General features: G+C 36.4%; 2 protein-coding genes and 1 non-coding gene across 6 annotated transcripts; 1 reads left to right on the top strand and 2 right to left on the bottom strand.

Moving 5' to 3' along the window:
* The first annotated feature begins 21,735 nt into the window (after positions 1 to 21,735).
* LOC150101268 (SMAD family member 3-like) lies at positions 21,736 to 351,767 on the top strand. The gene is made up of 8 exons (XM_090400197.1): positions 21,736 to 22,361; positions 92,026 to 92,219; positions 174,927 to 175,067; positions 193,044 to 193,112; positions 247,506 to 247,541; positions 298,020 to 298,232; positions 335,358 to 335,495; positions 339,924 to 351,767. The coding sequence occupies exons 1-8, from the start codon at positions 22,165 to 22,167 to the stop codon at positions 340,190 to 340,192; spliced, it is 1,257 nt and encodes a 418-aa protein (XP_090256323.1). The 5' UTR covers positions 21,736 to 22,164; the 3' UTR covers positions 340,193 to 351,767.
* On the bottom strand, positions 29,879 to 29,981 carry LOC150101269 (U6 spliceosomal RNA). The gene has a single exon (XR_016549094.1). It is a non-coding gene; the product is annotated as a U6 spliceosomal RNA (small nuclear RNA).
* LOC150101270 (uncharacterized) lies at positions 335,989 to 477,249 on the bottom strand. 4 transcript variants are annotated; one of them, XM_090400195.1, is made up of 7 exons: positions 477,144 to 477,249; positions 424,396 to 425,273; positions 403,548 to 403,657; positions 370,807 to 371,002; positions 361,785 to 361,978; positions 351,249 to 351,285; positions 335,989 to 336,020 (listed from the first exon to the last, which is right to left on the bottom strand). In XM_090400195.1, the coding sequence occupies exons 2-5, from the start codon at positions 425,197 to 425,199 to the stop codon at positions 361,787 to 361,789; spliced, it is 1,302 nt and encodes a 433-aa protein (XP_090256321.1). In that variant the 5' UTR covers positions 425,200 to 425,273; positions 477,144 to 477,249; the 3' UTR covers positions 335,989 to 336,020; positions 351,249 to 351,285; positions 361,785 to 361,786. The 4 variants fall into 4 exon arrangements, with proteins under 4 accessions (XP_090256321.1, XP_090256319.1, XP_090256320.1 ...); XM_090400193.1 differs by lacking the exon at positions 335,989 to 336,020 and having other exon boundaries at positions 351,200 to 351,285; XM_090400194.1 differs by lacking the exons at positions 335,989 to 336,020; positions 477,144 to 477,249 and adding an exon at positions 459,322 to 459,447 and having other exon boundaries at positions 351,200 to 351,285.
* Between the last annotated feature and the right edge of the window lie 46,778 nt (positions 477,250 to 524,027).

Genomic DNA, 524,027 nt, shown 5'->3' on the forward strand with positions numbered 1-524,027 from the left:
ATTCGGACTCTAGGTATACAGTCAGCCATTGCTTCATGCAAGCACTTCTTAACTACCTCCCATGCACTTATAGTTAGTAAGATCAGTATACGTATAGCCAGTCAGGTCTGGCTGTCCATGGCTTGGATATCTTGTACAGAATCAAACTGTACCAGACGTTTTTTAGAATAAAGACGTTATTTTAGAATCAGCAGCAGATAAAAAATGCAATCTTAATAAAGTTTTATTAAAACCACCCTACCGGCCAAGACGCCTATAGGCGTCAAGGTTATGATGGATGCGAAGTGCATATTAAAATGGTAATACTATTGATATTACATTGAAATATATCATGGATACGAAGAGTATGAGGATGCGTATTTGATCCACAATGGCGGGTAAGGTGGTTAAGCTTACCAAGATTTGGGACACTTTATTATTTTGGCCTTCCACAAAACAGCTAATGCTAGCCAACACCAATCAGAGAGGGTGCCCCTCATAGAGCTTTAGGCTTTCTGTCTAGTTTTCCGACGTATTGCTTTGTTCAATTTCGTATGTGTTTTTGCAATGTTAATATTGTTCCCTGATGATGTCTTATTACTGAGACGAAATATGAGATTCATTAAAAGTCTGTTTACTTATGTACACATGCTAAATTTATTCCATTAAACTTTCCAATTAGTTCAAATCAGCACTTAAGTGTAAATACTCGATCTCTGTACTGTTCTTGAATAGAAGCGGGATAACCTAATCATCTGCAATGCTAAGGAACTGTGCTACCAAAACACCGTTCCTCCTTCTTTCATGCAAAAATATCTCATTTTATCTTCCCTTACCTTTGATAATAAACAAGTCACCATGCAGGAGCAGATATGCATTTACCTCTCGTCTGGCATAAGCATGGTTTTCTTAGCCTATAAGTCAGTCTTACACGACGTCCCTCTTAATGTAGCTCCTATTCCCAGATCCATCCAACCTTCGAATACTGTTTATAGGCCTGTGGTGGTAACCAAAAAGTTCCTTAACACTTTGGTAAAGGAACTTTTTGTTTTGTTTCAATGATGGTCTACTTCAGTTCTATAGCTTTTCTACAGGTACCACCAAAACGTTGTTCTACCAAACTGCTATCCCGTTACACAGGCATTTTCCCTGATCTATTCAAACTTCCAATAGCTGCATTTCCTTTTACAGTTCATTTGGAAACTCATCGAAACTGCTTCTCCCGTTGGGGTTTAATTGCATCTCTCTTTTTCCTACAGAGCACACCTACGTCCCCTGGGTGGCAGATAGGGTACCCCCACCAAATATGGTGGGTGGTCCGATTATACTGAATAAGGACTCGTGGACTTACAGGGCCATAAGGGTCATCATTTTGATTGCAAGAGAAGTGGCACTACAATGGTCCCCCTAGTCTGGATCGATCCTCTTCTTCCTCTGCTTTGAGGAAGATCAACTCACTTTAATCTTTCCTATATCAGCCAACTCTTTTTATTTTATGACTCTTATGATATTAGAGTGGTTAATGTATGGCCTAATCTTCCAAGATGAATTAAATAGGAATAAAATGATCGTCGTTCCCCAGAGGACAGATTGTTACTGCCTACAGCACCAGACAGATCAATATGAAGGAAGATCATCCTGCCATTGGACAGTAGACCTTGGAACTGTAGGACTCTGAGCAGTGAAGCACGGCTAACTGAACTAATGAAGAGCTAAAGCGATCAGAATGGGGAATTCTCGGACTGTGTGGAGTTAGACATAATGGTGAAGAAATTCTCTAATTAAAAAACGGATATACTATATTATAGAGGCCAAAATAAGGAAAGAATCAGTAGAGTTGGATTCATGATCAATAAAAAATTGAATAATAGCATTTGATAGTATATCTGATCGAAATAGCAAGCATTGTTGTTCATCCAAGTTTATGCACCAATAATAAGTCATACTGAGGAAGAAATTGAAGCCCTCTATCATGATGTATCCCAACTTTACGATTAAGGAAAACATCCTTTCAGAATTTATTGGGAGCCTTTAATGCTAGAATTAGTATACAACAATCAGATGAAAGCGCAATGGGAAATTTTGGATATGGCATGAGAGACGATAGAGGAGCACGAAAAAGGAGCATTGCAGAAAAAGAAAACCCGTACATCATATGAATTATTTTTTTCAAGAAAAAACACATAGGAAGTGGACATGGAAAAGTCCAAATGGCAAAACTAGTGAAATTGACTTTATCCTCAGCAATAAGAAAAACATCTTTCAAGACCTGCTTTGTTAAAGCACCTTCAACATTGGAATTGACCATCGTAAGCGGTAAAATTCAAATAAACTGCTAAAAAGAAAGCAGAAAAATGTTTCGAAGATCAAAGCAAAACATGCATGTATCAAACTCAACACTAAAAAGATATATTCCAACATGAACTAAAGAACAGATTTAAAAATGCTTTGATAGATGACAATGCTGATCCATCAGAAAGTAATGACGTTATTACCCAAAATCTTTTAAAGTGCTCACTTGAAATAGCTGGTACCACAGAACAGAAAGAAGACAAAATTTTTGAAGAACAAACTGCTGATGAAAAAACGAAGAGAAATGAAACAATCGAATAACCTACAGAAATAAAATTGAATACAATGAATTGTACAAAACGATCAGAAAACGTATCATAGAAGAATTAAGAAACTTGAATTGAAAACAACCGTAGTCTCAAAAAAGCCAAATTATTGCTCTTCATTAATCAAACTAAAGATTGGACCATAACCAGAGATACATATGCTATTGCAAAAAAAAAAAAAAAAAAAAAAAAAATTTGAAGAATTTTACTCAGTACTATAACAGAATGATGAATTAAATGAAGAAGAAGAAGACAACTAAGAAATAACTGAAGATTCTACACAGATTCTACCAGAAGAAGCTATTTGGAGCATCCAAAACTTGCAAAATGGAAAAGATGCAGGTAAGAATGGAGTTATAGCTGAACTTCTAAAAGCAGATGGGGAAATGATCTACAAACTCTTAGCAAAACTATTTACTTTATTCCTGAAGAAAAATGATATACCAAGAAATTGGAAGAACGCTACACTAATTATGCTACATAAAAAAAGGTGAGGTAGAAGACTTGGCGAACTACCGAACCATCAGTCTACTATCAGTGGTTTACAAAGTATTTACAAAAGTCTTAGCTAATGGGCTTTTGTACGATTCTGGCCTTAGCACAACCAAAAGAACAGGCAGGCTTTCGAAGTGGCTTTAGTACAACAGATCATATATAAGTTGTACAATAGATTATTGAATGGTGTAATGAATATCAGTCACCATTATGTCTTAGTTTTGTTTTATGAGAAAGTTGGTTTCATTGATTATGATTCAGTAAAAACTTGTGTAATACTTAAAGCATTATGAAACCAACACGTGGAGGAGCCATACATCAGTACTACCAAATCAGCATACACCAATGCCACAGCAGCAATTCATTTCAATGGAAAAATCTTTACTATGGAAATACAGAGAGGTATAAGACAGGGCGACACAATATCTCCAAAATTATTCACAGCATGCCTAGAAGAAATATTCAAACTTCTTAACTGGGCAAGGAAAGGTCTGAAGATAAATGGAAAATATTTAAGCCATTTAAGCTTTGCAGATGATATAGTTATCTTTACTTCAACTGTTCATGAATTCAGCTAATCAGCTAACGCTTTTTTATTCTCGTATAGGGAGTAGGAGAGGCTGTTTCAGCCTTATCTAACTTTCGGAGACTGAGCGGGCAGTTCAATCTCCAATGGTACCCAATCAAAGATAGTTGGCCCAAGGCTATCACTAATTAAGCGGCACACAGTGAAGAGAGAAGGCTTAACAAATGCCGCCATCTCGTGGTCAATATCCCTAACACGATATATTCAATTTCTGAAATAATGTAGGTTCTACGGTCGATTTTCTTCAGTTTACGGGACGAAAAACCTGAGTTTCCAGGGAAAAATACTCGCTTCCCCGTGCCAGAGATCGACTAACTCGGGAACCGGTCATAAAAAGGTTTAGAAAAATTTCTTCTAGTCGCTGACTAGATTCGAAACAAAGTCTTCCTTCGTGCGGTCAAGCGCTCTGGTATGCAAACGCCACATCCAATGAGCTACACAGGTTCTCTGCTCATGAATTACAGACTCGTATCCAAGAACTCCAAATTGCTAGCAAAACAGCTGGACTAAAGATAAACCTAAAGAAAAGACCCAAGTTATGTTCAATAGCTATGGCCAAACAGAAATAATAAGAATCAATAATGATGAAATTATCAAGTAGATCATTACATATACTTAGGACAACAGATATCAATGCAACAAAATATCATGGACGAATTAAAAGACGCACGATGCTTGGATGGAAAGCATTTGGAAGATTACATTCAATATTCAAAAAGCCAACTACCATTATGCCTGAAAAGAAAAGTTTTTAAACAATGCATTCATCCTGTATTGACATATGACTATGAACCATGGACACTAAATATAAGGGAAATTCAAAAATTAAGAACAACAGAATTTAGCATGGAAAGAGGTATGATTGTTAGCAAAAGACTGGATCACAAAAAGAATACGTGGACAAGAAAACAAACTGAAGTGTCTGATATCATAAGAAGAGTGAAATATCTGAAGTGGGAATGGGCTGGGCATATTGCTCGAAGAGAAGATCAACGATGGACCAAAGAAGTGCTGGATTGCATTCCACGAGAGGAAAAACGACGGAGACGCCGACCTAAATCATGGTGGATTGATGATATCATCAGATTTTCAGGAGTGACACAGGAAAGGAGAGACATGGACAGATAGTCTTGGAAATTAATCTTGAAAAGGCTTTCTTCCAGCAGTGAATCGACAATGGCTGTTGCTGATGATGATGATGCTATTAGAGTACTTGAGGGCTATGGAGTCATTCCAATTCTGGCTTATATCTATGTCCCCTCTATGATCAACTCTTTTCCCCTTCAGTATACCCTATTCCTCCTATAGGTTTAAAGTTTAAGGTAGCAGCCCTACCACTGGACTATCCATCGCCAGGCTAGTCACCTGACATCGAGAACATTAATCTATTTTTAAGCCAACAGAGAAAGGTAATCAGAATGAATCTATGAAAAACGATCCTGAAATGGAAAAGCTAAAACGAAAATGGTAACGATAAAATATAATACATATAGCAAACTGAAACGTAAGAGGAATAGCATATAAAGAAATAAAATTAGATCAAATATTAAATAAAAAAATTTTCAAATAGCAGTAATCAGTGAAACAAAAAAAAAGGAATTAAAAGGAACCATGAGAACTGAAATTTTAATCTAATATATAGTGGAGTTGACAGAGACCAAAGAGCCAAAGCGGGTGTTATGATTTCGATTCATAATTCCCTTTCAAAGCAGTTAAAATATCATAAATTATGGAATGAACGAATAATAGAAGCTAGAATAAAATAGATAGAGGTTACTTAACAATTATTGGTTTTATAAGTCCCAGAAGAAGGAGAAGATGATAATATTGAATTTTATAATCAGTAACAAAATATACGAGTATATAATAAAATAATAAAAATGATTATGTAATATTAGCAGGAGACTTAAATGCGAGAATTGGAAACACGAAAATTAATAATAATATAGGAATATGTGGAGAACGTACTCTGAACAGGAATAGTTTTTGGTTAATAATAACCTTAAAATAATGAATTCTTTCTATAAACATAAAGACATTAAAAAAGTTCTTGTCCTAGACCGAGATCTTCCTTACAATATATATACTACAGCATGGCTTAAAAACAATACGAATAATTACAATGATACGTGTTATAGAGTAAACGGGTTCATTAACAAAGTAATATATATATATATATATTTATCCATAATCACGCCATGTGGAATCTTGGTTGAATAAAGCAGTAAGGACGGTTGGTTATGTGCTCGAAATGGGCACCTTGTCTTTCAAGACAGGTTTCGTAACCACGAAGGTTCTCTGTCATCTTGGAGAACAAGACTTTTGATATCTGCTGGACATATCGCATAATTGTAGATTAGGTTAAGTTCATCAAGATTTAAAGGCAGGTCATGGAATAATACCCATTTTGGGGTATGTTGGAGGAATGGGTATTTCTCCAACATACCCCAAATGTAGGCATCAAGAGATGTGAGATCAGGAGAACATGAAGGACACAGGAATTCTGTGAACCTCGAAATGAGCCTCCAGTGGAAGATTTACCGAACCATGGTCTTGGTACCGAAGTCTAACAATTTTTTCAGACAAATACAGGGGATGTGTCTGAAATAAAGTGATTTCTGCCGTTGATTTTCTTGAGTTAGTGCCTATAAAGCTCAGTGGAAGTGACGCTTGCATCCGCTGTGCTAGGCCACTGGAAGATAGACTTAAGGTCGAGTGCATCATCCAGAACTAGTGAAATGAAAACTTAAAAAAGTTCCTCCAGATGATGAATCCCTGGCATGGTCAAGTGGGTTTTTCCTCCAGTAAACTCTAGAAAATCGGCTGTAGAACCCACTTTAATTTAGACAAGAACATGTCTTGTTAGGGTTAGGTACCAAGAGATGGCGGCACTTGTTTGCCAGAATCTTCATCGGTTGCTGCTTATAATTAGTGATATGATGGAACCAGCTATCTCTGATTGGCTACCGGTGGAGATTGAACTACTCACTGAGTCTTCAAAAGCAAGATAGGGTTAAAAGGCTTTGCCATCTGCCTTTAAGGGAATAAAAGGTGACTATGTAGCTTACTGGAAGTAAAGTTTGCATCCTCTTGAACTCTATCTAGGACCTGAAGATAGAGTTCAAGTCTATTTGCCAACAGGAGAAACTTTTTCTAATCCTTTCTTTGAGGCGTTCCCGATCTCTGGCACGGACTAGTGAGTTTTTATTTCTCTCAGAAACTAGGATTTTTCATCCCGTAATCTCAAGAAAATCGACAGTAGAACCCATATTATTTCAGGCAGTAACACATCCTGTAGGCCTGTGTAGCTCAGTAGAAGTAGCGCTTGCGTCCTCTGCGCTTGGTCGCTCGAACTCAGACTTAAGTTGAAGTCTAGTCGCCGACTTGAGGAACTTTTTCTAAGCCTTCCTTCGGACGATTCCCGAGTTAGTCGATCTCAGGCACAGGCAAGCAGGTTTTTCCACCCGGAAACTCGGGTTTTTCGTCCCGTAAACTCAAGAAAATCGACCGTAGTACCCATATTATTTCAGACAGTAACATATCTTGTTAGGGTTAGGTACCAAGAGATGGCAGCACTTGTCTGCCAGCCTCTTCATTGGTGGCTGCTATGATTAGTGATAGGCATGGGCCAGCTATCTCTGATCGGCTACCAGTGGAGATTGAACTGCCCACTTAGTCTCCAAAAGCTAAATAGGGTATAAAGGTCTCGCGTACTCCCTATAAAGGAATAAAAGGTGTTAGCTGATTTTTTTTTCCATTAAAGGGCAATCTATCCCTGGTTGGCTATTGGTTGAGATTGAACTGCCCACTCAGTCTCAAAAAGCTAGATAGGGTTAAAAGGCCTAGCCTAGTCCCTATAATGGAATAAATGGCGTTAGCTTATTATTTATATTATTATTATATTATACAGGTATCTGCATGAAGTCAAGAGGCTCATTGCTGAAGATCCATTATTCACACACTAGCATTATTTCCAAAATATATGTAACCCACACCTTAAACTAATTCACTGACAAAGCACTCAAAACTACCTCTGGTAATCAATTCGATCCATTCACTATTTGTCAAGAAAAAAAATCTAATCCAAGCACCTTTGCAAATTCACTCTTAAACACTTGGGTGACTCTTTGTTCTTTCATTTCCTGCCATGTAGTGAAAAGTGTCTTCAGTGTTACTTCCTTAAAATCCCTTCAGTAACTTATATGCTTCTATCATTTTCCCTCTTTTATGCCTGTCAGCTAGTTTTTGAAGCTCACAGACCATCACTCGATTCTCATAGAAAGCATTCCATATGACTGCCGCAAACTTTATCACTTGCCTAGTATCTTCTCTCTACCACCTCTTCATGATACAGAATCCGCGTGTCCAGATCTGTATGCCAAACGTCAGAAGTGTTCTTATTAAAAATATAATTGTTCACCTTGTATAGAGGAACAATAACTTCTCTATCCCTTCTTGTCAGAGTGTTCCAATAAGCATATAGTGCGATATGCTGTTCTGCTACTTTCGCAATATGTCCTCTAAATTTCATCTCCCTCTCCACAATTAACCCCAAGTTTTGGCCTCATCAGTTTCCTAATGTTCTGTTCCATCAATATAATACACAGCTTGTGATCTCTTCTTTTCAAAGTGCTTGTGACCTCGTCTTTCCAAAGTACATCATCATCTTTCCCATGGCCATATCAAATTGTATGGCATTTACTTTCTCCATGCTTAATACCGTATTCTCCCTTTTCCTCGGGCTCGCTATCCACGAGGTCCGAAAATATTAAATAGAAAATTCCAGAAATAAGCAATTTATAATTACATCGGCAAAGCAGATATCAGATCAACTGATTTCAAAACCGAATATTTGTAGAAACCATGAAAGTTGACCTGAGAGCTTACTAGCATACAATCCTCGCATCCCCGAGTTGCCTTAGCTACTTAAGTCAAGTAGTGTAAGCTAAGGCAACTCGGGGATTCCGAGCATTGTATTCTAGTTAGCTCTCAGGTCAACTTACGAAACTTTCACAGTTTCTACAAACATTCGATTTTGAAATAATGTTGGATCTAATATCCACTTTGCCGAAGTAATTTTACATTGCTGAAATGAAGCCGTATGGCCAGGGACTTCTTATCCATTGGGCTAAATGGACTATAGCCCTGGGGCGCCATTGATCCAAGGGCGCTTGAAAATCGAGTAGTATGTTGAATTTTAATTCAACAATATTATAAATATTGTTGAATTAAATAAAAATGTGCAATGTGGATATACTTTAAAATAATTTTTTCGCAATGAAAGTTATTTAATTAATTATATGTATTATTTAATTATTGCTCAACCCAATGTGATTAAGGCGCCAAATTTTTTTATCCCAGGGTACTCAAACGTGTTAAGACGACCCTGCTTTTGGTTTTTTTTTTTTTTTTTTTTTTAAATTTTATTTTTTATTTTAGTAATAGACAATTCTTAAGTTTCGAATTGCGCGCCGTTCTGAGTAGTTCTCGGTTATCAGATCGACTGTCGCGGTATCGCAGTGCTTGTGTTCAAGTAACTCTTATTTTATTTAATAAAGGCGCTAAAGAGATAAGCGATAGATTAGTGATATTAGCAATTCGGATATTCCAAAGAAAACTGTAAAGTGCTTCCTTTTAAGTGAAAAAGTGAACGTTCCCGACTTCACAAAATAATAAATAAATTGCAAAACTCGGTCGTATCCTTGCGTAGTCATTTACCTTATACAACTCCATTGTCAGTTTGTTATAAAAAGTAAGCAAATTAGTAAGGAAAAATCTACCCTACACAAAGCTCTGTTGCATCTTATTATACAGTATCATTTTCTATCTACACAGTCCTGGATTCTGTCTTTTGCCAATATCTTAAAAATCACTCATGGGATGCTGATTGGCCTACATTTTTTTAACCTGTCTTGGAACTTCCTTTACGCAGTGGAACTATTTTATCCTCTGCATCCCAACACTGAGCCTTAAATTAAACAGTATGGTCAGAGGAGCTGATAATTCCCTTACACATTCCAGTAATACAAGGGACAATATGCGATGGCCCTGTTCGCAGTGAGGTTCTTCAATATTATAATCACTTCCATTTCTTCAACCGCTATTATCCCATCAATCTCTGTAACATCTAGCATTGTAACATCACGATCTAGATTGTAGCCCACCTGCAAAATGCTCAATCAGTAATTGAACCATTTAGTATGTTTCTGTTTCCTCACCATCAGCACTTTTTAAAGTAATTCTTCCAAAGTCATTCTTACTTTTACCTTTCTCTCATAATTAGCTTTAGCTTTCCTTACCAGAGATATAACCTTGCCTTGCTTGCATAATTGTTCATAAGCATGCTAATCACCGTTTTCTTTATTATTTTCTTTATTATTAACGTTTTCCAAAACGTTTTCCTTTGTCTGCAACTTAATCAAGTTCTTCATCTACTAACCCCTACGTGATTTACACTTCTAATCAAGATATAGACTATCTATCAATTATTGTCCGGACACTCCTGTTATTTGAAGTTATGGAACATTCCAGCTTTGTTAATAACATAAAAACCTGTGTACAGATAGTAGGAAGCAGTATTTCACCGCAGCAGTTGAAAACAAGTGGTATGGCAACACGACGTGAACTAAGTTACTTCGAGAGAGGTGTTATCGTGGGCTGTTACATTAGTGGCATGTCCATACGTGCCATTTCCGTTCAACTGGAGCATCCAAATTCAATGGCTAGCGATGTGATCAACAAATGGAGACGTTCTGGTATCACGAAGTGCAGGAAAACACCCAGGGCAGCCGCCGAAAATGATTGACAAGGACAGGAGGGTGTTAAAACGTGTGGCATGCAAACACCGGCTACAATCGTCACAGACCACCAGTGATGAGTTCCAGAGCATCAGTAAAACCATTGTGAGCACTAATACTGTACGAAAGGACTCAATTTACTGGGTTTCCACGGAAGAGCAGCGCACACAAGCCGAACATCACAACTAACAAGGCGGCTCATCTGCCCTTGTACAAAGAGCTTGTGAACTGAACAAATGACCAGTGGAAAACGGTACTCAGGAGTGAATGAACCAAGGATCACCTGTTTCTAGTCTGATGGCAGGGTGTGAGTGCAGAGGTAGTCTGGTGAACGCTTGTTACTACAGCGTGTTGTACCCACAGTGAAGTTTGATGGCGGAGAAGTAATGGTGTGGAGTGCATTCAGCTGATTTGGAGTGGAACCACTTGTCCGTGGTTCTGCGAAGGCGGCTCAGTACTTTGCTATATTGAATAATCAGGTGCTGTCTACACTGTGGAGTTTTTATGAAATGACCCATGTTACTATCAAGACAGACATTGCCACATGCCACAAAGGTTCAGATGTTATGGAATGGTATGGAGATAGATGTTAAACGACTGCCTGGCCCATGCAGAGTCAACCCCATCGAACACACTGTGAGATAAATTGGAGAGGCAATTCAGGTCCAGACAGTACGTCCTCGATCTGTCGTTGAACTCTATGCTGCTTTGATGGAGGAATAGAGACAAATTCCACCTAATAGCTGAAGCTTGTTGGTAGAAAGCCTCTCTCAAAGGACTGCAGGAGGAGATCAAAGTCAAAGGTGACATACCTGATATTATGGTTCTCCTGTTGATATCAATTGTGAATTGCTGAAATGTCAGGACAATTATTAGTATATAGCGGGGGTGGCCACAACGTGGATCGCGTGCCGCATGTGGCTCGTCTCCACGCGTCACGCGGCTCTTCATGCTCCCAGGAAAAAATAAACAAAAAGAGAAGAGGAAGAAACAACAAATTGGAACAAAAGAAAAAAAAGGGAGAAGGAGAGAAAAAGAGGATTAATAAAAATTACTGCGGTAAAACGTTTAATTCGAAACACATTAAATGAAGTTAATTTGAACAATTGGAATAATGTTAAAGTCAAAACACAATAATTTTAGTTACTTATTTACTAGTAGAGGCCTTCCTGGCATCTATTTTCTTAGAAAGCTCCTTAAAATTAGACATGTAATTATCCAAAGCAGTTCTTACAAGCTCGTTCAAATGTTCATCATTTAAAACAGATCTATATTTAGATTTAATAAATTTAAGAGTCGAATATGGAGCTTCACAGAAGTACATGGTTCCAAAATGGATATCAGTTTTCTGGCACATTGCTTAAGTGTGTTGGATAACTTTGGTCCGGAACTTGCTTCCAGAACTTAATTACAGAACATCAACTTTGCTTCACTAGCTTCAGACCTTCGTCCTTTTTAAGTTCAAAATCTCCAGTTCTGCAGCTGCGGAATCGATCACAATCGATTTTGAAATAGAACAACTGCGCTCAAGCACGTTCGTGAGGAAAGAATTTTCCAAAAAAAACCGAATGTTGGCGTAAGTTCTCGAAGGTCTCAAAATCTATTGTTGAGTTCTTCGGCCAGAGCATTTAATTTGCCAACATAAGATCCCGTTTCTAATTCCACTCCTGGCGAATTTGTTGTCAGCATTTTCTTCAGACAAACGAAGTGACCGAAAGTTTTATTTTCCATATCCCTCTGGAAAAGTTGCAGTTCGCTTTGGAAGCTTAGCACAGTCTGCACAAGATCGGTTATTAGTTTTTTCTTTCTCTTGAAGTGATACGTTTCATACCTGTAGATGCTGAAAAACATCGGTAAAAAATGCCATGTCTAACAACCACTGAGTTTCTTCGAGATGAAGGAAAATTTTCTCCTTCTCTCAAAGAAACTGTTTGATTGGGTCTAACAACAACAACAATAAAACCCGTTTAGTACATTGCTAACTGAGAGCCACGTTACTAAGCAAAGCCATGATAGTTCATTAGGTTTCTCATCACAATTCAACTCATCGAGAAAGCTTTCGAATTGTCGGTGTGTTTTAGCACTTGAACGAATAAAATTGGCAATTCTTAGAACCACTTCCATTATATGTTCAAATGTAAAACATTGGCAACTAGATGCTCCCTGTGAATAATGCAATGTACAAATAGGAAAGCAGGATATTCATCATTCTCAATGAGCCCAATGAGCACTTTAGTTTTACCCGTCATAGCTGGAGCACCGTCGGTTGCAATGCTGACGATTTTTTTTTGGGCGATACCCAAGCGTTTTTAAGTACAACTTCAAGAGCTTATCAGATGTCAGAGCCACATGTTGTATCTTTAAACACTGAGTCCACTAGCTCTTCCTTGACGCCCAGGTCGTGAAATACAAAGCCGACAAATGTAGGTAGTTGTGGTTTGTCCTGAATATCTATAGATCCATCCAAAGCCAGACTAAATGCAGCACAGTTTTTCAAGTTATGATGTAATTTATTTACAATATAGCACTGATAACAGAAATTCTCCTTTCAATTTATGTTTGGATACTGGCATCTGTTCAATCAGTTTTAGTAGTTTCTATTATCTGGGTCTAAAACTGAAATTATTTGTCAAGAAGAAATATTCTTCTTACAAATTCTCCTTCCGTGTACGGACGTTTTGTCTGTGCAATATTAAACAGGCTAAATAAAACCAGCCTCAGTAATAACATCAGCCTCTTTAGTAAACATCGACATCAATTTCTCTGACCATGGAGTTGTTCTTTCAAAGTTGAAAGTTTAGTTCGCCATCAGAGCCAAGAGGAAATTCTTTACTAAAATTACTGTGATGCATGTCATAATGAAGCTTGAGATTGCTGGCTTTGAATTTGGCATATGGCACATATTGGTTTACTTTGTCGTTTCACAAACAGAAACCCCTCTTCCCATTCTGGCATAAAACTTCCGTGTTCCTCTTCATGCTAGCATGAAGGGGAACACGGAAGGGTTGGTCGATTGGTAAAACCTCTCACACAAATGATTCACGCAAAAAGTTAAGCAAGTTTGAGCGAGGTTATTAGTTGGAAGGGTTCAATCGTTCGATGCAGTTGGAACACTCTCCCTCGATGAGTCTTTGGACTCCCTTGAGGTGTCACATAATAATAATAATAATAATATTTACGTTTTTATGCGCCATTTCTAAGCACTTGAAAAAGAGTTCACCGATAACAAGTACTGTCAATGGACTCACGCAACAATATGTTGAACGATACCGACAGATGAGCGCGAGAAGTGTAACTAACGAGTTGAGGCGGGCAGGCATAGCATCTGCATCACCACCACCCACCTCGTCACGCTAACACTCACTTTTTCTTTTTATTATTGTTATTATATTATGCTGGGCCCATATACGAGAGGTTGGCTGATCAACCTAGAGTACGTTAATACCGTATATGGGTAGTGGGTTAGGAAAGGAGAAATTTGTTTACGTTTGATTTAAAAGCCTGTATGTTGTATTCCTTGGGAAATACATCAGGGGAAGACTTTACCACAGTGCCGCAAAAGCAGGGATGAAGGAAGAGGAAACGAAACTTGTTCTGTGGGTTTCAAGGTGTACTGTGAAAGGATGTTGAGCAGCAGCTGAACGTGTTCCAACAGGCTTAGTGCTGAGTGGGGGAATTATTGATGTTATTTCAGATGAACATTTTCCATGGAAATATTTATAGAATATAAAAATTGCAGAGACCAAAGCGTCTACGTGAAAGTGAGGGGAGTGAGTTGGTGAGAGGTGGGTCATTTATCAGTCTAATTGCTCTCCTCTGTATTGAGTCAAGCATTTTGAGAGAGATTTTAGGAGTCTCACTCCAAATGTGGGAGAAGTATTCGATAGCTGGGCGGATTGTGATTTGTATAATGCTAACAGCTGTTTAGAGGTGAAATAGCGTCAGCGAGAGAGAAAACCTAGCTTTTTAAAAGCTGAGGATGCAACGGTTGTGATGTGTTTATGCCAGGAGAGGCTTGATGCCAGGGTAATTCCGAGAATAGAGATCTCATCTTCTCTGGGAATTTGAGTGTTATAAAGCAATGTTGGAGTAAAATGTTTCATTTTTATGAGAAATAAGACAGAATTGGGTTTTACTAGCGTTGAAGGTGACGAGGTTATCTGAGCCTTATTGGAGGATGGCTTGGAGGTCAGAATTACGGGCAGTGGTGATTGATGTTCTGTGGGTTGAAGTGAGTTGTGTAGAGCAGGATTTGTCAAATGAGAGGGAGGAGTGTAATGTGCTGTCGCCTGCAAAACTGTGTATTGGTTAGAGGTCAACTGAAGTAGGTCATTGATATATAGAAGGAAGAGGGTCGGTGAGAGAACTGAACCTTGTGGGACCCCAGCATTAGTTGGATGGTGAGAGGATAGGGAGCCATCTGCCATCACACATAGTGTTCGTCTAGACAGGAAGCTTGCAGTCCATCTGCAGATGTCCTGAGACAGTCCAAATGATGGGAGTTTGCTTAGTAAGCTTTCGTGCCAGACCCGGTCAAAGGCTTTAGAGATATCAAGTGCAACTACTTGGGATTTCGCCGAATTTCTCCATGGCATTTGTTCAGCGATGGGTGATGTATGAGAGTAGATCTCCTATTGATTGGATTCGACGGAATCCGAACTGGTGGTCGCTTAATAGTTGGGCACCTTCAATGTAGAGTAGGAGTTGAGAGTTGATAGTTTTCTCCATCTCTTTAGATAGGATTGAAGTGAGATAGGGCAGTAGTTAGATTGCAGTGATTTGACACCGTTTTTAGGAATGGGTTGAATGTAGGCCAGTTTCCAGGCTTTGGGATATATACACACCAGTGGAGTAAGAGAGTGTGTACAGTCAGCATAGGATAGGAGCAGTTATGTTGCACAGACTTTCAGGACAGTTGGTGGAATGCCATCAGGGCCAGGAGACTTTTTTGTCTGATTTAGACAGCAGGTTTATGATATCTTTTTGGCAAAATGATACAGGGGCATTGCATGGTGGGCAGTTGGAATGACTGGAGGGCATTTGGCATTGTCAGTTATTTGTGCATTGGAGGCAAAGTATGAAGCCAGAAGGTTAGCTTTTTCTGTGGGTGATGTTGCAATTGAGTCATCTGGGTATGATAGAAGTGGTAGTAGTGTTGGACAAAAATTACGACGAATTGGCTTGGCAAGAGACCAAAATGCATCGCTGCCATTTGGACAGGATGCAAGCTTCCTGCTTTTTGCCCGTTCAAATTGTTTTAGAAGCATTGATAATTTTGTTGCATCTGTTTTGCGCTTCAGTATAGGCATTGAAGGGGCATGGGGTTCTTCATTTGAGCCAGTTATGCTATGCCTGATTTTTCATTTGTACTGCCTTGGCACATCTTTTTGGAGAACCAGGGTTTAACATGCCAGTTTAATCTTCACTGGCATGTTTTCATGGCAGTTTAATCTTCACTGGCATGTTTTCATGCCAGTGAAGATTACTTTGGTGATATGTTTGGTGCATATGTTTGGACTGGAAGACCAGAAACAATAATCCAACCATGAGAATGTAGCATAATAGTCTCGGAGCGGTCCCATTTGGCACTGTCATAATGCCAAACTACTCTTGTGTGGGAGTGACTGTGTAAACGTTGTTGCATGGGGAGGAGACGAGCACTAGGTTGTGGTCAGAATTACCCAGGGGGCTCACTACATATTTGGAGCGATCATTAGTAAGGAAGAGTTCTAGTATATTTGAGTGGTTCGGGTAATCTGGTATTCTGGTTGGCTTTTGAACAATTTGTGTAAGGTCATTAGTAATAGCAAATGTTTCAGCATCTCTGCCTGCAGGATCTATATAACTGGAAGCGGATAGCCAATTGGTGTTATGGACATTACAATCACCCACCAGGATGATTTTTCTGTTGGGAGAGTGGGACTGGAGAAAATCAACTTTTAGGAAGAGGAAATGAAAGAGCTCAGAATGATTGGTGGTATTAGGAGAGCGATAGAGACAGCAGATGAATTTGACCTTGAGTGTGAGAGGGATAGCTTTAGCCAAAGAACGTCGAAGTTGAGCGATTCTAGGTTAGGTGCTCTCTGGCAGAGTATGTCAGAGGGGATATATGTGCAGACACCGACCTTGGGTCGAAAGGAGTTAAATACACTTACTTCCGTACCATTACATCGGTCAAATGTTGCGGTTTATCTAAATCTAAATCTTACTGGAATTATTTTTGCTCCAAAAGGATTCGTAGTTGGCCACCCATGGTATATAGTGAACATTTTGATACTGCTTTCTTCAAATACCCCTTGACCACCTCCCATGCCCCCACTGCCACAGAAAATTCTCTGTCTCTGGGAGTTTCCCAGATCAAACCTACATGATCACATTTCAAAAGTGAAGGCAGAATAGCTAGATTGGAGTTACTGTTTAAATTCTCTGATGCTAGAAAATCCAGAATTTGATCCTTTAGCATATTGACCTGTTTCTTCAGGTAATTATCTCTGAGCAGATGTACAAATTCCATTTTCTTCTCTCATTTCCTGAGATCATTTCTTCTATTCAATCTATAACATAGTTGAAATCCTTCATAATAATTACTTGATCTGCACTCATTGTGCTACTTTGCCAGTGAGTGTCCACTAAATTCTTCCTTTTACTCCCTGGCTTATATTATTATTATCTGAGACCTCCAGGGAGTCACGGACTCGATGAGTCCTTGACTCCCTGGAGGTCTCAGATATAAATCACCCAAACCCCCTATAATACCTTCCCTTAAATTCATCACACTAGATGCACTCACTACCATTAATGGCAAACTATTCCACTTACTCACTGCTCTCTGGGAGAAAAACCTAGCTCTTACCCCTCTCTTGACTGCAAATAAATTTATAAATAAATAACTAAATTTAACTTCCATGGATGTCCCACGTGTTCTCTCTCCACCTTCCATATAACGAAAAATTTCATCAGACGATATCCTCTAACATCCATTCAAAATTTATAGACCTCTATCATATCACCCCTCTTTCTCCTGTTAATCAGAGTCTGCAATCCACATACTCTCAATCTGTCCTCATGATCTAAATCCCGTAATCCAGATATAATCTTTGTAATTCACACCCACTGTATACCACTTTGCACCCTTTCCATAGCTCCTTTATCCCCTTGGAACCCGGGAGATCAAATCCGTGCAAAATAATCCAGGTGTGGTCTTATCGAAGCATTATAAAGAGGAATAATGACTTCCCTATCCTTACATGCCAAGGTTCGCTTCAACATCGCAATTATCCTCTGAGTTGTATTTGGAACTTTTGATATTTGACCTTTGAACGTTAAATTCCTATCCACAAATACACCAAGATTCCTTGCCTCTTCAGTTTATTGTAGCATAACCCCACTAATATAATATGCCGCTGGAACTCTAATCACGCCAAAGTGCATATATTTACATTTACTAACAGTACATTGACAACCATTTTCGTTTGCATAAATTTCCAGGCTATTCAAATTATTTTGTAATTGCTGAATATCAGTAGCATCCATGTTTGCCCTGCCTATCTTCGCAATGGAATCAGGAAGGATCTAATGTTAGATCCTTCCTGATTCCATTAACGTATAGATTAAATAATAATGGCCCAAGGACAAAACCCTGAGGTACACCACTTGTCACCTTAAAACGGGCAGATTCACACCCACTGTATACCACTTTTCAGATATCTGTTTGTCAACCAACTTCTCTCCCTAATCCAAGTCAAGAGTTTATATTTCAATCCCATATTCTCCATTAGCAAGACCTTCCCCATCCTGGTTCTTCTGTCCTATGTGAGATACTATATTCTATGCATTCTATTGCTATGACTATGTCATCCTTGATCAACCAAGTCTCAATAATGCCTAACTTTTTCGCCAAGTTGAGCTACTAATACCTCAAACTCCTCACCATTATTTCGAATACTTCTCGCATTAGTATACCTAAAGTGCACGACCTCCATTATACCTTGTGTTGCATAGCCCTCTAAAGTTAAGAAGCTCGGGTGCTACATTTACCCAGAAGGGTAACGAGTGTGGTAAGAAAAGCAAAAGCGGATTATGAAAGGAAATTAGCCACGCAAGCTAAAGAGAATCCCAAACAGTTTTTTCGATATGCTGCAAGTAAAAGAAAAATGTATATGGCAGAATGATTTTAAGGAATGCCGATGGTAGGGAGGTAACTGAATCAGTTGATATAGTGGAATTACTGAGTGAGCACTTTGCAAGAGTATATCATCCAGGTGATGATATTGCAGGAATGAACCAATAGCTTATACGGGAATTGAAGTGAATGAAATGGAGGTAAATAGTATATTACAAAAGTTTAATGTGAATACATCTGTGGGATTGGATGGTATACCAGCTCGGGTCTTACGTGAAGTGGCTAAAGAACTGTCAGTGCCGTTGACGATTTTGTTTAATTTGAGTCTCGAGTCAGGGTTAGCCCCGAGGGGGTGGAAAGAGGGGAAATGGTTCCATTGCATAAAGGAGGTTCCAAGATTGCTGTTGCAAATTACCGACCGATCAGCATATCAGGAATTATTGTCAAGGTTTTGGAGAAAGTAGTCAAGGGAAAAATACAGGAATGGATAGATGAAAATGGGGAACAGCATGCTTTTGTGAAAGGTAGATCATGACTCACTAACTTGCTCACGTTTTATAACACAGTGACGGCTACTGGATAAGGGTAATGGGTATACAGTGATACTGCTGGCCCTTGCTAAGGCCTTTGACAGGATACCACATGGAATTCTAATCAGTAAACTGCAGCACATGGGGATGGATATAGGGTTGGTGAGATGGATGGGATGGTGGTTGATGGAGAGATATCAGAGAGTAGTTTATTCAGTGGTAGGGCCCAAAAGACGACCTGTGACTAGTGGTGTGCCACAGGGTTCTGTTCTTGGACCACTACTATTTAATTTGTTCATTAAACATAGAAAAGGATATGAGAGGAACTGTTCATTTGTTTGCTGATGATGCAAGGTTGGGTAGAGCAATAGTGAATGTCCATGATGTCAAAATTTTGCAGGATGATTTGGATAGATTGGAGGACTGGGCTAAGGAGAATGGATGCCAATTTAATGTGGAAAAGTATAAGGTTATGCATTTTGGGGTGAAAATATTAGCACCACATTGGTGGAATTGTACTCCAGGAGATTGATGAAGCCAGGGATTTTGGAGTGTTGGTGGATAGAGAGTTGAAGTTTAGGGGGAACATTGGAAAAGTGGCTAAATCAGCTCATCAAACCACTTGGTTACTGAAGAATACTTTTACGAGCAGAGACAAGCAAGTCATTGTTCCTCTATATCAAGCCTTGATAAGACCCCATCTTGACTACTGTGCCCAGATCTGGGTGCCAGGGTTTCTTCTTGATGGGGAGGAGGTGGAGGGGATCCAGAGGCGAGTGAACAAGATGATAGCAAGTCTATGGAATGAAGCTTATGAGAACAGGTTGAAGATTTGTGGGTTGCAGAAATTGGTTGATAGGCAGAAAAGGAGTGATATGATTGAGACATTCAAATTACCGAAGGGTTTCTATAAGATTAATTCAGAGGATATCTTTCAGAACAGGACTGGTAGTAGGAGGACTAGGGACCATTCATGGAAACTAGGCAAGAATGTGGTTAGCAAGGGTGTTAGAACTAGGTTTTTTACTTGGAGAGTGGTGAATGAGTGGAATAAGCTGCCAGAGTCTGTTGTGTGTGCCATTACTGTGAATGAGTTGAAGGCAAAGTATAATAGATACTGTGTGGACGTGAATAGTTGTTCTTGACATGATGTTTAGGGCCTCCCTCGATGAGTCTAAGGACTCCTTGGAGTTGCACGTAATAATAATAATAATAATAATTTAGCTTTATGTGATCACTCTCGCACTTTATATGGAAATAGACAATGGAATAATCAAAGGTTTGCTTACGCTTGGATCCGCCGAAATTTTTATGGTTTCTATAATCGGCACGAAACTCTAGTTTCTGTATTCGGCTTTGAAATAATGTTGGATTAAACATCCACTTTATTTGAATAATTGTGCATCGCCAAAGTGAAGCCTTTTGGCTCTCTTATTGCAATAATTCTTGGTGCTTTTTGTGATGTGACACCGTTTTTGGCAACTCGTATGGTAAAGTATAAGTTCTGCATCACTACAACTTAATATTTTTACATCTGGGTCTGGCTCCCAGACTGATGAGACCTCAAAAAAGGTCGAAACTGGTCTGGGTTGTGACCCCCTTCATAATGTATAATATCATGCATGTCAGCTAGGCAGGACCAGCCTTCTCTATAAAGGGGCCCGAGTGCAAGAAACCTTTTGGGGCCCTAAAATATTTTTAAAATGTAAAAATTAAAGGTTTCGAAATAAACATATTGTAAACCCTCGTACTTGCAAATGATTTTGGCACAGGAAAACAAACAAACAAAAAAAAAAACACATTCGAAATATAACAAGTTAACATAACGTTTACTGAACACAAAACACTAATATAATATAGAAACACAGAGATATTATTATTACCGGGGCCTCTAAAATCCTGTCAATGAAACCCCTTTAGTTATAAGCAAAATTAGAAGAAGAAAAAATAAAAATACGTTTCCGCAAATGTGTATCGACTGTGCCCACTCGATCGTGGGGCCCGCGTGCATTGCACCCACTGCACCCCCGAGATGGCCGGCCCTGCAGCTAGGAGATGTGTTTTACACTATGGAAAATACTAAGGACAGTGATTGGACCTTACTCCACCTTTACTACGAGTTGCCCCTGCCATGAAAGGTTTGCGTACGCTTGGATCCTCCGTAACTTTTATAGTTTCTCTATTCGGCTTTGAAATAATGTTGGATTCAATATCCACTTAATTTGAATAATCAAAGATGGCGTCGCCTACTTCCCGTATACGGGAATAAAAAGGCCTTATCTGATTTTTTTTTTTTTAAGATGGTATAGCGAGAAGCTAGCTGGATAAATTTCTATGCAATAAGAGAGCAGTAGCCAAAACACTAAACAAGCAGTATTCAAAACAGTTTTAAATTATGTATCGGAAATCGAATTACAAATAAAGCAGTTGATTACTGACACCAGATATGAAATTTTTCAGAAAAATTGAGATTGAACATATGACAGAATATTGTATATTGAATACGATTTGTCAGCTCATGTTGTGTTGTAAATTCGTAGTTCGTTAATGATGACGAGAGTATAGTCATCTGATTTTGGGAAATGATATAGATAGGTGTTTAATTCAGTGTTAGCAAGTAATGGGATGCTGGGCTATTTGGTTGAGTACTTTTTTTTCCTGTTTTCTCTTTCGCAGGGAAGTTCTTAACGTTTTGTACTTTACTTATGTAATTTTTTTGTTATATACGTAATTGCCAAATCAGTTTTTAATTTTAAAGTGATAGTTTATACGTTTGTACATGGTTAAGCTAAGGTTATTCACTTAACGCAACCTTATGATTATTGGCATATCTGCTGACCCAGAGAGTTCTGTGATAATCGAGATGGAGAATTGGTAGCAATGATGCATTTGTGGAAGTAAACAGCCAACGTGCTTTTCGAAAATGTATTCGTTTCTGAAAGGCAGCACGATAACTTTACACGTTTGTGTTGGCTGAACTTTTTTTGAAACGATTTTTGAAAATGGTTAAGTAGCGAAACAGACTGTTTGAAAAACTATGACTTCGTTTTTACCATTCACACCACCCGTTGTAAAGAGACTTCTTGGATGGAAAAAGGGGGAAGGAGAAGATAAGTGGAGTGAGAAAGCTGTGAAAAGTTTAGTTAAAAAGTTAAAGAAATCTGGTGGATTAGATGAACTGGAAAAGGCAATTACAACTCAAGATCCAAAAACGAAATGTATAACTATTCCTAGGTAAGAATAAGTACATTGTATTTTTATGATTTGTTGACCCTAATTGTGCCCTATGTTCAGGTTGGATCTTCATGATAGATCAGCAGTCTAAGCATTAATCTTTAAATTTTAACTTTTTTTTTTTTCCCTCAAATTGGTTTTCTATCAATCTCTTGCTATTATACAGGCTCCTCCATCAAGTCCATAGACTCATTGCAGGAGGCCCACTTAGAAAGAAATTGTCCAAAACATTAAAGAAGTAGTATTCAAGACAGTTTTTAATTAGAGATTGTTTGCACAGTACCTATTATATCATTGAACTCGTTCACTGACAGAGTACTCGTAGCGCCGGCCTGGCTGGCAGAATGGTTAGCGTATCCGCTCTCCACCCAAAAGGCTGCGGGTTCGAATCCCGCCATGGGCATAAATGTTTGTGATTGTCTGTGGAAATACTAGTATTGGTGGTGGTGGTGGTCGGAGTTAGATGGCGTTGGTGTAGTTGCGGTCAGTTGGTGGAGTCGGAGCTGTAACGCACATGCTCTCCCTCGATGAGTCCTTGGACTCCATAGAGGTATCAATAATAATAATAATAATTCTGGCACTCCATCTCATCACTCTTCAAACAAAAATTGTTTCTTCTGACCTCTAACTACGCATTTACTCAATTTTCAGGGATGATCTCTAGTTCTCCCCCATGCTAGTCAAATATTCACACATTTCCTTTGTATCAGTCATATAAACTCTTTAAGTAATATAATTTAAATGGCTTTATCTCCCTTTCCTCCATTTCTGCCTGTTGGTTATTGTGATCCACAAATCTTAAATCTGTTCCCATAAAAGACATCTCATAGTCCTGCCACTATACTATCTTACTCACTGGTCTCTGGATCACTCGACATCTACAAGAAACCCAAGTGACCAGATCAGTGTACAATAATCCAGATGAGGGCTGTATCGAAGCTTTATAAAGAGGGATAACTTCCTTATCTTCCTGTCACTTAGTTCTTTGATAACCAACTAATCCTATGAGCTGTTTTTGGCATTCTTATATGCAGATGACTGGGCAATAGCTTACCAAGCAAAATCCTTAGATAACATTGAGAAGCAGCTCACACAAGAACTAGAAACCCTTATGGTTTACTATAAGGAAAACCAACTGAAACCAAATACCAGTAAAACTCAAATGTGTCTTTTCCATCTCAATAATAGTGAGGCAAGGAGAGAGTTGAATATAGAATGGAATGGTGTGAAATTGGTCAATTATCGAAATCCAACTTACCTCGGTGTCACACTAGATAGGACCTTAAATTATAAGTGACACATAGAGAAGACAGCAGCTAAAATTCAAACGTAATAATATCCTGTGCCAATTAACATCATCTCGGTGGGGTGAGAGTCCACAAATACTGCACTGGCACTTTGCTTTTTGACAGCTGAGTATGCTAGCCCTGTTTGGGAAAGATCATCACATGTCAAAATTATTGACAAGGTTCTTAATGAAACGTGTTGGAACATTACCAGCTGCCTTAAGCCTACAAAGATTGACCATCTATACTCACTGTGTGGTATTGCACCTCTTCATATCAGAAGAACAACACAGAGTAGAAATGAGCAGAAACAACAACTAAATGATGAACGGCAATCTTTTGTATGGACATGTTGCAGTAAATAGGAGGCTAAACTTAAGGAAAAGTTTTATTCACTCAGTGGAACCGTTAGTTGATTCCATAAAAGCCACAAGGTCAACAATGTGGCAAGAACAATCTCCAGAGGCTCTGAACTTAAACGAATCTCTTGCATCTGGCTTACATGTAGATGGGCAAAGATGGAAGGCATTGAATAGACTTCATTCCTGAATGGGCAGATCAAAGCAGAATATGGCCAGATGGGGCTACACAGACAGTGACAGTTGCTCATGTTGGTGAAACACAAACCATGGATCATCTTCTGCAATGCTGCCTAATAGACATTAATAATATATGTACCCGAGAAGATTTAATGCAGTGTAATGAAACAGCTCTAAAGTTATTAATCACTGGATGAGTGAAATTTGACATTTTATGTTTTTGTGTAATATTTTATGCAAGTGGCATTTTTGTCTCTTAATGTATGCTTTTAATCCATATTCTTTTAATGTCTGTTTCTTTAAATAGACATTAAATGTATGTATGTATGCTCTTATATTTTCTGTAGTTCGCACACAAAATAAATAAAAAAATTTTTGGCTACCCTTGTAATAAAATTCACACTCCACCAGGATCACTAGCAATCACTTCTATCATTGTACAGCTTGTAATTTCTTACCAGAATCTTATTCTTTGCTACTGACAGCCATTCTTCCTTGTCTACCATCATAGTCTATTTAAATCAATCTGTGAGATTGTTACATCTTTGTCAGCTATTATGATATATCTAGTTTTGCATAATCAGCAGATAACTTTATTCCCCTCAGACCATTCTCTATATTATTAATGTTGAAGTTAAATAGCAGTGGTCCAATTATTGCCCTATGGCACATTGTATCACAGGCCTTCTTTTGTACTCGGCTCCTACATAAACTACTCTCTGTTTACTATCATTTACCCACCTTATTAAATTATTTAATCTTGGGGTTTATAGTTATTTGTCAGCAAAACTATTATTATTATTATGTGACACCTCCAAGGACTCATGAGAGGGCCTTCCACTACTTAAACTTCCATTTACATACAACACTAACCATCATCAACACACACAGTACCATAAATTGCCTGACTTGGTAACTTCTGTTTATATTTACATTTTCTTTCAAGTAAATTATTTTCATACAGTTCTGTTCAATTTATGCCATTCAACTAATTACATAATAGATACTTGTATGACATTTAATTTTGAAACTTTGAGTGTGGATATTATGTGCCACTCTATATCCCCTCTCCCATATTTACATATTATAAGGATGGCTGCTGCAGTTGAAAGTGCTTTAACTTAGACCATATATTCTTTGTCATGCTAGTATAAAACAAGTTTCGTACCTGGGACAGAGTTTATATTTCACTGTGGGTATGGTAGGAAGTAATGATGTTAGGCTATTACTTGGATTTTGAGTGTTTGTAGTGGCTTAAAAAGACTGTTTGGGTTTTAAAAGTGAGTACTAAGATTAGATGAACCTTAGTCTACTTATGAATGAAACTAATGTGACATCAGGGGGATCTGTAAAGTTCTGTTAAACACCTAAAACCAAAAATGAATTAATTTTGTCGTCTTATATATCCTAAAAGAAAAAAGAACACATCATTACAATTTGATGAAACATGGGGGTTAAAAGGTTTTAAGAGTTCTTTCTTGTGGTTATATCAGTTGCTTTAATATCAGAATACTTTACACACCAACCGAGAGTTCGCTTATGAAAAATACACCTCTCCGACACTTAGAGTTCCTTAGTACTGAATGAATAGTTTCTGTATTCGGCTTTGAAATAATTCTGGATTTAATATACACTTGATTTATATAATTTTGCATCACTGAAATGAAGCCTTTTGGCTCTTTATTTTAGTAAAAGCTTTAATATCATTTTTGTTCTAGGTGTTTATCAGAACTTTCCAGATCCCCCTCCCCCTTTATAGGTTTCCATCTTTGTTGACTGGAATTCATGTCTCTCTATGAAGACTAAAGAGCCATTTTGGATTATCTTAAAAAAAAAAAAAAAAAAAAAAAAAAACACTGGAACCAAAATATTAATAATATCATAGTTCAATACTCATAACTATGATCAGTAGTGCCATTAATATTTCAGTTGAACCTGTAACTGACTACTTTCTTAAATACTTTTCTAAATCACTTAGGGAATTGAACAACGTAGATCCGAATATAAATTAAATTATACATTTAATATAAATTAGCTACAGTAATACACCGTAGCAAATACAAATTCGAAAGACTATTTATGGAATCAGCCTCAGCCCTAAGAAACTCCCCAAACCTCAACAAATTTGGTTGTATGCGACTGCCCCAAATTTGGGAGGCATACATCAGCAGACCTTCAGCCCAACGGCCAAGAACACCTACTTAGTCCGCTAGAGGGCACCATCAGGACTTCTAGGAGAATGATAGCTTCATATCTTCATTCTCAGTTACTGTGTTGTAGTGCCTGCGTGCACGTGCCTTTTTTGTAAGTTCCTTTTGAAAATGGCAACGCGACGTTGCCGAAATATCGGAGATATTTATTAAAGTATAATTTAATTTATATTCGGATCTACGTTGTTCAATTCCCTAAGTGATTTAGAAATGCATAACCAACGTATAAGCCTGTCTACGAGAATTTCTTAAATACTCTGAACTGATTAAATTAAGAATTCACTGATTGGTGAATCCAGATCGAATCTCCATTTTTTTTTATATTTTTTTATTTTTTATTTATTTATTTTTTTTTAACTTATGTTCATGGAATTACTAAGATAACCTCAATTATTATTATTATTTTTTTTTTTTTCATCATCTTCCTTTTACTCTCTTTTACCTTGCGGTGTCAAGGGTTTATTAATCAACGGACCTCAAACCGTTCACAGGATAAGGTGGTCAAGCCCTACGCCCCAGTGTATCCTATGTCCGTAGTGTTGAGTTCTCAAGGCTGTTTTGCAGGATGAAAAACCCCAGGATAACCTGGGGAAAAACCCTACTGTCCACACCCAAGACCGACTAACTTGGCTATGGCTGAGGAAGATACTTCAGCTCCTCACATCTCCGACGGAATCGAACTAGGACGCTCCTTTCCCAGGCATATGGTTGCAAAGCGCAGAGCAACTAGGTTAACCACACGGACTTTTTTTTTGTCTAGAAATTCATACACACTTGCACTCTTCTGGATGTTTTATCTTGCTGATGTTGGCATCCATTCTTTTTGGTATAATCTTCTATGTTTTGCATCCCTAAATTTGATCCTAATTTCATTTCTCCATTATCTTATGTTTCCTAGCCAAGACTTCCTTTCCTTTCCTCTATTTCTTTTGTTTTTAGTTTTTCTTCATTATTACATGTAACATATTCTGTGCTTAATGATATACTGATTTCTTAATTGTATTTATTAATTTTTTTTCCTTCATTCATTGCATTATTTCTGTTTGTCTCGTTGTCCATGATATCCTGAATAGATGTATATGCATTCACATTTCATTTGCTGTCGATTCCATGCTTTGGTTTATTATCCATGATTTACTTCATAGTTGTGACCAAATATAACTGTTTACTATTCTCCATCTTAGGCTTAAGACATTACTATTATGTGACATCTCCAAGGACTCGCCGAAGAATTTCGTATTTCTCCATTATCTTGTATTTCCTAGCCAAGACTTCCTTCCTCTATTTCTTTTGTTTTCAGTTTTTCCTTTCATTATTACTTGTAACATATTCTGCACTCAATGATATATTCAAGATAAACTGACTTGAGATCTTGATTGTATTTTTTTTTCATTCATTGCATTATTTCTGTTTGTCTGTGTCCATGATATCCTAAATAGATGTATATACATTTACATTCCACATGATGCCGATTCCATGCTATTGTTTATTATCCATGATTTACTTTATAGTTATGACCAAATATAACTGTTTACTATTCTCCATCTTAAGCTTAAGACATCATCATTATTATTATTATTATGTGACATTTCCAAGGACTCACCGAGGAAGCACACTCCACAACTCCGTCTCCACCATATGTTAGATTATATAATTATATATATGTATATAATCTATTTTTTATTTATTTTTTATATTGAAATATATACAAGAGGAAAAAGAACAGAGGCGTAGTGAGGCTATGGCCAATGTGGCCCCGGGCATAGTCGCAAAAATTTAGTTTTTAAAGTTTTTTTTTTTTTAGAATAGCGCAATTTTCTTTCTTGGCCATAGGCACCAAAATTCCTCACGACTTCTCTGAAAAAGAGCCTTGAGCACATCAGTGCTATTATTTATTAGAACAAATTTATTTATTTATTATTATAAATATTTATAAAATAAATAATTATAAATAATATTATAAAAGTTTATTAGATGCTAATTAGAACAAATGGGAATGGATATGGATATGATAGGTTAAGTGGATAAGAAGGTGGTGGCTGCTGGACAGATATCAAAAAGTGGTATTTAGAGGGGCAGAATCGAGGCGAAAGCAGGTGACTAGTGGTGTGCCACATGGTTTAGTGCTGGAACCATTGCTGTTTAATTTATACATAAATGATATAGGAAATAACCTGAAAGGAAATATTCAGTTGTTTGCTGATGATGCAAAATGAGGTAGAGTAATAGTTAATCAAGACAATGTGGAGAGCTTGCAGAACGATCTAAATAGGCTGTTAGCATGGGCAAAAGTTAATGAGTGTCAGTTTAATGTCGAGAAATGTAAAGTTATGCACTTTGGGATAAATAGATTACAAGCCGTTTACAAGATCCAGGAAATAGATGAAGCTAGAGATTTAGGGGCAGTGGTAGACAGAGTTAAAGTTTAGAGGACATGTTTCTAAAGTAGCACATTAGATTACTTGGCTAGTGAATAACTTATTAATAAGTAGAGATAAGGAAGTTGTAATTCCTCTTTGTAAGGCCTTGACATGCCCACATCTGGATTACTGTGCTCAAGTCTGGTCCCCTGGGTTTCTTGGGGATGTGGAAGTGGTGGAGATGATTTAGAGGCGAGTGATCAAGATGTTGAATGTGCCCTATGAGGATAGATTGAATGTGTGTGGATTGCAGAAGTTGGTTCACAGGAGAAAAAGAGGGGATATGATAGAAACATTTAAGTTGCTTAAAGGATTTTATAGGATAAATGCAGGGTGAAATGTTTCAGCAATTGACTAGAGGGACCAGAACAAGAGGTCATCCCTGCAAGTTGAATAAAGGTGTGGTCAGTAGGGTTGCGAGGACTAGATTTTTTGCTTGGAGAGTGGTGAATGAGTGGAATGGGTTGCAAAAGTCAGTTGTGAGTGCTTTTTCTGTTAATGGGTTCAAGGAGAGGTATGATAGATTGGGTCTCCCGTGATGAGTCCTCGAACTCCATGGAGGTGGCCGTATAATAATAATTGTTATTATATAAATCAAGTGGATATTAAATCCAGCATTATTTTAGTAAATGATAATAATTATTAACAGACCTCTGTGGAGTCAAGAGATGCATCATCGGAGGTCCCACTCTCACATCATAGCTCAACTTAAATGCATTCGCTGTCCCTGCACTCACCACACTCTCAGACAAAAAATGTACTCCTCACCCACTTGCTCACACCTACCTTATACAGCTTCCAAGAATGGCCTCTCATTCTCTCCCTTCTCCAGATATTCTATAAAAATTCTCATCTTTGTTAATCTGGTAATTACTCTTTACCAATTTATACATCTCAATCCTAGCTCCCCTCTTACGTCTATCCATTAGGCTCTGTAATTTGCATTCTCTCAATCTGTCCTCATATTCTACATTCCAGACAGACATCAGAAACCAACTTAATCCATCTCTGAACCCTCTCCAACATCTCACCATTCTTTTGAAAACCAAATCTGTGCTCAACAAAAATGTGGAACACTTCACAATTTTGTGTGTCATCCTTGCACAGGTGTCATTCTAATATTCTCTGTATCATTTCACTTTTAGTACATGTACTGCTGAAGTAAGTAGTGATCAGAGCTTATTCTACTTTTACCATGAGTTGCCTTGGTCTTGCACTACGTGCAGGGTCAGCTAGACTTGCAACACTTGCAGGCGCAAACTTGACTTGTTTGTCTGTTTGCTTACTGGGGAAATGGAGTAAAACCAGGTTTAAAATAGTTTGGTATCTTTAACATTTATTATACCCAAGGTAAAATACTTTCTACATTTTTATTTAATAAGGTTAAAACACCTTATGGTAACTTGATCAGGTAAAATACTTATAAGCTCTGTATTACTAAAATTTTGGTATTTCTAGCCTGGCTTCCACTGATGGGGGCTGGTTTTGAGAGGCTCTACTTGGGGATAGGTTTTTGCCCATCTCTGAGCAGGGCCACCACTGAGATTATGGCTCTGGCTGGTGGTGGGGTGAGCCTGCCACTGGGTGGAGTCAATACTGAGAAGTTCTTCTCGGTGACAGGGTGAGCCTGTCATTGAGTGGAACAACGCTGAGTTGGACGGTCTTTCGGCCACTATGGAGTGGTCTAGGGATCGTCCTAATTTTTAGAGAGGTCGTTACTTAAATACACCTCAGTAAAGGTCGCAACCGGTCTGGGTAGTGGCCCCTTGCCTTTAATATAAAGCATCATACATCTCCCTCCAAGAGATGTGCTTTGCATTAAGGGTAAATATTAAGATTAGTGATCAGAGCTTATTCTACTTTTACCATTAGTTGCCTTGGTCTTGCACTACATGCAGGGTCAGCTAGACTTGCAACACTTGCAGTCACAAACTTTACTTATTTGTATGTTTGCTTACTGGGGAAATGGAGTAAAACCAGGTTTAAAATAGCTTGGTATCTTTAACATATGTATGTGTATTGTTATATAAATGAATATAAAAATAATATAGAAAATATTTTGTATAATATTAATATAATATATATTATTATATTATATATTACTATATATTATAAAATAATAAAAATATAAAAAATGTACGTATATAAAAAGTATATAAAATATATAAATAAATAAATGTTATATAAAAATTATATAACATAATATAATATATGTATATATATTTCATAAAATGATATATATATATATATATATATATATATATAAGTATGTTTTTAGTATATGCACTGCTGAAGCAAGTTCTATTTGTCAGATGCAGGTGACATTTGGGAAAGAAGTTTGACATTTTTCTTGAAGAGTTGGCAGTTGTAGTTGTTGGGAACATTTCATGGGGATAGTAAACTTCACTTTCAGAAGTCTTCTGATGTCTTTTTCTTGCAATTTCAATTCTTCATCTTACGTTTTATTCTGATCTCAACTGCTCAGTAATCCAATAGCCTAACGATCATCACCACATTGCAAGTGTACCCTCCCCCACAATGCTAACAAACTCCTCCTCCTAATCATGTCAATAGTACTGAGACCAAAAATGAGAAATTCAATGCCATCATTCTGAACTTTCCAAGGGAAACTGGCAAATTGCTAAAAGATGACATCAGTAAGTTAGCAGGAGAATGCATCTTTGATTCCAGAAATATTGTCAAGTGCCATTGCAAACTTGACATATCTCATGAAAGTAACTTGCAACCTACTGACAGCCATGTCTAAACTAATAACAGCGATTTAAGTTCAAAAGGTGCATGCAAGGTTGGCCTGACCTAACTTTTGCCTAGAGAGAACAAGGACATCAGCTTCGAAAACAACTTGGTCATAGACTACAAACAAGAAAAGTTGGTGCAAAAATCAAACTGCTCCACTATTAGTCATCTTGGAGAACAGTATGCAGTCATTGTATAGGAAACATGCATGACCCTTGCAGTCAGATATGTCCCACCACTTCACTACCATGTGGCCTCAACTCCAACCTTAATATGGTCCCCTACCATCTTCAGTCTACCAAATCTCCCACACCTACTCTTCCTGGCAGAGATCCAAATCTCATCAGCCCTATGCACCATTCATTTCAACTTTCCAACTGCACACTTTTTGAATCTTTCGACCTAGGGGTGGTATCTGCTCTGACATACCATTCCAGACAGTATCCAACTTAGTATCACTTGACTTTGACATTTAGTTAAAAGTCATCCTTTCCCACTCAGTCACATTTGTTTGCTGTTTCTGTTGCTCCCCTAATGCCACCAACCACTCTGAGTTATTTAACTTTCTATCCTTAAACATTGATCTTCTCTAGTCCCTCTTTCCTAACAGCAAAATGATTCTTCTAGGGATTGTAATTTCTGCAATAATAACTGGTTTTCCTCCTTCAGTTGCACAGATCAAGCAGGTAGAGATGCTAAAACATTTGCCATCACTCATTCCTTTGCACAAATTGTTCACATTCCTTTACACAAATTGTTCACATTCCAACCAGAATACTAAATAACTCTAACCACTCTCCAAACACTATAGATCTCTACCTGGTGAGGAAGAGTCGAGGATGTTACAGGAGTGGTTAGTTATCTCTTCTTGACCCTTCCTCTAAATACAAAGTGGGCCCCTGTACATAATTCTGACCAAAATTAGTGCTTTTCTCCTTCCCCATGGACCAATGCTTACACAACCATTCCCATACAAGAATAGTTTGGCATCATAACAGAGTGCCAATTGGGACAGCCCCTGTGACTTCTATACCCTATTCCCATGGTTGGACTATTTTTTTTGGCCTTCCAACCGAAACATATCCACTGAATGTATCACCAAAGTAATTGTTACTGCCATGGAAACATACATTCCCCACACCACTCTGACCTGTCTCCTAACTAACTCTTGGTTCTCCCAAAAGATGTGCGAAGGCTGTACAAACAAAAAAATCAAGCAATACTGGAATAGCTGTAGCAAACTTGCAGTGCCTCCAGAGCAGAGTTTGAAAGTGAAAAAAAAAAGCAGGAAACTTGCAGCTTATCCAAATGGCAGCCATGCCTTTTGATTTATCATCAAAGCAACTGGTCTTGACCTTTGCTCAACACTACTCCCACCCTTATCATAACCAGATGACTCGATTACATCATTGCCCACAAAAAATCTCCTGGCTTCATACCTTTCCTTTAATGCACACATACAAGGGGCTGGACAGTTCTGATAAATACCTAGAACAAATATTAATTGTATGTCTTCTTATATATCCCAAAAGAAAAAATAACAAATTATTACAATTTAAGAAACATGAGGTTACAGAGTTTTAAGATGTTATTAATTTTATCAGAAGTACAGTAACAAGGATATGAAGCACCTGTGGCAAGAAGTCTAACTTGTGCCCCCCCCCAAACCCAAAAATGACAAAAATTTTGAAAAATTTAAATATAACAAGTTCAATTTTACTAAATGCAATATGTTAAATACTTACTGTTAACCCCATCAAAATGAGTTGCAGTGTGTTTGTGTGTCTAAAGTGGCGTATTGCTGAAATTTAAACATACAATATAAAATGGCAGACTTTTATATCTATTTTGAAAGTTAGTTTATTTTTCACTTTTATTTATTTATATATTTATTTTTATTTTTTACATTTTGGACCCCAAACCTAGGTAGGCCCGTGACGGGCGCCTCTTTCGCCACGCCCTCATTACGGCACTGTTTATCAGAACTTTCCAGACCTCCCCTCATCTCACTCACCTCAATCCTATCCAAAATAATATAGAGAACCATCAACTCCCAACTCCTATACTACTTTGAAAGCACTCAGTTGATAAATGTCCACTAGTGGATTCCGTCGCTGCCAATCAACAGGAGATCTACTTACATTTGTCACCCATCTTTGGGCATATGCCATGGAAAAGTTTGAACTCCAAGTGGTTTACCACTTGGTATTTCCAAAGCTTTTGACAGGGTCTGGTACAAAGGCCTACTAAGCAAACTCCCATCACTTGGTCTATCCCATGACTTCAACAGTTGGATTGCAAGCTTTCTGACCAGAGGCACGTTAAGTGTGATGGTGGGGTGGTTCCTTATTCTCTCACTACTCAACTAATGTTGGGGTTCCATAAGGTTCTGTTCTCTCACCAACCCACTTTAGTTGACCTCCAATCTAATACACAGTTTTGCAGATAATAGCACTTTGCACTCCTCCCTCTCATTTGACAAGCTTTGCTTAACACAAATCAACCTCAAACTACAGAGTATCAACCACTACTGTCCTCATTTCTGATCTCCATGCCATCCTCCCATGGATTCAGATAACCTTGTCAATTTCAATGTTAGCAAATTCCATTTCTGCCTTATTTTCCACAAAAAAGAACCATTTTATTCCAGTTTTATAGTTGACCACACTCAACTTTCTAGACAAGATGGCATAAATACATCACAATCATTGCCTCCTCATCTTTCAAAAAAGTAGGTTTTTCTTTCACTCAAGAGTTCCTTCACCTCTGAACAGCTGTTTGGAGATGTTTTAATAACCCATCTCTAACCAATTTACATCATCCACTTTCACACTGGTGTTTGGTTTCTGCAATATGTCATCATCATCAGATCCTGACATGTACCCTCAAGGGATGTTATCTGTTACCTGTCAAGACTCCAACATTATCAGATCTTATATTTCTGTCTTCTAAGGCATTTTTACTGTCTAAGTCCACCTATATCTTGGTCTTCCTCTGGGTCTTTTTCCTGCCAATCTGGGAGAGAACACTTGGTTTGCTAATCTTTCCTCTCCCATTCTGTTTTTTAAGTGACCATACCACCTGAGATTAGCTCCACTAACACATTCTGGGATGCTAACAATGTCAAGTTTTTTCTTAATATCCCTGTTATTAATAATATTATATTGCCATTGATGCCATTTGTTCATGCCCCTAATCTATCTCAGGCCTCTCATATCTGCAGTCTCTAGTCTTTGGTCAAGTATTTTATTTCTAACCCAGCTCTCAGATCCATAAGTTAAAATTGGTTTGAACATTGTCTTGTATATGTTATGCGCAAATTATGAAATCGCACAATCCATGAACTGTATATAACATGCTTGTACAGTTCATGGAATGTGTAGAATTTTGCACAATTCATGAAATGAGTATTACGTTTTCTGCTCATTTCATGAATTGGGTGATACAATAAATTTGTACAACATTACATCAGAATTCCTTTTGTCGTTTTTAGTAAGGTTAGTTTCTCATTGGCATGAGTTGCAGGACCCGCGGCTTATATAATATGTGACGATTAGGTTTTAAAGAGCATTTGTTATTGGTTGTTGCTGTGTTTTTACAAGTTTTTTTGTAATAGTATTAGTCAAGTGTTACAGTAAATTTGTACAACATTACATCAGAATTCCTTTTGTCATTTTTAGTAAGGTTAGTTTCTCATTGGCATGAGTTGCAGGACCCATGGCTTATATAATATGTGACGATTAGGTTTTAAAGAGCATTTGTTATTGGTTGTTGCTGTGTTTTTAGAAGTTTTTTTGTAATAGTATTAGTCAAGTGTTACAGTAAATTTGTACAACATTACATCAGAATTCCTTTTGTCGTTTTTAGTAAGGTTAGTTTCTCATTGGCATGAGTTGCAGGACCCGCGGCTTATATAATATGTGACGATTAGGTTTTAAAGAGCATTTGTTATTGGTTGTTGCTGTGTTTTTAGAAGTTTTTTTGTAATAGTATTAGTCAAGTGTTGCAGTAAATTTGTACAACATTACATCAGAATTCCTTTCGTCATATTTAGTAAGGTTAGTTTCTCATTGGTGTGAGTTGCAGGACCCGTGGCTTACATAATATGTGACGATTCATCACTATTAATTTAATAAACTTTTTTTTAAACATCCATATATGTTAAATTTTAGATCCCTACATCCAAAATGGAAGATTTAGAAAACGCTGTTAGAGAATGTGATATCTTATGGAATAATGAATTCGAACAATGTCATAAACCTTCTAAATGATAATAGATCTGGAATTAAAAGGAGTAGACAAATTTTCTATCATTCGTGATATTCATCTCTCTACTGGTCACAAAGGCGAGACAAAAACCCACAAAAAAATAATGGAAAAGTACGCTAACATTCCACGACAAATTGTTTCTGAATTCATAAAACAATGTGAAAGATGCACAGAGAAATTGAAAAGGAAGGAGACCGTTAAAGGGATTGTCATTAGACCTATTACCATAAATGACATGAATCAAAGGGGGCAGGTAGATCTTGTTGACTTTCAAAGCTTACCAGATGGGAATTTCAGGTTCATCATGCACTATCAAGAGCATCTGGCGAAATTTAATTTGCTTCAAGTGCTGGCTTCAAAAACAGCAAAGGAAGTAGCTCAACATTTATTAGACATTTTTCTCGAGTATGGTGCTCCACATGTTTTACAATCTGATAATGGAAGGGAACTCGCAGCTGAAATTATCAAAGAACTTTCTACTCTTTGACCAAACTTAGTTTTTAGTAAATGGAAGGCCCAGACATCTGCAAAGTCAAGGATCAGTGGAAAGGAGCAATGCAACACTTAAAGATTCTTTAGTTACATGGATGTGAGATAATAATTCTTTCAATTGGAGTATGGAAATAAAATTTGTTCAGTGGAGTATGAATACTACATACCATGAAACTATAAAAATGGAGCCTTATAATGCATGTTTGGAATAAAACCTAAAGTGAGTGTTGGTACAAACCTTCCAACAGAATTTCTGAACAGAATTCAGTTGGGAATTGATGAAGAGAATTTCATGGATATGTTAAACTACACTGACACCGAGAATATATCTGAGCAAGTACTAATTCCAGAACAAAATGAAAATTCATTTATTGTGGCAAATGTAACTAAATAATCATAACAATGAAGAATACATTGAATTATATGAAGAATCTATTACAAATAACAATGAAACAGCACAATAAAGTCATGAATACGATTTGATAGACGATACCAAAAAATTGAATGGAGGAATTCTTGATGATTCATTAGGCAATCTGAGTCTAATTTTTTCAGATGACATTGATGACCTCCATCTAGTGGTCAAGCTGAGGAACATTGCAAGTCAGAACATGAAGCATATCGCTACTAAAATGGTGCAAAGAACAAATAAAAAACTAAAAGAAGTGAATATTGGAGATTGTGTAAATGTGTTTGTACCATCTTTAATCGTGGTCGAGGAGATCTGGCAAACTTGATTGGAGTAGTTCTTGACAGGAAAGAAGGGAAATACAGAATTGGTACCAAAGGTGGAGTGATTGAAAACTGGCTTGAGAGAAATTGTTTTGAAAAGGTTGATTTTCAGGGATTATCTATAAATGAAGTACCAATTATAGACCTCAACATCGGAGCTCTAGTTCGTCAACTTTCTGTTGTTGATGGACAAGGATTCAAAAGATGCTCTTGTAAAACATGTTGTACAAATAAGAAATGTAGCTGTTTTAAAACTCAAATTCTTCATGCCGTCCAAACAAGTCTTATGAAAACCTTAATTATTGTTTACTTGTTACTTGTAATGAAAGAAGCTTGGTAATAATATTTATAGAAGTTTGGTTGTAATAATAACAGAGCCTCCATAGCGCAATTGGAAGAACAACAGTACATTGCGCCCTTCAATTGGAAAAGGCCTAAGTTCGATTCTCGTCATGATGGGAGGAATCTTTATATGGACTTTCTCAATCAAATGTGAGTTAGCCGATCTCATACGGAGGTAGCAGGGTTTTTTCTCCCGGAAACTCTGGGAGAAAAAACCACATACAGACAAATCGGACCTTCAGAACACACGCAATTTACAGACAAAAAATACTAGCTGTGGTGGTAGTGGTTGTAGGCAGTAGATGCTGTTGATTGGTAGTAAGGTTCTGTGTAGTGGTGGAGACAGAGTGTACAGTAGGTGTCCTCCCGCAATGAGTCTTTGGACTCCTTGGAGGTGTCACGAATAATAATAATATTTTTCTTGTGTTTTGTCAAAGTACATAACTATTTTTATGTAATAAAAGATTTTGAATTAAAACTATTTTATTACTCTTCACCTGTTTATCACCTATTTATATGCTGTAACTATGCACCCAATTCATGAAATGAGCAGAAAATGTACTTATTTCATGAATTGTGCAAAATTCTACACATTCCACAAACTGTACAAGTGCATTATGCAGTTCATGGAATAAGCATTCCGTAAATTGTGCTATTTCATAATTTGCACGTAACATATACAGCTAATTTAGTGTTTCCACTAATTTCTCTCTTATTCCATATAAATTTATTCAGTTGACTTTCTACCATACCAGTTTTGTCGATTCTGTTGTCTATTTCCATATTTAATTTATCATCTTCACTAAAAATCATGCATAAGTAGTTGAAATGTTTTAATTGTTCAATAGGTTCTCCATTCACAATGCAGTTCATATATTTTCAGTGCTTCTGCCTATTTTCATTGTCTTTGTCTTGTTATTGCTGACCTTCATACAGTATCTATTACAAGAGTTATTCAATTTAGTCAGGGAATCTAGCAGATTTATTTAAAACTATAACATCATATGCATAAAGTAAACAGCTGAGATTAACATCTCCAATTTTGATATCAGATTTAATACCACTTTACTTCATAATGTGATCCATATAGATCAGTGCTTCCCAAACTTCTGGATGTCAGGGCCCCCTTTGCAAAAATTAAAATATTTCACGCCCCCCCCTCGAAAAAAATCGTAATAGAGAGATATATTATTATAATATTTATTGTATTTATATTCAATACAAAACACACACAGCGAATATTGCAAAAATCAAATGCATATATTACATTTTTTGCCTCTTACCGTTTGGTCTGAAGACGATGCGGGCTGTTCTGGTAAAATATGAAATACTGTCCTTTTTTTTTTTTTTTAGTCTGTTTCTGCTTCTTCTGATTTTTTGCGGAATTTTTTTTATATTTTTTATCAGCCACTTATCCATCTCAGGGTTAAATTTTTTAACGTAGAATAGATCAAATAATATCATCACTTACTGATACTGGCACACCACAGACTGCTAACATGAAATTAGTGAATATTACCTGAATAAGGGAATGCCCGGACCAGGAACATTTTTCTCTTTTGCGACTTTTCTCCCTTTACGGTGATTGAGCCTAACGCGAAACAAACAGCAAAGGCAGGTTATCAAAACGTGCATATGATTGGTGTGGTGCGGTATTAACAAAAGATCGCGCAACCGAAAGATAAAAGCATAGCTGACAATTAAGTGAAATGCTAACTCTCTTCAACCGAATTCCATATGTCAAACTGCCATAACATTCGTTATATATATATATATATATATATATATATATATATATTACTTAGTTTTAACACTTTTACAAATTTTAACACGTTCGGTTGAATTTTATTGCTGCCTTGGGAAATTGAACTCGCACACATCTAATTAATAACAATAGTTTTTAGTTAGATACTGTGTTTGCCCATGCAACATGTGGTTTTGTTTCAGTCTATACAGCATAGTTTCTGTATGAGGGGACGTGATTCATTAATTAGTGTGTTTTTATCCCAGTTGTCTCTAATTGCACTATTTGTTGAGAAATATATTACACAGACTCCTCATACCTTATTCATTGGCATAATAAAAATACTTGTTTTTATTGCCTCTTCAGTATAGTGGCTGTTAGGGATGGCATGTTGTTTACCACTGCAAGAGAGATTTACATCTCCCACATGAACTTGTTTAAGCCTTTTTTCATGTGTGAAGTATATGTGAAACTTATTGGTAACAGAAAACTAGCTCGGATGACAGTGAAAATATAAAACGAGTTTTGGTATGTATATAAAGTCAATATCAACAGTCCCTGATTACGAACGCGTGATGAAAGGGACAGGAAGATTTGGAGCTTCCCTTGGAGAGCATTCGAAGTAAATACAATTAACCACTGCTTTGAAATGAAACATATGAATAAGCAATATTTACTAATATTCATTAAGTGCCGAAATACGCAGGAAGCAAAGTTTGTGAACCAACACCAACGTGTGAAATTTTCCATTAAAATATAAAAAATAACAAAAAAAGAAATAATAAATAATAAAAGTTAAATACGTTTCTTTTAAAATAAAATTATCTACTTAGTCTTAAAACATTTTAAATTTGTTTTCATTATTTCACGGCGTCCCTCAACAAAACCTACGGACCCCAAGGGGGCCACGGCCCACAGTTTGGGAAGCGCTGATATAGATAATGAATAACAGAAGGGATAATGTACATCCTTGTCTGACACCTGATTTAACATTAAACCATCTTTCGGTACTTCCTTCAATTCTAACTGCTGACTTACAACTCAAATGAAGACTAAGTATTGCTTGATATAATACACTACTGACACCATATAACTGTGGTGTTTTGAACTTCTCTCTTGGCACCTTGTCATATGCCTTTTCCAGAACAACACTTAAATACAGATCTTTGTTATATTCCCATTTCTCAACTATCTCAACTTTAGCAGATTAAGGGTTTCAATTAGTGGTACATTTGTGAATATATATCAGGTGATATCAAAGCTCACCATTAAATCTGAGCTATTTTAAGGTATGGTGTTCTAAAATACTTTTTAGGTGTGCAGAATTCTTGACAAAGGAAGGAGAGTGGCTAGTAGCTTGGCTAAATGTCTAGCCAGTTTCTATGTGGGACTATTTATACTATCTATAATAAGGCATAAGGGTGTTCCTTGTTTAAATTTAAATTAAATTCTTAAATTAAAAAAAATTAAATTCACTACTTAAATTTACAGTATATGCAGGATATTTCACATGGAAAGGGAAAATATACAATTAGATGGGACAGCTATGCCACCCCCCCCACCCCAGCCAACTTCTACACGGAACACCTGGAAAAACTAGCTATCAATACAGCCACTCTCAAACCAACACTTTGGCTACGCTATGTTGACGATGTGCTTGCTATTTGGCCACATGGTTCAGTCACATTGGATACATTCTTAGCACATTTAAATAGCCAACATCCAAAAATCCACTCTACAATGGAACTGGAAGCAAATAACTGTCTGCCCTTCTTGGATACATTAATCGCACGTCTTCCAGATGGTTCCTTATCATTCTCAGTTTTTAGAAAACCCACACATACAAGAAGATATTTACACAAACAACCATACCATCACCCTTCTCAACAGTATGTTATCTTAAAAACACTAACCCACAGAGTGAGAGCAATCTGTTCCAATGATAATGCTCTTGCTGCTGAACTGGCTCATTTATGCCACACCTTCTTGGCCAATGGCTATAATCCCCATAAGATAAACAAAATACTAAATGCTCCTAAGAAACCCCTCCTCTCACTATCCACCACAGAGAACTACAACAAAACAGTCACCATCCCATATATTAAAAGCACATCGAAAAGATATCTAGAATACTCAATAAACATAAACTACGCACTATATTCAGACCATGTGTCAAATCAGCAACTATCATCCGTTCACCCAAGGACAGCATCCCTCTTTTATCACATCCAGGAGTCTACGAAGTACCCTGCTCGTGTGATCAAGCCCACTATGGTCAAACAGGAAGAATGGACATCTGCATCTATGAACATAAAAGATGCATCTGGCATTATCACTATGGCAAGTCGGGCCTAGCAGACCATGCTTTGGATACCCCTGCACACAGGATCAAGTGGGAGAAAACAACAATACTGCACAGAAGCTTTTACAAGTCAGAGAGATTGTTCTTAGAAGCAACAGAAGCCTTAAAACATACTCTGAATCTCAACAAATATGGCTGTATAAATTTGCCTAAGATTTGGGAGACAGTCATCTTAAGACATAACTAGTAATTGCTTTCTCTCTCTGTTTTTTTAGGACTTTAGTCTTTGTGTTGTTGCTACAATTTTGTTAAAGTAGTCCCTTTTTTACACCATGTTGTTGTAGTCTCGCATACTGTGACAAACTGTGTTTTTGTGCTCTGAAGATGCTGGTTATAACACCAGCAAAATATCAGCAATAAGTTAATAAATAATTATTCACTCTACTCCAATCATCTGGAATTCGTCTGTTCGGGCCTTCTGAACTATGACACTGTACGACTTTTATTATTATTACTTGACACCTCTAGGGAGTCCATAGACTCATTGAGGGAGGGCACCTGCTCTATAACTCTGTCTCCACCAACTAACCACAACTACACCAATGCCATCTATCACCAACCACTGGCATTTCCACAGACAATCGCAAACATCCATGCCCATGGTGGGATTCAAACCCGCAGCCTTTTGGCTGGAGAGGATATGCTAACCACTTGGCCAGCCAGACTATACCTCCATACTTGAGCATTTCTGGTTGAATATCATCTACTTCAGCTGCATTTCCATATTTCAGCTTTTGATAGCTTTTTCTACTTTAAGTATGGATATGTATTCCTGATTGCATGCCTGCGGAGTGTTTTTTACTACTGTTCTATCACTGATTGTTTCATTTAGCAATTTTTCAAAGTAATTACTCTATACATCAAGGATATCTTTGTCTCCAGTTTTCATGTCACATTATCATCTCTAATTCCTTTTACAGCACTCTTTCCTCCATTTCTGAGCTTTTTCAACAATCTCCAGAATATCTTGCCACATTCTTGATATTTATTTTCTATGTTCTTACCAAAGTCCTCCCATGACTTTTGTTTAGCCAGTTTTACACAGTGTTTAGCTGTCTTACATTTGTCTGTATTCTCTAAGAGCACAAGCTGGCTTATTTTCCAGGAATTTTTGATATGATTTCTTCTTTAACTTCCTGTGTCTGCCATGGATTTCTCATTTTTCTATCCTTGCAGACAACCTCATCACATGCCTCTCTGGCTGAATAAATCAATGTTTTCTTCAGGATTTGCCATGGAACCTCCAAGGTTTGGTTCCTGTTCTCAGACTGTCATTTTTTCTTGAATAAAGTTTATGTATTTTAGTCTACAGTTCACCTCTGAGAGCTGCTCAACTTTTATTCACTTTGAAAATTTCTTACACATTCTTATTTCAATATGAAATTCAATTTTATCCTGCTCAAGAATAAATGGTGATCACTTCCAATTTTAAATCCTCTGTACACCCTAGCATCTTGCACCAGTGAGAAAACACAACTATCAATAATAACATAGTGAACGAGACTTTTCTTATTCCTTGCCTCTTTCCTGTGAATTTGTGCACATTTTTATGTTGGAACATTGTGTTAGTAATAACCAGTCCATGTCCTGAGCAGAAATCCAATAGGTATTTGCCATTATTATTAACTTTGCTCTTGTCTCCAAATTTTCCCAAAATATTTTGTATGTATGACAATCATTTCCCACTATGGTATTCAGATCCCCAACAAACACCAAGTTTTTCTTTTTCATTGTGTCATTTGCTTTCTCTAAAGCCTCAAAAAATTCCTCCACTTGTACCTTGGTAGAACCTTTAGTGGGACTGTAGGCACAAATAAGTCTCATTGTCCAGTTCACCATTCTGATATTTACCCACGTTACTCTACTTGATATTGCCTGCCATTCAAGATGATTAGTCTCGTATTTAGTGTTGAATACCATAGCTACTCCTTTTCCTTGTCATTTCCTGAATATAACATTTTGTATTTATTGCTCAGAAAGATCTGACCAGTTTGTCTTTTTTTGTTTCAGTCATCCCTATTATGTCGATCTGGTACTTGTCCAATTCCCCAGCTAACTCTATTTCTTTGCCATTCAGGCTTCTCATGTTGATAGTACCGATCTTGAACTTGGTGATGTTGAGTTAGGGGGTGTTTCAGGATTTTTTCCAGTAGCTGACTTTTTGCTGTTTGCAATATGTGTTCTATATATATATTCCCACAGCAAATGTTTACATGAAATACCATCAATAATTCCTAAGTCCATTGGAACAGGAGTGGCTGCTGGCCAGCATCCCTTCATTGTAGAACTTAAAACCTGCAGAACAGGTTTCTTTTCCTCCTTCATTCTTGCTACTGCTGTATTCTGGAACAATCTCCCCTCCCCCTTTATGTGTTTCCCAAGGAATACAATATACAGGCTTTTAAATCAAACCTTAACAAGTTTCTCAGGGGGGGAGTCCGACCCCCCTTAAACTTTGATCAAATTTCTTATGGTCCAATCTCAAGGTGACTAACATGGCAATGGCATACAATTTTCCAATGAAGATTCACAGGAAGAAACCAACCAATGCTACCATGCCTGAGGCAGCCAACTCGTCTGTGGCTGCAGTCCAGGCTCCTGATGGAAAATATGCTACAAGGAACTCGCTAACATTTTGCAACTCAATGTCAATGGTACTCAGAGAAAAATTGATTAATTTAAATACAAACTTTACGAAAACAATATCCATATTGCTTGCCTACAAGAAACAAAACTAAACAAAAATCTGAAATTCAGCATCAAAGGATACACAATTCTTAGGAAAGATATAGAGGGAAGAACTGGTGAAGGACTTGCTATCCTTTTGAAGACCCCAGAAATGAAATTCAAAGAAATTACTCTAAATCAATATTTAAATAATAGCAGTTCAATGGAAGCTCAAGCTGTTGAAATACACCTACCACACCATTCTATTTCAATTACAAACATCTACCACCCTGATAATACAAATATTGACACAGACATCATTGAAAAGCTAAGTGAAGTTACAACCATCATACTTGGTGACCTAAATGCAAAAAGCCCAACATGGGGCTCCTCCGATTTAGACCATAAAGGTCCACAATTGGAAGACCTCTTTATAGATTTGGAACTCACAACAATTAACAACAAATAGAGTACTTAATTCTCTAAAACTATGGGAACTGAATCTGCTATTGACATCACAGCTATTAAAGCATTGCATCAAGGGCAATAGAAAATTTTGGGAAATGTCATCAGTGACCACAGACCCATACCAGTGCTAACTTCAAGACTGATCAAAAACAGCAAATCAGGAGGACATGGAACTTTAGAAAAGTCGACTGGATAAGGTTTACCCAAATCTTGGAGGACCTGTCTCTGGAAACCTTGATAAAAAAAAATTACAAATCGTTACTTCACACATCAGTAAAGCTGCCAAAGCAACAATCCCAAGAGGCAAACGGAAAAATTCCTGGATTTCATACTGGAAAGATCACAATATCGATTCAATGATAATGGAAAGAGATAATATCAATGAACAATTTAGAATTAATAAAACTGATGAACTTAGAAAGAAATTAATAGATATAACACACAGAATAGAGCAGGAAATTTGGAAGTGCAAGCAAGAGAAATGAGCAGAGTTTTCCAGTAACCTGGATCCAAGAAAAGACAGCCAACACTGGAACATTATTAGAATCCTAGACAAACAACATCAAAGAAGAGAACCAACAGTTAACAAACTTTATCATAAATGTTGGGGAAAAAAGCTATAACAGATCAAGAAATGGCAAAAAAACTGTTCAAACAACTTCAAACTTCAGTATAACAGAGAGGACAAGACCCTCAATAAACTCGCAAATAAGATACTAAAACAAGCCAGAACATACCAATATAATATATTCTCTGAAGAACTTATTCTAAGTGAACTAAATACATCAATCGAGAAAACTACACCTAATAAATCTCCTGGTAACAATCCTTTCTTTGGTCATATGGTCAAACGCCAGAGAACAACTTTTAGACATTCTTAATACTTCTTGGCAAACAGGCAAGAAGTATTAAGAATGTATTCTCAAAAGAATGGAAAAGTCAATTATTGTACCAATCCTAAAGAATCATACTCATAAAAAAAAAAAAAAAATTAATCCTTTCTTTTAGTGTTGCACAATGATCAGCATTCATTTTAGAAATTATGGACTTTACAACTGTGTTATAAATAACTTTTAATTTCCCAACGTTTCGACTTTCATATTAAAGGTGATCTGGAGTATATACAAATATACTCCAGATATTTGTATATTTTGTAAAAGGACAAGCTGATTTACATTTCACACAGTATACTAAAGAGACAATGATTTGAACAATAGTTATTCTACTGATCATGTTGGAGGCTTAATGGATTTTTTAACAACACTCAAAAAGAATTAAAATAGACTTTAATACTTCCTATATTTCGTCCTAGTCACTAGGACATCTACGGGGATTACAAAAAAATTAATGTAACATATGCACAAATAACAAACAATACTAAGCCCAACCACGTGGGCGACACTAAAGTCCTATCTAGGTAGAGCACCCTCTAAGGGCAGTAGTAGGTGGCCTGGAATGTAAGGTGGGAACTCTGGTGATGAGTGTTTTCCAAATCTTAGGAAGCTTAATGCAACCATATTTATTGAGATTTGGTTGGTTTTTGAGAGCTGCTGCTGCTTCTAAGAAAAGTCTCTCTTTCTTGAATTTGCTGTGGTGGAGCATGGTGGTTTTCTTCCATGATACTCTGTGGGTGGTGTCCAAAACATGGTCAGCCAAGCCTGAATGGCCATAGTTGTGTTTGAAGATGTAAGACTTGTGTTCCTCTAGACGGATGGATGCTGATCCGCCTGTCTGTCCAAAGTATGCCAGCTTACAGGAACAGGGTACTTTGTAAACTCCAGGCAGAGAGAGAGGAGGGAGCTGATCTTTCATAGACCGGATAAGGGTAGCCAGTTTGCGGTGGGGCTTATATGGAACAAGGATTTTCCACTCTAATGAACATGAAAACAAAGCAGAGAAATCGATTGGACCCCAGAGACAGTATCCAAATTGCTCTGACATCAAAATGCCCCAATTTTGATGTTATTGTATCAAAAATGAAACAACATCATTTCTCCTAAACCTGAAGTGAAAAATATTTCAAAGAAATCCGTATGTTCCACCACAGACTCTGGGAGCGCATTCCACTCATTCACACCTCTAGAAGTAAAGAACCCAGCTCTAACACCTTTACTAACCACACTTTTGCCCAGTTTCCATGGATGTCCCCTAGCCCTCCCACAACCAGCCCTGTTCTCAAAAATATCTTCTGAATTAATTTTATAGAAACCCTTCAGTAATTTGAATGTCTCAATCATATCTCCCTCCTCCGCCTATCAACCAATTTTTGCAACCCACAAATCCTCAACCTGTTCTCATAAGGTTCATTCCACAGACCTGCTATCATCTTGGTCACTTGCCTCTGGATCCTCTCCACCTCCTCCCCATCAAGAAGGAACCTAGGTGACCAAATCTCGGCACAGTAGTCGAGATGAGGTCTTATCAAGGCTCGATACAGAGGAACAATAACCTGCTTGTCAACGTATTCTTCAGCAACCAAGTGATTTGATGAGCTGATTTGGCCACTTTTGCAATGTGCCCCCCCTAAACTTCAACTCCTTATCCACCAACACTCCTAAATCTCGTGCCTCATCAATTTCCTGGAGTACAGTTCCACCAATGTAGTAATCTGCTGCTAATCTTTTCACTCCAAAATGTATAACCTTACATTTTGCCACATTAAATTGACATCCATTCACCTTAGCCCAGACCTCCAATCTATCCAAATCATCTTGCAAAATTTTGACGTCATCTGCATTCACTATTGCCCTACCTAACTTTGCATCATCTGCAAACAAATGAACTGTTCCTCTCAGATCCTTTCCTATATCATTAATGAACAAATTAAACAGCAGTGGTCCAAGAACAAATCCGTGTGGCACACCACTAGTCACAGGCCGTCTTGTGGATTCTACTCCTGAATAAACCACTCTCTGTCAACTACCCTCCTATCCATCTCACCAACCCTATATCCATCCCCATATGCTGCAATTTACTGATTACAATTCCATGTGGTATCCTGTCAAAGGCCTTAGCAAGGTCCAGTAGAATCACTGTAAACCCATTATCCTTATCCAGTTCAGCCGTCACTGTGTTATAGTACATGAGCAAGTTACTGAGGCATGACCTACCCTTCACAAAACCATGCTGTCCCCGATACAGTATCCCATTTTCTTCTATCCAATCTTGTATTTTCCTCTTGACTATTTTCTCCAAGACCTTGATAATGATTCCTGTTATGCTGATTGGTCGGTAATTTTCAACAGCAGCCTTGGAACCACCTTTATGCAGCGGAACTATTTTCCCCTCTTTCCACCCCCCCTTGGGACTGACCCGAGGCTCAAATTAAACAAAATGGTCAAGGGCACTGACAATTCTTTTGCCGCTTCACGTACGACACGAGCTGGTATACCATCCAATCCCACAGATGTATTGACATTGAGGTTCTGGAATAGACTAGTTACCTCTACTTCATTCATCACAATTCCAGTATAAGCTGTTGGTTCTTCCATTCCTGCAATGTCACCACCTGGATGATATACTGTTGCAAAGTGCTCGCTCAGTAATTCCACTATATCGACTGATTTGGTTACCTCCCTACCCTCAGCATTTTTTAAGATCATTCTACCATGAACATTTTTCCTTTTACTTGCAACATATTGAAAAAAACTTTGGGATTCTCTTTAGCCTGCATGGCCAATTTTCTTTCGTAATCTGCTTTTGCTTTTCTTACCACCCTTGTTACCATCCTGGCCTGAGCTTTATACTGTTCCTGCACCTGCTGGTCACCTTTCTCCTTAAATTCCCTCCACAATTGTTTCTTTTTTTGCAGCTCAAGCTTAATAGTGTTATTCATCCATTTAACCCATACTTGATTTATTATTCGGACTCTTGGTATACAGTCAACCATTGCCTCCTGCAAACACTTCTTAACCACCTCCCATGCACTATCAACATCCAGCCCTTGCAGTTTTACATGCCATGGCACTGAACCAAGCACACACCTAAGCTTGTCATACTTACCAGCCTTGTAATTCCACATGTACCCTGTCTTAATTGTAAATTCCACTCCTTTAGCCACCTCCCAAGTCATGACCTTATGGTCACTCTCACCAATTGGTGGCAACATGGTCATGTTCGTTACAGCCACATTCTCAGTTGCAATTACTAGGTCAAGCACTCTCTGCCCCCTGGTATTTTCCACTACATGCTGCTGCAGATAGTTGTCCCTTAACTGCATAAAATCCAATTCCTTCCTCCCATGTGCCCTCTCCTCTTTCCAGTCAATGTTACCATAATTGAAATCACCCATAATAATTACCCTTCTTCCACTCATTTCTTCTATTTGCCTATGCATACTATCCCCACCATCGATTCCATCACCTGGTCTATAGCAGCACCCAATTGTATATTTTGTTCTGCTAGATTCTATCTCACACCAAACAGCCTCAAATGTGCTCTTTTCTCTATCCTGCAGTTCAACTTCTATACTCCTTGGCTGCAACTCATCAGCTATCATCAATAACACTCCTCCCCCCTTTTTATTCACCCTGTCACTCCTGAACACGCTATACCCGTCGCATTCAATCCCACTAGCTTTATCATCTTCTGTCAGCCATGTTTCACTAATACCAACAACCTGTGGTCTGGCAGTGCCAACCAAGGCCAAAAACTCTTCCTTCTTGTTCCTAATACTCCTGGCATTAGTGTACATGAATTGCAGAAGCCCATTTGTCCCATCCTTACTTTGATGCCTTATACTAACTATCCCATTCTGATTTGTTGTCCGTCGTACTCGCTCGGGCATAATATACTCATTCATACACTCAACTGCCTCCCCTAAAGTCTGCATATCCACCCCCCCTCTTAATAAATCTAGTTTCCCCGAGTCTGTACATCCACATCATTCATCAACACTTTTTCAAGCCTGCGTACACCAACTCCATTCAAATGTAACCCATCCATCTTATATAAGTCCTTTCGCCCATCGAACTCATTCCACACCACTCTCCATGCATAATCCACGCATAAAGTCATTGGCAATTATGGCCCTCCTTCTAAACACTTCACTGTCATACCGCAGTAAAATACTCGCTCTTCTCTTTTGCTACCTCAAGTAATTCCCTCACATCCTCTATCATTTCCATTTTGTCCTCTTTCAGATCATTTGTTCCTGCCACAATTATCATCTCTTTCACCCTCTGTTTTTGCACTCGAATAGATTCGCTGATGTCCTTTATGTTCGCACCCGACTGGTACGACTTCGTCAAACTCTCAACTATCACACCTCTTAATAGCAAATCCCCATACAGCACTCGCTCCTTCATTTTATTGACGTTTACGAATATTCTATTATTTGTCATCACAGACTTACGCCGGTTATTAGTCGGTACGTTCAGCACACATTTTTCCATACGCTCCAGTTGCCTTTTCGCTCTGTGTATCGCACCGTTCAAACACGCAATTTCACTACTCGCATTTATCTCACCATTTTCATTATCAATCAAATCATCCATTCGTTCTGTATTTCTACCTTCATTTACACTTTCAACGACGCTGGTTCGTTTGGAAAGGTTTCCTTTGATGAGTCTATAATAATAGACTCATCAAAGGAAAAACCAACAAAAAAGACAATTGTCATGTTCCTTGATATGACTGCTGCTTTTGATTGTGTTTGGATTAAAAAATTAATACAAATAGTACATGATATCGGAATTAGAGGAAATGCCCTAATCTAGATTGCTGAATTCATGAGAGGAAGAAAGATCAAAGTTAGAATCAATGCAGCAATATCCAGAGACCAGAGAACCTGGGCTGGTGTTCCCCAGGGCTCAGTACTCAGTCCCTTATTATTCCTTTTATACGTCAATAACATTCATCCTTACCTTACAGAAGACCCAAGTAGCTTGCTATGCAGACGTTAAAACCATCTGGCACACTAGTGACAAAATTAAAGAATCTGAACAGATTCCAAAGAAATCCATGAGAGGATTAGAAAAATGGTGAGATGAACTTAAATTCAAAATCAACCCAGGTAAAACAAAACTAAGCACCCTTAGTACAGACATGAAAAATAGACATTCCTAGCCAGCAAAGGTTGGTTGATTGGTAGAGCCTCTGCTACTAATGGCTCAGTTAAGTAAGTTTGAGCGCGGTTAGTAGTTGGAAGGGGATCCAATCGTTCGATGCTGTTGGCACACTCTCCCTCAATGAGTCTTTTGACTCCCTGGAGGTGTCAAATAATAATAATAATCTCAAAGTCATGATCAACAACAGGCTAATTGAAAAAGTTCCAAATCCAAAATATCTTGGTATTATGCTTGATGAGGAATTACGTCTTGATCAACACATTTTTAACACTTCCAACAGGGCCCTCAAAAAATAAAATCTATTGAAAAGGCTTTGTGGAGCAAAATGGGACACAAAGCCAAAAATAATCAAAACTATTTGCACTACACTAATAAGGCCAATAACAGAATATGCAGCACCTACCTGGTCATCTTCTACTTCATCAGTAAAGGAAAAATTAGATAAAGTACAAACAAAAGCATTCAAGATTATCATTGGTGCAGTCTCATCCACTAACAACATCAGAGCCCAACAGGAATGTGCGCTTGACCTGCTGGAGGACAGACAGAAATTTGCCACCATAAAATTCATAATATCAGAAGCTACGAAAGTGAACATATTTCCCTAAAAACTTATGAACATTGGAATCAAAAATGCAGACTTCACAGATCATCAACTTTACAATATGATGATGCTATCAGGAAGGAAATAGGTCTTGATTATCTAAATGCCCACATGAGCAAAGAACCTCTATTTTCCAACCTTCATCATCAAATTCCTGCCATGTACCCTCAAGGAGTGTACAGGATATGATAGTACTACATGAAAAAAATTACATCATTACTAACTTCCTATCTACAATTTTCCTCCAAATCAGTCTGTTACTTGTCAAGGCTTCAACATTATCAGATCTTATATTTCTATCATCTAAGGCACTTTGTACCGTATCAATCCACCTATATCTTGGTCTTCCTCTGGGTCGTTTTCCTGCCAACCTTGCAGAGAACACTTGTTTTGCTAATCTTTCTTCGCCCATTCTGTTTAACTGACCATACCACCTGAGATTAGCTCTGATAACGCATTCTTGGATGTTGACAATGTCAAGTTCTTTCCTAATATCCTCGTTTTTAATATGATATTGCCACTGATGCCATCTGTTCACGCCTATAATCTTTCTCAGGACTCTCATATCTGCGGTCTCTAGTCTTTGGTCAAGTGTTTTACTTCTGACCCAGCTCTCAGATCCATAAGTTAAAACCGGTTTGAACACTGTTTTGTATACAGCTAATTTAGTGTTCCGTATGAATTTATTCAATTGACTTCCTATCATACCAGCTTTGCTGATTCTGTTGTCTATTTCTATATTTAATTTACCATCTTCAGTAAAAATCGTGCCTAAGTAGCTGAAATGTTGCACTTGTTCCACAGGTTCTCCATTCACAACACAGTTGACATTTTCAATGATTCTGCCTATTTTCATTGTCTTTGTCTTTTTATTGCTGACCTTCATGCCATATTTATTACAACAGCTATTCAATTTAGTCAGAGAATCTTGCAGATTTGTAGCGGATTTATTTAGAAGTATAACATCATCCGCATAAAGCAAAGAGCTGACATTAACATCTCCAATTTTGATATCATGTTTAATACCACTTTCCTTCACAATGTGATCCATATAGATAATGAATAACAGAGGGAATAAAGTACATCCTTGTCTCACACCAGATTTAACATTAAACCATCTTCCTGTACTTCCTTCAATTCTAACTGCTGACTTACAACTCAAATAAAGATTATGTATTGCTTGATATAATGTCCCATTGACACCATATAACTGTAGCGTATTGAATAGCTTCTCTCTTGGCACCTTGTCATATGCCTTTTCCAAATCGACAAAACTTAAATACAGATCTCTGTTATATTCCCATGCTTTCTCGACTGTTTGTCATAAAGTGAAAATCTGATCCTGACAGCCTCTATTTGGCCTGAATCCAGCTTGTTCTTCACTAAGCTTTTCTTTCACAATTCTTCTCAACCGTTTCTCAAGTATGCTTGCATAGATCTTGCCAGGAACACTCAGTAGGGAAATACCTCTGTAATTCTCACATTCAGTTTTATTTCCCTTTTTATATATGGGTACTATGAGAGCTCTACTCCAATCATCGGGAATTCGTCCCTCTGTCCAGGCTTTCTGAACTATGCATGCAGCCACTGTAAGACTCTTATACCACCATACTTCAGCATTTCTGGTCGAATATCATCTTCTCCTGCTGCCTTTTCACATTTCAAGCCTTTGATGGCTTTTTCTACTTCAAGTATGGATATGTATTCCTGACTGCATGCCTGGTCAGTGTTTTTTACCACTGCACTGTCATCACTGCTTGTTTCATTTAGCAGTTTTTCAAAGTAATTACTCCATACTTCAAGGATATCTTTTTCTCCGGATTTCATGTCACCTTTATCATCTCTAACTCCTTTTACAGCACTTTTTTCTCCATTCCTAAGCTTCTTCAACAACCTCCAGAATATTTTGCCGCCTTCTTGATATTTATTTTCTATATTCTTGCCAGAGTCCTCCCATGACTTTTGTTTAGCTAGTTTTACACAGTGTTTAGCATTTTTGCATTTGTCTCTGTATTCTCTAAGAGAACAAGCTGACTTATTTGACAGGAACTTTTGATATGCTTTCTTCTTTTCCTTCACTGCCTCTTTAACTTCCTGTGTCCACCAGGTAGTTTTGATTTTCTTATCCTTGCAGACAACCTCACCACATGCCTCTCTAGCAGAATCAATGTTTTCTTCAAATCTTGCCACTGAATCTCCAAGGTTTGATTCCTGTTCTCAAACTCTTTCATTTTTTCTTCAATAATCTTTGTGTATTTTAGTCTACAGTTCACATCTGAGAGCTGCTCAACTTTTATTCGCTTTAAAACTTTCTTACGTGTTATTCTTTTCAATATGAAATTCAATTTTATCCTGCTCAAGACTAAATAGTGATCACTTCCAATTTCAAATCCTCTGTACACTCTAGTGTCCTGCATCAAGGAGAAAACATCACTATCAACAATAAACAACCTTTTTTCCAATCTTTGCCTCCATAAATCTAAACTTTACAGAACCCTGTACAAAAAAAAAAAAAAAAAAAAAAAAAAAAAAAAAATCAAAAGAAACTCTCAGAGAAAAAGGCTTAAATACTATCAATCTTCTTTCGTCCTCCAAACAAGTTACTTGTTAAACTGATGGATTGTCAGACACCAGTATGATTAATGGGGGCACTTGTGCTATTCTTCTACTCCCGAAAGGCACAAAGCTTTCAGTAAAAGTTAGATCTGGGAGAATTGCTTCCAATTTTATCAGCAAACTCTATGCAATAAATAAAGCACTCAAAGCCTACGTAAAATTATCATCTTCTCAACAATCAGAGTGAATTATAATTTACAGTAATCCATTTTACAATGGATTACTGCTCGTGTGGACATGATTATAATTAAGCAGTTGATATATTAGCAAAAGAGGCCAGAGAACTTAACCAAGAAACTGATATAATAACACTTGCTGATGCTAATGCACTAGCAAAATCTAAACTAATTCCACTAAAATCAGAGATACAACACCAAATTCCTGAAATTAATGTTGACAGAAAGATCACCACCACAATAGCAAGACTGAACAGGACATCTTAGAGGAATGAAGATCAGTCAGCCTGATTGGCTGAGTGGTCAGCTTATTCGCTCTCCAGCTAAAAGGCTGCAGGTTCGAATCCTGCCGTGAGCATGGATGTCCGTGAAAATACTGAAAAAATGCAAGGTAATCTACACCTTGCAAGCAACAAATCCTAATCCCTGAACAACTCTATGAACAAAATCATCAACATAGCCAAAGCAGTTCAAAGAGCACATGGTAATGTGCTCTTTGAACTGCTTTGGCTATGTTGAGTATGTTTGGCTATGTTTATCTAAGACTCCTCAAAGGACAAGACAAGTTTCTCCTTTCCCAACTTGCTACCTGTACATGGTACTAATATGCTATAGGGTGATTAACCAACCTCTCATGTATGGTTCAACATAAAAAAAAAACAACAGATTGGCCTATAATTTATAGCCTCAGTCTTATCACCCACCCCACTTGTGAAGTGGACAATTTTTTCCACCTTACATTCCTTTGGGACTCATCCTGTTGCAAGACTCATGTTAAACAGGTGTGCCAAAGGTGTCATTAATTCCATGCAGCATTCCTTCATGACATATGGCGATATATTGTTTAGTCATACTGCTTTATTATCATCAAATTTACTTAATTTCTCATTCCTCCTGCTCATCTACCATCAGTTGCTCCTCTAGACTCCAGTTTCTCATGATTTTTTGTACTACTTTCCACATATTGAAAGAACTCGCTAGGTTTTACTTGGTTTGATTGACTAATTTCTTCTCATACTGCACTTCTGCTGTCTTGACCAACTGAGTCGCATGCCTAGCCTGCTCTTTGTAATCTTCATACATCTAATTATTATCAGCATTCATTTTGTGTTGTTTTCACAGTGCCTTCTTCTTCCAGATTTCATGCTTAATGTTTCATTCTTCCATTTTACTCCTACGTTATTTGGCTTTTTCACCTTTGGAATACACTCAGACATTGCTGCTGTTAAATAGCTCTTGATCAATGCCCATGCAACATCTGGCTGCTTCCCACTCAAATCTTCTTCCCATGCTGTAGTTCCACCTGGGAGCTACACTTTTCATAATCACCAGCCTTGTAATTCCACATGTATCCCTTCTTTATAGAAGTTCTCACATGATTGGCTACAACTGATGTGATCATTTCATGGTCATTCTCATCAACCAGGGAAAGAATAATCACTCCATTTACAATCGCATTCTTTGATGATATAACGAGATCTAAGACTCTTAGCACTCGTGTGCCCTTCGTTACATATTGCCTAAGATTATTGTTCCTTAAAAACCCCTAAAATTCATTTTCCTTATTCTCTGATGCTATCTCTTCATTTCAGTCAGTATTGCTATAATTGAAATCACCTATAATGATTATCTTTCACTTGCTCACCAAGCCAAGTTGCATATACCTTTCTTTGTATTAAGATTTCCTGGCTACAAGCCAGGAAATCTTAATACAAATATCTCATTCCAACGACCTTCGTTTCACAAGTTACTGCTTCAAAACCACTGCCACTTTTTTCCTCCTTGTATCTCAACCTTATGTGGAGATTATTCCCCTGCTATCATTAAAAGCACTCCCTCCTTTCTTGCCTTTCCTGTCTTCATGAAAAACATCCATTTCTATTCCCATCAGGATATCATTCTCATCCAACCACATTTCACTTATTCCAACTATTTTTGAGCAAATAAACTATTTATGGAATAATCATTTCTTGGTCCATAATCAGTCCTACTCATGATGCAACATGAGTAGGACTGAATTATCTTCAGCGATACATCTCTAAAGTTTTACAGCTACTTCAGATATGTAGGCCTCTTTAAAAGTAACTAGCATTTCATTTGTTATGATTCAGTGATGAATCACTTCTATACAAGAATCTTCTTTTTCTTCTTTAGCATCTTTCCATCCACTGCAGAATATAGGCTTTTCGCTTAACTTTCAAGTTCTATCTATATCCAATGTCCACCATCTCATGTCAAACCTTTGTAGATCCCCCAGTTTTGTTCTTTGGTGACCTTTCCTTCTCTCTCTCTCTTCTCTTGGTATTCACTCCGTGCTTAATTTTCCCCACTGATCTACTAATATGGCCAGCCCATCTCCATTTTATGTCTTACGGTACTTCACAATATCTGCCGCCTCTTTTTTTTAATTTTTTTTATTAGGTTGTTTTCACTCACAAAAGATTATTTGCAAATCTACGTTACATTTGGTACCATGGGCAGGCTAAGGATTTTTTTTCTTTCTATTTTTATCACTTTATATATATATTGTATATTTAACTTATTTTTTTTACATAGTCTAGAAACCTTGTTCTTGAGATCAAACATGAAACTTTTTCAAGTCACTTCAGGTCTCCAATAAATGGGATGAGGGTCTTGCACCAGGTGATGAAATTCATCCCACTCTACTCCAGTCATCTCTTTAATGCTCTAATTTTATCCCTCTTTGTTACATGGAGTAGTCTTCTCTCCAAGGCTCTTTGAACTACAACCAACCTATCTTCATGTTTTTTAGGCATTATCCATATCTCACTTCCATAGGTAAACACTGGAATAATGCACATTTTTGTTTCCTTTTTAAGATACAGGCAAATCTCATAACAGTTAATTTTATACAATGAAAGTACTTTTTTTTCTTTATGTGTGATTCTTCTATTTATTTCTTTATCTTTTTTTTTTTTTTTTGGTTAAAACTAATATAACCCTCAAATATTTCAATAGGACTGTCTGTTAATTTTAGTTGAATTCAACCTGAATTTGTCATCAGTTTTGTTTTAGCTATGTTAATCTTTAAACTTTTTTTTCCCCTGCTTTCTCTGTCAAGGTCACGTAACATTTCCTGAGCCTCTTTATTTTTTGCTAAGGGAACAACATCATCTGCAAAATGTAAGTGATTGAGTTTTTTTTTTTTTTTCTATTGATGTTGTTTCTGTAGTTTTCCCCTGAGACGTTTTCAAAGACTCCTAATGTAGCAGTTTAGGTCTCATATACAGCTTTTTTTAGTAATCTGATATACTTTGCTAGGATGGCTTGTTGTTTTAAGCTGGTTTAATATATTTCTGACTGATATAAAGAATCAAAGTATTTTTCAAACTCTACAAACACTTAATATGCAGGAAGATTATATACAACAAATACAAAAGTCCTGGTCATGATAACATCACTGGAGAAATGATTAAATATGATGGCAAAAGTATGGTTATAGAAATGCACCAACTATGTAATATGGTATGGAAGGAAGGGAAAATTCCAGAGGAGTTCGTAAAATTGATATTAGTGACATTATACAAGAAAGGAAATAAGGTAGAATGTAAAAATTATAAAACGGTTGCTTTGACAAGTCACGGTAAGGTGATGATATTGACAGAATGATTGAGAACACAGTTGGAAGCATACCTTGCAGATGAGCAAGCAGGATGAAAGATAAAAGTACAATTAAACAGATTTTGACAATGTGGTTAATAGCAAGGAAAGCTAGGAGAAAAAACAAAAACATATGTACTTGCTTTGTTGATTTTCAGAAAGCATTTAATAGCATCAACCAGAAAGTGACATTAGCAGTGTTAGAATCCTATGGAATTGACAGAAAACTAATAGATGTATTAAAAGATGTTTATAAGAATGCAGTGGCAGCAGTTAGAATAGGTGAGGATTTGGGCAAATGGTTTAGAACAAGCAGAAGTACTAGACAGGGGGGGACCCAATATCACTAGGCATTTTCATTGCACATTTAAAAAGAGCAATGGACGATGACATTGTGATTATTTGAAGAAGATGAAAGAGAACTACAAAAAAAAAAACATTGAAACTGTTAAATGAGGAAGGGAAGAGATTTGGACTTGTTATGAACTTGGAAAAAACAAAGACATTGGTATTTGGTGAGAAGAACATGAAACAAAAGATACAAGTGGATGCAATTGATATAGAAAATGTAGAACAATTCAAGTATTTGGGAAGTTAAATGACATATGACTTGGACTATAAAAAAAAAAAAAAAAGAAATAAAGATCAGGCATGTAAAGGGAACAACAAATCTGAAGGCCATGGATAACATCTGGAAAAGTGAAGCGATCGGCCCAAATAAAATGAAGAGTACTAGAAACACATCTTTAGCAGTGTACTGTATGGATCTGAAATGTGGTGTTGGGCGGTAGATGGCATTGGTGTAGATGATGATGGTAGTTGCAGTTCGTTATAGTTGATGGATTGAGTGGTGGAGACATAGCTGTGGAGTAGGCGCCCTCCCTTGATGAGTCTTTGAACTCCCTGGAGGGAATATGTAATAATAATATAATGTGTGTAATAAACAAGTAATCAAGAAAAAGAATTTTGGTATTTGAAAGAACTTGTTACAGGAAGATTCTAAGAATAGGATGGGTAGAGAAAATAACAAATGAAGAGCTCTATCAGAAGATACAACCAAAGGAGAATTTAATGCAGAAGATTATGCAATGGAAGCTGCAATTATTTGGACATCTACAGAATGAATGAGGATCGGAAAATAAAGACATTTATGTTTGGTATAATGGATGGTGTAAACAGAAACAATAGACAATACAGAGAATGGATAGACAACATAAAGGATTGGTGTGGAATGGAGTTACAGAAACTGCAACATTGTGCACTGGACAAAGAAAGGTGGAAGAAGATAGTGAAGGAGTATCGGACATCAACTAGCAGTGTGCCCATGGTTCGTGATGATGAAGATTATATACATTTGCATTTTTCTGTTACTTGGTTAATAGTGTGGATATGATCTATTGTAGAGATTGAGAATCTTGCTGTGTGGTCTACTGGTTCATATGGATGTGCATCACCCCAAAATCTTGTGATTCCATTTAATATAATGGGTAAAACATTTTGTACAGTTGTGATAGTAAAGGGATTGGCCTATAGCTATTGATATCATATCTGATGCCTTTTCTATAGAAGATAATCAAGGATATATATACTTCATTGCAGTGAATTTTTTCTATAGTTAAAATATCATTGAACATATCCAGAATGCCCTTACAAAACTGAACCTTCTACTAATATGCCATCTTCTCCAGGGCTCTTATTATTTGCTGACTTGAGGGCTTTCCATAATTCTATTATGATTTGTGGTTCTGTATCAGTCGGAACTACATTTAATAGAGGATTTGTATCTGTTTTCCTACCTCTGTACAGGTCCCTATAAAAACCACTACATATTATGATTATTTTTGTCTATTCTATTGTATTGTACTGTTTCTGTTGCTTATATTTAAGTTTTGGAATATGTTTTCATGTAACACCTTTGTTTGATCAGAGATTTTTTTGTTTTCTATACTGTATGTTCTGAATTGTTCTTAAATTTTTTTTTTCTTTTCATTTCTAGCTAACAAATTTTATATTGTTTTTGTGACTTCCGTCTCTTTTTACTTAATTCTTCCCTTTTCTGATTACATCAAGTGTCTTTAAGGTAAGTTTTTCTCTAGGTATTCTATTTGGTGGTAATGATTCTCTTAAATTTTTAGTAACTAACTTTTATTAATGTGATGCTATTTCCTCCTTTCCATCAGATAAGCCTTATACTTTTTTTTCTTCAGTGTTCCTTCTGTTATTTTCTCAAGTTTTGCTTTATGATTTATTATAACCTTTTATATGATTATTATATCCATATATATCCCTATTATATTATTTATATCCCTATTATATTATTTATTATATCCCTTTCTAGTTTTTTTCATTACCAATTTCAATTTTTTGATGTTTAACTTGTTAAACTGTTGACAGATACATCCGAATATTTCTGTTTTTCACCATAATATAATCAGTTTCATTAAAAACTTCTCAATTTGGTGATCTCTGGGTCCATTTTTCCTCAGTTCACCTTTTAAAGAAAGTATTTCTATATATGGTTCCTCTCTGCAAATTTAATAGGTTTTTATCCTCTCTCATTTCTTTGGCCCATGCCTTGTACATTGGCCAAAGGGGAAAAAAAAGTGCTTACCTACTTTAACTGTAAAGTAGGTGAGCACTTTCTCCCTGTTTCTTGCATTCTTTATATTTAAAGTCTCCCATTATAATTTTCCAATAACATGTATCATCTCTGAGAGTATTGGAGAGTTCCTCATGGAGAATTGTCAATTTCTTTATCTGAATGACTGAAGGTGGGTGCATATATTTGTATTATACTTAAATCAAACCATTTATTGATTATCAGTCTACGAGGTTGTAATTAAACAGAATGGGAGTGGAAAGATTAGCTAAACAATTATCCCTCTCGTGAGGGATAATTAACAAAAAAAAATCATAAATAAATGCAACTTGTTTAAGTATAAGATATGTAAGTAATATATTATACTAATAAGTATAATAATGCAACCATTGCGCAATTGGAAGAACAACAGGATATTGTGCCCTTTGATTGGAAAAGACATAAGTTCGATTCTTGTCATGACTAGAAGAATCTTTATATGGGCTTTTTCATTTAAAGGTGAGCTAGTTGATGTCATATGGGGTAGCAAGATTATTTTCTCCTGGAAACTCGAGTATAGACAAATCAGCCATGAGAACAGATGCTCCATTTGCAGACAAAAAATACTGTTGGTGGTGGTGGTAGCAGGCAGTAGACAGCATTGATGGTAGTAGTGTTGTATGAAGTTGGCGAGTTAAATAGTAAGGGAGATGGCAAGATGTATATATATCAGAGTAAAGTAGAGTGCCCTCCTGCAATGAGTCCATGGACTGCTTGGAAGTGTCGTGTTGTAATGATAAATAAATATATAATGCTGACCTGGTTGACTTGAACCAATAGGCTTTATGCTCAAATCCCACTATGGGCACAGATGTTCGTGATTGTCTTTAGCAGGAAGATGAATTTCATTATTCAGTGATACCACTGCTCCACTTATCGGAATTCTGAAAAGTAGAAAATAGAATATTACGAATATGTAAGCAAACGATCACTGGGGATAATTTTCAAATGTTAGAAGAACAAATATTCTCTACAATTTGCCATCAGAATTGTAAGTGAATTGGATTTTTATAGATAGTGCATGGAATGCATTGCTTGAGAGAGTGGTTAGTGAATGAGTTTAAGGGATGGTACAACAATGGTGTTCAAAACAGACTTCTACTCACCCCATGGTAATCTTGACGAAAATAAAAGGGGAGGGAGACGAGACCTCTCTGTTAGTTTACTTTGAAATGGAAGATGGAAAACGTTTTTTAAAATGCGTCCTTTAAGGATGACACACAGCAATAAATTTACTCGAAAAACGAAATATCATATGGTTATTTTTTTTCCCGAAAAAAGTGATGCTTTTCGAGTGGTATAGGTGAATTATCAAGGTGAAAAAAATGACGTGGAAGCAAACAGCATTAACTTAGTGGAAAGATAGGTTTCAACTCTCCGATTTAGCTGCTTTAAACATCTTTTATGTTTAATACATGGCAGGAACATACTGTATGTGTTTAAATATTGAAAGTTATATAATTACGGACTATTAAGCAAGTTGCGTCATAATTCTCAATTGTGTAAATCATGTTTTTTCATCTTGAGCACCTTGCTGACTCACGTGTTAACTGTGGAAATTGATTACCCCTGTCACTTTTATTTCCTTACCCTTTCATCATAGTGAGGCTGTTCCAACAGAACACGCAGTTGACGTTCGTTCCGCGCTTCCACGTGCCTTCTAACATTTCTCCTTAGCTTTTGATGGTTGATTTTCTTGCTCCTTTGTTGCACAGTGCGCGAACTTAGTGTCGGTAGTAGCCTCGGCTCAGACGGGTTAATGGGGCGCTTGTTTACGTTGTTTTTTCCATTCTTTAAAATTAACCTGATACAGGTGACAGTACTGCATTATCTTAGTTTTATTTCTGTAAATAAGCGTTTGAAGTATTGCTATGTTGCATTGTAAGCAACTTCATTATATTCTCATTCAATGGCGTGTGATTTAGAAGGTGAGAAATTCCCGCTGCACATGAAAGTGGTGTGGGGATTTGCTGTATAGCAGAACCTTTCTCCACTTTTGAATATATGTTATTCATAGTAGAAACTTTTGAAGAAGAAAAAATTCGCTGTGATACATAATTTCACTGTTATAAGTTTCCGAGTATTTTTCTTTCAGTAATTAGTGTCTAGGTTCATTGGCATTGAGATGATTCTTAAACTGAGCGTTGCAGTCCTTCACTTACGATTCCTGTGAGATGTCTCCTTAACTTTTCACCAGAAAATTTCCAATATACATTTCATTGCAACATTTTACCAAATAAAGCGGAACGAATATGCGAGCTAAACCTCTTGTGTGTGTTTGTGTCTGTGTGTTGGGGGGGGGGGGGGGAGTTGAAGTATAAGTCATATTGCAGTTTTGAGATTGTTTCCCTTCTATTTTTTAAATAGTGTAGACATTAACATGCCACCTACAAATTTTTAACAAAGACAAAAATTTCATTGCTTATATAGGTGAGGAAGACGCAAGTGTCGTTTCAATATTTTTTTCATTTATTTTTTATGTTGTTGGGTTTGATATAATTTTATGTTGGTTCTTTCGCAGTTGTCTTTCAGTAGCCATTTATGGCCCACCCGTTCTCAGCATTATTGCAGTTTTACTAATTTACATTGTTTCCCATAAAAGTAATTCTAATTCTGATTTTCACTCCTTCCCTCCCTCACCTTCTCTCTCTCTCTTTTGTTATAAGCATATTGTATTTGTATATATCTCATCATGCCAAAAGCTAAACTTTTATAACTTTTCATGTGAACAGTTATTTACTACATTAAAAAAAAGCAATATCGTTCCAGTTGTTTCTTTGAATGAATATTCCTAAAACTTAAGTCATAACCTTAATTCAAAATAATAAGTCTTTCTTAATCACACATTGAAAATCGATTAACTTGATCAAGTAATCTTCCCATTTATTTTGAGCAGCGTTTATAGCCCACAGTAGTTGAAATCTAATCCTTTTTTTTTTTTTTTTTTTTTTTTTGTCTCATCAAAACTGCTGAACTCAGTTGCTAGTATTGTGTGAGGGACGTTTATTATCTTGAAAAGTTTATTTATTTATTTTATTTGGAGTGTTCCAGATTAAATAGTGTTTGCTAAACATTTGTATAATGTAATATATATATTGTTGGTAAGGTATATATACTAACCTTTACTTATATAAGGTTAGTATATATTATATACTAATTTGCACCAAAATAGCTTGCATTTGAGAGGTCTGACAGGCATTTTGAATCCTTTAGATTTTGATGGCCCCAGTTTTCATAGACCCAAAGCATATTTTAAAGTGGCTTTCTTTATTTTGTTGGAACTTTTGTCTCTTTTTGGGGACATTTTTTAGATTTATTTTGTGTTTTTTAGCATAAAAATGAGCCTCGACTCATAATTAGAATATATCATATTCGGAAAATTTTTTTTCTATAGAAAAGAAAAAGCTAAGTTATTTTTGGCAATGGAACAGACCTGTTGTAACAGCTAGGCTTATAAGTTAAATTTAATCGAGTTAAAAATGAAGGATATTAATTAACATGCCTGTATTAAAAGTCTTTGGAGTAAAAATTGTCAGACTTGGATTGAGATGATATGCAATTTAAATGGTGGGCAAGAGATGAAGATAAATAAGAATTAAAAACTGACAATGAAAATGTTAAAACCAAAAATAAATTATGCAAATTTCGAAGAAACTGAGAATTTTTTTATTCTGAGTTTTCTTCAAAATTTGCATAATTAATTTTTTGGTTTTAATATTTTCATTGTCAGTTTTTAATTCTTATTTATCTTCATGTATTTTCTACACTCAGTTGTTGCTATTTTTTCTCACCACTTTAAATCGCACCCTGTCTCAGCTCCAAGTCTCTTGTCAAGTTTTCACCAATTTTGCTTCAGACACTTTTATAAAGCATGTTAATTAATATCCTTCATTTTAAACACTATTAAATTTAATTTATAAGCCTAGCTGTTACAAGGGGGTCTCCTCCATTGCCAAAAATAGCTCCACTTTTTCTTTTCTAGTGTAAACATTTAGGAGCATCATGATTTTTAAGTAATTAAAAAGTATTAATTTCTGTATTTTCTAGAGATGAGTCACAATCATAAAGAAATTTTTAATAATTTCTGTTTTTTGCCTCATAACCAGCTATTCCAGGATTTCAGTTCTTAGTTTTTAAGACTGGGAATTCTAACATTTTCAGTTTAACCTTTTAAACTATCCAAAGTAACTATGGTGTTGGTCATATCATGAAGCCTATTTCAGTAGATTTTTGGCAAATTAATCAGATTCTTCTGAGCACAATTTACAACTGTGGTAAAACTGCATTTTATTAAGACTGCTGTGGAAGTAATTCAAATTGTAACTGAAAAGGAACTAGTGTCTAAGGCATCCCTCTAGGGTCCAAATAAACAGTTATCAGAGAATTCGAGCTAAATATGAACTTGAAATGGCTGTCTACCACACTTTTGGCTTATTAATGCAGCTGTACTTGTTGGGGTTAGGGAAGTTTCATAACTTATGTTGATTCTAAAATTAGTCTTTCTGACCTATACACTTCTGTGAAAGGTCAGTTGTCTTCCATTTAATCCTATGTGAAGGAATATTGAGTATGGTCTACAAGTCCTGACTTGCTATTGCAGATGTAGTTTTAATTCTTTTTGAGGCAGAGATAAGCAGATTTACCAGTCTGCTCAAAATAGGCTGGTTTCCTGGAGTGTAAAGTTTTCTTGCAGGCACAAGGAAACTTTATACATACTCCAGGATTGGTAAACAATTTGTTTATCAATGTGCCACTAACAGTCTCAACCTTACTAAGCCATGCACTTGAATTATTCAGATTCACTGTATATTCCAGTTATTTACCATGGAAACATATACAGACTGGTAGATGAGACTGTCTTCTCTTTCCCTTATATGGATATTAATTATATGTATACTATACGGAGTCAAAAAGGAGATCCATGCTATCCATTAACTCAATGCTTATCATACATCTTAAACTTATTCCCTGTTTGGACTCTTGCAAGCAACAACACAATCCATTCCACTCATTTACCAATCTCCAAGTAAAGAACCTAGTCTGCACACCCCAACTAACCACATTATTAAACAACTTTCAAGTGTAAACCCCTTGTTTTCTCTCTATTTCCTGTGTATTGAAAAATATCTTTTATCAATCTTATAAAATTCCTTTATTAACTTATAAGGTTCTGTCATGTCCCCTCTCCTCTGCCTGTCAGCCAAACTACAATCCACACACCTTCAATCTGTCCTCATAGAAACATTCCACAGATGTCATCAGCTTGGTCACTCGTCTCTGAATCCTCTCCACTACCTCCTAGTCCTCTAGAAATGCAGGTGACCAAATCCGTGCACAGTAGTCAACATGTGGCTGAATCATAGCCTTATAAAGAGGGATAATAACCTACCTATCTTTACTTGTCAGTGTGTTCTTCAAAATCGAAGTAATCCTCTGAGCTATTTTGCCAACTCTTACAATATGTCATCTGAATTTCAAATCCCTAGCCTCATAAATTTTCTGTAATCTAGTACCATGAATATGATATGAAGTACATAATCCTTTCATTCTAAAGTGTATTACTATATATTTTACCACATTAAATTGACAACCATTGTTTTTTTTTTTGCCTCCACTGCCAATTTATTTAAATCTTCCTAAAGATTAAATATCTTTAGGAAGATTTAAATAAATCTTCCAAGTAAAGATAGGGAGGTTATTATCTCTCTTTATAAGGCTATGATATTTAAATCTTCCTAAAGATATTTGTCGGCCGAGTGGTCAGCATATCCGCTCTCCAGTCAAAAGACTGTGGGTTTGAATCCCACCATGGGCATGATGTTTGTGATTGTCTGTGAAAATACTATGGGTGGTGGTAGGCAGGAGATGGTGCTGGTGTAGATGATGACGGAGAGATGTAGAGCAGGTGCCCTCCCTCGATGAGTCTTAGGACTCCCTGGAGGTGTCGTGTAATAATAATAATATCGCCTTTATCAACTGTTGCCTTTCTTCCCAGTCTTGCATCATCAGCAAACAGCTGACTCCATCCCTCTGTAATCTTCTAATATATCATTAAACACAGCCAGCTTTGTAGTTCCACATAATCCCTTTCTTGACTGAAATTTTCACATGTTCAGCAATCTCCTGGGGAAAAAACTGCATGATCACTTTCCCCTATTGGTGAGTTGCTATTGTGGTTATATAGATCTTCTGATGCTATTACCAGATCCAGCACTCTTGCAGCACTGGTCTCCAACATCATTTGCTGTTTCAGGTAATTATCCTATAGTAACTATAAATTCCATTTCCATTTTGCCATGCTTCCTTTCCTCCTTTCAATCTATATCCCCAGTTGAAGTCACCTGTGATAATTGTTTGTCCTGCACTCATTGTATTAAACTGCTGATGCATGTCATCCACACCTTCTGGACCCCAAAATCTATAGCAGCAACCAGTTTTCTGGTTTCAGCTTTGAAATGATGTTGGATTTAATATCCACGTAATTTGTATAATTTTGCATTGTCGAAATGTAGCCTTTTGGCTCTTTATTTTAGTAAATACTTTATGCACTGACTGAGAGTTCATTTACGGGAAAATACACCTCTCTGACACTTCGAGTTCCTTAGTACTGAGCTTTTTGCTCTTTCAGGTTTCTGCCTGGTCTCGGATGAAAACCAATGAGTTTGAAACAGCTGTCAGACCAGTGAAACCTTATCAAAGTGGACCAATAGGAAGCGAATATACGGGCTCTTTGAGCATGCGTCTCTCCTATAAGGTTCGGCTAGGGCAACTCATATTATGGCCGTAAGTGCATTCCCACAGGCTCTCTGGTCAATTTTCACATGAAACTTTTATAGTTTCTGCTTCGGCTTTGAAATGATGTTGGATTTAATATCTACTTAATTTGTATAACCAGCAATATATTTTATTCTATATCGCACCAGACAGCCTCATATGAACCATTTCCCTCAGATTTTTGTTGATTGAAGTTCTTCAGCTGTCATTAGTAATACCCCTCCTCCTGCTCTATTTCTTGTATATGAAAATACAATATCCATTACATTCTATCCCTGTAACTACATCATTCTCCAACAACCAGGTCTCGCTGATGCCAATAGTGTTTGGCCTAGTCAGGCTGACCAATGCCAAAAACTCCTGTATTTCTGATCTTTCGGGCATTTGTGCACATGCATTTCAACATCCTCATGGGCCCACAGTAACTACCCTTACATAATGTCATTACCTGCCCATTCAGATTTGAAACCTGGGAAACTGTACCCAGCTCCTCACAATCATTCCTGCACTCATACTTATCTATCCCAGCAGTGGCTGTTTCCTCACATTCATTCTTGTACTTGCACTCATTTGCATCATTCTTGATACAGCTCCATCAACCTGCAGTCTGGCTATGCTGCATAGATGTGTTTGCTTTTTGGCCACTTTTTCTCTGAACAAACTAGTTACATGACTACTAAGTGGTTTTTATTCTTTCCTTTGTATAGGAAACCTGATCACTCAATCCAATAGTAGGATATTTTCAGAACACTTGAACACAGCCATTGCTATTTGTTTGAATGACATAAACCTTATCACTAAACTTTGAGTACCTTTTGCAACACTTATTTTAAACTGGCTACATTCTCTCCATTCAACCCATATAAAAGAGAAAATACTGAATGATCCCTTCCCCAAAATCCCTCTTGCAACAAGCACAAAAGATCACAACAAAACTATTTACCTTCCTCCCTATGAAGATATATTTGAAAGATAACTAAGGTTCTTTGCAGTTTTTTAATTGATCCATACATGTGAGAGGTTCAAGAACCTATATAAGCACATCAGTACATGTAGGTGAGGATTGCAAAATTTATTCACATTCTTGAAGAGTTGCAGATTATAATTGTTTGGGAGTACTGCATGAGGTAGGCTGTTCTAAAGAACATATAGATGGAATGAAGGAGAAGCAACAAGTTTGGTGTGTTTGCAGTTGCACTGAACAGGGATGTTGGGCAGCTGCTGCTCTTGTTTTAACAGGCTCAGCAGAAAGTGGAGGTATGATAGTTGCCATTTCAGTAAAGCAGTAGCCATGGAAGTACATTCAGATGCAATGGTTCAGTTCTCTGAGATAGAGATTGAAATCTCTAAGGAAGGGATCATCTATTCCTCTGGACAGCATCAAAAATTTTTAGGGAAGTTTAGGTGATTAGGTGCTCCACCTCAAATGTGAGCAGTATTCTAAGGGATTGGTGAGATGGATAGGAGGGTGGTTAATAGAAAGATATCGGAGAGTAGTTTATTCAAGAGTAGTCCAAAAGAAGGCCTCTGACTAGTGGCATTCTGCAGGGTTTTGTTCTAGGACCTCTAGTGTTTAATTCGTACATTAACAATTTAGGAAAGGATCTGAGAGGAACTGTTCAGTTATTTGCCGATGATGCAAAGTTAGGTAGAGCAATAATTAATACAGATGATGTCAAAATTCTGCTGGATGATTTGGATAGATTGGCAGACTGGACAAAGGAGAATGGATGTCCGTGTAATATGGCAAAATGTAAGGTTATGCATTTTAGGGTGAAAAGATTACCAGCTGTATGCAGCATTGGTGGAACTCTACTCCAGGAAATTGACGAAGCCAGAGACTTGGGAGTGTTAGTGGATAGGGAGTTAAAGTTTAGGGGGCACATAGCAGAAGTGGCTAAAACAGCTCATCAGATTACTTGGTTACTGAAGAATACTTTGATGAGCAGAGACAAGCAGGTTATTTCCTTTTTTATCAAGCCTTGATAAGACTATCTTGACTACTGCATGCAGATCTGGGTTTCTTGGTGATGAGGAGGTAGAGAGACGATCCAGAGGTGAGTGAGCAAGATGGTAGCAGGTCTATGGAATGAATCTTACGAGAACAAACATGCACCTCTTTTTAAAAAAAGTTCAAATCCATTCTTTCCTAAATAATTGTATCAAATACTTTATAATTTTTTTATAATAAAAGTAAAATTGATTATTATAAATTAAATTATTTTGGCATAAATACCATATCAGCCTCTAAAAGAAAGATCAGCTTCTGTTTAGGATATAACTGAAAACACAAGATTGCTGATGAATTCTGCATTATAGCTTTGAGGCTCTTTAGTGTGACTTCTGGGGAAGTGTTCTTTCTTTCTCCAAAGCAGTGATAGTAATCTAAGCATTTAGCTTTTCCTCCAGCTGAGTGGATTGTCTACTTCTAAGAGAGAGCTTATTTCAGAAATAACAATTAGCAGTAAAAGTAGAAATACTTGGAATTTTTTTTAAAGAAAACAAACTAAGGCTACTCAACTTTCTTTTTTGTGGCATATATTAAACCGTTTTTATATGGTGAAAATATAGCATATTATTTCTGAAACTTAAAATAATTTTAGCAGACAGCTGAACAGCTTATTGTAGATTGCAAAGAAATCATTATGAGATATTAATAACTGAATCACTTATGTTAATTTAGATGTCTTTGTTAAATTTTTGGCTAAGTTCCATAGCCATTGTCAATATAATTACAGGAAAACACAGAGAACAGTGCAGTCAAAAGTGTATGATATCATGTGCACTATGGGCTGCAGGAGCATAGCTCCATCAGCATTAATAGATATACAAAATAAATTACCATAAAATAATTTACTTCATGTCAGTAAATTATGGACACTTCAACTGTGTTAGGGATGATTATTTTAATTATAATAAATTACTTAAATAATTTAGTTCTCTAACCATCATTAGCTAATGCCTTTTATTCCTCCATAAGGGTTGTGAATGTGTGCTTCACAGCTTTTTTTGTACAGTATTTCCAGAAGGAAATAACTCTTTTATAACTCTTCAGTTTTGTTCCACTGAATCCCATGTTTTGTAGGTATGTGTGGGTTGCTATACTGGGTTTGCTGGGTTCTTAAGTGAAACGTATTCCTGATGTTCTTAAAAAGAACGGAAGCTGAACTGCATGAAATAATTTTCTGCATTTCTGTTTATATGGATTTTTTTCCCCCTTTGAATATGCCATAATGACATTTTTTTTTTTTTTACTTTCCTATTTTGTAATTAAAATTATTATTAGTGCTATTTTGAAAATCTTATTTGTGGCACGCACACACACTGCTATAAAAATTTAAAAACAAAGTATTACTATCAGTATTTTATTTACTAAAAACTGTCTTAAAATAGGCAAATTTCAAAAAACAGCTGCATTAGGCAGAATTGTTACACAGAATGTTAAAAAAAAAAATTGGACTTTAACCCACTATTCAGAAGTGTTTGAATATAATTGACAACTTATACATAAATAGTTCTCCCATACAAGAAACATCGAACCCATAGCACATCAGTACCGTGTGGGGACAAGTGAAAAACTTAACATTAGTTTTTTTTTTTTTTTTTTTTTTTAGTGAAACAATTTACTTTGAATTGTAGCATATTTTCATCCAATAAAAACTGGGATTTCTGGTACAGTTATGCTGGAAAAATGAATTTAAAAAATAGTGCAGATATGTTACATAGCATTGTTTTTGTGTGTGTATGTGAGAGAGAGAGAGACTGTTGCAGGAGGGTAGAGTTCTATTATTGGTGGAATTAAAATTTCAATTTTGATGCATGCACCTATATGTACGAGGGTGGTCTGAAAAGTTCTCAGGCCTAACCATGAAAAAACGAATTTATAATTTTGAAATTATTTTTATTTTCAACATAATCTCCTTTAAGACTAATGCATTTATTCCAGCAATGCTCCAGTGCCATTATCCTGTCCCTGTAGTGGTTCTCAGTAAGATCTGCAATATATCCCTCTACAGCTCCAATCACCTCTTGATTCAAAGAAAAATGCTGATAATGAAGAGTTTTAGTTTCGGGAAGAAATAGAAGTCAGAGGGAGCCAAATCTGAGGAATAGGGTGGGTGTTGCAACAATTCATAGTACAGATCCCTTAATTTTCCCATTGCCAAAACACCTTTGTGGGTAGGTGCATTGTCCTGATGAAAGATGATTTTTTTTTTCTTCTGCAAACAAGTCTTTCCTCACGAATTTTTTCACCTTGTCTGGTTAAAAGATCAGAATAATATTCCCCAGTTATTGTTTTAGCCTTTTCAAGATAATTAATAAACAAAATGCTTTTAGCATCCCAATACACTGATGCCATGACCTTTCCTGTTGATGGAATCGACTTTGTCTTCTTTGGCACTGAACAACTGGCTTCTGTCCACTGTTTGGATTCTGGTATGTAATGGTGAATCCAGGTCTCATCCATAGTAATAAATCAATGCACAGAAAAATCAGTTTTATTCTTGTTAAAATGCTCCAAGCACTGTTCAGAGAATTTCATGTAAGTTCATTTTTGATCTTCTATGAGCAACCATGGCACCCATCTTGTGCAAAGCTTTTTCATTTGCAATTCTTCATGCAAAATACGTTCTGTTGAAATGCCTGTGGTCTCAGCAATTTCACACACTTTGATTCGCTGGTCATCCAATACCGTGCATTTGATCAGTGATTTCTGGTGTTACATTTTTTGGACTTCCTTCACGTGGATCATCTTCAAGGCTGGTATGGCAATATTTAAACTCTGCAGTCCATTTCTTAATTGTCCAAAATGAAGGAGAAGCGTGCCCATTAACTTTTATGAACTTCGGATGAATTTCTTTTGGTGTTAGACTTTCTTTTACAACCGCACGATATATACTCAATTTTATCCATTTCAAGGGATATAGACAACACTTTTCCTTCAGACAGCTGTATAAAACAAACTATTGTACTTGATAGAATGACTTGCAATTTCACATGGATGCTTATGACAGATGTACCAACTTAGAAAAAAAAATGCATCAATAGGGTTGCCATTTGTGGTCGAGGCAGAGAACTTTTCAGACCACCCTCGTATTTCGAATGATAGACTATAGCAAAGGCATCGCTACGTCAAAATTGAAGCATGTTTAAGCTACCAGAAAATACATAATTATTCAAAACTGTTTACTTCAATTTATAATGAGCAATTCTGGGAAACCAAGAAAGTTGAAGCAAAAATTGTTATAAAGATTATAAATTTCATGATAGGTTTAAAGATTTTTTTATTCTTCTCTATAAAGCAAAATTGAAATGCAGATCTTCATGCACTCTGTGAAGTATTCTTCAAATTATGATTATGAATGAAAAAAAAAAAAAAAAAAAAAACTTAATTTGGAACATATGAGGCCAGCTTTTTTAAGATTCAGGTTTTTCATTAATTTATAAAATGTTTGACCAAGATAATTATTTTGAATCAAGTTCTTCAAGAACAAATAAAAAGTATTGTTAATTAATCAATTTGACACTGAGCTTAGTTAACTAAGCTGATTTACACCATGAAAGGATTTATGTATTTTCACTATCACTTTCTGTAATATGATTACTCAGAGGTGTGTGAATAGTCTTACACTATCCCTGTACAGCAATAATGTCCTTCAAAATCTCTTTGCTATTCAAGAAGAGTGGTCATTTCCAAAATACAGTTACCTATATTTGAAACTATCTGACTTCAGAATTAGTTCAGTAAAAAAAAAAAAAAAAAAAAAAAAAACCATCTGAATACATTCCTCAAGTGTGTAGAAAAGTAGTAAAAGGTTACAAAAATAAACATTGTTAAATTTGGTGCTCTTATTCCCTAATCACCCTATCACACTTTTGTAAAATATCAATATTTTATTACAAAGTCTGTAATATCTAAGAAGAAACAGAAATTAGGGAATTCACTGATTACTAAAATACAAAATATTAAGTTCACTTTATACAGAATAAAAATGTTATAAAAAAGTGAATCGAATTAAATAATACAGGAAAACTATTTTATAAAATGTTTTGTTTTTCATATACATATATGTATCATTACAACATTATTTCAATTTTCTCGCGATGAATTTTCCTGTGATTGTCTAGATGTGGGTGAAATCGGAGCCCTGAGGTACACCGGCATTGATTGAAAAATCTGATGCAAGGACATCATCATCATGACTAGCAATGCATAAACCTGGAGTGAGCTGGCAATGTTCACAAAGGAAAGGAGGAATACCATAAAATGGGAACTTGATAAGAAGGCTACCGTATCAGATCCAATTTAATGCCTCTGAAATATCGAGTGACCACTTGAGTTTCTCCTAACTTTTCCAAGGCCTGCATCCAATGGTGGGTGTACAATGAGAATGGAGAAATCCATATTTGGGATCACCAAGTAATTGATGAGTCTCCAAGTAGTGGACCAGTATGCTGTTTATGACCTTTTCCATTATTTTTGAGAGGATGGAGAATAAAGCAATGGGTTGATAGTTTGATGTTTTCCTGTTTTGGGTACAGGCCCGATAAAGGTTTGCTTTCAATCTGTTGGTTAGGTGCCAGATGAGTATGACAACTTAGATCATAGATGGGTGTGAGCTTCTGAAGCTTTCAGTATAACTGGAGGAACCATGAGGTCTGGGAGACTTATTGGTATATAATGGCTGCCAAGTATTTTTCTGATATCCTGACAATTTCAGAGTATGCATACTTGAGATAGTTTGTGGAATAGTGGGAGGCGCCTTAGTCCATTTATACATGAGATGGAGGGGAAAATGATTCCATGAGGTCTGCCCTTATCTTTAAGAGATGTGACTGTTGTATCATCAGGATGTGAGAGTGGTGGTAACATGGGAAGACAGAAGTTGCATCACACTGTAGCAAGTGACTAGAAGGTTTGACTGCCATTTTGACATTGGAAATGTTTAGTGTATTTGGCTTTTACAAGTCTGCTTTGGATTTGTTGATGGTTTTTTCAGTTATGAGCTGTAATGTAAGTTGATTTAGATGCTGGAGTTTTTGACTGGAGTCATTAGACATATGCTGAATTTTTGGCTTGTACTGCTTTGCCATAGTTGTTAGAGAACCAGGATTTTGATTAGGGTTGAGGATTTTGAATGGCGCGTGTGTGTGTTGGGGGGAATAAAAGCACTCATCTCACTGAGAATAATTTGTGTTATTAGATCAGAGCAGGTGCTAGTGTGAGAAGTGCAGAAACAGTAATCACACAATGGATGACTGGAAGTAGGATGAGGATGATCTGTAGACAAGGTTGTGGTGAGACCAAGAGAAGAGCTTGGTGCCAACAGTTTATTTGGAGAAAGTCCTGGTTAAGAAAAGGGCTCTGGGGTGTTGGAAGAATGATGAGAATTATCTGCAAATCTCATGGGTTGGTAAACAATTTGCATTAAGTTATTACTGATAGCAAACAGTTCAGCTTCCATTCCAGCTTGATGTGTAAAATTGGGCAAGGGAAGTCAGTCTGTATTGTGGGTGTTGACATAACCAGGAAAGATTTCACTATTATGGTAATTTGACTATATTGATCTCTGAAATCAGGTAGATTGGTGAAGTCATTCTGAGTTAGGAGAATTGTTGCATTCAAACCAAATGAATGCAACAAAGTGAAGTAAGGAAATATTGAGCCAAAGCTAGGCCCAGTAACCTTTTTCATAGGATATAAGACCTGGTAGATGTACAAATCCCATCATTCTCATTAAAAGTATAATGGAAGATGTAATTAAAGTTTAGGTGAGATGTTGTTGTAGAGGATGCAAGTTGTGGTTCACAAAACAAATAACATATCAAGTTTTGAATGTTTGTAGATTGTGTGTTTCATTGATATTGGATGTTGGTATAATCTATTGGAAAAATTTTTTTGATACATGAAATTCTGATGTTAGTCCCTTTTTTTTTGTGATGGGTATATTTTTAACTGCATTGGCTCTAGAATTTTTTTTTGTTGTAAGCAAAATTGAAACAGTAGGAGCATGCAGCAGGAATGAGGGACTTGGAGTCATTGGTACACCCAGGGAGGGGGGCCAAGGGGCCCTGGCTCCCCCCAGTCATAGGTTGTATGCAATGCGTAGTGTGTATTCTCAAATCGTATACTCAGCTCTCTCCCCCCCCCCTCCCAAGATTAAATCCTGGGTGTGCCACTGCTTGGAGTCATCACTCTCACACAGGCACTGCCCAGACCCCAATCCAGATGTGTGTCCCAGATCTTTGGCAAAGTAATACAGCCATACTTATTGAGGTTAGAGTGCTGCATTGCTGATGCCAGTTCTAAAATAGTCTCCGACCTGTAGCAACTTCTGTGTAGTACAGTTTTCTTCTGTTTAATCCTGTATGAACATCCACAGCAGTGTTTGTAGTTCTGATTTGCCATATGGATAATTGCAGGTGTAGTTTTGTTTTTCAAGCCAGATGTACCAGTGTCCAAAGTGAGACAAGCTGTAGGCACAGGTTCCCTGTACTGGATATTTTTGGAAGTTGGTCATTTAAATGAACTAAAAAAAAATGTATGTAATGTATCTAGGCCAAATGCCAAAAACATTACATAGTTATGCCAAACAATTGATCTAATTATGGCAGTGCTGAGTGCTTTGTTTTCCTGAAATTCCATGTACAGCTTCTTCAAGTCTTCAAACTTGTCTAGGAAATTGTCAAGCAGTCTGTATAATTTATCTTTGTATTCTTCCAGTTTGTGACCTTTTATTTCAATATCAGGTAATGTATTTAGTCTCCTTTTGAGATTGGGAAAGTAACTGAAGTTTCTTGACAATATGTCTTTGAGAAATTGGATCTTGCATCCATTTATTTTCTGGTTGAGGATAGAATCTTTTCTTCAAGAAAAGTAATAATAGGCTCTAACAGATCCACAAATCTACTTAAGACATTGGTGGTTGACAGTGCCCATTTAAGTGTATGAAATTGACAATTTCAAGAACAGATTTCATGACATCTTCATACTTGATTTATCTGCCTGCCTGGTGTTAGTGATGAATAATGCAATTAATAGGGAGAAACTCTGGAATGTGGGTCACTTTCATAGGTGCAATTAATCTTGCATTTTTCTGCACAATTCCAGGTTCTCTGTCTGTTGCAAAATTGAGTTTATCCAGTGAAATATCAGCATTTGTTAAGGTTCTGTCAAATGCATTTTTAATATCAACACCATGAGTTATTTCTTTTAGTGCCAGTAAGTCCAACATCTCCTCTTTCACAGTTATATCAGAGGAAACATGAATTGTCTTTTATGTCTGTAGATTCGTCAAGAGCTTGACTGCAAGGGAATTAATTCTTTAAATCATTTTGACTGCAACATCAGCACTGATCGTGGAGAGATGTCTCTCTAGTGTGGAGTGAAGCTGGTGTTTGTGCTATTAGTTGCTGAACTTTTGTGTTATTTGAATCTAGCACTGCAACAATTTCAGCTATATTTGTAACTTCATCAGAATATGGGTAGTTAGCAATATTCCATGATATAAGAAAACTAACTTCATATCGGCTTCCTTACTGAATGTTGTCAACAGTGTCTGCTGACTATTTATTGATGATTTTAACACAATAAACTTGTTTTTCCAAAATCAAAAAAATTTTGTTTCATAGTGGCATTTCAAGTTACTAGCTTTGTAATGAAGTGAGTGATGCACTGCAGATAAGACACAAATGTTTACCTTTTTTAATGGTGAATGCAAAATCTTCTTCTCACTCTTGGTTACAATTTGTTTTCATCTTCATACTTTCACTTCTTACAATTTGACACCATCTTCCTTCACACACTTCTAAAAAAAATTAAAGTGAAAAAAAAAAAAAAAGCTCCAACACACACACAACCAAACTACAGCAAGTATCACACTAACACTACTAATTTCACTGCCTGTAACATAACCACACATGTATAAATCACAAGCCAAGCTTGTGATTTATACATGTGTGGTATACATATAAATCTAGTATTAAAATTACCATTTAAACTCTTAAATATATTTACTCACCACAAACATTAAACTTAGATTATGATCCAGTAGACTCTCAGTTTATACTTGGTAAATAATTATAAAGTTTAAAATATTTTTGTTTACCTGTTATATTAATTGTGATGCAAAAAGACCTCAGCCAACATATTTCCACAAGCTGTGGTTTGGCTACCTCTGACTTATAATATTGTCCTGTGAGTTGGTTAAGGTTCATTATTTATCTCTATATAATTTTATGTAATCTGGAAGACTGCTCTACAAATTAAAGATGAAATTTTTTCAGGCCTCAGTAAGGAGGGCAGTGGGCAATGAAATTCATCTCCATCCATTGATATTTACAACATCCATGTTCTTCAGTTTTGGTTAGAGAGTAAGCATGCTATCTATTTTAGATACCACATAATGAAAGCTGTTCAGAGTTTACTTTTAGCTACAGAGAACATAATTGTGAGTTATCATCCACTCATTAGTTGGTGACAGTGATCATGGAAGATGACTAAATAGGTGAAGATTTCATTCAATAAAGGGATGTGCTTGTGTAAAGTTAGTAATTATGGAAAGCTCTATAGTCACTCTTCATCAGTATTGTGGGATGATGAACTGGTGGGAAACAATAAGTTGACATTTGACCCATGCTCTGTCCATCTATGTTCTCAGAATCAAACAGAGAAATAAGATAGGAATGAATCAGAAGAATGAAATTAATCCAAGGAAATTCTGAATGTGAGAATTACAGAGTAATTTCCCTACTGAGTGTTCAAGTAAGATTTATTCATACATACATGAGAAGTAGCTAAGAAAAATTGTAGAAGAAAAGCTGAGTTTCAGGCTAAACAGGAACCAGATTTTCTCTTTAAAACAGATTGGGAAATTTAAAGCAGTTAAGAAATCATTGAAATATGACAAGGTGCCAAAAGAAAAGCTGTTCAAAATTCTATAATTATGTGGTGTAAATGGGATATATTGAGCAATACATATTCTATATTTAAGTGAATTCAGTAGTTAGAATTGGAGTTAGATGAAGGTCTTAGATATCTTGATGTAAAAACAGTTGGAAGATAATGGTGCACCTTATCTCCATTGTTTGTTTCAATAATGAAATACCATGGCATGTTGAAAAAAATTATAAAACCAGAGGAAAACTCATGTAAAAAACTTTATTAGTGTAGAAGTTTTGCCTAAGTCTCATAGCCATTGTAGTACAAGATCATAGAATGACAATTAAACGTTAACAGACAATATAAAATTTGAGTGAAAAGCCAATGACATTATAAAAGGGATACTCCTAAACAAAAATAGGCTAAATAGCCATCATCATTCATCATCATCATACGTATCAAGGATTTAGGCTTAGTATGGCCTGTTCCGGCCTTAGAAGTCATCGTTGAATCGTTTAAGAGGACGTTCTTTTTCCTAATGGCTTGTACTTCAAGGCTTGTTTTGGTAATCTTTCTGTTTTCATTCTTTGAACGTGTTCCATCTATGTTTATATTTTAATTTTTTCAATTACTGGTTCTTGGTTTAATTCTTTCATAATATCTTTGTTTCTTTTGTGATCAAATAGGGTATACTTTGCAGTTTTTCTCATAAACTTCATTTCTGCTGTTGTTAATCTTTGTTTGTCTTTTTGTTTTATTGTCCAGATTTCACTTCCATACATTAAGACCAGTAGGGCTAATGTATTGTATACTTTTAGCCTGGTTTGTTTTTGAACTAGGTTTGGTTTAAATATAGAGTTAATTACTCCTGTTATTTTTAAATATTTTGCAATTTTTATGTTTATATCTTTTTCATTTTCATAAGTGATCATACATCCTAGGTAGTTAAATGAATTCACCTGTTCTAAGATCTTGTTATCTAATACTATTTTAGTTCTTGCTGGATCTTGTCCTTTAAAGGCCATAGTTTTTGATTTTTCCGTTGATATTATCATACCATAATCTTTGGATATCTCATTTAGATTTAAAATAGCTTTCTGTAAGTTATCTTCAGAATTTGTAATTATTATTTGGTCGTCTGCAAAGAGGAGAGTGTTTAAGTTAACTGTAGGTGAAAGTTTAATTCCTTGATCTAAATTTTTACTCCATTTTATTATTATTTCATTTAAGTAGATATTAAAAAGAGTTGCTGAGAGGGGACATCCCTGTCGGACCCCTTGGTTTATCTCTCTTGTATATGATAGCTCGTGATTTAATCTTATTTGTATTTGATTATTTTCATATATATTTGTGACAGCTTTTAGGATATTATTTGGTATTTGTCTTTCTTTTAATATGTTAAATATGTTTCTTTTAACTTTGTCAAATGCTTTTTCAAAGTCAATAAATGCAATATGTGTTTCTAAATTATATTCTCTTCTTTTCTCTATTATTAATTTTAGGTAGAAGGCAGAAGGCTGGGTCTATACATGATCGTCCTTTTCTAAATCCATTTTGTACCTCTAGAATAAAGTTTTCGGAATATTTCATTAGTTTGTTATTTAAGATTCTGCTGTATATTTTGTAACATGAATTTAGTATACTGATACCTCTATAGTTTTTAGGGTCGTCTCTATTACCTTTCTTAAAGATAGGAATCACAATTGCTTTTTTCCATTCTATTGGGGGGATACCAGTTGAGTAAATTTTATTTAAAAATAATAAGAGTCTTCCTTTGAATCTTGTTCCTGCATATTTATATAGTTCTGAACCTAGCTTATCTTCTCCAGGTGATTTTCCGTTTCTTGTTTCTTTCAGGCTGATTTCTAATTCTTCTTCAGTTATTTCCTTTTCAATTTCGTTAATTGTTTGCCAGTTGTCTTTTTTAAAATATTTGTCTGTCCACAGTTCTGTGTAGTAATTTAGAAATTCTTCTAATTTCAATTCAGTGTTTAATTTTATGTTTTCTTTGGTATCTGCATTTAGGTGTTTCAAAATCTTATATACATTGGGTCTTATTTTATATAAATCATGTTCTAAATTAGAAACAAATTTATTCCATGATTCTCTGTCTTTTTCTGACTTCTCTTTTAGCTATGGCTCTTATTCTTTTATATTCTATTTCATCTTCTAATCTTTTACTGCTTAACCATTTGTGATAGGCTTCTTTTTTCTTTTTGATTATTTCTTTGATTGTATCATCCCAGATCTTCTGTTTTTTTCTTTTATTGAATTTTTTGGTCTTTCCTAAGCTTTCATTTGCTGCTGCATTTAGTATCGTTTTTATATTAAGCCATTCTATTTCTTCATTTTGTTTTATTTTATCTAGATACTGGTTAATTCTTTGTTCATATAGCCATTGTACATTTGTGTCATTCAATAGTCTAGTTTTATAAACAAATGTTTCAATTTTTCTTTCTGTTCTTGTTACTTGTAGCCATTTAGGTGGTAATCCTAATTTTATTTTAACAAGGAAGTGGTCACTGCTTATTTCATATCCTCTGTGAACTCTAACATCTAGTGAAAATTTTGATGTCTTTTCACTTAATATGAAGTAATCTAATATTGATTTCCATCCTCTTGCTGCCCAAATATATTTATGTATGTCTTTATGTTTATAGAAGGAATTCATTATTTTTAGGTTATTATAAACTACAAAGTCAATCAATTTTTTACCATTTCTGTTTAGAGTGTGTTCTCCATGTATTCCTATATTATTATTAATTTAAGTCTCCTGCTAAAATTATGTAATCATTTTTATTTATTTTATTATATATGTTTTGTAGCTGATTATAAAAATCAATATTATCCTGTTCTCTTCCTTCTTCTGGGGCATATAAACCAATTATTGTTAAATTGCTTCTATCTATTTTTATTCTAGCTTCTATTATTCTTTCATTCCATAATTTATAATGTTTTAACTGTTTTGAAAGAGAGTTATGAATCCAAATCATGACTCCTGCTTGTGCTCTTTGGTCTCTGTCGACTCCACTGTATATCACATTAAAATTTTCAGTTCTCATAGTTCCTTTTAATTTCTTTTTTGTTTCAGTGATTACTGCTATTTTAAAATGTCTTTCATTTAATAACTGGTCTAATTCTATTTCTTTATATACTATTCCTCTTACATTCCAGTTTGCTATGTGTATTATATTTTGTCGTTTCCATTTTCATTTTCCCTTTTCCATTCCAGGGTCGTTTCCCATAGATTCAATCCGATTATCTTTTTCTGTCAGCTTACAAGTATGGTTATGTTCTCCATGTCAGGGGACTAGCCTGACGATGGAATAGTTAAGTGGTAGGGCTGCTACCTTAAGGCTTTTGAACTCGCCTTCTTCCGAATTTAAACCCATAGGAGGAATAGGGTATATTGAAGGGGAAAGGGAAGATTATAGAAGAAATATAGTAAGGTTTATAGAGAGGACATAGTTGTAAGGCCAGAAATGAGAAGACCCCATGGCCCTCGAGTACTCTAATAGCACAAGGGTCGTAAAGTAAGAAGAGTTGGCTGATAAGGCCTTATAGGAAAGATTAAAGTAAGTGGGTCTTCCTCAAAGTAGAAGGAGAGGATAGATCCAGCTAGGGGTCCATGGGAGTGCCGCTTCCCTTACAATCAAGATGATTGGCCCTGTTGGTCCACGAGTCCTTATTCAGTATATTTGGACCACCCCACCATATATATATATATATATATTTCAAAAAATAGATTTAATGACTCCAAGACCGAGATAACATATAAAGATTTTAATGATAAATACTACTAGTTTCGGCATATAGCAGCCTTCTTCAGGTATTTATAAAGGAAAGGAATACTAATAAACATTGAATTATTTAAATAAACAAACTGGAAATTACAGGTACAAATTGCCTCACATAATCGATACATAAAAACGTTGTATTTTTCAAGTTGTTCCAACTGGCGTGCCATTGTTTGTTGCAATTGTGCGTGCAAGTTCACGTGAACGCCAATATTGAATAACTGCAGCATGGCTATCTGGGATGTTATAACTTAAATTATTATTTAAGTGGACCGGGTTCAGTAGGATTTCCCTTGATTCTACGATTTTTCTTTCAAACTCATCTTCACAGCGAAAAATATTTTCTGATCTATTCCAGCATACAGAGTGGCTTTGTTGGTCATCATTAGGATTATTTGAAAAAAGAACATGACTGGATAACGCAGTTGCATGAGATCTTTTGTATGAGATGTCTCTCTTATGCTCTTCTATGCGTTGTTCAATAGATTTGTTAGTTTGACCAAAGTATGGGATATTGCAATCACACCACAATTTATATACTCCAGGGTACTTAAGGTTGTGATGAGTAGGTTTTGGATGGCTGATTAGAGAGCTGATTTTTGGAAGTGTGGTGAAGAAGGTCCTGATATTATATTTTTTAAGGACTTTAGCTATTTTCTTAGAGACTGTGCTAATGTATGGAATAGAGATGCTACCTTTAAAATTAATAGTCTCTGTTGTGCACTGCTTAGGAGGGTTCAGAAGAAGTTTCTTAATTGTTTTTTCAGAGTATCCATTTTGTTTAAAAATAAGAGTGAGGTGATTCATTTCTTTTTGTAGTTCATCTTGTTCATTTAAGAGAGAACGTGCTCTGTGTCCTAAGGTAGATATAATTCCAAGTTTTTGTGGTGGAAAATGATGAGAAAGATTATGCAGATATCTATTGGTATGCGTAGGTTTTCTGTACATAGAGATTTTTAATCTTTCAGAGTATCGTGTAAGCATAACATCCAAACCCTCCTAAGCAGTGCACAACAGAGACTATTAATTTTAAAGGTAGCATCTCTATTCCATACATTAGCACAGTCTCTAAGAAAATAGCTAAAGTCCTTAAAAAATATAATATCAGGACCTTCTTCACCACACTTCCAAAAATCAGCTCTCTAATCAGCCATCCAAAACCTACTCATCACAACCTTAAGTACCCTGGAGTATATAAATTGTGGTGTGATTGCAATATCCCATACTTTGGTCAAACTAACAAATCTATTGAACAACGCATAGAAGAGCATAAGAGAGACATCTCATACAAAAGATCTCATGCAACTGCGTTATCCAGTCATGTTCTTTTTTCAAATAATCCTAATGATGACCAACAAAGCCACTCTGTATGCTGGAATAGATCAGAAAATATTTTTCGCTGTGAAGATGAGTTTGAAAGAAAAATCGTAGAATCAAGGGAAATCCTACTGAACCCGGTCCACTTAAATAATAATTTAAGTTATAACATCCCAGATAGCCATGCTGCAGTTATTCAATATTGGCGTTCACGTGAACTTGCATGCACAATTGCAACAAACAATGGCACGCCAGTTGGAACAACTTGAAAAATACAACGTTTTTATGTATCGATTATGTGAGGCAATTTGTACCTGTAATTTCCAGTTTGTTTATTTAAATAATTCAATGTTTATTAGTATTCCTTTCCTTTATAAATACCTGAAGAAGGCTGCTATATGCCGAAACTAGTAGTATTTATCATTAAAATCTTTATATGTTATCTCGGTCTTGGAGTCATTAAATCTATTTTTTGAAATGTATAACAACAGAGTAAAAACTAATCGCCACATATATATATATACATACACACACGTGCATGTACACATACACACATGGTGGGCTCCCCTATCCGCCACCCAGGGGACGCGCTCTCTAGGGGTTACAGGGTCCCCTGAGAGGCTAAATAGCCATAAAAATAATAATTCTAAAAGTGCTTTTTTGAACTAGTTTTATAATTCTTTTCAACATGCCAACTCATGGTATTTTATTATCGAAACAGTGGAGATATGGTGCATGATTCTCTATTGATCTATATAGATCATGAAAAAAAGTAGCATTAAACTTTTTAAAATTCAAAATACTCTTAAATAGATCCAGTACAGGTTTTCAGGATTCCTTAGCTTAATCTAATAACTGCTGCAAAAAATTTGGCATGAAAATTTGCAATAAAAAGACAGACATAGAGAACAAGTAAAAACATTGGAACTATTTAGGCCATTTTTAGTGAAAATGGCAAATTAAATATGGAAATACATATTTCCATAAGCAGAAGTGGTATGGTGAGGAGACAAATGAATAAATTTTATACAGAATAAGAGAAGTAAGTCAATCACTGAACTAGCTGTTTACAAGATGGTGTTCAAACCAATACAGATTTGAGAGTTGGGTTAGGAGTAAAACAGTTGATCAAAGACTAAGAGATCTGAGATTAATTAAAGGAGAACAGATGTAAGTTAATTAAAGGAGAACAGATGTAAGGATCATAACAAAAATGAAAATATTGGGAAGGAACTTGACATAGTAAGCGCTCAGGAATCTGTAAGCAGCTGATCTCTGATGGTGTGATAAGTGACTTAAACAGAATGAGAGATGGAAAAAAAAATACAGTAGGTATTTTATGCAGGGATGGCAAATAAAAGAAACAGAGGATGACCAAGTTTTTGTGTATTAATTCAGTTAATGTTGGCTGTTAAGATGCACCAAAAATGTTTGTCTGAAATAGGCCAAACAGCTTTGATGCATCTTAACAGCCAGCATCCTAAAATAAACTTCACCATAGAAAAATAAAATAACAATAGTCACCCCTTTTTTAGATACACTGGTGATGCAACTTGCTAATGGCTCATTATCTTTCTCCATCTACAGAAAACCATTACCCTTCTCAAGAGTATGGCATCCTCAAAACTCTTACTTCAAGCCAGGGCTGTGTATTTAAATGACACGGCTCTTGAAACTGGGCTTAAAAGGACCTTCGCAACACCTTTTTAGCCAATGCTATAGCCCATATAAAATAGATATATTGCATGTAACCCTCCACCCCCCATCAAGATCACAGAAAAAATAGCCACAGTTCTTTGCATATATCATCTCCATACCACTTTCAAACGTTTCAACTAGCTATATGTTCTCCTAAAGATTGACTACATCCTCTTGAACATCCAGGCATGTATAAAGTTCTTTGTGCTTGCAAGTTAGTCTACTTTGGACAGACTTGTAGATTGCATTGAAACAATGGAGAACTTGCCTTGAAGAACATAAAAATTATATCTGAGATCTGTATGGCAAGTTGGATTGGCAGAACATGCTTTGGATATTCCTTCACATAGAAGATGGGAAAAAACATCTTTATTATATAGAAGTCGTTACAGGTCTGAGAGGCTATTCTTAGAATCCACTATCAAGCATTCTCCCAACCTCAACAAATATGGTTGCATTTAATTACAAAAGATCTGGGGGGGAGGGACTATCATTTTAAGACCAAATAGCCAGACTTGAATTAACTTTGTAGTTATCAGACCCATAGAGGGTGCCATATGTGAGGATATTAGGTGTCAGTTGTAACTGATACTATAATTACTTGTACAAAAACAAGCAACATATTAGTGAGTTTAATAATATTTTTTTTTCCTCTTGGTGTTATACCACTAAGCTTTATTTTGGATGTCTACAAAGAAAAGCCTCTCAGTTTCATGAAAAAATTGAAATTATCTGTGGGTTAGGTGGTGTGAAATATGTTGAAGTGTGTAAAATGTTCTTTGTCCTCTTCAATAGTATCAACATTGCGAAAGAATAGTTTTCATGTTGGCACAGGAAAACAATGCAACTGGAAAAAAAATTAGTAAGTGAGACCATTGAAGCATTGCTTTAATGGTTCACTATACAAAAGTGCTGTATTCTCATAAGATGGTCTGATCTTTCAGACTTAAGCAGAAAAATTTGTTAAACAATTTGGACATGATGATTTTATATGTAACAATAGTTGGCTGGATTGATTTTAAAACTGGCATAAGGATGTTATGTTAGGTTTTAAAAAGACTGAAATGTTTTCTCTTGAGAATGCAACACTTCTACAGACGTAGGATACACCAGGAAGCATAAGGCTAACTACCTTATCCTTGCGTACAGTTGCAGTTAACTGAATAGAAAACCCTTGACACCTCAAGATAAAATGAGAGAAAAAGAAAGAAGAAATCATATTTGTCATTAATTAATATTGTTTTTAATTATGTAGAAATAAACTGTTTAGTGTTAAGTGTGTAGTTTTTAAATTGTGAAAATAAACTTAATAGTAAGCTTATTGTAGTTTATACAAGCTGATCTTGTTTTGTTAATCAGTTTTCATTCTTTCAATGTGTTCTCCATTTATGTTTATATTTTTTTTTATTACTGATTCATGGTTTAATACATTTTCTTCATTTCTTTTGTGATTGAATAGAGTATATTTTGCAGTTTTTCTCAATTTTATTTCAGCTGTTATTAATCTTCATTTATCATTTTATTTTATTGTTCAGATTTCATTTCCATACAATAGGACAGGTAGAGCTAATGTATTGTATACTTGTAGTATGGTTTGTTTTTGAACTAGGTTAAGTTTAAATAGAGTTAATTACACCTGTTAAAAAATATTTTACAATTTTAGGATTAAATTTTTCATTTTCTTTAATGAATTCACCTGTTCTAAAATTATGTAATCTAATACTATTTTAGTTCTTATTGGATCTTATCCTTTACAGGCCATTGTTTTTGATTTTTCTGTTGATATTATCATTCCATAATCTTTGGCTGTTTCATTTAAATTTAAAATATCTTTCTCTGAGTAATATTTGGTCATCAGCAAAAAGGAGTGTCATCAGCAGTGGAAATTTTTATTCCATTTTATTATGACTAGGGTGACTGTGGTGAGATGAGGCGGAGAGCAAGGATTATGGATGATATGCTGGCTGAAATGTATGAGGAGATGGGAGTACAGTTTGTTAATGTGTGGAATGAGTTTGAAGGAAGAAGTGAACTGTAGGGGAGTGATGGACTGCATCTTGAGTGGTTATGGTGTGAGTTGCTTGGAGAGACTGCTGCTGGAAGGTAGAGAAGTGAGAGAAAATGAATCAGATCAAGTGGGAAATGATGTGGAAGAGCAGGAGAGATTGAAGAAGTGGTTATGAATGAGGAAGTGAGTGGTATGATTATAGACAATGAGAGAATAGGTGTGCAAGAGGAGCAGGGAAACAGGAAGGGCTCAGGGTGGACAGGAGTACGCAGCGTGAGAAAGGGGAATGCTCCGAGAGGAGGTGAGAGCATGCGTAGACAGGAAAGAAATGGGATGACCTGGGATCAAGAGGAAACAGTTGGAATTGAAAAGGGTTTTAAAATGATTAAGCAGAAAGGGAAATGGCCCCAGTCGAGCATGGAGAGATCACATCGAGTGAGTGGTATCAGTGGAACTGGCTGTAGATCCAGAAATAAGCTGTTGTGTTTGTATACAAATGCTAGAAGTATAAGAAACAAGGCAGATGAAATGGTTGCATTAATTGCGTCTGTTCACCCAAAGATGGTCGGAATAAGTGAGACATAGTTGGAAGAGGACGACATCCTGACAGGAATAGAGATGGAAGGTATGATATGTTTCGTGAGGATAGAAGGGGTGAGAAGGGAGGGGGAGTGCTATTGATGATAGAGAAAGAGTTATGTCCATACAAAGTAGAGATGCAAGAGGGAAATAGTGCCAGTGGTTTTGAGGCGGTATGGTGTGAGATAGAGGTGAATGGAATCAAATACTTGGTTGGATGTTGTTATAGACCACGTAATGTGGATGGTGGCGATAATGAAATGTATAATCAAATTAGTCAAGCAAATAAGAAAAGGGTGATCGTTATGGACAATTTTAATTATGGCAATATGGACTGGAATGATGAGATAGCAACTGGAAGTAATGAAAATGAGTTTTTTGAGGGATAACTACATCAGACAATATGTAACAGAGGTCACGCCAGGATTGAGGGTCTTGGATTTGGTCATCTCATCAGAGGATGTAATTATAAATGAGGTGTCAAATCATCCACCAGTTGGTGAGAGTAACCATGAGGTGATTACCTGGATGGTTGCCAGCAGTGTGAGGACCTCTGTGAGAAAAGGGTATATGTGGAACTACAAAGGGGGGGGGGGTGATTATGAAGAGCTCAGGAGACAACATGCAGGGACTGTAGCATGGAATGAGGAGTTATCTGGAAAAGAGATCAATGCAGCTTGAGGGATTTTCAAAAACTGTCTAGTAGATGCAATGTCTAAGTGTATTCCAAGGGTGAGAAGGTTAAATAAGGTAGGTGTGAGAAGGATGAATAAAGAGATTAAGCATGCGATACAGAGAAAGAGGGCATTGTGGAGGCAGCATAAGAGAAGTGGAAATAACCAATTCCATGAGGTCTATAAAGACCAGGCAAGGAGGGTGACTTGGTTGGTGAGGGTAGCTAAAGAGAGGTATGAACAGCAGTTAGCTAATGAAGCCAAAAAGAATCCTAAGGAAGTCTTTCGATATATATAGCCAGCAAAAGAAAGAATGATTATGGAAGGATGATATTGATAGGAGAAAATGGTATAAAGACAGCTGTTGAAGAATGTGTGGTGGAGACAATGAGCATTTCATAAAGATCTTTCAATCTTGTGAATGTGACTTCATGGAGAGATTGAGAGCAGTAGATGATGGGGAGGAGAGACTGACTGTAAGTGAGCAAGAGGTGTATGGGGGAGTTGAGTAAACTAGATGTTAATAAGGCTGTGGGACTTGATAATATATCGCCAAGTATTCTGAAGGAATGTTCAGGGAGTTGACACCTGTCTTGACATATTTTTTTAATACGAGTCTTGCACTCAGTCAAGTCCCTAAGGAGGGCAAGGTTGTGCCACTTCATAAAGGAGGTGATCGAACTCAAGCATCAAACTATAGGCCTATCTGTGTGTCAGGTGTTGTGGTTAAGTTGTTGGAGAAACTTGTGAGAACTAGGATCCAGAGTTGGAATGCTTCCTAGGACATATACAGTAATGATATACAGTAATGTACTTAGATTTCGCAAAGGCTTTTGATAGAGTACCTCATGATAAATTGATAGTCAAACTAGAGCAGATGGGGTTGGATATTAGATTAGTGCACTGGATTGAAGACTGGCTATTTGATAGGTATCAACAAGTTGTGTATGTGGGAGCAATATCCAGAAAAAGGAAAGTCACTAGTGGAGTGCCTCAGGGGTCTGTTTTGGGGCCATTACTGTTTAACTTGTATATTAACGATATAGGTGAATATTTGGATGGAGATATTCAGTTGTTTGCAGATGATGCAAAGTTGGGACGAACCATGAAGAGTAGTGAAGATGTTGTGACCTTACAAGAAGACTTGAATAAATTGAGTGATTTGGCACGGAAATGGAGATGTGAGTTCAATGTTGCAAAATGTAAGGTTTTAAAATTTGGAAAACAAAGATGGGATGCAGAATTTATGCTTGGTGAGGATATATTGTTGGAGGTAGAGGAAATGAGAGATCTGGGGGTGATAGTGGATAAGGATCTGAAATTTAGGGGACACATCACCAAAATTGTGAAGACAACACAAAGGCTTCTGGGAATGATGCGGAGGACACTGATGTGTAGCAGTAGGGAGATTCTTGTTCCATTGTATAAGGCTTTGATTAGGCCACACATGGACTATTGTGCCCAGATTTAGTCACCTGGTTTTCAGAAGGATGAAGAGATGTTGGAAAGGGTCCAAAGGCGATTGACTGAGGTAGTTTCTGACCTCTGAAATGTTGAGTATGAGGAAAGATTGATAAGATGTAATTTGCAGAGTCTGGTGGACAGGAGGAAGAGGGGAGATATGATAGAGACCTATAAGTTGGTAAGAGGTTGTTATAGGATCAATGCTGGAGAAGTTCTACAGAAAAAGTGGGAGAACCAGAGGTCATCCCTGGAAACTGTATAAAGAGGGAGTAAGGGGCAGGTTTTTTTCGTGTAGAGTTGTGAATGATTGGAATGCCTTGCTTGAAAGTGTGTCTACAAGGAGTTTGAATGTGTTCAAGGCACGGTATGATGAGCTGTGTGTGTGATAAAAGGACCTCCCAGATGAGTCTTTGATTCCATGAGGTCTTGGGGTAATAATAATTATTTACTTTAGATAAACATTAAAAAGAGTTGCTGGAAGCAGACATCCCTGTCGGACTTCTTGATTTATCTTTCTTGGATATGATAGTTCTTAATTTAACTGCACAACTGGCCATATGGATAAAATACACACTCCTCATACACTTCGTATCCATCGTAACCTTTATGTCTATAGACATCATGGCTGGTTGGGTGGTTAATCTTATTTATATTTGATTATTTTCATATATACTCATGATTGCTTTTAAAATATTATTTAGTATTTGTCTTTCTTTTAATATGTTAAATAAAATACTACTTTTAACTTTATCAAATGCTTTTTCAAAGTCAATAAATGTAATATGTGTTTCAAAATTGTATTCTCTTCTTTTCTCTATTATTAATTTTAAGCTAAAGGCCAGGTCTACACATTATTGTCCTTTTCTAGATCCATTTAGTACTTCTAAACTAAAGCTTTCAGAATTTATTTAAAATTCTGCTATATATTTTGTAACAGGAATTTAGAATACTTATACCTGTATAATTTTTAGGGTCATCTCTACTACCTGTTTTAAAGATAGGGATCACTATAGCTTTTTCCATTCTATTGGTGGGTTACTTGAATAGATTTTATTTAAAAATGTTTCTTTGAACCTTATTCCTGCATATATATATAATTCTGAACCTAACTTATTTTCTCCAGGTGATTTTCCATTTCTTGTTTCTTTCAGGCTGATTTCTAATTCTTTAGTTATTTCCTTTTCTTTAAAAGTTTGCCAGTTATCTTTTTTTAAAATATTTATTTTTCCACAATTCTGTATAGAAATTTAGAAATTCTTCTCATTTCAATTTGGCGTTTAATTTTACATTTAGTACCTGTGCTTAAATGTTTTGAAATCTTATATGCATTGGGTCATATTTTATATAAATCGTGTTCTAAATTAGAAACAAATTTGTTCCATGATTCCTGTCTTTTTCTGACTTCTTTTTTTAGCTATGACTCTTATTCTTTTATATTCTGTTTCATCTTCTAATCTTTTACTGCTTAATCATTTATGATATGCTTCTTTTTTCATTTTGATTATTTCTTTGATTGTATCATCCGATATGTTCAGTTTTTTCTTTTTATCGAATTTTTTGGTCTTTACTAAGCTTTCATTTGCTGCTGTATTTAGTGTCATTTTTATATTAAGCCATTCTATTTTTATTCATTTTGTTTTTTATCTAAATATTGTTCTTTGTTCATGTAGCTATTGTATATTTGTGTCATTTAATAATCTACTTTTCATATAAACAAATGTTTTAAATTTTCTTTTTGTTCTTGTTATTTTAGCCATTTAGGGGGCTAAAAATAATTACATTTTTATAATTATTTTTTCTCTGTAATACGTTTCTTTTGGAATCTGTTTTTATAGTTATTGAGAAATTCAAAGTGGATTCAATTCAATGATATAGTGAGTAATGGTTATTACAAGGAAATTTTGTATTAAATTTCCTTGTTTGTATTAAATTAAATTTTAATTATAATGAATGTTTTGTTGCAGACTTTTTATCCTTTTTTTAGAGCTTTGCACTTGGTAATGGTTATCCTTAATTAACGAACTGGCTGGAATAGGTTACCAAACACTTCTAATGAAAGTTCAAAGCAAATGATATTGCATAAGTTGAATTTCTTTAAAAAAAAAAAAAAAAAAAAATTATTGTGGCAAATCTGCCATTACAACAAATTATTCCTTTTGGTTCTTATGAGTTTGCTATAGTAAACATTATAGTTTTATGTGGTCTGTAGATATATTTGAACATTCCACGATTTTCAAAATTACTTACTGTTAAACTATTAGTACTTTGTATAATAATGCAATCTTTAATATTTTGCTTGTAATAAATTTCAGTCTTATTAAAATCTAAAACAGTATTTTTTTTTTTTTTTTTTTAATAACGATATACGTGGTTTTCAGCAAAAGGATTAAAATGCATCTGATGGCTAAGTTTATATCTAATATTGGCTTGAAATTTTATAAGTAGCACAAAATTTTGCAGATCGCTGGATGGAAGACTCCAGGTATCTCATCGCAAAGGCCTTCCTCATGTAATATACTGTCGACTCTGGCGATGGCCTGATCTTCAGAGCCATCACGAGCTGCGAGCGGTTGAAAATTGTGATTTTGCTTTCAATTTGAAGAGGGACGAAGTCTGTGTTAATCCATTTCATTACCAAAGGATTGAATCGCCAGGTAGTATGACTGTTCTTTTCGTTACATTTTAGTCTTCTTAAATTGATGTTTAGGAAGACTTTTTTAATTCTTATACAAATGCTTGTTTTACAAGTTTTATAACTTTTTAATGCATTACAGTTAGGTGTTGTTGGTGATTAAACTTAATACATGTTCACTGTATTAAGAAAAACTGAAGATGTCTCACTGACTGAGAAAGAATATTGGAAGCATTAAAATTAGTTTTTAATCCTTTCCTAGTGTTGTCAATACTCCATTAAACCTTCAACATGATGTCCTCCCAGCACTTGAGCCTTAACACATGGGTAGTAAGAAAAAATCAAGGTAAGCAGGAATGAAATTAAAATAAAATTCTCATTATTTAGTGCTGACATACAAATAAGATCTGATAAACTTTTGTCATTAAAAGGGAGGGAAAATGCCTTAGCACGTTGATACGTACACTTATCGGGATATGCTCTTGAATTCTTCAAGCTGAGTTTCCATTATGTTTTCCTCATATTTGATTGAGTTCATTTACATCAAAAATCCAAGACGTACTTGCGTGAAACCAAATATGTAATAAACCAAACAATTATAAATAATTAGAATTCAAGATTTCAAATGAAGTTAGATTGTGATGAGAAGAGTTTTTTTTCCTCTCTTAATACTGGTACAGTCCCATTCACAAAAGATTGTACACTTATATCATGTTTGATCAGAATAATAGCTACTTTATAAATCCTGTTATACAGTCATGACCATTGTTCAGCTGAATTTATATGTGTACTTTTGAAGTGTAACAACATAATGATATTCATGTGGTAAACATACTGAATAAAAATAAGCTTTCGATCAGTATAGATGTTCTAGATTTCTGACATGGATTCCGTTCTTACGATCCTGTTGTAAGTTGAAAATCAGTGTATGAAATGAATCAAGGATATGTTTAACAGTTAACATGACTGAATGCTAAATTATGTTTGTTATATTTTCAACTCTTTGTTCCCAGTGAAGCGCGGTTAGCCTAGTGGCTATGCGCTCCTCAACCATATGCCTGAGGAAGGAGTGTCCTAGGTTCGATTCCCGTCGGTGACGTGAGGAGCCGAAGGATCTTCCTCAGCCATAGCCAAGTTAGCCAGTCTTGGGCGTGGACAGCAGGATTTTTTCCCCAGTTTATTCTGTGGTTTTTCATCTCACAAAGCAGGCAAACTGGCCTTGAGAACTCAACACTACAGGCCATAGGGTACACCGGGGCATAAGGCTGACCACCTTATCCTATAAACGGAGTAAGGTCCGATGATCAATGGACCCTCGACACCGCAAGGTAAAAGAGGGTATAAGGAAGATGATGATGATGATGACAAATTATAATATAAATTTACTGTATACAGTACTGTAATAGTGAAACATGCTTCTCTGCACTTACCAGTTAAATAATCAGATGGAAACACATGGAACAACACCAGTTCTTCAAAACTTCTACTTTATTAATTGGGCAATTCATGGAGGTCAGAAAAGGCTAGGTCATCAACAGATTTTTCAAATTCAGGCATTGCATCAAATCATTCTGATGATTTGCCATATGTACAAGTGGGAGATTTTAACTCTTCTTCAGGAGGTGGGTTTCTCATACTTTAAAAATATGTGCATTAAATCCAACTGAGTGTGCATACATGTGTAGAGGCTTAAGTGCTGTGAGGACATCATGTTGGAGGCTTAATGGATTGTATACAGCACACAGAAAGGATTAAAACAGAATTTAATACTTCCTATATTTGTCTCAGTCACTGAGACATCTTCAGGGATTACAAAAAAACTGATGTAGCATATACACTAATACCACACAATACTAAGCTCAACCACTTGGGTGACTCTAAAGTCCTATCTAGGTGGAGCACCATCTAAGGGCAGTTTTAGGTTCCTGGAATATAAGGTGAGCTCTCTGAGGTGATCTCTGATTAGTGTGCATAAATTTTTTTTCTCCATAAATTCTTTGTAGCCATTAATTGCAGCTTGCATCATACTTGACTAATTGCAAAATCTTTCTATGATGGGGTCAGTTTTCTCCAACAACTGAATTGCCTAAAGAGAGGTGCTTCTGCCAGTTTTATTACTACAAACATTTATTTTGGGTCTCTTCTACATTTTTTTCCCTTCTGCAACTTTTTGCACTTTTATCTCTGGAAGAACTTGAGCTCTTGTTTCACAGCTTTCACTTGCTGCTCTGCTAGCAGCACTATTGTGTCACCAATCTCTTGTAAGGATTTGTCTTTGTCAAATCTTATGTATGAACCTATGAATATTCTAGTCTCCATAGCTTACTTAGTATATAGAAGAAGCCCTTTGGTCAGGAAGACCCTGGTTCGATTCCCGTCAGTGATGTGAGGAACCTTTATCTCGTCTCTTTTGACAAAAGGTGAGTTAGCTGGTCTCTTATGGCTGAAGGGGTTTTTCGTCCCCCAGAACAGCAAACTGTCCCCGTGAACACACACATGGATTATAGCCATGAATACGTCCCAGCCATATACCTGTCCTGAGCTCAGGTAAAATGGGGGGGGGGGGAAGCAATGATAAATTACCCTGTAAAAATCTCACCAGGAGTACTTTGTGGACAATGCCGACAAAGTCGCCTGTGGTTGGAAACGACTGAAAGTGAAAACCAGAACAGATTAATATTGTACATATAATCCTATGAATACTTTCAACAGTTTTTTTTTTTTCTCTGAACAACTTTCATGCACTCTGTCACTTTACTCCATGCTGCATCTTGAAGAGAGATTTCTTCCAACTTTGTCTAAGGGCTTTCTCACCCTCAGCCAGCAACAATAGGCTGAGCAAAAGTGTTTATTAAATGAATACTCTTGAAGGCAGCAACAACACCCTGATCTATGTGTTGCAGGAATGAGGTAGTACTGGGTGAACTTGTTGATGGGATGGCTGTTTGTAAGTACAAGTGGTCATAAGTCGAGGACAGAATTATGACATACTGGAAGTATGTATGCTTCTAGTATGTAGTGCTAATAGTTAGGAGAAACATGATTGAAAGATGGAGTCAGTGCATTGATGATGAATGAGACAGTTATAGCAAACGTGTATATTCAACAGAAGTAAGACAAAATACCTTAGGAATCTTTACACTTATCACAAGATTGGTACTATTTTTTAAAAAAAATTTCAGAATCCTTTTTTGTTCAGCATCCCTTTAAGCTTTGAATATCCGGTGTCTTTATATTTAAACTTCACTAATCCCATCCAGGTTCTGATCCCTCACCAGTGCTGTTGGTTGCAACAAATGTTCCCTCTTAGCTGCTCACACCTGTCAAAAAGGGAGTTCACCCTCCTAGTAACTGCAGTGCACAAAATTTCTGCATTCAGAATTTCTAATTTACAGTCAATAATTTTGAACTTCTCTAAAATCAAATTATATGATAAATCATACTTCTCACATATTTTTAGTAATTTGCCCAATTCCTCCATTCCAATATTCCTATCACCCATTCCAACTTAATATACTCTTTCAGCCTGCACTGTGTGGGTTAATTGACATTGATGTCAGCGAGTTATAGAGGTACACACCTTTTGTTTAGAATGTCTACTTTCTAGACAGTATAGTCAGTGCAAACAGTGATGGATTTTTGTATCAACACTGATTTAAGCAAATTAATTTAGTTTCCAGTCTTATAGGCTAGACAAAAAAAAAGGACAACATTAATATGAATAATGTTACATTAGCAGTTTCAGTATATTAAACTTAAGGTGATATGCCTTTTCACTACTTGTACATGGGAAATATAACTTCTGCATTACTTCATCTTTGGTATCTCTTCTAGGTCAGGCTTCCACTGAGACCTCAATAAAGTAAAGGTTGAAACTGGTCTGGGTAATGGTTTTTCCTATAATGCATTATACACATTTGAAAGGATGTTTACATCCTTTCAAATGTGTTTATACCACAATATTAAGTATATCCGAAACTATTGCCATAAAATGCGATGGTAATTCTATCAACGCCCACCACCCCTACCTAATTTCCGAATGTTGGACGTTCCAAAACTTACAAATTAAGCCACGCCTCCGGCCATTTAGCGACAACAAATGCCCAAATTTGGCATATACATCTTACAGCCTTGACATAGCCCTACAGTCATTCCCACAAAGTTCCAACGATGGTCAGACGATGACCGAAACGGTCCACACCCCGTAAACCCTTGCCCCAGTTTCCACATAAGGATACCCTTCCCCTTCTTTCCTCCCCCCCCCTCTGCCCACAACAAAATAATATATATATATATTATTAATAGTAACCCGGGTTCCCAAACTTATTTCCCGTGTCTCAAGTACAACCCCATGTTCTTTCCCTCTCTTCCCCCCCCCTTTCAACAAGAGCTTGGATTTAGAAGGCATCTTTAAACCAAAATCAAGGTATGTACATAATTTTTCCACATTTTTTATTCTGCCATAATTGCCTTCCACACTCGCCCGTAATGCCCTAAAATATATACATACCCCTTTTGAGTTATGTTAGCCAATGTATTAAATATAAGGGACACTCCTATACAAAAACAGGCTAAAATAGCCGTTAATTATATTAATTAAGTATACTTTTGTATACTTAATATTGTGGGATACAAAGCATGCGTTAAGGCTGAAGTAGTAAGAGAAACACATGTTAGAGGCTTAATGGAGTGGAGCAGCACTGAGAAAGGATTAAAAATGTTTCTTCCAATATTTCACCTTAGTCATTGAGATATCAGGAGGTACAATATCTACTTGTGAACTATAATCCGATGAACAGGATTAAGATAAAAACTTCAAAAATGAAGTCTGTCACTTCTTGGTCATCGGACACTGTTAAAAAAAAAAAAAAAAAAAAAACTATTACCTCATTACACCCGTTCTCCCAGAATATACGGTGTTCCCAAGGTACACAAACATAACGTTCCACTTTGGCCAAGAAATTACCTAGCCAAGAAATGAGTGTAAACACTCGAGGAGTAGGTAGGTTATTCCCCCCCCCCCCCATATGAAGAACACACAACACTTTATATAACCAAAATTAAAAACATAGCACTCGGCAAAGACGATTTATTAGTAATTTTTGACGTTTCTGCCCTTTTCACAAATGTCCCAAAAAGTGACATAGTTCTTCTCTTACAGAACAAATTCTTGCCTAACATTACCGCTCTCTATGCCCACTTGCTACGTTCCATTTACTTGATATGGCAATAGGCTCACCACTATTCCCCATCCTCCAATTGCTAACTTTATATGGAAGCTTTTGTACAACGTGCTGTAGATTCTTTTACTTTAAAGCCCACAGTTTGGCTTAGATACACTGATCAAGTTTACGTTATCTGGCCACATGGCAGCCAAACATTAAAGACCTTCCTCACCTGAACAAACAATATGAGCGGATACAATTTACTATTGAAATTGAAAATCAGAACTCGCTTCCTTTCCTGGATACACTAGTCGCACATCTTCCTTCAGGCTATCTATCCTTCACTGTCTACTGCAAGCCTACACATACTGGCCAATATATACATGCTAACGCATATCACCACCCTTCGCACAAACTTGGAGTCATTAACATCCTCAGCAGAGCTATAACAGTTTGCTCTAATGAAGAAGCTCTTAAACAAGAATTACAAATTATTAACAAATTAATAAATAATAGCTATAGCAAAAATACTATCATTAAAGTTCATAAAACTTCATCAAAAAATACATATAATATAGATTACAGTAAAACCATAGCTATCCCATACGTTAAAGGGCTATCAGAAAAAAATACATAGAATTCTACACCATTTATAATCTTAATGCCACTTTTCAACCACCTTTAAAATTCAAAAACATATTCAACTCCTCTAAGGATCATCTCCCCCCCCCCATTCGCTCACCCTGAAGTTTGTCGTAACTTATCTTAAACTGGTGAAACTGGACGTACAATCCTTATCCATAAAAAAAAACACAAACAACACATTAAATTTAACAATTTTGGTAAAGTAGGCCTCACAGATCATGCTCTTAACACCCTACACCAAATCGATTGGAAAAGTATATGTTCTTTACATCATACAAAAACTTGGTATGAAGGGAAATTTAAAAAAGCCTGTGAAATTTTGATTAACCATCCTAGTCTTAACAACAGTGGTGACATAAAAATCCCAAGAATTTGAATGGCACACACACTCAGCCCACTTAGTTCAAAGTTTTCCAGCAAACCTCTACTTTTAGGACTCAGAAATCATTTTGGCTTTTATTGGCAACCATCCATACTGTTTTGTTTTAATTTATATGTATACTTATGTGAGTAACTTTGTGTAAGCATGTGGCTCTCTAGCTTAATTTATTTTTGTTACCAAATAGATAATAATAACAGGACTTTAGTGTTGTTGTAAGTTTTTTTTTTTTTTCCCTCCCACCAAAGGTCAGGCCAATAGTTTTAATGGTTGACCAAATCAGTGTAACGTTAGCATACCATATAGACTGTAATGCAGCTTGTTTCTTTGTATATATACGTGCAAATGGGGACCTTAATGTGAAAGTCGAAACATCGAATAATTATTTTGGTTTTTATTAAACTGAAGTTCTACTAACACAGTAGTTTCCATAATTTTTATGTTGGATTGAATAATTAGTGTTTCCCCTATTTTGGGAAGATAATGTAACCATATTTATTCAAAATTAAATTGATTTCTGAGAGCAGCTATAGATTCCAAAAACAGTCTTTCTCTTCTAAATTTATTGCATTGGGTCATGGTGGTCTTTCTTCCATCTGATGCTATGAATTGTATCAAAATCATGGTCTGTAAGGTCTGATTCACCATAGTTTTGACTACAGATGTTGGCTGATCTTCCTGTCTGTTCATAGTAGGCCAACTTGCAGGAACAGGGCACTCCTGAACAAGGCACCTGGAGTATATAAATATTCCAGGCAGAGAGAGAGGAGGGAGATGATCTTTAGATGGATAAGGGTAGCAAGTTTTCAATGGGACTTGAAACCTGTGCAGAGATTGTATTTCTTTACAATTCTGGCTATTTTTTCTGAAAAGGCTTGGACATAGGGGGATGATTGCATTACTAAAATCTCTCTGAAGTGAAGATCAAGGACTGGGGGAAGGATTTATTATTATGATTTTGTTAAGTTAATTCAATTGGTTAATTTTTTAAAGATACTGTATTGTTGAGAAGGGTGGTGTGATGGGAAGGTTTGAATGTATCTTCCTCTGCGAGTGAGCTTCCTATATACTGAAAAGGACAGGTTACCATTATGTAGGCACGTTAACAAGGTGTCTTGAAAGGCTAAACTATTATTAGTTTACTTTACTATAGTAAACTGGATTCTAGGGCAAAGACGATTAAATGGAGTAATGTGTGTTTTGGCCATGAGGCCGAGTGGAGAACACATCCACATATCTTAACCAGATAGAAAGTTTGAGAGGGATTGAGTCGAGGTTTTTTTTTTTTTTCCAAAATATTCTGTAAAAAAATTTACAAGGTGAGGTGTTAGAGAAGGAGAACCCATAGAAGTACCCTCTGTTTATAAATTTTGTACTTCAAGAGAAATATCTGTAATGGATATCAAAGGAAAAGAGGTCAGTGATATCAAGAGGAAAAATTTTTACATAATTGAAAATAATAGTTTAGCCTTTCTTAGACATCTTGGCAACATTCCAAGACAGGTTATTACCCAATGGTAATAACCTTTCCCTTTCAGTATACAGGAAACTCACTCACACAGAATGATACATTCACATACTTTCTCATTCCTGTTCCCCCAACAATATGGTATCATTAAAAACACTAACCAATAGAGCCTATAACCTTTGTGCCGAGTACTCTCTTACAGCAGAACTTAATCATATACACCATCATCATCATCATATTCCTGCCATGTACCCTCAAGGGGTGTACAGGATATGATAGTACTACATGAAAAAAATTACATCATTATTAATTTCCTATCTACAATTTTCCTCCAAATCAGTCTGTTACTTGTCAACACTCCAACATTATCAGATTTTATATTTCTTTCGTCTAAAGCACTTTGTACCGCATCAATCCACCTATATCTTGGTCTTCCTCTGGGTCGTTTTGCTGCCAACCTGGCAGAGAACACTTGTTTTGCTAATCTTTCCTCGCCCATTCTGATTAAGTGACCATACCACCTGAGATTAGCTCTGCTAACGAATTCCTGGATGCTGACAATGTCAAGTTCTTTCCTAATATCCTCGTTTTTAATATGATACTGCCATTGATGCCATCTGTTCACGCCTATAATCTTTCTCAGGACTCTCATATCTGTGGTCTCCAGTCTTTGGTCAAGTGTTTTACTTCTGACCCAGCTCTCAGATCCATAAGTTAAAACTGGTTTGAACACTGTCTTGTATATAGCTAATTTAGTGTTCCGACTAATTTCTCTCTTATTCCATATGATTTTATTCAATAGACTTCCGACCATACCAGCTTTGCTGATTCTGTTGTCTATTTCTATATTTAATTTACCATCTTCAGTAAAAATCGTGCCTAAGTAGCTGAAATGTTTTACTTGTTCCACAGGTTCTCCATTCACAACACAGTTGACATTTTCAATGATTCTGCCTATTTTCACTTTCTTTGTCTTTTTATTGCTGACCTTCATACCATATCTATTACAACAGCTATTCAATTTAGTCAGAGAATCTTGCAGACTTGTAGCGGATTTATTTAGAAGTATAACATCATCTGCATAAAGCAAAGAGCTGACATTAACATCTCCAATTTTGATATCATGTTTAATACCACTTTCCTTCACAATGTGATCCATATAGATAATGAATAACAGAGGGAATAAAGTACATCCTTGTCTCACACCAGATTTAACATTAAACCATCTTCCTGTACTTCCTTCAATTCTAACTGCTGACTTACAACTCAAATAAAGATTATGTATTGCTTGATATAATGCCCCATTGACACCATATAACTGCAGCTTATTGAATAGCTTCTCTCCTGGCACCTTGTCATATGCCTTTTCCAGATCGACAAAACTTAAATACAGATCTTTGTTATATTCCCATGCTTTCTCGACTATTTGTCGTAAAGTGAAGATCTGATCCTGACGGCCTCTATTTGGCCTGAATCCAGCTTGTTCTTCACCAAGCTTTTCTTCCACAATTTTTCTCAACCGTTTCTCAAGTATGCTTGCATAGATCTTGCCAGGAACACTCAGTAGGGAAATACCTCTGTAATTCTCACATTCAGTTTTATTTCCCTTTTTATATATGGGTACTATGAGAGCTCTACTCCAATCATCGGGAATTCGTCCCTCTGTCCAGGCTTTCTGAACTATGCAGTGCAGCTACTGTAAGACTCTTATACCACCATACTTCAGCATTTCTGGTTGAATATCATCTACTCCTGCTGCCTTTCCACATTTCAAGCCTTTGATGGCTTTTTCTACTTCAAGTATGGATATGTATTCCTGACTGCATGCCTGGTCAGTGTTTTTTACCACTGTGCTGTCATCACTGCTTGTTTCATTTAGCAGTTTTTCAAAATAATTACTCCATACTTCAAGGATATCTTTTTCTCCTGTTTTCATGTCACCTTTATCATCTCTAATTCCTTTTATAGCACTCTTTCCTCCATTCTTAAGCTTCTTCAACAACCTCCAGAATATTTTGCCACCTTCTTGATATTTATTTTCTATATTCTTGCCAAAGTCCTCCGATGACTTTTGTTTAGCTAGTTTTACAGTGTTTACCATTCTTGCATTTGTCTCTATATTCTCTAAGAGCACAAGCTGACTTATTTGACAGGAACTTTTGGTATGCTTTCTTCTTTTCCTTCACTGCCTCTTTAACTTCCTGTGTCCACCAGGCAGTTCTGATTTTTTTATCCTTAGACAACCTCACCACATGCCTCTCTGGAAGAATCAATGTTTTCTTCAGAGTTTGCCACTGAATCTCCAAGGTTTGATTCATGTTCTCAAACTCTTTCATTTTTCCTTCAATAATCTTTGTGTATTTTAGTCTACAGCTCACATCTGAGAGCTGCTCAACTTTTATTCGCTTTAAAATTCGCTTTTTTCTTACATCTTATTCTTTTCAATATGAAATTCAATTTTATCCTGCTCAAGACTAAATAATGATCACTTCCAATTTCAAATCCTCTGTACACTCTGGTGTCCTGCACCAGTGAGAAAACATCACTATCAACAATAACATAGTCAATGAGACTTTTCTTATTCCTAGCCTCTTCTCTCCATGTGAATTTGTGCACATTTTTATGTTGGAACATGGTGTTAGTAATAACCAGTCCATGTCTTGAGCAGAAATCCAACAGGTATTTGCCATTATTATTAGCTTTGCTCTTTTCTCCAAATTTTCCCAAAATATTTTTGTATGTCTCACAATCATTTCCTACTCTGCTATTTAGATCCCCAACAAGGACCAACTTTTCATTTTTCAGTGTCAGTTGCTTTTTCTAAAGCCTCAAAAAATTCCTCCACTTCTACCTTAGTAGAACCTTCTGTGGGACCATAGGCACAAATAAGTTTCATTGTCCAGTTCCCCATTCTCATATTTGCCCACATTACTCTACTTGAGACTGACTGCCATTCAAGAAGATTAGCCTCGTATTTTGTGTTGAATACTATTGATACTCCTTCTTTTCCTTGATTGTCATTGCCTGAATATAACATTTTGTATTTATTGCTCAGAAAGATCTCACCAGTTTTTGTCTTTTTTGTTTGTCACCCCTATTATGTCGATCTGGTACTTATCTAATTCCTCAGCTAGCTCCATTTCTTTGCTATTCAGGCTTCTTACGTTGATAGTACCGATCTTTAACTCTGGTGATGTTGAGTTGGGGTTTATTTTCAGATTTGTTCCAGTAGCTGACTTTTCGCTGTTCGCCCTGGTTCCCTGGCGAAAACAAGGGGGTCTTGTTTAACCGGGCGACGCCCCAGCCGTCATGAAATTTTGTCATGTTGTACCATCATTCTATATTTTGGTTTAACCAATAAGAATACAATTTGGTCGGCTAAATCCCAAATTGCCGGCCCATCCTCGTCTATTCAGTATCCAAGTAGATACCCAACAGTGTGTACCACGAGAAGGTGAGGATTGGACATTAGGTCAGAAGCCCTGGTCGGTTTTCCGCATTCCTTTAAAGGCTATGTGGAGGTCTCCTCTCAGTTATACAGCTTTGACCCTTAAGCACCCCATCATATACACCACACCTTATATAATACAGTTCTAAAGGCTACGTTCCCATAGTATCAAAAGAAAGAAAAAATCAACCCTCTCATCGTTCCTTGACGTGATACTATCATCATCCCCCCCCCTTGTGTCTGAGGCACTTCAGAAAAAATTGCCAAAATCTTATAGAAATAATCTCTGCACAGCTTTCAAGCTCCACCAAAAACTAGTTAAACTTATCTGTTCTATTAAAGATCTGCTCCCTCCTCTCTCTCTCTTTCTCTGTGTGCCTGGAGTATATAAAGTGCCTGTTCCTGCAAGTTGGCTTGCTATGGACAGACACAAAGATCAGCCAACATCAGTTTGGAAGAACTCAAAAAATGCATCTGCACTCACAACTAGTCAATCGGAGATTGCAAACCATGCTCCATCATAGTAAATTTAGAAGTGAGAGACGTTTTCTGAAATCAACCTAATTTGAATAAATATGGTTGCATTAAACTTCAAAAAGTGTGAAGAAACACTAATACCTCTAGATCCTAGTTTACATCCTAGGCCACCAACTGCTGCCCGACTTAATTAGGACTAGTCTTTTGTCCACATGTGATAAATGACTCAATGACAGAGACATATTTTAAGAAGTAAATGTTATCTTTAATACTTTCTCAGTGCTGTTTCACTCCACTGAGCCACCCTTAGTGCAGCGAAAAAGGGATACTAAGGCAATTAATTGTGTGTGTGTGTGTGTAAAGTAGCTTAGTTGTGAAGATGTTTCATGAGTAAACTTTGTTTGCAATTAAATAAAGGATTAAACAAGAATATAATTTCTTGGCAACTTTAATTTAACCTACATTGTTGGAATTAAAATACCTGTACATGTTTTTCTGCAGATTATATTAAATAGGCATCAAGTGAAAAAATAAGCTTCCTCTGGATTCCATCATTGATAAGTATGCCTGTCAACATTACTAAATTCTATGCTGTTTGTGATACCAGACTGCTGCTGTTGTCATTCATGTAGTTGCAAATCATTGATAATATAGAGTGCTGTTTTCTGGTATGAGAAGAACAGCTAATGTACATATAAAGAAGAATATATATTAAGAAAAGTGAAAGAGGAAAGGTTTTAGGTATTATTTCTGGGAAAATTCTCATGTTACTCCTCTAAAAGTAAACTATTATTTTAATTGCTAATATAGCCTACTTTCGTTCAGGAGTGCCCCCCTTTTTTTTTTTACAATATCATTGGCTCTTTACCCAAATTCTAGGGGATTATTGGAGTGTTACAAACTAGCATATAAAGAATAAAAATAGGAGAAAATTTGGACATACCTTTTTGGATGTTGTTTTCTGTCTCCTTATTCCAGTGATGTGCTTTCATATGCTGTTAAAGTTTTTTTTTTTTTGGGGGGGGGGGGAGGGAAAGTGGGGTAATTATTTGAAAAAACCCAGGTTTTTATATATGTATAATATTAAGAGTGGGTAGAGAGCATTTGGGGGGGGGGTGAGAGAAGGATCTAAAGATAGAAATTATTTTTTGGGAAAGAGGAAGAATTTAAGGGGAAAAGATCAATTTCCTAAACCTGACATTAGTCGGAACAAACAAAATAGTCATGAAAATATTCCAAAAACCCACACATATCAGAAACTACCTCCATTTTAACTCATACCATCCTTATTCGATTAAAAAATCAGTCCTCTTAACACAATTCATACATGCTTACAAGTTTAACAAACCGTAATTATCTCAACACAGAAATGAAGTTAACACTTTTCAAAATCGAAATTACCAAACACAACTTATAAATTACGCCAACAAAACCAAGCAAAACAACCCGACAACCAAAACAAACTTCCCAACACGAAAAATTATCAAACTTCCATACATCCAGAACATATACAAAGCCTACAAATACATTTTCAAACACACTGACTATAAGCTGGTGTTCACCAAAAACCAAAAATTGGCAACACTTCTAAAACCTACAAAACTTCACACACAAAGAAATATTAGAACACCACAACATTATTTACAAATTTCCCTGCCAAAAAGACTGCGATGTCACCTACACAGGTTCTACCTTCAGGTCTTTATGGACAAGACTAGAACACTTTCATAACTGTATCATCCCTATTCCAGAACAATTAAACAATAAAAAACAACAACCAAAAGAAAAACAGGATACGAAGTTGTGTGTAGAGGCTTAAGTGCTGTGAGGACATCATGTTGGAGGCTTAATGAATTTTTTTACAACACTCAAAAAGAATTAAAATAGAATTTAATACTTCCTATATTTCGTCCTAGTCACTAGGACATCTACGGGGATTACAAAAACAATTAATGTAACATATGCACAAATAACAAACAATACTAAGCCCAAAACCACGTGGGTGACACTAAAGTCCTATCTAGGTAGAGCGCCCTCTAAGGGCAGTAGTAGGTGGCCTGGAATGTAAGGTGGGAACTCTGGTGATGAGTGTTTCCCAAATCTTAGGAAGCTTAATGCAACCATATTTATTGAGATTTGGTTGGTTTTTGAGAGCTGCTGCTGCTTCTAAGAAAAGTCTCTCTTTCTTGAATTTGCTGTGGTGGAGCATGGTGGTTTTCTTCCATGATACTCTGTGGGTGGTGTCCAAAACATGGTCAGCCAAGCCTGAATGGCCATAGTTGTGTTTGAAGATGTAAGACTTGTGTTCCTCTAGACGGATGGATGCTGATCCGCCTGTCTGTCCAAAGTATGCCAGCTTACAGGAACAGGGTACTTTGTAAACTCCAGGCAGAGAGAGAGAGGAGGGAGCTGATCTTTCGTCGAATGGATAAGGGTAGCCAGTTGTGTTTTGGGGGGGATGGGAGCGGAAAGGTTTAAGTTTTTTCGTGACATCAGGGGGCCAGGAAGATACTTTTTTGAGTAATTTTTTTTTATTTTTATTATTTTTTTTTAAAACACAAGTTTTAAAAAAACCCACAAAAACACAAGTTAAGAAACTTAAAATTTTACTCAAAAAAGTATCTTCCTGGTCCCCTGATGTCACGAAAAAACTTAAACCTTTCCGCTCCCGTCTCCCCCGAATATACGGTTTACCAAAAATCCACAAACCCAATTCCCCACTCAGGCCTATAGTAGATGCTACCAATGCACCTTGCTATAGACTATCTAAACAGCTGGCCAACTCTCTGATCCCCCTCACCGGAAGGTCCCCTTCCTATATAAAAAACTCGACCCCACTTTAAAGCCCTCCCAGAAAATTTAACCTTGAAGAAGACAGACATATTGGTAAGCTTTGATATCTCCTCTTTGTTTACCAATATTCCTTTAATTGACACCTTATCTCTCTTAGAAAACGTTTTTCCCTCTGACATCTTAGATCTCTTTTCCTTTGCCATTAACTCTGGGTATTTCTCTTGGAACAACAAAATCTAGAAGCAGATAGAGGGAACTGCCATGGGTTTCCCCCCTCTCACCCCCCCCTTGCCAATTTCTATATGGAAGATTTCGAAAAACAAGCCATAGACTCAGCCCCACTCAAACCTATCTGGCTAAGATATGTAGATGATGTGTTCTCTATTTGGCCTCATGGCCCAGACACGTTAGACTCGTTCCTCAGTCATCTCAATAGTCTACATCCAAGAATCCAGTTCACTATGGAAAAGGAAAAGAACAATTGTTTACCCCTTCCTAGACACCTTAGTCACACGCCTGCCTAATGATACACTTACCTTCACCGTATACAGAAAACCCACACACACAGGCAGATACATTCACAAACTCTCCCACCACCACCCCTCTCAACAATATGGCATTATTAAAACTCTTACCAAGAGAGCCCACAATCTTTGTTCCAGTGGAACCGCCCTCACTAATGAGCTTAACCACATACACAGCACTTTCCTCTCCAATGGCTACAGCGATCACAGTATCAAAAAAATAATCAACTCCTCCCCCATTCCCCTTCCTTCTCGTCAACAAGATTTTAAAAATGCCATCACCATACCCTACATCCGTGGCACATCTGAAAAAATAGCCAAGATACTAAAACAGTACAATCTACACACAGCATATAAGCCCCACCGCAAACTGGCTACCCTTATCCGTTCGACGAAAGATCAGCTCCCTCCTCTCTCTCTGCCTGGAGTTTACAAAGTACCCTGTTCCTGTAAGCTGGCGTACTTTGGACAGACAGGCAGATCAGCATCCATCCGTCTAGAGGAACACAAGTCTTACATCTTCAAACACAACTATGGCCATTCAGGCTTGGCTGACCATGTTTTGGACACCACCCACAGAGTATCATGGAAGAAAACCACCATGCTCCACCACAGCAAATTGAAGAAAGAGAGACTTTTCTTAGAAGCAGCAGCAGCTCTCAAAAACCAACCAAATCTCAATAAATATGGTTGCATTAAGCTTCCTAAGATTTGGGAAACACTCATCACCAGAGTTCCCACCTTACATTCCAGGCCACCTACTACTGCCCTTAGAGGGCGCTCTACCTAGATAGGACTTTAGTGTCACCCACGTGGTTTTGGGCTTAGTATTGTTTGTTATTTGTGCATATGTTACATTAATTGTTTTTGTAATCCCCGTAGATGTCCTAGTGACTAGGACGAAATATAGTAAGTATTAAATTCTATTTTAATTCTTTTTGAGTGTTGTAAAAAAATCCATTAAGCCTCCAACATGAGGATACGAAGTACAGGAAAAACTGAGATAGCAGTCCATGCCCTTGAACAAAAACGTACCCTGCAAATCGACAAGGCCATAATATTAGACATACAATACAACGAAACAATGCTTAGAATATCGGAAATGATAGCCATAAAATGTGACAGATTCAATAAACATCAACTGGCTTTACATAATCTCAGAAAGTTGGAAGCTCCATAACATAAAAATTAGGTCACAACTCCGACCAATAGGAGACAACACAAGTATACCAAAGACAGAAACACCTAACTGATGTGACATAGCATCTACTTCCCCCATGAGTTCCGAAGACAATGGTTGTCGAAACAGCTCATACCCCATTATTTCCACCCTGACTTTTTCCCTTAAATCCCTCCTCTTACCCCAAAAAATAATTTCTATCTTCAGATCCTTCTCTCACTCCCTCTTCCTCTCAAACGCTCTCTACCCACCCTTAATAATAATATTATACATATATAAAAACCTGGTTTTTTTTTCATAATAATTCTCCCACATTACTTCCCCCCCCCCCCAGAAAAAAAAAAACCTTGCTTTAACAGCACACGAAGGCACATCGCTGGAATAAGGAGACAGAAAACAACGTCCAAATTTTATCCTATTTTTATTCTAAATTTTTATTATAAACTGTTTAAACTATTTTATTTTATTGGTAATAGTGGCAAATAAAATTCAAAGTAAGGGTGCTGTTGCTGCCAGTGAAATGAAAACATGTAAACCTGTTACATTATGTACTAAGATTAAAATTGTAAATTTTAATATGATGGTATATCAAACATGAAGATAGGCCATACGCTAAACTCACCTCACACAACTGTTGCATTTGTTAATATTAGTTATCTATAAACATGATAATCTCATTACCAGAATTTAATGGTGTAGATTGATCAAAGTGATTGGTGTTCCCTTCAACTAAAAATAACTTTTTCCTTTGCGAAAATTAGTCCGACTTTTTCGTTTGCATAACTGAAGTAAATTAATACTTTACTTCATTTATACACATATGACTGATTAAAAATTATATTAAACCATTACTTGCATCTACAAGTTAAAAAAAAAAAAAAGCAGCAATGATTTGCTATGATAAAATTCACTATTCAACAGTCTGGAACATAACATATATGTCCAGAGTAAGCTTGTATATAAACAGATGTCACAGCTTAATAGAAATATTAGCATTAATTCAGGTTGTTTCATCACTTGTCCTCTCCCTCTTAGTAATTGTAGGTAGCCAGTTATAAAGTTAAATGCTGAACTTTCACATTTTTGATCTTAATAGTACAGACTGCACATTTTAAGTTTATTATAAAGATGTGCTAATGTAACATTTTGAAATTTAAACATTAATTCTGCATTTTCATTTTTGTAATTTCATACTCCTAGTTTCCCATTATTGTTTGCCTTTGTACTTTCATGTTATGTTCTTTGTTTGCTCCTGCCACTCCTATGTGTTCTGTTGTCAGTATGTGATTTCTTGCAGTGTCCTGAAATTTTTGTTTTATTTACCATTATTTCCTTTGTTTTATGGGACTTAAGTGGGGATGGATCAGTCTTTTTTTCTCTAAATTCGCTTTAGCAAACTGTTCCTCTGGTTTTTATGGGTTTGCTGCAGCAACCATATATCTGGTAAATATTTTTGGAGGAAAAAAATATATAAAAAAAAAAGCATAAATTACTTATAACCACCTATATGTTCAGCTGTTTTCTAACCAATTTTAGAGAAGTGTGGAGGGGATATCTATGATAGGCAATACATTTGATTATGTATTTAGGCTTATGTGCTTTTTGAAGCGTTGAGGAAGATTGCGAGACTAACAGGGTAAATTATGTAATCAGTTGCTTTTGTAAACTGAGGGTGTTGTAAGAATGATGTAGAAGATAGTGAAAAACTAGTTCAGTGAGTGCACGAAAGTTAATTATTATGAGGAATTTCAACTATGGGGGGGGGGGTACCGTATTTACTTGAATATAACTCGGATTTTTTTCTCCGAAATTAAAGTTAAAAAATCATGGTGTGAGATATATGCAGAGATTTTTGGAAACTAAAGTCTTTCAGGAAAAACCTTAATTGCTTATAATTAAATCCTCAGTATTCATCATAATTTATAATTGCTCACATTATTTATAAAATGAATGCATTTAAATTTTAATTCTCAACGTTATTTATGCAATCGACCTCTCACCTTCATCATGTGATATATTTGAATCTTTTAGCAACAACGCTTCTGTAATTAAATTATTTCTGGCAAAATCATGTCCATAGCTCTCCAGTTGTTACAACACTTCTAATGATGGTCTCTTAATCTTAATCCATCCCCATGCAATCCAAGATCGAGAAGAAGTCAATGCTGTCACTCCCAAATTTCCTCTACTGTTTGCATTCATCTCTATGCATGTGATTGGTGCAGTGTTAACAAATGATCGTGTGACTAAACGACAAAGGCAAGCTGGCGATTGTTGAGTTGAAATGCTGATTCTGTTCAAACAAATTCCAAAATATCTGAAACTGTCATAACAACATTCATTGTCTATTTCTTAAAGTTTTAAACTTTATTCATGTGCAAACTATATGCGAAACGTTTTAATTTCTATTTTTGTAAAGTAAAAACAGGAGTGAGAGTATACACGAGGGCGAGTAAATACGGTAGATTAAAGGAGCTATTTTATGTAGCTATTAAGATACTTAGATACTATTAAGATAGCATGTGATAAGGAGAATCAGGAATATGGGATGCTGCCTTTGATGATAGCATTAGGGCATTTGTCATACTTAATTTTGTTGTGGACTACAAGGTAATTCATCACCTGTGAAGGTATTTGAAATGGGGGAAAAGGAGTACTGGTGTATGTAGTAATTATGGTGAAAATGAACTGAATACTTTTTTACAAGCAAATGAGAGAAGTGGCACAAAAGATTTGTAAAATAAATACAAAAAATGCAACATCTGAGTTGTACTTGCATGTTTTCAGAGCATGAATGTTTTTATTTTGATTCAAAGTTTACAGATACACCAGGGAAGGAACCATCCAGCTCAATTACCATAAGTTGCTTATTTTTCATTGATGTAAACTAGCTTTTTCATAAGAAAGATTCCGGTAATTGGACCACATGTTTATTAAACATGTCTTACATTGAAAAAAATTGTTACATAAGGAAATTTAAAGAAGCTGCAAACATGCTTAGAATTCCAACGCAATGCAACAAAAACCAGGGCCTAATTCTACACCAAGTTTGGGCAACATTGATAAAAAATATACCCAAGTCAGACTTCGGACAATGTGAACGTGAACAACAGAACGTGACAGCATCCAGCATTGTTCAAACTTAGCATTGCACTGAATCTGCATTTGGATGTTTATTTTAATGAACAGTTAGATGGCCACAACTGCATAGAATGAACTATTTTGAGTAATTTCTCATTTCTTGTGTTTAAACTTTTAGTTACCTTTGACCCCTGAAGATGTAAGTCAAACGACTTACGAAACTTGTCGGGTTTGTTTTTTATTGTTATTTATCTTAATAAACATGTGGTCCAATTACCGGAATCTTTCTTATGAACTGCTAAACCACAGAAACCTACGCCTACAAGTAAACTAGCTTTTGTTCAGCAACTGATATACATTATAACTTAAGGCAGGATACCTTGTAGATTTTTGTGTGTAAAAGTATCTATTCATATATTAACTACAAGATAATTTGATTCTTATTTTACTAAAAAAGTTTGTAGCTGTAGTAACATTGTGTAAAAATTAACAAGAATTATAATTTGAAGAGAAAATACTGATTTTAGTAAAAATTTAGTAAAATAGTGATATTGCTGCAATGATGCCTCTTGCTTCTAATGAGCTGGCCACTCCACTCTTATTTGGGACCAGAAATTCTTAACCAGTAGTGTAACCACAAGTTCTGAAACATTTTTTTACTAAAGAAAGATTTGTAGTTACAAAGTTTTTCCATTACATTTTCCATTAGAACAGAATTTTTATATTACATTTTCAAGAAAAAATATTAACTTCTTGGCACCAACGACAAGCTTGCATATTAGGCTAGTGGCAGTCATTGTGTTGGCTGAGTGCTTTGCTTCCAGGTGGGGGGAGTCATCATGCAGTCTTTACCTGGAATTTCCAGTTAAGGAATATGTAGAACTAAGAGTAGGTGATTGTGACAAACTTAGGAGGCACTTTCAATGCTATTGCATAAACATTTGCAACAGAAGAATGTTAGCATTGCATGGGAAATGTATCCAAGTATTTGATGAAAGCAATTTCAAATGGCTTAGTGAAAAGTATAAATGAAATAAGAGTTAAATGGATGAATACTATTAAGCAGGAACTACAAAGAAAGAAAATGTTGTGAAGGACAAAAAGTATCTATGTTAAGGCTTAAGTGCTAGGAGGAAGAAAGGAGAAAGTTAATCTAGATTCATAAATATTACAAAGCACATAGGCAGGAAGGATGTCTGCCATAATAAGCCAGGCAAAATGCAGTTACAAGAGGAAATTAGCAGAGTAGGCAAAACAGAAATCCCAGAGTTCCTTTCCTATATGATGAATAAAAGGAGGAATGACAGTGGGTGAATAAATTTAAATACTGATGTGGTGATCTAAAAAAAAAAAAAACTGAGTGACCCCTTGTAAAGATGTATCATCCAGGTAGAGCTATTGTAGTGATAAATGGGACTGGTGTACAAATACATGTCAATATTGCAGAATCTTAATGCAAAAATGCCTCTGACTGAGCTGTTTGTTTCAGCTCTGGTAACATTCCAAGAGAACAGAAATAAGACAAAACAGTTTGTTTGCACAAAGAAAATTCCAAGATAAACTGTTCTACTGAGCTACTGTTCAGTAGTTCAGGACTGGTAGAGGTATTGAAAACGTTTGTCAGAGTAGAATTCAGGAATACTTGGATAGGTGTACAATAGTCATAACTTTAGACATAGCTCATGCTGCCCTTTTGGAGTACCATACTCGTCTATTATTAGTAATTTTCACTTTCTGTGATGAAACAGCATTTGAGTTGGATGAAAGAAATTGTTGCATAACGATACTGCTAGGAAAGGCATTTAATAGAATCCTGTGTAGGTAAATTGGAGAAAATCAGGATGGATATGAAGCTGGTGATCTGGAAGACAAGGTCATACATCAGAGTAGTAAATGGTAGAGTAGAATCCAGAAGATAGGTGACAAGTCGAATGCTGTAAGACAGTCTACTTGGAGCTACTTATGCTTTTTTGTAAATGAATGATGTAGAAGGTGATTTGGTGGGAAACATCCACTTATTTACTGTTGATATAAAACTGGATAGGATAATAGTTAATAAAAATGTTAGTTCCTGCAGGTGATTTAAAGAGACATTTACAAAATTGTCAAAGGAAAACAGTTAGTTGAATGTGGTCAAGTATATGGTTATGCATGTTAGGCTGAAAAAATTACATGCATTGTACTGTGTTAATGGAATTAGACTTCAGGAAACTGAGGCTAGGGATTTATGAGTGATGGACAGAGGTGAAGTTCAAAGGGCATATTGAAATATGGGGCAGAATGGCTCATAGGATCATATTGATGCTGAAGAACACATTGAAATATCTGTATAATCGCTGGTACGTTGCCCATTGTTACGTATAGCTTACCATCACATTATTTATATATATATATATATATATATATATATATATATATATATATATATAGGCAAGTGAAGAGATCTGATATACTGTTTGAACAGATGAGACCTCCTAATATTTTGCAAGGTGGCTTGACATTTCATGTAGATTGCCTTGCGAGTGTATAACCTCACTAGACTTTTTGAAAAGCCCAAAAAGAAAGTTAAGATCATGATTGTTCTATGAAGACTTGGTGTAAGACCCGATTTATCCTTACATTTGTAGGTGATATTGCCGAAATCTTCATGCTTCCAGATTTCAGAACTGTTTCTGATCTGACTTGTGTAATCTTAATGTAGAAACAGATCTTCCAGATAGACCTAAGAGTAGTTTTTTTTTTTTAACATAGTTGCATGTCAGCAAGTCTCAATGTATTGACAGTTTTAAGATCTTGCATTTGTGATGATATAATACAAGTTTTTCTCTATACAATTCTTGAACTGTTTTTGAGTAACTGTTTAAAGAATAGGTTGGAGAGAAAATAAGTTATTTTTATTAATGTTTTCCTTTAGGATGTATTTAGCTTTAATTTGCTACAGATGGAATGAGATGACACACATATGAGTTTACTTTCTCTAGATATACAGTGATATACTGCTGCATACCTATATTAATTAAAACATCTAGAAAGGAGAGTTTGTTTTATATATTTTTTGAGGATAACTTTATTTTTGGATGGAGACCATTTAGTGAAAAATTCTTTAAATCATGGGTTTAGATCAGAGATGCTTAAGCATCAAAGCTGGATAACTGTGAGGAGACCTCCACATAACCTTTTAAGAAATGTGAAGGTCTCCACATTCCTTTTAAGGGAACCAGGCAGGGTTCTGACCTAATGTCCAATCCTCACCTTCTCTTAGTGCACCCTGTTAGTTTACCTGTCTGGATCAACTCTGTTATCTAGATACTGGACAAATGAGTGTGGGCTAGCAATTTGGGAGTTAGCTAACCAAATTTATTATTGACATTAAACCATAATGCAAAATGATGGTATAATATGACAGAATTTCATGCCAGTCGAGGTCTCACCCAGTTCAACCAGGTTCCATTGTTTTTCATCTGGGAATTGGGGCAAAAAATCAAGTACTGAAACAAATCCCAGCTCAACATCAGCAGAGTTCAAGATTGCTATCGTCAACATATGAAACAAGTGGAAAAGAAGTGGAACTAGCGGAAGAATTTGATAAGTACTAGATCAACATAATAGGTGTTACTGAAACAAAGACAGAAACAGATGAAATATGTTTGTCTTCGAATGAGCAAAAAAATGGAAGTATGAAAAAGATTCGAAAAGTAATCTCATTGGAAGAAAAACTTGATATAATAAAGAAAAATGAACAAGCCTAGTCCAGAGCAAAGATAGGACAAGAACACAAAAATGGGTGAATCAACTATAAAAGCAATTTTAAGCAAAGCTGCTGAATACGAAGAGAAAGGTAAGGCTGCTTAAAGTTCATGCATGCACTTGAAATCAAAAGTATTATAATGATGGAATTAGAGAGACTTCTTTCTACATGGATCGAAGATTGTAACCAAAAACGGATCCCGCTGAGTACTGACTTTATTAAATCAAAAGCGTTAAGTCTCTTTGCAACCTTGAAAGAAAAGGCTATCAATGATGGAAAAGAAGAATAATTCCATGCTAATGCTGGGTGGTTTGAGCATTTCAAAATGAGAAATAGCTTACATAATGTTCTAATCACAGGCAAAAGCTGCAAGTGCAGATAAGGAGGTGGCTGCAAATTATCCAGAGATTTTGAAAATTGTGGAAGAAGGGGACTATTATGACCAACAAATATTTAATGTTGATGAAACTGGCCTTTTTTTGAAGCAAATAACTCCCACGATTTTTCTGGCCAAATCAGAAATCTCAGCTTGGTTATAAAGTCACAAAATCGAATGAAATTACTACTAGCAATATGCAAGCCTTTTGGAAGCACATTCTTTCACATTGTGCAAATGATTTTAGAGGCTTTTCAAATGAATAAGTTAAATCTCATTCTGAGAAATTGAGTGATTCTGACCTGCTAAATTTAGATGCACAGCAGGAAGATCCTGAAGAATCTGAAGAAAATCTAATCACTGACAAGCTGAAAGATTTCACAGACAATTTCAAAATGTTTTTCGTAAAATCAAAGTTTTAGTTATTATTTCTGGGAAAACTCACATGTTACTTCTCTTAAAAACTATTAATTTTACAGCTATTTTGCCTGCTTTTGTTTAGGAGTGCCCCTGTTTTAATGTCATTGGCTTTTTACTCAAGAATTCTTAGGGCATTGCAGATGTATTTTAGAGACAAACTAGGGGGCTCTTCCCCCTGGATGTTGAACATTGATGCCATGCAGCCAAATGGAGAACACATCATTAACAAAGCACAGCCTAACAGTGGGTCTATGTGGGGCAGAGTTCAGAGCTTTCTTCTCTTCAAACATTTCCATGAAGAAATTAGCTGGGGGTGGGAGGAATTCCAGCAGAGAACCTATGGCTGTTCCCTCTGTTTGTTTGTAGAATTTTCCTTGCCAAACTAAATAGCTAGAGTTCATGGTGAACTTAAACTAGGTTGAAATATTCGGATGAAAACTTAAAGAAGCTTTAGCCCTTATTCAGTTTGAATAAGGGCTAAAGCTTTAAGTGGGACACTTTTGAATAGAGAGTAGACATCAAAACCGATCATAACATCAATGCATGAGGTTTTCTATACTAGCTTTAAAGTAGGCTTTTTTTGTGTGTGAAGCAATGTTCCCAGTATGTTGTGAGCTACACGACTTTGTGTACATATCTTATTATTTAATATTTTATGAAATATTAAAATATTGATTAAATTTTAGTTAATATTAGTCAACATAATTTCCTTAAAAAAATGTTATGAATAGCCAACATCTAAGCCTTAACTACCAAATCATTTTATTTTGAGCAGAATAAAATTGAATTTCACATTGAAGAGTATGTGAGAATGTTTTAAAACAAATCAAAGTTGAGCAGCTTTTGGAGGTATTACAAACATTATTCAAGAAAACAGATACCAAACCTCATACAGTGGCAAACCCTGAAGAAAACATAGATTGATTTAGCCAGACAGGCACATGGCTAATGTTGTCTGCAAGGATAGAAAAATCAGAACTCTATAGTGGAACTAGAAATTCTTAACCAGTAGTGTAATCACACAAGTTGTGAAGACTTTTTTTTTACTAAAGAAACACTTTTACTGAACCACTTTTATTTACTGAACTCAGTAAATAAAAGTGGCGGTAAAGGAAAAAAAATTTCATGGAAAGTAAGTCGGCTTGTGCTCTTAATTAACCCTCTCATGCATGAATTTTTATATTAATTTATAAAAAATTATAATGATGATACAATACCATTTAATATTACAATATTACCATGAATTCATCATAGAATATGCTGTGGCCTTCGATCTGATTAACTGAATAGCTAACACATGGTTCAAGAAGAGAGTTGGGCATCTGATAACTCTTATAGGTTAGATAGAATGAGTCAGATTGACTATGTTATGTGCCGTAGGAAACATCTGAAGGAGGTGAAAAACTGTAAAGTGATTAATGGAGAAAGTGTAGTGGCACAGCACAGGTTGGTTGTGGTAGACTGTGATATAAAAGGGGAAAAGAAGAATAGACGGAAGTGGCGGATACAGAGGAGAATGAAGTGGTGGAAATGGAAGAGGAAGGCCCAATGAATAAGTTTAAAGAAAAGGTATTGAAAGAAATGAAGTTACCAGAGGATGTGGAAGAATGGTGAGACATTAATAGTCGGAATATTAGAAAAATTGGAGAAGAGGTGCTTGGTATAACATCAGGAAACGGACCGCCTGAGGATAAGGAGGCATGGTGGTGGAATGAGGAGGTGCAGTTGGAGATCAAGGAAAAGAAAGAGGCAAAGAAAAAATGGGACATGACTAGAACTAGAGCTGACAAGGAGGCATATAGATTAGCGAAGAAAAATGTAAAGAGAGCTGTGGCAACGGCGAAAGCGAGGGCAGTTGATGAGGTTTATGAAGAACTGGAGAGAAACGGTGGTGAAGTTCAGTTGTTGAGAATAGCGAAAGCCAGAGATAAGGCCTCGAAAGACATAACATCAGTCAAGCAGATAAAGGATGCCTCAGGAGTAGTATTACAAGAGGAGGACAAAATCAGAGGAAGATGGAAAGAATATTTTCATAAATTACTAAATGAGAATCCGAGAGAGAGGTGTGAGGATGGAGAGGCAAACGAGATCGGTGCAAGACATAAGTAGAGAAGAAGTGGATTGGGTACTGAGAAAAATGAAGAATGGAAAGGCTGTGGGGGCAGACCCAGATACCTGCAGAAGTGTGGAAAAGTTTGGGCAGTGAGGGCGTGGACATGTTATGGGATCTGATGAGGAAAATAGCCCAACAGGAAAAGATACCAGAGGAATGGAGGAAAAGTATTCTCGTCCCAATCTACAAAGGAAGAGGAGATGTTCAAGACTGTGGCAACTATAGAGGGATCAAGCTGATGTCACACACATTGAAGATATGGGAAAGAGTAATTGAAGGAAGGATACGGCAGGAAATGAAAATTGGTGAGGAGCAGTTTGGATTTATGCCAGGAAGAGAGACAATGGATGTGATATTTGCGCTAAGGTGATTGATGGAGAAATAAAGAGATGTAAGTGTAGCTGCACATGGTGTTTATAGACCTGGAAAAGGCATACGACAAAGTGTCCAGGCAGGAGGTATGGAAGTGTATGAGGAAGAAGGGGGGTGTCGGAGAAGTACGTGAGGTTGGTGAAGGAGATGTATGAGGGAACAGAAACTCAGGTCATATCTAGTGTCGGCATGACAGAAGGGCTACACCAAGGGTCAGTTCTGAGCCCCTACCTCTTTGACCTGGTCATGGATGTACTAGTGGAGAATGTCAAGAAGGAGGCACCATGGAGCATGCTGTTTGCTGACGACATTGTTCTATGTGAATCATCCCGAGAGAAGCTTGAAAATACCCTGGAAGAGTGGAGAGAGGCATGAGAATTAACCGGGAGAAGACCGAATATATGTCAACGGGGAGTGACGAGGATATGGTCATATGACTTCAGGGTGAAAGGCTAATTTCAGGGAAGAAATTCAAGTACCTTGGGTCGGTTGTCGAGAGGAATTGTGACTTGGATGAGGAAATACAGCACCGAATAACATGCGGTTGGATGAATTGGAGGAAGATGAGCGTGGCCCTGTGTGACAAGAGAGTGAGTTGTAAGAGGAAAGGAAAGCTGTATAAGATGGTGGTGAGGCTGGCAATGCTCCATGGCGTAGAGACGTGGCCTATAACAAAGGCACAGGAGAGGAAGATGGAGATGCGGATGTTGAGATGGATGAGTAGTGTGACAAAGAAGGACAGGATAAGGAATGACTACATCAGAGGGGCAGTTAAGGTGGGGACCAATTGGCAAGAAGATACAAGAAAGTAGGCTGAGCTCAGGTGGAGGGATACGGTTAGGTTAGGGAGAAAGGATGGAGTCCGAAGAACGCCCTAGACCAGAGAACTTGGAAGAGGAAGGTTAAAGATTGGTGCGCCGACCCCGTTTAGCATGGGATAAGGCATAGTGAAAGAAGACCATGAATTCATTAATTTTGCTAAATTTGTGCCCTGTGTATGTAAAAAAAAACAATGTCCTCATCTGAGAACATCATTTTTGTGTCCTCAGATGAGGCCCTTATGCATGAGAGGGTTAAGGAGCAGAGAAAAATATAAGTTTAAGCACTGTGTAAAACTAGCTAAACAAAATTCATGGGAAGAATACAGAAAATAAATTTTAGGAAGGTGGCAAATATTCTGGAGGCAGTTGAAAAAGCTTAGAACTGGAGGAAAGAGTATTGTAAAAGGAATCAGATGACAAAAGTGCCATGAAAACTGAATATAAAGATAATCTAGATGTCTTGAGTTATTTTGAAAGATTGCTAAATGATATAAGAAGTCACAGCATTGGTAGAAAACACTCAACAAGAGTGCAATCAGGAATACATATTACTTGAAGTAGAACAAGTCATGTAGAAAGACAGATGGACTAGATGATCTATCAGAAATGCTCAAATATTGGGGGAATGAAAGTTTTATAGTGCACAAAACCTTCTGCATAATTCATAGCTCTAGTACCCATCTATAAAAAGGGAAACAATTGAAATGATTACTAGAGGTAAATTCCTGTGTTGGAATTAGAGGAATTTCCCTACTGAATGTTCTTAGTAAGATTTGTGCAAATATTCTTGAGAGACAGCTAGGAGAAATTGTGAAATGAGGAAAGCTTGGAGAAGAACAAGCTGGATGCAGACCAAACAGGTTGTCAGAATCAGATTTTCCTTTTAAGACAAATTAAGTCAGATCCCATTAATATAACAAGAATTTTTTTTTTTTTATAGATCTGGAAAAGGCATATGACAAGGTGTAAAGAGCTTCAAAACTACAGTTATATGGACATTAAATGTAAATTGGACATTACTTCAAGCAATGCTTAATCTGTATTTGAGTTCGTAAGTTGCCATAGTCTCACACCTGATTTAAAATCTGTCAGGAAGATAGATTTTAAATCGAATGTGAGACAATGGCACACATTATCTTCACTCTTATTCATCATCTGTATGGATCACCTTATGAAGGAAAGTGGTATTAAACCTGATACCAATTGGGTGTGTTAATCTCATCTCATCTCTTTACTTTATGTAGGTGATGTTAAATAAACACTGCTAAATAAATCCAGGACAAGCCTGCAGAATTGAATAACTGCTGTGTGATAAGTCTGGTGTTGAAAATCACCAATAAAAAAAAACAGTGAAAATAGGCAGAGGCATTGAAAACATCAGCTTCTTCTTAAATGTAGAACCTGTGAACAAGTAAAACATTTTAGCCATTTGGCACAATTTTTATTGAAGATAGTAAATTAAATATGGAACTATTATTATAGAAATGGACAACAGAATTAGCAAAGCTTGTATGGTAGGACGTCGACTGAACAAATTTATATGGAATAAGAAAGAAATTAGTCAAAACACTCAACTAGCTGTATGCAAGAGTGTGTTCAAACCAATTTTCACTTATGGGTCTGAGAACTTGATTACGTCCTCTGTAGTGCAATTGGAAGAATGACGGTACATTGCACCCTCTGATTGGAAAAGGCCCTTAAGTTCGATTCTCGTCATGACGAGGAATCTTTATGTGGATTTTTTCCAGTTGAAGGTGAATTAGTCAATTAAACTTTGCTTAAACTTGGATAAAGGATTAAACCAAGAATATAATTTCTTGGCATCTTTAATTTCTCCACTTCGTAATTATTTTTGTATGAAGTTGACCTTCGGCTAAATTTGAACTGGACACTAAGTTAATTCCTTTATTTCTAGGGCTACTACATCTTCTGCTAGGCAAACTATATCAGCAAAACAGAGATGAGATATACTTTCATTAATTCCTCCATTCTTCTAGTTCAGTTCATGAAAAACATTCCTCTAAGTAGAATGTAAAGAGTTTTGGAAATATTGTATCATTTCTCTATATTCAAAATTCTGCACTTTTCTTATGCAGTTTAATAACAAGAGATGGCATTAGTATATATTATTATTGCATGGGCACCTCCATGGAGTCCTAAGACTCATGGGAGGTGCCCATGCTATACTATCTATCATAACTTTCCTTGAAACCACTGACAGACAAAGCACTCACAACTCAGGCAACCTGTTCCATTCATTCACCACTCTCCAAGCAAACTTGTTCTGTCTCCCTCTAGCCAAGTGCTGAAACATTTCCTCTGCATCAATCCTATAAATGCCTTTAAGTAACTTAAATGTTTTAATCATATCCCCTTTGCCTATCAACCAACTTTTACAATCCACAAACCTTCAATTTATCCTCATATGGAGCATTCCGCAGATCACTCATCATCATGATCACTTGCCTCTGGATCTTCTCCACCACTTTATCAAGAAACCCACCTGACCACAGTAATCCTGATGTGGTTGTATCAAGTCGTTATAAAGAGGAATGATAACTCCCTTATCTCTGCTTGCTAATGTGTTCTTCAATAACCAATTATTCCTATGAGCACCCTGGCTACGTTAGCAATATGCCCTTTAAACTTCAGCCTTCTATCTACTACCACCCCCCTCACCCCCATATCCCTGGCTTTATCAGTTTCCTGGAGTACAGTTCCCTCAGTGTGGTACACAGCTTGTAATCTTTGTATCTCAAAATGCACAGTTTACATTTTACCACATTTAATTGACATCCATTATGTTTTGTCCATACTGTCATCATCAGCAGCAAGCAACTGAATATCTCCCTTCAAATTATTTCCTATCTCATTTATGTACAAATTAAAACAACAGTGGTCCAAGCACAGAACTGCAGAGCACCACTTCTGGATCCTGTTTTCACCAGCATCTCCAACACTTGACAATTATAGGCAATTATAATTATAGGCCTATACTTTGATGTTTGAGTTTTGTCACCTCCCTTATGAAGTGGCCCAATCTTGCCTTCCTTCCTACTCTTTTGGAACTTGACCCAATGCTAAACTCATATTAAACAAATATGTCAAGCAGATGACAACTTCCTGGCACATTCCTTCAAAATATGTGGTGATATATTATCAAGTTCCATAGTCTTATTAACATTGAGTTCGCTCAGTTCCCAATACACTTAGTCTCTCCTCATCAACTGCTTTCAAACAATCCATGATGTCACATTCATAAGAATGAAAGATGTTTATGAACTGCTCATTAAATATCCTCTGCAGCAGTTGTTCTTTTATCATTTTCATCCTTCCATAATGATTCTTTTATTTATTTATTTTTTTGCTGGCTGCATGTCGGAAGAACTCCCTAGGATTCGTTTTGGCTTCATTAACTAACTACTGCTCATACTTCACTTTTTGCTGCCCTTACCAAGTCACTTTCCATGCCTGGAGTACTACTTTCATATGCCTTTTTCCTCTGTATTGCATACTTATCTTCATTCATATATTTCACACCTACCTTATTTCACCTTCTGACCCTTGGAATACATTTAAACATTGCTTCTACTAGGCAGTTCTTGAATATCACCCAAGCTGCATTGATCTCCTTTCCAGCCAACTCCTCATTCCATGTTACAGATGAAAGTTGTCTCCTGAGCTTATCATAATCATCAGCCTTGTAGTTCAACATATACCCTTTCCTCACAGAGGTCCTCGCACTGCTGGTGACCACCCAGGTAATCACTTCATGGTCACTCTCACCTCTAGAGGGTGATTTGATACTTTATATTTATAATAATATCCTCTGATGAGATGATCAAATCCAAGACTCTCAATCCTTCCTTCATTTTAGAAATTATGGACTTTACAACCGTGTTATAAATAACTACTTTAATGTCTTGACGTTATTAGCCTGTGTAGCTCAGCGGATGTGGCGTTTGCACACTGCCGCATTTGGCCGCACGAAGGAAGACTTGGTTTCGAGTCTAGTCGGCAACTAGAGGAAATTTTTCTAAGCCTTTTTTCGACCGGTTCCCGAGTTAGTCGATCTCTGGCACGGGCAAGCGGGTTTTTCCTCCCGGAAACTCGGGTTTTTCGTCCTGTAAACTCAAGAAAATCGACCGTAGAACCCACATTATTTCAGACATTAAATATGTTGTGTTAGGGTTAGGGACCACGAGATGGCAGCACATTTGAGCCGTCTCTCTTCACTGCGTACCGCTTAATTAGTGATAGCCTTGGGCCATCTGTCTCTGATTGAGTACCAGTGGAGATTGAACTGCCCACTCAGTCTCCAAAAGTTAGATAGGGCTAAATGGCCTCGCCTACTCCCGTATACAGGAATAAAAAGGCGTTAGCTGATTTAGCTGATTTTTTTTTTTTTTTTTTTTTTATGTCTTGACGTTTCGACCTTCATATTAAGGTCGTCATCATCTGGAGTACATACCAATATACAAGGACAACCTGAGTTACATTTCACACAGTATGCTAGAGAGACAATGATTTCAACAACAGTTATTCTACTGGCATGACCTCTAGTGAAAATATAATAATAATAAAATTATGTGTGTGCATATATATATATATATATATATATATATATATATCTATATATAAAATATTAAAAATAAAGAAAAAAACAGATAAAATTAATTATTTAGAAACTATATCAGAGCATCTATTTAAGATAACATAAGAGAAACATTCTTTCATATAGTTTTCTTACAGTAACAATGCTAATTTCACATGATAATTGTTATATCAGATTTAAGATTCTGGATTATCTACAGTCCTGTTTGCAGATAATTCTTACAGAAAAAGGTTCCTTCCATATGCTTATAATTTTTGGACCATCATTATTGTTCAGATTAGGGTGGTTGATAAGAATCTCGGGCTTCCTTAAATTTACGTTCATATCATGTTTTCGTGTGATGTAAACAACTGATGATTTTTCCATTCAATTCTATGTAAAGTGTTCAGGGCATGACCAGAAAGGCCAGTTTCAAAATAGTTATTATATTTAATGTGTCGTTTATGTTCTTCTTGTCTGATAGGAATTGCGCATCCTATTTCCCCTATATATGGTAGATTACACATGAAATAAATATGGTAGGAGTGCTTAAGGGTCAAAGCTGTATAACTGAGAGGAGACCTCCACATAGCCTTTAAAGGAATGTGGAGAACCGACCAGGGCTTCTGACCTAATGTCCAATCCTCGCCTTCTCATGGTGCACCCTGTTAGATATCTACCTGGATACTGAACAAACGAGGTTGGGTGGCAATTTGAGATTTAGCCGAACAAATTGTATTCTTATTGGTTAAACCAATATAAAAAATGATGGTACAACATGACAAAATTTCATGCAGGCTGGGGTGTTGCCCGGTTAAACAAGCCCCCCCCCCCCCTGTTGTTTTCGCCAGGGAACCAGGGCGAACAGCGAAAAGTCAACTACTGGAACAAATCTGAAAGCACACCCCAACTCAACATCACCAGAGTTAAAGATTGGTACTATCAACATAAGAAGCCTGAATGGCAAAGAAATGGAGCTAGCTGAGGAATTAGATAAGTACCAGATCGACATAATAGGGGTGACTGAAACAGAAAAGACAAACTGGTGAGATCTTTCTGAACAATAAATACAAAATGTTATATTCAGGCAATGACAATCAAGGAAAAGGAGTAGCCATAGTATTCAACACACAATACGAGGCTAATCTTTTGAATGGCAGGCGGTCTCAAGTAGAGTGATGTGGGCAAATATCAGAATGGGGAATTGGACAATGAGACTTATTTGTGCCTATGGTCCCACAGAAGGTTCTACTAAGGTAGAAGTGGAGGAATTTTTTAATGCTTTAGAAAAAGCAACTGACACAATGATAAAGGAAAAGTTGGTCCTTGTTGGGGATCTAAATAGCAGAGTAGGAAATGATTGTCAGACATACAAAAATATTTTGGGAAAATTTGGAGAAAAGAGCAAAGCCAATAATAATGGCAAATACCTGTTGGGTTTCTGTTCAGGACATGGACTGGTTATTACTAACACCATGTTCCAACATAAAAATGTGCACACATTCACAATGAAAGAAGAGGCTAGGAATAAGAACAGTCTCATTGACTATGTTATTGTTGATAGTGATATTTTCTCCCTGGTGCAGGACATTAGAGTGTACAGAGGATTTGAAATTGGAAGTGATCATTATTTAGTCTTGAGCAGGATAAAATTGAATTTCATATTGAAAAGAATAAGATGTAAGAAAGTTTTAAAGCGAATAAAAGTTGAGCAGCTCTCAGATGTGAACTGTAGAATAAAATACACAAAGATTATTGAAGAAAAAATGAAAGAGTTTGAGAACAGGAACCAAACCTTGGAGATTCATTGGCAAGCCTTGAAGAAAACTGATTTAGCCAGAGAGACATGTGGTGAGGTTGTCTGCAAGGATAGAAAAATCAGAACTCCATGGTGGACACAGGAAGGTAAAGAGGCAGTGAAGGAAAAGAAGAAAGCATATCAAATGTTCCTGGCAAATAAGTCAGCTTGTGCTCTTAGAGAATATGGAGACAAATGTAAGAAAGCTAAACACTGTAAAACTAGCTAAACAAAAGTCATGGGAGGACTTTGGCAAGAACATAGAAAATAAATATCAAGACGGTGGTAAGATATTCTGGAGGTTGTTGAAGAAGCTTAGAAATGGAGGAAAGAGTGCTGTAAAAGGAGTTGGAGATGATAAAGGTTACATGAAAACAGGAGAAAAATATATCCTTGAAGTATGGAGTAATTACTTCGAAAAATTGCTAAATGAAACAAGCAGTGATAACACAGTGGTAAAAAACACACAACAGGCGTACAGTCAGGAATACATATTGTTGTGTCCCAATTTATGATTATTATTCTATCTAGTGAAATTCTGCTTATCTATATTCAACTTTCATCTATGTACGAGATATCACCCCAAAATACAAATATTTAAGCTATTTCTCACCTTAGTGTCCCTAATATTTATATTATACTGCGCCTTTTGGGACATTTAGTTTGAGATATTAAATACAAAAATAAGGAGCAATTACTAAAATATGTCTGAATGTGAAACAATATTGCAGTCGTGACACTTTATCTCATTTTTTAACACATTAATTTCCCGTGTGATTAGGTTCGTACGTTTTTCAAGTGGTGCATTGGGCAGCAATTTCAGACAACTGTTTTATCAATGAACAAATGTTTATTAAATTCATTAGCATGGTACAATTCAATTTCTAATATAATTCAATTCAATACTAAGAAAACATTTACAAAATAACATTAGCTTATCACAAGTAATTTGGCTATGATCCTATATGGGTACTGCGATCATGCCGCCATAACAAATTCAACTCATACAATCATATGTATAATCCCAGATCTAATTAACGCTTTAGTTAATCCTATATCAGTCTGAATACGCTATATGCTGTAGCACATGGACATATGTGATCAGTTCACTCTATTTAACTATCTAAAACTATGTAGATTAAATTATCCTTTCACTGTGTTAACACAACTTTGACATTTAAAACTTTCCTATAAGTTACAATACACATGCATAAATCTCAGGACACATAATTACTTATATAATATTAATATTAACAAGCATACTTTCATTATAATCAGTCATGTACTAAAGTCATAGTATAAATTTCCTTAGTCTCTTCAACAGTTCAATAACAGAATAATGATTACAATTACAGACGATTTTCAGTTAACACGAGATTTTTACAGTACCTTTTTCTCTTGAGTTTTCTATATTGGCCTCTACCTTTTTTCGATTGAACTATCCTGGTATGATCTCTCCTATAATCGGTCACTCCTAAGTTCTCTTGGCATTAAACTGTGCTTATGCGATCTTTACTTTTCGTACTTGAATTAAGAACACACTTTAGAATTATCTATACCATTGCTGTGAAACTCACCATGTGGACATCGACTTCTTTACAGATTTCCTTTTTTCATAGTTGTCACTGGATGATGAAACACAGACAATACCTTTTTTCCTTTGGCTTTATGGCATTCCTCATTTCTTACTATAGGAAATACAGAATCGAAATCCCATTCACTACTTGTTCCCTTGTTGGGTCGGACGGAGATATAACTCCAACCCCGCCACTCAGGAAAACCGCGTGAAACCTATACGAAAAAACTCGTGAAACTATCCTGGAAAAAAGCCTAGTTGGGGGGGGATCTTCAGGACTGGGGTAAGGTGGTACCTTACCCCAGTCCTGAAGATACTTTCAGGCGCAAACTTTGTTTGCTCACACTTGGATAAAGGATTAAACTAAATTTATTATACTCTAACCAAGTGAAAAATAAACTTTCAACATCTTTCCCTAAATCCAGAGTAATTTATTAAAAAAGGGTGGCACACCATTTGGCAACTCCTATAGGTAGAGATGACCTGCTCATGCTTTTGCCTAGTGTCTCCACTCGGGCCTGGCTCCCACTGAAGAGACCTCAATAAAGGTTGAAACTAGTCTGGGTAGTGGCCCATCCCTTAATACATAACATTAGACATATCCGCAAGGAGATGTGTTTTGCATTATAGGAGATACTGAGATAGGAGTGTTGGTAGCTTGCTCCACCTTTGCAACGAGTTGCCCTGGTGTTGTACCACCTTACCCCATTCCTGAAGATACTTTCAGGCGCAAACTTTATTTGCTCACACTTGGATAAAGGATTAAACTAAATTTATTATACTCTAACCAAGTGAAAAATAAACTTTCAATAACCAGAACATAATACATGTGCATAGAGCACCGTGATATCTGGAGGAAATTTGTCCTGTAAAAAAAGGATTATCATTGATTGGAACATTTGTAAAGAGGGCAGAGACGTCAAAAGTGACTAATAAATCATCTATTTCTAATGTAATGTCTTTGATTATGTTTATGAAGTGTTGTGTGTTTCTGATATAGGAGGGGGAATGACCTACCAACTGCTTGAGTGTTGACGCTAATTTCTTGGCTAGGTGATAATTCAGGCTGTCTAAATCTTCAACTATCAACCGGAGGGGTGTGTTTTGTTTGTGCATCTTTGGTAGACCGTAAATTCTCGGAGAACGAGCATAGTGCAGAAGTAATTTTTTTGACTGTATCTTCGGGCCATGTAGTAACTGATTTAAGTAGCTTCTCTGTTTTCTTTTTTATTCTGTTGGTAGGGTCGTAGTTAACAAGTTGATACGTATTGTTGTCCGAGACTAGCAGATTAATTTTTTCTGAATTTGTGGTTGTTTAGAATAACGGTGGCATTGCCTTTATCGGCTCTAGTTATCATGATGTCCGGATTTGATTTTAGTGATTTCACCACTGTGAATTCATGTTTCGTTAAGTTGCTTGTTATTGTTTTCTTGTAATTTACATTTAAAATGTTAGCGGTTTCTAAACGTATTTTATCTGATATGGAAGTTGGGATGAATCTTAAGCCTCTTTCAATATTATAAATAAAATCCAGTTTGTTCATCGATCTGGGTGCTATGGCAATGTTTAAACCTTTGCTGAGTAGCGAGAGTTCATCTTTGTTTAAGGCATGATTGGATAGGTTGAATACGTTACTTTTACCTGACTGCGATTGATGGCTCCTATTATTTCTTGCTTCTGGCTGGTTGTTAATGTTCACTGAGAAATTCAAAAATGTCCATTGGTTTTTCCCTGAATTATCAGAATCCTTTCTTTTAGTATTGCACGGTGATCAGCATTCATTTTTGAAATTATGGACTTTACAACTGTGTTATAAAGAACTATTTTAATTTCCCAATGTTTCGACCTTCATATAAGGTCATCATCTGGAGTATATACAAATATACAAGGACAAATATCAGAAACACACAACACTTCATAAACATAATCAAAGACGTTACATTAGTAAAAGATGATTTATTAGTCCGTGTTGACTTCTCTGCCCTCTTTACAAATGTCCCAATCAATGACAATCCTTCTTTTACAGGACAAATTCCATCCATATATCACTGCACTCTTTGCGCATGTATTACGTTCTGGTTATTTTGTAAGGCAAAATGCTGTCTACCTACAAAAAGAAAGCACAGCTGTTATTCCCCCCAATTGCTAACTTTTATGTGGAGCATTTTGAGCAACTTGCTCTAGATTCCTCTCCTTTAAAACCCAAAGTCTGACTTAGGTACTTTGACGATGTTTTTGTGATCTGGCCCCATGGCTGCCAGACACTAGACACTTTCCTTAGCCACCTAAACAAACAACAGAAAAGCATACAGTTCACAATTGAGATTGAAAAGCAGAACACTTCTATTTCTAGATACACTTGTCACACGTCTTCCTTCTGGCAGTCTTTCCTTCACTGTTTACCGGAAACCAACACATACTGGGCAATATCTACACAAAAACTAGGTGTCATTAATACTCTAAAAAAAATTACTTTGAAGATCTGCTCCAATGAACAAGCGCTTTAAACATGTTCATTGCCAATCATGCGACATCGCGTGATGCGAGTTCTCACCAAACGGCCAATCACGTGTTATCGCGTGGCCGTCGCTAACTATATTTAGTTAGCGACGTCCAAAAAAATTAAAAAAATTTGGCCACCACACGAAATTCCAATTTTCACCCAGACAAAGAACGACATCGCATGATCACGCGATATCGCGTGATGCAACTTCTCACCGGGCGGTCGATCATGCGTTATCGCATGGACGCCGCTAACTAAATAAAAAAATAAAACAATTTCGCCACCACACGAAATTCCAATTTTCAGCTTGGCAATGAAAGTGTTAAAGACGAATTTAAAGTTATCAGCAATACTTTCCTAAAAAATGGTTACAGCCAAAACACTATTAGCAAAATTCTCTACAAGACTTCAATAAAAAACAGATACACGACTACAATAAAACTATAACCATTCCTTACATTAAAGGAACATCAGATAAAATAAACAGAATACTACAGAAATACAACCTGAAAGCCACCTTTAAACCTCCTGCAAAATTAAAAAGCTTACTCAACTCATCCAAAAACCCACTTCCTCCACTGGCCCACCCTGTAGTAGGCCTTATTTATTGCACCTTTATATAGGATATGTATATTTAATCACCCATATATAGGGTAAACGGGATGCACTTTTGTCCTATCAGACAAAAAGAACATAAATGACATTAAATATAATAACTATGGTGAAGCTGGCCTTTCTGATCACACCAAAACATGGTATGAAAGTAAATTTAAGGAAGCCTTAAATTTACTTTCATATTCTTATCAACCATGCTAATCTGAACAATAATGATGGTCTAAAAATTCCAAGCATATGGAAGGCACATAATCTACCCACTGAACCTTTCTCCCTATGAGTTAACTATAAACAGGACTAGATAATCCATTATCTTAAATCTAATATAACAATTGTCATGTTAAATTAGGATATTATTGTTACTGTAAGAAAACTATCTATGTGAAAGTATGTTTCTCTTATGTTATCTTAAATAGATGCTTTGATATAGTTTCTAAATAATTAATTTTATCTTTTTTTATTTATTTTTAATATTATATATATACATATAATTTTATTATTCTTATTATTATATTTTCACTAGAGGTCATGCCAGTAGAATAACTGTTGTTGAAATCATTGTCTCTTTAGTATACTGTGAAATGTAAATCAGCTTGTCCTTGTATATTTGTATATACTCCAGATGACTTTTAATATGAAGGTCAAAATGTCGGGAAATTAAAATAGTTATTTATAACACAGTTGTAAAGTCCATAATTTCTAAAATGAATGCTGATCACTGTGCAACTAAAAGAAAGGACCCTCAATACCTGTGTGCCCTCTGTTACATATTGTCTGAAGTAGTTGTCCCTCAAACACTCAAACTTGTTTTCTTTCCTTCCAGTTGCTGTCTCGTCATCACAATCTAATAATTAAAATCACTCATAATGGTCACCCTTTTCCCATTTACTTGCTTAATTTGCTTAAGACCTATAGCAACATCCAATAAAGTATTTCATTCTATTCACCTCTGTCTCATACCATTCTGCCTCAAAACCATTACCAATATTCCATCTTGCATGTCTACATTGTATGAACAACTCTTTGAATAGGACTCCCCATCCCTTTTTACCCTTTCTATTTCACAAAATGCATCACACTGTTTAGATTTTGTTTATTTTATTTCATCTCTATAAGAGAGATTTTTACTCCGAGTGTTTAGTATTTACACAAGGGTTCAATTCCGACTGGTGCAATGACTTAACTATTTACTTTAGAATCCAGAAAATTATTGACTTGAGACAAAATATATACATTTAATGAAACTAAAACAATATATATAGTGGAGATTTATTGTAGAATTTTTGGATCCAGCTGATTTTATTATTATGTAATTTTATTTAAAGTGTATAATATCATTTCATTCTATTATTGGATTGTTTGACATATATTTAATCATGTCTACCAGACCAAACACCTTGTTTTCACAACAAAAATGTTCAGAGTCGGTATCTTTGTTAGACCCTTTCTGAAAATATAACATTTTCTTCTTTTCCATGGGATCCTTTTTATCTCACTTATGTAGCATACAATATTATTCCTTCTGTCACTGAAGTATAAATATTTCTTACCTCTTGCAGTTATTTTCATGGACAATTTACTAATTTTTGTAGCAGAGAAATAAAAGTTTCTCCTACTACGTCATAAACAACATATCTAAGTTGAGCTCTTTATGTTAAGCCACTTTTACAGTTTCAAATTTCACCAGTTGCTTTTTCCATAAATAATCTGGTGTCCTTAAGACAGAAGCTGAAACTTTCCATTTATCATTTCCTCAAACATTCAATTAGAATGTCGACTGCAATATCTTTTATTTTCTAATTACTTTTTGACAGTCTCGACTCTTCAGTTTAAAGACTCGTAGTTCTATGATTCCTTTTCGGAATCTTCTATGAATATTCTCCCGACTGTCACGTAAAACTTAAAAACTTCCTAAGAAAAAAATTTCTGCGGTCTGCGTTCTTAAACTTCCACTAGCTCTCTTCATTTTCCTTGTTACCCTAATACCAAATGCTCTCTGTCAGCTGTCAATCACCAATCAAACTCCTCGGTGGGTATGCACACTCCATGTAAATTGCGAGTTATGTATAATGGCTGACATGTCTCATTTGTGACAAGAGAATGTCTTCACAAAATGCAACAAATACTTCAACACTTGACAATTTTAAATTATAATAAAAAAAACCCTCAAATTATCAGATTCTAGTCAGTACATCAATTTCAAATGGTTTACATTTCATTTTGACAAGAATAATGTCAATAGCGGGCACATCGCAAGTGCCCGCTGTCAGCTGTCAATCACCCATCAAACTCCTCGGTGGGCATGCACACTCCATGTAAATTGCAAGCGAGTTATGTATAATGACTGACATGTCTTGTTTGTGACAAGAGAATGTCTTCACAAAATGCAACAAATACTTCAACACTTGACAATTTTAAATTATAATTAAAAAAAAACCTGAAATTATCAGATTCTAGTCAGTACATCAATTTCAAATGGTTTACATTTCATTTTGACAAGAATAATGTCAATAGTGGGCACATCACAAGTGCTGAGATGTTACAAAACCAAAACTAATAATATATTAATGTTGAGAAATAATTGTAAAAATATTCATAATTGTAAATTATCATTACTTTTACCATACCCTTTTATCTCTATTCCTCTCAAGATATCATCCTCATCTAACCATATCTCACTTATTTCAACAATTCTTGGGTGAAGAGACTCAATTAATGCAATCCTTTCATTTGCTTTGTTTCTTACACTTCTAGTATTTGCATACAAACATAACAGCTCATTCCTGGATCTATAGCAAATTTCACTGATACCATCAATGTGACTTCACCCTACTTAACTGGAGCCATTTCTTTTTTTCTCCTTATTCATCTTAAAACCTTCAAATTCAACTATTTTCTCTTGATCCCTGGTCATCCCCCTTCTTTCTTCCTTTTTTTTTTTTGTCTATACATGCATTCACATCCTCTTACAGTATCGATCTTTCTCACGCACTGTTTCTGACCCTCCCAATTTTCTCCTGTTTGTCTGGCACTTGTTCTTTCATTCATAACTACCACTTCAGTCTCTGCTTCTTTACTATCCTGCTCTTTCACGTTACTTCTTACTTGATTAGATTCATTCTCTGCACTCATTTCTCTACCTTCCAGTAGCACTCTCCAAATGATTCACACCAAAACCATTCAAATGTAGTCCATCACTCTTATACAGCTCAGTTGTCCTTCGCACTCATTCCAGACATTAACAAACTGCACTCCTTTCTCCTCACACATTTCCATTAAAATATCATTCACAATGTTTGCTCTCTGCAAATTCTCAAGAAGGACAACACATAGCCGCCATCTAACTACTGTCCTATCTAAAATGGAGAAACCATCAATTCCCAACTCCTATGCTTTCTTGAATGCACCCAGCTATTAAGCGACCACTAGTATCGATTCTATCACTGCCGATCAACGGGAGATCTACTCACATATATCACCCATCTCTGAACAAATTTGGTGAATCAAATGGTTGCACTTGATATCTCCAATGCTTTTAACTGGGTCTGGCACAAAGGCTTGCTAAACAGACTCCCATCATTTGGGACTTCTGCAGTTGGATTGCCAGCTTTCTGTCCGGATGCACACTATATGTGATGGCAGACGGTCCCTTATTCACTCACCATCCAACTAATGCTGGGGTGCCACAAGGATCTGTTCTCTCACCAACCCTCTCTGCCTTCTGTATATCAATGACCTACTTCAGTTGACCTCCAACCCAATACACAATTTTGCAGATGACAGCAGATTGCACTCTTCCCTTTCATTTGATAAACCATACTATATACAACTTGCCTCAACCTACAGAATATCAACCACCACTGCCCTGAATTCTGATCTCTAAGCCATCCTCCATTAAGGCTCAAATAACCTGATCAGTTTCAATGCTAGTAAAACCCAGTTCTGTCTTATTTCTCAAAAAAAAAAAAAAGAACCATTTTCCCCCAGTATTATTTTTGATAACACTTAAATTTCTAGATAAGATCAGATTTCTCTTCTTGGAATTACCCTGACATCAAGCCTCTCCTGGCATAAACACAACCATTGCATCCTGAGCTTCTAAAAAAACTAGTCTCTTTTGCTCAGGATGTTACTTCACCTCTGAACAGTGTTAACCTTGTACAAATTACAAATCTGCCCAGCTATTGAATACTGCTCTCACATTTGGAGTGGTGCTCCTGAAAGCTTCCTCAAAATACTTGACTCAATACAGAGGAGAGCAGTTAGATTGATAAGTGACCTATCTCTAACTCACTCTCACCACTTTCACACAGATGTTTGGTCTCTGCAACTTGTGTATTCTATAAATATTTCCATAACAAATGTTCATCTGAAATAGCATCAGTTCCTCTACTCAGTATTAAGTCTGTTGGAACATGTAGAGCTGCTGCCCACCATCCTTTCACAAGTACACCTTGAAACTCACAGAACAAGTTTCTTTTCCTCCTCCTCCATCCCTGCTACTGCTGCTGTAGTGTGGAACAGTCTTCCCCTCCTAATGTATTTCCTAAGGTATAAATCAAACTTAAAACAAGTTTTTCGTTTCCCAACCCACTACCCATATACGGTACTAATGTACCGTAATGAAAGGATGGTGGGCATCAGCTATACGTGTTCCAACAGACGTAGTACTGAGTGAAGGAATTGATGCTATTTCAAATTTGTTATGGAAATATTTATAGAATACACAAGTTGCAGAGACCAAACATCTGTGTGAAAGTGGTGAGAGTGAGTTGGTATTATAGGTTGATCAACCAGCCTCTCATGTATGGGCTCAGCATAAAAAAAAATAATAATAACGGGGAACTTTAGAAAAGTTTGAAGTTAAAAACAGGAGTTAGATAAGATTGTGTAAACTCTCTCCCAAAATATTTATTGTTAGAGAATGGGTTGAGGAAATGCAATGGAAAATATCAAAGGAATACCATGGAATTTAACATAAGTTATGATTTAGATTTTGCAGATGACATCTACTAATACCTACATAACATACGAAAGAAAAGAAAAAACTGAATGAAGAGGCATTGACATTTGGCTTAACAATAAATAGGAGACGAAGATAATGAAAATAAATATCAAAAAAAGCAAAAGGAAACATGGTGCTGGATGACAGCTTTAGAAACAGAATTGTTAATTTCTACAGGAAATAAATACCTATAGAAAATAATGCAGAAATAGTGTATGAGGCAGCAATTGGAGATGATGACTGTGTGTGTGGGTGGGTCATCTATTAAGTGAACAGCATTCTTCTGGATACAAGCATTCAAGAGGCTTTTGGTTTAACATCCCAAGTTGAGAGCAATATTCTAAGGTAGGTTGGATTTTGGTTTTATAAATTGCTAGTTGAGAAGAAAAAAAGCATTGTTTAGAACAGAAAATAGCACCGAGCTTTTTTGGAGGCTAAAGTGATTATTGAGGTGATGTGTTTATGCACTAATAGGCTAAGTGTGAAAGTCAACCAAGAAAAGAGAGACCTAATCTTGGTTGTTGAGCGAAATATTATCTAAAAATGGGGAAAAGTATAGCATGATCTTTTTTCCATTAATTAAACCAGCATTGTGGAAAATATTCCCACTTATAACGATGAAGTAACTTATTATAGAAATAAATACCTATAGAAAATAATGCAGAAATAGTGTATGAGGCAGCAATTGGAGATGATGACTGTGTGTGTGTGTGGGTCATCTATTAAGTGAACAGCATTCTTCTGGATACAAGCATTCAAGAGGCTTTTGGTTTAACATCCCAAGTTGAGAGCAATATTCTAAGGTAGGTTGGATTTTGGTTTTATAAATTGCTAGTTGAGAAGAAAAAAAGCATTGTTTAGAACAGAAAATAGCACCGAGCTTTTTTGGAGGCTAAAGTGATTATTGAGGTGATGTGTTTATGCACTAATAGGCTAAGTGTGAAAGTCAACCAAGAAAAGAGAGACCTAATCTTGGTTGTTGAGTGAAATATTATCTAAAAATGGGGAAAAGTATAGCATGATCTTTTTTCCATTAATTAAACCAGCATTGTGGAAAATATTCCCGCTTATAACGATGAAGTAACTTATCCCACTTGGATAAGTTACTTCACCCTTATGCTTGTGTTAATTCTTATTTTAATCCTCTATCCAAGCATAAGGGTGCAGTAACTTTATAACTAGTCTACTTCTTTAAAAATTGAGACAAGCAGAATTCATAAAATATTATCAGAATCACTCAAGTTTATTTTGTGTGTGTATTTCTAAAATTTTTGCCTAAGTTTCATAGCCATCATTAATACAATTGACAATGGCTTTCAGAAAAAAAAAATTACTATCAGCTGCAGGAGTACCATCTGCAGTAATAGATATTCAAAGTTTTGTTCCACTTAATCTGTTCAGTTCAAAAACTCAATACCTACCTTATCTCATGTGAAGACAAATAACTTCCTCTTTCTTATCCTGGAGTTCACAGAATCTCTTCCTCTTGCAGTTTGTTATTATGCACATACTGGTTGTTCTGCACAAATTTGCCTTGAAGAACATCAGGAATATATTTCACTTAAAAAAAAAAACCCAACAAGGAGTGCTTAAGGGTCAAAGCTATATAACTGAGAGGAGACCTCCACATAGCCTTTAAAGGAATGCAGAGAACTGACCAGGGCTTCTGACCTAATGTCCAACCCTCACCTTCTCATGGTGCACCCTGTTGGGTATCTACCTGGATACTGAACGAATGAGGATGGGCTGGCAATTTGGGATTTAGCCGACCAAATCTTATTCTTATCGGCTTAAACCAATATAGAAAATGATGGTACAAAATTTCATGCCTGCTTGGGCTTCGCACGGTTAAACAAGGCTCCCGTTGTTTTTCCAGGGAACCAGGGCAAACAGCAAAAAGTCAGCTACTGGAAGAAATCTGAAAACACACCCCAACTCAACATCACCAAAGTTAAAGATCAGTAGTATAAACATAAGAAGCCTGAATGGCAAAGAAATGGAGTTAGTTGAAGAATTAGATAAGTACCAGATCGACATAATAGGGGTGACTGAAACAAAAAAGACAAACTGGTGAGATCTTTCTGAGCAATAAATACAAAATGTTATATTCTGGAAATGACAATCAAGGAAAAGGAGTAACCATAGTATTCAACACAAAATACGAAGCTAATCTTCTTGAATGGCACGCAGTCTCAAGTAGAGTGATATGGGCTAATATCAGAATAGGGAATTAGACAATGAGACTTATTGTGCATATGGTCCCACAGAAGGTTCTACTAAGGTAGAAGTAGAGGAATTTTTTGATGCTTTAGAAAAAGCAACTGACACAATGAAAAAGGAAAAGTTGGTCCTTGTTGGGGATCTAAATAACAGAGTAGGAAATGATTGTCAGACATACAAAAATATTTTCGGAAAATTTGGAGAAAAGAGCAAAGCTAATAATAATGGCAAATACGTGTTGGATTTCTGCTCAGGACATGGACTGGTTATTACTAACACCATGTTCCAACATAAAAATGTTCATAAATTCACATGGAGAGAAGAGGCAAGGAATAAGAAAAGTCTCATTGACTGTGCTATTGTTGATAGATGTTTTCTCCCTGGTGCAGGACACCAGAGTGTACAGAGGATTTGAAATTGGAAGTGATCATTATTTAGTCTTGAGCAGGATAAAATTGAATTTCATATTGGAAAGAATAAGATGTAAGAAAGTTTTAAAGCGAATAAAAGTTGAGCAGCTCTCAGATGTGAACTGTAGACTACACAAAGATTATTGAAGAAAAAATGAAAGAGTTTGAGAACAGGAACCAAACCTTGGAGATTCAGTGGCAAGCCTTGAAGAAAACCCTGATTGATTCAGCCAGAGGCATGTGGTAAGGCTGTCTGCAAGGATAGAAAAATCAAAACTCCATGGTGGACACAGGTCAAAGTTAAAGAGGCAGTGAAGAAAAAGAAGGAAGCATATATAAAAGTTCCTGGCAAATAAGTCAGCTTTTGCTCTTAGAGAATACAGAGACAAATGTAAGAAAGCGAAACGCTGTGTAAAACTAGCTAAACAAAAGTCATGGGATCACTTTGGCAAGAATATAGAAAATAAATATCAAGAAGGTGGTAAGATATCCTGGAGGTTGTTGAAGAAGCTTAGAAATGGAGGAAAGAGTGCTGTAAAAGGAGTTGGAGATGATAAAGGTGACATGAAAACAGGAGAAAAATATATCCTTGAAGTATGGAGTAATTACTTCGAGAAATTGCTAAATGAAACAAGCAGTGATAGCACAGTGGTAAAAAAAACACTCAAAAGGCATACAGTCAGGAATACATATCCATACTTGAAGTAGAAAAAGCCATGAAAGGCTTGAAATGTGGAACGGCAGCAGGAGTAGATGATATTCGACAAGAAATGCTGAAGTATGGTGGTATAAGAGTCTTATAGTGGCTGCACTGCATAGTTCAGAAAGCCTGGACAGAGGGATGAATTCCCGATGATTGGAGTAGAGTTCTAATAGTACCCATATATAAAAAGGGATAATAAAATTGAATGTGAGAATTACAGAGGTATTTCCCTACTGAGTGTTCCTGGCAAGATCTATGCAAGTATACTTGAGAAATGGTTGAGAAGAATTGTGGAAGAAAAGCCTGAAGAATAAGCTGCATTCAGGCCAAATAGAGGCTGTCAGGATCAGATCTTCACTTTACGACAAATAGTTGAGAAAGCATGGGAATATAACAAAGATCTGTATTTAAGTTTTGTCGATCTCGAAAAGGCATATGACAAGGTGCCAAGATAGAAGCTATTCAATACTGTACAGTTATATGGTATCAATGGGGCATTATTTCAAGCAATACTTAGTCTTTATTTGAGTTGTAATTCTTCTTCTTCGTCTATGATCTCTTATGCTTTTAAGCGTCGAGATTTTTGCCAAAGAGATTTCCATGCCGTCCTGTCCAAGGTTTGTTGTTTTGCTTCTTTCCAGTTAATTCCCTTCTTTTCCAATTTTTCTTTAATTTCCTTTTGCAAACCTTTCCTGGGTCTGCCTATGTATCTTTTTCCTATTTTCTCGCTTTCATATACAGTTTTTGCTATTCTTCCTTCTTCCATTCGATTGAGATGTCCAAACCATCTCATTTGGGCTTGTGTTATGAATTGATTCAGAGGTGCAACTTGAAGGCTGTCTCTTATGGTTTAATTTCTTAATCGGTCTAGTCTTGTTTTTTGTGCCACTTTCCTGAGATATTTCATTTCAATTGTTTGTAGTTTATTTGTGTTTCCTGTTGTTAAACACCAAGACTCGCAACTGTATGTTAATGTTTTAGAAACACTGAACGGTACACTGCCATTTTGGTATTTTGGGTGACTTCTTTCTTATCAAGGAGTGGGCCTTTCATTGCATAGAATAGCTTTGTTCCTCCTCTTATCCTGTTGTTAATTTCTGTGTCTAGTCTACCATCTTCTTGTATATATGATCCCAAGTATTTAAAGGATTGGACTTGTTCCAGTTGGTGATTCTCTATTTTTATTATGTGTTTTTGTTGGTTTCTAGATATGATCATTGTTTTAGTTTTATTTATATTTATGGTCATATTCCTTTTCTTTGTTTCTTCATACCAAATGTTGATATTGTACTGCAGATCTTCAGCTGTATTTGCTAGAATCACTACATCTGCAAAAGCCATATGTGAAATCCTGGTTTCTTTCAGTTTCCTGTATCCTAAGTGGAACTTTTTGTTTTTGTTTGGCATGCCTTTAAAATTTCATCCATTACTACGATGAAGAGAAGAGGGCTGAGGATACAGCCTTGCCTCACTCCTACATTTGTTTCAAATTCTTTTGATCTATTATTACAGGTTCTTACATAATTTCTATTACTTTTGTAGAGGCTTTGTATGGCTGCTATTAAAGTTATCTTGTATCTTGTTTTTCTTTAATGTTTGCCATATTAAGTGTCTGGGAACTCGGTCAAAGGCCTTTTCAAAATCTATAAAACATGAATGTGGTTCTTTTCCATATTCCAATGTTTTCTCTGATATTTGTCTAAGACTGAAGATAAGATCCTGTGTGCTTCTATTTTTTCGAAAGCCATATTGCATTTCATCCAGTGTGTCCTCTATTTGATTCCTAAGCCTCGCTTCTAAAATGCGGGTATATAGTTTTCCTGGAACGCTTAAAAGCGGAATTCCTCTATGGTTTTCACATTTGCGGTTGTCTCCTTTCTTAAATATAGGGATTATTATAGCTACTTCCCAGTCTTTGGGAATAATTTTCTTTTTCCATACAACATTGAATAGGTGTAAAAGAAATTTTATGGCTTTCGTACCTAAATTCTTTACCATCTCTGGTGTTATTTGGTTATAGCCTGCTGATTTGCCCAGTTTTATTTTATTTATTGCTGCTAACAGTTCATTTGCATGAATTTCTTCACTCTGATCTTCTATTTTGCTTGTGTGTCTTGCTCTTAGGGTTCTATTTTTTCCGTGTCCTGCATCTTTCAATAATTCTTGAAAGTACTGTTTCCATCTTTCCATGATGTCTTCGGAATTTGTGAGTAACTTGCCATCCTTATTTTAGATAAACTTTATGGGGCATTCTTTCTCTGACCTCATTCTTCTTAAAACATTATAGAAGAGTTTTTGGTTTCTTTTAAAATTTTGTTCTAAAGTATGTCTGAAGTCTTCCCAGCATTTTCTTTTCTCTGCTTTCACTAAGGTTTTAACTTTATTTCTTTGGTTGTTGTATAGTTCTCTATCAACCTGCAGCTTTGATGTTATATATCTCTTCCATAATTGCTTTTTCTTTTTAATTTCTTCTTTTAGTTCTTCAGTCCACCAGGGTGTTTTATGTTTCTTCTGTTTATTATTTAATGATACACCACAAATTTCTTTGCTTGTTTCTAGAAGAAGTGTTTTGAACCTGTACTATAGGTTTTCTACATCTTGGTCTTCATATATCTCTTTTTCTACTTCTTTCATCTTCTCTTCTATTTTACTTTTATACTCAATGGCTATTTCTTCTTTCTTTAGTTTGTAGTTCTTTATCTTAACATTTATTTCCTTGCTACTTTTTCTACATTTTTCAACTTTTATTTTATGGATTGTTTCCAATACCAATAAGTAGTGGTCACTGCCTATTTCAGGACCTCTGTAGACTTGCATTTTTTGTATACTTCCAGTACGATCTGCTTATGATGGCGTAGTCGATTATAGATTTTTCGTTTCTATTGGGCTCTTCCCTGGTAAACTTATGGATTTCTTTATGCTTGAACATAGTATTCGCTATTACTAAATTATTTGTAAGGCAAAGATTTATTATTCTTTCTCCATTATTATTCCGGGTTATTTCTCCTTGTGATCCCAACACTTGTTTCGTTTCTTCATCTACTTGATTCCCTACCTGGCCATTAAGGTCTCCTAGTAGTATGATATGCCCTTGAACTTCTTCAATTGTTTTTTGTAAGAGTTTGAAGAATTCATCTTTAATTTCTTTATTGGCATTATCGTTTGGGCCATATGCAACTATTACAGTGAATACTTGGTTGTCTGATTTAAAATCTATAGTAATTGTCAACAACCTTTCGTTTATTAGTTGCCATTTAGTAATATATTCTTTGAGATCTGGTTTAATTATGCAAGCTACCCCTTGTTTTCCCCATTCTCTTGGGTTTACCCCTGAATAGAAAAGTATATACCCATCTTTCATTTTCTGGCAACCTTGACCTTTCTTTTTTGTTTCTGTGACTGCTAGCAAATCCAATATTGATTTTTTAAATTCATCTATTAATTCGTTTTCTTTTCAATGTAGACTTTTAACGTTCCATGTTCCGTATCTCATGTACCTTTTTCCTCGCTTTGTCGTTAACCATTTAGGCAGTTCGGCTATCTCTTTATTTCTTTTAATGAGTGAAATTTTAAGGTGTGTAGGGTATTAGCCTTCAGCACCCAAGTCTGGTGGTGGGGCTGCCACCTTCGAGGCCCCCAGACCGGCCTATGAGGGAAGTGCTATCCTGTTGATCCGCGGGAGGTATTTTATTTCCCTCCTACCCTTCATAGTAAACTATGACAAGCATTCCCCGATCCGCCACCAGGGGACACGCCCGCTGGGGGTTACAGGTGTCCCGACACGGGGATTTGTAATTCAGCAGTTAGAATTGAAGGAATTACAGGAAGATGGTTTAATGTTAAATCTGGTGAGAGACAAGAATGTACATTATCCCCTCTGTTATTCATTATCTATATGGATCACATTATGAAGGAAAGTGGTATTAAATATGATATCAGAATTGGATTTGTTAATATCAGCTCTTTGCTTTATGCAGACGATGTTATACTTCTAAATAAATCCGCTACAAGTTTGCAAGATATCCTGACTAAATTGAATAACGGTTGTAATAGATATGGTATGAAGATCAGCATGACAAAGACAATGAAAATAGGTAGAATTGTTGAAAATGTCAACTGTGTTATGATTGGGAAACCTGTGGAACAAGTAAAACATTTCAGCTACTTAAGCATGATTTTTACTGAAGATGGTAAATTAAATATGGAAATAGACAACAGAATCAACAAAGCTAGTATGGTAGGAAGTCAATTGAATAAATTTATATGGAATAAGAGAGAAATTAGTCAGAACACTAAATTAGCTGTATACAAGACAGTGTTCAAACCAGTTTTAACTTGTGGATCTGAGAGCTGGGTCAGAAGTAAAACACTTGACCAAAGACTACAGACTGCAGATATGAGAGTCCTGAGAAAGATTAGAGGCATGAACAAATGACATCAATGGCAATATCATATTAAAAATGAGGATATTAGGAAAGAACTTGACCCTGTCACCATCCAGGAATGCGTTAGCAGAGCTAATCTCAGGTGGTATGGTCACTTAAACAGAATGGGCGAGGAAAGATTAACAAAACAAGTGTTCTCTGCTAGGTTAGCAGGAAAACGACCCAGAGGAAGACCAAGATATAGGTGGATTGATACGGTACAAAGTGCCTTAGACGATAGAAATATAAGATCTGATAATGTTGGAGTCTTGACAAGTAACAGACTGATTTGGAGGAGAATTGTAGATAGGAAGTTAGTAATGATGTAAATTTTTCATGTATTACTGTCATATCCTGTACAACCCTTGAGGGTACATGTCAGGAATTTAATGATAATGACGAAAACCCAACTAATCTGGTTTAGCAAGATATGCAGTGCTATACAAGAGGGTTCCCCCTCGGGAAAGACTAACTTTTTCAATTTTGGTAAGTTATACTAATCACGATTCATGTGTTCCTTAGTTTGTAATTAATTTATTTTGTATATATTTAAAAATAATTGGAATTAATTATTTTATAATTTATTTGAATATTAATGCCGATGGAGTTATTCTCCTGCAGCCAATAGTGCACATAATCACATACTTCCAATTAAATTAAAACACACACACAAAAAAGTGAATGTTTTCCTATAATTGTATTGACAATGGCTATTGAAATTAACTGAAAATTTTACAAATGAAGAAATTTAAATTAAACAAGTGATTCTGTTAATAATATTTTGTTGTTTCCTGTATATACGTATAATATACTTTGTAGCCAATTAATAAAACTTTCCACAATTCTCCGTGTCTCATCCTGAGTAATAATGCGATGCATCTTTTTTCTACATGTATATGGAAAATTACTTCTTCATTGATTTAATCATAGTATCTTCTTGAGTTTGGCTCCTATTAATGAAACTTCAATATCAGTCTGGATAGCGATCCTTCTCATAATGATGGATACTAAGCAACTGATGTGAAGTCAAGAGCCTCTGTATACAGGTGGACTAGCCATGAATTTACTGCACCTTGGCATAGAATTGAAATGAGTAATTTCGTGATTCATAGTATTCATTTAATAAGATGATATTGTGTTTTTGTAGAATTAAAATTCACTCGATTATGCTTGGGTCAGTTCAGACTCGCAAGATTGTTGTTTAAAATGGCCATAGATCTTCAAGTTTGTATTGATTTAAGCACTAAGATTCTGTATACAAGAAAGTGTAAGAGAAAGTGCAGTGCCTTGAGAGTACTGTGATACTAATTGAAAAATCCGATTGGAAAAGTATATACCATGACATGCATTACACAACTAGGCAGAAAGTTGGCAGCCCACACATTGGATAGGAGGGAGACCATACGCTGGCATTGTGGAAAAAAGGCCATAGTGCTAGACTAATCAAATGCTTGAAAATGTCAGGAATCACCATGTGAGATACTACTGATCTTGCAGATGGTCTGTGTCTAAAGTTAAGGTTAGCAAGGAGTTCTGCTGTATGAGAATCTATAATCACTAATTAACTCATTTTCCTGTAGGTAGTGAAGAAGCTAATTATTGGGCGACCCTCTGCATCTCTTTCATTGGTATCAAGATGAGGGCAATGGGACACTACTTGGATGGCTAACTTTTATCTCCTTTTTTTTTTTTTAGGAACAGGCTGGATAAAACCTTGTTTCCATGTTATAGAATAAATGCCAGGGGAGTGAGACATCTTATAAAGATGTTATAGGATGGGTGTTTGATTGCTAAATGAAAGACTGTTAGAACAGTGGCAGAAAATTTTCAAGAGAAATGCACTTAGCATGTATCAATGCTTGAGGTTTAAAAAAAAAAAAAAAACTATCAATCACCTGCAATGTGTAAAGGAGCTAGAAGTAGATGTTACTAGCCCAAATATAAGGTATAAAAAGTTTTACAGTAGTTGCAATGCATAATTCAGAAGGAATGGTCAGAAAGGTGAATTCCAAATGATTGGCGTAGAGCTCTCATAGTAGTTTCCATCTATAAACAGGAAAATAAAACCATGTGAGAACTAGAGGAATTTTTCTACTAAATTTTCTGTGTATGATGCATACAACAATACTACAATTATGTAAATTACTCAATGGTCAACATCTCCCAATGAAACCATCACCTTACTGTGTTTACTGTGCTGGCTGTAGCTATGTTTGTTTCACAGTGCACGGTTTCCAGTTTCTGACCTCATTTTCAATTTGTCATGTTAGTGATGATGCCGTTCAAGGGCTTGCCATACGTACTGTGGAGATCAAAAACTTTCTCTGTCTTTGAGGGCACAGCAGTAAAGTAGTTGTGCAGGCTGATCACTAGATAGTGCATGAGGCTGAACCAAATGGTAACACATTTAGGATGCTTCTGATCAGCTGGCACACAATGAAATCCGTGACTCTTTATCCCTGTGTACCCTCTGTTACGTGCTGAAGTGGACAGGAACTTGCAAATAAGTCACTGTTTTGATAAATTTGTTATTTTTGAAATTTCTGGTTGTAGTATCCTTGTGTATTATGGTGTTGTTGAGCACATTTTATTTTTTTGATATATTTATGTGTACAGTATTATTATTCATGACACCGATGTGAACAAGAACACTGGTGCTCAAGACATCATCGTGCAGTGAGTTTGAAATGGCATATTTTGTGAAATGTAGTATGTATGCTATGTATTTGTTGCCAGGAAAGAATGGATTGTGGTTTGAGAGAGGAGTGTCGTAAATGTTTCACAAGCCAGAAATGTGAGATTTGTCAGAAGCAAAAATGAACTAGTGAAAGTTAATGCTGAAAACCAAAAGGATTGTATTGAATGGAGTTCTGGGCTTAAACAATAGAGTATAAATGATGTGAATGAAAATAGCAATAAGATAATGGGCATGATGGTAACGACAATGAAAGTGCGGCCGACCTTGTAGAGATATCAAAGAGCAGTTGAGAAAGTAATTCAGGATATGAAAGTGGAGTTGGTGAAGATGAGGCACTTGCAGAGTGAATTGAAGAGTATGACAGATATGTCTGGAAAGGAGAGGAAAGCTCATAAAAGATGGCGTTGTCCAATGATTCAAGAGTGACCATGTATCGGGATTTGATTATTAGAGGTGTGTTAAATGAGGAGGTGCATATAGTTTGCTTTCCAGGGGGGATAAATTGAGCAGTGATTGAAGCACTACATATTAAGAATTATTCTTGTTGAGAGGCTTATACGCTGGTTAAACATGATAACTAATATTTAAGGAATTGACAGCGTATACTAGAAATATAGATTAAATAAACTTTAATATATACTTTCCGATATTTCGGCGAACGTCACGTTGCCATCTTCTTGGGAACTTACTACTAAGACGTGCACACAAGTACTAATAACAGCAAATGAGACTGAAGCTAGCGTTTTCCTAAAGTCCTGATGGTGCCCCCTGGCAGGCTATATTGGTAGTTCTTGGCCTTTGGGCTGAAGTTCTTCTGATAAACGTTTCCCAAATTTGGGGCAGTCTCACGCATCCAAATTTGTTGAGGTTTGGCATGTTCCTAAGGGCTGAGGCTGATTCCATGAATAGTCTTTCATACTTGAACTTGCTGCGGTGTATTACTGTGGCTTTCTTCCATCTTATTCTGTGGCGAGTAACCAGAGCGTGGTCTGCAAGCCCAGAGTGGCTGTACTGGTGAAATCGAATGTAATCCTTGTGTTCTGAGATTCTGATATTTGCTGTCCTGCCTGTTTGGCCAAAGTAGGACAGTTTACAGCTGCAAGGGACCTGGTATACACCAGGTAGGTCTAGGGGAAGTGGTTGGTCTTTGGTGGAGCGGATAAGGGATGCCAGTTTTCTATGTGGTCTGTAACAAGTGGTCAAATCATGTTTTTTTAAGATTTTATAGATTTTTTTCCGAGGTGCCTCGGATGTAGGGCATGGTGATGGATTTAGAGTAATCTTTATTGCGAAGGGGAGGGGGTGGTGGGTTGTGGATAACTGGGTTAAGTATTTTTTGGAGGGGGTAACCGTTGGCTGAGAAAGTGTCACGGATGTGATTTAGTTAAGTGGTTAGGGCTTGATCATTAGAACAGATTATTTTTGCCCTGTTGAATAATGTTTTAATAACTCCATATTGTTGTGAGGGGGGGTGGTGGGATTGTTGGTGAATGTATCTGCCTGTATGGGTGGGTTTTCTATAAATTGAGAAAACCAAGGTTCCATCAGGTTGGCGGGTGACTAGTGTGTCTAGGAAGGGGAGGTTATTGTTTTCCTCTTTTTCCAGGGTGAATTTTATTCTAGGGTGTTGGTTGTTTAAGTGTGTTAGGAAGGAGAGGAGTGAATCCGGGCCATGTGGCCAAATAGCGAAGACATCATCAACGTAGCGAAGCCATATGGTAGGTTTTTGTGGGGCTGAGTTTAAGGCTTTCTCTTCAAACGTCTCCATGAAGAAGTTGGCCAAGGGTGGGGAAAGTGGTGAACCCATGGCTGTCCCCTCTATCTGTTTGTAGAATTTTTCCTGCCAAACGAAATAGCCTGAGTTCATTGTAAACTGAAATAGGGCTGAGATATCGGGAGAAAATTTAGCTTGGATTAGCTCTAAGGTTTCTTTGAGGGGGACATTCGTGAATAGGGAGGAGACATCATAACTGACCATTATGTCATTATGTTGGAGTGTAAGGTTTTCTATACTGGTTTTGAAGTGGGCTGAGGAGTGTAGTTGTGGAGGCTTGTTGCAGAACCAGAAATAAATTTGTATGTATTACAAAGGCTTAGAAGTATTCAAAATAGAAGAAATGAAATTGTAGCATTAATTGTAGCTAACCTAGAAGCAAGCAAAAGAGTTGGTAGTAGACACAAATGAACTGGATGTCAAAGGAGAATGTAAGGATGGATATCAAGGTGTTGCTAAATTAGAGTAAAAGAAGATAACAGCTTGATAGATAGGGTAGCCTGTGTTGCCTAGGTATGATAATGATGAGATGGCAAGCAAGGCTTATGAATGGGATGCCAACTGAGTGAATGTGTGGGATGAATTTGAGGGATGGATGCTGTAGGAAAAAAAAGAGATGGACTACATTTAAGTTGATCTGGTGTGAGTCAGCTGGAAGTCATCTTCAAATACAAGGGAGTGACGGAAATGAATGGAAGACCTGATGCAAGAGGTGGTAGAGATGACATGGAACAGAAGGTAAGTAGAGTAGGAGAGGTGAATGGCATGAAGGAACACAAGACAAATGGGGAAGTCAGATTTGACAGTGAGACACTGTGTGAGTAGAGTGGATGATTGATACAGAATTGGATGTATGTATGTATGTACAAAGAAGGATTATAGTGACCAGGGATATGGGGAAAACAAACAGGTCTGAGATGTGTATGATCATGGAAGATAAGTGGCCAAGGGGGGGGGGGGGAGTTATGGAGGAGTCTCATCTGAGGAGTGTAGTTGCGGAGGCTTGTTGCAGAACCAGAAATAAGTTTGTATGTATTACAAAGGCTTAGAAGTATTCAAAATAGAAGAAATGAAATTGTAGCATTAATTGTAGCTAACCTAGTTGGCTGAGTGGTTAGCATACCAGCTTTCCAACCAACAGATCGTGACTTCAGATCTCACTGTGGCCATGGGTGTTTGTGATTGTCTTTAGGTGGAAGATGAATTTCATTGTCTAGTATGAGACCACTGCCCTGCTTATTGGAGGCCTGAAGTGACTGAAAAAGTTCCATATTTGGTCTGTAGAACAAGGTTTCTGGATCATGCAAAAATAAATAAAAACAAAATTACAAAAAACTGACAAAAATGGGGCAAAAAAAGCCTTGCCCCCCACCCATGGTATACAAATGTACTGTAGGTTTAGTAATAACCTTTCATGGGTAATAAATGCATAAAAATGTATACAGGATGGTTCAAAATTCCATGTACAAACTTTGAGGGGAGGTAGAGAACATCAAAATCAACCATATTCACATAGGACAGCATGACCGGAAATGCCACCATACAGTAAGTTTGAAATGGCATATTTTGTGAAATTTATGTATGCTATGTATTTGTTGCCAGGAAACACTGGATTGTGGTATGAGAGAGGAGTGTCATAAATGTCCTTAACAGGGACACAAAGATACAGAAATAACACAAGGCAGTAAGTAGTGTAAAAAACTTTATTAGGTGTAACTGAACAGTTCAATAGTAGTTGGATATATAATATGGTATCACATCAGGTGCTCAAAATTACGACCATTAGCAGTGATGCATGCCTGATGCAGACGATGCATTAATTGCCGTACATTTTTGAAAATACCTGGAGTTTCCCGGATATTAGCAGCGCCGATGGCAATTCTTGCCACGAGTTTCATGTCAGAGGCAACAGGCATTTCGTACACCATGGCTTTAAGGGTCCTCCACAGAAAGAAATCAGTACTCGATAAATCAGGTGAGCGTGGGGACCATGCAATGGGTCCACCACACCCAATCCATCAAGCCCCAAAGGACCTGTCCAAATATTGACGCACAGAAATGCCAAAATGGGCTGGAGTCCCGTCATGTTGGAACCACATCTGCCGAATCACAGTCATTGGAACATTGTTCAGTAAATCTGGCAGAACTTCTTCCAGAAAGTTCTGATACTTCTGGGAGTCCAGTTTGGGTGGTAATAGATATGGGCCGACTAAACAGTCAGCGACGATACCTGCCCATACATTGCAGAGCGTTGTTGTGCAGCATGTGATTGCACAGCATGTAGGTTCTCATTGGCCCACACATGAGCATTGTGGTGAGTGAATGAAGCTTCATCCATGAACAAAACACAAGTTGGAAAATTTGGGTCTACGGCACTTTTTTGCAGAAACCACTGCATGAATTCCACACGTCGAGGATAATCTTCAGCCATCAGTAACTGGACCCGTTGCAGATGAAATGGATGTAAGGACTCAGAATGCAAAACGCACAATACACTGGATATCAAGATACTCCTATAGCAGAGGCAGTGGCATGTGTGCTTGTCTCTTGATTGTTGTCCATCACATGCAACACCTCCTCTTCCATGGTGGGATTTCGTGTTGATCTTTGATCATGCCTGTGATCCCTGAATGATCCATAGACACACAAATTCTGCAATGTGCAAACATTTGGTGATGTGGTACACGTCTGTTTGGGTACCTTTCGCGATACATTTGTACAGTGGCTCGTCCATTACCGTCAGCTAACCCATGAACAAGATGCATGTCTGCCATCTCAGCGTTCGTAAAACTATGCATGTTCTTCATACGACTTCGAAAGCTTGAATGAGAAAGCTCCAATCTCTCACCTGGAGCTCTGGCAAACAGCGCCAGCTATCACTTTCAGGTGGCGTTTCTGGTCATGCTTTTTTATGTGAATATGGTTGATTTTGTTGTTCTCTACCTCCCCTCAAAGTTTGTATGTGAAATTTTGAACCACCCTGTGCGTGCGTGCGTGCGTGCCCAAAAATTGTTGGAATAAGAGACATGATTAGATGAGGATGATATTGATAGGAATAAGATGGATATGTTTTTCATGAGTATAGACAAGATAGAAGAGGGTGTAGTGTTGTTGGTGTAGTGTGGTAGTAGAGGAGTTCAGCTAAGATGGAGATTAAAGGAGCAAACAGTGGCAATGGTTTTGAAGCAGTATGGTGTGAAGTGGAGATGAACAGAATGAAATACTTTGTTGGTTGTTGCTGTAGACCTGGTAATGCAGAGAGCATTAAGAAAAACATGTATAGGCAAATCATTCTAGCTACTAAGAAAAGGGTGATCAATATGGGTGATATGAATTATGGTAATATAGACTGGAATGAAGAGAGCCTCTCTGGGCAAAGAGAATGAATTTCTTGAGTTTTTGAGGGACCTTAGGCATTACTTAACAGAAGGTACATAGGGATCAAGGGTCTTGAGATTTCATTATCTCATCAGAGGATATTATTGTGGATGAGGTGTTGAACCTCCCTGCAATTGGTGAGTGACCATGATATGATTACGTGGGGTGGTGGCCAGCCATATTCCTTTCTCACAGAGGGAGGTCGAATAAGGTGGGTGTGAAATGGATGAATGAAGAGATAAAGCATGCAGTTTGGAAGAAGATGGCATTGGGGAGGCCACATAAGATGAGTAGTAGTAATAGTAGGTTGTACGAAGAGTATAAAGAGCAAGGAAGGTAATGCACTTAGTAAGGGTAGCAAAAGTGCAATATGAACAGCAGTTAGCCAATGAGATGACCAAAATGAATCCTAGGGAGTTATTTTGATACATGGCCAGAATGATTATGGAAGGATGATACTGGTTGAAGAGAATGGTATAATGATTACCACTGAGTAGGATATAGTAGAGATGTTAAATGAACAGTTCATAAAGGTATTTCATCCTCATGAAAATAACCTCATGCAGAACTTGTATGAGGTTATTTGAGCATTGGGAGGAGGAGCTACTGATAGTGACTGAGCAGGAGGTATATGAGAATTGAGTAAACTTTGATGTCAGTATATTTGAATTCATTTGGCATCAGGAGCCTAGAAAAATTACTTCTTGGTATTGAGACTTAATGCAGGGAGTCAGGGATGAATTGGGAAAATTGTGTGTGAAAGTTCAGCTATGGTATGCAAACGTGATAGATATGTATGTGGCAAAGGGGTGGAAAAATATGCTTTGGGTTCAGACGACTTTTGAGTATGTCTGGGGAGGGAAAAGAGACTGTTCTAGAAAAAGATCAAATAGATTGCATATCTAATTATAAGAATATGCTAGGTGGTAATTTATTATGTCTATATACAAATGCCAGGAGCATCAGAAACAAAGGGATTGAGTTTGTTGCTTTATTGAATATGATGTGGCCTGAGATTGATGGTTGTAGTGAAACCTGGCTAGCAGAATCAGATATGGTAACTGGGATCCAGTGTAATGGGTATACTATTTTTAGGAATGACAGAAGAGATGGGAGAGGAGTATTCTAATGATATCAGATGACTTAAGTCCAGTTGTGGTAGAAACGCAAGCAAACGATGCAACAATGTCCCATATCACAGTGGATGTTAACAGAATGAAATATGGTTAGGTGTTGCTACAGACCTGGTGGCCCAGTTGCAGGGGACAAAGAAATGCATTGCCAATTTAGCCGTTTTTTTCCAAACATTGATTGGGTAGAAGAAAAATCTCATGATAAGAAAGAAGAGGAATTTATTGAATTGTTGCAAGATAACTTTCTCAAGCAGCATGTGAAAGAATGAACTTGAGATGAGCATTGGATTTGCTCATAGCATCAGAAGAGGTCTCTGTCAAGAATATTACGATTTTACCACCAGTTGGTGAAAGTGATCATGCTGTGCTTTCTTGGGAAGTATCTAATTGTATTGATGCTCTGATTAGAACAGGTTACATGCTGAACTACAAAGCTGAAAATGATGATCTACTTAGAATGCTATCTTTGCTCCCATGCAGTTACTGAATGGGAAAAATGTCAGCACTGCATGGGAATCTTTTTTTTATAAAAAAAAAAAAAAAAGTGCTTAAATGAGATGGTATCTGAATGTATCCGTAGTGTTCGAAGAATAAATAGGTTGGGAGTGAAATGGATGTGCACCTTTATTAACCAAGATATCCACAAGAAGATGATGTGAAAAGATTACTGTGAGAATAAGAGTGAGAGGAGTATAAAATATATAAGGCTCGGGTTATAAAGTAACGAGTATTGTGCAGAAAACTAAATCAGAGTATGAAAAGAAATTGGCCATGCAAGCTAAAGGCAGTTCAAAAGAATTTTATCATTATGCTGCAAGCAAAAGAAAGAATAAATTGCGAAAGAACATACACCTGGTTGATATATCTTAGCAAAGTGAGCACTCATTAAGGTGACCAGTGGTGTACTTCAGGGTTCATTCATTGGACCATTATTTTTCAATCTATACATTAATGACATCAGGCAGGGTTTGACATCAGATGAGCAATTGTTTGCTGATGATGAAAGATAGGCAGGGAAATCAGGGATACTACTGATATTCAGCACTTACAAAATTATTTGAATAGGCTGGAAATTTGGGCAAATGAAAATGGCTATCAGTGTAATGTTTTTTTTTTTTTATTAAATGTTGAGCCTATACATGAGAGGCTGGTAGATCAATCTATAGTACATTAGTACCATGTATGGGTTGGGAAAGAAAGTACTTGTTCGCATTGGATTTGAATGACTGTATATTGTATTCCTTAGGGAACACATCAAGGGGAAGACTTTTCAATAGTATAGCAGATGGAGGAGAAGAAACATGTTCTGTGGGTTTCAAGGTGCACTGTGTAGGGTTGTTGAGCAGCAGCTGCACATGTTCCAATGAGCTTAGTACTAAGTGGGGGAATTTTTGGTGTGCTATTTCGGATGAACATTTTTCTTGGAAATATTTGTAGAAAACAGTGCAGAGACCAATCGTCTGTGTGAAAGTGGAGATAGTGAGTTGGTAAGAGGTGGGTCATTAATAAGTGATTGCTCTTCTCTGTATTGAGTCGAGCATTTTGAGGGTGCTTTTGGGATCCCACCCCATATGTGGAAGCAGTATTCAATGGTTGGGTGGATTTGTGATTTGTATAAGGTTAACAGCTGTTCAGGGGTGAAGTGACATCTTGAGCAAAAGAGAAATCCTAGTTTTTTAGAAGCTGAGGATGCAATGGTTATGTGTTTATGCCAGGAGAGGCTTGATGTCAGGGTAATTCCAAGAAGAGAAATCTGAGATTGTCTGGAAATTTGGGTATTGTCAAAAATAATACTGGGAGAAAATGGTTCTTTTTTTATGAGAAATACTGGGACAGTACTGGGTTTTATTTGCATTGAAATTGACTAGGTTATCTGAACCCCATTGGAGGATGGCTTGGAGTTGTGAATTGAACGCAGTGTTGGTTGCTGTTGTGTGGAGTATGGTTTATCAAAAGAAAGGGAGGAGTGCAATGTGCTGTCATCTGCAAAACTATTGGATTGGAGGTAAGCGGAAGTAAGTCATTGATATATAGTAGGAAGAGGGTTGGTGAGAGGACAGAACCTTGAGGAACCCGGCATTAATTAAATGATGAGAGGACAAGGAGCTATCCACCACGCACACATAGTGTGCATCCATACAGAAAGCTGGCAATCCAACTACAGATGTCTTGAGATAAACAATGGCAGCTTGCTTAGTAAGTCCTTGCGCCAGAGATGGGTGACACATGCAAGCAAATGTCCTATTGATTGGCAGCGATGGAATCAGTACTGGTGGTCATTTATTATAAGGGTAGCTTCAAGGCAGTGTAGGAGTTGGGAATTGATTTTTTTCATGACTTTAGACAGGACTGAGGTGAGCAAGATGGGGGGTGGTAGTTGAATGGCAGTGACTTGTCTCCCTACTTGGGAATGGGTTGAATATAGGCCAATTTCCAGGCTGTGGGAGAGATACCAGTGGAGTAAGACAGTATATATAAGCGACATAGGACAGGAGACAGTTCTGATGTGCAAGCCTTCAGGACAATTGGAGGAATTGCCATCAGGTCCAGGGAGACTTTTGTGTCTAATTTGGACAGTAGTTTACTTATTTCTTTCTGGCAAAAGGATATACTAGGCATTGTATGTTTGGAATCTGGAATAGTTTGGGGACATTTGCCATTGTCAATTATGTGTGCATTGGAAGCAATGTGTGAGGCCAGGAGATTGGCCTTTTCTCTAGGTGATGATGCAGTGGAGCCATCTGGGTATGATAGAGGTGGGAATAGTGTTGGCAGAAGTTACGACTGATTGCTTTGGCGAGGGACCAAAAGGCTCAGTTGCCATTTGGACAGGCTGCTAATTTCCTGTTTTTTGCTCTTTCGAACTCTGTTTTGTAAGCACTGATTTTTGAATTATTTCGGGCTTGGGTATAAGCTCTAAAGTAGGGCAGGGTTCTTAACCCTTTCTGACCTGAATTTTTTTTTCCAAGTGAAAAAAATTTTTCTTTCTATTTATTTTGCGTTTAGGTCTAAAAAAAGCAAGAGTATCAAGTATTTTGATGAAAAATGCATTTCAGGATAGGAATTCTGCCCGACTGATTCCATATGGAATCATTATATTCTGGTAGCAAATATTCAACTTCTGAGCTTATACTCTATAATCCAATATATGCATATTATTCTATAAGTGATAAAAACCGATATTGGTAAGATTTATATGTATAATACATGCCTGTTATTATATTAAAGAAATGGAACTACGACGTACGATACCAATTTGAATCATTTGCCATGTAATATGGGCTAAGAAAGCCAAGACAGTTAGATTCCAATTGGAATCACTAGGGCAGAAAGGGTTAATTTGAGCCAGTAATGGTATATTTGGTTTTTCATTTGTACAGCCTTGGGTGGATTGGTGCATCTTTTGGAAAATTAGGGTTTGGAAGGTCGGAAGCAATAGTGTAACTATGGGAATGAGGCATAGAAGTTGCGGAGGCTGTCCTACTTGGCACTGTTATAATGCTAATCTACTCTGGTATGGGAGTGGCTGTGTGAGCGTTGTTGCATGGGGAGGAGATGAGCATTAGGTTGTGGTCAGAATTGCCTAGTGGTCCCTCTACATTCGCTGTGTATTTGGAAGGGTCATTTGTCAGGAAGAGATCTAGGGTATTTGGAAAGTGGTTCAGGTTGTCAGGTATTCTGGTTGACATCTGAACTAGTTGTGTAAGGTCATTAGTGATGGTGAATGTTTCAGCATCTCTACTTGCAAGATCTGTACAACTGGAGGAGGAAAGCCAGTTGGTGTTGTGGACATTAAAATCTCCTAGGACATAAATGACGAACCTATGGCACGTGTGCCAGAGGTGGCACGTCCGAGAATTTTGCTAGCACGTCAACGATTTACAGGTGATATCCTTTTATACACTTATAAATTCAACTTTTTTTAAAATTATTACAATACGTAGAAGTTAAATTTTGTTTTACACGAGAGAGCAGCTATGAAGACGTGTATATGATATTTGCGGTATTAACAAAAGATCACGCGACCCAAAGGCAACTGACAAGTGTTGAGTTGAAATGTTAATTCTCTTGAACCGAATTCCATAACATCTGAAACTGTCATAACAACATTCACTATATATTTCTTAGTTTTAACACATTCGTTTATCGTTCTGACAGAACTTCCCATTACCAGAGGGCTCAACTCACAAAGTTTCAATCCTTGATTGAATTGTATTCCTGCTTGTTTGCTTTTGAGCTGGCAGGCGAACGTATGCACACATATGTATAGTGACCATATTTTTTTTGGAGAAAATAAAGGACAAATCAAAAATTGTTTCATAATAAATTAAAAAAAAAAAAACAGGTTGCGTTTATTTGTTTCACTAAAATTAAAAAGCTTTATAACGTTTATTGTAAAATATAAGCATATACATAACATTTTAAACAATCATATTATTACTTAAAAAAATTAATTTTGATACTTTTCACAAGAATGAACTTTTTTTTTAAATAAATCAGGTTCGTGTTTTAAAAATTTAAAACTGTATATTCATGTCAAAGTTCCATTTGGTATAAATACACGCTTTCAATGTTTCGATTTTTAATTGTTTTTTTTTTCACTGGTCCACATATTGTTCACTAATGAAAATACTCGTTCAGTGGGGACATTAGATTCAGGGAGATATAAGCAAAATTCAACGATTTTTAAAATGTGTTTAAAAGATACATGTTTATCTGCGAAATATTTAAAAATTTCAACCCATCTACGTCGGCAGGACTCGTCATTTTGTCGCCATTCTTCGATCTTTCCACGGGTGACATAACTTTTAATACATGAAACTTCATCAAATAGTTTGTCGTCATTTATGTTTAAGTTCCAGTAGCTGGAAGTGAACAAAACACTTTTCCTCGATCTTCGCCCGCAGAGGGATTTCTCGTAGTAGGACCCATTCAAATACTTCAATTTCCATGAAAAAGCTGTCCCAGTTATTTAAATAATCAATGCAGGTTTTGTAAAATTTATGAATTGCATCTTTAAATATGTTGGCATCAATATTCAATTTACTATTTCAATTCATAAAATAAATGACAAAATGGCCATTTTAGAAAAAATAAATACATCTGATGGACAGAGCAGTGAAATAAAGGACTGTCCTCTTAAATGAAGAATGTATGGTCACCACAGTTATATGGCATATTTCAATTCGTGGTAGAATTTTATTTGAAGTTAGCCTTTGTGATCTGTCATAATGACAGAGAGAATTTCAAATGCAATAAAACAAACACTTATTTCATGCAATTGGAAAATAGATTTTAGTTAGATACTGTGTTTTAAGTGCACCATATGGTTTTGCTTGAGTCTATACAGCATAGTTTCTGTGGTAGGGGGACAATAATAGTGCAATTAGAGACAGCTGGAATAAAAATTGCTCTAACTAATGAATCACTATTTGTTGAGAAATATATTACACAGAGTGCAAAAGCCTCTGTACGCCTTATTCAAGGATACAATAAAACTACACTTGTTTTCTTGCATCTGCAGTATAATGGCTGTTGCGGGGGGGAATGTTGTTACCACAGGGAACGAGTTACTATCGCCTCAACGTGAACATGTTTAAACATTTTTCGTATGCGAGGTAATAGGCAGAACTTTTTGATGTCTTTTTTTGTAAAGTAAAATCGGGGTGGGAGTTATACGCGAGGGCATGTTATATTCGAGTAAATACGGTAAGCATTTTACCGACAAGTTGACATCCTTTTGCTGCTTCCCCTGCTCAGCTGACTTCTATGGTGAGTTACAATGCATAAATATTTTTCGCACTACCGTTTTCTTTTTTTCAAACCAACATCATTAAAATCAATTAATAATACAATAATAATATATTTTACACTGAATAATATAAATTTATATATAAATATTATAAATAAAATATCATTTATAAAATTATAATTATTTATAAAATATTATATAATATAAATAAATTCATTAATTTTGTATTAATTTTTCCCCCACTAAAAACTTTCCGGCACGTCAGCAACTTGATTTGTAAATTTTTGACACGCGCTGGCACGACAGCAACTCAATTTGCAAACTTTTGGCACGTGCACATAAAAAGGTTCACCACCACTGTCCTAGGAGGATGATTCCGCTGTTGGGAAAGTAGGACTGGAGAAAGTCAATTTTTAAGGAGAGGAAATTATAGAACTCAGAGTGATTGGTTGCATTAGGAGAGTGATAGAGACAGCATTTGAATTTCACTGAGTTGGGTAGGGATATTTTCATCCAAAGAAGGTCAAAGTTGCTGATTGTAGGTTGGGTGTTCTCTGGCAAGGTATGTCGGAGTGGATTCGAAAGGAATTAGGGTATGTAGTTTGGAATGTTGAGATTTGAATTTCTGCCATAAAGAATAGGTGGGGTTTGGTAGACTACAGGGTAGTGGACACTATGAAGGTTGGAGTTTAGGCCACGGATGTTGAAGTGGATTTGTAGGGTTTAGCGAGTCATATGTTTGATCGCAGGGTTCTTTCACATTTCCTTTGCAGTGCCTGCATATTTGTCACCATGGTGGCTGCTAGTGGCATCAGTTGGTTTTTGCCCCAATTTAACTCTTTAACTGCTACAGTCGAGTTAACTCGAGCGTGGGAAAAAATGGCGACCTTGCTACGATCCAGTTAACTTGATTGAAGCTTATTTGACTTGGATTTCTGTCTTTATATGACATCTAAAGAGAAAAATTTGAACTGGTGCAACTAATCATATTAAGCACCTCCATAGCGCAATTGGGAGAACGACAGTACATTGCGCCCTTCGATTGGAAAAGACCTAAGTTCGATTCTCGTTGTGACAGGAGGAATCCTTATATATGGACATTTTCAATCGAAGGTGAGTTAGCAGATCTCATATGGAGGTAGGGTTTTTTCATCCTGCATACAGACAAATCGGCCTTTCAGAACACACAATTTACAGATAAAAAATACTAGTTGTGATGGAGGGCTGTAGATGGCATGAATTGTGTACTTCAGATGAAGATCCTGGTGATTCTATATAAATTAATGTGAGTAATTTGCTCAATCAAGTGGACACCCCTTGATTATGCAAATTTTATAAAACTATTATTGCCATTTTTGTGAGTGAACAAGTGTATATCAAAAATGCATGATGCTTTTTTGATATACACTTCAGTAATATACTTCTTCTTCAGTAAGAATTTAGTTGATTTTATTTATAAATTTTTTTCCATAATTAATTTAGCACATGGGACAATGTCAGTAGAATATAAAATCAGCAATTAAATGGTTAACTTGTCTGCAGTCAATGGTCCAACTGTGGTCTCCATTTTGACTTTTTCTGCAAGTTGTCTTCGAAGCTGGCGTCCTTGTTCCCTTTGTGCAAATGATAAATCTGGTTGAGCACGTATGTGTGATTGAGGACAACTGTCTTTGAACTTGTTGATCGCTGTTATTAGTTTTCATGTTTGTCGGTGTGTTGCGAGTCACTTTTACGAGGCGTGGAAAGTTCGTTCCGTCCTTTCTTTTCTTTATGGGTCTGAAACGATGACACCTGACGATATTTTAGGATCGATGTTGCATTCTGCTAATTTTATGTCTTTTAGTTCTTTCTGTTTTCTTTTGGAAAGTTCAAAATGACTTGAATTTTTTGTTTTTGGCCTCCATTGAGTTGTTCACTGTTAATGTAATTATTTCACAGAGTTCGTTCATGGGGAAGGGTGAACTTGTGTTGCAGCACTGATTGTTAGTTGATTTGAGCTTGGTTTCTAGTGCTCGTATTTTGGAGGAAAGAGTTTCATTCATAGCACTGATGTGTTGTTCGAGGTTTTCAATTCGTTTGCCTAAGTTCAGGAGCTGTTTTACAGACAGGAGGCACAGCAAACAGAAATAGGGCTGGTTAAGGTCGATATATATCTTGTGCGCTGATTCGTCCATTTTTGCACAGAAGGGTGTCTCCAGTGGCTACAGAACTTGCACATTATACTTTTTGTTTATCGCTGATATCAATTTGCAGCTGTGGAATTTTGTGGGTTTGTCATCAATTGATGCTCAATTTGTCATCAAGTGCTATGCTGGCAACACACGGTGTGATTGTTCATCGTTGGCTTTTGTTACCGCTATGTTTGCTTTGCAGTAGGCATAGCGGGTGCTTGCACGTTGGCAATTTTTAGATCGAAATATAACTGGTTTAATGTACTAAAAGTACTTACAGGTTGTACTGAATTTATCTGCTCCTTAGTACCTGCTGTTAAGATTTCCATTTGATGTTTAATTTGAATGGGGAAACTCTTGCAGTAGCTGTAAAATGCTGCAGCACTAGTTTATAGTAGCTCACTCACAGACATCACGTGGCGGGAAAAAAGTGTAAAGTTATGCACTTTGGTATGATTAGATTTCCAGCAACATATTATATTAGCGGGGTTATGCTATGAGAAACTGAGGAAGCAAGGGATCTTGGCGTATTGTGGATAGGAATTTGAAGTTCAAAGGTCACATAGCAAAAGTTCGAAATACAGTCATACCCTGACTTATGCGGTTTCTTATATGTACATATTACCATCCCGCTTCACGCCTCACCACTAGTCGTATCTTTCTGGCGCCGGCCACATTCGCCAGTGTCGCACATGCTGTGAACAAGCACCGACATGTTTCGTGTGGTCTCCATTCATACACGATTTTTATAGTCTACAAATCTTGCAATTGTTTAATGTTATGTTCTTGATGAAAATTTTATCACATAAAAAATGTCATTCAAAGGAAGCAAATTCAATTCTTCTACAGCCAGCAAAAAAAGAAAAACATTGACTTTGGAAACAAAACTCAACATTATTAAGGATTTTGAAGGCGGAATGAAAATTTATGAGTAGTAAAGAAGTTCGATCTACATGAATCCACAGTAAGAAAAATCATAAAAGAAAGGTTTACAGATTTTGGAGGACATAGATTCTAACGAGGAACGAATTGTAGCCACAAGGTAAGGAATAAAAAAATCATTAGCTTGCAATGAAGAAATTTTGCGTGACAAGAAAAAGACATTATGCCGTCAGAAGAATCTATTAAATTTTATGAAACCATTGACATCGAAATAATTTTCTTTTTTTTTAATGTACAAAAAACTACAATTATGATTATATTTCTTAAAAAATATAGGTGTTTTTGTAAATCTTTGGTCCCAATTAACTAATATTTTGTATGTTTGTATATATAAATTACATGCAAAATTATACCCTGAGTTATGCGAATTTGACTTGCGCGCTTTTTGTTGGTCCCACCTGCCGTGTAACTTCGTGGTATGACTGTACAACTCAGGATAACTGCAGTGTTGAAGCAAACCTTGACATGTAAGGATAAGGAAGTCATTTTGCCTCTTTATAAAGTTTTGTAAGACCACACCTGGATTATTGTGTGCAGATTTGGTGTCCTGGATTCCATGGGGGATAAAGATCCTTTAGAAAGGATGCAAAGAAGAGTTAGAAAGATATATCTGGATTATGGGATTTAGATTATGAGGACAGGTTGTGAGTATGTGGATTACAGACTCTTGTTAACAGGAGAAAGAGGGGTGATATGATAGGTCTAAATTTTGAATGGGTTTTAGAGGATATCAACTGATGAAATTTTTCATTATATGGAATGGGGGGTGGGCATCCATGGAATTTAAGTTTGTTCACATCGAGAAAGAGAGCTAGATTTTTCTCTCTCACAGCAGTGGATGGAATAGTTTGCCTTTAGGGGGTAGTGAGTGCATCTAGTGTGAATGAATATAAGGTAAGGTACGACAGCTTGTTTGGATGATTTATAGCCTCTCTAAGTCCTTGACTACCTTGTAGGTTTTAAATAATAATATTATATATATATATATATATATATATATATATATATATATATACACACATACATACACACACATATCTACCCTATATATATATAAAATAAGCCTTTTTTTGTCACGGTTTTTGAAACGTTTTGAAACTCGGGCTACCCTCAGTGTCGAGTTTTCAAAATTTGAGTCATCAGAATTCAAGGAGAACCGGCCTACCAGTCCGGAATACGGGAGGTTGGGCGGCGTAGCCCTCCTAGTATATATATATATGTGTGTGTGTGTGTGTGTGTTCCTCTGCTCCTTTTCTCTGTATATTCGAAATATTAAAGTCAAACTAAATCATTGCTGTGATTTTTGTTTTAAATTTTATATACCTAGTCTAGCATAAATACTGTTACAACTTGAACAATGCATAAATCTTTAATCTATCAGTATATAAAATAAAAACACAGCACATAAAATAAAAACACAGCACATAAAATCCACATGTGTAATGTGCATATAGCAGCACTCAATGTATGAAATGTCCCTGTTTGCCTTCACACACACATGCTGGAAGTCTGTAAGGCCACATGTCGATGGCGGCGTGCACAACATCCAGTGGAAACACTGCCAATGCTTGCTTCAAATCCACCTTCAGGTTTGCGATGCTGGGGTTTAGTTTCTGGCAGGCTACTCTCTCTCTCAAGCTTAAACTACAATTTTATCCCAACGGATTCGTATTAGGACTTCCTGATGGCTATTCAGATGGTGATATGCGTTTGGGCATATTCACCTCCAACCACTGTTGTGTACAGGGACCACGTCCTGTTGGAAGGTCTACTGCCTACTATAAAGGGTGTTGTTCAGCTGCTGTGCCACAGGTTCCAACAATTCCAACAAAGTCTTGATACACTTTGGTGGATGTTTTGACCGCTTTCTCGTAGAAACGAAACTTCGATATTCCTGATATTTTGTCCCCCACCAAATAGCTCACACAAGGTGGTGCTATTACATGTGCTGTGTGATGGGGCATGTTACCTGATTGTTTTGGTGGTTCAAGACTTTAGCAGAAAATCTCATCTGTAAAGAGGATATCTCTGTATCTTTACCAGAGTTCTTTTGATTTTATCACCCTCTGCCACATAAATTTTGGTGTTAGGAAGTGTCCAGTAGAACGACAATAAGCTCTCATCCCCATATCATCAATTAGTACACTTGACATCATTCTCTGCAAAACATTCATTTCTCTTGTGACATCAGGATTATGGCAAACGATGCCTTCATACCCTTCACAAACTGTTGCATCCCAATGCAACATGGTCAGCCTGTTCTTTACTAGTCAGATGTGTCTTCTACATCATTATAGTGGTTAATAGTGTGTTGCACAAACATCCTACTGATCCCGAGTGTTTTTAATGTGTTGAAAATAGCAGGCGACTGCATTCCATCCATCCTTGTGAAGCTCTTTTACAGCTACATTGTGTTCATAATCTCCCCACTTCATGTTAACCCATACAGCTAGACAACTCTCTACTGATAAACATGAAATGTTGGCTGTGCATAGCATCACTAATGGAATTGGGCTGGTGCAATTCTGTGGGCAGTGCAGGTGTGTGTTGTTTAATTTTAAAAATAAAAAATTGAAAAAATTCCTCTTCCTCACAAAATAAAACTAAAATAAAATCTTATGAAAAAAAAAAAATCACATTATCGACATATAAACACCAACCTGAATGAAGTCACTAAAAAGAAATGAAACATTCTTGTTTTTGACCGACCTCAAACCTCACAACAACCACAGCCCCTCTTTATTGTTGAAACTGTGTCGTGTATTATTCCTTGCACCATGAGTGCAATACTTGTGCTTTTGTCCAATCCAGTATTTCTTGCCAGGAAATTATTAATCTACATTATCTACTTTTTGACCTTCACTGGCTTAATATTTCCATCTCATTATTTAGTTGGAAGTTTTTGTTTGCTTACACTTGGATAAAGGATTAAACTAAATTTATTATAGTCTAACCAAGTGGGAAAAAACTTTCAACATCTTAGTTGAAAGTTTTTTTCCACCTTAGTATAACACCTCTGGGTCTGGCTCCAACTGACGAGACCTTAATAAAGGTCGAAATTGGTCTGGGTAGTGGCCCTTATACATTATAGCATTATACATGTCTGCAAGGAGATGTGCTTTGCATTATGGGAGATACTAAGACAAGTAGTGATGAGAGCTTGGTCCACCTTTACCACGAGTTTCCTCAGTCCTGAAGATACTTCAGGAGCAAACTTTGTTTGCTTACACTGATAAAGGATTAAACTAAATTTATTATACTCGTTATTTAGTGTCTGCTGCCTCTACTATTTCCTTCAATTCTGAAAATCATTCTGAGTTCTTTGACTTAACTTTGAAACTTGATTTTCTACAAGACAAATTTCCTAACAATGAAGTGATCTTCCTTTGGTGACTTATGTCCCCAACTCTAGCTCACTTTCTTCAAATACACTGGCCAAGCTGCAAAAGAAGCAGAGCTATTTGCTGTAATCATTGATCTGAAGCAAATTATTCATCTCCCAACCAGAATTTCTGTCCACTTGTCCAAACACTTGGAATCTTTACTTAATCGGCTCTCTTTCCAGATATCCTGTGACTTGCTCCTCTTTGTAATTCAGATCAGAATCTCATCCAAGTTTTATCTCTAGTATTGCATCATCCCAGCCATTCACAACCATCTATACTTTGGCACCATGGCAATAATAAGTTGAGAAGGGCTTAAGATTTTTACTCATCTACATGAGCGAGAGTTTCCATTCTCTCAGATACTTACAGAAGTTATCCATGTTGGAATGAAGGCTCTCAGCCCCCCATTCTCTTCAAAATTTCTATCTTATATCCAAGCCATGGTTTTTCAAAAACTGGCCCTATATGGTCCAAGAAAATGATTCTTAAGAGGTCCTCATTAACAAATACACGGGTCTAACCTGCAAATCTGTCATTAGCAGGGCTAAGTGACTAAAAGGGCTAAATGCAGCAAACGACATATATACCAGTGGTAGTCATGCCTACCCCTTTATCACCCAAATGGGAGCATACTGCAACATCACCTCTAAGTACATCTGGTATTATTCTTCTCATCCAGAATAGGTGACCAAAGTGAATACTTCCTTTACTTGTCATATTGCATTCCATGTGTCATGTGATCTTCCCTTTACTCTCTCCCCTTCTGCCAGAAAGACATAAGCATCTTGAAACCTTGGATCCCAAAAATGTTTCTGATCATATCTAGTCGTCTGCCTTCATCTCTTAATCAATTCCAGGTTTTTTGCTTAGTTCATTGACTGTGTGTAATATTGGAAGGGATTCTTTATTCAGATTTTCCCATTAATGCATATGTTCCTCAGGTCCTGCTCTCACTGATCATGACTGCTGTTCAGTTTAGCTTATGAAAGCTCTCCACTCATCCCTTTCATTACATTAAACTTGTGCTCATACATCTCTAGCTTCAAATTATCCTTCAAGATCATAAGTGCTTTGAACACCATCTTCACATCCTCCTGCAATGCTTTCAAAAACACGGTCTTATCTTTTTTCTTGCTAAAAATATCTTAATTCTGTGGCCTGACCATGGACATTGCTCAACTCAAAGGTAAGGGAAGAACTAAAAATACCAACAGGAAAAGACGACGCCAGGAAAACTTGGCATCCTCTTTTACTCAAGTTGTTACTTTTCTTCTCTTCAGTCACTTAAGTCAAAAATCCATCCATGCTTGAAATACATTTAGGTATTGTGCCTAAAATCTAAAGATTCTTGATACTTTTTTCAGAAGAGAGCAGTTTGGTTGAGATTAACCACTCTTCTCTCGAAGAATTTCTTTAGCTATGTCTCATGAAGAGGCTGTCTGCATACAGCATCCAACATCATTTTACAGTTTAACTGCTGACGAACCGAATAGCTGCTCCCAGTTGTGTAATTCTATCTGCCTCAGTTCTGTGGAAGAGCCTTTCTTAGGAAGTATCCTGCCAGGATTGCAATCTTCAACTGTTTAAAAGGAATATCGACTTGATTACTTGGCTCTTCCCCCCCCCCCCCACCTATTTGGTATAGGTCTTGAAGTTTAACACATCATTTGGAAGTGGTAATAAAAAGAACATATATTGAGCAATACATTTATCTCTCTCTATATATAGAGATTTTTTTTAAAATTTAACTTGATAAAATATACATTGGAAGATAGGCAACAAAAAGACTATTTACATATAAGTATATATATTCCAGAGGGGGGGAAAAATAATTTAGATTTTTCCTTTCGGATATACAATAGAAAATTCAATAAAAGAGTCAACATTACAGTTCAGTATCACTCTTACTTATCTTTCAGTTGAGTATTGTCATCGGCAATCCGGAACACAGTGCTAGTTGGATTCCACTCTTCTATGAATTTTGCAACAGTTCTTGTTACTTTGTAATAATCAAGTTCCAGTGAAAGCCTGCTCTGTGGTTTCTGATGTAGGCTGTACATGAGGGTTTGTGCCAATTCGGTGATGGATGGGTGGTGGTTATTTCTTGTGTGCTTTAGGTAGAAGCTGTAGATGACGACCTTAGTGTAGATGAAGAGGAAATTGCATATTCTGTGTCTGTTCTCTTCTGTATGGACTAAATTCCAGTAGTCTTCTTGGCTGTGTGTGTGTGTGTAGTTACAGGTGCTAGAGGCAGTATTCAGGGCATAGGTGATCATTGCTTTGTTTGTGGGACAGGTTAGATATGTGTGTTCCAAGGTACCTGAAACTTCGCAGAATAGACACAGATCCGTCTCTCTAAGTTGAAATTTGTAGAGCTTAGAAGGAGTTGGCAAGATGTTATGCCATAGTCTCAACTGTATGTCGGAATCTGGTTTGGCACACTTAGATTTATGCGGAAGATCCCACTGAAAACTGGGTGGCATGTGCAGCCTTGTAATGAGAGGGTTAAGGATGAATATATACGAAGGGGCAAAGTTGGAGGCACTGACAAGAGGAAGTGGTATATTTTCTTGTAGTTGGAGGGAAGAATTAGAAGTGAGGCTTCAGATGACATAAGATGAAAGATCGGTTCCACACAGTTTCCAGAGGGAATGTTGATTCTCTGAGATGTAGCGATATCTGGATAGGCTTTTATAATAGCAGCTTGCATCTGTCGATATTGCTTTTTAGTTTTTGGGTTTTTCAGTGGTAGGCATGTGAATGATTTCCACTTTGGGTCTGGGTCAGGAAGTCCCTTATGATTCTTATTCCTGCCCAGTTCCATGTAGGGAAAAGAAAGGGCTGGCCAGTTGCGAGATTTGTTATTCTTCTGCTCGAAAATAGTGGTTCTGTAAGTATAGCTGACTCTGTTGATCCTGTCAGTGTGTGATGAAGTTCTGTCTTTTTCTCTGTAAAAATAAGGTAGTTTAGGAGGTGATTGTGCAGAACTGACCATTCGGAGGAACATGGAACGTGAAAAGTCCTATGGTGGATGATTTCATGATGTAATCGAAGGTGGTTACATATGTATGATTGAACTGAATTGTCTTTAGGAGGAAGATTATCCTGAAGGATCTAATCTTGTTTTCGAAAGAAATCGGGCTTTGACCTCCCTTACTTGAGTGGCTTGCAGAGTTCACAGTATGTTGTCCAGTTAGTATTGTTCCAGAGGAAACGTTTGATTGCCTTTTGAATGTGAAGGAGAAAGTCTTCGGGGGGGAGTGAGTACTTTGAGGGTATGCCATAACATACTCGCAGCCATCTGGTTGACTATTAGTACTCTTCCTCTAAGTGAAGACATAGAACGAATGCTGTTCCATTTTCCTTGCACCTGTTTAAATCGGTTGTGCAGCTGTGTCCAGTTCAGTGTGTTATATATTTTGGTGTTGCCAAGGTGTGCACCCAAGTATTTTTGTCCTTCACTTGACCACGTACATTCGATCGGAGAATCATTTCTAGCCTTCCATCTGCCTGACCACAAGCCAGTGGTTTTTGCAGAGTTTAATTTGGTCCCTGAGACTTGTGCAATAGTCTGTGTGCTTCCTTGGTTACTGTCATTTCTCCTTCATTTCGGACTATTACAGCGCATTGGCATATGCTGATAGAGTTACTTTTTGATGTGGCTCTTATTATGCTGGTTCGTTTGGAGATGGTGTCATGTACTCTTTTTAAGAAGGGTTCTATGGCCATTGTGTATAATTGTCCAGAGAGAGACAGGACATCCTTGCTTGAACCCTCAACAGTATGACAAAGTGCGAGTGAGCCTGTTGTTGATTTTTAAACAGAAGAGTGCATCTCTGTAGAACAATTGGACGGTTTCAATAATAAAAGGACCATAGCCGAATGCCTTTAAAACTTCATAAAGGTACTCATGCTCTGCTCTGTCAAGCCTTGACGAGTGCTAGGTTTTCATTTTGGCTGTTTGCGATATGGATGAGATCTCTTATTAAATGGAGGTTATCATGTATTAATCTTCCTGGAACAGAATAAGTTTGATGTTGGCCAATAACTTCAGGCAGTGTTGGCTTTATTAGGTTTGCTATAACTTTGGAAATGATTCTGCAATCGGTATTAATTAGTGAGATTGGAATTGGACGCCAGTTTCAGATATCCATGTGGTCTCCCTTCTGTATCAATCGTGCTACTGAGGTCGTGATGGATTGTTGGAGCCCATTGAGGTAGGCTTTTTGCAGTGTTTTGAGAAGTGGTACAAGTTGATTCCAGAAGACTTGGAAAAACTCTGACGTGAGACATCAAGGGAGGTTTGTTCTTTGGCATGGATGTGTATGCAATTTTCACTCTAGATGAACAGCTGCGTGATTTTGTTTTCTAAGTGGTTCCGAGCTGTTGCGGAGATTTTTTTTGTTTCTTTCAGTATTTCGTGACTGGCGCAAAGGGATGTTCCTGTAGAGCTGTATGCATTCTTGTAGGATTTCAGAAGTGATTTTACTTGGATCTTCTGTGATGCTGCCATCTTGAAGTCTGATAGCAGAGATGGAGTTTGCTGCCTGGTATTTTTTTTTTTTTTTTTCAAAGAGAAGAAATATTTTGTAGGGGTATCTGAAAGATTTGTGTATGCTGCAATCCAAGTAGGGCACCTTTTGCAGATAATTCTGAGTGTCTTTGCATGGCTTGGAGGGCTGAATGATATTCAGGGCTTTCTTCTGGGAGATATTGAGCTGTTCTTCAAGTTGTCAGATTCTAATGCTCCTCTGTTGATTTTTCTATTGACTGTAGATTTTATTTGTGATATTGTGATTTTAGGTGGGCCACCATGTTTTCATTGGTTCTGTATCCCCTTTCAAGTGAGTGAGGTTAGTTATTAACAGGCTTTAAGCCTGAGTGTTTGTTATGTAATCTGAATCTTTCGGGAGGGTATTGTTGAAGAACCAATAGGCACTTCCTGATTTGGATTCTTCCAAAGATAATGAAAGTTGCAGCTTGATGAAGCAGTGATCTGTGATGTAGGAAGGAATGTGTGAGATGTTTCTAACTAGTGGAACAGTGTGTTTGGAAATGTAGTATCTGTCCAGTCGTGCTTGATAGAGTGACCTATTAGTTGCTGTGATTGCTGACCTCCATGTGTAGGGCTTCTTATCTGGATGTTGATGCTGAAAGACGTCAATGAGTTCATTATCATTTACCTGTGTTTGAAGTTTGTTTATTAATTGGTTACGATGTTCAGCATATTGAAGTCTGTCTTTTTCTTGGTCAAGAGTGTAATTAGTCTCCAGCTATTATATGTTCTTGGTTAATACTGGAAAGGTTTTGAATGAAATCCAAGATTTGTGATGCCAGAGCATCATGCTGTGGTATGTAACACATGCAGAGTATTATGGTTTGGGTGCTTTTATGTGAGCATACAAGGCGTATCCTGGTATATCAGCAATCACTTTGTTTGTAGGGAGATTGATGATGTACACCTAAGCTAACTCCTGCTCCATGATGTTGGGTTGCAGAGTGATGTAAATCATAAGGCCACTCTGCCCATCTTCTAGATCAATTGGATGAGCAGTTGATATTTGTTTCTTGCAGAAGTATTAGGTCTATATGATATTTTTGTACCTGGTCAAGGACTATTCTGTTGCGTAAAGCAGAGGCACATCCTCTTGTTGAGAGGAAAAAAAAGGCTCAATAACATTATTAAAGTTTGATTGTAAGTTTAATCTAATATTGGTTCTGTGTATGTAGCACATTAATTAGGTAATAGATTCACTTACTCCTGTTAACCTCTGCTCTGCTCTTTTTATTTCAGTTTCAAGTGTAGATCCTAAAGTTGAGATATTAGTTCTGGGATTCTTGTGTATTTAAGAGACGACCGATGCTACCGGTCGTCAGCATCCAGTAGCATCCTCTAGCAAGAGGATTGCAGCAGATGAGCAGCTCTTCTCCATTTCTCTCTGTCTGTCACTTCCATCATTCTTAAACCAGTCCATTCCACGATGTCATTGAACCACTCTCTAGGTGGGCTTCTACATCTTCTCTTTCCCTCAACTTTCCCTTGTAATATAGTTCTTGTCAGTATCCCAAAGAACCTCTCAGAAGGTGTCCTGCAAATCTGGTCTGTCTTTGCATAATATTCTTTCCATCCCAACTCTTCTTAAAACTTCTTGATTTGATATTCTCTCTGTATAGCTAATCTTTTCCATCTTTCTATAACACCACATTTCCAATGCATTAATTCTTTCTATATCTCTCTTTCCGAGTGTCCATGACTCACTTCCATAACTTGCAATACTCCAAACTGTTGCTTTAACTATTCCAATTCTAACATCTATTTTAATATTCTTGTTTATTAAAATTCTCTTCATTTTCATAAATGCTGATCTAGCTTTGCTTATTCTATTTTTGATGTCCAACTCTGAAGTTCCTTTCTATGAGATTCAGCTACCTAAATATTGAAATCTTTCCACTTCTAAAATCTTTACATTATCTCCTATTTTTTTGCCCATTAACATTATCTTGGTCTTCTTTGTGTGTTAATCCTTAGTCCATACTCTTTACAAGAGTTTTCAGTTCCTTGAACAATTTGTTGTAATCCATTTTCACTTTCTGCCATGACCACTACATGACCACTACACAATTCCTGGCTGTGTCCAGGAATTGCTTTTAATTAGTTCATCTCTGTTGGGAGGATCCGTATTTTCATGCTGCTTGTTAAGTGTTGCGTGCTGTGAGACTTTGTTATCAGAGCTTTGAATCTCATTACTCGGCAGGTGTTCAAGAGCAACGTGAACCTTGTCTTTTCCAGTTCGGGATTTTCTTGACTCTGAAATTCGTGATTGGAAGAGAATTTTTGGTTTACTTTTCCCTATGCTTTGATTTTCTTCATGTACGATGTTCTATTCAACCGGTTTGCTATTCTGAGCTGGGATATTTGTTGATGAATCGTTGGTAATATTGGGACATTGTTTCCTAATGTGACCCTCTTTGGGACAGAAGAAGCACTGTGATGAGAAAGATAAGTTGAAAGTGTAGCTGATTCCATTTATGTCCGTATTGATTAATTTTGGCAAGTCGTGTAGTGCATCGTTGTTTGGAAAGTGCATTAATGACTGTGTTTCGAAGCTTTTGACATCGGTAAATTCAGGCTTCTTCGTGGCTGCTGACAATGTGCATATTTTTCCTGTGACAGAACCGTATCTTGATAAACATGGATCTGATAAGTTGATGAGGAATTTCAGGGGGAACATTTGATCTGTTACTTTTGTCGGTGGCACTGCTATTGGGGCTGCTATGAAGTGATAATCGCCAATATCGACACCTTTTTGCAGTACTGTTTGTGCCCTTGAGATGTGGCTGAAATACACCTGCACAGTATACCAGCTACGTGGGAAGCGTCAGTGATATTTTTTGCGGGTACCATTTTGGTGATCGCCGTCAGAGATATTTTTTGCGGGTACCATTTTGGTGATCGCCGTCAGATACTTTTCTAGTGGGATGTTTTCTTTGGCGGTGAAAATAACAATTCCATTTTCTCGGAAAATGACATTAGTAACAGTGGTAGTTATTTTTGCATTAATCAGTTTACTGCTGGCTGATGTGGCATTCATATGTGAAATCAGTGTTTTGAGGAATGATAGGATATTTCCTTTTGATACAACATTAGCATAAGATTTGGAATTTACTGACCTGTTTTCCTTGTCCATAGCTCCCATGAACTTTCTTCCTGCTGGGTCCGAAATTATAGTTTGGTGGCTCTTGTGTGATATGGTAGGTCCCAGTGAAATAGTGCTTGGTCGGATGATGCAGGATTTGCCAATAAAGTGATTTGGTTCGACTGTTGTGTTAGAGTGCTGTAGATTTTATGTTGCAAGGTGTAAGTTTCTCCAATGCACTGTTTGTTTTTATCAGAAAGATAGGCACCAGATCTTATGAGTTAGGAGGGCTAAGCCCCTCTTCCGTTATGCTGCCAGCAGGCATAGCAGCTTGAAAAGCGGCTTTTACAATGTGTATCTGCTCAGCCTGATTCCCATATTCTAGGTTTTCGAGTGATTTTGGAAAGTGCCAGGTGAGGTCAGAGAAAGAATATCACCCAAGATCCTCATGCCTCTCCAGCTCCATGGAGGAAAGAAAATCTCTTTCTGAGTAATCGGGTTTCTTACCATCATGTTGTGGAAGATGGATTTCAGGAGGGGATGCTGTCTTCATTGTGTGCTAGAGGTTAAGCTTCTTCCATCTTCGAAGGGCATCTTTGTAGAAGTTTGTTAGATTCACTGGCACGTGAGCTGTTATTCTTAAGGTTGTGGAGAGAGAGAGAGACCTCTAGTGGCAGAAGTGAAAATATATTCGGTGGTGCATTTGTGTGCTATTTCCTGTTGTAGGGTATTAAGGAGAAAGCGAGTGTGGAACGTTGTTATCCTGTTGTCAATGGAGGTCAAGTTTTGTCCTCCACATCTTGGAGAGAAGTACATAACTTAGAGTAGGAAAGCCAGTTTGTTTTGTTCCATATGAATCGATATATGGTTGACTGTATTTGTTTGATAAATTGCACTGGTGGCATGAGAATCTTCAGTGTATGCTAAAGGAGGCTATTTGGCATACACTGAAGGACACTGGTGGCTATTTGGTTAACAATTATTGTTCTCCCTTTTGTGGAGGCAGAGGCTCGTATTGCTTCCCACTTTCCTAGTACTTGCTTGAAATGCTTAGTGTTTCCCAGTTCGTATCATCATAGGAGGGTGTGTTTCTATACCACCATAATTAAAAATTGCCCATAATAATCACTCTTTCCTCGTTCACTGAAGTTGCTTATACATTTCTTCATCATCACCTCTACATTCCCTGACTTATATCAACATCCAACTAAATATGTCTTCTTGTCAACCTCCACCTCACACCACACTGCCTCAAAACCATTGCCACTATTTCCCTCTTTCATGGTTAGCTTATGTGGACAATTCTCCCCTGTCATCAGCAGCAATACTCCTACCTTCTTGTCCTTTGTCCTTGTGGAAAAAAAACTGCCGTTCCTTTTCTATGCCTGTTAGGATATCATCTTCATTCAACTATGTTTCACTTATTCCAACAGTTTTGGAGCAAATAAACTCAGTGAAACAATTTCATCTCCCTTATTTCTGATACTCCTGGCATTTGTAAATAAACATGGTAGTTCACTTTTAGATCTATAGCCAGCCCTACCCGAACCACTTGTTGGTTGTGATTTTTCCCACCACATCTACCCTTCCCTTAGTCACCTTTATTATAGCTTACCACATAAATGTTAAAGATACCAAGCTATTTTAAACCTGGTTTTACTCAATTTTCCAAGTAAGCAAACAAACAAGTCAAGTTTGCGCTTGTAAGTGTTGCAAGTCTAGCTGACCCTGCATGTAGTGCAAGACCAAGGCATCTCATGGTAAAAGTCGAATAAGCTCTGATCACTAATTTTAATATTTACCCTTGATGCAATGCACATCTCCTGGAGGAGATGTATGATGCTTTGTATTAAAGGCAAGGGGCCACTACCCAGACCGATTTAGACCTTTATTGAGGTCTCATCAGTGGGAGCCAGGCTAGAAATTCCAAGATTTTAGTAATACAGAGCTTATAAGTATTTTACCAGAACAAGTTACCATAAGGTGTTTTAACCTTATTAAATAAAAATCTCAGGAGGAGATATAAATGTAGAAAGTATTTTACTTTGGGTATAATAAATGTTAAAGATGCCTTGGTCTTGCATTACGTGCAGGGTCAGCTAGACTTGCAAGTGCAAACTTGACTTGTTTGTCTGTTTGCTTACTTGGGAAATGGAGTAAAACTAGGTTTAAAATAGCTTGGTATCTTTAACATTTATTATACCCAAGTAAAATACTTTCTACAGCTTACCACATATTTGCACAGTCTCGGTATCCCAATCTGATTTCTTCTTTTCTCTTAACATTCTGTTCATCCATTGTCTAATGTATTATAGTTGAACATCTTGTTGGATTTCCATAAAAATAAGCTAATTCATTGCACTTATTAAAGCAATATGAAAATCTACTTATACATTCCAGCTCTACATGTAACAGCCTGCAGTTTGACCTTGAGTGGCATTGTTTGTGATTTTCTTTATTTGGGAGATAGATTTCATCACTCAATGACACCATTGCCCTTTTTGTGTTAGAGGCATGAAGTGCCTTGAAAAGTTCTATGATTGGTCTCTACATTTGATTGCTGAATTATGTAATAAAAAAAAATTAAACTATAATAAACAAACAACAACAACAACAAAAAACCTTTAGTCAGCCCATAGTACTATATATAGGTTTACAATCTTTTGTGGATGGGAGTTACATAAAATTACTGTTATTTTTATGATGGTTTCATTTAACACGTTCGCTGCCACGCTACTTCGGCATAGTCTGTTCCCGTACGCCAAGCGATTTCACTTCTTCAAGGTCAGTACGGTAATCTCGTTGCTGGCGGTAAGCTTCATACGAGTATACTCGTAGCTGGCTTGTGTAGCTGGTTTACCAACTAAGAGTATACTCGTAGTTGGCAGCGAACGTGTTAACAGTATTTAAGACTTGAGTATTCTAAAATGAAAATGGACTTTTATTCCCAATTCATAATCAAGCTCCATAAGTAATTGATAAAAAAAATTTTCTTCTAGCCCTTCCTGCAATTTTGGTCCCTCGTCAGACTAGCGACATACCTTTAGAACTGCCATCTTTGGATGATTATACAAACTCTGTTCCTGATAATACTGATTTTCCAACAGACGTAGAAACCCATACATTTCCACCACTAACAGGTGAGTTAATGGTAATTATTGTTATTATAATTCCTGACATTCCTTATTTGTCATTCTATGAAATGATATTCTTTATTAAGGAATAATAATGAATAATGATGTGACTTAAGCTTGTTTTTTTTTTTTTAAATTTCACTTATGAACAAATGTTAATTATATCATGGGAATTCAGAAAAATAATTATGGGAGATAATTCACTTTTCTAATATTTGAATTGGGATTTTTTAATTCTCAAATACCACCAAATATAGAATTGTAATTATTTCATTATAGGACAACTTAAATGGCTTGTAAGGTAACCACAAAGTTACATTACTGATCTTTCAATTACAACATGAGCAGGTTTAAAATTATTGCATGCTACAACAAAGGAAAAAAATGAATATCAAGATCACAACTTGTTTTACTTATTGGAGTTAGCAGTTCTTGCAGAACTAGTGAATATTATAAGCCCAATTTTGTCTCTGAAAGCTTTCCGTATCTATCAATGTATGAGTTTTTCTCTTTTATGGGAAGACACGGGTGCTACATGTACTATGTTGACTGACATAAACAGCACTAATCAAGTGCTGTGGAATGAGCTGTTTGACACACTGAACATCAAGCTTTGGGAAATTATTTCAAACATCTTCAATGCAGAAAGAGTTTAAAAAATTAAAGGCCGGCCATATCCAAAAATTCAATAATCCAGTCAAGAAAATACTCTATTGCCTCCAGAACCTGCCATTGATGTAGCTCAAGAAGCTAGCAGTGGCCTTAGCCTTGGTCATAATTTTGCATTAGCTCCAAAGCAATGTTCTAAAATTGGCAATGCCTCTGAAAAGAATCTCTCCCAGATAGAACTACTGCACTTATAAAACTGTGCATAAACCAGAATATTGTCATCACTGAAGTGTCCTTTGAGACTGTAGTGGACAATAATGATTTCCCCCTACCAATGAAGTTGCCAACACTTAGTCCATGGGCTGTCTTTCTCTCATTACAGATCACATTTCTTCCCAAGTCAAACTCTGCACTTCAAATCTTGCTTGTCAGACTTGATCCTTAAAGATACTGCCTTATTCATTTTACCATTTCAGCGTTATTCATTTTTATCATGAATTCTATTTTATGTGGCAAGGAAAAACCTACAAGAAGATTTGAAAGTATATCTGTTGGCTCCTTCCTACCCCCTGCCAATATTTTTGTGAAACATTTTGGAAAATACAACTTTGTCCCTCTCAAATACAGAATGGCTATGCTACAGTGATCGTTATTTGGCTAGGATATGTTGGAAACATTATTTAGCAGACACCTAAACAGTGGACATGCCAAGGATCTGTTTCACTATTGAAAAGGAAAATAGTGACTTATGTCCTTCCACAAGACTCTGGTCATAACCCGATTACCCAACAGATCCTTAGCCTTTTCTGTCTATAAAACACAATGCTCTTGAAGTTACAGTAAACCCTTGATTTAACGAACTTTGGATTTAACAGACAAAATTTCTGATCCGTATGTCACGTAAAAATTAACGCCCTGTTAATTTTAAAATGCTTTTAACCAGGATTTGCTTATAATTAAATTAAGAGGTTATTTTCTGTTATTAATTTCCTGTTATTTTTAACAAATTTTGGCGAATAGGCCATCATATGTTGGAAAAACACTAGTAATTTAGCCGACATAAATGAGTCGCCGTTCATAAAACATGTTCGGCAAATAATTAGGACGTGATCACACCTATCACACTGTAATCGGTTCTTTTGTCGATGGCATAACTTTTTGCAGCAGTTTTATTACACACATTTTTGTAATTTTAGGGAGTTAATTATAAAAAAAACAGCAGAATTCAAAAGTTCAAAAAAAAAAAAAATTTGATAGCTTTTTTCAAAGCAGGATTACCTAAACCAAATGTCTCAACATTGAACATTAACTTCACGTTAACTTATCTGAAAATTGTGTGTAAAACAATTTTTTTATTATTACAGTGCTAATATTGATAAAATTGCAGTATAATGTTAGGTATTTTTATTTTAAAAAATTCGCCATTTGATAGACTTTCGATTTAACGGACACCCTTAGCCCCTATTAGTCCATTAAATCGAGGGTTGACTGTAGTAGGTCTCTGTCATTACCCCCTCCCTCACCTGTTTGCTGTCTGAAGAACACAAATTCTCAATCTCTCATCTACATTCCACAATCACAATATATCTTATAACACTCCTTTGCACCCTCTCCATTGTATCTGTATTATCTCAGAAACCAGGAAACCAAATTGTGTACAATAGTCCAGATGAGGTTGTGTCCAAGTCTTGTAAAGAAGCAAAATGACATCCTTATTCTTATGTGTCAATGTTCAATTCAGCATTGCAGTTATCCTCAGAGTTATATTAACAATCCTTGCTATATGGCACCTGTAAAGGCACTTTTAAATGTAAAATTAAATAAGATTGAATAACAATGAACCAAGGACTGAACTTGGCTAATCCACTGGTCACCTTAAATCTTGTAGACTAACATCCTCCTTACACCACTCTTTTAAATCTGTCAGCCTTACCCAAACCAGTAGTTTTTTTCAGTCCATTCCCATATCTTCTAACTTATGCAATGACCTTCCCTGGTGAATCCTATCAATGGCTTTAGCGAAGTCCAAAAAGTACCATGCATCTTAGTTAATTCTGTCTGCAGATGGTAAGAATAAGATGTGGAGGAGCACCAAGATTGAGGTGGATTGATGCATCTGGTATTGTGTTCGAAAACTGAAATACAAGATCTGATAATATTGGTCACATGACATATACCAGATTACTTTGGAAGAAAATTGATATCAAGTTAGTAATTATTATTATTATTATTAACATTTGTTCACACTGCTTGCACTCATGACATCCAATGACAATCCATTCCAATCATGCACCACCCTATGAGAGAAAAATCTAGACCTCACTCCCTTCTTAGCTGGCATTCATTCTCTATAGATTGAAAAATTCCATCAATTGAATCCTGTATGACCCTTTCAGAAGTTTTCTAAGTCTTAATTATATCACCCCTCTTTCTCCTATTTGCTAGTGTCTGCAGTCTACAAATTCTCAATCTGTCTTCATAATCAGTATTCCATAATCGTGATATAATTTTTAACATACTCCTTTGCACTCTTTCCAGTATATCAGAATCATAACAGAAACCAGGAGACCTCATCTGCACGACATCCTTATCTTTACACGTGAACGTTCATTTCAGCATTGCAATTATCTTCTTTGAGGTTGTATTTGCAATCTTTGCTACAGGGCCCTGAACTTCAACTTCCTATCTACTAACACTCCAATACCCTGTAGCCTCATCAGTTTCTTCTAGCATAATCCCATCAGTATAATATGACATTGGATATCTAATCACACAGAAGTGAATGACTTTACATAACATTGAACTGATATCCATTTTCCCATGCCCACAATTCTAGCCTATTCAAATAATTTTGCAAGTACTGCATATCAGCAGCATTCGTGATTATTCAACCTATCTTTGCATTATAAACAAATAGTTGTATGTCGCTTGCCAAATCCTTCCCAATTTTATTAATGTACGGATTGAATAACAGTGAACCAAGCACTGATCCTTGTGGTACACCACTGGTTACCTTAAATCTTGCAGACTCGCATTCCCCCCCATATGCTACTTTTTGATATCTGTCAGTCAGCCATCCTTTTATCCACATTAATATGCTATAATCCAAACCCATATTCTCCAATTTATGCAACAGCTACCATGCTGTATTCTGTCAAAAGCCTTTGCAAAATCCAAAAGCATCATGTATTCATTCTCCTTGTCTAGTTCAATGGTAACATTGTTATGGAATGTGAGCAAGTTGCTAAAACATGACCTTCCCTTGTTGCCCATTGCAAAGTAGAGATTCACTGACAACTCATTTCTGAATGTGAACCCTAACCAATTTTTCCAAAATCTTCACCACCACTCCTGAGATATTAATTGGTTGATAGTTGGATTCATCAATCTTTCCACCACCCTTGGGCAATGGAATTACCATACATTCTTTCCATTCCTGTGGAATCTTTCCTGTTCTGAGACTCGTATTAAACAGCCTGGTCAAAGGAATAGCCAGTTCAGCTGAGCACTCTTTTAGCACACATGCCTGATATCCCATCCCCTATCACTGAATTCTTTTGTGCAGCAGCTCTAATACCTCATCCTCATACACCTGAGTTTCTTCATCCAGTGAAGAGGTAGCAGTGGGCCCAATGTTGCATACACCAGGTTAATAGCTTTTAACGAAATGGGCACTCGTTAGTTGAACAACCTCATCTGCATTTAGAAGAGTTATTCTTTCATATTCATTCTTTCTTTTACTTGCAGCATATCGATAGAATTGCTGTAGGTTGTCTTTAGCACATGAAGAGCCAGTTTCTTTTCATACTCAGACTTCGCTTTCTGTACAACAGTTGTGACTCTTCTGGCCTGATTGTTTATAATTTTCATAACAGACATCATCTTTATGCACATGGTATTCCTTCCACATCGTCCTTTTCTTGCGAATCTCTTGTTTAATAAGATTACACATCCATTTGACTCCTATTCTGTTTATTCTTCGAACTCTCAGACACACTCTGATATCACATCATTTAAGTATTGTTTAAATGCTTCCCATGCACTGTCTATATTCTTTCCATCCATCAACTGATCCCATTCCACTGAACTCAGTACACCTCATTTTGTCATAATTTCCTGCTTTGTAAGAAACTTGCCACTTCCCAAGTGAGTAATGCATGATCACTGTCACCAACTGGAGGCAGAATAGTTCCATCTTTAACTGAAATACCTTCTGTCACTGTAATCAAATCTAACACTCTTTGACCTAGAGTTCCTTCTGCAGGACAACTTCCACAAGAAGCATGTGGAAGTTGTCCCGCAGCAGCTTAATAAATTCATTTTCATTCTTCTCATGAGATTCTACTGCTAACAATCTATATTTGGATAATTAAAATCTCCCATTATGATTTCTCTTTTTGCGCTCATCGTGTCCATTTGGGTTCACGGACAATTAATCGTGGGGACAATTCATCGCAAGGAAAATTCATTGCGGGAACTATTGATCGCTGAAAATGTTATTCGCTAGAAAATTGAGATGAATTGCATTGATACCAATGTATAAAAAGTAAATGCAGTGCAAGATAAATTTTGCAAAATAAAATTATATATAAAAATATAATTTTATTATTATCTATGTATTAGTCTGTGCGGTTATCTCAGTGGCTGGTTGCTTCACAACCATATGCCTGGGAAAGGAGTGTCCTGGGTTCGAATCCCGTCACTGACATGAGGATCTTAGGATCTTTCTCAGACATAGCCAAGTTAGCCAGTTTGGGGCGAGGACTACAGGGTTTTTCTCTCTAGTTTATGTGGGGTTTTTTCTCCAGCAAGCAATCAAACCAGCCCTGAGAACATAACGTTTCTACAGACATAGGATACACTGGGAGGCATAGGACCAACAACCTTATCATCGTATAACAATTGTGGTTATACGATGCTAAAACATGATTTGTCCCACGATGAATTGTCCGGACACATTCTATTTGGTGATGCATTTCTTCATCACTAGCAACCGATCCACCAGGTGTGTAACAACACCCCACTATGTAATTGATCTTGTTAGATTCCACCTCACACCAGATGGCTTTCAACTCACTGTCACATGAAATATTGTTAGTATTCATAGTACTACAATTGTAGGTCTCAACTCTAACTGGATTCAAATCATCTGATATCATTAGCAGCATGCCCCATCCTCTCTATCCTTCCTAAAAATAGTGTACCCTTTACACTCGATACCAGTTAATGTCTGATTCTGATAATCAGGTCTCACTAATGCCTACAATCTGAGGTCCCAACATATTGACTAAGGCAACAAACTCTACTCCTTTATTTCTGATACTCCTAGCATTTGTGTACAGACAATAATCTACCTGCATGTTCTTTGTATACTCTTGTCTGCAGTCTGCATGACACAGTTCTCTATTCTATTCTGCAGATCTCTATTCTTCTTGAGTGCCTTATACATGTAGACATCTTTGCACATGTTTGATGGGCCCAAACCGGATGAACACAAAGCTGAAATCTTTCTCCCCTTAACATTTCCATGACAAAGCCCATTCCTGTCACTCTTACACTCACATTTTCACCATTCCTCCCTTTATAATTTAGTTTTCCTGATTCTTTGTTAGGTCTCATACAAGTTATTAGTTTTTCTAGACTCCTGATACCTGCTAATAATAATGGTAAGTATCTGCTGGATTTCTGCTCAGCATATGGATTAGTCATTGCTAATACCATGTTCCAACATAAAGATGTGTGCAAGTTCGTGTGGAGAAAAGACACAAGAAATAAGAAAAGCCACATTAACTGTTATTGGTGGTAGTGATATCTTTGTTAGTTCAGGATGCAAGAGTGTACAGAGGATTTGAAATTGGAAATGACTATCACTTAGTTTAAAGTAGGATAAAACTGTGAAGAGTACATTGAAAATAACAGTATTTTAAAAAAAAAAAAAAAAAAAAGTTTTAAAAGGAATCAAAGTTCTGCAGCTTTTAATGTAGACTTAACTATACAAACACTATTGAAAGATTGAAACAGTTCAAAAACAAGAACCAAATTTTTGAGTGTTTATTGACAAACTCTGAAGAAAACGTTGATTGATTCAGCTAGGGAGGCATGTGGTGGAGTTGCCTGCAAGGAGAGAAAAATAGACCAGAAATGCTCAAATGTGGAGGGATAAAAAGTTTTACAGTGGTTATGCTGTATAATTCAGAAGGTCAAATTCCAGATGACTGGAGTATAGACTTCATAGTTCTCCATCTAAAAGAGGGAATAAAGCTGAATGTGAGAATTGCAGAGGAATTTCTCTATGAAGTGAAGATTTATGGAAGCATCCTTAACAAAGCAGCTGAGAAAAATTGTTGAAGAGAAACTGGAATGAGAACAAATAGTTTGTCGGGACAGATTTTAACTGTATGAAAAATAGTTGAAAAATGATGGCAACGTGACAAGGATCTGTACTTAAGTTTTGCAAATCTGGAAAAGGACAACATGTATAGAGAAAAGCTTTTCCAAGACACTACAGCTATATGGGTAAATGGAACATTATTATTATTAACATCTGACCTTCATGGAGTCAGAGGCTCATATTTAAGTTGTAAGTCAGCAGTTAGAATTGAAGGATATACAGGGAGAAGATGGTTTGATGTAAAATCAGGTGTAGGACAAGGGTGCACATTATCTCCACTCTTATTCATCATTATACATAGATTGCATTATGAAAGAAAGTGGTATTAAACCTGATATTAGAATTGGAGATATCCAAATTAGCTCTTTGCTTTTTGAACACTCCTAAACACATCTAGGAAGTCTACAGGATTTTCTAACTAAATTGAATAACAGCTGTAGCTAATTTGGCATGAAAATCAGCAATAAAAAGACTATGAAAATAGGCAGGAATATAGAATACTTCAGCTGCATTCTGAATGGAGATCCTATAGAACAAGTAAAATATTTCAGCAATTTATTAGGCATAGGTTTTAGTTATAATGACAGGTTAAATCTAGAAATAGACAACAGAATAAACAGAGCTGGTATGGCAGGTAGCCAGCTGAATAAATTTATGAGTGTACAAGAGTGCTCAAACCAGTTTTAAGTTATGGATCTGAGAGTTGGGGTAGAAATCAAGGACTAGAGACCGTAGATATGAAGGTTATGAGCAAAATTTGGGGAGTGAACTGATAGCATCGAATGGCACCATCATATTAAAAAGAAACTTGACTTTATTAGCATTCAAAAATGTGTCAACAGACCTAACCTAAAGTAGTATGGCCACTTAAATAGAATGAATGAGGAAAGGTTAGCAAAACTGGTGATGGCAGGAAAGAGACCCAGAGGAAGACCAAGGTCTAAGCAGATTGACCTTGGTCTTCTGCCTTAATCCCCATGTTTCATCAAATTGTAATAATTTGTTCTTTTTCTTTTAGGATATATAAGAAGACATGTCAGAGATTTTGAAGACACAGAGGTGCAGGCCATCAGGTTTTTATTGCAACAAGAATAGTCTGCAACTGAGATTCATCAAATTTTGTGCAAGACTTTAGGGAACTTTTCCCCAGCATATACAACAGTTGCCAGATGGATGTCCAAGTTTAAAACTGGACATCCTGAGACAACAGATGCTCCCAGCTCAGGAAGACCTTCCAAAGTGATCACACCTGAAAACATCAATGACCAGTTTGGATTCCGGAAACAGCAGGGAACAAGAGAAGCAATCCTAGCTCTAAGAACAGTTATTGAAAGAAGATTTGAGAAGAATTAAAATACCCTGATAGTGTTTATTGACTGGAACCAAATGTTTCACCTCCTAAAAACAATAAAGGTAGATTGGAGAGATAGAAGGCTAAATATTTAATCATCAAGAAGCCCTAATAGAAACAGCCAGCGATAAAACAAAAACCGCAATAGCAAGAATACATAGAGGTATAAGACAGGGGTGCTCTCTTTCACCCATACTGTTTAATCTCTGCACTGAAGATGCAATAAATAAATTGAAAGAACTAATAGAAACAGGAATTAAGATAAATGGAATTGATATTAACTGGCTACGGTTCACGGATGATATAGCAGTTACAGCTGATAACTGAAAGCCACCCTGACAAAGATAGAAGAAATTTTCACACAATAGAACCTAAAAATTAATTATAAGAAAACAAAATTATTAATTACAAGTAAAGCAAATCCAAAGAAAATAAACCTGGAAATAAACAATAACCTAATGCAACAGGTATCCTCTACCATCTATCTTGGCAACTTGTCATATGCCTTTTCCAGATCGACAAAACTTAAATATAGATCTTTGTTATATTCTCATGCTTTCTAAACTATTTGTCGTAATGTAAAGATCTGATCCAGACAGCCTCTATTTGGCCTGAATCCAGCTTGTTTTTCACCAAGCTTTTCTTCCACATTTCTTCTCAACCGTTTCTCAAGCATACTTGCATAGATCTTGCCAGGAACACTCATTAGGGAAATAACTCTGTAATTCTCACATTCACTTTTATTTCCCTTTTTATATTAGAGCTGTACTCCAATCATCGGGAATTTGTCCCTCTGTCCAGGCTTTCTGAACTATGCAGTAAAGCCACTGTAAGACTTTTAATACCACCATACTTCAGTATTTCTGGTCGAATATCATCTACTCCTGCTGCCTTTCCACATTTCAAGCCTTTGATGGCCTTTTCTACTCCAAGTATGGATATGTATTCTTGACTGTATGCCTGTTGAGTGTTTTTTACCACTGTGCTATCACTGCTTGTTTCATTTAGCAATTTTTCGAAGTAATTACTCCATATTTCAAGGATATCTTTTTCTCCTGTTTTCATGTCACCTTTATCGTCTCTAATTCCTTTTTACAGCACTCTTTCCTCCATTTCTAAGCTTCAACAACCTCCAGAATATCTTACCACCTTCTTGATATTTATTTTCTATGTTCTTGCCAAAGTCTTCCCATGATTTTTTACCTAGTTTTACACAGTGTTTAGCTTTCTTACATTTGTCTGAGTATTCTCTAAGAGCAAAAGCTGACTTATTTGCCAGGAACTTTTGATATGCTTCCTTCTTTTCCTTCACTGCCTCTTTAACTTCCTGTGTCCACCATGGAGTTCTGATTTTTCTATCCTTGCAGACAACCTCACCACATGCCTCTCTGGCTGAATCAGTCAGGGTTTTCTTCAGGGCTTGCCACTGAATCTCCAAGGTTTGGTTCCTGTTCTCAAGCCCTTTCATTTTTTCTTCAATAATCTTTGTATAGTCTACAGTTCACATCTGAGAGCTGCTCAACTTTTATTCGCTTTAAAACTTTCTTACATGTTATTCTTTTCAATATGAAATTCAATTTTATCCTGCTCAAGACTAAATGGTGGTCACTTCCAATTTCAAATCCTCTGTACACTCTGGTGTCCTGCACCAGGGAGAAAACATTACTATCAACAATATCATAGTCAATAAGACTTTTTCTTATTCCTTGCCTCTTCTCTCCATGTGAATGTGTGCACATTTTTATGTTGGTAATAACCAGTCCATGTCCTGAGCAGAAATCCAACAGGTATTTGCCATTATTATTAGCTTTGCTCTTTTCTCCAAATTTTTCAAAAATATTTTTGTATGTCTGACAATCATTTCCTAAGCAAGGACCAACTTCTCCTTTTTCATTGTATCAGTGCTTTTTCTAAAGCATCAAAAAATTCCTCCACTTCTACCTTAGTAGAACTTTCTGTGGGACCATAGGCACAAATAAGTCTAGTTGTCCAATTCCCTATTCTGATATTAGCCTGTATCACTCTACCTGAGACTGCCTGCCATTTAAGAAGATTAGCCTTGTATTTTGTGTTGAATACTATGGCTACTCCTTCTTTTCCTTGATTGTCATTTCCTGAATATAACATTTTGTATTTATTGTTGAGAAAGATCTCCTCCACTTCTACCTTAGTAGAACCTTCTGTGGCACCATAGGCACAAATAAGTCTCATTGTCCAATTCCCTATTCTGATATTAGCCCATATCCTCTACTTGAGACTGCCTGCCATTCAAGAAGATTAGCCTTGTATTTTGTGTTGAATACTATGGCTACTCCTTCTTTTCCTTGATTGTCATTTCCTGAATATAACATTTTGTATTTATTGTTAAGAAAGATCTCCCCAGTTTTTGTCTTTTTTGTTTCAGTCACCCTTATTATGTCGATCTGGTACTTATCTAATTCCGCAGCTAGCTCCATTTCTTTGCCATTCAGGCTTCTTATGTTGATAGTACCGATCTTTAACTCTGGTGATGTTGAGTTGGGGTGTGTTTTCAGATTTGTTCCAGTAGCTGACTTTTCGCTGTTCACCCTGATTCTCTGGTGAACACAACGTGGGCCTTGTTTAACCGGGCGACACCCAAGGAGGCATGAAATTCTGTCATGTTGTACCATCATTTTGTATGTTCGTTTAAGTCAATAAAAATACAATTTGGTCGGCTAAATCCCAAATTGCTAGCCCATCCTCGTTCGGTCAGTATCCAGGTAGATACCCAACAGGGTGCACCACGAGAAGGTGAGGATTAGACATTAGGTCAGAAGCCCTGGTCGGTTCTCCGCATTCCTTTAAAGGCTATGTGGAGGTCTCCTCTCAGTTATACAGCTTTGACCCTTAAGTACTCCAAACTTATTATATAGAATTCTTAAGTATTTCATAAATTACCTAGATTTAAATATGAATTAAAATCCTTAATTCATGCTCTAATCAAAATGATCTGTTATTCTATACACTGGCTAGTTATTCTGTGTAATAATTAAATTGTATAACTTAATGGCAACATACACATTCTCATTTAAAACAAGAAGTATATTGAAACTCCAAAAATCCCGACACACACACTCCTATTGAATGTTAACCTCCCTACCGACCATTGTGGATGAAATAGTGACACCAAATTGCACTTCTTATCCAATGTTATTCAATGGGTGTTAGAGCTTCATATCCAGATTTAGCTGAATGTCTATAGATGTAGTGGCCGGTTGGGGGGTTAATTAATCTTGTTATGGTCTAAGCCAGGGATCTTCAACGCATGGCCCACAGAGCTCTTTGCCGTGCCGCACCGACCATTTTGAAAAAATAACTAGTTAACATTAAAATGCGATTAAATAAAAAAATAATTTCAATGAAGCCCGCAGGCCACTAAGCTTTACTGCAGTATTTAGAATTGTAAGATGCTTTCCAGATTCACAAGGAACGCTGTGCATTTGATACTTTATATAAAATCCTATCAAAATAAACATTAAATAGACATGCTTCTTCAGCTATCTACCTGCGCCAAGTGGTACATAAGTACTAGTACTAATGTCGCAGGTAGATGGCTGAAGCAGTAATTCATTCGAGTGCGCTGTCTAGTGCTTTCCACATACATCTCAAAGGTTCTCAATACTTATTTATTTTCATATAAATACAAGAGGATCTCATTCACAGTCAGTCGTGAACAGTGTGATATTCGTGTATAAGTGCATGCAGGTTCATCGTGTCAGCCCTAGCCTATTGTGGTTTTATATTGCCAGACTTTTTTCATTAGTGTGAGACATATTCAGTGGATAATGACCCTTACACAGCCATTTTGGATCATTTTTTGGGTTCACTTTCCATCACTATGGCATTTACGAGTAAAAAGGGTGAATCAAGTGATTCTTGTCAGGTTTTTAATGAAAAGTGGAACAATTTGTATTTTTTTGTGTCGACTGTCGATAAACCAGTGTGTTTAATTGCTGTGAGTCAGTGTCAGTATCAAAAGAATATAATATAAAACGAGACAAAGCATGCATCCAGTTTCGATCACCTTTAAGTGCGGCTTGGTTTGGACAAAGCGAACTGTCTCCAAATTGATTTAAAATGCCAGGAGGGTACATTTAAAAGGCAGAGCGTCAAAGTAAGTTATGTAATAGCTGAAAAAATTGCTAAAGAATCAAATGCCTTCTTGGGCGGCAAGTTTGTGAAAGAGTGTCTCATCGCTGCTGGGGATATTCTGTGCCCAGATATTAAGGAAGTGTTTAAAAAACCGAGTTTGTCTCATCTCATTTTCCTTCCCCCCCTCTTTTACCTTGCGGTGTCGAGGGTTTATTAATCAACGGACCTCAAACCGTTCACAGGATAAGATGGTTAGCCCTATGCCTCTGTTTATCCTATGTCCTGTCGTCGTGCTAACTGTAGCACGACGTGTCAAAGAACTTGCCAATGACCAGTGCTAAAGAATCGAAAGCCTTCTTTGGCGGCAAGTTTGTGAAAGAGTGTCTCATCGCTGCTGGGGATATTCTGTGCCCAGATATTAAGAAAATGTTTAAAAAACAGAGTTTGTCTCATCTAATTTTTTTTTCCTCCCCTCTTTTACCTTGCGGTGTCGAGGGCTTATTAATCAACGGACAACCGTTCACAGGATAAGGTGGTCAGCTCTATGCCTCTGTTTATCCTATGTCCTGTCGTCGTGCTAACTGTAGCATGATGTGTCAAAGAACTTGCCAATGACATTGAAGGAACTTTTAAAAAAACAGTCTGAACTTACGTCATATTCACTTGCTTTAGATGAGAGCACAAATATGAAGGATACAGCACAACTGGCTATCTTTGTCCGTGACACAGAGATAAACTTTGAAAAAGAGAGCTAGCTCTCTTTTTCAAAGTTTATCTCTGTTTATCAAAGCTACTGTGGAGGAGGATGACCCACTAAAAAGGGCAGTTGGACCACAAGATATCAAGCCTCAGGGATAAATTCAAACAGGTCAGAATGATCTCCAAAATTCAGGAAGTAGTTCAGACAGCAGAAGAATGATACATGAGACAAAAATCCCAAGCTGTAGAAGACCTGAAAAATTCAAAACCACCATTCTCTGGCAAGGAATATCAGATCACACAAAAGCACAGTCACCATCCCCATGGCAGAAGGAATCATTATATAGTTTAGACGGATGATTTTTGTGGCGTCATCCTGGGGCCCAGTCAAAAACAGGAGACCACCCTGGATGTCTGCAGGTAATGGTGCAAATCATCAAAATTTGCATCCATGCTGGTGAATTTGACAAATGGAGAATTTTTCCCGGTTATCACCATGTTCCAGCATGAAAATGTGCACAAATTCACATGGAGAAGAGGAAAGGAATAAGAAAAGTCTCATTGACTATATTATCGTTGATAGTGATGTTTTCTCTCTGGTGCAGGACACTAGAGTGTACAGAGGATTTGAAATTGGAAGTGACTACCATTTAGTCTTAAGCAAGATAAAATTGAATTTCGTATTGAAAAGCAGAACATGTAAGAAAGTTTTAAAAAGATAAAAGTTGAGCAGCTCTCAGATGTGAACTGTCGACTAAAATACACAAACATTATACAAAAAAAAAAATGAAAGAGTTTGAGAACAGGAATCAAACCTTGGAGATTCAGTGGCAAGCTCTGAAGAAAACGATGTTGAAAGTTTATTTTTCACTTGGTTAGAGTATAATAAATTTAGTTTAATCCTTTATCCAAGTGTGAGCAAACAAAGTTTGCGCCTGAAGTATCTTCAGGACTGGGGTAAGGTGATACAGCACCAGGGCAACTTGTTGCAAAGGTGGAGCAAGATACCAACACTCCTGTCTCAGTATCTCCTATAATGCAAAACACATCTCCTTGCAGATATGTCTAATGTTATGCATTAAGGGAAGGGCCACTACCCAGACTAGTTTCGACCTTTATTGAGGTCTCTTCAGTGGGAGCCAGGCCCAAGTTGAGATACCAGGCAGAAGCATTTGCAGGTCATCTCTACCTATCTGAGTTGCCAAATGGTGTGCCACCCTTTTTTAATAAATTACTCTGGATTTAGAGAAAGATGTTGAAAGTTTATTTTTCACTTGGTTAGAGTATAATAAATTTAGTTTAATCCTTTATCCAAGTGTGAGCAAACAAAGTGGAGCAGAGGTGTATCACCTTACCCCAGTCCTGAAGATACTTCAGGCGCAAACTTTGTTTGCTCACACTTGGATAAAGGATTAAACTAAATTTATTATACTCTAACCAAGTAAAAAATAAACTTTCAACATCTTTCTCTAAATCCAGAGTAATTTATTAAAAAAGGGTGGCACACCATTTGGCAACTCCGATAGGTAGAGATGACCTGCAAATGCTTCTGCCTGGTATCTCAACTTGGGCCTGGCTCCCACTGAAGAGACCTCAATAAAGGTCGAAACTAGTCTGGGTAGTGGCCCTTCCCTTAATGCATAACATTAGACATATCCGCAAGGAGATGTGTTTTGCATTATAGGAGATACTGAGACAGGAGTGTTGGTAGCTTGCTCCACCTTTGCAACGAGTTGCCCTGGTGCTGTATCACCTTACCCCAGTCCTGAAGATACTTCAGGCGCAAACTTTGTTTGCTCACACTTGGATAAAGGATTAAACTAAATTTATTATCTGAAGAAAACATTGATTGATTCTGCCAGAGAGGCATGTGGTGAGGTTGTCTGCAAGGATAGAAAAATCGGAACTCATTGGTGGACACAGGAAGTTAAAGAGGCAGTGAAGGAAAAGAAGAAAGCATATCAAAAGTTCCTAGCAAATAAGTCAGCTTGTACTCTTAGAGAATACAGAGACAAATGTAAGAAAGCTACACAAAAGTCAATGGAAGACTTTGGCAAGAACATAGAAAATAAATATCAAGAAGGTGGCAAGATATTCTGGAGGTTCTTGAGAAACTCAGAAATGGAGGAAAGAGTGCTGTAAAAGGAATTAGAGATGATAAAGGTGATATGAAAACTGGAGAAAAAGATATCCTTGAAGTATGGAGTAATTACTTCGAAAAATTGCTAAATAAAACTAGCAGTGATGACAGCACAGTGATTAAAAAAAAAAAAAAAAAAAAAAACACTGCCCAGACATGTAATCAGGAATACATAACCATGCTTGAAGTAGAAAAAGCCATCAAAAGTCTGAAACGTGGAAAGGCAGCTCGAGTAGATGATATTAGACCAGAAATGCTCAAGTATGGAGGTATAAAAGTTTTACAGTGGCTACACTGCATAGTTCAGAGGGCCTGGATAGATGGACGAATTCCAGATGATTGAAGTAGAGCTCTAATTAGTACCCATACATAAAAAGGGAAATAAAACTGAATTCTAGAATTAGAGATATTTCTCTATTGAGTATTCTTATGCCAGTATACTTGAGAAACGGTTGAGAAGGATTGTAGAAGAGAAGCTTGGTGAAGAACAAGCTGGATTCAGGCCAAATAGAGGCTGTCAGGATCAGATATTCACTTTATGACAAATAGTTGAAAAGTCATGGGAATATAACAATGATCTGTATTTAAGTTTTGTAGACCTGGAAAAAGCTTCTCTCTTGACAAGGTGCCAAGAGAGAAGCTATTCAAAATTCTACAGTTGAATGGTGTTAATGGATCATTATATCATGCAATACTTAGTCTTTATTTGAGTTGTAAGTCAGCAGTTAGAATTGAAGGAAGTATAAGGAGATGGTTTAATGTTAAATCTGGTGTGAGACAAGGATGTACATTATCACCTCTGTTATTCATTATCTATATGGATTCCATTATGATGGAAAGTGGTATTAAACCTGATATCAAAATTGGAGACGTTAATGTCAGCTTCTTGCTTTATGCAGATGATGTCTTACTTCTAAATAAATCCGCTACAAGTCTGCAAGATTCCCTGACTAAATTGAATAACTGTTGTGATAGATATGGTATGAAGGTCAGCAATAACAAGACAAAGATAATGAAAATAGGCAGAAGCATTGAAAATATCAGCTGCATTGTGAATGGAGAACCTATAGAACAAGTAAAACATTTCAGCTACTTAGGCACGGATTTTAGTGAAGATGGTAAGTTAAATATGTAAATAGACAACAGAATCAAAGCTGGTATGGTATGAAGTTAACTGAATAAATTCATATAGAATAAGAGAGAAATTAGTGAAAACATTAAATTAGCTGTATAAAAGACAATGTTCAAACCAATAATTTTGGTTATTTTTATAATTTTTTATAAATTTTTTATAATATATATTTTAATAATTTTGGTAACTTATGGATCTGAGAGCTGGATCAGAAGTAAAACACTTCAGCAAAGACTAGAGACCGCAGATATGAGAATCCTGAGAAAGATTAGGGCCATGAACAAATGGCATCGATGGCAATATCATATTAAAAACGAGGAAATTAGAAAACAATTTGATGTTGTCAGCATCCAGGAATGCATTAGCAGAGCTAATCTCAGGTGGTATGGTCACTTAAGCGGAATGGGAGAGGAAAGATTAGCAAAACAAGTGTTCTCTGCCAGGTTGGCAGGAAAAAGACCCAGAGGAAGAACAAGATATAGGTGGATTGATACATTAAAAAGTGCCTTAGAAGATAGATATATAAATATAAGATCTGACAATGCTGTTGCTTTGACAGGTAACAGATTGATTTGGCAGAAAATTGTAGATAGGAAGTTAGTAATGATGTAAATTTTTCATGTAGTACTATCATATTCTGTACACCTGTTGTGAGGGTAAATGTCAGGAATGTGATGATGAGAATTTTTCCCCTGCAAGGCTCTTAATTTTTTTAAAAATTTTCTGTGATTAAACTGCAGTGATTATATATACTTATAACATCTATAACTCAGTCAGTATAGTCAAAGCACTTTTGGAGAGATCTAGATTTTGAATCCTGTCTAGAATGTAAAAAAACCTTTGTTCAGGGCTTTTCAGCTGGAGGTGAGTTATCCAGTCTCATACAGGGTAGAAGGGTTTATCCTCTTAAATTCTGGTTTTCAACCCCTTCCTCTGCCTAAAAAATGGCCAAAAGAACATGCGCAATTAACCTATAATAAGCCATATCAGCTTTCAAAGAAAGCCAAGTTATTTGGTTCCTGACAGCCGATCCTAACATGAAAGGGAGATGAGATGACATATCTATTTGAGTTAATGGTGTTTTAAGAGATGAAGAGAAAAAAGATCAGGGGAACATGTACCTGTGAACATCAAAGGCACCAAGGACAACCCTCCAACAAAAGGGCAGTTTCATCACAGCAAATCAAGTTTCATGGATAAGAATTCAAAGAGGTCAAATTGATCTCCAGAACCAATTACTGTATTTATTATTGCATTTTTTAATACTTGAAGTAATCTTAAAATTTCATGATGCTCCTATATTTGATATAAACAAAGAAAAGGAAAAAAAAAATATAAATGAAATGAGAATTTATTCATTTGGCATACCTGTGTATGTATTTTTAGAAAAAATCTTATATACATGGCAAGCTATGACTTGTCACGTATATAACAGGCTAGGGGCAGCTCCATTAGCAAAATAGCTTTGCTTTTTCGTTGTTTATTGTATTTTTTTTTCTTTGTGTTCTTACATTGATTTAATAGTCTAAATGTTCATTCTTTTTTAGATACACCACCACCTGGCTACATGAGTGAAGACGGTGACAATCATGAACAAAATGGAACTGATTCAATGGGTAGGAAGTATTTTAAGATTTCATTTTTAAGTATCTTTTTTTTTTTTTTTAATACTAAACTTCCGTTGTGTTGGTATCGTAAAACCTTTTGCTGAATGCTGCAGATTAATCGTGTTGAGGCATGAGTGTTTGCTCAAACACAATGGTTGTTTATTCTTAAAAATGATAAACTGCCTATTATAAAAATAATTTATTTTCAAGCAGTTAATTTAGTTATGAAATTAGATATCATATATTGCATTACTCTGCTATAGTGAGCTCACAGGGAACTATCTGCAACCTATCTTCTAACAAACCAAAAATGGTGTGTTATAGCAGGTAGTTTGGTATAATGAATTTCCTCTAGAATAGTTTGTGCTTATGCATTGGTTAGGGCTTTTTTATACTTCATATGCTATTGTCTATAGTGAGTCATTGGGACCATGTGTTCCTTCCAAATCTTATTAGTAAATTTTTGAGCTGAAAGCATTGCTTACACAAAACTTGCTCTGAATTCTCTACCCCTCCCCTCAGTGTACACCTTCATATCCATGTTTTTCTCATGACTACAATTTTCATTTTTTCTAGAACAAGATTTTAGTATATCATAGAGCAGGAGTGGGCAACCTTTTTAAGTGTGCATGCCAAAATCGCCAAATCTTCAAAATGCAACCGAAAAAAGGAAAGGAGCATGTTCTACCTATGTTTCTTTAATATACTCCCCATTACTGACGGTTCCATGTTGGGCAATGACTTCTGAAGCCTCAAAACTAGCAGCAATTAAGCTGGAAGTAGGCCTACCTGAAATAAATTTCATCAAAATATCTGACTGTTTTTATTGTCTCGTTCAGTTCACGAGAAATTAATTCTCTTTGTTCTTGCTAACTTTTATTGCTTAAGTTTTTATGAACAGTTTCAAAATGTCTCTTTACAGAAGTAATCCTACAGTAATCCTATTTGGGACATAAAATGTTCTTTAAATTCTCTAATATCTCTTAATTTGAATGCTTGTTTCTTTGCTGGTGGTTGTGACAATCTGTAAAAGGCAGGAAGCAAATAAAAATATATGGTAATGATATATTTATATATACAGGGTGTTCGGGATAAATTTGACATATTTATAATTAATTATATTTTTCCGTAAGTTACATGTATTAACACACACTTCTCTTCATTTAAAAGTTTGGACCCTTCTTCATTCATATACAAGATGTCAGAAAGGATGGATAGCTGGAACCCACTTGAATCATGGAAGAGAATAACTTGTATCATGATGATTCGTGCCCGCCATCAAAATAAGGATATTACGACTGCTGCCCAATGCTCCCTGAATACAGTAAAAACAATCAGGCATGAACTAGAGACTTGCAATGGTGACTACGAGGATGTAGCAAGAAGAAAGATCCCTAGCAGACGATCTGATTGCGTTCGTACAGCAGAATTCCTCGCAAATCTGCAGGAACAGGTGTTGAAGAACCCTGGCATTGGAATTCGGGCTTTGTTCGTGGAGTTGCTAACTGTAGTCAAGCCCTGGATAACAAGGGTAGCCAATGGTAGGCCGTATGTATGGCAGCAGGATTCGGCCCCTTGCCACACCTCTGGGAAAAGTCAAAAATGGTTGTCTGAAAATTTCTACGACTTCACCAGTCCAAATGTTTGGCCTCCAAACTCCCCAGACCTTAACCCCATGGATTATTTTGTATGGGGCGCAGTTGAAAAAGACACCAATCGCACTTCCAGTAATACAAAAGCCCAGTTAATGGATAAAATTAAAACAGTTTTTGCGGCCCATCCCAGGGAGACTGTAGCATCAGCTTGTTCGAGGTTCCGAAGCAGAATTGAAGCTGTGATCGATGCTAATGGTGGTTATTTTGAGTAAATCTTGTTGATAGTATTGTAATTAACTCTGCCTGTAATGTTTTTTTGTCAATTCATTAAATTTAATAGATACAAAGAAGATTTTCTTTTTCCTTACGAAACTGTCAAATTTATCCCGAACACCCTGTATAGCATAAATATGAATAGAGAAAAGGAGGAAAAAAAGAAAAGAACTCAAAGGAACAAAGCGAAAGGCAAAAGGAAAAAAAAGTTAATTACAGCTGAATGACCAAAGTTGTACAACCACAAGGAACATACAGAAAATAATTGCTTTCTTCATACAGCTTCCAACTTTAATGAAAAGCAGATCATGAGGTGTAAAAATATGGACAGAGATGTGTGGATACCGACAAAAATTATAATTTGGAATCAGAAAATCTCATCATAATCATTCCCTGCATACACCTACCAAGTTTAAGCGAACAAAAAAATTAGTACAATTATAAGCCTACCTACACACACATGCAAATGAAAGAGAAGGGTACGCATGCAATCTAATCACGTGCAGGTAACCCTTCATAATCTTGAATATTGATAATACATTTCATATAGCTTTAACGATAACTTATGTTTATGGCAATGTAAAGAAAATTTTATTTGGTGTCATTTACTTAATAAAATTGTATACTATTAAGTTAAAATATATAACTCAGCGAAGATGTTGGATATGTATTTATTTATTTAATTAGTTTTTAAGGTGAGCCCTGGGTTTCGTGCCAGAAAAAAAGTCAGTGTGCCAGGTTTGGCTCACGTCCAAGTGTTCCCCACCCCTGTCCTAGAGCTTTAATGAGATTGCTCAGTTCTGGCATTTACCTCTTATTTCTGGGTTCACATGTAGTTCGTCAGAAATTCACATATTCCCTGAAATAGTTGGGCTGACTATTGTCGCACATCAAGAGATCTTGAGTGAGCAGCAAATTATGGAGATCATGGTGTGTTTAATTATTTTTGACATCAAAGAAGCAAATTGTTTTGCATAGTCTTGCTCAGCAATGAAAATTGACTAAAACTATCTGTATAATTTTTTATTATGTTTAAAGTTATATACAGTAGTTTTCCAAGGAATATCAAAAATGCATTTATATTCTGAGCAGCATTACAAGTAAATATGGTGGCAAGATATATAATATGATGAAATTCACAAACTAATTTATTTTTGGTACATTAATATTTGTCTTTCCTTTCTGAAATTCTAATCTTCCGAACTACATTCGATACAACTAAAATATTTACTAGCACTGTGTTGAATCAGTAGAAAGTAACATGGGAATTTTTCTAGAAATAATGCCTATACAAGAAGAAAGCTTTCTCTGCTTAATTATCTGGTTTTGAAATAAGTTATTCCCAAATTTCTTTCGATAACTGAAACTCGCATCAACTATCGCAACGAAAGCATTATTTAACAGATTTTTACATGTTCAACTGATTAATATATTTTTTTCATCTGTATCCTGTATTTCAGTATTATTTTGGATATCCTGTAATTTAGAAACACCTACTTGGCCAATATTGTTATAATTGCTGAAATTCTGAATTTCCTTATTAAATATCAGTAATGTGATAACAGAGGCAACAGTGTCACTGATAATAAAAAAAAAAAAGCCAAATCCACACCCAATTCTCCATTTACACATTAGATTAGTGCCAGAAAAAAATCGTGTAAATGAAAACTGTATAAAAAAAAATACAGTGTATACGAAAAAATAGAAGATGGTTCCAGATGTGAAAACCCGATACGAACAAGAAGTTATTTTCAAGCAAAACACACAAATATATATACATATATATATTTGTGTGTTTTGTGCATATATATATATATATATATATATATATATATATATATATGCATCTCTTAAAGAAAATAGTGTCAATAAAACAAATTCGAAAAGGTTCAAATACAGCTGCACATATGGTTATTAGTTAAATTTTATCCGGAATCACTTTCTGACAGTAGCCGCATTCTTTTATGTGAGACTGGAATTAAATCACTTCCATCACTTGAAACACCTTGGCTGTCCTGTTCATACTGCACGTTTTTTTCAGTAAAAGGAACTGAATTAGCACTAATTTCCAATAATTCTTAAGGTTGATTTTTTTTTTTTAAACCACAAACTGTGTAATTAATAATTAAAATCCTGTTTTGACTAGATCTTTTTGTAATTCTTCATATCACATGATATGCGACTTCAGTTCATGTTTAAACTGTTCAGCTTGTTCGGTATTTGGATTGTGTAAGAAAATGACTTTGCAATTTTACTAGCCATTTGAAGCCCTTTTTAAATTAATCCTTCAGCGAGTAGAATCTCTTCATCATCACTTTTTTCTTTTTCATCGAGATTCTCAAGGATAGCGTCTATTATTTCGTCATCACTAACAGCCTTGTCAACCATCAATTCTTCAATATCTGCAGACGAAAAATCATCAAATTCATCTCTGCCAACTGTATGTACTAATCTGATATTGGGATATTCAGTTGTATGCAAAGGTACGGAGTTTCTTTTTTACACATTCTGGCCAAGTAGCTTTCCAACATGAATTTAAATTTGATGTATTGTACTGGAATGTTCTTTGTATGTAGCAGCGGCGGCTTGTACATAAGCACTGCAACACTGCAGTGTCCCCGAATGAAAAAATTAAATTTTGTTTGTGTTTATAAATAATAACAATGCCTACAACATTATATAAATGCAATACAACATGTTAAAGGTTACAGCTTATGTATCAACATTGATTGAATACTTAATAATTGGTATTGTTCAATTAACGCTTTAGATTACTAAACAAATGCACTGTGATCTAATGCAGTGTCGGAATTATCATGTTAGGCCAATTGCAGCTCCACTCACCGATATTCGTTTGTGTTTTGTCATTGCATGTAACAAGTGAATAAGACGCTGCTCATTTGAGCAGTGTTGCTACAGATAAATTGTATGCTTGCGTGCATTATTTCTGTGAGATATGAAACTTTTATTATTGGTGTGTGTTCGTGGTGAGGGGGAACTATTTTTTGTAAATCTTATTTTATTCTGTTAAAATAACATTATTTATTAAAAATACAAGGTTGAATTATGACGAGTGTCACTGATGAAAAAATATGAAAAGAATTATTTTTTCAATTATCGTTACACGAAACAAATGCACTGAAATCTAATGCAGTGTCGGATTTGCAGCTAAACTCGCCGATATTCATTTGCACTTGTCATTGCACGTGACAAGTGAATCCGACACTGTTCGTTTGAGCAGTGTCACTAAAGATAAATTGTATGCATGCGCACCTTATTTCTGAGAGATATGAAACTTTGGTGTGTGTTTGTGGTGAGGGTGAAATATTTTAAATAAAGCAATTTTTTAATATGTAAATTTATTTATTAATAAATTGGATACCAATATAGAAAATTATGGTACAACATGACAAAATTTCATTCTGGCTGGGGCGTCGCCCGGTTAAACAAGGCCCCCTGTTGTTTTATTATTATTATTATTGTTCTGGGCAACTCCAAGGAGTCGAAAGACTCATCGAGGGAGGCCCTAACGTCATGTCAAGAACAACTATTCGACATTCACACAGTATCTATCATACCTTGCCTTGAACTCATTCACGCTCGTAGCACCCACAACAGACTCTGGAAGCTTATTCCACTCATTCACTACTCTCCAAGTAAAAAACTTAGCTCTAACACCCTTGTCAACCACGCTCTTGCCAAGCTTCCATTTATGGCCTCTAGTCCTCCCACCACCAGTCATATTTTCAAAAATATCTTCTGGATCAATCTTATAGAAACCCTTCAGTAATTTGAATGTCTCAATCATATCACCCCTCCTTTGCCTATCGACCAATTTCTGCAACCCACAAATCTTCAACCTATTCTCATAAGGTTCATTCCACAGACCTTCTATCATCTTGGTCACTCGTCTCTGGATCTTCTCCACTTCCTCCCCATCACGAAGAAACCCTGGTGCCCATAACTGGGCACAGTAGACCAGATGGGGTTTTATCAAGGCTCGATACAGAGGAACAACAACTTGTTTGTCTCTGCATGTTAAAGTATTTTTCAGAAGCCAAGTGATTTGGTGAGCTGTTTTGCCCCCTAAACTTCAAATCCCTATCCACCAACACTCCCAAATCCCTGACCTCATCAATCTCCTGGAGTACGGTTCCACTAATGCGATATACTGCTGCTATTCTTTTCACCCCAAAGTGCATAACCTTATACTTTGGCACATGAAATTGACATCCATTTTTCCTAGCCCAGTCCTCCAAACTATCCAAATCATCCTGTAAAATTTTGATATCCTGTGCACTCATAATTGCTCTATCCAACTTTGCATCATCAGCAAACAAGTGAACACTTCCTCTCAAATTCCTTTCCTATATCATTGAACAAATTGAAAAACAGTGGTCCAAGAACAGAGCCCTGTGGCACTCCACTAGTCACAAGCAGTCTTTTAGACTCCACTCCTGAATAAATCACTCTCTGGTGTCTCTCCTTCAACCACCTCCTATCCATCTCACCAACCCTATATCTATCCCCATCTGCTCCAGTTTACTGATTAGGTTTCTATGTGGTATCCTATCAAAAGCCTTGGCAAGGTCCAGTAGTATTACTGTAAACCCATTACCCCTATCCAGCCGTCACTGTGTTATAAAACGTGAGCAAGTTACTGAGGCATGATCTACCCTTCACAAAACCATGTTGTCCACACATACAATATCCCAATTTCATCTATCCAATCCTGCATTTTCTTGACTAATTTCTCTAAGACCTTGGCAATGATTCCTGATATGCTAATCGTTCGGTAATTTACAACAGCAATCTTGGAACCACCTTTATGCAGTGGAACTATTTTTCCCTCTTTCCACCCCCCTCAGGACTAACCCAGACCCGAGACTCAAATTAAACAAAATGGTCAAGGGTACTGACAATTCTTTAGCTGCTTCTCGTACAACACGAGCTGGTATACCATCCAATCCCACAGATGTATTGATATTGAGGTTATGCAATAGACTACTTACCTCCACTTCGTTCACCACAATTCCTGTATAATCTACTGGTACATTCGTTTCTGCAATGTCACCACCTGGATGATATATTCTTGCAAAGTGCTCATTCAGGAACTCAACTATATCAACTGATTCAGTTACCTTCCTACCATCGGCATTCTTTAAAATCATTCTGCCATGTACATTTTTCCTTTTACTTGCTACATTATCTAAAAAACTGTTTAGAATTCTCTTTAGGCTGCACATGGCCAATGTTCTTTCGTAATCTTTTTTTGCTTTTCTTACCACGCTCGTTACCCTTCTGGCCTGCGCTTTATACCGTTCGTGTGCCTGCCGGTCACCTTTCTCCTTAAATTCCCTCCATAGTTGTTTCTTTTTTTGCAGCTCAAGCTTAATGGTGTTATTCATACATTTAACCCCTACTTGATTTATTATACGGACTCTAGGTATACAGTCAGCCATTGCTTCATGCAAACACTTCTTAACTGCCTCCCATGCACTATCGACTTCTAGTCCTTGCAGTTGTACATGCCATGGCACTGAAGCAATCAAACTCCTAAGCTTGTCATACTTTCCAGCCCGATAATTCCAAATGTACCCTATCTTAATTGAAAATTCCACACCTTTAGCCACCTCCCAAGTCAAGACCCTATGATCATTCTCACCGATTGGTGGCAATGTGGTCATATTTGTTACAGCCAAATCCTCAGATGTAATTACTAGGTCAAGCACTCTCTGACCCCTAGTATTTTCCATTGCATGCTGTCACAGATAGTTATCCCTTAATAACCGCATAAAATCCAATTCCTTCCTCCCGTGTGTCCTCTACTCACTCCAATCAATGCGACCATAGTTGAAATCTCCCATAATAATCACCCTTGTTCCACTCATTTCTTCTATTTGCTTGTGCATACTATCACCACCATCCTTTCCATCACCTGGTCTATAGCAGCACCCAATTGTATATTTAGTTCTGTTAGCCACAATCTCACACCAAATGGCCTCAAATGTGCTCTTTTCTCTATCCTGCAATTCAACTTCTATTCTCCTTGGCTGCAGCTCATCAGCTATCATCAACAATACTCCTCTCCCCCCTTCCCATTTTATTCTTCCTGTCATTCCTGAACACACTATACCCATCACATTCAATCACACTAGCTATATCATCTACAGTCAGCCATGTTTCACTAATACCAATAACCTGTAGTCTGGAAGTGCCAACCATGGCCAAAAACTCTTCCTCCTTGTTCCTAATACTCCTAGCATTAGTGTACATGAATTTAAGACCCCCATTAGCCCCAACCCTACCTTGATGCCTTATATTAACTATCCCACTCTGATTTGTTGTCCTTATTTGTTCGGGCATATTATATTCATTCTTACATTCAACTGCATCCCTAAGGACTGTATATCTACTCCCCCCCCCCTCCCTTAATAAATCTAGTTTCCCTGAATTTGCATATTCAGCAACACTTTCTCAAGTCTTCTTACACCGTTTTTGCCAGGGAACCAGGGCGAACAATGAAAAGTCAGCTACTGGAACCAATCTGAAACCCAAATCGCCAGCCCATTTGAGGATGGGCTGGCAATTTCGGTTTCAGCCCAATTTGTGATTTAGCCGACCACATTTTAATTCTTATTGGCTTAGACCAAATTACAAAATGATGGTACAACATGAGAAAATTCCATGCCGGCTGGGGCGTCGCCCGGTTAAACAAGGCCCCCGTTGTTTTCACCAGGGAACCAGGGTGAACAGCGAAAAGTCAGCTACTGGAAGAAACCTGAAAAAATACCCCAACTCAACATTACCAGAGTTAAAGATCGGTACTATCAACATAAGAAGCCTGAATGTCAAAGAAATGGAGCTAGCTGAAGAATTAGATAAGTAACGGTTCGACATAATAGGGGTGATTGAAACAAAAAAGACACACTGGTGAGATCTTTCTGAGCAATAAATACAAAATGTTATATTCAGGAAAATAACAATCAAGGAGAAGGAATAGCCGTTGTATTCAACACAAAATACGAGGCTAATCTTCTTGAATGGCAGGCAGTCTCAAGTAGAGTGATGTGGGCAAATATCAGAATGGGGAATTGGACAATGAGACTTATTTGTGCCTATGGTCCCACAGAAGGTTCTATTAAGGTAGAAATGGAGGAATTTTTTGATGCTTTAGAAAAAGCAACTGACACAATGAAAAAGGAAAAGTTGGTCCTTGTTGGGGATCTAAATAGCAGAGTAGGAAATAATTGTCAGACATACAAAAATATTTTGGGAAAATTTGGAGAAAAAAGAAAGCTAATAATAACGGCAAATACTTGTTGGATTTCTGTTCAGGACATGGACTGGTTATTACTAACACCATGTTCTAACATAAAAATGTGCACAAATTCACATGGAGAGAAGAGGCAAGGAATAAGAAAAGTCTCATTGAATATGTTATTGTTGATAGTGATGTTTTTTCCTGGTGCAGGACACCAGAGTGTACAGAGGATTTGAAATTGGAAGTGATCACTATTTAGTCTTAAGCAGAATAAAATTGAATTTCATATTGAAAAGAATAATATGTAAGAAAGTTTTAAAGCGAATAAAAGTTGAGCAGCTCTCAGATGTGAACTGTAGACTAAAATACACAAAGATTATTGAAGCAAAAATGAAAACGTTTGAGAACAGGATCAAAACTTGGAGATTCAGTGGCAAGAAAATCCAGATCGATTCAGCCAGAGAGGCATTTGGTGTGTTGTCTGGAAGGATAGAAAAATCAGAACTCAATGGTGAGCACAGGAAGTTAAAGAGGCTGTGAAGGAAAAGAAGAAAGCATATCAAAAGTTCCTGGCAAATTAATCAGGCTTTTGCTCTTAGAGAATTCAGAGATAAATGTAAGAAAGCGAAACACTGTAAAATTAGCTAAACAAAAGTCATGGGAGGACTTTGGCAAGAACATAGAAAATAAATAAATATCAAGAAGGTGGTAAGATATTCTGGAGGTTGTTGAAGACGCTTAGAAATGGAGGAAAGAGTGCTGTAAAAAGGAATTAGAGATGATAAAGGTGACATGAAAACAGAAGAAAAAATCCTTGAAGTATGGAGTAATTACTTTGAAAAATTGCTAAATGAAACAAGCAGTGATAGCACAGTAGTAAAAAAAAAAAAAAACACTCAAAAGGCATACAGTCAGGAATACATATCCATACTTGAAGTAGAAAAAGCCATCAAAGGCTCGAAATGTGGAAAGGCAACAGGAGTAGATGATATTCGACCAGAAATACTGAAGTATGGTGGTATAAAAGTCTTACAGTGGCTGCTCTGCATAGTTCAGAAAGCCTGGACAGAGGGATGAATTCCCGATGATTGGAGTAGAGCTTTAATAGTACCCATATATATAAAAAGGGAAATAAAACTGAATTTGAGAATTACAGAGGTATTTCCCTACTGGGTGTTCCTGGCCAGATCTATGCAAGTATACTTGAGAAAAACGGTTGAAGAATTGTGGAAGAAAAGCTTGGTGAAGAACAAGCTGGATTCAGGCCAAATAGAGGCTGTCAGGATCAGATCTTCACTTTATGACAAACAGTCGAGAAAGCATGGGAATATAACAAAGATCTGTATTTAAGTTTTGTCGATCTGGAAAAGGCATATGAAAAGGTGCCAAGAGAGAAGCTATTCAATATGCTGCAGTTATATGGTGTCAATGGGACAGTATATCAAGCAATACTTAGTCTTTATTTGAGTTGTAAGTCAGCAGTTAGAATTGAAGAAGTACAGGAAGATGGTTTAATGTTAAATCTGGTGTGAGACAAGGATGTACATTATCCCCTCTGTTATTCATTATCTATATGGATCACATTATGAAGGAAAGTGGTATTAAACATGATATCAAAATTGGAGATGTTAATGTCAGCTCTTTGCTTTATGTAGATGATGTTATACTTCTAAAGAAATCTGCTGCAAGTTTGCAAGATTCCCTGACTGAATTGAATAACTGTTGTAATAGTTATGGTGTGAAGGTCAGCATTACAAAGACACTGAAAATAGGCAGAATTGTTGAAAATGTCAACTGTGTTGTGAATGGGGAACCTGTGGAACAAATAAAACATTTCAGCTACTTAGGCACGATTTTTACTGAAGATGGTAAATTAAATATGTAAATAGACAGCAGAATCAACAATGCTGGTATGGTAGGCAGTCAGTTGAATAAATTCATATGGAATAAGAGAGAAATTAGTCTGAACACTATTAGCTGTATACAAGGCAGTGTTCAATCCAGTTTTAACTTTTGGATCTGAGAGCTGGATCAGAAGTAAAACACTTAACCAAAGACTTGAAACCGCAGATATGAGAGTCCTGAGAAAGATTAGAGGCGTGAACAGATGGCATCAATGGCAATATCATTAAAAATGAGGATATTAGGAAAGAACTTTACATTGTCAGTATCCAGGAATGCGTTAGCAGAGCTAATCTCAGGTGGCATGGTTGCTTAAACAGAATGGGCGAGGAAAGATTAGCAAAACAAGTGTTCTCTGCCAGGTTGGCAGGAAAATGACCCAGAGGAAGACCAAGATATAGGTGGATTGATACGGTACAAAGTGCCTTAGACGATAGAAATATAAGATCTGATAATGTTGGAGTCTTGACAAGTAACAGACTGATTTGGAGGAAAATTGTAGATAGGAAGTTAGTAATGATGTAAATTTTTCATGAAGTATTATCATATCCTGTACACCCCTTGAGGGTACCTGTCAGGAATTTGATGATGATAAATTGGTTACTGATTAGAGAAAAAAATAAAAATTGATATTTTGTATATGCAGCATCCCCTACTTAAAATTTTCACCCGCGACCACTAGTATGTAGTAAGTTTTGGAATGTAGCAATCGCACCCTGGTCTCATGTATTAAGGATATTGTATTAGGTGACAGTAAACATACTTCCACATTCAGGTGTTCTAAAACAGGATGGACAGGCACATTGTCTACAGTGAATAAAACTTTAAATAGTGTTTTAACTTCTGGAACATAACATTGATGGAACCATTCATTAAAAATTTCTTTTGTAACCTAACCTTTTTTATTTGCCTTTCAGTGCACTAGTAACATTCAAATCCTCGCCTTTCATTGCCCTGCGGTCTAAGGGATTGATTCAGTAATGGTTTTAATATACAATCTCCTGAAGCATTGCTGCAAAATAAGTCGCATAATCTTTAGCTGCTTTAAATCCACCAACACGTTTTTATGATTTTGCTATATAAGTTCTACTTGGGATCAAATCAAAGACTATTCAACATTAAGGAATGACAGACCGAATTGTTATGGCAGAGGTCTAGTTATACTCCTATCGACCAAACACATTAAATATAAAGAAATCGTATCAACTACAAACAGCAGCAAAAATAGTAACACAGAAGCCCAAGCAGTGAAGATATTTCTACCAAAATGCATTATTACAATAGTCAGTGCATATCACCCAGATAACACAGATATAAATACAGAACTACTTCAACAACTAAGTCAAACAACGTCAGATATTAAGAAAGATCCTTTTAGGAGATCTAAATACCAAAAGTTCAACATGGGCTTCTCATAGCTAGATTAGAAAGGAGCACAAATAGAAGATATAATTGATGATCTAAACGATGAGATCATAAACAAGCAAATACATATCTGTCAAAAATAACAGGTACAGAATCATCATTAGACATCACAGCAGTAGATTATGAAACTGCAAGTCTTACCCAGTGGAAAATGTTAAAGAATGCCATCAGCGATCATGCCCCTAGTATCACAGCCATTAATTTCCAGTTAAACCAAAACCCACAAATAGATCTTGGAACTTCAAAAAGCAAATTTGCCTTAAATTCACAAAATTATTAGAAACATATTTCACTAGTAAAGAACTTGATCAGCAACTACTAGAATTAACAAACAACATACAGTAATTCTCATAGAAAGGCTTATATGTTGGTTGCATATGATTACTAAATAACTTAAGGAATTCACAACATATACTGGAATATAAATTAAAATAAACTTTAATATATACTTCCTATATTTCAGCAACGTCACATTGCCATCTTCATGGGAACATAAGATTAAGACACGTGCACACAGGCACTAAAACCCACAAGTTAGGTCGAATCGAGGAAACTACTGTTTTTCCTAATGTCCTGATGGTGCTAGAACATGGTGTTAGTAATAACCAGTCCATGTCCTGAGCAGAAATCCAACAGATATTTGCCATTATTATTAGCTTTGCTCTTTTCTCCAAATTTTCCCAAAATATTTTTGTATGTCTCACAATCATTTCCTACTCTGCTATTCAGATCCCCAACAAGGACCAACTTTTCCTTTCTGTCAGTTTCTTTTTCTAAAGCCTCAAAAAATTCCTCCAGTTCTACCTTAGTAGAACCTTCTGTGGGACCATAGGTACAAATAAGTCTCATTGTCCACTTCCCCATTCTCATATTTGCCCACATTACTCTACTTGAGACTGCCTGCCATTCAAGAAGATTAGCCTCATATTTTGTGTTGAATACTATGGCTACTCCTTCTTTTACTTGATTGTCATTGCCTGAATATAACATTTTGTATTTATTGCTCAGAAAGATCTCGCCAGTTTTTGTCTTTTTTTTTGTTTCAGTCATCCCTATTATGTCGATCTGGCACTTATCTAATTCCTCAGCTAGCTCCATTTCTGTGCCATTCAGGCTTCTTATGTTGATAGTACCGATCTTTAACTCTGGTGATGTTGAGTTGGGGTGTGTTTTCAGATTTGTTCCAGTAGCTGACTTTTCGCTGTTCACCCTGGTTCCCTCGCAAAAACAACGGTGGCGTTGTTTAACCAGGCGACGGTCCAACCGGCATGAAATTTTGTCATGTCGTACCATCATTTTTTATTTTGGTTTAACCAATAAGAATACAATTTGGTCGGCTAAATCCCAAATTGCCAGCCCATCCTCGTTCGCTCAGTATCCAAGTAGATACCCAACAGGGTGCACCACGAGAAGGTGAGGATTGGACATTAGGTCAGAAGCCCTGGTCGGTTCTCCGCATTCCTTTAAAGGCTATGTGGAGGTCTCCTCTCAGTTATACAGCTTTGAACCTTAAGCACCCCCTCCTACCTGGTGTATGCCAGGTCTCTTGCAGCTGTAAACTGTACTACTTTGACCAAACAGGCAGGACAACAAATATCAGAATTTCGGAACACAAGGATTACATCCAGTTTCACAAGTACAGCCACTCTGGGCTTGCAGACCATGGTCTGGATACATGCCACAGTAATACACAGCAGCAAGTATAAATTTGAAAGACTATTCATAGAATCAGCCTGAGCCCTAAGAAACATGCCAACCTCAACAAATTTGGATGCATGAGACTGTCTCAAATTTGGGAGATGTACGTCTTGAGAACTTCAGCCCAACGGCCAAGAATACTTAATGTAGCCTGCTAGGGGGTATACCACCAGGACTTTAGGAAAAACAGTAGTTTTCTCGCTTCGACCTCATTTGCTGTTTATAGTGCCTGCGTGCACGTGTCTTAATCTTATGTTCCCATGAAGATGGCAACGTGACGTTGCTGAAATATAGGAAGTATATAATAAAGTTTATTTTTAATTTATATTCCAGTATACGTTGTGAATTCCTTTAAGTTATTTAGTAATTGTAAACAACATACAGAGAGCTGAAAAAAATTCAATTCCCAGAGGACTCAGGAAAAACAATTGGTTCCATTTTGGAAAGATCATAATATCAATGCTATGATCATCGAAAGGGATATTATCAACAAACAGTTAAAACAAAATAATAAAGAAGACAATAGAAAGAAGTTAATAGAATTAACTCAAAACAAAGATGAAATTTCTAACTTCAAACAAAAAAAGTGGGAAGAATTCTACAATAGACTAGATCCAAGAAAAGACTCAGAACACTGCAACATCAGCAGATTATTAAACACTGCAACACTTCTGGATACAGATAACTTTTCACAGTCTCCTCGGGAACCAATACAGCAGCAACAAACAAACAAATTGCAAATTTACTAGCCAAACATTACCCTAATGCAGTGCTTCCCAAACTTATGGATGTAAAAGTCCCTTTGAAAAAATTTAAATATTTTTAATTTTTTAACATTTAAAATTGATGCATTTAACACTTCTTGTTACTAGAAAACTGACATCAGTTGCGCCGCTTTTTTCAAATAAATTTTTTGGTGTTCAAAGGATAAGAAGGCAAGTGCGGAAGCCATTATAGCTTAAAGAGATAAGATAGAGACATAAAGAAAATAATAAGGTAGAGATATTAAAGAGATACCAAAGAGTGATAAGGAAGAATAGTTAGAAGTACATAATAATTATTGCATTACGTGTATGAGTGGATGCAGAGATGAGATAGGCCAATTAAGGAAAATATATAAATAGAGATATAAAGAAGGGGGCATATAAATAAGAAAGGATAAATAAGGTAAGATATATAAATAATGAATAAAATAGACCCCCTGTTTACAATGGCGCAGCAGCCGATAGGATCAAATCCACAGTAATTAAATAAGGTAATAGTGGATTGGAACAGTTTCGAAATTAAGATCAGGCAACTAAACAAAGTTTTTAATTATATTTATAGAGAGTATACATATAGTGTAAAAGAAAATTTTTAACCATGAATGTAAACAATGCTGATTTGGGAGTCACTAGTACTGAAAAAATGGGGGATAGAGAATTTTTCAGAACCGTGAATCCTAACCTCTTAATTCCTCAATTCTCTGGAGAGGACCACAATGATGTGTTGTCCTTCAAGTTTGTAGAGGAGCTAATGAACGTCGGAAACTGGTCGTACTTCCAGCTTCTGATAATATTAAGGAATAAACTGATTGTCAGGGCTAAAAACATTTTGTACTTCTCTCCAAGAGACACTTTGGAGTACTTTAAGTTTAAAAATACCTTAATATCTCAGTTTTCCAAGACTAGAAGCATGGGTCTGAACCTGTAGAAGCTACAGAAATGTAAGCAGGAAAGTAAAGAGACTATCACAGACTTTTACAATAGGCTGCTCACCTTAGCAAATAGCTTGAGTTTGCCGGATGAGGAAAAGAGCCACTTTGATTGGGCAGTCCTTAATCAATTCAGGCTAGGAGTGAGAGACAAATATAAAGAAACAGCATATAATAGGAAGATAAATAATTTAGAAAACTGCTATCAGGCAATAAAGGAAAGGGAAGAAAGGTTAGGTGATCTACATCCAGCATCTAGTGCCAGTCAAATACACAACATTTCAGAGGTGTCGGAATCAAAAGGTGAGCGTAAGAAAGAGAAGAATGCTAATCCTAAAGAAAAGGGAATAAACAAACAGAAAGCAGAAAAAGAGGGAGATATTATGATTAAAGAAATATATAAAGTAGACCACAACTACCATTCTCGATCAGTTAGAGGAGATCAAAACAAAACCATCATTGGAGAACTTAGACTCTGAGCAAACGCACAGCGAAAAGGAAAATAGGAGAGAAGCACCCCAGTGCTACAGATGCAGAAAATTTGGGCATATTGCCAGATACTGCTCTCACAGCAGATGGAAGAACTATGACAGAAATAAAAGATTTTGAGGCCAATATGGTAATGATTCGCCACCATCCCGCACGGAGGACTAAGAGATGGCCAAGAAGTGTTAGAAGTCAGCAGAAAAGCTCCATGACGGTAATTAGGGTGAAAATGAGAGGGGTAAAATGCAGAGTTTTGCTAGACACTGGTTCCCAAGTTTCAGTGATAACTGGATCGCTATTCAGGAAGTTGCAATCCAGAGTATCCGACGGTATCACTAAACTTACGCCACCTGTCATGTTAAAGGGAATAACAGACCATCTATGCCTCGAATAAATTAAAAGTGAACATATGGTTGCCAGACTTTAATTTAAATGTTTCACCGGAGTTATTAATTCTCCCGGAATCCTCTCGTACTACAGCAAAGATAGTACTTGGGACTGACTTTCTTAAGAAACACAAGTTCTCATGTGATTTTTCACAGGATACAACCAGGGTTCACGGCAAATTATGCTGGCAAAGGTTTTAACGAGGACAACAGAAAACGACCATTCCTAGCTAGAAAAGAGGGGGAGCTAAGGAAAATAAGATTGTGGATCAGAAGGATGAAGAAAATTCATTACCTGATTTCCCAGCTATTAGAGATACTGGACAGGTAGAAGGGGAGAGATCTTACACATCTCAAATGTTAAGGTGGTGGCAGATGAAAAGGAGGATACAGAGGCCACAATGAAAAATATAAGAAATGTAATAGTAAACGTTATAGAGATATGCAAGAGTAGAAGCCACTACCCAGGCACCGAGAGAACTGGAAGGAGATCAGGATATTCTGATGGAGTAAAATGCCCGAGGGAAACTAACTGTACTAGTCATAATGCCAGTCTCTCTAAAAAGAGCCCAGAACAGACTGATGGCATTTCCTGCTCTAAGTTAGATGACAAACCTAAGTATAGTCCGACCCAGAGAATATATGATCCACGACCCAGAAACACTGTATTAAAAAAAATTTTTTTCATCCATATTCATGGTTTAAAACTTTTTCATGAAGGGGGTGGACCTTGGTAAAAATTTGATGTAGCTTAATAATGCCAGAAAGCCTTACATCAGTTTTTACAGAAGTCAAGCCCTGTGAGGATGTTATAAAAATAACCTGTATGTCTGTGTATATTTAAAAGTTTGTTAATGTAAATAATCCCTATGGGAATTGTCCTTACTTGCTGCCCTAAGACAAATTCTAGAATGTGTTGAACTAAGGCAATACCTTGCCACCAGAAAACCATATATGTTAGCTCCTTATAAGGACATAAAATTTGTTTGTGAAGTCCACCTGTAAATACTCAAGGTCAGTGTTAAATGGACCGACAAACTTCAGACGAATGTCCGCTGCCCGAAACAAATAGGATTAGATGAGTGCACGAGGAGAACAAAGAAAGGGTCAGTGGAATAACAAGGGACAGCACTGAAATGTTCGGGGTCCCATATCTTCGTGCAGGGATACAAAAGAAGGTGAATAAAAGGTGTTTGCCAGAAGATTCGAGTATCTGTTCCAGGAGTTCCTCATCGGTTATTGAGAGGTTATCAAGAATTCGCCAGCGGTTGTCCGTCAGATGTAAGCCATCGAGGACACGACTTCAGGAGAAATCATGCCAGTGATTTAAAAGAAAGATGACAGGAGCCGATCTGCCAGGCAAAGCAGATATATGATGACGAATCCCGCCAGGAGCTGTTGTCCAAGGGAAGAAATTGCTCCGTTAGTCCAATGCACATGCAAGCATTCCACAAGCCGATAATCTTCATCTGAAGTACAGCGAGTACAGCGTCCCAGAAGTGTCAATAAATCTTTCGGCAGTGTAAAGGGGGAGAGAAAAACCTGATTTGGGAAAAAACGGTCAGGACTCCAGTTCGAAGCCAAGTACACAGTGGGTAGCAGCCATAAAGTGAGTTGATCCGTTTATTCAATTTTCATGAATTATAGGAGAACTTTATTAGTGGACTGTTAAGTTGAGGCTGATGAAATTGAGCAGAGTTAATGGTTGAAAATTAGATGTTTAATAATTAATAGAAATTTATATGTGTAACAGTCAGAGGGTAACTGTTTGTAAATGGTGCATTTTGCCTATGGAATTACCTTAATATCGGAAGGAAAGAGCTTTTGTGTGTAATGGTATTTTTTATGTGCATAACAGGTAAGAAGTAACAGTTTATTAATAGGTACCATTGCTTAGGGTAGTGAGTGGTTAATTTTGTGACATAAATTTCATGAATTGAAAGGACATTTTAAGCTAATTTTTCTTTATTGCTATAATAGTGTAAATTGTTTTTGCAATAATAGTAAATTGTTTTATATATATAATGTTTTATAATAATAGTGTAAATAGTGTAAATTGCAATAATAGTGTAAATTGTTTTAACATTTAAACAACACATTTAAATAAATGTGTTGTTTAAATGTTAGAGTGTTGCCTGATATTTAATTCTTTGATGCACTGTTACAAAAAAATATTAGAACCTATTAGCAGGAACCCAGGAGAAAGGATAGTAAAGGATAGATAGTAGACCACGACTGCAGATATTAATTAATCAGGGATAATTTGAATTTAATGGGAAAACTAGTGGATGCATTTAACACTTCTTTTTACTAGAAAACTGACATCAGTGGCGCAGCTTTTTTCAAATAAATTTTCTGGTGTTCAAAGGATAAGAAGGCAAGTGCGGAAGGCAGTATAGCTTAAAGAGATAAGATAGAGACATAAAGAAAATAATAAGGTAGAGATATTAAAGAGATACCAAAGAGTGATAAAGAAGACTAGTTAGAAGTACATAATAATTATTGCATTAACGTATATGTATATATATAGAGTGGACTCAGAGATGAGATGAGATAAGATAAGCCAATTAAGGAAAATATATAAATAGAGATATAAAGAAGGGGACATATAAATAAGGTAAGATATATAAATAATAAATAAAATAGACTCCCCCCCCATTTGCACATTATCTATATGGATCACATGAAGGAAAGTGGTATTAAGCCTGATATCAAAATTGGAGGTGTTAATCTCAGCTGTTTGCTTTATGCGTATGATGTTATACTTCGAAATAAATCCACTACAAGTTTCCATGACTAAATTGAATAACTGTTGTAATAGATATGGTATAAACGTCAGCATTAAAAAGACAAAGATAATGAAAATAGGTAGGATTGTTGAAAATGTCAACTGCATTGTGAATGGAGAACCTATAGAACAAGTAAAACATTTCAGCTACTTAGGCATGATTTTTAGTGAAGATGGCAAGTTAAATATGGAAATAGACAACAGAATCAACAAAGCTGGTATGGTAGGACGTCAACTGAATAAATTTATATGGTATAAGAGAGAAATTAGCCAAATCACTAAATTAGCTGTATACAAAACAGTGTTTAAACCAATTTTAATTTATGGATCTGAGAGCTGGGTCAGAAGTAAAACTCTTCAGCAAAGACTAGAGACTGCAGATATGAGAATCCTAAGAAAGATTAGGTGCATGAACAAATGGCAAGAACAAAGAGGAAAGATTAACAAAATAAATGTTTTCTGCCAGGTTGGCAGGAAAAAGACCCAGAGGAAGACCAAGGTATAGGTGGATTGATACAGTAAAAAGTGCCTTAGAAGACTGAAATATGAGACCTGATAATATTTGAGTCTTGACATTTAAGAGATTAAGAGACTTGACATTTAAGAGACTGATTTGGAGGAAAATTGTAGATAGGAAGTTAGTAATGATGTAAATTTTTCATGTAATACTATCATATCCTGTACACCCGTTGAGGGTATATATCAGGAATTTGATGATGATGAATTGGCTCTTAGAAAACAAGATCAACTTCTACCAACCTGCATATAGGTCTCAACACAGTACAGAAGTGTTTTAATAGGTTTCACGGTATAAAAAGAACACAGATGGTTAAGAAAATAACTATTTATTAACTTAAAAGCTAATATTTCGCTGGTATTATATCCAGCATCTTCAGAGCACACAACACAAAGTTTGTTACAAAGGCAAGACGACCACAATCCGGTGTAACAGTGGGGACAGTATAAGTGATTGCAGCGTGCAACACAAGACTAAAGTTCTAATATGACGCCAGAAATATTAGAAATACCAGCGAAATATTAGCTTTTAAGTTAATAAATAGTTATTTTCTTAACCATCTGTGTTCTTTTTATACCGTGAAACCTATTACAACATGTCTGACGAACACATAAGCCTATCCACACAGTACAGAAGATCAATTATTTTATCTTTGCCAATCAGTCATAGATGGCTTTCAAGAAAAAACAGAAGACAACAGCAATGTTCTTGAATCTCTCACCTGCCTACGATCGCATCTGGAGACAAAAGTTAATAAAAATTGCATACGATACTGGAATAAGGGGAACTGCATTAATTTGGATTTCATGAAAGGAAGAAGAAAGTAAAAGTTAATGGAATTTATTCCAATATGCATCCAGTATTCTACCAAAAACACAACGATGAACTTAAATCTCCTCGAACCTTGTTTAAGAAAAGGATTCTCGGCAAGAAAATAAAAGGACTTGACGCTATATATATTACTTAAATAATCCAAACTATGTTCCACAAAGTTCTGTTTTAAGCCCACTCCTATTTCTCATCTATGAACAATATCCATCCTCACATAAATGAAAAAAAAAATAGCATGCTATACAGATGATGTAGCAATCTGGCACACAAGCAGTAATCCTCAACAATCTGAAAAAGTCCTAAATAACTCAATAAAAGGCTTGGAAAGATGGGCAAAGGAACTTAACACCCTAACCAGATATGACGTTTATAGATGTCCATCTAAATCTGGATACATTTCTGTAACAGCCGTTGAATAACATGGATAAGAAGTGCAATTTGGTCTCACTATTTCATCTACCTTGGCTGGTAGGGAGGTTAAACCACAGATAAATCCAGAAAAAAAACTGAGCATCTTCTCCACTGATAGAGAAAAATAACACAATTACAATCCCCAAACCAAAATATATAATACCAAAATAAGAAAAACAGTCTCCAAAATACTTAGGCCTAGCACGCTGAGATTTACCCATATTACAAATATATATCTAATAAAGTTCTTAAAATATCAGACTTTGTGGAGCAAAATGGGATGCAAAACCAAAGATACTCAAAACTACATATACGCCACTCATACGACCCACTATGGAATATGCCCCAGCAATCTGGGCTCCAGCTTCTACTAGCTCAAAAGAAAAACTTGACAGAGTACAGCCAAAAGCAGCAAGAATTATCATAGGTGCAGTCTCATCCACAAATAATTTAAAAACTCAACAAGAGTGTGGACTTCACATACTAGAAGACAGAAGAAAACTCTCCACAATTAAATTCACTAACAGGATCACATCTCACTCAGGACTTTCGATGCCTGGACAAGAAAATCTAGACTAAAGAGATCTGCGTTACAATATGATCATGAAATTAGAAAACAGATTGAATTAAAACACCTATTCATTGAAATAAGCAAAGAGCCATTCTCTTCTACTATTCTACCAAAAACAACATAATGAACTTAAATCTCCTCGAACCTTGTTCAAGAAAAGGATTCACGGCAAAAAAATAAAAGGACCTGACGCTATACATCACTTAAACAATCCAAACCATGTCATTGCCTACATTGATGGATCATCTGATGAAGCACTCAACCAAGGAGGTTCAGGGGGTTTTCTAACTCTATTAGCAGCCATACATAGAGCTCTCAAAGTCTATCTCTCAAATCCAGTAATAAACATTACAGAAGGAATAACCATCTACAACAACTCAAAATATGCACTTGGGGCATTAAAAAATGGAAAAACAAATCTCACACAGGAATTTCATGAACTCTTAACCTTAAATTTGAAAAATAAGAACTGCACACTGCAGTAACAGCCCATGTCAATATTGAACTCAATGAAAGAGATGACAGAATAGCCAAAGAAGCAAGATGCTTACCTCAAAAATTACACCCACTATCACTAACTGATGCTAATTCTGTTGCCAAAATAAGATTGGTAAAACAAACTATCAAGAAGAAGAAGAATGAAAATAGAGAAATAGTCACACAATTATCACCAGACTAAGGATGAACACTTGAAAGGCATGAAAATTCAGCCAGATGGTAGTTGGATCTATGAAACATGCAAAAACTGTCCAGGAGTTGAACTAGCACCTGTCCATATTTATTCTTATCCAGCAAGTGCTGCTGCTCTACAGAAAATTGACAATAATCCTAGAGAAAAGCTCTATTCCATCAAAGTTCAACAGATTGCCATAGCAGTTCTACAGATTCACGATCATATCTAGAAGCTCTTCAATAGACTCGACAACAACAACTTGGAATTTGTCTACATTCTGTAGCATAGAGTAATCACTGATATTTAAAACATCGAGGGAAGATTCCCCAAAATTCAAGTTATGTACAGTACTAGGAAATGATAATTCTAATGAAAATACCCTTTTCAACAGAACTGAATTCAAACAGGAATTTTAAAAATAAGTGCCATTTGAACTGTGTAAAAATAGAATTGCTTTTGTTGTCTAAACTGTGCTATTTTGGAATCATGTTTTTCAAAAAAAATGTGTAAAAAGAGAATTAGCTGTATCTAAATTGCATCCAACCTCCTCCTGCTTTTCAGTACTTTGTCTCTTTCAGGATATTCTTGTTTACAGAATGTTAGGCAATCCAGAATCTGCATGCTACTTTTTCTTTATTTTCCTTAGCTAAATTGCTTCTAATGCTTGACTAAACATTTTTAGTCAAACACTGTTTCAAAATGATCTGTTTTATGTTTTGTACTTAAATTTTAGTGATCACAAATTTTTCTTTCAAAGGTTAACATAAGTTAGCATTTGAAAAAAATTAGTCCAAGGCAGTCATGGCTATCAATTTGTAAGATCATTAAAAAAATTAACAGTTTTGTATAGTGGCACACGTTATTGTAACAGTCAAGTTTATTTCTTTGGCATTTATTTATTGCAAATATACTGTTGGCATAATTTGGTCCACTAACTTTGTTATTTAAAAAAAAAAAAAAAAAGACATGAAATGATTTAATAAATCTTAAGATTTTCTATTAGTAGGACTAAGTGCCAAATTTTATTAAATTTCTTCAATCCAGAGAGAAATTAACATTTCATTATTTTGCAATTAAGGTCCAATTTTGAAATTTTGTGAAAATTGGAATTGAAATGAGGTAGAACATTTCTTTCAAACTACAGTGGTTCCTCGCACTTCGAACGTTCCAGAGTTCAAACGCTCGAGAACACAAGAAATTTGATTCGCAGTTCAAACTATAGTCCAGGAAGTCAGAGTCATATAGCATTAGACAGTTTCGGCACACCATTGGGCATGCTTCTCCCCCACTAATGTCCCTCACTCACTTCCCCGTGTCTGTCTCGGTTTGCTGTGCGTTGTCTCTTACTTTACACAGCCTAGTCATTGCACGATATGTTTGTGTAGAGAATGTTTAACTGTTTTTGGCATTTTTTTTATTGCCCATGGCATCCAAGAATGTAGAAAGAACAAAACCTAAAAGAAAAGTTGTAGTATCAACAATTGAGATGAAAAAAGAAATTATCATGAAACACGAAAGCGGTTCATGTTTGACGGATTTGGTGATGATGATTAAAATGTCAAAGTCAAGGATAAGTAGTATTCTTAAGAATAAGGAAGCAATAAAAGCAAATGTGGCTAAAGGTGTGACAACATTGACCTCCAGGAGATCACGTTATTGAAGAGATGGAAAACTCCTTTTAGTGTGGATAAACGAGAAGCGATTACTTGGTGACATTATTACTGAGAGAATTTTTTGTGAGAAAGCAAACATCTGCATAGCGAACTTAAGAAACACACACCTGAGACTAGTACTGAAAATGGGGAGTTTAAAGGAAGTAGAGGCTGGTTCGATAAATTCAAAAAACGAAATGGGATCCATAGTGTTGTCATGCACGGAGAGGCTGCGAGTGCCGATGTGCAAGCGGACAAATTTGTGAAAACCTTTAAGGAGTACGTGCATAGTGAGGGATTTGTATCTCAACAGGTTTTTAATTTTGATGAAACGGGTCTTTTTTTTTGGAAAAAAATTCCCCGAAGGACCTCTTATATCACAAGAGAAGAAAAGAGCACAAGGATATAAACCTATGAAAGTTAGAATTACTTTGCTGCTTTGTGGTAATACTAGTGGAGACTGTAAGATAAAGCCTTTGTTCATTTACTATTCTGAAAATCCACGCTTTTTTAAAAAGAACAATGTTAAAGAGCAAATTCGGTGTTATGTGGAGGGCCGACACGAAAGCGTGGGTTACTAGAGAGTTTTTTCACAGTGGATTTATCAAGAATTTGCTCCCACTGTAAAAGCTTATCTTATTGAAAAAAAACTACCATTAAAAGCTCTTCTATTGATGGACAATGCTCCTGCTCATCCCCCAAATTCAAAGGAGGATTTAGCTGGTGAATTCAGTTTCATCAAGATGTTTTTGCTGCCCAATACCACTTCTATCATACAACCCATGGACCAGCAAGTGATTTCAAACTTCAAAAAACTGTGTATATACAGGGTGTTCGGGATAAATTTGACATATTTATAATTAATTATATTTTTCCGTAAGTTACATGTATTAACACACACTTCTCTTCATTTAAAAGTTTGGACCCTTCTTCATTCATATACAAGATGTCAGAAAGGATGGATAGCTGGAACCCACCTGAATCATGGAAGAGAATAACTTGTATCATGATGATTCGTGCCCGCCATCAAAATAAGGATATTACGACTGCTGCCCAATGCTCCCTGAATACAGTAAAAACAATCAGGCATGAACTAGAGACTTGCAATGGTGACTACGAGGATGTAGCAAGAAGAAAGATCCCTAGCAGACGATCTGATTGCGTTCGTACAGCAGAATTCCTCGCAAATCTGCAGGAACAGGTGTTGAAGAACCCTGGCATTGGAATTCGGGCTTTGTTCGTGGAGTTGCTAACTGTAGTCAAGCCCTGGATAACAAGGGTAGCCAATGGTAGGCCGTATGTATGGCAGCAGGATTCGGCCCCTTGCCACACCTCTGGGAAAAGTCAAAAATGGTTGTCTGAAAATTTCTACGACTTCACCAGTTCAAATGTTTGGCCTCCAAACTCCCCAGACCTTAACCCCATGGATTATTTTGTATGGGGCGCAGTTGAAAAAGACACCAATCGCACTTCCAGTAATACAAAAGCCCAGTTAATGGATAAAATTAAAACAGTTTTTGCGGCCCTTCCCAGGGAGACTGTAGCATCAGCTTGTTCGAGGTTCCGAAGCAGAATTGAAGCTGTGATCGATGCTAATGGTGGTTATTTTGAGTAAATCTTGTTGATAGTATTGTAATTAACTCTGCCTGTAATGTTTTTTTGTCAATTCATTAAATTTAATAGATACAAAGAAGATTTTCATTTTCCTTACGAAACTGTCAAATTTATCCCGAACACCCTGTATATATATATATATATATATATATATATATATATATATATATATATATTAAGGCTATGTTCCAAAAGTGCTTTGAAATAACCAATGCCACAGAATTGACTCTTAAAGAATTTTGGAAAGAGCATTACAACATTTTTCATTGCTTAAGGATCATCGATAAGGCATGGAAAGAAGATTCTATTAAGACAATGATTTCTGCTTGGAAAAAACTCTGAAAAGATTGTATTTCAGTCAGTGAAGAAGAGTGTTGTAAATGAAATTGTGTCTTTGTGTAAAGCTATGGGATTAGAAGTGAGTGATGAGGATGTAGAGGAGTTAATAGATCATAAAACCGAACTCAGCACAGAAGAACTTCAACATCTTTATGATCACCAACAAGAAGTGGAAAAATAAATTTTTATGGATGAGAAGGATGGCAAAGGATGCATTTCCAATGCCAACCTTCAAGAATTGTTCTCTGTTTGGGTTAAAACACAAGCTATTGTGGAAAAATGGCACCCTAACAAGACAGTAGTGACCAGGAATATCAACTTATTCGATGACAACGTGATGGGTTATTTTAAAAATATCAAAGAAAATTGTCAGCGGCAAACAACATTAGATAGATTCTTCTCTGCATAAAAAAAGAGAATGTGAATCGGCATTCTCAACTCCAGCTAAGAAGCAGAAAGAAGACAACAACGAGAGCATTATTTTCGTCTTTGTGATTTTTATATTAAAAAAATATTCTTCACTTTTATTTTTATGTTGTAATAATTAAAATGAATAAAATATAAGATTATTTTGTTTAATTTTTTCTAAGTTATTAACATTAAAAAACATAAAATAAAAAAATAATTATTGAAACTTTTTGGATATGGGAATGGATTATTTCACTTTCTGTTATTTCTTATGTAAAATCTTGATTCGGACTTCGAACAATTCATAGTTCGAACGGGTTTCCGGAACAAATTAAATACGAACTATGAGGCACCACTGCATTTATATACAATATAGGTTGAAATTGTTCGGAGTCAACTTGTCAGTAGCTTTTAATTGCTCAGTAAATGACACATGCTAGAATATTAATTATAAAAAACTTTAATTAATACCTTCCTATATTTTGGCAATGTTACATTGCCAAAATATAGGAAGGTTACATTGCCTCATCAGGGATCACAAAAAATGATGTGCAAACAGGCACTAACACTGAGCAAATGAAACTGAATAAAGGCAAAAGAAGTCAGGCTAGGAGTCTTAAATGGTGCCCTCTAGTGGGTTAAATTGGGTTGTCTTGGTTGTTGGGCTGACAATTAAGATCAAATGTATGCTTGTCAAATTTGGGGCAGTCTGATGCACCCAAATTTCTTGATTTTTCAGAGCTGAGGCAGACCCGATGAATGGTCTTTCATACTTGTATTTGCTGTGATGTAATAGTGACCTTCCAACACATCCTGTGGTAGGTATCAAAGCATGGTCATGAGGCTGTATTGGTAGATCTTGATGTAGTCCTTGTGTTTGGATATGTTAATATTAGCTTTCCTGGGCAGTCTGTTTGGTCGTAGTAGGACAGTTTACAACTGCAAGGGTCCTGGTAGGTGGAGGAGATATGGCTGGTCTTTGGTGGAGCGAATAAGCAATGCCACTTTCTTATGTGTGGTTTGTAACTGGTTGAAAGATCATATTTCCTTAGGATTTTTTTTACTTTCTTGGATGTGCCCTAGATATATAGAATGGTGATAGATTTTGAGTAATCACTGCTTTGAAGGAGGGGTTATTACTGCAAGTGCTACCTGCATCAATGCCATCTCAGTATGGTATCACTGATTGTTGGTCTGGATTGGCCCAATTTGTCACCAATTTACTGAACAGATAAGCTTGCAACATGGTATCCTATCACAATGCCTCTTTCAAACTCCATCGGTTCCTTTCTCGCAGCCAATTCTTGCTCTCAACTCAGTGCATACACAGTTGCACTGAGTTGGGAACATTATATTTCTTCGATTACTATCAGCTACAAACAAGTGATGATGATCATCATGTACACTCAAGGGATATACAGGATATGATAGTACTACATGAAAATTTAGTACTAACCACTAAATTTAGTAGTAACATCACTACTAACTTCCTATCTACAATTTTCCTCCAAATCAATTTATTATCTGTCAAGATGCCAACATTATCAGATCTTATACCACCCGAGATTAACTCTGCTAACAATGTCATGTCATTTCCTAATGTCCTTGTTTTTAATATGATATTGCCATTCATGCTCCTGATCTTTCTTAGGACTCAATCTGAAGTCTCTAGTCTTTGGCCAAGCGTTCTACTTCTGATCCAGCTCTCAGATCAATAAGTTAGACTTGGCTTGTACTTGTCTTGTATACAGCTAATTTAGTGTTTTCACTAATTTCTCTCTTATTCCATATAAATTTATTCAGTTGACTTCCTGACATACCAGCTTTGTTGATTCTGTTGTCTATTTCCATATTTAATTTACTATCTTCATTAAAAACTGTTCCTAAGTAGCTGAAATGTTTTACTTGTTCCACAGATTCTCCATTCACAACGTAGTTGACATTTTCAAAGATTCTGCCTATTTTCATTGTCTTTCTCTTTTTATTGCTGACCTTCATACCATATCTATTACAACAGTTATTTAATTTAGTCAGGGGATCTTGCAGATTTATTTAGAAGTATAACATCGTCCAGCATAAAGTAAAGAGCTAACATTAACATCTCCAATTTTGATATCGGTTTTAATACCACTTTCCTTCATAATGTGATCCATTTTAATAATGAATAACAGAGGGAATAATAAATGCAAAATTAATGATGGAAAATCTCACGTAAAAAGATAATTTTAATAGAATATTTTTCCCGTAATTAATTTTGTATTTATATGTCTACTCATCTTATTCCCTTACTAAGAGGGGATAATGTACTTCCTTCAATTCTAACTGCTGACTTACAACTCAAATAAAGACTAACTATTGCTTTATATAATGCCCCGTTGACACCATATAACTGTAGCATGTTGGAAGTTTATTTTTCACTTGGTTAGACTATAATAAATTTAGTTTAATCCTTTATCCAAGTGTAAGCAAACAAAGTTTACACCTGAAAATATCTTCAGGACTGAGGTAAGGTAGTGCAACTCCGAGCAAAGGTGGACCAAGCTCTCATCACTCCTTGTCTCAGCATCTCCCATAATGCAAAGCACATCTCCTTGCGGACATGTATACTGCTATGCATTAAGGGAAGTGCCACTACCCAGACTGATTTCAACCTTTATTGAGGTCTCGTCAGCGGGAGGCAGACCCAAACGTGGAGGTACTAAGGCAGAAGCAATAGGAGAGGTTATATTTAACTATAGGAGTTGCCAACAGGTGTGCCACCTTATTATTGAATTACTCTGGATTTAGAGAAAGATGTTGGAAGTATATTTTTCACTTGGTTAGACTATAATAAATTTAGTTTAATCCTTTATCTAAGTGTAAAACTTGAATAAAGGATTAAACTAAATTTGTTATAGTCCAACCAAGTGAAAAATAAACTTGCTCTCATCACTCCTTGTCTCAGCATCTCCCATAATGCAAAGCACATCTCCTTGCAGACATGTATACTGCTATGCATTAAGGGAAGGGATAAAGGATTAAACTAAACTAAAGGATTAAACTAAATTTATTATAGTCTAACCAAGTGAAAAATAAACTTCCAACATTTTTCTCTAAATCCAGATAGTTGCCAATAGGTGGTACACCTATTGGCAACTCCTATAGGTAAATATGACCTCTCCTATTGCTTCTGCCTTAGTACCTCCACGTTTGGGTCTGCCTCCCACTGAAGACCTCAATAAAGGTTGAAATCAGCCTGGATAGTGGCACTTCCCTTAATGCATAGCAGTATACGTGTCAGCAAGAAGATCTGCTTTGCATTATGGGAGATACTGAGACAAGGAGTGATGAGAGCTTGGTCCAACTTTGCTCAGAGTTGCCTGGTGCTGCACTACCTTACCTCAGTCCTGAAGATATTTTCAGGTGCTAACTTTGTTTGCTTACACTTGGATAAAGGATTAAACTAATTTTATTATAACTGTAGCATGTTGAATAGCTTCTCTCTTGGAACCTTGTCATATGCCTTTTCCAGATCGACAAAAATTAAATACAGATCTTTGTTATATTCCCATGATTTCTCAACTATTTGTCATAAAGTGAAGATCTGATCCTGACAGCCTCTATTTGGTCTGAATCCAGCTTGTTCTTCACCAAGCTTTTCTTCCATGATTCTTCTCAACCGTTTCTCAAGTGTACTTGAATAAATCTTACCACGAACACTCAGTAGGGAAATACCTCTGTAATTCTCACATTCAGTTCTATTTCCCTTTTTATATATGGGTACTATGAGAGCTCTACTCCAATCATCGGAAATTCATCCCTCTGTCCAGGCCTTCTGAACTATGCAGTGCAACCACTGTAAGACTTTTATACCACCATACTTCAGCATTTCTGGTCGAATATCATCTACTCCTGCTGCCTTTCCACATTTTAAGCCTTTGATGGCTTTTTCTACTTCAAGTATGGATATGTATTCCTGACTGTATGCCTGTTGAGTGTTTTTTACCACTGTGCTATCACTGCTTGTTTCATTTAGCAATTTTTCGAAGTAATTACTCCATACTTCAAGGATATCTTTTTCTCCTGTTTTCATGTCACATTTATCATCTCTAATTCCTTTTTACAGCACTCTTTCCTCCATTTCTAAGCTTCTTCAACAACCTCCAGAATCTTTTGCCATCTTCTTGATATTTATTTTCTATATTCTTGCCAAAGTCCTCCCATGACTTTTCTTTAGCTAGTTTTATACAGTGTTTAGCTTTCTTACATTTGTCTCTGTATTCTCCAAGAGCACAAACTGAATTATTTCCCATGAACTTTTGATATGCTTTATTCTCTTCCTTCACTGCCTCTTTAACTTCCTGTGTTCACCATGGAGTTCTGATATTTCTATCCTTGCAGACAACCTCTCCACATGCCTGAATTAATCGGGGTTTTCTTCAAAGCTTGCCACTGAATCTCCCAGGTTTGGTTCCTGTTCTCAAACTCTTTCATTTTTTATTTAATAATCTTTTTGTATTTTATTCTACAGTTCACATCTGAGAGCTGCTCAACTCTTATTCACTTTAAAACTTTATTACATGTTATTCTTTTCGATATGAAATTTCATTTTTCCCTGCTCAAGACTAAATAGGAATCACTTCCAATTTCAAATCCTCTGTACACTCTGGTGTCCTGCACCAGGGAGAAAGCATCACTATCAACAATGACATAGTCAATGTGACTTTTCTTATTCCTTGCCTCTTCGTCCATGTGAATTTGTGCGCATTTTTATGTTGGAACATGGTGTTAGTAATAACCAGTCGATGTCCTGAGCAGAAATCCAACAGATATTTCCCATTATTATTTGCTCTGCTCTTTTCTCCAAATTTTCCCAAAATATTTTTGTATGTCTGACAATCATTTCTTACTCTACTATTTAGATCCCCAACAAGGACCAACTTTACCTTTTATATCCTTTTATATTGTGTCAGTTGCTTTCTCTATATCCTCAAAAAATTCCTCCACTTCTTCCTTAATAGAACCTTCTGTGGGACCATAGGCACAAATAAGTCTGATTGTCCAGTTTCCCATTCTGATATTTGCCCTCATCACTCTATTTGAGACTTCCTGCCATTTAAGATGATTAGCCTTGTATTTGGTGTTGAATACTATAGCTACTCCTTCTTTTCCTTGACTGTCATTCATTGCCTGAATATAACATTTTGTATTTATTGCTCAGAAGGATCTCACCAGTTTTTGTCTTTTTTTGTTTGAGTCACCTCTATTATGTCGATCTGGTACTTATCTAATTCCACAGCTAGCTCCATTTCTTTGCCATTCAGGCTTCTTATGTTGATAGTACCGATCTTTAACTCTGGTGATGTTGAGTTGGGTGTGTTTTCAGATTTGTTCCAGTAGCTGACTTTTCGCTGTTCACCCTGATTCTCTGGTGAACACAACGTGGGCCTTGTTTAACCGGGCGATGCCCCCCAGCTGGCATGAAATTTTGTCATGTTGTACCATCATTTCGTGTTTTGGTTTAAGCCATTAAGAATGCAATGTGGTCGACTAAATCCCAAATTGCCAGCCTATCCTCGTTCGTCGTTCAGTAGCCAGGGAGATACCCACTACGAGAAGGTGAGGAGTGGACATAAGGTCCGAAGCCCTGGTCGGGTTTCTGGATTCCTTTAAAGCAGGGATCCACAAACTTGTTAAGGCCGAGTGCTGCATAGTTCCACTGTTACTTATGGGAGGGCTGCGAAAAAAAAACTTGAAAGTTATCTACCATATATTGTTTATTTTATTTATACCTATCATAATTGTTACCAAAAAGGTAATAAATAGTAAGTGAATTTAATTTGATGCGTGACATTGCATTGATTTGACAATTGTTTTGATATTTGGTTAGAGTTTTGTAGTAGCCAACCGCAAAAAATTTTCATCAGTCAATTTTCGATTTGTTAATATTCATGACTGAAAAAGTTTGTTCACAAATATATGTTGAGCCAAAGAGGCTTGCACATTTTAATGCATTATCTAGCAACCATTTATAATTGTTTTTATCGCCACAACGATAGAAGTTTAATAAATTGCCTTCATAAAATTTATTTCGCAAGCTCTCATCGTTTCGAATGTCGATGAGTTCAAGCTGTGCTGATTCGGGTGCATTTTCGGACAAAATAGCAAATGGATTGCTAAATAAATCTAGCAACTGTTTCACTTTTTTAAAATCAGAAAACCGATCCTTGAAGGCTGATATCAAGTAATCAGTCTTTTCAACATACACAGTTTTGAAGTTGACATTGAACTTTTCAGAAACTTTCTTATAATTAGGAAAATGGATATAATTCCCTGACTTCAGTTGGATTTGAAATAAATTTAACTTGCACTGAAAAGACAATGTGGCTGTAAAGTTGAGTAACCAATTGATCTTTGCCCTGATGTCGCATATTTAACGTATTTCAATGATTAGTAAAGTCAACCAGAAAGGCTAAGTCACATAACCAATCTGGATTTTTTATGTCAGGGACGTTTTTTTTCAGTCATGAAGATTTCAATTTCATTAATTAAATTTAGGAACCGCTCCAATGTTTGTCCAAGACTTAGCCACCTCACTTCTGTCTAAAAAATTAAGTCACCATATTCGCTTTCAATGCCTTCAAGAAACTTTTTACATTGTCGGTGATTAAGGCCATGGGATTTTATAAAAGTAATCGTTGAAACCACAACTTTCATGACATGTTCAAATCCAAGTTTCTTAGGGCACAAGCTCTCCTGGTGGATTATACAGTGGAATTGTATCAACTCATCGTCATGCTGTTCCAGATGCTGTTTCAATAATGTTACCAATCCAGAATTAGCTCCTATCATGGAAGGAGCTCCGTCAGTCGTGATACCTGATAATTTTGTCAGATCTAAATCAATTTTGGAACACTGTTCCAAAAGCCCAGTGAACATGTCATTACCTTTCGTTTGATCTGACAATGAACTCATTCCAATCACCTCTCACTTACCTCAAACTCTTGCGTTATTCCACATGCAAATATTAACAACTGGACTGTGGAAGTAATGTAATGATTCATCAATAGCTAATGAAAAGTAAGCAAATTTCTTTGAATAATATGTTAATTGGTCCTTTACGTTTTCCGACATTGCAGTAATTCTTTGCACAGTCCTGTTTAACTGAATTTTCTCAACATTTTTGGCTGATTCAGGACAAATGTTTTTATCAGCTATCTCAAGGCAATCTTTAATGAAATCTCCGACTGTAAATGGTCGGCATCTTTTTGCTATAAGGCGAGATATTTCAAAACTTATTTCTGTTGCGATTTCCAAATCTTGAATAGGTTGTAAACATCACTTGCTGACCTGTCAATTCTCATTTCATAAATGAAATATTTTGTTTACGTAGTTCTTCAGGTAGATTTTGAAAACGTAGAATGTAGACTTTCATAGTGTCTCCTTATATTGTATTCTTTTGCTATGGCTACAGCACTTTCGCAAATCAAGCACACGATATTATTAAAGACTGCAGAAAACCATATTTTTCGGTTCAGCTATCCTGAAACTGCCGTTTTTCATCCTGTAGTTTGCGTTTCCTACTTGGCCCTGCTTTATGCATTGTGGAATTTATTTTTTACTGTTTCCTAGGAGTGATAATGAATTGTAGCAACTACACCTACGAAAACAAAATACTCATATGACAAATAGAAGAATTATAAAATTTGTTAACATTATTACTAACTGATTATCGTAAGTAGACAGGCAATTGTGACGTCACAGCTACTTTGCTTTGTGCATGTACCATTTTTAAAAATTACCTATCGTGTAACTTATTAAAGTTAAAATAATACACAGCGAGGCGGGCCGCCAGGAAATCAACGTAGAGCCTCATGCAGCCCGCGGGCTGTGCATCCCTACTTTAAAGGCTGTGTGGAGGTCTCCTCTTAGTTATTCAGCTTTGACCCTTAAGCACCCCTGATTCTGTTGCCTGTTTCCATATTTAATATACCATCTTCACAATGTACTTGATATATTCAATGCTTCTGCTTATTTTTATTGTCTTTGTCTTGTTATTGCTAACTTTCATACCACATCTCTTGCAACAGTTATTCAATTTACTTAGGGAATCCTGCAGACTTCTAACGGATTTATTCAAAAGTATAATATCTTCCACATAAAGGAAAGAGCTGATATTAACATATCCAATTTTGATATCAGGTTTAATACCACTTTCCTTCATAATGTGATCCATATAGATAATAAATAACAGAGGGGATAATGCTTTCTTTCTTCCTTCACTGAATCATTAACTTCCTGTGCCCACCATAGAGTTCTGATTTTTCTATCCTTGTAGACAACCTTACCACATGCCTCTCATGGTTGGATTCCTGTTCTCAAACTCTTTCATTTTTTATTGAATAATGATTGTGTATTTTAGTCTACAGTTCCCATGTGAGAACTGCTCAACTTTTATTCACTTTAAAACTTTCTTACATGTTCTTCTTTTCAATATCAGATTTAGTTTTATCCTGCTCAAGACTAAATGGTGATCACTTCCAATTTCAAATCCTCTGTACACTCCAGTGTCCTGCACCAGGAAGAAAACATCACTATCAACAATAACATAGTCAATGAGACTTTTCTTATTCCTTGCCTCTTCTTTTCATGTGAATTTTTGCACATTTTCATGTTAGAACATTGTGTTATTAATGTTCTGCTCAGGACATGGACAAACAGTTCATGTCCTGAGCAGAAATCCAACAGATATTTGCCATTATTATTAGCTTTGCTTTTTTTCTCCAAATTTTCCCAGAATATTTTTGTATGTGTGACAATCATTTCCTACTCTATTTAGATCCCCAACAAGGACCAACTGTTCATTTTTCATTGTCAGTTGCTTTCTCTAAAACCTCAAATTCCCCCCGCTTCTACCTTAGTAGAACTATGTTGGACCATAGGCACAAATGTCTCATTACATTCTGTATTTATTGCTCAGAAAGATCTTACCAGTTTTTGTCTTTTTTTTTTTGTTTCAATCACCCCTATTATATCGATCTAGTACTTATCCAATTCCTCAGCTAGCTCCATTTTTTTGCCATTCAGGCTTCTTATGTCCACAGTACTAATCTTGAACTCTGTTGAGTTGGAGTGGGTTTTAGGATTTGTTCCAGTAGCTGACTTTTCGCTGTTCGCCCTGGTTCCCTGGCAAAAACCATCAACTGGGTGATGCCCCAGCCAGCATGAAATGCTGTCATGTTTGTACCATCATTTTATATTATGATTTAAGCCAATAAGAATACAGTTTGTTTGTCTAAATCCCAAATTGTGAGCCTATCCTCGTTTGTTCAGTATCCAGATAGATACCTAACAGGGTGCACTACAAGAAGGTGTGGAGTGGACATTAGGTCAGAAGCCCCAGTCGGTTCTCAGCATTCCTTTAATGGCTGTGTGGAGGTTGTGCACCTGTGATGATGATTTATGATTTTAATGGAGCAAGGACAACACAGTTACATGGTTTTAATATTTTTTGGAGGTTGTAGCCATTGGCAAAGTGTTAAGGTCAGATTCCATAGTTAGGACACTCTTATCCAAAATGATTAATGTTTGCCCTGTTATGTAGGTTTTTTTATAATCCCACATTGTTGGGAAGTGATGGGTGACTTCTGGTGAATCTACCTGTATGTGTAGGTTTTCTGTAAACGGAGAACCCCAATGGATCCACCAGCTGGCATGTAATCAGAGTATCCAGGAATGGGAGAGTTGTTGTTGTTTACCTTTTCCAAGGTAAACTGTATTCTGAGATGTTGATTGTTTCGATGTGTTAAGAAATTCTGGCATGTATCCAGGCCATGTGGCCAAATGCAGAACACATCATCCACATAGTGTAGCCAAACAGTGGGTTTATATGGGGCAGAGTTTAAGGCATTTACTTCAAAGGTCTTCATAAAGAAGTTGGCCTGGATTGAAGATTGTGGAGAATCCATGGCAGTCCTTTCTGTTTGTAGAATTTTTCTTGCCAAACAAAATAGCCTGAGTTCATGGTGAACTGAAATAGGACTGAGATATCAGGAGGAAATATGGCTTGGATAAGGTCTAAGGCAGTAGTTCTCAATCTTTTTTGGTTCTAATAATAAATTTAGTTTAATCCTTTATCCAAGTGTAAGCAAACAAAGTTTGTGCCTGAAGTATCTTCAGGACTGAAGCATCTCGTAGTAAAGTTGGACCAAGCTGTCATCACTTCTTGTCTCAGTATCTCTCATAATGCAAAGCAAATCTCCTTGCAGACATGTATAATGCTATGCATTAAGGGAAAGGCCACTACCCAGACCGGTTTCGAATCTTTATTGAGGTCTCGTCAGTGGGAGGCAGATCCAGAAGTGGTGATACTAAGGCAGAAGCAATGGAGAGGTCATATTTACTTATACGAGCTGCCAAAAGGTGTACCACCTTATTATTAAATTACTCTGGATTTAGAGAAAGATGTTGGAATTTAATAATAAGGTGGTACACCTTTTGGCAACTCGTATTAGTAAAATATAACCTCTCCATTGCTTCTGCCTTAGTATCACCACTTCTGGATCTGCCTCCCACTGACGAGACCTCAATAAAGGTGGAAACCGGTCTAGGTAGTGTCCCTTCCCTTAATGCATAGCATTATACATATCTGCAAGGGTATGTGCTTTGCATTATGGGAGATACTGAGACAAGGAGTGATGAGAGCTTGGTCCACCTTTACTACAAGTTGCCTCAGTCCTGAAGATACTTCAGGCGCAAACTTTGTTTGCTTACACTTGGATAAAGGATTAAATTTATTATAATCTAACCAAGTGGAAAATAAACTTCAAACTTTTTTGATTCATGCCCAACTTCAAAGAATTTGATGCACCCCTCTAGTATAATATTCAACCAAGTTCTGAAAAAGCATAATATAAATATGTACTTCAAATAAAAAAAAGAACATAGGTAAAACTGCTTTTAATTTGACTTTCTTCAATGAATATGAATTTTATATTATATATTATTACTATTACTATTATTACGGGCAACTCCAGGGAGTCATTAGACTCATCGAGGGAGGCCCCAAATCATATTCATCACAACTATTTGACATTCATACAGTATCTATCATACCTCGCCTTAAACTCATTCACTGTCACAGCATCCACCACAGACTCAGGGAGCGCATTCCACTCATTCACTACTCTAAAAGTAAAGAACCCAGCTCTAACACCTAACTAACCACACTTTTGCCCAGTTTCCATGGATGTCCCCTAGTCCTCCCACAACCAGCCCTGTTCTCAAAAATATCTTCTGAATTAATTTTATAGAAACCCTTCAGTAATTTGAATGTCTCAATCATATCTCCCCTCCTCCGCCTATCAACCAATTTTTGCAACCCACAAATCCTCAACCTGTTCTCATACGGTTCATTCCACAGACCTGCTATCATCTTGGTCACTCGCCTCTGGATCCTCTCCACCTCCTCCCTATCAAGAAGAAGAAACCTAGGTGACCAAATCTGAGCACAGTAGTCTAGATGGGGTCTTATCAAGGCTCGATAGAGAGGAACAATAACCTGCTTGTCAACGTATTCTACAGCAACCAAGTGATTTGATGAGCTGTTTTGGTCACTTTTGCAATGTGTCTCCTAAATTTCAATTCCTTATCTACCAACACTCCTAAATCTCGTGCCTCATCAATTTCCTGGAGCAGGGTTCCACCAATGCAGTAAACTGCCGCCAATCTTTTCACCCCAAAATGCATAACCTTACATTTTGCCACATTAAACTGACATCCATTCTCCTTAGCCCAGACCTCCAATCTATCCAAATCATCCTGCAAAATTTTGATGTCATCTGCATTCACTATTGCCCTACCCAACTTTGCATCATCCGCAAACAAATGAACTGTTCCTCTCAGATCATTTCCTATATCATTTATGAACAAATTAAACAGCAGTGGTCCAAGAACAGATCCTTGTGGCACACCACTAGTCACAGGCCGTCTTGTGGACTCTACTCCTGAGTAAACCACTCTCTGATATCTCTCTGTCAACCACCCTCCTATCCATCTCACCAACCCTATGTCCATTCCCATATGCTGCAATTTACTGATTAGAATTCCATGTGGAATCCTGTCAAAGGCCTTGGCAAGGTCCAGTAGATTCACCGTAAACCCATTACCCTTATCCAGTTCAGCCGTCACTGTGTTATAATACGTGAGCAAGTTACTGAGGCATGACCTACCCTTCACAAAACCATGCTGTCCACGATACAGTATCCCATTTTCTTCTATCCAATCTTGTATTTTCCTCTTGACTATTTTCTCTAAGACCTTGACAATGATTCCTGATATGCTAATCGGTCGGTAATTTACAACAGCAGTCTTGGAACCACCTTTATGCAGTGGAACTATTTTCCCCTCTTTCCACCCGCTCGGGACTAACCCAGAGCTGAGACTCAAATTAAACAAAATGGTCAAGGGTACTTACAATTCTTTAGCTGCTTCTCGTACAACACGAGCTGGTATACCATCCAATCCCACAGATGTATTGACATTGAGGTTATGCAATAGACTACTCACCTCCACTTCATTAACCACAATTCCCGTATAATCTACTGGGTTATTCGTTTTTGCAATGTCACCACCTGGATGATATACTTTTGCAAAGTGCTCACTCAGTAACTCAACTATCTCAACTGATTCAGGTACCTCCCTACCATCGGCATTCTTTAAAATCAATCTGCCATGTACATTTTTCCTTTTACTTGCTACATATCTAAAAAACTGTTTAGGATTCTCTTTAGCCTGCATGGCCAATGTTCTTTCGTAATCCTTTTTTGCTTTTCTTACCACATTCGTCACCCTTCTGGCCTGCGCTTTATACTGTTCATGTGCCTGCCGGTCACCCTTCTCCTTAAATTCCCTCCATAGTTGTTTCTTTTTTTGCAACTCAAGCTTAATGGTGTTATTCATCCATTTAACCCCTACTTGATTTATTATTCGGACTCTAGGTATACAGTCAGCCATTGCTTCATGCAAGCACTTCTTAACTACCTCCCATTCACTATCAACTTCTAGTCCTTGCAGTTGTACATGCCATGGCACTGAACCAATCAAACTCCTAAGCTTGTCATACTTTCCAGCCAGATAATTCCACATGTACCCTGTCTTAATTGAAAATTCTACACCTTTAGCCACCTCCAAAGTTAAGACCCTATGATCACTCTCACCGATTGGTGGCAATGTGGTCATATTTGTTACAGCCAAATCCTCAGATGTAATTACTAGGTCAAGCACTCTCTGACCCCTAGTATTTTCCATTACATGCTGTCGCAGATAGTTATCCCTTAATAACCGCATAAAATCCAGTTCCTTCCTCCCATGTGTCCACTCCTCACTCCAATCAATGCGACCATAGTTAAAATCTCCCATAATAATCACCCTCCTTCCACCCATTTCTTCTATTTGCTTGTGCATGCTGTCACCACCATCTTTTCCATCACCTGGTCTATAGCAGCACCCAATTGTATATTTAGTTCTGCTAGCCACAATCTCACACCAAATGGCCTCAAATATGCTCTTTTCTCTATCCTGCAATTCAACTTCTATTCTCCTTGGCTGGAGCTCATCAGCTATCATCAACAATACTCCTCCCCCCCCCATTTTATTCTCTCTGTCATTCCTGAACACACTATACCCATCACATTCAATCCCACTAGTTATATCATCTACAGTCAGCCATGTTTCACTAATACCTATAACCTGTGGTCTGGAAGTGCCAACCATGGCCAAAAACTCTTCCTTCTTGTTCCTAATACTCCTAGTATTAGTGTACATGAATTTAAGACCCCCATTAGCCCCAACCCTACCTTGATGCCTTATATTAACTATCCCACTCAGATTTGTTGTCCTTATTTGCTCTGGCATGTTATATTCATTCTTACTTTCAACTGCCTCCATAAGGACTGTATCTCTACTCCCCCCCCCTAACAAATCTAGTTTCCCTGAATTTGCACATCCACTACATTCAGCAACACTTTCTCAAGTCTTCTTACACCGTAACCATTCAAATGCAAGCCATCCATCTTATATAGATCCTTTCGCCCATCAAACTCACTCCACACATCCACAAATTCCACGCCACTCGTCATACATAACCCACGCATAAAGTCATTTGCAATTATAGCCCTCCTTTTAAACATTTCACTGTCATACCGTGGCAAAAGACTAATCATTCTAACTCTCTCACTCTTTTCTTTTGCTACCTCAAACAATTCATTCAGGTCTTCTATCATTTCCATTTTATCTCCTTTCAAATCATTCGTACCTGCCACAACAATCATTTCTTTCACCCTTTCCTTTTGCTCTCTAATAGACGCAGTTATGTCCTTTATGGTCGCACCAGGTTGGTATGATTTTGTCAAATCCTCTACTAACACACCTCGTACTAACGAGTCTCCGTACAGCACTCTATCCTTCATTTTGTTCATGTTCACATTCATACGTCTATTTTTCCTGTCATACCTTTTATTATTGGTTGGTTCATTCAGTCTACTTTTGTTCATGCACTCTAGCTGCTGTTTTGCTCTTTCTATTGCATTATTCAACAACGCGATCTCACTCAATGTATCTATCTCATCTTTTTTGTTCTCTGAGAAACCATTTATACTATCATTCACACTCTCACAATTTTCATGTACAACCTTGCCGTTTCTTGTCATATCCCTATTTCCTTCATTCTGAAGGTTGACAAAAATATCACACTCACGATCCGAAATACACTTTAATTCCGCATTCTCCCTACATTTTCTACACACATTCAATCCTTTATTATCATCTAACCACACTCCGACCGCACTCCGTAAAGCGTACATTTCACAGCTAGTACACTGACTCATTTCTTTTATGCTACCGTTCTTTGATAACGATGGCGAACCTTCATTACTGGCCGCCATTTTCCTTCGCACAGGTGCCATACTTATCTGTAACGTGTTTTGTCAAATTATACGTTATAACACACCAAAAATAGACTCACTAAAATACGCAAGGCAAACAATTCAAAACTACACAATATTAAGTAATTGTATCGATAACTGAAAATGATACTTATCTTATCTGGAGCTTGCACGAACACTACTCATTACGAATTCATCTAGCGGCGACTTCCCGACATAGATTATGTTATAAAACACTTTAGTACACTGACCACGCTAATAAAGCTCCAATAATATACCAAAATTAAACACTTAAGTCCATTAAATTGAATCCAAAACACCAATAAATCAACAAAAAACACAAATCTCTCAAGTGCTCTCCGATAGCACGTCCGTTCACCATTATAAACATAAATCAAACTCAACTCGGAAAATAAAATCCAAGTTAACGTGATCCTTGAGCTTGATGTCTGTTGCAAAGAGTTTGTATTTGAGGTACCAATTTAGTCAATTTTAATCTGAAATCCCCATGGTTTGTGATAATCCAGAAGATTTCTTTTTTTCAGTAACATGTCATTTACACCACTAAAGCCACATTCATCTAAATATGATGACGGGAAGGGCAACAGTAATTTTCATACAAAACTAGTTGAATTTGAGTATTTTATTTCTGTCTTGTCACAAAGCCATGCCATTGTTCCTTTTTATGTTGAATAAAGTTCTAATAGACTCAACATTTTGCATTTCTGAGAATTCTTGATACCGCATGGCCATAACAATTAGGTCCACTAGCATTGGATGAGTTATCCAAGATGGAAAATAAATTTATTTTAAATCAGAATACCTGTCATTTAAATCATAGGCCATTTTCCTCAGGTGATCAACAATAACAAGTACAGCAGCATCAGTTACCTCACACTTATTTAGCCAATAAAATTGATCAAATTTTTTTGGCTGAAACGTTCTTTTGACATAATTGCAGAAATGCAATGAAGCCAAATCTTAGCCTTTGCATCAACAAGGGTCTTATTCGCCCCTTGCAGTTGCATATTTAACATATTCAGCTTTTCAAAGATATCTGTCAAATAACTCACAAATGCTTAGCCATCAACTGTTTGTAAGAGTTTCATTTCAAATTTGTCATTCAAAAACTCATTAAGAATATCAAATAGTTCCATGAATCTTCTCAAGCAGTTCCCCTGTGACAGCCACCTTGCTTTGTTATGAAGCAGTAGTCTTGCATGGTCAGCAGTTTTATCCTCGCAAAATTGTTTTAAGGATGCTCACAATTGGCATTAGCTTTGATAGTGTTGATACATTTTATAACTGAATTCAATATCTCATTTAGAACGGGTGAAAGTTTTTTGGAAACTAAATTTTCTCTGTGAATAACACAATGCACAAGCAACATTTCAAGATTGCCATCCTTCATTAATTTTAAAAAGCCATGTTTTGTGCCCATCATAACAGGAGCACCATCTGTATGTAGCACAAGATGTAATATTTTTCATTGATATTTCAGCTTCATCTAAATAATTTTTGAGTTTATTGTATATATATCATTGGCAGTAGTGTTGGTTTTCAATGCTTCACAGAACATCTCTTCAGTAAATTCACCATTGTCGATATATCTTACATACAGCCTCACTGTCTCTTACATTTGATTCATCCATCTGTATTGAGAATTTCCTTGATCTCAACTTTTCAATAAGTTGTGTTTCCACATCTTTAGCCATCTCATTTATTCTTTTGCTAACAGTGTTATTGCTCAGTGGCATTACTTTGACATCTTTGTCATCTTTCTTCAGAACTGTTTTGAGAAAAGTTGATATCGCTGGTTTAATTAAATCCTTCCTTATAGTATGATTTTTTTTTCTGATTTAGCTGTGAGCAGAGAAATTTAATAACTACCTTCAAGAGTATGATTTTGGGTAGCAGTTCGTACAGAGAACAATGAATCTATTGTTGATCTTTTCTCAAACTTCTCCTTTAGAGACTTAAATTGGTTCAAATCATAGTTCACATAAGCACTATGTTTTGCCATCTATGTTTAAAATTTGCCTTGAAATGTGCTTCAAGGCAACCTTTTTTCATTGATTCTTGGTCAAACAGTGTTTGCACAATAGACAAAATGGCAACCATTCATGCTGAGGAGCGAGTATGAAACCGAACTTCAAATACTTATCTGAATCCTGACAAACTTTTTTCTTGCTTGCATTACTCATTTTATGTATGGGGTTAGCAACTGAAAGGGGCAAAAAAAAAAGTTTATGAAGTATACTGTATGCATTTGTGGATTATACAAGGAAATTATGGTACATAACATGTATTTATACTACTACAAACACATTTTATAAATTTAGGGACACAAAAACACACGTTGAAAAGATTAAAAATCCAACATTATCATAGTGTATCCATTCAGTGGCAGATTACCCATTAAGGCAATGAGGCACGTGCTTTGGGGCCTCAAGCTTTTTTTGGGAGGGGGGGGGAGCCAAGACATTTTCCTATAGTGTTTTAAAATAGATTAATGTTTTCAGTAAACATCATAAAAATCTTGATTATTTTAAGCGAAATTTACTAATGATTAATAAAATAACACTTGATATTTCGGCCCCTGTATCGAGGTCATCATCAGGATACATGCATGTAAGGAACCAAGCTACATGCTCTAGCCCTCTATACAGGTAGACTAAATCTATGTAGTTAATTAATCCTTTTTCCTAGCCTGACCTCTAGCGATAAAAAAAAATTAATTAAAAATAATAATAAAAATACAACTACAATAAACTGCTAAAGTCCTCGTGTATTGATATTCCTCTGGATTTGTACAGTTCTGATTGTTATAAATATGATTTCCTTCAGTTGCTGTTGAATGTTACAAACACTTCACCAGGTTGTCTTCTTGTAGTGGGATTTTTTTTTGGCTTGTTTAGTTTGTTATACATGTTATAGATGGGTCCTCCACATTCTTGGAATGGTTAGGCCATCATTTTTGTTGAGATTTGGGTTATGTTTGAGCATTTCAAATGACTTTAAATTTCCTCTCAAACCAAGTTTTGGTGTGGTGTAGGGACTTGGTTATTTTTCCAATCAATTCTGTGGTATGTTTGCAGTGCGTGGTCAGAAAGGCCGGTTTTTCCAAAATAGAGGTATTCATAGTGTTATTTTATTAATAATTAATAAAATAATCTTTTCAACACGTGTGTTTTCGTGTCCCTAAATTTATAAATATGAATGCTGATCACCGTGTAACCTTAAAAGAAACATATAAATAAAAAAGTTAAAATAAAGTAAAATTTTAAGTCTACCATCACAAGCAGAGAAAAAGAAACAAAGAAATATCAGAGATTATGATTGTTTTCAGCTGTCAAACGAACCTAATACAATTGTGGCTAAGTGTTCATTTTATTTAAATTGATAGTAGTGCAACTTTTGGTTAACCAGAAAACTAACATGTAAAAATGTTACATAAAAATGTCTGCTAACATGAAAAACATTGATAATATATATAAAAAAATTAAACAACCTTGCCTTGTTGTTTCTACAACTAAAACTACACAAAGTTAAATTGACACTGTTTACTTTTTAGAAGTGACAGGTGCTACGATTTAACTTTAACACACGTTGCCAAGTATTTGAGTATTTATACTAGTGTTGGCAGCTTTTTTTTTTTTTTTTTTAAAAAAAGTCGGTTTCAACATTGATAATTCATTACTGACAGTGATGATTTCTTGATTATATCTATGATGAAATGACGAATGCAACTTCATTTTCTAATTGTGCCCCCCTCCCCCAATATTCAAATTGTCCCCCTGTGGGGCTTATGTCCCATGTTGGGAAACACTGGTCTAAGGTATCTTTGAGTGGAACATTCATGAATAAGGAGGAGACATCAAAACTGACCATTATGTCAGTGTGTTGTAGAAAGATTTTCTTACTGACTTTAAAGTGGGCTAAGTTTCTTATGTGTGAAGGTGTGTTGCCAGTATATTGGGTGAATCAGTGCCATCCACAATTGGATGTAATGGCACACTTTGTTTATGGATTTTTGGTAGTCAGTATATCTGGAACAGGGGTTGTCTAGAGTTATAGGGTTTGTAACTTTCACAGGCCAAGTGGTAACCTTTTAAGGAACCTATGGAGTGTTCTGATTTGTGTGCTAGTGGGATCATATTCTATAGGGAGGTAGGTAGACCGATCTAAAAGTAAAGAGGCAAGCTTACCTGTGTAGTCTGTTTGGTTTAGGATCACAGTGGCATTTCCCTTATCTGCTTTAGTAATTATTATTTTCTTTTGATTTTCATTTCTTGCAGAGCTTTGAATTCTTCCTTTGGTGGTTTGGTGTGGGTAAGAACACTGACTGCATCTAGTCTGATATTGTTGGCAATATGTTGGGAGGGCTGTGGATACCTCGTTCTACCTGTATCATTTTTTCTATGGGGGATCTTTTTCAGTGCTATGGCAAAGTTCTTTGCCACACTCGAGTGTGCTGATTGCTTTAGGATAAGGGATGACATGTTTATTATCGTGTTGAGAGGTAGTTGAGGTTTGGAAGCTGCATTCTTTTTTAAACTTTCAAATTCTTTAATGTGCTGACTTCATAATCTTTGAAATTATTTTTCTGCTGAAGTGTTCAAGATGTCAGAAAGGATCATCCAAAGGTTGACATTCAATGTGGCAGTCTGCTTCCGTAGAAGAGCGAAGCTAGTGCGTCTATAAATGCCGAGAGCCTTCGGTGATGTAAATCGGTGTTTTAGTTTTACACAGTTGATTTTGCACAGCCGCTTTGGTCTTGCTAACCATGTATTGGACACCCACCACAAAATATGCTGGAAGAAGGCCACTTTATTACACCACTGCAAGTATGAAAGATTATTACTTGAATCAGTCTCAGCTCTGAAAAACTTCTCAAACCTCAACAAATTTGGATGCATGAGACTGCTCCAAATTTGGGAAGCACGCATTCTAAGATCATCAGCCCAATAGCCAAAACAATCCAATTTAGCTCATTAGGTGGCACCTCTTAAGGACTCTGTGACCAACTTTAGTTGCCCTTCTTCAGCCTCATTTGCTTAGTGTGAGTGCCTGCATGCACATATCACTGTTTTGTGATCCCTGAAGATGACAATGCAACATGACGAAATATAGGAAGGTACTGATTAAAGTTTTTAATTGATGTTCTGGGATTATCATACATTCTTTTCATCCCTATGGACTTTTCCCTGTAATGAGATTCAAATTATACCATGTCAGAAGCACTGCCCTTATTGCCAATTTTATTCAACAGCTTTAGTACCTTTTCATTCCTTCATCTGTTGCAGAGGCAGTGTTGAGCTCAATGTTGCATGCACCAGGTTGATAGCTATTAGTGAAATGGATAGTCATTAGTTGAACAACTGCTTCTGAATCTACCACTTGCATACCCTCCACATTCAGAAGAGTTATTCTTTTGCACTCACTTTCTTTTGGGCTGTATTTAGCTTGTAGAGAAGAGCCAGTTTTTTTGTACTCACACTTTCTGTACAATAGTTGTAACTCTTCTAGTGTGATGGAACGATTATGGCACAGAAAAATAAACACAATTTTAATAGTTCCTATATTGTGTCACAGAGACATCACCAGAGATAAAATATTAATAGTAACACACACAAAGCAAGAAGTGGAGGACATTTGACTAGAGGCCTGAAGTCTTATGAGGGGCACCCTCTTTGTGCAGTTGGGCAGGAGACCTAAGAATTAAAGTTTCTCAAATTTTGGAAAGTTTAACACAACCATCTTTATTTAGATGACCATGTTTTAAATGTGCAGTTTTCTAAAAAAAAAAAAAAAAAAAAAAGCTTGCTCCACCCTTACTATGAGTTGCTTCGGTTTGCACTACCAAATGGGTCAGGTACTGCACTATCCAGGTATTTGCTTACACTTGGAATTGCCGAACTTTATATAGTTTCTATATTCGGCATGAAACTCTTTGAGTTTCTTATTCGGCTAAGAAACAATATGGGATGTAATATCCCTTAACTTAAATAAGTTCATGTCGCCAAATTGAAACCTTTGGCTCTTCATATAATTAGTAATTTATTAGGACACCTTCTTGGCAATTCCCATAGAAGGGAGATGTAAGTTCTGTTCGCTACAAACTTGGTATTAACTAGGTCTACCTACTCACTGATGAGACCTCAATAAAGGTTGAAATGGGTCTGGGTAGTGACCTATTCTCATAATGTAGAACAGTAATACAGCTCCTAGGAGCTAAGTTCACATTATGGGTAAATACCAAGAATAGTGATCAGAGCTTGCTCCACCCTTACTATGAGTTGCCTCAGCTTGCACTACCAAATGGGTCAGCTGCTGCACTATCCAGGTATTTGCTTACGCTTGGAATCACCGAACTTTATATACTTTCTATATTCGGCTAAGAAACAATATGGGATGTAATATCCCTTAAATAAGTTCATGTTGCCGAATTGAAGCCTTTGGCTCTTCATATAATTAGTAATTTTTTATATATATATATATAAATCTCCCACACAAGAAATTTGAATAATTTCTTCAAGAACAAAAAACTGTTTTGTCAAGTAAAATTAGCACAAATAAGTTAAAAATGAAATTGGTCCTCCAAGGTAAGGCAATATTTAAGTGAAGAAACTATACAAGATCTTTATTTTCTCAAGGCATTAATATTGTATTGTACAATAAAAAGAGAAAATAAAAATAATTTCTATATATTTAGTCTATTCAATATAACTAAGATCCAGTTACCCAGTATAGAACAAGGAACTGCGTTTCTTGTTACAGGCAACTGAGACACAGCTATGAACATGAGATAATCTGATTAAGCGTTCTCTTCACATGAGAGATTATCACATCATCTAAATGACATAACGGCCAAATTGCACTTCTTATCCATGTTCTTTCAACAGATGTCTGAAATGTATCCAGATTTAGCTGAATGTCTATAGACATCCTAGCCATTTGGGATGTTAAATCTTCTCAGGTACATATATAATTAATGTCTATTAAGCAGCATTGCAGAAGATGATCCATGGTTTGTGTTTCACCACATGAGCAGCTGTCATTGTCTGTGTAGCCCCCATCTGGCTATATTCTGCTTTGATCTGCTCATTCTGGAATGAAGCCTATTTAGTGCCTTCCACCTTTGCCAGTCTAGATGTAAGTGGATGGAAGAGATTCGTTTAAGTGCAGAGCCTCTGGAGATTGTTCTTGCCACATTGTTGACCTTGTAGCTTTTATGGAATTAACTAGCAGTTCCATTAAGAGAATAAAAGTTTTCTTTGATCTTAGCCTCATATGTACTGCAACATGTCCATACAAAGGATACTGTTCGTCATTTAGTTGTTTCTGCTCATATGGACTCTGTGTGGTCCTTCTGATGTGTGGAGGAGCAATACCAGACAGCGAGTATAGATGGTCAAATTTTGTAGGCTTAAGGCAGTCAGTAATGTGCCGACATGTTTCATTAAGAACTTTATCAATAATTTTGACATGTGATGATCTTTCCCAAACAGAGCTAGCATACTCGGCTGTCGAAAAGCAGAGTGCCAGTGCAGAGGTGCACAGTACTTGTGGACTTGCACCCCACTGAGATGATGTTAATCGGTGCAGAATATTATTACATGTCGAGTTTTAGCTGCTGCTTCTCTATGTGTCGCTTATAATTTAAGGTCCTATCTAGTGTACCACCTAGGTAAGTTGGATTTAGATAATTGACCAGTTTCACACCATTCCATTCTATATTCAACTCTCTCTTGCCTCCCTATGAAAAAGTTATTGAGATGGAAAAGACATTTGGATTTTACTGGGATTTGGTTTCAGTTGGTTTTCCGTATAGTAAACTGTAAGGGTTTCTAGTTCTTGTGTGACTGCTTCTCAATATCATCGAAGGATTTTGCTTGATAAGCTATTGCCCGGTCATCTGCATATAAGGTTCTTGACCGTGGGTTTATAGGTTGGTCATTAGTATATATATATTGAAGAGGAGGGGAGATTGCACACTTCCCTGAGGTACATCATTTTTCTGGATACGCCATCTGCTCTTTTTTCCTTGAAAATCAACAAAGAATCTCCTGCTGAACAGCAGCGACCTAAATATCTCCACTAACTGATAGCTGTTTGCCATGCTGTAAATTTTGACTATAAGTTTTCTAAGATTTAGTGTGTCATATGCTGCTGTCAAATCTATAAATATAGCTTCTGTTGCTAACCCCCCTTCGAAGCCATCCTCACTAAACTGCGTTAAGTTTAATACTTGTCCAGTGCATGATCTTGACTGTTAATAACTGTATCCAGTACTTGAAACAAACTGAGGGTAGAGCGATTAGTTGATAGCAGGCACTAATCACCTTTCTTTGGAATTGTTGTATGTTGGCTTGTTTCTGTTGTAGGGTGGATGCAAGCTGAGTATATTATAGTGTATATTTGATACAGGTGTTACTTTGGAAAAGTTTTTGAGCACAGTTGTGGGATACCATCGAAAACCAAAAGCCTGTTTTTGTATCCAGGTTCTTCAAGATTTTTTGTGATTTCTACCAGAAATAAAAGTTACAAGAGGTATGCAATTCAGTGTAATTCAATTATAGGTAAAGAAGACGATTTGTCCATTTATGCAGAAGTTGGATGAGAAGAATGTTGCCATGAGAGATCAACTTCAGCTTTAGGTGATCATGGTAGGAGTACAGATAGAAGTTGCACCTAATAGTTTTTGTGAAGAATCAGAAGACATAACACCTGTGCCAATGGTGTTATGTCTTCTACATTTGGCCCTTTCAAAGTCAGACATCCCTTAATAGTAGTTATTCAAGTGTTTTTGTGGGCTTTGGTTTATCTGTAGAATAAAACATAGTCCAACCATTGAAAATGTTTCAGTGGGAACCATCTATCCAATGGTTCCCATTGGGTAGATGGTTCTTGACATCAGTGAACTAAGTTCACTGATGTCAAGTTTTAATGTGATTGAGAAGATACAGAATTGTATGAGGTGCTCAACACATTTGCACTTGAGGACTTCCAGGGATGTATGAGGAAAAACCCTGGGATCACTGTATATATATGTGCCCAGCAGAACTACTTCAAAAAGGGGGGGGTGGAAACTAGGAGTTAGGATGTGTGTGTGTGTGTTATTTGTTTATTTTTTTTTTTTAAGATCAAATTTCTCGAACTTCTGGGTAGCACCTTGTATTGTACAGACCAACATTAGTCTAAGTTGTAAGTCAGCACATAGAATTGAAGAAAATATATTGTGGTTTGATATAAAATCTGGTTTAAGACAAGATTGCACTCTATCTCCAATCTTTTTCATCACTTGTTCTGATCATATTATAATAGAGTTAATAATGAAACTTAATATCAGAATTGGATATATCAAAATAGCTTTTTGCTTTATGCAGATGTACTGAGTAAATCCAGCGCGAGTCTCCAGGATTCTTTAAATAAATTGAGTAACAGCTTGAAAATTAGGAATAAAAAAAAAATTAAAAAAAAAGACTAAAACTATGAAAATGAGTAGGAACATGGAAAACTTCAGTTGTATGGAGAACCTAGAGAGAGAGAGAGAGAGAGAGAGAACAAATACAAGATTTCTACTACTCAGGGCACAGGTTTTAGTGATGTTAAATTATAATTAATACCCACCATATCTGGTATGGTGGAGAGCCAGTTGAATAATTTTTCATGGAATATAAGACAAATTAGCCAAAATACTAAACTAGCAGTATGTATACAAGGTATGGCAACTCAGAATTGGCCTCACACTGTTGTGCATGTGGTGGATCCAGACTGTTATGGATCCACCACATGCACATTGAATGTTATTGAATATAATAGCATATTGAATGTTAGGATATAATTGCCTTGAGTTATATCAAAACAATCAGTCCAGTAGTTGACAAGCTGTGGCACTTTGCACATGTTTGTTGCTTTGACAGAGCTTAGTGAACAGAATTAACATCAAGTTTTGTACAAATTAGACAAAATTGCAAGTGAAGGGCTAGACATTCTGAGAATGTGAGACAACAGAACTGGCCAACTACAAACTTACTTGAACAGGTGAAAATAGTGCAGCGATTAGTTCAGTCCAACAAACAGTTGTGTGTACAATTAATGATAGAATAGTTAATTCATTCATTCATTTCATTTTAGAAATTATGGACTTTACAACCGTGTTATAAATAACTAAAAGAAAGGAAAAGGATAGAATAGTTAAATTTAGACAGTGAGGAAGGTTTTGACAATTTGAGAAATAAGAAAAATTTCTGCAAAATGGTTCCATGAATTCTGAATGAAGATCAAAAGCATTTGTGGCTTCATGCTTGTTCTGATTTTTCTTCACAATTGGTTATTACTGGTGATAAAACTTTGTGCTTTCAGTGCAACCTTCAAAAAAAATGCCAAAGCATGTAATGGAAAACATTCATGATACAGCATCATCACTGTAAACCAGCACCTAAGCCTAAATACTCATTTTTCAATGGAAAACAACTTTGAGACCAAAAACAGAAATGCCACATTCGTGGTTCAAGGGAAATTTTTTCAATAGTAAGGGCATAGTTCACATCAAATTAATTTAAACAAGCACAAATAGTGAATCACCATTGCAATTTAGAAGCACTGTCAAACTGCTCATCAGAAGAAACCTGAACTTTTGGCCAAACAGGTGGATTATCCATCACAACAATGCCCCTACACATGATGCAATAACTGGCTAAAAAATCAATCACAAAATTGCATAATCCTTCATATTCACAAGACTTGGCCCATTGTGACTTTCAGTTTTTCTCAAAACTGAAGAATGCCTTGAAAGGATCTAGATTTTCTGACATTCAGTATCATGTGATAACAGTAGTAAAAAGCAATCAGAAGACAAGTTTCAGAAATATATTGAACAATGGCAGAATCATTCAACTAAGTGCATTATGCAAAATGGGATTACTTCAAAGATGATGGTAACCACTAGTTTATAGGTAAGCAAATATAGTTGTGTGCATTCTGGGAATTTCACACATTGTGCTAGACACTGATCAAACCAGTTTTAACTAGTGGATCTGAGAGTTAGATAACAAATAATACAGTTGATCAAAGAGATAGGAAAGTTCTTATGCAAACTACTGGCATTAATTGCAGAACCATTTTTAAAATGACTGTTAGAGCAGATCTAAACTAAATTAGTGTAGATTGGAAGGGGAAAGATTAGCAAAATTAGTATTGGTTGCCAAATGGCAGAAAAAGACTCATAGGAAGAACAAGAACTAGGTAGATGTGCCAATGGAGACAATTATAAGATTTGATATAGGAATGGAGGTGATTAATTTGGAGAAAAATTGTTTGCTGGATATTAATAATGTAAACTTTATCATGTACTATCAAAATATCCTCTACATTCCTTCTTTTGAGGGTACATGTTAGGAAATTGATGAATGTATAGCCTATATGTAAGTTAGCAGGATTGAAGGAGATTGCAGATGGTGAATATAAAATTATTGCCAGAACATGTTTGCTTTCTTTTTTTCTCTTTGTAAAAGTAATTTAAAGTAATACTTCTCACTACTAACTGCAACAACTTTGAAATGAAAATCAGAAAGCAAAAGTCTAAAGTACATAGGAACATGGAAAGAAATCACCTACATTCTCACTTTAGTACCTTAATAAGTAAGCCGTTACAGCTAATTAGGTTGTTTTGGTAAAGATTGAAAAATTTCATATCAAACAGATAGTAGAGTAAGTGAAACCAGCCAAAATGTTAAATTAGCAGTATAAATTTGCCAGCCTTACTTGGTTGAGTGGTTAGAGTATCAGCTCTAATCAACAGGTTTGCATCTTGCAATAGGTATGAATGTTTGTTGGAATGTCTTTGGGTTGGAGATTAATTTCAACGTCCAGTATAAGACCACCACCCTACCTGATTTAAGACACTTGAAGTGGCTTGAAAAAAATTCACATTTTGGTCTTTGGAGCAGAGTTTCTAGACTGTGAAAAATTAATTTAAAGAAGTAGGAAAAAATTCATAACCCATTCATACATGTGTACTGTGAATGGGCTAATAAAGTTTTACAAAAACCTTTCTTGGGCGGTGGCCACATTTTAAAAAAAAAAAAATGTAAAAGTCTGTTTTCAAACAAGTTTTAACTTATACCTGAGAGAGGTTAAAAATAAAACAGTTGATTGAAGACTAGAGAGTGCACACGACAGTTCTGAAGCAATTTTTGTTTACTAAATTTTCATCAGTGGCAGAAGCATATCAAAAACTAGATATTACAAATGAGCTTGTGATTATTAGTATTTGTTAACGTGTGTAAAGAATAATTTGAGGTGGTATTGTCACTTAAATAGAATGTGAGAGGAAAGGTACAAAACAGTGTTAAATGCCAAGAAAAGACCCAGGGGAAGCCATAGTAATAACATAGACTGAACCCTGTAGAACCACTGTTAAATCAGCCTAGGATAGATATCAAGAATTTGATAACTAGTTTCTCCTTTTGTTTCTGAGAAGTGTTTTTGCTACAAGGATAGTGGTGAAATATCAGCAGACTAATAAGTTTATAGATTGTGTCCTTAAAGTGTGATAATCATATTATGCATTTATAAAAAATTAACAAAAAGGATTAGTGAATGAAGTAGTTGAAGGAAGTAGTGAGTGTGTTAATGGTGAATGAATTTAAGTATGATAGGCATATGAGCATGACTGGCTTTCCAGTGATGTCCTTGATGTCATAGAGGGTTTCTATTTAATGATAAAAATTGAGGATATTTATAAACACTCACTTTATCAGCTTTGGTTTTATAGTATTTAATAAGTTTGCATATAGTTGAAAAATTAGTTTTGCTATTGATTAAAATTAAAGCTTCTTTAATTTCATTTGAATGAAGCATCACCAGTTTTCTGTTTGAAATAGTTTAAGATTTGTAAATGTTGGAAAACATTGATAGTTCATACAATTATTCATTTTTTTTTTTTTAGATACTAGTATTTTGTCATCGCCAAGTCCACCACTTGGTAAGTTTTTTTTACTTTTCCTCATTTTTCCTAAAAATTTTCAGTTTCATATTATGGTTCTCATTTAACCAGCTACCTGTTATTTAGGAATATAACATTGTCTTAAATTTAGCATTAGTTAATTTCTTTTTACAAAAATGAAAAGAAATATTTTACTACCATGTTATAAAATTGTAATACTTTATCAAAAAAAAAATAGCAAGGCTTATTGGAGGTATTCTACTTTCCAACCAAAGGCTAATTTAGTATTGTTATTATCATTACTATGTGACACCTCGGAGTCCCAAGACTCATCGAGGGAGGGCACCTACGCTACAACTCTGTCTCCACCAATTACTATGAACTGCAACTACCATCATCATTACACCAATGCCATCTACCATCCACCACCGCTACTATTTTCAGACACTCGCAAACATCCATGCCTATGGCAGGATTCAAACCCTGAACCTTTTGGGTGGAGAGCAGCTATGCTAACCACCTGGCCAACCAGGCTGGCAATTTAGATCTGACTAGTATAAAAATTTTAATTTATAATAAAAGAGTAATTAAAATGACAAAGTATTCAGAACCAAAGCATGTAAGAAAAAGGTTGTGAGAATGAATCTCAGTTATGTGAATGTAAATATGTACAGTAGCTGAAAATGGAGCATGAATAAAATGGTAAACAAAGATGATGATGAATAACATGGACTATAGATTTTGACAGATTTGTATATATTGTATTTGGGAATTTTAGGATAGTGTAGGATTTAGACAAGTTGCTTTGGGAAAAAGGCATGATTTTGGGCTGTGTTGAATAGCATAATCTGTTAATTATGGTATTCTTGTTACCATAAAAAAAATTAATAGTCTCTTTAAGTACCTTTAGACTAAAATCCACAACTGAATGGATTTGAATAAACTTCTTAAATTTGACTAACCAGATCTGACCATTGTATTAGTACTAAGGTATACTGCAAACCTACCAACATTGAAAACTGACATTTCTTCTCTTGTCATCCTTATTGTATCAAAAGGTTGGTTATTTTAATAATATGGTTCATTAATGCTTACAAATACTCATCTTCAATCACTGCTCTAAAACAAATCGCACACACAACTGAAATATCTCCTGTTCTCACCAATACCTGGAATTAATAGATTGTTATTCACGCAACCCGAATGTCTTCTTCCCTAAGCAACTTAACAAGGTTTTACACTATCTACAAAACCATCAAGCACCTCTTCAGATATTCTGATTACAGAATTATCTTCAAGTAACTTAAAATTTAATAAATTGGTTTGTTTGCAAGCTTACATGCCAATCAGGATGAAATACCTGCTATTTGCTCTTTAAAGTCTTGTTTATTGGAACATTAACAAGACTGTAATATCTCCATACTTGAATTCCACCAGCAAAAAGAAACACAGATAAAAACACACCAGTGATATTACAAATCTGACTGCTGAATCATATAGTTAATCATATATAGAATAAAAGTTACCGTATTGATTTCCAAGTAAACAAAACTAAATTACATTGTTCTGAATCGCTGATAAGAAATGACAAGATTAGATGCAGACTGCATCTAATCTAGTCCATTTGCCAAAAAAAAAAAAAAAAAAACTCTCCATTAATCTGAAACCAGCCAAACTGCTCTTAATACATAATTTTAAACCATGTCTGTGATTTCCACGATAACCATATCGTGGAAATCACGATATGGTTATCATGGAAATATTGACTGTTATGGTTAACACTGTTAACCATAACAGTCACATTGCTGGCCCTATTTATATATATTTTACTAGTTTTTGTTCTTTAATTTTTAATCTCTGTCCATAATCCATTTGATTCCTTGTCTTTGTTCTCCAGTTTTATTCATGTTTCTTTTTCAGCTATGGAACATAACATGTTTACATTCATGTAATTGAGCTTCATTCTCAACACCTTTGTTATACATTTCTGTTCAATCCAGTTCAGGTTCGAAAGCCTTGTCATCCCTACCTTCTGGTCTACATGACCTGGTGACCCTTTAAAGATAAATCAAAACATTTTACTTTAGTGATATCTAAATTAGTGCTTAGTTAGAAAGAGTAGAGTTGCTCCATCACCAAATAAGGCTTGCTATTTTTTAACACTGTTTTAAATTAAGAGTGATGGAGAAATAAGTTTACAGAAAATTTCTTTTGTAAAGTTTGTATAAAAGACAGAAATCTGTAGTTAAGTTCTTTTGAAACTGTTTAATTACAATATGTTGATATCAGAAAAATTGAAGGTGTAAATCTTGTAAATAACATCAGAGATGATATAATATAATTCAAGCACTGATGATCACAAAAAAGGAATGCGTAGCTTTACCATTCAACATTAAATACAAAAATAATTTTTGAATAGCAGTATTAAGAAATTGGAGGAATTTCTGTAGTCTTTACAGAAGCTAGCTGACAAAGGAAAACTTGTTCCTTTTTGGAGATGCACGACAGCAGAATAGGACACGAATACCAGACATATAAAAATGTTTTGAAAAAATTTGGAGCAAAGATCAACAAGTACCTGCTGGATTCCTATTCGGGTCCTGGATTAGTCTTCACTGATATACTGTTAAACAAATCTACAAATTCATATGTAGAAACATAGCAGATTAAAAAAAAAAAAAAAAACTCATTGACTGTTTCCTTTTTCTAAGATCACTATTAACAATAATCTTTGAATATATTGAAAAGAAAAATACATAAAGTTTAACAGATTGAAAATCCAGGAGCCTTTAAAAATTGAATGGTTGTCTTAAGTATAAAGATTATTCATAAAAAAAAGTGGCTGACTGAAAGAAATATTGTTATCATTTATACAGGTGCTCCATGATGTCAAAAGACTCACTATCCATTAGCACAGTATCTATCATACATCTTAAACTTATTGCTGTTGGAGTGCTCAAAAATCACTTCTGGCAATCCATTCCATTCATGTCCTCATACCCTTACTAACCACACTCATAACTTCTTTAAAGTTCTCTTGTTTTTCCTCTACTCCACATATATTAAAAAATTTCTTTTGTGTCAATCTTATAGAATCCCTTTAGTAACTTATTAAAAATATAAGTTTCTGTCATGTCCCATCCCCCTTTGTCTGTTAACCACACCTTCACTCTATCCTCATAGGGAACAACATCCCATCGTCTAAATCCTCTCCACCACCTCCCAGTCCCCATAGAAATCCAGATGGCCAAATCTGTGTGCAGAAGTCAACATGTGGCCGAATCATATTCTTATAGATAAGGATAAATAACCTTTCTATTTTTACATTGTCAATGTGTTCAACATCCTCTGAGCTATTTTGCAACACTTGCAATATGTCCTCTGAATTGCAAATCTCTATCCATCATCACTCCCAGATTCCTGGCTTCAACTTCCTCTAATCTAGTACGATCAATATGATATGAAGTATGTAATCCTCTCATCCCAAAGTGCATTACATTACATTTTACCACATTAAATTGAATAGCCTCGATCCAAATTGAGTTTGGATTTCAGGCTACATTACAAGTGGTTGATGTATATAGTGCTCTTGTAAAATTGGTGATTTTTATTATTTTTTTTTCCCCTTAGAAAATTAGTATTTTATAGGGTCAAAGCTGTATAACTGAGAGGAGACCTCCACATAGCCTTTAAAGGAATGCGGAGAACCGACCAGGGCTTCTGACCTAATGTCCAATCCTCACCTTCTCGTGGTGCACCCTGTTGGGTATCTACTTGGATACTGAATGAACGAGGATGGGCTGGCAATTTGGGATTTAGCCGACCAAATTGTATTCTTATTGGTTAAACCAAAGTTAAAAATGATGGTACAACATGACAAAATTTCATGCCGGCTGGGGCGTCGCCCGGTTAAACAAGGCCCCTGTTGTTTTCGCCAGGGAACCAGGGTGAACAGCGAAAAGTCAGCTACTGGAACAAATCTGAAAACAAACCCCAACTCAACATCACCAGAGTTAAAGATCGGTACTATCAACATAAGAAGCCTGAATGGCAAAGAAATGGAGCTAGCTGAGGAATTAGATAAGTACCAGATCGACATAATCGGGGTGACTGAAACAAAAAAGACAAAAACTGGCGAGATCTTTCTGAGCAATAAATACAAAATGTTATATTCAGGCAATGACAATCAAGTAAAAGAAGGAGTAGCCATAGTATTCAACACAAAATATGAGGCTAATCTTCTTGAATGGCAGTCAGTCTCAAGTAGAGTAATGTGAGCAAATATGAGAATGGGGAACTGGACAATGAGACTTATTTGTGCCTGTGGTCCCACAGAAGGTTATACTAAGGTAGAAGTGGAGGAATTTTTTGAGCCTTTAGAAAAAGCCATTGACACAATTAAAAATGAAAAGTTGGTCCTTGTTGGGGATCTAAATAGCAGAGTAGGAAATGATTGTGAGACATACAAAAATATTTGGATGACATACAACAATATTCACGAGCCTCGGGAATAAAGCAGTTCATGAACCAGTCTTCGAACACTGCTTGAGTCATCCAAGCTTTAGGGTCTGAATGGTAGTAAACGGGCAGTGTGGATGTGCTTAAATGCATGAGGGTTTTCTGAACTATAAATGAGAAAAGGCTTCAGCTTAAAACCCGCGGCATTCCCACCAAGCAACAAAGTCAATCGATCCTTAAAAGCTTTGAATCCTTTTTCTTCTTGGTGTATATACGTACGATTAGGCATGCATTTCCATTGCAAGCCAGTTTGATCTACGTTAAATATTGTTCCGGTAGATAACCTTCTTCTTTGATTAAAGAGTCGAAACTATCAACAAATTTTTGGACTTCATCTACACTTCCTGCTTCTCCTGTGACACATACATTATATATTAAAACACTTAAACCATCCAGTACTAGACTGAAAATCTTCTGCGTAATTGTCTCCGGCACATGATTTTAAACTCTGAAACAGACTTCTAGCCTTCTCTTGCACTGTGCAAAGGCTCATGGGTGAATTTTTTCTGTATTAAATCTTCCATCCACATAAACAACAATTTCTCCATTTCATGGATGGGTCCCTGTTGTTGTTTGGTTAAACTTCATAGGTGCGAAACCTTTCACGGTTTCCAAATTCTTTCTTTGTCCATAAGTATCGTTGATACCGTGGAATGTGATAACTTCAAGTCACGTGCTATCGTATTCACTTTCTTTCCACCTTCATACTTCTGGATTACTTTCATTTTACATTCTAAATCAATAGTTTTCCTTGACTTCTTAGCTGGCTTATCTGTAGATGAAGGCATTTTTTTTTTACTAGACATTTTATGGGTAGTATTTCAGTAGAATTTTAATTAATACACCACAAGCAACAGGTGCTTGAAAGCGACTGAGTGTATGTGAGAGATAGTTATCGTACATGCAGCTGCCTGATTTATTATTAATTATCTTTTTTTTTTTTTTGTGGTCATAAGTCTACGACCAGGTGTAATTCTCAATATAATTATCAGATTGCAAATCAGATTATTAGACAGACAAAGGAGAAATTAACAGAAAGTCAAGTGGTGTTTAAATGAAGATAGGAGGATAAAAAATTTAGCTGCAAAGCATGGAATCAGATAAATCAGTAGGTAATGTAAATAAAGGATATTATTTGGTATGTTGACTTTATCATAAAACATGCTATTGATGAGCTGGTTATAACTTTAAGCAAAAATTGAAAATAGCACATGCAATTGAAGAACGGTATAGGAGATCATACTTGTAGTAGGTACTAATGACCTAGATATGATAAAAATTTCTTGTGGTCTTCTGAGGTAGATAGGGGGGATTTATGGGTAGCATTTAGTATGTTATCTATTTTATGGGGATTATAACCATTGATTAAGAAGGTTTGATGTAGGCGAGAAAGTTCAGCAGTGAGAGCAATGTCATTGGAACAGATTGCTCTAGCTCTATGAGTTAGTGTTTTTCATCATCATCATCAAATTCCTGCCATGTACCCTCAAGGGGTGTACAGGATATGATAGTACTACATGAAAAAAATTACATCATTATTAATTTCCTATCTACAATTTTCCTCCAAATCAGTCTGTTACTTGTCAAGACTCCAACATTATCAGATCTTATATTTCTATCGTCTAAAGCACTTTGTACCGTATCAATCCACCTATATCTTGGTCTTCCTATGGGTCGTTTTGCTGACAACCTATCAGAGAACACTTGCTTTGCTAATCTTTCCTCGCCCATTCTGTTTAAGTGACCATACCACCTGAGATTAGCTCTGCTAACGCATTCCTGGATGCTGACAATGTCAAGTTCTTTCCTAATATCCTCGTTTTTAATATAATACTGCCATTGTTGCCATCTGTTCATGCCTATAATCTTTCTCAGGACTCTCATACCTGAAGTCTCTAGTCTTTGGTCAAGTGTTTTACTTCTGACCCAGCTCTCAGATCCATAAGTTAAAACTGGTTTGAACACTGTCTTGTATACAGCTAATTTAGTGTTCCGACTAATTTCTCATATTCCATATGAATTTATTCAATTGACTTCCCACCATACCAGCTTTGCTGATTCTGTTGTCTATTTCTATATTTAAATTACCATCTTCAGTAAAAAATCGTACCTAAATAGCTGAAATGTTTTACTTGTTCCACAGGTTCTCCATTCACAACACAGTTGACATTTTCAATGATTCTGCCTATTTTCATTGTCTTTGTCTTTTTATTGCTGACCTTCATACCATATCTATTACAAGAGCTATTCAATTTAGTCAGAGAATCTTGCAGACTTGTAGAGGATTTATTTAGAAGTATAACATCATCCGCATAAAGCAAAGAGCTGACATTAACATCTCCAATTTTGATATCATATTTAATACCACTTTCCTTCATAATGTGATCCATATAGATAATGAATAACAGAGGGGATAATGTACATCCTTGTCTCACACCAGATTTAACATTAAACCATCTTCCTATACTTCCTTCAATTCTAACTGCTGACTTACAACTCAAATAAAGACTAAGTATTGCTTGATATAATGTCCCATTGACACCATATAACAGCAGCATATTGAATAGCTTCTCTCTTGGCACCTTGTCATATGCCTTTTCCAGATCGACAAAACTTAAATACAAATTTTTGTTTTATTCCCATGCTTTCTCGACTATTTGTCGTAAAGTGAAGATCTGATCCTGACAGCCTCTATTTGGCCTGAATCCAGCTTGTTCTTCACCAAGCTTTTCTTCCACAATTCTTCTCAACCGTTTCTCAAGTATACTTGCATAGATCTTGCCAGGAACACTCAGTAGGGAAATATCTCTGTAATTCTCACATCAGTTTTATTTTCCTTTTTATATATGGGTACTATGAGAGCTCTACTCCAATCATCGGGAATTCGTCCCTCTGTCCAGGCTTTCTGAACTATGCAGTGCAGCCACTGTGAGACTCTTATACCACCATACTTCAGCATTTCTGGTCGAATATCATCTACTCCTGCTGCCTTTCCACATTTCAAGCCTTTGATGGCTTTTTCTACTTCAAGTATGGATATGTATTCCTGACTGCATGCCTGGTCAGTGTTATTTACCACTGTGCTGTCATCACTGCTTGTTTCATTTAGCAGTTTTTCAAAGTAATTACTCCATACTTCAAGGATATCTTTTTCTCCTGTTTTCATGTCACCTTTATCATCTCTAACTCCTTTTACAGCACTCTTTCCTCCATTCCTAAGCTTCTTCAACAACCTCCAAAATATTTTGCCACCTTCTTGATATTTATTTTCTATATTCTTGCCAAAGTCCTCCCATGACTTTTATTTAGCTAGTTTTACAGTGTTTAGCATTCTTGCATTTGTCTCTATATTCTCTAAGAGCACAAGCTGACTTATTTGACAGGAACTTTTGGTATGCTTTCTTCTTTTCCTTCACTGCCTCTTTAACCTCCTGTGTCCACCAGGGAGTTCTGATTTTTTTATCCTTACAAACAACCTCACCACATGCCTCTCTGGCAGAATCAATGTTTTCTTCAGAGTTTGCCATTGAATCTCCAAGGTTTGATTCCTGTTCTCAAACTCTTTCATTTTTCCTTCAATAATCTTTGTGTATTTTAGTCTACAGCTCACATCTGAGAGCTGCTCAACTTTTATTTGCTTTAAAACTTTCTTACATGTTATTCTTTTCAATATGAAATTCAATTTTATCCTGCTCAAGACTAAATGATGATCACGTCTAATTTCAAATCCTCTGTACACTCTGGTGTCCTGCACCAGGGAGAAAACATCACTATCAACAATAACATAGTCAATGAGACTTTTCTTATTCCTAGCCTCTTCTCTCCATGTGAATTTGTGCACATTTTTATGTTGGAACATGGTGTTAGTAATAACCAGTCCATGTCCTGAGCAGAAATCCAACAGATATTAGCCATTATTATTAACTTTGCTCTTTTCTCCAAATTTTCCCAAAATATTTTTGTATGTCTCACAATCATTTCCTACTCTGCTATTTAGATCCCCAACAAGGACCAACTTTTCATTTTCAATTGTGTCAGTTGCTTTTTCTAAAGCCTCAAAAAATTCCTCCACTTCTACCTTAGTAGAACCTTCTGTGGGACCATAGGCACAATAAGTCTCATTGTCCAGTTCCCCATTCTCATATTTGCCCACATTACTCTACTTGAGACTGACTGCCATTCAAGAAGATTAGCCTCGTATTTTGTGTTGAATACTATGGCTACTCCTTCTTTTTCTTGATTGTCATTGCCTGAATATAACATTTTGTATTTATTGCTCAGAAAGATCTCACCAGTTTTGGTCTTTTTTGTTTCAGTCACCCCTATTATGTCGATCTGGTACTTATCTAATTCCTCAGCTAGCTCCATTTCTTTGCCATTCCTTCTTACGTTTTTAAGATACCATATTGTTGAGAAGGGTGATGGTGTGATTGTTTGTAAGTATCTCCCTGTATGTGTGGGTTTTCTATAAACCAAAAATGATAAGAAACCTTCTGGAAGAAGTGTGATCAGTGTGTCCAAGAAGGGCAGGCAGTCATTGGCTTCTAGTTCCATTGTAAAGTGGATTTTAGGGTGCTGGCTATTTAGATGCACTAAAAATGTATTCAATGTGTCTGGGCCATGTGGCCAAATAGCAAACACATCGTCAACATAGCATAGCCAGAGACTAGGTTTGAGAGTGGCTGTGTTGATAGCTAATTTTTCCAGATGTTCTATGTAGAAGTTGGCTAAGGGGGGGAGAAAGGGGTGAACCCATAGCTGTCCCATCTAATTATTTGTATTAGCTTTTAAGTTAATAAATAGTTATTTTCTTAACCATCTGTGTTCTTATCATACCGTGAAACCTATTACAACATCTCATAGTACTTATCTATAAAAAGGGAAATAAAACTGAATGTGTCAATAAGATGTATTTCCCTACTAAGTGTTTCTGGTAAGATTTATGCAAGTATACTTGAGAAACTGCTAAGAAAAATTGTGGATGGAAGCCTGGTGAAGATCATGCTGGAATCAGGGCTGTTGGGATCAGATTTTCACTTGAAGACAATTAGTTGAGAAATCTTGGAAATATAACAAGGATCTATATTCAATAATAAGTTTAGTTTAATCTTTTATCCAAGTGTGAGCAAACAAAGTTTGCGCCTGAAAGTATCTTCAGGACTGTAAGGTAGTGTAAGGTAGTGCAACACCAGGCAACTCGTTGCAAAGGTGGAGAAAGCTCTCATCACTCCTATCTCGGTATCTCCCATAATGCAAAGCACATCTCCTTGCGGATATGTGTAATGCTATGCATTAAGGCAAGGGCTACCCATACCGGTTTCGACCTTTATTGAGGTCTCGTCAGTGGGAGCCAGGCCCAGTAGTGGAGATACAAAGGCAGAAGCAATGAGAGGTCATCACCCCTGAGATAGGAGTGGTGAGAGCTTTCTCCACCTTTGCAACGAGTTGCCTAGTGTTGCACTACCTTACCCCAGTATCTCCCATAGTCATGGAAAGACTTTGAGAAGACATTTATTGAGGTCTCGTCAGTGGGAGCCAGGAGCAAACTTTGTTTGCTCACACTTGGATAAAGGATTAAACTAAACTTATTATAGTCACTTGGATAAAGGATTAAACTAAACTTATTATAGTCTAACCAAGTGAAAAATAAACTCTCAACATCTTTCTCTGAATCCGGAGTAATTTAATAATAAGGTTGCACACCCTTTGGCAACTCCTATAGGTTAGGATGACTTCTCATTGCTTCTGCCTTTGTATTTCCACTACTGGGCCTGGCTCCCACTGACAAGACCTCAATAAAGGTCAAAACCGGTATGGGTTTGCATTAAGTAATGTGTAATGCTATGCATTAAGGCCCTTGCCTTAATGCATAGCATTACACATATCTGCAAGGAGATGTGCTTTGCATTATGGGAGATACTGAGATAGGAGTGGTGAGAGCTTTCTCCACCTTTGCAACGAGTTGCCTGGTGTTGCACTACCTTACCTCAGTCTTGAAGATACTTTCAGGCGCAAACTTTGTTTGCTCACACTTGGATAAAGGATTAAACTAAACTTATTATAGTCACTTGGATAAAGGATTAAACTAAACTTATTATAGTCTAACCAAGTGAAAAATAAACTCTCAAGATCTATATTCAAGTTTTATTGATCTGGACAAAGTGCCAACAGGAAAGCTCTTCAAAATGCTACAATTATATGGTGTAAATGGGACATTATATCAGCATAGTCTCTATTTAAGCTGTATATCAGCAGTTAGAAATGAAGTACAGGAAAATGGTTTGTAAAACCAGGTGTGCGACAAGGGTGCACATTATCTCCACTGTTATTTGTTATCTATATTGATCACATTATGAAGGAAAGTAAGATTAAATCTGATATGAAAATTAGTGACGTTAATCTTAGCTCTTTACTTTATGCAGATGTTATACTTCTGAATAAATCCAGCACAAGTCTGCAAGATTCCCTGAGTAAATTGAGTATTGTAATAAATTTGGTAATAAATAAATATGCATAAACATTGAAAACATCAACTATATCATGAATGGTGAACTTATAGAATAAGGTAAAACATTTCAGCTATTTAGGCACAATTTTTTAATGAATATGGTAAATTGAATATGGAAATAAACAGAATTAGTAAAGCTTGAATAAATTAATATGGAATAAGAAAGAAATTAGTCAAAACACTAAATTATACAAGGCAGTGTTCAAACCAATTTTAATTTACTTATCTAAGAGCTGGTTAGAAATAAAACACTTGATCAAAGACTGGAAACCTCTGATATGAGAGTTCTGAGAAAGATTAGTAGGGTGAACAGATGGCGTCAATGGCAGTATTGCATTAAAAATAAGGATGTTAGGAAAGAACTTGCATTGTTAGCATTCAGGAATGTGTTAGTAGAGCTAATTTCAGGTGGTATGGTCACTTAAACAGAATGGGAGAGATTAGAGAAACAAGAGTTGTTTGTCAGGTTGACAGGGAAAAAACCCTTTTTACTGTATCAATCCACTTATACCAAGGTATAAGTGGATTGATACAGTAAAAAGTGCCTTAGAAGACAGAATATAAGATTGATAATATTGAAGTATTGACAGATAACAGATTGATTTATAGCAAAATTGTTGATTGGAAGTTAGTAATGGGATAACTTTTTCATGTAGTACTATTATAATTATCCTGTAACCCCCCCCCCCCCCCAAAAAAAAAAAAAAAAAAAACAATATCTTTGAGGCATGTGATTTTTTGGTTTCAAGTCATGATGATGGTTGATGAGGATTTGTATTTGTTAATAAAATGTGTTCCTGTGACATTTTTTTTTAATATGGTAAGAGTGATAAGAAACTGCAAGTAGTCGCTAATGTTTTTAAGTTTATGGTATAATTTATTGTTAATATAATGCGCAGATCTAGTTAAGGTAAAATTTATCCATTTTTCATATTCAATAGAGAACTATCATCATTGGTTAAAAGCTCAGAGTCTGTGACAGTTTCTTTAACCTCCCTATTGGTCGAGGTGGATGAAATAGTCAGACCAGCTTAGCATTTTTCATGGATCAAAATATCATCAGCATTCTACCTTTTATTGTGTAATTACCCTCGTCCACCGTTAATCCCTTAACAGTGGTTTTAGATCTATGAGCAGATTAACTGGAATATTCTTCTGGCACTTGACCTTAAAGCGTACTGTGTTACTTGGAATTTCCTTTACTGTCCTTCGACATTTGACTTTTTTTTTTTTTTTTCAAAAGATATATTTCGGTGATTACACCACATTTTTTATTATTCAGTTATACAAAATACTGAAATAATAGTTCCCGACAAGTTTCGTAAATCGTAGGATTTACATCTTCAGGGGGTAAATAGTATAACTTAAAGTTTAAACAAGAGAATTAATAAATACAAATCATAACTGTCTGGCTATTCATAAACTCCAATAACAGAATTCTGTTATTTGAGTTTATGAATAGCCAGATTACTATTATTTCAGTATTTTGTATAACTGAATAATACAAAATGTGGTGTAATCACCGAAATATATCTTTTGAACCAATTAGCCACAGAAGTCTACGCCTGCAATTTTTTTTCTTTTTTTTTTTTTTTTTTGCCTGCACATTTTATTTATCTTTTCAAAAATAAAAATGAATTTCACATGTCCAAAAATAGTCAATCCTGAAGTGACCAGAGATTTGCTGTCTTATTTTTCAAATCAGTGCAATGGAACAAGACAATTTGTTCCATTGCACTGATTTCTTCGATTTTACTGACAATATAGAAAAAAAATTTTTTCATGCAATTTTTAAATATTTGTTTGCATTGAAAATTATTAGTAATTATTTATATTTTTTAAATAACATTTATTGAAATAAATATGGCCTTTTGCTTTCTTTCCTTGCAAAATACCCTTATATGGATCATCACACTTCAGTTTTAAAAAACATTTTTTTTTTGTTTTTATGAATAAGTATGTAGATGATGAAGGTAGTTGCAGTTAATGGAGTGGTGGGGACAGAGAATTGAAGAGCTAGTGCCCTCCCTCGATTAGTCTTTGGACTCCCTGGAGGTGTTATGTAATAATAATAATAACAAATGATATTAAATTGCATTATTCAGTTTCTGATTGTGAGACTTTTTTAACATCAAAAATTTATATCCAGTATTTCAGCAGGTACTCTACCTTTTGCTTAAAATTGCCATAGATGATTTTGTAGGATGCACATTACTATAATATCCAGTGCTTAACCACTGTAGATATGTTGAAAATATATATTGGATAGCTATATGGACTGATCAAAATTTATGCTTATTTTGAATATTTTCAACTGCATTCCCATCCCCCCCCCCTCCTCTCCTGGAACTGAATTACTTAACTACTCTAAATTTCTACTGGGTTTCACTGAAAGTTTTCACAAGCAGTATTCAAAATCTGTTACTGCTTTTTACCATTTTGACAAAAGAAATAAGGCAATAATGTTATTGTATCCACCTAAGCAGGTACTTTGAATTCCGGGCTATTTCTTTGCAATCTAAAATCAGATATCTTCTGAAATTATTCACTATATGTTCACCAGGTAAAATTGTTTATTTATATGCATGCCATAAGAGTTCACTAGTGCTAGTTTTTAAAAAACACCATATAAAACTCTTTTATATTTATGACACAAAAAAATAAAGTTCAGTAGTGTTGTTGTTTTTTTTTCTTAAAAAAATTGTAAATATTTCTACTTCTACTGCTGCTGGTTGCTATTTCTGAAATAATCTGTCTTAGAAATACTTCATAATAATCTTCTCAGCTGGAGGAAAAGGCTAATGGCTTAGATTACTCACTGCTACTGAGAGGGAATACACTGGGAGAATGCTTCTCCAGAAGTCACACTAAAGTGCCTCAAGCAGCAGTGCATAACATCAATATTCTTGTTTTGTTTTCAATTGTTGATTAGCAGACATCCTCAATAGAAGTACTGATATTTCTTTTACAGGCTGATACTGTATTTATGCCAAAATATATTTTCATTTATAATAATCACAGTTTCACTTTTATCAAAAAATTATAAATTTAATACAATTATCTTGGGGGGAAAAAAGATTTGAATGCTTTAAAAGGTGATATCAGTTACATATTTGTTTATATTTCCTTTTTTGGGGGGGGTATCGATCTGCAAATATTTCAGAGAATTTATTTTCAAAATCGCTCGTACATTTTTAATATAAAATAGTAAAAGTATAGTTATTTCAACAGTGCTGTGTATCTAAACTAGAAGAAAATGCCTTTAAAATGTGCAGTGATTTCTTCTTTGTAATACAAAAAGAAAAAAATAATTATTCCGATAATAGTAAGAAAAATTTATTTTCTTTTTCATTTGGTGAATTTACGTTCATTCTTTGTGTTTTGAAAAGAAAGTGCACATGATTATTTTCTTGCTATTTTTGTCAACAGAACATCTGATATAATTATAGGTGACATTTTATCATTTTTTCTCCCACACAAGAAAAATAAGACAATAATATTGTTGAATCTGTCAAACTTAATTGTATTGGAGTTGCAACCTTTATGACCTCTTGACTTAAAAAATGTTAAACAAAACAGATTATTATTGTTGTTATTTGTAGAGTGCACATTTCAATATTATTGATTTCATTTCTTAACCATTGTAAAATATATGATGAAATTATCTGAGACATGTCTTTATATGGGATTGATTAAAATTTTATGTTCATTTTGAAGTTTTACAATCACCCTTCCTCTGCTGTCATGACAGCCCATAGTAACTGAATTATAAATAACTTTATTCTTTTGTATAAATTTTGGTATAAAATTCCACAAACAGAAGGGGGTTCTCCACCCCTGGCCAACTTCTTCATGGAAACCTTTGGGGGGGGGGGGGTAAAATGGCTGAGCAGGGAACCCTGTCGGTTCCCTGCTCAGCCATTTTACCTGGACACAGTTGCACTGACTCGGGGAGCATCATATTCTTCCAATTTATACTGGCTACAAACATGTAACTCATTACATGGCACAATGCACATTATCCATGGGTGTGTGTGTGGGGGGGGGTGTCCATTGAATTCTCTCCAAGCATTGAATGTTCAAGGTTTTTGGGAACATCAACATTGTTAGGATTGGTGCATCAAAGGAGGAAAGTACACTCTCATGAAATTGTGATTTCTTTAATGTAATTGAAAAGTTTGTCAGTGTTTATCAAAAATTTAGTGTTTCCTCTCTTAATGTTTTTATTAGTTTGAGATAGATTTGATAAAGAACCTGTTGTGTTTATATGAAATTATGGAACATGAGATAGCTGAGTTAATGTATTTATTTTTGTTTTTCCAAAAATAGAGGGAAAGTGATTAGTGTGGGGAGTGATTTTCTTAAAGATCCATTTATCTATTTTGTCTTGCTTTCTAAGTTGACATAAGAGTATAGATTTGTCTTCTGTAATGATTTTATAAGTGTTGGAATCATTTATGACTCATCTGTTTGGGTTTGCTTTTTCAAGTACAGTGGTATCTCTCTAATCTGAACCTCTTTAGTCCGAATCCTCCAGTAATCTGAACTGCGGTTTGAAAGAAAAAGTTTTATTCATTATGTATTATTATTTTGTGTACTATTATTTTTATTTAATAATTATTATTACAGTACAGTATTTTTTATTTTTTATTATTTTTTTTTCATACTGTCGATTGTATGGTTATTCTGTAGGCCTATTTTGATTTATTGCGTGTCCATGTTTGCTTTTTTACACCGTACAATATGTACTGTATTGTCGGCATTAAAATGGCTACCAGGTCGAAGCCTACCAAAAGAAAACACGTAACATTATCATTGTAGATAAGTGTAAAATAATTCGGCGTCTAGAAAAGGGTGAAGCGGCCGTACAACTTGCTACTGAATACGATGTCGGCAAATCTACAATCAGTGGCATAAAGAAAAAAAAAAGACAGGATTTTACTTATGTTTCAACCGCAGAAGAAGGAACAAGCAAGAGACAAACTCTGAAAACAAGTGATTTTTCTTTACTTGATTCTGCTATTTACACGTGGTTTCTTCAAGAAAGAAGTCATCATACTCCCATCTCTGGAGACATTTTAAAGCAGAAAGCTAATCATTTCCATTCACAAATTTATCTGGATCAGAAATTCAAAGCAAGTGATGGTTGACTAGAAAAATTTAAGAAATACCACATATTCTCTATCTATCAATATCAGGGGGAAAAACTGTCTAGTGATGTTTCTGCCATAGGACCATTCCAAAAAGCTTCTTTAGAAAAAATTCTTGAATTAAATTTAACTGATGATCAAATTTATAATGCGGACGAAAGTGGTCTTTGTTCAAGATGGTTACCAGAGAAAACTCTAGTTCACATAAAATGAAACCTCAGCGCCCAGTCGAAAAATGTCCAAAGAATGTGTCACGATAATGCCTTGTGCAAATGCCTCAGGAAAACATAAAGTTACTTATGATTGGAAAATCAAAAAACCGTTTAAGAACTCTGCCTTCTGGTTTTGTACCGAAGTCAACGTGAAGGATGGATGGATGTCAAACATTTTTCAAACTGGTTTCACGATTTCATGCCATCTGTTAAATCTTATTTAAAATCCCAGAATTTAAAACAGAAAGCACTTTTATTATTGGATAACTGTCCTGGACATCCTCTGGCAGATGAATCTATTAGTGAGGACTGAAATTTTACGTCTGTTTTTGCCTGCAAACTGTACTCCATTGTTTCAACCAATGGATCAGAACATAATACAATCCACTGAATTAAAATATTGTATAGCCCTGCTTTTAAATGTAAATTCCCAAAATTATGACGTTACCACATCAATAAAATATATACATTTGAAGGATATAGCATTCTCAGTTGCTGCTGCTTGGGAAGCCGTCGAACCTGAAGCAATTCGAGTGTCATGGAGAAAACTGTGGCTTTCTAGAATTTACCAAGATAACTACAGTGATACACAAAGAGAGGAAATTCAAAACTTGCATAATTTGGTTTAAAATATAATGTTGAAATTTCACAAACAGATTTACGGAATGGAATGATGCTACAGAATGAATTAGAAGATGATGATGATAAAGAACTCAAAGAAAAGTAAAACATGAAGCAGTTGACAGTTTTAATGTGTATAGAATGGGCTAAGCAGAATGATGCGCCATTCCACAAAATTTTATTGCTAATGCAGCTCCAAGAAGAAGCATTCGAAAAAAGTTTAGCTTCCAAGAAGCAAAAGAAAATTGGTGGCTTTTTTTTTGTGTGTGTGTGTGTGTGTTGTGTACAAGAAAGTGATATTTTTACGCAAATTAAGTTATGTACTGAACTGTCACTGGGCTGTCACGCCGCTTCGGGGCATCCCATCGGTGGTGGATGAGGGGGATGGTCGGTGGCAATACTTTGTAGGCCTCCGGGCTAGGTCCATGGCACCTGCTAACCAACGACAGCTGCGGTCCTCCATTCATATTGGGATTGGATGGTTCTGGCGGCCCATTCCGTTTAAAAAAAAAAAAAAAAATGCCACTGTGTAAAGTATCATGTCTACACAGAAAAAAATTAAAGCCCAGGTAGTTTCAGTATGTTTGGAACGGTGGTGTCAGGGTGATATAGCAGGCCCTGCGGTACCGTCAGTCCGTGACTGCTATAAAAAAAAACTCGACACAGAAATTGCTTGAATATTGCTACTTGGAATGTAAGAGGATTGAATAAATGCGGGAAATTGGCTAATGTGATGAGAGAGATGGAGAGACTGAATATTAGTATACTAGGGATAAGTGAAATTTTTTGGAAAGGATCATCAGATTTTGAGTCGAAACTTCCAAAGGGCAAGATATATAAAATATATATGTCAGGTGGTGAAATATCAAGAAGAGGTGTAGCATTTATTGTAGAGAAAAAAACTAATAAAAACATTATCCATATAATCAAAAAATCAGAGTAATGGCAATTCTAGTTAAATCTAAACCTAGAGATATGCTGATCATTCAAATATATGCTCCTACAGAACAGAATGAGAAAGCAGAAATAGAATGGTGTATAAAGGAAGCTGGAGGCGAGAAAGATTGAGTTATTAGTGCTATGGGTGACTGGAACGCAAAAGTTGGATCAAAGAGAACATCTAAACATGTGGGTCCATTTGGACTAGGAATTCGGAATGAGAGAGGACAAAAGCTGATTGATTTCTGTAACAAGCATGGTCTCACCATAACTAACACTTATTTTGAGCAAAAATCAACAGCACGATACACATGGGAAAGTCCGGATGGAAGATACAAAAATCTAATAGACTATATTGTAGTCAGTAAACGTTACTTCAATGGAGTACGGAACTCAAAGGTGATGCCAAGTGCTGACTGTGGATCTGATCATAGACTGGGCTTAATGAAGATGAATATTTGCCTGAAAACAATAAAATTTAAAAGAAGTCAACCCCTAAAATGGGATCTGCAAATGGTACAAAATCTGATAATAAAATCAAAATTTAATGAAAATATTTCAGAACTGCTGTCTGCACAGTTGCAAAGCGAAAATAAACTCTCTCTCAGTGGAATAGACTACAAGCAGCTATCATAACATCTGCTCAAAACCACATTAAACAAGAGGAAAGAAAGAAAAAAACCATGGATAACTCAAGAGGTAATCAACCTTATTGATGAAAGAAGAACATGGAAAAGAGGAGCAAATGAAGAAAGGTTAAGATATAAAACTTTGGATAAAAGAATCAAACAGTTATGTAAAAGATTGAAAGAAAACTGGATAAATAGGCAGTGCACTGAGATAGAATTACAAAACAAGAACAAAACCAGAGAAGCATTCTTGAAAGTGATTTCCATGAAAGAACTTAATGGAAAAACAAAACGCGCACAGTCTAATAACATCAAGGACAAAGATGGAAACATACTCATTGATAAGGAAAAGATAAATGGAAGATGGGTGGAGTACTTATCAGATCTCTATGACGATGATAATGGTAACATGTTAGATGATTCATGACACCTTAAGTTAAACATAACAGGTACCACTCTACCCACAAGAAAGGAGGTAGAACATGTAATTAAGAATCTTCCTAATAATAAATCTCCTGGGTGTGATAATATTCTGGCTGAGCTGCTGAAAGCTCTGAATGGATTCACTAAATAATAACTATTTAGTGAATCCATTCAAGACATCTATAAAACAATACAATTTCCTGAAGTTTTTACATCTATCTGTAGACCAATTCCAAAGAAACATAATGCAAAAAATTATGAGGATTACAGAACTGTGAGCCTAATATCCCATGCATCTAAAATTATTTTAACCATCGTTAACAAACAAATTGAAAGAGCCATAAGTGGTGAATTGAGTGAACAACAGAAAGGCTTCAGAAGAGGAATGGGAGCCATTAATGCCATCCTGGAACTAAAAATGCTAATAGAAAGATCACTTGAAAAAAATAGGAACATTTACATATGCTTCATAGACTTTCAGAAGGCTTTTGACCGGGTAAAACATAATAAAATGTTCAATATATTAGATAAATTAGACATAGAAGATCAGGTACTTAAGATTATAAAAATGATTTACACCAAACAGAAAATGCAGCTGTTTAACTCTGAGACTTCTGAAGTGAAAATAAAAAGAGGAGTTAAACAAGGTTGTATCCTTTCACCAAATCTATTTAATGTCTATAGTGAGACAGTGATGAAAAAGATTGAAAAACAAAAAACAGGAATTAGTATCACTGGTATAAAATACAACAATCTTAGATATGCTGATGATACCATTCTAATAGCAGAAAACAGAAACAAATTAATCAAATTACTGCAGCTACTAATTGAAGAAGGTAAAGAATTTGGACTAGATATTAATGCAAAAAAAAAACACACCAAATTAATGAAAATCTCAAAAGAAAAGAGATCAGAGCCAGAAATATTCATAAACAATATGAAAATTGAACATACAACAGAATACAAATATTTAGGCACCTACTTTACTGCAGACGGAAAGCAAGATAAAGAAATAAAAAGAACAGCCATAGCTAACGATGCGTTCTGGAAAAATAAACATCTGCTCAGAAGTTCTGTGAGTATCGAGACAAAGAAAAGAACGATAAGAACATTAGTGTGGCCAATTTTCACATATGGAAGTGAGACCTGGATATTCAAAAAGAGAGTAAGACAACAGATAATGGCCTTTGAAATGTGGTGCTATAGGAGAGGTCTGAAAATCCCATGGACAGAACATGTGACAAATACAGATGTCCTATAGAGAATGAGAACACAGATGTTTATTACAGGAAATGATCCAGAGAAAGATGAGATTGGCAGGACATGTACTGAGAGGTTCAGCAGGACAGAGGATACTAACAGTTTTAGAGGGAAAAATTATGGGAAAAGGATCAAGAGGCAAAAAACAAAGAACATGGCTTGAAGATATAAGATCATGGACAGGATCACATGGGTATGAAGAAACAAAAAAGGAAAGCCACGAACAGAGAGAACTGGAAGGACATGGTGCTGCACCCTCTCACTGAGGAAGCTACATGAAGAAAACTTAACTGTACAATTTTATTAAATCAGAATCCTCAACAATTCAGGTACATACAAACTAAATTTTTTACTAAAATAAACTTGTGTGCTGTATTATTTTTTTAAGTTTTACATTACAGTACAATAGCTTTTTTTCTATCAGTTACTTCATTTATTTACAGAATTAAATTGCTCTACCATTAGAATCTGATTATTTTTGTCTTAAACGCTAGTTATTATTGTCTCAGCTAAAAAAAAAAAAAAAAAAAAATCACATAACATCTCTTTATTCCCGTATAGGGGAGTAGGCGAGGCTGCTTTTAGCCCTATCTAACTTTTGGAGACTGAATGGGCAGTTCAATCTCCACTGGTACCCAATCAGAGATAGCTGGCCCAAGGCTATCGCTAATTAAGCAGCTCGCAGTAAAGAGAGACAGTGCAACAAGTGCCGCCATCTCGTGGTCCCTAACACAATATGTTTAATGTCTGAAATAATGTGGGTACTACCGTCGATTTTCTTGTGTTCACGGGACGAAAAACCTGAGTTTCCGAGAGAAAAACCTCGCTTGCCCTTGCCAGAGATCGACTAACTTGGGAACCGGTCGAAAAAAGGCTTAGAAAAATTTCCTCTAGTTGCCGACTAGATTCGAAAGCAAGTCTTCCTTCGTCAAGCACTGCTTGATGAAGGAAGGTCAAGCACTGGTGTGTGCAAATGCCACATCCACTGAAGGACAGTTACCAGAAATGGCTAAATTCCAAAACAATAGAAGCAGAAATAGAGTATAAAAGAAACAGTGTAGTTGCAAAACGAGAAGTAAGGAAAAAAACACAGAGAGAGAGATGGAACAATTTCATAACAGATCTAGAAAATAATATATTTAAGCCACAACCCAAACCTATAAAGTAATAAGATACATGAATAAAGAAATAAAAGAAAAGATAAAAATATAAACAATAGATTTAAAAAAAAAATGGGTGACCTATTTTCAAAATCTCTGGATAGATGAGAACAATGAAATAAAATTTTATAAAACGAATGACCTAATAGAAAATACCACAATATTAGAACTGAAAAATACAATAAAGAAGATGAAAAATAGGAAATCACCAGGAGAAGACAATATAAATATAGAACTATACAAAAATGAAGATGAAAAATTTAATGAAAGATTCTTAAATTTTTTAACATGGTTTTGATGTTCAGAAAAACTCCTAACTCTTCGAAAAAAATCACTGGTTATCCCAATCTATATAAAAGGAAATCGCCACTTACCCTATATATTCATCATACTCATCTACTTCCTCCTTTATATACCAGTCTGTCCCATTCCTATGCTAACCATCCCTATACATGCATTCACTGTAACTGCCATCATCTACTCTTTTATAGTCTCCCTGTCACCTCCACATCAAAATGTCTGTGACAACTGGTAAATGAATGGTTAAAAAAGAGAACAGATTATAAATAGTAAAAGAATGGATTTAAAATGAAATAGTTAAATTAGCAAGGAAATGGAAGCCAAATGCAAAAACACCAGTTGAAAAAATAAAGCCATTTTATAATTCTACTAATATTTCTGATAATTTTGTAGCCTTCACACCAAACTTATTCCTTTAATTTTAGGATGTTGTTAATCAAACTTAAATATTAGTGGTATAGACCCCCCCCCCCCCCAATTCTATTCAAACAGACACTCTAGGATGTTGAAAGTTTATTTTTCACTTGGTTAGACTATAATAAATTTAGTTTAATCCTTTATCCAAGTGTGAGCAAACAAAGTTTGTGTCTGAAAGTATCTTCAGGTTGGTACAACACTGGGCAACTCGTTGCAAAGGTGGAGCAAGCTAACATCACTCCTATCTCAGTATCTCCCATAATGTAAAACACATCTCCTTGCAGATATGTATAATGTTATGCATTAAGGGAAGGGCCACTACCCAGACTAGTTTCGACCTTTATTGAGGTCTTTTCAGTGGGAGCCAGGCCCAAGTGGAGATACTAGGCAGAAGCATTAGCAAGGTCATCTCTACCTATAGGCGTTGCCAAACAGTGTGCCACCTTTTTATTAAATTACAACTTAATTTGCAATGAGTTGCCCGGTGTTGTACCAACTTACTTTCAGGCACAAACTTTGTTTGCTCACACTTGGATAAAGGATTAAACTAAATTTATTATAGTCTAGCCAAGTGAAAAACAAACTTTCAACATCTTTCTCTAAATCCAGAGTAATTTAATAAAAAGGTGGCACACCGTTTGCCAACTCCTATAGGTAGAGATGACCTTGCTAATGCTTCTGCCTGGTAGCTCCACTTGGGCCTGGCTCCCACCGAAGAGACCTCAATAAAGGTCGAAACTAGCCTGGGTAGTGGCCCTTCCCTTAATGCATAACATTATACATATCCGCAAGGAGATGCGTTTTGCATTATGGGAGATACTGAGATAGGAGTGATGTTAGCTTGCTCCACCTTTGCAATGAGTTGCTCGGTGTTGTACCAACTTACCCCAGTCCTGAAGATTATTTCAGACACAAACTTTGTTTGCTCACACTTGGTTAAAGGATTAAACTAAATTTATTATAATTTAGACACTCTAGGAATTGCCTCTTTGTTACAAAAAAAAAAAAAAAAAAAATCCATTGTGATAAAAATCGGTGGTTATGTGTATTGTAAGGAATTCTTTAAGAACTTTTTTACTTCTCCAATGTGATTCAACTAATTCACCTCCAACATGACTTGGTTTTAAGTTTTATAATTCATTTCTTTGGAGGTATGCCATGAAACATTACTCTAAAGTATATTTCTTGACAATTAACATTTGTTCATACCTTCATATAATAGTTTGATGTTTATATGTTCTTTCTCTGTCACACTTGATTATTTCTTTATATCTTTAATTGCATCACAAATTCCTGACATGTACCCTCAAGGGGTACAGGATATAATAGTACCACATGAAAAATTTACATCATTACTAACTTCCTATCTACAATTTTCCTCTAAATCAATCTGTTACTTGTCAAGACTCCAACATTATCAGATCTTATATTTCTATCATCTAAGGCACTTTGTACTGTATCAATCCACCTATATCTTGGTCTTCCTCTGAGTTGTTTTCTTGCCAACCTGGCAGAGAACACTTGTTTTGCTAATCTTTCCTCTCCCATTCTGTTTAAGTGACCATACCACCTGAGATTAGCTCTTCTAACGCATTCCTGGATGCTGACAATGTCCTTTAATTGCATTATTATCTTAAATAGTATTTTCTAAGTTCCCTGCTCGATGTTCCTGGTAAGATTTATGCAAGCATACTTCAGAAATTGTTGAGAAAGGGAAGCCTGGTGAAGAACAAGCTGGTTCAAGCCAAATAGAGGCTGTCAGGATCAGATTTTCACTTTATGACAAATAGTTGAGAAATCAATGGAATAGAACAAAGATCTCTAAGTTTTGTAGATCTGGAAAAGGCATGTGACAAGAGGAAAGCTCTTCAATACTCTACAGTTATATGATGTGAATGGGGCATCATATCATGCAACACTTGGTTTTCATTTGAGTAGTAAGTCAGCAGTCAGAATTGAAGGAAGTGCACGAAGATGGTTTAATGTTAAATCTGGTGTCAGACAAGGATGTACATTATCCCCTCTGTTATTCATTATCTATATGGATCACATTATGAAGGACAGTGGTATTAAACCTGATATCAAAATTGGATATGTTAATCTCACCTCATTACTTTATGCAGGTGATGTTAAACATTTGACCAAAACTTTTAAATAAATCTGCTACAAGTCTGTAAGATTCCCTGACTAAATTGAATAACGGTTGTAATACACATGGTACGAAGGTCAGCAATAACAAGACAGACAATGAAAATATCAATTGCATAGTGAATGGAGAACCTATAGAACAAGTAAAACATTTCAGCTACTCAGCACGATTTTTAGTGAAGATAGTAAATTAAATATGGAAATAGACAACAGAATCAACAAAGCTGGCATGATAGGAAGTCAACTGAATAAATTTATATGCAATAAGAGAGAAATAAGTCAAAGAACTAAATTAGCTGTATACAAGAGTGTTCAAACCTATTTTAACTTATGAATCTGAGAGCTGGGTTAGAAGTAAAACACTTGACTAGAGACTGCAGATATGAGAATCCTGAGAAAGATTAGGGGGTGTGAACAGATGGCATCAATGGCAATATCATATTAAAAATGAGGATATTAGGAAAGAACTTGACATTGTTAGCATTCCTGAATTGTTAGGAATGGTCACTTAAAATGGGAGAGGAAAGATTAGCAAAACAAATGTTCTCTGCTAGGTTGGAAGGAAAAGGTCCTAGAGGAAGATCAAGATATAGGTGGATTGATACAGTAAAAAGTGTTAGCATCCACTAATGTGTTAGCAGAGCTAATCTCATGTGGTATGGTCACTCAAACAGAATGGGAGAGGAAAGATTAGCAAAACAAGTGTTCTCTGCTAGGTTGGCAAGAAAAAGACCCAGAGGAAGATCAAGATATAAGTGGATTGATACAGTAAAAAGTGCCTTAGAAGACAGTAATATAAGATCTAATAATGTTGAAGTCTTTTCTATCATTTTTTTTCTCTCCATTGCTGAATATGTAACCTGTCATCTTAGCTATTTCCTGGGTGAATTCTGATCTGGTTTGTGAGTATAAAGTCTGCAAATCTGGTCTGTTAATATCTAGAGTGACTGTTAGCCCTTCAAATTCAATCTGCAGTCAGTTGGGTCAGTTTCTTCTCCCAGAACTCATAGAAGCTTTTCTGAGTTGTGTGAGCACTGGCTCATACTCTGTGCTTCCCACTGAGGATCCCCAATTTGCAATCAGTACTGCAATCATAAATTCTGAAATTACTGAATGCAATCTGAAAGAAAGAAACACAAGATAATTGAACAAATCTAATAAGTCATATAGGCACTTATAAGTAGCAAAATGGTGTATAACCATATTATTAAATACTCTGGATCAGCAAAAGTTGTGGAAAGTTTTTTCCCCAACTTGGTTACAAATTATGTTATACTTGACAAGTAATTATAATTTCATATTCTGTCATGCTACTGTGAAGTTTTTATTCAGGGTGATATTTGTGCATTTTATTTATTTTGTGTGTGTGAACTGGAAAATGTAAGCGCATATAAATGATTAAAAGCATACATTTAAAGAAATAGATATTAAAAGAATAGGGATTGAAAGCATATATTAAAAGACAAAAATGCCACTTGCATAAAATATTACGCAAAAACAAAATGTCAAATATCACTCATCCAGTGACTAATATACTTCAAAGTTGTTTGATTAACTGCATTAAATCTTCTCGGGGTACATACATTATTAATATCTATTAGGCAACATTGCAGAAGATGTTCCATGGTTTGTGTTTCACCACATGAACAGCTGTCATTGTCTGCGTAGCCCCATCTAGCCATTGGAACATTTTCCACTTGGTTATATTATAAATTAAAGATACCCAGAAAATATATATACTTGGTTTAATCCTTTATCCAACTGTAAGCAAAGTTTGGACCTGAAATATAATCAGGACAGGGCAACTCGTATATATATATAGAAGCTAATGACTTTGCATCACTTGCCTTAGTATCCCATAATGCAAAGCACATATACAGAATATTTTAATAATAAGGTGTGACACCTTTTGGCAACTCGTATATGAAAATGACTTAGTGGCTCCCACTGACGAGACCCCAATAAAGGTCGAAACCGGTCTGGATAGTGACCCTTCCCATAAGTATTATACACTAGTGGCCAAAATTGTGGAAACCTTTTGGAAAAAGTGTATTTTTGAGGTTTGATAGCTCATAACACTTTATTTGGTGTAATACCATTAAATTATATATCGATGGAAAGAAATTTAATCAAGAATGTAATGTAACAAAGTTTGTTCAATTATCTGTATTCTATGAAAAGTTATAGCCAAATAACCAGAAAAAAGAAGCACAACTTGCTTAGGTTGATATGAAGTAGATTTCCTTCATTTGAATGTAGCCAATGAGCATGATTGTTTAGAGAGCCAATCTGGTGACATCTTGTTTTGGCAATGAGCCAATAAGGTCACAATAGGATTCGGCTATTGATGTCATGTATTGGAGCTGAGAGGAGGACATTTGTCAGTGTGTTATTATGTGATTGCTATCAAGTTGGTTGGGTTTTTTTTGTGTTCTTTCATTTAGTGAGCTTGTAAAACATAACAAAATTAAAGAAATGCCACAAAGAATTGACTAATCACCCAGAAAGCGATGTAAAATAGTATTATTAAGTGAACAAGGCTAGAGTTATGAAGAAATTAGAAGAAAAATTGGTGGAAACTTGCCCAAAGGTGGCTTTTCTAAATTTTTGAAGAGGTATAAAGAGACTCAGTCACTACAAAACCAGACTGGTAAAGGCAGGAAAAGGTGCACAACAGCAAGTGATGATAGAAGAATTGAGAGACTGTGCCTACGTGACAGAAGAAAATCATCTGGGTGTATACAAGATGAAATGTCACAATACAGTGTGAAGTTGAGTGCAAGGACTGTTCAGCGCAGGCTGCAGAAATTTGGTCTAAATGCTAGAATTTCACGAAAAAGCCATTTTTATCTCTCAAACAAAGGTTGAAAAGATGAAACTGGGATAAAACCCATGTTAACTGGACGTTAATTTGGAGTGATGATACCATAATCTCCGTTTGGTAGTGATGTCATAAAATACATAAGGAGAAGAATAGGAGAAGATTTGCATCCTGATTGCATTACACTTACCGTGAAACACCCACTTAGTGTTATGATCTAGTATGACATCAAAAGGTGTGGGCAGAATTTGTGTGATTAATGGGAATATAAATGCCCAAAAATACATAAATGAAATACTTGAGCCCAAATTGAAGCCTTCCGCACGTGATCTTTTCCAAGATAATGAAGCATTTATATTTCAACACGATTCAGCTCCATGTAATGTTGCTGCTGCGTGCAAAAAGTGATTTCAAGATAATCATATTCCACTGCTCACCGTTCATCATTTAGCTCATTTCCGCTCATATGCACTCTGTGTAGTCTTTCTGGTGTGAGGAGGTGCAATACCAGACAGTGAGTATAGATGGTCAAATTTTGTAGGCTTAAGGCAGTCGGTAATGTGCCAACATGTTTTAAAGTCCTATCTAGTGTAACACCTAGGTAAGTTGGATTTGGATAATTGACCAATTGGGTTTTACTGGGATTTGGTTTCAATTGGTTTTCCTTATAGTAAACTAAGGGTTTCTAGTTCTTGTGAACTGCTTTTCAATGTCATCAAAGGATTTTGCTTAATGGGCTATTGCCCAGTCATCTGCATATAAGAAGGTTCTTGACCATGGGTTTATAGGTTGGTTATTTGTGTGTGTGTGTGTGTGTGTGTGTGTATATATATATATATATATATATATATTGAAGAGGAGGGAAGATAGCACACTTTCCTGGGGCAGACCATTTTTCTGGATATGCCATCTGCTCTTTTTTCCTTGAAAATCAACAAAGAATCTCCTGCTGAACAGCAGTGACCTAAATAGCTGTTTGTTATGCTGTAAATTTTGACTATAAGGTTTCTAAGATTTAGTGTGTCACATGCTGCCATCAGATCTATAAATTACAACTGCTGTTGCTAATCTCCTTTCATAGCCATCCTCAATAAACTGTTAAGTTTAATACTTGTCCAGTGCATGATCTTCCTGGTCTAAATCCTGCCTGTTCTTTTATCAGCACTTTCTCTATTTCTGGACGTAGTCTGCTCAAGATGAACCTCTTGTACAGCTTTAGAGTTGAGCATAAGAGAGTTATAGGCCTGTAGCTCTTTGGATCCTCAGTGGGTTTACCCAGTTTCATGATAGGTATTACTTTCATTTGTCTCCAAATGCTGAGTATTTTTGCAAATTTCCAACAAAAGTTGAATTTTTCCAACTTCTGTTGGAAATTTTTCTAACAACCATTCTGTTCCTTTTTTTTTTTTAGGGCATTTTCTAGGTCCTCTTTAGTAAATGGTGCTTCAAAGAGATTATTTTCTGAATACGTAACTGTTTTAATGTAACCTTTAGGTATTTTTCCTTTGGTACTTGGTTTACCATTCAGAGATAGCCGAGTTGCAATCTGGTTTGCACTTATATTAACTTTGTTGTTGTGCATTGATTTAATTTTGTATTCATCTTGGGTACTGACTTCCACTGATGACACCTCTGTAAAAGTCAAAACCAGTTTGGGTAGTAATGCTTTCAATAATGTTTTTGCATTGAAATATTATGTTAATTGATGTGAAGTCAACAGTTTCTATATACAAGTAGACTAGTCATGATGATACTTTATATACAAACTTTATTTATGCCTGGTTGTAAAAAGTCCCCTTTATGCCTTCTGCTTTGGCTCAAGATTTCCTTACCTTACATTTTACTATATTTACCACTCTCCAAACTCTAATAACTGAGTGTATTTGACCACTTATTTCTGAAAGTTGATTATCCATAATAAAGCTTAACAGTATAACACCAAGAGGGAAAAATACATTAATAAACTCAAATATTTTGCTGGTTTTTCTACATAGCATCATCACAGCACAATGAAACGGACAGACACACAGCACTAAACCAAGTAATTGTAGAAACAATTTAAATTGCACCTGACACCTAATGTCCTTATGTGGTGCCCATTATTGGTTAGATTACTACAAAGTTAATTCAGAGAAGTCCCAGCTATTAGGTCTTAAAAGGATAGTCTTCCAGAGCTTTGGTAAATTCACTTGTTGATGTTGGGAGAGAGTGCTTCATAGCGAATGCTGATTCTAAGAATAGCCTCTCAGACCCATAACGACTTCTATATAATAAAGATGTTTTTCTCCATCTGATTCTATGTGAAGGAGTATCCAGATCATGATCTTCCAATTCCGACTTGCCGTACAGATGATCTCAAATGTAATTTTTATGTTCTTCAAGGCATATGTTAACTGATCTACCAGTCTGTTCAACATAAACTAACTTGTAAGCACAAGGAACTTTACATCCTCTTGGATGTTCAAGAGGATGTAGTCGATCTTCAGGAGAACTAATAAAATTAGCTACTTGAATGAAAGTGATATGGAGATCGTATTTGCAAAGAACTTTAGTTATTTTTTCTGATGTACCCTTAACATATGGAATGGAAATGGTTTTGCTGTAATCCTGTGTGTTGGGTATAGGAGAGATGGAGATATAATGCAATATTTTAACTATTTTATATGGGCTGTAGCATTGGCTAAAAAGGTGTTGCAAAAGTCACTAAGCTCAGTTGCAAGGGCTGTATTATTTCAACAAATAGCTCTGGCTCAGTGAGCAAGAGTTTTCAGGATGCCCTGGTGGTAGTGTGATTGATTATGTAAATACCTACCAGTATGAGTGGGTTTTCTGTAAAGAAGGATAATAAGCCATTATGAAATCATGATACACCAAATGGCATGTCACACCAAACCAAGTGCTGACCACATTACTAGAATCTTGAGATACCAACGTAATAGAAACCATACCATTAAAGTTAAAAGAGAAGCCAGAGATTTGAAGGCAAAACTACAAGACTAATCAGAATATGCAAGACCTTTCAGCGATGAGGAAATCGACAATGCAGTAGCTTATACAAATACAGGAAAAGTCCCGGTGTTTGGCGGAGTTCACCCGGAATTTCTTATTCATGCTGGCAAAAATACCAAAAAATGGCTTGCCCGTTTCTTCTCAGAAATAATAAACACAGTATGTAGGCGAAGGAATTTAAGAGCTAAGCTCATAGCCCTACCCAAACCCGGAAAATCAACTGACAATCCAATTGCATTACTAAGCTGCACATATAAACTATGGAAAGACTACTGTATAGCTGCATAAGCAACACCATCCTTGAACACGTTCCAATAAAACAGACAGGCTTTAGGCCTAATCGCAGCTGTTGTGACCAGATTCTGGCACTGACATCATATATTGAAGCAGGCTTTTAACAAAATCTAAAAACTTCTTCTATAGTTTTCCTTGATTTAACTGCCGCATACGACGAGAGGGCATGCGGTATAAACTAATGTGAGAATGTTTAGTTGATGAGTAAAAAAAAAAAAAAAAAAAAAAAAATCAGAAAAATGTAATTGTCAGTTTTATTTATGTAATGATGATTCTTTATAATGTTTTATATCATAGATTATCAAATTCCTGCCATGTACCCTCAAGGGGTGTACAGGATATGAAAGTACTACATGAAAATTTTACATCATTACTCACTTCCTATCTACAATTTCCCTCCAAATCAGTCTGTTACCTGTCAAGACTCCAACATTATCAGATCTTCTAAGGCACTTTTTCCTTATCAATTCACCAATATCTTGGTCTTCCTCTGGTTCTTTTTTCTGCCAACCTGGCAGAGAACACTTGTTTTGCTAATCTTTCCTCTCCCATTATAGTGACCATACCACCTGAGATTAGTTCTATTAACAATGTCAAGTTCTTTCTTAATATCCTCGTTTTTAATACAATGGTGCCGTTAATACCATTTATTCACGCTCCTAATCTTTCTCGGAACTCTCATATCTGTTGTCTCTAATCTTTGGTCAAGTCTTTTACTTCTGGTAAGAAGCTTTCAGATCCATAAGTTAAAATTGGTTTGAACACTGTCTTGTATTTTGGAGCCGGTATGGTAGGAAGTCAATTGACTTCTACCATACCAGCTTTGTTTATTCTGTTGTCTATTTCCATATTTAATTTGCCATCTTCAAAAATTTTGCCTAAGTAGCTAAAATGTTTTACTTGTTCTATAGGTTCTTCATTCACAATGCAGTTGATATTTTCAATGCAACTGCCTATTTTGAATGTCTTGTTATTGCTGACGTTTATACCACATTTGTTACAACAGTTATTCAATTTAGTCAGGGAATCTTGCAGACTTCTAGCAGATTTTTTAGAAGTATAACATCGTCTGCATAAAGCAAAGAGCTGAGATTAACATCTTCAGTTTTGATATCAGGTTTAATACCACTTTCCTTCATAATTGGATCCATATAGATAATGAATAACAGAGGGGATAATGTACATTGTTGTCTGACACCAGATTTAACATTAAAACCATCTTGCTGTATTTCAATTCAAACTCCTAGCTTACAACTCAGATAAAGACAAAGTACTGTTGATATAATGCTCCAGTGACACCATGTAACTGTAGTGTTTTGAATAGCTTCTCTCTTGGTACTTTGTCATATGCCTTTTCCAAATCTACAAAAACTTAAATACAGATCTTTGTTATATTCCCATGATTTCTCAACTATGACAAATAGTTGAGAAAGTCTGATCCTGAAAAAGTGAGAAAATGAAAATCTGATCCTGACAGCCTCTATTTGGCCTGAATCCAGCTTGTTCTTCCACAATTCTTCTCAACTATTTCTCAAGTATACTTGCATAAATCTTACCAGGAACATTGACTGGAAAAATACCACCGTAATTCTCACATTCAGTTTTATTTCACTTTTTATATTTATATATGGGTATATATATGAGAGCCCTACTCCCGTCATCTGGAATTTGTTTGTCTGTCCAGGCCTTCTGAACTATGCAGTGGAACCACTGTAAGACTTTTATACCGCCATACTTGAGCATTTCTGATAGAATATCATCTACATTTCAGGCCTTTGATGGCTTTTCTACTTGAGGTATGGATATGTATTCCTGATTGCATCCCTGTTGAGTGTTTCACTGCTTGTTTCATCTAGGCACAGTAGTCAATATTGGGTCTTATCAAGGCTCAATAAAGGAGGAACAATAACTTGCTGATTTCTGTTCAAAGTAATCTTCAGTAACCAAGTGATCTGATGAGCTGATTTAGCCACTTTTGCTATGTGCCCCCTAAACTTCAAGAACAACTATTCAGCATAATAATAAATTTAGTTTAAGCCTTTATCCAAAGTGTGTGCAAACAAAGTTTGCGCCTGAAAGTATTGTTGGTGTTGTACCACTTTACTGGGGTAAAGTGGTATAACACCAGGCGACTCCTTGCAAAGGTAGAGCAAGCTACCAACACTCCTATCTCAGTATCTCCCATAATGCAAAACATCTCCTTGCGGATATGGATAATGTTATGCATTAAGGGAAGGGCCACTACCCAGACTAGTTTCGACCTTTATTGAGGTCTCTTCAGTGGGAGCCTGGTCCAAGTGGAGATACCAAGACAGAAGCATTAGCACGGTCATCTCCTCCTATAGGAGCTGCCAAACGGTGTGCCACCTTTTTATTAAATTACTCTGGATTTAGAAAAAGATGTTGAAAGCTTATTTTTCACTTGGTCAGACTATAATAAATTTAGTTTAATCCTTTATCCAAGTGTGTGCGAACAAAGTTTGCGCCTGAAAGTATCTTCAGGACTGGGGTAAAGTGGTACAACACCGGGCTCCCACTGAAGAGACCTCAATAAAGGTCGAAACTAGTCTGGGTTGTGGCGCAAACTTTGTTTGCACACACTTGGATAAAGGATTAAACTAAATTTATTATAGTCTGACCAAGTGAAAAATAAACTTTCAACTATTCAGCATTCACACAGTTTTCTATCATACTTTGCTTTGAACTCATTTACAGTCATAGCACCCACAACAAACTCTGGCAGCTTATTCCACTCATTCACCACTCTCCAAGTAAAAAACCTAGTTCTAATACCCTTGCTAACTACACTCTTGCTCAGTTTTCATGGATGGCCCCTAGTTCTCCCATCACCAGACCTGTTCTGAAAAATTTCCTCTGAATTAATCTTGTAAAAACTCTTCAGTAATCTGAATGTTTCAATCATATCACCCCCTTTTCCATCTGTCAACCAATTTCTGTAACCCACAGATCTTCAACTTGTTCTCGTCAGGTTCATTCCATAGACCAGCTGTCATCTTGGTCACTCGCCTCTGGATTCTGTCTACCTCCTCCCCATCAGGAAGAAACCCAGGGGCCCAGTAATCAAAATGGGGTCTTGTTAAGGCTCGATAAATGAGGTACAATAACTTGCTGATCTCTGCTCATCAAAGTATTCTTCAGTAACCAAGTGATCTGATGAGCTGATTTAGCCACTTTTGCTATGTGCCCCCAAACTTCAACTCCCTATCCACCAACACACCGAAATCTCTGGCTTCGTCAACCTCCTGAAGTATAGTTCCTCCAATGTGATATACTGCTGCTAATTTTTTCACCTCAAAATGCATAACCTTACACTTTGCTACATTAAACTGACATCCATTCTCATTAGCCCAGACTGCCAATCTATCCAAATCATCCTGCAAAATTTTGACATCATGTGTGCATTTGCTATTGCTCTACCCAACTTTGCATCATCAGCAAATAAATGAACAGTTCCTCTCAGATCCTTTCCTATATCATTAATGAACAAATTAAATAGCAGTGGTTCAAGAACAGAATTCTGCAGCATACCACTAGTAACAGGCTTTCCTTTGGACTGCACTCCTGAATAAACTACTCTCTGATATTTCTTTATCACCACTCTCCTATCCATCTCACCAACCCTATATCCATCCCCATGTGCTGCAGTTTATTGATTAGAATTCCATGTGGTATCCTGTTGCAGGCCTTAGCAAAGTCCAGCAGTATCACTGTAAATCCATTACCCTTATCCAGTTCAGCCATCACTGTATTATAAAACGTGAGCAAGTTACTGAGGCATAATCTACCTTTAACAAAACCGTGCTGTCCTCCATACAGTATCCCATTTTCATCTATCCATTCCTGTATTTTGCTCTTGACTAATATCTCCCAAACCTTGACAACAATTCTTGTCACAATGCTGTTGTAAATTACTGACTGATTGGTCGGTAATTTACAACAGCAGTCTTGGAACCTCCTTTATGCACTGGAACCATCTTCCCCCCCTCTTTCCACCCTCTTGGGACTAACCCAGAGCTGAGACTTAACAATATGGTCAAGGGAACTGACAATTCCTTTGCCGCTTCACAAAGGACTCGTGCTGGTATAGCATCCAATCCCAAAGATGTATTTACATTAAGGTTTTGTAATATACTATTCACCTCCATTTCATTCACTTCAATTCCTATATCAGCCATTTGTTCTGTCATTCCTGAATATCACAGCCTGGATGATATACTCTTGCAAAGTGTTGGCTTAGTAATTGTACTATTTCAGCTGTTTCTTTACCTCCCTGCCATTGGCATTCCTTAGAATCATTTTGCCATATACATATTTTCTTTTACTTGCAGCATATCGAAAGAACTGTTTGGGATTCACTTTAGCTTGCATTGCTAATTTCCTTTCATAATCTTCTTTTTGCTTTTCTTACCACACTAGTTACTTTTCTGACTTGTGCTTTGTACTGTTCGTGTGCCTGCAGGTCATCTTTCTCCTTAAATTTCATCCACAGTTGTTTATTTTTTTGCAGTTCAAGCTTAATGGTGTTATTCATCCATTTAACTCCCACATGATTTACTCTCCAGAATCTAGGTATGCAGTTGCCATTATCTCTCTTGAATCCTCTTAACTACTTACCATGCACTATCAACATCCATCCCTTGCAGTTTAACATACCATGGCACTGATCCAAGCAATCTCTTAAGCTTGTCATACTTACCAGTCTGGTAATTCCACATGTACCCTGTCTTAATAGAAAATTCCACATATTTAGCCACTTCCCAGGTCAAGATCTTATGATCACTCACCAATTGGTGGCAATATGGTCATATTCATAATAGTCTATATCTGAGATGCAATTACTAGGTCAGGCACTCTCGAACTTCCATTACATGCTGGCTCAGGTAGTTATCCCTTAGTAACTGCATAAAATTAATTTCCTTCCTCCCTCCAATCAATGTTACCATAGTTGAAATTACCTGTCCTCCACTCATATTGTCTGTTTGCCTATGCATACTGTTTTCATCATCTATTCCATTCGCCTAGTCTATAGCAACACTCGACTGTAAATTTTATTTTGCTGACCTCAATCTCACACCAGATAGCTTGAAATGTGCTATTTTCACTATCCTGAAGTTGAACTTCTATTCTCTTTGGCTGCAGTTCATCAGCTATCATCAATAACTGCTCTCTAATAAAACCTTGGATACAGCTACATTTGTGTTGTGATGCATTGAGAGAACATACAGTCTTGTCATATTTGGTGCAGTAGGATGATAAATGAGCAATGACCAACCCTCTCCTGCACCAGACTTATAAATCCACCTGGTCTTTGCCTAAAATCTTGAAAGCCTCTCTGGGCCATGGATGAACTCTCTTCAGCTACCCTGCCATCAGAAACATCTGACATGTGGAGAGAATACTGGTCTAACAATCTCCCAACAAACAGCTTCCTGGTAGAAGATCCCTGTGCTCTGCAGCCTGGTTTTGCTCTTCCTAGGAAGATTTGGTCATCAATCAACAGGATCAGAACTAGCCAGGGCAGATATGGCTACCTACTACATAAATGGGGGCTGTGCAACCACCCTTATTGTGATTGTTCTCCCATGGTTCAGACGATTACTCATATTGTGAACGATTGTCCAAGGTGCCAATTTCACGGTCGTGGCCTACTGGATATCCACAAAGTGACGGATGAGGCCTTGGATTGGCTTTCCAGTCTGGACATTGACCTGTAGTTGGTATGGCAGTGGTTATGGAGGAAATAGAAGATTAAAGGTCCCATCGAGACCCCATCTAGATTACTGTACCCAGATATGGGTGCCAGGGTTTCTTCTTGATGGGAAGGAGGTGGTGAGGATCCAGAGACGAGTGACCAAGATTAATGTGGAATGAACCTTATGAGAACAGATTGAAGATTTGTGGATTGCAAAAATTGGTTGATAGGCGAAAAAGGGGTGATTGAGACATTCAAATTACTGAAGGGTTTCTATAAGATTAATCCAGAAGATATTTTGAGAATAGCACTGGTGGTGGGAGGACTAGGGGACATACATGGAAGCTGGGCAAGAATGTGGTTAGCAGGGGTGTTAGAGCTAGGTTTTTTACTTGGAGAGTGGTGAATGAGTGGAATAAGCTGCCAGAGTCTGTTGTAGGTGCTACGACCGTGAATGAGTTCAAGGCGAGGTATGATAGATACTGTGTGAATGTCAAATAGTTGTTCTTGACATGATGTTAGGGCCTCCCTCGATGAGTCTGTAGACTCCTTGGAGTTGCCCGGAATAATAATAATAATGTATACCATGCATATAACATTTGTCAATGTTCAAAATGTCCCCTTTTGGCTTTCATACATGCCCAAAGTCTGTGAGGCCACATATCAATAGCAGCACACACACAAGATCCAACGGAAACACTACCACTGCTCGCTTTAAATCCACCTTCAGGCTGCTCTCTTAAACTTTAGTCGCAATTTGAAGTCCAACAGATTCAGATTGGGACTTCTAGATGGTGATATGTGGTTGGGCACATTCACCTACCACTGTTGTGTAGTCCTTTCCTTGTGTGCAGGGGCTACATCCTATTAGAAGATCCACTGGCTACCATGAAACAAGATGTTGCTCAGGGACCATAGGTTATAGCATGGTGTCTTGATACACTTAGGAAGTTTTAGCCTCTTTTTCGCAGAAATGCAACTTGGATATCCCCGTGATATGTCATTCGCCACCAGACCATCACAGATGTGGGGGTGATAACCCCTCTGAATCCTGGGTACCATGGCATGTGCTGTGCAACCATCCAGCGCATATACCCAGTTTTGGTTAAATGACCATTCAATGGTCAAAATCTTCTCATCATTGAAAAGGATATCTCTGTGTCTTCTCCATACTGCCAGAGAAGTACCTTTTGATTATCACCCACTGCTGCTGCATAAGTTGTGGTGTTAGGAATAGGTTCACCCCCAGGGTAATCAGTTAGTACATATGACATCGTTCTCTGCGAAACATTCATCTCACAGGATTATGGTGGAGGGTGTGGAGGATGCAACAGCTCTCACAAGCTGTTGAATCCTAATGCAGCATGGTCAGCTTGTTCTTTGGTGGTCAGATACACCTTCTGTATTATTATAACATTTAATAGTCCAATACACAAACATCCTACTGTTCCTGAGTGTTTTTAGCATTTTAAAAATAGGAAGTGACTGCGAAGTTCTATTACACCTGCACCTTTCTCATAATCCCCACTGCATGTTACCCCATACAATTAGTCAACTCTCTCTATACTGACAAACACGTGAATGTTGGCTGCACATGGTGCCACTAACAGAACCTGGCTCGTGCAAATCTGCGGGCAGTACGGTGGGGTGGGGAGTTGTAACAGTATCTGTGGTAAGACTATATATAAATTTATATAAATATTTCTGTTTATTTATATCCACAATGCATAGCTCACCATCCATCTCAAAAACATATTATAAAATCCTTAGTATCAAGAGCACACAAGATTTGTTCTTCCGAAGATTCTCTAATATTCTAAGATTCTGAAGATGCTATCTGGCACATTACCAAGCACCATGTTCATCTTGTCTTATTATGAACAAACAGGAAGATCTGCAAATAAATGTATTGCTGAACTTTATTTTTCTAATGACTTGTTAATGATATCTGTGACTTTAAGACATGTTCTGGGATATGGGACAAAGGATAAGGATTCTGAAACAGTTCCAGTAAAGCTACATGGTTGGCTCCCTGTTCTGTATACAATGGGAAGATACTTCACGTGCAAACTTTGTTTGCTTATTATTATTATTATTATTCGTGACACCTCCAAGGAGTTCGGAGACTCATCACGGGAGGACACCTATATAAAGAAGGAATACACCCTCCACCATTATCCTGTGAGAATACACTTATATAAAGAATTAAAACGAGAATTCAATTTCACATCAAGTATAATATAGAAATCTGATTCTGTTTGGAGATCTGGGTATCAGAAGTTAGGGGGAAAGGATGAGATCTTTCTTGTGAGAAATAAGACAGGACTGTTTTCGTAGGAAAGTTCATAAGATGATCCTTGCAGGATGTAGTCATGACCACCTTCAAACTACACAAGAAATTAGCATCCCTTATCAGCTCTCCTAAATACCAGCTACATGGTTTTAACTGATGTACCTGATATCTGCCCCTAGATACCTGGTAGGCTGCAGGACAGCTAACATCAGGATCTTGGAGCATTGAGACAACATTCAATTTCACTGTTATAACCATTCAGGATTAGCAGATAGTGCTGTGTATACCCACCATAGGATCCATTGCAGAAAGGCCAGTCTGCTTTACTGAAGCAAATATAAATATGAGAGACTTTTCTTGCATTTGCTTCTGCCCTTACAGATAATTCTAACCACAACAAAATATTGAATTTCATCTGGGAAACTCATCCACAGACAGTCAAGCCAATAGGTGGTGCAGTTTAGGACTGTAGGCCTGCCCTTGTTTCTTAGTCTCGCTTACTGATGCAGTGCCCATATGCACTTAGCTGTACTAGTGTGTTCTGTTGCTAATTTAACTTTGCAAAATATTGGAAAATATAAAATGTGTTAGGAAACATATTGGAAGGTATAATAACATTCATCTTTATCATTATCTTCCTATATTTTGCCAAAATTAAATTGGCATCAGGATAACTATCCCATATTCAACTATCATATCAGTTTTTTAAACTTGTCACATTTCACTTGTATTCTGGAACATTTTGACAGGCATTAGTTCAACACATTTTCTACTTTTGAAAAGTAAATGTTGATTGATTCAGCCAAGGAAGCATGTAAAGTTGTTTACAAAGACAAGAAGTTAGATGTGGCCCAAGAAAACAAGAAATAATACCGACATTTTCTGTTAAGTAAATGTGTCAAAATAGTTTTTAAAAAAAAGTCATGTGAAAACTTGATAAGAATACAGAAAATAAATTTCATATAAGTGGGAAAACGTTCTAGAAGCCATTAAAAGCTTAGAAATGGAAGAAAGTACTTAAAACAATTTTACAGATTCAGGATATGATATTCTGAATGTTTAGAGTAGGAGCCGGCAAAGTCTATCGATCTCTGTGTGTGTGTGTGGGGGGGGTCAATGTAGCTTTCCAAGGGGTTAATAAATGTCTAAGCATCAAAAGGGGGTCAGTAAACACCTAAAACAATTTTGAGTAACACCTAGTAAACATGCAATGCTAAGTGGCTGATCCAACGAGGGAGAAGTGCGTGCTTTCCCCGATGAAGACATCTAGAAGAACAGAGACAGTCAGGGCTAGTGTGATTTATCACCCATAGCTATCAGAGTGGTGTTCAGTGATCTGATAACTTTGAATTTACTGTGTAATTTTTTTAAAGTTATAGTGCCCATCATGGCAGCTCCTGGTAGTAAGAAGTGCTGACAGTATGAAGTAAAAGGGTGAAGGAATTATTTTTAAATTGAGAAATTTATTATTGATAACATTTATTCATTTGTTTAACATGATGGAGGTTGATGAGAGATTGAGGATTCCATGAAGGGGTCAATGGGCTAAAAAGTTTGCCAACCCCCAGTCTAGAGTAAGATTTGAAAGATTGTTAAATAGCCTCTTGTGCCCTTCGATTGAAAAAGACTTTGATTCTCGTTATGACAAGAGGAAATCCTTATATGGGCTTTTTCCATTGAAGGTGAGTTAGCCGATCTTATATGCAGGTAGCAGGGTTTTTCTCCTGGAAACTCAGATTTTTCATCCCATGTACAGACAAATTGTCCTTCAAAACATGCAATTTACAGACAAAAAATACTGTTATTGGTGATGATGGGCAGTAGATGGCATTGATGATAGTAGTGCCATAGTAGGAGAATTAAGTAGTAGTGGAGAGGGTGATATGTATTTAGCAAAGTAGAGTGCCCTCCTGCGATGAGTCCTTAGACTCCCTGGAGGTGTCACATAACAATCATAATAATAATAAAGTGCAAGAGGAATAGAAAATATGCAAGAGGAATGCAATCAGAACACATGAGGGCTACCATATTACACTGTATTCAACTGTAAAACTTTATAACTCCAAGAGAGCACATATGATATGTGCTCTCTTGGAGTTATGAAGTTTTATAGTTGAATACAGTATAATTTGGTAGTCCTCAATTTTTATAGATGGCTGGACTAAAGTTATTATAGGACCCATTACCAAAAGTAAATAAAACAGTGAAAATTGCACAGAAATTTTCCTAATGCGAGTTCTAGGTAAGATTTATACAAGCATACTTAAACAGTAAGAAAAATTGTGAAGGTTACTTCACAATTTTAGGGGACTGGTGTCGAGGCTAGCTGGTGAAAGGACGTACTGTCGGAGAGTTCCTGAAAGATTTGTGATTTTTGTTGATTTATTAATATTTTGTTAGATTTAATTGTGTAATTTTAGTATATTATTGTAGTTTTATTAGTGTAGTTAGTGTACTAAAGTGTTTTATAACATAATCTATGTCGGGAAGTCGCCGCTAGAGGGATTCGTAGTGTGCGTGAAAGCTCCAGATAAAATGAGCATTATTTTCAGTTATCGTTGATAAATTTACTTTAATATTGCGTAGTTTTGTTTGCCTTGCGTATCTTAGTGCGTCTGTTTGTGTGTTTATAATTTGATAAAATACGTTACTAGTATAAGGCTCCAGTACGAAGGAAAATGGCGGTTAGTAATGATGGGTCGCCATCTTCTTTCAAGAACGGTAATGTAAAGGAGATGATTCAGTGTACTATCTGCGAAATGTAAGCTTTGTGGAGTGCGGTCAGAGTGTGGTTAGATGATAAAGGAGTGAATGTGTGTAGAAAATGTAGGGAGAATGAGGAATTGAAATGTAATTCGGATCGTGAGTGTGATATTTTTGTCAAACTTCAGAATGAAGAAAATAGGGAAAAGACAAGAAACGGCGAGGTTGTACCAGAGAATTATGAGAGTGTGAATGATAGTATTAATGGTTTTACAGAGAATAAAAAAGATGAGATAGATGCAATGAGTGAGATCGCGTTGTTGAATGGTGCGATACAAAGGGCAAAACAGCAGCTAGAGCGTATGAGCAAAAGTCGACTGAATGAACCAACCAACCAATAATAAAAAGTATGACAGGAAAAATAGGCATATGAATGTGAACATGAACAAATTGAAGGATAGAGTGCTGTATGGAGGAGACTCATTAGTACGAGGTGTGTTAGTAGAGGATTTGACAAAATCGTACCAACCTGGTGCGACCATAAAGGACGTAACTGCGTCTATTAGAGAGCAAAAAGGAAAGGGTGAAAGAAATGATTGTTGTGGCAGGTACGAATGATTTGAAAGGAGATAAAATGGAAATGATAGAAGACCTGAATGAATTGTTTGAGGTAGCAAAAGAAAAGAGTGAGAGAGTTAGAATAATTAGTCTTTTGCCACGGTATGACAGTGAAATGTTTAAAAGGAGGGCCATAATTGCGAATGACTTTATGCGTGGGTTATGTATGACGAGTGGTGTGGAATTTGTGGATGTGTGGAGTGAGTTCGATGGGCGAAAGATCTATATAAGATGGATGGCTTGCATTTGAATGGTTACGGTGTAAGGAGACTTGAGAAAGTGTTGCTGAATGTAATGGATGTACAAATTCAGGGAAATTAGATTTATTAAGAGGGGGGAGGGTAGATATATAGTCCTTAGGGAGGCAGTTGAATGTATGAATGAATATAATATGCCCGAGCGAATAAGGACAACAAATCAGAGTGGGATAGTTAATATAAGGCATCAAGGTAGGGTTGGGGCTAATGGTGGTCTTAAATTCATGTACACTAATGCTAGGAGTATTAGGAACAAGAAGGAAGAGTTTTTGGCCATGGTTGGCACTTCCAGACAACAGGTTATTGGTATTAGTGAATCATGGCTGACTGTAGATGATATAGCTAGTGGGATTGAATGTGATGGGTATAGTGTGTTCAGGAATGACAGGGAGAATAAAATGGGTACCAGGGTTTCTTCGTGATGGGGAGGAAGTGGAGAGGATGGACACAGTAGTCCATCTGGACTACTGTTGATAATAGCTGATGAGCTACAGCCAAGGAGAATAGAAGTTGAATTGCAGGATAGAGAAAAGAGCACATTTGAGGCTATTTGGTGTGAGATTGTGGCTAGCAGAACTAAATATACAATTGGGTGCTGCTATAGACTAGGTGATGGAAAAGATGGTGGTGACAGTATGCACAAGCAAATAGAAGAAATGAGTGGAAGGAGGGTAATTATTATGGGAGATTTCAACCATGCTCGCATTGATTGGAGTGAGGAGAGGACACACGGGAGGAAGGAATTGGATTTTATGTGGTTATTAAGTGATAACTATCTGCGACAGCATGTAATGGAAAATACTAGGGGTCAAAGAGTGCTTGACCTAGTAATTACATCTGAGGATTTGGCTGTAACAAATATGACTACATTACCACCAATTGGTGAGAGTGATCTGGGAGGTGGCTAAAGGTGTGGAATTTTCAATTAAGACAGGGTACATGTGGAATTATCGGGCTGGAAAGTATGACAAGCTTTGGAGTTTGATTGGTTCAGTGCCATGGCATGTACAACTGCAAGGACTAGAAGCCGATAGTGCATGGGAGGCAGTTAAGAAGTGTTTGCATGAAGCAATGGCTGACTGTATACCTAGAGTCCGAATAATAAATCAAGTAGGGATTAAATGGATGAATAACACCATTAAGCTTGAGCTGCAAAAAAAAGAAACAACTATGGAGGGAATTTAAAGAAAAAGGTGACCGGCAGGCACACACGAATGGTATAAAGCGCAGGCCAGAAGGGTAACGAGTGTGGTAAAAAAAGCAAAAAAGGATTATGAAAGAACATTGGCCATGCAGGCTAAAGAGAATTCTAAACAGTTTTTTAGATATGTAGCAAGTAAAAGGAAAAATGTACATGGCAGAATGATTTTAAAGAATGCCGATGGTAGGGAGGTAACTGAATCAGTTGATATAGTTGAGTTACTGAGTGAGCACTTTGCAAGTATATATCATCCAGGTGGTGACATTGCAGAAACGAATAAACCAGTAGATCTACTGGTTTATTCGTCCAGGTGGTGATGACATTGCAGAAACGAATAAACCAGTAGATATACTGGTTTATTCGTTTCTGCAATGTCACCACCTGGATGATATATACTTGCAAAGTGCTCACTCAGTAACTCAACTATACTCAATCAGTAACTCAACTCAGTAACTCAACTGATTCAGTTACCTCCCTACCATCGGCATTCTTTAAACTCATTCTGCCATGTACATTTTTACGGGAATTGTGGTGAATGAAGTGGAGGTGAGTAGTCTATTGCATAAGCTCAATGTCAATACATCCGTGGGATTGGATGGTATACCAGCTCGTGTCGTACGAGAAGCAGCTAAAGAATTGTCAGTACCCTTGACCATTTTGTTTAATTTGAGTCTCGGGTCTGGGTTAGTCCTGAGGGGGTGGAAAGAGGGGAAAATAGTTCCACTGCATAAAGGTGGTTCCAAGACTGCTGTTGTAAATTACTGACCGATTAGCATATCAGGAATCATTGTCAAGGTCTTACAGTAATTAGTCAAGAAAAGAATACAGGATTGGCTAGATGAAAATGCGATATTGTATGGGGGACAACATGGTTTTGTGAAGGGTGGATCATGCCTCAGTAACTTGCTCATGTTTTATAACGCAGTGACGGCTGAACTGGATAGGGGTAATGGGTTTACAATGATACTACTGACCTTGCCAAGGCCTTTGACAGGATACCACATGGAACCCTAATCAGTAAACTGGAGCAGATGGGGATAGGTATAGGGTTGGTGAGATGGATAGGAGGGTGGTTGAAGGAGAGATACCAGAGAGTGGTTTATGCAGGAGTGGAGTCAAAAAGACGTCTTGTGACTAGTGGTGTTCCGCAGGGCTCTGTTCTTGGACCACTGCTTTTCAATTTGTTCATCAATGATATAGGAAAGGATTTGAGAGGAAGTAGAAAGTATTTTTAACTTGGGTATAGTTATGTTAAAGATACCAAGCAATTTTAAACCTGGTTTAACTCCATTTTTTCCAAGTAAGCAAACAGACAAAATGTCAAGTTTGCGCCTGCAATTTATGCAAGACTAGCTGATCTCACAGGTAGTGCAAGACCAAGGCAACTCGTAAAAGTGGAGCAAGCTCTGATCACTAATCTTAATATTTACCCTTAATGCCAAAACACATCTCCAAGAAGGGGATGTATGATGTTTTGTATTAAAGGCAAGGGGCCACTACCCAGACCGGTTTCGACCTTTATTGAGGTCTCATCAGTGGGAGCTAGGCTAGAAATACCAAGATTTAGTAATGCAGAGCTTGTAAGTATTTTACCAAAATAGGTTACCATAAGGTGTTATAACCTTATTAAATAAAAATCTCGGAGGAGATATAGATGTAGAAAGTATTTTTAACTTGGGTATCTGGGAAGTTATACTGATTAATACTCACCATTTGTGTGTTCCATAAATTGTAATTAATTAACTGTTTATATTTTTAAATAATTTGGAAGTTTATTTTTCACTTGGTTAGACTATAATAAATTTAGTTTAATCCTTAATCCAAGTGTAAGCAAACAAAATTTGCATCTGACTTACAAGCTCTGCATTACTAAATCTTGGTATTTCTAGCCTAGCTCCCACTGATGAGACCTCAATAAAGGTCGAAACCGGTCTGGGTAGTGGCCCCTTGCCTTTAATACAAAACATCATACATCCCCTTCTTGGAGATGTGTTTTGGCATTAAGGGTAAATATTAAGATTAGTGATCAGAGCTTGCTCCACTTTTACCACGAGTTGCCTTGGTCTTGCACTACCTGTGGGATCAGCTAGTCTTGCATAAATTGCAGGTGCAAACTTGACATTTTGTCTGTTTGCTTACTAGGAAAAAATGGACTAAAACCAGGTTTAAAATTGCTTGGTATCTTTAACATAACTATACCCAAGTTAAAAATACTTTCTACATCTATATCTCCTCCGAGATTTTTATTTAATAAGGTTATAACACCTTATGGTAACTTGTTTTGGTAAAATACTTACAAGCTCTGCATTACTAAATCTTGGTATTTCTAGCCTAGCTCCCACTGATGAGACCTCAATAAAGGTCTAAACCGGTCTGGGTAGTGGCCCCTTGCCTTTAATACAAAACATCATACATCCCCTTCTTGGAGATGTGTTTTGGCATTAAGGGTAAATATTAAGATTAGTGATCAGAGCTTGCTCCACTTTTACCACGAGTTGCCTTGGTCTTGCACTACCTGTGGGATCAGCTAGTCTTGCATAAATTGCAGGTGCAAACTTGACATTTTGTCTGTTTGCTTACTAGGAAAAAATGGACTAAAACCAGGTTTAAAATTGCTTGGTATCTTTAACATAACTATACCCAAGTTAAAAATACTTTCTACATCTATATCTCCTCCGAGATTTTTATTTAATAAGGTTATAACACCTTATGGTAACTTGTTTTGGTAAAATACTTACAAGCTCTGCATTACTAAATCTTGGTATTTCTAGCCTAGCTCCCACTGATGAGACCTCAATAAAGGTCTAAACCGGTCTGGGTAGTGGCCCCTTGCCTTTAATACAAAACATCATACATCCCCTTCTTGGAGATGTGTTTTGGCATTAAGGGTAAATATTAAGATTAGTGATCAGAGCTTGCTCCACTTTTACCACGAGTTGCCTTGGTCTTGCACTACCTGTGGGATCAGCTAGTCTTGCATAAATTGCAGGCGCAAACTTGACATTTTGTCTGTTTGCTTACTTGGAAAAAATGGAGTAAAACCAAGTTTAAAATTGCTTGGTATCTTTGAGAGGAAGTGTTCACTTGTTTGCTGATGATGCAAAGTTGGGTATAGCAATTGTGAGTGCACAGGATGTCAAAATTTTACAGGATGATTTGGATAGACTGGAGGACTCGGCTAGGAAAAATGGATGTCAATTTAATGTTGCAAAGTGTAAGGTTATGCACTTTGGGGTGAAAAGAATAGCAGGAGTATATCGCATTGGTGGAACCGTACTCCAGGAGATTGATGGGCCAGGGATTTGGGAGTGTTGGTGGATAGGGAATTGAAGTTTAGGGGGCACATTGCAGAAGTGACTAAATCAGCTCATCAAATCACTTGGCTTCTGAAAAATATCTTAACATGCAGAGACAAACAAGTTGTTGTTCCTCTGTATCGAGCCTTGATAAGACCCATCTGGACTACTCTGCCCAGTTATGGGCACCATAACTGCGCACAGTAGTCCAGATGGACTACTGTGCCCATCCTCTTCACTTCCTCCCCATCACGAAGAAACCCTGGTGCCCAGTTGTGGGCACCAGGGTTTCTTCATGATGGGAGAGGAAGTGGAGAGGATCCAGAGATGAGTGACCAAGATGATAGGTCTGTGGAATGAACCCTATGAAAATAGGTTGAAGATTTGTGGGTTGCAGCAATTGGACGATAGGTGAAGGAGGGGTGATATGATTGAGACATTCCAATTACTGAAGGGTTTCTATAAGATTGATCCAGAAGATATTTTTGAAACTATGACTGGTGGTGGGAGGACTAGGGGCCATGCATGGAAGCTGGGCAAGAGCGTGGTTGACAAGGGAGTTAGAGCTAGGTTTTTTACTTGGAGAGTGGTGAATGAGTGGAATAAGCTTCCAGAGTCTGTTGTGGGTGCTACGACCGTGAATGAGTTCAAGGCATGGTATGATAGATACTGTGTCAATGTCGAATAGTTGTTCTTGACATGATGTTAGGGCCTCCCTCGATGAGTCTGTCGACTCCTTGGAGTTGCCCGGAACAATAATAATAATACTTCCAAAACTTTTTAGCCTAAATTGGGATTGTCGGGATCGTTTTTATTTCAAGATAGTCAAGCAATCAAAGGAATGATGCAAGGATCTATATTTAAGTTTTATACATCTGGAGAAGGCATACATCAAATTGCCAAGAGAAAAATGTTCAAAAATACTACTGTTATATGGAGTAAATGGGACATTATACAGAACAATAGTCTATATTTATTGTCCTGTATTATATTTATTTAGTTATAATCAGCAGTTAGAATTGAAGTCAGTATGGTTTGATGTAAAATCAGATGCAAGACAAAGGTGCACGCTACCTGCACTCCTATTCATCTATATGGATGATTATGAGGGAAAGTGGTTTAAAATGAGAAGTGTTTAATTCATCTGTATGGATGATTTATGCTCTTTAATAAATCTAGTACAATATAATACAATAGCAAGCTTATGTTTAGGAGCATCCTATACAAAATAAACATGCTGTTATGCAGTAATCTGACTTCTGGTAGAGCACCATGTCAGATAATTGCACTTCAAACAACCAGATAAATAGTAATTACCATATTATATTGACTAGTAAATAGAGGAGCTTCATGAACAAATTTCAAAAGTAATATATTGTCCAATTTAGTACAAGATATCCAGCATCAAAACAAATTGGATAGCTGCTATAACAAGTTTGATATGAATATCAGCAAAATACTATAAAAATTGAGAGAAATGTGGAAAACGTCAACTGTATTCTTAATAGAGAACCTGCAGAACAACTGAAATACAACAGAATAAGCAAAGCTAGTTTGGCACCAGTTGAATAAATCTCTAAGTAAATCTATAAAAACTAAACTAGGTCTATAGAATATGGTCTTCAAACCTATATTTAATTATGGATCTGAGAATTGAGTAGAAATAAAATAGTACAGGAAAATGAAGTCAAGAAAAATTAGTGGCATGAATGGTAGAACTGTATTAAACATAAAGGTATTATGATGGAAAGGAACTTGACATTGTTTGCATTCAAGACTGTGGACAGGAAAGTTTGGAAAACAGGTGTTTAATGCCAAGATGGCAGGGAAAAGACTGCTTAGAGGAAGACTAAGATCTAGTTTGATTAATATTAACTATTAGTGGTATTTCAGAAAATAAATATGAGATTTGACAATTTGGAGACATTAAATGATTGTTTTTTTGGGAAAAAAATGTCAATGGGAATCTTGTAATAACAGACTTAATCATATGGTATGCTGTGCAGCCCTTGTACATATCAGGAATTTGATGATTGAATATTTAATATAAACATTAATATTGAGTTTTAAGGTCATGTAACTTTGTTTACTCGTTGAACCAGTTTTTTGCAATCCCTGAAATGACCATTTGTATAATTTCAACTGTAACTTCTGATGACAGTATAAAATTTAAAATTAAGTGTAGATTTATCACCATCCTCAACATGTTTTATGGTAATTAGATAAAGTATGTTTGATTTTAATTTTTCTTTTGTTTTGATATTTTCTACATGTTATTCTTATGATAACCAAAGATGGTCTAGTTTTTTCTGTGCATCATTCTCCAAGCAATACGCCTGTTTTTTTTGTGTGTGGTGCACTGGTGTTTGATCTTTTGTAATAGTCATTACAAAAGAGAACAAATAATGACATGAATGCAAATACACCTCTACAGCAGTTTATAACACGTACATACTTTATTACTAAAATTGACTAGTTGTCAGCTTATGTTATGGAGAAAGAGACCTTCAGTTTGGATATCAGATGTTAGCAATAATTTAGATAAGTTACTAATAAGCTTATTCAGTTTCAAGTTAAAGTATGTTTCTTTATTAAATCACTTAAGGAATTGAACAATGTAGATACGAATATAAATTAAATTACACTTTAATAAATATTGTTATATTATGTCAAGTATGTTATATTAAGTAAATATTATGTTTCTTTATCATTTATAAAGTGTTTCAATTTCTGAAGACTGATAATTTAAAGTTCAAAAATACTACTGTTATATGGAGTAAATGGGACATTATACAGAACAATAGTCTATATTTATTGGTGTAGAAAATTGATCGACTTTTAATCGTTCTTGTAAATGTTAACCTAAACTAGGTTTAGCATGTAATGTTGAACCAACTTGAGAAATGTCGTGAACAGTGAATATTTAATCTTAATAGCTCTGATGTATAATAAAAATAGGTCACTTTTATTTAGAGGTATTTTTTGCTAAAATGGATGACTGTTATAAAGTTGGAAGCTTTTGGTGGTGTGAATTAAACTGCAAAATTACAGATGATACTACACTGTCTTGAATACTTGATATTATTTTGATTACTACAAGCTTTAAAAGTAAGTTTCTGTGGGAAGTTTTTGGTATTGAGACCATATTATAATATAAATGAGTTTAATAAAAATAAGTAATTAAAACCCAACAAGTTTCGTATGTAACTTGCAATAAGACTTACATCATCAGGGGTAATCATAATACACAAGAAAGCCTATTAACAATTCATTACAAAGTTAAGGGGATAATAAATCCTTCATTATTATCCCTTTAACTTAATTTATGTCGGCGAAAAAAATAGCCTCTTGGCTCTTTATTGTAGTAATTCATTACACATATTAGATGTGTTTGATAATGTGACAACTGTTAAATTATGTATAATTGATAAACCAGAATACAAATGGTAAATTTGTTTGTATGCGTGTTGGAACATTGCTGGTTGTTGCTATCATGTTCTGTGGTATCATGCATGCTATATCCTGGGTCCATGGCAGTTAAATTTTACAAGAAAATTTAAAGAAGCCTCGCAAATGCTTAGGATTCCCATACAATGCAATAAAATCAAGGCTTAATTTTACATAATCTGCTTTCACCAAAAATTTAATTGCCACAGACCTAGGATATAGCATGCATGATACCACAGAACATGATAGTAACAACTAGCAATGTTCCAATACACATACAGTAACAAATTTACCATTTGTATTCTGGTTTATTAATTATTAATACACTTTTGTTATGTAAAACTTATGTACCACTACCCTTGATGAATCAAGTCTTATGATGTACGAAGCTTGTCGGGTTTTAATAGCTTATTTTTATTAAACTCCTTATTATATTATAATGTGGTCTCAATATTGAAAACTTCCCGCAGTACTAAGCTTTATTTGTACTATGCACTATGTAGACTATACTGTAAAGTTCACTTTGCAAACCTTAATGCATAAGTTTGTGTTTTCAGATTTGATTCTGTTCCTCTTCCAGATGTTCAACCTGTAACATATACTGAACCTGCCTTCTGGTGCTCAATATCATATTATGAACTGAACACAAGAGTAGGAGAAACTTTCCATGCTTCTCAGCCATCCTTGACTGTGGATGGATTTACTGATCCTTCTAGTTCAGAACGTTTTTGCCTTGGACTATTATCAAATGTGAATAGAAATCCAGTAGTAGAACAAACTCGTCGACATATTGGTAAATAGTTTTTTTGATTTATTTAAACTATTTAGAAGAGAAAACAGCAGTTTAATTTTGCTAAGAATTTCAATAAAAGAAATTTTGATGGCGCGGGGGGGGGGATATGTATGGATGACAGCTATGGAAATGACTAAGTTAATGAAAAGGCACATCACCTGCTTTAGTGTCTGGTATTAAATCAAAATAGGCACCACATTTCAAAATTTATAAACTTGAAACTGAAATTTCAGAGATTACCTCTTATATGGTAAATTGATACTAATGGAGGCATTGTCTTACAGACTGCACTTCAACTAGGAAGTCATATCATTTGTTAACACAGCTGATTTATTCAGTTGTTACACACACATGTGACATACAGCTGACTCTCAGTTGTAGAAAATTCTGATCAGATCCATTAAGTGCAATGCACATTTTTTTTATATACATATATATATATATTAAATATATATAAATAGTTCCTGACAACCGTTCATAAAGCGGGAATTTATTTATTTCTCTTATAGAAATAACGCTATAAGAGAGAGTTACATTCATAAGAAGAAATATATACGAGGTGCGTCTAAAAAAGTTCAGTGAATGGTATCAGAAAACAAACAAAACAGAAGACACAAACAAATTTATCTTTATTGGCCTTCAAAACAATCTCCATCCTTCACAACACACTTTTGGCAACGTTCATAAAGCTTGTGGAAACTGTCAGCAAAGGTCGCTTTAGGAATCGATCGCAGAACTGCTGTCACATGTTCTTGGATTGCCGTCATGTCTACAAAATGTGCACCTTTCATGACGCTCGAACTGGTAGCACCAGGTCTCATCTCCTGTGATGCTAGTTCGCAGAAAGGATGGATCCTGGTCACACATAGTAATGAAATCTCCAGAGGTTTCCATCTGTTTTGCTTTCTGTTTGTCTGTCAGCTTGTGTGGCACAAACCATGAACCGATCTTCCACCGATCTGCGCAAAAGCGTTTGAACCAGTCTTGAACACATTTTCTGCTCATGGCTTCCTTCCTGTACACTTGCACCAACATTTCATGCATCTCTGTTGCCATTTTCCCCAATTTGTAGCAGAACTTGATGTTCACTCGTTGCTCCATTGCACTGTGACCCTACCTCTCACACTGACTATGCTCAACTGTCCGCAGCGGGTTTACCCTGACGGTCACATGTACTCCATGATAGGCGACGCTTCTCGCCGTGTCTCTAGGTAGTCATGTGCACGCGTGCACACCTGGCCCTTATTGCTGTTGAGATATTGGATCATTCAATGAACTTTTTAGACACTTCTCATAAAATGAATACTAAATAATAAGAAAAGACTTTTACTGGCTAAAGATTTACATATTTAAAAATAACAAGAAAAATTTTAAATTAAAAAAGATTATTTGCAAAAAAAAAAACTAATTTCTATATCACCGGGTGAATCGGCATCCATTGAGGTAGTAGGAGATACATTAGGAAGCTTCAGTGCATCTTTTTTTCAAAGAAGACCTCGGATGTCATCTGCTTCGTTGATTTTTGCTTCTTTTCGTTTAAAATAGCTCGATAGCAAGCAGAAGCATTATTCCTTTCACGGGAAAATTTACTAAATTATTCAGTCTGAATCTTAGGATTGAAAGATTGCTTGAGCTTTTTCGAGAAGCTTAAATGCGTCTTCTAAGGCCTTTTAAAGTAATAAACTGAGTTGGCGCTTCATATTCATTATCTTCTTTGTCTTCATTTCCTTCTTGTTCCTCTAACCCAAGGACATTGGGTGAGAATTCCATAGTGTGAGGTTGAAGCAGCTCATTAGCATCACTTTCAAAAACTACCATTTGCAACTGGTTAACCATACCTAAGATCGCTTGAGTTTAACAATTCACAATATTTGTTGGGTCTTCAAGGCCTTTGAAATTATCATTAAATTGAGGACAAAATTTATGCCATACTCCTTTCATAGTTTTTTTTGGAAACTATGCCAGGCGCTCTGCGTTATCCGAATTGTGTCTAAAATGTTGAATCTCTTCCAAAACTTTCTGATAGAAAAGTTTCCCTCTTTATCAGTTGCTTCTATTAACATTTTTGAGATTACGTAGTAATCACTACCTGATCCATTGGTTGTAAAAGAGAAGTTGTACTTGGAGGTAAAAAGACTATTTTTACATTAGAGCAAATGTAAGCTGATGAGGGATGGCCAAGTGCATTTCAGGAACAAAGTGATGCATAAGCCAATCGTTGAATAGGGAACCTGTGAGCCAAGCCTTCTTATTTACCTTCCATATTACTGGGAGAGTATCTTTATTAATACTCTCCCAGTAATATGGGAGAGTATCTTTATTAATTCCTTTTAAGCTTCTTGGATTTTCTGATCGATGCACAAATAAGAGTTTTAACTTACAATCTCCAGCAGCATTTTTTCCTAATAGCAGAGTGATGCGATCTTTTGATGCTTTAAAACCTGGAATTGAGGATTCTTCTTTTGCTATGTAAGTTCTTGCAGGCATCAGTTTCCAAAAGAGGCCCATCTCATCACCATTAACAATCTGCAATGGCGAGTAATTTCGATTTTTAATTACTTATTCTAATTTTTCTGGATAAGATTTTGCAACCTTACTATCAGCGCTTGCAGTTTCACCTTGTATTTTAATGTTGTGCCAACCAGTCTGCTTTTTATAGCAGTCAAACTACCCACTACTTGCAGAAAAAGTACCTTTGCAGTCATTTCCTTTTTGGTCTTTCAGCATTTTAAAAATGAATAATGCTTTAGTATAAATTGTTGCATAGGTAATAGGCATGTTTAATCCTTTAGTTTGGTTGCTTATTCAAGCAGTTAAGTTTTTCCATATGAGGAGTTATACTGCCTGTTTCTTTATTACACAACCATGTTGACTGCATAGATTGTGCATATTTTTCTTTATCCTTTAAAATGGTGCAAACTGTAGAAGCGGCAAGAGAAATTTTCTCAGAAAGAGCATTAAGTGCTACCCACCTGATGGCTGAATGAAAAAATACGAAATAATAATTTTGTATTTTCTCTCTAACATAATTGCTTTTCTTTCTTTCGCTTATTTTCTAGTTTCACACCGTTACTTCTTTTTGACATTGCTGGAAAAGTGAAAGGGGTTATAGTTGAAAATAAAATAAAAAATCTGGTGTAATTGAAGAAAACTACGAATAACACACTCACGTTGCCAAGGCTCTTTCAAACTGATCATTACGTCATTACATACTGCGTAATTCCCCATACATGCCCTTAATCGCCTTCGCTGCACATAATTCAAAATAAAAATTCCGATCCAAAAAATTCGTAAAGTGAGAACTACCTGTATTTTGCACAGAAGCCACTGTGACATCATTCCTCTGCAAACCACCATCTTGCCATTCACTGTGTTATGGCTGGTGGCTTCCTTTCCTCAGATTTCATCACCAGTGCTGGAGTACTCCAGTGCTCTGTACTTTAATCCACTCTCTTCTTTATGTACATAAATGACCTCTCAACTGACCTTGTATCTTAATCCATAGCTATGCTGATGACAGTGCTCTCCATTCCTCTTTGTTATCTAGGAGGTATTAGTCTCCTGTTTTTGATCTTCTTTGGCTAAAAATATCTATCAAATTCATTTGCTGCCTTCCATTCTTTTAATGCCAACAACCATTTTGAACTTTAATTTATTTTCTTTAAATGTTGAATTTCTCCAGTTTAGCATTCCTAATAGCAGAAGTCATTTTCAGAAATTAGTGTTCACAGTTCCATTTGCACTGATCCATAGAGATTCTGATGCTTTTCATATACCTTCCAGGATACCAAACACTCTAGATCAGTGATCTTCAACCTTTCATGTCCTGGGGGGCTGCGTTTTGCAGTCTGTAGACAAAATCTGTTGGCTGTTTTTTTTAAAGAGCGAGTGAGTCAAATTACACCCTCAGCATCAGGATGGAGGTAGGACAAAATACTTGAATATGTATTATTAAACAGTAAAATTTAGGGAAAATGGATATATCACATCCACTGAAGGATTTGATAGGCACACAAAACAAAAATTAACAAAATATCTGTCTTAGTCAAAAGATAAAGTTAAACTTATGAAATTAATATATTTATTTATCAGAAGATATACATACATTCGATTCAATTTTTGAGGCTGCATATTATCAGAAAGTTTATTAATATTTACTTCAAAGTTCATGACACACAATCCTAAAATGATCATTTGAAAGTCTTGTTGTACGCTTTGATTTGGCTGCTTTCATTTTTGAAAATGTTGATTCACAAATATATATGCTACCAAAAATGGAGAACATGGCTGCTACAAATCTCTTCAGGTTCACAAACATATCAAGTAGTGCTGAATATACTGACCAACAATTTCATAGAGCCTGATATATCTGAGACATCTATTATTTACTGAAATATCTCATTTGCATGCAGACTGCTCACTTCAAGTTGAACTCTTGAAATATTGAACCCTGATTACAACAGTCTATAATCACTTTATCACCAGATACAAATCAGAATTCACTGATAAAAGTAACAAAAACTACAAAAAATTAAGAAATCACCCACAGCTAGGCACTAGAAATTCAACACTTCACAAAACTTATCTGGCATATGTCTTAATGGGTACTGACCGAAAGCAGTGGAAATAGAGTACTACTAATTCAAATGAATTTGTGCTTATGGATGGCTTCATTCAGTAGGTCTTGACATGTCTCAGAATTGGTTGTTTCTCACGGTTCTTTACCTCCTCTGATCTTCATAACAGTTGAGTGAAAAACTGATACTGAATTGCCATCACAGATGATCCTTTAAATGACATCATTGACCAACAGTGTGTCCATAGCTGGGAGGAACTGGAGAGAAATTTAATACAGACTCTTTTAGTGATCATTTATTTGCAGTAGATTACGAAAAGTCAATGCTGTCAAATGTATATGAAAATTTGAAAGAAGTAGACTTAGGAGACCAAGAGCCACATCGATTGCTCTGGGGGCTGCATGCTGGCTGTGGACCCCTGATCTATATCTGTTCTTCATTAGGGAGCGACATTGCTATAAGTATATTTGTAAATGCTATTTGTCCAGAGGCAATTTCAGACCATAATCTATTGTTGATATCTTTTCCCATGAAATAACACTTGTGTTAAAATATTGTTATTTTAAATATGTTATTAAATCTTCATATATATCTTGTCTTCTGTACCTTTCTAAAAACTAGAGTTATCTCGTTTAAACCTTTCTTCTTAACCTTTACGATACTTCTGACTTATGGCTGCAAATAATATAAAGCTCGTGTGTGCAAAACTGACAGAACAAAGAAATCACCTCAGGCCAGAGCCAATCTCTTTGTCTGACCCACTGGTGTTTATTCTCAACTGAATTTGTAAAATTTATTTAGTTTCTAGCTGCGCCACCAAATTTGTGGGTGGGAGTTGAATCTCCCTCCGAAAAATAACACATAGTAAACCACACAGAACTTTTCTCTCTTAATTCTAAGTAAATCTAGCAACTTAAATTTTCTATTATGCAGTCGTGACAATATCTAACTTTAAGGCTTTCACAGATTCGAATTTTATCAGTAGTGCATTGGAAATAGAAATCAGGCAAGTTATTTAAACAAGAAAACAATTTAATTAACATCAATGAAATGTACAATGGGTCACTTTTAAGTACTAAGTAAATTAGCTTCTATGCTTCAAATCACAACTAATGATTATGTTTACAATTTAGTTCCTTATCATAATCAATTCTAGTAAGACCATGTGTCTATAATTTTCTCTCATTAAACTTGGTAATACTCAGATCAATTTTTACATAACATTCTGCAGGTTTATGCAATAGCTAAAACATTAAATACAGGATGTTTTACCTTAAATTTTAGCCAGACCTTCTCTCACATATAAAATACTTCAGATATCAGCATAAGGTCTAAAGTCCTCAAGTATCACTATAAAACAAGTCCCTTAAATAAATCACCATCACAATCTTCTTATTTCTAGCTAAACAAAGGAAAAATCTTACTTTGAACAGGTGTTTGGTCTTTTCTGAGATCACTTCTTTCTATTACTGTCCGACTTTAGTACTGCACTTGGATATCATCTCCAGAATTTCGTGAGATCTCCTCTTAATATCGGCAAACATTTGGATCTTGGTGGCATGAAAACTCGACATCTAATTTCTTCTAAACTTGTTTATCTTAGTCATGTCGCTTTCTTGGCATTTTCTATCTGGAACACGGGTCTCCGATGGCAATTAGAAATCATTTCTCAAGATGTTGTCAAAACTATGCTGCAGTAACGTACGTCGTATCATCGTACTTCTGGTCGGAACCCCACGTGACCTCAAAACTTCTCGGTGGCCAAGGAACCACTAAAAAAATACCCTGTCTCTGTAGCAAACCCCCTTTATATCTTGCCAATGACCTTGGGTTCTGCTACGTAGTAATCCCCTGAGTATTGCGTTGTTCTGCACCCGCCACCTTTTTTTCGGTCGTTGCATTAAGGTGGGACCCCCCCCCCCTGCAGTGTTGACTTTCGAAGTTTGCAGTTGCCCCAGGTCATTAGTTATAATAAATTTAGTTTAATCCTTTATCCAAGTGTGAGCAAACAAACTTTGCACATGAAAGCATCTTCAGGACTGGGGTAGGGTGGTACAACACCAGGCAACTCTCGTTGCCTGGTGTTGTACCACCCTACCCCAGTCCTGAAGATGCTTTCATGTGCAAAGTTTGTTTGCTCACACTTGGATAAAGGATTAAACTAAATTTATTATTATAGTAACCAACTGAAAAATAAACTTTCAACGTCTTTCTCTAAATCCAGAGTAATTTAATAAAAAGGTGGCACACTGTTTGACAACTCCTATAGGTAGAGATGACCTTGCTAATGCTTCTGTCTGGTATCTCCACTTGGGCCTGGCTCCCACTGAACAGACCTCAATAAAGGTCGAAACTAGTCTGGGTAGTGACCCTCCCTTTAATGCATAACATTATACATATCCGAAAGGAGATGTACATTATCCCCTCTGTTATTCATTATCTATATGGATCACATTATGAAGGAAAGTGGTATTAAACATGATATCAAAATTGGAGATGTTAATGTCAGCTCTTTGCTTTATGCGGATGATGTTATACTTCTAAATAAATCTGCTACAAGTCTGCAAGATTCTCTGACTAAATTGAATAGCTGTTGTAATAGATACGGTATGAAGGTCAGCAATAAAAAGACAAAGACAATGAAAATAGGCAGAATCATTGAAAATGTCAACTGTGTTGTGAATGGAGAACCTGTGGAGCAAGTAAAACATTTCGGCTATTTAGGCACGATTTTTACTGAAGATGGTAAATTAAATATAGAAATAGACAACAGAATCAGCAAAGCTGGTATGGTGGGAAGTCAACTGAATAAATTCATATGGAATAAGAGAGAAATTAGTCGGAACACTAAATTAGCTGTATACAAGACAGTGTTCAAACCAGTTTTAACTTATGGATCTGAGAATGGGTCAGAAGTAAAACACTTGACCAAAGACTAGAGACCACAGATATGAGAGTCCTGAGAAAGATTATAGGCATGAACAGATGGCATCAATGGCAATATCATATTAAAAACGAGGATATTAGGAAAGAACTTGACATTGTCAGCATCCAGGAATGCGTTAGCAGAGCTAATCTCAGGTGGTATGGTCACTTAAACGGAATGGGCGAGGAAAGATTAGCGAAACAAGTGTTCTCTGCCAGGTTGGCAGCAAAACGACCCAGAGGAAGACCAAGATATAGGTGGATTGATACAGTACAAAGTGCTTTATACGATAGAAATATAAGATCTGATAATGTTGGAGTCTTGACAAGTAATAGACCGATTTGGAGGAAAATTGTAGATAGGAAATTAATAATGATGTAATTTTTTTCATGTAGTACTATCATATCCTGTACACCCCTTGAGGGTACATGGCAGGAATTTGATGATGATGATGAAAGGAGATGTGTTTTGCATTATGGGAGGTACTGAGATAGGAGTGTTGTGAGCTTGCGTCACCTTTGCAATGAGTTGCCTGGTGTTGGTGTTGTACCACCTTACCCCAGTCCTGAAGATACTTTCAGGTGCAAACTTTGTTTGCTCACACTTGGATAAAGGATTAAACTAAATTTATTATAGTCTAACCAAGTGAAACATAAACTTTCATCAGGTCATTAGTTAATACCTTAATCCGTCTTGAATTACCGATGACTAAGAGGTTACTTTAGACACAATTAATCTTACACTTATTTTTCTGTTCTTTTACAAAACCCTTTGAGGTGACAAAGGGTATTTGTCACCATATAATATACAAATTTTATTATTTCCAAATTAAAAAATATGAAAATTTCTATTAACCCGCAAGTATTTTTAGTGAATTTTGTTTACCAGTAAATCAGTATGTAAGGTATTTTTGTACAAAAATCCTTCTATACATGATTTTACACTTGAATAGTCACTCTCAACCATGCATTTTCTGGCATAATAAAATACCAAAATTTAAGATGGACTTGATTTTAAGCTCTTTTTTTTTGGCTGAATTATGATTCACAGTTCTGAGCATCTGCACAGAGTTCATCCCTACAACACCTATTGGTGTGTGGAAACCAACCACTCTTATTTGCATGATTCATTCCCCATTTTATATTCTCATCTCTTATCTAAGTTTTGGTTTTCCAAGTATGCCCATGTCCTTCTGGAGAAGCTTGACTATCATTATCATTTTTTTAAGTCTGAAATAGTTGCAAACAAATTGACACATCTGAAACATTCATACTGAATGTCCAGTATGGCAGTCATGCTTACTGCTTTCTTGATGAATCTATTAACCTCAACTTTCATTCACTTACACTTCCATCTCCTTTGCACTTGGATGGTTTTGTTGCATCAATATCCACAAAAAAAGCTTGTCTGCTGGGTTCTTACTTCATATTCTTGTACTGATGATCTTAGTAAAGTGGTTTCCTACCATTGCAAACACAGAACTTGTAACACATCTCCCCCTTGATATTTTGCCTAAAAGATGTCAGGATCTTGTTGAAACTACAAAGTTTTTCCAGTTCTAATAATATCTGGTTTACTCCTATTCTATATCACCTTTTTTATTCTTTCTTATATTCCAATGGTATTTATCTTTCAGCTTGGAAATTAGTTCATATGCAACCATTCTTAAGAAGAGTATCAAAATTTTTTATCATCAAATTATCACAGTTTTTCACTTTAATCTTTCTAAAGGAATGTACAAAACTCATGAATAGTCAAACTTCTGGACTGACACATTAACTGCTGCATCACCACAGATGAGTAGGTGCCAATAAAATTACACATTGCCACATCATTCAGTGTATTGCAGAATAATTCATAACCAACTGTGTAATAAAGCAAAGATATGACACACTGTGGTTAGCTACAGTATATACATGCTTACAATGGATCCATTTTGCAGATGTCTTTATCATTATTGCAATCACCTTGCCAATTGATTACCAGTATGGATTCCACCATTGTTGATTCAATCAAGAGGTGATTTTTTGTTAATGTCATGAATATATGTGGATGAAAACCCATGGTAAAGTTTGTGTAATCTTGAGTACTCTTTATCTCTCTAAGGAATACAATTTCATTTGGCAAAAATTCCATTAAATAAGCTTTCTCCATGTGATTTCTGCAACTGGATTGTCAGTTACTTCAGATTATCAGTGACTTTCACCATTTGATTGCAAATCCATTCCACAATTTTGCTGATAATAGTACATTTCACTGATATGACAAAACTTCCACTACACAATTCAACAAAACTTCAAGAATATATCAACTTCATCATCATCAAATTCCTGACATATACCCTCAAGGGGTGTACAGGATATGATAGTAGTAGTACATGAAAAATTTACATCATTACTAACTTCCTATATACAATTTTCCTCCAAATCAGTCTGTTACTTGTCAAGACTCCAACATTATCAGATCTTATATTTCTATCGTCTAAGGCACATTGTACCATATCAATTCACCTATATGTTGGTCTTCCTCTGGGTCGTTTTGCTGCCAACCTGGCAGAGAACACTTGTTTTGCTAATCTTTCCTCGCCCATTCTGTTTAAGTGACCATACCACCTGAGATTAGCTCTGCTAACGCATTTCTGGATGCTGACAATGTCAAGTTCTTTCCTAATATCCTCGTTTTTAATATGATATTGCCATTGATGCCATCTGTTCACGCCTATAATCTTTCTCAAGATTCTCATATCTGCAGTCTCTAGTCTTTGGTCAAGTGTTTTACTTCTGACCCAGCTCTCAGATCCATAAGTTCAAACTGGTTTAAACACTGTCTTGTATACAGCTAATTTAGTGTTCCGACTAATTTCTCTCTTATTCCATATGAATTAATTCAACTGACTTCCTACCATACCAGCTTTGTTAATTCTGTTGTCTATTTCCATGTTTAATTTACCATCTTCACTAAAAATCGTGACTAAGTAGCTGAAATGTTTTACTTGATCCACAGGTTCCCCGTTCACAACACATTTTCAACAATTCTACCTATTTTCATTGTCTTTGTCATTTTAATGCTGACCTTCATACCATATCTATTACAACAGTTATTCAATTTAGTCAGGGAATCTTGCAAACTTGTAGTAGATTTATTCAGAAATATAACATCGTTCGCATAAAGCAAAGAACTGACATTAACATCTCCAATTCTGATATCACGTTTAATACCACTTTCCTTCATAATGAATAACAGAGGTGATAATGTACATCCTTGTCTCACACCAGATTTAATATTAAACCATCTTCCTGTACTTCCTTCAATTCTAACTGCCAACTTACAACTCAAATACAGACTAAGTATTGCTTGATATAATGCCCCATTGACACCATATACCTGTAGCGTATTGAATAGCTTCTCTCTTGGCATGTGCCTTTTCCAGATCGACAAAACTTAAATACAGGTCTTTGTTATATTCCCATGCTTTCTCAACTATTTGTCATAAAGTGAAGATCTGATTCTGACAGCCTCTATTTGGCCTGAATCCAGCTTGTTCTTCACCAAGCTTTTCTTCCACAATTCTTCTCAACCATTTCTCAAGTATACTTGCATATATCTTCCCAGGAACACTCAGTAGGGAGTTACCTCTGTAATTCCCCCATTTAGTTTTATTTCCCTTTTTATGTATGGGTACTATTAGAGCTCTACTCCAATCATCGGGAATTCGTCCCTCTGTCCAGGCTTTCTGAACTATGCAGTGCAGCCACTGTAAGACTTTTATACTGTTGTGTCATACTCTTATGTTATAAGGCCCTTTCTATCTCTTGTAAACATAAATCACACTAATTTATCTTACTTTCAATAATTCCTACTTATTACTTTCTTATCACCCCTTTAATATCAATTATCTTTTAACTTCTATCTCGATATACTTATTACTTAGGCCGAAATCCTTGACGAGAGTGAAGTTGTTGTTCTTTGAGACAAGGAAATGCAAAATGGCGGATGCCTATTTCTTTGTCTCAGCACTGGTTCTATCTCCCTTTTCAAATTCAGAGAAAATTTATTTATTAACGCTGCGCCACCCTGAATTCTAGGATATACAAAACATCTAAGACCAAGTAGTTAGAATCCAGTCAGCATTCGCTCTTGTCATTTATAATTTTTAAACTTGCAGTCATGACCTGATAATATTTAATTTTCCTGCCTTTCGAGGTTCGCTATATTTTATGAGAAAGTGCAGTAGGATCTAAGTACAGGCAAGACAACATTTATATTTAAACAAAACATTTTAATTACAAGTAGAATACATATAATACACTTTGAAGCATTGAGTTAATCATTCAATAAAATTTTGGTACAGCATTAGCACTCTTACATACAGTTATTTATCCTTTCCATAAATTTCTATCTGAGAACCTAATTAATAACATTTTATTACTTAGTCTCGTTGTATCACTCTGCTGGATCAATTTCTCATTCTTAATATATATCAAATTCCATTCACAATCTTCTCTGACAAATCTTATTCAATTTACATATATCTCAGGCCTAATTAAGAATTCTTGTATATCTCTCTCTCTCTCAAGGTACATTCATGAGACAATATTCTATTTTTTCTTAAATCTATCACTTAACAGTTCAAAGAGTCTCTAGCAGCACATACAATAAAATCTTCTTATTCAATTCCATTAGTTAAAAGACGTAAAGTTTCCACCTTCCCGATTTGCTGGTATGCTACGTTAACTGCTTCAGTATCTCGTCAGATATCTACCTACGTTGACCGCATCACTTCACACTTTACTGGATGCTCTTTACGATTTTCCTTTATACTACATATTGGGAGATTTCTGTAGTTTTCCACTAACATTATCTGCTGGGCTTTTGTTTCCGACTGGTAAGTTCCCTTGGTCATTTGGTCTGAACAAAGGAAACCCACGTGGAAGCTCCATACCAGCCGGACTTCAAAGGCACAAGAATACAGCAGCAGGACAACGTCTAAAAGCCTTGTGCGCAGCGTTACCGCTCCTTTTAAACGCCGTGCCACTTTTCTCATTCATCATCTGATATCTACGTCACATGGCACTAAGCGCCGCTCGCGAAATCCTCTCATAACTTTCGTAGCGTCATGGTGGAAGGAGGGAGCACCGTGCTACATAACAGATGTACGTGTACTTTCACTACGTATTTCTGAAGTTGGCCATTTCACATTTTGGTTATTATCTCTCACCCAGCAAATGGTTAGTTATTTACATAGTATCTGAGACTAATCATCTATACACCAAAATTACAATGAAATTTCACAAATTAAGATATAAAAATTTAAGATAAAATTTCTATACAAGTGCTTCTACATTTCTGATAAATCATTAATTCTTTTAAAAGAGTGATAACAATTGAGTGAAACATAATTTTCTTTGATATTCTGGTTCACTCCGACCTAACAATACCACCATACTTCAGCATTTCTGGTCGAATATCATCTACACCTGCTGTCTTTCCACATTTCAAGCCTTTGATAGCTTTTTCTACTATAAGTATGGATATGTATTCCTGACTGTATGCCTGTTGAGCATTTTTTACCACTTTGCTATCATTGCTTGTTTCGTTTAGTAATTTTTCAAAGTAATTACTCCATACTTCAAGGATATTTTTTTCTCCTATTTTCAAGTCACCTTTATCATCTCTAACTCCTTTTCCTCCATTTCTAAGCTTCTTCAACAATCTCCAGAATATCTTACCACCTTCTTGATATTTATTTTCTATGTTCTTGCCAAAGTCCTCCCATGAATTTTGTTTAGATAGTTTTACACAGTGTTTAGCTTTCTTACATTTGTCTCTGTATTCTCGAAGAGCACAAGCTGACTTATTTACCAGGAACTTTTGATATGCTTTCTTCTTTTCCTTCACTTGCCTCTTTTATCATTTCCTGCTATGCTATTTAGATCCCCAACAAGGACCAAACTTTTCCATTTCCATTGTGTCAGTTGCTTTTTCTAAAGCATTAAAAAATTCCTCCACTTCTACATTAGTAGAACCTTCTATAGGACCATAGGCACAAATAGGTCTCATTGTCCAATTCCCCATTTTGATATTTGTCCACATCACTCTACTTGAGACTGCCTGTCATTCAAGAAGATTAGCCTCGTATTTTGTGTTGAATACTATGGCTACTCCTTCTTTTCCTTGATTGTCATTTCCTGAATATAACATTTTGTATTTATTGTTTAGAACGATCTCCCCAGTTTTTGTCTTTTTTGTTTCAGTCAACCCTATCATGTCGATCTGGTACTTATCTAATTCCACAGCTAGCTTCATTTCTTTGCCATTCAGGCTTCTAATGTTGATAGTACCGATCTTTAACTCTGGTGATGTTGAGTTGGGGTGTGTTTTCAGATTTGTTCCAGTAGCTGACTTTTCATTGTTCGCCCTGGTTCCCTGGCGAAAACAACGGGAGCCTTGTTTAACCAGGCGACACCCCAGCTGGCATGAAATTTTCTCATGTTGCACCATCATTTTGTATATTGGTTTAAGCCAATAAGAATACAATTTGGTCGGCTAAATCCCAAATTGCCTGCCCATCCTCATTCGTTCAGTATCCAAGTAGATACCCAACAGGGTGCACCACGAGAAGGTGAGGATTGGACATTAGGTCAGAAGCCCTCTTTGGTTCTCTGCATTCCTTTAAAGGCTATGTGGACATCTCCTCTCAGTTATATAGCTTTGACTGTTATGCATCCCATATATCAACTATCATATATGTATCAACCCATATATCATATATCAAATTTGCAAACTTAAATTTCTATACATAAATCATTTCATGCTGTAATGCGATAACCTTATTTTAGGTGCTAATAAAAGTCAATCCTGTCTTTAAAAAAAAAAAAAAAAAATCAATCCTATTTTCCTAATCGCAGCATAAAAAATGATTTTTGATAATCTTGACATAAGCATATCAATTGTCAGCCTTGTCCAAGTGGATAGTGCATCTGTTCTCCAACTTATATATTACATGTTTGAATCCTGCTGTGGGGAGAGATGTTTGTGGTTGTCTTTGAGTGAGAGATGAATTTCATTGCATGGTGTGAGATCACCTCCTTATGGAAGCCTGAAGTGACTTGAAAAAATTCCATATTTGGCTTCTACAGCAGGTTTTCTGGAAAATCTAAAAAATAAATTTAAAAAAAAAAATGCAGCCTAACCACAGCATAAATATACTATAGGTTTGCTTATAACCTTTCATGGGTGGGAACCACAAAAAAAAAAAAAAAGTTTAGTTCAGTATTTAGTTTTGAATATCTAGTAACTATATAAATGGTCACAAATGCATTCAGCCATTGACTGTTGTTCTCACATTTGGGTTGGTGCCCGTAAAAGTTCTCTAAAAATACTTGATACTACATAATGACTCTTGCTCTCACCATGTCAGTGTTTTTACATTGTTTCTCCCATGTGCATTTTCTGTTAAAAAAAATAATGGTCACTGTTTATCAGAAATTATATCAGCACTTCCTTTCTCTTTATCTTAAAATGTGACTATTTGGTGCTCTTTCACAGTTTCATCTGGAAATCACCGAAACTTTTCTTCCTCTTCCTTCACTCTTTTTTTTTTACTGCTATTTTATGGAACAGTTTTCCCTCTCATGTATTTCCTAAGGAATTCAAAACAAATTTTTAAGTTTCTGTCCTTTTGTGATGCTAATGTACTACAGATTGAACAGCCTCTTGCTTTTGGAATTACAATAAGAAATGTAGGAAATTTCCAAAGATGGACAAATTTCTGTTTTATTATTATTATTTATTACTGTTACTATTATTACGTGATACCTCCAGGGAGTCCAAAGACTCATCGAGGGAGGGCACCTACTCTACAACTGTGTCTCCACCAATGCCATCTGCCACCCATCACCATTAATATTTTCACAGACAATCATAAACATCCATGCCCAAGGCATGATTCGAACCCGCAGCCTTCTGGCTGGAGAGTGGATATGCTGATTACTCGGCCAACCATTTTATTTTATTTTTTATATAAAGATTTACTAGCTTACTGCTTTTTCTTTTGAAATGGATGAATGAACTCTCATGTAGAAAACTTGATTCTGCTCATTCATCTAATAGAGTATTGTATAAACTATAAAGACAAAATTCTGTTTGTGATGCTGTGATTTTTAAGAGAAATTTTTTCAGATATTTTTGTTGCCAGATTTCTTCATTATGCAATAGATATAAATTTCCTCCCTATTTCTTTATATATGGAAATCACGACTAGGCTCTGTTTGGATTCAGTATCAGTTGCTATTGAATGCCATCTTTGAATCTCATACTAAAACCATTCATTATCAAGCATATTTCATGGAAATTCGTGATAGTGGGAGGGATTTGTGGAATACATTTGTTTAAATACACTTGGAGATGCATTTACTGTATCTTCTTCAACCTTTGGTTCTGTCCACTGCTGGACGAAGGTCTCCCCCATGATTTTACTAAGTTTTCTGCACATCCATTTCACTCCTGCAATTTGTTCCAGTTCATCCCCCCACCTTCTTCTCGGTCTTCCTCTTCGTCTTGCTCCATCCATTGGTCTCCACTCTGTTTTTTTTCCATCTCCCGTCACTGCATCTGGCAATATGGCCAGCCCATCTCCACTTAACTTGTTTAATGTATTTTACAATATCCATGACACCTGTTTGAGATCTTATCCAGATATTTGTCTTCCTATCTCTTAACGTTATTTTTAGCATACTTCTTTCCATGCGATGTTGTGTTGTTCTCAGCTTTTTATTTCGGGGTTCTGTTAAAGTCCATGTTTCTCCTCCATATGTTAGGACAGTAAGTATGCACTAGTCGAAAGTTTTCCTTTTTAGACTCATAGGGATGTCACTTCTGAATATGTCTCTCATTTTCCATTAAGCCATCCATCCGAGGTGAATTCTTCGTTCAATCTCTTTTCTTTGGCACTCCTCAAAGGATAACAATTGGCCCAAATATACATATGAAGTAACTTGTTATATTTCGTGGTTTTCAACTTTGACAGTTATATGGTTAATATATTTATTCATCATTATTTTTGTTTTTTCCTCTATTTATTTTTAATCCAATTACTCTGGAAGCTTCATTTAGCCTTTCTTCCAGATCTTCAACATTATCTGCTATTAGGACAATATCATCTGCAAATTTCAGATGATGCAGCCTTTCTCCATTTATGTTTATTCCTTTTGTTTCCCAATCAAGATTTCTAAAGACTTCCTCTAGTGCAGCTGTAAATAATTTGGAAGAGATGGTGTTGCCTTGCCAGATGCCTTTTTGTATTGGAACTTTTCACTGTTTTTATATAATTTAATTACAGAAGTTGCATCATTGTAAATATGTTCTAGTGTTTCAATGTATGGTTTCTCAGTTCCTTGGGTTTCAAGTGCTTTTAATGTTGCACATATTTTCATCATCATCAAATTCCTGCCATGTACCCTCAAGGGGTGTACAGGATATGATAGTACACATATGAAAAAAATTACATCATTACCAACTTCCTATCTACAATTTTCCTCCAAATCAGTCTGTTACTTGTCAAGACTCCAACATTATCAGATCTTATATTTCTATCGTCTAAGGCACTTCGTACCGTATCAATCCACCTATATCTTGGTCTTCCTCTGGGTCGTTTTCCTGCCAACCTGGCAGAGAACACTTGTTTTGCTAATCTTTCTTCGCCCATTCTGTTTAAGTGACCATACCAAATGAGATTAGCTCTGCTAACGCATTTCTGGATGCTGACAATGTCAAGTTCTTTCCTAATATCCTCGTTTTTAATATGATATTGCCATTGATGCCATCTGTTCACGCCTATAATCTTTCTCAGGACTCTTATATCTGTGGTCTCTAGTCTTTGGTCAAGTGTTTTACTTCTGACCCAGCTCTCAGATCCATAAGTTCAAACTGGTTTGAACACTGTCTTGTATACAGCTAATTTAGGGTTCCGACTAATTTCTCTCTTATTCCATATGAATTTATTCAATTGACTTCCAACCATACCAACTTTGCTGATTCTGTTGTCTATTTCTATATTTAATTTACCATCTTCACTAAAAATCGTGCCTAAGTAGCTGGAATGTTTTACTTGTTCCACAGGTTCTCCATTCACAACACAGTTGACATTTTCAATGATTCTGCCTATTTTCATTGTCTTTGTCTTTTTATTGCTGACCTTCATACCATATCTATTACAACAGCTATTCAATTTAGTCAGAGAATCTTGCATACTTGTAGCGGATTTATTTAGAAGTATAACATCATCCGCATAAAGCAAAGAGCAGACATTAACATCTCCAATTTTGATATCATGTTTAATACCACTTTCCTTCATAATGTGATCCATATAGATAATGAATAACAGAGGGGATAATGTACATCCTTGTCTCACACCAGATTTAACATTAAACCATCTTCCTGTACTTCCTTTGATTCTAACTGCTGACTTACAACTCAAATAAAGACTAAGTATTGCTTGATATAACGCCCCATTGACACCATATAACTGTAGCGTATTAAATAGCTTCTCTCTTGGCACCTTGTCATATGCCTTTTCCAAATCGACAAAACTTAAATACAGATCTTTATTATATTCCCATGCTTTCTCGACTATTTGTTGTAAAGTGAAGATCTGATCCTGACAGCCTCTATTTGGCCTGAATCCAGCTTGTTCTTCACCAAGCTTTTCTTCCATAATTCTTCTCAACCGTTTCTCAAGTATACTTGCATAGATCTTGCCAGGAACACTCAGTAGGGAAATACCTCTGTAATTCTCACATTCAGTTTTATTTCCCTTTTTATATATGGGTACTATGAGAGCTCTACTCCAATCATCGGGAATTCGTCCCTCTGTCCAGGCTTTCTGAACTATGCAGTGCAGCCACTATAAGACTCTTATACCACCATACTTCAGCATTTCTTGTCGAATATCATCTACTTCTGCTGCCTTTTTCTACTTCAAGTATGGATATATATATTCCTAACTGCATGCCTGGTCAGTGTTTTTTACCACTGTGCTGTCATCACTGCTTGTTTCATTTAGCAGTTTTTCAAAGTAATTACTCCATACTTCAAGGATATTTTTTTTCTCCCGTTTTCATGTCACCTTTATCATCTCTAACTCCTTTTACAGCACTCTTTCCTCCATTCCTAAGCTTCTTCAACAACCTCCAGAATATTTTGCCACCTCCTTGATATTTATTTTCTATATTCTTGCCAAAGTCCTCTCATGACTTTTATTTAGCTAGTTTTACACACTGTTTAGCTTTCTTACATTTGTCTGAGTATTCTCTAAGAGCACAAGCTGACTTATTTGACAGGAACTTTTGATATGCTTTCTTCTTTTCCTTCACTGCCTCTTTAACTTCCTGGGTCCACCAGGTAGTTTTGATTTTTTTTTTATCCTTGCAGACAACCTCACCCCATGCCTCTCTGGCAGAATCAATCAATACTTTCTTCAGAGTTTGCCACTGAATCTCCAAGGTTTGATTCCTGTTCTCAAACTCTGATTTTTTCTTTAATAATCTTTTGTGTATTTTAGTCTACAGTTCACATCTGAGAGCTGCTCAACTTTTATTCGCTTTAAAACTTTCTTACATGTTATTCTTTTCAATATTAAATTCAATTTTATCCTGCTCAAGACTAAATAGTGATCACTTCCAATTTCAAATCCTCTGTACACTCTGGTGTCCTGCACCAGGGAGAAAATATCACTATCAACAATAACATAGTCAATGATCTCATGGTCTTTGTCTTTATATAATTCAGTATAAAATTCCTGAATTCTTTTGATTATTGCATCAGTATTTTTTTATAAGTTCACCATTTTTTCTTCTTATAGCAGCTATTCACTTTGTTCCAACTGATAATTTTCGTCTTAGGACTTTCATCTAAGTTCATGTTTCATCCTTTTACGTATAGTTTTACAAATTTCTGCATATTCTATTTTATTAGTGTCATTCAAATCTCTTTTCATATCTCTTCTTTTCTTCATCAGATCTAAGGTTTCCTGTCTTAGTTTTTCCTCTCTGGTGCCTTTTTACACCTCCTATTGTTAGTGCACAATTTAAAAAAAAAAAATTTTTTTAATTTTTAACCTATATCTAAACAGAACTTTTAATGCTCATTCCTAGATTTTAAAAAATAATGTGATTCCTGCTGATCATTATTTACACTTTCGGAATCACTAGTTTCAGAATCATCTGATGCTAGAGATAATTCTGAATTTTCTTCTTCCAATTTACTATACTTACCAATTTCATTTCTGTACTTTTCAAATATCTCACTTAAGTTATTTGAATTATGCCTTAAATCTACAGAATCATCACTATCAGAATCAAATTCTATAGGTTTCTGAGATTCTTTATCCTTACTAACTAAATTAGAGGTATTTTCACATTCCTCTGGCTTACTTAACTAGAAATTAACTAACCTATGATATTCTGCTACTATTTCATCCATGTTAGAGTCAATTTTTTTATTTTCACTCTTACATTGTCTGAATTATGTACTTTTGGATTTCTAAAATGTCCTGGTTTTGTTTTACCCAAATTAAATTTTCTCCTTTGCTGTGTATTTGAATTATGAGCTTTAAAACTATTCCTTTTCCTATTATTTGATTGTGAATGAGATGCACAATTAGTACTAGGAAAACAACGCTCATCTTTCAATATTTTATTCATATTGTCTCCTAATGTAACTAAATTTCTACTCCCTAAAAAGTACCTTTTTTAACCTATCAGAGTGTACACTTAAAATTTTACTAGGATTTTTGACATCTTGAATCCTAAAATTCACAGGAGAAAATTTGTCTAAAATTCTATATGGACCTAAAGCTTTCCTTCCTAATTTCCCAACTCTTTTTATACTAGATTTATCATCTAACAATACTAAATCTCCTCTGCAAATGACTTATACTTTCTAAAATGATTTATATACTGCCTAGTTTTCTGAGAACTTAATCTACTTATTTCACCTACTAATCTGTGAGTAGTGGAAAATTTATCTACTACTGTTTCCAGATACTCATTTATGTCATTGTATCCTGTATTAGGAATGACTGAAACAAGTTCATTAGGAAAAATTGATCAAAGCCATATAAAGCAAAAGATGGTTTTTCTTTGATAGAAGAATGAAAAGCAGATCTACATGCAAATAATGTTTGAGAAATATATGTATCCCAATCATTCATTTTAGTGTTTGCCAGATTGGAAAGTATTTGCTTTATATTTCTATTCAGTCTTTCACACATACCATTACACTGTGGGTGGTAAGGTGTTGTAAAAATCTTCCTAACATTGAGTAATTTACATAACTAACATCAGTTCAGATGTGAAATTTGCTCCTTGATCTGAAAGTAAGGTCTGAGGAGTTCCATATCTACAAATTATCGTATTTAAAAACTTTCTTGCAATAGTCTTTGCAGTTTGATCCTTCATTGACACTGCTTCAGAAAATCTAGTTAGCATGTCTATGACTACTAGAATATACCTATTGCCTTCTTTAGTAATTGGCAGTGTACCACATCAATAGCAACAGCCTGAAAAGGTCTAGTTGGAATTGGAAATGGTTGTAATGGAGCTTTGGCATGATTTGACATATGTGAGTATGTCATCCAGATGTAACGATCCTTTATTCTTTCCCAAGTTCTAGAAAATCCTTGGTGTCCTGCCAAGTCTGAATCATGGAAAGTGTACATGATCCAAGGAATCATTTGAGTTGGTGCCAATATTTTCACTTTCAACCTTCCGTCTTCCATTTGTCTAGATAAGAGTAACCCATCTTTATCAAAATATAAGTTTTCCAGGTTCAAAAATGTATCTAGCTGAGTTTCACCCTTCAATACTGCTTCATAAATAGTTTTTTAAGTATAGGATCATCTTTCTGAGCTTGGACAATCTTATCCTTTTCCCAAATTTCTGAACTAGGTTCCTTATTCTTTAGAGTCTCAATATTGAACACTTGATCATTATCATTAATGTCTTGAAAAACTTCAAGAGACTGCTCTAATTTTCTTTTGTCATCTGATTTCCTGTCCAAACAATATTTTAGTCCACACAAGGACACTGTATTATCAACAAAATTGCATGCAAAACCATGACGTTTCAGAAAATCAATTCCAAATATGACTTGTACATTTGGATTAGATTTTTCTGGAAGAACTATTAATGGATGACAAACTTTCAATGGAAAACAAGGAATTGAAATAAAAACGTTGATTTGCTTATCTGCTGAAATTTCTGATTCAAATATTCCCTTTAATTTAATTGGATAGCTTAAAACTGAAATGTCATTTGGAGTTAGAGATTTAACTTTGTTAAACAAATTATAAGAAATTTGTTTCTTATAATTTGTTTGTAATTAGTGAAATATGTGCACCTGTGTCACAAGGCACATCTTCAATAAATCCTTGTAAAATTGTCAAAGGATTACCTCCATTAGCATAAGGAGCTAATGATACATCGAGCTGTCTTTAGCTTTACCCATGTCTAATGAGTAGTTTGACATTTCTGTCTTTCCCAGTATGATATTGGAATAATAACTATTTCCAGATTTTTCTTTATTCTCTGATTTCTTATTTTGAAAACAAGATTTATCTCTAACATAAGTCTTTAGCAAAATGACCCAGTTTATTGCATCTAAAGCATTTTGGAACATATCTCCTATGAGATGCTTTATTCCTGTCAATACCATTAGATTTACAAGATAAAGATTGATTATCTGTAAGATTCTTGGATATTGTCAAATCAGATATCATTTTAAACAGAAGTTCCTGTCCTTGTACTATTAGTCTCTGTTGACTTTCTATTTCTTCACTAAGAAATGTTTTCAGTTCCTTTAATTTTCCCAAATCATACTGTAATTGTACCTTGGAATCAGATTCTGGAACATTTTCAGTGAAATTCACAGAAGTTTCCTTAGACTGTTTCCTTTTCTTAGCACCTTTTAATTTTTTTAAACTTTCCTTTTCTCACTTTATCTGCAGCCACTGTGTTAAGGAATGAGTTTCATTATACTGAGAAAAGTTCATCTGTTTATTGTTTGAGGAATGAAATATATCTCTAAGTCTCTCTTCCTTTTCTTTAACAAGTTCAAAACATTGTTCAAGATTTTTAACCTTTTTCTTGTATGCTGTTTCTTTCGAATTATCTTTAAGGCCAAGCCTAAATTGATTAAACAGCAACCATTCTAAAGAGGATTTCTCTTCAGATGAAACAGACTCATTACTACCTTGAATGCACTGATGAATTTTCCAAATGTTAGGCCCTACTCTTACACTTGAAAATTCTGATATTAGCAGACTTTTAAAAGTTGCATAACTGTCAGTGTCTCTTAGTAAAGGAGATGATGTGTTTAAGAATGTTTTGGCTTTGCCCAATAATTTACTACGAAGTATAATTAATAAATGAAAATCTGACTATTTTCCTAAATCTCTAATTTTTTCTGCATACTTAAAAAATGTTTCTATGCTTTCATTACTATCTCCTGAGAATGAAGGTATTACTAAAGTTGGATTAATTAACCTAAAAAATTCCTCATCTTTAACTGAAGAAACTTCACAACTAAAATTCTCCTGTAGCCATTTTACTTGAGTTCAAAGTTTCTTTCTGGATTCTAAAATAGTTAAGTCATAACCAATCCTGTCGTCGACTATGCCATTGTTAATAATTGGTGGATTTTTATATAGATAGAGTATTCATAGATATTATATTAATATTTAATCCTACCATAGAGATGATCTCTGTTTCTAACAATTATTTTTAATTTATTTCAGAGTGTACCTATATATTTTTATATCCACAAGGATTCACTCCAATTGGTGCAATGACTTTAACTCTTTCAGAATCCAAATAAATCACTGACTCAAGACCAAAATACAAAATAAACACATTTAATATAACAAAAACAATATATATACACTTCAAACAAATATTACATAACTAACTACAGAAATTAATTGGATCCAAGGCCTTTTAAAAATAAACTGACACTTAAGACTAGACTAAACACTTTGTTTTCACAATGACAAAATGTTCATAGCCAGTTTTTCTCTGTCACGGCCCTTTTCCGAAGATATATGACTCTATTCTTCATTATCACAGGATCCTTTTTCATCACTCATGTAGCACACATTAATTCGTCTGAACTTAATTCTGTCTCTTTTCTTCAGTAGAAATAATAGTCAGATCCGGCGTCCTTAATACAGATGAAACTTCCTAATCAGAGTTTTCTCGAACATTCCTTTTGAACGTAAATAGCAAATTCTTCTTTTATCCACTAAATGCTTATTGACAGTCTTAACTCTTCCAATAACAAAAACTTGCAGTTCTATGATTTCCTTTTCGGAATCTACTATAAATCTTTCAATTAGTGTTTCCTCCAATATTCCGTTTAAAACACATATAGCAATATTTTCTTTTATTTATCCACATACTTATTCCACATTAAAACTTAATAGTTCCACGATTCCTTTTCGGAATATACTATTAATTTTCCTCTGACTGTCGCATAAAAAAAACTTAAGTTCCTCCAATCCTAAATATCTGCCGGCCTGTGTTCAAAATTCCTCCCGAACGCTATCTTGTTTACTCTCCCGTTGCTTCGATACCGAATTTGTCAGCTGTCAATCGCACATCAAACTTCTCGGCGAGCATGCGCACTCCATGAAACTGGTAAGCAAGAAGTTAGGTATAAATAATGGCTGACACGTTGTCTCCGTTAGCGATGAGAGAATGTCTTCATAATAAACACAAAACTTAATTTAAAATTACAATAAAATTCTTGTAAGTAATACAAATATCAAATATAGTAAGTACATCAATTTTTTACTTTCTTTACATATCATTTTTGACAAAACAATTTCAATAACGGCACATTGCAAGTGCCGACAATGCATGTTATGAAAACAAAACTAATAAACATTTTACAATTCGTAAAAATATTCAGAATTTTAATTATGATTATTTTTACACTGTCTTAGTTTTTCCTGTCTTTGGTGCCTTTTTACACCTACTATTGTTAGTGCACAATTCAAGATAGATTTTGTTAACATTTCATTAGCATCATCGATAGTAGTAGCTGTGTTTAACTTTTTTTAGTTCATTTTTGAGTGATTCTCTATAACAGCTTTTATTGTGGTAGAGGTTTTGTAGATTCACTAAATTGGACTTTTTGTTTTATTATGAGCTGATTCCTTTCCCATTTTTTGTTGATCCATATTTACTGTATATCTTTTATTAAAATTAAAAAAAAAAAAAAAAAAAAGTCATGGGACCTTTCCCCAAAAGAAGGAAATAAGGCATTTTATTTAAAATATATATATAATATGTAGATTGTGGGAGTGCTTAAGGGTAAAAGCTATATAACTGAGAGGAGACCCCCACATAGCCTTCAAAGGAATGTGGAGAATCGACCAGGGCTTCTGACCTAATGTCCAGTCCTCACCTTCTCGTGGTGCACCCTGTTAGGTATCTACCCCTTACTGAATGAACGAGGATGGGCTAGCAATTTGGGATTTAGCCGACCAAATTGTATTTTTATTGGTTAAACCAAAATACAAAATGATGGTACAACATGACAAAATTCCACGCGGGCTGCAGCGTTGCCCGGTTAAACAAGGTCCCCGTTGTTTTCACCAGGGAACCAGGGCGAACAGCGAAAAGTCAGCTACTGGAACAAATCTGAAAGCACACCCCAACTCAACATCACCAGAGTTAAAGATCGGTGCTATCAACATAAGAAGCCTGAATGGCAAAGAAATGGAGCTAGCTGCATTTCTTTGCCATTCTTTGCCAGATCGACATAATAGGGGTTGCTGAAACAACAACAAAAAAAAAAGAGAGAGACAAAAACTGTGAGCTCTTTCTGAGCAATAAATACAGAATGTTATATTCAGATCATTCAAGTCAGAATGGGGAACTGGACAATAAGACTTATTTGTGCCTATGGTCCAACAGATTCTACTAAGGTAGAAGTGGAGGAATTTTTTGATGCTTTAGAGAAAGCAACTGACACAATGAAAAAGGAAAAGTTGGTCCTTGTTGGGGATCTAAATAGCCAATTAGGATATGATTGTCAGCCATACAAAAATATTTTGGGAAAATTTGGAGAAAAGAGCAAAGCTAATAATAATGGTTATTATTATTAGCTTTGCTCTGGTTATTACTAACACCATGTTCCAACATTAAAATGTGCACAAATTTACATGAAGAGAAGAGGCAAGTAATAAAAGTCTCATTGACAATGTTATTGTTGATAGTGATGTTTTCTAATGGTGCAGGACACCAGAGTGTACAGAGGATTTGAAATTAGACGTGATCATCATTTAGTCTTGAGCAGGAAATTGAAAAGAAGAACGTGTAAGAAAGTTTTAATGAGAATAAAAGCTGAGCAGCTGTCAGATGTGAACTGTAGACTAAAATACACAAACATTATTAAAGAAAAAACGAACAGGTTTGAGAACTTTGGAGATTCATTGGCAAGCCTTGAAGAAAACACTGATTGATTCAGCCAGAGAGGCAAGTGGTGAGGTTGTGTGCAAGGGTAGAAAAATCAGAACTCCATGGTGGACACATGAATTTAAAGGGGCAATGAAGGAAAAGAAGAAAGCATATCAAAATTTCGTGGCAAATAAGTCAGATTGCGCTCTTAGAGAATACAGAGACAAATGTAAAAAAAAGCTAAACTGTGTAAAACTGGTTAAACAAAAAGTCATGGGAGGACTTTGGCAGGAACATAGAAAATAAATATCAAGAAGGTGGTAAGATATTCTGGAGGTTATTGAAGAAGCTTAGAAATGGAGGAAAGAGTGCTGTAAAAGGAGTTAGAGATGATAAAGGTGACATGAAAACAGGAGGAAAAGATATCCTTGAAGTATGGAATAATTAAAAAACTTGAAAAAGTTTTTTAATTTGAAAAACTACTAAATGAAACAAGCAAGTGATGACAGCACAGTGGTAAAAAACACTGATCAGGCATACATTCAGGAATACATATCCATACTTGAAGTAGAAAAAAACCATCAAAGGCTTAAAATGTGGAAAGGCAGCAGGAATAGATGATATTCGACCAGAAATGCTCAAATATGGAGGTATGAAAGTCGTACAGTGGCTGCACTGCAGTTCAGAAGGCCTGGACAGAGGGATGAATTCCAGATGATTGAAGTAGAGCTCTCATAGTACCCATATATAAAAAGGGATAAAAAGGGAAATAAAACTGAATGTGAGAATTACAGATTCATTTCATTACTGAGTGTTCCTGGTAAGATATATGCAAGTATACTGGAGAAGGCTGTCAGGATTAGATTTTCCCTTTACGACAGATAGTTGATAAATCATGGGAATATAACAAAGATCTGTAAGTTTTGTAGATCTGGAAAAGGCATATGACAAGGTGCCAAGAGAGAAGCTATTCCAAACGCTACAGTTATATGGTGTTAATCGGGCATTATATTAAGCAATACTTAGTCTTTATTTGAGTCAGCAGTTAGAATTGAAGTACAAGATGGTTTAATGTTAAATCTGGTGTCAGACAAGGAGGTACATTATCCCCTTTGTTATTCATTATCTATATGGATCACATTAAGAAGGAAAGTGGTATTAAACCTGATATCAAAATTGGATATGTCAATCTCAGGTCTTTCCTTTATGTGGATGATGTTATACTTCTAAATAAATCTGCTACAAGTCTGCAAGATTCCCTGACTAAATTGAATAACTGTTGTAATAATAGATATGGTATGAAGGTCAGCATTAAAAAGACAGAAACATTGAAAATATCAACTGCATTGTGAAAGGAGAACTTAGAACAAGTAAAACATTTCAGCTACGTAGGCACGAATTTTTAGTAAAGATGGTAAGTTAAATATGGAAATAGACAACAGAATCAACAAAACTGGTATGGTAAGAAGTCAACTGAGAGAAATTAGCTGTATACAAGACTGTGTTTCAACCAATTTTCACCTATGGATCTGAGAGCTGGGTTAGAAGTAAAACACTTGACCAAAGACTAGAGACCACAGATATGAGAGTCTTGAGAAAGATTAGAGGCATGAACAGATGGCATCAATGGCAATATCATATTAAAAATGAGGATGTTAGGAAAGAACTTGATATTGTCAGCTTCCAGGAATGCATTAGCAGAATATGGTCACTTAAGCAAAATGGGAGAGGAAAGATTAGCAAAACAAGAGTTCTCTGCCAGGTTGGCAGGGGAAAAAAAGACCCAGATGAAGACCAAGATATAGGTGGATTGATACAGTAAAAAGTGCCTTAGAAGACAGAAATATAAGCCCTGATAATATTGGAGTCTTGACATTTAACAGACTGATTTGGAGGAAAATTGTAGATAGGAAGTTCGTAATTATGTAAATTTTTCATGTAGTACTATCATATCCTGTACACCCATTGAGGGTATATATATCAGGAATTTGATGATGATATATAGATTGTGAAAACATTTGTTTTCTACATGCAGTACACCCAAATGGCTGAAATTACAGATATGTATAGTCAACCTTTATCAGCATTGTCCACCTTTGAAATAGTGTTATGAAAAGACTGCAATTTTCTCTCTGTTACTCTTAATACCTCTATAATGTTTGATCAAGTCTAGCATAGAAAACTCTTAGCAACTGTCACTTGTGGATGGTCTTCTGACTTTTGCAGTCAGTTGGTCACTGACGACATATAATGATTGGCTTTATATTTTTGGACTTTCCTACTTGCAGTTCTTGGTCTTTTTGCCTGTCCTTTTCCTTCTTTCCACTACTGATTTGCTGCCACTAATTTCACATTCACATGTTCATAGTTATGCTAATGACAGTGCACTTCATTATTTTTCCACATTTGGCACGCATAGCAGGATTCAAATATTCCAAAATCAAAGAACATCTACCAGCCACTGTTTTCTTAAGTTTGTTTTATTTTATTATTTTTTTTTAAAAAAAAAGGTTTTGCTAATCCCACTATATATATGATTTTATTCCACTTCCTATCATGTATTTTGGTTAAATGCCTAGATCCTCAATGATGCTCAGATTCTGATTATCATTGTCTAGAGAAGAAACCACACATCCAGGTGTCATTAAGTATTTATAGTCTGCCCACAATTGCGAGAACCGTAGCGGACACATTGCCAAGAAGAAGACAGTTCATGTTGAAGAGGGGAAAGGAATAAGGCAATGTACAAATTCATCACCAACGCATGAAATCACATGCTTTATATGTAAAAAAAAAAAAAAATTTAACTGCTATGCAAGCAAAATAGTTACCAATTTTATAACTAGAATTTTCATAAAAGAAGAGCTAATTTTCCTTTGTGTAATAGTAAACACCCATTCCATGAAACGCATTGATTATCCTATTATCAGAATGGATTTGCCTTCTTCTGCCATGCACAAGTGTCGAGGGGTCTCGATTCTGTGGTCAGACTGTAGTTATTAAATTATTAGACAAATATTTTATCTAGGTCACTAAGGTATCTTCGTAAGCATAGGTATATTCTTTACCTATCCATGCAGGCACACCAGTAGGAAAGCTAACAACTGATTGTAAATAGGCAGGTTTCTAAAATCCTAGATGGCAGCTCTGTGATCAGTGAGATCTTGCTCATTTTGCTGAAGATCCCAAGATGATTTTAAAGATTTTTTGGTAATGTGAGACAGCCATAGTTACTTAAATTTGGAAAATGTTGTAGATATAATAAAGGCTGTAGTAGGAAATAATAGACAACAGAATTCCTCTCTTCATTTCTAATGCTAGCTGTTTGTTTGCAAGAGCAGGAATACTTGTTGCAAGTTTATTTTTCACTTGGTTAGACTATAATAAATTTCATTTAATCCTTTATCCAAGTGTAAGCAAACAAAGTTTGCGCCTGAAGATATCTTCAGGACTGAGGTAAGGTAGTGCAACACCAGGCAACTCCGAGCAAAGGTGGACCAAGCTCTCATCACTCCTTGTCTCAGTATCCCCCATAATGCAAAGCACATATCCTTGCGGACATGTATACTGCTATGCATTAAGGGAAGGGCCAACACCCAGACCGGTTTCAACCTTTATTGAGGTCTCGTCAGTGGGAGGCAGACCCAAACGTAGAGATGCTAAGGCAGAAGCAATAGGAGAGGTCCTATTTACCTATAGGAGTTACCAACAGGTTGCACTACCTTACCTCAGTTCTGTAGATATTTTCAGGTGCAAACTTTGTTTGCTTACACTTGATTAAAGGATTAAACTAAATTTATTATAGTCTAACCATGTGAAAAATAAACTTGCAACATTTTTCTCTAAATCCAGAGTAATAAGGTGGTACACCTGTTGGCAACTCCTATAGGTAAATATGACCTCTCCTATTGCCTTAGTATCTCCACATTTGGGTCTGCCTCCCACTGACGAGACCTCAATAAAGGTTGAAACCGGTCTGGGTAGTGGCTTTGCATTATGGGAGTAATGAGAGCTTGGTCCACCTTTGCTCGGAGTTGCACTACCTTACCTCAGTCCTGAAGATATTTTCAGGTGCAAACTTTGTTTGCTTACACTTGGATAAAGGATTAAACTAAATTTATTATAACAGGAATACCATAAACACCAGGATGGTCTAGATGAGGGGAAAAGATCTCTTGGCAAGCAGTTATGGGTAGTTAATTTTTGGTAGGGTTAAAAAGGAAGTTAGTAGGTATATTTTAAGAATGTGTGAAATTATTTTCTAAAACACCCCAGCTGTTAAGGGAAAGGCAGTAGATTTTTTATTTTTATTTGGTTTATTTTTTTAATGGTGTGTTGAGTAAAATAATATAAGGACAGCACAATGCTGCTGTATCAATGGAAAAGGGAGTGAGTAACTTCAGATTAAGTGTATAGGGAGGCTGTATTAGACCTCGCCATAATGTCAATATTTCTAAGGTTATGTTTGATTTGACCAGCAGGATTTGAAGTGCAAAAATTTTTAACAGTGAGGTCATTAATGAGAGAGAACTGAGTTATAAATGCTACTCCAGTTTATAAGTAGGGAAAACCAATACTGTGAAATAAGGGGTCTTGAGCATGTGTTTTTGTTTAGGCATTTTTGGCAATTCATAAATCCAATAAAATGTCTAATAATTTGAGGAGTGCAATTGGTAGCAGCAACATTTTTCAGTTATCTCAGTGATCCAGGTTTACTGTTGTAGTGATAACAGTTGTAAATTTTGTATAGTTTTTCACTTTGACAAAGGGCATAATCCTTTGGGCGGGGGGTTCAGATTCAGACTTCTATATGTTAGCTATGTCTAGCCAGATATTATTGATGGATTGATAAGGCTGTAGAGACCACTCACTCTGTTTTGCAATGATTCATAAACTGTGCATTTTTGAAATTGTAATTCTTATTGGCTTAAACCAAATTACAAAATAATGGTACAACATGATGATCTTGCAGACTCGTAGCGGATTTATTGATAAGTATAACATCATCCGCATAAAGCAAAGAGCTGACATTAACATCTCCAATTTTGATATCATGTTTAATACCACTTTCCTTCATAATGTGATCCATATAGATATTGAATAACAGAGGGGATGATGTACATCCTTGTCTCACACCAGATTTAACATTAAACCATCTTCTTTCAATTCTACCTGCTGACTTGCAACTCAAAGACAATATTGCTTGATATAATGCCCCATTGACCATATATAGCATATTGAATAGCTTCTCTCTTGCACCTTATCATATACCATTTCCAGATCTACAAAACTCAAATAGAGATCTTTGTTATATTCCCATGATTTCTCCATTATTTGTCGTAAAGTGAAGATCTGATCCTGACAGCCTCTATTTGGCCTGAATCCAGCTTGTTCTTCACCAAGCTTTTCTTCTACAATTCTTCTCAACCGTTTCTCAAGTATACATATACAGGTAACCCTCGTATAATGCGGTACTTATATACTTATACAACGTGGTTTCAATATAATGCACTCTACAAACTGTAGTATCCAGTGTTTTGACAAAAACACAGTCTAGAAATTGTCTAGAATATCTAGAATATTATATTCAGGTAATGACAATCAAGGAAAAGGAGTAGTCATAGTATTCAATATTAAATACGAGGCTAATCTTCTTGGATGGCAGGCCATATCAAGTAGAATGATGTGGGCAAATATCAGAATACGGAACTGGACAATGAGACTTGTTTGTGCCTATGGTCCCACAGAAGGTTTTACTAAGGTAGAAGTGGAGGAATTTTTTGAGCATTTAAAGAAAGCAAATGACACAATGAAAAAGGAAAACTTGGTGTTTGTTGGGTATAATAAATAGCAGAGTAGGAAATGATTGTCAGACATACAAAAAATATTTCCAGAAAATTTAGAGAAAAGCTAACAATGATGGCAAATACCTGTTGGATTTCAGCTCGGAACATACTGGTTATTTCTAACACTATGTACCAACATAAAAATGTGCAAAAATCCACATGGAGAGAAGAGGCAAGGAATAAGAAAAGTCCCATTGACTATATTATTGTTGATAATGACATTTTCTCTCTGGTGCAGGACACTAGAGATTTGAAAGTAGAAGTGATCACCATTGTCTTGAGCAGGACAAAACTGAATTTCATATCGAAAAGAAGAACATGTAAGAAATTTTTAAAGTGAATAAAAGTTCGGCAGCTCTCAGATGTGAACTGTAGACTAAAATTATTAAAAAAAAAAAAAAAAAAAATGAGAGTTTGAGAACAAGAACCAAATCTTGGAGATTCAGTGGCAAGCCCTAAAGAAAATATTGATTGATTCAGCCAGAGAAGCATGTGGTAAGGTTGTCTGCAAGGATAGAAAAATCAGAACTCCATAGGGACATAGGAAGTTAGAGGCTGAAGGAAAAGAGGAAAGCATAAAAGTTCCTGGCAAAAGTAGATGCCTTCCCTAGAGATATTATGTAATAATAACTAATAACAATAATAAATAAGTAAGCTTGTGCTCTTAGAGAATACAGAGACACTGTGGAAAACTAGCTAAACAAAAGTCATAGGAAGACTTTGGTAAGAACAGAAAATAAATATCAAGAAGGTGGCAAGATATTCTGAAGGTTGTTGAAGAAGCTCAGAAATGGCGGAAAGAGTGCTCTAAAAGATTAGAGATAAGGGTGACATGAAAACTGGAGAAAAAGATATCCTTGAAGTATGGAGTAATTACTTCGAAGCAGTGGTAAAAAAAACATTCAACTGGGATGCAGTCAGGAATATCCATACCTGAAATGTAGAAAAGCAGTGGGAGTAGATGATATTCGACCAGAAATGCTCAAGTATGGAGGTATAAAAGTCTTATAGTGGTTGCACTTCATAGTTTGGAAGGCCTGGACAGAGGGATGAATTCCAGGTGTTTCTCTGCTGAGTGTTCCTGGTAAGATTTATGCAAGTATACTTGAGAAATTGTGGAAGGGAAGGTTTTAGGCCAAATAGTGGCTGTCGGGATCAGATTTTCACTTTACAACAAATAGTTGAGAAATCATGGGAATATAACAAAGATCTGTATTTAAGTTTTGTAGATCTGGAAAAGACATCTACAAGGTGCCAGGAGGAAAGTTCTTCAATGCACTACAGTTATATGGTGTGAATGAGGCATTATATCAAGCAATACTTGGTTTTTATTTGAGTTTTAAGTCAGCAGTTAGAATTGAAGTATAGGAAGATGGTTTAATCTGGTATCAGACAAGGATGTATATTATCCCTTCTGTTATTCATTATCTATATGGATAATTATGAAGGAAAGTGATATTAAACCTGATATCAAAATTCGATATGTTAATCTCAGCTTTTTGCTTTATGCAGATGTTATACTTCTAAATAAATCTACAAGCCTGCAAGATTCCCTAACTGTTGTAATAGATATTGGTATGAAGGTCAGCAATAACAAAGACAATGAAAATAGGCATTTGCATTGAAAATCTCAATTGTGAATGGACAACCTATAGAACAAGTAAAACATTTCAGCTACTTAGGCACGAATTTTTAGTAAAGATGGTAAATTAACTATGGAAATAGACAACAGAATCAGCAAAGCTGGTATGGTAGGAAGTCAACTGAATAAACTTATATGGAATAAGAGAAATTAGTCAAACACTAAATTAGCTGTATACAAGACAGTGTTCAAACCAATTTTAACTTACGGATCTGTGAGCTGGGTTAGAAGTAAAACACTTGACCAAAGACTAGCAACCCGAGATATGAGAGTTCTGAGATCGTTAAAAACAGGGATATTAGGAAAGATCTTGACATTGTTAGCATCCAGGAATGTGTTCGCAGAGGTAATCTCAGGTGGTATGGTCACTTAAACAGAATGGGAAAGGAAAGATTAGCAAAACAAGTGTTCTCTGCCAGGTTGGCAGGAAAAAGACCCAGAGGAAGACCAGATACAGGTCTTCCTCTGGGTCAGATACAGGTGGATTGACAGATAACAGATTGATTTGGATGAAAAATTGTGGATAGGAAGTTAGTAATGATGTAAATTTTTCATGTAGTACTCTCATATCCTGTACACCCCTTGAGGGTACATGTCAGGAATTTGATGATGTAATGTGTGTGTACAGATGATGACCTTAATATGAAATTAAAGTAATTATTCTAACATGGTTTTAGTCTCCATAATTTTACTGAAATGAATGCTGATCACTCTGTAACACAAATTGAACAAATTACGAATGAATCTCCAGAACGAAAAATAGACCAACTGAAATGGTTCAAAAGCAAGCTAAAAAAAATAAAAAAAATTGGTCAACACCCAGGAAGAATGAATTACATGGCTACTGGTTGAAATATCTAATAGGCTTATATGAAAGACTTGCTAACCAATTTTATGATGTTTTAGAAGGAAAAAGCAAAGAAGATGGGCTCACAGGAGGGAAAACGTTTTTGATCATAAAGGATAAAGAAAAAGGTCCAAACCCAGAAAACTTCTGACCAATAACCTGCCTGCCAACAACTTTTAAGCTATTCACAGGCATACTAGCTGATAAAATATACAGCTATCTTAAAGCAAATTCTCTTCTTCCAATTGAACAAAAAGGTAACAGCAAAAATTCGAGAGGCACAAAAGATTAATTGCTGATTGATAAAACGATTCTTAAAAATTGCAAACGTAGAAAAATCAACCTCCATATGGCTTAGATAGATTTATAGATTATTACGTTTGATTTGGTGTCTCATAATTGGATTTTAAAATGCACAGAACTATTCGGTATTATTGAAAATGTGCAAAAATCTTTGCAATCCAGCATGAAAAACTGGAAAACAACGTTGGTTATAAATAGAGAAGAAATTGGAGAGGTAAACATAAAAAGGGGCATCTTTCAAGGAGACTCATTATCTCCTGTATTGTTTATATTTTTATATTGTCATTGATCCCTTTAACTAGAATTTTAAATAAAACTGCTCATGGTTATCAAACTGCACAAAAGAGTGCAAAGATATCTCACCTTTTATACATGGACGATCTGAAGTTGTATGCAAAATCAGAGAATGCAATGGAATCATTGCTTAACACTGTGCACATATTCAGTCAAGATATATCAATGGATTTTGGCTTAGACAAATGTGCAATTGCTGGAATAACAAGAGGAAAGTTTGAAGATATGAATGAAATCGAGCTGCTCAATGGTGAAATAATCAAGGCAATAAAATTCGAAGACAGCTACAAATATTTGGGAATTTTAGAAACATCACAAATTCTGCACAAAAAGATCAAAGAAAGAACTAGAGCAGAATACATAAGACTATTAAGAAAACTCCTTAAGTCGATGCTTAATGCTGGAAATTTAATAAAAGCAATTAACACCTGGGCCATACCTGTTCTGAGATATTCAGCAAGCATTGTTGAATGGACCCAGCTAGAGATGGAAGATTTAGATAAAAAAAACTCGCAAATTAATGACAATGCACCATGCCCTCAATCCTCGCAGTGAGGGCATTGATAGGCTATATCTATCACGCAAAAAAGGAGGTAGAGGATTATTACAAGTGAAGCAAGTTATTGAAGAAGAAAAACGAAATTTGAATGATTACCTGCAGCAAACAATGGAAAAATTTCTAATTGAGGTAAGGCTATATCTATAGGCTATATCTATCACGCAAAAAAGGAGGTAGAGGATTATTACAAGTGAAGCAAGTTATTGAAGAAGAAAAACGAAATTTGAATGATTACCTGCAGCAAACAATGGAAAAATTTCTAATTGAGGTAAGGAAAGAGGGTTAAACCCATGGAGACAAAATTGGAATACAAAACCAACCAAGTAAATGTGAGAACTGAAAGATGGAAAAATAAGGCATCGCATGGAAAATACCTCCAGCAATTTGACCTGGCAATGGTTGAGAAATGGAGCACTAAAGAAAGAAACAGAATCGGTAATTTTTGGAGCACAAGAACAGGCCATTAAAACCAACGTTATGAAGGCAAAAATATAAAAAATTCAAGAAGACAGTACATGTAGATTGTGCAAAGAAAAGGAAGAAACGGTAGACCACATTATAAGTGGATGCAGCAAAATTGCACAAATTGAGTACCGTAAAAGGCATGATAACGTAGCTAAGATAATCCACTGGCATTTATGTAAAAAGTATGGGTTTGAAGTATCTAAAGATTATTGGAAGCATAAAGTTCACCAGAAAGTGGCTGAGAATGAAAAAGCTAAAATACTCTGGGATTTCAAAATCCAGACTGACAAAAGCTTGGAATGTAATACACCAGATATCACAGTGGTTGAAAAAAGTGAAAACAAGGGTGTTAAGTTTATCGCAATATCAGTACCAGGAGATAGTCAGATTGACAACAAAGAAAATTACAAATTATCACGATTTGCAAATCGAAGTTGAACGAATCTGGCAAAAGAAAACAAAAGTTGTTCCCATAATAATAGGTGCTTTAGGCGCCATCCCTAAAACATTGAAAAAACAGCTAGAAGCACTCGAGTTAGATGGATTAAAAATTGGGCAGCTGCAAAAGACCGCTTTGTTCGGCACAGCTTTCATTTTCAGAAAGTATTAGTGGAATATAACCAGCCTTTTCTTAAGACTGAGGAAGCAAATCAAGCTTTGATGAATATTATATATATATGTGTGTGTGTGTGTACTCCAGATGATGACCTTAATATGAAATTAAAGTAATTATTCTAACATGGTTTTAGTCTCCATAATTTTACTGAAATGAATGCTGATCACTTTGTAACACTAGAGGAAAGGATACAGATGGTTTAAAATTAGAGGCGATAGTGGGATCTTCTGCTTTCTTTCCAGAAACCATATCTGCTCGTAACAGCTTTACAGCTGAGCAAAGAGCATATTTGAAAATAAGATTGGATCACTGCCAAAGGTGCATAAATACAGAGTTCTTTACAGACAATAAACCGTGACTTAGCACAGTATAGCCATAACTTCTGTCATAAAAATCAAACAATGCTTAGAGGTGGATTCTGTGTATGTTTCCTTACAAGAATTGCTGGGTGGTGATCACATAGTATGTTTTGTATAAATGTTTTTCTCTGAGTAAGTGTGAGTAATGTTTTGTGTTTAAAGTAATATTAGAAATTAAAATTTGTACATTTTTATATGCAGTGTCCCAAAGTTTTTGTTTTTTTATGCTACAGGCAGGGGTGTTCGCTTATATTACATTGGAGGAGAAGTTTTTGCTGAATGTTTAAGTGACAGTAGTATATTTGTACAGAGTCCTAATTGCAACCAAAGATATGGTTGGCATCCAGCAACAGTGTGTAAAATCCCTCCAGGTATGCTTTTAATTCTAGGATTAACTTTTATTCTGAATTGTTAATTTAGATGTAACACATGTGTAACACTAAAGGAAAGGATACACAGATGGTTTAAAATTAGAGGTACTAGTGGGATCTGCTTTCTTTCCAGAAAGCATATCTACTCGCATCCCACTAGAATGTAACAGCTTTACAGTTGAGCTAAACGCTATAGAGCATGCTTTGACCTTTTCACCCATTTTATTCTGAAGTGTTTTAAGTCTACAGTTAATGTTGGAAGCGTCTGTAATCCATTCATAAAAACAGTGCCTTGCTCTACTTATAAAAATTTAGGTTTTCATTTCACATCCCCTGAGGATTTTTCCCCCCTTTTTTTTAATAATTTACCTGTAAATGAATTAGCTTCACATGAAACTGAAAGTTTTGCTCTCCTCCTTTCCAAAAACAAACCAAGTTTTTCATCCTACAGGACAAGCTATCCAAAGAATCCATGCTCTATAGCAGCGTTTCCCAGCGTTCCTATGACGGAACACTTCACAAATCCTGAAATTTTAACGGAACACCTTGGTTATTTTGTAATGTATTATATTAATTAATAATTGCATAATCATAAAGAATATTAGTACACTTATGTATATGGTGTTGACAAATATAAAATTACATTTAAATCAGTTATCAATCACTGGACTAATGAAATCTTGTAGCATATTGTAGTTTCCCAGGCCAACATCATTAAATTAATTTGTGCTGATTTTCATTGACATAACCCATTCTGATCATCAAAAATTTATAATGTTTAATATGGATAAGATGTCCTTGTTTTGGAAAAAAATAGTATAGTGCATTATACAGTGTTTCGACATTATGTCGTTAGAGGGCGCTGAAATCGAACTTGCCCAACTGGACATTCAACCACAAAAAGCTAAAATCTATACCTAGTTTCAAAGCTCTTCATTGCCCATGTTACGATTCTGTTACGGGTAATGTGGCTAGATATAAACTGAAACCATTTGTTTCAGTGTATATCTGGATATAAACTGAAACTCACTGATATAGCACAGTGAGAACCCACGAGCCTTCATAAACATTAGGAAACATACTCTTCCAGTTCATTAGCAGAGATATAAGAAGTCGTGGATGCAATAATCGACTGTTATGCGAGTGAAATAAAAAGCTGTTGTGTGAAAGAAAATGTAGAATTTAAAATTTTATTAATTCTGGATAATTGGCGCCTGTGTAGCTCGGTGGATGTGGCGTTTGCCAACCACCGCGCTTGGCCACACGAAGGAAGACTTGGTTTCGAGTCTAGTCGGCGACTAGAGGAAATTTTTCTAAGCCTTTTTTCGACCGGTTCCCGAGTTAGTCGATCTCTGGCACGGGCAAGCAGGTTTTTCCTCCCGGAAACTCGGGTTTTTCGTCCTGTAAACTCAAGAAAATCGACCGTAGAACCCACATTATTTCAGACATTAAATATATTGTGTTAGGGTTAGGGACCACGAGATGGCAGCACATTTGAGCCGTCTCTCTTCACTGAGTACCGCTTAATTAGTGATAGCCTTGGGCCATCTATCTCTGATTGGTACCAGTGGAGATTGAACTGCCCACTCAGTCTCCAAAAGTTAGATAGGGCTAAATGGCCTCGCCTACTCCCCGTATACGGGGAATAAAAAGGCGTTAGCTGATAGCTGAGCTGGATAATGCTCCAGGTCATCCATCTTATAGCGGTGATCTTCTCCAAGTTCAAGATCATGTTTCTCCCACCAAACACTACTTCATTGATCCAACCAATGGATCAGGGAGTTCTTGCAGTATTTAAGGCTTATTATCTAAGGAGAACTTTTTCACAAGCCATTTCTGCTACTGAAGGAAATGACCAGCCTCTCATGCAATTCTGGAAAACATTCAATATTTATCATGCTATTAAAAATATTGCTGTGGCTTGGGACGAAGTGACCTCTCAATGACATATGGAAAAAGACATTAAAAAGGTTTGTGCATGATTTTGTAAGTTTGTAATAGTGGGCCTAACAAACAATCTGAATCTCAAAGTTGATGACGACATAATTCAACTCATAGAAAGTTCTCCTGAAGAGTTGACCAACGAAGAATTGGTTGAACTGAAGGAACAAGTGTTGCAGAAGAGGAAAAACGAGAAAAGGAAGGGGGGGAGGGGAAACAGGAGAGGTAATTAAAAGTTTACAGTGAAGGATCTTGCAGAAATGTTCTTTGCAGTTAGCGATGTTCCCAAAATGGCTGAAGACATGGACCCCAATGTTGAACGCTACTTAATAGAAATGAAAGTACATGATGCAATGAACATTTTCATCAAAAAAATAAAGGTTACGCCAGAAGAGCCACAGCCCGATCATTCACACAGGGAAGGTAATGTAGATGTGATTGTGGAGGAAGATTTGGGTGATTATTCTCCTGTTTTATAGTGGCAGTAACACACAGTACAGTTTTATAATAAGGTTTAGAAATTAAAATGATAGTATACTTAGTATGGTTAAGTCCCTAACCCCTATAACTTTGTTGATGTAATGGAACCCGGACGTAAGTCGAGGGGTGACTGTACTTTGAAAGATTGCTAAATAAAGCAGTCTCTCAAAGTAATTACTCCACTCCTAGAATATGTTGATCTTCAATTTTAATATCATCTTTATCATCTCTGATTTCGTTCACAGTATTCTTTCCTTTATTTTTAAGATTAGCATCCTTGATAGCCATATCTTAGTTTGGCCATTATACCATTCTTTTCCCCCCTTTGTGCTGTGCTCTGATGTTAGATAAATGGAAATATTATTTAACTTGCTGTTATTGTTAAGGAATGCTGTTTATGATACTAATGGAATATTAATAAGATGCTAATGGTAAAATCTAACTGCATACCAAGTGTGACACTTGATTCTATCCATTACTAGTTACAGTTGAGCTCTTCGAAAGTGGCTGATTTTGACAAGTTATGGAATAACAAATGCAAGCCTTGATCAGTAAAAAGGAGTTTTTGGGAGTAGGAAGCAACAACAAAACTGTTGCTTAAAATGATTAAGAGCTATTTGTGCCATGAGAGGTTTATTTAATTAACACACACAAGTGGGTAAGTAATATTATTAATTTCAGCCTCAATATTACTGATGATGATGGCGGCCCATAATAAAATATTACTTATTCCTTTTTAATGAAGCAAAATAGTTTTTCTTTATTCACATATTACAGAATTGTGCAGATCATATTCCTTTTTCAGTGAATGGATGTGTAGTAAGTGAGGAAAAGGTCAGTTAGATATTGGATTAGTTCGAGTTTTCTTATGAACAGTTTATACCAATTTGGTATAAACTGTTCATAAGAAGACAGCAACTTAAAGGGACTAGAATCTTCAAAGTGATTAGATAAATTGGCCCTAACAAGTAGATAGTTTACCTGCCTGATGTGGGTTTAAATCCTGACATAGGTACGGATGCCTAGTATGATATCAACCTGGAAGTGGCATGAAAACAGTTCTATTCTATGATCAGTCTTCAGTAGAGCAGGGTTTCTGGATTATCTGCCCTACCAGCCATGACTTGTTTATGTCATGCAAAACATGGATACAAAGTTTAAATATTAATATTTCGTCCACTCGTAGCCAGTTGGGTGTTTAACGTACTGAAGGTTTTAACAGTCTTGAAGGGATCTGCATCAATTTAAAAAAAAAAAAAAAACTAACTAGAGATCAGACGTGGAATTAAGATATGGTCTGCTGATAGGTCGTCAGCTGTATTATGTATTATAACTCACTGTGTTTCTCCTGTTGTGCTGAGATTATTTAGAAATGTGAACTGCATGGTAAAGATCTGCAGTGAAGATGATAGGTTGAGGCTTTACTGATGACATTTGAAGTATGTCAAAGGTATACTAAAAATGCTTAGACATCCAGCCTAATGATATGGGCTTTCTTATAAGAATCTTTCATGGATTCTGCAATCATTGGAACTCTATTATTTTAGTGTGTAGCCAAAACCTACCCTAACATTTGCAGAGCCCATGGCAAGATTTGGTGGTTGCATTTAAAAGATAAATATTAAGCTAACTGTTAAATAAAATGTTCTATCTTCCTATCTTGACAAATATTCCTTCATAACGAAGAAATCTAAAACATACCTTTACACTAGCGTATAGGTGTTTTTTTATGCTGAAAGTTGGCAAAGATATTCGACTGAATTTAATTATTGTACGCTTTTGCATTCAATTGATGACATCAGTGATATTTCGTGGAATAAGAAATGGCTATGCACAATTCAAATTATATTTATTCCATAAAATTTATTTTTCTTACCTTCATTTCAGCAACATCACCAATTATATTAGTCAAGATGTTTGCATATTTTGTGTAGATTGAATGCTAAATTTCCATTTAGATTTAGATTTTTTTATAAGATCTATTTTTAAGAATACATTTCTCAATAGGCTGCAATTTGAAGATTTTTAACAACCAAGAATTTGCTGCTCTGCTTGCCCAATCAGTAAGCCAAGGATTTGAAGCTGTGTACCAACTGACAAGAATGTGCACTATTCGTATGAGTTTTGTAAAAGGTTGGGGAGCAGAATATCGCCGTCAGACTGTAACATCAACTCCTTGTTGGATTGAATTGCACTTGAATGGACCTTTACAATGGCTAGATCGAGTATTAACCCAAATGGGCTCACCTCGTATACCGTGCAGTTCCATGTCATAAATGCAGTATGATAGATTTTGTAAACAAAAAAAAAAAAAAAGAAAAAAGTTTAATTACTGTTTCACACGTTGCATTTCACTATGGCTTCCAATTTCATCATTTTTATGTAATTTCATAGTATTTAGCAGATGCATACAGATTTTATTTTATAATCAATATATTTTATAATCTCGATGTACAGTTACATTGAGATTACTGTTGTAATTGCATAGAGCACCTTTCAGATCCTGCATTGTAAATTAATTTATCTTTTATTACATTAGCAAAAAAAAAAAAAAAAGCAAACCTTAACATTTAAGATTTACCATTTCCTGATGTTCAATTTTACTCATTTATGATGTAGATAATATCTATAGTAGGAACATGTAGCATAATATAAGGCAGTTTTGGACTTAAAGGAATTTTTCATATATTGACTAGTTCCTTCCAACTGGGTAGTATCAGTTTATCAGTAATGTTCATTTTCAGCTGAATTTTTCATCAAGTAATGTGCACTAAAAATAAATTTTAGTTATACACTAAGTAAAACAACTTAGGGAGAAATTCTAAACCACTTAACATGGAAGTCGAGGTATCTCTTATCGTTACAAAAAATTGTTGGGCAAGAGTATAAGTGGAGTTAATTTCCAGAAAATGTGTACATTAATAATGTACCAGTACAATGCCTGTTGCAGTTTGAAGGAGGGGGGGGGGAGTATGCTTTTTGCAAAAAATGCATACTTTTTACAAAACAGAATGGCATTCTAGAATAAATTTTGCTAGGCTGATGCATCATCAGCAGATATTTACTGTAGTGGTATGCATCTTTTCCCACCATACGAATGGGAATCAGCTATTACACTGTTATTTGTAAACAGTTAAAAATGCTGCTACACATTGTGCAGTGCAAAGCTGAATCAGTTTAGTTTACAAAATCATCTCCCATTGGTAAAAATACATCGTATATGTGAGCTTCTTATGGATAAAACTCTAGAAACTTTATATTAGATTTTGTTCATTTTTGTTTTAAATATATCTAGAGAGTACCTGAGAATGAGCATGTGCAAATTTTAAAAAGCATTTCTTCATCACTGTTCATTTCAATTCTTACTTTGCTCATGACATTCAAATGTTCAAAATGGGTGAACACAGATGAAAAAAATTAACTACTAGAGTTCTTATATAACAAACTTTGAACCCTGAATTGGTGCTGTGCACAGCATTCATTAGCTGTCTTCATCACTTTTAAAATTCTGAAAATCACTCTTATCTCTTAAAGCTTAATTTCCTGCAGTAAGAATGCCCAAACAGTGAGTGATCTTCTGATAAGCATAACCTTTTCTTAACCAACTCTCCTTCCATATACACTAGAGATGCCAGTTCTCCACATGTTCAACCCATTTCACGAAAAGAAAAGCAGCCAGTAAGCTTCATTCGGTGGCTCTTACTTCAGTTTGTCTCAACAAACCATAAAGGCTATGATTTGGTTATCATCTGAAGGCCCACCAACAATTGCATTACCACAGCCAATATCCTAGTCATCAGCACCTGCCTTTGGACTCAAGCCATGGAAATGTTTGGAGAAACTCATAGTGCCTCACTCTTGGCGTTTAATTAGTACAGGTAGTTACGAATTAATTGGTTCCTAGTGACCATTCGTAAAGTGAGAGTTTATTTGCCTTAAATTAAAAATAATGCTATAGGCTAGAGTTGCGCTCGTAAGAAGGAATATATAAAATAATACTAAATGATAAGAAAAGACTTTACTGGCCAAAGATTTACATATTTAAAAAATAACATAAGAAAAATTTTTAATTAAAAAAGATTTGAAAAAATATGTAGCTGATTTCTATATCACCAGGTGAATCAGCAGCCGTCGAGGTATTAGATGATATATTAGGAAGTTTCAGTGTATTTTTTTTTTTTTTTTTCAAACAAGGCCTAGAGTATCATCTGCTTTGACTTTCACTTTTCATTTAAAACAGCTCACTAGCAAGCAGAAGCATTATTTATTTCGTGGGAAAATTTACTAAATTCTTCAAAGTCTGAATCTTGTAATTCAAAGATTGCTTGAGCTGTTTCAAGAAGTTTAAATGTTCTAGGCCTTTTAAAGTGAAAAACAGAGTTGGAGTGTCATTTGTTATCTTCCTCTAATTCATGGAGATCATTGGGTGAGATTAAAGCATCTCATTAACATCACCTTCTGAAACTGCCATTTGCAACTGGTTAGCCATACCTAAGATCGCTTGAGTTTCAGAATTCACAATCTTTGTTGGGTCTTCAAAACCCTTCGAAATTATCATTAAATTGAGAACAAAGTTTATGCCATACTCCTTTCATAGTTTTTTCAGAAACTTTATGGCAGGGCACACTGCATTACCCGAATTGCATCTAAAATGATGAATCTCTTCCAAATCTTTCCGATAGAAAAGTTTCCTTCTTTATAAGTTGCATCTATTAAAATTTTTGAGATTACATAGCAATCACTACCTGATCTATTGGTTGTAAAAGAGAAGTTGCATTTGGAGGTAAAAAGATTATTTTTACATTAGCACAAATGTGAGCTACTGATGAGGGATGTCCAGGTGCATTGTCAATTATCAGAACTTGAAATGGAATTTGCTTTTTCTCACAATAAAGTTTCACTTCAGGAACAAAGTGATGCATAAGCCAATCTTCGAACAGGGAACCTGTGAAACATACCTTCTTATTTGCCTTCCATATTACTGGGAGAGTATCTTTATTAATTCCTTTTAAGCTTCTTGGATTTTCTGATTGATGCACAAATAAGTTTTAACTTGCAATTGCCAGTTTCCTCCTAATAGTAGAGTGATGCGATCTTTTGATGCTTTAAAACCTGGCATTGAGGATTCTTTTGTGATGTAAGCTCTTGCAGGCATCCGTTTCCAAAAAAGGCCCATCTCATCAACATTAAAAATATGCGATGGTGAGTGATTTCCATCTTTAACCCTGCAGAGGTTGTGGTCAAAAAAATTGCAGCATAGGTCGCATGTATCTGAGAGACACATTCATTACTAGTATGTGATAGAAAAAAAAAAAAAAACACTGCAAATATAATACATGATGGTTTATTTATTTTCAGTTACAATCTAGAAATTATTGAACAAAGAAACAAAACAACTAAACCAATACTATACTGACATCGGAGTATCTCTCAGATACAATTAACTATCAAATATCACTTTCGACTATCATTCTCATCGGACTCGAGTAACAAAATTCGCTGAATCTCTTCAACATCTGATGGATTACCAATCAATATATTTTTTCAGCCATTTTCAACGGTAAATAATAATAATAATAAAAAAAACAATCAATACTATACTGAAATCAGAGGTTGTGGTATCTCTCAGATACAGTTTACTATGAAATATCACACACCTTTACATAACACATGTTAAACCAAAACTGACTGCATAAACAGTGTGGAATATCACTCGTAATATATGCATGCACAGCTACTCATGACCTCCAAGCTATAGACTGGATATGTGTAAGAATATTTATATACAATTTGTTTGTATATGTCAGCTGCAACCTCTTCAGGATTAATTATTTCTTCTTATTTTTCTGGATAAGATTTTGCAGCCTCGCTATCGGCGCTTGCAGCTTCACCTTGTATTTTAATGTTATGTCAACCAGTCCCCTTTTTAGCGTGGTCAAACTGCCCACTACTTGCATGAAAAGTCTCTTTGCAGTCATTCCTTTTTTGGTCTTTCAGCATTTTAAAAATGGCTAATACTTTCATACAAATCATTGCGTAGGTAATAGGCATGTTTACTCGTTGAGTTTGATTGCTTATCCAAGCAGTTAACAGTTTTTCCATATGAGGAATTATACTGCCTGTTTCTTTATTACACAACCATATAGATTGCACATTTTTTACTTCTTTCAAATATTTTTCTTTATCCTTTAAAATGATGCAAACTATAGACGCGGCAAGAGAAAATTTCTCAGAAAGAGCATTAAGCACTACCCACTTGATGGCTGATAATAATTTCGTATTTGTTCTGTAATACTTTTTCTTATTTTATAGTTTTGCACTGTTACTTCTTTTTGACATTGTGGAAAAGTGAAATGGGTTATAGTTTAAAATAAAAAAATCTGGTGTAATTGAAGAAAACTACGAATAACACACTCACGTCACCGAGGCTTGTTCAAACTGATCATTACGTCATTACATACTGCGTAATTCCCCATACATGCCCTTAATCGTCTTCGCTGCACATTAATTCAAAATAAAAATTCCGATCCAAAATATTCGTAAATCGTCTTCGCTGCACATTAATTCAAAATAAAAATTCCGATCCAAAATATTCGTAAAGTGAAAACTACCTATATATTGCACAGAAGCCACTGTGACAACACTCCTCTGCAAACCACCATCTTGCCATTGACTGTGTTATGGCTGGTGGCTTCCTTTCCTTAGCATGTTGGAGGCTTAATGGATTTTTTACAACACTCAAAAAGAATTAAATTTGAATTTAATACTTCCTATATTTCGTCCTAGTCACTAGGACATCTACGGGGATTACAAAAACAATTAATGTAACATATACACAAATAACAAACAATACTAAGCCCAACCACGTGGGTGACACTAAAGTCCTATCTAGATAGATGATGTGTTCTCTATTTGGCCTCATGGCCCAGACACGTTAGACTCCTTCCTCAGTCATCTCAATAGTCTACATCCAAGAATCCAGTTCACTATGGAAAAGGAAAACAATTGTTTACCCTTCCTAGACACCTTAGTCACACGCCTGCCTAATGATGCACTTACCTTCACCGTATACAGAAAACCCACACACACAGGCAGATACATTCACAAACTCTCCCACCACCACCCCTCTCAACAATATGGCATTATTAAAACCTTTACTAAGAGAGCCCACAATCTTTGTTCCAGTGGAACTGCCCTCACTACTGAGCTTAACCACATACACAGCACTTTCCTCTCCAATGGCTACAGCGATCACAGTATCAAAAAAATAATCAACTCCTCCCCCATTCCCCGTCCTTCTCGTCAACAAGATTTTAAAAATGCCATCACCATACCCTACATCCGTGGCACATCCGAAAAAATAGCTAAGATACTAAAAAAGTACAACCTACACACAGCATATAAGCCCCACCCCAAACTTGCTACCCTTATCCGTTCTACGAAAGATCAGCTCCCTCCTCTCTCTCTGCCTGGAGTTTACAAAGCTGGCGTACTTTGGACAGACAGGCAGATCAGCATCCATCCGTCTAGAGGAACACAAGTCGTACATTTTCAAACACAACTATGGCCATTCAGGCTTGGCTGACCATGTTTTGGACACCACCCACAGGGTATCATGGAAGAAAACCACCATGCTCCACCACAGCAAATTCAAGAAAGAGAGACTTTTCTTAGAAGCAGCAGCAGCTCTCAAAAACCAACCAAATCTCAATAAATACGGTTGCATTAAGCTTCCGAAGATTTGGGAAACACTCATCACCAGAGTTCCCACCTTACATTCCAGGCCACCTACTACTGCCCTTAGAGGGCGCTCTACCTAGATAGGACTTTAGTGTCACCCACGTGGTTGGGCTTAGTATTGTTTGTTATTTGTGTATATGTTACATTAATTGTTTTTGTAATCCCCGTAGATGTCCTAGTGACTAGGACGAAATATAGGAAGTATTAAATTCTAATTTAATTCTTTTTGAGTGTTGTAAAAAATCCATTAAGCCTCCAACATGATGTCCTCACAGCACTTAAGCCTCTACACACGTATTCCTTTCCTCAGATTTCACCACCGGTGCTGGAGTACTCCAGTGCTCTGTACTTTAATCCACTCTCTTCTTTCTGTACATAAATGACCTATCAACTGAGCTTGTATCTTAATCCATAGCTATGCTGATGACAGTGCACTCCATTCCTCTTTGTTTTTTGATAAACCCTTTGTTAGTGCACAGTTATTAGAAGCTTGAAGATCTTCCAAACCAGTGTCTTGTACTCGGATCTCCTTGCTATCCTTTCGCAAGCAGATAACTTTATGAACTTCACTATGAAAAGTCCTGCTTTTTCTTTCACAAGAAAATTCTTATCTCAATTGGCTAAAACTCTCCAAACTGAATCAGATTTCTCAGACTGACTTGCACCTCTGGCCTCACCTGGTGCATACATCTCATTAGCCATATCTTCTCCTCTCTACCGTAAAAAAATTAAATAAAATATAAAAAAAAACCTTTTCTGCTTGAGAACTGCTGATAATCCACTTAACCTTGGAATACTATTCACACATTTGGGGCAGTTCTTCAAAACACCTTCCCTAAGAATGTTTGATGCTATCAGGAACAGAGTAGTCCAATTAACTGTGATAATTCCTCCCTGATACGCATTGTTTTTTTGCTTTACACTCTTCTTTAGATATTGCCATAGGTAGAATATGGCTGAACTACATGTAATCATTCCTCTTTCTTCCAAAAATTTGAAGAATGCAGGTCACTAATAGGCCATTGATGTATGGCCTATTAGTGACCTGTAGGTGGGTACCCTCATTGCTGTGGGAAGCACACCCTAGATTATTGTGGGCCAAGAAGTGGGTGATGTTATGTTTGGTCACCAGAGCAGTGGTTCTGGTCCCTCCCACCATCTAACATGCAGTGTGAGTGATACCCTTCATAGGTACAGCAATAGAACACTGCCACAGGCTAGCTGCCAGAGAGCGTATGGGACTGAACCTAGTGGTAATGTGTTGAGGTAGTGTACTGATCAGTCTTCATAATTCCACTGCCATGTAATGAAATGCTGCAGACACTGTTGAATCCCCATTATAACATAGTGACTAGACATTGCATGTACAATGCAATGTGTCTAAGTATCTTCACCATCTGCATGTTCTGCTGCTCTTTTTGTCTCTTACATACCATCATGACAACTGAAATAGATACAGCAGTAAAAAGAAAAAGCCTATCTTGAAAATAAAATTTAAAAAAAATCTCTTCTGCATACACTTGACCAGCATTTGTGGCATAAAACTTGAATGATCTATTCCATCACCTACAGACATCTTAATTAGCCAAACCATACTCTTTTGACCTTCTGTGACTTAAGATTTATTTGTGTCATTATGTATCATTCATCTGCTGTTTCTGCCACTTCTCCAGTTCCAAAAAATCAGAAGTTCTAACATCTTTGAATTCTTATCCTTAAAGCATGATTTCCTGGGTCAATGTTTACAACTTCAACTTGACTCCCTTTTTTCTAATTCTGCTGACTAAGCAGGAAGAAAAGATGTTTGTTTTGCTATGGCCATAAGCAATAACTGAAATTGTTCATCACCATCCAGAATATGTGACAATCCTTTCCACTTGGCCAATGCACAACAGAATCCAAACATGAGGTAATGTGGCAACAAACTGAAATGATCGACATAAATTAGTTTTTCCTCCAGAACTGTTTAGTCATCTGAAATGTTAAAATATCCACATCAGTGCACCAAGTCTGGTCCTTTGTCAGAAAACGTCTTAACAGACGCAGACATAAGGGGAACTCATAACACTACTAACCATCAAGTTACTACATGGTACAGTCTTTTCAATATTGAAATACAGTTCATATACTTCTGTTATAAGATTAGGAGGATACTGTTACTTTAAAAAAAAAGAGTACGATTAAAAGTTTATCTGGGAATCTGCTTATGCATTGAAGCACACTCCTAAACAAGTATGGGTGTTAAAAAGCTCCCTTTGGATCTGTCCAGAGAGCATAATCAAAATAATTGAGTTCTTACGCTCTGATGTTCTATTATTCTTATGCTGTTTACTTTGTTTGCTCATCTTTCTTGATAGTGCCTCATTTATCTGTTTGTTTCTACTTTTGGGTTGTGGGATAACCATTAATTTTTGTTCTTGTGTCCAGATTGAGAAAGAAGAAATCTGCAGCTTTTTTGTGCATAAGATTATGTGAGATGGTACAGTATATCATCAGAGTGAAAAAGACATGCAAGGATGTAATAATTTGACTTTTTTTCAGTCAAGTGCTTATATATACACAGAGTGCATATAGGTGTGCTTGTTTGGGGTTTTTAGAATATTTAATAAATAATTCTTATTATTAAAACCAAACAGCATTTTTTTTCTCTCAATTGAATTGTTTATTTCATCCACTAAAAAGTTGCTATTGAACTCACAAAAGGGTTGTCAGGTAGGTCAACTGGATTCGTTGACCTATCCGATATGTATCAGAGAGTTGTGTATGGTTGAGCAGTTTTAAGGAAGCAGAGGGTTACAAGTGGGATCCCACAGGCCTCAGTACTAGGAATTGTTTAACCTTTATATCAGTGACATTGTCAGTGGATTGCAGGAGGATATTCAGTTGTTTGCAGATGATGTGAAGCTGGGAAGGGTTATTAGTAATAGTGCAGATGTGGTAGCCCTGTAAGAGGATTTGAATAAGCTAGACAGATGGGCAAATAAATAGGGGTATCGGTTTAATGCAGCAGCATGTAAGGTCTTGAGGTTTTGGACACATCGATGGGAGGATGCATACTCTATTGGAGGAAGTAGGGAGACGAGAGATCTGGGCTTAATGATTGATAAAAACCTGAAATTTAGGGGACATGTTGTGAAGGTAACACAGAGGATTGCTGCAATAACGAGAAGAACGCTGGCCTGCAGAGATAAGAGTTATCGTTCCATTGTATAATGCCCTGTTCAGACCACGCTTAGACTACTGTTCTCAGATTGGTCCCCAGGATTTGAAGGGGATAAATTATTAACTGTGGAAAGAGTACAAAGGCAGATAACAGCTTCCGGACTGTACAGTGTTAGTTATGAGGATCGGCTGAGGGAATTTGGACTGCAGAATTTGGTGGATAGAAGGAGAGGTGATATGATCGAGCCCTTTAAACTGTTGAGAGGTGGTTACAGGGTTGACACTGGGGGAGTTCTTGAGCTTGGTTGAACAGCGGGAAGGTGTGATGACAAGGGGCCATCCCTGGAAGTTATGAAAGGAAACTGTGAGGAGTGGTTTCTTTGCATGGAGGGTGGTTGAACCATGGCATGCATTGCCTGATAGAGTGGTGAGAGCAAGACTAGTCAATGAGTTTAAGGAGTGGTATGATACTGTTTCCTGGGAAGGACCTTGTGCGATGAGTCTTTTGACTCAATGGAGTTTACAGTTAGACTCAATAGTTGTTTAAGTGTAATCATTTTTTGTATATTTAAGCAGGCTTCCAAAAATATGTCTAAAAAATGATTGTCTTCCCCTGGGTGAGAAGCAGAAACACCATCCATGTGGCTAACCAGGCTATCACAGTGTATGTCCGTGCATGCACACAGACACACTTATACTATACTTTTCTTTTTTCTGTATTAACCAGCACTTTTGTTTGTCCAGTAACTTGTTTAGTACTGTTTAGATTGGAAATTGCATCATGCAGTTTTGAAGAATTACTCTTGCTCCATGCATTTCCTGCTGACTTACTGATAAGTGCACAGAAGTACTGTTTACAGTAACTTTATATTGTAATTGGCACACTATTATTTCACTATAAACAAAATAAAATTAGTTACAAAACATGACAAAGATAACTTATTTTAGAATTCATGCATTTTAATTGTTTGCATATCTTTAGTTATTCCCAGACTTTAATAGGATCGTTAGAAATGACTGTTGTAAATTGGCCAACTGTATTCAAAAGTGAATGGAAAAAATCAAGAATGTTCAATCATCCCAGTTTTGTGAAATAGTTCCCACATATCATTGAGCAATGAAACAGCTCATATAAATCTAAAAAAATGACTTAATACCAGCATAAGTCAAATGACTCATAAGAAGTTCATGCACAAAGCTCAAACTGTATTTTAACCCTTTAAAGAACAGTAAGTTAAATAAATTGTCCTCAATTGTCCCCTTGCAGATTATGCAGATTTTATAAAACACTATTATTGCCATTTTTGTGAGTGAACCTTGAAGTGTATATCAAGAATATATGATGCTGTCTGGACTTCTTACTTGTAAGAATTTTAATTGATTTTATTTATAAATTTTTTGCAAAATTAATTCAGCACATGCGACAATGTCAGTAAAATATAAAATCAGCAGTTAAAGGGTTAAACTCAATTCAGCATGTCGACATTCATAACAGTGTCAGGCAATGTATTCCACTTGCCAACCCACTCTCCATGCACAGTACCTGTTACCCACTCCCCTTGCTTTCTTCTCTCCTGTTTTATGAAAAATTGCTACATTAACCTGGTAACAACCCAATTACAGGTCTCAATATCTCCTTCCCTCTCCTCTCTACAAGTTGAGGGAATGCAAATTGCATTCCCTCAACTAAAAATCATATCTCCTTCCCTCTCCTCTCTACAAGTTGAGGGAATGCAAATTGCATTCCCTCAACTAAAAATCATACCCACATTAATCCATTTTTGAGGCCTGATCATCCACATCATCATAATCTGGTGTTGATGACTTCATAATTTGAGCACTGTAACCCCTGAACTTCCAAGTCCTTGCTTGACTTTCAGAACCTTTTGCTTTGCAACACTAAATTGATAATTTCAGTTGCTTGCCCATATTTACAAGCTGCTTGTTCTCTTGTAAAGCCATAACATCAGTTTGACTTCTCATTGTTCTCCCAATTTTGCATTATCTGAAAACTGTTTCATATCTTCAGTTAAATCCACTGCAGTATCATTAAATGTTTCTTAAATGTCCCATGAATCATTTTTACTATACATTATTTAAGAAAAAATTTTTTTAAATAAAATTCTGGTACTACAGTAATTTTCATTTTATCAATAACTGAACATTCAAATTGCCAACATCCTCGTTAAAAAGTGGCCTAGGGTTGACTAATCATGATTTTCTGTCATATATCCATAAGTGATCTACAATTTGATGCAGGATCAGAGAAGTACTCTATGTAAATTAAGTTTTAAATATGTAGTGTCCTGTAATATTGGTAGAAACCATATGATTTTGTTTGCTAGTTTTTAATGGTTTGATTTTTAAGTTCTTAAAATAAGTCATTAAAATGTACGCAAAACCAATAGGAGCGGTGTAATTTAAACATACCTGTAAGTCATTCCTGCTCATCTGCCTCAGGAATATCCTGTCATTAAGCATGCAAAAAATAAATAAAAAAAAATATTTTTATAATGTATAAAATATTTTCATGAGTGCAGCTTGTGTGGGTTATGTAAATATAATAATGACCCTGTATATTCTTATTGTTAGTATAAATTTTATACATACTGAAACTTTTAAGAGAAAGCACAAATTATATTCCTAATATAAATCTTGTTATGTATGAGTTGATACTAGTTAAAATAATTTTAAAAAATATTAGATTCTTATAGTTTTATGCATTCAAATTTCTGCTGATCCCAAACCACTTGTATAGTTTGTTAATCCAGAAAGTTTTTCATGTTGCAATTTTTCTGCAGAAATTCATTTGAAAGTTAAAATTTGATGAACAAAACTATTGTCATGCATAATTATGAATTTTGCAATAAAAGTCATCTCCACTGTATTGTGTAGTTAACACATTTGAAGTGACCATGTGTAAAATAAAATATTAATGGTTTTTTTTTTAGTCATAGATGTAGGTTTTAATAAGGCTTGCATTAATTACACAATTAGCAAAGCTATTTTATTTCACAGTAATCTATCTAATCACATGAATGAAAGAGATTCATACACTTTTTTTTTGTGTGTGTGGTATTTGGAAGTTTTAAGAAATAGGAAGGAAAATAAAAAGGTCAAATGGAAAGAAGGAATTTTTCCATTGAAATTCAATAGAGAAATCTTAATGTAGACCATACGCTTTCATATAGAATATCACTTTAGACTAAAGATAAGGTAGTTGTATGTTTTTAGTATTAAATGCATTATTATATTATAACATATACACCATGCTATAAACAATTCAATTAAAATATTATGGCCAACAGTTATTTCACAATCAGCTATTCCATCCCACCAGGTGTCATACTTTTGGTGTAAGCCAGTATATCATACACTGTAATTATATTTCATTTATGAACATGATCAACATGAGCTAAATACGTGATCTGGTGGACTTGGGTGAGCATGATTATAGGATGGTGGTTGGAGGGGTAGCAGTATCCAGGAAATTTAATATCGTAGACTGTTCGTGGGTGCAGTGGCTAAGATGTTCCAAGAGTAGAAGGATATGGGAAGAACACAGTGGGTGTCTATGCCTCATTTGATGCTCAATGAATGAAGATTGTCTTGTTGTTCAATCCCATATACTACAAACTGGAGTGGTTAACTAGGTGCATGTGCCCAATCATCTACATTCACATCTAAAACACATCACTGAACTTCAGAAGATAAGAAAGGGTTCAGAACAGTTTGTGCTTGAAATCTTGTTTCTTGCTGTGTGGATGGTTAGATGCAGGAGGTGGCAAAAACCCAGGAAACGGAACACCTCAATATCATGGTACAGCAAGAAGTGGTGTATAGAAGGTTTTCTTGGGTATTTCATGGAACCCTGATATCCATACTATGATGGTACTTTGTAGTATTAGCCTGCTGAAACACGTACCTCCTCACATTGCCAACATTGTTCAAGAGTGTTTTACTAACATGACTGAGGTTACCATGATCACTGGATGCAAATCCCATAGAACAGTGCTTCCCAAACCTCTGGATGTTAGGGCCCCCTTTGGAAAAATTAAAATATTTTACAGCCCCCCCCCCCTGGAAAAAAAATCGTAATATAGACATACATTATTATAGTATTTATATTCAATACAAAAAACATACACAGTGAATATTGCAAAAATCAAATGCAACTATATTACATTTTTAGCATCTTACATACACATTTGACATGCACATTATCTCATACTTTTATATAGATAGATATATTGTTATTGTACATTTGCAGTACAAGCACATGAAACGTAAAACAATTAGTAATAAAGAAAGAATTACAAACATAAAAGAAGTTTAATAACAATTTAATGTGATGGATATGTTTCATTACTGCTACACTAACATCAGGTCTGGGGTAAGGTGGTACAACACCGAGCAACTCGTTGCAAAGGTGGAGCAAGCTCACAACACTCCTATCTCAGTATCTCCCATACTGAAACTAGTCTGGGTAGTGGCCCTACCCTTAATTCATAACATTATACATATCTGCAAGGATATGGGAGATACTGAGATAGGAGTGTTATGAGCTTGCTCCACCTTTGCAACGAGTTGCTCGGTGTTGTACCACCTTACCCTGAAGATACTTTCAGGCGTAAACTTTGTTTGCTCACCCTTGGATAAAGGATTAAACTAAATTTATTATAGTCTAACCAAGTGAAACAAACTTTCAACATCTTTCTCTAAATCCAGAGTAATTGAATAAAAAGGTGGCACACTATTTGGCAACTCTTGTAGGTAGAGATGACCTTGCTAATGCTTTTGCCTGGTATCTCCACTCGGGCCTGGCTCCCACTGAAGAGACCTCAATAAAGGTCGAAACTAGTCTGGGTAGTGGCCCTTCCCTTAATGCATAACATTATACATATCTGCAAGGAGATGTTTTGCATTATGGGAGATACTGAGATAGGAGTGTTTTGAGCTTGCTCCACCTTTGCAATGCGTTGCACCACCTTACCCCAGTCCTGAAGATACTTTCAGGCACCAACCTTGTTTGCTCACACTGGGATAAAGGATTAAACTAAATTTATTATAGTCTAACCAAGTGAAAAATAAACTTTCACCAACATCAGGTGAAATATTTGAAACTGTAATTCTTAGATTTCTGCTTTGAAATTTGAAATGAAACATATTCATTAACGCAGAAATATGCAGGAAGCAAAATTTGTGAACCCACAGCAATGTGATTTTTTTCCATTAAAATATAAAAAATAAAAATTAAATATGCTTTTTTTAAGATAAAAAAAAAAAATCTTAGTCTTAAAAGATTTTAAATTTGTTTTCGTTATTACACGGCTCCCCCTCAACAAAACCTACGGCCACCAAGGGGACCGTGGCCCACAGTTTGGGAAGCATTGTCATAGAACATCCTTGGGATTGCATGTATCAATATTTCTGGAATTTGAAACATGCATTCTGTTAATATAATATATCATCAAATTCCTGCCATGTACCCTCAAGGGGTGTACAGGATATGATAGTACTACATGAAAAAAAAAAATTACATAATTAATTTCCTATCTTCAATTCTCCTCCAAATCAGTCTGTTACTTGTCAAGACTCCAACATTATCAGATCTTATATTTCTATCGTCTAAAGCACTTTGTACCGTATCAATCCACCTATATCTTGGTCTTCCTCTGGGTCGTTTTGCTGCCAACCTGGCAGAGAACACTTGTTTTGCTAATCTTTCCTCGCCTATTCTGTTTAAGTGCCCATACCACCTGAGATTAGCTCTGCTAACGCATTCCTGGATGCTGACAATGTCAAGTTCTTTCCTAATATTCTCGTTTTTAATATGATATTGCCATTGATGCCATCTGTTCATGCCTATAATCTTTCTCAGGACTCTCATGTCTTTAGTCTTTGGTGAAGTGTTTTACTTCTGACCCAGCTCTCAGATCCATAAGTTAAAACTGGTTTGAACACTGTCTTGTATACAGCTAATTTAGTGTTCTGACTAATTTCTCTCTTATTTCATATGAATTTATACAACTGACTTCCCACCATACCAGCTTTGCTGATTCTGTTGTCTATTTCTATGTTTAATTTACCATCTTCACTAAAAATCGTGCCTAAATAGCTGAAATGTTTTACTTGTTCCACAGGTTCTCCATTCACAACACAGTTGACATTTTCAATGATTCGGTCTTTTTATTGACCTTCATACCATATCTATTACAACAGTTATTCAATTTAGTCAGGGAATCTTGCAGACTTGTAGCAGATTTATTTAGAAGTATAACATCATCCACATAAAGCAAAGAGTTGACATTAACATCTCACAATTTTGATATCATGTTTAATACCACTTTCCTTGATAATGTGATCCATATAGATAATGAATAACAGAGGGGATAATGTACATCATTGTCTCGCACCAGATGTAACATTAAACCATCCTCCTGTACTTCCTTCAATTCTAACTGCTGACTTACAACCTCAAATAAAGACTAAGTATTGCTTGATATAACGGCGCATTGACACCATATAACTGTAGCGTATTGAATAGCTTCTCTCTTGGCACCTTGTCATATGCCTTTTCCAAATCGACAAAACTTAAATACAGATCTTTATTATATTCCCATGCTTTCTCGACTATTTGTCGTAAAGTGAAGATCTGATCCTGACAGCCTCTATTTGGCCTGAATCCAGCTTGTTCTTCACCAAGCTTTTCTTCCACAATTCTTCTCAGCCGTTTCCCAAGTATACTTGCTAGATCTTGCCAGGAACACTTAGTAGGGAAATACCTCTGTAATTCTCACATGCAGTTTTATTTCCCTTTTTATATATGGGTACTATGAGAGCTCTACTCCAATCATCGGGAATTCGTCCCTCTGTCCAGGCTTTCTGAACTATGCAGTTCAGCCACTGTAAGACTCTTATACCACCATGCTTCAGTATTTCTGGTCGAATATCATCTACTCCTGCTGCCTTTGATGGATATGTATTCCTGACTGCATGCTTGGTCAGTGTTTTTTACCACTGTGCTGTTATCACTGCTTGTTTCATTTAGCAGTGTTTCAAAGTAATTACTCCATAGTTCAAGGATATCTCTTTCTCCCATTTTCATGTCACCTTTATCATCTCTCACTCCTTTTACAGCACTCTTTCCTCCATTCTTAAGCTTCTTCAACAACCTTCAGAATATTTTGCCACCTTCTTGATATTTATTTTCTATGTTCTTGCCAAAGTCTTCCATGACTTTTGTTTAGCTAGTTTTACACAGTGTTTACCATTCTTGCATTTGTCTCTGTATTCTCTAAGAGCATAATATAATATATGCATTCTGTTAATATAATATACATATCTTAATGCAAACACCTACATAAGGTAGTGTAGTTATGCAACATGGCTCAGTTCCAAGCATACATTTTTACTAGGCTTTATTGCATTTTGCTGCATACTGCCAGAACAAGATTTTGTGCTGGCTATGGTATTAAGCTGTTATGAAACAATTTGCACTAGTTCAGAATATTTCTGTTATCCAGTGTGAGACCACCACCCTGCTTATGCTTATTTGGAGGCCTAAATGACTTGAAAATGATCATATTTGGTACCTAGAAGCAGGAGATCCAGATTACCCAGCCTTCAAGTTATCCAATAGTATGAAGGTTCTATGACTGCAGTAGCAAATTAGATCAGTATCTCTCTCTCTTAGACACAATGGAAAAATTAAAAAAAAAAGAGAATTCAATAAAAATATGATATTGTATGAGGGTCAATATGGTTTTGTGAAGATTGGTCATGCCTTAGTAAATAACTTTTTATTTAGCTTTTTTATAACTTTAAATGATTCTGCTGGTTTTTGCAAAGGCATTTGACAGAATACCTCATTGAACTGTTATGCAAATTAGAACAAATGGGGATGACGCTCGTTAAGTAGATAAGATAGTGGCTGCTGGACAGATATCAAAGTGTATGTGGAGGGGCAGAATCGAGGCAAAAACAGGTGGTGTGCCACAAGGTTCAGTGCTGGGACCATTGCTGTTTAATCTGTACCTAAATGATATAGGAAATATTTAGTTGTTTGCTGATGATGCAAAATTAGGCAGAGTAATGGTTAAACAAGGCATGTGGAGAGCTTGCAGGACGATTCGTGTGTAAGCACAAACAAGCTGTCAGTATGGGCAAAAGTTAAGTTAATGGGTGTTGTCAAGAAATGTAAAGTTATGCACTTTCGGATAAATAGATTGCAAGCTGTTTATCACATTGATGGCACTCCAGGAAATAGATGAAGCTAGAGATTTAGGGGCAGTGGTAGACAGAGTTAAAGTTTAGAGGACATGTTGCTAAGATAGCACATAAGATTACTTGGTAGTTATTGAAGAACACATTAACAAGTAGAGATAAGGATATGCCCACATCTGGATTATTGTGCTTGTCTTCAAAAAATTAAAACTAGTTTCTAAACTTAACAGGCTACTAAGCTATACTGCAGTATTTAGAATTGTAAGATCCTTTCCAGATTCACAAGGGACACTATGCATTTGATACTTTACATAAAATTCTATAAAAATAAATATTAAATAGACATGCTACTTCAGCCATGTGCCAAGCAGTACTTAAGTACTGGTACTAACGTCGCAGGTAGATAGTTGAGGCAGTAGTTCGTTTGAGTGCCTACTAGATACATCTAAGGTTCTCGATACGTCATTATTTTCATATAAATACAACAAGAGGATCTCATCCACAGTCAGTCAGTCGTGAACAGTGTGATATTCGTGTGTAAGCACACGCAAGTTCATGTCAGCCATAGCATATTGTGGTTTTATATTGCCATTGCCAGACTTTTTTCCATTAGTGTGAGACATATTCAGCAGATAATACCCTTACATGGCCATTTTGGATCATTATTTGGGTTCACCTTCCATCGCTAGGGCGTCTACGAGTAAAAAGTGTAAATCAAGTAATTCTTGTCGGATTTTTAATGAAAAGTGGACCAATTTGTACTATTGTGCCAATCGACAATAAGCCAGTGTAAATTATAGCACTGTGAGTCTATTTTGCTAAGCATGAATCTCGTTAATTTGATGGTATTGTGGAAACTATTGATTGGTTGAGGTAATTCATTAGTTCTTTCGTATGATACCAAATTACGAGATTCATGCTTAGCAAAATAGACTCACAGTGCTATAATTTATTCACAGATATCTCTAATAATCTTAACAATAAGCCAGTGTGTTTAATTTGTCGTGAGTCAGTGTCAAAAGAATACAATATAAAACGACACTATGAGACAAAGCATGCGTCCAATTTCGATCACTTTCAAGGGTGGCTTCGTGTGGACAAAGTGAACAGTCTTCAAATGATTTAAAATAAAATGCCAGAGGGAAGAGAGCGAAGTGTGCGTCAAAGTTAGTTATAAATGTAATATAATAGTTACAAAGTGTAATATAATAGCTGAAAAAATTGTTAAAAAATCAAAAGCCTTCTTGGACGGCGAGTTTGTGAAAGAGTGTCTCATTGCTGCTGCAGAAATTTTGTGCCCAAATAACGAAGTGTTTTAAAAACTGAGTTTGTCTGGTGTAACTGTAGCACGACGTGTCGAAGAACTTGCCAATGACATTGAAGGAACTTAAAAAAAAAAAAAAAAAGTCATCCGAATTTACGTCATATTCACTTGTTTTAGATGAGAGCATAGATGTGAAGGATACAGCACAACTGGCTATCTTTGCCCGTGGCACTGATCAACAATTCAGTGTGACAGAAGAATTGCTAGTGCTCGTACCTATTAAGGGAACAACGAAAGCCATTGATATTCTTGAAGCTGCCAAGAAACCACTCCAGCGTTTCAACCTCAGCTTAACTAACCTCGAGGGTGTAGTAAGTGAGGGTGCCTATTCTATGGTGGGAGAGAACGAAGGGTTTGTTGCGCTGCTACAGAAAGAACTCTAACTAGAAGGAAAGGATTTCGTCCGTTACCACTGTTTAATCCACTAGGAGAATTTGTGTGTGAAAACTATTGGATTTGAGAATGTCATGAAAGTTATTGTGACTGTTGTCAACATTATTAGGGCAAGAGGATTGAATCATCAATTCCAAGAGTTTTTGACCCAAGAATGCAAAGCGGATCACTGCAATGTGGTTTATTATATAGAAGTGCATTGGTTGAGCAGAGGGAAAGTTCTTAAGAGTCTTTGACTTAAGGAGCGAAATACAACAGTTCATGCAAACCAAGGGAACCCGATTGAGGAATTTAATGATCCAAAGTGGGTGACAGACTTTGCCTTTGTGACCGACATCTCGTTGCATATGAATGACCTAAATACATGACTACAATCCAAAGATCAACTAGTGCACACTCTGTTTGATCACATTAAAGCTTTTATGGCCAAGCTCAAACTTTGAGCTTGGCCACAAAAGAGGCATAACTCACCAAAAAAGACTTAACTCATTTTCAGCTTCTCGCTGAGTCCAACTGTTCGTCTCTTGATGAATATGCTAAAAACTTAGCCATGTTGTGAAGCGAGTTCGAAAATAGATTTAGTGATTTTCGTAACCAACAGTCTTCTTTAGATTTATTTTCAATGCTGCAGAAATGCCAGGCTCAGTACAAATGGAGCTGCTTGAACTCCAAAGCAACTCTTCTTTGAGAGAACAATTATTTCATGTGCCCTTGCTTACATTTCACAAAGACTACATTTCTGAGGACACATTCCCCAATGTTTGCCGGCATGCTTTATTAGGAAGTACACCTATGTGAACAGTTCTCCAGAATGAACGATATGAAGTCCAAAACAAGAACTCAGATTACGGACCAACATCTTGAGAATACTCTGCGCATAGCGACTTCCAACATTGATGCCAACATCGACTAGCTGGTCAAATATAAACATTGCCAAGTTGCCCATTGACATTGTAAAAAATGAATGTTTTCTTCATTAAATTATTGATTGTATTTACTTATCATGAACCCAACTCCTACCTATGCTCTTAAAGCTAAGTTTGTTTATTTTTATAGGATTTTATGTAAAGTATCAAATGCACAGCATTCCTTGTGAATCTGGAAAGCATCTTACAATTCTAAATACTGCAGTATAGCTGAGTAGCCTGCAGGCTTCATTGAAATTTTTAATGTGGTCTTCACACTGTCTGAAAGGTCCCTAGACCACCCTGTTCTAGGGGATGACACTTGAAGAAGACGACTCATGAACTTCAACTTTCTGTCTACTAAAACTCCAAGAGCCTAATCAGTTTCTTCTAGTATAATCCCACCAATATAACATGACATTAGATGTCTAATCATACTAGAGTGCATAACCTTATATTTATTAACATTGAATTGACAGCCATTTTCATATGGCCACAATTCCAACCTATGCAAATCATTCTGCAAGTACTGCATCATGTCAAATCCTTCCCAATGTCATTGATGTACAGATTGAATAGCAATGGACCAAGGACTGATTCTTGAGGCATACCGCTGGTTACCTTGAATTTTGCACATTCACACCACCCATATACAACTTTTTGATGTCAGTCATTCATCCTCTTATCTGTTCGAACAATCCAATCCCCTATTTGTTGCATTTATGCAATAGTTCTCCATGCTGTATTCTGTCAAAAGCCTTAGCAGTCCAAAAATATCCTTTCCCTTTGTCTAACTCAGTGGTAACACTATAGAATATGACCTTCCCTTTTAATAAACCCATGCGGTTTGTTGCAAAGTAGAGATTCTCTATCAACCTATTTCTGAATACGAGTCCTATCCAACTTTTCCAAAATCTTCACCACTACTCCTGAGATAATGATAGGTCAATAGTTGGATACATCAGTCTGTGCATCACCCTTGTGTAACAGGATTTTCATATATTCTACTCTTCAAAAATTGTACATAGACAAAACCTATTACATAAAGGAGTATATATTTTAATGAAAGTGCATTTTCTTACTGCATGGTATGTACATTTCCTAAGCATTTCATTTGTTTTATTTTATAACTGTCTTAATTCAGCTTACTCTTTAGATGTGCATATTTGATCAATTATTTAAGATGAAATATAAGCAATATTAAATATGTTTAATTTGTTGAACATTTATTCTGGCATAAATCTATGATGGCTCCACATACTCCATAGGTAATCTGTTACAATCACTTCCTTTTTGTTGTAAGTCACCATTGCCATTAGTTTAACTTTCAACTATTGATAGGAACAGTTTATTGGAGGATTAGAAGGGATGTTTTCCCAGTGAGAATTGACTATCCCACAGTAATGTAAGAATTCTGCAATCGTGTTGCAAGCTGCTTGGTAGCCTGCTGTCAGCTAAGGTGGGAGGCACTTGGCAGCAAATTTTGTCTTCTTTAAAATTCCAGTCAGTATATTTGAAAACTGATTGTTGAGATGTTTGCTTCATTAATGATTATCATGTTTTCAGTGATCTTCTGTGAGTAGGCTGTTGAAAATAATCAGTGATGATGATTCATCTGTCAATAGCCTGCCACTTAGACTATTTTTAATGCTTGTCCATTCTTCATTGAAGTCCATACTGTGCCACTCTCTGTAGTAACATCACCACAAACGTCATATATAAAGCACTGTGAATCACAGGTGGGTGTTTTCCATGTAAGCTTTTAATTCTGATGTATGAATGCTGATCATTAAATGTTATCAGACCTCTGATATATTCGCCCGTCACTCTGAAGTCTTAGTTTGCAGAAAGAGATCACTATAAACAGAAAATGAGCATGACACTTTAACTTAGATTTGCTTATAACTGACACAAAGATGAAAATTATTGCCATCCTTCTGGCTGTGCATGCACAGTGTATACATTTTGAAACAATTTGTGTGTGTATGAGAGAGATTTCAGGTTCAGAAACACTGAGTTAAACATAACCAGAAATAACAAATTATTGAACAGAAAAGTTCTGTTTTTCATAATTACATTCATAATATACTAAAACCACATATCATTATTATCACTTACAATTACAGAAGTGAACTCTTAGCAACTGATGTACAACTATACTCCATTAGGTGTCGCAACAAATGATTCTGTTCAAATTTAGAAATGTTGAATGCCAACCTTTCATTTCTCAAAGAAGATAATAGTTTTCCATATTTTTCTCCATAGACTGTAAATGGCACATTATGTGGAAGAGTCCTGTCCATTTCATCCAGCTGCAAAATACCCATTCTAGTTATAACCATTTTCAGAAATATTAAGAAATACATACAAATCATAATAACACACACACACTTGTTTTGACAAGTAAATTGGGTTTTTCTCTAAAATTTTTTTGAATGCTGTAATCCACAAATTACAGCATTCAAGGCACACTACTCTTAGATGCTTAGAAAGCTGTTAACACCATTGGAGGATTTCCACATCAACAATTTAACTCCCATCTGCCTATGTAAATACCCCCATCCTCCTTGTCAACAACAAATACTGGATTGAAATTCACACATTTCACATAATAGAATTATTATTGTATGAGTGCCTCTATGGAGTCCAAAGATTCATCGTGGAAGACCCAAACTATCCACCCAATCTATCGCACTTCTCCTTGAACCCATTAACAAAGCACTCGCAACTCTCCAAGCAAAAAAAATCCAGTCCTTGCACCACCACCCCACTAACCACACTCTTATTCAACTTCCAGGGATGACCCCCCCCCCCCTCCAGCCAAGTGCTGAAACATTTCCCCTACATCAATCCTATAAAACTCTTTAAGCAACTTAATTTCTATCATATCTCCTATCAACTAACTTCTGCAATCTGCACACCCTCAATCCATTCCTACAGAGCACTCATCTAGATCTCCTGCACTATCCCCCTCATCTCCAGGAGACAAGACTTGAGCACAGTAATCTAGATGTGGATGCATTAAGGCCTTATTAAGAGGAACAACTTCCTTATCTCTACTTGTTAATGTGTTCTTCAATAGCCAAGTAATCTTATGCGCTACCTTAGCAATATGTCCTCTAAAGTTTAACTCTACCACCATCACTAAATCTCTAGTTTCATCTGTTTTGAGTACAGTGCCATGGATGTGATACACAGCTTGTAATCTATTTATCCCAAAATGCATAACTTTACATTTCTCATATTAAACTGATACCCATTATCTTTTGATAATGAAATTTAATTTAATACTGTATAACAAATGAATCCTGCTAATTCCACTGTTTTACCTCATCTGTCTCTCAAAAACAACATGGCATTGGTTTCAGTAGCTTCATACAGAGCAAATAATTTACCTTTTGTTTCTCTTAAACTCCTTGCAATACCACCAATCGCCTACAGGTAACAATAACATCGTTAACCTATCCAACCGTGCTTTAAACAAAGATGAAATCTCGATACTAAACAAAGGTTTCAATTATGCTGTAGCACTGAGATCGATAAACAAACTTGAATTTATTTGTAATATTGAAAGAGGCCTAAAATTCATCCCAAATAACATAGCAGAAAAAATACGCTTAGAAACTGCCAACATTTTAAATCGTATCAAAACAATAACAAGCAGCCTAACCAAACACAAAGTAACAGCGATGAAATCACCAAAGTCAAATCTGAACATCATAATAACTAGAGCAGATAAAGGAAGTGCCACCGTTATTTTAAACCGAAACACTTATGTAGAAAAAATGAATCTGCTGGTCTCAGACAATAACACATACCAATTAGTTAACTACAACCCAACCAATAGAATAAAAAATAAAACAGAGAAACTACTTAAGTCAATTACCACATGGCCCGAAGATAAGGTCAAAAAAATATTTCCGCACTACGCTCATTCCCCAAGAATTTACAGACTACCAAAAATTCACAAAGAAAACACCGCTAAGGCCTAGGGATAGATAGCCCGACATATCACTTAGCCAAAAAATTAGCGGTAACACTCAAGGAGTAGGTAGGTAGGTCATATATCAAAAACACACAACACTTCATAAACATCACCAAATACATTACATTAGAAAAAGATGATTTATTAGTCAGTTTTGACGTCTCTGCCCTCTTTAGGAATGTCCCAATCAATGACACAATGCTTCTTTTACAGAATAAATTCCCTCCAGATATCACAGCGCTCTTTGCGCATCTATTACGTCCTGGTTATTTTGTATGGCAAAACGCTTTCTACCTACAAAAAGAAGGCACAGCCATGGGCTCCCCATTATCACCCCCCCATTGCTAACTTTTACATGGAACATTTTTTGAGCAACTTGCTTTAGGTTCCTCCCCTTTAAAACCCAAAGTCTGGCTTAGATACATTGACGATGTTTTCGCGATCTGGTCCCATGGTTGCCAGACACTAGACACATTCCTTAGCCACCTAAACAAACAACACAAACGCATACTGTTCACAATTGAGATTGTGAAACAGAACACACTACTGTTTCTAGATACACTTCTCACGCATCTTCCGGCAATCTTTCCTTCATGGTTTACCGAAAACTGACCCATACTGGCCAATATATACACATAAACTCCTACCACCACCCAACACAAAAAATAGGTTTCATTAATACTCGAAAAAACATGGCTCTGAAAATCTGCTCCCAGTGAACAGGCACTGAAAGATGATCAGCAATACTTGCCAAAAAAATGGGTACAGCCAAAACACTATTAACAAAATTCTCTACAAGACCTCAATAAAAAAACAAAGACAAACCAGACAACAACAAAACTATAACCATTCCCTACGTTAAAGGGACATCAGACAAAATAAACAGAGTACTACAAAAATACCTCAAAGCCACCTTTAAACCCCTGCAAAATTAAAAAGCTTACTCAACTCATCCAAAGACCCCCCCTGCTGGCCCACCCTGGAGCATACCATATTCATTGCACCTATAACATACCATATATATATAGAGAGAGAGAAACAGGACGCGCAATTCCTATCAGACAAAACGAACATAAACGACACATTAAATATAATAATTATGGTGAAGCTGGGGTGGTTGATCTGATCATGCCCTGAACACCTTACATAAAATTGACTGGAAAAGCACTAGTTGTCTACAACAGTGCTTCCCAAACTTATGGATTAAAATATTTTAAATTAAAATATTTCACAGCCCCATCTAAAAAAAATCTTAATATAGACATATATTTTATGATATTTATTTTGTATTTATATTCAAGATTTTGCTTTTGAAATCTTTTTTGTGCTTCTTATCAATACCTTTGAAATGAAACTTATATGAGTAAGCATACATTTACTAATATTCATTAATCGCTGAAATACGCAAGAAGCAAAATTTGTGAACCAACACCAATGTATGATTTTTTCTATTAAAATATAAAAAAGAACAAAAAAGAAATAATAAAAAAATTAAATACGTTTCTTTTAAGATTAAAAGAAAATCTACTTAGTCTTAAAACATTTTAAATTTGGTTTCATTATTTCATGACCCCCTCAACAAAACGTACGGTCCCCAAGGGGCTGTGGCCCACAGTTTGGAAAGCGCTGGTCTACATCACCAAAACATGGTATGAACGCAAATTTAAGGAAGCCTATGATATCATTATCAACCACCCCAATCTGAACAATAATGAAGGTCTAAAAATCCCATACATATCGAAGGCATATATTCGACCCACAGAACCTTCCTCTCTAAGAACAACTATAAACAGGACTGTAGTAAATCCAGGATCCTAAATCAAGAATAACAATTGTAATAATAAAAATAGGACATCATTGTTACTGAAAAAAAAACTATAAGAAAAAATGTTTATTCCTGTTATCTTACATTAAATCTAGCTTGGTGTAATTTATAATTTTTTTTTCCACTAGAAGTCATGCCAGTAGAATAACATGTAATCAAATCATTGTTTCTCTAACTAACGGTTTGTAATGTAACTCAGCTTGTCTTGTATATTTGTGTATGCTCCAGATGATGATCTTGATATGAAGATCGAACACGGGTGTAGAATCCATAATTTCGAAAATGAATGCTGATCACCGAGTAACACTAAAAGAAAAGAATCAAATGTTTGCTCTATGGGGATATCGCACAATAAAAACTGTTTATAAGCTATGTCCACCTCTATCGATCGATATAGTTGCTAGACCAACCAATCTTTCTTGGGTTATTGCTGTTCACAAATATTTTTAAGCTTGGAAAAACTTTCTGCACTTGCTTCCTGTAAATTCCTGTTAGTAGCGATGGCACCTACTGTAATATGGCTGAACGAGTGCCCTTATTAATTATTATTATTATTATTACGGGCAACTCCAGGGAGTCATTAGACTCATCGAGGGAGGCCCCAAATCATTTTCATCACAACTATTTGACATTCATACAGTATCTATCATACCTCGCCTTAAACTCATTCACTGTCACAGCATCCACCACAGACTCAGGGAGCGCATTCCACTCATTCACTACTCTAAAAGTAAAGAACCCAGCTCTAACACCTTTACTAACCACACTTTTGCCCAGTTTCCATGGATGTCCCCTAGTCCTCCCACTACCAGCCCTGTTCTCAAAAATATCTTCTGAATTAATTTTATAGAAACCCTTCAGTAATTTGAATGACTCAATCATATCTCCCCTCCTCCGCCTATCAACCAATTTTTGCAACCCACAAATCCTCAACCTGTTCTCATACGGTTCATTCCACAGACCTGCTATCATCTTGGTCACTCGCCTCTGGATCCTCTCCACCTCCTCCCCATCAAGAAGAAACCTAGGTGACCAAATCTGAGCACAGTAGTCGAGATGAGGTCTTATCAAGGCTCAATACAGAGGAACAATAACCTGCTTGTCTCTGCTTGTCAACGTATTCTTCAGCAACCAAGTGATTTGATGAGCTGATTTGGCCACTTTTGCAATGTGTCCCCTAAATTTCAATTCCTTATCCACCAACACTCCTAAATCTCGTGCCTCATCAATTTCCTGGAGCACGGTTCCACCAATGCAGTAAACTGCCTCCCATCTTTTCACCCCAAAATGCATAACCTTACATTTTGCCACATTAAATTGACATCCATTCTCCCTAGCCCAGACCTCCAATCTATCCAAATCATCCTGCAAAATTTTGACGTCATCTGCATTCACTATTGCCCTACCCAACTTCGCATCATCCGCAAACAAATGAACTGTTCCTCTCAGATCCTTTCCTATATCATTTATGAACAAATTAAACAGCAGTGGTCCAAGAACAGATCCTTGTGGTACACCACTAGTCACAGGCCGTCTTGTGGACTCTACTCCTGAGTAAACCACTCTCTGATATCTCTCCTTCAACCACCCTCCTATCCATCTCACCAACCCTATGTCCATTCCCATATGCTGCAATTTACTGATTAGAATTCCATGTGGTATCCTGTCAAAGGCCTTAGCAAGGTCCAGCAGAATCACTGTAAACCATTACCCTTATCCAGTTCAGCCGTCACTGTGTTATAATACGTGAGCAAGTTACTGAGGCATGACCTACCCTTCACAAAACCATGCTGTCCCCGATACAGTATCCCATTTTCTTCTATCCAATCTTGTATTTTCCTCTTGACTATTTTCTCTAAGACCTTGATAATGATTCCTGTTATGCTGATTGGCCGGTAATTTTCAACAGCAGCCTTGGAACCACCTTTGTGCAGTGGAACTATTTTCCCCTCTTTCCACCCCCTTGGGACTGACCCAGTCCTGAGGCTCAAATTAAACATAATGGTCAAGGGCACTGACAATTCTTTGGCCGCTTCACGTACGACACGAGCTGGTATACCATCCAATCCCACAGATGTATTGACATTGAGGTTCTGTAATAGACTAGTTACCTCTACCTCATCCATCACAATTCCAGTATAAGCTGTTGGTTCCTCCATTTTCGCAAAGCCACCACCTGGATGATATACTCTTGCAAAGTGCTCGCTCAGTAATTCCACAACATCGACTGATTCAGTTACCTCCCTACCCTCAGCATTTTTTAAGATCATTCTACCATGAGCATTTTTCCTTTTACTTGCAACATATTGAAAAAACTGTTTGGGATTCTCTTTAGCCTGCATGGCCAATTTCCTTTCGTAATCTGCTTTTGCTTTTCTTACCACCCTTGTTACCATCCTGGCCTGAGCTTTATACTGTTCATGCACCTGATGGTCACCCTTCTCCTTAAATTCCCTCCACAATTGTTTCTTTTTTTGCAGCTCAAGCTTAATAGTGTTATTCGTCCATTTAACCCCTACATGATTTATTATTCGGACTCTTGGTATACAGTCAACCATTGCCTCCTGCAAACAGTTCTTAACCACCTCCCATGCACCATCAACATCCAGCCCTTGCAGTTTTACATGCCATGGCATTGAGCCAAGCACACACCTAAGCTTGTCATACTTACCAGCCCGGTAATTCCACATATACCCTGTCTTAATTGTAAATTCGACTCCTTTAGCCACCTCCCAAGTCATGACCTTATGGTCACTCTCACCAATTGGTGGCAACATGGTCATGTTCGTTACAGCTACATTCTCAGTTGCAATTACTAGGTCCAGCACTCTTTGCCCCCTGGTATTTTCCAATACATGTTGCCGTAGATAGTTGTCTCTTAATAACTGCATAAAATCCAATTCCTTCCTCCCATGTGCCCTCTCCTCTTTCCAGTCAATGTTACCATAATTGAAATCACCCATAATAATTACCCTCCTTCCATTCATTTCTTCTATTTGCTTATGCATACTATTCCCACCATCCACTCCATCACCCGGTCTATAGCAGCACCCAATTTTATATTTTGTTCTGCTAGATTGTATCTCACACCAAACAGCCTCAAATGTGCTTTTTTCCCCATCCTGCAGTTCAACTTCTATACTCCTTGGCTGAAGCTCATCAGCTATCATCAATAACACTCCTCCCCCCTTTTTATTCACCCTGTCACTCCTGAACACGCTATACCCATCGCATTCAATCCCACTAGCTTTATCATCTTCTGTCAGCCATGTTTCACTAATACCGACAACCTGTGGCCTGGAAGTGCTAACCATGGCCAAAAACTCTTCCTTCTTGTTCCTAATACTCCTGGCATTAGTGTACATGAATCGCAGAAGCCCATTTGTCCCATCCCTACTTTGATTCCTTATACTAATTATCCCATTCTGATTTGTTGTCCGTCGTACTCGCCCGGGCATAATATACTCATTCATACACTTAACTTCCCCCCCTAAAGTCTGCATATCTACTCCCCCCCCCTCTTAATAAATCTAGTTTCCCTGAGTCTGTACATCCACTTCCACATCATTCATCAACACTCTTTCAAGTCTCCGTACACCAACTCCATTCAAATGTAACCCATCCATCTTATATAAGTCCTTTCGCCCATCGAACTCATTCCACACATCCACAAATTCCACACCACTCTCCATGCATAACCCACGCATAAAGTCATTGGCAATTATGGCCCTCCTTCTAAACACTTCGCTGTCATACCGCGGTAAGATACTCACCATCCTAACTCTCTCACTCTTCTCTTTTGCTACCTCAAACAACTCCCTCACATCCTCTATCATTTCCATTTTGTCCTCTTTCAAATCATTCGTTCCTGCCACTATTATCATCTCTTTCACCCTCTGTTTTTGCAGTCGAATAGATTCGCTGACGTCCTTTATGTTCGCACCCGGCTGGTACGACTTCGTTAAACTCTCAATTATTACGCCTCTTAATAGCGAATCCCCATACAGCACTCGCTCCTTCATTTTATTGACGTTTACGTACATTCTATTATTTGCCGTCACAGACTTCCGCCGGTTATTTGTCGGTACGTTCAACACACATTTTTGCATACGCTCCAGTTGTCGTTTGGCTCTGTGTATCGCGCCATTTAAACGGGCAATTTCGCTACTCGCATTTATCTCACCATTTTCATTATCGATCAAATCATCCATTCCTTCGGTGTTTCTACCTTCATTTACACTTTCAGCGACGCTCTCACACATATCTGGCACTACCACGCAATTCTCTAGTACACCGCCATTTTCTACATTCTGACTACCGTTAACGATATCAGTCTCGATACACGAAACACGCTTGAAGTCCTCATTCTCTTTACACTTTCTACACATATTAACTCCACTATCACTTTCTAACCAGACTCCTACCGCTCTTCGCAAGGCATACATCTCACAGACAGCACATTGCATAAATTCTTAAGCCGCGCCATGAGGCAGGCTGCCTCTATGCTACACCCTGTCGACTGTACTGAATATAGACAAGATTATAAGAGTAGCTATATCACATATTAGACCTGATATTGCTGAAACCTGCAAAAGCCAACAAGCTCGAGTATCGCATTAAAATAAGTTCCATTTTTATAAAAGGCAAGTCCATGCATCTGTTTATTGTTAGTTTTATTACCCTAATGCTTTTAGTATTCCCCAAATTTTTCTTATAATCAAAAATGTTCCGTGACTTTGAAAAGATTAAGAACCACCGTGTTAAATATTCTAATGAAATGGATAAATGTTTCAATTTCCACCTACATGGAAATTAATTTCACCTTAAAAAATTCAGCCCATATTGAAAATAAATTTCAAAAGCAGTTTATGAAATCAAAATATTTCTAGCAATCAGTATCAACTACTTTTAAATAATGGAGTTCATTGTCAGTAAGACCTAAGTACATATGCAGTTAAGATACAATACATTTCGATTTGGTTTATTTATCGACATTTTATTTATTTAGTTATATTCAATTTATCAAAACCCTGGTGACACATCTAGTTATTTATGCCTCTTATTTTATTTAAAATTGTTACTACTTGCATATTCTTGTATGCTACATAATTTTATTTCAATTTCATAACTGTTCTGTCTCAAACAAAAATATTACTTAAGCAACATAGAGCATAGATGAAAATTACTTCAGTAGCTGGTCCTCTTGATAAGAATCCATGTAATTTAATAACTATGTATATTTTTCTGCAATATTTGTAGCATTCAATCATCTTAAAGCTTTACAAATCTGACTGAGCAAAATATTTTTTGGATCATTACCAGATACTTACTAATAAAGAGAAAACTTCGGTAATGTTTTTAGATGAGGTATTACTTTTCGTATACACATGAAGTGCTTCATCTTCCAAAAGAGAAGTTAAAATCTTGGAATGAAATGAAATTTCACTATTAACATCAAAATCAGCAGTAGAAAATAACCACACGTGAGTTCCAGATGGTAATGGTCTTTTTATAGTCAAGAAAAATCTGAAAAACATATAATTAGCTATTTCATATGTAAATACATAACACATACTATAATATAATCAGCTATTTCATATGTAAATACATAACACATACTATAATATAGGTCATGAGTCCTCAGGCATGAGGAGATCAATGAAGAATACAATAATAACTGAAATCTATAATGGTGCATTACTTGCAATTGCATATGGACTTGAATATATTAGTGAACGATTACATGGGTCAAAACAGTCTTGTGGAATGCAGAAGAGAAAGCCATGGTGATGATGGTGGCTAATTATGATCCATATGGATAAAGATAAACGTTGAGAAGAGGAAGACCATACAGAGAATGGATTGATGACAAAGGACTGGTGTGGAATGGGGTTACAGAAACTGTGACATTAGACAAAGAAAGGTGGAAGAAGATAGCGAAAGAGGCATTGGACACCAATGAGCAGTGTGCCCATGGTTCGTGATGATGATGAAATGTTTCAACACCTAGCTAGAGGGACCAGAACAAGGGGTCATCCCTGGAAGTTGAATAAAGGTGTGGTTAGTAGCGGTGTGAGGACTAGATTTTTTGTTTTGAGAGTTGTGAACGAGAAGAACGGGTTGCTGAAGTGAGTTGTGAGTGTTTTGTATGTTAATGGGTTCAAGCACAGATATGACAGATTATGTGGATAGTTTGGGTCTCCTGTGATGAGTCTTCTGACTCCATGTAGTAACCCGTAATAATAATAATAGTAAACTTCCCTCTGAGAAACATGGCCTTATCATGGCAGTGGTGCTTGCTTGCTTCAATGACGTTGAGAGCTGTGCTACTGGCACAGCTCTCAATGTCAGAATTATCAAGGTCATCAAGGACTGTGTCAGATGTTGTGGATCCTACCCATCAAGTGCCAAGTGTGGTACAGGACCAAGCTCTTCTGCTGGGCAACCAAAACAGGAAGCTAAAAAGCAACTGGGAGAAATCAAATGTAAAAAATGGACTGTAGAAGAAAATTTGCTATGAAATGTTTTTACAGATCAACAAAAGAAAAACAGGGTTTTAGAAAGAGTATGCATTTAATTTGGAAACAAAAATTTCCAGAATCACAATAACAGGGCAAACACTTATGGACCAAAAGAATTTGATTTTCTCCAACAAAATATTTACTGAACTTGAACTGCATGAGTTACGTAATAAACCAACAGTTTCAATAACAGCAAATCACCAGGAGACAGCTATATCGAACTTTGGAATTAAACTCAATGAGCATCAAGCTGATAACATACCTTAGAACGTTTTGACAAAAGTGAAGTGTAAAATTAAGTCAGAAATATAATAAATTTAGTTTAATCCTTTATCCAAGCGTAAGCAAACAAAGTTTGCACCTGAAGTATCTTCAGGATTGAGGCAACTCTTGATAAAGGTGAACCAATCTCTCATCACTTCTTGTTTCAGTATCTCCTATAATGCAAAGCACATCTCCTTGCAGACATGTATAATGCTATGCATTAAAGGAAGAGCCACTACCCAGACCGGTTTCGACCTTTATTGAATTCTCATCAGTGGGATCCACACCTAGAAGTGGTGATACTAAGGCAAAAGCAATGGAGAAGTTGTATTTACCTATACGAGTTGCCAAAAGGTGTACCACCTGATTATTAAATTACTCTGGATTTAGAGAAAGATGTTGGAAGTTTTTTCCCCACTTGGTTCTGCCTTTTTTCCATTGCTTCTGCCTTAGTATCACCACTTCTGTGTCTGGTTCCCACTGACAAGACATCAATAAAGGTCAAAACCGGTCTGGGTAGTGGCCCTTCCCTTAATGCATAGCATTATACATGTCCGCAAGGAGATACCAAGACAAGTGATGAGAGCTTGGTCCACCTTCACCACAAGTTGGCTCAGTCCTGAAGATACTTCAGGCGCAAACTTTGTCTGCTTACACTTGGATAAAAGGATTACACCAAATATATATATATATATATATATATATAAATAATTGGTAGCAGTCAAAACAGTGGACAGAAGCTGGTTCCGTCAGCAGGAAAGGTCATGGCATTGGTGTTTTAGGATGCTAAAGGCATTTTGTTTATTAATTATCTTGAAAAGGATAAAACAATAACCGGGGAATATTATTCCGAACTTTTAACCAGACTAGACAAAAAAATTCGTGAGGAAAGACCCGGTTTGCAGAAGGAAAAAAAAATCATCTTTCATCAGGACAATGCACCTGCCCACAAAGGTGTTTCGGCAATGGGAAAATTAAGGGATCTGCACTATGAATTGTTGAAACACTTACCCTATTTCCCAGATTTGGCTCCCTCTGACTTCCATCTCTTCCCTTCTGCTCATCAGCATTTTTATTTGAATCAAGAGGTGATTGCAGCTGTACAGGGATATATTGCAGATCTTACTGAGAACCACTGCAGGGACAGGATAATGGTGCTGGAGCATCACTTGAATAAATGTATTAGTCTTAAGGGAGATTATGTTGAAAAATAAAAATAATTTTGAAATTATAAATTCGTTTTTTTTTATTGTCAGGCTGAGAACTTTTGAGACCACCCTCGTTCATATAGGTGCATGCATCAAAAGTGAAATTTTATTTCCACAAATTATAGAACCTTCCCCTCCTGTAACAGTTTCTATCTCTCACACAAAACAAAACAAATTGCTATGTAACACATCTGCACTATTTTTTAAATTCATTTTTTCAACATAACTGTACCAGAAATCCCAGTTTTCATCAGGTGAAAATATGCTACAATTCAAAGTAAATATTTTCACTTAAAAAAAAAAAAAAGAATGAAAAATTTTTTCTTTGAATCAAGAGATGATTGCAGCTGTAGAGGGGTATTTTGCAGATCTTACTGAGAACCACTACAGGGACAGGATAATGGCACTGGAACATCATTGGAATAAATGTATTAGTCTTAATGGAGATTATGTTGAAAAATAAAAATTTTGAAATTATAAATTTGTTTTTTCACTGTTAGGCCGAGAACTTTTCAGACCACCTTCATAGAAATATAAGATCTGATTTTTTTTTTTTGAATGAAAAATTTTTTTCATTCAAATGAAATTTAAATGAAGCCTGTTGGCTCTTTATATTTAAGCATAAGATCTGATAATATTGGAGTCTTTACATCCATAGTTAGAGAATTAGATAATGCGAGGATCCATAAGGACTGCTATCCGGGAAGGAGAATGAACAGGATAATTCAGGCACTGGAAATGAGGAGGAAACAAGCAAGAGAACTAGTGGTAGTGGTGGGATAAATGATTTAAGTGGACATAAGGAGTATATCAGGAGGTTATTCAGACGATTGAAAGAAAACGGTGTAGTGGAAAAAGTAGTCAGTGTATTGCCAAGGTATGATAACGATGAGCTGAGTCAGAGACCTGGAATCAATGGTGCACTCAGGATTTAATCTTGGGGGGGAGGGGGGGAATTAGTAGATGATTTGAGAATACACACTAAGCATTGCATACTACCTATGACTGAGCATCGCCAATACATGATACCCATGATCAGCTTTGGCTGGCTCGGGCAAACAAAGTAGCGCTCGGTCTGACAGCACAATACTTTGTTCGCCTCGCGTTCAACAGTGGCCGTGATTCCCGAGAGCTATAGGGTATTCCAACCTTATGTAACTGCTAATTCATAAGTAGTATAGAAATAGAAGACACAACAGAACATAAATAAAAAAATTAATTTTAATTAGGAAAAGATTTTTGGAAATTTTTCTAGTGTTTTTCCATTTTCTTTTTTTTGGGGGCGTGGGGGGCTTTGGCCCCCCCCTCCCTGGGTGCACCGCTGGCTGGAATCATGAATGGTATGTTAGCAGTGCTATGTGAGGAGAAGGGAGTACAGTTTGTGGATGTATGCCATGTGTTTGAGAGAAGAATTATATAGGCTTGATTTATTTGAATTGCATTTAAATGGATTTGGAGTGAGTGTACTGGAGAAAGTGCTGCTAAATGGAAGAACAGTGTGTGCTGCATGCAAGAGATCAAAAGTTAGAGATGAAGTGAAAGATTGGGAGAGTGGTGTTGAAGAGAGGAGTGCTTGGCAGCTGAAATGGTGGTGGTGTGAGAGAAGAAGGGAGAACGGGAATGCAAAAGGAACAGGGAAGCCCAGATGGACAGTGAGACATGGCATAGGGAGAGTGGCTGAAAGTAGCAGTGAATGTATGTATGGAGATGGAGTATATTGTGATGTGGATAGGGAAGTTGAGACTGAGCAGATATATGTAGTAAGTAGTGAAAAAGGTGATTGTGGTGGGGAAATCACAACCAACCAGTGGCTTGGATAAGACCAGTTATAGACCTAAAAATAAACTGTTGTGTTTGTTTACAAATGCCAGAAGTATCAGAAATAAGGGAGGTGAAATATGTTTCAGTGATTGAGTTTATTTGCCCAAAATCAATGGAATAAGTGAAACATGGTTAAATGAAGAGGATATTTTAACGGGAATAGAAATGGAAGGATATGGTATTTTTCATGAGGATAGAAATGACAAGGGAGGGGGGAGTGCTGCTACTGATAATAGCAGGGAATTAACTCCACATAAGATAGACATGAAAGAAGGAAATAGTGGCACTGGTTATGAGGCAGTGTGGTGTAACATGGAAGTTGACAGGAAGATATATTTAGTTGGATGTTGCTATAGGCCAGGCAATGTGGATGGTGATGATGAAAAAAATGTATAAACAACTTGGATTAGTGAACAAAGGAAGGATAATTATTATGGGCAATTTTAATTATGGTGGTATAAATTGGAATGAAGAAATAGCATTTGGAATAAGGAAAATAAATTTCTCGAGTTCTTGAGAGATGGCTGTCTCAGGTAGCATGTAAAGGATGGCATACAAGGATCGAGAGTTTTAGATCTGATCATATCGTCAGAGAATGTAATTGTGAGTGAAGTTTTGCACTTTCCTCCAGTTGCTGAAAGTGATCACGAAGTGAACTCCTGGGTTGTACTAGTCATATGCAGACTTCTGTGAAGAAAGGATATATGTGGAATTATAAGACTGGTGATTATGACAAGCTTAGGACACAGCTTGGAACTACAGCATGCAATGGGAAGGTGAGTAGAAAGGAAATAAATGCTGCATGGGAACTAACAAAAAAAATACATAACAGCATCATTGTGTGTGTGTGTGTATTCTGAAAGCAAAAAGGCTGAATAAGGTAGGTGTAAAATGGATGAATGAGGGCTTACACATGAAATCTGAAAGAAGGTACTTTGGAGGCAGTACAAGATGAATAATGGTAATAATCAGTTACATGAAAAACAATCCAGGAGAGTGGCTCAGTAAGGAAAGCAAAAATGCAGTATGAGCAGAAATTGGCAAAACAGGCAAAGAAAAACTGCAGAATTTCTTTTTAGATATGTGGCAGATAGAAGGAAGAATGATCATGGTAAGATGGTGTTAATGATGAAAATGGTAGACTGATAACTGCTGCAGAAGACATTGTTGAAGTATTCAGTGATCAATTTATAAGGGCGTTTCATACTGATCAGGATGGAATCATGAGAAACTTAAGTGAAGATGTTGGTTTAATTGTGAGTGAGCAGGAGGTATTTGAGGAAATAAATAACACATGTCAATAAGGTGATAGGATTTGATGACATATCACCACGCATCTTAAAGGAACGTTCCAGGGAATCTGCAGTACAACAGCACAGGTTGAAAGGGAGTTGAAGGAAGGTAAAATTGTTCCACTGAATAAAGGTGGTGATAAGGCTATGGCTCCAAATAATAGACCAATCTGTATATCTGAAGTTGTGGTGAAGATGCTGGAGAGATTGGTGAGAAGTTGGGTTGCAAACAGCAGTATTTTGTGTTATCAGCATAAGTTCGATAAGGGGAGATCATGTTTTACTAACTTACTTATGTAGTATAACAAGGTAAGAAATAGAAAGAAGAAATCTTTTGGCTACTCGTAAATAAAAATATGACTTCGGTATTACTTCAACCTTAGTATCATCTCTGGGTCTGGCTCCCACTGACGAGACTTCAATAAAGGTCAAAACCGGTCTGGGTAGTGACCTTTCCCATAATGCATAGCATTATACATACCCGTAAGGATATGTGCTTTGCATTATGGGTTATCACCTTCTATATATGAGTTGTTCCAGTCCTGATTATATTTCAGGCACAAACTTTGTTTGCTTACACTTGGATAAAGGATTAAACCAAGTATATAATTTCTTGGTATCTTTAATTTAAAGGTAAGATATACCTTGGACAGGGGAGATGCATACACAGTGGTGTACTTGGATTTTGCATTTTGATAGGCTCCCACATGACAAACTACTAAATAAACAAACAGATGATGAACATCCAAAGAATGTGGAAAACATAGGAGAGAAAGAAGTAAATGAAACAAATCAAGAGTGTTTTGAAGAAAATTTTCAGTCAGACTCTGTACTTACCAAAAACTTTGTTTGCTTACACTTCGATAAAGGATTAAACCAAGTATATAATTTCTTGGTATCTTTAATTTAAAGGTAAGAAATACCTTGGACAGGGGAGATGCATACACAGTGGTGTACTTGGATTTTGCATTTTGATAGGCTCCCACATGACAAACTACTAAATAAACAAACAGATGATGAACATCCAAAGAATGTGGAAAACATAGGAGAGAAAGAAGTAAATGAAACAAATCAAGAGTGTTTTGAAGAAAATTTTCAATCAGACTCTGTACTTACCAGAAAGAAAGCTATCTCTTATCTTAATGATATAGCAGTGTGGCCAATTAGTATTAATGAACAATTCATCGAGCACATTTTATAATAAATATGCCTCAATGTTGGTAAAATCAAAAATTTAAAAAAATAATACACAGAACGCAATAGAATATATGTCAGAAATGTAAATGAATCATATTTTTACTGTAAAAAGGCAAATGGAACAAGAGAGAAAAGAGAATGGCTAATTTTTTCAGAAACCAGCAAGCAATTTCCTGCTTTATTTGCAAACCTTATTTGATCACGAGCATTCTACTGAGCATATACGTGCGATGTGCACATATCGCAAAAGAAAATCCAAGTTCTGTAAATAGTCGAATTGATGAAACAAATACAATCTGAAGAAAATTATTGCAGAGGGTTTAAAAGAATATTAAGTTACTGAGTAAATTAGGGCTAGCATTTAGAGGCAATACAAATGATTTTTTTCAGATTCTTGTGGAAATTATTTATCGTGTTTACATTATTTAAATGCATTTGATGATTTTTTTAAAACATTACATGAAAATGTATGCCATCTATGGTTCTGGCAGATCAAATTATCATTTTTACCACACTTGTGATGAATTCATAGCATTAATAGCTAATAAAACAAGCGAAATATTAATATCAGAAATTAAGGAAGCTGCGTATTTGCAATAATACTCAATTCAATGCTAGACATTGAATCGAGTAATGTTGCAAAATATAATAGCTAATTGAATGACCAACTAACTATTATATTTAGGTATAGGTTACTGCAAATTCTTACATTACAGAAACATTTCTTAGTTTCATCAGTATTACACAACATAATTCCTTATATATTTAGAAGAGGTAGTATTAAAAAATTATAAGGATTATCTTTAGAAAAATGTCCAGAGAGCATAGCTGTGATAATGCTGCTAATATGAAAGGTGTCTATACACGTTTACAAGCTAGGATGAAAAAACAGTCCCTCCACATTATATACTGTATCGGGGACATGATGGCTGAACTGGATAAGGGTAATGGGTTTACAGTGATTCTACTGGACCTTGCTAAGGCCTTTGACAGGATACCACATGGAATTCTAATCAGTAAATTGCAGCATATGGGGATGGATATAGGGTTGGTGAGATGGATAGGAGGGTGGTTGAAGGAGAGATATCAGTGAGTGGTATATTCAGGAGTAGAGTCCACAAGACTGCCTGTGACTAGTGGTGTGCCACAAGGATCTGTTCTTGGACCACTGTTGTTTAATTTGTTCATTAATGATATAGCAAAGGATCTGAGAAGAACAGTTCATTTGTTTGCGGATGATGCAAAGTTGGGTAGGGCAATAGTGAATGCAGATGATGTCAAAATTTTGCAAGATGATTTGGATAGATTGGAGGTCTGGGCTAAGGAGAATGGATGTCAATTTAATGTGGCAAAATTTAAGGTTATACATTTTGGGATGAAAAGAATGGCAGCAGTTTAGTACATTGGTGGAACTGTATTCCAGGAAATTGATGAGGCACGAGATTTAGGAGTGTTGGTGGATAAGGAGTTGAAGTTTAGGGGGCACATTGCAAACGTGGCCAAATCAGCTCATCAAATCACTTGGTTGGTGAAGAATACGTTGACAAGCAGGTTATTGTTCTTCTGTATCGAGCCTTGATAAGACCCCATCTCGACTACTGTGCCCAGATTTGGTCACCTAGGTTTCTTCTTGATGGGGAGGAGGTTGAGAGGATCCAGAGGCGAGTGACCAAGATGATAGCAGGTCTGTGGAATGAACCTTATGAGAACAGGATTTGTGGGTTGCAAAAATTGGTTGATAGGCGAAGGTGGGGAGATATGATTGAGACATTCAAATTACTGAAGGGTTTCTATAAAATTAATTCAGAAGATATTTTTGAGAACAGAGCTGGTTGTGGGAGGGCTAGGAGACATCCATGGAAACTGGGCAAAAGTGTGGTTAGTAAAGGTGTTAGAGGTGGGTTCTTTACTTTTAGAGTAGTGAATGAGTGGAATGCGCTCCCTGAGTCTGTGGTGGATGCTGTGACAGTGAATGAGTTTAAGGCGAGGTATGATAGATACTGTATGAATGTCGAATAGTTGTGATGAATATGATTTGGGGCCTCCCTCGATGAGTCTAATGACTCCCTGGAGTTGTCCATAATAATAATAATATACCATGCTCTAGTCATTCCTTAAATTTAATTGGCAACTATGCCACAGAATCTTGTCCGGAAGCAGTGCAATATATATATAAATCAAGGAAAAGAAGGAGTAGCCATAGTATTCAACACAAAATATGAAACTAATCTTCTTGAGTGGCAGCCAGTCTCAAGTAGAGTAATGTGGGCAAATATGAGAATGGGGAACTGGACAATGAGACAAATTTGTGCCTATGGTTCCACAGAAGGTTCTACTAAGGTAGAAGTGGAGGAATTTTTTGAGACTTTAGAAAAAGCAACTGACACAATGAATTTGATGAATATCAAGAAGGTGGCAAAATATTCTGGAGGTTGTTGAAGAAGCTTAGGAATGGATGAAAGAGTGCTGTAAAAGCATTTAGAGATGATAAAGGTGACATGAAAACGGGAGAAAAAGATATCCTTGAAGTATGGAGTAATTACTTTGAAAAACTGCTAAATGAAACAAGCAGTGATGACAGCACAGTGGTAAAAAACACTGATCAGGCATGTAGTCAGGAATACATATCCATACTTGAAGTAGAAAAAGCCATCAAAGGCTTGAAATGTGGAAAGGCAGCAGGGGTAGATGATATTCGCACCAAAAATGCTGAAGTATGGTGGTATAAGAGTCTTACAGTGGCTGCACTGCATAGTTCAGAAAGCCTGGACAGAGGGACGAATTCCCGATGATTGGAGTAGAGCTCTCATAGTACCCATATATAAAAAGGGAAATAAAACTGCATGTGAGAATTACAGAGGTATATCCCTACTGAGTGTTCCTGGGAAGATCTTTGCAAGTATACTTGAGAAACGGTTGAGAAGAATTGTGGAAGAAAAGCTTGGTGAAGAACAAGCTGGATTCAGGCCAAATAGAGGCTGTCAGGATCAGATCTTCACTTTACAACAAATAGTCGAGAAAGCATGGGAATATAACAGATATCTGTATTTAAGTTTTGTCGATTTGGAAAAGGCATATGACAAGGTGCCAAGAGAGAAGCTATTCAATACGCTACAGTTATATGGTGTCAATGGGGCATTATATCAAGCAATACTTAGTCTTTATTTGAGTTGTAAGTCAGCAGTTAGAATCAAAGGAAGTACAGGAAGATGGTTTAATGTTAAATCTGGTGTGAGACAAGGATGTACATTATCCCCACTGTTATTCATTATCTATATGGATCACATAAGAAGGAAAGTGGTATTAAACATGATATCAAAATTGGAGATGCTAATGTCAGCTCTTTGCTTTATGCGGACGATGCTATACTTCTAAATAAATCCGCTACAAGTCTGTAAGATTCTCTGACTAAATTGAATAACTGTTGTAATAGATATGGTATGAAGGTCAGCAATAAAAAGACAAAGACAATGAAAATAGGCAGAATCATTGAAAATGTCAACTGTGTTGTGAATGGAGAACCTGTGGAACAAGTAAAACATTTCAGCTATTTAGGCACGATTTTTACTGAAGATGGTAAATTAAATATAGAAATAGACAACAGAATCAGCAAAGCTGGTATGGTAGGAAGTCAATTGAATAAATTCATATGGAATAAAAGAGAAATTAGTCAGAACACTAAATTAGCTGTATACAAGACAGTGTTCAAACCAGTTTTAACTTATGGATCTGAGAGCTGGGTCAGAAGTAAAACACTTGACCAAAGACTAGAGACCGCAGATATGAGAGTCCTGAGAAAGATTAGATGCGTGAACAGATGGCATCAAATGCAATATCATATTAAAAATGAGGATATTAGGAAAGAACTTGACATTGTCAACATCCAGGAATGTGTTAGCAGAGCTAATCTCAGGTGGTATGGTCACTTAAACAGAATGGGGGAAGAAAGATTAGCAAAACAAGTGTTCTCTGCCAGGTTGGCAGCAAAATGACCCAGAGGAAGACCAAGATGTAGGTGAATTGATACGGTACAAAGTGCATTAGACGATAGAAATATAAGATCTGATAATGTTGTAGTCTTGACAACTAACAGATTTGGAGGAAAATTGTAGATAGGAAGTTAGTAATGATGTAATTTTTTTCATGTAGTACTGTCATATCCTGTACACCCCTTGAGGGTACATGGCAGGAATTTGATGATGATGATGATGATGATATATATATTTTTTTTTTTAAATTCAAAATGTATATAATTACTTTTCATCTTCAACAAGAAGATGAAGTATACTCCTTAAACATTTAGAAAAAAAAATCTTTAACAGTTAAAAGACTAAGTGAAACTAGATGGTCCACAAGAGCAGAAGCTATATTGGCTTTGAAACGTGGATATAAATAAATTAAAGTGACATTACTTGAACTATCCATTTCTCCTCATGAAAAACCTATTTCTAAATTAGAGAGCTCATCATTAACAGTTGTGTGGGACAAAATTTTACAACGAATAAATGCTATAGTTCGCCCACCGATTTGAGGTCCCTCGACACTTCTGCACATCTCAGAAAAAGGAGAATCCATTCCGATAATAGGGTAATCAGTCCGTATAGTGGGATGAGTTGTTTATTATTACCGGTCGGAAAATTAAATTCTCTTTTATGATTATTGTAGTTAACTATGTTGCTTGTATAACAGTTGGAAAATTTTACCTATAAAGCACGTGATTTCGCGTCTTGCCGACCAATTAGGACGTCCGTCATTTCTTTCTTCCCTTCAGCATTAATCGACTATTCTTGGAAAGACGCGAAGCAGGGACCTGCGAACGGTGGGCGAACTATACTAGTAAATCTCTACAAGATCCCGATATGTTGTTAGCTAATAATTTATTAGTCTTTAGTTGGTTTTATAAATATAAAAAATACTTTCATCATCATCATCAACAAATTCCTGCCATGTACCCTCAAGGGGTGTACAGGATATGATAGTACTACATGAAAAAAATTACATCATTAATTTCCTATCTACAATTTTCCTCCAAATCAGTCTGTTACTTGTCAACCACAATATTATCAGATCTTATATTTCTATCATCTAAAGCACTTTGTACCGTATCAATCCACCTATATCTTGGTCTTCCTCTCGGTCGTTTTCCTGCCAACCTGGCAGAGAACACTGGTTTTGCTAATTTTTCATTATATCAAACTAAGTATTGCTTGATATAACGCCCCATTGACACCATATAACTGTAGCGTATTGAATAGCTTCTCTCTTGGCACCTTGTCATATGCCTTTTCCAGATCGACAAAACTTAAATACAGATCTTTGTTATATTCCCATGCTTTCTCGACTATTTGTCGTAAAGTGAAGATCTGATCCTGACAGCATCTATTTGGCCTGAATCCAGCTTGTTCTTCACCAAGCTTTTCTTCCACAATTCTTCTCAACCGTTTCTCAAGTATACTTGCATAGATCTTGCCAGGAACACTCAGTAGGGAAATACCTCTGTAATTCTCACATGCAGTTTTATTTCCCTTTTTATATATGGGTACTATGAGAGCTCTACTCCAATCATCGGGAATTCGTCCCTCTGTCCAGGCTTTCTGAACTATGCAGTGCAGCCACTGTAAGACTCTTATACCACCATACTTCAGCATTTCTGGTGCGAATATCATCTACCCCTGCTGCCTTTCCACATTTCAAACCTTTGATGGCTTTTTCTACTTCAAGTATGGATATGTATTTCTGACTGCATGCCTGGTCAGTGTTTTTTTACCACTGTGCTGTCATCACTGCTTGTTTCATTTAGCAGTTTTTCAAAGTAATTACTCCATACTTTAAGGATATCTTTTTCTCCCGTTTTCATGTCACCTTTATCATCTCTAATTCCTTTTATAGCACTCTTTCCTCCATTCTTAAGCTTCTTCAACAACCTCCAGAATATTTTGCCACCTTCTTGATATTTATTTTCTATTTTCTTGCCAAAGTCCTCCCATGATTTTTGTTTAGCTAGTTTTACACAGTGTTATCATTCTTGCATTTGTCTCTATATTCTCTAAGAGCACAAGCTGACTTACTTGACAGGAACTTTTGGTATGCTTTCTTCTTTTCCTTCACTGCCTCTTTAACCTCCTGTGTCCACCAGGGAGTTCTGATTTTTTTTATCCTTACAAACAACCTCACCACATGCCTCTCTGGCAGAATCAATCAATGTTTTCTTCAGAGTTTGCCACTGAATCTCCAAGGTTTGATTCCTGTTCTCAAACTCTTTCATTTTTCCTTCAATAATCTTTGTGTATTTTAGTCTACAGCTCACATCTGAGAGCAGCTCAACTTTTATTCACTTTCTCACATGTTATTCTTTTCAATATGAAATTCAATTTTATCCTGCTCAAGACTAAATAGTGATCACTTTCAATTTCAAATCCTCTGTACACTCTGGTGTCCTGCACCAGGGAGAAAACATCACTATCAACAATAACACAGTCAATGAGACTTTTCTTATTCCTAGCCTCTTCTCTCCATGTGAATTTGTGCACATTTTTATGTTAGAACATGGTGTTAGCAATAACCAGTCCATGTCCTGAGCAGAAATCCAACAGATATTTGCCATTATTATTAGCTTTGCTCTTTTCTCCGAATTTTCCCAAAATATTTTTGTATGTCTCACAATCATTTCCTACTCTGCTATTTAGATCCCCAACAAGGACCAACTTTTCATTTTTCATTGTGTCAGTTGCTTTTTCTAAAGCCTCAAAAATTCCTCCACTTCTACCTTAGTAGAACCTTCTGTGGGACCATAGGCACATAAAAAATACTTTTGCTGCTTTAAACGAAGAAGCAGAAGCAAATTTATTAACACATGAGACAAAATTTAAAGATGAGAAGCAAAGAGTGAAAAAACAGAAAAAAAAAAAAAGAAAAATGTGTGACGAAGTTTCACAATCTAACAATGGGATTATATTACATGAGAAAGAAAATTTCATTGTTAATACTTTTAATGTAATTTGCGATAAGCTAATTTTGGAAATTAATGAATGAGCATAAAGCTATTTAGACATATTAGATATGTTTAGGGTTACCATACATCAGCATTTATGCGGACCTGTCCGCATTTTGATAAAGAAAATATCTGTCCGCATAAAATTGACATTTTGACGTGTTAAATAGCACGGAACGGTCCGCTTCACCCACACCATTTTAGAAGCTTGCTCCGAGAGAAACAGGTCAGTGCTTGCAGAGTATCAATTACTCTTTGGCTGCTGTACTTAATGTATGGTTTTTCAATTCTCCTGTGGCCCTGTTGAACGTTGAAAATGCCAAAAAGGAAATGTGATTTGAAGACATTTGAACAATTTGAAGGCAACTTAAAGCGGCTTAATGAAAATATGCAGCCTAACAATTTGATTTACTATTTGTTTACTTATACTTAGTAAAGTGTGTGCATAGTAAATCTTACCACGCACACTTGGAAAGTTAGAATCATTTTGTAAGACTGGCATATGTGATAGATGCGCATACTAAACTTTCACCCTCAGTCATGAGTGTCCCGTATTTTTTTCCAATGTATCTGGGATCCCTGGCCTACCTAAACATTACGATATCATTTTATATCATCTCACTTATATTTATTTCAGATTATCTGGAGGATGTCTAAATCTAAATGAAAGTGCTCCTTCAATGATAATCATAGGGAAAAATTTCCATGTTTTCGCCCTGGATGTGAGCCATAGAAGGCTGAATGTATTGTATGCAGTCCTGGTACATAACGTTTCAGTCGCACAGCATGGGATAAGAGACTTAGAACTATATGCAAAAACAGAAAAGCATTTAAAGTGTGTTAGGGGACAGAGTTCAACAGGAAAATTAGGTAATTATTTTATCAAGCCAAATTCAGAAAGTGCTGCTGAAGGGGCGGGCCCTTGCATATCATACTGTTGTTCATCACAACAGTTACAATTCCATGGACTGTGCTCCTGAAACAACTTTTCAGCGATTCAAAAATTGAAGCCAAAGTGTCGAGTGGTCACACAAAAACACAAGCCGTTGTAAATTCTGTTCTTGCTCCCCCATTCGATAGAAACTATAATCACATCCATGGCAGACATTCCCTTTATAGGTGTTTCAATAGATGCTAGTAACTATGGTAATGTGAAAGTATTTCCTACCCTTATTCAATATTTTGACTACAAGAATAGAGGTTTACAGATTAAAGTAGTGAATGTTGAGAGCAAACCAAATGAAACTGCAGAAACTATTTCAACTTATGTCAGTGAAATACTAAACAATTTGGGACTTCAAAATAAAAGTGTTGATTTTGGGGGTGATAACTGCAATACCATGTTTGGGGTCTCGCAAGAGGTCAAGGCAATAATGTATTTGCCAGCTTGAAGAGGATGGGTAACCAATCATTGGTCGGAGTGGGATGCCCTGCACACATCCTTAATAATTGCGTCCAACATGGTACAGACCTGCTTGACATTGACCTACAAACTTTAATAGTTAAAATATATAATTACTTTTCAATATACACTGTCCGTGTGGAGTCTCTCAAGGAGTTCCGCGAGTTTGTGGATATAGAATACCAACAACTTTTAAATCACAGTAAAACACGATGGCTATCTTTGTACCCTGCCATTCAAAGACTAATTCAAACGTATCCAGCTCTTAAATCATTATTTTTATCTCAAAATAGACCACCAGCTGTAATAAAGAACTTTTTTGAAGACCCCTTCAGTGAAATCTATCTATGGCATTTGCAGTCTAATTGGTGTGTTCCATTCACATATTAGCAGGCTAGAGAAAGAAGACAATTCCCTTATTGATGCAATGGAAATACTATCTTCATTACATGATCTTCTTCAGGAAAGGAAAAATGAACATTTCGTACCATTGAAAGCAAAGGACATGTTGAAGAAAATGGAAAGTGATGGCTTCAAATCTGGGGTAAAAAAGGTTTGGTGTAATGTGGAAACACTCTATGTAGGATGTTTAGACTATTTGAACGCGTGGATGCAACAGTTTAATGAATTTTCCTGTTTTAAGTGGCTAGGTCTTAAAGAACTCTCCTGGGAAAGTGTAGAAGAATATATACACTTCTTGATGGAGCGAGGTGTGCAAGTTGATGACAGCAAATGTTTTGACCAATTTTCCAACTTGAAGAGATTTGTTGCTTCATATGATGGAAAAGAAGTGTCAGGTCAGAAAAAATTGTGTGACTACATTGAATTCTGCAAGAGTGAAGAACAGTACAATAAAATTGTAAAGATGGCTCGGTTTCTGTTTGCAATTCCAGGTCACAATGTCAGTGTAGAAAGGCTCTTTTCATTAATACAAGCTCAGTGGACCAAGGAAAGAAATAGACTTACCATAGAATCTGTGAAAGGACTTGCTATAGTTAAATTTAATTACAGACATTTTACATGTAAAAATATGTTCGACTATTTGTGTTGAAATAAAGAACTGCTAAAGAAAATTAGGCCTAGTGAAAATTATGCATGGGCTGCAAAGTAATATATATGTAGTGTGATAAGTCTAATTCTTTTTCATGTAGGCCTACTCTTGTTTCATAAGACTTATGACACTCTTAAAATCTCATATTTTGGTGTGTTCTAATAAGCATACTCATCACATCTAATTAATAAAAAGCTTACAAAGGTAAAGGTTTCAAACATATGTATTTATTTTTGTGTCCGGAACGAGTTGGTCAGGCGATGGGGTGTCAGCATTTTGGCATTTTTAGAATATGGTGATCCTAGATACGTTTGACTTTTTTTTGAAGAAAGATATAGATCAAGACAAGTACAAGACTAGTATTTACAAAACTGTACAAACTTAAGGGATTGATATTGACTCAGAAAAATTTATTGATTAAGTTAAGCAATTTTTAATAATGATAGAAGAACAAAATTTCAATTCAAAATATGTATAAATTTATAAAGTATGGGTTAAGGTCTACTTTTCCAAACGTAGAAACAGTTTTTAAAATAATTTTTGACAAGGCTTACTTCAAATGTAAGTGCTCGTTTTCAGTGGTTAAATGAATAAAAAATTATTTAAGAAGCAACTTGCACCAAAATAAAACAAGCGACCTGTCGTTATTATGCACTGAATCAGATGTAATGGACTCGATTAATTATGATGACATCATAGATATATTTGCTAAAACCAAAGCCAGAAATAAAAAAAAAAACTTTTAGTTGGCAATTTTTTTTTAATATAAGCTTATTTATTTTTATACCTTTTTTAAAGTCCAAATATGTATACCAATGGTGTGTTATTTTTATTTTATTAAATTGAGTTATTACGCAAATGTCAACTTTTATTTTCAATAAACTAAAAAAAATGAGCATTAATTTGATTAACTGAAACAGACTTTTTCTTTTGAGGCCTCATAATGATGTTGTGCCTATGGCCTCTGAAAGTATAAATGAGACACTGATTATAGAGAAGATATGAAAGAAATTTGTTCTCTATTAAGAAAAGTTGTGCACATATTATTTTGTTGTTTTAAAAGAAAAACAGTTACAAACTAAGTAATTATATTTTAATGGCCATTATTGAGAGCACAAGAAACTGTGTCTTATAAACAACAAATTACACGAAAGCCAGTAATTTGTCTGGTCTAGCACAGCATAGTATTGACACTAAGGTTTCATGTATTCAATATATAATACTGATATTCATTTTTTTTTTAAACAGAACAACCTGTCTGCTCAAAGTATGTCAAATTACATTCAAAACAAATCTGGTAAACACCAGCTAATAATAGTTGGCAGTTTGTCTTTTGTAGATGATAACAGATGAGAAATTTTGTTGATAGGAAATGTGGGAATAAGGTGATATTTCTTCAAAATTCTACCAATAGGTTCAGAGATAGCAGAACTATAAGGAACTGGAACCTTGCAGTCTGCTGAAGAATCCTTAGGTGTTGGAACATAAGAGTCAATTATCTGTTGAATCTGATAAGGGTTGTAACCATTAAATTCCATTAAAGGTTCAATAGAAAGTTCTTGTTGGAAGCTTGAGGGAGAGGAGCATACATTACGTGTTCTATTAATTAAAGATTTGATGACATCAATTTTTTTTGTTTTTCTTTCAGAAGTGTGTCTTAAAGTTTGAAGCTTGTGTATCTCATTTATTTATTTATTTATTTGTATGGAGAGTTTCCTCCCTTTTTCTTCCCCGTCCCTATTGGGGCGAGCTGAGCCCCCTCATGGAGGGTTAAGTATTTATGGCTGTAGATCCATGTGTTCACGGGGCTGGTTTGCCTGTTTGCGGGTTGAAAAACGTTAGATAAACTGGCAGAAAAAATCCTACTGCCCGTGCCCAAGACCGGCTAACTTGGCTATGGCTGAGGAAGATCCTCGAATTCCTCACGTCTTCAATGGGAATCAAACCTGGGACACTCCTTCCCCAGTCATATGGTTGCGAATCGCACAGCCACTAGGCTAACCACGCGGACTGTATCTCATCAAGTCCTGTGATCTTGGAGAGAAAACAAGAAAGTTTGTAAGATATTTATATTCTTTAAGGGTGATGTTATGTGTGTGGGCCCTTTTCTCTTTAAGAGATAAAATTTTCACTAAGCATATATAAAACTGTAAAAAACAAACACGTGAATAAAACATTTATGTGAGTTGATGAGTATGTAGATTTTTTTGACCAAAAAACAAATGTGACAAATGATAACTAACAATGGGTTGAATAGGTCATGATAATATAGATAGTAAGACTGACTAGTTTTGCTACATATGCTAATGGCTTCTTCTGGGTTAGGAAGAACAAAAAAATACATAACAGTAAACAAGAACCATTATGTAACTAAAACAGAACATGTAGGAACCATTGCACAAAAAAAAAAAAAAAAAAAAAAAAAAAAGATTGTTATGGGAGATTTTAACTACAGCAGTATAAGCTGGGAAGAGGAAAATGAGTAGTAAGAAGGGGATAGAATTTCTGGAATTCTTGAGGGACAAATGTCTTCAGCAGCATGTGATGGAGGGAACAAGAGGTTCAAAAGTTTTGGATTTGGTCAAAGCATCAGAAGAGCTGATAATAAGTGAGATGACATCTCTCCCACCAGTTGGAGAGAGTAACCATGTGGTTTTGACATGGAAGATGAACAGACATGCAGGTGTATCAAAGAAAAGGGAACGTATGTGGAATTATAAGTCGGGTGATTATAGCAGTCTTAAGTATCAACTAGGAGCAGTTCCATGGAGGGCAGAATTGGAAGGCCAGGATATCATTAGTGCTTGGGAAATTGTGAAAGAATATTTGTTACCAGCAATAGGAAGCTGTATTCCACGGGTGAAGAAGGGGACACAATTTAGTGTAAATTGGATGACAAAAGATACCAAACAGGAACAGCAGTTGAAAAAGAGATTATGGAAGATATACAAGGAGAGGGGTGAAGGACAGATACTCAAAGAATATAAGATGCAGGCCAAGAGAGTGACCAGAATGGTGAGGAAGGCAAAATTGGAATAGAGTGACTGATGCAGAGGACATAGTGGAGTTGTTCAATGAGCACTTTATTCGAGTATTTCATCCTGGAGGAGGTTTTAATACTAAAGGGATAGGGCAGGATCAGGGTTTAGAGGTGCAAGAGGAGAGTGTGTTCCAAATACTGAGTACTCTGGATACCAATAAAGCTGTTGGACTGGATGGTATTTCATCATGGGTTTTGAGAGAATGTGCTAAAGAACTGACAGCTCCGTCGACCTGGCTTTTCAATAAAAGTCTGGCTGAAGGAAAGGTACCCAGGGAATGGAAGGAGGGTAAGATAGTGCTGTTGCATAAGGGTGGCAGCAGACTGGAAGTGTCTAATTATAGGCCTGTTTGTGTGTCATCAGTAGTTAAGTTCTTGGAGAAATTAGTCATCATCATCATCAAATTCCTGCCATGTACCCTCAAGGGGTGTACAGGATATGACAGTACTACATGAAAAAATTACATCATTACTAACTTCCTATCTACAATTTTTCTCCAAATCAGTCTGTTACTTGTCAAGACTCCAACATTATCAGATCTTATATTTCTATCGTCTAAGGAACTTTGTACCGTATCAATCCACCTATATCTTGGTCTTCCTCTGGGTCGTTTTCCTGCCAACCTGGCAGAGAACACTTGTTTTGCTAATCTTTCCTCTCCCATTCTATTTAAGTGACCATACCATCTGAGATTAGCTCTGCTAACGCATTCCTGGATGCTGACAATGTCAAGTTCTTTCCTAATATCCTCATTTTTAATATGATATTGCCATTGATGCCATCTGTTCACGCCTCTAATCTTTCTCAGGACTCTCATATCTGCGGTCTCTAGTCTTTGGTCAAGTGTTTTACTTCTGACCCAGCTCTCAGATCCATAAGTTAAAATTGGTTTGAACACAGTCTTGTATACAGCTAATTTAGTGTTCCGACTAATTTCTTTCTTATTCCATATGAATTTATTCAATTGACTTCCCACGATACCAGCTTTGCTGATTCTGTTGTCTATTTCTATATTTAGTTTACCATCTTCAGTAAAAATTGTGCCTAAGTAGCTGAAATGTTTTACTTGTTCCACAGGTTCTCCATTCATAACACAGTTGACATTTTCAATGATTCTGTCTATTTTCATTGTCTTTGTCTTTTTATTGCTGACTTTCATACCATATCTATTACAACAGCTATTCAATTTAGTCAGAGAATCTTGCAGACTTGTAGCGGATTTATTTAGAAGTATAACATCATCCGCATAAAGCAAAGAGCTGACATTAACATCTCCAATTTTGATATCAGGTTTAATACCACATTCCTTCATAATGTGATCCATATAGATAATGAATAACAGAGGGGATAATGTACATCCTTGTCTCACACCAGATTTAACATTAAACCATCTTCCTGTACTTCCTTCAATTCTAACTGCTGACTCACAACTCAAATAAAGACTAAGTATTGCTTGATATAATGCCCCATTGACACCATATAACTGCAGCGTATTGAATAGCTTCTCTCTTGGCACCTTGTCATATGCCTTTTCCAAATCGACAAAAATTAAATGCAGATCTTTGTTATATTCCCATGCTTTCTCGACTATTTGTCGTAAAGTGAAGATCTGATCCTGACAGCCTCTATTTGGCCTGAATCCAGCTTGTTCTTCACCAAGCTTTTCTTCCACAATTCTTCTCAACCGTTTCTCAAGTATACTTGCATAGATCTTGCCAGGAACACTCAGTAGGGAAATACCTCTGTAATTCTCACATTCAGTTTTATTTCCCTTTTTATATATGGGTACTATGAGAGCTCTACTCCAATCATCGGGAATTCGTCCCTCTGTCCAGGCTTTCTGAACTATGCAGTGCAGCCACTGTAAGACTCTTATACCACCATACTTCAGCATTTCTGGTCGAATATCATCTACTCCTGCTGCCTTTCCACATTTCAAGCCTTTGATGGCTTTTTCTACTTCAAGTATGGATATGTATTCCTGACTGCATGCCTGGTCAGTGTTTTTTATCACTGTGCTGTCATCACTGCTTGTTTCATTTAGCAGTTTTTCAAAGTAATTACTCCATACTTCAAGGATATCTTTTTCTCCTGTTTTCATTTCACCTTTATCATCTCTAATTCCTTTTACAGCACTCTTTCCTCCATTCCTAAGCTTCTTCAACAACCTCCAGAATATTTTGCCACCTTCTTGATATTTATTTTCTATATTCTTGCCAAAGTCCTCCCATGACTTTTGTTTAGCTAGTTTTACACACTGTTTAGCTTTCTTACATTTGTCTCTGTATTCTGTAAGAGTAAAAGCTGACTTATTTGCCAGGAACTTTTGATATGCTTTCTTCTTTTCCTTCACTGCCTCTTTAACTTCCTGTGTCCACCAGGGAGTTCTGATTTTTTTATCTTTGCACACAACCTCACCACATGCCTCTCTGGCAGAATCAATCAATGTTTCCTTCAGAGTTTGCCACTGAATCTCCAAGGTTTGATTCCTGTTCTCAAACTCTTTCATTTTCTTTTCAATAATATTTCTGTATTTTAGTCTACAGTTTACATCTGAGAGCTGATCAACTTTTATTCGCTTTAAAACTTTATTACATGTTATTCTTTTCACTATGAAATTCGATTTTATCCTGCTCAAGACTAAATAGTGATCACTTCCAATTTCAAATCCTCTGTACACTCTGGTGTCCTGCACCAGGGAGAAAACATCACTATCAACAATAACATAGTCAATGAGACTTTTCTTATTCCTAGCCTCTTCTCTCCATGTGAATTTGTGCACATTTTTATGTTGGAACATGGTGTTAGTAATAACCAGTCCATGTCCTGAGCAGAAATCCAACAGATATTTGCCATTATTATTAGCTTTGCTCTTTTCTCCAAATTTTCCCAAAATATTTTTGTATGTCTCACAATCATTTCCTACTCTACTATTTAGATCCCCAACAAGGACTAACTTTTCCTTTTTCATTGTGTCAGTTGCTTTTTCTAAAGCCTCAAAAAATTCCTCCACTTCTACCTTAGTAGAACCTTCTGTGGGACCATAGGCACAAATAAGTCTCATTGTCCAGTTCCCCATTCTCATATTTGCCCACATTACTCTACTTGAGACTGACTGCCATTCAAGAAGATTAGCCTCGTATTTTGTGTTGAATACTATGGCTACTCCTTCTTTTCCTTGATTGTTATTGCCTGAATATAACATTTTGTATTTATTGCTCAGAAAGATCTCACCAGTTTTGGTCTTTTTTGTTTCAGTGACCCCTATTATGTCGATCTGGTACTTATCTAATTCCTCAGCTAGCTCCATTTCTTTGCCATTCAGGCTTCTTACGTTGATAGTACCGATCTTTAACTCAGGTGATGTTGAGTTGGGGTTTATTTTCAGATTTGTTCCAGTAGCTGACTTTTCGCTGTTCGCCCTGGTTCCCTGCCGAAAACAACGGGGGCCTTGTTTAACCGGGCGACGCCCCAGCCGGCATGAAATTTTGTCATGTTGTACCATCATTTTTTATTTTGGTTTAACCAATAAGAATACAATTTGGTCTGCTAAATCCCAAATTGCCAGCCCATCCTCGTTCGTTCAGTATCAAAGTAGATACCCAACAGGGTGCACCACGAGAAGGTGAGGATTGGACATTAGGTCAGAAGCCCTGGTCGGTTCTCCGCATTCCTTTAAAGGCTATGTGGAGGTCTCCTCTCAGTTATACAGCTTTGACCCTTAAGCACTCCGGAGAAATTAGTGAGGGACTATATACAGCGTTGGGTAGATGAGGGTAATGTTATCTGTGAGAAGCAACATGGATTTCTTAAGGGGCGCTCTTGCTTTAGTAATATGATTGTCTTTTATAATAAAGTGACAAGAGCAGTTGATGAGGGAAATTCATATACTGCCATTTTTTTTGGATTTTGCAAAGGCGTTTGACAGGGTGCCACATGATAAGCTGATATTTAAGTTGCAGCACATGGGTTTAAATGTCAGGTTAATCAAATGGATTCAGGACTGGCTGACTGATAGGTATCAGAGAGTTGTGTATGATGGGGCAATATCTAGGAAGCAGAAGGTTACAAGTGGGGTTCCACAGGGCTCAGTACTGGGACCTGTATTGTTCAATCTTTATATCAATGATATTGTCAACAGATTGCAAGGCGACATTCAGTTATTTGCAGATGATGTGAGGTTGGGAAGGGTTATCAGTAATAGTGCAGATGTGGCAGCTCTGCAAGAGGATTTGAATAAACTAGACAAATGGGCAAATAAATGGGGTTGTTGGTTCAATGCAGCAAAATGTAAAGTCTTGCGGTTAGGGATCCATCGATGGGAGGATGCGTACTCGACTGAAGAGCTCTACTGGAGGAGGTAGGGGAAACGAGATCTGGGAGGTGATGATTGATAGAAAACTGAAATTTAGGGAGCATATTGCAAAGGTGGTGAGGACAACTCAGAGGATTGCTGCAATACTGAGAAGGACGCTGACCTGCAGAGATAAAAAAGTTATCATTCCGTTGTATGAGGCCCTGATCAGACCACTTAGACTATTGTTATCAGATTTGGTCCCCAGGATTTGAAGGGGATAAAACTGACTGTGGAAAGGGTACAGAGGCAGATAACAAAGATGGTTTCAGGACTGTACAATATGAGTTATGAGGATCGACTGAGGGAATGTGGACTGCAGAGTTTGGTGGATAGAAGAAGGGGAGGTGATATGATCGAGACTTTTAAACTGTTGAGAGGCAGTTACAGGGTAGACATTGGAGAGTTCTTTCACTTGGTGGAATGGCGAGAAGGAGCAATGACAAGGGGCCATCCCTGGAAGTTACGAAAGGAGGCTATGCGCAAGAGGGTGAGGAGTGGTTTCTTTGCGTGGAGGGTGGTTGAACCTTGGAATGCATTGCCTGAGAGAGTGGTTGGAGTGGGAACAGTTAATGGGTTCAAGGAGTGGTATGATAGACTTTGTATTTCCTAAAAACGACCTCCCACGATGAGTCTTTTTACTCCATGGAGGCCTGGATAATAATAATATGAAGAAAACAGAGGGCTTCCTTGCAAACAACTATCTGGCCAAAACCAGAAATAACTATCTCTGGCCATGCAATGGGAGTTGTTGCATTATTCTGTTATTTATGACTTTTGGAAATGTTTTGTAATGCTGCTAATAAAATGATGAGCCTAAAATTTTTAATATTCTCCTTCACCTTTTTTTGTAAAAAATTATGAATGCATTGCTCCAAGGTTCTGGAATTTTCCTCACTTAAAAACAAAGTGTACGAGGGAGACTCAGATATAAACTCTGCCCACATATATATGGATATTAATTCTCTCTTGAAGATTTTATCTAAGCAAAAAAAGATCCCAAATCTCCAAATTTGGCATACAGCCTATTCTTATCACAACTTGAAGCACTGTAGGTTCAACTATCTGTTCCTGCAGACCTGAGAGCCTAAAGGAAACTGCAAATGTTACCAAAACTACATTCAAACTCCCAGTTTCTTCTTATTGTGACTTAAAGCATCAGAAAATTTTGTTTCAACCTTAAGGAGAAACAGAAGAGAGGACAAACTAATATGTTATGTTATTTAGATAAATCCACAAGACTTTAGTTTAGTGAAACTGTGCTCAGGCAGCAGACAAGATTCAAGATCTGGAAGCAATAGTTGACAGTAGTCTGAAGTTTTAAATTTCTATTTCAAATATTGTAAAGCATACATAGTGCACATTGACAAACAGGGATAAGCAAAACACCATTGTACAAGCAATGGTTGCAGCACCACACATGGACTATGTGCTCAAATTTGGTCATCTAATTTCCAATGTGACATGGAAACTTTAGAGAGGGTCTAGAGATGAATAAGAAAAGATTAGGTCTCTGGAATGTTGGTTATGAGAAGATATTATGGGAATGTAAATTACAGTTTAGTAAATAGGAAGAAAAAAGGTAATGTCACATGATAGAGATGTTCAAATTAGAGGATTTTACCAAATGAATACAGAAGGAACAACACAGCACAGAAGGTGCAAGGAGAAAGAGAGACAATCCCTAGAAATTGTGTACAGGTGTAGTCAGGGGTCGGCAACCTGCGGCTCTTTTTGTTATTAAACAAAATGAATGTTATTTATTAAATTAGAAACTAAAAACCCTAAATTTGGCATTTGCAATAGATTAAGGACATTTTACATTAAGCCAAGGATATTTTACAATTGAAAATAGTACATGCAATGCTGAAAAATTTAATACTTTCATGTTTGAACTCTTTGAAATCATACGCGATAATCCTTCTTTACATTCTATTTACATTTCACAAAAATTCTACTTTATGGTGGATATGACTTCCCATTTAAAACGCACTAAATAAGAAACTACAGGGAAAGGGAAATACAGCACTTTTGCTTTTAGAAGAAGTGATTTCGTTTGAACAAAAATTATATTTGTTTGCGACACACTTAGAGAAAGGCACATTATTACATTTCCCTATATTGAAGAAATATCAACAACAAGCTGATAATAATTCCATAATTTAACCTTTTTCAAAGAAATTGTGGTAAATATGGGATCTGCATTTAATGGGAGATATGAGGAATTTAGAAAGAACAAGGCAACAAATTCATTTTTATTACAACCACTTGAAATCAATCCTGCCGAATTAAATTTTTCACCTTTTGCTGGAATTGATGAGGCTGCATTTCAACTTCAGTTAGAGGACCTGAAAACCCAGGATTTGTGGAATTAAAATTTAGAAATCTTAAAGCTGACCTGGAGGAGTTGAAAAGACAAAAATCTACCTTTGCAATACAAGAAAAATGGTCTGAAATAGAAGATCTTAAAAAGCAAGATTAGATTGTATTCGACAGGTGGAATCGTTTACCGGACATTTACATTCGGTGATTTCAAACATACGCATTTGGACTTCTATCGATTTTTGGATCGACATATTTCTGTGATCAACCTTTTGTTTGTTTGTAAGACAAACAAACAAAAGGTTCCATAGAAAAATACATAGAAAAAACTGTTACATAAGGAAATTTAAAGAAGCTGCAAACATGCTTAGAATTCCAACACAATGCAATAAAAACCAGGGCTTAATTCTACACCAAGTTTGGTCAGCTGTGATAAAAAATATACCTCAGTCAGACCTCGGACATCATGAACGTGAACAACAGAACGTGGCATTATCCAGCATTGTTTAAACTTAGCACTACTTTGAATCTGCATTCTAATTTTTCAATTTTATGAACAGTCAGGCGGCTAAACTGTATAGTATGAACTATTTTTGAATAATTGATCTTTTTTGTTGTTGTAAACTTTAAGTTACCTTTTACCCCTGAAGATGCAAGTCAAACGACTTATGAAACTTGTCGGGTTTTATTTCTTTATTGTGCTTTTAGCTTAATAAAAAATAAAAATGTGGTCCAATTACTGGAATATGCCTTATGAACTTCTAAACCACAGAAACCTCCACTTACAAAAAGATTTTTCTATCTTAATATCAGCCAAAGCAAGCACTTATGCATTACATACAGACATGCCTGCAGTATTGAAGCAAAAATAGTGTCAACAAAGCTCAGCATTGACAGAGCAATATTAATCTTGCTAACTCTGACATGCCAACTGAAGTTCAGAGATGCCATAGCAGCAAGCTGGAGATTACAGACAGGAAAAAAAGAGCCTTCAGTGCAATTCTTGTTGCCAGTCAATGCATGCTAATTGCACAAAGATTGTGAATCAGCGATAAAACTCCTGGCTAACCTCACTCAGCCAATCCTCTATGCCTCCCCCTTCATTAAACAGTTTCTAAATCTCAAAAAGCACATGAACAGCCTAGAATAGCATCTTACTGTGCTTTATGATATTTTCTCACACAAAATCGACACATCAGGAAAAAAGAAAACTCAATGTGATTTGATTCACAATCAACATCTTGATGTTAATGTGCCTATCACTGAAAATGCCAGCAAGTTTTGCAACTTTATAGCTGTCAATCCAAGACAATATGGAGGCACCTTATTGTGCTTTATGATAGTTTCTCACGTAAAATCAACATATTAGGAAAAAAGAAAACTCAAAGTGATTTGATAATCAACATCTTGATGTTAATGTGCCTGCCACCAAAAATGCCAGCAAGCTTTGCAACCTTATTGCTGTCAATCCAAGACAATATGGAGGGAGAGAAACAATGCCATTCTACTGAACTTTCATTCAGAAACAGATGCATCGCTAAATGATGATATCTGCAAGCACATTGAACACTGCAAACTTGACCCCAGCAAAATCATCAAGCGTCACTGTTTTGTGTCCACAAACCCATGGAGGAATGGAACGAATCTCCTGCACCTAGTGACAGGGACTTGTAATACACCAATGAGCAAATTGGTGTTCATAACTGCTGTGAATAACATGTCAGAAGGCACTTCTGCTGTCATGTGTAAAAGCCTGGCCAGGTCTCATTTGTGCACAGCAGGAACAAAGTAGAAAATTACAGCAATAACTGGAAGAAAAACGAAAAAATGGAGATGATACATAGACAATCAATTATAAAAAAGGAGTACTATGAGAAAATCTGGTCCCGGTATACCAGCCAGCATGAAAAGTTGAAATCTATCACTGCATAGTGAACATATGTGACCCATGCAGTTGACAGCAACCTCACAGAACCTTGCTACACCAATATACATGACCTCAGTTCTAACCTCAATGATGTCCATTTCTATCTCCAATCTGCAAAACCTAACCTACTTTTCCTGAAAGAAACCCAAATTTCTACCACAAGCACTACTAAATGTCAGTTTTTACAAATCGACTCCTTTCACTTCAAAGGTGGGGTTTATGCATATGTTTCTTCTGATATATGTCAAAAAGAGTGCCCAGCCTGAAATCTCCCTATTTTGACTTTCTTTGGCTGAAAATTTCTGTAATTTGATGTCTCTACTGCTCTCCTAATGCCATCAACCATTCTGAACTTTTTGATTTCCTTTCCTTAAAAATCAATATTCTTCAATCCATCTTTCCTAACAGTGAGATCACTTTCCTTGGAGACTTCAATGTTCACAACACCAGCTGGCTCGCCCATTCCAACTGCACAGATCAAGCAGGTAGACAGGCTGAGTTATTTGCCAACATCAACGACCTTATGCAAACCAGAATATGGAACAACCCCCAATCACTCTCCAAATACCTTGAATCTCTTCCTCAGTAGTGACCAATTCAAGTATATGATGAATGTAGATTGTTCTCTAGGTACTTCAGACCACAATATCAAGCAGATCTTTTCTTCTATGAAACAACATGAACACAATCACTCACATCCACGCATTATATGGCATTATAATAAAGCCAATTGTGATGATCTACGAAACTACTCCTCCACATTTCCTTGGATGGATTATTGCTTCCAGTCATCTCACCCATACCTATACACTGAACATATCACCAAAATAATTCTTATCAGCATGGAAACATTTATTCTCTTCTGCCCTAAGTTCTATTCCCCTATATAAACCTTAATTCTCTGACAGATGCACCAAAGCTGTACAAGAGAATAATCAAGCATACTATAACTCTGGCTTGCATCCAAAACTGCAGCCACCTATACTGCTTATACCAAAGAGTGGAATAACTGGAAGAAAAATTATCAACACATCAAAAACTGACTTTGAGAGAGCTAAAAGCAGGAAACTTGCATCCTGTCCAAACAGCAATCATGCATTCTGGAATGTAGCAAAAAGCCATTAGTCACAATTTCTGCCACTGTTGCATCATCACCCCATAGACAAAGGAAATCTCCTGGCTTCCTAAATCTCATCCAATTCTTGTACTAATGATTTTGGTAAATGTCCCTCAACTATCCCACACATTCTACACTCAGTGCCCAGTATACCCTTTTGCCAAAAAGAGATCACAGAAATTTTTCTCAAAGTGGATACTAAAAAATCTCCTGGCTCTGATTGTCCTGAAGATCTGTGCTCCAGAGATGACTCTCGTTCTGTGTCATCTTTTTATCATTCTCTTATTCCACTGGCATCTACTCTGGAGTCTGGAAATTAGTCCACATTCAACCTATCCCTAAAAAGAGTGAAAATCTATATCTTCAACCTACTGTCCAATTTCTCTTACTCCAGTTCTTTCCAAAGTAATGAAGAGAGCTATCAACACTCAACTACTACATTATCTTGAAGAATCTCAGCTAATAAATGACCATTTTTTTTTTTTAGGTTGGGCCCCATAAATGAGAGGTTGGTTGGTTAACCTATAATACATTAGTAAAATGTTTGGGAAGGCTGTTCCAAAATATAGCAGCAGTGGAGAGGAGGAGGAATGGAGGAGGAGAAACTTGTTCCATAGTATGGAGTTTGACTGTGAAGGGATGTTAGATGGTAGCTGCATGTGTTTAATGAATTTGGTAGAAAGAGGGGCAGTTATTGAGGATAGCTATGTTGAACACTTATGGAAATATTTATGAAAGATGCATGCAGTAGATACTAGACACTGTGCTAGAGTGGATGGAGCAAGTTGGTAAGAGATGAATTGTTAATCAGTCTGAATGTTCTTTTCTGTATTGTAAGAAGTATTTTTTTCTCTTAGGCTCTTTGCTTTCGAGAAGCTCTTAAGGGCACCTCTGCAGATGTGTAAGCAGTAGTCGATGGCTGGGCAGATTTGTGATTTGTACAAGATTAATAGCTGTTGAGAGGTAAAGCAATGCCTTGAATGAAAGAGGAATCCTAATTTTTTGGATACCAAGGGACATCCTCTAAGGGGAGAGAAAAAGATCTTATCTTGCCTAGAGATTTGGGTATTGTCAAAGGTAAGACTGGGATAACATGTTTGTTTTTTTTTGTGAAATATAGCAGAACTATGTTTTGCCCTACTGAAATTGACAACGTTATCTCAGTCCCATCAAAGAATGGTTTGATGATCAGAATTTAGGCTTGCAGATGCTGTTGCTCTGCAAGTTGTGATGGTTTATTTGGTGCAAGGTTTGTCAGTGAGAAGAAAAAGTGTAATGTACCGTCATTGGCAAACTAGAGCAGGTCACTGATGTATAGAAGAAACAAGATGGGAGAGAAGATAGAACCTTGTGGGACCCCACCATTAGTTGCATAGTTAAAAGATATCAGCTATCATCATCAGCTATCACATGCAATGTTCATCCAGTGAGAAAACTGGTAACCCAGTTGTAGAAATCACAGGGCAGACTGAATGATGGAAACTTATTTAATAGGCCCTGGTGCCAGACCTGGTGAAAAGCCTTGGATATATCTAGTGCAACTACTTAGGATGTGCGAAACTTTTTCATGGTACTATCTAGAGGTGTGTGACATAGGTGAGCAGATCCCCTGTTGAATGGCATTGGCAGAATCCATACTGGCAGTCGAGTATTTTTTAGCAGAGTATTTTCAAAATAGCACAGAAGTAGGCTGTTTGGATGGTTCTCTCCATTACTTTAGAGAGGAATGAGGTGAGAGAGAGAGACCGAGCAATATATGCAAGGATATGTCAAGGATGGAAGGATATGTCACCTTTCTTGGGAATAGGTTGGACATGGGCTAATTTCCAGGGTGAAGGGTAAATGCTTGTGGAGGCAGAGAGCATAAAGAGGCGATACAGAATAGGAGTCAACTCTGGTACAAATCTTCAGGACAATTGGAGGAATGCCATCAGGGCCAGGGGAATTTTTGGCATCTAATTTGGATAGGATTTTACTGATCACTTTCTGGTGAAAGGTCAGATTTATTGTTCATCAACACTCAATGCCTAACCATAAATGGTTAGGCATTGAGTGTTGGATGTTTGGAATGGTTAGGGGACATTTACCAAATCATCTATGCAGGCATTTGAGGAAAAGTGTAATGCTAGGAGATTGGCTTTCTCTGTTGGTGATGATGCAATAGATCCATCTGAGTGCAAAAGCAGTAGTGCTGGACAAAAGTTGTGGGGAAAATGCCTTGGCCAGAGAGACCAAAATGCATAGCTGCTATTTGGGCACGATACAAATTTCCTGTTTTTAGCTCTTTGGAAATCAGTTTTTGATATTGATGATTTTCTTAGAAATGTTTTGGGTTTTGGTATAAGTGGAGAGAAGGAGGAGTTCTTGATGATATCCAGTGTGCAATATGCTTGATTCTTCATTTGTTGAAGAATACAGCCTTGATGCATCTTTTGGAGAACCAGGAATTACTTAGGGGATGGGAATTTAGTGTGGAATGAGGAATATATGCTTCCATTCAAGAGAGGATCGTTTCGGTGATGAGCTCAGTGCATATGCTTGGATTAGAAGACTGAAAGCAATAATCCAATCATAGGAATAAGGCATAGAAATCTTGGATGTCATCTCACTTGGCATTCTTATAATGCCATGTGATCTTTAGTTGGGGTCTGAATTACCTAAGGGAGATACAACCTTCATAGCATATTTGGAGGGAAGAAGTCCAGAATGTTTGTAGAGTGGTTGGGACTATCTCGTATCCTGGTAGGCTTGTGAACAATTTGCATAAGGCCATTTATGATGGCAAAATGTCTCATCGCTACTATAATTGAAAACAATAAATCAAGAGTAAGAAATGCTGCATAATTACTTAGCAATACTTTACTTAAATAATCAAAAACTTATTTAATCCAACTTAATGCCTAATCACAATTACTGTTTATTATAATAAGATCAGAAATAATTAGCATAAATATTTTCTGTTATATACCTGCAAACACCATATCAGATATTCTGTTAATCCAGAATATCTAATGCAGTGATTATTTCATTTTTATTGTTGTTCAAAAGGAATTTGTTTAACTACAATGTATAATTGAAAACAATAAATCAAGAGTAAGAAATGCTGCATAATTACTTAGCAATACTTTACTTAAATAATTAAAAACTTATTTAATCCAACTTAATGCCTAATCACAATTACTGTTTATTATAATAAGATCAGAAGAATTAGCATAAATATTTTCTGTTATATACCTGCAAACACCATATCAGATATTCTGTTAATCCAGAATATCTAATGCAGTGATTATTTCATTTTTATTGTTGTTCAAAAGGAATTTGTTTAACTACAATGTATATACCGGTTGATTTATTTCTGGGACTGTGCCAAAAATTATGCGAAACTAGCTTAGCTTACAATTTAATACATGACCCTTTGTGCAGTAATACTCCCTCTCTCTCTCTCTACACGTTGTTATTTAAACTATTAACTCACAAATGATTCATATGTGGAACATAATATTGGCATGAAATACAGCATACATTATTATGCTAACAGAATAAAAATATAAACATATAGTTACCGCCTGGCAAGAACTGACTCAAGAAATAAGGCATGCTTTACTTTCTCAGGATTTATTTCACTTTCTGTGTATGTGAATTTCAATATTTTGACATCAGAATATTTCCATTTCTAAATGGAAAAAAAGTGAAATGTTGGAATTAAGAAGACACTATACAATAAAACATAAGTATACTATAACAATTCTTAGAACATATAAAATGTTTCAATGTACCCTAAAAATTACTAAGCAAAGATATGTAACAGTTTAAAAATGGCAGAGAAATTAAAGCACTAAACCTTTAGTGAATGGCACCAACTGGAGATCATTTTAACTAGAATAAACTATAAATTACAGGTGCCAAGAAATTATATTCTCATTTAATCCTATATTAAACAAAAAAGTCATGAAGCCATAATTCTTGAAGAGTATAATTTACTTTCCAATAGAAACTATTTAAATATCATAGGAGTATATGCCCCTGAAGAAGGCAGGAAAGAGGATTCCGAACAATTTTATGAAGAACTACAAAAACAGTTAAATAAATGTAATAAAAATAACTGTATATCAATAGCAGGAGATCTTGATGCCAGAGTTGAAAATAATCTAGTACCAAGGGATAACTACCTGAGACAGGATGAATGGAATATGTTAGGGGTTCAAGAGTGCTTGACATCTGAGAAATTGACTATTATGAATATGACCATATTGCCACCAATTGGTGATAGTGATCATAAGGTCTTGACCTGGGAAGTGGCTAAATGTGTGAAATTTTCAATTAAGAATGTGGAATTACCGGGCTGGTAAGTATGACAAGCTTAGGAGATTGCTTGGATAAGTGCCATGGCATGTTAAACTACAAGGGCTGGATGTTGATAGTGCATGGGAAGTGGTTAAGGAGTGCTTGAGGGAGGTAATGGCTGACTGCATACCTAGAGTCCAGAGAGTAAATCAAGTGGGAGTTAAATGGATGAATAATACCATTAAGCCTTGAGCTGCAAAAAAAAAGAAACAATTGTGGATGAAATATAAGGAGAAAGGTGTCCTGCAGGCACACAAACAGTACAAAGCAAAGGTCAGAAGGGTAACTAGTGTGGTAAGAAAAGCAAAAGCAGATTATGTAAGGAAATTAGCAATGCAAGGTAAAGTGAATTCCAAATAAACAGTTCTTTCAACATGTTCAAGTAAAAGAAAAAATGTATAGGGTAAAATGATTCTAAGGAATGCTGATGGCAGAGGGGGTAACTGAATCAGCTGAAATAGTAGAATTACTAAGCAAACACTTTGCAAGAGTATATCAACCAGGTGTGATATTGCAGGAATGAGAGAACGAATGGCTGATACAGGAATTGAAGTGAATGAAATAGAGGTGAGTAGTATATTATAGAACCTTAATGTAAATACATCTGTGGGATTGGATGGTATACCAGCTCGAGTCCTACGTGAAGCGGCAAAGGAATTGTCAGTGCCCTTGACCATATTGTTTAATTGAAGTCTCAGCTCTGGGTTAGTCTCAAGGGGTGGAAAGAGGGGAAAATAGTTCTATAGTATAATGGAAGTTCCAAGACTGCTGTTGCAAATTACCGACCAATCAGCATATCAGGAATTGTTGTCAAGATTTTGGAGCTATTAATCAAGAACAAAATACAGGAATGGATAGATGAAAATGGGATACTGTATGGAGGACAGCATGGTTTTGTGAAAGGTAGATCATGCCTCAGTAACTTGCTCACGTTTTATAATACAGTGACGGCTGAACTGGATAAGGGTAATGGATTTACAGTGATACTGCTGGACTTTGCTAAGGCATTTGACAGGATATCACATGGAATTCTAATCAGTAAACTGCAAGTGGCACACCACTGTTACTAGTGGTGTGCCACTTGGACCACTGCTATTTAATTTGTTCATTAATGATATAGGAAAGGATCCGAGAGGAACTGTTCATTTATTTGCTGTTGATGCAAAGTTGGGTAGAGCAATAGTGAATGCACATGATGTCAAAATTTTGCAAGATGATTTGGATAGACTGGAGGTCTGGGATAAGGAGAATGGATGTCAGTTTAGTGTAAGGTTATGCATTTTGGGGTGAAAAAAATTAGCAGCAGTATATCACATTGGTGGAACTGTACTCCAGGAGGTTGACGAAGCCAGAGATTTGGGGATGTTACTGGATGAGGAGTTGATGTTTGGGGGGGGGGGGGGGCACATAGCAAAAGTGGCTAAATCAGCTCATCATATCACACTTGGTTACTGAAGAATACTTTGATGAGCAGAGATCAGCAAGTTATTGTTCCTCTTCATAGAGCCTTGATAAGACCCCATCTTGACTACTGTGCCCAGATCTGGGCACCTGGGTTTCTTCTTGATGGGGAGGAGATAGAGTGGATCCAGAGGCTAGTGACCAAGATGATAGCTGGTCTATGGAATGAACCTTACGAGAACAGGGTGAAGATCTGTGGGTTACAGAAATTGGTTGATAGGCGGAAAAGGGATGATATGATTGAGACATTCAGACTACTGAAGAGTTTTTACATGATTAATTCAGAGGAAATTTTTCAGAACAGGTCTGGTGATGGGAGAACTAGGAGCCATCCATGGAAACTGAGCAAGAGTGTAGTTAGCAAGGATGTTAGAACTAGGTTTTTTACTTGGAGAGTGATGACTGAGTGGAATAAGCTGCCAGAGTTTGTTGTGGGTGCTATGACTGTAAATGAGTTCAAAGCAAAAATGCCGAATAGTTGTTCTTGACATGATGTTTAGGGCCTCTCTCGATGAGTCTAAGGACTCCTTGGAGTTACCCGTAATAATAATAATAATAAATTTGCATGAATAACAATGGTCAAGAATTATTAGACTTCTTTACTTTCAATAAATTTAAAATAACCAACACTTTTTTTTCAAAAAAATAATATAAATAAATATACTTGAATGGCAGAGGAACAAGATCAGTAATTGATCATATCATTACTAATCTGAAAATAGCTCCAAGTGTGAGAGATGTATGTTTACAGAGGAAGTGAAATTTTTTCAGCTCATTATTTAGTAGTCTCTAAAATAGAAATACTAGCAAAATGGAGAAAGGAAGTAAATAAGAAAAAACATGAAATAGAACAAGTATACAAAAGCATTAAAATCAATCATGATTAGCAGATTACCTAAAAGAAGCCCAAATCATGAAGATATAGAAGAATGGAAAACTTTAATAAAGATAATCCATAAAGCAGCCTCTGAAGTCATTAAAAAGAAAATAAAATATTAAAAAGAAAAACATTAAAAATCTGGAACACAAATATAGAAAATGCAATAAAAGAAAAACAAATGGCATACAAATCACTCCTTCAAAAACATACAAAGAAAGCAGAAGAAATACACAAAAACAAAAGAAATATAGCTGAAACCATAGTACCAAAAGCTCACCAAGATTCTTGGGACAGATTTATTAATAAAATAGAAGACAAGATATAGCCTACAAAATATTAAGGAAATTAAACAATGAAGAAAAAATGCAGCACAAATCAATATAATACAAGAGAAACAATGGATAAAACATTATAACAATTTATAGTATGACCCAAATTTAATAACAGAAAATAATAATGAAGAAATCAGTACTGATATAGAACCAATAAAACTGGAAGAACATAAAGAAGAAATAAAGGTATTGGGTTGGCAAATAAGTTCGTTCGGTTTTTCAGAGTGGAATGAAACACATTTTATTTAATATATATAATACATACTAGTCAGTTATATATTGACCATCTTTATCAATGACCTCTTGCCATCTGTCCACCAACTTCATTATGCCGCGTTCATAAAACTCCTGAGGTTCACTGGCAAAAAACTGATCAAGGTGTCTTTTGACAGCCTCCTCATTAGCAAAGGTTTTCCCGTTCAGAGAATTCTGCAACGATGAGAATAAGTGGTAATCGAAAGGTGCCAGGTCTGGTGAATATGGAGGATGCGGCAAAACATCCCAGCCAAGATGTAACAATTTACTCCGGGTTGTTAACAATGTGTGGGATCTGGCATTGTCGTGGTGAAAGACAACTCCTTTCTGATTTGCCAATTCAGGACATTTTGTGCTAATTGCACAGGCCAGTCACGTTAACTGTGAGCAATAGACATTTAAATCAATTGTTCTGCCTGACGGTAACACCTCGTAGTGAACGACACCTTTATAATCCCACCACACACAGAGAGCATGATCTTCTTTGGGTGCAATCCCGCTTTCAAGGTCATTTGCGGCGGTTTGCTCTTGTGCCCCCCCCCATGATCTTTTACGTACCACGTTATCATACACGACCCATTTTTCATATCCCGTAATCATCCACTTCAAAAATGGGTCATTTTCTTGGCGACGTCGCAGCGAATCACAGATGGATATGCAAGCAGTCATATTGGCCTCAGTCAATTCATGCGGCACCCAAACATTAAGTTTTGAAACATATCCCAGCTTATGCAAATGGTTTTCAATGCTTTTATGGGATATGTTCAGTACTGCAGCAATCTCCCGCACTGTTTGTGACAGATTTTTGTCAACGATATCCTTCACAACACTTGAATCAACCTTGGTCAGGCGAACAGAGGGAGGTGAATCACATGACGTCGAAATCTCCAGAACAGAATTTGGCAAACCACTTTTGGCATATGCGTTCTGTTAAGGCACCATCGCCATATACGCTGCATATTTTTTTATGGGCCTCAGTAGCTCGTTTGCCTTTTTTGAAATAAAAAAGCAAAATATGCCGGTAACGTACATTATTTCCTTCCATTTCTAAAAATATGTTACACACACACAACTGAAGTAGGCCGAACGAAAATTCACTGAAAGGTTATGTGAAATGTCGCCTTTCAACTGTGCAATAGCGTTGCACAGTAGCACAACAATAGTGACAGGCAAAGCGGCGTAAACTTGTACTAACGCATAAACTGAACGAACTTATTTACCAACCCAATATAAAAACAGAAAATCAATCTAATTAGATGGCATAAATACAGAGCTTTGGAAATATGGTGGAGAATATTTACATCACAGATTCTTAAAAATTAATAAATGACTGTTGGAGGAAATCTGAGGTCCCATCAGATTGGTTAAAAACTAAGGTTATATCTATATTTAAGAAAGGAGACAGATGATTGTGGATGTTGATTAACTTTAACGGTATAGATGAGAACACAGACTTATAAGAAAATAACTATTTATTAACTAATTGCTGATGTTTCGCTGGTATTCTATCCAGCATCTAAAGAGCACACAAACAGTTTGTCACAGTACACGAGACAACAATCCAGTATAACAATGGGACTAGTTTGAACAACTGTAACATACAACACAAAGATTAAATCAAAGTCCTAATTAGGCACCATCTACATTGGAGAAAAAAAACAGAGAGAGAAAGCAGGTATTAATTAGGTCTTAAGATGACTGTCTCCCAAATCTTTGGCAAATTTATACAGCCATACTTATTGAGGTTTGGAGTATGTTTCAAGGCTTCTCTTGTTGTCTCACATACTGTGACAAACTGTTTGTGTGCTCTGGATAGAATATCAGCGAAATATCAGCAATAAGTTAATAAATAATTATTTTCTTAAAAGACTGTGTTCTCATCTATACAGTTAAAATTAATCAACCTGTATAACGAACACATAAGCCTTTCCACATGTTAGAAGATAGTGGAAATTACAGAGGAATATGGAATAAATACAGGTTACAAAATTTACAGTAAAATCCTGAATAAAATACTTAGAAGTACTGCAAACAATCTACTCTCAGAAGAATAAAATGGTTTCAGACATGGAAGATCATGTATAGGCAATATTTGTGTGTTAAAGCAAATTATTGGGGGGGGGGAAGCGCAAATTTAATATAGAGACTCAATGGCCTTTATAGATTACAAGAAGCTTTTGATAAAATACACAGTGAAAAACTACGAATATAATGGGGGAAAAAAAAGAAAAAAAAAAGAACATCCGTTACATTTGCTACAAGCCATACAAAGTTAATATAAAGATATAAAAATATATTTATAGTTATGTAATAAATTAACAGAAGAGAGTGAAATAAATCAGGGCATCAGACAGGAATGAAGCTAATCTCCAACTATTCAATACATATATTGATCGGATTATTAAAATATGAAAAACAACAATAAAATCCAGTTAACCAGAAGAACTGTTTATCAATATAATGGTGTACACAGATGATCAGAATATATTACAAGCCAATAAAGATGACCTTCAAATATCAGTTTATGAATTAAACAAACTAAGCCAACAATACAATCTAAAAATTTCACAAAAGAAAACAAAAGTAATGGCATTTAAAGATCGAGATCACATTAGATCAAAAATAGTTATAGAAAATAAAATAACAGAACAGATGACATCATGTTGGACTTAATGGATTGTATACAGAAAGGATTAAAACAGAATTTAATACATCCTATATTTCGTCTCAATCACCGAGACATCTTCAAGGATTACAAAAAAAAAAAAACTAATGTAACATCTACACAAATACCACACAATACTAAGCCAACCACATGGGTGACACTAAAGTCCTATCTAGGTGGAGCACCCTCTATGAGCAGTTGTAGGCAGCTTTTTGAAATTTTTCTTAATGCGAGTCCCTTGTTCTTTTTGTTTGATAGTCTTGTAGAACTAGAAAATACCACTGCAGAATGTATACATGCTACTATAATTGCTACTTTAAATTCATATGGATTTTCTGATAACTATTTAAAAAATCATCTCATTGCATTTTGTTCTGATGGAGCTAGTGTAATGTTAGGAAACAAATCAGGTGTTGCAATCAAACTTCTACAAAGATTTCCCAACATTGTGATTTGGCATTGCGTAGCACATCGTTTACAATCAGCATTAGATGATTCGATAAAAAAACATTAAAGAAATAAATCATTTTGAAATATTTATGGATAAATTATATGCTTTTTATCATCAATCACCAAAAAATTAGCGAGAATTAAATACGATTGCAAAAGACCTTGGTATCGAAATTTTAAAGATTGGCCGTGTGTTTAGACCATGGTGGGCAGCTTGCAGTATATGAACGGCTCTTGCTGTGTGGAGAAATTACCAGCTTTATGCAAACATTTTGCATCAAACGATAAATATAAGGGCTTTCTAAACCGACTTCTCAATTTGGAATTTTAAAAGATCTAGCATTAATGATTGATATCCTACAGGAATTATATCTGTCAGAAGCTCTACAAAGTAGCAATATAAGTATTATAAGGGCTAAGTTAGCCCTTTTTTTTTCTTTTTTTTTTTTTCTCAACAATGCGAGCCCTTTGTTAAAATTTCTATAGCTCACCACTGGTTGTAGGTGGCCTGAAACATAAGGTGGGATCTCTGATGATAAGTGTTTCCCGAATCTTAGGAAGCTTAATGCAACTGTATGTATTTACATTTGGTTGATTTTTGAGAGTTGCTGCAGATTCTAATAATAGCCTCTCTTTTTTGAATTTGCTGTGGTGGAGCATGGTGGTTTTTTTTCCCATGAGATCCTGTGGGTTGTATCCAAGATATGGTCAGCCAGGCGAGACTGACCATAGTTGTCGTTGCAGATGTATGACTTGTGTTCCTCTAGGCGGATGGTTGCTGATCTGCCTATCTGTCCAAAGTACACCAGCTTACAGGAACAGGGTACTTTATAAACTCCAGGCACTGAGAAGGTAGGAAGCTGATCTTATGTAGAACGGATAATTAGTAAGTTTGCAGTGGGGCCTAAATGCTGTGTGTAGGTTGTACTTTTTTGAAATCTTGACAATTTTTTCGATGTGCCACATATGTAAGGCATGGTGACAGCATTTCTAAACTGTTTCTGAAGAGAAGGCCAAGGAGTGATGAAGGAACTGATTATTTTTTTAATACTGTGATCACTGTAGCCATTGGAGAGGAAGGTATTGTGCATGTGGTCAAGCTCAGTTGCAAGTAGCTCCACTGGAACAAAGGTTGTGGGCTCTCTTGGTCAGAGTTTTAATAATGCCATATTGTTGAGCTTAAAGGGTGCTTAAGGGTCAAAGCTGTATAACTGAGAGGAGACCTCCACATAGCCTTTAAAGGAATGCAGAGAACCGACTGGGGCTTCTGACCTAATGTCCAATCCTCACCTTCTCGTGGTGCACCCTGTTCGGTATCTACCTGCATACTGAACGAACGAGGATGGGCGAGCAATTTGGGATTTAGCTGACCAAATTGTATTTTTATTGGTTAAACCAAAATACAAAATGATGGCACAACATGACAAAATTTCATGCCGGCAGGGGCGTCGCCCGGCTAAACAAGGCCCCCGCTGTTTTTGCCAGGGAACCAGGGCGAACAGCGAAAAGTCAGCTACTGGAACAAATCTGAAAACACACCCCAACTCAACATCACCAGAGTTAAAGATCGGTACCATCAACATTAGAAGCCTGAATGGCAAAGAAATGGAGCTAGCGGAGGAATTAGATAAGTACCAGATCGATAATAGGGGTAACTGAAACAAAAATGAAAAAAACTGGTGAGATATTTCTGAGCAATAAATACAAAATGTTATATTCTGGCAATGACAATGAAGGAAAAGAAGGAGTAGCCATAGTATTCAACACAAAATACGAGGCTCATCTTCTTGAATGGTAGGCAGTGTCAAGTAGAGTGATTTGGGCAAATATCAGAATGGGGAACTGTACAATGAGACTTATTTGTGCCTATGGTCCCACAGAAGGTTCTATTAAGGTGGAACTAGAGAAAGGTTTCTAGAGAAAGCTACTGACACAATGAAAAAGGAAAAGTTGGTCCTTGTTGGGGATCTAAATAGCAGAGTAGGAAGTGATTGTCAGACATACAATCATACCATGATTGTATATACATACAATGTTGTGGAAAATTTGGAGAAAAGAGCAAAGCTAATAATAATGGCAAATACCTGTTGGATTTCTACTCAGGACATGGACTGGTTATTACAAACACCATGTTCCAACATAAAAATGTGCACAAAATCACATGGAGAGAAGAGGCAAGGAATAAGAAAAGTCTTATTGACTATGTAGAAAGTATTTTACCTTGGGTATGATAAATGTTAAAAATACCAAGCAATTTTAAACCTGGTTTTACTCCATTTCCGAAGTAAGCAAACAGACAAACAAGTGAGGCAAGTCTAGCTGATCCTACAGGTAGTGCAAGACCAAGGCAACTCGTGGTAAAGGTGGCATAAGCTCTGATCACTAATCTTAATATTTACCCTTAATGCCAAAACACATCTCCAAGAAGGGGATGTATGATGTTTTGCATTAAAGGCAAGGGGGGTCACTACCCAGACCGGTTTCGACCTTTATTGAGGTCTCATCAGTGGGAGCCAGGCTGGAAATACCAAGATTTTAGCAATACAGAGCTTATAAGTATTTTACCAGAACAAGTTACCATAAGGTGTTTTAACCTTATTAAATAAAAATCTCAGGAGGAGATATAAATGTAGAAAGTATTTTACCTTGGGTATGATAAATGTTAAATGAGAGTGTTAATCAGAACTTATGCCAACTTTACCACGAGTTGCCTTGGTCTTGCACTACCTGTAAGATCAGCTAGACTTGCATCACTTGCAGCTACAAACTTGACTTGTTTGTCTGTTTGCTTACTTGGGAAATGGAGTAAAACCAGGTTTAAAATTGCTTGGTATTTTTAACATTTATCATACCCAAGGTAAAATACTTTCTACATTTATATCTCCTCCTCAGATTTTTATTTAATAAGGTTAAAACACCTTATGGTAACTTGTTCTGGTAAAATACTTATAAGCTCTGTATTACTAAAATCTTGATATTGGTATTTCCAGACTGGCTCCCACTGATGAGACCTCAATAAAGGTCGAAACCGGTCTGGGTAGTGGCCCCTTGCCTTTAATACAAAACATCATACATCCCCTTGTTGGAGATGTGTTTTGGCATTAAGGGAAAATATCAAGATTAGTGATCAGAGCTTATGCCACTTTTACCACGAGTTGCCTTGGTCTTGCACTACCTGTAGGATCAGCTAGACTTGCATCACTTGCAGGTGCAAACAGACAAACTTGTTTGTCTGTTTGCTTACTTTGGAAATGGAGTAAAACCAGGTTTAAAATTGCTTGGTATTTTTAACTCTTATAGACTATGTTATTGTTGATAGTGATGTTTTCTCAATGGTGCAGGACACCAGTGTATAGAGAGGATTTGAAATTGATCACTATTTAGTCTTGAGTAGGATAAAATTGAATTTCATATTGAAAAGAATGACATGTAAGAAAGTTTTAAAGCGAATGAAAGTTGAGCAGCTCTCAGATGTAAACTGTAGACTAAAATACACAAAGATTATTGAAAGAAAAATGAAAGAGTTTGAGAACAGGAATAACCAAACCTTGGAGATTCAGTGGCAAGCAAAGAAGAAAACCCTGATTGATTCAGCTAGAGAGGCATGTGGTGAAATTGTCTACAAGGATAGAAAAATTAGAACTCCATGGTGGCACAGGAAGTTAAAGAAGCAGTGAAGAAAACGAAGAAAGCATATCAAAAGTTCCTGGCAAATAAGTCAGCTTGTGCTCTTAGAGAATACTCAGACAAATGTAAGAAAGCTAAACACTGTGAAAAACTAGATAAACAAAAGTCATGAGAGAGATTTGGCAAGAACATAGAAAATAAATATCAAGAAGGTGGTAAGATATTCTGGAGGTTGTTGAAGAAGCTTAGAAATGGAGGAAAGAGTGCTGTAAAAGGAGTTAGAGATGATAAAGGTTACACAAAAACAGGAGAAAAAGATATCCTTGAAGTATGGAGTAATTACTTCGAAAAATTGCTAAATGAAACAAGCAGTGATGACAGCACAGTGATTAAAAAAACACTGATCAGGCATGCAGTCAGGAATACATATCCATACTTGAAGTAGAAAAAGCTATCAAAGGCTTGAAATGTGGAAAGGCAGCAGGAGTAGATGATATTTGACCACAAATGCTGAAGTATAGTGGTACAGTGGCTGCACTGCATAGTTCAGAATGCCTGGACACAGGGACAAATTCCAGACAGTTGGAGTAGAGCTCTCATAGTACCCATATATAAAAAGGGAAATAAAACTGAATGTGAGAATTACATAGGTATATCCTTAGTGAGTGTTCTTGGTAAGATATATGCAAGTATACTTGAGAAACGGTTGAGAACAATTGTGGAAAAAAAGCTTGGTGAAGAACAAGCTGGATCCAGGTCAAATAGAGGCTGTCAGGATCAAATCTTCACTTTACGACAAATAGTGCAGAAATCATGGGAATATAACAAAGATCTGTATTTAAGTTTTGTTGATTTGGAAAAGGCATATGACAAGGTGCCAAGAGAGAAGCTATTCAATACACTACAGTTATATGGTGTCAATGGGGCATTATAATAAGCAATACTTAGTCTTTATTTGAGTTGTAAGTCAGCAGTTAGAATTGAAGGATGTACAGGAAGATGGTTTAATGTTAAATCTGGTGTGAGACAAGGATGTACATTTCCCCACTGTTATTCATTATCTATATGGATCACATTACGAAGGAAAGTGGTATTAAACATGATATCAAAATTGGAGATGCTAATGTCAGCTCTTTGCTTTATGCGGACGATGTTATACTTCTAAATAAATCCGCTACAAGTCTGCAAGATTCTCTGACTAAACTGAATAAATGTTGTAATAGATATGGTATGAAGGTCAGCAATAAAAAGACAAAGACAATGAAAATAGGCAGAATCATTGAAAATGTCAACCGTGATGTGAATGGAGAACCTGTGGAACAAGTAAAACATTTCAGCTACTTAGGCACAATTTTTAGTGAAGATGGTAAATTAAAAATGGAAATAGACAACAGAATCAACAAAGCTGGTTTGGTAGGAAGTCAATTGAATAAATTCACATGGAATAAGAGAGAAATTAGTCAGAACACTAAATTAGCTGTATACAAGACAATGTTCAAACCAGTTTTAATTTATGGATCTGAGAGCTGGGTCAGAAGTAAAACACTTGACCAAAGACTAGAGACTGCAGATATGAGAGTCCTGAGAAAGATTAGAGGCGTGAACGGATGGCATCAATGGCAATATCATATTAAAAACGATTATATTAAGAAAGAACTTGACATTGTCAGCATCCAGGAATGCGTTAGCAGAGCTAATCTCAGGTGGTATGGTCACTTAAACAGAATGGGCGAGAAAAGATTAGCAAAACAATTGTTCTCTGCCAAGTTTGCAGGAAAATGATGCAGAGGAAGACCAAGATATAGGTGGATTGATATGGTACAAAGTGACTTAGATGATAGAAATATATGATCTGGTAATGTTGGAGTCTTGACAAGTAACAGACTGATTTGGAGGAAAATTGTAGATAGGAAGTTAGTAATGAATGTAAATTTTTCATGTAGTACTATCATATCCTGTACATCCCTTGAGGGTACATGTCAAGAATTTGATGATGATGATGATGATGATATTGTTGAGCATGGTGGTGGTGGGAAAGTTTGTGAATGTATCTGGCTGTGTGCATAGGTTTTCTATATACAGTGAATGAAAGTGTACCATTAGGAAGGCATGTAACGATGTGTCTATGAAGGGTAAACTATTGTTCTTTTCCTTTTCCATAGTAAACTGGATTCTTGGATGTAGGCTGTTGAGGTGACTGAGGAAGGAGTCTAATGTGTCTGGGCCATGAGGCCAAATAGAGAACACATCATCTACATATCTTAGCCAGATAGAAGGTTTGAGAGGGGCTGAGTCTATGGCTCGTTTTTCAAAATTTTCCACATTAAATTTGGCAAGAGAGGAGAGAGGGGGAACCCATGGCAGTTCCCTCTATCTGCTTGTAGATTTTGTTCTTTCAAGAAAAATAAACAGAATTGATGGCAAAGGAAAAGAGATTTAAGATGTCAAAAGGAAAAACGTTTTCTAAGAGTGTTAAGGTATCAATTAAGAGAATATTGGTAACCAGTGATGAGATGTCAAAGCTTACCAACATGTCTGTGTTATTTAAGGTTAGATTTTCTATTAGGGTTTTAAAATCGGTAGTGTTTTTTATATAGGATGTGGAAAGTCCAGTGAGGGGAAGGGGGTCAGAGAGTTAGCCAGCTATTTTGACAGTTTGTAGCAAGGTGTGTTAGTGAGATCTAGTATAGGTCTTGGTGGGGAATTGGGTTTGTGGATTTTCGGTAAACCGTATCACCCCCCCCCCTCCCCGAATATACGATTTACCGAAAATCCACAAACCCAATTCCCCACTAAGACCTATAGTAGATGCCACTAATGAACCTTTGATATTGCATAGGAAGTTGTAAAGGTGTGTATGAGGGAAGTCATAGACTGCATACCTATAGTCAAGAGAATAAATCAAGTAGGAGTTAAATAGGTGAACACCATCATTAAGCAGGAGCTATAAATTTAAGATATATCATATCTTGGTATTTTTTAATTTATAAAATAACTAAGTGGATAAACTTCCAACAACTTTCTCTAATCCAGAGTATTTTAATAAATTGTGACACCTTGTGGCTACTCGTATATGAAAATACAACCTCTACATTACTACACCCTTAGTATCACCTCTGGGTCTGGCTCCCACTAATGAGACCTCAATAAAGGTGGAAACCAGTCTGGGTAGTGACCCTTCCCATAATGCATATCCATGTCTGCAAGGATATGTGCTTTACATTATGGGATGCTAAGGCAAGTGATGTGAAGTCATTAGCTTCTATATACAAGTTCTCCAGTCCTGAAAATACATCAAGTGCAAACTATGTTTGCTTACACTGGGATAAAGGATTAAAACAAGTATATAATTTCTCATCATCATCAAATTTCTGCCATGTACCCTCAAGGGGTGTACAGGATATGATAGTACTACATGAAAAAATTACATCATTACTAACTTCCTATCTACAATTTTCCTCCAAATCAGTCTGTTACCTGTCAAGACTCCAACATTATCAGATCTTATATTTCTATCGTCTAAGGCACTTTGTACTGTATCAATCCACTTATATCTTGGTCTTCCTCTGGGTCGTTTTGCTGCCAACATGGCAGAGAACACTTATTTTGCTAATCATTCTTCACCCATTCTGTTTAAGTGACCATACCACCTGAGATTAGCTCTACTAATGCATTCCTGGATGCTGACAATGTCAAGTTCTTTCCTAATATAATCGTTTTTAATATGATATTGCCATTGATGACTTGTTCACACCCATAATCTTTCTCAGAACTCTCATTTCTGTGGTTTAGTCTTTGGTCAAGTGTTTTACTTCTGACCCAGCTCTCAGATCCATAAGTTAAAACTGGTTTGAACACTGTCTTGTATACAGCTAATTTCTCTCTCTTATTCCATATAAATTTATTCAGTTGACTTCCCACCATACCAGCTTTGCTGATTCTGTTGTCTATTTCTATATTTAATTTACCATCTTCAGTAAAAATCGTGCCTAAGTAGCTGAAATGTTTTACTTGTTCCACAGGTTCTCCATTCACAACACAGTTGACATTTTCAATGATTCTGCTTATTTTCATTGTCTTTGTCTTTTTATTGCTGAACTTCATACCATATCTATTACAACAGCTATTCAATTTAGTCAGAGAATCTTGCAGACTTGTAGCAGATTTATTTAGAAGTATAACATCGTCCGCATAAAGCAAAGAGCTGACATTAACATCTCCAATTTTGATATCATGTTTAATACCACTTTCCTTCATAATGTGAGCCATATAGATAATGAATAACAGAGGGGATAATGTACATCCTTGTCTCACACCAGATTTAACATTAAACCATCTTCCTGTACTTCCTTCAATTCTAACTGCTGACATACAACTCAAATAAAGTCTAAGTATTGCTTGATATAATGCCGCATTGACACCATATAACTGTAGCATATTGAATAGCTTCTCTCTTGGCACCTTGTCATATGCCTTTTCCAAATCGACAAAACTTAAATACAAATCTCTGTTATATTCCCATGCTTTCTCGACTATTTGTCATAAAGTGAAGATCTGAACCTGACAGCCTCTATTTGGCCTCAATCCAGCTTGTTCTTCGCCAAGCTTTTCTTCCACAATTCTTCTCAACCGTTTCTCAAGTATACTTGCATAGATCTTCCCAGGAACACTCAGTAGGGAAATACCTCTGCAATTCTCACATTCAGTTTTATTTCTCTTTTTATATATGGGTACTATGAGAGCTCTACTCCAATTATTGGGAATTCGTCCCTCTGTCCAGGCATTCTGAACTATGCAGTGCAGCTACTGTAAGACTTATACCACCATACTTCAGCATTTCTGGTCGAATATCATCTACTCCTGCTGCCTTTCCACATTTCAAGCCTTTGATGGCTTTTTCTACTTCAAGTATGGATATGTATTCCTGACTGCATGCCTGGTCAGTGTTTTTTACCACTATGCTGTCATCACTGCTTGTTTCATTTAGCAGTTTTTCTCCCGTTTTCATGTCACCTTTATCATCTCTAACTCCTTTTACAGCACCTTCTTGATATTTATTATCTATATTCTTGCTATTTATTTTCTATATTCTTGCCAAAGTCCACCCATGACTTTTGTTTAGTTAGTTTTACACAATGTTTAGCATTCTTGCATTTGTCTGAGTATTCTCTAAGAGCACAAGCTGACTTATTTGCCAAGAACTTTTGATATGCTTTCTTCTTTTCCTTCACTGCCTCTTTAACTTCCTGTGTCCACCAGGGAGTTCTGATTTTTTTATCCTTGCAGACAACCTCACCACATGCCTCTCTGGCAGAATCATTCAATGTTTTCTTCAGAGTTTGCCACTGAATCTCCAAGGTTTGATTCCTGTTCTCAAACTCTTTCATTTTTTCTTCAATAATCTTTGTGTATTTTAGTCTACAGTTCACATCTGAGAGCTGCTCAACTTTTATTCGCTTTAAAACTTTCTTACATGTTATTCTTTTCAATATGAAATTCAATTTTATCCTCAAGACTAAATAGTGATCACTTTCAATTTCAAATCCTCTGTACATTCTGGTGTCCTGCACCAGGGAGAAAACATCACTATCAACAATAACATAGTCAGTGAGACTTTTCTTATGCCTTGCCTCTTCTCTCCATGTGAATTTGTGCACATTTTTATGTTGGAACATGGTGTCAGAAATAACCAGTCCATGTCCTGAGCAGAAATCCAACAGATATTTGCCATTATTATTAGCTTTGCTCTTTTCTCCAAATTTTCCAAAATATTTTTGTATGTCTCACAATGATTTCCTACTCTGCTATTTAGATCCCCAGCAAGGACCAACTTTTCCTTTTTCATTGTGTCAGTTGCTTTTCTAAAGCCTCAAAAAATTCCTCCACTTCTACCTTAGTAGAACCTTCTGTGGGACCATAGGCACAAATAAGTCTCATTGTCCAGTTCCCCATTCTCATATTTGCCCACATTTCTCTACTTGAGACTGACTGCCATTCAAGAAGATTAGCCTCGTATTTTGTGTTGAATACTATGGCTACTCCTTCTTTTCCTTCATTGTCATTGCCTGAATATAACATTTTGTATTTATTGCTCAGAAAGATCTCACCAGTTTTTGTCTTTTTTGTTTCAGTCACCCCTATTATGTCGATCTGGTACTTATCTAATTCCTCACCTAGCTCCATTTCTTTGCCATTCAGGCTTCTAATGTTGATAGTACCGATCTTTAACTCTGGTGATGTTGGGTTGGGGTGTGTTTTCAGATTTGTTCCAGTAGCTGACTTTTCGCTGTTCGCCCTGGTTCCCTGGCGAAAACAAGGGGGTCTTGTTTAACCGGGCGACGCCCCAGCCGTCATGAAATTTTGTCATGTTGTACCATCATTCTATATTTTGGTTTAACCAATAAGAATACAATTTGGTCAGCTAAATCCCAAATTGCCAGCCCATCCTCGTTTGTTCAGTATCCAAGTAGATACCCGATACCCAACAGGGTGCACCACGAGAAGGTGAGGATTGGTCATTAGTTCAGAAGCCCTGGTCGGTTCTCCGCATTCCTTTAAAGGCTATGTGGAGGTCTCCACTCAGTTATATTGCTTTAACCCTTAAGCACCCCTGTATATAATTTCTTGGTATCTTTAATTTATAGTGTAACCAAGTGGAAAAACTTCCAACATAATGTTATGCATTTTGGGATGAAAAGATTACCAGCTGTGAACCACACTGATGGAACTCCAGGAATTTGGGAGTCTTAGTGGATAGGGAATTAAAATTTGAAGGGCATGTTGCAGAACTGGCTAAAGCAACTCATTGGATTACTTGGTTATGGAAGAATACCCTGACAAGCAGAGACAAATGGGTTATTATACCTCTTTAGAGAGCCTTGGTAAGACCCCATCGTGACTAATGTGTGCATAAATCTGGTCACCTGGGTTTCTTGGGGATGACTTTTTTTTTTTTTATTATTTGACTTTTTATGGTGCAAAGACATCAAGGGTGATACTGCACTAGGACACAGCAGTGCATATGGTAACTGGTTAGTAGAACAATCACAAACATTCATGTCCTTGGCGAGATTTGAACCCATCGCCTCCTGCCTGCAGAGTGGATATGCTAACCACTTGGCCAACCAGCCCTTGGGGAAGAGGAGGAGGAGGTGGAGAGGATCCAAAGCCAAGTGACCAAGATGGCAGAAGGCCTATAGTAGAATGAACCTTATGAGGAGAGGTTGAAGATTTGTGGTTTACAGAAATTGGTCGACAAGAGGATATGATTGAAATTACTGGAGGCATCATGAAAATTATGGAAACAACTACTGTGTTCGAGTAATATTTTAGTTTAATATAAATAAAAAAAAACACTCAACATTTTGACCTTCACATCAAGGTCATCATCTGGGGTATACAGATATATATGTACAAAGAAACAAGCTGCATTACAATCTACATGGCATGCTAAAGTTACTGACCAACCATTAGAACTATTGGCCATACCTCTGGTGGAAAAAAAAAAAAAAAAAACTAACTACATCAAAACTAGAATCCTATTATTATTATTGTTATCCATTAGGTTACAAAATTAATTTAAGCTGGAGAGCAACGTGTTTACAAAAAAAGAAAAAATTAATAATCAATAAAAATAAAAAATTACTTATAAGTATATAGTACATATAAATTACAACCAACCAGTATGGATAGTGGCCAATAAAAGCCACGTCCTAAAGTCAGGGTTTGCGGGAAACTAAGTGGGCCAAATGTTTGCCATCCAAATTCCTGGGATTTTTATGCACCATTATTATTAAGATTGGGGTGGTTAATCAAAATTTCACAGGCTTCTTTAATTTCTTCATACCAGGTTTTTGTATGATGTAACAAGCAAGTACTTTTCCAATCAATTTGGTGTAGGGTGTTAAGAGCGTGATCTGAGAGGCCTGCTTCACCAAAATTATTAAATTGAATGTGTCATTCGTGCTTCCCCCCCCCCACCACCATGGATAGGGAGGTGAAATAAACTCCGGGATGTGCCAATGGAGGAGAGGATCCTTAGAGGAGTTGAATAGGTTTTTTAATTTTAAAGGTGGTTAAGATTATAATGGTGTAAGATTCTATTAAGTTTTTCTGATAACCCTTTAATGTGTGGGATAGCTATGGTTTTACTGTAATTAATCTATATTATTTTTTGCTAAAGTTTTATGAAGAACTTTATTAAAAGCATTTTTGCTATAGCCATTATTTATAAATGTAAGAGCTTGTTCATTAGAGCAAATTGTTATAGCTCTGTTTTTGAGGGTGTTAATGACTCGAAATTTTTACAAAGGTTGGTGATATGAGTTAGCATATATATTGGTCGGTATGTGTAGGTTTGCAGTAAACAGTGAAAGACAGACAGCCTGAGGGAAGACGTGTGACTAGTGTATCCAGGAAAGGGAGCAAGTTCTGCTTTTCAATTTCAATAGTAAATTGTATGCTGTTTGTTCAAGTTGCTAAGGAATGAGTTTAAAGTTTGGCAACTGTGTGGCCAGATAAAGAAAACATTGTCAATGTGTCTAAGCCAAACTGTAGGTTTTAGAGTAAAGGAATCAAGAGCATGTTGCTCAAAAGCATCCATATAAAAGATAGCAATTGGGGGGGGGGGGGGGGGAGAAAATAACAGTGAGCCCATGGCCATACCTTCTTTTTGTTGGTGAAATTTATTTTGACACACGAAGTAACCGGAGCATAGTATGTGGACAAAGAGAAAGCAATAATTTTGGGCAGAAATTTGTTCTGTAGGAGAAGAATTATGTCACTGATTGGGACATTTGTGAAGGGGCAGAAACATCAAAACTGACTAATAAATCATCTTTGCTGAGTGTTATGTTTTTAATTTTGTTTATAAAGTGTTGTGTGTTCTTTATATAGGAGGGTGAATGATCTACCAACTCCTTGAGTGTTGACACTAATTTCTTTGCTATTAGGGCTAGAGGGAATAGACAGCCCTAATTGATAATTAGGGCTGTCTATTCCCTCAACTATTGGCCGAAGTGGAATGTTATGTTTGTGCACCATATATTCTGGGAGAATGGGCATAATGGGGTATAAGTTTTTTTAACAGTGTCTGATGGCCAAAAAGAGACAGACTTAAGTAATTTCACAGTTTTTTTTTTTTTATCCTGCTCGTCAGGTTATAGTTCACAAGCTGATAGGTGCTGTTATCAGAGACTAGTTGACTCATCTGATGGATGTTGATCTCATGCAAGTTGATCTGTCATTTTACTCTAACATAGTAGTTGTTTCCATAATTTTCATGATGTATTCTGATCACCATGTAAGCATGAAGGAAAGGAAATTACTAGAGGGTTTTTACAAGATTAATACAGAGCAAATTTTACAGAACAGGTCTGGTGGTGGGAGAACTAAGGCCATCCTTGGAAATTGAGCAAGAGTGTAGATAGCAGGGATGTGAGGACTAGAGTTTTTGCTTGGAGCAGTGAATGAGTGGAATAGGTTGCTAGAGTCTGTTGCTGGTGCCATGAGTGTAATTTAGTTCAGCACAAAGTATGATAGATACTGTGCGAATGTGGGATAGTTTGGCATGATCCCGAGAGCCACCCTCGATGAGTCTAAGGACTCCATGTAGTTGCCCATATAATAATATTTTGCTATAATAAGATGCACAGTGACAAATAAGGATAAAGAAGTAGTTGTGCTGTATAACTGTATAAAGCATTGTTCAAATTCCACACGGGCTACTGTTGAATTTGGTCAGCTAGTTTCCATCATGATATGGATGTCAGGGGTCTAGAGACAAGCAACTAAAGCAATAGCAGGCCTCTATAACATGGGGAGATGTCAAGAGAATGTAAATTGCAGAAATTAGAGGAAAGGCAAAAAAAAAAAAAAAAAAAGAGAGACTATCTTTTATTGAAGGAACTTGAATGGATCAATACAGAAGTGATTATATATAAAGTGGAAAGTGAGAGGGAAGAGAATGAGAGACTACCTCTGGAAGATGTATAAAAGTGAAATAAAGATTTCTACATAAACAGTGGGCTAGTCGAATGTGATGCCAGAAAGTACTGTGAATACTTGAGGTATGAATGAGTTTGGGGTGAGAAATCCTAATTGTTCAGTGAGATCTCTGATGATAACAACGAGTCCGTTGACTCCATGACAATTCATTATAGTAGAAATAATACTGATCTTGGTATATTATTATTATGAGCTTAATTATTATTATAAAAAGTAAGAAAGACAATGGTACAGCTAATCTTGGCTGTAAAAGTTTCAAAAACAGATATTCTTACATCCAAGCAGCAATAATGTACAAACTGGAAATATAGAACAGTCATTTTTAAGTTTCACTTTCCCCCATCATCAGCAAACATCAATTATTCAAATATCTTTCAAAAGTTCATTCTTACCTTTGCTTTCAGTTTTTTCTTTCTGTTTTGCATATCAAAAGTTTCTTTTTCTAGATGATCACCTTTTCTTTTATTAGTTGTCAATTGTTTTCCAATAAAGTTTTTGCTATTCTGATACTGTGGTTTTTCTACTGGCACAACAGCTTTATCATAAAAATTTAATGAAGAGCAGCTGGTAAATTCACTTTTTTGGTGACATTCTTCTTGAAGAAAAAGATTTTGCCTTGAAAATGAAGGGGTATTCTCTACTGCAGAGTCTTTAATATTCTTGAATACTGTGGATGCAGTGCTTGCCTGTAAAGTTTGAGACTCAAACAGAGAATTTGCACTTTCAGATTTCTTGTCAGATAACATATTTGGTAACAAATAATTAGTAGCTGGATGCTCATGTTTAGGTTCTTGAAACAACTTGTCACTATTCAAAGAGCTAATTTTCATATTAACTGTTTCGTTATGATCTCTTATTAATAAAGCATTACTTTCTGTTTCTTCAAAGTCTGTTTTCTGGAGACTATTATCTGTCCAGCATAATAATTTATCTGTAGAAAAATCTGGAATTGTATTACTACTCACTGTATAACTACTAGTTAATTCAGAATTCTGTAATGCAAATTGTTTACAAGAAATCAACAAACGAGATAAAACTTTATTTCCTGGGCCCTCATTAAAATATGATTCACCAGTTTTGATATTTGAAAGCTGGAATGATGGTTGTCCATGTTCTTGAAGGCTATGGGGAACTGCAATTATTCTGATACTATTATCAATGTACTGCTTCTTGTTTCTTTTCATTGGATGCAGCATGTTCTTAAACTCAGCTTATAAGAACATCACTTCAGAATTATCTACAAAAATTTTTCTTCTCTCTCTAGCATCAACTGCAATTTAAAAAATAATCAATTAAAATACATACCATAAAAATGCTATAGCATACAAAAAATGGAAGAGAAGTTTCAAAAATCTAACTTGAATTGCTTAGAGCAGGGATTGGCAACCAGTGGCCCGCATATGGCCCAAACGTACAATTTTGGAGGCCCATAAAAGGTTGACCATACTTACATGGAATGTGGCCTGTATGTTGAATTATTTAAATAATACATTTTATAATATGAATAATAAATTAAAAATAATTTTATACCTATACCTCATGATATCACCATGCGACTTGGTGCGAGTCATCATGAGTGAGGATAACAAAGGAGACTTCATCCAACAACAACTAAGATTTTGATGCCCTTTTGCAGTCGCATTTCCTGTCCGTCTTTTAATATAATTCAAAACATCAACTATTATTTTCAGAGGATATATTTGTTATTTTTTAATTATTTGTTAAAAATAACTTCAAAAATGGGTTCAAAAAAACGTAAAATTGCAGATGAAGGAAGAAGGTTTAATGATGAATGGAACAGCAAGTACTTTATTAAAAATGGGGATAAGCCCTTTGTCTTATTTGTCATAAAAGTCTTGCTGTTATGAAAGAATATAATATCAGACGTCATTACGAGAATGAACATGAAAGCCAATACAAGGATTTGAACTGTGAACTTAGAAAAAATTTAATTAATAAATTATAAGCTTCTTTGACTGCTCAGCAAAACATATTTAAGACACAAAGTATTCAAAATGAATCAGTTGTTCATACTAGTTATGTTATAGCAGAACTGGTTGCGAAAGAAGGAAGGCCTTATACAGATTCAAAATTTATTAAACGATGTTTATTACCTGTAATTGAACAAATATGCCAGAAAAGAAGACGTTATTTTAAGATATTAGTTTATCTGCCAGGACGTGTACAAGGCAAGTAGAAGAAATCAGTACCAATTTATTTTAGCAGCTTAAATTTAAAGCAAAATCATTTGACTGTTATGCTCTGGCAATGGAAGAAAGTACTGATGTAACAGACACTGTGCAGTTAATGATATTTATTCGAGGCATCTATAATGGCTTTAATGTTCATGAAGAACTGGCCAGTTTGTGTAGTTTAAAAAGGTACTACAACCTGCGATGATTTGCTCATAAAAGTAAAAGAAACTATTGATTCTTTAGAATTGGACTAGAAAAAATTAAAAAGTGTGACAACCAATTGTGGAATAAATATGTGTGGCTCTAACACCGGTGTAGGTATGTCGAATTTGTGCAGAATTACAGAATTTAGGTTATGATAATCCAATGGTGTTCCACTGCATCATTCATTAGGAAGCACTTTGTTGCAAAATTTTATCATCAATGAAAGACGTTATGGACATCATGATATCAAATGTAAATTACATCCGACGCAACGGTTCGAAAAGCCGCCAATTTCAAGAATTCTTGATAGAAATAGAATTTGAGTACAAGGATGTTATCTGCTACTCAGCTGTTAGATGGTTAAGATGCTATGCTAAAAAGATTTTTTAATTTACGTGAAGAAATTGATATTTTCATAACGGAACACGAAAATACTGTCTGACAACCATTAGATAAACCCAGTTTGTCTAGAATTGCGACTTATTTCTAATTTGCCCTAAGGAGAACTGCACAGTGTTTAATTGTTTAATGAGTGGTAACAAGGATAATTAAAGTACCCTACAGTTGATGTCTAGAGTTCTGAAGCGCGATTAATAGTGTTTTAGTTATAACTGTGGATAAGTCTTATAGATGTGTTCTTAAGTGAAATAAATACATTTTAAATGTATACTCACAACGTAATTGATGTACTAGGAACTATTTCTGGTAAGGACTATCATATTGAATTATTTCAATGCATGAAGAATTCAGTGTTAATTACGCTACGTTTAACCTAACTTTAACTGTGGAAATTCTTCGAAATTGAGAATTGAAGATAAGAATTGCTTGAGAGATATTTACAGCTATTAGTGCCTGCGATATTTTTGAGCTTATAGCATTGCTGAGAAATGTGTGGAAACTGATTAGATAGGAAGTTCTATTATGTTTAATTAAGTGTAGGAACTTCGTGACTCAGAAACTGAGAAAGTGTATGTGAAGGTTTGGAAGATTGAACTAATGTGATTGACTTGACCTAATGTTTAACTTGATTCTATTGTTTAAAATTAGAAGTAAAATTTATGTATGTGTTATATAGCTTATATTAAATGTTTCATTTTGTTAATCTAATTATTGTGTTTGCCTGAATTCCTTTTTATTGCACCGTTCACAAAAATTCGAATCTTGCGGGAATCCCAGGTAGAAAACAAATACTTCGGCCAGAATGAATGAGGAGACTGCTAACTAACTTTGAATTGATCCTGCAATTTTATATAGACTTATCTAAGGATAGAGTGGCGCAGTATAATAGAAATTTCTCTACCCTTGGATTGGTGATCAATTTACAATTAGTTGTGTTTTATTTTATGAAGGTGACTTATAACAAGATGGCGGATTCGAACATGAAGAGAACAACGTCCCGACACTTGCAACTGTTAAGTCGGAGTGAACCAGAATATCAAAGAAAATTATGTTTCACTCGGACTTAACATCGTTATCACTATCTTAAAAGAATTAATGATTTATCAGAAATGTAGAAGCACCCGTATAGAAATTTACCTTTAGTTTTATATCTTATCTTATAATGTGAAATTTCATTATAAATTTTGGTGTATAGCTGCTTAGTCTCAGATACTATGTAAATAACTAACCATTTGCTGTGTGAGATATAATAACCAAAATGTGAAATGGCCAACTTCAGAAACACGTAGTGAGAGTACAGGTACATCTGTTATGTAGCACAGTGCTTTCCCCCCCCCCTTCCACCATGACGCTACGAAAATTATGAGAGGATTCCGCGAGCGGCGCTTACTGCCGTGTGACGTAGAGAATGCATGACATAGATATCAGATGACGAATGAGAAAAGTGGCGTGGCGTTTAAAAGGAGCGGTAATGCTGCACACAGGGCTTTTAGACGTTTTCCTGCTGCTGTATTCTTGTGCCTCGCAAGTCCGGCTGGTATGGAGCATCCACGTGGTTTTCCTTTGTTCGAGAATACGACCAAATGACCAAGGGAACTTACCAGTCAGAAACAAAAGCCCAGCAGATCATGATAGTGGAAAACTAGAGAAATCTTCCAATATGAAGTATGGAGAAAATTCATAAAGAGTATCCAGTAAAGTGGGAAGTGAAGCGGTCAACGTAGGTAGATATCTGACGAGATACTGAAGTGGTTAAAGTAGCATACCAGCAAATTGGTAAGGTGAAAACTTTGTCTTTTAACTAATGGAATTGAATAAGAAGATTTAATGTATGTGCTACTAGAGACTCTTTGAACTGTTAAGTGATAGATTTAAGAAAGAAATAGAATATTGTCTCATGAATGTACCTTGAGAGAGAGATACAAGAATTCTTAATTAGGCCTGAGATATATGTAAATTGGATAAGATTTGTCAGAGAAGATTGTGAATGGAATTTGATATATATTAAGAATGAGATTTGAGTGATAAAACGAGACTAAGTGATAAATGTTATTAGTTAGATTTCTCAGATAGAAATTTATGGAAAGGTTAATAACTGTATGTAAGAGTACTAATGCTGTACCTAAATTTTATTGAATGATTAACTCAGTGTTTCAAACTGTATTATATGTATTCTACTTGCAATTAAAATGTTTTGTTTAACTATAAATGTTGTCTTGCCTGTACTTAGATCCTACTGCACTTGCTCATAAAATATAGCAAACCTCGAAAGGCGGGAAAATTAGATTATCAGGTCATGACTGGAAGTTTAAAATTTATAAATGACAAGAGTGAATGCTGACTGGATTCTAACTCCTTGGTCTTACATGTTTAGTATATCCTAGGATTCAGGATGGCGCAGCGTTAATAAATAAATTTTCTCTGAATTTGAAAAGGGAGATAAAACCAGTGCTGAGACAAAGAAATAGGCATCAGCCATTTGCATTTCTTTGTCTCACAGAACAACAACTTCACTCTTGTCAGGGATTTCGGCCTAAGTAATAAGTATATTGAGATAGAAGTTAAAAGATATTAAAGGGGTGATAAGAAAGTAATAAGTAAGAATTATTGAAAGAAAGATACATTAGTGTGATTTATGCTTACAAGAGATAGAAAGGGCCTTAAAACATAAGAGGACGACACAACACAAAGTATCGAAAAAACTGTTTAGGATTCTCTTTAGCCTGCATGGCCAATGTTCTTTCGTAATCCTTTTCTGCTTTTCTTATCACACTCGTTACCCTTCTGGCCTGCGCTTTTATACCGTTCATGTGCCTGCCGGTCACCTTTCTCCTTAAATTCCCTCTATAGTTGTTTCTTTTTTTGCAGCTCAAGCTTAATGGTGTTATTCATCCATTTAACCCCTACTTGATTTATTATTTAGCCTCTAGGTATACAATCAACCATTGCTTCATGCAAACACTTCTTAACTGCCTCCCATGCACTATCAACTTCTAGTCCTTGCAGTTGTATATGCCATGGCACTGAACCAATCAAACTCCTAAGCTTGTCATACTTTCCAGCCCGATAATTCCACATGTACCCTGTCTTAATTGTAAATTCCACACCTTTAGCCACCTCCCAAGTCAAGACCCTATGATCACTCTCACCAACTGGTGGCAATGTGGTCATATTTGTTATAGCCAAATCCTCATATCTAATTACTAGCACTCTGACCCCTAGTATTTTCCATGTAATGGAAAATACTAGGGGTCAGAGTGCAAGTTATCCCTTAATAACCACATAAAATCCAATTCCTTCCTCCCGTCTGTCATCTCCTCACTCCAATCAATGCGACCATAGTTGAAATCTCCCATAATAATTACCCTCCTTCCACTCATTTCTTCTATTTGCTTGTGCATACTGTCTCCACCATCTTTTCCATCACCTGGTCTATAGCAGCCCCCACCCAATTGCATATTTTGTTCTGCTAGCCACAATCTCACACCAAATGGCCTCAAATGTGCTCTTTTCTCTATCCTGCAATTCAACTTCTATTTTCTTTGGCTGCAGCTCATCAGCTATCAACAATACTCCTCCTCCCCCATTTTATTCTCCCTGTCATTCCTGAACACACTATACCCATCATATTCAATTTCATATTCAATTGTATATCATCTACAATCTGCTATATTGCTCTCTTTTGTTTCATTTATAAATCCAGTCTTTAACCAATGATCCATACTTAACAATTTGAAAGCTAAACAAATTACTGTATTTGCTCAACTATAACTCGCACTTTTTTCCCAAAATTAAAGCTAAAAAATCGTGCTGCGAGATATATGCGGGGATTTTCGGAAACTAAAGTTTTCAGGGAAAAAAATGAAAATGGGTATGACTTACCAAGAAGCTCCTATTCTCCATCACTTCTTCTGTCCTGGAGAGTGGTTTCTTTGTGTGCAATCCAAGTTATCTACACAAATAGAGTCATCTTCTTTCCCATTATATCAAGCAAAAATTACCAGTCATTTAAGACTTGAGATACGTAATGAACAATCCATGACAAATTACTAATGAGAAGTGAAAGATGTGCATGATTGTAGACCAATAGAGAAAAAGCAACTATTAAGAAGTGCATATGATTGGTACGGTATTAACAAAAGATCGTGCAATCCAAACAAAACAAGATGACGAATGAATTGAAATGCTAATTCTCTTAAACCGATTTCCATAATATCTGAAATGCATTCACTATATATTTCTTAGTTTTAACACGTTCATGACGGAGGGGGGGGGGGGATAGTGTCAAGCAAAACCATATATTGCACCTGCAACATGTGGTTTGCTTGAGTGTATATAGCAGTTTCTGTTGGAGAAAAGATGTGATTCATTAGTTAGTGTTTATATTCCAAGTTGTCTGTAATTGCACTATTTGTTGAGAAATATATTACACAGTCTGCAAATGTCTGTGAACCTTATCCAGTGACATGATAAAACTAATTGGTTTTCGTGTTTCTGCAGTATAATGGCTGTTGGGGATGAGTTATTGTTTACTGCAGGGAGCGAGTTATCGCTACAATGTGAAATTTGGGGCGTTGAGTAGGAGAATTCATGCATAATATAATTTAATATATAAACTGTATATATATATATATATATATATATATATATATATATATATATATATATATATAGACTATAAAAGTTTATGAAATTCACATCGTATGATACTTTATGGGTTGTTTCCTTAAGTATCTAATAAGTGGTTCTAAAATGTTCAGTTTTAGTATTAATAAAATATAAGCATATATTTAACTGTCAATGGGAAATGGCGCCTTTTTTATTTGGTAAACTAATCGCTGTATTTTTGTCAAATATCATGTTGCCGCAATACGGTTGAATGAGCGCCCTTATTAAGCAGCGGCATGAGGCAGGCTGCCTCTATGCTACATCCTGTCGACGGTACTGGACAAAGCACAGCGTAAGAATGAATTCACGGTCTAAACTAACTAAATGGTCTAAACTTAAACTAACAATTTCCACTAAAAATATAATAAACAATTGAGAATATTTATAAAATTTTCGCTGAATCGATGCTTACTCTGTGAAATAAAATCTGTGGTAATATTGATAGCGTTTCACTTCAAACAAATTATAAAAAACTGGTAATGTATCAAGTTAAAAATATTGTTAGATTATTAAGAATTCATAATAATTTGACTGATTTAAAATTTCATTTTTATTGAATTAACTATAATTTGTAATTGTGTAATTTATATAGTACGATATAATTCAAGAATAAGAAAATTTATATATATTTTTTATTATTTCTTGTGGTGAAATGGCACCCCTATCTTCAAGCGCCCTTGTGCGGTGCACAATCTGCACAACCGCACGGCGTGGCCCTGACAGTAAGTTCTGAATGTACATAGTTAATTCACAGAAGCTGACAACCCAAATAAGCAGAATGGTGCTTAAATGTAATGCATTTTGGGCATATATTTGTTTCAAAGGAATTAAAGCTAAATAAGTTTTTTTTCATGAAAAAAAAAAAAAAAGAGAAAATCAAACTTCATTTGGCATCATGAGTATTGGAAATATATGTCATGAACACAAACATTTACTAGCACATGGCACTGTTATGGTATAGGTCTTGTGACTTTTGTGTGTGTGGATTCATTATATACAAAGCCTGCTCATCACAGGCAAGTTACCAAAAACAAAAAAACAAGAAGCAAGTGAATTTTCAGCATTGTTCTAAATGCATTCAAATATATTTGGCTTTATTTTATTTGCATAATTTAAACTTTTTTTCTTTTTTTTTCATTTCAAAACATCTAATTTATTATCAAGTTATTTGGATCATGGTAACCTCCAATGAATGTAATGAAGTTTTATTTTCAACCAGGAGATAGTATCATATGTAATATGTTAATTCTTTCATAGATCAAGTTAGTGGTATGCAGGGGCACTGTCTGAGGACACACTTGGACTGGTGTCTGGGAAGTCTTGGTGTGTATGTACATCTTGGTTATGTACACAAGTCCCTTATCCCAGCTGCATACGCTCTTGTTCTTTATGTTTCTTGAATTAAAAACTCTGCACATGAAAGTCAATCATACAACAACTAATGTTTCAATTAGGATACAAAAAAACTCCCATAAAAAAATAAATAAAATCTAAAAAACACAACAAAAAAATTTGGAAAAAAATAATAAAAATATACCCCCCACCAATATTTCTTCCAGTAAAAACATTTCCATAATCATTTCAACAACATTTGAGGCATCAATATTAACATCATGACCACCATTTGCAGACATCAAAACCTGATCGTCCTTTTCCTAACAGAACCCCAAATGCCATCCTACACAACCACAGCCCACTTCAAATGTCCCAACTACATCCTGCATGGCACATTCCAAAAACACAAAAAGGGAGAACTTTTTTTGAAATATTTAATATCTCTTGCCAAAGGCTATCCAATGTGGAATCCCCAATTTTTGATTTGCTCTGGCTCAAGATTTCCTTGCCTAACTTTACATCCTTCACTCGCTGCCTTTACTCCTCTCCTAACACTTACAACAATGCTGCTCTTATTGATTACTTATCACTAAAAATTGATTTCATATAAACTAATTACCCAAATTGTGAGATAGTCTTCCTAGGAGACTAATATCTGTAACACAAACTGGCTCCCTACTCCAACTACACAAGTCAAGCCAGAAGAGAAGATGAATCATTTGCTATTAGTCATGCCCTAACACAAATAGTTAACCTACCAACCAGAATACCAAACAATCCTCATCATTCTTTCGACACTCTGGACCTTTCCTTAACTAGCTCTCCCTACAAATACATTGAAGATGTCAGCTCTTCCCTTGGAAACAGAAACGACAATCTTATTCGAGTCTACTTCTCTATAGTTCATTCTCCTCCCAGCCTCATACCATATGGTACTACAATAGTGCCAAATGGGATGACCTAAATTTTTTGCCTCTTCCAAAGGTCAGATTACTGCTTTTGTGCTCTTCATCCAAACATCTGCACTGAACTAATAACTGAAATAATAATTATTGGATTGACAGTTTTCATCCCCTGCAAACCCCTGAACTGTATCCAAGAGCTGGGATTCTCAAAAACAAGCATCTTTGCAGTCCATGATAAAAATGCAGCATGTGTCCAATGGCTTAAATTAAAAACTCCAGCTTCTCATTCATCTTACACAACGGTCCAAAACAAGTATAAAAAAAGTTATCAATGATTCTAAAGTACTTTATAAAAATAAAATGCAATAAACTTTCCCCTTGCACAACCTGCAGTTGAGCTTTCTGGTCTCTTGCTAAGGCTGTTCAGCATAGTTTCTGCCCTTCCCTGTTCCTGCCTTTCTTGAATCCTAACGGCATCATGGAAATCTCACCAAAGCCCTCTTGGCATCAGTTTTTTTCTCAAACTCTTGCTTGAACAACCAAGCCAATCACCTCCCAAACTACCAACACCACTACAAACAGCTGAGTGTATGCCTCCTCTGAAGTTTTGCCAGAAGGACATCAGGAAAACTTTGATTAATCTCACTACTAATAAGGCTTTTGGTCCAGATAGTATTCCTCCAGTTGTGTACAAAATATGCACTCCAGAATTAACACACATACTGTATTGTCTATATCTATAGAAGCTTTTATATTCTACTGGCATCCGATGGAGAAGATTATCAATAACCAGCTTGGAATACATGGATGCTTGGAAAACACCTGAGAACAGAAAGAAACTGTATACAAAAGACAGCTTGCATGCGAATGAGGAAGGACATAGGCATTTGGAGAGAATGCAGTTCTCTGAACGAGTCAGTGTCAATGCAGGAAAACTAGAATTATCAGGGTGAGGGGTAGCAGGGGGTGGGAAAAGGTGCTTGGGAGAAGGAGAATACATTGGGCAATGCTGAATCCAGTGGAATCTGGAAGGGAAAATGAGATATAGAAGCAGTGACATTTTATGCTTTATACTAATGCTAGGGATATCCAGAATAAAGGAGATGAATTGGTGGTGCTGATAGCATCATCTTGGCCAAAGATTATTGGGATCTCTGAGATGCAGTTGACAGAAGATGACATAATCACAGGAATAGAAGTAGCAGAGTACAGTATTTTTCGGCAGGATAGGAAGGGAAAACGAGGTGGTGTCGTACTGCTTATGATAAGTGATGACTTATGTCCTCTAAGAGTGGAGGCTCTTAGAGGACACTAAGAAGTTACATCTTAGTTACACTAATGGATTTGAAAGCATATGGTGTGAGGTGAGGTAGAAATGGGCAAGACAGGATATTTAATGGGGTGTTGCTACAAGCCAAGGAACACAGAGGATAGGGAACAGGAGATGTTTAGGCAGTTGAGCTTGACAAGTGCAAGAAGAACGATTGTTAGGGAAGTTTTAACTAAAGTAGTATAAATTGGGAAGAGGAAACTGCATGCAGTAATGAGGGAATGGAATTTCTAGAATTCTTGAGGGATAAATGTTTTAGGCAACATAGCAGTAGAAGGAACCCAAGGTTCAAGAGATTTGGTTATAGCATCAAAAGAAATGATTATAACTTAGAAGGCATCTCTTCCCCAGTTGGAGAGAGAGTGGCCATATGGTTTTGACATAGAAGATGAATAGACATTTAGGAGTATCAAAGAGAAAGGGATGTATGTGGAATTATAAGGCAGGTGATTATAATAGTCTTAGATATCAAATTGGAGCAGTTCCATGGAAGAAGGAATTGGAAGGGCGAGATATCATTAGTGCTTGGGAAATTGTGAAGGAATATTTATTAGCAATAGTAAGCTGTACACCACGAGAGAAGACACAATTTAGTGTAAAGTGTGTGACAAACAATATCAAACTGGAACTGTAGGTTAAAAAAGAGGTTATAGAAGAGATAAGGAGAAGGGTGAAGAGCAGATAAATGAAGAATATAATACTCAGACTCAGGCCAGGAGAGTGAATAGTATGGTAAGGGAGGCAAAACTGGAATATGAGAAGAGACTGGCCCTGAGATCCAAAGAAAATCCTAAGGAATTTTTTAGCTACATGGCCAGCAGGAGGAGAAATGATTGTGTAAGAATGTCGTTGTTGGATACAAATGGGAATAGATACAAAGGACATAGTGGAGTTGTCCAATGAACACTTTACTGGGGAATTGTGTACTGGAGAAGTAGGTTTTAATACTAGACGGATGGGACAGGATCAAGGTTTAGAAGTGCAAGAGGAGAGTGTGTTCCAAATACTGAATACTTGGGATGCCAATAAAGCAATGGGACTGGATGGAAGGAATTAGCCATGGGTTTTGAGAGAATGTGCTACAGAATTAACAGCTCCATTGATCTGACTTTTCAATGAAAGTCTGGCCAAGGGAAATGTACCATTGCATAAGGGTGGAAACAGATTGCAATTGTCAAATTATAGCCCCATTTGCATTTCATCAGTAGTTAAGATATTGGAGAAATTAGTGAGGGACCATATAAAGCATTTGGCAGATGAGGGTAATGTTATCTGCGAGAGTCAACATGGATTTTTTAAGGGGAGCTCTTGCTTTAGTAATATGACTGCCTTTTATAATAAAGTGACAAGAGCAGTTGATGAGGGAAAGGCATATACTTGCATTTTTTTTTTTTTTTTTTTTTGGATTTTGCAAAGGCATCAGTGGTTGAACTGCTGAAAATGCATTGCCTGATAGTGATGAGAGCATGAACAATCAATGAATTCAAGGATGTCACATGAAAAGCTGATATTTAAGTTGCAGCACATGGGTTTAGATGTTGGGTTAGTCAACTGGATTCAGAATTGGCTGTCTGATAGGTATCAGAGAGTTGCATACGGTGGAGCAATATCAAGGAGGCAGAAGGTTACAAGTGGGGTCCGACAGGGTTCAATACTGGGACCTATATTATTTAACCTTTATATCAATGACATTGTCAGTGGATTGCAGGGGGATATTCAGTTGTTTGCAAATGATGGGAAGCTGGGAAGGATTATTAACAGAAGTGTAGATGTAGTAGCCCGTCAAGAGGATTTAAAAACTGGAGATGGACAAAAAAGCAGTGTCACTTAAATTCAGCTAAATGTAGTCTTGAAATTTGGAGAAGTAGGAGAGCAATCTGGGGTTGATAACTGATAGAAACCTGAAATTCAGGTAACATATTGAAAAGATAGTGAAGGTAACCCAGAGGATTGCTGCAGTACTGAGAAGGGCAATGCTGACCTGCAGAGATAAAAGAGTTGCATTCCATTGTATAAAGTCCTATTCAGACCACACTTGAACTATTGTTCTGAAATTTGGTCATGGATTTGAAGGATATAAATTAACTGTGAAAAGTGCAAGAAGATAATAAAGATGGTATCAGGTCTATACAATGTTAGTTATGAAGACAGGCTGAGGAATGTAGAGATTGGTTGATAGAAGGAGAGATAATGATTGAGATATTTAAACTATTGAGAGATAGTTACAGGGTTGACATTGGGGAGTTCTTTCCCTTGAACAGGGGGAAGGAGCGAGGATAAGGGCCATCTCTGGAAATTATGAAAGAAAGCTATGAGCAAAAGTGTGAGGAATGGTTTCTTTGCATGAGGGGTTGTTGAACCGCTGAATGCACTGCCTGATAGTGATGAGAGCATGAACAATCAATGAATTGAAGGAGTGGTATGAGATTTTTCTAGGATAGGCCTTCCAAGATGAGTCTTTTTGACTCCAAGGAGGCCTAAATCATCATCATAATAATAATCATATGGAATGCATAAATAAAAATTGAAAGAAGCATTTGTTCACATAATTCATCTCTAAAACTCAGTTGCAATGTACTTTGACAGATTAGATAGTGGAATGGACAAACTTATCTTGTCAGAAGACTGGTAAATGGTTAGCAAGTGGTGAAACAGAAGTAGCACATAACAAGCTAGAAAAAACAATGGAACACACAATTTACAGACAATATACATATAGTAGTGGTGAGTAGTAGAGGATGCTGTGTGTTGATGATAGTAGTGTGATGTAGTTGGAAGATTAAGTAAGGGAGACTGAGTTGTAATGTGTCCTCCCACAATGAGTTCTTGGACTCCTTAGTGATGTCATGTATAATAATAATTTGAATGAGATGTTCTCTTTGTTGCTAAAATGAAATGGCAGTGCATATATTGTGATTATAAAACCTATTATCACAATTCATATTATAGGTGAGCAAAATTTTTTTTCTGACCAGTAGATTTTTTATTATTATTATACAAGCACTTCCATGGAGTCCGAGGACTCATCGCAGGAGACCCTATCTATTCACACACCTCCCTGTGAACCCATTAACAGACATATCACTCACAACTGACTATAGCAATCCATTCCACTCATTCACCACTCTCCAAGCAAAAAATCTAGTCCTCACACCCCTACTAACCACACCTTTAGTCCACTTCCAGGGATGACCCCTTGTTCTGGTCCCCTAGCCAAGTGTTGAAACATTTCCACTGCATCAATCCTATAAACCCTTTAAGCAACTTAAATGTTTCTATCATATCCCTTCTTTTTCTCCTATTACCAACGTGCAATCCACACATTCTCAATCTATCCTCATAGGGAACATTCCGCAGACCACTCACCATCTCGGTAACTCGCCTCTGAATCATCTCCACTGCTTCCTCATCCCCAAGAAAACCAAGGGACCAGACTTCGGCACAATAATCCAGATGCTGACGTAGCAAAGCCTTATAAAGAGGAATGACAACTTTATCTATACTTGTCGATGTGTTCTTCAATAGCTAAGTAATCTTATGGGCTATTGAACTTTAGCAACATGTCCTCTAAATTTTAACTCTGTCTATCACCACTCCTAAATCTCTAGCTTCATCTATTTCGTGAAGCGCAGTGCCATCGATGTGATACACGGCTTGTAATCTATTTATCCCGAAATGAATAACTTTACATTTCTCAACACTAAACTGACCATTAACTTTTGCCCATACTGGCAGCCTATTTAAATTGTCCTGCAAGCTCTCCACATTGCCTTCATTAACTTACTTCATTACTACCAAATTTTGCATCATCAACAAACAACTGAATATATCCTTCCAGGTAATTTCCTATATCATTTATGTACAAATTAAACAGGCAATGGTCCCAGCATGAACCTTGCTGCACACCACTAGTCACCTATTTTCATCTCGATTCTGCCCCTCCATATACAACTTTTTGATGTCTGTCCAGCAGCCACCCTCTTATCCACTTAACCAGTTTTAATTTGCTTAACAGAGTTCCATGTGGTATTCTGTCAAATGGTTTTGTAAAATCCAGCAAAATCATCATGTAGCCATTTCCTTTATCCAACTCAGCTGTTACTCTATAATAAAAAGTTAGTAAATTACTACGGCATGACTGACCCACAAAGCCATGTTGACCCTCATACACTATCATGTTTTTATCTACCCATTCTTGAATTCTCTTTTTGACCAATTTTTCTAGTACTTTAACCACCATACCTGAGATACTAACAGGTCTATAATTTGCTACTGCAACCTTAGATTTTTCCCCTTGGAACTCTACCAGAGCTGAGACTTAAATTAAACAGACTAGTCAAAGGCATTGCCAATTCCCTTGCATATTCTCACAAAACCATAGCTGATATCCCATCTAATCCCACAGCTGTATTTCCATTGAGATTCTGCAGTATCCTAACAACTTCCAATTCATCCACCTCTGTTCCCACATTAGCAGGAACGGAGAGGGATGTCACATAGATTAAAGCAGTAACCTCACTAGGATGATATATCCTTGCAAAGTGGTCACTCAGTAACTCAACTATTTTACCTGCGTCTGTCTCCTTATGACCATCATCACTCCTTAAGGTTAATCTTCCATAGTCATTCTTCCTCGTACTTCCACATAACAAAACTCTTTTGGAATTCCTTTGGCCAACTCAGCTAAATTTTTCTCATAATCTGATTTTGCCTTCCTTGCCAATATTGTCATTTCTTGCCTGAGCTTTGTCCTTAAGGTTAATCTTCCATAGTCATTCTTCCTCGTACTTCCACATAACAAAACTCTTTTGGAATTCCTTTGGCCAACTCAGCTAAATTTTTCTCATAATCTGATTTTGCCTTCCTTGCCAATATTGTCATTTCTTGCCTGAGCTTTGTCCTTAAGGTTAATCTTCCATAGTCATTCTTCCTCGTACTTCTACATAACAAAACTCTTTTGGAATTCCTTTGGCCAGCTCAGCTAAATTTTTCTCATAATCTGATTTTGCCTTCCTTGCCAATATTGTAATTTCTTGCCTGAGCTTTGTACTGTTCATGAGGTTGCTGGTCACCTTTTTCTTTATATACTCTCCACAGCATTATCTTCTTCTGCAGTTTGTGCTTAATTATATTACTCATCCATCTAACTCCTACCCGATTAACCCTCTTTACCCTAGGTATACAATTTAATACTGGCTGCTCTAGATGATGCTTAACTATATCCATGCACTACTAACATCCTTAAGTGTTTTCAAGATAAAAAATTCACGATATTTGTACATGGTACAGATATCATGAATTTTTGCACCCAGGAAACACTATTTTTTCATACTTTCATTAAGTACTCCCCTGATCATCAGTCTTTATTATTCCTTAGGGTCACCTGCTTCTTTCTTTTTTTTCAGCCCTGCTTAACTCTTGCCACTTCTGCAATTTTTCAATTCTGCACGTTGTCCTATGAAGGGTAACATTTAAGCACACTAGTTCTTTATTAATATCCATAGCCACACGTTCGACATTAATAACATCATTTTCCATCTTATCATCAGTACTCGTTGCATTCTCATCACCTAATAGACACTCACTTTTAAAACACTTAATACATACTCTTTATCTCCAGTTTCAAATCTCCTTCCACGTATTCTTTAATTTTCCCAACAAATACATTTCACACACACTGCACTGAATAATATCCCGCAAATTCAAATTGCCAGATAATGTGGTCTTTGCCACATTGTATTTCTGGAGTTCACATTGAATGCAGTACAGTACAGTACACACACACACACACACACAATATATATAAATATAATCCAAGTGGCCCACACGGTTAGCCTAGTGGCTATGTGCTTTGCAACCATGTGCTTGGTGAAGGAATATCCTAGGTTCGATTCCCGTCGATGACATGAGAAGCTTAAGAATCTTCCTCAGCCATAGCCAAGTTAGCCAATCTTGGGCGTGGACAGCAGAGTTTCCCCCCACCCCAGTTTATCTGGAGTTTTTCATCCTACAAGCAGACAAACCAGTCCAGTGAACACACATGGATACAGTCATGAATATTGCCCTTAGAGGATGCAGCAGAGGAGTGGCGAACTGGCTGCATTAATACTCCAGTAACCCCCTCATTAGGAGGAGACTCAACACATCCTAGACGGATGAGAAGGATAGGATAGGCAATCAAATCTCCAGAAATATACAATAAAAAATATATTAATATGTTCTCAGACTCTGCAGATGTTTAATCCATTTTGAAGTACTGGTCCAATGATGCCTAATGATGTATATGGGGGTGCAGTATCCCAAAAGAGAAAAGTCACTAGCGGTGTGTCACAGGGTCAGTTTTGGGGCCACTTTTCAATTTTTATGTGAATGATACTGGGTTGGGTTTAACTAGTGAGATGTAGCCGTTTGCAGATGATGCAAAACTGGGGGAGAGCAATGCAGAGTCAAGCAGATGTTATTGCCTTACAAGAGGACTTGAATAGATTGCATGAATGAGCAGGTAAGTGGAACTGCAGTTCAATGTTGCAAAGTGTAAGGTTTTAACATTTGGTAAGCAATGATGGGATGCAAAGTATACACTTGGTGGAGAAACTTTAACAGAAGTAGAGATGAGAGCTCTAGGAGTAATGGACAAGAACCTGAAATTCAGGGGCCACATTGCACAAGTTGTGAACCAAAGGCAATACCTTTTGGCAACTGGCATATGGAAATATCAGTTCTGCATTGCTTCAACCTTGGTATCACCTCTGGGTCTGGCTCCCACTGACGAGACCTCGATAAAGGTCTAAACTGGTCTGGGTAGTGATCCTTCCCATAATGCATAGCAGCATACATGTCCACAAGGAGATGTGCTTTGCATTATGGGATATTAAGGAAAGTGATGAGAACTTAGCCCACCATTGCCACGAGTTGTCCCAGTCCTGAAGATACTTCAGGAGCAAACTTTGTTTGCTTATACTTGAATAAAGGATTAAACTAAATATATAATTTATAGTCTAACCAAGTGGGGAAAAAACTTCCAAGTTGTGAAGACATCACATCGAATAATGGTAATGATGCGGAGGACTCTGACATGCAGAAATAGAGAGGTTATGATTCCACTGTATAAGGCCTTGATCAGGCCTCATATGGATTATTGTGCGCAGATTTGGTCGCTGGGTTTTATGACGAGGATATGTTGGAAATGGTTCAGAGAAGATTCACAGTCAGTAGTCTTTGGAATGTGGAGTACAAGAACAGATGGAGAGAATGTAAGTTGCAGAGCCTCGTGAATAGGAGGAAGAGGGGAGAATATGATTGAGGCATATAAGCTAGTCAGGGGTTGTTATCGAGTCGACATGGAAGAGATTTTTCATAGAATGGGAAAGGGGAGTAGAACAAGAGGCTATTGCTGTAAACAGAGGAGTGAGGTTCTTTGCATGGAGAGTGGTCGGTGAGTGGAATGCATTGCCTAAGTGTGTTGTGGGTGTAGACACATTGAATCAATTTTAAGCACAGTTTGATGAGCATTGTGTGCAATAATGTGTACCTCCCACGATGAGTCTGACTCCATGGAGGTCAAATATTAATAATAATAATACAGCTCTTTTCTTCTTGTCGTAAATCAGTTTATAGCATGCAATACATCATCCACGGCTTTGAACTGTTCACGTCTGAACAGTTTGAAGCAGTCTCAAGTTTTTCAAACCAGCCAATCCTTCACCGATCACTTTAAAACATTCTTCACTGATCATTTTAAAACATTCTCAAAGCATTTTGAGACTAAGCCTCAAAATGCTTTGGCAGTTCAACTTGTTTTTCTTTCTCTGAAACTCTTTGGTTCTTTGCACCTCTAGCCCTGAAGCTCTATTAAAACTTTGAGGCTCTATTCTTTGGTATGACTGTGCCACAATTCAATAAAGTCATTTTTTTCAAAATTAACTGTAATGTTCTGGTCATTAACAAGTGATTTCTCATTACATAAGTTCTTCAGATCCCAAAGTATCTTGAACACACTTGGTGAGGGAGAAAAGTTTTCTAGATAGTTTTCTAGAAAAGAACAATGGAGTTGTTTAATTTCACAGCAGGAAGCATCGATGTAAATGTTGAAATTTCTTCAGAACTGTTTTATTGATTTGAACTTGTATCCATCACTGGTTCTTACTGACTGTCTGAATGTTATACATATATAATATTATGTTTTTTGAAAGCTTATATGAGAACTTAATCCTCGGGTTGTATCTGAGGTAAGCTGTATTTGCATACAAGAATATTAGTATTAGACTTTCACGATAATTTAAAGCTACCAAGAAATTATATTCTTATTTAATCCTTTATCCAAGTGTGAGCAAACAAAGTTTGCACATGAAGTATCTTCATGACTAGGTTACTTGTATACAGAAGCTACTAACTTCACATTAATTGCCTTGGTATTTCAAAATACAAAGCACATATCCTTTCATGTGTGTATAATACAATGGTGTCCAAAAGCTAATGACTAATTACATTTTTATCTGTATATGAAAAATTTTGATATCAAAATAGATGTTAATCTCAGCTTTTTACTCTATGCAGATGATGTTATACTTATAAATAAATCTCCTACAAGTCTGCAAGATTCCCTGACTAAATTGAATAATTCTTGTAATAGATTTGGTATGAAAGTCAGCAACAACAAGACAAAGACAATGAAAACAGGCAGAAGCATTGAAAATATCAACTACATTGTGAATGGAGAATCTATAGAACAGGTGAAGCATTTCAGCTACTTAGGCACGATTTTTAGTGAACATTATTATTATTATTCAGGCCTCCATGGAGTCAAATGACTCTCGTGGGAGATCCTACCTAAGAAACACAAAGTCTATCAAGACTCATCGAGGGTAAGTCCCCCTCCCCTAAGAAACACAAAGTCTATCATACCACTCCTTAAACTCATTGACCATTCTCACTCTCACCACTCCATCAGGCAATGCATTCCTTGGTTCAACCACCCTCGATGCAAAGAAACCACTCCTCATCCTCTTGCTCACAGTTTCCTTTCGTAACTTCCAGGGATGGCCTCTCGTCATCACTCCTTCCCACTGTTCAACCAAGTGAAAGAACTCCCCAGTGTCAACCCTGTAACTACCTCTCAACAGTTTAAAAGTCTCAATCATATCACCTCTCCTTCTATCCACCAAACTCTGCAGTCCACATTCCCTCAGCCGATCCTCATAACCAAAATTGTACAGTCCTGAAACCATCTTTATTATCAGTCTTTGTACCCTTTCCACAGTTAATTTATCCCCTTCAAATCCTGGGGACCAAATCTGAGAACTTGGTACCCAGGATTTGAAGTCCAAATGTGGTTTGATCAGGGTCTTATACAACGGAATGATAACTGTTATCTCTGCATGTCAGCGTCCTTCTCATTATTGCAGTAATCCTCTGTGTTACCTTCCCCACCTTCGCAATATGTCCCCTAAATTTCAGGTTTCTATCAATCATCAACCACAGATCTCTTGTCTCCCCTACTTCCTCCAGTATAATCCTCCCGTAGAGTATGCAGTGTCCCATCGATGTTTCCTAAACCTCAAGACCTGACATTTTGCTGCATTAACGCCCCAACTGGCCACGACGTCTATAGATATCGAGATAAATCTGGACACAAAGCACTAAAACCCATTGAATAACATGGATAAGAAGTGCAATTTGGGGTCACTATTTCATCCACATTGGCGGCAGGGAGGTTAAACCGATACCCCCGTTCATTTGCCAATATCAGTTATCAATACTGGGACCTATATTGTTTAACCTTTATATCAATGACATTGTCAGTGGATTGCAAGGGGATATTCAGTTGTTTGCGGATGATGTGAAGCTGGGAAGGATTATTAGTAATAGTGCATATGCGGCAGCCCTGCAAGACGATTTGAATAAGCTAGATAGTCTTGCAGGGCTGCCGCATCTGCACTATTACTAATAATCCTTCCCAGCTTCACATCATCCGCAAACAACTGAATATCCCCTTGCAATCCACTGACAATGTCATTGATATAAAGGTTAAACAATATAGGTCCCAGTATTGAGCCCTGTGGAACCCCACTTGTAACCCTCTGCTTGCTTGAAACTGCCCCACCATACACAACTCTCTGATACCTATCGGACAGCCAATCCTGAATCCAGTTGACCAATCTGACATCCAGACCCATGTGCTGCAACTTAAATATCAGCTTATCATGTGGCACCCTGTCAAATGCCTTCGCTAAGTCTAAGAAAATGGCAGTATATGCCTTTCCCTCATCTAATGCTCTTGTAACTTTATCATAAAAGGCTAGCATATTGCTAAAACAAGAGCACCCCCTTCACAAATCCATGTTGACTCTCACAGATAACATTACCCTCATCTGCCCAATGCTGTACATGCTCCTTCACTACTTTCTCCAAGATCTTACTAACTACTGATGACACACAAACTGGCCTATAATTAGACACTTCCAGTCTGCTACCGCCGTTATGCAATGGCACACTATTCCCTTCCTTCCATTCCATTGGCATTTTTCCCACAGCCAGACTTTCATTCAAAAGCCAGGTCAAAGGCATTGTCAGTTCCCTAGCACATTCCCTCTAAACTCGAGGTAAAATACCATCCGGTCCCACAGCTTTACTGACATCCAGAATACTCAGTATTTGAAACACACTCTCCTCCTGTACCTGTAAACCTCCAACCTGCCAAATCCTTCTAGCATTAAAACTGAATCCTCCAGGATGATAATTATTTTATCTAGTTCTTGTGAAAAATCCTGCCAGTTTGCTTTCCTAAAATTCCATTTTGGTCATGGGAATGGATCATATCATTGGTATTTGTATTCCCACTTCTACCAATACTGGTCGATGTTGGCTGTGTGGAAAATCTTCAAACACTCGTCTTGTTGTGTTTAGTGACTGATTTTGGAAGTTTTGGGTAACAAAGCAGAGGTCTTGGTTGTATTCCCTCTTCTGTGCTGCAGCCTTAAAGCTTTCTTTGCAACAAATATTAAGCTAAGATTGTTTTTCTCAGCCCAGTTTGTTAATGCTTCACCACTTCCATCATTATTATTGTAATTCCACAGGGGCTGATGGCTGTTAAAATCCCCTATATGAAGGTACATAAGTTTTGCAGTGGGTTCATAATTCAGAGGGAATATGCATGTAGGAAGGACTGGTCAGAAGGTCAAATTTCCAGATGACTGGAGTATAGCTCTCATAGTTCCCCCATGTATAAAAAGGGAAACAAAACTGAATGTAAGAATTCAGAGGAAGTTCTTTAATAAGTGCTCCATGGAAGACTCATTCATGCATACTTAAGAAGAGGATAAAAAAAAAAAACTGTGGAAGAAAAACTTGGAGATGAAAATAGAGGTTGTCAAGATCAGATTTATACGTTACAAACAATTGAGAAATCAAGGGAATATAACAAGGATCTGAACATAAGGTTTGCAGATCTGGAAAAGGCATACAAGATGGAGAGAAGCTTTTCTAAACCTACATTTATATAGGGTAAATGGAACATTATACAGAAGTATATATTATTATTATTGCACCCTCCATGGAGTTGGCACACTCACCATAGGAGGTTCATCCAACTGACAAACATATTGATCATACCAAATCATAAAATCCTTAACACTCCTTGCATAGCAGCACGTTCTGATAATGAGTTGTTAATCCATTCACTGACAATTATTATTACTATGTTGTACAGGCAGTTCCATAGAGTCCAAAGACACATCACAGGAGACCCAATTCTCCATATAAAAAATTTACTCCTTACACCCCTCTTCACCACACTGTTACATAACTACCAGGGATGGCCTGTGGTTTTCCCCTCTTCTACTCTTTTTATAATCTCATCTGGATTAATCCAATAAAATCCTCTCACAAACTTAAATATCTCTATCATATCACCTCTTTTCTTCCTATCCACCAAACTCTGCAATCCACATTTCTTCAACTTCTCCATAGCTAGCATTCCAAAGTCCTGATATTGTCTTAGTCACTCATCTCTGGACCCTCTCCGATGTTTCCACATCACACTGAAAATCAGGTGAACAAATTTGAGCACAACAGTCCAAGTGTAGTCTGACCAGTACTTTACACAGTGACAGAACCACTTCCTTATCCCTACATGTTAGAGTACTTCATAGCAGCACTGCGATGCACAGCCATTGCAACACACCCTCTAAACTTCAGTTTACTGTCAACCATCACTCCCAAATCTCGAATCTCATCCACTACCTGCAGTATGGCACCATTGATATAGTACACAGCCTTATATTTCTGCACTCAAAAATGCAACACTTTGCACTTACTGATATTAAAACTACAACCCCACTCCTTTGTCCAAGTGAAAAGTCTATTCAAATCTTCCTGAAGGGAATTAACATTAACAGTGATACTTATAATTCTTCCCAACTTTGCATCATCAGCAAACAACTGAACGTCCCCATTCAGTCCAGATGATATGATTATCCTCTTTCTTTTTGAGACAATGCTCCGTCATGTACAACTTGCTAGTATCATTCAGAGAACCAAATCTCTGATCCATCTAACCAATATACAATATATTCCCATCCTCCACAGCTTGTACACAACGTTATCATGTGGTAATCTATCACATGCTTTGGCAAAGTCCAAGAATATCACTGTATATGAGTGTCCCTTATATACAGTCTATATTTAAGTTGTAAATACCATATCATACCATATCTTCAGTAGTTAGAAGTGAAGGAAGTACAGAACGATGTACTTCGATATAAAATCAGGAGTAAGCCAATGGTGCACAGCACACTGTTATTCACCATCTATATGGATCACATTATTAATTCCTAAGTTTGATATCTTACAGAGGTATCAAACTTAGCTCTTTGCTTTATGCAGATGATGATGTAATCCTAACCAAATCCAGTGCAAGTCTCCAAGATTCTCTGAAATGAATAACATCTGTAGAAAATTTGGCATGACATTGGAGAATCTAGAGAATAAGTAAAATATTTCTGCTGTTTAAGCAAACTTTTTTTTTTTTTTTTAAATTTCTGACCCAGCTCTCAGATCCATAAGTTAAAATTGGTTTGAACACCATCTTGTATACAGCTAATTTAGTGTTTTGACTAATTTCTTTCTTATTCCACATAAATTTATTCAGTTGAATTTTCTGTTCTCTATTTCCATATTTAATTTACCATCTTCACTAAAAATCGTGCCTAAGTAGCTGAAATATTTTACTTATTCTATAGGTTCTCCATTCACAATGCAGTTAATATTTTCAATGCTTCTGCCTATTTTCATTGCCTTTATCTGGTTATTGCTGACTTTCATACCATATCTATTACAAGAGTTATTCAATTTAGTCAAGGAATCATGCAGACTTGTAGCATATTTATTTAGAAGTATAACATCATCCACATAAAGCAAAGAACTGAGATTAACACCTCCAATTTTGATATCAGGTTTAATAGCACTTTCCTTCATAATGTGATCCTTATGAAGGAAAGTGCATCCTTCTCTGACACCAGATTTAACATTAAACCTTTACTTGCTTCTATTCTATGTTATATTCCTGTACTTGCTTCTATTATAACTGCTGACTTACAACTCAAATAAAGACGAAGTATTGCTTGATATAATGCTCCACTGACACCATATAACTGTAGTGCTTTAAAGAGCTTCTCTCTCTCTCTCTCGGCACCTTGTCATATGCCTTTACCAGATATACAAAACATAAATACAGATCTTTGTTATATTCCCATGATTTCTCAACTATTTGTCGTAAAGTGAAAATCTGATCCTAACAGCCTCTATTTGGCCTGAATCCCGCTTGATCTTCACCAAGCTTTTCTTCCACAATCCTTCTCAACCTTTTCTCAAGTATACTTACGTAAATCTTACCAGGAACACTCAGCAGAGAAATACCTCTGTAATTCTCACATTCAGTTTTATTTCCCTTTTTATATATGGGTACTATATAAAAAGTATTATTAGATTGTTTCATTTAGCAACTTTTCGAAGTACTGTATTTGCTGACATATAAGATGCACCGGCGTGTAGGACGCACCCCCTTTTTTGTACACATTTTAGTTAAAAAACTTTATCACTGAATATTATAATGAATTTACAGTATTTCAAATATAAAGTAATAAATAGGTCTACTTTCAACAAATAACTAATCTAACTAGGAAAGAGTGCCTGCCTTTTAATCGTCAAAACCCATAAATGCATCTCCAGAGCTAAATGAAGAGACACTTGAAACCTCTTCTAATTCAGAATTGAGTCCTCATACAACAAATTGTCCTCTGTACCATCCAGTGCACTACTAATTCCACACTTCTTAAATGATTTAACCACTGTCTCAGTTTTCACAGCATCCCATGAAACTTTGACCCACTCACAAACTTGCGAAATGCTAGGCCTCTTCCTTCTTCCTGATGGCGTAACCTCAAAATCTGAAGACTGCATCCAGCTGTTCCACTTCTCCTTCATAAATCTCTTAAATGGTTTATTAATACAGACATCTAAAAGTTGAAGCTGACTAGTTAGACCTCCTGGAATTACAGCTAACTGAGTTTCCAATTCCTTGAGTTTATTTGTAACATCGTCTGTTCTGTGAGAATGAAACTGATCCCATACTAGCATGGCAGGCTTCTTCAGCAGTCCACCAGGGCACCTAGACCAAATTTTATCTATCCATAACTTCATTCCTCCTCAATCCATCCAGCCTTTTGCGTGAAAATGTACAAACACTCCTTTAAGCAGTTTTTCTTTGGATAGTGTCTTCCTTTTAAACAATAGTGGTGGCAATTTTGTCCCATCAGCACAGTAGGATAAAACAACTGTGTAGAAAGTTTTTTCATGCCCCGAAGTTTTAATAGTAACACTTTTAGTGTTACTTGGAATTCACAGTTTTGATTGAGGGCACATCAAAAGTCAGCGGAACCTCGTCCATGTTTCCTATTTGCGCAAGTTCAAAATTTTCTCATTTCCTTGCAGTAATGACGAATCGATGAAATTCAATCATTTTTTCTTCATATTCAGCTGGCATCTTTTATGATATTTTTGTTTTAGTCTGCATACATAGCTGGTTTCTCTTCATGAATCTTGAACACCATGCTGTGGATCCAGTAAAGTTGGCGATCCCTCTGTTAGTGGCTATCGCTTTCGCTTGATGAATCATTTTTTTTGTAGAGACTGAAAGTCCCACTTTTCTGTGGTCTAAAATCCAAGTATTCAGTTCTGCCTCAAGTTCTGGCCACTTTGCACTTCCCCTTCATAGGTTATGTTTACTGTGAGTTGCTTTTTTAAAATCCTCTTCCTGATTCTGCCAAGTTCTTATCATTTTCTCAGTTGGGGGTGGTCCGAAATGCTTCTCTGCAACCCTATTTTCATGTTCTTTAGCATATGCAATCACACGTAGCTTGTATTGTAACAATGCCGACATTTTTCAGTCATAATTTGCCAAGAAATTTGGAGAAAATTTAACGGCAGAAATTTATCACTGTTCACAACTGTGACAACAATTGGAAAGGTTATATGAACAGGACACAGCTGTGATCATCGATGACAGTGCATGCACATCCACTGAACTCTACGTTGGTGTTTCTCAAAGTGTGGTATGCGTACCCCCTAAGGTACGTGAAAGGTCTTCAGGGGATCCGTGGCAATTTTCAGCTATGCATCATTAACGCATAGAATAAAATTCAATGTATCCATGAAAAGATCGTAAAACGTTCCTATTGTATCACTGAATAAGGTACAGAGACATCTGCAGGCTGTGCAATATGTTTCTCAATAAACAGTGCAATTAGAGACAACTGGGATAAAAACGGCACCAACTAATGAATCGCATGTCCCCCTCCCACAGAAAATGCTGTATGACTCAAGCAAAACCATACATTGCCGGTGCAACATATGGTTTTGTTTGAGTGAACGTGTTAAAACGAAGAAATATATAGTGAATGTGTTTCAGATATTATATAAGGAATTCAGTTGACGAGAATTAGCATTTCAACTCAACTGTCGGCTTGTCTTTGTCATTCAGTAGCACGATCTTTTGTTAATATTGCACCAATCATATGAATGCAGATGTCTGAATTTTGAGAAACACTGCTCTACGTAACTGGAATGCTCTCACACACACCACAAGGAAGCAATAAAGAAATTGCATAACTCGAAACAGAGAAAATTTCCAGAAATGAAAATAATAAAAAAAAATTGAGTATCGCCATATAAGATGCACCCTGTTTTTCAGACCTATTTGAAAATAGGTCTGAAAATCAGTTTTTTTCTTTGCCCTATTTTCAAACAGGTCAAAGAAAAAAAGTACGTCTTATACGCCAGCAAATACGGTAATTACTCCATACTTCAAGGATATCTTTTTCTCCAGTTTTCATGTCACCTTTATCATCTCTAATTTCTTTTACAGCACTCTTTCCTCCATTTCTGAGCTTCTTCAACAACCTCCAGAATATCTTGCCACCTTCTTCATATTTATTTTCTATGTCCTTACCAGTATTCGCATGACTTTTGTCCAGCTAGTTTTACACAGTGTTTAGCTTTTTTACATCTGCCTCTGTATTCTCTAAGAGCACAAGCTGACTTATTTGCCAGTAACTTTTGATATGCTTTCTTCTTTTCCTTCACTGCCTCTTTAATTTCCGGTGTCCACCATGGAGTTCTGATTTTTCTATCCTTGCAGACAACCTCACCACATCTCTCTGGCTGAATAAATCAATGTTTTCTTCAGGGTTTGCCACTGAATCATTGCATTTTGTTCTGATGGAGCTAGTGTAATGTTAGGAAACAAATCAGGTGTTGCAATCAAACTTGTACAAAAATTTCCCAACGTTCTAATTTGGCATTGTGCTCATCGTTTACTCTTAGCATTAGACAATTTGATAAAAAAACAAACATTCTTCTTCTTTGAGTGCCATCTCCTATCGGAGGTCGGCGACCACCTTGGCAAATTTTGAGCGATTCTCAGCTATTCTGAGCAGTCTCTCAGAGTTCATACCAGTCCACTGTCTGATATCTGCCAGCCAAGATTTTCTTCGTCTTCCTTGTCCTCTTCTTCCATTTATCTTCCCTTTTATAATCAATTGAAGTATCTTATATTTTTCATTACGAAGTAGGTGACCAAGATATGCAGTTTTCCTTCTTTTTATGGTATCTAAAAGTTCACGTGATTTCCCCATTTGTTCCAGTACTTCCTGATTGGATATTTTTGCTGTCCATGGGATTTTTAACATTCGTCTGTATAACCACATCTCAAAGGCTTAAAGTCTTTTTCTATTGATGTTGTCTTCAAGGTCCAAGTTTCTGCACCGTACAGCAGTACAGACCATACATAGCATTTAACCATGTGTACTCTAAGTTTAAACTGCGGTTACACAGTGTTGATTTCATTAAGAGAAAATTTTTTCTTGCCATTTCAATTCTAACTTTTATTTCCATTTCTGGATTGCAATCTTCATTTAACCAGCATCTGAGATATTAAAAAAACATTAAAGAAATAAATCATTTAGAAATGTTTATGGATAAATTACATGCTTTTTATCTTCAATCACAAAAAAATCAATGAGAATTAAATACAATTGCAAAAGACCTTGGTATCGAAATTTTAAAGATCGCCAGTGTGTTTGGACCACAATGGGCAACTTGCAGTTTACGAACGGCTCTTGCTTTGTGGAGAAATTACCCAACTTTATTCAAGCATTTTGCGTTGAACGATAAAAATCTAAGGGTTTTTTAAACCGACTTCTCAATTTGGAATTTTTAAAAGATCTAGCATTAATGATTGATATCCTACAGGAATCATCATATCTGTCAGAAGCTCTACAAAGTCGCAATATAAGTATTATAAGGGCTAAGTTAGGCTTTTTTTTTTTTTGTTCAACGATGCGAGCCCTTCGTTAAAATTTCCATAGCTCACCACTGTCTACACCTATGCCATCTACTGCCCACCACTAGTATTTTCATAGACAATCACAAACATTTATGCCCACGGCGGGATTCGAACCCGCAGCCTTTTAGCTGGAGAGCGAATATGCTAACCACTCGGCCAACCAGGCTGACAAAATAATTAATGCCAGCAGCACCCAGGGTTCGCAGGTGATCACCCTCCCAAGAGCTAACTGTTCTCAGGTGTGCATAACGTCAGTGTTCAGACGAGAACTGGTGCTTTCAAACTGATCTGTCCGCTAACTAAAAAAAATTCACATTTGACGTCCGTATGGTCACTGCCGTACCTCACATGGTTTTGGCAATGATATCTTCTGCTAGAGTAAGTGGTAGGGTCTCAGATTCCCTTTCCACATTCCCTTTATTAGCTTTAAAACTTTCTTACATGTTCTTCTTTTCAACATAAAATTCAATTTTATCCTGCTCAAGACTAAATGGTGATCACTTGCAATTTCAAATCCTCTGTACACTCTAGTGTCCTGCACCAGGGAGAATACATCACTATCCACAATAACATAGTCAATGAGACTTTTCTTATTCCTTGTCTCTTCTCTCCATGTGAATTTGTGCACATTTTTATGTTGGAACATTGTGTTAGTAATAGCCAGTCCATGTCCCGAGCAGATCTCCAATAGGTATTTGCCATTATTATTAGCTTTGCTCTTTTCCCAAAATATGTTTGTGTCTGATAATCATTTTCTGCTACGGTATTTAGATCCCCAACGAGGACCAAGTTTTCCTTTTTCATTGTGTCATTTACTTTCTCTAAAGCCTCAAAAAATTCCTCCACTTCTACCTTAGTAGAACCTTCTGTGGGACCATAGGCACAAATAAGTCTTATTATGCAGTTCCCCATTCTGATATTTACCCACATCAAACTATATTTAGTTTGTTCTACATTTATGATAGTTCACAATATGTATACACAAAAATAAAATTTATTAAAACTCCAATATATCTCATCTAATGTCAGATGGACATCTCCATGTAAAAAAGCCATATAAAAAATTAAGTCCATTACACCAAGAATCAAACACAGGTATTTTCCAATAGAAAGGAACAAAATGAACAAACGTTTTTGGGGAAATTTTGGTATTGAGTTATTTTAGCATTCATTCAGGTGAGGTTTTCTCGTCTTTAATTTTTTTCTTTTTCATGTCGATTCATACAAGAGAGTTCAAGAGACCTATTAGCACATCAGTGCCATGTGTGGGGTGCAGATGAGGACTGAGATAGAAGTTCATTGATGTGTTTTTTTGAAGAGCTGCAGGTTGCATGTTTGGGAATACTTCATAAAGAAGGCTTTTTCAGACGGATTAAAAGAAGAGGAGAAGGAGGTTTGGTGTTTGTAGCTGCTGCCTTTGTATTAACAGGTGTCACAGAAAGTTGAGGAATGATAGTTGCCAATTCACTGGGGCAGTGACCATGGAAGTACTTGTAGAATAGACAGTGCTGAAATTCACTTCACCTTCTGTGAGACAGAGGCTGAAGTGAATCTGTAAGAGATCAATGAATCAAACTGCTCTTCTATGGACAGTGTCAAGAGTTTTAAGGGAAGTCTTAGGTGGACCACACCAAACATGTAAGCAGTATTCTAAGCATGGGCAGATTTGTATGCAGTTAGAAGTTAGTTGGGTATAAAATAGCCTCTTGAACAAAAGTGAATGCCTAGTTTTGGATGCTGAGGAGGCTACTGATGTAATGTGCTTATGCCAAGAGAGGAAGACCGGAGGTAAACATTAGTCCAAGCTGAGAGATCTAATATTGTCTAGTGATTTAAATATTACAGAGGGTAAGCTGAGATCCCTTTTGTGAGAGAAAAGGTAAGACTGTGTTTTGGTGGCATTGAACATGACAAGGTTATCCATGCCCCATTGAAGAATAGTATGAAGATCAATGTTTAAGACAGTAGTTGTGGATAATCTTGCAGCCAGGGATATCAGAGTACTGCATGGTTTGTCAAATGAGTACGATGAGTGGAGAGTACTAGCATCTGCAGAGTTGTAGATAGGATTATTGGTGATTGTGAGTAGATCACTTAAAAAGAACAGTAAGAGAGTAAGTGATCAGATAAAGCCTTGAGGCATTCCAGCATTGATGGTGAGGCTCAAAGACAGGGAGTCAACTACCATGACTTGCAGATAACAACCAGAGGGAAAAAACTGGCTACCCAATTACAGAGGGTCGCAGGGAGACCAAAGGATGGCAATTTGTTAAGCTGGCTATGATAACACACATGGTCGAAAGCTTTGGAAATAGCACAAATTTCTCAGAATCTTTCCATGGTATGTGTCCAATGGTGGGTGATGTAAGCTATGAGCTCAGCTATGGATCTTGAATGGCAGGATCCATAATGATGGTAGCTGACTAGTGTGCCTCTAAGTATGAGAGGAGTTGGCTATTGATGGCTCCATTATTTGAGAGGACTGAGGTGATCACAATTGGTCTGTAGTTTGACAGCAGTTTGTCTATCACCCTCTATTAGGAATAGGATGGATATGAGATTGCTTCTATGCATTGGATTAACTATCAGCTTTATGCAATACATTGTGTAGAGACAATGCAGGATGGACGTTAACTCAGGAGAACAATTAGAAACAGGTCATCAGGACCAGAAGACTTTTTAATATCTAAGTTATTTAATAGTTTTCCGATTTCTTTTTATCAAAAAACTAAAGCAGGTATATGATGCTCATATGCTGGTATTGCAGGAGGTGATTTCCTTTGGTCGTCTATGCAGGAGTTTGAGGAAAAGAGTGAAGCTATCAGGATGTGAGAGAGAGAGAGGTGGAAGTGCAGGAGAGCAAAAGTTCAATTTCAATGGACCAGAAGGCACAGCTTCCATTAAGACAGAAGCAAGTTTTTTGTTGTTGGCCTTTATGAAATCAGATTTGGATCTGCTGATGACCCAATTTGCATAGGTTATGTGCTTTGGTATAGGCAGAGTATGAAGCTGGAGTTCTTGAAGCAAGCCACATGCAATAAGCTAAATGTTTTCTTCAACTGATTTGATATACTTTTGACTGAACCAGGGCTTGTAAAGTGGATGAGGATTATGGGTTGAATTGGGGATGCAGGTCTTCATGCCAGTGAAAATAATTTCTGTAACATGTTCGCAGATATGTTACAGCCTCTAGGTGTAGTCAGATGAGCGGAAACAATAGTTAGACCAAGGAAAAAAGGAGTAGAAATTCCAGAGGTCATCACAATTAGCTCCTTTGTAGTGCCACAGGATGCAAAGCTGGGAGCTGTGTTGGAGGAGGGGCATTCTGTGAGAGAAGAGACCTAACATTATGGCCCAAGTTGCTGAGAGGAGAGGTGACCTCAACAGTGCATCTGGAAGAACTGGTAAAAAATAGACCCAGAGTATTTGGAGGGTCAAACAGGTTATCAGAAATTTGAGTTGGTAGATGTACAATTGGTGTTAGGTCATCGCTTGTAGCAAAGACTTCTGCTTCTTTTCAAGCTTGGTCGGTGGTATTGGAATAAGGGAGCTACTTGGAATTGTGGACATTGAGGTCATCCAGGAAGATAACCTCACTATTTGGATAGCTGGATTGAAGATTGTCGACTTTTGTGGAAAGGAATGTAAAAAGATCTGAATGGTCATCAGGGATTGGAGACTGGTAAATGCAACAATTGAACATTACTAAATGGGGCAAGGAAACCTTGGGCCACAGAAGGTCAAAAGCAGGAGATTCTGATTTAGCCATTCTATGGCAGGCTATGTCAGATTTTACAAAAGGCACATGTGTCACCCTTCTGGCAAAAAGAATTGTAAAGTGTATTGTTTGGGCATTGGATGTGGATAGTAATAGACGAAGCTGCAATCTGGGTTTCTATCAGGAATAAGATGTCTGGTCTGAAAGACTGCAAGCGGTGGTGGTGAACATTATTTATTATTATTACGGGCAACTCCAGGGAGTCATTAGACTCATCGAGGGAGGCCCCAAATCATATTCATCACAACTATTCGACATTCATACAGTATCTATCATACCTCGCCTTAAATTCATTCACTGTCACAGCATCCACCACAGACTCTGGCAGCCCATTCCACTCATTCACCACTCTAAAAGTAAGGAACCCAGCTCTAACACCTTTACTAACCACACTTTTGCCCAGTTTCCATGGATGTCCCCTAGTCCTCCCACAACTAGCCCTGTTCTCAAAAATATCTTCTGAATTAATTTTATAGAAACCCTTCAGTAATTTGAATGTCTCAATCATATCTCCCCTCCTCCGCCTATTAACCAATTTTTGCAACCCACAAACCCACAAATCCTGTTCTCATAAGGTTCATTCCACAGACCTGCTATCATCTTGGTCACTCGCCTCTGGATCCTCTCAACCTCCTCCCTATCAAGAAGAAACCTAGGTGACCAAATCTGGGCACAGTAGTCGAGATGGGTCTTATCAAGGCTCGATACAGAGGAACAATAACCTGCTTGTCAACGTATTCTTCAGCAACCAAGTAATTTGATGAGCTGATTTGGCCACGTTTGCAATGTGCCCCCTAAACTTCAACTCCTTATCCACCAACACTCCTAAATCTCGTGCCTCATCAATTTCCTGGAGTACAGTTCCACCAATGTAGTAAACTGCTGCTAATTTTTCACCCCAAAATGTATAACCTTACATTTTGCCACATTAAATTGACATCCATTCTCCTTAGCCCAGACCTCCAATCTATCCAAATCATTTTGCAAAATTTTGACATCATCTGCATTCACTATTGCCCTACCCAACTTTGTATCATCCGCAAACAAATGAACTGTTCCTCTCAGATCCTTTCCTATATCATTAATGTACAAATTAAACAGCAGTGGTCCAAGAACAGATTCTTATGGCACACCACTAGTCACAGGCCATCTTGTGGACTCTACTCCTGAATAAACCACTCTCCGATATCTCTACGTCAACCACCTTCCTATCCATCTCACCAACCTTATATCCATCCCCATATGCTGCAATTTACTGATTAGAATTCCATGTGGTATCCTGTCAAAGGCCTTAGCAAGGTCCTGTAGAATCACTGTAAACCCACCAAATGACTATCCATCCCTCATCCTGCTTAATTTCAAATTAGTTTATCACATAGTACTCAATCAAATGCTTTAGCAAAATCCAGATAAATCACAATATAAGCATCTCTGTCCAATACACTCATCACCCTATTATAAAACATAAGTTACTAAAACATGACATCCCTAAGGGGACGCCGTCACTGTGTTATAATACGTGAGCAAGTTACTGAGGCATGACCTACCCTTCACAAAACCATGCTGTCCCCGATACAGTATCCCATTTTCATCTATCCAATCTTGTATTTTCCTCTTGACTATTTTCTCCAAGACCTTGCCTCTACTTCATCACAATTCCCGTATAAGCTGTTGGTTCTTCCATTCCTGCAATGTCACCACCTGGATGATATACTCTTGCAAAGTGCTCACTCAGTAATTCCACTATATCGACTGATTCGGTTACCTCCCTACCCTCAGCATATGTTTGTGTTAATGCCACAGATGTTAGTAAAGTAGATGTGAAAGTGAGATTTTAATGAGGAGATTCTAGCTTGATTTGTATGAGACTGGTTTATGAAGGAGATTCATTTTTGTTTCAATGTTACTGTCATTGTGTGTAGGTGCCTTCCTAAAGTGTATCATGATTAGCCAGAAGAATAAAGTGGGAATACGCATTGAGAGAAGACAGATTCTCGGACATAACTTAGATATACAGAGAGAAATCAGTCTCCATGCCATGACATAGCCTCAACAATACCCCCCCCCCCCAAATATCACTACTCGAATTCTCTCTCTAGGCACGAACTGGCAGAGTAAGTAGCAGTAGGATTATGCGGCAGATGACTGGGAAGTCTCCTGACTCATTAATGACAGGTTCAGGCCTGTATACTAACTGGCAGCTGGCCTGAGGCACCATCATTTGAACTGATGTATCCTTGAAATGGAGGAGGGTCGCAAGTATGTTTGTCAAGGCCTTGAAGGGTATCACTCACAATGCACTAAGAAGAGGGGGAGAGAGAACAGAAACCTAAATACCTGCTCTGGAGACCAAGCATTGCATTTGTCACTTCAGACCTCTAATAAGCCGGACAATGAAGAACATCTACCACCTAGTGATCAAAAAGAGATATGTATTTTGAAACTGAAGCAGATTATCAGGAATTTGAGTAGATAGACATACAATTTGTATCAGGTCATTACTTATAGCAAAGACTTCTGCTTCTTTCAGCTATTTTCTAGTAAATTCCATTTTTTTTTTATTTACAATTATTTATTAATGGCTATTATTATCATTGCATAACACCTTCAAGCGCTCATCCTGGGATGGCACACTACACTTCCTCTCCATCTCCACTATCGTCAATCTACACAATGCTATCTAACACAAACAAACAGCATTTTTTCTCTGTAAAGGTTGTTTCTTCTCTTGGAAGATCTGCATGTAAAATTATAACTTTATTAATAAGGAATATCATATATCAATATTAATAAAATTAATAAATATATATAAAGAAAAGTGAGAAGTGAAGATTATAAGTGTCATGCCATGCCAGAGGTGAATTGAAAAGGAGGGCATCAATAGTAAACAAATCACACAGAAAAAATGAAGTGGGGTTTGTGGATCTATGACTTCAATTTGACGGAAAGAAGGATTTAATAATGCTAGCAGTCTGCACTTAAATGGTTTTGGTGTCAGGTATATAGAAAGAGCTTTCTTCACTGAGAATGCTGAAGAACCAAGTCAGGAAAACTTAAGCAATTAGGGTGAATGCAAGTCAATATGTGTGTGTGAAGGCATCTATGAGGTGAGAAAGTATGAGAATGACCAGAAATTGCAGAATCTAGTCTGTCAAGAAACAGTATCAAATAAGGTAGACAATTCAGGAAGTAAAGGTGGATACATGGATTTAATCAATGCTACAGTTTCTATATACTAATGCTAGGGGTATCATTAACAAGAGGGAGAAGATTTTTGCATTGGTTAGTGCAGCTTTGCCAAAAGTTATAGGCATTAGTGAAACTTGGCTAACAGCAGATGATGCAGTTACAGGGATAAAAAGTGAAGGTTTTAGTATTTTCAGCAGGAAGGATAGGATGGTGGGGGCGGGTACTGGTGATGATAGCAGATGAACTGCAGGAAAAAAAGAAAGCAGACAGGTGGAGAGGGAGCTGTTTTTTGGTAGCAATCTGGTGTGAGATTAAAGCCAATAAGACAAAATATATGGTTGGTTGCTGCTATAGGCCAGGGAGTTTCCAGGGATGATTAGGAAGACAGGCATCAGCAAATTAATCAATGAGTGTAGATCGATCAGTCATTATGGTGGACTTCGATTACGAAGATGTACACTGGAAGGAAAAAAGATCATCTGACAGTAAAGAAATGGAATTTATAAACTTACTGATAGATTATTACTTCAGGTAGTATGTGATGAAGGGAATTTGGGATAGAAGAGTACTGGATCTGGTTAATGGATCAGAAGAGCTTTCCATAACCAAGGTGGTCATGCTGCCTCCAAATTGGGGAGGGTGACCATATACAAGGCCGTATTCATGGACGTGCGAACTGTGCGGTGGCACAGGGCCCCGCAAAGCACAAAAAATTGAAAAAAGAAAATTAATTAATTTTTTTAATTATTATATAAATTAATATTGTAATTATTATATAGAAAAATATATGTATATAATTTTACAACCAACTATTGTTGTTATAGTAAGCGAAATAAGATCGTAGCGCTAGAGTGGTAGTATTTGAAACTACACTAAGATATATAACAATATCATACAACATAGTGTTAAATAGGGAAAAGTGCATTTTAAAACAGGTGTTTTTAATAATTTTAAGGAGTTTTTGATTTTAGTTTATGATTTTATGAACAAGTAAGTATATACACATACTGTCATTGCAATTTTTTTTAGGTGACATTACTTGCAAAACATCTTAAAAAATATATTTTGTAAACTGGTTTTAGGTTATCCGACATCAGAATTTTTCATCAATAGTAGTTTTCAATCTATATTAGATTTATTTATTTTCTAATATTATCTATTTTAGATATATTTTATTTATCAGGTAAGTAAATTTGTTTTAATTTATTAACTTATTTTATAATTAAATCTATCGTATTTAATTCTAGAGTATGACTAGTCGTGAGAGAGATTATTATGGAAGAGAATACCAAAGTGGGCATGAAAAACAAAAGCGAAAACAAGAAAAAGAAGCGGCTGAGGAACGTCAAAGAAATTCACTGTTTAAATTTATGAAGTTGAACTCATATATTTGTTCAGATATATCAGTTGATAACGGGAGTTCTGAAATAACTACAAACAGTTCTTTGGTTTCAACATTAATTAATAATGAGAGTTCTGAAATACTCAAAGGAAGCGGAGAACATGACACGTTTGGTCAAACAATAAATATTGAAGATCCTAAACCTGAGACACCAGAGGAAGGTGAACTATTTACTGTTGATGATCCAGCAACAAGGCCCAAAATTTTGAACAACGCAACACTAACACAAATTGCACAATGTGGTCCACCGTCTCCTATGACTGAAAATGATTTGCCAACAGATGACAAGAGGTATTTTTCCACAGCTCACTATGTTAGGACAATTGCAAATGGAGAGAAGCAAAACAGAAGATGGCTTGTAGATTCAAACTCTTCCAACTCTATTTTTTGTTTTTGTTGCAAATTATTTTCTTCTGGTAATAATTTTTTATCTAATAATGGCTTTTCTGACTGGCAACATGTAAGTGAAAGATTAAAGTCGCACGAATGAAATCCAGTGCACATGAAATGCATGTATTCATGGACACAAATGGAATGTAATTTAAAAAATCACAATACAATTGATCAGGCAAATCAAAATGTCATCAAATTTGAAGCAGAACGGTTAAGAAATGTTTTAAGACGAATAGTAGCAGCAATTCTTTATTTATCCGAACATAATTTAGCTTTTAGAGGTAATTTTGATACTTTGTACACAGCCCATAATGATAATTTTTTTAGAATCATAGAATTAATTGCAGAATTTGATCCACTTTTAAAAGATCGTTTAATGCGATGTTCGGGAAAAAAAATTATAGGTAAGAAACAAAATTCGTATCTATCACCCATTCTGCAAAATGAATTAATTGTTGATATGGGAATCAAAATTCAACAAAATATTGTAAATATGATACAACAGGCAAAGTACTATTCAATAATTCTCTATTGTACTCCTGATGTTAGTCATCAGGAGCAAATTTCAGTAATTTTTAGAGTTTTACATATATTTGAATACATATATTTTACATATATTCGTGAACACTTTTTGACATTTTTAACAACTAATGACACTACTGGTCAAGGTATATCTGAAAATATAAAATCACTTTTGAATAAATTAAATCTTAAATTGTCAGATTGTAGAGGGCAAGGGTATGATAATGGAGTGAATATGAAAGGAGTATATAAGGGAGTGCGTGCTTACATTTTAAATGAAAACAAAAAGGCATTTTATACTCCTTGCGCCTGTCATAATTTAAATTTGAATTTAGGGGATGTTGCAAAATCATCAATTATAGCAATAAATTTTTTTACTGTTATACAAAAAATATATACATTATTTGCTGCCTCAACTGCACGTTGGGACATATTAAAGAAATTTCTTAAACAATTAACTCCAAAACCGTTATGTGATACAAGATGGGAATGTAGAATAGAATCAGAGCTGTACAATTTCAAATTCCAGAATTTTTAAATGCACTAAAAGAATTATTTAAAACTGCATCAGATAATACTATCAAAGTAGAAGAGGTTTCAATATATGAACAAACAGATTCATTTGAGTTTATACTAAGCCTTGTAATTTGGTACAAGCTTTTGTCAAAAGTTAATTTAGTAAGTAAAGTATTACAAAATGCAAAAATTCCCATAGATGTAGCAACTAAGCATATTAAAGAGCTAGTGTAGTACTTTGAAGAGCAGAGAATATCAGGATTTGATAGCTGTTTTGAGATTGCTAAAGAACTGTCAAATCTATTAGAAATAGAAATTAAATTTAAAGAAAGTTGAGCACATCAAAGAAAAATATTTTTTGATTATGATATGCCTGATGAATCACACAGAGGTGATAACAAAAGATAATTTTAGGATAAATTTCTTTTTTTGTTAATTTTAGATACCGCTTTACAATCTATTAAAAAAAGATTTGAATTGTATGAAATTCACCAAATATTATTTGGATTTCTTTATATGAAATTAATAAGAAAAATGACAGAAAATGAATTAGAATTTTGCTGCAAAGAGCTGTATCAAAAATTAAATACAGATATTGATGAATCTGAATTTTGCAATGAATTAATGATTTTTTAAAAATATTGTTCCAGAAGATGCACCCATCAATATTTTAAAATTCATAATTGCAAATAATTTGTCGGATATTTATCCAAATATTACTACGACATTTAAAATATTATTGACTAGTCCAGTTACGGTAGCATCAGCAGAAATATCATTTTCCAAATTAAAATTAATAAAAACCTATTTGCGATCTTCTATGTCTCAAGAACGTTTGTCGTCCCTGGCAATAATATCTATAGAGTATGAAATTGCAAAAAATTTGAATTTTGATAGCGTTATAAATGATTTTATTGATAAGTGCATTAGGTTAAATAAAATTTAATATATTAAGTTTTCTTTTAAATCTTATAAGTTGTTATACATATATTTCATTCTTTATAGTAAAAATTGATATTTTTACCATAGTTTTATATTATTATTTATATTATTAAATAAATCATTGTTCTGGAAAATTTATATGATAATGTGTACTTACATAATAAAATAATATCATGTACATACAAACATTTATTTTTTAACTAATTTTTTCCCTTTACTTAAATTGATGCTAAAGAGCATACTTGTTTATTTATGTGCATAAATATTTGATTTAATTAATTAACAAGATATTCTTCCATTTAAAATATCCATAAATGTTATTAACTTTTCGCTTTTCCATTTCGCACAGAGCTCCACAAAATGTAGAAACGGCCCTGCCCATATGGTCTTAAACAGGAATACTGTAAAGAATGAAGAATATTCTATGAAGTATATGTGGACATGCAAGGTGATTATGACAAGTTTAGGAGGAAGCTTGAAGATATGCCAGGGTATAAAATCCGCAAGGGAAGAATGTCACTAGTAGATGGGAATGGGCATCTAGAGAAAGCAAAATTAAATTGTATACATATGGTAAGGAGGATTAATCAAATAAAAGTTAGATAGATGAGTAATATCATTAAGCTTGAGCTGTAGAAAAAGAAAATGCTGTGGAGGGTATATAAGGAGAAAGGTGACGAGCAAGCTGATGAACAATACAAGCAAATGAGAAGACCAATATGGTAAGAAAAGCAAAATCAGATTATGAGAAGAAACTAGCCAAACGAATCCAATCCCAAAGAGTTCCTTCACAACATGGCAAGTAAGGGAAGAATGACTATGGAAGGATAACTTAAATGAATGCTGATGGTGATGAGGTGACAAGCAGACAAATAGTTGAGTTACTCAGTGACCACTTTGCATGGGTATATCATTCAAGTGAGGTTACTTCTGTGATATATGTGATAGATACTGGTGTGAGAACAGAGGTTGATGAATTAGAGGTACTTTATATATGCACAATCTCAATGCAAATACAGCTGTGGGATTGGATGGGATTTGGGCTCCCAATGTCTATGCCTAATATTATTATTATTATTCAGGCCCCCATGGAGCCAAAAGACTCATCGTGGGAGGTCCTTCCTAAGAACATAGTCTCTGTCAAGGCTCATCGAGGGGAGGTCCCACCCAAGAAACACAAAGTCTATCATACCACTCTTTAAACTAACTGACCGTTCTCACTCCTGCCACTCCATAAGGCAATGCATTCCACGGTTCAACCACCCTCCACACAAAGAAACCACTCCTTACCCTCTTGCTCACAGTTTCCTTTTGTAACGTCCAGAGATGGCCACCTGTCATCACTCCTTCCCGCTGTTCAACCAAGCGAAAGAACTCCCCAGTGTCAACCCTGTAACCACCTCTCAACAGTTTAAAAGTCTCAATCATATCACCTCTCCTTCTATCCACCAAACTCTGCAGTCCACATTCCCTCAGCCGATCCTCATAACTATCCTTGTACAGTCCTGAAACCATCTTTGTATCCTTTCCACTGTTAATTTATCCCCTTCAAATCCTGGGAACCAAATCTAAGAACAATAGTCCAAGTGTGGTCTGATCAGAGACTTATACAACGGAATGATAACCTTCTTATCTCTGCAGGTCAGTGTCCTTCTCATAATTGCAGCAATCCGCTGTCTTACCTTTACCACCTTTGCAATATGTCCCCTAAACTTCAGGTTTCTATCAATCATCAACCCCAGATCTCGTCTCCCCTACTTCCTCCAGTATAACTCCTCCCATAGAGTATGCAGCATCCCATCGATGTTTCCCAAACCTCAAGACCTTACATTTTGCTGCATTAAACTGACACCCCCATTCATTTGCCCATCTATCTAGCTTATTTAAATCCTCTTGCAGGGCTACCACATCTGCACTATTACTAATAATCCTTCCCAGCTTCGCATCATCCACAAACAACTGAATATCCCCTTGCTCCACTGGCAATGTCATTGATATAAAGGTCAAACAATATAGGTCCTAGTACTGAGCCCTGTGGGACCCCACTTGTAACCCTCTGCCTCCTTGAAACTGCTCCACCATACACAACTCTCTGATACCTATCAGACAGCCAATCCTGAATCCAGTTGACCAATCTGACATCAGACCCATGTGCTGCAACTTAAATATCAGCTTATCATGTGGCACCCTGTCAAATGCCTTCGCTAAGTCTAAGAAAATTGCAGTATATGCCTTTCCCTCATCTAATGTTCTTTTAACTTTATTATAAAAGGCTAGCATATTGCTAAAACAAGAGCGCCCTTTCACAAATCCATGTTGACTGTCACAGATAACATTACCCTCATCTGTTCAATGCTGTATACAGTCCCTCACTATTTTCTCCAAGATCTTAACAACTACTGATGACACACAGACTGGCCTATAATTAGACACTTCCAGTCTCTTACCACCCTTATGCAATGGCACTATCTTACCTTCCTTCCATTCCCTGGGCACCTTTGCCAAAGCCAGACTTTCATTGAAAAGCCAGGTTAAAGGCACTGTCAGTTCCCTAGCACATTCTCTCAAAACTCGCGGTGAAATACCATCCAGTCCCAAAGCTTTACTGACATCCAGAGTACTCAGTATCTGAAACACGCTCTCCTCCTGCACCTCTAAACCTCGAACCTGCTCTATCCCTCTAGTATTAAAATTGACTCCTCCAGGATAAAATACTCCAATAAAGTGTTCATTGAACAATTCCACTATGTCCTCTGCATCACTCACTCTATTCCCATTTTTATTCCACAATATCATTCTTCCACAGTCATTTCTCCTCCTACTGGCCACATAGCTAAAAAATTCCCTAGGATTTTCTTTGTATCTTAGGGCCAATCTCCTCTCATATTCCAGTTTCGCTTTCCTTACCACACTAGTCACTCTTCTGGCCTCATCTGGCCAAATAGAGATCATCTCTATGGTATTCTACCATAGAGATGATCTCTGTTTCTAACAATTATTTTTTTATTTCGAGTGTACCTATATTTTATTATGTGCACAAGGGTTCACTCCAATTGGTGCAATGATCTTAACTCTTTCTTTCAGAATCTAATTAATCACTGACTCAAGACCAAATACAAAATAAACACATTTAATAAAACTAAAACAATATATATACACTTCAAACAATATTACATAACTATAACTACAAATTAATTGGATCCAAGGACTTTTAAAAATAAACTTGCACTAAGACCAGACTAAACACTTTGTTTGCACAATGACAAAATGTTCGTAGTCAGTTTCTCTCTCTGTGAAGGCCCTTCTCCGAAGACATATGACTTTATTCTTCATTTTCACAGGATCCTTGTTTTATCACTCATGTAGCACATATTAAATCTTCCTGACTAAATTCTCTCTCTTTTTAGTAGAAATAATAGTTAGATCTAATCAGAGTTTTCTCGAACATTCCTTTAGAACGTAAATAGCAAATTCTTCTTTTATTCACTAATGCTTAATGACAGTCTTAACTCTTCCAGTAAAAAAACTTGCAGTTCTACGATTCCCTTTTCGGAATCCACTATTAATCTTTCAATTATATTCAAATGTATATAAATTTTCAATTATATAAAAATGCTTTGAGAGAGAACAAAGAGCATGTCAAAATGAATGTCAGGAGACTGCTCGGAAAGATAAAGGAGAATAGTGTGACAGGAGGGGTGGTCAGTATGTTGCCTAGGTATGATTGTGGTGAAATGAGGCGGAGAGCAAGGATTATGAATGATATTCTAGCTGAAATGTGTGAGGAGATGGGAGTACAGTTTGTTAATGTGTGGAATGAGTTTGAGGGACGAAGTGAGCTGTATGGGAGCGATGGACTGCATTTGAGTGGTTATGGTGTGAGTCGCTTGGAGAGACTGCTGCTGGAAGGTAGAGAAGTGAATAGAGAGAATGAATCAGATCGAGAGGGGAGTGATGTGGAAGAGCAGGAGAGTAAGACAGGAGAGATTGAAGGAGTGGAAATGAATGTGGAAGTGAGTGGTATGAGTATAGAAAATGAGAGAATGGGTGTGCAAGAGGAGCAGGGAAACGGCGAGGCTCAGGGTGGACAGGGATACACAGCGTGAGAAAGGTGGATGCTCCAAGAGGAGGTGAGAGAATGTGTAGGCAGGAAAGTAATGGGATGATCAGGGATCAAAAGGAAACAGATGGAATTGCAAAGGGTTCTAAAATGAAGAAGCAGAAAGGGAAATGGCCCCAGTCCAGCATAGAGAGATCACATCGAGTGAGTGGTATCAGTGGAACTAGCTGTAGATCCAGAAATGAGTTGTTGTGTTTGTATACCAATGCTAGAAGTATAAGAAACAAGGTGGATGAAATGGTTGCACTAATTGCATCTGTGCACCCAGAGATTGTCGGAATAAGTGAGACATGGTTAGATGAGGATGACATCCTGACAGGAATAGAGATGGAAAGGTATGATGTGTTTCGTGAGGATAGAAGGGGTAAAAAGGGAGGGGGAGTGCTATTGATGATAGAGAAAGAGTTATGTCCATACAAGGTACAGATGCAAGAGGGAAATGGGACCAGTGGTTTTGAGGCAGTATGGTGTGAGATAGAGGTGAATAGAATCAAATACTTGGTGGGATGTTGTTATAGACCTGGTAATGTGGATGGTGGTGATAGTGAAATGTATAGTCAAATAAGCCAAGCAAATAAGAAAAGGGTGATCATTATGGGTGATTTTAATTATGGCAATATAGACTGGAATGAAGAGATAGCAACTGGAAGTAAAGAAAATGAGTTTCTTGAGTTTTTGAGGGATAACTACCTCAGACAGTATGTAACAGAGGGCACAAGAGGATTAAGGGTCTTGGATTTGGTCATCTCATCGGAGGATGTAATTATCAATGAGGTATCAAATCATCCACCAATTGGTGAAAGTGACCATGAGGTGATTACTTGGGTGGTTGCCAGCAGTGCAAGGACCCCTGTGAAAAAAGGGTATATGTGGAACTACAAGGGGGGTGATTATGAAGAGCTCAGGAGACAGCTTGCAGGTGTAGCATGGAATGAGGAGTTAGCTGGAAAAGAGATCAATGCAGCTTCGGGGATTTTCAAAAAATATTTAGTGGATGCAATGTCTAAATGTATACCACGGGTGAGAAGGTTAAATAAGTTAGGTGTGAGATGGATGAATAAAGAGATTAAGCATGCAATACAGAGAAAAAGGGCATTGTGGAGGCAGCATAAGAGAAGTGGAAGTAACCAATTTCATGAGTTCTACAAAGACCAGGCAAGGAGAGTGACTTGGTTGGTGAGAGTAGCTAAAGAGAGGTATGAACAGCAGTTAGCTAATGAAGCTAAAAAGAATCCTAGGGAGTTCTTTCGATATGTAGCCAGCAAAAGAAAGAATGATTATGGAAGGATGACATTGATTGGAGGAAATGGTATAAAGACAGCTGTTGCAGAATGTGTGGTCGAGATACTTAATGAGCAGTTCATAAAGATCTTTCTATCTTGTGAATGTGACTTCATGGAGAGATTAAGAGCAGTTGATGATGGGGAGGAGAGACTGACTGTAAGTGAGCAAGAGGTGTTTGGGGAGTTGAGTAAACTAGATGTAAATAAGGCTGTTGGACTTGATAATATATCACCGCGTATTCTGAAGGAATGTGCCAGAGTGTTGACACCTGCCTTGACATATTTTTTTAATACGAGTCTTGCACTTGGTCAAGTCCCTAAAGAGTGGAAGGAGGGCAAGATTGTGCCACTTCATAAAGGAGGTGATCGAACTCAAGCATCAAACTATAGGCCTATCTGTGTGTCAGGTGTTGTGGTTAAGTTGTTGGAGAAGCTTGTGAGAACTAGGATCCAGAGTTGGGTTGACAACAATGGTATAATCTTTGATGGACAGCATGGATTTGCTAAAGGGAGGTCGTGTTTTAGTAATCTACTTACTTATTACAATAAAGTGACTGCTTCCTTGGACAGAGGAGAAGGATACACAGTAATATACTTGGATTTTGCAAAAGCTTTTGATAGAGTACCTCATGATAAGTTGACAGTCAAACTAGAGCAGATGGGGTTGGATATTAGATTAGTGCATTGGATTGGAGACTGGCTATCTGATAGGTATCAACAAGTTGTGTATGGGGGTGCAATATCCAGGAAAAGGAAAGTCACTAGTGGAGTGCCTCAGGGATCTGTTTTAGGGCCATTACTATTTAACTTGTATATTAATGATATTGGCGAAGATTTGGATGGAGATATTCAGTTGTTTGCAGATGATGCAAAGTGGGGACAAACCATAAAGAGTAGTGAAGATGTTGTGGCCTTGCAAGAAGACTTGAATAAATTGAGTGATTGGGCAAGCAAATGGGGATGCGAGTTCAATGTTGCAAAATGTAAGGTTTTAAAATTTGGAAAACAAAGATGGGATGCAGAATTTATGCTTGGTGAGAATATATTGTTGGAAGTAGAGGAAATAAGAGATCTGGGAGTGATAGTGGATAAGGATCTAAAATTTAGGGGACACATCGCCAAAATTGTGAAGACAACACAAAGACTTCTGGGAATGATGAGGAAGACACTGACGTGTAGAAGTAGGGAGATTCTTGTTCCATTGTATAAGGCTTTGATTAGGCCACACATGGACTATTGTGCCTAGATTTGGTCACCTGGTTTTCAGAAGGATGAAGAGATGTTGGAAAGGGTGCAAAGGCGACTGACTAAGGTAGTTTCTGACCTCTGGAATGTCGAGTATGAGGAAAGATTGAAAAGATGTAATTTGCAGAGTCTAGTGGAGAGAAAGAAGAGGGGAGATATGATAGAGACCTCCAAGTTGGTGAGGGGTTGTTATAGGATCAATGGTGGAGAAGTTCTACATAGAATAGTGGGAGATCAGGGGAGAACCAGAGGTCATACCTGGAAACTGTATAAAGTGGGTGTGAGTAGGGGAGTGAGAGGCAGGTTTTTTTCGTGCAGAGTTGTGAATGATTGGAATGCCTTGCCTGAGAGTGTGGTGTCTGCAAGGAGTTTGAATGTGTTTAAGACCCGGTATGATGAGATGTGTGTGAGATAAAAGGACCTCCTAGATGAGTCTTTGACTCATCTAGGAGGTCTTGTTTTAATAATAATAATAATAATTAGTGTTTCCTCCAATATTCCGTTTAAAACGCATATAGCAATATTTCCCTTTTATTCATTAATACTTATTCCACTTTGAAACTTAATAGTTCCGCGATTCCTTCTTCGGAATATACTATTAATTTTCTTCCGACTGTCACTTAAAAAACTTAAGTTCCTTCCGAACCTAAATGTCTGCCGGCCTGTGTTCTAAATTCCTTCCGAACGCTCTCTTGTTTAGAGGCGTTACTCAGATACCGAACGCTTTCCTTGTCAGCTGTCAATCACACATCAAACCTCTCGGCGAGCATGCGCAATCCGTGGCAAGCGAGAAACTAAGTACTGTATAATGACTGACACATTCTTTCCGTTAGCCACAGGAGAATGTCCTCATAAAACACAAAACTTAATATTTCAAACCATAATAAATTTGTTTAAAGTAACACAACTATTCAAATCCGGTAAGTAAATTAAATGTTTTACTGCTTTACATATCACTTTTAACAAAACAATTTCCATAACGGGCACATCGCAAGTGCCGATAATGAAAACAAATGTTATGAAAACATTTGTGTTTTCATAACATTATGAAAACAAAACTAATAAACATATTAACATAAACAATACGTAAAAATATTCAGAATTTTAATTATGATTATTTTTATAAAGTAATCTAAAGGGAAATATGCAGTTGTTTGCTGACGATGCAAAATTAGGTTCAGTAATAGTTAATCAGGATGATTTATATAAGTTGTCAGTATGGGCACATGATAATGGAAGTCAGTTTAATGGGGAGAAATATAAAGTTGCACATTTTAGGAAAAAAATGTTCATAAGTTGGGAACCACATTGATGACTCCAGGAAATAGAAGGAAATTAGGGATTTGGGAGTGTTAATAATAGTGAGTTGAAGTTTTGAGGGGATACTGCTAGGGTTGCCAATTTAGCTCATAAGATTACTTGGTTAATGAAGAACACATTAACTAGTGACAAGGAAGGTGTATCTTATAAGCCTTATTATATCCACATCTGTATTACTATGCTCAGATCTGGTTCACCTGGGTTTCTTGGGGATGATGAAGCAGTAAAGAGTATCCAGAGGTAAGTGAACAAGATGGTGAGGGGGTTTGGGTTAAATCGTTATGGCACTAAGAAAGGTTTAAAAACTAATTTTAATATTATTATTAAGAGAGACTTCCAGGGAGTCAGAGACTCATCAAGGGAGGCCACATACTACACACACACACCAGCTATCATACTTATTCTTGAATTCATTCACACTGCTTGCACTCGCAACATCCAAAGGCAATCCATTCCAATCACGCACACCTTTTGAGAGAAAAATCTAGCCCTCACACCCTCTTGGTCGTCTTCATTCTCAGCTTCCAAGGATGCCCTCTCATTCTTTCCCCAAACTTCAGAAGTTTGTAAGTCTCGATCGGATCACCCCTCTTTCTCCTGTTTGCTAGTGTCTGAAGTCTACAAATTCTCAATCTGTTTTCATAATCAGTATTCTACAATCCTGATATTATTTTTAACAGTCTCCTTTGTACTTATTACTAAATAGTTTAGGGAAATAACAACGTAGACTAGGATATACATTAAAATAATTTTTTAATACAAATCCAATATTTCGGCAACGTCACGTTGCCATTTTCAACAGGAACTTGTGAGAAAGACACGTGCACGCAGGCACAGCAAACAGTAAATGAGGACGAAGCAGGAAGCTATTCTCTCTCCTAAAGTCCTATTGGTGCCCCCTAGCGGGCAATGTTGGTATTCTTGGGCGATTGGGCTGAGGTCTTCTGATGTAAGTTTCCCAAATTTGAGGCAGTCTCAAGCAGCCAAATTTGTTGAGGTTTGGATTGTTTCTTAGGGCTAAGGCTGATTCCATGAAAAGCCTTTCATACTTGTATTTACTACGGTGAATGAGCGTGGCTTTCTTCCACTGTATTCTATGGTGGGCATCCAGAGCATGGTCTGCAAGACCAGAGTGGCTGTATTGGTGGAACCGGATGTAGTCCTTGCGTTCTGTAATTCTGATATTGGCAGTCCTGCCTGTTTGGCCAAAGTAGGATAGCTTACATATACATTAAAATAACTTTTTAATACAAATCCAATATTTCGGCAACGTCACATTGCCATTTGTACTCTATTCAATATATCAGAATTACAACGATAACCAGGAGACCAAACCTGTGCAATAGTCCAAGTGAGGTCTTATCAAGGCCTTGTAAAGAGGCAAAATAACATCCTTATCTTTACATGTGAACATTCGTTTCAGCATTGCAATTATCTTTTGAGTTGTATTTGCAATCTTTGCCACATGACCCCTAAACTTTAACTTCCTATCTATTAACACTCCAAGATCCCTAGCCTTCTCCGTTTCTTCTAGCCTAATCCCACCAATATAATATGACATTGAATATCTAATCATGCCGAAGTGAATGACTTTACATTTACTCATGTTGTGCTGACACCCATTTTTCCATGCCCATTCCAGCCTACTCAAATCTTCTGCAAGTTCTGCATATCAGCAGCCTTACTGATTACCCTACCTATCTTTGCATCATCAGCAAATAGCTGTATGTCACTGGTCAATCCTTTCCAATATCATTAATGCTTCCAATATTTTGTCTCAGTCACTGAGACATCATCAAGGATTACAAATAACTCTTGTGACACACACAAAGACAACACAATACTAAATGAAACATATGAGTGACTCTAAAGTCCTATCTAGGTGGTGTGGCCTCTATGGGCATTTGTAGGTGGTCCTAGGATGTAAAGCGAGACCTCTGACAATCAGTATTTCCCAAATTTTAGGAAGATTTATATGCATCCATATTTATTTAAATTTGGTTGATTTCTGAGTGCCACTGCAGATTCTAAAAAAGTCTTTCTTTTTTAAATTTACTATGGTGGTTTTCTTCCAGGAGATCCTGTGGGTTGTATCCAATACATTGTCTGCAAGGCCAGATTGACCATAATTATGATTGCAATGTATGATTTGTGTTCTTCTAAACAGACAGTCGCTGATCTACCTGCCTGTCCAAAGTAAGCCAACTTGCAGAAACAGGGTACTTTATATATTCCAGGCACTGAGATAGGAGGGAGCTGATCTTTGGTGGAATGGATAAGGGTAGGTTTTAAGCCCCTCCTCTGTTTCCAGTGGGGGATTTAAAAGCTGTATAGAGGATGTCTTTTTTTTTTTAAAAGACCTGACTATTTTTTCTGATGTGCCATGGATGTAGGGGATAGTGATGGCATTTCTGAAATCCTTCTGAAGAGATGGCCAGGGAATGGGGGAGGAACTAATTATTTTTTTAATTCTGTAATCACTGTAGCCATTGGAAAGGTGTTGTGTATATATAAACTGGATTCTTGGATGTGCACTATTGAAATGACTGAGGAAGGAGTCTAGTGTGTCTGGGCCATGAGGCCAAATAGGGAACACATCTATATATCTTAGTCAGATAAAAGGTCTGAGTCTTTGCCCGTTTTTCAAAATTTCCCCCATAAAAATTGGCAGGGGGGGTAGGAGGGGAGGAACCCATAACAGCTCCCTCTATCTGTTGATACTTTTTGCTCTTTTAAAATAACCAGAATTGATGTCAAAGGAAAAAGAGATCTAAGATATCAGAAGGAAAAACGTTTTTTAAGAGTATTAATGTGTCATTTAAAGGAATATTGGCAAACAATGAGGTGATGACAAAGCTTACCTATATATATATATATATATATATATATATACAGGGTGTTCGGGATAAATTTGACAGTTTCGTAAGGAAAAAGAAAATCTTCTTTGTATCTATTAAATTTAATGAATTGACAAAAAAACATTACAGGCAGAGTTAATTACAATACTATCAACAAGATTTACTCAAAATAACCACCATTAGCATCGATCACAGCTTCAATTCTGCTTCGGAACCTCGAACAAGCTGATGCTACAGTCTCCCTGGGAAGGGCCGCAAAAACTGTTTTAATTTTATCCATTAACTGGGCTTTTGTATTACTGGAAGTGCGATTGGTGTCTTTTTCAACTGCGCCCCATACAAAATAATCCATGGGGTTAAGGTCTGGGGAGTTTGGAGGCCAAACATTTGGACTGGTGAAGTCGTAGAAATTTTCAGACAACCATTTTTGACTTTTCCCAGAGGTGTGGCAAGGGGCCGAATCCTGCTGCCATACATACGGCCTACCATTGGCTACCCTTGTTATCCAGGGCTTGACTACAGTTAGCAACTCCACGAACAAAGCCCGAATTCCAATGCCAGGGTTCTTCAACACCTGTTCCTGCAGATTTGCGAGGAATTCTGCTGTACGAACGCAATCAGATCGTCTGCTAGGGATCTTTCTTCTTGCTACATCCTCGTAGTCACCATTGCAAGTCTCTAGTTCATGCCCGATTGTTTTTACTGTATTCAGGGAGCATTGGGCAGCAGTCGTAATATCCTTATTTTGATGGCGGGCACGAATCATCATGATACAAGTTATTCTCTTCCATGATTCAGGTGGGTTCCAGCTATCCATCCTTTCTGACATCTTGTATATGAATGAAGAAGGGTCCAAACTTTTAAATGAAGAGAAGTGTGTGTTAATACATGTAACTTACGGAAAAATATAATTAATTATAAATATGTCAAATTTATCCCGAACACCCTGTATATATATATATATAGGTAAGCTTTAAAAAAATCTAACTTTAAATATATATATATATATTTAAAGTTAGATTTTCACTCAAGGTTTAAAATGGGTAAAGTTTATATAGTTTTTTATATAAGTGGGGGGGGGGATAAGAATAAGAGAATTAACCTGCTGTTGACAACTTGTAGCATGGAACATCAGTGGTTTCTATTATAGATCTAAGGGGAAAATCAGGTTTGTGATTTTAGGTAAACCATATATCCAGGGAGAAGAAGGATGAGAAAAAGGGTTTGAGTTTTTTTTGTAACGTCTGGCAGCCAGGTAGATAGTTTTTTAAGTAAATTTTATAATTTATTAACTTGTATTTTTGTGGGATAGTGATCTAGTGGGATGTAGGTAGTGCAATCTCAGAAAATAATAGCCATTTCTCGATTATATTCTGTGGCATTAAAGACAACTATGGCAATACTCTTATCTGCTCTCGTGATGACAATACTTTTATCTTTCCATAAATTTCGGAGAGCAGCAAGTTGACCAGAGGTTTAATGGAATATTTATGGATATGATTTTTAGTTTAACACAGGTATCAATCCGGTGTCCTCACATCGTTTCAGAAAGCCAGCCAATTTAAAAATTAGTTTTTAATCATTTCTTAGTGCTGTAAATATTCCATTAAACCTCCAATATTATGACCTCCCAGCACTTAAGCCTTAACACACGGAATGTTTGCTATAAGGATTGATTGAGGGTTGCGGATTGCAGAAATTAGTTGACATGCAAAAAAAAGGAGGGATATGATAGAAACATTTAAGTTACTTAAAGAGTTTTATAGGATTAATACAGAGAGGAAGTGTTTCAGTACTTGGGTACAGTACAAGAGATTATGCCAGGAAGTTGAGAAGGAGTCTAGTTTAGTAGGAGTGTTAGGACAAGATTTTTTGCTTGGCAAGTGGAGAATGAATGGAATGAGTTGCTAGAGACAGGTGTGCATGCTTTGACTGTTAATGGACAGAAGAAGAAGTGCATCAGATATTGTGCAGATAGTTTGGGTCTTTGGACTCCATGGAGGTGTCTGCACAATAATAATAAAAGCAATGTTACTAATGCAAATTGTTGGGTTGATTTTATCAGTTTTTTAAATCATATTTCATCTTAAATATGATTAATCGTATTTAATCATAACCTCCCAAATCGATCATTGGGTTACTACAGCATAAGCCAATAGGATTTATCGTCTGAAGTTACATCAACATCAATCTCGGTTTGTTACTTTGCCACACGGCTCCGTTGACATTTTCGGACATCGCGTGTTTCCAAATTTTAAAAAATCGATATGGTTTTTATCGGTACCATTTAGAGAATTACCTGTGACTGCTGATCTTGTGGGACATACTGAAATTGGTCTGAAACATCATATGTATATTCTAGATGAAGTCCGCTGTGACGTGTAAGCAAAAAAAAAAATTCTTGATTTTACTGTCAATTTTAGAGGGAGCCATGATCATTAATATTATTATTATTACTTGACACTTCCAAGGAGTCCAAAGACTCATCGAGGGAGGACACCCACTCTATAACTCTCCGTCTGCACCACTCAATTCACCTACTACAACGAACCTCAACTGTATAAGCAAAGTACTCATAATTTACCCTACGTTCAATTACTTGTCACATTAAACTGTATATAAAAAACATTAACGTACCTTATTTTTGAATATAAAACTTGAACTCAATACGCACAGCAAACATAAACACATAAACACATTTGTACAAGACCGAAAGAAACTAAATTTTGTACATAAACCTCCCAAATCGATGATTGGGTTAATATAGCATAAGCCAATAGGATTTGTCGTCTGAGAGGCGCTAGCGTACGGTGCAACAACAATGGCTAAGGGATAGGAAGTGGCAGTTAACACATTAAGATGATATTTGAAGATAAAGGGGTGGGGGGTTAATTTTGGGGGGAGGGGATAGATGGGTGAAGCAAGAAGGTTTTTCATATTCCCCGTTATGTATACAAAAAAAATGTATGGTTAGGGTACTGAGCTATAAGCTCTGGTCATGTTGGGTAATCAGTAATAGCCGATCCTCAGTTAAAACTTCATTGGCTACAGCCAGCGCTGGCTTCTAGTATTTTTCCTGTGTGTGCCATTAATGTTCGGCGCCTTTCCAAAAAAGTTTTTTTTTTTTCAATAAAGTGTGAATAAAACGAACAGGAAATGAAAAACAAATGAAAACGATTCTGAGTGGTTTTGGTGACAGAGGATGGACGGCGATACGTGATTGGGAAGGCTTGTATGTTATATAGTCTTTTGCTGAGATTTTCAAAGAGGTTTACCCAGGTAAGTCAACTGAATTTACAACAAGGGCGATATGCTAGGCCTACTGCCGTAAGTATCGCCATTGTTTCATTTACTGCACTTGATAAGCAACTGTCTATTTATTATTGTAATAAGGGCAAGGCATGTCCTGCCCCACAGAACAGAGTTTGGGGATAACCATGGAAGCACCATACGAAAAACTTAATTTCAAAGAAATTCTGGCTATCTTCAAACATGTAGGCAATCTACTGCACGCTAAATCGCCTGGAAAACTCGTGATTCATCGAAAAAGAGATTGATACAGATGACCCTCAAATCTCAGAACTTCTTCCCAGCATCCCCCAAGACAACACCAGTGAAATAGCAACAACAGCTGATGATAATTCCCTTGCAGATAACAGTGATTATCAGGAGGTTCGCGCTAGCAAAAAACGCAAAACTGCAGCCTCTGAACCACCCAAAGCGGACAGAATGGAAGAAGACGGTCCTGTCCTGGACTCTCCTACCTCCTCAAGGGAAAGATACTTCCGATTATTCTGCGAGAAAAGAAAAAATTGGATGTCCCTAAGGACTATGATCTCCAATCTACAAATATCATACAGTCAAGCGAAGAATGTCACTGATGGTATTAAAATCCAACCCAGGTCAGTGATGGATTATCGAAGGTTAACTGGTAAATTAGATGCCAAAGGTATACGGTACCATACCGTTTCACTAGGATCAGAGAAAAACTTCAAGGTAATGTTTAGAGGTGTTTCGGAAGACGTATCCACAGAAGAAGTGGCTGTGGATCTACACCAGCAAGACCTGCCACCCATTAAGATCAGCAGAATGACCAAAAAAGACAAGACTCCAATGCCACTGGTTCTATTAGAGATCAGTCAAGCTTATAAGCACATGTATGACCTGATATCCATCTGTGGACTGAAAATTACTATAGAAACATTAAGAAAAAGGGCTTCAACAGGGCAGTGCCATAGATGTCAAAGGTTTGGCCATGCCCAGAAAATGTGTAAGGCTGAATTCATATGTTAAAAATGTGGGGTCGGCCATCAAATACATGCACTAAACCAAAATCTAGCCCTGCTAAATGTGCCAATTATGGCGGGCGGCCCTCACACTGCCAACTACAAAGGATGCACTCACAATCCAAGAAATAGATAAACAGAAGTAGAAACATTTTCTTCCTCACTCAGCACACCTACGTCGGAGATTACTTTACAGTCTCCTGAAGATCAACATAAAGGGTCAGACGGCGATCTGCCGAAGCCAGAAGTTCTCAAAAGAGTAACTCCGTAACAACAGTCTAGGGCATATGCGGGTGTAACTCGTTCTAAACAATCATCCCTGGAACAGTCAACACCACATAGAAATCTGATAGCTATCATTACCTCTTCTCTCGCAAATATGCTGTTGGATTTTAGCAGATCCAACCATTCACCAAGTTCTACTGATAGATTTCTAAAGGATACACAAGCCATTATCTCAGCACTCGCCAATGAACAGAAATAAATTAAAACCAGATTCTTTGCAGATCATAGCATGGAGTGCGAACGGCCTAAGGGGTAAGGCCTTGGAGTTCCAGGAGTTTGCCCAAAGACATCAGCCGGATCTACTCTTGCTAAGTGAAACCCATCTGCCACCATTAGATAATCCCAAAATTAGTGGATACCAGCTGTACAGAACAGACAGATTATCCTGCAGAGGCGGATTCACTGCTATTTATATAAAGAATTACATCAATCATCACTCTATAAATATTCCACCCACCAGTAATCTTGAGATTACAAGCACTGAAATTCCTACGTGTTCGGCGGGTAATCTAAAAATCTTCGCAGTTTACAATCCTCCGCAAAAAACATTACTGTTCTCAGATCTGAACGCCGTATTCGCAGGGGCGCGCCGACCATGTGTGCGACGCACACTGGAACCAGGATAGTAAAGGCGCCAAAGAGGAGGAAATACTTTAAAAAAAAAGGTTTTTTAAAGTGATTTTTTATTGCAGAGCGTGGGGATAGGGGCGGCAACTAAAGTTTTGCACAAAAGCGCCGGACACTACTGGCGTGCCCCTGCGTAATCGACAACAGGGAGCCTGTCATCATGGCAGGCGACTTTAACTCTATGCATCCTGACTGGAACAGCCGTTCTATCAATAAAAATGGACAAATTATAGCCTACTACTCAGAATCCAATGCAGTTGTGGCAGGCCCCAACGAGCCTACCCATCACAACTCATAAAGTCGGACTGATGTTTTAGACATATCTATCCTACAAAATGTAAGACTACAGTACAATATAATGACACTGAATGATCTATCATCCGACTACAATCCCATTCTATGGGATTGTGGTCGGATGATAGATCAGAAGCTGGGAAACCAAGACAATTTGTCCCCCCCACACACACACACATTCATTCAAACCCTGGGAGAAGCTATCCAAGGTACTTCCAAAATATATTGGTCCTGTGTTGTTAATAAAATCAACAGATGAAATTGAAATAGCTGTAAAGGATCTAACTAAACAAATTAACACAGCCGTTGCAGCAGTTACTACTCCCACAACTACCCGCAGACCAAATCACTTGCCAGAACACATCATGAACTTGATTGGAGAGAAGAACAGGGTAAGAAAGAGATACCACAACACCCGAGCACCTTAACATAAACGAATATTGAATAGATTCAACTCCGCAGTAAGAGATGCCCTCGCAGTGCATAGAAGTCAAATTTGGGAGGAAAAATTTAATTCTATCTCTCCTGATAACCACTCCATATGGAATCTAATCAGAAAGATCAAGAACAAAAACAAACCTCTTCCGCCTCTCCAAACAGATGTTGGCCTCATCCATACTAATGCAGATTAAGCTGAGGCAATAGCAAGAATTCTAGAGAGCCAATGTAAACCCTCTTATGACTACCTCGACTTCAATCACATACACAAGATCCACCGACACGTCAGATCTAGGATCAAATCTTCTATCACATACTCTAGTCAAATTGCACCCACATCCCTGCAGAGATTTGTGATATAATCAAGAAGTTACAGAATAAAAAGGCTCCTGGACCTGACGAAATCACCAACAAGGCGATAAAAACTAATACCTCGAACAGCTATTCTACATCTGACTAACATAATAAACTCCATCCTACACTAAAAATATTTCCGTACCCACTGGTAGTTGGTGGATATAATCCCAATCCATAAAACAGGAAAAGATCCGCGATTACCTCAAAGTTACAGACCTAATCAGCCTTATCTCTAATTTGGGCAAAATTGTTGAGAAAGTTATTCTCCCCAGACTCCAAAAATCAGTACGAAAGCTAAACATTCTTCCTCAGGAGCAGTTTGGGTTCCATCAATTGCATAGCACCACACAACAGATTTTCAGATTAGTGGAATATGTCACTATGGGATATAACTGGTGTCAATGCATTGGGGCTGTTTTCCTTGATACAGCCAGTTCATTTGACAAAGTTTGGCATTATTGCTTGCTATACAAAATGATAACATGCGGAATACCATTCGAAGTGGTTCATCTGATCAGATCATACCTCCATGATAGGCGCATGCAAGTTAAGTTAAATGGCACACTCTCAACTCAAAAACGCTTCATAACTGGAGTCCCACAAGGATCCCTACTGGCGCCGACTCTCTTCTCCATATATATGTGTGATATCCTGCACAACCCTCTGTCATCTATCAAAACCCTATATGCAGATGATACAGTGATATTAATCACATCTTTAAAACCGCACCTAGCTTCAAAAAACTGCAGTAAAATCTATTGCTAATCGAACAATACTTCGCCAAATGGCGACTTCAAGTAAATCCCCAGAAGAGCATAGCCATGCTATTCACCAGAAGAACAATCCTACTGGAGACGTTCTCTAGTTCAGCACAAAAATCCCATGGCAAAACGAGATCAAATTTCTTGGCGTATTGCTGGACAGAAAGCTGACCTTCAACTCCCATATCAAAACTCTATGTCCAAAGGCGTCAAAAATCATTGCACAGCTCTATCCACTAATCAACAGGAACAGAAAATTGAGCACCAGAATCAAGTTCCTTATATACAAAATGATGATTCGTCCTATACTCACATATGCTCCTCCTGCTTGGAGTCATACTGCTGATACCAATATCCTAAAATTACAACGTGTGCAAAATAACTGTCTCAGAATGATCGTGAATGCACCATGGTTCGTAGGCACTGTGCAACTTCACCGGGACATAAATATCCCCTATATTTACACCTTCATGCAGACTATAGCAACTACGTTTTTCTCAAAAGCATCTGTGCATCCTAATAATCTAATTCAACTAGCTTCAATTTACAACACAACGGACTACTCCAAGCACAAACGTCCAAAAGCTATTTTAAACCAAACTCCAATGACTAATCCTCAAGGCAAGCTACAGACTCATAAATCTTTTCCCACTCACAGTTTTCCACATCAGATAGCAGGAAATATGAAAAGCACCTCCTTCACACTTTAGACCAGTAATGTTGACAGTGCCCCAACAAATGAAAACCGCTTTACAGAATAATGTTACCTAAGAATCAGTCCTGGTTATACAATTTTTTTTTACACGGAACTCAACAATTATTCATAAGTTGATTTATGATACATCAAAAAAAATAAAGAAGAACTATTTTAGGTATATTTTCGTAAATTTTAATCAAAAATTACAGTGATATAATCAGGTCCAGGACAAAATTTCAGAATTTATTTGTTCGTTTCCGGGAAGATCTGAAGGGGCCCGAACGGAAGATGACGTACATTCAAATTATATATACCATTCTGTAGCATTCGTTGTTTGTTTAAACTCTTATCTAATATTTTTTGACATCTTTTAGGTGCATTTTCTTCTGCGGCGTTTTCTTTCTGCATATTGCACACTTCACACATGGGACCAGCCGGGCCTGGCTACAGCATTGCCATCTCTTACCCTTTGGAATGCCACTTCCTTTATCGAACTCCAAAAAAATTAGTGACATACGGGATTGTCTTATATACTCCGGATATAAAATTGTAACATGTGTGTAATAAGATTTTGCTATTATATTATGTTAATTATAATTTTATATTATATTAATCAAACAAAAATCAGCTAATGCCTTTTATTCCCTTATAGGGAGTAGGCGAGGCCTTCATACCCTATCTAGCTTTTGGAGACTGAATGGGCAGTTCAATCTCCACCGGTAGCCAATCAGAGATAGCTTGCCCATGTCTGTCACTAATTATAGCAGCCACCGATGAAGAGGCTAGCAAACAAGTGCTGCCATCTCTTGGTACCTAACCCCAGGGCCCCTCACATCCTGAAGCGGGCCCCCAGGCCAGGATTTTTGGCAGGCCCCCTACCTGTCGCTCAGGTTAAGGTCAACACTGCTCTACAGGGTTTAGATTTTGTGTTATCATTTAGAAGTTTAAATGATAACACAAAAGCTTAGCCAAATCATTTTTGATGCACAAAATTGCTAGGGGGTTCATGTCGTTCATGGCTATATCTCATGTACCTAAGAAATTCCCATTATGAACATCTCCATTCTTCATGTTCTCTACTTGTAATGCTAAACCTCTGGGTGATAAAAATAACGTTACATCTACAATCCATTGCAGAAGTGCTCTCCACTTATTTGTTTCATATTGAATTTGTAGTTGTAAGTCTTTATCGATTCCATGTTCTTTCAATGAAATCCCTTTTGAAAGGAAATTCCTTTCAAAAGGGATTTCCAAGCCAGATATTGTTTTCTGTGTTCGGCACTATTTTCGTGAAGAGGCAACATAGCATACAACTTTTTCCAATGCTTATTTCTAAGCGAAAATCCTTCTTGGGCTAAACTGCTTAAGTTTTTGTTATTAGAGTTGCAAAAAATACTAACCATTCTCTTGGAAAATGTTCTCTTGTTCTTTTATCTTTCATTTTCTTATAGAGCAAAAAATCTTGAAATTTCATACCATTAAGATCTCTTGGCAATTCCTTATAAATCTTTTGGAATTCCTTAAAGCTGATAGTTCGTACTCTCGATTGCAGCATGTTGTTTGAGATTACTCTAAGCTAAATACTAGGGTCATCATATTTTATATCAGATTTTTCAACAGGGCCTGCAACTAAAGCATCAACCGTATCATATTCTTCCATAGTCACTCCTCCTGCAGGTTTTTCACTTGCGGCCTTTTCTTCCATTGCAAGAGGTTCACATATAACAGTCGCTTGACTTTCGACTTCTTTATGAGTTTCAATTTAATGCTGATATTCTGTTTGGATTTCAATGTCACAAACATTATCAGCATCTTCACTATGATCAGTACTGGGAACTATGTCCTTTTCATTTTCAGATTTTAAAAATTTGGTTATGACGACGTCGTGATGCTTTCGACTATCTTGGATTTACGTTTCCTCTTCTGAGCTCCGGACTTATGTTTGTTCTTTGAATCAGACATTGAGATTTTATTTATTTTAACTAGAAAGTCTTTGCTTGCTTGAGAGCAATATATTTAAATATTTTTAATATCTCAAATTTGTATGATCTTGAAAAAAAAATTAAGTTTGTTTCATACAAAACAATCATAACTAAAAAAGCTTTATATTTTCTTTTACTTACTAACCAGAAAAATTTTAATTCAAATAAATCAAGTTTCCTCTTCTGAGCTCCAGAGTTATGTTAGTACTTTGAATCAGACATTGGGATTTTATTTATTTTAACTAGAACGTCTTTGCTTGCTTGAGAGCAATTAATTTAAATATTTTTAATATCTCAAATTTGTATGATATGGAAAAAAAATTTAATTTGTTTCACCTGGTGGCTGAAGGCCAACTGTCAGGTGAATGTGTACATACAAGTGTATTGTCTCATTCAGTATCTGATGCTACAGTTAATTCTTACCTGCCAGTCACAATCTTGGTTAGTGATGACATCAATCCTTTCATTTCTAGTTTTGTTATGTTATCTGAGTCAACAATTTCTACTGTAGTTGCTAGGGAGGCAGGTGATAGAGTCAGCTATAAATAGTACTAAGGTCATTAATCGCTGTGAATTTGGGATTAATTGTTCGCAGAATAACAATATACAGAGTGGGCTAATTCGCACACAGGGAGATTATGGGAGGAAGGGAGTATTGCAGTTTATGTATACTAATGCTCGAAGTATTAGGAATAAGTGCGAAGAATTTTTGTCATTACTTAGCACAACATGGCCAAAAATTATAGGAATTAGCAAAACTTAGTTAACTAAGAATGATATAGTTATTGGGATTGAATGTAAGGGGTACAGTATTTTCAGGCAGGACAGAGATGACAAAATGGGGAGAGGGGTTTTATTAATGATAGAAGAAGCATTAAAGCCAAAAAAAAAGATAGAAGTACCTCACTGTGACAGGTATGTAGAGGGCAGTTCATTCGATGCTGTTTGGTGTGAGGTAGAGAATAACAAGGTGAAATATGTAATTGGTTGTTGCTACAATCCAAGGGGAATAAGGAAGAATGTAGATATCATCTATTGGCAAATAAGCACAATGACTGAAGGTCAAGTAATTATTATGGGGGGGGTTTAACTTTGAGGACAGAGATTGGGGGAAGGAATGGTCACAAGGAACAAGAAATGGAGTTTATACAGTTGTTAAGAGATAATTACCTGAGACAGCATGTGATGGAAGGGACAAGAGATTCTAGAGTGTTAGATCTGGTCATAACTTCGGAGAACATATCAATAAGTAATTTAGTTATAATGTCTCCACTTGGGGAAAGCGATCATGTGGTCTTGACCTGGGAGATTGTAAGATGTGCTGAATATTCTATTAAGAATGGGTATATGTGGAATTACAAGGCTGGTGATTATGACAAGCTGAGATGTCAGCTTTCAGCTGTACTATGGCATGAGAATTTCAAGGGGAGAGAGATGTTGATGGTGCGTGGGAGATTCTCAAGGGGTATTTGAAGAAAGCTGTATCAGACTGTATTCCCAGAGTCAGAAGGAGAAATCAAGTAGGAGTAAAATGTATGAATAATATTATTAAACAGGAGTTCCAGATAAAGAAAAGGTTGTGGAGGACGTATAAAGAAAAAGGTGTTAGCGTTCCAATGAGCAACAAGGTACAGGCAAAGAGAGTAACCTGTATGGTAAGGAAAGCCAAAGCTAATTATGAGAGGAAGCTAGCTGATGAATCCAAAAAAAACCATAAAGAGTTCTTTTGCTATGTGACTAGTAAAAGGAAGAATATCCATGGAAAGATTACTTTAAAAAGTGTTGATGGTAGGGAAATTACAGAAGCTAATCAAATAGTTGAGTTGCTTAGTGATCATTTTGCAAACGTGTACCATCTTGGTAGTGATAGTGCAGTGTCAAATGTCCCATTGACTGATGAGGGTCTAGAGACAGACGAAATTGAGGTGCTTAATATATTAAAGATCCTTAATGCTAACACTGCTAATGGGTTAGATGGCATATCAGCCCATGTGTTAAGAGAATGTGCAAGAGAATTAGCAACTCCTCTAACCAGGATGTTTAATTTAAGCCTCAGTTCTGGTAAAGTGCCAATAGAGTGGAAAGATGGGAAAATAGTTCCATTGCACAAGGGAGGCTCTAAGACTGAGGTTGCAAATTATAGACCAATCAATATATCTGGAGTGGTGGTTAAGATTTTGGAGAAATTCGTAAAAATTAGAATTCAGGACTGGGTGGACAGCAATATGATACTTTATAAGGGGCAACATGGTTTTGTGATGGGTAGGTCTCGCCTAAGTAATTTGCTTACGTTCTATAATAAAGTAGCAGTGGAGTTGGATAAAGGAAATCCTTACTCAGTGATACTGCTTGAGTTTGCAAAGGCTTTTGACAGGATTCCACACGGAACTCTGTTACATAAATTACATAAATTTATGTTACATAAATTAGAGCAAATTTGGGTTTGGATCCGAAGATGGGATTTGGATTAAAGGATGGCTGGCGGACAGATATCAAAGAGTGGTTTACGGAGGAGTTGAGTCCAGGAAAAGGCAAATGACTAGTGGTGTACCTCAGGGCTCAGTGCTTGGTCCTCTATTGTTTAATTTGTACATCAATGATAATCGAAACACCTTGAATGGAAATATCCACTTGTTTGCTGATGATGCAAAATTGCGAAGAGTGATAATTAATTCAAATTATGTGGATATTTTACAGGATGACTTAAATAGGCTGACGGTATGGACTGGGGTAAATGGCTGTCAGTTCAACGTGGCTAAGTGTAAGGTGATTCACTTTGGTAGGATGACATCGCATGCTGTTTACTATATTAACGGAACTGAACTGCAGGAAGTTGATGAGACAAGAGACTTGGGAGTTATTGTGGACAGAGAGCTTAAGTTTAAAGGGCATATTGCAAAGATTGCCAAAACATCACATCAAATTACATGGTTGTTTAGGAGCACACTAACAAGCAGGGATAGGGAAGTTATTGTTCCACTCTATAAGGCATTAATAAGGGCGCATTTGGACTATTGTGCACAGATCTGGTCGGCAGGATTTCTTGGTGATGCGGAAGTGGTGGAGAGGATTCAGAGGCGGTTACAAAGATTGTTGCAGGTCTGTGGCATGTTCCCTATGAGGATAGATTGATGATCTGTGGGCTCCAAAAACTAGCTGATAGACGTAGGAGAGGAGATATGATAGAGATATTTAAATTGTTAAAGGGATTTTACAGGATTGATACTGATGATATTCTTAAGACCAGTGCAGGATGTGAGAGAACGAGGGGCCATCCCTGGAGATTGGGTAAGAGTGTGGATAACAAGGGTGTTAGGACTAGATTTTTACTTGGAGGGTTGTGAATGGGTGGAATGCTTTGCCAGAGGTGGTTGTGAATGCTTCAACTGTGAATGAATTTAAGGAGAGTTATGATAGGTATTGTGTAAATAATGGTTAGTGTGTCAATGTCGGGTCTCCCGCGATGAGTCTTTTGACTCCATGGAGGCACCGTTAAAATAATAATAATAATAATAATAATAATAATAATAATTTTTTTAAAGAACATTTTATTATGTCTCAGTATAAATTACACACAATAATAATATTTACAATATTTACAATATACAGAATTTTTGAATTTAGAATATACATAATAATAATAATAATAAAAATAATAATTTTTTTTTTTTTAACATTTAATTATGTCTCAGTATAAATTACATACAGTAATAATATTTACAATATTTACAATAAGGTTTATTTTATATAAACTACTTATTTATTTTTACAATGAAAATGATAAGGTTTACTATCACACAGAGTATCTGCACACACACAATGAAAAACATATTCTCTTTTCTGTACAGTACGAAAATTCGATATACAAAATGCAGAGTACATTTTATAAATATGAATATACATTTTTTAAACTAGCTAAATTTGGATTGGCACCAATGTGCACACAATTCACGATACAATGCAGTAATGCAACATACACACACAATTCAATAATAATAATAATAATAATAATTTTTTATTTTATTTATTTATTTTATTTATTTTTTTTTTACATTTTATTATGTCTCAGTATAAGTTACATACAATAATAATATTTACAGAATTACAATAAGGATTGTACAGAATTTTTTTTTTTTTTTTTTTATGTCTCAGATGAATTGCATACATAGTTGCTGGAGTAATTATATGTATATAATATTTATAACGCATTACAAGTGTGTATAACAGATACTTGCAAGTTAGTAATTTTCTTCCTCGAAGCTTAGCAGAGCTTATCTGAGGAAGATAACAGATGACAGAAGGTGATGTTTTCATGGTTGTGTTCCTATAGTGGTCACAAGCCAGGTGTTGATTTTACTGTTTGTTGGTACGTGCTTGAAAGACTTCGACTGCTATTACAGTTTAACTTTTTTTTTTTTTTTTTTGTGCAAATAGGATTGGATTTAGACATGGTGTGTTTGTTTCTTTGTGTTCTTGTAGTGGTAGTTTTTTGAGAGGAGGGGTTGTCGTAGGTGTGTGTGTGTGTGTGTGTGTGTGTATGTGGTGGGGGAGAGAGAAACAGGAATTGCTCTAATTTTCATTCTCGCTATAATATTTATATAGTGCCTGTTTCAGCTCTCTGTATGTTCCTAGGTTTCTGTTGTCGAACGGCAGTTTGTTTATCATGTCAGGTACGTAGAAGTTTCGGGTGGCTTTGCCGTGCTGATTGTTGTACTTATATGTTATGTAGTTTGTTGACTGTGGTCTTGTTATTTGATATGTTGTTCTGGTTACTCTATATGTTGGGCTGTAGTAGTGTTTTAACATGACTGTGTAGTGGCGTAAGTGTTTCACCTTAAATATTTTGTGTTTTGTCCATGCTTCCTGCATAAGAGTGGGTTGTTCCCAGAATATCAGTTTTATCATTTTATCTTGCAACCATTGTAGCCTGTTAAGTCTGTAGTTTGCGCAGAATGCGTATGATGTGATTGCATATCTTAAAATGTTTTCACATAATGCTTTATAGATTAATATTTTTATGTGGGTTGGGGCAATGTCTTTTAATCTGTATAATTTGCTTGCTATTATCCTAAGCTTGGTATGTAGGTAGTTTGTATGGCTATTCCAACTTTGATCTGCATTGAAGTGAAGTCCAAGGTAGCGTGTTGTTTTCACCTGTGTGATGGTTGTGATTTTAGGTTCTGCACTTTGTGTATAGGAGGATGAATGTTTGATAGTGATATATTTAGTTTCTATGGGCACGGTTTGGGGGTTTTTGAATATCATTAGCTTTGTTTTTCCAGGGTTTATATATATGCCGTTTTCGGTTAACCAGTTAGTGATTTGATTGATGTCGTGTTGCATATTTTCGTAAGCGATTTTTGCAGTGTTGTGAATGGATACTATGGCAGTGTCGTCTGCATACTGGAAGATTTTACTTTTTAGGGGGAGTTGGCTTATGTCGTGTGTGTATATGTTAAATAGAATGGGAGATAGGACAGCTCCTTGCGGTACTCCACAGGTTACATGTACCTCTTTGCTGTGTGTTGATCCTATACGTGTGATGTGCTTTCTGTTTTTCGTGTATGCTTTAAACCACTGGAGTAGGCGACCTCCAATTCCGATATGGGTAAGTTTCGTTAACAAGGTTTTATGTGTTAGTGTGTCAAATGCTTTTGTTAGGTCAATGAATACCACTAATGTTATTCTGTTTTTATCCAATGCAGCGTTTATTAGATCTGTGAAATCTTCCAGGAGTGTTGCTGTTCCTTTATTTTTTTGAAAGCCATATTGTGTTTTGGGTATAATAATAATAATAATAATAATAATAATAATAATAATAATAATAATAATAATAATAATAATAATAATAATAATAATAATAATAATATCTTAGAATCGTTCACTATTGACTATTAGTTGTTTTCAATGACTCATAGAAGTAGCCCGAAAGGAACGTTTGTTTTTTCTAATTCCAAATATTTGTAACATCAAGAAAAATATATCTAAATTATAATCGACTAAATTAAAATTACAATGCAAAATTATAGAATCCAATATCAAAATAATTTTTGTGTGTAATAATTTTTATTTGTTTCTTTTTTCATGTAGTATATTGAGTGAAAATAAAAATAATAAGAAATAATGAAATTATGAAATTATTACTAAATATATATACAGTATATATATATATTTGTTCCACTGAGCCAGACTGAAACAAATTATTAAAATGTACTGCCATTTGATCATGTAAACTAGTTTGATGCTTTAACCAAAATCAGAGCCGAACCAACAATTCGTCTTGACCAGGTGCGCTCCAGTTATTTTAATATTGAAGCTTGTGCACTAGCCATTTCCTTGGTGATAATAACATTCTGAATTTCATTTTCTTTCATTTCTGGATCATATTTCCTTAATTCATGAAGCATTTTTATTATGTTCAATAGAATTATTATTATTATTATTATTATTATTATTATTATTATTATTATTATTAACAATGCAAATATCGCTTACACAAATATGCAACACGACATCAATCAAATCACTAACTGGTTAACCGAAAACAGCATATATATAAACCCTGGAAAAACAAAGCTAATGATATTCAAAAACCCCCAAACCCTGCCCATAGAAACTAAATATCTCACTATCAAACATTCATCCTCCTCCTATACACAAAGTGCAGAACCTAAAATCACAACCATCACACAGGTGAAAACAACACGCTACCTTGGACTTCACTTCGATGCAGATCAAAGTTGGAATAGCCATACAAACTACCTACATACCAAGCTTAGGATAATAGCAAGCAAATTATACAGATTAAAAGACATTGCCCCAACCCACATAAAAATATTAATCTATAAAGCATTATGTGAAAACATTTTAAGATATGCAATCACATCATACGCATTCTGCGCAGACTACAGACTTAACAGGCTACAATGGTTGCAAGATAAAATGATAAAACTGATATTCTGGGAACAACCCACTCTTATGCAGGAAGCATGGACAAAACAAAATATTTAAGGTGAAACACTTACGCCACTACACAGTCATGTTAAAACACTACTACAGCCCAACATATAGAGTAACCAGAACAACATATCAAATAACAAGACTACAGTCAACAAACTACATAACATATAAGTACAACAATCAGCACGGCAAAGCCACCCGAAACTTTTACGTACCTGACATGATAAACAAACTGCCGTTCGACAACAGAAACCTACGAACATACAGAGAGCTGAAACAGGCACTATATAAATATTATAGCGAGAATGAAAATTAGAGCAATTCCTGTTTCTCTCTCCCCCACCACACATACACACACACACACAAACCACGACAACCTCCCCTCTCAAAAAACTACCACTACAAGAACACAAAGAAACAAACACACCATGTCTAAATCCAACCCTATTTGCACAAAAAAAAAAAAAAAAGTTAAACTGTAATAGCAGTCAAAGTCTTTCAAACACGTACCAACAAACAGTAAAATCAACACCTGGCTTGTGACCACCATAGGAACACAACCATGAAACCACCACCCTCTGTCATCTATTATCTTCCTCAGATAAGCTCTGCTAAGCTTCGAGGAAGAAAATTACTAACTTGCAAGTATCTGTTATACACACTTGTAATGCGTTATAAATATTATATACATATAATTGCTCCAGCAACTATGTATGCAATTCATCTGAGACATAAAAAAAAAAAAAAAAAAAAAAAAAAAATTTGTATAATCCTTATTGTAAATACTGTAAATATTATTATTGTATGTAACTTATACTGAGACAATAAAATGTAAAAAAAAAAAAAAAAAAAAAATATTATTATTATTATTGAATTATGCATGTATGCTGCATTACTGCATTGTATCGTGAATTGTGTGCACATTGGTGCCAATCCATATTTAGCTAGTTTTAAAAAAATGTATATTCATATTTATAAAATGTACTCTGCATTTTGTATATCGAATTTCGTACTGTACAGAAAAGATAATATGTTTTTCATTGTGTGTGTGCAGATACTCTGTGTGATAGTAAACCTTATCATTTTCATTGTAAAAACAAATAAGTCGTTTATAAAAAAAAAAAAAAATTTATCTCATCTCATCTCATCTTCCTTATACCCTCTTTTACCTTGCGGTGTCGAGGGTCCATTGATCATCGGACCTCAATCCGTTCACAGGATAAGGTAGTCAGCCCTATGCCCCGGTATATCCTATGGCCTGTAGTGTTAAGTTCTCAAGGCCAGTTTGTCTGCTTTGCAGGATGAAAAACTCCAGAATAAACTGGGGAAAAGCACTGCTGTCCACGCCCAAGACTGGCTAACTTGGCTATGGCTGAGGAAGATCCTTCAGCTCCTCACGTCACCGACGGGAATCGAACCTAGGACACTCCTTCCCCAGGCATATGGTTGCGAAGCGAAAAAAAAAAATTTTATTATTATTATTATTATTATTATATTCTAAATTTAAAAATTCTGTATAAACCTTATTGTAAATATTGTAAATATTATTATTGTATGTAATTTATACTGAGACATAATAAAATGTTTAAAAAAAAAAAAAAATTATAAATGCTTTCAAAAAAAAGCCTGTGTAGCTCAGTGGATGTGGCGTTTGCACACCACCGCGCTAGGCCGCACGAAGGAAGTCTTGGTTTCGAGTCTAGTCGGCGACTGGAGGAAATTTTTCTAAGCCTTTTTTCGACTGGTTCCCGAGTTAGTCGATCTCTGGCACGGGCAAGCAGGTTTTTCCTCCCGGAAACTCGGGTTTTTCGTCCTGTAAACTCAAGAAAATCGACCGTAGAACCCACATTATTTCAGACATTAAATATATTGTGTTAGGGTTAGAGACCACGAGATGGCGGCACATTTGAGTCGTCTCTCTTCACTGCGTACCGCTTAATTAGTGATAGCCTTGGGCCATCTGTCTCTGATTGGGTACCAGTGGAGATTGAATTGCCCACTCAGTCTCCAAAAGTTAGATAGGGCTAAATGGCCTCGCCTACTCCCGTATATACGGGAATAAAAAGGCGTTAGCTGATTTTTTTTTTTTTTTTTCAAAAAAAAAAAAAAAAAAATTATTATTATTATTATTATTATTATATGCATATATGTAATTTATGACAAATAAAATGTTTAAAAAAAAAAAAAAGAGGGTCTCGATGAGTCTCTGACTCTAGGGAGTCAGAGACTCATCGAGGTTGGCTACATACTACACACCAGCTATCATAGTTATTCTTGAATTCATTCACACTGCTTGCACTGACAACATCCAAAGACAATCCATTCGAACCACACGCCACCCACCGAGAGAAAAATTTAGCCCTCACCCCCTTCTTAACAGCATTCATTCTCAGCTTCCAAGGATGCCACTCTCGTCCTTTCGTCACCCTTTATAAATTGACAATTCCATCAACTGAAATCCTGCATTACCCTTTCAGACGTTTGTAAGTCTCAATCATATCACACCTCTGTCTACTGGTTGCTAGCATCTGCAATCGACAAATTCTCGATCCGTCTTCATAATCAGTATTCCGCAATCCTCATATCATTTTCAACACTCACCTTTGCACTCTCTTCACTATGTCAGAAAAACAATGGAAACCAGACTAGCACACAATAGTCCACGTGTAGTTTTATCAAGGCCTTGTAAAGAGGCAAAATGACATCTTTATCTTTATATGTGAACGTTCATTTTAGCATTGCAATTATATTTTTAGTTGTATTTGCTACCTTTGCTATGGCCTTGAACCTTCTTATCTACTAACACTACAATATCCCTAGCCTCATCAGTTTGTTCTAGCATAATCCCAAAAATATAATGCGACATTGGATATCTAATCACGACTAAGTGAATTACTTTACATTTTCTGACATTGAACTGACATCCATTTTCCCATGCCCACAATTCCAGCCTATTCATACATTCTGATGTACAGCATATTAGCAGCATTCATGATTATCCTACCTACCTTTGCATCATCAGCAAATAGCTGTATGTCGTTTGTCAAATCCTTCCCAATATCATTAATGTACAGATTGAATAACAGTGGACCAAGCACTGATCTTTGTGGTATACTACTAGTTACCTTCAAGCTTGCAGACTCATCCTCCGTATACAACTTTTTGATATCTGTTTGTCACCCATCCTCTTATCCATGTTAATATTCTATAACCCAAACCCATTTTTCTCCAATTTATGCAAGTCTACCATGCTGTATTCTTTCAAAATCCTTAGCAGAATCCAAAAGTATCAAGGTGTATCCATTCCTCTGGTCTAGTGCAATGGTAACATTGTTATAGTATATGAGCAAGTTGCTAAAAACTTGACTTTCCCTTTGTAAACTCATGCCGTTCATTGAAAAGTAGAGATTCACTCTCAATCAATTTCTGAATGTGAACCCTGACCAATTTTTTTTTTTTAAATCTTTAGCACCACTCCTGAGATGTTAATTGGTCGATATTTGGCTACATTAGTCTTTGTTCCACCCTTGTGGAATGGAATTACGACACATTCTTTCTATTCCTGAGGAATCTTCCCTGTTCTGGGTCGCATTTTAACAGCCTGGTCAAAGGAATAGCCAGTTCGGCTGAACCCTCTTTTAACATGAGTGCTGATATCCTATTAGTCCCTATTGCTTGTTATTCCAGATTGACTTCCAAAATCTGAGTGTTTCTTCTTTTTCTGCTGAATAATTGTTTGCATTTGTATTTCTCTTGGGGAGGCTGAAAGAAGTGACGTCGGTCGAGATTGCATATATTTTGTACACATTGGTTTATTCTTGATTCATATCTCTTAATTTTCTTTGCAGACGCTATAAATCTTTAATCTAGCCCTTCAGTAACTTCAGCAATTGTTTTGTTGGCCAAATTATCTGTATTTATGTTCGTTTTTGATGCTATTATTTTTCAGCCGTCCTTCTTTACAACTTTTGAAGTTGCTGAGATCAATTCGAAGTTTGTTGACTTTTGGTTCCAACCGGGTTTTCCATGGTGCAGATTGCTTCATCCTTGGGGTCTGCCTAGCGGTGTGCAACCAAGCTTGACTGTAATGATATAGGCTGTACTGTATAGGAGCTGATTTGTTTCCTTTATATTGTTGGTTTTGATTTTTTTATCACCACATTTGCATCTAAGAGGAGCTGTTTTAGTTCAGATTTATGTCAAGAGGTCATTTATGTAGTTCATCTGTTCCAGTATTTCTGACTTCATTTTATATTCTACTTTTAACAAAACATTCTGAGATATGTATTCAGGTTGATGCTCACTGGGTTGAGTTCGAATGTTAGATATTTCTCTCACCTAATGATTTGCTGGTACTGCAGTTGTTGATTTATTACGTAACTCATGCACCTCAGGTTCAGTAAATATTTTGTTGCCGAAAACGAAATTCTTTTGGTTCATAAGTCTTTGTTCTGTTATTGGAGATTCTGGGAATTTTTGCTTCCAAATTAAATGCATACAATTTCTGAAACCCTGTTTTTCTGGTGTTGATTTGTAAAATATTTCATAACATCTCTGTTTTCTTCTACAGTCCATTTTTTGCGTTTGATTTCTTCCAGTTGCGTTTTAGCTTCCTGTCCTTTTTGCCCAGCAAGGAGAGCTTGATACTGTAGTACACTTGATGCCCAAGAACCCTAAACGTCTGACACAGTCCTTGATGACCCGCACCCCTACTGATCTCATATGGATTTCTTCTTGCTTTTCATCATTTAGATAGGGGATGGATCACTGTTATTCTGGCTCCTGAGTTGAGACCTCTCTGACAAGGGTGACCCTGTTGGTAGCTATGCTGTGCCAACAAAGGTCTCATCATCATTGAAATATGCATGCCTCACGGCCACGACAAGGCCGTTTTCGTCGGGGGATTATTATTCTTATAATTAATTAAAAAAATCAGAAATATTTTAAAATATTTTTTGTTTTATATTAAATTAGAATTAATTTATAATTAAATAAATTAAGTTTGATATTAAATATATTTTTTTTTCTTTTTTAAAGGAGCCTGTGAAGCTCAGTTGAAGTGCTATTTTCTTCGCAGTGCTGAACTGCCCAAAGATAGAATTTGAGTTCAAATCCACTCGTCGACTAGAGGAACTTTTATTAAGCATTATTTTAATCGGGCCCCGATTCTTTTACACTAAGGTTTTTCGTCCCGTAAACTCAAGAAAATCGACCATAGAACCGACACTATTTCAGACATAAAAAACATTCTGTTAGGGTTAGGGACCACCAGATGGCGGTCCTTGTTGAGCAGTATGTTCAGTGTGGACTGCATAATTAGTAGTGGCCTTGGGCCAGGTACCTCTAATTGGCTACCAGTGGAGATTAAGCTGCCCACTTAGTCTCCAAAGTTAGACAGAGCTAACTTATAAAACGTCCTCGCCTATATGGAGTAGTCCCTATACGGGAATAAAAGGCATTAGTTGATCGTTTAAAAATTAAATTGTATATTAAATTAAAAAATATGTTTTAAAAATTTAACAAATTTAATTTCATAAACTATCTAGCTTTTGGAGACTGAGTGCGCTGTTCAATCTCCCCCTGTAGCCAAGGGCCCATGACTATCACTAATTTAATTATAAGTAGTATTATAAATGTTATTATAGAATTATAGGTAGTATTAACTATAGCGCTCTTGAGTGCACCAAGATTTGTATATTTTTAACATCAGTAGTGCGAAAAAACTTTAGACTGTGGCCAACTCATTGTTCGATACAACTGAGATAAATTTAATCTTAATTTCTAATGTAATAGGTTTATGAGTCTCTTTTCTTTTTATCGGAAGCGGAATCCTTAATTTGAATTTTATTTGTTATTTATTTTTATTATTATTATTATTATTTATTCATTTAATTATTTTATACGTTTGAGTGACAGAGTGAGATATTTAGACCAAAATAACTCGTGTGTTTTCCCTTTAAGTATATAAAATCTATATGGCACTTACGGGTGCCATACAGATTTTATATTCACCAGACATGCTCACCATTTTATGTTCACCAGAACAAAATTGTGAGCATGTGTGTAATAAGTATTTTGACAGTGAGTGTCGAGAAAACAAATTACGTGATAGTCGTGTACATGACTATCATGTAATTTGTATCCATAAAAGAACTATAGGAGATAAGATAGAAAGATAAGAACTATCGATAAAAGACCGGAAAATGTAATTATCGGTGATAATACTGGAAATGTAGTGGTAGAAGTAAATAAGTAGGTAAAAAACTTGTTGAAGCCTTCTACGTATCATGCTTGCATGTAGTTCGAATAGGAGAAAGTCCGTGATTGAAAACCTAACTGGAACAACAAGAGATTAGTGGAAGCGAGAACAAAAGTAAGCAATAGGGTCCATTGCAAAAATGAAGATTATACGAATAAATGAGTGAAAGAGTGTAGGAGATGATTTTTTTGACGTTTCTATGATAAGGGGAGAACTTGACGACTGCGATACGAAATTATGTTTACCTGCAACGAAAATTAAAAATATTAATGATTCTGTCTGAATGCAGAAAATGAAGGCGAATGCTGGCAAATAAGTCAGTTTGTGCTCTTAGAGAATACAGAGACAAATGTAAGAAAGCTAAACACTATGTAAAACTAGGTAAACAAAAGTCATGGGAAGACTTTGGCAAGAACATAGAAAATATGGAGAAGGTAGCAAGATATAATACATTTAGTTTAATCCTTTATCCAAATGTAAGCAAACAAAGTTTGCACCCGAAAATATCGTCAGGACAGGTAAGGTGGTACATCCCTTGGCAACTCGTAGCAAAGGTGGATCAAGTTCTCATCACTCCTTGTCTCAGTATCTCCCATAATTCAAAGCACATCTCCTTGCAGACATGTATACTGCTATGCATCAAGGGAAGGGCTATTACCCAGACCGGTTTCGACCTTAATTGAGGTCTTGTCAGTGGGAGGCAGACCCAATAGAGAGGTCATTTGGATTTTTTTTTTTTATTTTTTTTTTAGGAATTGATTGTTTTGGCTGGAACCGATGACCTAAGAGATGAGAAGAATTGTCTGAGTATGTCAAAAATATTGGGAGAAACAAAATTGAAGTGCGAGAGGGTTAGGTTTATAAGTCTCCTGCAAGTTATAAAAGAGGCAAACTAAGAAGGAAGGCCACGATAATTGATGAATCAATATTTAGGTTATCTATCTAAACATTGATATTGATGAATCAATATCAATGTTTAGAGAGAGCTTTGTTCACTGAGAAAGTGAAAGCTCAAAGTCAGGAAAACTAAAGAAATGAGGAGAGATCCAGTTGAGTGTGTGAAGGCACCGATGGAGCCAATGAGTGTGTGAAAGAACGAAAAATGAGGAATCTTGTCTCAGGTAACAGTATTGAATTATAAGTAGTATATTGGAGTAGTCAATTCAGGATGTAAATTCCCCTGGGGCTTAAAGGAATCATACAGGTTCTATATACTAACATTAGAAGCATCGGGAATAAGAGATGAAATTTTGGCACTGGCTAGTACAATCTCGCCAACAGTTATTGGTGAGTGAATCTTGGCTAACAACAGATGTTAACAGGGATACATCATACGGATAGAATATGATAGATTTGATATATTCAGGAAAGGTAGGAGAGAAGTGACAGGATGAGTTAATGCTGATGATATCAAATAATTCGGAGCTAACAAGAGTAGCAGTCAGTAGGGAAGATGGCAGTTCTTTTTGGTCAATCTGGTGTCAGATTGAAGCCAGTAGAACAAAATATAAAGCTGGTTGTTGCTATAGGTTGAGGTGGGAGGTAGGCATAAGCAGATGAGTACAATAAATGCAAGTTGAGTTATTATAAAGGGAGACTTCATCTTTGGAGACATAGACCGGAAGGAGTAAAGTTCACATGGCAGGATGGTAATAGAATTTATACATTTCCTTGGAGATAATTAAACATCATATCATGGAAGGGCTCTAGATACTAGTGTTGGATATAGATGCATGATAATACCCTACCCAACCATGCATAAGATGCAAGGTTGGGTAGGGTATTAATTAATCAATGTGAGCTTATGGAATGCTTTAAATAGGTTGACAGTGTGAACAAAACACACTGGATGCGAATTTAGTAGGAAAAGTGTAATGTATTTTGGGATTAAAAAAAAAAGATCGGAAGCTCTGTACCACATTGACCGAACTGTGATCTAGTAAATTGATGAAGCTAGGGACTTTAAGAAGTAGCAGATAGAGAGTTAAAGTTTAGATAAAAAATTCTAAATTAGCATGGATAGGTAACAGGATTACTTAGTTGGTGAAGAACACATTCGCAAGCAAAGATTAGGGAATTGCATTCCAATTTATAAAGGCATGTTATCTCCACATCTAGATTAATTCTCACATTATTGGTTTTTTAGAGATGAGGAAACTGCAGAGAGGATCCCGAGATAAGTGGCCAAAATAGTCAGTTAACCCTATGAGGATAGATTGAGTAATTGTGGACTGCAAAAGTTGGTTGATAGGGAAAAAAATAGAGAATATGATAGAAACAATTAAGTTACTTAAAGCATTTTACAGGACTGATGCATGGGTAATGTTTCAGCAATTGTCTAGAAGGAATAAAAACGAAACGCAGTCCATGGAAGTTGAGTAAAAGTAGTGTGAGAACTAGAATTTTACTCGGAGAGCGGAATATGGATGGGATGGGTTGCCACAGTCAGCTGAGAGTGGTCTCTTAATGGTTTCAAGAAGTGTTTTTGTGTTGACTGTGTTGATAGAGTGCATCTCCCACGATGAGTTTGACTCCATGGAGGTGCCTGTCCAATAATAATAATTATGCGTGTATATCACCAGAGTCAGACTCATCGTGGGACACTATTCATCACACATTAACTACGATACCTCTTCTTAAACTCATTAAGCGATGAGGCTCTCACTACCTCTTGCAACCCACTCGCCACTCTTAAAACAATACTAAACAAAAATATTGCCCTAACACTTTCTTTCCCATCGTGCTATATGCCAAAAAAGTCATTGTCTATTCCATAAAACCCATTTAATGACATGTAATCGTCTATCGCCTAGTTTAGATATAAAGGACATTGACTTTAAATCTATTCTCCTAGGGAGCATACGATTCGCATGCCACAATCTTTTTCTTTCACCTCTTGCTCCTCTCCACTACTTGATTCCTCAGAATCCAGATAACCAGATCTGCATGCAGTATTCCAAAAGTCGTCTTACGAAAACCTGATGAACGGGAGGAGTAATTTCTCTATCTGTGTTAGTCACTATATTCTTCAAAAACCACATATTTGATGAGCTGGTTTGGCTACCTTTGCCTCTAAACCTCAACTCGTTCTCGACAATCAGCCCGAAGTCTCTGGCGTCATCAATTTCCTGTAGTTCATTTCCATTAATATAATACATGGCATGTAATCTTTTTCTCACATTATTAGCTTTTGCCTTCCTTATCAAACAGGTTGCCTTCTTGCTTCTCTTGCACTGCTCATATACGTTGCTCACCCTTTTCTGTATACTCCTTCCTCAACTTTTTTAATCAGCAACTCCGCTTTTTTTTTTATGTTGGGCACATACACAGGAGGTTGATTTGTCAACCTATAGCACATTAGTACCGTGTATGGGTGGTGGGTTGGGGAAAGGAAGACTTTGTTTACATTTGATTTGAATGACTTTAAATTGTATTCGTTGGGAAACACAGCAGGTGGGAGACTGTTCCACAGTGGAGCAGTTGCAGGGATGAAGGAAGAGGAAAAGAAATTTGTTCTGTTTTTTTCTAGATGTACTGTGAAGGGGTGTTTTGCAGCAGCTGCACATGTTCCAATGCGCTTAGTCCTGAGCGGGGGAATTATTGATGTTATTTCGAATGAGCATTTCCCATGGAAATATTTGTAGAATATACTTCCTGCAGAGACCAAACGTCTTTGTGAAAGTGAGAGGAGAGAGTTGGCAAGGAATGGATCATTGATAAGTCTAATTGCCCTCCTCTGTATGATTCGAGCATTTTGCGAGAGCTTTTAGGGGCCCACCCCATATGTGGGAGCAGTAGTCAATAGTTGGACGGATTTGTGACTTGTATAATGTTAATAGCTGTTCGGGGTTGAAGTAACGTATTGAGCGGAAGAGAAATTCTAGTTTTTTTGAGGCTGAGGTTGCAATGTTTGACATATGTTTTTGCTAGGAGAGGTTTGATATGAGGGTGATTCCGAGGAGCGAGATCTCAGGCTGTCTGGAAATTTGGGTGTCGTCGAAAAGGATACTGGGAAAAACTTGTTTTTCTTTATGGGAAATAGTACAGAACTGGGTTTGGTTGGCATTGAAATTTATGAGGTTATCCGAACCCCATTGTAGGATGGCTTGGAGATCAGAGTTGAGGATGGTGTGGTTAATGTTCTGTAGGATGAGGTAAGTTGTGTAGGGTAAGGCTTATAAAATGCAAGCGAGGAGTGTTATGTGCTGTCATCTGCAAAACTGTGTATTGGGTTGGAGGTCAATTGCAGTAGGTTGTTGATGTACAGTAGGAACAGGGTTGGTGAGACGACAGAACCTTGTGGGACCCCAGCATTAATTGAGTGGTGCGAGGATAGGGAGCCATGCACCATCACACACAGTGTGCGTCTAGACAGAAAACTGGCAATCCACCTACAGAAGTCCTGGGTCAGACCAAATGATGGTAGTTTGCCTAGTAGGCCTTTGTGCCAGACCCAGTCAAAGGCTTTGGAGATATCTAGTGTAACCACTTGAGATACGCCAAACCTCTCCATAGCATTTGTCCTGAGATGGGTGACGTATGTGAATAGATCTCCTGTTGATCGGCAGTGGCGGAATCCATACTGGCGGTCATTTATTTGGTGAGTGTCTTCAAGATAGTGTAGGAGGTGGGAATTGATCATTTTTTCCATTACCATTGACAGGACCGAGGTAAACGAGATAGGGCAGTAATTGGATGGCAGTGACCTGTCACCCTTCTTGGGAATGGGCTGAATATAGGCCAATTTCCGGTTTGTGGGATAGATTCCAGTGGAGTAGGAGAGTATATTGTGTTGCCATAGGATAGGGGGTCAGTTCTGGAGCACAATTTTTCAGAACAATTGGGGGAATGCCATCGGGGCCAGGAGACTTTTTTGTGTCTAATTTGGACAGTATTTTTCTGATCTCATCCTGGCAAAAGGATATGGGGGACATTGTATGTTGGGTGTCTGGAATGGTGGGAGACATTTACCATCATCAGTTATGCATGCATTTGAAGCAAAATATGAGGCCGGAAGATTGGCTTTTTCTGTGGTTGATGATGCAGTACAACCGTTGGGGGTGTGATAGGGGTGGGAATAGTGTTCGGCAGAAATTACGGCCAATTGCTTTGGCAATAGACCAGAAGGCTCGGCTGCCATTTGGATAGACTGCTAATTTCCTGCTTTTTGCTCTTTCAAACTCTGTTTTGGAAGCATTGATTGTTTTTTTTTTGCATCTATTATGGGCTTCAGTGTAATCTTTGAGGGAGGATAAGTTCTTGATTTCAGCCAGTTGTAGAATGTCTGGCGTTTCATCTCTACAGCCTTGGCACATCTTTTGGAGAACCAGGGTTTTGTTAGGGAAGGGCAGTTTAGAGTGTTGTGTGGAATGTACGTATTCATGCCGGTAAGGGTTACATTGGTAATAAGCTCGGTGCATATGTTTGGGTTGGAAGGCCGGAAGCAATAGTCCAACCATGGGAATGCAGCATAGAAGTTGCAGAGGCTGTCCCACTTGGCACTGTTATAGTGCCAAACTACTCTTGTATGGGAATGTCTGTGTAAAGGTTGTTGGATGGAGGGGAGATGATCCCTAGGTTGTGGTCAGAATTGCCCAGGGGGCTCACTACTTTCACTGTGTATTTAGAGGGGTCATTGGTGAGGAAGAGATCTAGGGTGTTTGGGGAGTGGTTTGGGTTATCTGGTATTCTGGTTGGCATCTGGACAAGTTGTGTAAGGTCGTTGGTGATGGCAAATTTTTCTGCATCTCTGTCTGCAAGATCTGCACAACTGGAGGAGGAAAGCCAACTGGTATTGTGGACATTAAAATCTCCTGGAAGGATGATTTCGCTGTTGGGAAAGTGGGATTGGAGAAAGGTGACTTTTAGGGAGAGGAAATGAAGAGCTCAGGGTGGTTGGTTGCGGTGGGGGAGCGATAGAGGCAGCAGATGAATTGAACTGAGTGGGGAAGGGATATCTTCAACCAAAGAAGGTCAATGTTGGGTGATTCAAGGTTAGGTGCTCTCTGGCAAGGTATATCTGAGCGGATGAATGAGCAGACACCCTCCGTGGGGCGAAAGTTGTTGATGAGTGAGTAGTTTGGCTTTTTTTTTTTGGGAGGTTGAGATAAGTGGTTCTAGAGGGAGATGAGATTTTGGTTTCTGCCAGGAAGAGTAAGTGGGGGTTTGGTAGAGTGTAGGTGGTAGTGGACACTATTCAGTTTGAAGTTTAAGCCACGGATTTTGGTGAAGTGTATGTGTACGGGTTTTGTGGGACGTTTGTTGGACCGCATGGGGTCTTGCACATTTCCTATGCGGTGCCTGCCTGCTGGTCTCCATGGTGGCTGCTAGTGGCATCACTTCGTTTTTTCACTTATCTTGTCTGTAGTTGATGGTCCAACTGTTGTCACCATTCTGACGTTTTTCGTCGAGTTGTCTTCGAAGCTGGCGTCTTCGTTTTCTTTGTGCAAATGATAAGTCTGGTTGTGCACGTATGCGCGATTGGGGGCAGGGATCTTTGAACCTGTTGTTGATCGCTGTTATTATTTTTGATGTGCTTGTCGGCGTGTCGCAAGTCACTTTTACTAGGCGCGGAAAGTTCTTATAGTCCTTCCTTTTATTTATAGTCCGGAAACGATGGCACCTGACGATATTCTCGGGATCGATGTTGCATTCTTCAGCTAGTTTCTTGATGTCCTCTTGTAGTGATTTTCCCTTTTCCGTCGGGAAGTTCAAATGATGGCGTTGATTTTTTTGTGTTCAGCCTCCATCAAGTCGTTTACCGTTGATGCGATTATATCGCGAAGTTCTTTCACTGGCGGAGTGGGCCTTGCGTTGTGCTGATTTTCGATTTGGTCTAGCTTCGCTTCAGCTGCACATATTTTGTCGGTTAAAGTTTTATTTAAAGCACGTTTTCCTATGTTCAGAAGTTGTTTTACCGAAGGAAGGCACAGCAAACAGAAGAAGGGCTGGTTAAGTCCGATAAGTAGGTTATGTGCACCTTCGTCAATTTTCGCGCAGAAAGCTTGCAGCCAGTGGCAACAGAACTCCCAGAATATGCCCGTTTTTTGTTTGTGACACCGGTTTTGCAGCTGTGGCACGTAATAGGATTGTCGGTGGCGGTCGACGGCACTGTGCCAGCAAGACACATGGTACTCGTTCGCCGTTGGCTTTTAGTGCCGCCATCTTTGCTGCGTACGGTAGGTATCGTGTGCGCTTACACGTGGCTGATTTTGAATTGGAAGGATAGCAGGTTTAATACACTAAAAGTACTCACAGTGGCCACAGAACTCGCAGTTCTGTTGCCACTGTAACAGAAATATTGTACAATATTCTGTACAATATTTCAGTACAGAATATTGTACTGAAATATTCCCTTGCTCGGCACCCGCTGTTAGGTTTCCGTTTGATGGTTAATTTCAATGGAAAACATTCGCAATAACGGTAAATTAGGGAGCACAATCTTATAGTAGCTTGTTAACTGATGCCACCGCTTAATGATGGTATTCATCCATCTAGCTCCTATTTGATTTATCCTCCTGACTGTGGGTATACAATCTGATAGTGCGGTCTTCAACCACCACTTGACTACTTTCCATGCGTCACCACTATCTTTCCCCTGTAAAATCATGCCATTTCACTGCTGATGGCTAACACCTCAGCTTCTCATAAACAGCTTTACAATTTCACACATAACCTTTTTTAACAAAAAATTATGCATTTCTAGAAATCTTCCAAGTTAAAATAATATGATCACCTTGCAAGTGGAGACAGTGATGCCAGATTGGTCACTATTAAGTTCTCGTATGCAACGACCAGGTCCAAAACCCTCGAACTGCTTGTCTCCTCTATGATTGCTATCTTAAGTAATTATCACTTAGCAATTGTATAAATTCGTTTAACTTCCTTCATTTGACTATTCCTTCTCCAAATCATTGTCACTGTAGTTAAAGTCAACCATAAAAATCCCTCGACATGCACTCATGGTGCTAATCTGACAATTTTGTCATCTACATTTTCTCTTATACCGCCTGGATTATTCCAGATAGTTAGATAGCTCGATGATTTCTCTGATGGCATTTGCAGTTACATAACAGTATGATTTAAGTTCATCACAGGTCTTCTTGCTGATCTCCCTCATCGACTCTTATATGCCTACTTGTCTGCAGATTTCTTTCATCAATCACAATATTAATGTTCTGTTTCCTTGCTGCCTGATGTGCATTACCTGAAGTTTCCTGCCTTGAATCTGCCACAATACTTACTCGCAACTTGTGAAAAATCTTTCAGAATTAAGAACTCTACCGCCTTTAACGATGATGTGACATATATTTAACCAAAAACTTCAAGCACATACTGTATAATTCATATCCATAAATATCACACGATGTTTCAATGGGTTCTTTAAAAATAAACTGTAGAGGAAAGGACTAGTCACACTTCGCATCGCTATCTTCCTTTATTAACAACAATAAAAGAAAGAATTGTTTTATAAAATTTCGTAATTCACAGTGAAATACTGAAACAGAGAGATGCGGCGGAAATCGATGTCTTAAACAAACCGAGTCCACGAAAACTGGACATCGATCATTTGGTTCACGCCAACTGAATATCGCTAAAACAGTCATATGAGTGAATTATGCGTGGTATAAATGCAAATTGGTCATAATTGAAAATCGTTGTACGAGCGTATTATATGAAAGCGAAACGTCGTAAAGCAAATGCTTACTGTACTTAGAAAGAAAATAGTTCAATAATACAGAAAAACATCTCTGAATTCTAGCCTCCCTAGAAACGGGTTGGTTTTATATATTGTATTCTTTTTTAAATAGTATTATTGATGAGAGCAACATATCACACTTCTTACTGGTGGTTCCGTTTAACGACACCTACAAACACATACGAGTATATCTACACAATTGGAAAGAACTCAACGCACACATTCCAATGAATTAGGTTCATCGTCCCACGTAACGAGTCACGTGTTTATAGCCGGTATAAAATGGAGGAATATGATACTCCCAAGTAAATAGTTTGGATTTCGACAACACCATAGTACTACCCAGCAAATCCACAGAATTGTGGAATATATCACCACCAGCTACAAGTGTCGCCAGTGCACAGGAGCGGTATTCCTAGACCTATCTAAAGCATTTGACAAAATCTGGCATTTTGGACTCCTGCACAAACTTATCTCAGCCGGTATCTCACTAAAAATGGTTCATCTAATCCGTTCATATCTTCAGAATAGATCAATGCAAGTTAAAATTAACGGTTCTACATCGTCCCAGCGCCATATCTTTGCTGGAGTGCCGCAGGGATCTCTACTGGCTCCATTGCTGTTTTCTGTATACATGTCAGACATCCCACACAATCCGATGACTTCCATTTTAGCACTGTATACGGACGATACGGCAATACTAACCAGATCTCTCAGACCCCACTTCGTCACCAGAAAGCTTCAAGAAAATCTTCTACAGCTGGAGGGTTGGTTCACCAAGTGGAGATTGGAAGTCAACTCCCTGAAAAGCTCAGCGGTTCTTTTCTCAAAAAGGCCAATGTCTCCTGCAGGAGATGCGTTACTATTCAACTAAAATTCCCTGGCAGAAAGAAACAAATTACCAGGGTGTGATTCTCGACAAAAAGCTATCTTTCAACCAACATATCAAGTCTGCATGTGCAAAAGCATCTAAAGCCATAGCTCAGATCTACCCGCTAATTAATAGAAATAGCAAACTCAGCAACAGAATCAAATTGCAGCTATACCAGATGACGATTCGTCCTATAATCACCTATGCCTCTCCAGCCTGGAGCCACACCTCTAATACTAACATTATTAAGATACAGCGAGTGCAGAACAAGTGCTTGAGAATGATTTTGAACGCCCCGTGGTATGTTAGAAACAGCCAACTCCACAGAGACACAAATATTCCCTATATTCTCTCTTATCTATAATCCTTAGCTTCCAAATTTTTTATAAAGGAGTCCACACATCCCAACGATTTGGTTCAGCAAGCTGCAGCATACGAGCCAACGGACATATTTAAATATAGAAGACCAAAAACTATATTAGCCTCCTATAGCGATACATAATCTCCATGCCCATTCAGGGCGAGCAAACTGCTCGTAAATTTTCCCCTCACTGTAACCACGACAGATAGCGGGGAATATGAAAAGCATTTTGCTTAACCCTTAAAGAATAAATGTCAATTGTCAATTGTCCCAAGTAAATGTAACTGTCTCCGGCTGAAATGGCTGTGAGAAGGTAATTGACGAAAGAGGAGTTATGATAGGATGCCATGTGACAGGCATGACAGAATATATATATATATATATACTGACTATAACCGAGATTAAAATAACAATTAAATTTATTCAACACGCAACATGTTTTATCGGATTGTCCGACTTCTTCAGGTGCGGGAATATAGAAAGCAAGTAAACACTATAAGAAACATCGTATCACTATAAAACGACTATTACAAAATCAGTTAGCTTTGAGCTGTAGCTACAGTCCGTGTTGAAGTTAAACTTAAACAGTTGAAGTTAAAAGTAGCTTCAACTGTAGCTACAGTTCAAAGCTAACTGATTTTGTAATAGTCGTTTTATAGTGATACGATGTTTCTTATAGTGTTTACTTGCTTTCTATGTTCCCACGCCTGAAGAAGTCGGACAATCCGATGAAACATGTTGCGTTTTGAATAAATTTAATTGTTATTCTAGTCTCGGTTATAGTCAGTATATATAAATATGAACATATCCCAGTACCGAGTTAATACTACAAATTGCTATATATATATAAATATATATATATAATTTTATAATCTCGGTTCTAGTCATTTAATTCTTCATAAAACTATGTATGTTAACCGAGTCAATGATCATTCTGTCATATATATATAATATATATTTAAAAATGACTATAAGCTGAGAGATAAAAATAAAACACTATTTTGATAAAGTAGACTGACAACTAGTTTTATCTTCATAGAAGACTTCTTCGGGTGCACAATAAGAGGGAATTACCAACAAACATTGCGAAAGAAAAAAAAGTTCGCTATACATTAAAGCGATAACGTCTTTGAAGCTGTTCTGTGTATCTCTTCATTGTTGTGCATACGCATGCGTTCAAGGTCTCGTGAACGCTAAAGTTAGATTGCAGCGCAATGACAGTTGGAGAGATTATAAGTGAGCTTAGCGTTGAGATGTACTAGATTGAGGACGATTTCTTTAGATTTACAATTCTTCTTTCTAGTTCATCATGGCATCGAAAAATATTTTCCGACTTGTTCGATAAAACTGGTTGAATATGAGTTCTTTTCATTAGCTTTCAGCAGAATTCAGGACATGGTTCGACAGAACACTTATTTCGGTTCTTCCATATGTGGCGTCTCTTTTGTGTTCCTCTATTTTGGCCGGACTGATTTTCCGTCTGGCCAAAATGAGGCAATTTGTAGTCGCACCAAATACGGTAAATGCCGGGATATTTCAGGTTATATTTTTGGTTGGGCATACTGAGCAAAGAATGGAGTTTAAGTAGAGAAGTGAAAGAAGTTCTGATTTTATATTTTTTAAGAACTTTGGCGAAACGGAACTGATATATCTTATGGATATGTAGCCTTTTCCACTATTTTTATTATCAATATGGCGAAGAAGCGGATTAAATAGTAACCTATTAACTGTTCTTTTGCATAACGATTTTTGCATAACTGTTCTTTTGCATAACGAAAATAACAAATAACGAAGAGTTCTTTGTTATTTTCTTCTTCACAGAGGAGGGAGCGGGCATATTTGCTTAGCGTAGAAAAAATTCTAAGTTTTTGCTATTTAATTTTGACGTTCACGAGACTTTGATTGCATGCGAAACGTTTGAAGTATCTTTCGCAATGTCTGTTGGTAAATCCCTCTTGTTATGAACCAGAAGAAGTCTTCTATTAAGACGAAATTAGTCGTGCAGTCTACTTAAAAAAAAATAGTGTTTCTATTTTTATCTTCTCGGTTTATAGTCATTTAATCTATTTCTAAAAACATTCAACTCGGACTCGGTATATATATATATATATATATATATGACAGAATGATCATTGACTCGGTTAACATACATAGTTTTATGAAAAATATTGAATGACTAGAACCGAGATTTAATTAAAAAGGTTTTAATATAAACACACTACTAGTTTCGGCCTGTAACATAATTTATAATGTCACCTGAAGAAGGCTGTTACAGGCCGAAACTAGTAGTGTGTTTATATTAAAACCTTTTTAATTAAATCTCGGTTCTAGTCATTCAATATTTTTCATAAATATATATATATATATATATAAAATAAATATATATAAACTTTATAAATCACAAAAAACTTTAATAAATCACAACTAGTTTCATCGGTGTCCCGACTTCTTCAGGTGAGTAAGAAATAACACAAAACCTTATAAAACTAACAAGGTAAAAAACATGGAGTTTCCAGCTTAATAAAAAGTAGAAGAATAGTAACAGTCGTATTTGAATATGTGACCGCATGCTATTGTTAACATGAGTTGAATGTGTGTGGCAGCTAATTTTAGGGCGCCAGTACAGGAATTTACTGCGCTATGGAAATCAGGCAAATTGTAGCTCAGATTGTTGTTCAAGTGTGAAGGGTCAAGAACAATTTCTTTGGATTCTATAATTCGTCTTTCAAATTCCTCCCTGCATATATATAAATTGGTTGTGTGGTCCTAATCAACTTGGTGTTGACGTTCTTCGAGGTTAGATTTGGTGGAGAAAAGAACATGACTGGAAAGGGCGCTCGCTCGTGTTCTACTCTAGAAGATGTCACGTCTATGTTCCTCAAGACGTAGTGAAATAGATTTATCTGTCTGGCCAAAATAAGGTAGACCACAGTCGCATATAACTTTATAAATACCAGGAAAATGCAGTTGGTTGTGTTTTGGTCGACTCAGAAAAGAACGAAGTTTTGGCATAGTTGTATAGTCGGTCTTTATGTGGAATTTCTTCATAATCCTAGATAGTTTTGGGGAAAGAGAGCTAATAAATGGTAACTGTATGTGAGTGATAGGGTTGGATTCATCTTCTTGTCGAGGTAGTTCGCGTGGTCTCAAACGTTTAGAGATGTTACGAGATGAATATCCATTATTTAAGAAAGTGTTTTTCAGGAAGGTAAGTTCAGTTTGAATATCTTCTTCTGTGGAAGTAAGACATCTTGCACGATGGGCAAGAGTGGAGATGATGCCAAGTTTTTGAGGAGGGAAGTGATGAGAAGAGGCATACAAATATCTATCAGTGTGAGTGGTTTTTCGAAAAATTTAAAATTTAAGAAAGTCAGGTAATCTACTGATCTTTAGATCCAAGAAGGGGAGAACGCCGTTAATCTCTAGTTGTGATGTGAATTTAATGTTTTGATGTGGATTATTTAAAAGGTTTAAGAAGTTTAGTGGTTCCTCTAAACCATGTTCCCAGATAAGGAAGATGTCATCTATGTAACGTAACCACAGTTTAGGTTTTAAAGTAGCTATAGAAATAGCTCTCTCTTCAAAATCTTGTAAAAAGATGTTAGCTAAGACTGGGGATAGATCTGGGAAGCGACGTCCGTGTCCTGAATGTGTGTCCTTATCAGATGAAGATAAGTGACGTAATTTGTTAGGTGTAAATAAGTGACGTTATTATTTTGAATGGAAAATGAAGATATATTAGTGGATAAGGATTTGTGTTGTGATTGGTGGGACACTATGAACAAAATAGGGGTAGGGTGAATGGAGGAAGCGACGTCAGTGTCATGGATGTCTGTGTTGTTATGAGATGTAGATAATTAAATGGTTTGAGTATAGGATTGTGGGTGATGGTAGAGATAAGATAGGGTATGGAATGTTTGGAATTTCGCTCGGGGGCCCCAATCTGTCAGGGACCTCAGGTGGTGTATTTGGTTCGCGTAAATCTTGTGGGTAATGTTTAGAGATAAGGAATTGTGACGTTCTGAGTTTGGAAATTTCTGGGGAACATATGTGTCACTGACATCACGTGGTCTTTTGGTTTGCCTATGGAATTGTGGGTGATGTTTAGAGATATGATAACTGGGAATTTCCCAGGTTGACACACAACCGTTATTGTCATCAAGTTTTGTCAATGGTCGTCTATAGGTGGCGGCACGACTTTTCAAATAAGTGTGATATTTCTTTCATGTTAAAGACTATGGAAATCATTAGAGTAGAGTCGAGATGCGGCAGCATTTAGACATTTTCGAAATAATTAATTATATGCTGGTGTCAACTCAATCACACACATTTAAACATGAAAACTCGCTAATGTATCCCATAGTGATTCTCTAATTTATGTACTCTATGATTATTCTTATGAAAAACTATTTAATATTAGAAATAGAATTGCGATTACCAAAACATACGAGCAGTGGTAATTCAAATTACAAATATCACTTGTTATGTTTAAGATAAACAAAATGATTAACTTACATTCTTTCTAAAATGGGGCATCTTGGAACTAACGAGGTTTTCTGAATTCCAATAGATATTCTGAAGTAGTTGAATTACAACCATATATCCACAGTACAACACACAAAAAACACAAGGATTGAAAGAATGAAAGTTCTGTAAATCACATGAAAAGCCGGTTGACTTTTGTTCCCTTCGATTTTCGGTCCGTTTGTTACTCTTCGTTAATTCCTGCGCACTGAAGTCATGCCATGTTTTTTCCAGTGGTAGTAAGCGTAAACTCAACATGTCTTTTTCTTGAGTAATATCTGCCAGCGAGAGGTAACTTCACATCTCTCGATGAGGAGTTTTTCATATGGCTCTCTCTCTTTATATATATATTTTTCAAATTCATTGATTATTTTTCTCTATTTTACTTTTAAAATTCGGTTAACTACATATTCAACTGATCAAAATAAATAAATAAATAAGTTGTGTGTGAATTTATTATTCGCACACTGCAGATTTTTCAACAGTCTTGTCTTAAAGATATGTCTCATTTCCGGTCGCAATTTGTTTCACCTAGGTGAGAAATCGTGTGTTTGGGTTGGAACTCCTCGTTAGCGTTTTCTTATATGTGAAATGAATATTAGCTCTATAGTATACTTTGTTCATTTCTATGTTAATTTTATTTGACTGAAATATTATTTACAATATTGTATTTGTGAATCTAACATACAGAAATTAGATAAAGTGAAAAAGACAATTTTATTTTACTTTATGGGATACACAAAACACTACAACACACACACACATTCTTTTTTCTTTCTATCATGTTCACATTTTCTAAAATAATTAACTAACGGAATATCAGTTTTACTACTTTTTTTTCTATCACGTGATTTTCCTCAATGTGACACACCTGTGAAACTTTATTCATTCTGATCGTGTTACTGTAGTAAGATTCGTGCTTACGTTTTTAATTTTTTTTTAACGAACACATATAATTCTAATCTAAATAACTTAGCAAAAAAATAAATAAATTAATAAATAACTGATTGTCCTTTTCTGATTATTAATTTTACCTTCGATTCCTTGTGCTCTTACCCTATTTCTGTAATTGAAATTTATTTTATTTTTTTTCTTTAGCATGAGTAAGTTTAAGTAACGGAAATGAGACAAACAAAGTTTTGAACTCTTCGTTAGTATTTTCTTTTTAGAAACTTCTATTGCCAGCACAAAAAATAAATATTTATTTCTTATTGTTTCAAATGAATATTAGCTATGTAGTATACTTTTTAATTAGTTTAATTTCCATGTTGCCAAGTTCCAATAGACTATATGATATGTTTAGGTGAGTGTTGTGTTTTCATGACTGATATCCTCCCTTTTGATGTTTTGCGCAGTCCTTCTGTGTTCTTATGACACTAACATTCTATTAGAGATGATCAATTCGGGGTTTTCGAGTATGTGAACGAAATGTTTACAGATTATTCAAACAATGTCATTAAATAAGTTTCCCCACTTTTTTTTCATTCCCTAATGGAATAGTATGTGTTGTCAAGTTTTGAAAAAAAAAGAGTTGACTGACTGTCACATGTTTTTAAACCTTATCATTTTTTGTACTCCTAATGGAATAGCATGGGTTGTCAAGTTTTGAAAAAACGTTTCCAATGCCAGTCACATGTTCTTAAACTTTTATCATGCAGAAATATTTGCAAAGAAAAGAAAATGTACCTACTCTTTATTTTTGAAAACAGCATAAAAGTTTTTTTTTTGCCTATTTTCTTCTTGTTACATTGTCTGAACATTAATTTATCATGTCTGCACACTCCCCGAATTTGTATTTGTGTTATCTGCACAGTATACGATACCTTTTTATTTTCTACATCAAGCTTTTCAAGAGTTTTGGAAGTGTGATGGATTAAAATATCTACTGTCTCTCTGTAAAATAATCAAATTCTAAAACTCGTACTTTTAGTGCGACTATTTTTTTCTAGTCTGGTGGAGGTATCTACAGATATAGTAACAAAATTGTCACTTTTCAGGTGAAATCTTCTCCACTAAAAATTCTGGCTATTAATTTAACACCCAATTCCTTTTGCTTCCAAGAGTAGACACAGTTTCTTGAAATATTTGAGGTTTGCATGAACAAATAAGACTTTTAATTCACTGAATGGATTTTCAAATAAAAGGTCTCTGGTTAGTTTGTGGAAAGAAATTTCAAAAGAAAAAAATATATATATTCAAGATACCTAGTAATTTAAATAAATTTGATTTTTAATCCTGTTTCCCAAGTGAGCAACCAGACAAGTAAGTCAAATATGCACCTGCATGTAGTGCAAGTCTGAGGCAACTCATTGTAGTGCCACTGTATGCAACTCGTAAAGATGGATTAATATCTGATCACTTTCCTTAGTATTTTTCCCTTAATGCAAAGACATCCCCTTGAGGAGATGTATGATGCTATGTGGAGATGAATGATGCTATATAAAATTATTTTTTATCTTGAATACATAATATACCCAAGTTAAAAAATTTTCTCTATCTATTTCTCATCCTGAGATTTTATTTAATAAGGTCAAAGCACCTTGTAGCAACTTGTGTAGGTAAAATTCATAAGCTCTGCATTACTTTAGCCTTAGCATTGTCAGGTCTAGCTCCCACTGACAAGATCTCAAAAAGGACGAAACCAGTGTGGCTCTGGCTCTGATTGGAGAGGCTCTGCTTGTGGGTAGGTTTTTGCCTGTCTCTGAGTGGGGCTACAGCTGAGATTATGGCTCTGCTTGGTGGTGGGGTGAGCATTCCACTGGGTAGAGCCAATCGTGAGAAGTTCTTCTTGGTGTTAGGGTGAGCCTGTCACTGAGAGGAAGAATGCTGAGTTGGGTGATCTTTCGGGATCGCCTAATTTTTAGAACGTGCTTCACCTATACAAAGGTTGAAATCAGTATGGGTGGTGACCATTGCCTTTAATGTATAGCATCATACATCTCCACAAGGGGATGTACTTTATATTAAGGGAAAAATAGTATGGAAAGTGATCAGAGCTTAATCCACCTTTACCATGAGTTGCTTAGAGTAGCACTACCATGAGTTGCCTCAGACTTGCACTACGTGCAGGTGAAAACTTGACTTACTTGTTGTCTGTTTGCTCACTTGGGAAATAGGATTAAAAACCAAGTTTTTATAAAATTATTTGTTATCTTGAATACATAATATACCCAAGTTAAAAAACTTAAATTAAAGTTACATAAATTTGCATAACACATCGATGACACCTATTTGTTCATTTAAATTTACACATTTTATTTTAGTGAAATATTATTTACAAATTGTATTTACTGAACCTAACATACAGAAAATAAATAAAGTGAAAAATACAAACTATTTTTGATTCCTTAATCTTCTTATTGTTAAATTTGCGCTATTGTTCAAAGGTTCTTCCCATGGTTGTGGAATTGCCATCATGTGGTTTTTGACAATGTGTCTCTCATCTGAAAGTTTATTCATTTATGATCGATGGGAATTTTGGCTTTCCCCACACAAGTAAGATAAAAACACATCAACAGTATACCCAAGAGCATGTGAAAACATGTCCGTGATTCATCTGTGCGAAAGTTTCATTTTTGAAGGAACAGTCAGGGTAGAATAGGGTAGGGTAAACAATACTATAAGGAAAAATATTTCAGTGGAGTGACTTTGGACTTAAGGTAATCGTTCATCCACTGCAGCTATTGAATTGTGTTGTGGTCTTTTGTGTCTGATATAGTAAAAATAATGGGTGAGCCACAAAATTCTTTGAAAGTTTTTTGTGTAAAGTTCTAATTGTTTAGAATTTGGTAACAGAAAGTTAACATAAAATCTAAGATCAGAGCTAATATTCAGTGAAATAATAATAATATATAACTATTTATTTGTGGTGACAAATGAACTAATGTAAGAAGAAGAATGAAGGAAAATGTATATGAAAAATCTACAGTGGGTCAAAAATACGAATTTTCAGTTATCATTGGTATAATTGATGTTCAATTTCTTTTAAACAAGACTTCAAATTTATTTCCTAAAGAAATTTGTATTTCTGATGGAATTAGTGTAAGATATGCAGTGACAAAATCACCATGTAATTGGAATGAATTACCTGAAAGAGTTAAAAAACAGAATTCTTGGTTAATAATATATAATTATCAGCTGAAGGGGGATATTTGTTCATTAAATCTGGACAAACTAAAAAATTAGATAATAGAATCAATATGCAAATATCATATATTGCTTGCCACAGGAAGAGAAAAATGAAAAACATTAACGAAGTTAATAGGGAGACCTGTTCTTGATTTAAATGAAATTGGATGCCCAAAACGTGAAAACATACCATGTACTTTTATATGTTTTTGGAAACATAACGATAGGTTTATGCATTTAACAATACTCAAAAATATATGTATTTGTTTAAAAAAATAAAAACGTAACCCTTAATTTTACTACATTAACAAATTCCCATCGATCACAAATGAATAAACTTTCAGATAAAAGTCATTGTCAAAAACCACATGATGACAATTTTGCAACCAAGTGAAGAACCTTTGAACAACAGTGCAAATTTAACAATAAGAAGATTAAGAAACAAAAAAATAGATTGTATTTTTCACTTAATTTATTTTCTATATGTTAGATTTAATAAATACAATTTATAAATAATATTTCACTCAAATAAAATGTAAATTTAAATGAACAAATAGGTGTCGTTGAAGTGTTATGCAAATTTAAGTAAGACCATATATATATATATATATATATATGGTCTGAGGCAACTCATGGTAGTGCCACTCTAGGCAAAGGTGGATTAAGCCCTGATCACTTTCCTTAGTATTTTTCCCTTAATATAAAGCACATCTCTTTATGGAAATGTGTGATGCTATGCATTAATGGCAATGGTCACAACCCATATCGGTTTCGACCTTTGTATAGGTGAAGCGGGCTCTAAAAATTAGGATCCAAAAGATCGCCCAACTCAGTGTTCTTCCTCTCAGTGATAGGCTCACCCCATCATCAAGAAGAATTTCTCAAGATTGGCACTACCCAGTGGAATGCTCACCCCACCACCAAGCAGGGCCATAATCTCAGCTGTAGCCCCACTCAGAGACAGGCAAAAACCTACACCCAAGCAGAGCCTTTCAAATCAGAGCCAGCACCACACCGGTTTCGACCTTTTTGAGATCTCATCAGTTTGAGCTAGACCTGACAATGCTAAGGCTGAAGTAATGTATAGCTTTTGAATTTTACCTAAACAAGTTGACACAAGGTGCTTTGACCTTAGTAAATAAAATGATTTTTTTCTGTAAGAAGTTCATTTGGGTCATCAAGAAGAGAACGGGCTCTATGTCTCAAGGTGGAAATTATTGCAAGCTTATGAGGAGGGAAATGATCGGACTGATGGTGCAGATATCTGTTGGTATGTGTGGGCTTTCTATTTGATATTTTGAGTTTACCAGAAGAGCGAGTCTGTTTGACATCAAGAAAAGGCAAGGAATTTCCCTCCTCATAAGCTTGGAATAATTTCCACCTTGAGACATAAGCCCGTTCTCTTCTTGATGACCCAAAATGAACTTCTTTCAGAAATAAACCATCTGGAAACTTCTTTCGAAGTTCTGGCTTTCGAATAACTTTCGAAACTTCTTTCGAAAGTTATTCGAAGTTCGAAGAACTTTCGAACTTCGAAGTACTTTCGAAGTTCGAAATTGAACTTTTGAAAGTTCAATGTACTTTAAATGTATTTCACTGAAGTACATTTCACTTGTACTTCAGTGAAATACAATATCAGAACCTTGTTCTGATATTGTATTTTCTCCTTCCAAAGATCCGTTCCTTAATTAGCCACTCAAATCTTGTCATCATCAACTCAAATACCCTGGTGTATATAAAATATTGTGTGATTGTGATATTCTTTATTTTGGGCAGACAGACAAATCTGTCGAATTGCGTATGGAAGAACACATGAGGGTCATTACTTACAAGACAGAGCGAGCGAGTGCATTATCAAGTCATATCCTTTTCTCGGCTAATCCTAATGATGAAAACCAAAGTCACAAAGTCTGCTGGGAAAAATCTACTAATATCTTCCGCTGCAGTGACGAACTAGAGAGAAAAATCGTGGAATCTAGAGAAATCATCTTCAGTCCTGTTCAATTAAATAACAACTTGCGCTACAACCTCCCAGATAGTCATTCAACTGTAATCATGTACTGGCGTTCACGTGATGCCGCAAGTACACACTCTCCCAACAATGCAACAAATGAAAGAACAGCTTCAAATACAACTACAATGTTTTCATGCAAATTGTGTATAAAGACTGTCTATGTTTTTCATAGTCTTTAAACCCTCAATGTTTAGTGTTTTTTCTTCTTTTATAATGTCACCTGAAGAAGGCTGTTACAGACCGAAACTAGTAGTGTTTTTATATTAAAACCTTTTTACTTAAATCTCGGTTCTAGTCATTCAATTCTTCATAAAACTATGTATGTTAACCGAGTTAATGATCATTCTGTCATATATATATATATATATATATATATATATATATATATATATTATATTTATATTTATATATTATATATTATATATATTTATATATTATATATTATATATATTTATATAAAATATATATATTATATAATATATAATATATTTTTTTTAATTTTGTGAAATTTCTTGCCACAAACTAACCAGAAATCTTTTTCTTTCTTTCTTTTTTTTTTTTTTTTTTGAAAATCCACTCAGTGAATTAAAAATCTTATTTGTTCATGCAAGCCCTCAAATATTTCAAGAAACTGTGTCAGCTCTTGGAAGAAAAAAGAACTGGGTGTCATTGGGTGTTAATAATAGCCAGAATTATTTGCGAAGAAGATTTTCACCTGAAAAGTAACAATTTTGTTACTATATCTGTAGAAACCTCCACCAGACTAGAAAAAATATAGTCGTATTAAAAGTACGACTGTTAGAATTTGATTATTGTACAGAGAGACAGTAGATATTTTAACCTATCTCGTTATGAAAACTCTTAACAAGCTTGGTGTAGAAAATAAAAAGGTGTCATATACTGTGGAGATAACACAAATAGCTATTTGGGGAGTGTGAAGACAGGATAAAGTAATGTTGAGACAATGTAACAAGAAGAAAATAGGCCAAAAAAACTGTTATGCCGTTTTCAAAAATAAAGAGAAGGTATATTTTTCTTTTCTTTGCAAACAATTTTACATGATAAAAGTTTAAAAAAACATGTGACTGGCATTCGAAATTTTTTTTTGAAAACTTGACATCACATAATATTCCATTAGGGGAACGAAAAAAAAAGTGGGGAAACTGATATCCCGTAATTAATTATTTTAGAATATTGTCTAATGCTACCTATTGACATTGTTTGAGTATCTGTAAACATTTCGTTCACATACTCGAAAACCCCGAATTGATAATCTCTAATAGAATATTGGTGTCATAAGAACACAGAAGGACTGCACAAAACATCAAAACGGAGGATATCAGTCATGAAAAGACAATTCTAAAAAAGATAACGCTAACGAAGAGTTCAAAACCTTGTTTGCTCATTTTCGTTACTTAAACTTACTAATGCTAAAGAAAAAATAAAATAAATTTCAGTTACAGAAATAGCTTAAGAGCACAAGGAATCGAAGGTAAAATTAATAATCAGAAAAGGACAATCAGTTTTTTATATATTTCTTTTTTGTGCTCAGTTATTCTTATTAGAATTAAAATTGTTCGTTTAAAAAAAATTAAAAATGTAAACACGATCAGAATGAATAAAGTTTCACAGGTGTGTCACATTGAGGAAAATCATGTGATAGAAAAAAAAGCAGTAAAACTGATATTCCGTTAGTTAATTATTTTAGAAAATGTGAACATGACAGAAAGAAAAAAAAAATGTGTGTGTGTGTTGTAGTGTTTTGTGTATCCTGTAAAGTAAAAAAAAATTGTCTTTTTCACTTTATCTAATTTCTGTATGTTAGATTCACAAATACAATATTATAAATAATATTTCAGTCAAATAAAAGTTAACATAAAAATGAACAAAGTATACTACAGAACTAATATTCATTTCACATATAAGAAAACGCTAACGAGGAGTTCCAACCCAAACACACGATTTCTCACCTAGGTGAAACAAATTGCGACCAGAAATGAGACATATCTTTAAGACAAGACTGTTGAAAAATCTGCAGTGTGCGAAAAATAAATCCACACACAATTTATTTATTTATTTATTTATTTTGATCTGTTGAATATGTAGTTAACTGAATTTTAAAAGTAAAATAGAGAAAAATAATCAATGAATTTGAAATAAAAATATATAAAGAGAGAGAGCCATATGAAAAATTCCCCATCGAGAGATGTGAAGTTACCTCTCACTGGCGGATATTACTCAAGAAAAAGACGTTGAGTTTATGCTTACTACCACTGAAAAAAACATGGCATGACTTCAGTGAGCAGGAATTAACGAAGAGTAACAAATGGACAGAAAATCTAAGGGAACAAAAGTCAACTGGCTTTTCAGGTGATTTACAGAACTTTCATTCTTTCAATCCTTGTGTTTTTTGTGTGTTGTACTGTGGATATATGGTTGTAATTCAACTACTTTAGAATATCTATTGGAATTCAGAAAACCTCGTTAGTTCCAAGATGCCCCATTTTGGAAAGAATGTAAGTTAATCTTTTTGTTTATGTTAAACATAACAAGTGATATTTGTAATTTGAATTACCACTGCTCGTATGTTTTGGTAATCGCAATTCTATTTCTAATATTAAATAGTTTTTCATAAGAATAATCATAGAGTACATAAATTAGAGAATCACTATGGGATACATTAGTGAGTTTTCATGTTTAAATGTGTGTGATTGAGGTGACACCAGCATATAATTAATTATTTCGAAAATGTCTAAATGCTGCCGCATCTCGACTCTACTCTATAATTTCCATAGTCTTTAACATGAAAGAAATATCACACTTATTTGAAAAGTCGTGCCGCCACCTAAAGACGACCATTGACAAAACTTGACGACAATGGTGGATGTGTGTCAACCTGGGAAATTCCAAGATATCTTATCTCTAAACATCACCCACAATTTCATAGGCAAACCAAAAGACCACGTGATGTCAGTGACACATATGTTCTCCAGAAATTTCTAAACTCATATTGTCACGATTCCTTAACTCTAAACATCAACCACAAGCCCAAATGCAAACCGGACAGACCAACGTGATGTCTTTGACATATGGTGGGCCCCAGCGAAATTCCAAACATTCCATTCTGTTTCTTATCTCTACCATCACTCACAATCCCATATGCAAACTATTTACTTATCTACATCTCATAGCAACACACATCCATGATACTGACGTCGCTCTTCCATTCACCCTACCCATATTTAGTTCATAGTGTCCCACCATTCACAACACGAATCCTTATCCACTAATTTATCTTCCTTTTCCATTCAAAACAATAATGTCACTTATTTACAACTAACAAATTACGTTACATTTCTTCATCTGATAACTGGTAGAGCCTCTGCAACTAATGGCTCAATTAAGTAAGTTTGAGCGCAGTTAGTAGTTGGAATGGGCCAGTCGTTCGATGCTGTTGGCACACTTTCCCTCGATGAGCCTTTGGATTCCATGGAGGTGTCAAATAATAATAATAATAATAACTACACATATCCAGGACATGGAGGTTGCTTCTCCCATACACCCTACCCCTATTTTGTTCATAGTGCTCCACCAATCACAACACAAATCCTTATCTCTAAACATCACCCACAATTCCATGCGCGACCAAAACAAACAACGTTACGTTACACTCACACACATGGTCCTCAGAAAAATTCCAAACATTCCAAAATCATTACTTCACACACAGAATAACGTCATCATCCGAATAACCAATCAAGTCACGATTCCTTATCTTATCTTGATCTTGATCTTGGCAGAAGCAATCGGTATACTACTGACCTCAAAAAAGGATATTGGATAGATAATGAGACCAGAACAGATCAATAAAGTCTATACCCGTAATTAGTGTTATGATGACATATATATATATATATAATCTTATACCTCCTTTATTACAAGGGTTGCAGCTATTGAACAGTCGGCTTCCATGCCTCTCTCTCTCTATCTCTTGCTTCTATAAGACTCTTGCCCGTCCAGTCTTCGATGTTGTCGTTCCATAGCAGTCGGTGTCTTCCTCTTCCTCTTTTCCCCTCCACCATCCCTTGCAATACGATTCTTGGTAACGCTCCAGAAGAACCCCCTCATCAAATGTCCTGCAAATGCTAATTTTCTTCTTTCGATACTAGCCATATAGTCTCTTTTTATATTGAATCTTTTAAGAACCTCTTCATTGCTCACTCTTTCAATCCAGCTGATATGTTCCATCATTCTCAAGCACTACATTTCAGACGCATTCAATCGGTCACTCATCTCCTTATTGATCATCCAGGAATTACATCATTGTCTCCAGATCATTGTCTTGAGGATTCTTACTTTTAACTGTTTGTTCAGAATTCTGTTTCCTAATATACGGTATATTTGGAAAAATGCTTCTTTTCTTTTTTTAATTCTGTTCTTAATTTCATAATTAGATTTATTGTCATCCAACTCCCAAGTTATTCAAAACTTTTTATATTCTCTATTCGTTGTCCGTTCAAAACGATTTCCATACCATCATTTCTTGTCTTTGAAATCTTCATAACTTATTTATTTTGAACGTTTGTTTTCAGTTTATATCTCACATTTCCAACCCTGTTCAGTCTATTTAAAATTCTTTGTGCAAAGCTTCTTCTGTTTCACTCTAATTCTAATTCCAAATTCTAATTCCTTTGTTTCAAATCTAATGGCTTCTTGAGTTTTATATATTCTGAACAATAGTCTCATAATTGTTTCATCTATTCCTATTTTATGCAAAATTTCAAATAAAACGGTGATTAACATTATCGAAAGCTTTTTTCATAATCCACAAAGCATAGATATAAATGTTTATTGCACCAAATCATTCTTTACCACAATATCTGTAGTGTTGTAATAGCTTCCCCTGTTTCTCCTGAAGCTAAATTATGCTTCATTTAATTCTCTCTCTCTCTCTCTCTCTCTCTCTCTAGTCTGTTCAATTCATCCATATTGTTGATTAGGACTTTTGCAATGTGACTAATCTAGCTGATAGTTCTGTGCTTATTGAAACCCATCATTCCTGTAGTCTTAGGAATAGGTATAAAAATAGATCCTACCAAGACTCAAAAAAAAAAAAACAGCTAACGCCTTTTTGTCCAGATATAGAGAGTAGGCGAGGTGTTTTTTTAGCCCTATCCAACTTTTGGAGACTGAGTGGGCAGTTCACTCTCCACTGGTAGCCAATCAACGATAGCTGGCCCAAAGCTATCACTAAATAATCGGCACGGAGTAAAGAAGGCGGCTAATAAGTGCCGCCACCTGGTGGTCCCTTACCCTGACACAATATTTTTAATGTCTGAAAATAGTGCGGGTTCGACTGCCGATTTTCTTGAGTTTACGGGACGATAAACCCGAGTTTCCGGGAGGAAAAACCCTCTAGCCCGTGCCAGAGATTGACTAACTCTGGAACCGGTCGAGAAAAGGCTTTGAAAACGTTCCTCTAGTCGGAGACTAGATTCGAACGCCTTTCGTCGTGAGGTCAAGCGCTGTAGAGAGCAAAGGCCACTTTAGGTATTTTATCCTCCTACAGACTTCTATTAAAGATGATGGATATAAGTTCTATTCCTTCCTGTCCCAATTCCTTCAACAGCTCTCCTTGAATATCATCCACTCCTGATACTTTCCTATCCTTTATTCTTTTAACGGCTTCGTCGGATTCCCATTTGTTAATTTCTGGGATATCATAATTCTCTTTCTGACCACATTCCAAACTATCTTCATTGACATTGTTGTGTTACAAACGTCTTCCACCTTATCATTTTTAACAACAAAATCTTTCCTTTCTCATCCGTCAAAGAACTGCTTTTTGTCCTTCTGTTCTTCCCTGAAATCAAGCCTTCATGGAACTTTCTCATATCCTTTGCTGTATCATTTTCCTCTATTCCCTTGCAGACTTGATTGAGCCAGTCTTCCTTTATCTTTTTAGCTAGAATTTTTACA

This window comes from Typopeltis vanoorti, chromosome 11 (genome assembly GCF_054136105.1).
Source record: "Typopeltis vanoorti isolate ZY-2024b chromosome 11, IOZ_Tvanoo_1.0, whole genome shotgun sequence".
Lineage (NCBI taxonomy): Eukaryota > Metazoa > Arthropoda > Arachnida > Uropygi > Thelyphonidae > Typopeltis > Typopeltis vanoorti.

Bases quoted from the DNA above. Each gene is read 5' to 3' on its own strand.
- LOC150101268 (XM_090400197.1), top strand. From the start codon at position 22,165: ATGACTTCGTTTTTACCATTCACACCACCCGTTGTAAAGAGACTTCTT. The intron at 22,362-92,025 runs GTAAGAATAAGT...AAAATTTTGCAG, and splicing joins AAATGTATAACTATTCCTAG to ATCGCTGGATGGAAGACTCC. The intron at 175,068-193,043 runs GTGAGTTAATGG...ATTCTTTTTTAG, and splicing joins TACATTTCCACCACTAACAG to ATACACCACCACCTGGCTAC.
- LOC150101270 (XM_090400195.1), bottom strand. From the start codon at position 425,199: ATGCTGCATCCAATGAAAAGAAACAAGAAGCAGTACATTGATAATAGT. The intron at 371,003-403,547 runs GTAACTATATGT...TATGTTTTTCAG, and splicing joins GAGTCAGTTCTTGCCAGGCG to ATTTTTCTTGACTATAAAAA. The intron at 361,979-370,806 runs GTAAGTATCTGG...GGTATTTTGCAG, and splicing joins CCGAAGTTTTCTCTTTATTA to CTGGATGAAATGGACAGGAC.